The sequence below is a fragment of the Dipodomys merriami genome, unplaced genomic scaffold (assembly GCF_024711535.1).
Source record: "Dipodomys merriami isolate MVZ:Mamm:240054 unplaced genomic scaffold, mDipMer1.0.p SCAF_22, whole genome shotgun sequence".
Taxonomy (NCBI): Eukaryota; Metazoa; Chordata; class Mammalia; order Rodentia; family Heteromyidae; genus Dipodomys; species Dipodomys merriami.
In genome coordinates this window covers 12,472,431-13,049,146 of record NW_027203604.1, presented here as the reverse complement: position 1 = coordinate 13,049,146, position 576,716 = coordinate 12,472,431, and the positions used below count along the sequence as shown (strand labels likewise).

General features: G+C 42.4%; 8 protein-coding genes, 2 non-coding genes and 3 pseudogenes across 14 annotated transcripts; 7 read left to right on the top strand and 6 right to left on the bottom strand.

Annotated features, from left to right (window-relative positions):
* The first annotated feature begins 20,106 nt into the window (after positions 1–20,106).
* On the top strand, positions 20,107–20,213 carry LOC138834959 (U6 spliceosomal RNA). The gene has a single exon (XR_011374309.1). It is a non-coding gene; the product is annotated as a U6 spliceosomal RNA (small nuclear RNA).
* Positions 20,214–112,479: 92,266 nt separating this feature from the next.
* Positions 112,480–125,811, top strand: S1pr3 (sphingosine-1-phosphate receptor 3). Its single transcript, XM_070033351.1, has 2 exons — positions 112,480–112,658; positions 121,934–125,811. The coding sequence occupies exon 2, from the start codon at positions 122,077–122,079 to the stop codon at positions 123,211–123,213; it is 1,137 nt and encodes a 378-aa protein (XP_069889452.1). The 5' UTR covers positions 112,480–112,658; positions 121,934–122,076; the 3' UTR covers positions 123,214–125,811.
* An 8,247-nt stretch (positions 125,812–134,058) lies between these two features.
* Positions 134,059–380,901, bottom strand: Shc3 (SHC adaptor protein 3). 4 transcript variants are annotated; one of them, XM_070033348.1, is made up of 14 exons: positions 297,568–297,763; positions 296,223–296,958; positions 295,165–296,052; positions 229,367–229,437; positions 203,566–203,629; positions 200,258–200,377; positions 195,744–195,797; positions 186,615–186,666; positions 182,413–182,539; positions 171,956–172,106; positions 170,120–170,219; positions 162,910–163,068; positions 159,089–159,384; positions 134,059–135,206 (listed from the first exon to the last, which is right to left on the bottom strand). In XM_070033348.1, exons 3-14 carry the CDS (start codon positions 295,648–295,650, stop codon positions 135,078–135,080), a joined length of 1,809 nt encoding a protein of 602 aa, XP_069889449.1. In that variant the 5' UTR covers positions 295,651–296,052; positions 296,223–296,958; positions 297,568–297,763; the 3' UTR covers positions 134,059–135,077. The 4 variants fall into 4 exon arrangements, with proteins under 4 accessions (XP_069889449.1, XP_069889448.1, XP_069889447.1 ...); XM_070033347.1 differs by lacking the exon at positions 297,568–297,763 and adding an exon at positions 380,751–380,901 and having other exon boundaries at positions 295,165–296,958; XM_070033346.1 differs by having other exon boundaries at positions 295,165–296,958.
* On the top strand, positions 141,298–142,803 carry LOC138834637 (thyroid transcription factor 1-associated protein 26-like; annotated as a pseudogene).
* On the bottom strand, positions 185,780–185,885 carry LOC138834955 (U6 spliceosomal RNA). Its single transcript, XR_011374307.1, has one exon. It is a non-coding gene; the product is annotated as a U6 spliceosomal RNA (small nuclear RNA).
* Positions 239,809–240,052, top strand: LOC138834586 (mitochondrial import inner membrane translocase subunit Tim10 B pseudogene; annotated as a pseudogene).
* On the top strand, positions 380,879–386,015 carry Cks2 (CDC28 protein kinase regulatory subunit 2). Its single transcript, XM_070033350.1, has 3 exons — positions 380,879–381,048; positions 383,494–383,621; positions 385,593–386,015. The coding sequence occupies exons 1-3, from the start codon at positions 380,990–380,992 to the stop codon at positions 385,643–385,645; spliced, it is 240 nt and encodes a 79-aa protein (XP_069889451.1). The 5' UTR covers positions 380,879–380,989; the 3' UTR covers positions 385,646–386,015.
* A 1,443-nt stretch (positions 386,016–387,458) lies between these two features.
* On the top strand, positions 387,459–424,748 carry Secisbp2 (SECIS binding protein 2). 2 transcript variants are annotated; one of them, XM_070033344.1, is made up of 17 exons: positions 387,459–387,568; positions 388,418–388,566; positions 390,623–390,869; positions 391,114–391,249; positions 393,804–394,033; positions 396,823–396,898; positions 398,697–398,899; positions 402,860–402,982; positions 405,266–405,355; positions 407,336–407,468; positions 413,193–413,359; positions 415,815–415,953; positions 418,580–418,742; positions 419,325–419,545; positions 423,301–423,455; positions 423,798–423,987; positions 424,625–424,748. In XM_070033344.1, the coding sequence occupies exons 1-17, from the start codon at positions 387,533–387,535 to the stop codon at positions 424,726–424,728; spliced, it is 2,562 nt and encodes an 853-aa protein (XP_069889445.1). In that variant the 5' UTR covers positions 387,459–387,532; the 3' UTR covers positions 424,729–424,748. The 2 variants fall into 2 exon arrangements, with proteins under 2 accessions (XP_069889445.1, XP_069889446.1); XM_070033345.1 differs by lacking the exon at positions 388,418–388,566 and having other exon boundaries at positions 387,486–387,568.
* A 7,777-nt stretch (positions 424,749–432,525) lies between these two features.
* LOC138834923 (semaphorin-4D-like) lies at positions 432,526–456,552 on the bottom strand. The gene is made up of 14 exons (XM_070033721.1): positions 456,402–456,552; positions 454,820–454,965; positions 450,542–450,604; positions 449,027–449,125; positions 446,534–446,627; positions 445,042–445,155; positions 444,005–444,156; positions 441,140–441,315; positions 440,904–441,057; positions 439,848–440,070; positions 438,872–438,987; positions 433,772–433,947; positions 433,657–433,700; positions 432,526–432,836 (listed from the first exon to the last, which is right to left on the bottom strand). The coding sequence occupies exons 1-14, from the start codon at positions 456,550–456,552 to the stop codon at positions 432,526–432,528; spliced, it is 2,019 nt and encodes a 672-aa protein (XP_069889822.1).
* Positions 456,549–496,807, bottom strand: LOC138834922 (semaphorin-4D-like). The gene is made up of 13 exons (XM_070033720.1): positions 496,657–496,807; positions 494,722–494,867; positions 490,344–490,406; positions 488,556–488,654; positions 485,925–486,018; positions 484,694–484,807; positions 483,690–483,841; positions 480,594–480,769; positions 480,358–480,511; positions 479,270–479,492; positions 478,298–478,413; positions 472,044–472,219; positions 456,549–456,744 (listed from the first exon to the last, which is right to left on the bottom strand). The coding sequence occupies exons 1-13, from the start codon at positions 496,805–496,807 to the stop codon at positions 456,549–456,551; spliced, it is 1,860 nt and encodes a 619-aa protein (XP_069889821.1).
* LOC138834921 (semaphorin-4D-like) lies at positions 496,804–537,095 on the bottom strand. Its single transcript, XM_070033719.1, is given in 18 exon segments — positions 496,804–496,982; positions 498,310–498,456; positions 507,788–507,898; positions 509,253–509,296; positions 509,369–509,541; positions 512,912–513,027; positions 513,902–514,124; positions 515,393–515,454; positions 515,457–515,545; positions 515,629–515,804; positions 518,335–518,525; positions 518,698–518,718; positions 521,132–521,279; positions 523,953–524,051; positions 525,928–525,990; positions 527,741–527,886; positions 529,433–529,549; positions 537,089–537,095. Coding segments are annotated over 18 exon segments (2,112 nt in total).
* Positions 537,096–537,495: 400 nt separating this feature from the next.
* Positions 537,496–542,626, top strand: LOC138834920 (prohibitin 1 pseudogene; annotated as a pseudogene).
* Positions 542,627–554,210: 11,584 nt separating this feature from the next.
* Positions 554,211–565,597, bottom strand: LOC138834919 (semaphorin-4D-like). Its single transcript, XM_070033718.1, is given in 8 exon segments — positions 554,211–554,246; positions 559,254–559,402; positions 560,211–560,301; positions 560,303–560,437; positions 561,428–561,568; positions 561,645–561,818; positions 564,206–564,315; positions 565,582–565,597. Coding segments are annotated over 8 exon segments (852 nt in total).
* Positions 565,598–576,716: the final 11,119 nt, after the last annotated feature.

Below are 576,716 nucleotides of genomic sequence, written 5' to 3'. Positions count from 1 at the left end.
AAGTCGTTATGTTGAAAACGAACTTTACAACTTTGGTAGGGGGGTGGGAGGAGGGGTGGGTGGGGGGATGGATAGGATGGGAAGGGGAACAAAGGAGTTGGCTACAATGCTTGACAAGAAATGTATTCATTATCTTGCCCATGTAATTGTAACCTCTCTGTACAGTATTTTCATAATAATAATAAAAAATAATAATATTAAAAAAAAGAACAAAATGCTTGTTTACTGAATACAGATAGATATAACACAGACCAGATTTTAAATAAAAAGACTGTTCAAATGTCAGGGTATATTTTTATTTTTATATTTTATCTGACTGGTACTGATTACAAACAGCAAAACTGCTATTTTTTAAAATTATTATCTTTAAGTTGTTGTGCAAAGGAGTTGCCATTTAGCAAAACAGTTTGTGAATACAATATATCTTGATTAATGTCACCTTTTTCAGTATTTTCACCCATCCTTCTCCTCACTCTTCTTAATTTTGTAGGATACACATTGGATTCTAGAATGCATTCTCCCCCTCTTCTCCTCATAGTCTACTCTGTTCCCCTTGATCCCACCCCACCCCTTTCTAGTATCTGTTTCTTGGTGTTTTATTTTGCTGAACTTTGACTTTGCCTTTATAAAGAATTATGCTAATTGAGTTCTCCCTTGAATCTACTGTATTTCAGTTAATACTTTTGCATATATTTGCATACTACCCAACTTACTTACTTACAAATTTGTAAAATAAATCCAGCTTCTACTAGACATGCATCCTTTGTTTCTCTGGGCCTGACTTACTTCATTTAATATAATTTTTTCCAGGTCTTTCCATTTCTTTACAAGGTACAATTAATTTGTTGGTTTTTTCTTGGGGGAGGGTGTTTTTTTGTTTTTTTGTTTTTTTGGGTCTGGTCATGGGGCCTGAATTCTGGGCCTGGCCGCTGTCCCTCAGCTCTTCAGCTCAAGGCTAGCGCTCTACCACTTGAGCCACAGCGCCACTTCTGGCTTTTTTCTTTTTGCTTATGTGGTGCTGAGGAATCGAACCCAGGGCCTCAGGCATGCAAGGCAAGTGCTCTACCACTGAGCCACCTTCCCAGCCCTATGGGGGAGGGTGTATGTGTGTTGTCACTGGGGTTTGAACTCAGGGCCTGAACACTGTCCTTCAGCTTTCTTTGCTCAAGGATGGCACTCTATCATTTGAACTATACCTCCATTTCTGTTTTTTTGATGGTTAATTGGAGATAAGAGTCTTGTAGATTTTCCTGCATGGTCTGGTTTTGAACCACAATCCTCAAATATCAGCCTCCTGAGATTACAGGAATGAGACATCAGTGTCTGGCTTATTAATCTTTTTTATATGTTGAATGTCTGGATGAAATGCTTATTGCATAAGAAAGTACACTTTGCTAGTCATCTTTCATATACTAAATCACATGTGTTTAACACTGTACCTATTGCATAATATTTAGATAAAATTTAGACACAGAGTTATACACATTTCTAAATCACACATATACAAGGGTGTTAAATATACTAGAATCACCTAAAATAATAGTTGTATACTTAACCAAAGTTAGAAAGTGGTCATTTAATATAAACAGATGTTCAAATGAACTCTCACTCAGTTGCCTGCATTGCCAAAAGCCTGATAAAACTATCATAAACAGGCAATTCTTTTGATAAAACATAAAATCTTTGTTATTAAATCACTTTTTGCAAATGTTGCTAAGAACAGATTCACATTTTAAAGAGTCTGCTGCTTTAGATATAGAGAATTAGCTTCTATTTTTATATCAGTAATTCAGATAGGCAGAAATCACACAAGTGGGACAGAGATAGGGAACAGCAGAAAAGGAATGCATGAGACAGTTACCCTGTTGGCCTGTGTTTTTGTGGAGGAAAAATACAGCACACAGAGTCTGCAGGACATTATTGCTACTGAAAATCAACAATACTGCCTAATTGTACAAATGAGGGCACATCTGCCAGCGGTCAGCCTCCTCGTTCTTGTGCTTTTAAAAACATTGTTTTGCCAGGTGCCAGTGGCTCCCGCCTGTAATCCTAGCTACTCAAGAGGCTGAGATCTTGAGGATCACTGTTCGAAGCCAGCACGAACAGGAAAGTCTGTAATATTCTTATCTCCAATTAATCACCAGAAAATCAGAAGTGACACTGTGATGCAAAGTGGTAGAGCACCAGCCTTGAGCATAAAAGCTCAGGGACAGGACCCAGACCTGAGTTCAAGCCCCGTGACAGATAGACAGACAATAAATAAATAAATAAACAAATATTTATTTATTTTAGTTATCTTTAAATAGTTGTACAAAGGAGTTGCCATTTAACAAAGCAGTTTATGAATACAATGCATTTGATCAGTGTCACCCCTTTCAACATTCTTACCCTCCCCCACCCCTTCCCTTATGGTTCTTAATTTTGTGGTATATACAATTAATTCTTGATTTCATTCTCCTTCTTTTCTCCTCTTCTCCTGTGCTTTTGCATTATTAGCTGTGTGCTCTTGGTATGCTACCTAGACAATGGAAGGGTTGAATGATAAGCCTGATCTTGTCTGTGGAGCTGAAAGCCTGTGGGATCCAGGACTAACCAGCTGAAGACAACAGAGATTCTGTTAAGAAGGAGGTGGAGAAGGGACACAGTGAGAGAGCCTCAGCTGGAAGAAGGGAGGAGAATCCCCCAACTGCTGTTCTTGTGAGTATACCTCCCTTTCCTGGGTGGGGAGAAAGATACACCCTCTTTGTGCTCTCCCCCTCCCCCGCCGCCCACATCTGCTGTTGTGTGCAGGGCAGTCTGGCCTTATCTGAGGCAGATCTCTTGTGGCACTGGAGTCACAGGGCTTGGCAGAGAGAAGAGGCTAGCTGTGTGATCACAAATGACACAAGAGTTAGGAGCCCCAAACGGGCCACCGGCCCTGAACAATGATTGTTCTGTGTGATGGCTTACTTCCCATCAAAACATTGCTTCACTGGGCGCTTCATTAGGGATTTCTCACATTCTTGTGCTTTTATGTCTACTAAATTAGACTCAGAGAGCAGAAAGATGAACACAAACACCAACTGCTTTGCTGACACAACAGATAACAGTTCAAGTGCTTAAAACTCTAATCAAGGTCTTGGACAGGCTTTTCAACAACAGAAAGATAGTAATTTAGCCATGATTGCCAATTTCAAGTCAATGCTGATGAACAGGAGGTGGTGGAGGACCCTTAGCACACTCTTCTCTATTTACTTTTCTTGCTTCCTTCTTTCCAAATAGGAGACTTGATGCCTGGGATGTTATTTAAACAAAAGAACACACTGAGAGAGGAGAGGTAGTTTATGAGCAAGTGTCCACTGTCCTGTTCTGTTACAATATTTATCTCATTTAAACTCTTTTGCTAAGAGGCTGCTGCTGTTTTTATAACAGGATTTTCCCATTATAACAAGAAGCACTGGGTCTCAAGATCTAAGTCTCAAGAACACACATAATACAGCCAGATGTACTTTTAGGAAGCTCCCGAATGCAGGCAGTATCTGCTAATGACATCAACTGCACCCCATCTCCAGGGAAAAGAGACAGGGGGGTCACTGGTGGGCAGGGGGCTGTGGTAAGGGCTTTCCCTCCAGGGGAAGCATGGTGGCTTTTCTTTAACCCACTGCTCTTCACCCAGTTGGTGAGGGGCTGTTCTGTGGGGTTGAGAGAATGAGCAAACTAGGGCCAGCAGTTCTGGACGGGTAACCTAGAGGGCAGTGTATCAGTCATGGACAGTGATAGTGTAGGGAAGGAGAACACTCACCCAGGTTGGACCTATGTGCAAGGACCAGCCAGGGACTGTGGGAGGAGGGCTGTAGAGTAACAAAGGGCCAGCACCCTTGTATCTGGTGCAAGGTTGTGACTGGCTGGTTTGATAGTACTTCAAGCTCCAGAAGCCATTGGGAAAGATTGGTACTAAGGTTATCTGGCTAAGAGAACTCACCCAAGGGAAGAGAGAGATGAGGGGAATTTGCTCTGAGGCTAGGCTAGTCTCTTCTAACTATGCCAATGTCAAGGTCAAACAAAACAGTAAAACTTAATTTTAAGCCTTACACCACTGATGCCCATAGAAAGAAGGTGCATCAAAGAGTTACTGGTCATAGGGGAACATCCTGGTATTGGAGAAGATGGACGCTTGTGGTTATGTTCCTCAGGTCTGTCTCAGCTGCCATCCAGGGCAAGTACAGACAGGGGCCTTAGGAAGCCCAAGGGTCTCCATGAAGCAATGCACCCTTCTTAGGGAATGGTTTGACTTCATACAAAGGAGATGTCTGTAGAATGCCATGGTTCAGGTGGTCAAAGTGAACACCCATCCAACAGTGTAGAAGGGGGTCATGCCTGTCCTCGAAGACATCTGATCCCTGGTGGCTGAGAGGCAGGGTGCTATGGACCAGTATCTGCATAGGGTCTCCATTCAGATCCAGGAACAGATTCACATGCAATAGCTTAAGTTGCAGCTTTTACTGTTTTTGCACATTATCGTAAAGTCCTCAAGTCAGATGTCTGAGGCAGTAGTGTGGTTCCAGAATGACAGTGGAAAGCCACAAGATGCAGCAGCGCCTCCACAGTACAGTTCTCTAGGGAAGCACAGAGGGCAGAGGGCAAAGGGCAAAGGCTATATGCTGGCAGCCAGCCCCAAAAGCTCTACATACATTGTACTGGCCACACAATGATGCATAACAGCTGCTCTTAGTCTGCGATAAAGGCTGGAAAATGTTAAGTTAGCACATGACCAAACCCTGTGATTGAGGAATGAGGGAGAAGGTGATGTGGAAAACTGCAGCTGGGTTTTTTTTGTCAGGGTGGTTTGAAGCTGCTGGGGATGCTCAGAGAAACAACTAGAACATATTCCCTCCACCAGCCCTGAAGATTGCCAGAGGCCGCAGGAATTGAGGAATGGGAATGGACTTCTATCTCTGATAGAAAAGGAGAAACGATTCTCAGAACTTTGGATGATATCTCCGCATCTTCTACAGTTTTGATTTATCTAATCTTTATTAGCTTCTTATTGATTTATAATCTTTCAGTAGTTGTACAAAAGCATTTCAATTCAACATGTCAGTTTATGAGTACAATGCATCTTGATCAATTCTGTCATTTTTCCACAGTCTGTCCCAACCTGCCCACTCACAAATTATCTGGTTCCATTCTTACATATGTGCATTGAGTAGTATGTTCTGTGATCTTGACAATGACTCAGGATGTGAAGCCAGTGCCTAAAGAATAAATTTTACAAGGAACTTGAGTCAACTGCACATGCATGGATTCCAGAACACCAGGAAACAAATGGCCCTACATGTCACTGGAAAAGGGTGCCTGGAAACGTAGGGAGTGGTTGTTTTCAGCCAGGAGCCATTGCCTCAAGTCTGTAATCCTAACTACACAGGAGGCTGAGATCTGAGGATCAAGGTTCAAATCCAGCCCAGGTAGATAAATCCCAGGGACTCTTTATCTCCAGTTAACTAGCAAAAGACCAGATGTGGAAGCATGACTCATGTGGCAGAACACCAGCCTTGAGTAGAAAAAGCTGAGCAAGAGCAGAGCATTAGGCCCTGAGTTCAAGCCTCAGTACCAGCACAAGACCCACTGTACCAATGAGATGTACAAGACACTATGTTGAAAATGAACTTTACAACTTGGGGGGTGAGGGTAGGGCAGGGAGGAGTTGGGGAGGTTGGGAGGGAAAGGATGTAGGGGAAAAACAAAGGAGGGGATAACAATGCTCAAAAGGAAATGTACACATTACCTTTCTCATGTATCCCCTCTGTACAGTATCTCTACAATAAAAATTATTTTTAAACAAGAGAAGCAAAAAAAAAAATAGAATAGTGGGTTTTATTCCAACATCAAAGCAGGCAATTTGAGATTTATGGTCATATAAGAAAAGAATAACAAGGTGTTGTTCACTTACTATCAGATACCATTAAGCCTTGTCTCACATGGGTACAGCAGGTAAGTTTTCCCTGAGTTTAGTGGATGGGTGCCTTCCTGTGCTCAGAATACTTACATAATGTTGTGTGGCCATTTCTGCTAACCATCAGAGCATAACTGTAATAAACCAGCTGTGTGTTGTTTGTACACTGTTAGGACTCCTCGAGAGTAGGGGGTGAGGAAAAAACAGAATATCTTGGATATATTTTATGAAAATAATTACTTAGGAGAATTCTTGATGCTTTGAATAGAGGAAGGTGTTATTTGGTTAATTTGTCAATTCTTTACCACCCACATTTGGGTGACTGTGTATCCAGGATACTGTTGGCAAGAGTATAGCTTAGGGCTTCATATCTCTGTATGGTGTGTATTAAATCTAATCAAGATGTGTTGCACTTGGGAAAAAAGACTGAGGAACCAAGATCCTCAGAAATCACGCAAGTAAATGATACTAAGAGTGTGACTAGTGATACATCTTTTCACTGCTGTCTTTCTTTTCTTTTTTCTTTTCCTTCGTTCCTTCCTTCGTTCCTTCGTTCCTTCGTTCCTTCGTTCCTTCCTTCCTTCCTTTCCTTCCTTCCTTTCCTTCCTTCCTTCCTTTCTTTCTTTCTTTTCTTTCTTTCTTTCTTTCTTTCTTTCTTTCTTTCTTTCTTTCTTTCTTTCTTTCTTTCTTTCTTTCTTTCTTTCCTTCTTTCCTTCTTTCCTTCTTTCTTTCTTTCTTTCTTTCTTTCTTTCTTTCTTTCTTTCTTTCTTTCTTTCTTTCTTTCTTTCTTTCTTAGCATTGTGGGTTCTGACCTCTAGGCCTGGGCGCTGTCCCTCAGCTCTTCCGCTCAAGGCTAGCATCCTACCACTTGAGCCACAGCACCACTTCTGGCTTTTTTCTGCTTATGTGGTGCTGAGGAGTTGAACCCAGGGCCTCATGTATGTGAAGCAAGCGCTCTACTTCCCAGCCCCACTCCTGAGTCTTTCTTAAGAGACAAAGAAAAAAAAAGGAATACCAACAATTGAAATGAAAATATAAGCCCTGCGATTTAGAGACAACACAAAGAGTTTTACCAAGAATGCTCTGGTAGGCTCCTAGGCTGGAGGAGCCCACTTGAAGAAGCCCTCTAGATCCATCAGGACGTAATGCTGGCTTCGCTATGAGAGTTGGTACAGACACACAGGAGCCAGAGGAGCACAGAGGAAATAAAAATACTGGGAAATCCAGCCACAGCTCACCAAAATATCCCCACATTTCTCTTTTGAAATTCCATCTCAGTTTGTCAATATTTTGATGAAGGTTTCTGTGTTCACAAACCTCCTGCGGTACCAGCGGCTCACTGCCTCTGCTGTGGGGTCTTCACTGACAGTGTAAAGCTCCCTTCCAGGCTGGATGACCAGACTCTCTCAATGGGTGACTCTGGAATCCATGGGCTGTGGATCAAACTTCCAATCAAGTTAATGTGAATGTATAAACTATAAAAACAAACAGAAGACCCTGGTCTGCAGTCATTGTGTGCATGGGTATTTTCTCCCTTCTCTTCTCTTTTTACATTTTGGCATGGCCTCCGCTGGTGTCTTTTGGAAAGGCCAGTGAAGGCCTGCCCTTATCTTTGTTGTTTATTTGGATCCAAGTGACGTCACCTAATATAATTTCAGAACCCTGTGAAAATCTTCAGTAGATAGATGGCATTAGTTCTGAGTCCTAGTGGAAGAGGAAGGACGGCTTCTAGTTTTCTATTTTAAACTGACAGGCACAGCTTCTATCCAATGAGCGTAGGTTTTAAAGGCAAGTGATAGAATCCATGAATCCTGACTGCAGAGCCAACCACCTAGTCACGACAGAGCAATAGAAGAGGCTCTGCCTATGAAGCACTGATTTTCAAAATCAAGAAGGAATTTATAGGAAATTAGCTCAGAGGAGCACAACAGGGCTTTCTGTGGTTTTGAGAGCTGAAAAGTAGCCTGACTGGATAATCAGGGCAAAGGCCCTCTCTTATAAAGAGTTAGGTTTTTTATCCCTCACCATGGCCCTGAGCAGTCCTGTGTCCAGGCCTCTAGACACTAGATCACAATGGCCCTGCACAGTCATGCGTGTGCACCCTGGGCATCATGTCACTGCCCCTGGAAGACTCCCACTAAATAACTGATTGGACCCAAGAAGTGTACCAGGAGTGGGCATCCAATCAGAGGGGCTACCGCCCATGCAGAGTTTGTGTATACTACATGGTGCTTCTGATTGGGTCTGGGCACTGTTCTTGATCTCAGGCTGTCCAGTGATCTTGAGAGTCTCATAGCTTCCCCTAAAGACACACTATTAACCCACACACAACACAACCCAAGTCGTGCCCTTTGTTGGGACCCAAGATAGTTCTGTTTATCTTTTTCTTCAATAAATCCTTACCATTTGTGTCCATGGACTGATTATTTGAGACTGTAAAGACTGTAAAGACACAGTTTTTCAGTACCAGTTTTCCTAATAACTAGAGTTATGTGTCAATGTCAAGGCTACCTTCTGAGAAATGTGTCATTAGACCATTTTTGTCATTGTGTGAACATCATAGAGTATACTCATGCAAATCTAGTTGGTATAGTCGAATCCACACCTAAGCTATATGCTCTGGTCTGCTGTTCCAAAGGTCTTGATGAACAAAACAACTCCAGATTAAATCGCCCACAAGAGAGAATGATGGAATAGAGAGATGCGATGTACACAGGGCATAGAGGGCAGCTGCTGGTGGACTATAGCCTGCTATTTTAAGCAACCTTTCCTTTCATAACTGGAAAGTGTGTACTCTAAAATAAGGATAATACAGTACAGTAGATGTATAGCCCAGGAACACAGTTGTTTATTATCAAGTATTATTTACCATATGCACTTGCATGTGCTTTACTTCTAGATGACTGACAGTGCAGAGGGTTTGGTTATAGCAGTACCAGAAACCACTGCGTATACTGTACTTCAAAGTTAGGGCAGCCATGACTCACTAGCACATAGAAATGTTTCAGCTTCATGATATTTTTATGGATATGTTGTGGCCATAATCTAATAAGCATTGTTGACCAAAATGTCTTAATATGGCAAGTGGCTATATTTAGAAGTGTGTGTGTGTGTGTATGTGTGTGTGTGTGTGTGTGTGTGTGTGTCTGTCTGTCTGTCTGTCTGTCTGTCTGTCTGTTCCTCTCTCTGCCCTGGGGCTTGAACTCAGAGCCCTGGCACTGTCCATGCGTTTTTTTTTTGTTTTTTTTTTTTTGTTTTGTTTTGTTTTGTTTTGTTTTGCTCAAGGCCAGCTCTAAACCATCACCACAGCTCTACTTCCAGGGTTTTTGTTGTTGTTGTTGTTGTTTGTCTTGGTTAATTGGAGACAGATTGAGATAGAAAGCTCACACCCTTTCATACCTGTGCTAGCTTCAAACAGTGACCCTCAGATGTCAATCTCCTGAGGAGTTAGGACTACAGGCATGAGCCATTGGTACCTAGCTAGATTTTTTTTTTTTTTTGCTGGTCCTGCCTGGGGCTTGAACTCAGGGCCTGGGTATTATCCCTGATCTTCAGTGGTCAAGACTAGTCTTTTACCATTTGATCTCCACTTTTGGTTCTTTAGTGGTTAATTAGGGATGAGTCTCACAGCTTTTCCTAGCTGGGCTAACTTTGAATGTGATGCTCAGATCTCAGCCCTTCTGAGTAGCTAGATCTACAGTATGAGCCACTGGCACCCAGCTTTAGAATTGCATTTTTAATTCAATCTCTCTTGACAGGCTGTTTTCATGCTGAGAAGCCTATGGCTTCTAGAGTGAATGAAAAAGTGGCTTAGTAATCCTAGAGTTGGTTAGGATGTTCTTTTCAGCATATTAAAGAAAAGCTGGGATACAGTTCCTCTATTTTGTTGCTTTATTTGTTATCTCTATTTTTCTTCTCTCTCTCTGTAACTCATTGAATGAAGTAGTCCATTGTGACTTCACACTGTTATAGATAAACAAGTAAGAAGAAAGGAAAAACTCTTCCTTAAAATAGATGGCTGACTAATACAAGCAAAAGGAATAATGGAATTAGGAAAATAAGGGTGAAGATTCAAGCAGGAGCCATTTCTAGACACTATGGCTAGTGGGCTGATAAGAAAAAGGTGGTTGTAGTTTCAGAGAATCTTCTAGGCAATCCTAATTAATTGTGCAGAAGGAAATAGTGACTTTGCAGGGGTGAGGCCTGGCAGACTCCAGAAAGATCAAAGTGACCCCCTGTAGCAGTAGAAAGAATGGGTGGTAATGTGTATTGAGTACAGCATGGTTCCCCATTAAGGTCTGTCATGGCCTGGATCTGTCATGCAGAGTCAACTTGCCTAGGGCTCTCTAAAGAGCCATCTAAGAAATGAGAGATTGAGAGAAGGTAAAGAAGCTTCCAGAATGAAGGCAACTCAAAAGTCAGGACAATTACACACAACACATGACCTTGGATAGATTTGTGGACCACAAAGAAATAAATATGGTATAGGAAAGTTGGAAAAATTTGAAGAGTGTCTGTCTGTTGGATATAATATTTCATCAGTGTTGATTTCTCCAGCAGGGGAATTGTATAGTATTTATGTGTCTTTAAGGAAAATACATTGTAAATATAGGGATCTCTACAACTTGTTCACAAATCCATCCCAAAAGACTAGTGATTTATGATTATAGATGGATAGAGAGAAGATATGGTAGAGAGAGTAAAGTAACAATGTAAGTCATTTAGGAAGGATACAAATTTTTCATGCTGTTCTGGTGAATTCTGTATATTTTTCCTTTCAAAATATATCATTAAAAAGAAGGAGGAGAAATTGTGGGATAAATAGTATCTTGATAGTATGAGTTAATGAGTTTTCTACTAGATGTTAGTGAAAATTTTAATTAGCCATTAGCATAATCTGTTCTCTTGGGTTAGTTATAATGGAAATATTCAACAAATGGGAATGAGAGGTATTCAGTTTTAAATTGGGGTCACAATGATAAAGAACTCTATTACAGAAAAACAGTCCCTATTCTCCAAAAGTTTTTCTAGAGAGAGAAAACTGAAGATCCCAATTGCTTCTTTCATTTCTTTAAAATATTTAAAATGAGATTCTTTCACTTTGAAAATCCATACAGAAAATTTCAATTATCAGAGAGAGGCAAAACACAAAGCAAACAATGGTTATTTTTTTTTAATTGTGAAAATACTGTACAGAGGGGTTACAATTACATGAGCAAGGTAATGAGTACATATCTTATCAAGCATTGTGGCCTCCTCCTTTGTTTCCCCTTACCATCAACGCCCTCCTATTCCCCCCTTCCAGGGGAAGGGGGAAATGGGAGGGAGGGGACGTCCCCCTGGGCCCCAGCACCAAAGTTGTAAAGTTCATTTTTGACATAACGTTTTGTACATCTCATTGTTGCAATGGATCCACCTGTATCCCTATTTAAACAATTTGTTTTTTCCCTTCCCTTCCACAAATTATACCAACATCAAATACAGTGAAAACAGGGGTTATACCGTGGGGGAGAGACATACAAAGCAACAAAGAAAGGATCTTATAAATATGTTCGAAAAAAATAGCAAGAAAGAAAAAAACATTTGAGTCCTTATCTTGGGGTTAATTTTGCCTAACATCAACTTATCTGACCATTTCTGCTTGTCTCAGACATATACTAGTTATTGCAAATAAAGGAAACCATGGGACCTATGTTTCTTTGGGCCTGGCTTACTTCACTTAATATAATTTTTTTCAAGTCTTTCCATTTCCTAACAAATGGGGCAATGTCATTCTTTTTGATGGAGGCATAGAATTCCATTGTGTATATATACCACATTTTCTTGATCCATTCATCTACTGAGGGACATCTGGGTTGGTTCCATATCTTAGCTATGGTAAATAATGCTGCAATAAACATAGTTGTGCTGGTATCTTTAGTTTGGTCTTGTTTGTGATCATTTGGGTAAATGCTCAAAAGTGGGATTGCTGGGTCATAGGGGAGCTCTATGTGGAGTCTTTTGAGGAACCTCCATACTGCTTTCCAAAGTGGTTGAACAAGTTTACACTCCCACCAACAATGCAGTAGGGTTCCCTTCTGTCCACATCCCCTCCAACATCTGTTGTTGTTAGAGTTCTTGATTATAGACAATGGCTATTTTTTAAAACACATTTGTTCATGTCCTTCAACTCTTTTTGGAAGCAAGTGTTGTTGTTGTTTTGTTTAAGATAAATCCAATGGTGTTTCATTATACTTTTATTGTCTGGGTCTTTTTTTGGGGGGGGGGGTCCGGTCGTGGGGCCTGAACTCTGGGCCTGGGCGCTGTCCCTCAGCTCTTCAGCTCAAGGCTAGTGCTCTACCACTTGAGCCACAGTGCCACTTCCGGCTTTTTTCTTTTTGCTTATGTGGTGCTGAGGAATCGAACCCAGGGCCTCAGGCATGCAAGGCAAGCCCTCTACCACTGAGCCACCTTCCCAGCCCTATTGTCTGGGTCTTTATCAATGACAATTTCCCAAGTGCTGCTCTGTGGATAGCACAGCAGGAAGCAGAGTCTTGTAACAGATGGAAATGACTGTCATGGAAAACAATCAGTAAAACCATTGTTTGTGACAACTGGAGACATATCACATACCTAAAGGATTATGGCTCAAGTGGTACAGCAACCAACAAACACAAGGCCCTGAGCTCAAACTCTAGTAATGATAAATAAATAAACAAATAAACAAATACACAAACAAATAATGGAACTGGCAACTCAAAGATTTCAAAGATTCAAAGTGTGTATGGCTGCATTCAGAAAGATATTCTAAGACTAAAAGAACTAAGGCACTTATACAGAGAACTGAAAGGCAAATAGGGAAGTCCAGAAAAATAGTCACTGCAGTGTTAGAAAAGCCAGATGTTCCTAAGTCACAAGTAAGAAGAGACAGAATTTGAAAAGAATCTGTCCACAAAAGCCCATAGAAGTTCTCCAATGAATGAAGAGAATCATCATACTGAAGTACATCCTTCCTGGACATCCTTCCCTTGGGAGCCTCAAAGGGTTGAGAAGGGAAATGGGGAAGTGATAGAGAAGACTTGAATTGATATTCAGGGGAACATTCACCTCTCTCTCTCTCTCTCTCTCTCTCTCTCTCTCTCTCTCTCTCTCTCTCTCACACACACACACACACACACACACACACACAATGGGTGCATTACTACAATTCAGACTCAAATGAAGGTCATAGATCAGAAACCTGTTAGATTTGTGATCATGTTCCAGAGATACTATTAACAGAGAAGCTACAATAACAAAAACATTAACTGTTGAGATCCTGAGACTGCATGAGGGTGGAACACTGGCTTTTCCAACATGCCCTCCACCATCTCTCACTCCCTGAGCTAGTTTGCAATGTGACCGACTTACTTCCCATTGAGGGACTGTGTAGAGGTGTTTTTGTTTTCTTTCCTTACTCTGGGCACACTTGTGGCTTTGGAAGAACAGGTTCAGTATGTTGTTTCCATGTTTAACTCACAAAGGGCAATGTGGTTTCCATGGTTAACTCGTGAAGAGCCATGAATCTTCTACCAAGCTGCCATGCTGTGAGGAAGCCCAATACCCTTGGAAAGGACCAGATGGCTCTTGGGTCTGGATGAACTCCCAGCTATAACTAACAGCAACTTACTAGCCCTACAGGTAAGCTCTTTTGGAAGCAAACTCTATATTTCTAGTTGACCTTCTCAAGACTTGACCAAAATGTAGATATGGGCAGTAAAGAAATGATTTGTAAGCTATATGTACCTTTCCAATGTCAGACTCTTCAAGTTGGATTGGTTATGTTATTGACTGCTGGCTCTTGGAATGTGGACAGCCCCTTCCCCTCCAGTTCTGGTTCCTGAAATGCCTCACTCCATGTTTTATATTTATCTTCTGTTCTCTTAGCAAAAGGCAAACCCCCAAGATGGCTGAGACACTCAATGGAAGAAGTTAAGCTCAGAGGGAGCCTCCCAGTAGCTGCTTCTCATCAGGTATGCAATTAGCAAAAAATTAACCTGCTTGATGTCAAGTCATTAAGATTAGGGGCTATACATTGTACTGTGTGTGGCTAATTAGTGTGTTATATACACTGAGCAAGGACTATGGATATAATAAAGAAGAAAGCCCAAATGGTCTGTAAAAATGACAAGATGCCCAGAATGAGGCAAAATTCTAAGCAGATTCTCATCTTCCTTTCCCACCTATCAAACTGGTAACAACTAGCCTACTGCTACTAGAGAAAATTGAAAATTTCTGTCATTGTTGGTAATGACTTAAGAGCCATCTGGTCCTTTCCTGGCTGTTGGGCTTCCTCACAGTGTGTGGAGTTCAGAATCTCAGGTAGAACTCAGAAATCAATCCAACTATTTTAATCAGAGAGATTTCTCGCAGGTAAAGGTATGTTGGTAGAAGTGGAGAGAGGACTGTGTCTCTTAAGAGTGTCCCCAGGACATACAGAGCTCCCATTGAAAAGCTGCCAGCTCAGCCACACCTGGTGGCTCCTGTCTGAGCAATGCTCTAATGGCATGTGAGCTAGAGTGAGTACCTATGATTCCATTGAAGACAAAGCCATAGATATGGGCTGGGGACTTCCAAAACAGTAATGATCTTCAACGGCTTAGGGGAACAACTGGCCACTATGATGCATGGCTTCCCTCACATACATTCTCTGTGACAAGAAATTCACTTCCTGGTAAGCACAGGACAGTATGGGGAAGAGGATGGCTCAGTGTTACTTGGTACAATGAAAAGTTTAGAAACATTAAATTGTTTCAAAGAGGAATAGGAAAACAGTCATGTGCTGCTTAACGATGGGGACATATTCTGAGAAATCTATCATTAAATGATTTAGTCATTATGTGAACATTGTAGATGGTTCTTTCACAAACTAAAAGCTAAGGCATCATGAAGTCATGTCCTACATATATCCACTGCTGACTGAAACAGGACTTTAAATGGTTAATTGAAACAATCATGGCTTATTCAACCAACAGAATTTACAAATAGTTAATATAGATCTATGTGAAGTAGCTACGATCAATAGCAAAAACATAATGGAAGCAAAAGACATATTATAAAGTGATGCAATGAGATGGGCCTATAATCCTAGCTACTCAGGAGACTGAACTCTGATAAGCACCGTTCAAAGCCAGCCTGGGAAGATAAATCTAAGAGACTTTTATCTCCAGTTAACCAGCAAAAAACTGCAAGTGGAGACATGTCTCAAGAGCCAGAGTGCAGGCCTTGAGCAAAAAAGCTATGGGAGAGTATGAGGCACTGAGTTCAAGTCTCAGTACCAGCACAAAAAAAAAACCCAACATAAATAAAGCAATAAATAAAGTGATGCATGAAGCATAATGGCATAATTTTTAAAGAACCGAAAGCAATCATCTTGTCTACTTTAGATATACATGTTATGGCACTGTTCATAATCACAAAAGGACACAATTCACCCCAATAGGTTATGTCTGTAGTGGGAAGGAGGGCAGCAAAGGATGAAGGAATTTAAAGTTTAATCTCTACTATTTTATTTCTTGTTGGGTTTTGTTCCTAGGGTCTGGAGCAAGGAAGACAAAATGTTCCCATGTGTTGAATCTTGGCAGTAGATGTGCAAATGTCTCATGTATCAGTCTCTGTTTTGGGTGTGTTTGACATGTTTCCTAATTAAAAAGAAAATCAGAAAGCATATTGAATAGAATCTCATAAACATCAAACTAAGATTACTTGTGACATATAATTATAATTTTACTTCCATTAGATTTTGCATTTTCCATGTACTCATATGTGACATTTATAATAGATTTATAATTGATGTCAATTTGTAATTGATGTCAATCCCTCCCTGAAAGAACATTGCTGAAAGTGATCATGTTAGCTTTCTTACTAGCTAGGACAAGGGCAATTCTGAGAACCAGTGTCTGGAAACTAAGCTAGTAGAAAGCTAAGGCACTGCATCCAGGAAGCAGGGAAGGAAGATGGATGGACAGAGTTAACCAGAGATTAACAGCCTGTGGAAACGCTAAGGTCAGGGTGAGGCCTCGTTCCCATCACCCCCAGGGTCCATGACAAAGGAAGGGAAGGGAGGTTTGTGACAGAACTCATTCGATATCACTAATCTAAATCCTTGGAAGATACAGGTGGCCTGACAAGCTATGCACAATATTCAAGGATGTGACCCCATAGAACAGGAGGCCATTGGAGGTTGATTTCTTCTATACCTCCTAACTTTGAGAAGGTCTCTCAAAGGCTTATTCATAATCCGTGTAGTAACTCCAGGAAGTAAATTAGTTTCCTGTTTGAAAAGGGGCTAAATGAGTTGAAAGTATAAGCAGTAGGTGATGAATGGACCACCAAGTGGAAATATGGGTGCTTTTCCCTCCAAAGCTAGGCATGCTGGTTGATGCTGAAACTTAGACTTTCCTGCCAGTGCCTATGGAACACTGCCCATGTCCTAGCCCAGGGATTGTGGGATGGAGGAGCTAACCTACATAAGAAACACCTGGGCATTAATCCTTCAGCCAGGCCTACAGGTACTATGTAGCACTCCATGTCTGTGCCAATAAACAGCCTCACAGGTGACTTCCATCTTCCTAGCCAGGAATGTGTTGTATCAGTTACATCTTATTGTCTGGGTTCTGATGTTTTGACACCTGATTTTACAGGCCTTAGAGACATAGCCTCTCTCAGGGCTGTCCAATTCCTGGGGACAGTAAGTAAGCAAGAACACATACTTTTTAAATGAAAATCAACCAATCCAGAACCCATAGTCTCTACCTCCTTATTTGACTGTCACCCCCACCCCCAGTCACTATCCACCTAGTCTTATCATTTTGGCACTAGACACCAGACAACTAGAGAGCCTTGGCAACCAGAGCCAGATGAAGTTAAACTGCTGTTAGCTAGTCCCAAGCATGCATTTTTGTCCTGCCTGCAGAAACTTCCACAGAAACTCAGCCTCTGTTTTCTTCTGCCTTTCTCTATCTTGGTTTTCTCTCTGTAGGTTAAGGCCTGACGGTTTTTAAAATCTATAACAGAAGTATCTTTTTAATGGAAGATCCTCCTGATCTGTCAGCCATAGGAAATCTCAGTTTCTGTTAATAAAATAGATTTAGTTACTTACTTACTTATTTTTACCAGGTCTTGAACTCAGAGCATGAACATTGTCCTTTAGCTTTTTCGATCAAGGCTCATACTTTAACCATTTGAGCCATATCTCCACCCTTGGCTTCTTTTTGGTAGATTAGAAATTAGAGTCTCTTGAACTTTTCTGCCCGGGCTGGCTTTGAACTGGGATCCTCTGATCTCAGCCTCTGAAGTAGCTAATGTGACAGGTTTGAGGCAGGGTAGGTGTGATCACAACTTCACATTTCAGCCATATGTCCCAGGAGCAGCAAATGTTATAAATCTTGCATTTCACAATTTCCACTTCGTTGTTTTAGGCTTCAAATTTCTCAACAGAGCGGGAATGTGTTGTTGTTTTTGTTGTTCTTTCCGGATGTCCACAGCTCAAGAGATAAACATCAGCCGTGGGTTTGGATAAGAAGTTATTTATTATTCTTGGAAAAACAGGGAAAGAGGAGGACATTCTTGCATCCATGTTCCTGCCCTGGAGAGTCATTATGTGAAGTTAGTCTCCTGAGGAGGGTCTTTTGACATGACAGCTTCTCAGATTACTCCATCTTAGACAGACTACTTCAGGAATGGAAGCAAGACAGGCAGCTGTACTGAGATTGGAAACTCATCAGCTTGGAAACTCCAATCTTCAGGGGCACAATGCTCTAGACTGAAAAGGCTCAAAATCACCAGTGACTCAGGTCACAACTCACTTGAGTTGCTCCAGTTTAGAAAGACAAGACTTGCCCGGGTGCTTGTGTCTCTTGCCTGTACATCCTAGCTACTCAGAGGCTATGATTTGAGGATCATAGTTTGAAGCCTGCCTGGGCAGGAAAGTCTATGAGAGTCTTATCTCTAACTAATCACCACAAAGCTAGAAATGGAGGGATGGCCAAGTGGTAGAGCACCAGCCTTTAGTAATAAAACTAAGGGACAGTGCCTAGGCCATAAGTGCAAACCCTAGGACTGGCACAAAATAAACAATCAAATAAATAAGTAAATAAATAAGTAAGACTTAAAAGGATGAAATTAAAATATGAGCCTGCTAGGGTTGTTATCTTCATCAATGTACATCATTGAAGTCAGTAACAGTCATGAACTTGTATGAACTGCCAGGAAGTGAATCCAACTGGAGTTTGCTCTCATCTAGCATTTATTTTTCTTTGTTAGTCAAGCCAGCGCATATTAGCTTTTACTGTCTTGTCTCCAAATGACACCAAAAGTCGATCCCAGCAAAATTCCATAATACTGTAGAGGCGCTGATGACTGAAGAGTCACATCAAAAGGCAATGAATCAAATGAAACTAAATTGCCCTAATTTCTTTATGTGCTTCTGAGCAAAGGATGGAGGGAGGCAGGATGGAATTTGTGAGCTGTTGGAAAATAATCTTGTGTCCTTTTAATTAACTAGAGCATGCTGGTGAAGATACAGACATGAAGTGGGGCTTTTCCATTCCTGGCTTCCCTGGTAGCTATGTTAAGGACGGCCATGAGCCAGTTTTGTGGGGACCGTGCCCCCCAGCCACCCCTACACAAATCCTCTGAAGAAAATTCAAAGGAGGAATGCTGTCCTGTAAGACACAATTGGGAACCATGGTCACGTATCATGGCCCACCCTCTCTAAAAAGGAATCTCCCTTCAGAGGTATCTGGAGGCCACTTGCAAGTTTTCAGGTAACATGTCTGTGCAGACAGGCTGTGAATCCTCTAGCGCATGGCTTCTTTATTTTTAATTAAAATGATTTAAAAATTATCTTTAAATAGTTGCACCAAAGGGTACCAGTTCAACATGGCAATTTATACATACAAGGCATCTTGATCAGGGTCATCCCTTCCATTATCCCCCTTTTCCCCTAATATATCCCCAGTTCTTCTCTCTATTTTAAAAGTTGCCATGTTTTGGCTTGGGCCTTATTCTCTTTCTCTTTCTCTTTCTCTTTCTCTTTCTCTCTCTCTCTCTCTCTCTCTCTCTCTCTCTCTCTCTCTCTCTCTCTCTCTCTCTCTCTCTGTCTCTCTCTCTCTCTCTGTCTGTCTCTCTGTCTCTCTCTGTCTCTCTGTCTCTCTGTCTCTCTCTGTGTGTGCACGCACGTGCATGAGCATCAGTTTTAGGGCTTGAACTCAGGACCTGGATTTGAACCTGAGCTTTTTTGCTCAAAGCTGGCACTCTAGCACTTGAGCCACAGCTCCATTTCTGGGGTTTTGATGGTTAATTGGAGATAAGAGTCTCATGGTCTTTCCTGCCCAAGCTGGATTCAAACTGTGATCCTCGGATTTTAGCTTCCCCAATAGCTAGGATTAGAAGTGTGAAGCATGGCTGCCCAGCTGGTTGCTTGTTCTTAAATGAGTGTGAAATGTCAGTGGAGAACCACTGATTTCTGGATATCTCTCAAAGAAGACAAGCTTTGACCCTGTCTATTGCCTACTCCCACATCTACTGGCCCCCAGGGTTTAATGATCCCCATCCCCACTCCCTGTACCTCTATCAACCCATGCACATCTTTAAAGATTCGGTACGGACATATTCTGTCCTGCAACACATCCTTGATTCTCCAAGGCGGGATCAGGGTCCTCCTCTGTGTTTGTTCCCAAGCAAGACCCTGGAGCTGCAAGTTCAGTTGCTTTTCCTGTGAGCCTGGAAAGGTCAGTGATGCAGATTATCCAGTCACCCCCTGCCCAGTTCTTTGCAGTGAACAAATGTTTGTTAAATGAGTGAATGGAGGAGTGGCAGGGAAAGTATTCCACATTTATCTGGAAGGCTTTCTTGAACACTGTGGAGTGTTTGCTTAGATACCTAAGAATATCTAAACTCGAACTCCTCTTCCAGCTCTTCCAGTAGCTTATGAAAAACATCTCCCATTGGATGCATGTGCGACTTCAAGCTACATCAGCAGGAAAATGCCCTATCACTCACTCAATTGTGCACAATAACTTGACGGCATTTCAGTCTCTGAACTTGGAAGTGGTTTGCTTTGCAGGAAGAGACAATTGATGTGTAACCCTTTCTCCCTAATTCCTTATTCTCCATCATGAACAGGTTTTGTTGTGGTCTACAAGAGAATGAGAGTGCTGGCCTCAGCAGCATCGATATGCAAATTGAAAGGGGACAGAGAAGATTAACATGACCTCTGAGCAAGGAAGACACACAAATTCATGACACATTGCATATTTTTGCAATGGGGAAAATGGGGAACTAGATCCTTATCTTTCACTCTATAATAATATTAACTTGGAGAGGGTTGAAGATTGTAAGGCAAGAAAAGAAACTTTGAAAGAATTGGAAAAACACTAGAATGTACTGACATAAGCAGGATCTTCTTGAATTGAACATTAATAGTAAATAAATAGGCACAACAATTGACATATTAGTGATTAAAAGCTTTTGTACAGCAAAGGAAATAGTCACTAGGTTGAAAAGATAGCCTACAGAATGGGAGATGATCTCTGCAGCTATGCATCTAACAGAGATTGAAAAATTAGAATTTACATAGAACTCCAAAAACAAAGAATCAACAACCCAAAAAAGAAATGGGCAAAAATACTGGACACATCTCAGTAGAAGAAATACAAATGGCCAATAAATATATGTAGAAATGTTCGACCTCCCTGATCATAAAGAACACACTAATCAAATTTACATAGAGATTTTATCTCACTCTAATTTGAATGGCCATCACTATCCACACAAACAACAAATGCTGGCAAGGATGAGGGGGAAAATCCCTCAGGCATGGAAATAAAGATGGAAGTTCCTCAGAAAACAAAAAGTAGAACTACCATATGATCTAGTAATGTATCACTATTGGGCATCTATCTGAAGGAATGTAAATCAAAGTATAATAGAGGTATTTATACTTCTGCTTTCATGGTAGCAATAGTTAGTCAAGCTATGAAAACCACCTAGATTTTACAATTGATGAATGGATCAAGAAAATGTGATTATATATATATATATATATATATATATTCCATTGTATATGGAATATATGGAATATATGGATTATTATACAGCCATAAAGAACAAAGGATGACATTGTCATTTGCAGAATAATGGATGAATCTGGAGACCATCATGTTAGGTGAAGTAAACCAGGCTCAGAAGGACAAAGGACAAATGTTTTCTCTCATATGTGGATGCTAGACCTAAAAGATAGACGTACATAAACAGGAAGTGGAGCTGTGGCTCAAAGTGGTAGAGCACTACCCTTGAGCACAAAAGCTCAGGGACAGCACCCAGTCCCTGAGTTCAAGCCCCACAACTGACAAAACAAAAAACAAAAAAACCACATAAACATATACAAGATCATCTCTCTCTATATATATATGTACATGCGTTATCAATCTGATTAAAATATAGGTTATGCATGCTTGCAATACCATAGTGAAAACCCTTTGAACAATTAGGAAGGTGAAACCTATCCTTTCTGGCCTGTGGATACTACTGGTAGTGAAGAAGGTAAACGGAGAAGACAAACAAGGAAGGATATGGTCAGATTTTTAAAATGTAGATTATGCAAAATGGAACTGAGGCATTCTGGGATTAGAAAAAAAAGTAGAGAGCTTAAAGATGTGAATAAGATCTACTAATGCCCTCTCACGATGCCTGCAGCCATGATTTCAGAGCCAGACTCACTCCTGTGGAGACACGTGTGGTGTCAAGGGACTTGGGCAAAGAGTGGAGGCACTGTTTCCCTTCTCTGGGCCTCAGAGTCCTCTGTTACATGAGCATCTTGAATGCACAGTGAATTTTCAAACCAGGCTTTGAGCAGCAGTAAAATTTGCAATAAGGTACCAGGGCGCAAGGCCAATAGTACAATAGTACGGCCCCACCCCTTCTATGGGAGAGGGCTTTCCTGTTCTTGTGTGGTTGCAGTCTACTTTCTGTTGTCATAACTGAGTCTCACAGACTCATACTTTATAAAGAATCGAGATTTATGTAGTTCAAAGTTTGGGATAAGCAGTTTTGGAAGGCATGAACCATGGGCAGCCTCTGCTAAGGATGTGCTTCCCGCATGAAAACATGGAGGAGGGAATCAGATGGTGAGACCGCGCAAGTGTGCCAGCCCAGGCCTCCTCTGCGTCTTAGAAAGCGACTTACACCCCTGTGGGCTCCCACCAACTTGATCTCACTGAATTCTAATAACACTCCCAAGGTTTCACCACCAAATGCTATTAAAGTATCTGTGGGTTAAGTTGCCAGTGTAAGAACTTTTGAGAGCCAGGGACAGGTGGCTTAGGCTTAGGCCTGTAATCCTAGCTACTCAGGAGGCTGAGGATCACGGTTCAAAGCCAGCCCGGGCAGGAAAGTCCGTGAGACTCTTATGTCCAATAAACCACTAGAAAACGGGAAGTGGTGCTGTGGCTTCAGCAGTAGAGGGCTCGCCTTGAGCTGAAGAGCTCAGGGATAGGGCCCAAGCCCAGAGTTCAAGCCCTACGACAGGCAAAAACAACAAACAAACAAAAAGAAGTTCAGGGACAGTGCCTGGGCCCTGAGTTCAAGCCCCAAGATTGGCACAAAAAATAAAGAACTTTTGGGGAACATGTTTAAATCATAGTACATTAGGTTGACATACTGGGCTTCTCTATAAAATTTCAGTTGAAGAAAATATTCAACTGCATTTTTTTTTTTTTGGTGCCAGTACAAGAGTTTGAACTCAGGACCTATATACTCTTGCTCAACATTTCACTCAAAGCTAGTGCTCTACTGCTTGAGAAATACTTTCACTTCCAGTTTTCTGATTTGTCTGCCTGAGCTGGCTTTGAACCACAATCCTCAGATATCAGATCCCTGAGTAGCTAAGATTACAGGATTACAGATGTGAGCCACAATTGCCCAACTTCAATCACTTTGAGTGTGCGTGTTGGTGGGGGGCAGGATGGGGGAGGAATGGGCTTGAACTTGGGGCCTGGGTACTGTCTTTGAGCTTTTCTGCTCACAGCTAGTGTTCTACAACTGGAGCCACAGCTCTACTTCCAGCTTTTTTGGTAGTTAATTGAAGACAAAAATCTCACTGGGGCGGCTTCAAACTGTGATCCTCAGATCTCAACCTTGGAATAGTAGGATTACAGGTGTAAACTACAGAAGCCTGGCTTCAATTGCTTTTAATACTTGAAAAAAAATTACCAAAATGGGATTATTTCTGAGGCCTTTTGTGTGGTAATATAGAGATAGCCATGAATCCTTGGCTCCAGAATAATCTCCATAAACATACAGAAAAATATGCATAAAACATATATAAACATACAGAAAAACCCATGGATGCACAGGTTGCTAAGGCATATGTATGTGGCAATGGAGACTAGAGTGAACCCATGCAAGCCTGGCTCTGCTCATGGCAGACTGTCTGGAGGGTTGACGTGTTCTTGAATACAGCCAAACTTCACTGCCAACTTTTGCCACACAACATCTACATGTAAGGAGGGCTTCAAATTAGTGTTCTGCTCTAGAGTAAAAGTGAGAGTGGTCTGGTGCTGGGGGCTCACACTAGTAATCCTAGCTACTGAGGAAGCTGAGATCTGAGGATTGTGGTTTGAAGCCAGCCTTGACAGATAAATCCTTAAGATTTTTATCTCCAACGAACCTGCAAAATGCTAGAAGTGTTGCTAAGGCTTAAGTGGCAGAATGCCAACCCTGTGGAGGAAAAAAACAAACAAACTAAGAGCAGCTGAGAAGGTGGCTCAGTGGTAGAGTGCTGGCCTTGCATGCCTGAGGCCCTGGGTTCGATTTCTCAGCACTACATAAGCAGAAAAAGCCAGAAGTGGCGCTGTGGCTCAAGTGGTAGAGCGCTAGCCTTGAGCTGAAGAGCTGAGGGACAGCGCCTAGGCCCAGAGTTCAGGCTCCACAACTGACAAAAATCAAACAAACAAAAAAAGCTAAGAGCTAAAGGAAAGTACCCTATTCCTGAGTTTAAGTCCCAGTATTCACCTCCCTATATGCCACCCCCCCACCTCAAAAGAGAATTTTAGAGACTATTTTTAAATGACTGTATATTTATACCAGATAAATACAGATTTACTCTAGTCTTTATTTCACCCAGCTCTCAATGTGAGGTGTCTAGGGACATGTCATGCTACTTTTTTTTTCTTTTTCTTTTTTGCCAGTCCTGGGGCTTGAAATTAGTGCCTGGGCATTGTCCCTTGAGCTTTTTTACTCAAGGCTAATGTTTTACCACTTGATCCACACAGCTCCTCTTCTGGCTTTCTTGGTGGTTAAGTGGCAATAAGAGTCTGACTTTCCTGCAGGGCTGGCTGTGAACCACAATCCTCAGATCTCAGCCTCCTGAGTAGCTAGGATTACAGGCATGAGCTACCAGCACCCAGCGACATGCCTACTCTTAAGCTGACTGGAAGGGCTTCAAAGAGATGATGGACATGGGGCCTAAACAGGCCCTGCCCCAGTGTCCAGCACCAGCCCTCCTATATGGTCACCTTCTACATGATCTCCTGCAGACACCTCTCTTTGTCATAGTACCTCTTTTTTTGCTCAAGGCTAACTCTCTACCACTTGAGTCAGACCACCACTTCTGGATTTTGGGTGGTTAATTAGGGATCAGAGTTTCACAGACTTTTTTGTCTTGGCTGACTTTGAACCAGGATCCTCAGATCTCAGCCTTCTGAGTAGCTAGGATTATAGGCGTGAGCCACCAGCACCGAGCTTCTTCTGAACACTTGATGGAGGTATTCAAATTTTTCACAAGTTACCAAATCTTAGGACATAGTCCCAGTTTATAATTCCTGTGTCCTTAGTTTACTTGACCCCAAGGTGAGACTTGGACTTCCTCCTTGAGGACCTGTGTGAAAGGGTGGCCAGCCTTCAGGTGAGTTTCTTCTCTGCTGGACTTCTCCCACTCACTACTGAGCCTCACGCTAAAGCTGGAGCAGGGACCATTGTCTACCACTGCAGCTTTCTCGTGTTAGAAGCTGCTATGCAGGACTCCCATACCAAGCCCACATCTATCCAGAGACCACAGCCTCCTGACTTGCAGCAGGAACTAGGGGGTCATTCTGCTTAGCACAGCTCGTCTCTGATTCCCTACCCACTTTCTTGGTCAGCTTCCTGATTCAAGCTCTTTTCTTTTCTTCTCTTCTCTTTTCTTTCTTTCTTTCTTTCTTTCTTTCTTTCTTTCTTTCTTTCTTTCTTTCTTTCTTTCTTTCTCTTTCTTTCTTTCTTTCTTTCTTTCTTTCTTTCTTTCTTTCTTTCTTTCTTTCTTTCTTTCTTCCTTCCTTCCTTCCTTCCTCCTTCCTTCCTTCCTTCCTTCCTTCTTTCTTCCTTCCTTCCTTCCTTCCTTTCTTTCTTTCTTTCTTTCTTTCTTTCTTTCTTTCTTTCTTTCTTTCTTTCTTTCTTTCTTTCTTCCTTTCTTTCTTTCTTCCTTTCTTTCTTTTGTTTGTTCTCTCTTTCTTTCTTCCTGTGCTGGTCCAGCAGCTTAAACTCAGGGCCCAAACACTGTCCTTGACCTTTTATCACTCAAGGTTAGTGCTCTACCACTTGAGTAACAGCTCCATTACCAGTTTTTTGGTGGTTAGTTGGAGATGAGTCTCATGGGCTTTGCTGCTCAAGCTAGCTTCTAACTGTGATCCTCATATTTCAGTATCCTGATTAGCTAGAATTATGAGCATAAGCCACTGGCACCTAGCTATACTACATTTTTTAAAACATGGGTGAACATTTAGATTTTTAAAAAAATATCTCTGCCCTCCAGAGGAGGGTGACTTCAACAACACTAAAACAATTTATTTCTGATAGGTAAATCTTTTTTTTTTAGTATTCCTTACATTCAATCTCTAATATCAGAACATTTCTTCAATATTTAAAAGGATATTTAAAAATAGATTTGATCATAACTTAGAATGTAAAACATAGCAGTATTGGTATTGACTTTACCATTTGCACTAGTTAGCTGTTAGAGGAATTGAACATTGAGATTTAAATGAATAATATAGAACACTTCAGTTAGTTTGAAAAGGGATAGCTGAAGTTTCTCTTTTTATATTACTTATTTTTTATTATTTTTTAAGTAGTTGTACAAAGGGTTTTCAATTCAACATGTCAGTTTGTGAGTACAAGGCCTCTTTATCAATCCTTCATCTCTCCCAACTCTTCAATTTACACATTTTCACATATCTACCTTGGCTACTATGACTGCATTCACCCACCCTTTTTCTCTCCATTCCTCTACCAAGCACCCTTGGTCTCGTCCTGCCCTGTCTCAACAACACATGTTCCAACTTCCTGGTATTCATTTGGTTAAAGTTTAAGTTACTTGTGGCAAAGGATGCATGTTTCTCTTGTATGTGAGAGTTAGATCTAAATTATAACCACATATGTAACATCTACAGGGCCATATGAATATATACACAAATGTATTAACTCCAGTATAGTATTTGCAGAGGAGGATTCCAATGGTATAAAGTCCTTTGAACAACTAGCTTACAGTTTAACAAATGAAAGTTCTCTTAAACTTTGACATACCTTTCAAGCAGCCGGGAAGTCTCAATGTATGCTCCCTGCCCCCTCCTCCCCATAATTTGCTCCCTGGAAATGTGGTTTGAATCTAGAGCAATGAATTCTGCAAACTCACATCTCAGGCTGTCCCTAATAATAGACGGCCTCCCCACCCCCCACGCTGGCAGCAGAGTATAACAGGTTCTGAGAAAGGCTCCGGCGTGATGCAATTTGCCTGTCAGGCCTCAGTCCAAAGCAGCTGCAACTGATTATGGCTTGGTTGTGGGCTGTGTTTTATTTATGACCCATCTACTCCCTCTCGGAATCCATCAGGGCACACTCATGGAAGTAAAATTAGAGGCCCACCAGGGCTTTAGCTTGGGAAATCTACTTTCCTCTCCATCTTCTCAGGACAGTGGTGGCCAAGGAGGCCCACAGAGGGGCCAGGCCGAGGGAGAAGCCCCACTGTGGGTCACCCATCTTCACCCCTTATACTCAGGAGGCTGAGACCTGAGGATAGCAGTTCCAAGCCAGCCCAGGCATGAAAGAAAGACGATGTGACTCTTTTTTTTTTTTTTTAATATTCTTGGCAGTACTTTTATTTCTTTATTTTGTTGGGCATAGGGCTTGATCTCTGGGCCTGGGAGCTGTCCCTGAGCTCTTCAGCTCAAGGTGACCACTTGAGCCACGGCACCATTTCTGTTTTTCTGGTGGCTTATTGGAGATAAGAGTCTCACGGACTTTCCTGCCCTGGCTGGCTTTGAACCATGACCTCTGATCTCAGTTTCCTGAGTAGCTAGGATTACAGGCATGAGGCACAGCATCTGGCATGATGTGACTCTTATCTCCAATTAACCAGCAAAAAGCTGGAAGTAGATCAATGGCTTAAGTGGTAGAGCACCAGCCTTGAGCAAAATAGCTGAGACAGCACTCAGGCCCTGAGTTCAAGGCCCATTACCAGCACACACACACACACACACACACACACACACACACACACACACACACACACACAGTCAATCAATCAATCAATCAATCGATCAATCAATTTGCCCCTATAGCTGCTTACATTTGTGCTTTTTCTTTTAACTGAGGAGAGTCAGCCTCAGCCATCACACCACTGCCTTGGCCCTCTGAGGTCTCTACCAGGGTCTCTACCCACCCCCCCTACTCTCTGCCCCCCCCAACCCAATCTCTCTGGTTGCCTCTTGCATAAACTATCACCTTGGCTTCCCAACATGACATTTCCATAAGATAAAGCTGCATTCTTTAATTCTCTCTGGAGATCCAGATTTATTTTCAAGAGCATTTGGCTCCCAATTAAAACAAAGAGAGTCACTTGGTCAAGAGCTTTATGGAAAAGATATTATCAGTTGGAGTGTTCCTCTCTTCCTCATGGTAACTGAGAACACATTTTCTAATTAGGGGTCCTCTTCAAACATGAGTGGCCCTTGCTCACATTCAAGAAGCATGTGCTGGGTGCTCATTACACATTTAGAGCAGAAAGAGCTGGAAAGCAGGGCAGATTAGGGTAGCAAATCAAAGAAAGGGAGCTGAGAAGTAGAAACCAGAGCATTCAGACCTGAGAAAACCTAAAGAATACTACAGAGATGCTTTTAGGCTTCGTTAGCTGTGTGCTATCTGCTCCAACGCTTGCAAATGTCTCCAAAGGGACACGCGTCACAACTTCAGGAAGCAATGATTTCTCAAACGCAAGCTCTTACAAATGTCAATAAACTCTGCTGTTCTAATAGAACAAGGGAAATGGGAGGTGGATTCTGTAGCCTGCTTTTACCAGCTCAGCCTCTTCTGGGTACCCTAGAGGAAGGGGAATTTCTGATCTGCCTGCTCTAACTCTAGGACAGTCAGGCATTGGAACTCCCAGATGATGTCCCTTAAGGCTTGTACTCATGAAAGAACCTTTGGGCTTCCTTTAGGATAGCTACATGAAATCAAGCATTGGTAGGTCATGTCTGTAATCCTAGCTACTCAGGAGGTCTGAGATCTGAGAATCGAGGTTTGAAGACAGCTTTGGGCAGGAACGTCTATGAGATTCTTATCACCAAGAAACTACAAGAAACCAGACATGGAGGTGTGGCTGAAGAGATAGAATGCCTGCCTTGAGCAAAGCTAAGAAAAAGAAATTCAGGCCCTGAATTCAAGACCCAGTACTAGCACAATTTTTTTAAAAGATAGCTGCACCTAATCTGATGCTATATTTCCCATACCAGTCAACTTGTCATAACTAGAGAAATACAGGAGAAATATAGACAGAGGAATCTCTCTCTCCCTCCTCCCTCCCTCCCTCCCTCCCCACCTCTCTCTTTCAGCCTCCTTCCTCATACCAGTTATTCTGAACATGCCATTCTCAACACAGCAGGAAGAGTAGAGAGAATGAGGTGGGAGCCCAGCTGGTCCCCAAGGTTTGTGTGGGAGTGAGAGTTCCTTGGGCCCTTCCCAGAGACTGACAAAGCACTTGGCCAACCTCCTGTCTGTGCTGGCTTTCCTCCTCTATCTCTTGCCTTTGCTCATTGTGATAGATGGCTGGTCTCCTGGAGAGGTCCCTGGGGTCAGTCTCTGGGTTGGGTTGGGACAGGCATGAAAGTTCATCTCCATAGCCTTGCGGTCTGGAATTTCCCTCTGAGTGGGTCTCTGATTGGGGAACAGTGGTATTGGATAAAGTGATGTAGACAACATTTCTGAACATATGAGAAGGGAGCTGTGGATAGATCCAGATTCAGGACCTTCAAGTCACTGTTCTCCTGGAACTAAGAGGTGGCTATGGTGTAAAATTGAAGGTCTTATTGTAAGATTTGAAAAGCAATGAATGGATTAGATAAACTTTCAATCTTTAGTGTTGTCTTCTAAATCCATGTTGGCTCTGGGGTAAATGTACATGCCCAACCAATTCACTTCAGGAGGCAATTCCACAGGACATCTCCCCTGTGTCAGGCAAACCAAGTGTGTCAAGGATACAAGAGACCCAGTACTCTACATCTGCTGGCAAAATATTCACTTCATTTTTCTTTCCTTTGAAATAAGAATCCTGTTCTTTTCACACTCAAATATTTTCTTTTCTTTTCTTTTCCTTTTTTTGTGCCAGTACTGGAGCTTGAACTCAGGACTTGGGAGCTGTCCCTTAGCTTTTTGCTCAAGGCTGGTGCTCCACCACTTGAGCAACAGCTCTACTTCTGGCTTTTTGCTAGTTAATTGGAGGTACGAGTCTCATTAACTTTCCTGCCTGAGCTGACTTCAAAGAGGGATCCTCAGATCTCAGCCTTCTGTGTTCTGAGACCCTGGCACTCACCCCTCAAAATACTTATATATTTTGGGCTTGGGTACTGTCCTTGGACTCCTTTTGCTCAAGGATAGCACTTTACCACTTGAGCCACAGTACCACTTCCTGCTTTATCTGTGATTAATGGGAGATTAGAGTCTCCTGGACTTGCTGGCCTGGGCTGGCTTTGAACTGCAATCCTCAATTCTCAGCCTCTGGAGTAGCTAGGATGACAAACATGAGCCACCTGTCCCCAGCTCTCAAAGTATTTCTTACAGCAAATATAGATAGTAAAAAGAAAAATATTGAAACCATAATTCCTCATGCCAGAGTAATTACTGTAAATACTTTAGTAAAGACCTCTCAGTATTATCTTGGTTTTATTCATAAATATGTATATGTATTCAGATAGTATACTCTATTAAATTGGAATCACATAGCATCAACACTTGTCAATTCACAAAACTTGACATCTTCAACATCTTCTGTATCATTGATGGCATTCCTAAAGGCTCATCTTTATGACCTTGGGTATAATGTTACTATGGGAGCATCAAAACTTTTTCAATTTCTTGTTTGTAAATTTTTTTGTATTGGAGCTTGAACTCAGTACCTCATACTCTCACTTGACTTTTTCACTCAAGACTGGCATTCTACCACTTGAGCCACACCTCTACTTCTGGCTTTTTCCTAGTTAAGTGGAGAGAAAAATCTCATAAACTTTTCTGCCTGGGCTTATTTCAAACCACAATCCTCCAATCTTAGCCTCTTGATTATCTTATCCTCTAGGATTACAGGCATGAGCTACCCAGATTGTTTGTGAGTTTTAAGTTATTCCTCTCTTATCTCTTCTACTAGTGGCAGATGTTTTCTGAATAACTAAAATACACTATCTTTGCCAGGTTAAAAAGTAAAGTATGATCTCTCATTGTGAAAATTTGTATTTTTGTATGTGAATCATTGCTTTCATATCCTCTGCCCAGTTCCATGAATGTCTGGATATTAGGCTTTTAGATTTATGGTATAAATACTTCCTCATATAGTATAAAAAGAAAATGTTTCCTTTTTTGTCATTTGCCTCTCTAACTTGTTAGGGGTCTTCAATGTCCATACCATTTTGTTCGATATTTAACTTTTTAGTTTCTGTCTCTGAAGTCTGATATAGAGGACCTTTCCTTGATGTTATATATCTGGGCATTAAAAAATCTTTAACTTTTTGAAAGGAATTAAGACTTCCATTCATTTGTCATTTATTTACTTCTAGAGTATAAGTTAGTAGTAGGCCCTAGAAATAGGATGTACAATTGAAACCATTCTTTTCAAATGGTTTGTAAAATTTTTCACTTATTCTTTTGTTAAATAAAAATCTGCAATGCTTCTTTTCTCCTAGATTAAATTCTTATTTATGTTTCAGGAACTGTTCCTGGAATTCATGTTCTGTTTTATTTGTCTGTGTACCAATTCCTGACCTATTATTTATCATGGTTTCAAATGAACATAGTTACCACATAGAGTTTCATTTCTTGTATGCTTAGTGATCCCTTTGTGAAGAAAAAACTCAATAGTTTTCCATAAAACTCTTGCTGTGCTTCCTAGGGAGGGCCACTGGGGACCTCTCAGTTTCAGTTACCCACCAGAATCTGGAAAATTCCAGAACTAAGCAATTTCTATGTTTTAGCTTGTCTACCACTATGAGCAGTATGATGCAATCTTCCAATGTCCCAGTCCATCCTACTAGCAAGGTGAATGATCCCTTTGTTTGGTGGAGATTGGTTTAGAAATGACAAGAATGTAAAATAGGTCCTTTTGGGAGAAAGGATGGAGAGGGTGAAGCAGGGTGAATATGGTCAAAATACTGATGGTATTAGAAGCCTTTGAGAGATGATTAGATTTGGAGAGTGCAGCCCCCTGTGAATAAGATTAGTGCCCTTATAAAAGAGGCTGTGAAGAGCCCCCTCATATGGCCCATCACTGAGGAGCAGGAAACGGCATGGCCTATGAACCGCGAGGAGGACATCCACTAGACAAAAACAAAGATCATACTCCCTAGAAATAGCAGTTGTAGAATTTTAAAACTATAAAATTGTAGCCAAGCACAAATGGCTCACACCTGTAATCCTAGCTACTCAGGAAGCTGAGATCTGGGGATTTAGTTCAAAGCCTGCTAGACAGGAAACTCGTTAGGAATCTTATCTCCAATAAACTACGTAGCAAAAAAAGACTGAAAGTAGAGCTGTAGCTCAAGTGGTAGAGTGTTAGCCTTGAGTGAAAGAAACTCAGGGACAGTGCCCAGGCCCTGAGTTCAAGCCACAGGCCTGGCACAAAAGAAAAGAGTAAGAAATTGAAAGAAGCAACTTAAAAAAAAAATGTTGTTGTTGAGTCCTGTGAATTAATTGAAAATCTTCCAAGCTGGGCACTGATGGCTTAGGCCTATCATCCTTGCTACTACTCAGGAAGCTGAGATGTGAGGATTGCAGTTTGAAGCAATTTGGGCAGGAAAGTCCATGAGACTCTTACCTTCAATTAGGCACCAAAAAATAAAAAAGGTGGAAGTGGAACTGTGGCTCAAGTAGTAGAGAACTAGGCTTGAACAGAAAAAGCTCAGGAAGAGTGCTCAGGCTCTGAGTTCAAGCTCCAGGACCTGCACACACACACAAAAGGTTTTCCAACTGTGTACTGATACCCCTCCATCTGAACTATTCTCTGCTGCAGTCACTTCAAAATAACCTTGTTTCCAGGAGGAAAGAAACAATTCAGTGATAATTATCTTGTGTGGAAAGCAATCTGCCCCTCAAGCAATGCCTTCTTATTTCTTAAAGCAAACAATCTAAAACTCAGGAGACCACTTTGTTCCTATTCTGGCCAGTAATAAAGTGATAACAACTTCACAAGTCCTCCAGACACAAAGGCTGAGTGAAGGGCCAACCAGGCCACACCTATGACTGGAGACAGTTGTAACTGTGCATACCCTTCTCATCTCATGCCCCCAATTCTCCAAGCTCTGTCTCTGAAGACAGCTGAAGATGTACTGAAGTGCTGTCTTCCTACGGCTGCCATGTAATAAATCTCCATTCTCTGTCATTGACCACATCTCTTTATTTGGCAGATGGGTGACAGGACCTAACCTGGGACACCTGGGCATTGGGTCTAGAGTCTAAAAACCTGATTTTATATATATATATATGCACATACATGTGTGTATATATACATGTACATAGGCACATATAAAGGTACATACATGTATGTATATATGTACATATACATATATGCTTGTATATATGTATGTCTATGTGCATGTGCATGTGCAAATATATGTAACTAAAATAATACAAGTATAAAAACAACAGAGTAAAACCACATAGACCAGGCCTTTTCAGATTTGGCCAGTCAGTGGAAGCGGTGAGCTGAAGTCTCGGTCTCCCAACACAGCAGTGAGCTCCAGCCCTGCAGTCCCGAGGACAGATGAAGTCCCATCCCTAGCGAAAGGATGGTACCTGGCAGGACCCTCACCAGTCTCTTGTTCTCTTTCCGTGTTTCTGGTCAGACAAATAGCAAGAACAAAAGTATATGTACAAAAGTACATGCAGTGGGCACTTTAGTTTTTCAGCAAAATATATGTTGGCAAAATGATGATTTAGGAAACACAATCTAAAAGGGAAATGCTTGTTTTTCTCCATCCCATGGCTGCCTGGTGGGTTGTGGGCCAATTGAGAAGACAGAAGCCAGTGAGGGGCCCAGAGCCCATTTGCAACTCCTGTCTTCCCACCTTCCAAAGCATTCAATGTGGAGATGATGAAGGGAAAGTACTGGCATTTGAACTTAGGGCCTGAGTACTATCCCTTAGCTAGTGAGCATCTCTCCAAACTTTCTTCTTCTTCTTCTTCTTCTTCTTCTTCTTCTTCTTCTTCTTCTTCTTCTTCTTCTTCTTCTTCTTCTTCTTCTTCTTCTTCTTCTTCTTCTTCCTCTTCTTCTTCCTCTTCCTCTTCCTCTTCCTCTTCCCCTTCCTCTTTTTCCTCTTCTTCTTCTTTTTCCTCCTCCTCCTCCTCCTCCTTTTCCTCCTCCTCCTCCTCCTCCTCCTCCTCCTCCTCCTCCTCCTCCTCCTCCTCCTCCTCCTCCTCCTCTTCCTCCTCCTCCTCTTCTCCTCCTTATAGCTCTCCTCCTTCTTCAAAGTTACTTGGCTTTTAATAATAAAAATGAGTTGTTATTCAATCTCATGCCCACAAATCAGGTCTGTCCTTAGAATCCAGACCTTGTTTGGATCCAGAAGGGCCCACTAAACACTCATTGATGAAATGAATAAATAGATGCCTCAGTCAGTCAAATCTCCACCAGTGCTTACCATCTACAACACCATTACAAGCATGAAAGAATGGGATCCTCCAGGACATTAGATGAGGGCAGGTCCTGCTGAAGATGGGAGGGAAAGAGGGAATAAAACTCTGGAAGATTTTACTCTGAAGTTCTCACTTAGACAGGAGGCAGAGCTGGATGCCAGCAGAGTTGGAGAGGTCACCAAGTGCACAGCTCAGGTGGCTGAGCACAGGGGCTGGCATGGCTGCTTTGTCAGCGACTGCTTCCTCCTTTGTATACATTGTATCAGCCAGAAACCTGGGGTGACTGTTGAGTGGTAAGGGAAGGGACAGGTAAGATTCAGAAGGGAGGGAGGAAGGAAAAGATGGCAAGCAGTTAATGTTTTTCTTCATTTCCCCCGCCCCCAATTTTCTTGAGTGATTTCAGGATCTGCTTATGATGGTATCATCCTAGAAGAAAATCCATGAGACCAAGTCCTGAAGGGCCAGTGACAGTCGGAACAAACAAGAGACATTGGTATGGACTGGTGGAGTCACCAATCTGTTGTTTTGGTAAAACTCAACAAACCAGATCAGTCTAAGATGTTTATAAAAAACCATCAAATGATGTATTTAAATCCCTGGACAACTCACAACACAGAACAGAACCATTTACTTCTATAACCCTGTCAGATTTTTCTTAAAGTGTTCATCTTGGCCCAGAGTAGCATGTGGCCATCAGCAAATTCAGGATTTGTAAGACCGTTTATTGATCTAGACACTAGGCTACATCTTTGCCAAGATGGTAGAGTGCTGCCTTTGATCTCTGCTGAACTCAGGGATTCCAGAGTCAATTAAGTGCACATCTGAGGCTGACGCTGGCCAAAGTATCAGCCAAAACAGGTATCACTAGTGTCCATTGAAATCCACACCCAAAAAGAAGCCATAGGAAGCTGGGAACTAGTGGCTCACATCTGTAATACTAGCAATTCAGGAGGCTGGGATCTGAGGACTGCAGTTCAAAGCCAGCTCAAGAAGAAAGAAGTGGAGCTGTGGCTCAAGTGGTAGAGCACTAGCCTTGAACAAAAAAGCCAAGTGAAAGCATGAGGGCCTGAGTTCAAGACCCATTACCCACATGTGCATGCATGCGCGCACACACACACACACACACACACACACACACACACACACACACGAGGCCACAGCAGGAGAGACAAACAGGTGTAACTCCCCATCTAAGCTCCTTGGGAGCTGCATGGCCTTCTGTAACTGATGTTATCTCTGCATCTGATGAATTAAGAGAAGCCATTGGTCTTACAAGCCTGGAGCACAGCCAAGCACATGGGTCAATGAATAGCAGATATCATTACTAATTATTCGTCTTTCGCATTGCCTACATATTATATCATGATTCAAAAGAAAAACTTTGCAAGTTCAAGTCCAGGCTAAGGCAGGACACCCTTTACACACTGAGGTTCAGTTGCCTGTGATGGAATTTTAGAACAGCTCCTCTGCAGGACTCAGGGACTGAGTCAGGAACTGAGATAAAATAATGAAGTGAAATTGGGTTTATAGACCCCAGGCCCGAAGTCCAGGAGTCTCCAGTTAAGTCTGGCCACTCACCCCCGTAAGACAAGTAAAGAGATATGGCAAAGGGCAGAGAAAATAGATTTAGTACACGGTAGCCATGGGAAGACAGCATCTCAGTACATCTTCAATCGTCTTCAGGGGTATGGACATTGGCTAAATAGGGGAATTGGGGTGGAAGATGAGAAAGGTATGCACAGTTAAAACAGTCCCGTGTCGTAAGTTTGCAACCTATTAACTCAGTCTTTGCTTTTGAAGGAGTTCTGGAGAAGTTACCGTGTTATTACTGGGACAGAACAGGATCAAGGTGATTAGAATTTTGTTCTGTTTTCTTTAAGATGAAAAGAAGACATTGCTTCTATGAGGGGCAGTTTGCCTTCCACACAAGATGCTTATCACTGCTAGAAACCTGGTGATTGCAAATAGACTGCAGTAAAGAATAGCTCATAAGCCGGGTGCCTGTGGCTCATGCCTGTAATCCTAGCTACTCAGGAGGCTGAGATCTGAGGATTGCGGCTCAAAGCCATCTCAGGCAGGAAAGTCAGTGAGACTCTTATCTCCAGTTAACCACTAGTAAACCAGAAATGGAGTTGTGGCTCAAGTAGTTGAGTGCTTGCCTTGAGCTGAAGAGTGCAGGGACAGTGCCCAGTCCCAGAGTTTAACCCCAAGACCTAAAAAAAAAATAGCTCATAGCAAAAGGCACAGACTCAAAGTTGGGGGACTTTTAGTTAATTTATAGAACCCAGAAAAACCATCTCTTAGGTCACTTCTTACAAGAACACCTATGTTCCATCAGACTATGTGCAGGACCACACATGCCCCACAGAAATGCAACCAGGACTTATCACATTACATTCCTCTCTAATTCATTGATTTTGATGAGAACCTCGATGGCAGGAATGGAGGCAATCTTGCACCCAGTACAAGCTCTTCAAGGTGTCCTTGGAAGATACCTAAGCAGATTTCAGTCCCTACAAGCTTAGATCCTTGGGACAGAGTTCTGCTATGCTCTGTGTGTCACGAATAACCACACTGTATATGCTTGATCAGCCTGGGAAATGGATCAGTGCAAGCCCAAATGGGTCTTGCTCTTGACATCTATAGGTGGCTGATCCAAGAGAGGGACTTCTGCCATCACTAATGGAGGTTACCTGAGACAAGGATCCATGGACACCAGGCTACCTCTATGTCAGGGTCTAGTCCCTTGAAGCAGGGAGTAGAGGAAAGAAAATGGATTCATTCTCTCTGTAGAAAGAAAGACACAGAAACAAGAACAACAAATGCTGGAAATGCATGCTGGAGAGCTCTTGCTCTACCCTCTTTATTTTGGGAGGAACCCATCAGCCGCATTGCTAGCATACACTGTCTTCCTTCTCAACCTCAGGCCCTGAGCAAGCCTCACCTGCACACTGTTCTTTCCAACCTGCTCCCTGCTGCCCCTCCCACCATGGGGGGGAGGTAGGGGGCCTCTGAAGCTTTCTCATGCACATGACTTCTGGGTGCTTCTTTCAAAATGGTGCTGTGGCTACCTGGACTGTGCCTCCTGCAGCTTCTTTCCATGTGGTTGCCTCTGAACTTTCTCCACAGAGACACTGGCAGCTGATTACTGCCTTTATTCTGCCTTTTGTACAACCATTCGGGGTTGTTGAAAGGATCTTGGGTGGGGAAAGTCTGTCTGGCTTCGGCCACATATCCCAATTCTGAGACCTTGGTCATGATCTTCAAGACCTCTATGTTTAGAGGATTTTCTATACTGATCTTCTTATGCTCTCAGTGAGGGTTTTTTAAAATGTCTATTTCACAGATGAGGAAATCAGGATCCAGAGTGTGGTCTGTGGGCTTGTGAGCCTCTGAGCTGCTCCAGTGAAGTTGGGCCCAGATCTCTGTGATTCCAAGCTAGCACCTGTGGACATGTGGATATTTTAGGCCTTGGCTCCTTCTGAATAAAGTGCAACAAGTATCCCTGCCTTGTAGTATTGTTATAGGATCTAGTGAGCCCCAAGCCCTGCCAGATTGTGGGAGTGCCAGTCTTGGGACACACACCCACATGCTCTGCAGTTTCCCTGGGACCTACCACTGGGCCCGATGCAGAAAACAGGTACTAAATAAATGTGGGCTTGAGCAGATCTCACGAGCAAGTCTCAGCTCAGTCCTGGCCAAAGGTTGGCACTCAGTAACTGGTCATAGGACAGGAAATTTACATAAATAGCAGCCATGTTCTTCATCACCTACTCATCCTTATCAGCCCTGCTTTGGTCAGGGGGCCCCAGTGCTCTGCAAAGAATGTGGTCCTCGTTTATGGAGGCTGCAGTTCGTGCAGCCAGCAGATGCCACCGCCCACCCTCAACCTGCAGATTTGCTTTCCACACTTCAGCGACTGTTCCCTGGAAAAAATACTGAACAAAAAAGTCCAGAAATAAGCAATGCATGTTTTCTATAACTTTATCATGATACATTGTTAGAATCCTACTTTATGATCAGTTATTGTCTTTAATCACTTACTCTATTTTTAGTTTTTTATTTCTATGGTCTTCCTTTTTCTTCTTTTTGCATCTTTAAATTGTTATTATTAAGTAGTTGTACAAAAGGGTTACAATTTTGAAAGTTAGGTCATATGCACAATGTTTCTTGGTCAATGTCACCCTTTCTTTGTTCTTTATTTCCCCCCTCCCATCCTACCCTCAAATCACATAGTTCCTTCCTTCCTTCCTTCCTTCCTTCCTTCCTTCCTTCCTTCCTTCCTTCCTTCCTTCACTCCTTCCTTCCTTCCTTCCTTCCTTCCTTCCTTCCTTTCTTCCTTCCTTTCTTTTTTTTTGGTTGGTCATGGGTCTTGAACTCTGGGCCTGGGGACTGTCCCTCAGCTCTTCAGCTCAAGGTGAGCACTCTACCACTTGAGCCACAGTGCCACTTCTGGTTTTCTGAGTGGTTTATTGGAGATAAGAGTCTCACGAACATTCCTGCTTGGCTGGCTTTGAACTGTGATCCTCAGATCTCAGCCTCCGGAGTAGCTAGGATTACAGGCATGAATCACCAGCACTCAGTTCATAGTTCATTTCTTACATGAAAACTTACCATTGGTCTGTAGGTATAGTGAGAAAGATTTAGGGACTATCTACAGTTTCTAAGTATTTCTAGAAGGTCTCAGAACACATGTCTTGTGGATGAAGGAGGGTCACTGAATTTTTTTTCCCTCATTGAGCAGAAGACACAGCAGGAGTTAAATGATAGAATATTTGTTGATAATCCTGATTAAATGTATAGACTTTAGCATTTTTAAGAAATAATACTTCTGGGGTGGTGGGGGGGGAGGTGGGGAGGATTGGGTGGGGGGGGGCAGGGGGAGGATAGGAAAGGATGGGAAGGGGAAACAAAGGAGGAGGCTACAATGCTTAATAAGAAATGTACTCATTATCTTGCCCATGTAATTGTAACTCCTCTGTACAGTATTTTCACAATAAAAAAAAAAAAGAAATAATACTTCTCAGCCGGGTGCTGGTAGCTCCTCCCTGTAATCTTAGCTACTCAGGAGGCTGAGATCTAAGGATGGAAGTCTAAAGTCAGCTTAAATAGGAAAGTCTGTGAGACTCTTATCTGTAATTAAATGCCAAAAAAAGCCAAAAATGGAGCTGTGGCTCAAAGTGGTAGAGTACTAGCCTTGAGCACAAATGCTCAGGGACAGTGGCCAGGCCTTGAATCTAAGCCCCAAGACTGGCACACACACACATATACACACACAGAAAAAGCTGGAAATGGAGCTGTGGCTCAAGGAGTAGAGCTATTTTTTTTTTCCTTGAATGAAAAGCTAAGGGACAATACCCTGGCCCAAAGTTCAAGTCTCAGAACTGGCATGGAAGAAAATCTTCACTGTGATACAAAGAGCTTCTTGTTTGCCAACAAGATTTCCTCACTATGGACATTTGCATCTGCTTCGAAGCCAGAAAATTCACAAGGGCAAATAAGAGGCCAGGGAAATTCCTGGGTACTGAGACCTTTGAATATAAACCCTACTTTTATGTGGAACTGAGTTGCTGCTCAGTCAGTCTCTCGGCCTTGATTCCAGTATGCATTCCACAACCTGCCTATGGCATGGCATTAAGGCTGTACTTTCTCTGCTCATCATCTGCCTACTGCCTCAAGGCACCACAGAAATGAGGCACTGGTAAGCAGCTAAGCTCCCTTTATTCTTATAACAGGGGAGGTTGATCTGCTTTGAAGGAACAAAATATTTAAGCCAAGCAAAAAGTTCGAAGTCAAAAACCAACGCTGAGTGTTGTTGTCATCTCATTCCTAGCCACCCTCTCAAACCTCAGCCTCGGTTCTCATTCCTAACCTCACACTAACACAATGTGACATCTCAGGTCTGGAATTTGGTCTTTCAAAAATTGGTTCTGCTCCAAGTCCTCTGTAGCTCTCCTCACCCCACCCCTCTTCTAAACGGCACACTTCTAAAAGCGTGTATAGTTCTGAGAAAGAGCAAAAGCAAAAGACACAGTGACGAGAGAAGGGGAAAGAGATGGGAGGGAGAGAGAGAAGGGGGAAGGGAAGGAGAAGGGAGGGAGAAGAAAGGGGGAAGGAGAAGAGGAGGGAGAGGAAGAAGGAAAGGGAGAGGGAGAGGGAGAGAAACTCAGGCAGGCATGGACAAACCTGTCTCAGGCAGGAGAGGAGAAAGCCAGAAAGAAAGTTATAACAGAAGTTGGAAACAGATTGATACTGACATATTCAGGGCATTCTTCCTTCCTAATCATTGATCGTAATTCAGAGTTTAATTGGAAAGACTATTGACACTGAGCTCCTTGGAATGGCCATTTGCTAGCTTGGTTCCATCCTGTGGAAGCAGCTCTTGGCTAGGTTGAGATTCTTTACCAAGAAACCATACGCTTCTGGAGGGAGCTGGCCCAACTCTGCAGACCCAGAGGCCTGCACTGGCTGTGGATAATGCTAATCCTCACGGAGCTGCTTCTCCTTGTCCTTACTGAGCCCTAGATGCCAGTACCATCCTTCAGTGGCCAGGTATCACCACACTTCAAGGGCTTCTGAGAGTGCATCCATGAGAAACTCTCTGGGGCTTCTAAAGACAACTGGGCACCAGTGACTCAGGTCTAGAATCTTAGATATTCAGGAGTCTGAGATTGGAGGATCACAGTTCACAGTCAATCTGGGCAGGGAAGTCTGTGAGACTCTTATTTCCAATTAGCCAGCAAAAAACTGGGAGTAGAGATGTGGCTCAAGTGGTAGAGTGGCTAACCTTGAACAAAAGAGCCAAGGGAAGCCATGGTTGTTTCTGTGGTGATGTTTCCATTCTCATCTCTGAGTTTGTTTATTTGGGTGTGTTCTCTTCTTTTCCTGGTAAAATCTGCTAAGGGTCTGTCAATTTTGTTAATTTTTTTGAAGAACCAACTCTTTGTTTTGTTGATTCTATGGTTTTTTTGGGACTCTAATTCATTTAACTCTGATTTAATTTTAATTATTTGTTTCTGTCTACTGGATTGGGGGTTTGGCTTGTTGCTGTTTTACAAGAAGCTTCAGGTGCATCATTAAATTGTTGGTTTGAGAGCTTTCAGATGAGCAGAAAAGCTCAAAAGCTGTGTACATATGACCATATAAGATGATGCTAAGTGAAATGAGCCCCAAGATATGGACCCAAGAGGTCTTTCTTTGTCGTTGTAGTTTTTAATGTTCTATGTGATTCTTTTGTTTCCTTTGTATGTTCTTCCCCCTATGGTATATCCCCTGTTGTCACTGTACTTGATTTTGGTACCCTGTATCTTGTATATACATTTGTCTAATTTTGAGGAGGGGAAGGGTAATAACAAAATGCTGAAACAAGGGCACAAGATGACCCATTGCAACAAGGATACCCACAGGACAGTATATTGAAAAATAACTTTACAATTTGGGGGGTGGGGAGGAGTGAGGGAGGTGGGAGAGAGAAAGGATAGTGGGAGAACAGCAAGGGAGAGGGTAACAATGCTTGCCAAGAAATGTAGTCATTGCCTTACTCATGTAACTGTAACCCCTCTGCACAACATCTTTACAATAGAATAAAAATTTTTAAAAAAGCTAAGGGATACCAGGTATCAGTGGCTCAGGCCTGTAATACTAGCTACGCAGGAGGCTGAGATCTGAGGATCATGGTTCAAGCCAGCCCAGACAGGAAAGTCTGTGAGACTCTTATCTCCAATTAGACACCAGAAAACCAGAAATGGTATTATGCTGAAGTGGTAGAGTGCTCGCCTTGAGCTTAAAAGCTCAGGGACAGCACACAGGTCCAGAGTTCAAGCTCCACGATACACCAAAAAAAAGCTAAGGGACAGTGCCCAGGCCCTGAGTTCAAGCCCCAAGGCTCCCCCCCACACACACATACAAAAGAGGGGCCTTTCAGGAGGGCTACTTCAAAGCTGAAGAGTTCTTGATGTGGTTTTCATTCTTTAACATAGTCAAACATGAATGACATGGATAAATGCAGTTTTCCATGCCATTTATCTGTTGAGGAGGTAGGAGGCTCTAGGACCTCTATGAATGACCAAATCCACAGATGTCCTGATGTAGAATGATGTAGCATTTACGAATAACCTCTGTACATCTGTCGGAGATACTTGAAATCACTTGGGGGGTCACACCTCAGAAATGCAAATGCTATGTCATTTGTTATTTTACTCTGGTGTTCAGGGCATAATGACAAGAAAAAAAGTCTATGCATATTCAGTACAGACTCACAGGTGTAGACTTTTATTTCTTGTCATTATACCATAAACACTAGAGTAAAATAACAAATGACATAGCATTTGCGTTGTCAGTATAGACACAAATTTATTTCTATAGCATTTAAGCATGTGTTTGCGTATATGGAAACTTGAACTCAGAGCTTCTAATTCCCCCAGTCCAACATTTTGTTGGTTAACTGGAGACAGACTTTTCAGCCTGAAGTGGCTTTGAACAATGTTCTTCTATGCCTCAGCTTCCTAAATAGCTAGGATTATAGGCATGAGCACCCAGCTCAGACACAGTGCCTTTAAAAGTGTATTTTTGGTTTATTTGCTCCAAGTTACTTTGACTTGCTTGCCTACATGTAATTATGTCCTATATTAATAATGATAGGGATAATGCTCTACCACTTGAGACATAGCTCCACTTCGCTTTAATTTTTTTCCTATTGTCAAGGTGATGTACAGAGGTGTTTTGGTGACATAAGTAAGGTAATGAGTACATTTCTTGTCAACCTTGTTACCCTTCAGCTGCAGTTTTTAAAGAATATTCTTCATTCATAATTTCTTGAATTTGTGAATGTGGTACCCAAAGGTATTGGGGACTTGGCCATGCATCTTGCTGGTTTTGTTTTATGGATTGTTATGTATGTGGAATGGATCTCAAATCTGTCCTCATATTTGATTATTAACTGTACAATAAACATAGGTTTTGAATTATTTTTGTTGGCTTTCAGCATTGACATACAGATAGGGATGGAGTCAAATTGGACTGTGGGTCAAGTTGAACTATGGTCATCTCCTTCCCCAACCCCTGAACTTTCATTACTCTCTGTTGAGCAAAATACACACCTGCTCCAGTCATGGTGATGGCCCTGTTTATAGTCACCTGATTTCTTACCATATATCTAGTCTCAGGCTATCACAAGCAAGGAGTAGATTTGGAGTATGTGGAAAGATTTCTCCTTTGGGTCCCATTGTCTTCCCTGGGCTGGAGAAACTAGAACTCTGTGTTATGTTGATGAGCCTACATCTTTCTGTATATATGTGAAGCCACCATGACTGGGGTGGGAGGAGTTGTCATGGTAACAGAGAGATGTAGCTCTCTGAGGAGTATCTGCTGAGGTGACCAGTTTCCTTGCAGAATATATTTCATGGACACATTCCCTTTTTCAGGTGAAGAGAGCTTCACTTACAGTAAAAGTGTTAAAAATAATTTCTGCCACTGGCTGATGTGTATTCATGCCCTTTCATTATCTACTGTATATTGATTTGACAAAGTACTTGAAGATGAATGACTCGAAGCAAAGGATTTATTCAACTCACTATGTTTGGTACCCAAATTGTTGGGCAGATCTTATCAGAGAGATCTTTACATGCAGTTTACCTTTCCATTCCACTGGAGGCTCAGCTGACAATTAGGAGAGATCTATTTCAGTCTATGAAGAGTTTTGGTGCAGTCATAGCTTGAGCGCCCTTCTTAGTAATGTTTTTATAAAATTTCTGAAGAAATATTCCTAAATCCACCAAAGATCTGAATGCCTACCTCAGTGTGTGCACACTGCAAAAGAGTCGCTTCAACTCCTTGGCATATCCAAAATGGAAGGAACCTGAACTGAATTTGCATTTCAAGGACTGCGGGGAGAACACCATAGCCAACGCCCATGGGGAGGAACATTCCATTTGCAAAAGGTCCTGGGAAACAGATCGCTGTCTGTTTATTTTCTACAAGCCTCTCAGTGACAGTCTTTGTTTTCTGTAGTCACAGGTTCACACGCGTCACTCAGACAGCTCTTGAGAGGAAAATGGCCATGTGTGGGTTGTTCGAATGCAGTGTTGGACCATGTGAATGAAGACAGAACTCCTTTGCAGAAACAGCAACAAATATGTAGTACTGAGGGCTAGGGGCATGGATCAAGTGGTAGAACCCTTGCTTAGCCATATGAGGCAATACGCTCAAACCCCCAAAAGGAGTTAAATATTTAGTAAGGTGATCTATGCTTTTGGTGGGGTCAACCTTCTTGTGAGACCTTGGCAAATCAACATTTGACCTAAGTCGGTGCACCAGGAGCCCTGTTTGTGACTTCAAGCAGCTCCAGACCCCTCAAGGGGTGACAGCCACTGGAGAGAGTACAGATATCATTTCTAAAGACTCACAAAGACCCATTTAAGCACCTAGGGAGCAGGATCAAGAGGTATCCCACAGTGCTACACTGTCTCCGACTTGGTAGCTTGAATGACATTCTCGAACATCATACGTAATTTATGCAATGACATACAGGCTTCTCAGCCTGCCACTGAACAATCTACCCCTGCACAAGTGAATTTTCTGGGAGGAAATGTCTATATCATTCATTATTAAGAAAGCTTAAGTTTTTAAAGGCATGTCTCAGGGGTCAGGCGTAAAAGCTTTTGGGGGAAGCCCTTATCAGAGTGGCCTGGCTGTCAGGAATCTCAGTCTTAAATGATGTTCTGGATGCTCAGATCTGGTGAATAAGCCATGACCTGCCATGCTCTGCATTTGCAGAACATCTCTGGGTTTTGCTTGGACAGCCCAAAAGATGCTCCTGTAGGAGGAGAGATCCAAGATGGAGGACTAGAGATGGAGTAATACCAGAGCTCTGACTGCTTAATCAGAAATACAAAGCTCTAACCTGGGAATCCAGCTTGAGGAGGCCACGTAGCCAGCACAACACAAGTGTGGGCCACAAAGCTGAGAAGCCCAGCTCACACAGACCATGGGTAATGTTGCTATGGATACTGATGCAGTCCTTATGTACGCAAATGTTAATTTCCTTGCATATACACTGAGGAGATTTCCATCTTTTCTTGCATGTACATGTCTTACTGAACTTATGAAATCATTCTGCTATTGCATTTAAGCATCCTTGCATTATTGGACATTTTCATTCCAATTTGGGCATTGGTTGGACCCGTTCTCATTATTTCTCATCAGAAATGAAAGAGCTGGGTGAACTCATTCAGTAGTGATATTCACTAGACACTGTGTTGGAAATGAACTATACAACTTAATGGAGGAGGAGAGACAGGAGGGGAACAACTGGGAAAAAATGAGAGAGAGTGACACTGTTCAAAAGAAATGTACTCATTACTTGACTTATGCAACTTAACTCCTCTGTACATCACCATTACAATATTTAAAAAAAAAAAAAAGACATGTGAGAGCTAAGCAAGTACCTCTCAAAGATCTACCTCAGCTCTAAAGACTCACGTGACATGAATGAATCATGGTTTTCTAAAGACTGTATTTCAGGAGCTGATGATCTTCCCACACCCTGCTGCTCCTCCCATCACACTCCAGCTAACCTCATTTGTCCCCTCCATCTCCCTGTTACTGAGCAGCACACAGGTAAAATCAGGTCATTACTTCACCTAAAATGACAGTGATGACAGTGGTCAACCAAGAGTAAGATAATATATGTTATTCCCTGTAATTTTTATTCATAGTCTTAAAAAATGGAAGCCGCTCATATCAGTCCCTATCTTATGTTTTACTCATACAATGGAGTACTTCCCAGTAAAAGGAACAAATTACTGATACAGGCAAATGGATAAATCTCAAAAATACTTTGAGGGCCAGGTGCTGGTGGCTCACACTCAGGAGGCAGAGATCTGAGGATTCTAGTTTGAAGCCAGCCAGGGCAGGAAAGTCCATAAGACTCTTGTCTCCAATTGACTACCAGAAAACTGGAAGTGGAGCTGTGGTAGAGTACTAGCCTTGAGCAAAAAGAGCTCAGGGACAGGATCCAGGACCTGAGTTCAAGCCCATGACTGACAAAATAAATACATAAGTCAACAAACAAACAAACAAAAATCAGGAAAAAAAGAGGCCTTCTCCCACTGCCTCCAAGCTCAGCCGAAGGGACAGTGACAAACAAGCCCAAGAGGAGGTCTATAAGGTTGTCAGTGTAAATCAGGCCCAGCAGGAAAGGATGAATCTTCTGACAAGAAAGTATGCACAAAAGGAAAAAGGGGAGCCAAGGACAAGCAGGCTCAGGTGACCAGCCAGGAGACTAAAGAAGATTTGCCTGCAGAAAATGGAGAAAATAAGAATGAGAAGAGCACAGTTTCTAATGAAGCAGAAGAGAAGGAAGCTAAGTCTTACTGTCTCCCATCTTGTACAATCTAGAGGCATATTTTTTTATCAACTATTTTGTAAATGCAAGTTTTTAAAAGTAGCTCCAGAAACATTTTTAACAAGGAGGGAATCCCACCTCATCTCATTTTTTTAAGTGTTCATGTTTTTTGTGGTTGTCGTTTGTTTTGGTTTTAAGATGTGAAATCATTTGCTGGTTGTATATATTTTTTTCTTTTTGGTACAACCAGAAAACAGTGGGCCATTGAATTATGGGACAATTCATCTGTCTTCAGGGCCAGCTTAACATAACGTTCCATATGTGAAGGGTTTGTTTTCTATCCTGCAATACAAAGCATAGTAAATGGCAATTTCGGAGTCACAGTTGTGCATTTCCTGTCTTGAATATTTGAAATTCTAGTCCCGTGTTGTTTTCTGGTAGCACTGTTTTTCTGAAGAAAACCACCCCTTGATCTTTTCTGTCAGAACTGTGTGTGCTCTCTCACACCTCCATTTGTGGTAGTCCAGTTTTCCTAATTCTGTGCTGTGAAGGAAGGAGAGCATGGGTGTGTCATATGCATGCTGTGACATTGTGATACAGTGGAAGTTCAGTAACCAGGGGCCAGGACTTGGAATACCGGTACTTGGTTTCCTCTACGGAAACTCACCTCCAGGTTTGAAGCTGGAATGTCACTGAATTCCTTTGCAAAACAGTTCATAGTTTTCGACTTTTGGTATGTGTGCTAAGAATTGTGAGCAAATTAAAATGCCTTTGTACTGATCCTTGACACAACCGATAACATGCAATCATGAAAACAACAGAAAAAAAAAAAAGAGCCAGGCTGATGCCTGTAGTACTAGTTACTCAAGAGACTGAGATCTGAGAATCATGGTTCAGAGCCGGCCCAGGCAAACAAATCCGAGAGAATTCCAATTAACTAACAAAAAACTGGAAGTAGAGGTATGGCTTAAGTGGTAGAGGGCTAGCTTTGAGTGGAAAAAGCTCAAAAGGAGAATGTCCAGAACCTGAATTAAAGTGCCAGAACTAGGAAAGAAGAGAGAGAGGCAGGAAAAAACAAAGAAAGGAAGAAAGGAGAAGGAAAGAAAGAAAGAAAGAAAGAAAGAAAGAAAGAAAGAAAGAAAGAAAGAAAGAAAGAAAGAAAGAAAGAAAGAAAGAAAATGGAGGGAAAGGAGGAAGGAAGGAAGAAAGAAAGGAAGGAAAGAAGGAAGGAAGGAAGGAAGGAAGGAAGAAAGGAAGGAAGGAAGGAAGGAAGGAAGGAAGGAAAAAAATCAGAACAAGATTTCTTACAGCCTAGCTTGAGTCTGGGAAATGAACTAACAGTAGACAAGAGAAATGGTGTACAAGTACACTACGTGCATAGGACAATCTCAGGAGTGTGGGAGCCAAAGTTGGGGAAACTTAGGAGCTTATAACCCTTCCCTATAGAGAGAGGTGGTTGGTAGAGTGTGAGCATACATTATTTTTATGGGAGATGAGTGGAACCAAAGAACAGTGTAGTGGTCAAGGCAAATTCCCTGCCTTGCCCCCATCCTGTGAAGGGGGTTGGGATTAATTGGCAAAGGGTAAGTGAGGTGGCATAGAAATTTGCTACTAGGAAGAAAGGGAAAGTCACAAGACTGTGACTTGCAGTGCAAACCACTATTTATTTATTTTTTAATGACATTGAGAAGATGCAGGGTGAATCAGGAGGGACGATAATCAGGACAGTCACTGGGAAAGGCCTGGAAGAATTTGGCAGGAAACATCAATGCTACAGTTGCTGGTTGGAGTGGTGATGGATGGGTATATGCACATCTGACATGCTGTTGAATGGCTCACTTATAGAGATAGCACCTGAGGCTCACCAATTGATTATATATATATATGGTCCTGGGGCTGTCCCTAAGCTCTTTATGCTCAAGGTTAGCACTCTACCAACTGAGCCACTTCTTGCTTTTTCTAAGTAGCTTATTGGAGATAAGAGTCTCGTGGATTTTTCTGCCCAGGAAAGCTTTGAATTGTGATTCTCAGACCTCAGCCTCCTGAGTAGCTAGGATTACCGGTGTGAGCAACCGGCTCCTGGCTTATAATATTTTTATCTTACTCTGCTCTGATGTGTATTTTTCCTTTCTTTTGGTTCCTGGAATTGAACCTAAGACCTCACCCATACTAGGCAAATGTGTTACCAATGGGCTTTATCCCCAGTCCTTTCTGTCTTTAATGATATTTTTTTAGTATTTTTCAGCCTTTATTTTACTTTTTATGTTTGTTTGCCAGTCATGGGGCCTGAACTCTGGGCCTGGGCGCTGTCCTTCAGCTCTTCAGCTCAAGGCTAGCACTCTACCATTTGAGCCACAGCGCCACTTCTGGCTTTTTCTGCTTATGTGGTGCTGAGGAACTGAACCCAGGGCCTCATGTACTCAAGACAAGCACTCTACCACTGAGCCACCTTCCCAGCCCTATTTTATAATTTTTTAAGAAATTATCAGTTGTTTTATAAAGGATTTTAAAATCAACATGACAATTTGTGAGAACTGCATCTTGATCAATGTCAGTCCTTCCAGTCTTCTCCCCCCATCTCTCCCAATCCCACCCATCCACCCAGATTACCTGGCTCCATTTCTACATATGTACATTGAATATTAGAAATTCACCCACCCTTCCTCTCTCCATTGTTCTGCCCTCCCTCCTCTTTGTTCTTTCCCAACTTCCCCACAACATATGCTTCAGCTTCCTGGTATGCATTTACTAAAGTATAAGTTGGCTATTCAAAGGAATTACATCATTGCAATCTTGCATGTGAATATCATACTTTAGGCAATATGCTTATTATATGCATATGATCTTGTATATATATATATATATTTGTGTATATTTTATTTTATTGCCCATCATGAGGCTTGAACTCTGGGCCTGGGCGCTGTCCCTCAGCTCTTCACTAGCACTAGGCTAGTGCTCTACCACTTGAGGCACAGTGCCACCTTCCCTGTATATATTTTTATATATGTTTACAATTCAGATCTAACTTCCACATATGAAAGAAAACATGTGCCCTTTATTTTTCTGGTCCTGACTTACTTCACTTATAATTTTTTCAGGTCCGTCTATTTCCCCTTGCAAATGATATATTATTCTTCCTGATGGATGAGTAAAATTCTATTATATATATATGTATATATAACATATGGATAATATTTAAGGATAAAAATGTGATATATCTTATTTAAGATATAATATGTATAATAAATATGTGATATAATATATAATATATCATTTTTTTAATCCACTCATCTGTTGTAGGGCATACTCAGTTCTCTCATTTTACTTTCCAAATGATCTTATTCCTTACTCTTTCTTTTTGATATCTCCCTGACCCTTATTTGAGAAATCTTACAAACAATAATTGCAAGAAGCCACCACAGGTGAGAAAACATTAAAAATAACATAATATATAATAATATATAATTTTTATTTTAAAATTGCAAATGTACAGAAGAGAGAAAGTATACATGGAATCCTACCAAGGTGGAAATGAGAATCTGGGTGCACTACGATTTAAGATAATGAGCAGCTCAGCAAATTCAGTCTGCCTTGTGCATCCTTTATGAACAGGTGGTAGCCAGGTGTTCTCTCTGTGAGGGGCTGAAGACAGTGGTGCAAAAAGAGGTAGTTGCAGGTGAACTTGACATAGGAACCTTCATAAACTAGACAAATCCAGGGAAAGAAGTGATGTGATTTAAAGTTGCATGCAATTCATTGGTGTTTGACAAAAACTCTAATAGAAAATTTTCCTCTTTTTTTTTGGCGGGCATGGGGCCTGAACTCTGGGCCTGGGTGCTGTCCCTCAGCTCTTCAGCTCAAGGCTAGTGCTCTACCACTTGAGCCACAGCACCAGCTTTTACTTTTTGCTTATGTGGGGCTGAGAAATCGAACCCAGGGCCTCATGCATGCAAGGCAAGCACTGTACCACTGAGCCACCTTCCCAGCCCCTTCCTTTGTATTTTGAAATGATGTTAGCCCAAAAGCTCCCTTTCTCATGGCTTAGCTCTTTCCCTAGGCAACACTAGGCCCGTGTAGTAAAGGTAGTAAATTATTTACCACCCCCCTCCCATTCCCAGAGCTCTCCCTTGGGATAGCTATAACCTTATAAGGCAGCAAGATTCCCTAAACCTCATAGGTCATATGGATCACCTGAGAAGGCGATCCTTTGGGGCAGCTATGACCAAATAAGGCAGCAAGATTCCCCAAATCTCAGAGGTCACCTGAAACAATAGCTGGCACTTCTCACTCCTCTCTTGTGAGAAGAGGTCTTGTCCATCCCTTTACCAGCAATAAACCTTTTCTTTGTTCTTTGTACCTGGATGTCTCTGTGGTTTCTGGTAAAGGCTAATTTACTCTAACAAATAATATATGCTCATGGTTCAAAATTTATTTTAAAAAAACATGTAGAGAGTAGCCAATATTATTAAGATGTCAGTTCTTTAATTGATCTATAGAAACAATGCAATCATAATTAATTTAATTTCTAAATTTAAAATTCATACAAAAAAGCTAAGTACTTGTCATAATCAAAACAACTTTTAAAAGTAAGAATGGTGATGGAGCAGTGACCCATGACTGTAATTCCAGCACCTGGGAGGGAGGCTGAGGCAGAAGTTGGTGAGCTGAAGCCAAAAAGGAAAAAATTACCAAACAAAGACACACACAAACAAAATTTAGAGAGCTAGTACTTTGATTTCTAGACTTATAATGAGTCTACAGAAATGAAGACATGACCATATTATAATATATAATACATAACTCTTATATATTATATATTGTATTTTTGTTGATGAAAATATAATTTAAAAAATCAAGAACAGAATGTTCAGGAATAGTTACATTATATGACCAACTAATAATTCATTCAACTTTCAAAGGCAACTTGGTGGAGAAATGGAAACCTTTTCACCAAACTGGATAGCTGTTTTACAAAAATGACTTGAGCATGTTTCTCTACACAGGTTATAGTTATGGGTAGTAGGGACAAATACTCACAACAGAGTAAACACCATTTTGCTTACAGAATTAAACAGGTGAGGACTTTAGTAAGACTCCCTGGGTCATCAAACCAACCCAGAACATTGTATTCTTGACTGGCAATTGCAATTATTATTAGGTTGGCATAATAAAGGAAAAACAGAGACTATTAATTGCAAGATGAGAGAAGAGAAAAAAATATTAGAAAAGATTATTTGAGATATTTCTAAGCACAGAAAAGATACTCTTGGGGCACATCCAGTTAGGAAATTCTGATTCTGGAGGTTGTGCTGATGGAGATGACCATCACATTGAGTTTGGATTATGATTTTCACACATATTGGTGTGACTCCAGCCTTGAAGCTCACTCTTCTGGGACTGGCCTGATGGGGTAACTTTGGTTTAACCTGGAATGCAGCAGGACAATGGAAGACCACCTCACTCTGTATCAGCTGAGATACCCTTCACACAGATATCACCTTCTACTACTGGCTTCTGACAGCCCTGATACTTGCCAAATGTATCAATGTAATTCAAAGAGAAAGTGTCATGACTCACACAGTGCTGAGGAAACTGATCTGCCTGGAAAACACATTTCATGCCCGAGGGTTCTATCTGCCTCTTAGCTTGGCACGGCACAGTGCAGCTTGACTGTCAAAAGCTCCCAACTTTGATGAAAGCTAGTTTAGGAACTCCTCTGCAGTGAGTCTCTGGGCTTTGCCAGAGCTCACAGTGCTGAGTCCAAGGGTATTGCCTTGGCACCCCCGGCATGCAGGATGCTGATTCTAGATGGACCAGATAAGCCCAGAACACATCACCTGATTAAGTCTTCAGTTCCCACAGGAATTTAGCAGCCAATAACTGTGCTACCTCCCTCTAATCTCATGGCCATAGTCTCTGAGGCCACAGTCAGTTTTGTCCCATAAAATAGTCCAGAGGCAGAATGATTCAAAGTTATAAAAACCTGCTTACAGTTACATTTACAATTCTGGCTCTGGCCAGGTTGCTGGTAGCTCATGCCTGTATAATATTAGCTACTCAGGAGGCTGAGATCTGAAGATTACAGTTTGAAGGCAGTCTGGGAGGGAAAAGTCTGTGACTCTGATCTCCAATTAACCAAAAAAAATGCCAGAAGTGGCGGTGTGGCTCAATCAAAAAGTGCCAGTCTTGGGCCAAAAAGCCAAGCAAGAGAGACCCTAAATTCAAGCCCCAGTACAGGAACACACACACACACACACACACACACACACACACACACACACACACACACACACACACACATACACACACACACACATACACACACACACACACACACACACACACACACACACACACACACACACAGAATTAAAAACCTGATTCTGTGTTCTTGGAAAATACTGCAATTATACTGAAGCTCAGTAAAGAAAAGTCTATAATTACAGAATTTGCAGTATGTGGCATCTTAGATCTTGAGGAAAGAGGAAAATAGAACTCCAGGCCTTCTTGATTTCTACACAGGAAGCTACAAATTTGTTTAGAACAAGGAAAACTTTGAGACCCCATGGGAACAAACATAAACTCTATGTCCCATAATTTATTGAAAGCAGGTATTTATTTTCTCTCAAGAAGGCAGAAAGAGAGAAGTCTGGGGAAGAGTCAGTGAAGGAATGAACAGGATTATTTTTATTAGATGAAGTAGACCAATAAGAGATGAATGTCCTCTGATTTTATTAGTGGTAATAATGCTTTGGATTTATAGGGTAGCTTTCTTCTGAAGATCTAAAGGTCTTTTTCATACCTATTATTTTGTTTCTGTTCACTGCAACCTGAAAAACAAGACACTGTTGTGAAATAAACATCAAATACAGAAATCCTGCTAAAGGGAAAGCCCTGAAGGTTCTTTAAGAACAAGGTGCAGCCCTTCCTTCCTACTCACAGCGGGGTGTGTGGGTCTAAGAAGTCCCAAGTCTCAGCTTCAAGGTCCGCATGGATATAGACATCGCTAGCCCAAGTGACTCCAAGGAGGTTCAGAGGGTCCTTTTTATGTTTCTCCTTATAAAAAGGATATACATGGAAAGGAGAGGTAGGAGATCACAGTTTAAGGCAAAAAGTACCAGATCCTACCTACAAAATGACCAAGAACCTATCTAAGAAATTGATAAGCACTGCCAAAAATAACAAAAAAAAAAATTGTCAAGCAGAAACCAGGCATGGTAGAACACACCCGTAATCCTACCTACTTGTAAGGCATAGACAGGATGATTGAGGGTTCCAGACTAGCCTGGGAAAAGTTAGTAAGACCTTGTCTAAAAAACAAACTATAAACAAAAGGAACTGGAGATGTGGTCAAATGGTAGAGAGCTTGACTATCATGCATTAGGCACTGGATTCAATCCACAGTGCTGAAAAGAAAGGAAGGAAGAAAGAAAGAGAGAAAGACAGAGGGAAGGAAGGAAGGAAGGAAGGAAGGAGAAAGAAGGAGAAAGACAGAAAAAAGAAAGAAACAAAGGAAGGAAGGAAGAAAGAAAGAGAGAGAAAGAAAAGAAAGAAAGAAGAAATGAAGGAAGGAGGGAGGGAGGAGAGAGAGATAAAAGAAGAAGGAAAGAGTGAAGGAAAGGAGAGAGAGGGAGGGAGGGAAAGAAAGAAGGAAAGCAAGGAAACAAGAAAGGAAGGAAGGCAGGCAGGCAAGCAAAAAGAATGAAAGTGAGGAAAGAATGAAAGAAGGACAAGAAGGAAGGAAGGCAGAAAGAAAAAGAAATAAAGAAATAGAATGAAAAATAGGGGAAGGAGGGAGAAACAGAACAAGAAAAAGAAAGGAAAGAAGGAAGGAGGGAAAGAAGAAAGGAAACACAAAGTTGTTCCAGTGATTTACCACATGACTGGAAAACCAGTTAAAATAGTATCAATTTTCTAATTTTAGGTCACAACTTGGGGAGGCTATCAGATGCTCAGGTAGTTGAACATTAGCTTCTGGGTGTGTCTGAGGGGGGCATTTCTGGAAGACAACAGCATTTGAAATCATAGTTTGAGTAAAGGCAATCCTTCACCAATGTGGGTGGCCTTGTCCAATCTATTGCGGCCCTAAATAGAACAGAAAGGCAAGAGAAGGGTGAGTACTCTCTCCTCTTATGCTGAGCTGTCCATCTTGTCCTGGCCTTAGACCTCAGAGCTCCTCCACCAGTAGTTTTCAGAGTGAACCATGCCACCACTGGATTTCCTGGCTCCAACTTGCACAGGGGGGATGATGGGACTTCTCAGTCTCCACAATGACATGAGCCAAGTCTCCTGTTAAACACCTTAGCTGTATGTCTTTTACTGTCCTCTTGGTTCTGGTTCTCAGGAGAGCCCCGACTAATATGAAGCAGCTGGGATTAAGCTTGGCTGTATTGACAATCCTATATTCTCCTTCCACCTAGAGAAAAGTTTGTGGACAGGAGAAATAGCTCCCCTTTCTCTTAGTGTCTTCTGGTCTGGTTAGAGGCCAACTCTTTGTCCTTGTAGCTTCATGGCCCACAATGGCAGAAAAGAGGCAGAAGGGACAAAGAGAGTGGGGCAGGGAACATATTCCTGCCTACTCATCTGGAAAAATCCTGATACTACTACAGGAGCATCACACTGACTTGTCCATACATTCCTAGGACGGAAGAGCTGGCCTCAGTGCCCAGCATTCCTGCACATGGAAACATAGGAGGACAGATGTGCAAAGGAGCCAGTGGACTGCCTTGGGTCCTTGGCCAGGTAATGTGTTTCCTCTCTTCACTGCCTAGACCACCAAAGCCTCCCAACATGCATTTCACACTGATCCTACCATTCAACAAACTCCCCTGTAAGGTATCACTCTTCATTCAGAAAATAGGAGATAGAACTTTATCACCCATCAGCAGTGGGCCTTGAAATTCAGCCTCTCAAGTCACAAGACATGAAGGATCCGGGACTGGGAGAGTGGCTCAAATGGTAGAGCACTTGTGTAGCCTGGGATAGGCCTTGAGTTCAAACCTCACTACCACCAAATTAAAAAAGAGAGAGAGATGAAGAATCTTTCCCATTTAATTACGATGTGAAGGAAAGGGAGTCGATCTCATCATTGTGGCTAGAGTTTGGGTCTCACATGTCATTGAAGGCTCCTGTGCTGAAGGCTTGGTCTCGAACTCAGCATTATCAAGAAATAGCAGAAGTTTTACAATGTTTAGTGGAAAAAAGTTATATCATTGGGAACAGGTCTGGGAGGAGATATTGGGAGGTCACTTCTTCTCTCTCTTTGGGCTACCTGAGCATCAACTTGCTACAGCTGTGCTTCTCACCACGGTGTTCTGTCTCACCATAGGAAATGAAACATCTGAAACTAAGCTTAACCAACTTTTTTCTCATTCTCAATATATTATCTCAGGTACTTTGTGACAATAATGGAGAACTAACACAGATGACCTGTAGGAAGAGCAAATAATTAACATCTTGCTTAGACCAGTGGGTTCAGAATAACCCACAACCTGATCTTTAGTTTACATAGAAGCAGTCTTCACTGAAGTATTTTGTTTTCTTTTTGTCAGTCATGGGGCTTGAACTTTGGGCCTGGGCGCTGTCCCTCAGCTCTTCAGCTCAAGGCGAGCACTCTACCACTTGAGCCACAGCATCACTTCTCACTGAAGTATTTTAACCCACAACCTTTTGGAAGAAAAGAGAAAAAATGATCATAATTTTTGAAACTTGGGTCATTTTAGTACCGCAAAACTCCTCCCAGGTACATATGGTGGTGCATAGTGGATCAGTCTCTACTTGGTTTTCAAGTTGGATTCCATCTCAAGGCCATAGAGAGCTGTTTATTTTAAATAAAAAACCCAGAATCAGCAGGAAGTAGCAAGAGAGGAGGTTGCCCCTTTTTGCCTAACAGCAGTTAAGGTTACCTCTTTGGGGGGGCGGGGAGGATGATATGAGTTAGTAGCAATGCAGCTAATTAGGGAATTGTGGCATATAAAACTTACTGATGTCAGGAGAAGCTCGTAAACCCAAATCTGACAACAAAATGGGCGTAAATGGGGAAAAAGGGATGAGACAGTAAATCTTTGGTGTCATAACCTTACAGGAAATAAAGGAGACCCACCAATCAGAAAGAATCTTCAAGGACTCTAATCCTCAGAATTTAACCGAAGGCAAGCTCTGTAATGAGAAAGATGGCCAAGATGGTGGATATGGGCTGAAATGCTGCCTTCCTGCGGCATGTCTATTCCCAAGGCTCTTTCTTTCTCTGTCATGCGTCTCTCCCAACACAATTTTCTTTGTGTTTACTTTAAAAAAAAACCAGAAAAATAAACTAAAACTATGCGACTAATAATACTTCCTGTAGAAAAATTACAAAGGACAAATAAGAAGAACATGATCCTATTTCTATATTAGATTTTCTAGCTGTCACTGATTATAAAGCAAAAATCTGAAGCTAACCGTTGGTGTTCAATTACTTCCGTCAAACAACTGAGGCAGATGCTTGGATATTCAAACTTTTACTCAATGAGTCAATTAAAGTTTCAAATGTTGCTGAGGCTTAGACACAATATTCATGCATTTCCAAGAAGTCAAGTGAAGTGCAATGGGAATCCCTAGGACGCAACAAGTCTTTGCCCATGGATCAGAGGAAAGGAGGCCACGCATAGAAGCCTGTGGCATGTATTCTCTTGCTCTTTCTCTTCTGGATTCCCCTGGAGAGGCTGCCAGGGAAAAACAGTAGCAGAGACAAACTTCAAGCCCAAGCTTGCCTGCCCCAGGCTCAGCCAGTGGACAACAGAGACAGCCAGGCTGCCGCCTCCTCTACTACTCCAGAGCAGCAGATCCAGAGCTACAGAACCGGGGGCTGGGCAGGATGGGTGGGTGGGGGAGCAGTCTTGTGAACACTGAGGTGCAGCGTTGTGTGTAGGCAGCTACAGAGCCAGGCAGGCAGAGACAGGACTTTCATTTTCCAGAGCAGATGAAACTCTGTTTTAGACTCACACCATATAGCAGAAATGACAGTATAGGTTGTTCTGTGTCTACAAAATGATTGTTTACAGGTATAATCATATCTTTATTAAATAGGGCTTAAGCCACGTGCTGGTGGCTCCTGAGTGTCATCCTTGCTACTCAGGAGGCTGAGATCTGAGGATTACTGTTTGAAGGAAGACTGGGCAGACAAACCGGTGAGACTCTTATCTCCAACTAACCACCAAAAAGCCAGAAGTGGGAGCTGCGGCTCAAGTGAGAATGGCAGTCCTGAGCTTTGCTAAGGGACAACACGCAGATCCTGAGTTCAAATCCTAGCCCTGAGCTTTGCTAAGGGACAACACTCAGATCCTGAGTTCAAATCCCAACCCTGGCACAAAAAGAAAAAGAAGTAAATTATGCTCTATGGCAGGAAGAACAGTAGTACAGTTTGCTTTATTAAAACCAGGGGTGTCCACTTTGCTGATGGTTGAATTCTCTTTTAGTTTTTGTGCCAGGACTGGGGCTTGAGCTCAGGGCCATGATGCTGTCTCTTGCTTTCTTGCTCAGGGCTGGTGCTCTACTACTTGAGCACCAGCTTTCTAGCTATTACCTCTACTTCCAACTACTTACTGATTAATTGAAGGTAAGAGTCTCAGGAAGATAAGAGTCTCCTGGACTTTTCTTCCTGGGTTGGCTTTGAGCCATGATCCTCAGATTTCAGCCTCCTGAGTAGTCAGGATTACAGGCATGAGCCACCAGCACCCAACTTGAATTTTCTTTGAACAAAAGTGGAGGGAACCATGTCAATGGTCCCTCAATTCTGAGGAATGTCCCAATTATTGGGAAGAGATTTCAGGATCACTTCAGAGCCATTTAATAAACAGATCTACATATCTGGAGTTTTTAATTTTGTTTGGGTTTCAGAAAGCAATACATTATAAAGATGCCAGTCAACAATTGGTTCTATAATTCTAGGCTTTTATTTTTATTTGTCTTACCAATTTAGAATGAGCTTCTGCTAAGGTTTGAGTATGGTTTCAGGGTGTCTTCTGGAGTTTCCTCTGCTGGTGACTGGGTTCCCAATGGGGCTGTGTTGAGGTAGAGAGACCTTTAAGAGATGAAGCCTTCTGGGTGGTAGTCAGGTCAGATCATGAGGGAGTGCCCTAGGGATGGATTAATGGAGGGTCAACATACATGGTTCCTTAAGCACCTTTCCCTTTCCATTCTTTTGCAATGTTATTATACAGTTGTGGCATGCTTACCAGGATTCCAGAACCATGTTCTTTGGACCCTCTAGTCACCAGAATCGTAAGCCAAATAAAGCTCTTAGCTTATAATGTATCCGGCATCTGCTATTTTGGTACAGTGACACAAAACAAAGATATTCTCTAACAACAGAAAATCACGGTAGATGTAATTTCCTCTTTGAAAATTATGAAAAAAATCTTAATGCTGGCATAATTTATTTTGGATTTGTAATTTGTTCATTTTCCTTTCAAATCTGTCTTGTTCTGTAGAAATGCAGGTGTTTATTTTTTAGCTAAATCAGTCTTGACTGTTGCCAAAACTATTTAAAACCTGAAAAAGAGAGTGTTGATACCTAAGATATTGAATGACTAAAACAAAAGAAAAAAGGTAGTGAGCTGGGAAGTTGGATCAGTGGTAGAATGCTTGCCTCACATGCATGAAGCCCTGGGTTCGATTCCTCAGTACCACATAAGCAGAAAAAGCCAGAAGTGGCACTGTGGCTCAAGTGGTAGAGCGCTAGCCTTGAGCTGAAGAGCTGAGGGACAGTGCCCAGGTCCAGAGTTCAGCCTCCAAGACCAACAACAAAAAAAAGAAAGAAAAAAAAAGGCAGTATCTCTTTAACAACAATTAAGTTCATTTTTTCCCAAGCTCTATTAAATGTCTAAGCAAAGGTTGGGCCTGGGACTCTGCATTCACTCCAGATGATCTACTCATCCTCAGGTCTAGTCACTGAGAGCAGCTAGAGACAGCTTGCAAGAAAAACACATTGTCACTGAAGTGCGTGTGTCGATGAAAGTCTGTCCCCCAAAAGGATTGAAGCTGGGTTTCAAGAAGGTATTCATTTTTCTACATTCATATTCAGATCACTCATACTAGCCCAAAGGTGGAAGCAACCCCAATGTCCCCTCTCAGATGAGTGACAAGTAAAATAGAGTCCCTTTATATAGTAGGTTACTATTCAGTCCTAAAAGAGAATAAAACATTTTACACATACTAGAACATGGGTGAATCTTGAGGACATTTTATAAATTGAAATAAACCAGTCACAAAAAAGATCCTGCATATCTTTACAATATATATATATATATATATATATATATATATATAAATTAATAATAGAATTTCAAAAAAAAAGATCCTGCATGATTCCAATGATATTGTAGAGTATGATATCCTAAGGTATCACTAGGAGGCTAGTTTATAGAGATAGTGAGTGGAGTGGTGGTTACCAAGCGCTGGGTCAAGGAGAAAGGAGAGCTGGTGTTCATAGGGCATTGAATTTCAGTTGTGCAAGATGAAGTTCAGTCAAGATGACTGCACAGGGGCTGGGAAGGTGGCTCAGCAGTAGAGCACTTGCCTTGCGTGCCTGAGGCCCTGGGTTCGATTCCCCAGCACCACATAAGCAAAAAGAAAAAAGCCGGAAGTGGCACTATGGCTCAAGTGGTAGAGCGCTAGCCTTGAGCTGAAGAGCTGATGGACAACGCCCAGGCACAGAGTTCAGGCCCCATGACTGGACCCCCCCCCCAAAAAAAAAAGATGACTGCACAAAAGTATACGTGCACTTGATGCCATTGGATTGTTCGTGTTAAAGTTTGTTAAGAAGATAAATTTAATATTAAAATAGTTTAAAAGACTATAGAAGTTGGGAGCTGGGAAGGTGGCTCAGTGGTAGAGCGCTTGCCTTGCATGCATGAGGCCCTAGGTTTGATTCCTCAGTACCACATAAGCAAAAAGAAAAAAAAATGGAAGTGGCACTGTGGCTCAAGTGGTAGAATGCTAGCCTCGAGCTGAAGAGCTGAGGGACAGCGCCCAGGCCCAGAGTTCAGGCCCCATGACCGGACCCACCCCTCCCCCCCCCAAAAAAAAGACTATAGCAGTTGGCTGTGGATTATACTACTTTAAGACAGCATTTGTTTGAGAGGCAGAGCCCTTGTTCAACAAGGATTCTAGGCTGGCCTGGGGAGGTCTTGCCCAAGACCCTGTCCAGACAATGATAATGATGATGGTGATGATGACAATGATACTATTGGTGATAGTAATGGAGGTGATGATATGACAATGGTGATGATGATGATGACGATGATGATGATGATGATGATGATGATGATGATGATGATGATGATGATGATGATGATGATGACAATGGTGGTGATCACGATGATGATAATGATAATGGTGTTGATGAAGAAAATGATCATGATGGTAATGATGACAATGATGATGTTGGTGACAGTGATGGAGAGGATGATGCTTTGACAATGGTGATCATGGTGTGGATGATGTTGGTGATAACAATGATAAGGTGATGGTAATGATGGTGATAATGAGGATGGTGTTGATGATGAAGAAAATGACCATGGTAATGATGACAATGATGATGTTGGTGATAGTTTTGGAAAAGATGATGATATGATAATGGTGATCATGGTAATGACAATGGTGATGATGGTGATGATGCGGATGGTGGTGGTAGTGTTGATGATGATGATGGTTATAGTGCTGGTGCTGGTAATAACAATGATGGTGACCGTGGTGATGAAGATGATGGTGATGATGATAACAGTGATGACAATAGTGGTAATGATGATGGTGATGGTGATAACAATGATGACAATAATGATGGTGGCAGTGATTTTAATGATGAAGGCATTAATGACACTGATGGTGATGATTATAACAGTGATAGCACTGATGGTGATAATGATGATGTAAGAAGATAAAGGTGATAAGGTTAATGCTTATGATGGTGATGATGGCACCAAATGATTAGATCCATGTGGTGTTACTATCATCATTACGTAGATGAGAATATCACTGTTGAAGGACATCACAGATGGCACTCACAGGTAAGGCTGGTAATTGTCCTAAAAGTGTGTGCCCACACAGCAGGCCACCTCTCTGGAATTCATCTATTCCTTTTTTGGCACTAGCCATTTACACAGTATTTCTATTTCCAAGTCTTGTTTCCTACCCTTTGGCTCCTGTCCAGCCTTGCTGTGCTTGTCCTCATGTTACTGAGAAGCCTGTGTTGTGCTGTCAGCATCACCCTGGGGCCTTGCAACTGGATGTTTCTATTCGTCCATGTCAGAAACTAGGTTGTGGCTCACTCTTTGTTTTCCTATTCTGGGATTTTGGAGCTAACTATGTGTTTCCTGTTTTGTTTCATTTTATTATTTTTCTTCTTTAATTTTTTATTGTTATTATTTAGTAGATTTACAAAAGGATAACAATTCCACAAATCAGATTATGAATACAATGCTTCTCGGTCAATGTTACCTGTTCTTGTTTTTAATCATTGAAGAAATTTTACAGAGTTATGGAGTAGAATGTAATGTTTTGATCACAATGAGTAATTCGCATGGTTAGCATTTCCATCACTTCTAACATTAACCATGTCTGTGTCAGAAACATTCAAAACCCTTTCTTTCGGCTATTTTGAAATATGTAACCAATTATATTTAACTCTAGTCATCTACTGTGGCCTAGAGCACTACGACTCATTTCTACCATCTTGCTGTATTTTGGTACCTGCACACCATCCTTATTCTAGTCTACTCTTTTCCCCAGTCTCAACACGATTCCATCTCTACTTTTATAAGAGCAACTTTTGTGCGTGTATGAGCTGTTGCTGGGGCTTGAACTGGGGGCCTTGCACATTCCATTTTTTTTTTTTTGCCCAAAGCTGGTACTCTACCACTTGAGTCACAGTTCTACTTCTGGTTTTTGCCAGTTAATTGGAGATATGAGTTTTACAGATTTGTCTGCCCAGGCTAGCTTCAAACCAGGATTTTCAGATCTCAACTTTCTGAGTAGCTAGGATTATAGGTGTGAGCCACTGGCACCTAGCTAAACACAACCTTTCTCATATAAAGAAATGAATATGTCAATGAGAAGACTGTGCTACTATATTCATTGACATTGTAAAGATACGTGTGAAATACCCATGTGTCTATCAACAGATGAATGGATAAAGAAAAGGTAGCATATATTCACAGTGACACATATAAACCATAAGAGGTAGACATCTTAACATTTGTGACATTGTGAATGGAATTGGAGGACATTATATGAAGTGAGATGAGCCAGGCACAGAGAGCCAAATACCACATGACCTGTCTTGGGTTCATGTACTGGCTTGTCACGGTGTGGAATGCAGGCTGGGTATTGTTGACTCTTGCTTGGTGGCTCACTATGCCACCAAGGGCTAAGGAAGAGCTGATGACTATGTGGCTGAGAAAACCAGTCTGTGCTAATTAGACTGGAAACAATGTAGTTGTACTAAAGGCCTAGCCAGCATCCAGACCCTAAATTACAAAATTCCAGTCCTCTTCATTCTCTTAAGACTGGCACACAGGCCTAGAGCTCACTACCCATCATTACCATCCACACGACCCCTTCACATTGGCTTCTGTGGCTATGTAACACAGGAAACGATGTCATCGTCGAAAGTCATATGACTTTTGGGGAAAAAAAAATGGCTTCCAGAAAGATCAAGAGTAAATGCACCACACTTTCTCTTGTGTGGACAGTACTCAGTCTTTAATACAGTTGCCTGGACAGGCTACTGGGAGTCTCAGAGACAAGAGTGGATCAGCAATGGTGCTCTGAAAGGGTATATTAACTCAAAGAGTTCCTGAAAACCCTTCAGAGGGAGCCTCCCACACCTTAGAGAGTTCATACAATCCCTTCACAAGGAGTCTCCCAGGAAGACATCCCAGGAAACATGTACAAGGCTGCTGGCAGGACATGGGTCTCCTTTGGGTTGGCACATAAGAGCTAGAAAGGGTAACCTGTAGAGTGCTGAGAGGTAAGGAGTGGCTCCACCAGGCTCTGGGAAGCTGGGCTGCAAAAAGCTAAGCTGCTGTCCCCAGCTGGGAAAGTCAGGCAAGCCCCACAAGCTTTTGTTATGATCTGGCACTGCCTCTTCTGAAACCCATGTTGAAAACTGGTTGCCATGGTGGCAGTGCCAGGACTTTAGGGCTGTAAGAGGAGACTAGGTGATTAAGAGGAATTTGTGGCTTTCTGGTAGGACTGGATTCATTTGTGAGGAACTAGATGAATTACAACATGACATTGCCATAAAGCAAGGCTGCACTTTCTGCTTTGTCTCTTCCACACCCACCCACTGGCCCTTCCAACTTCTACTGTGACATGACAGCACAGTATCTTCGCCAGATGTGACTACTCAATCTCAGACTTCTCAATCTCCAGAACTATGAGTAAGCCAAAATGAGCTTCTGCTGCTGCTGCTGCTGCTTTTTTTTCTTCTTCTTCTTCCAGTTCTGGGGCTTTAACTCTGGACCTGGGCCCTGTCCCTGAGCTCCTTTTGCTCAAGACTAGCACTCTACCACTTGAGCCATACCACCACTTCTGGCTTTTCCTGAGTAGTTTATTAGAGATAAGAGTCTGGCTTCAAATATTGATTCTCAGATCTCAGGCTGCTGAGTAGCTAGGATTACAGGTATGAGCCATTGATTACTTCTTCCTCTTCCTTCTGCTCCTTCTCTTCTTCCTCCTCCTTTTCCTCTTCCTTCTTCTTTCTCCTGATTCTTCCTCTTCTGATTCTTTTGCTTCTCTTCCTCTTCCTCCTTCTCCTCCTCATCTTCCTTCTTCTTCATTGAAAGTACTGGTGCTTGAACTTGTGCCTTACATTCTTGTTTAGCTTTACATTCTTGTTTAGCTTGTTTGCTCAAGGCTGGTGCTTTACCACCTGAGTCAGACCTCCACTTCTGGCCTTTTGCTGGTTAATTGGAGCTAAGAGTCTATTAAGTTTGGCTGCCTGTGTTGACTTGGGACCACAATCATCAGATCTCAGCCTCCTGAGTGACTAGGAGAAGCAAACTCTACAGGCTAGCTGCAGAAATGAACACTTGTACTTGACCAAAAAAAAATCAATTTATTTAAAAAAATAAGTCACCATGACTCAGGATTCTATTATAGCAATCCATCCAGCATTGACCAGATAAAAATACCTGTTCAGGACACCTTCTAGCATGTAGGAGGAGTCAAAAGCCATAGGGTTGCTATTGCTACTTACATTTCTGACAAAACCTTTTTCTGCTCATACATCTTCCTACCACTCAGTCAAATGCCATGCGAGGCCTTACTTCGTTCCTTCCATGCCTAATGGACAGTTTAGAGGGTTTGCTGCAGATTTTTTTTTCCAGTCGTGGGGCCTGAACTCTGGGCCTGAGCACTATCCCTCAGCTCTTCAGCTCAAGGCTAGTGCTCTACCACTTGAGCCACAGCATCACTTCCAGCGTTTTCTGCTTCTGTGGTGCTGAGGAATCGAACCCAGGGCCTCATGTATGCAATGCAAGTACTCTCTACCACTGAGCCACCCAAAATGATTTCAGTTGATAAATGTTCAGATATTAGCACATCTATGAGAGGATATAGACTAAAAGCACAGGCTAGTAAATGGCAGGTAGACTTCAAGTCAGGCACTAGGACCTTGGAACCTCCCAGGAACTGGAATCTACCAGTAGGGTCTGGAGGAAACAATGCCTATCAGACACACCGTTCCCCAAGCCTTCATGTGCACAGTTCCAATTACCTATATCCACACAGTGGGGGGAAACCTACTCTAGCTTTGTTGTTCATTCTAACTTGAAGCCAACTCTTGTCAGCTACAAACATCTTGGTTAGTAAAATTCTTTACATAACCTCAAGTAACCTTTGGCCAAACTCCTTTGGAGCCCTCTTCGTGGCATTTGGTTAGGACAGTTGAGCCACATGATCTGTGGGAAGGACATTACCAGAGCATCTATACAAGAAGCAACTCAGCAATTCTGTGATTTGGGTGTTTCTTTTTTCTTTTTTTCTTTCTTTTCTTTTCTTTTTTCTTTTCCCTCATCCTGGGGTTTGAACTCAGGGCCTGGGTGCTGTCCCTGAGCCTCTTTGTGCTCAAGGCTAGTGATCTACCACTTGAGACACGGCACCATTTCCAGCTTTTTCTGAGTAGTTTATTGGAGATAAGAGTCTCATGGACTTTCCTGACAGGGCTGGCTTTGAATCAAAATCCTCAGATCTCAGCCTCCTGAGTAGCTAGGATTACAGGCGTGAGCCACTGGCACCCAGCTCAATTATTAAATTTTTAACAGATTCACACATCTTCTGGGCTTCTTGCCATCAGTGTCTCAAACCTAACAATCACATTCTTCTGTCAGGAAGTCAAGCCAATGAATTATTCAACCTCTGTGTTAGTCAGCTTTCTACCACTGTAACAAAATACCTGAGAAAACCAAATTTAAAAGCCCAAGGTTTATTTTGGCCCATAGTGTCAGAGAACCAGCTCATGGTGGTCCCTGTTACCTTTGGGCCTGTGGTGGTACAGAGAGACTGTTCATCTCATATATCCAGAAATCAAAGAGTGAGATAGTAAAAGACCAACAGCCCAGTTTTCCCTTCAACACCCACCTCCAATAACCTAACTCCTTCCCTTAAGCTCCACCTCCTAACCATCTCCTAATCATGCCACAGAATGAAAACATGGGCCTTCAAAAGGCATTCAGATCTAAACTATGGCATTCTCACCCCACATCATGGTTTAGGGAAGCCGTGGTCTTCTAGAACCCCAACCTGATTGTCACATATGATTAAAATATGGTTCACAGATGGTCCCCAATTTATAACCAGTTAGCTCACCATATTTTATTTTTAAGATGGTGTCAAAGCAGAAACCAAAGCTCAGATTTTGAATTTTGTTTTCAGAATCTCATTTGACAGGAAGAAGTTCTCAAGATTTGAGGCAGCAGCAGTGGGCCACAGCTCCTGGTGAGCCCCAGGATCCTGAGATGAATCGTCAATACTGGGCTTTGCTGCTGAGTGTCACGTGCTGCCAGCCTTGGGTGTTCAGTGTTCAGTGTATTAATAACTCTTCTGGTTTTGGATAGTTTCAACTTAAGATGGGTTTATCAGCTTATAACCTCAGATGAAGCTGAGGAGCATCTGTATTTCTTCCCATGCTCTCAACCTGGTCTTCTGACAGATCAATTTTCTTGGTCTGAGTCAACTGGACCACAAGGGTGACCACCTGCTGAGCCATGCTCTCCAAGCAGGATATTTTTCCTGGATACCACTAAAGTCAATCTAAGCCTTTCCCCCAGATCTTTTAGCTCTAGGGAGGAAAGATTCCTGCTGCGGACAGTAGAGACATGGCCCAGATCTCTAAAAACAAGACTCACCACGGCATGCCCTCATTACAGAAGGGAGAAGCAGCCTTCTAAGCCCTTAGTTTCCTGTCAAGCAGCCAGCATTCAGTCAAGTGTTTCTAGAAAAACCGTTTTGTATGTGTGTGTTTTTAGCCTACCAAATGCTGACCCAATAGCAAGGTTAAAGCCATAGCATCTGTAGACTTCTAAAATGGAGCATCACCTAAGCTCGTTCTCAGGGGGAAAAAATCATCAAGTGGTCCAGACAATCACAACCTTGGCTCAACTGAGTGAGGTGGTGCATGGATTTATGGATTCTAGGCCAGCCTGGGCTACATAACAAGAATCTGTCTCAAGAAACAACTCTGGTGTCAGGTGTGTCTGACTCAGGTGTGTCTCCTGGAAAGACTGATGTGTGGGGCGTGCTCACTTAGCCCAGGCAGGAGCTGCAGGTGCTGGGTGCGTGATGTCATCGCTGGAGGTGAGAAAGGTCACCGAACGAAAGTTCTCCGTGATCCCTCTGAAACTCACACGCTCATTTCAGGACTTCATAAACATTAAACAAACCACATGAAAACATTCCCAAATTAACTATAGGGAGACTTGGGAGGCAATGGGGGAGGTTTTTATTAGGGTAGATGATGGGAAGACTGTCCAGGACAGCTTTATTAGATATTGAAGTGCTCTGGCCTCTCACTAGGCTCCCTCCCTCCATCAGGAAACAGCTAGACTCCTATCAACCTTCGCCGCCACGTAAGGGTGGAGCATTTGACGTCCATTTTTTTAAACTAGACTACCTTATTTTTGAAGGACTTAAAACAGTGAAAGAGAGAAGTTAATGGAGGAAGAGAGAATGACAAAAAAGAGAAATTGGCTCAAGAAGTTTCTAGCAGATGGACTAGAATGTAGCTCAGAGGTAGAGTGCCTGGCTGGCATGTTTTCTCTCTCTCTCTCTCTCTCTCTCTCTCTCTCTCTCTCTCTCTCTCTCTCTCTCTCTCTCTCTCTCTCCCTCTCTCTCTCTCTCTCTCTCTCTCTCTCTCTCTCACACACACACACACACACACACACACACACACCACATCCCTAGCAGAGAACCAGACTTAAAAATAATTCATTTCAGGGAAAATCATCTTGCTGGATGTTACTGAGGTGAGAGAGGAGATGATGCCAACAGGGAAAGTTTTTGAGATGTCTCCAGGATACGCCCACCCTCCCCAACTCCCCTTCATGCTCTATGTGATTTCCTCCTGTGGCACATGGATAGTACTTCTGACTTGCTTCTGACCTGTGCAACACCGCTAAGTGATGGGCTTTCACTGCTGTGGCCCGGCTACCGTCAGTACATGTAAGGCTTTGTTTGGTTGCATACACAGAGACACTGCTGCTGTTTTTCAAGAAGATTCAATCTGACTTGCCTAAGAATAGGACCCTATGGTGTGGTAACACAGAAGGCCCCTGGAAGCTAAGAGCTTCAATCCCAGCTGCAAGGAAACGCCTTCTCCAATGAGCATGATGGCCTCATTGGTTGAAGCTGCCCAGACTCCTGACTCATGTTTGGGAGATAATAAATGGGTGGTTTGGGAGAAGCAGCTCTATTATATTTCATATACACAGTTCGCCCATTAAATATACATAGCCCAGAGCATTTTATGGTAGACACAGGGTTAGGCAATCAGCAGCACTACCTAACTTTAGAACACTTTCACTCCTCTTTAGAGAACCTCAGCACTCATTAGCTGTCTCCATATTTCCCTTTCACTCCTGCCCAGTCCTACTGAACTAGTTTCTGTCTCTACATCTCTTGTGGATATTTCTGTGAAAATATAGTAACTTGGTTCTTTCACTACATTGTTTCCATGGCTTGCTCATGTGGTAGCATGGATCATTATTCATGTTATCACATGGCTGGATAATAATACAGTGTATAGATAGCTACATCTTATTGACTCATTCAGAAGTTGGTGGACATCTGGGCTGTTTCTATCTTAGGGGGTATTAGAAATCATGCTACTCTGAATATTTATGTGCAAGTTTTTTGTGTATAAATAGAGATTTTGAGGAAGGATGGCCACCTTAACAATATTACTTTTCACAAACCATTATATAAACCATTATTAGAAAGGTGATATACAGAGAGGTTACAGTTATATAAGTCAGGTAAAGAGTACATTTATAAGTCAGGTAAAGAGTACATTTCTTTTTTTTGTTGTTGTTGTTGGTCATGAGGCTTGAACTCTGGGCCTGGGCACTGTTCCTCAGCTCTTCAGCTCAAGGCTAGCGTTCTACCACTTGAGCCACAATGCCACTTCCAAGAGTACATTTGTTTTTGGACAATGTCACCCCTTCCCTTGCTCTCTCCCAGTATTTACACAAATTTCAATTAAATTTATCCCTAAGCTTCCTATTTTAAAAACATGTATGTGTGTATATATACATATGTCTGTATATATATATATATGTATATATATATATATATATATATATATACATATTTATATGCTAGTCCTGGTGCTTGATCTCAGGGCTTGGACACTGTCTCTGAGCTTCTTCTGTTCAAGACTAGCACTCTACCACTTAAGCCTTAGTGTTACTGGCTTTTTTGTTGTTTATTGGAGATAAGACTTTCATGAAGGAGAAGGGCACTGGGGGTGAGGGAAAGTAGAAGAAAAATGAGCAAGGGGTAACAATGTTTGACAAAAAATGTACTCACTACCTTACATATGTAATTGTAAGCCCTCTGTACATTCCCTTGACAATAAAATTAAATTAAACAAAAAAGAGTCTCATAGACTTCCCTGCCTGGGCTAGCTTTGAACCTTCATCTTCAGATTTTGACCTCCTGAGTAGCTAGGATTACAGACATGGACCACAATGCTCAACTAAACATATTTTTATTATCTTTAATTAATTGTTCAATAGGGTTGACATTCAACAAAGCAGTTTATGAATACAAGGCATCTTGTATTATTCTCCCCACATCCCTCCTAACCCTAATAGTCTTATTTTTTCAATACTAATGAAAATCAGAATTTTCTTTTCTTTGATTGCTAGTAAATAGAGTTGTGATTCACTTTTGTTGTTGTTGTTGTTGTTTTGGTCCAGTCGTTGGGCCTGAACTCTGGGCCTGGGTGCTTTCCCTCAGCTCTTCAGCTCAAGGTGAGAGCTCTACCACTTGGGCCACAGCGCCACTTCCGGCTTTTTTTTGTTTGTTTATGTGGTGCTGAGGAATAGAACCCGGGGCCTCAAGCATGCAAGGCAAGCACTCTACCACCGAGCCACCTTCCCAGCCCAGTGATTCACTTTTGTCTATCAAACTTATATTCTGAGACTTTGCTAGACTCATTTATTAGTTCTAATTGTGTATTTTTATGATGATTTCCTTATTCCATGCCATCTCTTAATATATTTTTATCTCTTTGCCAAACTGGATGCCTCTTACTTTCTGTGCCTAATTTCTTGGGCTAGAATTCAAATATAAGCTAACTATAAGTGTTGAGATAAGCCATTCTTGTTTTTCTCCTGATATTCTGGGGAAAACATTCTGTTTCCACTTTTAACTATGATCATGTTAGCTGTGGCTTTTCTAGTATGAAGTTTAGGAACTTCTCTTGTATTTCTTATTGATTGAATGATTTTATCACAAGAGTTTTGGATATTGTCAAATGACTTTCTGCACTTACTAGTATGATCAGTCTAAAACACTTTATTAGTTTATTAATATACTGCATGGTATGAATTGATTGTTAGACGATTAAACCAAACTTGATTTCCTGAGATAAGTCCTATTTGGCTATTGTGCTTATTGTATTAATAATAATAATTGTTATTATAATTGTATTTGAGCCTTTCTGGATTCTTTTTGCTTGTATTTTGAGGATTTCTACAATTATATTCACAGGGGATATTATTCTATGTTTTTTTTCCTGGTATTGATATCAGATTACTGGAGTCAGAGGGAATTTGAAAGGATTCTTTCCCCATTCCTTTTATTTCTTCTTCTATTCCTTAAATGGTAGAGTTCATCAGCTAGGCTATAGAGTATGAGCTTTGCTGTGAGGGATTTTTCAAATATTACTAATTTGATCTCTACTTGTAATTGGTCTACTCAGATACTCCTTTTCCTCTTGAATCAGTTCCAATCATTTGTATCTCTCTAGAAATTTATCCATTTCATGTGAATTAGCTAACTTGCTGGCATATCATTGTTCATAATAGGTCATTAAAATGCTTGCTGTCTCTTGAGGATATAATCTTTTATTCATCTTAATCATTAGTGGCAAAAGTTTCTCAATTTTGTTGTTTTTTTAAAAAATCAGGCTTGGTTTCACTCAATTTTCTAATGTTTTACTTTTCCCCATTTCATTAATTTTTCAACTGTTCTTGGTTTTTAAAGTCATTTCTTGGGCTGGGAAGGTGGCTCAGTGGTAGAGCGCTTGCCTTGCATGCCTGAGGGCCTGGGTTCAATTCCTCAGCACCACATAAGCAAAAAGAAAAAAGCTGGAAGTGGCGCTGTGGCTCAAGTGGTAGGCACTAGCCTTGAGCTGAAGAGCTGAGGGACAGCACCCAGGCCCAGAGTTCAGGCCCCATGACCCGACCCAAAAAATAAAAAATAAAAATAAAGTAATTTCTTTGCTTAATGTTTAGTTTGCTCTTCTTTTGACTATTGTCAAAGTGGAAGGTTAGTGGAGATATCAAATATTTTTAGTGAGAACTAATAAATATAAAATTCCCTCCTTGTCTCCTATGCTTTATTTTTTATCTGGTCTTTATTTTTATTCTTCTCAAAGAATTTTCTGACTTTCGATCACCATATTTAGGAGTATGGTGATTAAGTTCCACATGTATGTACAGTAAAGAGTCAAAATTTCCTTCTGTTAATGATTTTTAATTTACTTAATTGTGTCCCTGAGAGGTGTGATGTTTGTATTTTGTACGTTTTTTAGATTTATTGAAGTCTGTTTTGGGGACTAGCATATGCTACATGTGCTAAGATATATACAATGTGCTGTTGAGGGAACCATTTCATATTTGTCTATTAGGTTTAGTTGTTTTTCACTGCAACTCAAGTCTTCTGCTTTTTTCCCCCATCTTCTGCCTACATATTTTATACATTTTGGAAAGTAAGATATTCTGAGTAGGAAGATGGAAGAGAAAGGAAATATTAAAAAAGAATAATCTAGGGGCAGGGAAGGTGGCTCAGTGGTGGAGTGCTTGCCTTGCATGCTCAAGGCCCTGGGTTCGATTCCTCAGCACCACATAAACAGAAAAAGCCGAAAGTGGGGCTGACGCTCAAGTGGTAGAGTGCTAGCCTTGAGCTGAAGAGCTGAGTGACAGCACCCAGGCCCAGCTTTCCGGCCCCACGACCGACCAAAAAAAAAAAAAAAAAGAATAATCTAGATGGAGTAAATTTTATTAAAGTATACTATATGCATGCATGGAAATTTTACAGTGGAAGCACTTGTACAATTAAATCATATTAATAATTTTTTTCTTGAGGTGAATGTTTATTAAGTCATTGAAGAAATTTTTGTGGGCCAAGTAACATCAAGGGATAGCTGAGTTTTTGTTGAGCTTACTTATGCTCTTCATGACTCATGGATACATATACATTTCACTTCAGAAACCATACATTGTAAAATTATATATTCATGCAAACACAAAATCAGACACAATGTACTAGAATGTTAACACTGGTTAGCCTTGGTGTTCTCCATTCTTGGGACCTTTTCAATTCCTTCTTTGTAGTTTAATGATTTTTTTAAAAAAGTGAACGATAAAAAAATAAAATAAGACTGTCTTTCAAGGACACATTGAAATAGCATATCTTCACTTTCCACCTCCCACTCTTTTTTCAGATGAAATATTATAGGTTTGATTAAAAGTTAACTCTCACCTGGAGTATGCAACAAACTCCACAAAATGTTCAAATTTTTTTACTTTGTAGTTTACAAATGCAAAATAGAAGTCTGCTTAAATTTATATTACACATTTATTAAGGCAAGGAAATATATAGAAAAAACACGTTTGTTCTGTCTAAGGTGTACTTGGGAGGAAACGATTGTACAAATTATTGCACATCTGAAACCACAGTGCACAACAGACTATCTGCATAAAGAAGTAGATTCCTTGTCAAAGTATGCAGCAGTTTGAGAACTTTAGCTTCCTCTTGGACCTTTAGAACCAAGAATCACAAAACACCTCCCACTCTTTCCCAAAGGGTGAACTAGTAAATATTAACCTGCAAATAACTTGAGCTTACTTCAAGCCTCAATTTTATGTCAGCATCAGATAAATTAATACAAGGAAAGCTTATCACAGTAACTGGTTACTTTTTTGTTGTGGCCACTGCAGGTACCATAGTATCAATAACTGGAATTAATAACAATGGAACAAAAGACCCAGAATTAAATTCATGCAGCTATACTCATTGAGATGGTCAGTAGTTAGATGATCATGTGGTTTCTTTTTTTAAAGCAACCTTCTAATGTCTTAAATTTTTTTTATAAAGGTAAAATACAAAGGGGTCACAGTCATATGTCAGGTAATGAGTACATTTCTTTTTGAACAGTGTCACCCCGTCTCTCATTTGCTTCCAGTATTTCCCTCCTGTCATTTCCTCCTCCTAATATTTTTTTTTATTTTTTATTGTGAAAATACTGTACAGAGGGGTTACAATTACATGGGCAAGATAATGAGTACATTTCTTATCAAGCATTGTAGCCTCCTTTGTTTCCCCTTCCCATCCCTTCCCAGCCTCCCCCACTCCCCCACCCAATCCTCCCCCACTCCCCCACCCAATCCTCCCCCCGCCCCCACCAAAATTGTAAAGTTCGTTTTCGACATGACAACTTGTACTTCTCATTGATGCAACGGGTCCACCTATATCCTTATCTAAACGATTGTTTTTCCCCTTCCCCTCCACAAATTATACTGACATCAAATACAGTGAAAGCAGGGGTTATATTGTGGGGGAGTTGAGCATTCAAATCTCCAACTTTTATTATTCAATTATCTATTTCCTTTTAGTTTTTTCCCTAAGTAATTTTGAGCTCTATTATTAGATGAGTCAATGTTTATTAATTATTATCGTATCTTCCTGGTAGGCTAACCCCTTTATTATTATTTAAGGTGCCCTTTTATCCACAATAACATTAAGATCTATTTTTGTGTGTGAAATGAATATAGTCAATTCCATCTCTGCTGTTTGCTGTTTGTTTGTTTGTTGTTGATACTAGGGCTTAAATTCATGGCTTGGTGCTATGCCTTGTCTTTTACTCAAGGCTGATGCTCTTACCACTTGAACCACATTGGTTCCACTTCCAGCTTTTTGGTGGTTAATTGGAGAGTATCGTGGACTTACCTGCCTGGACTGGCTTCAGATTGCAATCCCCAGGTTTCAGCTTCCTTATTAGCAGGATTATAGGCATGAATCACCAGTGTCTGGCTATGGCTGCTGTTTTTAAGGTAATTATTTTCCATTATTTTACTTTCAGCCTATTTGAACTTTTGTAGCTACAGTGTGCTTCTTATAAACAAGCTATAACTTGGCCTTTTTAAGAGAGAAATTTATACAATCTCTGCCTTCGATTGTTTAACTGAAGTTTCACATTTTCTCCCTAAGTGTCTGGCTTTTTCCCCCTCCGTTCTTTCTGTGTGGGCACTTAGTGAATGAATGTTTGATAATAGAACATTTTAATTCCTTACTAATTTCTTACCATTTTCCAAATTGCTTTCTTAATGGTTAATCTAGAGTTTACAATATGCATCTTTAAGGTGTCATAATTACTTCAGAGATTACTTAAACAGTTCTTCAGATTATTATTTAAACTGAATTCTAGTGAGGTTTACATATTTCCAGATCCCTTTTTATGACCTAATGATGTCATATTATATCTAGATATGTAGCAATTGTTGCTACAATTACTTTATATAATTTTGTATCTCATGAAATTTGGACAAAATAAACAGGTTTTTTTTAATGTGTTCAAGCACTTCCTTTTTCCTCGTACTGTCAAATATATTACATTTTATATGTTATAGGTCTAATCAGATAAACCAGTAAGGATGAATGGATGGATGGATAGATAAATGATAAAGAAAGAAATTAGGACAGAAAGGAAGGAAGGAAGGAAGGAAGGAAGGAAGGAAGGAAGGAAGGAAGGAAGGAAGGAAGGAAGGAAGGAAAGAAAGGTCACACAACTACTTGTTATTTGACTGTCCCATTGAATCACTGCACGGAAGTGGTAACAAGGGCGAGACTTGTCTGTTAGGGCCACTATGACTTGGTAAGCATGACCTGGTGAGGTGGGAATGGCTTCTGGTCCTCTGTAATTGGTCCACCCAGGATGGCATTTCCAGCCCACCAGTGAGCCAGGGCAGGGAGTTGCTAGGACCCTTGTACAGTCAGCCTGTCACACTTGGAGTGGAGCTCCACCTTCACCCCTGACAAAGGGCTGGGTTGAAGAAGAAAAGTCTGGTCCCCTCCGTTGGCTAGAGTTATTTCAGTACAGGACTGGGGATGAGAAAAGCTGTTGCCTGCCAATCCCTGAGCCAAACTGTACTCCGTTGACTAGGATTTGTGGGAGAGGGACCCCCTAACTTCTTGACAGCCTAATCCCAGGCTATAGCTCAAATACCACGGATCCACACTGTTCTGACCAAGAATTCGTATATTTTTTCTTAAATGAATGTTTATCCTTGTGCTGTGTGGTCTTAGGACACTTTCCAGAGACTTGGGTTGTTTATTAAAGGAATATCAGCAGTGAAAGTATCATTGTATTGGAGAGGATCTAAGGAGCTCTTCACTCCCTCATTCCACAGATCTCATCCTCATGGCTAAAAAGCTTTTCAGTGTATGTTTATGTGACATGGCAACAGAAAATCAACAGGGTATAATTTGTGTTCTGTTTGCAGTTCATTTGAGAGCTGGGGGAGAGCAAGGGTGTCAGCTATGACTGAGGCAGAGGAGGCTGAGGGTGAGAATCTCTGGAGACTTCTCCCTTTACCTGGCCTGGTGCACAGGAATGCTGGACCCATCCAGCAGCCAGGACCCTTTCTGCTTTTCCCCAGCAGCCAGGAGGCTTGTGGGGAAACCAGCGCCCGATTTCTGGGCCCCCAAAACACCTCAGAGCAACTTATCCTCCATTTGTGATCAAGAAAATTCACAAAAATAAAGTAACAATGTTGTGAAGTGCCTGTAATCCAAGCTACTCAGAAGGATGTAAGGATCCTGGTTTAAAGCCAGCCTGGGAAGACAAATCCGAGATACCCTTATCTGCAATTAACCAGCAAAACACCACCAGTGGTAGTATGGCTTAAATGGCAGAACACCAGATTTGAGTAAAGAAGCCAAGTAAGAGCTCGATGCTCTGAGTTCAAGCTCTGGTCCAGGCACACAAACACAACAAAAGTATTACTGGAGACAAAGCTTGATTAGAGACATTGACTAGCTACAGCTTTAACAGAGACTTAACACATTTAATTAAAAAAATTCTTAGCCAATGACTGTTTTTGTTTATTTTTAAATCATCCTCTTTGTGATTATCAGTAACTTATACTTCAGTGATTAGAGTGATTAGGCCAATAAGGACTTTCTAAAGAAAGGGGCTCTCATTAACAGAAGTGATATTAGGTCCGTCTAGTAATCCAGGTACCAAGAAAAATTCATGCAACCCTATTTTCAGAAACCTCATGCAACAACTGGGCAGTCCAAGAATTGTAACCATCAGCCTGGAAAGACATCTTTAACTGATCCTAGTGTTAGTCTCACCTGCAGGGAAAGAGGTGGGGGGAACAAACAGAACTCCAGCCATAGGCACTGAGGCCACAGGAATTTATGCCATTCTCAAGGACAAGAATGAAACTCGAAGTCAGCACTTACACAGGGCTTCATATTTGGAATCCCTTACAGAAGTACTGACACCCTGGAAGAGTCAGTACACACCGGGAGACTTGGGTAAATGATTAGTTACACACTCATGTGTCCACCCAAAGGAAAACCATGGACAATCATGGTATGTTATGCCATGTTGTAATACCATAAGGGAAAAATATACTGATTGTTCTAACCCACCATGCCATACATTACAATTTGTACTACATAGTGTATCTCTATCTATACACCCTAATTATATGTACATGCATATGTAATATATGTTCCAACTCAGACCATGAACCTAGAATGAGCTTTATACACATTTAGAGATATAGCAGTGTAGGTGGTATAGATAGAGTGCTCTAACTAGACTACTAATAGAGACTACCACTTCCTGACTCTATGCCCTCCTATGCACAATGCTAAGTGTTTTCTGGAAACAGTGATTCCTTTATTCTTTGCCATAACTCTGCCATGAAGACTGAAGAGCCACTTTGGAAATTCCTGTCCATCTGGAACCTGTATATATGACTTTCTTTTCTCCTTTTGTGTGGCTGTAACAGATAACCTGACTCTGAGTACTGTAAAAAGAAAAGAAGATAATTTGGCTGACAATTCTGATGGCCTGAAAATCCAAACAAAGTTCTGGCTTCCTAGCAAAGATCCACTGGCTCTACCACAGCATGGCAGATAAGCAGAAGAGAAATAGTCACAGCAGAAGGGGCTGAGCTCATGTGGCAGCATTACTCTAGAACAACCAGTTGAATGGGAATTAATCCAAACCCACAGACCTGATTTCCTCCTGTGTGACAGCATTAATCCACCAAGAAGATAGCATGTCTATGATCTACTTTTTCCACTAGACACCACCTCTTAAGCTCAAATTCCCACCATTCTGACATTTCCAGATTAGGAACCAAGCTCCCAGAGCATGAACCTTTGAAGGACAAATTGTGACCAGCTGTCAAGAGGTCAATGAATACCATGACGTTGCAAAGGCCTCTGTTCTTAGGTGCAGTGTTTAAAATTAGAACAACATCCCAGCAGTGGGATAAAAAGAAAATAAACAGGCAAAAGAAAGTGTATTATGAAAAGGAAGAGGCTTTTATTAAAGGCAGAAGTACACAGACAGTTGGAAGAAAAAATATGAGGGCCCCAAGTCTTCCTGCCCCAAATCTTTTATCCAGTAACAGGGTGGGGATACAAAGCAGTATGAGTCTGCACTTAATTCTGACTATCAACTTGCATGGATCACACCCCCATGTAGCCCGGCTGTGGGAAGACCCTGTAGAGTGGTGCAAATGTGGTCAGGCGCATGCGTGCTGGGCCACTTTTGGCCTAGGTCTAGAGCCACTTGTTGAGGGTCACCTGGCTGTCACCTGTGACTTAAATGAATGCCATGTAATTAGTCCATTAAAGTCAATGTTAGGCAGATTCTTGGCTCTGAAATGTAGATGCACCCCTGTAGGAGGGAGTTAGTCATAAGCCCAGATGCTTGTTACATTTGTAGTGCCCCAGATAGGGGTCTAGAGGTCGGCTGTCTTCTTCCTTGCTTATGTCCAGCTGTTTTTGCTAACAGAATCACATTTAAACACTGGTGGTGACCTTACTTGGAAATGGGGTTCTTTCTTTTTTCTTTTCTTTTCTTTTCTTTCTTTCTTTCTTTCTTTCTTTCTTTCTTTCTTTCTTTCTTTCTTTCTTTTTCTTTCTTTCTTTTCTCTCTTCTTTCTTTCTCTTTCTCTCTTTATTTTTTCTTTCTTTCTTTCTTTCCTTCTTTCTTTCTTTCTTTGTTTCTTTCTTTCCTTCTGTCTTCTCTCTTCCTTTTTTTTCTTTCTTTTCTGTGTGTGTGTATACATACATGCATGTTGGTACTGGGGTTTGAACTCAGGGCATCGAGCTCTTCCTCAAGACTGGTGCTTTACTATTTGAGCCACACCTTCAGTTCTGACTTTTTACTCATTAATTAGAGATAAGAGTCTCTTGGATTTGTCTACCCAGGCTGGCTGAGAACCTCAGTTCTCAGAACTCAGCTTCCTGAGTAGCTAGGATTATAAGCATGAGCCACCTGCACTGACAGTAAATGAGCTTCTTTAAATGAGGTTCCTTACAAATGCCATCAGCTTAAGATGAAGTCATCATGGAGTAAGGGGTGGGGAGATTTGGATGCAGACACACAAGAGAAGCTGACAGGTAGAAGTGGAAGCTGAGATTATAGCAAGGCTGGCACTACAGCAAGGCATCCCCAAGGCAAGACATGGTTCAAAACAGCGACCAGGACGCAACCTTCCCCAGAGCCTCCAGAGGGAGTGTGGCCTGAAGACACCTTGGTTGGAAGCTCTGACTTCCTAAACTGTGAGGTAACACATCCTGTCCTTTGAAATTACTGGCTTTTGGTCCTATGAGCCACCTAGTTATGGCAGCCCTAGGAAGTGAATACGAGGTATATCTTCATGGAAGGAAACCACCCAAAAGCCAGCAATTCAGAGCTGCAGAAGCAAGGGGGAAAGCCAGTAAGAAGTGTCCTTAGGGAGCCTGGAGTCCAAGTTATACTGCCTCCCAGTTCTTGGCCCATTTCAGAGGAAAAGAAATATAAAAACATTTCAGCATTTATTTTTCATAGTTGGACAACACACTGCTTTAATTTTCTCTGGTATATCTTTTATAGGTTTTTAATGATAAATATTTATAAGCCAAAGTAAAAGACTATTAACAAAGAGCTATGTCTCTAGTTCACATGGGACCATGGTCATGCCAAATGTAACTTCTGATCTCTTCCATCTAGAAGCTGCTTAAGGACACCTAGGATGATGCAGAATCCAGAATCCGGTAGATTTCTCTCACAAGAAAAGTCCTGCATTCAAACCATCAGTGGTTTAATCCCCCAGGACAACTGAATTAGCAGTGGGTAGGATTCCCAGCTGGGGCCATCCTCTTTGATTCTCAGGAACACTTCTTTATTGGAGAGTCTGCCTCATTGCCCACTACCCCATGACCCTGTTACACCCATGTTGTCTGATTCAAGAAAGCAGGAGGCAGGGTACACATAAAGCAGAGTAACAGAACAGGGTGACCACATCTACTCACCAACTCAGCCTCTTACAACTGCCACCCAGATGGTCTGTCTGCTCCTCCTCTTCCTCCTGACTTCTCTGAAATGATCATGGGGTTGGCAGAGAAAGATACGGGCTCTTCTTCTCTAGCCATTGTTTTCCTGAGGTTTTGGGTGTATAAGTTTAGTCACATAGGAAACAAAAGGGTTTTGGGGAAACACCATTTGTAGGAATAAAATATGTATGCAAATTTTAACTATACAGCAATAAAATGGTGATGGAAAGAGGCAGAAGATATAAATATGAATGAGCTGATACCCAGGTGAGTGCAGATATATGTATATTCACAGGTGGGTATACACATGTACATATACAGATGGGTTTTGACTCATAAGCCTTCAACTTTTCAATGATTTGCTAGCAGTATGCACATTAAGTAGAAACTGTACTTCAGATTCTGAATTTTTCCAGGTGCCTGTGGCTCACACCTACAATCCTAGCTACTCAGGAGGCTGAGTTCTGAGGATTGCTGTTCAAAGCCAGCCCAGGCAAGAAAGTCTGTGAGACTCTTATCTCTAGTTAACCACCAGAAAAACCAGGAGTGGTACTGTGGTTCAAAGTGGTAGAACACTAGCCTTGAGCACAAAAGCTCAGGGACAGCGCCCAGGCCCTGAGTCAAGCCCCAGGACCAACCAAAAAAAAAATTCTGAATTTTGATATTCTCCCAGGTTAGGGATATGTGTGACAATCCTCTTTTGCAATGCTGGCAGTGAATTCAGCAAGAACTAGAACAGCAAGCCCTGCTTGAACCGCCAATGTGCTACAGAAATTGGATTGCTGAATTATGATGTTCCAGAAGTTATTGTCTTAAAATTTTAACTTATATTGTTACTTGGTTAGAATATAGCTCTCTCATAAGTTGAAGAACATCTCTATAGTCAGTAGCTCTGTCTATCAAACATGTCTTGAAATGTGAGACCCTAGGAACATCATTTTCCAATGAACAAAAGCATAATACCTGAGAGATGTGGCTGATTCCAAGACATGAACATTTTCAAGCACTAGAAACTAAGAAAATATTCAGAAGAAAGAAAGAAAGGAAGAAAGAAGAAAGAAAGGAAGAAAGAAAGAAAGAAAGAAAGAAAGAAAGAAAGAAAGAAAGAAAGAAAGAAAGAAAGAAGGAAGGAAGGGAAGGAAGAAAAGAGGGAAGGAGGGAAGGAAGGAAGGAAAAAGTTACAAGCTGAAGATATTTTGAAATAGCACAGAAGCCAAACCTTAAAAAAATGCAAAAGCCAGAGTTGGAACAAAGTTGAGCAACAAGATAAATAAGGGGAACATGAGATTATAAGCTGGAAAATGAAATAAATATTCTCAAGTACATACTTATATAAATAAATGACTAAAAAACAAATAAATGAAGAAATAGGACAACTCTGTCTTCCAAAACTCCAAATAATAAAGGAAGAAGGGACTGGAAAATCACCACAAGTGATTTTCACCACAGTGGGGACTACTGCAGGTTAGAGATCTAGCAGTGATGCTGAGTGGGTGGGGTGGAACTTGGAGAAAGCACAGGATATTGGCATAGCCTCAAAGCACTTACTCCAAATGTTTAATAATCCTTGTGATTTTTTTAAACATATGTCTAAAAGTTGTTTGATCCACCTCCAGGAAGTCGATGTCACCTCCCCCCCCCTTGATGAGCACCTCTCATTCCTTCTACTTTCCTTGAACCTGAGATAGACTTGATGGCCACCTTGGAGGTGCCCTGGAGGTACCCCCTCCACCAGGGAAGCCCAGAGCGCCATCCACAGGGATGTCAGCTGGCATTGTGAATGCCAATGGGAGACAGTGAGGCCTCTGTGCCTTGTCCCCAGAATTTATCATATCACCTAGACCCGAACAGACAGATACAGACACTTTTCAAAATACCTGCCTCAATCTCTTCAGAGCCATCACAGCCATGACAATGAGGATAGGCCAGAAACGGACACAGACCTGAAGGGAGTGAGAAATTGTGACAGCACTACGTGGATTACCAGATGAGGCAGAAGGAAGGTCATGGGTGTGAACTGGTAACAGTAATGGACAGACAGTGTGTGGCTTGGTTAGTGGTGTCATATCAATACCATTTTCTTAGTATGAAAAAAAGTAGATGGTTTGAATGGAAGATTTGAACATTAGAGGGAATGAATGAAGATGAGAAATGTTTGTGCTATCTTTAAAACACTACTAAAAATAAAAAATTAGCTGAAATAAAAAGTTAATTTAAAAAAAGATGGTTAAGGGCTGGGAATGTGGCTAAGGGGCAGAGTGCTTACCTTGCATGCATAAAACCCTGGATTCTATCCCTCAGTACCACATACACAGAAGCCAGAAGTGGCACTGTGGCTCAAGTGGTAGAACACTAGCCTTGAACAAAAAGAAGCTCAGGGACAGTTTCTAGGCCCAGAGTTTTCCTAGGCCCAGAGTTCAAGCTCTAGGATGGGGGGGCGGGGGGAAGGTTAAATTCTAAAAGCTGAAAGATGAAAGGATATCCAGGGAATTACATTTTTTTAAAAAGCATGGTAATTTGTATATAGTCCCTAAAATGTTGTTTTTCCTTCCTCAGTCTTGTCTCTTGCTGAGGACATGGACTGAGTATACAAACTCAATTGTACAGTGGGGTCTCTTGGATACCTTTTTCTCTTAAGGTGAAAAGGTCTTAATTCTAACTGGAGAACTGTTTGGAACAGGATATTAGTTAGAGGTAGATTCTTGCAGCAGAGGGTATTTAGCTATGAAGATATTTACTGTTGTGTTGTGTATAATAGGCCCAAAATGTGAATAAACCAACCATTTAAGAATAAAGAATCAGTTAAATAAATTACAGGACATCTGCACAAGAAATACTATGCATGCCTGTATTCCTGATAATCAGGAAGCTGAGATCTGAGTATCGTGGTTCAAAGTTAGCTGGGACAGGAAATTCTGTGAGACTCTTATCTCCAATAAACCACTCAAAAAAGCCAGAAGTTGGCCTGGCGCCAGTGGCTCACGCCTGTAATCCTAGCTACTCAGGAGGCTGAGATCTGAGGAGCACGGTTCAAAGCCAGCCCAGGCAGGAAAATCCTTGAGACTCTTATCTCCAACAAACCACTAGAAAACCAGAAGTGGCACTGTAGCTGAAGTGGCAGAGCACTAGCCTTGAGCTGAAAAGCTGAGAGACAATGTCCAGGCCCAGAGTTCAAGCCCCACAAGTTCAAGCCCCAAAGACAGAAGTGGTGCTAGGCGCAAGTGGTAAAGCACTTGCCTTGAGCAAAAAAAAGCTCAGAGACAGTGCTCAAGCCAGAGTTCAAACCCCAGGTCCAGCCAGAAAAAAAAAGAAAAAAAGAAAAGAAATACTGTGCAATCCTGACACCTGCCACAATCTGTAGTTTCAGATTTGCAAGATGACTTTCAGATGAAGTTCTGGAGTTGGATGGTGGTGATTATGGATCAATAATGCCGATGTGTTTAATGCTATTACGCATACTACTGCATGCTTAGATATGGCTAAAATGATTTGCCACAATGAAAAGAGATGCTCAAGAACACAAAATCAGCTGAAAACCTGTAGCTAACATATTAAAATGTAAAATGCAAGCTGGGTACTCATGACTGTAAACTTAACTACTCAAGAGAGTGAGACTTGAGGATCACAATTTGAAACCAGCTGGGGCAGAAACACCCATGAGATTGTTTATCTCTATTAAACAAAAAGCTGGCTATGTGGCCCAATTGGTAGAGCATCAACCTTAAGCAAAGAAGCCAAACAAGGTCCTGGATACACATACAGAAAAGGAAAACTGATTTACAAATACTTAAATTACACAATTTTATAAATATAAACACATATACGTATACACATGTGCCACAAAGAAAAGTATTTGGAAGAAAAGATGCCAAAGTACCCATAGCTTTGGATAGTCAGAGCAAAAAATGATGACAATTAGTTCCTTTCTGTTCCTCTATTTTTCCAAATCTTCAAGGGACTTAACATTCTTGAACTACAAAGCTTACAGCAAAAATTCTGTCCTGGAGACTGATGTGGAGAGCTCCTGAGTTCTTCCAAGCCTCAGGCTCTAGCATCCTAGAGTGGGAATAGGAGGGGTATGGAGAAGGACCAGAGAAGATATCCACTCTTCCTAACAGCGGTTTTGTGGCATAGCAAAGAGGCTGTGATGGGGCTTGTTCAGTGGTCCCAGTGTTTGTGAAGTTGTGCCTGAGGCCTAGATGGAGAAAAGCATCAGGAACGCCAGGCACACAGAGATTCTACTCTTGCTTAGTAACTTCACCTCCTGTAGCACCTTCAGGAGCCTCCCCATCTCACACTGCTCTTACAAGAGTCTCAGATTGTGCCTTGCTGTGATTTGAATGTGGTCCCCAAAGGTCATGTGTTAGAAACTTAATCCTTAAGTGTGACAGTGTTGAGAAACAGAGTCAGATATGAGGTGAGCCAATCATACCGACTGCAAGATTGGATTGATGTCCTTATTTCAGCACTGAGTTATTTATTATATCAGTAAAAAGAAGATCTATTAGGGATGGGGTAAGCAAAAGTCATAGGGGACAAGAAGAAAGGGCAGGAAGGTAGAATCCTTAAAACATGGTGTATGCACGTGGACAATGTTACAGTGAGCCATATGCCAATGGCTCACACCTGTCATCCCAGCTGCTCAGGAGGCTGAGGTCTGAGGATCACAGTTTGAAGCCAGTGCAGGCAAAAATGTCCATGTGACACTCACCTAATCAATTTGAGAAAAAGAAAAAAAAAATCACAACTCAGGCAGAAAAGTTTATGAGGCTCATATCTCCAATTAACCAAAAAAAAGGCCAAAGTAGAGCTGTGACTCAAGTGATAGAGCACTATCCTTGAGTAAAAAAGTTCAGGGAAAGCACCCAGGTCCTGATTTCAAGGCCCAGGACACACACACACACACACACACACACACACACACACACACACACACACACACACACACACACACACACACACACACACACACACACACACACACACACACACACACACACACCAAAACCCATTAATTTGTACATTGAACATGACTTAATCTTTCTAATAAGAATCATATTAATTGTTTTTAAAAACTAATTTGGCCTCTTCTGGCTCTTACTTGTTTTTTCTCTTCTACCATATGATAATGTAGCAAGAAAACTTTACCAGATATGGGAGTCATGCTTTCGTACTTCCCAGCTTCCAGGACCATGAGCCAAATTAACTTCTGTTCATTATAAATCACCTTGTCTTGAGTATTTTGTGATAACGGGAGAACTTGAACTGGGACACATCTCCTCTGAAGCTCCTCAGCCTCAGAACTTCTGTTTGGAGAAGATGAACATGGGATTTGACCTTCAGTTGTCCTCCACTGCCTTTCTAAAATTGTCTCCTAAACAAGGGTCATTCAGCATGCAAACAAAATCTTGTTGTTATTCCTATTTTGTGATTATTTTAGCATGTACATAATATATGTCAACAGGACAGTCTAGACATCACAGGAATCCAAATAAACAAGTGACAAATGAGCTTGAAATATGTTCCTGACAAAGATCTTGTTTAAAATAGACTGGGAATCCTTGGTCAACTGAAAGAGATGGAAGCGCCTTTCACCTAACAAACATGAGAATCTCTGTCCAGTTTTGGGGGATTCTTTCTATTCTTTAATCCAGTCCATTTATGATGCCATCTGTGTGTTCAGATTTCTCCCAGTAAGGATCACTGGGGCTCTCCTTACTGGACTGCCATTCCCCTCATGCCCTTCCCTCATCTTACTCAGTGAAGTCCATACCGGGTACACAGTGATAGTATGCCAGGAACTTGGCACAGCTACAGATAGTATGTCAAAAGTTGGCACAGAGTATACTATAAGGTAAATTATTGGCCAGGTGTTGGTGGCTCATGTCTAGCTACTCAGTAGGCTGAGATCTGAGGATCACGGTTCAAAAGTCTGTGAAACTCTTATCTTCAACAAACTACTCAGAAAAAGGTTCTGTGGCTCAAGTGTTAGAGTACTAGCTTTAAGCAAAAGAAGCTCAGAGACAGTGCCTAGATCCAGAGTTCAATCCCCAAGACCAGAAAAAAAAAGATGTGATTGAACTATCAAACCAGTTAGACCCCAAGGCTGAATGTAGTCATAAAATTCAATGTATATATGTGAAAATGGAGCCGGATAAGTTGAGGGGATGGACAGGATTGGGAAAGATAGGAGAAAATGATGGAAGGGGTGACACTGAATAAGATGCATTGGGCTTATAAACTGATATGTCAAAATGAACCCTCTTTGTACAACTATCATTTTTAAAAACAGATTCCCATTTGTGTGTGTGTGTGTGTGTGTGTGTGTGTGTGTGTGTGTGTGTGTGTGTGTGTGCCATGCACACAAAAATGTCTTACTTGACTTTTTCTGCTCAAAGCTGTCATTCTACCATTTGAGCCACATCTCAACTTCTGGTCTTTTGCTGCTTAATTGGAGGTATGAATCCCATGGATTTGTCTGCCTGGGCTAGCTTCCAACCATGATCCTCAGATCTTAGCCTCTCAAGTATCTGAGCCATCAGTGTCTGGCTTAGATCCCAATTCTTACTTGGTAGCTATTAAAGTCAAGATGGGAGCATTACTACCCATCAGAACAAGTATGAGATACAGTATGGTATTTATATTTTGTTCAAGTCACTGAGAATAATAAACCAACACATGCTTTTGAATGTGACATGTCTATTTTGTTGCTCAACTGGCATATTTTTGCTCAGAGCTTCTCTATGCCACTTGACTGAGTAACCTCTGCCCACCCAGATCCCATACCACCCCAACATTCATACTTGGGTGGCCATGGGATGCAAGAGACTAATGCTACCCTCCCCATTGTCAGCTCATGTGTTAGTCTGTCTGGGTTCACTTGGCATACTACAGTACTGAGCATTGGAACCAAAATCCATCTTCAGATTGATCCTTCATTTTGATATTTCAATGTTATTTCTGGTACACACACATAAAACTAAAACAAAATTATGCAGATGACAGACTGGAGACACAAATAGAAGCTCATATGACCAAACAAAAACTGCTGATCCACAGTTGTATGTTCCCAAACAAGGAACCTGTGTTTAACCTCTCTGTTGTTTGGTGGAGGATAAAACAGGCAAGAAGGCATAGAACGTTTTGCCCACAGCTGTCTTCAGCAAGACTGTGCTTTCTCAAAGAAAATGATGGGGATAGAAAGCAAGAGGGAGTAAGAGAAACACTAAGAGTCTCAGGGGCACACAGATAGGATAGAGACTTGACAAATGTGATTACAGCAAAATAAAATGTTTCTATACAGCAAAGGACACAGTTATTAAACTAGAAAGGCAGCCAACAATTTGGGAGAAGATCTTTACCCACAATATACTCAACAAAGGCCTAATATACAAAATATAGAAGGAGCTTAAGAAAGTAACTTCTCCCAAAGCTAATAAATGAATCACTCAATGGGTAAGAGAGCTAAGGAGAGACTTCTCAGAGGAAGAGGTAAGAATGGCAAAGAAACACATGAGGGAATGCTCATCATCCCTGGACACAAAGAAAATGCAAATCAAAACAATTCTGAGATTCCAACTCACCCCAGTTAGATCTGCCAACATGGTGAATTTGAACAGATGTTGGCAGGGATGTGGGGAAAAGAACTGCAGACAAAAGCTGTTGCGCTAGTAAGTGCCAAACATTTTCCAGGTACATAGGGCTCACATTGAGATCAGATCTTTATTTGTACATCCTTTACAGGGATGACTCACAGAATTAAAACAGGAGAAGAGAGGGGGAATGCAGTCTAAGAATCCAATGTATCACCTACAAAATTAAGAAGAGTGAGGGGAGGGGTAGGAATGGAGGAGAATGTTGAAAGGGGTGACATTGATCAAGATGCGTTGTATTTATAAATTTCTTTGTTAAAGAGCAACTCCTTTGTACAACTAACAATAATTGTAAAAATCAATTAATTTAAAAACAAAAACAAAAACAATGGATTGCCATGGGGTTCACCACCCAGATAGGGAAGCCGTTGCTCAGACAAATGCCACTTCCCCTACTCTGGCAAATATGGTTGGTGAGTCTTTTTTTCTTTTTTAAGAGATAAATATTTTATTGATCTAATATCATGACTTGCATAGAAAAATTAATACTTGTAGTCTACTTCTTTTTGAGCTTTTCTGTGGGGGCAGAGGAGCAAGACAGGTTTGAACTCAGGGCCTTGGGCTTGATAGGTAGCCACTCTTCTTAGAGCTATGTCTCTAGGCCTTTTAGCTTAATTTTCAGGCCCAGTTCCTTGGGTTCTACCTGGGCTGGCCTCCAATTGTGATCCTCCAACTATGGCCTCCCCCATCATCGGGTTTATAGGTTTGTTTGTAATGTTTTTTTTTTTCCTGACTTTTTCTAAGGCTGGACTTGAACCTCAGTCCTCCTGATTATCTCTCGAGTACTTTAAATACTTTTTTATTCAGTCCTTTGCCCCTCTCTGTAGGGGCTGCAGGTGTTTCTCCCTCTCCCTGGGCAGTATCCTACATTCCACACATTTGTCATGCTGCACTGCAAATGAAATCATCCTATGAGGTTTCTTGTCATCATTTCATGTGTCTTTAAATGCTCCATAAATGGAATCACTCTGTAGACATTCTTCTGTGATTTGCATTTGTCTGGGAGGCTTATCTGCATGCCAGGTAAAGTTAGGTCATTCTGCTTTTAATACTTTCTGAATATATTATCACTTCTTTATCTAATTTCCCAGTGATGGACCTGTGACTTACTGCAAACATTTTGCAACTAAAAGCTGTTGCTGTGAATCCTCTGGGCCAGTCTCCTGATTCATTAAAGACTTTCTCTAGGACACAGACTCTAAAACAGAATCACCAAGTCTCAAAACAAAAATCACCAAGTGAGTACTATAGATTCATGTTGGTTTGCAACAAAAATTCCCTGCATGTGTGCCACAGCTCCCAAGCTAACCAGTGCCTGACTTTCCCATGTGCTCACAGTTGTGGATTTAGAAAATGGCTTCGTACCCATATTCAAGGACTGTTAGGCTTAGAGGTGTGTGTGTGTGTGTGTGTGTGTGTGTGTGTGTGTGTGTGTGTGTGTGTGTGTGTGTGTGCATGTGTGCCAGTACTAGAGCTTGAACTCAAGGCTTGGGTGCTGTCCCTCAGCATTTTTGATTAAGGCTAACACTCTACCTCTTGAGCCACTGCTTTGCTTCTGACTTTTTTGTTAGTTAATTGGAGATAGGAGTCTCATGGACTTCCGCCTGGGCTGGCTTTGAACCTGGGTCTTCAGATCTCAGCCTACTGAATAGCTAGGATTATAGGTGTTAGCCACCGGCACCTAGCTGATAATTATTTTTAATTGTTATTAAAAAGGTGATGTACAGAGGGGTTACATCCTTTTTGGACAATGTCACCTCTTACCTTGTTCTCTAACAGTTTTTCCCTCCCATCCCTGTCCACAAGTAGCATAGTTCATTTCAGCATAGTATCTAATGAGTACCACTACTGCATTTGTTTGCCCATTGTCCCTCCATATCTGTGCCTCCCCTTACCTTCCCAAAGACATATAAAGGAACAAACAGGACAAAAAGAACACAAAACAAAAATAACGATAAAGATAAAAACCTTCTTGCTTGCACTTCCTGGATTTCATTTCAATCAATATTAGTTTTTATATGATCAGAGACACATAGGCATTGCATCCTGATAATTGATTTTATATGTCAGCTTAACTAGACTATGGCTCTCAGATATTTGGTCAGAAGCCTGCTGTGAAGATCAGGTTTTTTTTCACATGTATCTAAATCAGCAGGCTTTTGAATAAAGTACTTTATCCTCTATAATGTGGGTTGACCACATCTAAATCAGTTGAAGATATTATGGAAGAAGACCATTCTCCAGAGATAAAACTTTGAATTCTGACAGCCTTCAGACTCCAGCTTCAGTATCAGCTTTTCAACTCTCCCTTGGGTCTCCAGGCTGGGTGCAGATTTTGAACCTGTCAGACACACAATCACCTGAACAAATTCCTCAATATAACTCTGGCTGATGGACGCATGGCCGATTTCTCTTGGCATCTGAGCAAAGTTTCCTTCAATGGTGTTCAGTAAACACTACAGAGAAGAGGTCCAGCTTGCTATGAGAATATGGTTGTAATCTGACCTTGAGTGAAGACTCAGTAGACCAATCATTGTGGCAGTAAGGTTTGCAACAGAGAGTACATTTATTCATAAAACAACTATACATGCAGATAGGAAACCCAAGTATCAAATCTGTCTATGTGAGGCTAGGCTTTGGAGATAGTTATAGGACAGCAAAGTAGGGAAAGGTGAAAAAATCAGTGACCTGCACATGTCTTCATAATCAGTCTTCGTAATTCTTCATAGGACACATGGCAGAAATGGCAGGATTTGAAGGTGAAGTCTTATCCTCTTATCACTCAAGTGAAGGATCAGCAGCTTTGACAAAAGCATCCTCTAGGTCCTTGAAAAACAACCTGGACAATGGTTATAATTATGACATACATGTCAGAGTGCCATCTACAGCAGAGCTAAGGAACACTAATAATATATTGCTCATACATGCCATTTCCAAAGTTATGATTTTTGTTTCAAAGTCCACTAAGAAGCTGGGCACCTTGGCTCCTGTGTATAATCCTAGCTACTCAGGAGGTTGAGATTTACAGGATCACAATTCAAAGCCAGCCCAGGAATAAAAGTCTAAGAGACTCCATTTCCAAAATAACCAGCAAAAAGCAAGGCTGGAGATGTGACTCAAGTGGTAGAGTGCCAGCTGTGAGTAAGCAAGTTAAGTAAGCTAGAATGTTGAAGCTAGAATGTATCCATTTTGCCCTTCATTTCAAAATGACAACAAGAAGGGGTTATCTTGGTATTGGTAACTGTGGGCTGAACTTTGCTCCAGCTACCTGTATGAGTAGGAAGTTGATCATTCTTGCAAACATTTTCACATATCAGAATCCACTGGAGGACTTTTGAAAAATGCAGATCACTGGGGTCTACCCCCCTAAGTTCTTGATTCAGCAGGCTAGGATGGGATTTGCATTTTTATTGCTTTTTTCAGTGTTGTTATGTTATTATTTTTTTCTTCAGTTATTGTTTTTATTTTATTTTATGTTCTCTTATTTTCTTTTTATCTATTTTGTTGTATTTCTTACCTGCAGTTGTGGGGGGGGGGGAAGGGCTACATTTGAGGCCCACTGTCCTATTAGAAGGGCTTTTAGAAGGAACTGTCACAGGGCTGGAGGACCAGACAGTCACAGGACAGAGAGCTACAAGTACCCACAGCTCCCATGCTCATGAGATCTTTTTTTTCTGCCTCACTTCCGGTGTCCTCAGTACTGCTTCCTGGAGTTGCCCCTCCCCCAGGAACTTCTGCTAAACTGTGTGCTGGCAGCTGCTCTGGGAGGAGCCTGTACTAGGATGAAACCTTTCCAGCCCACAGCCAGGTGAGCTGGTAGGTCTAGGGTTCCATGGCTTGGACGTGTTGTGGGAGAGAATATGGCAAGGACTTCAGACACATGGAAAAGCAGCATGGCTGGGCACCAGTACCTCATGCTTGTAATCCTAGCGACTCAGGAGGCTGAGATCTGAGGATCATGGTTTGAAGACTCTTAGCTCCACCAGAAAACCTCAAGTGGAACTCAAGGTGGTACAGTGCTAGCCTTGAACAAAAAAGCTCAAGGACAGTGCCCAAACCCTAAATTCAAGCACCATGACCAACAAATAGGGGAAAAAGAAGAAGAAAGAAAATAAAAAGAAAGCATAGCATGCTTTGGGAATCTTGTTGTTGTTGTTTTAAGCACAACCAACTTTCAAAATGATTTGGGAATATTGACATTGGGGCTAGATGATTGTTTCTTGGAAGGGCTGTCTTGTGTGAGCAATGTCTTTGTCCTGTCCCTAATAGATGCCAGTACAATTCCCTCTTCTTAGGTGTCACAAATAAAAAATAACTTCAGACATCACCATATATGCCCAGGAAGGCAAAAGCATCACCTCTAGCTGAGATTCTCTGATATGGAGCCTCTGAAGAAGTTTCAGAAGTAGAAGAATGCAATTAGAACTTCTATCTCACACTGTAAAGTTAGCCCCAAATGGATTGAAGACTGTAGAACCATTAGAAGAAAACATAGACTAATGACTTATGTCAAGAAACCAAATATGGGTCTTAACAATGATTTTTTTAGTGTGATCCTCACCACCACCACCACCACCCAAGAAAAAACAACAAGGCTGAAGAAACAGAAATAGACAAATAGGATTGCATCAAATCAAAAGAGCTTCTACATGACAAAGGAAACAACCAACAGAATGAGAGACAATGAGACAAAGACCCACGTAATGGGAGAAAGTATTTGCAAACCATATGTCTGCAAAGGGGTAATATCTAAATATGTAAGAGACTCAAATAACTCAATAGGAGAGAATACAATTTAAAAATAGGCAGTGGACCCGAATATATTTTTCTCAGAAAAGACACAAAAGGCTAACAAGGATATAAAAAAAACAATTCATGAGGGAAATGCAAATCAATACCACAATGAGAAATCACCTCTCATTTCTTAGAATGACTGTTATCAAAAGCACAAAAGTGCTGGTGAGGATGAGAAGGGAAAAGAACCCTTCCACCCTGTTGGTGGGGATGTCACTTGGGACATCCAGTGTGGGCAACATTAGAGTGGGAGTCTGAAAAAAATTAGAACCATCATGTGATTCAGCCACCTCATCACTGAAGCTACAGCCAAAGGAATAAAATCAGCACCTCAGTCATCTTCATATCCATGCGCCTTGAGCATGATTCCCTGCAGGCAAGATACGAGATCCACTAACAACAGATACTTGGCATGCATCGGGAATATGTGGAATGGAATATACTGTTCAGCCTTTAAAAAAATGAAATTCTGATAATAAAAAGTATGAGCTTGAAGACCTGAAATAAGTCATGTGCAGAAGACAAATGATATAGGATCTCACTTCAGTGTAGAATCTGAAAACATTGAACTCACTGAGGGAAAGACAGAGAAGCTCTTATGTAGATAGTGATAGAAAATGACAGGGAAGACAACAGGTGGCCCAGTACAGTGCTTCTTGTTCCCATAGTACTTTGGGTTCCTGATCAAAATGGTGCTTCTTTTTCCCATTATGCCCTAGGTTTCCACTTAGAATCCTAGGTCAATAGTGAGGTAATACCTCATGCACAGTGAGGCATGAGCAGTTAAACTTAATTCTGTACCCATGACCAGTGGCAGAAAAACTGAATGAGGAACAGAAGTAGATGCATGGGCCCTCACTGACCAACTATGTCCCATGGTAGGAGAATTGCAAAAGCATAAAGACCACTTGTCTGGGGGACTCCACTGCACTTCCAGCTCCTTACTCTTTTACAGAAGAGTCTATATTCTACTTTTGCTCTCTATACACTTCTTGCTTTAATTCTCTTCACTACTCCTTTGCTTCTTCATTCTTTATCTGGGAGAGGAACAAATCCATACTCCTACATAGTATCGTAATATCCAAGAGAGGGCTAGGCACCGCTGGCTCACACTTGTAATCCTAGCTACTCAGGAGGATGAGATTTGAGGACTTCAGTTTGGAGCCAGTCAGGGCAGGAAAGTCCATGAGATTCTTATCTCTAATAAAGTGCCAGGGGAAAAAAGCCAAAAGTAAAGTTCTGGCTCAAATGGTAGAGTGCTAGCTTTGAGGATAAAATCTCAGGATCAGTACTCAAGCCCCAGGACTAGAAAAAAAAAGTAGAGAGAGGAGAGAGTAGAATGAAGCTAGCCGGGGGCTAGGGAATAGAATAAATGGGATCTGTGGCTCAGATCCAGTTAGAGGGATGAAATACAACTGAAGATCTACCTTCAGCATGATGAGAGAGAGAGAGAGAGAGAGAGAGAGAGAGAGAGAGAGAGAGAGAGAGAACTGTTTCTGGAGCTTGAACTCGGCATAGGTGCTATCCCTGAGCTTTCTTGTTCAAGGCTAGTCCTGTACCACTTGAGCCACAGCTCTACTCCTAGCTTTTTGGTGGTAAATTGGAGATAAGAGTCTCTTGGACCTTTCAGCCTGGGCTGGCTTTGAACCTTGATCCTCAGGTCTCAGCTTCCAGAGTAGCTAGGATAACAAGCATAAGCCACCAGCACCCAGCTCATGGTGAGTATTTTCATAATGTATGATACACTTGAGAATTGCTAAGATTAGATTATACATGTTCTCCCCACAAAAAAATAATGAGAAGTATATTAGGTAATAGATAATGTTAATTAGCCTTATTTAACCACTTTACAATGTGTACATGTTCCAACACATCAGACTGTCCACAGTAAACATACACAATTTTCATTTGTCTGTTAAACTTTAATAAGCCAGGAGAAGTATTAGCTTTGAAGTTGCTACCCTGAATTTGATGGCCTGCCCGTGGGCTAAGTCACAGCTGGCTGCCACATCATACCAGCCTGCCATCTTTCCCACCCAGGCCTGGAGAGGTAGGCCTGAGCTTCCATCCAGGTACTTGAAATGTGTCTTCCCCACCAGACCCTTGAAATCACTTGGTGTTGAAGTCATTAGTCAAATCTCAGATACAAGTTGGGTCAATCTGAGGAAAGAACTAAAGCAACTGTTGAGGGGAAGAAGGGCAAGCCTCCTGGCAAGGCTGTGACAGTGAGCCAGTGTTTGGCACAATGAAGTGTGACTATAAATATAAGTGGAGTTTCTAAAGCACAAAGGGAGACACTGGCAAGAACTTCTATAAGGAAAGCGTGAGGAATGGTAGCTTCACTGAGCTAGGTCAGCTGGGCAGGTCGGATCAAATTGAACAAAATGCTTTTGCCTTTAGATGAGAGCGGGAATAGTAGGAGAGAAATGCTCAGGACTTCTCAAGAGTATCTCATCATCAGGTGAAGTTCAAGAAGCCCCTATACAAAGTACCCCTGTCCTCACAGCAGCGGACGTCCTATCCGACTCTATGCCTGTTGGTTAACATGCACAAGTTCTTCAAGTGACCGTGTTACTCTTTCTGTTTGAATCTGTCAGATGAATCACCTGGGAGAGCAGACCTTCAGTCTCCCCTGGCCGCTGGTCCCAGCTTCCGATTGGGAGTGTCTTTATATTTTTAGAGGTGAGATGCTTCCTAGGTCATCTGAAATACCAGTCCTTCCTCTCAGTCCTTTCCTATATCTGTACTCTCTGTCTCCGAGCTTGGATCTAAACTGACACTCATTCCTATGTTGAGGGACTTCATTGTTGAGTTTCCCGTCTGGATGAATGCTCTTTTTGCTCTGCCTCCCTCAGAAAGGATTTGGGATGGAATGTTACTCGGAAATTCTTCTAACACAAAATACATCAGTGATTTTTAGAGAGATCGTAGGGGCAAGCCAATAAATCAAGAAAAGAGAACCCCAGAATGAGCAGGTCTACTTATGATCTTGCCTGTCAACCTTTGGCTTAATGACTACTCCAGCTGGGCATCTCAAATGTCCTAGCTTTGAGATCATCCTCAGAAAGGCCATAGGCTTCTAGTAATTCATCCCTTGCCCCCTTCTCCAGCCCACTTAGTCTTTAATTATATTGTCAGAGTACCTAGAAACTTACACACACACACACACACACACACACACACACACACACACACACACACACACACACACACACACACACACACACACACACACACACACGAGCAATCTGGAAGTTTTCCTATGTTCTGAAGTTTAACATTACTATGGTATTGTCCCAGGCAGCAGGCAGACAGAGCTCCGCCCTCCCTGCAGGGATCCAGCTTTCTGTCTGACCCACAGGTCAACTCAGCCTTTCTCCCCCTCCCCTTGCATTCCTGAACATTCTTTGCAGGAAACCCCTCCTGGGAGGGAATGGAACCTAGTCGCCCAATCACTGCAGCCAAGCAGATTCTTTGATCTCAGCTTCTGGCAGCCCATCTGGCTGGGAGAGGAGCAGAGGCTCCATCTTTCAATCCCTCTGCCTGCCTGGTTGGGACTCCGGGCTTCTTGCACCTTGCACTTCTTGGTGTGCTGTCCTCAAATCCACAGAGCAAGGAAAGGCTCTCTCAGATTGTCCCTCCATCCTCATCATTTCTTTGGATCTTGGAGTTTTCTGTCCCCCAGCCCCTTTCCGATGCCTGCCTGCAGTGTCAGCCTCCTTCCTTGTTAAGATGCTGGATTATGCATATCACTTCCTTCCGCATGCATCTCAATCACTATTTGGTCCTCTTGGGCTTTTTCTTAGGCCAAACCCCCTGGAAAGTAAGGATGGTATGACAGCAACTCTGTCAGCTCACCAGCTAGAAGTGGAAGTATAGCTTAAGTCGTACAGTGACACCTTTGAGTGAGAAAGCCAACGGAGAACAGGCATGAGGCTGTGACTTCAAGCCTCAGTACCTGCAAAAACACAAACAGGGGGGCTGGGGGGGGCAAAGCATCTAGTTGCCCAAACTTTGCTTCCTATTTTTTTTAAAGAGCACTGTGACATGCTTTCTCTCTACATGACAGAATGCATGGTAAAAGGGAGGCTGCTGCATAAGACAGGTTCCCACATTAGCCTTAGAAGGATGTAAACCCACTGGGTGTGGATGACGAGTGGACAGGTCCTGCGCAGGAAGTTCAGCACCACATCAGCAGCAGCGTTCACAAGTCCTGCTCATCCACCTCGCAGCATTGGACTCCACATTAAACAAGATGGACATGGGAAAGAAAACACAACCATCTACACTTGAGATGTTCTCCCAACATAATTAACAAAAACTGAGTTAAAACAGTGCCTGGCCACTGTCCCTTAGCTTTTTCACTCAAGACTGGTGCTCTACCACTTGAGCCATACCTCTAATGCCAACTTTTTTGGTGATTAATTGGAAATAAAAGTCTCATTTTCCTCTCAGTGCTGTCTTCAAACTAAAAACCTCAGATCTCAGCCTCCTTGAAGCTAGGAGTGTGGCCAGTACCTGGATAAAAAGTTGTATACTTCATTTTCAACATAGTGCCTAGTGAGTACTACTGCTACATTTGTTTACCCTGTGTCCCTTCATTTCTGTGTCCCCATTTTATCTGCCCAAAGACAGATAAAGGAACAAACAAGACAAAAAGAAAACACATGTGATGATGCATGTATGTATGCATGCAGAATGCTTATGTATGCATGTTTACATATTCATACCTATGCACATATGCGTGCTTATGTATGCATATATGCATGCTATGTGTATGCCTATGCAGGCATACTCATGTGTATGTTCATGTATGTACACATCCTTATGCATTCATGTTTGTGCATACTTGTGTGTGTTTGTGTGTATGTGTATATATGCACACATGCACATATACCAGGACACATATTTGTGCACACACACGATATAAACACACACACTGCACTCTTCTCAGGGTCCCGTTGATTCAGGACCACAAAACTGTGGAACCCGCATTTCTCCCAACTCCAGGTGATGGCTCCTTCTCAAAGCAGCTGTCTGTTTTGTTTTCCCAGCACTGGTTCCAAGTGTAGCTCTCACTCCTGTCTGCTTATACCAAGCAATAAACTGTGACATGCTGTAACTTGGTGAGTGAAAGCCACTTGACATTCGATGAAGCCTGGCATCCTTCCTTTGCGATGTCACTGGCTGCACATGGGGCCAGGGCAGGGTGAGCCCCACCCCTCCCCAGGCCATCCAAGCTGTGGTATGTGTGTGTGTGGGGGGGTGTCCCCAGGTGGTTCCCCAAGGTGCCTAGCAAGGTGTACAGGACTATGAGACCTCAAATAGTCTCCACATCCTGAGTGTTTGCTCATGTAATTTTTAAAAAATAAAACAAAGGTATCTTTCATGTAAATTACTGGAAACATACAACCCTCCCACTCCCTCCTCAAACAGATCAGGAAGTACATCATTTCAGTGCAGGCCTGGAAAGTGAATGACAACTCTGTCTCTGCTCCATCCACAGGGCACCCGAAGGTCTCCCACCTCAGTGGGATGGGCTTCAATGACGCAAAAAAATCTCAGGAGACCTGTTGCTAAAGTACAACAGAGATCCAGACCCTCTTGGTGACACAGCTCAGCCTCTCCGGGAAGGTGTAGGAAAGCACTGGGAATGAAAGAAGAACATTCAAAAGCATTTCTCTCTTGAATGGTCAGGATGGACTATGGAGCAAATCAAATACGTCAGGGAAGACTTCCTGAAGGAACAGATGGCTTGACTGGAAGCAATGATGTAAAGAAGACAGAAAACACTTAAGACGTGGGTGAACAGCATGTGCCATGGCCCTGTGGCAGGAGACAGCATGTGAAGTGTAAGATTTCCAAAGGGGTCACATGAAGATCAATGTCAAGAGAATACAAAGTATGATAGGCAAGAGGCAGGCTAGGGCCATGGTACACAGGGTATATAGGCTGTTAAATGGGGTAGATATTACTTCAGGGGTTGGGCTATCACTGAGGAACATTTTGACAAGACCCTTTCGCTCTAGTCTGAAGCACAATTTGGGAGAAGCTTGGAGGTGTGTGTTTGTCACCATGAGGAAAGTTAAAAATGAGAAGATCCTTGATCCAGCCTTCAGATAGCCATGGTTAACTATGCCTTAGGGAAAACCAGTCTTTTAGAACGCGGAGGACAAAGCATGGTGGAGGGCGGAGTCACCTGAATAGCTGAACAGCATCTGGTAGAGGGCACAACAAAAAGCCCAGGTTATGGAGTCAGCCGCTGGCTAAGCTTGGGAGATCGCTAGAGCGGAGTGATAAATTCAAGCTAAGTGAGAGTGAACTGAGGGGAAAGAGAAGAAAGAGTGGAAGGAAACGATCATTTCCCAAAAAGGAGAGGAAGAGGCAGGAGTGTGGTTGTCACATGAGGGGTTGTGTTGCTGTCATCAGAGTGAAGAGACTTAAGAGTTCCATTGCCAGAGCATGACTGGGGGCCAAGCCAAGGACCCCTGGGCTTGTATAGCAAAGGTACCAACTGTGTTAACCAGCTTTCCATGACTGTAACACAATACCTGGATAATGAACTAGAAGGAGGAAAGGTTTACTTTGGCTCACAGTTTTGGAGGCTGCTGTTTGTCATTGGCTGTGCCCATTGCTTTGGTGCCTATGACCAGGCCATGCATCATGGCAGGGGTACCTCGTAGATCAAAGTTAGTCACCTCAGCCAGGTGCTGGTGACTCAAGCTGGGTGTGGGTGGCTTTCACATGTAACCCTAGCTACACAGGAGGCTGAGATCTGAGGAGTAGAGTTTGAAGCCAGGCAGGGTGGGAAAGTCCATGGGATGCTTACCTCCAATTAACTATGAAAAGAAAAAGCCAGAAGTGAAACTGTGGCTCCAGTAGTAGAGCACTAGTCTTGAAGAAAAAAAAAAAAATGCTCAGGGACTGTGCCAAGCCCTAAGTCCACCAGCTCCTCTCTCTCTGTCTCTCTCTGTCTCTTTTTGTGTCTCTCTGTATCTGTGTCTGTCTGTCTCTGTCTCTCTCTGTCTCTGTCTGTCTGTCTGTCTGTCTGTCTGTTAGGGCCTTTTCCCCAACCAGTGACCTGAAGACTTCCTACTAAGCCCCTTCTCCTAAACATTCCACCAACATTTCCTGACAGCACTGCACTGAGGACCAATCCTGTAGCATGTGCTGTCTACTCCAACTTGTATCTATGCATAGAGAGGCAAAGATGGATGACCTGGCGTTTGACAAAAACTTCAAGCTTAAAAAGTTCAAAGGAAGAAAATGGTAAGGGGCAGGGAAGCTTGAGATAAATAAAACCCCAGGCAAACCATGAACAAGAAAATACCTGCTGTGTACAAAGTTCAATCTGCTGTTTGAAGCCATGCAGGTAGTGGGAATTCTGTCACCTGGAAAGAGAGTTCATTGTACCGGAAGCAATCAGCCTTGCTTCTGAGAGTAAATTGTATTCAATGGAAGGGGAGAATATGACAGGGTTTGAAAAACACACGGTACACACGAGCATTTAGAGATAATAAAGAAGGAGAAAGTGTGTGAGTCGGGGCAGGGAGTGGGGGGAGAACCTTCTCAATATTGTGATTTTAAATTTTAGAGCCCCAGTCAAGATACAGTAAGGACACTTGCACGTCCATAGACTTTCCTGCACTATTCACCACAGCCAAGCTATGGAGACAGCCCAGATGCCCTGCAATGGGCAAATAGATCAATGGAATTTTAATCATCCATCGGGAAGAATGGTATAATGCCATTTTCAGGGAAATAGATGGGCCTGGAAAAATTTTTATGTTAAGCGAAGTAAATCAGGCTCAGAGAGACAAAGGATATATATGGAAGTTAGTTCTAAATTATGTGTATAGGGATATATATATATATACATATATACATATATACATATATACATATATACATATATATATGGTATATGCTGGGAAGAATTCCAGTGGTGTAACTCCTTTGAACAAGAACTAACATAGCTTAACAAAATGAATGTCAGGAAGCTGGGACATGTGTTGTCAGAGGTAGGTGGGGTTATGGAGAGGGGATAGTGGACTAACTTAGAGGGGAAGGGTGGTAGACAGAATACAGCCATAATATTCAATTCACACATGGGAAAAAATGGAACTTGAGGGGATGGGTGGGGTTGGAGAGATGAGGGAGAATGAAGGAAGGGCTGACATTGATGGAGATGTGTTGTACCCACATTGACTGGCAACCCCTTGAATTAATTAATTGAAACAATTTTTAGATGCTCAGCTTGACCAAGAGAAGATGAGTGGGTAAACCTAGGACAAGTGAACCACTTGGGAGCCATGTTGTTATCTGAAAGGCAGAGTCAAAGGCAACATGAGAACAAGTAAGCTCTAAATCCCAGAAGCCCTAGCTCCTTAAAACAGGATGTGGCCATGCAGCCCCCAGCATGTCTCTTCTAGCATAGACAGCCTCCAGCCTTCAGCCCCAGGGCTTCCTTCCAGCTTTCCCACTGACCTCAGGATCCTAGGATTTGCTGGCTCAAGATTTTCATCCTGTGAGCTCTATCCCGAATTTAAGGGAGAAAACGTGCCTCATTGAAACCACGTGACCAGGAACAACATAATTCAAAACCAAGTCTATGGGATTTCTAAACACACTTTTCTGCTACCACGTGTGTCCCACGAGGGAGAGGAACCACATACAAGAGAAAAAGTGTGCCATTTGTCTCTCTGAGCCAGGTTTACTTCACTTAGCATGATTTGTTCTAGATCTACCTATTTCCCTGCAAATGACATAACATTATTCTTTCTATTGGATGAGTAAGATTCCATTGTATATATGTGCCACATTTTCTTGATCCACTCATCCAATGTAGGGCATCTGGGCTGTTTCTATGACTTGTCTGTTTTGTCACTGAAATCTTAAACTTTGAGTTTCTCTCTACTGTCTGGCTTGAGTGCTTTGTTTCTTGTTATAAATTAGATCCAGGTCTTTATTGATTCATTGGTCAAGGAAGATATACTAAGAGCACACTATGATAATTTGTTAAGTGATCTATGTGGAATGACACAACCCTTCCACCACCTTAACTTCTGATAGAATAGCAGAGTAAAAAGGAGAAAAAAAATACAGCATGTGGCCAATAGAGCTTGACTCTTCCCACTCAACCTAGTGTCCTTGAGCTCTATCCAGGCTGACTCATATTCAACATGGATTCTTATTTATTGCTGAGAAAACTCCACAATACACAGGCCTCTGTTGCTTTAATAGTTTACTCAGTGGAAATGCTTTGCTGGTTTCCAGCTTGGGACATTTAGGAGATAAGAGCTGCTCTGATCTGAGTTCTCTAAGCACACTCCATAGATTTCATTGAGATGACTTTATTTTTAAAGGAATACTGGAGTTTGAACTCAGGGCCTGTGTTTACTCAACTTGCTTGTTCAGCTGGTACTCTAATGTTTGAACCATGCCTCCCTCCCATTCTAGCTTTCTGATGGTTAAAGATAAGAATCTCATGGACTTTTCCTGGCTTTGAACTAAGATCCTCTGAATCTCAGCCTCCTGAGCAGCTAGGATTACAAGCGTGAGCCACTGGGGCCTGGCTGATGACTTCTATTTTTATTGCATTGAGATGCACCCTTAGGAGGGCATTTACTAGATTGTTAGGTATTGTAAAGTATAACTTTTCAGAAAACAGCTTATTTTCCAGAACAGTACCAGTCCACATTCCCACTATAGTGATCGGATTTCTTCCTCTCCTCTCCAGCTGCTATTTAAGCAGTACTTTTTGTTTGAGTCTTTCTCATAGATCCATAGTGAAACTTCATTGTGGCTTTACTTGCACAGTCCTCATGGCTCCTCATATCTATTATCCATCCATGTGATCTCTACATCTTCGGCTCATGTTCTATGAATTGCTTGGATTGTTTTTTATAACTGCTGAGTTTTGAGAGTTATTTATATATTCTAGATAAGAGCCCTGTGTCAGACCTGTGGTTTGCAAATATTTTCTTCCAATTTCTAGCTCGTCTATTTTTTTTTCTCTGCAAAGCAAACATTTCCATTTTGACAAGGTCCTGTTTATGGGTAAGTTCTCTTTTATAGACCATGCCCTCTATTATACTGAATTATGCTTCATCAAGCCCTAGGCTCCTGTATTATCTTGTGAACCTTTTCTGTTCTTATACTTTTTACTGAAATCTGATCTTTTGAGTTAGCCTTTGTTTAAGTCTAAGGCTTAGGTCAAGACACTTTGCTTATCCGATTGTTCTGGCAGCTTCTGCTGGTGAGGTGTGCACTGTCTCACTGAAATACTTTTACAATGCCAAACCAGACTGCAAACCAACATTTCTCCTACTGTAGACACAGACATTCCTAACAAAGTATTAGCAAATGGAATCTTTCCAAAAAAACTTCTGTCTCAGTAATTTTTTCCCTGGTTCTACTCATTTCTGCTTTTCCCTTTATTATATCAGCCTCTCTGCTTGCTTTTAGTTTATTTTGTTTTGCATATTCTAGTTTCTTGAAGTGAGCTTCAACTATTGACTTGAGACTTTCCTTGCTTTTACCTAAGCTTAAAAAAATTAATTATAAAGTAAGATTCACTCACTCACGATACCATCTAGGATTTATGTTCAACTTTTCCCTAACGAAAGCATTAAACAGCAGGAACATGTTTAAAGCAGACAGAGCAAGTTTATTTGAAAGCAAAAGGAAAGCAATGAAATAGATTCTCTGTAGAGAGAGGCCTCAGTAATGATGAGTCCAATGGAGTCTTTCAGAGTACAGGGACTCCTTCTATAGCTCCTCTCCTGGACTTTGGGCTGATTGCTTGATAGCTGGAGCAGGTGCCTCCCTGGCTCTTTTCACTGGTTAACTGCAACCCAGGGCATTATGGGAAGAAAACAAGTTTGAGTAGGAGCTCAAGGCACTGTGAGACCATGAAGGATCTGAGCAGGAACCCAGGGCATCATGAGAAGAAGACATGTCATGATGAGCCACATGCTGTCTGCCGCACATATCTCTGCCATAATTTTTTCTTGTAATTTAATTATGTGCATACATATGCATAAATCAAAACTTATGGTGTAGGTATAATCAATGAAATAAAGTACCTAGATAAAATTGAATGCTTCTTTTGAACAATCATATCATAGCATTTGGCTTTATAAATATCAATCATCATTTTCCTGATCTCTTACTGACTTACAGTATGGGAAACTTAGCTAGATGGACATTTACTGGCTAGTAATTGTGCATAGGCTACAGGGTTGGGATATGATCTCTGAGTGTATTAGAGCCTAAGTTTTATATGAAAGAGATCTGCTATGCATTAAAAACATGTCACAACAAAAGCATTGCAAGGCTTTCCATTAGAATCCTGGTTTTGAAAGGATAGGTTATTTAGGATCCAGGGCAGAAAATTGAAACCAGATCATGTCTCTATCCCTCTGTAGTTCCGTCTAGTTTTCTTAACCTTAACATGACCCTAAGGAGAGGATTTAGAGAAAGGATCTGCTTAGAAATTAACGAACAATAAGAAAGTTGTGGGACCCAATCAATAAAGTATCACCTTGCAAAATACTTAATTATAATAGGCTGCCGTATTTTTAAATCCCTATCTACCTAACAGTTCCCTTTTGTTTCCTTCACTACTATGGAAGTAAATACACATAGGCTACAAAAAGCTGTAGTTAAAGGGGCTGATCCACAGGGATTAATCAAGAATGATGTGGAGAAACTTCTGTTCTCCCTGAGGTAGCCCAGCCTAGGTCTGCCATCTTCAGTGGCAGGGGCTCCCAAAAGGGATACTAAGGGTGGAGTAGGGATTCGGAATCTAACTGATGCCATCTTGCCCATGTGGTAGATGATAGGGTATGGGGTTTGACTGGCACCATCTTGTCTTCATGGTGGAGACAGGGAAGTCCCACCTCCCAGGTGATGTGTATGCTCCTCCCTAGAGGCAGGAGTGGGGACCTGGCCAATAGGTTATTGGACCTGCCAGTCTTGGGTTGTGAACTCTCAGGTTCCCTGTGCCTATTTAGGTCTAGACCAGCTCAGATATCATTACACTATGTCTCATGTCTCCATGCTATGCTTCATGTCCTGTGTCCTGCCTACTGCCTCTGGGCTCTTCTCCAGTCACCCTGGCTCTCCATCAGAGTTGATCTGGTTTCGGCACTTTCTTTCCTCTCCTTCTCCCTTGGCTCAGTTTTCTGACAGTATTAAGTATATTCATGGGGCTGCAGGTCTTTTCAACAAGAGTCCACTTGTGATCACTGGCCTTTTAATAAAGACTCCCAATTCAACCGCCCAAAATGTGGCTTCTCCATTTTCTTGCCATATAAAATGGGTTCCATTCAGTCTCACCTAAACCACCCCATGACAATACAGAGCTGATAGAAGTAAAGACAGACAAGATGGAGGAACTTAAATAGGTCCATCTTCCTCATCCTGTCCCTGAACTTCTTCTCTATTTACATATAATCCAAGGTTTGGTCAGCTCTGGAGAAAGAGTCAGGCAGTATTTTCCAGCAATCGCAAAAGCACTCCAAGAGATTAACGAAATCCACCTGGTCAAAGCATCTGAACAGATGCTCAAGTGTGAAATCACAGCTCTGACTTTCACCAGCTGTGCCAGTCTGGGAACATCAGTGAGGAGCACTACTCTTTTCCTCAGCTGAAGAAAGTGGTGGAGCTGGTATGAAGGGAATCTGCAGAAAGGAAAGCGAACCTCCTTAAGTAGCACCTGATCCATCCATGGGAAGCATTGGGCCAACATCTGCTGGTACTTGCTCTTAGGGACTCATCAAATAATTAGTCTTTTCTTCCTGCAACCCACAGCCTTTGATCAAGCGAGGACACTGGCAATTACTATTTATGTTTCTCTCCACCCTTTTCCCAACCCAGCCACCAAGTGAACCATTTGGTCCCCAAGAAAAAGCAGTTTTTCAGAAGTGTTGCCGACAATTGTGCATACCCCAGGGGCACTGGGAAATGCACCAAACCAGTCCAAGCAGATGGGTTCCAACACAATCAGCCACCCCATCCATCCCTCTGTGTACTGGGTAGTAAATGAACATCACTAAGCATTTGTATTAAATCATGCAGCTTACCTTATCTATGAACACTTTGTAAATGGACAGAGCTGAACCAGAAAGCCAGCCCTTGTTACAATTTCCTTGCTGTGGCCTACATACCACACACCACACACACACACACACACACACACACACACACACACACACACACACACAATTTTGAGAGGTAATTGGACCTAAAGCATTCAGTCACCTGAAGATTGATTGTATGGCCTGATTGTGAAATTCAGATGCCAGCTTTACCACAAGCTCTTTTATTCCTCATCCAAAGGGGAATAAATCAACCTGGCCACCACCCAGCCAGTCAAATGTCTTCCAACCTTTGCTTTGCCATGAGCTCGAGTCAGAAAAGGCTCTTACAGGAAACGTACATGCATGTGCAAACGAGCCCCTCTGCCCTGGGTGAGATCTCAGTTCCCCTTTTATCTGATGCTATCACCTCTGAAAACATCTCCATCCTATGTCCTGCCAAGTGTCCAAAGTTGTTACTTATTTTTTTCTAGGTCTTAAAGTGATATTGCAGTTTAACATACTCTGGGCCTACCTGAAGGATGCTTGGTACAATCATTTGGATCACATTTTGCTCCTCTTCTTTTAACGTGGGGTGGTTGCCAGCAGGACAGAGAGGAAACAGGATTTGGGCTGTGTGACAATCACTAGCTCCCCTTTAGGCCGTGTAGGCTTTGAGTTCCCCTTTCGTAGCCTTTTCTCTCCTGTGTAAACCACAATGAAGCTTGTCTGCAGCACCAAAAGGCGGATGGCGCAAGCCAATGCCGTCCCTAACCCATAGCAGATGCACTGTGGGTGTTCCTTCTCTGCCCTCAACAGATCTGGGCCTTTAAGAGCTATTGTTTACTGTGCCTTTGAGATCTTATCCAGCAAGCTATGGCCTGTACCACTATTTTCAAGTGCTTCCCCATTGCCAACAAATACATGGAAAAAATTACCAATGTCATTAGTCATCAGGGAAATGCAAATCAAAATTCATGTGTGTGTGCACACACGCATAAGTGTGGCTTGAACTGTGGCTTGAACTCAAGGCCTGGGTACTGTCTCTTAGCTTTTTTTTTTTCCCCTCAAAGCTTGCACTGTATCCCTTGAGCCACACTTCCACTTCTGGCTTTTTGGTGGTAGTTAATTGGAAATAAGGACGTTCCTGCCTGGGCTTTCTTTGAATAGCAATCTCAGTCTCCTGAATAGTTAGGAGTACAGTGTGAGCCACCAGTGCCTGCCTAGATCATGTTTATCGGCCTCCAATGAAACCCTGTATCTTCTTGGCACTGCCCAACTCCTCTTAACCCATTCCTTTTCCAAACCTCAGCCATGGCTAGTTGTTTTTGTCTCTTCTATCAGCTTTATAAGCATTTCACATATAGCCAGGCTCCACATCAGAGTCTCACATCCACAGATTCGAGCACCTTTAGCTGTTCCCTTGTCATCATTTCCTAAACAACACAGGATTCCAACCATTTACAAAGTATTCGCATTATCTTAGGTATTAATCTAGAGGTGAGTTAAAGGATATGAAAAGTTGTACATAGATTATGTGTAAATACGGTACCTTTTAATCTGGACTCTGTGTGTGTGTGTGTGTGTGTGTGTGTGTGTGTGTGTGTGTGTGTGTGTGTGTTGGTACTGGGATTTACAGTCAGGGCCTGGACACTGTCCCTTAAACATTTTTAGTCAGGGTTGGCACTCTACCATTTGAGCCACACCTCCACTCCTGGTTTTTTGCTGGTTAATTGGAGATAATATCACTGACCTTTCTCCTTGGGCTGGCTTCAAACCAAGATCCTCTGATCTCAGCCTCCTGGGTAGCTAGGATTACAGGCCTGAACCACCAGCACCTGGCTAATCTGCGTATTTTGGTGCCTAGAATCCCAAGGGGGATTCTAGGCCCAATCCTGTGGGCATCAAGAGATGACTGTGTATGATATCATATTCTCTGATTGAACTGCATATGGGTTAACCCAAAGGAAATTATGCCTTACTGATTTCACTTGATAGATTATCTTAGCCATCTTATCCTGTGAGCAAACACAGATGCTCATACAGATGTACTCAGCTCTGGTTAAAGGATGGTTATTGTTTCTCTGGCCTCATGAGCAATTCCATGCCCATGTGTCTTTCTGAATTTTCTCAAGTAACCCACAGGACAAATTCCTACTATCAAATAGCAGATGAAGCTTTGCCCTGTTAAAGCCTGGATGGTAACCCTGGAATCCCCCTACATGTTGGAATCACATCAGAACCCACAAAAGCAGGTACATGATCAGCCCAGGAAAAAACAAAAAGGTGCCAAAGCGTTGCAGATTTAATGTCTCAGTCAGTATTCTCTTGGGCTCAGGCTGGCTGAAGCACAGAGGAGCTACAGGAACTGAAGAGGGAAATAGAAGAGGTGAGGACTGGGGTGAGAGAGATCGGCAAGGACACCCCAATGAGAAAGGGCTGTGTGCCCACTGCCTGCTTGGGACATGGCCTCCTCCTGCTGACTGTGAAAGATGTTTTGGGGAGCAGCAGAACCTGGGACTAACAGGATCTTTCTGATTGGGGTGATTGCTTCCAACCAAATATCCAATTTTCCAGTGCCCACCAGTCACTTCTTTCTCATACTGACTACCCAGACATTGCAAGTTAAAGGAGTCAATGGTTCAAAACTGCTCCCACTACAGACAATGTCCCATACTTCTGCCTCTCAACCACCAATCAAGGGATTTCCAGGAACCCTTTAGGTGTGATAATTTCCCCTAACAATTCATAGAACGCTTTAAAAAGAGATGCACAGGGTAAGGTGTGGTGGAGGGGCGTGAAGCCCTCACAGCCTTGGTCCCTTCACAGGCTGCTCCCAGAAGCACCTAGCTCGGAGACAGCAGTTTCCATAGGCACCACTGAAGACATCATTGGCCTCTGTCACAGCTCTTTTCCAGCCTTTTTCTAAATTTGGGGGTTTGGGACTGAAAGTTCCCCAGTGGTTGCTTTCTAAAACTAATTAGGACCCTCAGCTACCCATCCACTCATCAGCATAAAAAGAGTAAATCCTGAAGATTGAGGAGTATATCCAATGAACACTAAAGGGCAAGTCCTGATTTCTCATTTTATCTCAGGGTACTCCCACATATCCTCCTGAAGAGTCAACCATATTCCCTCCTTCACCAGAACACACACACACACACACACACACACACACACACACACACACACAATCATGTGCAACATATCACACACACTATACACACATCCATATACTACACATATATGCACATATCTCACACACCATGCACACACATATATACATACCATATACACACACTAGTGTGTGAAAATAGGTCTGGCAACTTTTCCTGGTTCTCAAGGGTGATGAAGACTGGGGATAGAGCAGGGGTGGGATGGTGAGGGCTGGTGGTGTAGTCATCGAGCTTTGGTGTCTCTGTCACTGAGTAAATCCTCTGCCTTGAAGGATTCTAGAAGTCAAAGGCTTCTTTTGGATCTAAACAGGACACTAAGTGTCATTCTGCAAGCCCACATCTATGTCAATATTTTGAAGCCAGGTCTCCCATGGTCTGTGTATAATGAGCCAGCAGTGAGGAAGTGGTTTGAGGTTGTTGGTCTAGTTGCAGAGTGACCACAAGTCCCCAGTCCCCAACATTGCCCAGAGCTTCTTTCTACCACAGGGTCTCTATCTGTGAAAAGGTCTGCCCTTGCCCTGAAGGTACTGGGTCAGCAGTCAGGGCTCTGCAGAGAAACTGAATAGGAAACACACACACACACACACACACACACACACACACACACACACACACACACACACACACACACACACACACACACACACACACACACCTTCTATGAGGGATTGGTTCACACCATCATGGAAACTGAGAAGTCCCAAATCTGTAGACCTGATATCCCTGCTCAAGCTGAACCAGGAAGAGTCCTTAGTCTAAAGACAGTCTGCAAATAACATCTTCTCTAACCAGGAGAATATTTAGTCTTTGATCTTCAAAAATGTCTACTCAGGCATTCAACTGATTTGATGAAGCCTACCACACTGGGGATGGCCAGCTGTTTTACTCAATCTGATGACTTAAATGATTAGCTCATCCCCAAATTCACTTTCAGATACATGCAGAATAATGATTGACAAAATATCTGGGTACCCCATCACTCAATCAGGTTGACACATATATCAACCATCATACTTATCAGGTGTCTCCAAGAAAATTAGAAAGCCATTACCCTTTTCCAATTAGTACTGTGTAATTAACCAGTACACTCTTGTGTAAAGGCTTCACACCCATCTACCAGGATGTTTGACTTCCTAATTCCCTTCTCCTTTATAATTAGAATCTGGTATTTGTCTATGAAGTTTCTGTCTTCTTTTTCTTTCTTATATTTAAAAATATATGTTTTCTTTTCTTTTCTTTCTTTCTTTTTTTGGTACTGGGAATAGAACCCAGGACATTGTATTCGCTAGGCAAGCACTTTACCACTGAGCTACATCCCAGTCCTGAAGTTTTTTTCTCTTGAGAACCTTGAGTACTAGGCGTCCACAGAACTCATTATTCATAGAGAAACAACCAGAGAGGTCTGTCTCTAGGGGACTTTGGAGGCACAAAGACCATGGTCCACTGTCAGACTTTTTCAATTTGGCTACTCAGAGCTGTATGCAAGGAAATCTGAGCTGGAGGGACAGCTGGACCAGATGGTAAGTCTTAGCAGAAAAGAAACCTCATTGAAGTAATGTTTCAGGGACACCTTGGTAATAGCACGAATCAAATCCCTGGTCTGTTTTAGGGACACCTACAATTGACAGTTAAGAACCCCATTATTTCTCAGCTACTGGCATCCAGTTTCTGAGATAAGTTGTGAAGGCATTGCTGAGACTCTTAGCTGTCCTGTTATATTAGGGTTAAAGATATTCTCAGGAAATGGAGACAGGGACCAATCAAAACCAACTTCAGAAGCTGGGTGTTGGTGGCTCAAACCTGTAATCTTAGCTACTTAGGAGGTTGAGATGTGAGGATTGCAGTTCAATCAGGGCTCTACCCTGGGCAGGAAAATCCATGAGACTCTTATCCACAATTACCCATCAAAAAGTAGAGCTATGGTTCAAGTTGTAGAGTGCCAGCTTTGAGTGAAAACACAAAGAGACAGTACTCAGGCTCTGAGTTCAAGCCCCAGTACTGGCACATACACACAAAACCTTCAGCTAGTGCCCCAGCACGGACTGTTAAACACTAGGAAGCAGTTGATTAGCAGACTTGTTGTTGAGCCAACTGTGCATCATGGTAGGGTGAGACAGGCTGTGCGGTCAGATTGGCCATGAGATGAATGGCCATAAGAGCATGTTCTCACCTCTCCTTTCCTTGCAGTTGATGAGATAGGGGTCACACAAATAGAGGCCCAGAGGCCTCTGTTTGCAATTTGGCTACTTAGAGCTATGTGCAAAGCACTGAGAAAATTTGGAAGGCCATGCAAATAGGACAAGTGAAAAGACTGGGGAAGTCCCCCCCAGGTCAGGAGACCCATTTTGCCATTAAGTACCTGAGGTAGGCAAGAGCCCTCCCTGTGGCCTCCCCTGGGTAAAACTCATGTCCCTAAGGGCCTGAGTTTCTCACCACAGCCAGAAGTGCTGCTAGCTTTCACTCTACTGCCAACTTTCATAGTCCAGATGCATTCCAAATAAGCACAGGCTGATCCCTGTTGCATGGCAAGCTTGAATGGGGCTTTACTTCTGGAGACAAGGTAAAGCTGACTTGGTCACCAAGAACTCCATATGCTCCAGGGGCCTCCATCCTGCCTGCTCAAGGAATTTTATCTTGCTCTGGACAGCAGGCTTCTGGTTCCTCTATATTTTTTTTTTTTTACATCTTTTCCCTTCCTTTCCCTTTTTCTCCTTTTCCTCCTCCATTTTCCCTCCCTTTTTCTCTCTTGATCTCCATTCTTCCCAAAGCTTCTAGGATTGTTTCTGCTTTGCTTTTCTGACAATTGGATAGTGCTCTCCAGGGGATTCTTGTCTCTATAAAGACTTCCCTGAGCCGGGCACTACTGGCCCATGTCTGTAATCCTAGCTACTCAGGAGGCTGAGAACTGAGGATTACTTGGTTAGCTTTGGTTCAAAGTCAACCCTGGGCAGAAAAGTTCGTGAGACTCTTATCTCCAATAAACTACTCAGAAAAAGCCAGAAGTGGTGCAGTGGCGCAAGTGGTAGAGCCTTGAGCACAAAGAGGCTCAGGGACAGTACCCAGGGCCTGAGTTCAAGCCCCAGGACTGGCTATATATATGCAGAGGAGGCAAAGCCTGGCACACACAGGAGGGGTGGAGGTGGCCTGGTAGAAGTGGAGGTGAATGGGATGAAATCTTCTACACAATTCATAAATTTAAGAGTGGGAACAGCTTCAGGATCGGGGATCCCTGCACAGTGATGGTTGGAGCCGGGAGGAGGAAGCAGGACAGAAGGTGGACAAGGATGGCTAAGAAGGGACAAGGACAAGCAAAAATGCTGACCTAGACGCTCTGTCTGGTGGGAAATGGTCATGTTCAGGGCAGTGATGGCCTCTTGCTCACACTTGGCTTTTTCACTCAAAATGAGTGTTCTAATACTTTAGCCGCAGCTCCACTTTTGGCTTTTGGCTGATTTATTGGAGCTAACAGTCTCACAGACTTTCCTGCCCTGACTGGCTTCAAACGGTGATCCTCAGACCTGAGCCTCCTGAGTAGCTAGTATTATAGTCATGAGCCACCCAGGCCAGGCTAATGATAACTCTATTAACAGTAGTAATAGTAACGGTGGTGATATCAGCATTAATTATAATATTCAGCTCAGACCTTCGTTATCAGCTGGGTAGGCGTCCTCCCAAGCCCGGGGACCGGGTTTGGTTTTGGTATCATCCTGATGTGTCCAGGGTGACTCATAGAGTTCGTCCCTGACATACATCCAGGGGTCGATTCTCGGGGTGTGTGTGTGGTGGGGTACAAGTGGGGTCTGGCGGGGACTGCGGAGTGGGAGTGGGAGGGGCTGGTTCAAGCCTGCGCAGGTGACAGGGGCTGGGCGAGGCCCCGAGGCTGGGCGGGGAGGAGGGCGGACACGGGGCGGGGCGGGCGGACGCGGGGCCCCGCCCCGGCGGGCAGCTGGAAAAAGTTTGCGGCTGGGACTCGCCAGGGCAGAGGCTGAGTCGGCCGCATCCAGGGACGCGCGAACGAGCTGGGGCGAGGCGACAGGACGAACCCCAGAGGGGAGGGGACCCCAGACCCAGAGCGACCTCCTGAACTGAACCAAGAGTGCAATCAGAGCCGTGGAAGCAGCGCCCCGACCCCGCCGCGCGCGCGCGCCAGGATGCTGGCGTCCCAGACACCCTCTCCAGACAGACGTGAGTGGCGGGACGGGTCCTGGCCGGGGGGGTGGGGGTGGGTTATTGGGTGGGTGGGGGGTCCCCGCTTGGGCGCGCTGGGGAGGGGGGCACTACCGGGTCCACTCTGAGGACAAAATTCCCCCCGATTCTGGGCCCGACCGTGACCTGGGCGCACGTGAGCGCAGCGGCCACGGCCACACTGGAGCGCCCCGCATCCGCACCCCCTACCCACATCCCCACCCCTCCGTGTGACCCAGCCACCCCCCCCCCCCCCCCGAGGCAGAGGGCTGTAACTTCCTTGTCAACGACAACTGGAGCTTTTTGAAAAAGACACTTGTATCTGGAAGAACCCGGACAGCGTTAGGTAGCTGATCCATAGAGAGGTCGGGGCGGTCGGTCGTTTTCTTTGGATAGCCTAAAAAGCGAGGCGCCCTCCCTGGGGACTGGAAGAGTGGGACCTTTTTCTCCTGGACAAAGCATTCTTTGAAGTCCCATTAGCTGCCACATTCCAGTTTTCCTAACGTTTCTTCACCAAGACAATTAGAGCTGTCAGGATGGGAGCTGGAAGACCAAGTTCCCACAATATTAATGAGGTTCGCAGAGGAAAACTGGCCTGCCACATTCCTTACTGAGGTAAAGTGTAGGAAGGGGGATCAGGGCTTTTAACTCCACAGTTTCTCAATGCCCTGTCTCTGCCTGTCTCTCTGTCTGGCTTTGGATACTCCCAATGGCATATGTCCTTGTGGCATTTTTATATTTAGATGTAAGAGATGGATTTCTTGCATTGTGTGTGTGTGTGTGTGTGTGTGTGTGTGTGTGTGTGTGTGTGTGTATTTAGATGTAAGAGATGGATTTCTTGCATTGTGTGTGTGTGTGTGTGTGTGTGTGTGTGTGTGTGTGTGTGTGTTGGTACTAGGGCTCTAACTCAGGGCCTGGGCTCTGTCCTTGAGCTTTTGGGCTCAAGACTAATAGCACTTTACTACTTTAAGCTTTTTGGGGGTTCATTGGAGGGAAGAATCTTATGGACTTTCCTGCCTAGGATAGCTTTGAACCGTGATCCTTAGATCTCAGCCTCCTGACTAGCTAGGATTTACAGGCGTGAGCCACCAGTACCCAGCTTATCTTGCAGAACTTTTTAAAGGGAATATACTTTGTTTTGAACATTATAATTAGGAAGGGGTAGTCATTGAACAGAAGTTATTCATCTCTGTTTCGGATCTGAGGCCTCCAGAATTCTATCTCTTTCTAAAAACTGGACATAGCAAATCATGGGTGGTGGTAGATTGTGGCATGTATATAATTTAGCTTTGCCAACTTTTTTTTTCATAGATGAAAATCTTGAAGGTAAGGGTTAAGAAAACTGTATTTCCTGGAAAGCACAGGAAAAGATTGTGCTCTGTAGGCATATGATTGACGATGATTTTCTTGTGATGGTGGTAGTGGTAGTAGTACATTGTGTTTGAGGAGCCATGGGTAGGTCTAGATCTGTATAATTTCTTAATTGAGACAGAGAAATAATAATAGGAATAATAGGAAATAGTAACTGGAAAAATCCTTTTGTGGTCATGGAAGAACCACACATTGGGTTTTTTTTTCAACCACAAACCAGCAGCCATTCCATCGGGCCTAAGTGCCACTGCCATTCCCTGACTCCAGAGATCTAGCCTAAAGACCAGCCTCTCAGACCTTCCTCTTAAGGTACAGAAAGAATGATGCCATAGCCAGTTTTCATCTTGAAAGTGTCGTTTTTCTCTTTATATCTGTACGCTGGAAAAAAAAAAAAAAGGATTCTTCCGATTTTCTACCATATATGGATGGGAGAAATTCTCATTTCCGGTGAAAGAAGCTTTACTTATTGGTCTAATGACCTGATTGCTTACAATTCACAAACTAATTTTCCTCTTTCTAGAAATTATGACACTTGCACGGTATCAGTTCATCTTCCTCACTCCTACGCTTGATTGTATGTACTTTTTGTGACAAAAAAAAAATGGAGCATGTCATCATCTTGAAAAACATATGTTTGCTCCGTGGTAGAGCCCTTTTTCCTTGCCAAAGCCTGAAACCCACTCCTTTGAGCCGTCTATGTGTGTTGGCTGGGACCATAGGGCTATAGATTACCTCGCCTTTCTCTCTTTTCATAAATCCCTTCATAAATCCTTTCTTGATAGATTTTAGATTCCGTTGCTTCTTGTTTTCTGGTCAACTAACTTCTTTCAAGGGAATTTCCATAAGCTTTTGGAGGTAATAATATGATGTGTAAGCTTCCTTTATTAAGACATTTCAATCATTGCTTTTGTTGGCACTATGGGACATAATGCTTTCTCTCCCTTTCCCTTTCTCTTTCCCTCTCCCTTTCCCTTTCTCTTTCCCTCTCCTTTCCCCTTTCCCTTTCTTTCTCCCTGTGCCTTTTCCTCTCCCTTTCTTCATTTTCCTTAGTACTCCTTTTTGAGGGACCGGACAAGGACCAATTCAGTGAGGTTAAACATTCCATGGAGTGCTGCCCCAGTGGGTGACTTTTCCCCGTCCGCAAGCTGTGCAGGTGTCCAGGCACAGTGAGCTTCAGAGAGACCCTCACATGGTTTACCATGCTCTTGGCTTGGACATTTCCACTCCATTTCCTTGGCTCCAGAATTTTTTTTACATATTTCAATAAAGCCCCTGAAACAGCATCCTGACATTTTACTAGTACAGTAGCTAGAAGCAACTGTAATACACACTGCTGAAGCTCTTGAGACCTCTTAAAGGACAAATGGGAAGGTGACAGCCTTATCCAGGGCCGGTCTCTGATGGGATAGTCTAGAACCAGATGGGCATCCAGTCCAGCTAAGCTCTACCAATAGTGACCCATAAGGATATATGTTCCCTAGCAGCCTCATTCCCATGGTACACACCACTGTAGGGACCAGACATGACATGGAGGGACCACAGATGAACATCTTGGACAGAATACTTCTCATTCACCTGTCTTTAGCTCTCTCATGAAACCTATTTTCTCTTCCCCTCTATTTTGTTTTGCGGCAGTCTCTGAAGTAATTTAGTTCATTTCCCTCGGGATAAGCAGAAAAAGAAAGCTTGAATATGATGGAGGAGAGAGCAATGGAGGCAGCTAGAAAAAGACTGTGTCAAAGTCTGTTGCCTTCCATGGATAAGTCTGGAAACCCAAGAGACTGTTAATGGGGAAGAAACTTGGGGCCCTCCATACCGAGGGTTTCCTGAATGATGCCCAGCTCTGTAATGGCATCCTAGCTTTGTTTGCCAAAGACAAGGACCATGTGAAAAGCCACAGGGACGCAGGGAGCCCTCAAGCAGCCAGTTACCTTTACCTGGTTTGTCAGTGGTGATTATTATCCCTCTCCCCTCGGGGGCCCTTCACTGTTAGGCTCAGATCAAGTGTCAAGTGCATGGGCCTGTGTGTGCAAAGGCTGCATTTTGCCAATAGACTATCTCTGGAGGCAGAGTGAGGTCACCCAAGAAACCCAGAGCAGGGGAAAAGACTCATTAGCAAAGGAATTTTTCTGGAGTCTTGAAAGGGCCAGCTCATTATTTCCTAAGTTCTTTTGAAAGAGAGAGGGGGGGGAGGAAGAAAAGAAGGAGAGAAGGAAGGAAGGGAGGAGGGAAGCAGGAAGGAAGGAAGATCTGAGGATCAACAGTTCAAAGGTGCTGGGGCAAGAAGGTGCATGAGACTCATCTCTACTTAATAACCAAGAAGCTGGAAGTAACACTATGGCTCAAGTGGTAAAGCACTGTCCTTGACCAAAAAAGCTAAGGGACAACACCCAGGTCCTGAGTTCAAGTCCCAGTATAATCTCTCTCTCTCTCTCTCTACACACACACACACACACACACACACACACACACACACACACACACACACACACACACGAAGGAAAAATACTTGCTTTCTGAGTTGTGTTTTAATTCGTTTGGAAGGATGAAGGATGATTTCCCAGGGAAGACATGCATCTAAAAAATATATATAGTGTCCCAAATCTTACCAAGGGAAATTTGTGCATTCTTGAGGAGGGAAAAGGGCAGGAGGAGGGGAAAGGGGCTAGACATCGTAGAAATATTTTCTGCCCTCCTCCTTTCCTTCCTTTTATAGTTTGTTTACTTTTCAAAGTGCCCTGTGTGGAGAAAGTGAGTGACCAGTGTGGGGGGCACATCTGGAGTCCATCTGCCCCTCTCCCAGGCTCACCTTCCCCAGGGACGCTCCTTTTGGAGCCGTGGGGGAAGGGAGGCTTCCCTGACATTAACACGCTCTAACTGGGGGTTATCCAGCACAGAATCACCTCCTAGAAGGCATCCTTCTCCTTCTCAGCCAAAAGCTGTTGGTGTTACAATGTCTTGAGGTCGTCTGCATGATTTGAGCTTTATGAGGCCAAGGGAAACACTGAAGTTACAGGGATTCTAAGGGAAGGGAAGCTGAGATGTGGGCAGTGGCTTGGGGAAACACAGAATGACTAGTGATACAGATGTGGAATACTGAAGTCTTTGTCAGAGCTGGGGGTGCACAGTACTAAGGGGTCCGCCCGGGTCCTCAGGGTGATCTCTTGGTGCAGGACTTAGAAGTGAGTGCTGGGTACTAATGAACTTTCAGGCACGGATCTGCTAAGGAATTCCTGTTGGTTAGCACCAGTGGCTTAGCCCTGTAATCCTAGCTATCTCAGGAGGCTGAGATAATGAAGATCATGGTTCAAAGCTAGCCTGGGCAGGAAGCTCCCTGAGACTCTTATCTCCAATTAACCACCCAAAGTTGGAAATGGCTGTGGCTCAAGTGGTAGACTGCTGTCTTTGAGCGTAAAAGCTAAAGGAGAGAGTAGACCCTTGAGATGAAGCCCCAGTACAGGCACAAAAGAAGGAGGAAGCAGAAGAGGAGGAGGAAGCAGAAGAGGAGTAGGAGGAGGAGGAGGAGGAGGAGGAGGAGGAGGAGGAGGAGGAGGAGGAGGAGGAGGAGGAGGAGGAAGAAGAAGAGGAGGAGGAGGATGCTAATGAGAAGAAGTATCTGTATCTCCATGTGGGTTTCCATATTCCCATACCTTCTGGAATATGCCTCAGTGTCATATGCAAATATATATATAACTAGTCTACATATAGCTACAGTTCATGACATTGGACTTTCTTTTTAAATGTTCGTGTGGAAATTAAGCTGCATAAGGCTTACAGTGTCACTGCCACCTCTAGCTTTAGTCCTTTCTGATAAAGCAAAATGCAAGCCTGTCTACTATACCAGTCATGCCCTGTATGCATTCCCCCCCCAACCCCGCCCATGCATACACATCCTGAGTCTCTCCACATACACCTGTTTTTCAGGGTAGCCTAAATGATCACTGGTCAGTAATCTCTAGAAAGCCCAACACCTCTGTGTCATGGTTAAAGCTCACTTTAGACGCTCGTCTGCCACTCAGAAACCAAGGGCGGCTGGTACAAATGTGGGCATGTACTCATCAAGAGAATATCTCAATCAATCTTCACAGCATCACTTAGGTGATGGAAGACATTACCTGTGCCCATGATCTGCAGTGAACAGAAGATGGTATGTGCCCCCACAGGATAGGTGATCCCCTAGCCATGATTCACTTGAGCAAATGTGCCAGACACAGCTGTATCTAGTGGCCCCATTTTCTTCTAAGAACAAGCTAGACTTGCCTTGGGGTGGGGGTGAGACATGCATACTGTTGTCATACTCAGGGTTGGGAGTAATGACCAGGAGAGGTAAGAGGTACCCTGAGGGGTGGGGCCTATCCTCTTCCTGGTCTAAGTGCTGACTTGAAGTTGTTTCTGAGCCGTGGCAGGCTGGTCTCCAAGCATGCAGCATTCTTACAGAGCCTTCCTTCTACCTCATTCCTGCCAGGGTTCACTGGTGCCAGGGGATGAGGCGGAACTTTCTTCCAACAAACTCTCCAGAGAGAACTTTTCTATAACATGCTTTTGACCATGCATAAAGATGTGTAGACATAGCCACAATCGATTGCACCTTTTGATTCCTAGCTCAGCACTTAACTCTCAGCTTTGTAATTATTGATAATCCAGAGGAAAAAAATGTACTTTAGGATTCTGAGGAGAATCAGATATCTCCCAATTGCGAAGGCAGAGAATTATGCTTAGCAAAGAATGTGCTACAAAAGCATGTGCCTTGAATCATAAATATTTAATTAAAGAAATGATGCAAACATTCATGGAGATGTAAAGCATGCTTGTCCTCAGAATTCATAGTCTTGAGTTTCTGGCACGGATTCTATTCTTTTTGTTGTGGTCATTTTTTATTAGTTACTTGTTTGTATTGTTTGCTTGTTTTTCTTCTGTTCTCTTCAGCTCAATGTTTGTTCGTTTTGCTCATACAAAGGCTTCAATTCACAGGCTTGTACTCCCCCTTAGCTTTTTTTCCTCAAGATTACTTTTCTACCACTTGAGCCACAACTGCACTTCTGCCCTTTTGCTGGTTAATTGGAGATAAGATTCTCTCAGATTTGTCTGTTTGGTCTGGCTTCAAACCATGATCCTCAGATCTCAGCCTCCTGAGTTGCTAGGATTACAGGTGTGAGCCACCTGACTTTCTACTCAGCCTTATATTCAGGAGGAAAAGGAAAGATGTCAGCTTGCAGAGCCTGTGCTTATGAACTCTTTGCTCTTTCTCTTGAGCATCTCTTGAGCTGGCCATTTTAAAGAGATTTCCTTCCCTTCTACATCACTTTTGACCCAAATCCTAGGTGTTGCTGACTTTCAAAGTGGGCATGGGATTATCTTGAGGTAATGTGAAGCACAGGAGACAAGCTGACTTAGCACAGGAACATCTTAAATTGTAAACATGGCCCTGTTACCTAAAAGGCTGGGGCCTGTGGGGCTGCTGTTGAAATCCCACTCCAGCTGAGAGACAAGACTTCTGGCATTGGCATTGCAGTTACCTTCTGGACAAGCTTGTCCATCTCTGGGACAGAAGCCCCTGATAGCAGAACAGATAGCCCAAGGATATACTGACGCAAACTTGGGCACAGTGGTAGCATGGATGGCACCATCACAGCCTGGCAGGGAGGGTGCAGGATACAGGATAGTTCCTCTGGCAGTGGTGCAAACCTAGTAGGTCCACTAAGCAGTATGGCACAGCAGGCTCTAGCCCAGCTACGGTGGGGACCGGGTACTTCACCCACATTGTGCCAAGCCTATTCTCTGGGGACAGCCCTTTCCTGCTTTTGTCTCAGTGAGCTCATGAAATGCCCCTACTTTGGGATAGAAATGGAACAGGGAGGGCATGGACACAGTAATTCTGTGGTCAGCCTTCACAGATGAAGACGTAAGTGGACAAGGAACAGAAAGGGACACATGAATTGCTTGACTACCTACGTATTAATATATAAGGTGCTGGGCCTGATAACTCCAACTGCAGCGTGTTAGCAGGAGTATACCTTGACATACTCTAGGCAAAGCATATCACACGTTAATGGCTTTCCAGTCTATGCTCTGAAAACTTCAGCTGCACCCAAGGTTTCTCCCAGTATGCAGCATTCAAGCTGTCCTTGACTTCATTCCTCTGGATCTCACACAGCCTTCGTGGAGGGGCTGGGTAGAAGCAGTTCCTGCCAGTGAACAGACAGCAGCTCAGACAGCTCCCCGGGCCTACAGAACAGTGAATTCTGTCAAGCTCTGGGGAAGAAATCTCTACAAGGAAGCTATGGGTTGCCAGCTACCCTTGGCTCACACCTGTAATCCTAGCCGCTCAGGAGGCTGAGATCTGAGGACCAAAGTTCAAAGCCAGCCCAAACAGGAAAGTTTCCTGAATAGCTATGATTATAGGCATAAACACTGTTACTTGGGCTTCCATTGTATATTTAAATAGTCAAATGGTTTTAATGTAAAGTAAGTGAATCTTGAAAGATATCACATGTTCTCAGTCACATGCGATTAACCTAAAAAGGTGTTTCTGTGAGGATAATGGTCACTAAAAGCTGAGAGTCAGGATAGAAGGAGACTGGGTAATGGGTCCAAGGTACAGATGAATAAGCTTTAGATATACAGTAAGATGGCTTTACTTTACAATACACTATTATTTATTTTATAAAGAGGAACTCAGAACATCTCAACACAAACAAATGATCCATGTTAAGGAGATAGAAATACCAAATGATCCATGTTAAGGAGATAGAAATACCAATCATCTTTATTTGATCAATACACACTGTGTACATACACTGAATTATTCACTCTATCCCATATACATATATATACCTATTAAATGGATGCTAATCCATGGAAAGGAATGTTTGACTTGAGAGCTGGTAGGCAGCACCATTAATATCACAGGAGGACAATTAAGATGACCACTGGGGACAGACTGGATGTATCCAGGGCATGAAGAGAGGGAGAGTGTTCAAATTCAAAACCCACTGGGGGTCGGTGCTTGGCTTTGCGGCCTTTGCTATCTCAGGGCTCCTATGGTGCCGTATTTTCCTGCTCAAATTTGCAAGCCTCTGATTCCATTTTCTTTCTAGTGCAGAGGATTGAACCCAGGGCTTTCAGCATGCTAAGAACACACTGTATCACTGGAGCTACATCAGCCTAGGCCTCTGCATTTTAAATTCTTCCCAGAACTCATGTCATCACTTTTCCTTTCTTTCTTTATCTCAAAAAAGCCAGCTGCTACTGTTTGTGCCCATTTATATTCCTTCCCAGCAGCCACCAGCTCAGCGAAGTGGCTTCAGGGCCTCCATCCCCCAGGCTGCTCTTCCTGTCCTGACTGCATGGTCAGGCCTTAGGGCTCTCTGCCAGGTGGACCAAAGGCCCATCCAGACTTCCAGGGAGGCCGCCCAAGGCAATAATGGGTACTTCCCACGGTGTCACTCCAGCACTCATCAGGGAGGTCTCAGAAGTCCAGTGGGCATCATTTTGGCTCCATCTTGGGTTTTCTTGTTTGTTTTGATTTGTCCTGAGAAAAATTCTGTTTCCCTCTGGGTAACAGGGGATAATGGCTTACCAGCTCCCTTGTGGTAGATGAGGACTAACACACTAGCATTTCCTGGTTAGTGCTTGGAAGTTTCTAAGTGGGAAGCTTTATTTGGGACTGTGCACGTTGGATACATGATTAAATGATTCATACATGGAATTGCTCTGTCCTGAAACTCCAGACCCCTCATCATTTTCCCTGGCCTTTATCACCACTGAGAAGGTTGGCCTGCTTGTTTAAACCCCTCTCTGCAGCCCTGACCCTACCAGCTCTCTGAATGTTTCAGAGTTTGTCACCCAGTTTCTTAAGGTGGGTCACTTCATCCATGGCTCTTGCTCCTTTCATCTTGTTCTAGGAGGCTGTTTTCAACATCCCTGCTGGAGTGTGGCCTGCACACGTTCCTGAAGCCGCACTGCAATCCTGGTGGTCCTCTGAAATGAATGTTCCCTGGGCGCCCTCTTGTGGGTTGTGGAGGTAACCATCTGTCATCGCCAAGCCATGACAACCATGCTTCCGCCACACCCACGGCCCGCCTTGGGAAATGAGACTCTGTTGGCACATTACAACTATGTGGGGAAGCTGGAGGGTAGACTGCGGGACCCCCCTGAAGACAGCACACTCACCACCATACTCTTCTTGGTTGTCTGCAGCTTTATTGTCTTGGAGAATCTGATGGTTTTGATCGCCATCTGGAAAAACAATAAATTTCACAATCGCATGTACTTTTTCATTGGTAACCTGGCTCTCTGTGACCTGCTGGCTGGCATAGCTTACAAGGTCAACATTCTGATGTCGGGCAAGAAGACATTTAGCCTGTCTCTGACGGTCTGGTTCCTCAGAGAGGGCAGTATGTTTGTGGCCCTTGGGGCTTCCACCTGCAGCTTACTGGCCATCGCCATTGAGCGGCATTTAACCATGATCAAGATGCGGCCCTACGATGCCAACAAGAAACACCGAGTCTTCCTCCTGATTGGGATGTGCTGGCTCATTGCCTTCTCCCTGGGTGCCTTGCCAATTCTGGGCTGGAACTGTCTGCAGAACTTTTCTGACTGCTCAACCATCTTGCCCCTCTATTCCAAGAAGTACATCGCCTTCTGTATCAGCATCTTCATAGCCATCCTGGTGACCATCGTCTTCTTGTATGCCCGCATCTATTTCCTGGTCAAGTCTAGCAGCCGCAAGGTGACCAATCACAGCAACTCAGAGCGCTCCATGGCCCTACTGCGAACTGTGGTGATCGTGGTGAGTGTGTTCATCGCCTGCTGGTCCCCCCTCTTCATCCTCTTCCTCATTGATGTGGCGTGCAGGGTAAAGGAGTGCCCCATCCTATTCAAGGATCAGTGGTTCATCATGCTGGCTGTCCTCAACTCTGCCATGAACCCTATCATCTACACATTGGCAAGCAAGGAGATGAGGCGTGCCTTCTTCCGGCTCATCTGCAGCTGCCTGGTCAGGAGCAAGGGGGCCCGGGCCTCGCCCATGCAACCCGCTCTTGACCCAAGCAGAAGCAAATCAAGCACTAGCAACAACAGCAATCATTCACCGAAGATCAAGGAAGAACTACCCCACACAGCCACCTCTTTCTGCATCACTGACAGAAACCAAACACTTCAGAATGGGATCCTCTGCAAATGAGTGTCTCCATGGGACCAGCTGTGCAGCCATGCTCTTATTTATTGCATGTGTCTCTTCCATGTGGGCCCTTAAAAAGCTTGACTTGGGAAAGCTGTTGCCCAAGAGCCTGCCCAGTGTGGAAATCTCCCAAGAAGGGGGCCCCAAGAACTACCAACCCATTTCAATGTAGATGATGTGCCCTGGCTGCTTCAGGCCCCAGAATCTTCCGCATGTACTAAGCTGCTGACACCATCCATTGCCTTCCATGGAGTCCTGGACACCACCTGCTCTTGGTCCCCAGGGAGGGAAGATCATACTGCACAGTGCACAGGGTGTTCATTCCTCTGTAGGCCTCTGGATGATATTCTGATAACTTCACACTACATTTATTATGCATAAAGAATAGGTGCTCATATATTTGTCCATTTTGGTTGCATCTGAGTTGTGTTCCGGGCCTTTGCAGATAGAGCCCACAGAAAGTCTCAGTACTGGACACAGCTATACAAGTGATTCTACAGACATGCTCTGACTGCAGCCCCGGGGTCAAGGACAGGGTGTGATTAGGCGGACACACCACTGCACATCTCCACAGGCTGATATAAAGTCTTGGAATAAGCACGTTTTTAAAGGCACAGAGTCCATAGAAAGGCTTTTCTGAGTCCAGCCCAGATGTATGAGTCTAACCAAACTCAATCTGGATTCCTTCCTTTGTGTATCCCCTGCATGTGATTGTTTTGGGGCTGTCTGCAAAACACAGAAAAGCCAGCCAGGATCTTTCAGGACTCTGGGAGACCACCAAAGAAAAAAGAACTATGAGGGAGGGGAGAGGTAGAGATACCTTCCCTGTTTCATCATTCCAGTCTGCTTACTGTAATGAAGAGCTTCCAAAGGAGAGGTTTACAAGATACCACTATGGTTCTAGATCATGTTTGATTCTGTATCACAAAAGCACAGTCTCCATGCTGTGAGGAGCTTGGCCAAGGAACTGAGGCCATCAGCAGTTTCCCAGCTTTCTACAAAAGCAAGCCTTGACCGTGACTGCCCATAAGAATTGCAGATTGTCAGGAAATGTAACCTGGCCATTTCTGCCTTCTTCCTAGAGCTGACCTGTTGTAAGTCTTACATGATATACTGTAAGTTTATTTTTCAGTTGATCCTGTATTGCTCTGATGACCTTATAAAGAGAAAGCAAAACAACCTCTTGTATGAGCTCCTTGCCCAGCAGTGTGAATGCAATACATGGATGAGAAGTAAACACAAACATAGATCTAGTGCATACTCGCCAACACAGACAAAAACAACCTTCACTAGGATTCTCATTTGGGTGAGCCTCATAGCAAAGCCCCTTGAAGTTTTAGAAACTCTGTGAGAATTTTGTCTTATTAAAAGGATTTAATAAGACAGAACAGTCATGACACATGAATGACTTCTAGAAGAAATTCATGCCTAGATGTTGCCTGATGTAAGTTACTCTTATTTAGGAACTTTCCATTGAGTCTTGACTAACTTCCACGTATTTACCAAAGACTTATATAATTTTTGTTTGTGATGAGAATTTACTAGTCAAGAGATACTCTGGGGGAGTATATTTTGTTGCCTTGTAGCCTGAGAAAAGCCTAGGGCAGTTCTATGGAAGCATTCAGATGAGAAAAAGAAAACGTGAAAAGAAAGCATTCAGAAGTCAAGACACATTTTCCCATGAGAAATGAAATTAGAACTTTATCTGGCATGTTTCTGAGTTGCATTGGAGGCCTTGGATCGCTGTTATTAATATTAATTAGTACCACTTTGCCTATAATCCAGATTTCTCCATATGTACCAATGTCATTCATTAGTCCTTAAGGAGCCACACCCATCATTCTCACCAGGGAGTGCCATGTTTGTGGCATGACATAAGATCCTTGGCAATATCACAAAACTTTCAAGCAATTGAAATTTCAAATACACTAAAATTTTTATTTGCTTATATGATATATGCAAAACCCAATCACATTTGCTACCCATATGCACTTTTCTAACTAGCTAGGCAGTTAAGAGATACTTTAGAAGTTAACCATGCCAAAGCCCTTATCCTGAAGGTTGGAAACGGGAGCTCTTAAATGCCTCAGAAAACCTACACATTAGATCTCATTGCAAGTAGCAATGTTTGTTTTCTAGTATGTGTTTGTTAAATAAAACCAAAAAGTTTTTCTATGAACCCATTCTTAGGAGTCTGTGTATGGTGGCTTGCTTTATGGTTTTCACCAGGATGACCCCTCAAAGTGTATGGTATGGTGGGCTTACTTTTCACCTCTTACCTGTGCTGATTAGCATTTTGGGAATAGACCATATTTAGAAGCCTAAACCAGCATCTACTTTTACCTTTCCCCACTATGGTAGATGGTGGTGTTTTTCTTTCAAATATTTTTATTATCTTTAAGTAGTTGTACAAAGGAGTTGCCATTCACCAGTTTACAAATACAGTGCATCTTGATCAATGTCACACCTTTCTATGTTCTCACCCACCATTCCCAACCCACCCCTTCCCTTACTTACCTTTGTTTTAGGTTATGTATTTAACTTTTTTGCCTTTTAACAAAGCAGTGCATCTTGATCTGTGTCATCACTTCAACATCATCACCCTACTTGGATCCTTATATTTCACAATTCTGTGATATATATATATATATATATATATATATATATATATATATATATATATATATGGGCAGGGAGCACACTTCCCTACTTTATTCTTCTATCTCTCCCCCCTTGGCTCTACCCTACCCAACTGAAAGTACCTATTTCCTAGTACTTATTTTGATGGGCTTTGAAGTAAGTCTTTTTAAAGAGTTACACTATTTGGGCTCTACATCGAGTCTATTATATTTCAGTTAATTTATTTGTGACCCCTTGCTTACAACCCAGTGTGTTTACTTGTAGATTTATAGACATATTCCAGCCACCACAAATGAGGGAAACCATGCAACCTATTTTCTCTGGGACTGCCCCTTTACTTCACTTAATATATTTTTTCCAAGTCTTTTAATTTTCTCATGAATGGTACAATATCATTCTTTCTGAAATCATAAAGAGACAACAATCCAGTTAATAAATGGGCTAATGACTTAAAGAGAGACTTCAGAAGAAATAAAAATGGCCAATTGACAGATGGCTACAAAAGAAATGCAAATCAAAGCAGCACTGAGATTGTATTTCACCAAAATTCTAGATGTGGCCAAAAGGGAACTCTGTTACACTGTTGGTGGGAATGTAAACTTGCTCAGCCACTCTGGAAAGCTGTAGGGAGGTTCCTCAACAGACTGAACATAGAGCTCCCTGTGACATAGCATTCATCCAATAGAGAACAAATAAGGCCACACTAAAGCTGCCAGCACAACCATGTTCATTGAAGCATTATTTACCATAGCCATGATATGGAATCAGTCCAGATGCCCCTCAGTGGATGACTGGATCAAGAAAATGTGGTATTATACACAGTAGTGTTCTATTCACCTATTAGAAAGAATGATATTGCAAATGGTGTTTTAATGGAGCTTTGGTGTATTGAGTACTATTGCTACCAGTTTGGTAGATTCTACTGTTTTTAGGAAGGTAATAATAGACAGTTGTTAGAGCCCTAGGCTCTGATTTCTTTGCTATGGTACATATTAGAGTTGAAATCAGGTCATATCAGCCCACTGTACTGCTTTCTCCTCCTCAAGTGGTGGGTATACATCTTTCTATCCCAGGTCCCTTATAAAAAACAGCTGGTATCTGACATAAATGTTCTGGTGGTGACATTGCAGTTCATGAAGTTCCTCCAGTACCATCAAGCACTGCAACTTTCTAGCTCATCTGCTACCTTTGATCCTGTCCATGGCCAACTAGATGTTTAGTGATCACAAATTTGGCACCAATGCCCTAAGGACATTTCTGCCAAGCTGTCAGTTTTTCTACTTGAAGAATAGCTTGAGAATATAGCTTTTCTAGAGAAAAGTTGCATGCTGCCTTCCTCTTTTTTGTGAGACGTGTGAGATCCATTATCCAAATGACATACTTTTCACAATAATCTTTATTGCCTTCAGACTTGCATCATTAGTCATCAAAACAATTAACTATTAAAAATGATGGTTTCTCTCAACTGTTGAACCATAGTTACTCTAAGTTGGTAAAGGGCCTTTCACAGAAATGGTCACAAGGTGCATTTTATAGACAACATCTAGTTACATTGCCAGTTACATTGCCATCCCATGCTTTTAAGTTGTATGTACAAGTGCAAAACCTCAACACCCAAACTTTTTTAGTATCTAAATCAAATATCCCAAGGGATTGCTAGGTAATCAGAAATACATGTTTCACTATGTGGACAATGAAGGCACATTTTCTGATATAACCAATTAGTATGAGAAATTCAGCATTGCCTAAATTAAATGTGTCAACCTTCCACTCTGAGGCTATGGTGATGACATTTGGAGTTGCTACTTGCCACTTGACACGTGGTGATCCCCAAAGCACAGGGTTATACCTGCTCCACAGTAAACAGCTTGTGAGTGGAACCCATGCCATTCCCAGAAGAAGACTGAATTCTCTAGCAATGAGGGGGACATTGGATCCAACTACCTTCCCCTATGTTGTTGGAAGTCCAAATCATTAGCCAAATAAGTTGGATTTTATCATTTCCCAAAGAACAAAAATTACAAAAACAAAAACCCTGAAGTCAGTTTTATATTTCCCCTCCTCAAAGATGTCCTAGAGTCAATACTATTCCATTCCAAAGTAGGAAAGGGGTGACTTGGCAATATACCCAGACAAATTGTTACAGTAATTCTTAGTTTTACAAAATGTAATTGAAGCCAAACAAAGTTTTCAAATAATAATGATCAATATGTATAATTGGCCATCAATTTTTTTTTAAAAAATCACTAAATACCTTTAGTATTACACAATTTAGTTGATATGAAGTCAAAGTCTCCTCATCCTGGGATTGAAACACGAAATATTTAATTTTGACTACAAAGCAACATTCACATAACTTAATGTCACAACATTCTGGAACAAGTTATATTCAAAAGTGAAATGAACAGAGAACATTTCACTGGGAACTCATACACAATTGTTACAAAAATAAGAACTCCATGTTCAGAGGTGGATTTGACCATTTGTTTCTGTGCTTGATTTCCATGGTGGGTTAAGAACTTTGGCTGTGTTGAACATGTCTACGTGTGTGTCAGTGAGTCCGTAACCTCAAAAACTCACAAGGTCTCCCCACCCACACATCCAGGCATTAATTTTAAACTAGAGTGATTTTAAAAGAGCTCACACAACGGATACTTAAATATGTGATGTTCCATTTCCTGTGGTTTCTCCTTTGTGAATGTTTCTCCCATCCCAAGGGAAGAAGCCTGTGTGCTTGAAGTCTTAGGAAATCACTTATTCAGGGCATCTGAGGCAGCAGGGAGAGGAAAGGAAGGCTAGGAGTTGCCCCTTTCCCTCCAGCATCCTGCTGATCCCAGGCTCTTGCTGTCCTGGCCTACCTAGTCTTGAGTCTCCCACACCCTCTCCTGCCTCTTCTGACCCTGCTTTATGCTGTCTGGTGCCTTATATCAGCTGCTCCAGCTGACGCACAAGCGCAAGACACACAATCATACTCCACCACCCTCAGGTTTTCTACCAGATTATATACTCAAGCAGGTCTTCCTAGGTTTACTTCTCTATCCTAAGAGCCTAGTTCAGAGCTTGCCACAAAAGCATTGATTTATTAATGGCCAGGAATACTGATTAGAATAAGGCATGGGGCTGTGTTGACCCAGGAACCCAGTATGCCACCAAGAACACAGCCTCCTTCATGGTACAAGAAGTTGTGTGCTGCTAGATAAAGGTGTGAAATTTGAGGTGTTTTATTCTTGTTTTCTCCTTTCTCTTCTTTTTTACTTTTGATTTGTGTGTGAATGCTAGTAAATAGCAGTGTCCCTAAAGGTTTTTTTTTTCTGGTTCTCTATCATTTGAGCTACAGCCCCACTTCCAGTCTTTTAATGGTTAATTGGAAACAAAGATCTGCTGGACATTTCTGCTTGAGCTGGCTTCAAACCACAATCCTCAGATCTCAGCTCCTGAGTATCTAGGATTACATGGATTGGCTACCTGTGCCTGGCCATTTTTACTTTTATCCTAGCTCTGTCTTCCTTTCCTTGTCTTCACCTGCTGGCTTCTCTTTCCTCTTGTCCTCTGTTATGGTCCTCTGTGCCTCTCCTTTGTGCCTTGTTCCGGCTCCCTTTGTGTTGGGTCTCACATCCTATAGCATTTAGGCCTCTCATCCCTGTGTCTGTGGATGCCAGGACCTGCCAATCAACTCTCAAGGCTTGTTTGACTTCTAGTTGTCTTTGTTAGTTACAAAACCCTAGGAATCCCAGGGTATATAGAACACAGCCAAGCTGTGTGTGGACATACTCACAGAGGAGATGCATGTCATTTTAATCAATGTGAGTATATATATATATGTGTGTATATACATATGCAATTCACATTCATAAGTCCTGGAATAAGGTTGCAAAATTTTGGCTGCTATAAAATATGCCAGTTTTAAAACTTCATTTGTTGCTTGCAAACTTATAAATATGTATAAACCTTATTATAAATATATCGTGTCTGGCAGATGGCATTTTATCTGCCAGCAACAGTTGCATGGAGTTGGAAGTGCTTATTAATTCATTTTTTATTTTATTTTATTTTATTTTGTGTGTATATTTATGTGTGTTGGTACTGGGGCTTGAACTCAGGCTTGGGCACCATTCCTTAGCTTTTTTTCCTCAAGGCTGGTGCTCTACTGCTTGAGCCATACCTCCACTTCTAGCTTTTTGCTGGCTAATTGGAGATAAGAACCTCTCGAGTTTGCTTGCCCCATCTGGCCTTTTCAGATCTCAGCCTCTTGAGTAGCTAGGATTACAAGCATGAGCCACCAGTAACCAGCTTAATTCTCCATTTTTCTATTCACAGCATGGATCCTGGTATCTATGAAAACTTAATCATAAAAAAGAAGGGTCAGCGCTGAGTAGGAGCCTAGGAAACTAAAACTGTCATCAGTTGATGGTTCTCAAAGTCAAGACTCCTGACTGGTCTCATCTGTATCCCTTCGAAATGTATTTGTGATGCAAATTCTCAGATCCCCTGAGTCAGGACCCCTCCTGACCCAGATCCTCTGAGTCAGGCCCTCAGGAGCAGAGCCCCGTGATTTGCCTGTGACCCTACAAACAGGGTTCTGATGTAGACCTTCCACTCCAAGCCTGCTCATCAGACACCTTGGACACATGCTTATGTCCAAGGACATCCCCTAGGTTGTAAAGAGTGCCTAGGCATGCGCCAACTGGCCAGAAATTGTCCCTGTTCTATACCAAGCTCTGATCTGGGAAGCAAAGCAGGGTTGGGTGAATGCTTGCATGGGAGAAATTGTCCCTGCAAACAACCTTCACCAATAACAAGCTGGATGGACAAAATCTGACCCCCTGAGCTATCTCTGAGGTGTGTTTAAGCCCTGTCTTCTGGGACTTCTTCATGGGTTAAAGCCCCTGTTGGCCACATCATGGAGACTCACTTGAAAGTGTAATGCTTATCAGCTATCTATCTATTGCTGAGATCACCACCCAAACAAACTACATATACTCAAATCCTCCTTGGGGTCAGCTTCTGAAAGACTCCAGCTAAGACAGAGGAAGTAGAAGCCCTGCTTCTTTATTGAGAGGGAGACTACATGTAAAGCTGGAGGATGGAGTGTTCCATACTAAGTTCCACAAAGGAGCTTAGTAAGTGCTACATTGTTTCTTAAAGTCAGCACTGACTGGCGCCATCTCTGAGAGGTCACACAGCTCCAGTTTCCTCCAGCTCACCTAGTAAAGCAACTACCCTGTTGATCTCATGTGAAGCCTGAGCTTTTCAATCTGTTCCAGGCACAGGGGTGTATCTACTTTGTCTTTCTTAGAGAACACATTCAAAGGTTTCAGGAGAGGCAGAGTTATACCAAAAGCTACTGCAAAGATTCATATGGATGCAATGCTGTATTTTTCAGTCTTTCCATAATCCTTCTACTCACTTCCAATCTGGCTACCGCTGTGCACAGGAAGGAGATTACAGATAGCACACATCCTCGGCGAGCTCCCTGTGCAAGGGAGTCCGTGTGTGCTTTTATGAATGAAGGATCTCAGGGAGTCACTGTTCAGGAATGGCATATATTCATCAACCCCTAACACTGTCGTGGTAGGAAGAGTGTGTGTCCTGCCTGCCCAGTGGAGCACACCACAACTTAGAGAAATCCAGCTTGAAGCTGGTTGGAGCTAAGGCTGAACACAGGAGTCCACAGTGGCTGTACTGCCCCACACAGGTCTGTAGTCCAGGCTTCTGCTCAACTTAGCCCAACAGGAAGGGAAGATGACACTGGCACCAAGTGGCAACTGAAGCAGAGGGAAAGGATGTCCACTCTAAAGCCTCACTTAGATAGGGGAGCTGCATGATGTCTGGGGCTACTAGGAGAAAGCTTCACTTCAGGAGCTGGGGCACCTGCAGACCTCAAGGATAAGCACAGAGCCTAGACATGCATGGGCTCTTTAGGGTCTGTTCCTCCCTAGGTCTTGTCTCCATTTATGGCTTATCAGTCTGCCACTGGGACACCTTCAAAGATACCATATGTGGTTTGTATGGGCATTGGTCCATCTGCCTCAACACTGGCAATGGCCTGAATCAGAAATTTGCTCATCAAGACTGAGCAGGTACTTAGTCTTGTAGTTCCTCAAATATTAGAAGTCTCACCTATGGTAGCTTAAACAGAGGGTGGAAAACTGAGTGCTTTGGCCATATCATTTCTCAGATTGCCATGCCACCACCAGGAGACATTGAGGGCCAGTTTGGGTGGTCAAGAATCATAATTGACTGGACCAAGATGAACAACCCCACGGGGTGTCCCAGTCTGTCTCGCCCAGATACAGATGCCATTTAAAACGTGCTAATTTACCCAGAAGAGTAGGGGTGCTGCAGGGCTACTGCTCAAGGACAGAGAGGGAGTGATTTAAAGACTGTGGGACCCTATCTTTGCACTCCCAGAAGAGGGCCAGTGTGGCCTGGGCACATTCCATAGGCCCAGGGTAGCCCTGCCTGGCACGCAGCCACTGGGCCCCGGGAGTCAGAGCCCTTGAATGCATGGCAGAGCATGATTCTGCCTGCGTTTGCTGTCCAATAGCCCTGCCAGACCTGAGCAGAAATGGAGTCTAAGAATCATGGGGGAAAGTGGCCCAGGCTGAGTAGGAAGGAGGCTCTGCTGCAAGCAGATCCTATGCTCCAGGCAGCCCTCAGGGAGGGTTGAGTGAGGCAGGCTGTCTCTGCTGCCAGCTAATCACATGGCCTGGAGCAAGCCTTGGTTTCCCCATGTGTGAGTGAGGCTCCCAGGAACACCCCATCAGGTGGCCCTTGAAGAAAGAGGTGAGATAATTAGCTCACAGGCCCTAACACACTTTACCAACAGAAGGGAGAGGGGTGGGGGGGGGGGAGGGGGAGATGAGAGAACTGTCACCTGCTACTTCTAAAATCTGCTCTGATTAAAAAGAAATGCTAGGGGTTTTTCCCCACTTGGCAGTGGTTCCAACCTTATAATCAGAGATCAAAATTATGTATTTTAAGTTAATATTATAGATAAAAAATTGATCCAGCACTTTAAATTTTCTAAATTATCATGCAAAAATATTATGCATATAGCCTATCACCCTCAAAATCAGCACAACTGCAAAGAAGAGAGCTAATTACTGTGGATTACATATTTTCCATAGGAAAATAAAGTAGAGCAAATTTTAGAGTGCTTACAGGTCTCAACCTCTGCTGGTACCCTTACTACTTTGCTAGTACCCCTAAACTTGCAGCATTTTGGTCTTACACAAGTGAGGAATGAAACAATGTTGGAAAGAGGTAATTTGATACATTCTTAGATCTACATTTACATACAAGCAGGTCAGATGTGTGTGGGCATAGGTGTGGGTGTGCGGGTGTGGTGTGTGTCACCGCTTCCCAGAGATCAGAGTGCTTGGTGATGCTTGGATCTACCCCACAGTTTCCATGGTCGTGAGCAAGAGCCTGAGCTGGTTGCCACTTGCATCCTAACTGAGCCCCTGACTCCAGACAACATCCATGTTCCTGAAAAGCATCACTCAGGAAGCAGCAGGCAGTCTACACCAGTGCCACACTCTTCTGAGTTCCAATCTGCTACAGAACATTTAGGGAGATATACTAAATCCATGGACCCTCAAAGGCCAAAAGCTCTAAAGAAACCTTCATGGACAAAGCCTAGGATTTGCCCCAACTCATCCTGACAAGTTAGCTCCACCTACCCCAAAGCAGAACAGGATAGATACACTTAGTTATTGGAACTTTGCAGAATCACAACCCACCATTATGGTTGTGTCCTTTTAACTCCTTTTAAAAAATCCAATGTATCACTAGCCAACCTTAAGCATGTGCAGAATTTTTTTTTTTTGGTTCAGCTAGCCAAGGGTGTCACATGCGACCACAGCCATGTGAAGAGGTGCCAACCCACAGATCAGTCAGCAATTTCTGTTTCAAAAGCTGTAGTATCTAAGTAACATCTATGGGGGCAATCCCAGTCCAAATATTTTTTAAAGGTCATAACAATTGTCAACTTACAGACATGAGGCCAGCCATCATAGAATGATGACTTTTGACTTGGAAGGTACAATGTCTAGCGTGAGGGCTGTGGGCCATACACCCACCGCTTGGGGTTGACCCGGAAGCTTCTAGAGGCAGCAAGGTGGTTCACCACCCCCAGGGACCTTTCACTGATTCCAGAGGCTCTAGAGCATTGTCCTAAGTACACACAGACCCAAGAATTATGAATGGCCAGTGTGTGTGTGTGTGTGTGTGTGTGTGTGTGTGTGTGTGTGTGTGTGTGTGTTCATGTGTCTGCACTTGTCTTTGCATGGTTCTTTCCCATGCTTTTTCCTCCCTCTATTGACTGCAAGAGTGAGTTGTGGCAATTTAACTGGCAGCTTCTCCAAGCAGCCTGTAAACTAGAAGGGTATCCAGAGCAAGAATCCGTTTCAAGGGTCATCCAGAGATAGTAATTTCATCTATCTGGGTGAGTACAAGGAAGCACTTGTCAATCAAGGTCTTGACTGGTGACCTTTATTTTGTGGCAGATTTAGTTTTAAACAAATCCTCAAGAACCCTAAACACTCCCTGGGTCAAGTGGTGGCAAGTAGCCATGTTCTCGGTGTGACCTAAAGGGCCTTGAGTGCCACCTCCTCCTTACTGATGCTGCAGTGAGTGGTCCTGCTAGGAAACTCCATGCACACGGCGGTGTGCAGGGCTGGGGCACAGACATCGGCACAGCAAGCTGACAGAGGAGGCTTATTCCCCCGCAGCCACCAGCCATCCCAAGCCAGTGTTCACACAATACTTTGCACATAGGATTAGATACCATTTATAGCTTCCTGCTTGCCTTCCTCCTGTGAATTTGTGCTTATTTGGGTAATGCTTCAGGTTAAAACTTCCTAGTAAAACTTCCCAGTGGACTAGATCAGGTGAGTTAAATTTTTGCCTGTGCAACTACGGTGACACTTCTTTTTTTTTTTTTTCTTCATTAAAAACATACACCACAGAACATGAGTCTTACATCTTTCTTAATCTTAAAAAATATAAATATAGAGGGATAATTTGTACAGGATGTATAGATATGTACACTTTTAATATGCATATGAGAAATCTGTTACAAGTTTATGAAGGAAACCTTCCTTTAGGGGATTTTGAAGAAAATGCTGAGACCACAGGCCACTGCCTCAGTTCCCACAGCCCAAGACCAACGGACCCCAGGTCCTCCTGACCTGGCGTTCAGCATTGGGAGAGAGCAGACAGGCTCACTGTTTCCGCTCCACTGGCTGCTGGAGGCAGAGCTCACTCCCAGCAGAGACGATGGGCAGGCTGCTCTCCAGGTGGTGGTGGATGAGGTGGCTGATGCTGTCAAAGACCCTGTCCTTTGTCCGGATCTGTGGAAAAAATAACGGGGAAGTTGAGCTCATCTGTGGGCATAAAGAGAACACAGGTAATGATAGCTAGATAGACAGACAGACAGACAGACAGACAGACAGACAGACAGACAGACAGACAGACAGACAGACAGACAGACAGACAGATAGATAGATAGATAGATAGATAGATAGATAGATAGATAGATAGATAGATAGATAGAATCAGCTGGATTGCCTGAGTTGGTCCAGAAGGGCCAGTGGGGGACAATGTTCCTCGCAGCCCAAGGACTGTCTGTGCCTCAGAGGTGATTTCTGCACAGACTTTACTCACTGACTTTATTTCATTGTGTTTTCATCTGCCCACTTCTCTAAGATGGAAGCATGGAATGCCCCAGTTCCCAGGCCTTAATGGGCCCGGTCTGACTTATTCTTTCCTTTCCTGACCCAACTGGACAAGGAATTAGACATCTCAGCTAGTGAAATATGACAAGTAAAGGAAATAAAATGTATGAGGATTGAGAAGGAGGAAATAAAACTGCCTTCTTCTCAGACTGCAAGATTGTCCATGAAGAAAATCGAATTTAACAACAATGAACTTGAACTAATAAACCAACAGTCATTGTTAAAGCTGCAAGATAATGAGAGAGAGGGTGATGCTGTTCAATGTGCTCATTACCTGACTTATGTAACTGTAACCCCTCTGCGCATCACCTTTACAATAACATTTAAAACAAGAAAGGGATGTTAAAAGATTTAGGGAATGAAAAAAGGTTGCAAGATACACAGTTAATACGCGAAATTCAATCACTTTGCTAAGTACCAGAAATTGGAAATTTACAAACCAGTACCAATAGCATGCTCAAAACCTGAACACTTAGCTATTCAATGAATTACTTAGCTATAAATCTGAAGAAATATGTAAATACCTTGTGAAGAAATCTACAAAAATCTGATGGAAGAAATCAAAGAACCTGATAAAAGGAGAAGGTATTATATGTTCATGGATATAAAGACCCACTATTATCAAGGCACCAATTCTTCCTAAATTCAATGCAATCTCAATCAAAATCTTTGCAAGCATCAGCAAGCTTTTACTTTAGTTTAAAAAGAGAGAAAAAGATCCAAAGTAACCAACATGTTACTGAAAAGAATGAATTTGGAAGCTGATCTCTACTCAATTTTGTGATGTATATTTTGGTATAGGTAGAAGAATAGACAAATCAGTGAACCAGAATAGGGACCCATACAACTATAGTCAACTGAACTTTACTTGGAGCAAAGGAAACAGTGGATAAAAGGTGAGAGTTTTTTGGTATACGTGCTGGTACTGGGGCTTGAACTCAGGGCCTTGCACTCTCCCTTAACTTTTCTGCTTAAGGCTGGTGCTCTACCACTTGAATCACATCGCCATTTCTGGAGTTTTGTTGATTAATTGGAGATAAGAGTCTCATGGATTTGTCTGCCCAGGTGGCTTCAAACTGAGATTCTCAAGTCATAGCCTTCTGAGTAGCTACAGGATTACAGGCATTAACTCAATGCTCAGCTAAGACAGTGTTTTCAATACTGTCTGAAACAATTGGGCATCTACATGAAAAAAAATCAAGAGAGAGAGAGAGAGAGAGAGAGAGATATCTTATATATACTAAATTAACTTATATACTAAATTAACTAAAGATAAGGGGAGGGGTATGGCTCAAATGGTAGAGGGTATGCTTAGCAAGCATGAGGCCTTGAGTTCAAACCCCAGTACTATCAAGACACAAAAATTAACTCAGACTTACAGACTTGTACAGAAAACTATTAAAATCTAAGAAAATAATAGTAAAATAGCTAAACAACCTTGGATTTGGCAATAACCTTTAGGTCAAGTTATTAAAAAGAAAAATCACAGACCAGGGGAGAAAAATCTTCTTTAAAAGTGCATAGGATAGGGCTGGGAAGGTGGCTCAGTGGTAGAGTGCTTGCCTTGCATGCATGAGGACCTGGGTTCAATTCCTCAGCACCACATAAGCAGAAAAAGCCAGAAGTGGTGCTGTGGCTCAAGTGGTAGAGTGCTAGCCTTGAGCTGAAAGCTGAGGAACAGTGCCCAGGCCGAGTTCAGGCCCCATGACCAGAAAAAAAAAAAAGTGCATAGGATAAAGGATTGTTAACAGAAAAATAAAGACATCTTAAAAAGGAAGTAAAAGAAAACAAATAATCCAATTAAAATTGTTTGAAGAACGGAAGAGTCTCTTCATCAAAGAAAATAGTTGGTAAATAAGCATATCAAATGTTTTCTACATTGGACATTATTAAGGGGATGCAGCCTAAGTCAACAGTGAGATATGATTATATCATGCCTATGAGAATAGACGAAACCCAGACCACAGACAACATCAGTACTGGGAAAGCAGTGAAGCAACAGCCACCCGATCACTGCTTGTGGGAATGCAAAATGGAACAGCCACAGATAATTCAGTGGCTTCTTAGAAGTAAACATACTCTTATTATATGGTCCAGTAAACATGCTTCTTGAAATGTACCCAAAGGAGTTGAAAAGTTTATGTCTCTGCAAAAACCTGCACACAGATGTTTATAGCAGATTTATTATTAATTTCCAAAAATTAAAAACAGACAAGATATCCTTATTGGTAAGTATATAAATTGTGGTACGACCATACATTTGGACAACATTTCAGTGCTACAAAGTAAAGAGCCATGAGAAGAGATGGAAAAAATGTAAATGCGTGCTACTAACTGGAAGAAGCCAATCCGAAAAGTTCACATACTGTATGATTCCAATTATGTGCCACTCTGAAATATGAAAAATTATGAAGACAGTAAATAGATCAATGAGTGCCAGGGGTTCCTAGGAAGGGAGGGGAATGAGCAGGCAGGACACACAGGATTTTTAGGGCAATGATACTACTCTGTATTATACTACAAAAGTGGGCACACATTGTTATACATTTGTTCAAACCCACAAAATGTACAGCACCAAGAATGAACCCTATGGTAAACTGTGGGTTTTGAATGACAGTGTTGGTTACAGACAGCTCTGTGTGTCTATGTTGATGGTGGGTCATTAAGGGGAAATGAACCTTTCACGGAACATCTCTGGCCTGTAAAGTCAGTTTTGCTGCAAACCAAAAAACTTCTTTTAAAAAATGAAGTCTATTAAAAATCAAGACTTTGTTTCTCTGAGCTTGGCTTACCTCACTTAACACGATTTGTTCTAGTTCCATACATTACCCTGCAAATGACCTTATTTTATTCTTTCTAATGGCTGTGTAAAATTCCATTGTGTATCACTATACATTTTTTGATCCACTCATCTATTGCAGAAATTAGATCTAAATGCACTTGGATATGATAAACTACAGAATTCTCAAGCCTCTTAGGAGAGAAACACACAAGCTCAATGCCTAAGCATCTCATCACACACACACACACACACACACACACACACACACACACACACACACACACACACACACACATCCCAAGACTAAACTTTGCTACTGCTTGAGAGTTGAATAAGAGATGGTTTTTGTGAGAACAGATGAAAGAAATGAGTAAGATTTAGCAAAGAAGTAAAAGCAAGTTCTCCCTTTATTAACTAAAAAAATGTGTGTGTGTGTGTGTGTGTGTGTGTGTGTGTGTGTGTGTGTGTGCTGGTACTGGTGCTTGAACTCAGACCTGGGCACTGTCCCAGGTTCAACACTAGCTCCCTACCACTTGAGTCCCACCTTTTCTTTTTAGTGATTAATAGGAGTTTCCTATCTGGGCTGGTTTTGAACCTCAGTCCTTAGATATCAGCCTCCTGAGTAGTTAGGATTACAGATGTGTGCCACTGGTGCCCAGCAGAGGGTGGGTTTTGTGAGAAGAATGTACAGGCAGGGGGAGGGGTGGGCCATAAGCCATACTTCCTGGATAGCTACATCTCTGCATCAGCAATGACTGAATCATTTGTGCATACTCACTAAGGGACCCTTACAGGCTGGAGGGAAGCACCGCTCTCGGGGTGGGCTCTGTACGCTTGGTGATCATCAGATAGGTTTGGTGGAGAAAGTCTTAGGGGAAGCCTCTTGCTCTCAGATGGTGCATGTGAGCCTTCCAAAGCATTAGAGTCCAAAGTGTAGAACAATCCAGGGAGCTGCAAGCCTTGTCTGCTCTCATATGGTTACTTTACACCTTCCAGGCCCTTGCAAGATCCACACATAGCTATCCCAGCCATTTTGAATGGTAGTATGCTTTCAGTACTGGGCTTGTAGTTTCCATTTTTTTTTTCAAAATTTGTTATTACAAAAGTGGTATACAGAGGGATTACAGTTACATAAGTCAGGTAATAAGTACATTTCTTTTTGAGCAATGCCACCCCTTCTCTTACGGTTTTTCCTTCCTATCTCCACCGAAAAGTTGTATAGTTTATTTTCAACATAGTGTTCAGTGTGTACCACTGATGCAATTATCCCCTCATTTCTGTGTTCCCCCATACCCTCCTAAAGGCAGGTAAATGAACAAAGTAGCAAAAAGAAAAGAGAACAAAAACAAAAACAAAGAAAAAAATCCTTTTGTTTCCATTTCCTGGCATTCAGTTCAATACATGTTATTTTATATGATCAGAGGTACACAGGCGTTGTGTCTTTGTGTTTCTCCTCTAAGAGTATCCTCCTTTGGTCTCACTGTGTGTGAATGCCTACAGTCCTGTAAAATTTATCATGTCCTGGTATATTGTAGATCTAGTTTCTACATATGAGAGAAAACATGTGCCATTTGTCTCTCTGAGCTTGGTTCACCTTACTTAAGGTGACATAATATTATTCTTTCTAACAGGCGTGTGAAATTCCATTGTGTACAGGTACCACATTTGGTCCACTCATCTATTGTAGGGTATCTGGTCTGTTGCCATAACTTGGTTATTGTGAATAGTGCAGCAAGATCATTCTTACAGTATAGGCGAGGTATACGAACATCACAGGATGTTCAAGTCTTTACCCTAAGATGGTATAATATTTCCATATAATCTGTAGACTTCAACCATTCCTAGATGCCTTACAATACAATATAAATGCTATGGAACTAATTGTTACGGTATATCACTCATAGAGTAATTGCAAGAAAATAGTCCACACATGCTTAGTGAGTTGATCCTGTAGACATGGATCTCATAGAAATAGAGAACTACCTATACTACACCAGTTGTTAGCTGGGCTATCACAGCAATTCCACCTTAAAAGTGATGTCTCAGGAATTCTATAGCTGGGTGAAATAGCAGTCTCTCATCCCAGGAATATAACTCAGGGATTCTACCCATCCCTCAAAGCTCTGCTGTGACCCTGATTCCAGCTGTCAAAGCCCAGGTGATCATGGGAGATGAGTTGTCTCTACCAGGCCTCTAGAGCTCCATTTGAGAAGTCATGGAGAGGACATATAAAGCTTTTATTCTGCTCCTAAAGTGGGAGGCGGGGGCCACCCTACTCACTATCTCCAAAGATGACTGCCCCCATAGCACCTCAGTGACCCCAAGGACAGCACCAAGTCAACTCACAGAGAAGAGGGCCCAGCAAGGACACGGCCTTCCCATAAACTAAACTAATACTTCTCAAAACTCTGCGACTCAGAGCAAAGCTGGGACAATGGGGGAAATTCAGGGGAAACTGAGCAATGAGTTGTCCCTATAGTCCACCTGAGTCTCAAGGGACAGGGTCTAGACTCCTCCACCCCCCACCCCACCCCACGCTCCAATCCCCACAGGGTGGAAATTCTGTTATTCTGTCGCCCCCTTGTGGCCTGGTTGGGGAATCTGAAATTTTCCATCTGGGAGATTCCTTCAACATTATCTAGTGTCTGGAAACAGGGAATAACTCAGTTACTATTTGGAGGCCCAAAATGTTCAACTCAGGAAGAAGATGGGAGGGAACAGTCCCTAGTGTAATCCACTCTGCTTCACAGGCTGTCCAAAGCAACACTGCTGAGATGGTCCTTCCCAATCAAGATCTCGACTAGAGGAAGAAATCACACAGCCTTGCGGAATCAGAGGAGACTGGATAAAGTTGGCAACAGCATGGTCTCTGTATCTCTTGCAGGGTAGAGAGATAGCCAAGCCCAATGTCAATGATAGCAGTCAATGAGTATCCACCAGCCTGAGCAGAAGTTCCAGTTCGCTCTACTGAACAGTGAGCTCTGTTCCAGTCACTTCCCAGCAGGGATGTTCTATGATCTTGCCAGAATTGCGCCCCCAGTGGAGAACCAGGGCCAGAGCCTTAAAACCTCATTACTATTCCAAAATGCCCTAACTGTCCTCCAGGGGTCAGGAAGACTGGAAGAGTTGTAGGGTCACCTAGCTGCAGGCAGGAAGGGGAATGAGCTTGCCCTACCATGTGATCTGGGACATTTGGGGAAAGGGATGCTTGAAAACAACAGCCTTCATACCTGCTGCCCCAGTCCAACTTCTATTACCTGTGGTATGGAACAGTTTTCTGGGCATGTGGTCATTTAAGTATATAAGCCACTCCTGGGATTGCCTTCTTAGGGGAAGGATGGTCCAGGCTTTCTCACTGTGGGTCAGATAAGCTAGAAGCCTCAGACACATCTAGCTCTGATCTGTATGAGGCGATCTGATTGGCCATGGGGAGTGGCCAGCCTGACAAGGCTCCTCCACCTCGTTTCTGGGCTACAATATTTTAAATCATTGAACGTAGACAAGACTTGGGTGCCACTGATGAAAGGAAGTTTCATGAGAAGGAATCAAATTATGAGTATCCATTTTGAACTAATGATACCTGAGAAACAACTTGATACTGATGGGACATCAGAATCATTAGCAAATATTATATTTGCTCTGATTTCCAAGTACATGTTTGAGAGTTATAGCTGTCTCAGTGTTTCTATTCTTGGCTACCACCTCTACAAAATTTGTCTGGATTAAGGGAGAGGTTGATCCTTCCTGTTTATTTCTTTCTTCCTGTGTTAAATCACCTTTCCATCACTATGACAAAACATACCTTCATGTTATGAATGAGTCTGTGAGATAGAAGATATGGTAACCTACCTACTCACAAGCATTTGTAGGGAGCATTTACAATGGATGGGCTTTGGATTTCAGAAAATAAAGGAAGATTCAGCAACATTACAGAGGAAAAGAAGGATCAAATGTCTCCAGAATCTCAATTCACAGATCATTACCCAGATTGTCTGAAATATCTCTATCTAGCTGAAGAAGAAAGGTTAACCTTTCTTCTTGGCTGGCCTTTGTCAAAAAAAAGCAGCTGACCACGCCTTTGCATGAAGAACAGTGTAACCCTGATCAAACTTTGTCTGAAGACTAATGTGGTATGCACTAGCTTCCATCAGGAAAACAAGATAGCAAAACTGTAAATTCCATGACTATTTCAAAGAACAAAGAAAACCTCAAGTCAAAAAGCAAAAGAAGAATATGAACAAATATAAGCTAAGTGTGTTGCTAAGAAACAAGAATTGGAGAGGAGAAAAACAAGAGAGGCCCAAAGATTCTACAAAAAAAGAGGGAGGTGTTCAAAATATTGAGCAAAAAAGACTGAAAAAAGGCTAACTAAACTTTAATTTATAAACGGAGTATCTTCTTTAAGAAATACAAGAAGGACAGTTAAATTAGATGTTTTGTTCTTAAGGGTTATATTGTCTGCTGCCTACTGGGATCTTTTGTACATGGGACAGGGTGCCTCCTAACAATGAGCTAAATTTTCAACATAAACTGGATCGCTAAACTACAAATATTTTTGTTCATGTAAAAGAAAATGTTCTGTATGTGTATTTTTAAAAAGCATAATTTAATCAGCTTATGAAGAAGAAAGGTTTAGTTGGCTCAGTTTTGAAGGCATCAGCCCATAGTGAGTTGGGCCCTTGCTTTGGGGACTATGATAACATATCATGAGGTAGACAAGAGGTAGAAGAAGTTGCTCACCTCACCGTGTCCAGTGCAAGGAAAGGGATGAGCTCCAAGATCCCCTTCAGCCTCAGCCCTCCTCCTCACCCCCCTCCCCCCCCCCACCTCCAATAACCTAACTTCCTCCCACTAGGCCCACTTCCTAAAAGTTCCACCACTTCACACCAGTGCCACAAGATGGAGCCATACTGTTGACACCTGCTTTTAGGGTACATTCTAGATCCAAACTGTAACTTTTCATCTTATCTGCCTTTCAAAACTTAGATAGAAATTCATTTTTAAAATCTGATTAACCCACAAATCTAGATTATCCATTCTCAGGTTTCAGTCAACACAGAAAGCAGTACAGGATCAGAAGTGAGCAAAGGAAAAGTCCACTGCTGGTGAAGTGACAGGTCCTGGGTTCAAAGCCTGCCTCTACTGTGACTGTGCTGTGTGCTGTCTGCATTTCACCTATTCTTTCTGGTCTTCCAAGGATTCTGTTGTATTCAACCACAGTTCTCAACTTGAATGCATCAGAAGCCCCTGGAGGTCTGATAAAGCTTCTACTGCTGACTCTTACTCAACAGATTCCAACTCTGAAGATCTGGGACTCTTGGAAATCTATATTTTTTTTAGCAGGTTCCTGGTGGGGTTGAAGCTGCTGGATGTATACCTCATCCTGAGAACACTGGATTAGAACAGCATTTCAACATTCCATTGGTCACAGGTTGGATTGGTAAGTAGAATTAATAATATCTTTTCAGTTCACTCAGCCCTTGGCATGAGCCAAACAGAACAAAGCAACCATCCTCTGGAGATTCCCCCCAACATTTGTGCACAGCCTGGTGGCTCCATGGCCTTTCTTTCTGAACACATACAGCAGTATCTTTGCCTGAAGCAAATACGTAGGCCCATGTACCTTCTCAAGTGCTGTTTGTCCTGCCCTTGGCCCTGTGCGAAGCAATGTGATGCCAGGAACAAGAAGCAAAGTTTGGTGCTTGCCACATGTAAGCCAGCCCCACTTCACAGGCTCCCTGAGCGTTCTGTGAACTCTCATGTGTCCTATGACACAGGACTATGGTCAGAATTACACAATTACTATACCAGAAGTAGTGAGTGTGGCACAGGGTCCCGAAGAAGTACTCAGGATGTGCCCACGGTTGCTATTTTCTTAGTATCCTGTGAAATTTAACAGCACCATGGAGGCAGATGGCATCCCAGAAAGGTGTTTGTGTGTGTGTGTGTGTGTGTGTGTGTGTGTGTGTGTGTGTGTGTGTGTGTGCCAGCACTGGGACTTGAACTGAGGGCCTTGCATCTTATTTGGCTTTTTCACTCAAGGTTAGGATTTTATCACTTGAGCCAGAGTTCCACTTCTGGGTTTTTTTTCTGATTGGAGAGAAAAGTCTCAAGAATTTTTCTGCTCAGGCTGGATTTGAACTGTGATCTTCATAACTCAGCCTCCTGAGTAGTTAGGATTACAAACACGAACTACTCAGGGCATCTGTCCCCAGAAAGGTTCTATAGAGAAGTGATACCAGCAATGGTGGTGCTGAAGGTAGGGTAGGCGGTCATTGAGTGCCAGGTGGTGGGGAAAAGAGGCAGCTTTCAGGTTATTTCAGGCAGTTTGGTCAATATTTGAAGGAGGGGCATAAAGAAAGGTGGTGGCAGAGGCTCCCAGACCGGCCTGTAGAAAGGGTGGCAGGAGGCGGCTGCACCCGGAAGGCAGGGATTGTGTGCTCTGCTTCCAACCATGTGAGAGCAGTTGGCTTGTAGGCAATTAGAAACACTTCCAAGACTTTTCACTAAAAACAAAAAAAAGTGACCTCAATCAATAATAAGATGATTTCACATTGGAATGGGCCAAGCCGTGGGATGGGATGTGTCCTGATTCAAGCTGGGAAGGGTGTGCACACACAGAGAATGCTGCCCTTTAGTGGTTTTGGCTGGATCTACTGGAAGACCGTACCCACTCAAGGGCCGGTGTGTAACTCTAACCTAGTCCAGGTGGATGTAAACCCAGCCCAGAACTGCCTGGGCCTCCAGTGGGTTTGGAATTGTGACATGGTCCAAAATCTTTGCTAATGTAATGGTGGAGGTACAGGGCTGACACTGCGATGCCAGGAACCATGACTAGAATCCTACTATCCTCTCATTGCCCACTACCCAGTCCCCCCATAAGCCCTTGCCTTTTACCCAAATCTCTGCTCACATGGGGCTCTGAATGGGTTGCTCTTGCCCGACTCTCTTGCTCTCCCTAACCAGCTAAGCCCAGTGAGTAGAGATTCTGGGGCTCCCTTGGGAGCCTGGACCCATTCCTTCCAGGTCTAATTTCCCTTCCTTTCCTAATCTCAAGATACCAAGAAGCCTCCACCATCACCAAGTTTGCCCAAGAGTCAGTAAAATGTTTCTAACAACAGAGAAGGAAAATGAAGGTCAAGAGTTGACCACAGTGGCCACAAAGGAAATGCATATAGGAAATGTCCCCAATCAGGACCCACTCAGAAGAGAGCAAAGTCAGGGCACATTGTCTTCCAGTTCCTGGGTACAAGAAGCATCAGTACATCTTTGACCAGAAAGTTCCCCACCCATTAGTGACTAAGAAAGATTCTGAATTTACCAATATGTTTCTTTTGTTGAATTTTGCTTGATGAAAGCTTCATAGAAAATAATAAGAGAGGAGAGAAGCACTGATATTTTGTATCTGTTTTGGAACGGCAGTGTTTCCCTACCCTACCTTTCTAAACCCAATAAAAGGCGATGGATGAATAAACTTCTAAAACAAAAAAGGGAGACAGAGAGGGTGGAGGGATCTCATCTCTAATTACCCATCAAGAAGCTTAAAATGGAGCATGGCTCAAGTGGTATAGGAACGGCCTTGAGCAAAAATGCCAAGAGAGCACCCAGACCCTGAGTTCAAGCCCTAATGCACATGACCACGCGCGCGCGCACACACACACACACACACACACACACACACACACACACACACACACACACGGAAGGTAGCCAGCTCCACTCCAGTCCAAGCAAAGAGCCTAGTGCCAAATGTAAAGGGAAGGCAACTTCAGAGGAAAGAACTGAAGCAAAAGAAAAGAACAGAATAAAAGCTTCAAAAAATTGCAGTATTCTCGATTGTAAACAGAGACTCATGAAAAAAGAAGAGGGAGGGTATTGGAATAGAATGAGAGAAAAGAGAGAGAAGGTTTCAGCAAATGGTCTGGACTGATGTGGTATGGCATAGAGGAGTTGGAGAAGAAACAAAGTATGACTCCAAAACAGTTACCACTGGATTTGATCTTGAGCAGCTTGTAGCCTTATCTGGAAGGAGTATGAGAATCATTATAGCATACAGGTACTGGGAAACACTCTTGTTCCTGGCACTCTATGTGTGTGGGGACTGCATCATGCACAGACATCCTAGCTTGTGCACTTTTAGAAGGTGTTTAAGCAACACTGAGACCCAGATGGTTAGCAGCATTACAGGGGTTCCTGCTTTGCACTCTCTGTATGGACACAATGACAAAGGGACTTTCTTACTGAATGATGACTAGGATACCCAGAGAGGGGAACGTCTGAATCAGGGATATGGAAAATTCCATGCAAAAAAAAAAGGTCCATATGACCATCTGGGCATAGCTCCAGGATGGGGAAAACTACAGAACAGAAGCCATGGAGTGGAGCCTCTTCAGGAAGCCGTGCATCTTCCCAGGGGCTCAGCATCCCAGGACCAGATAATCAGAGGTTCCAGAGAATAGCACTGGTCTTCAGACAGTTTACAAGCAGTGCCATCAAGTTGTCTTCCCACATAACCTGTCTTCTGGTTGCTAGGGAACAACACAAAGGAAAACAGGAAGCCAAAGCAACACATCCCTGGCAAACTTATCAGCAACTTAGCCAGAGAAACAAAGGCCCATTGGCACCAACGAACACCCTTTGTGCAATTAATACACACTGAAGAAAACAAATGATAGAAATATATGGTGGATTCTGTTGAGGGCTGAGTACCAGTGGAAAGGGGAGGGTGAAGAAGCATGAACATGGTTGAAGTACATGTGAAAATAGAGCAATGAAATGTGCTGAAATTGTTTTTAAAATGGGAGGAAGATGAGGGAAAATAGTAGAGGGTGTGAATTTGGTCACGATATATTGTATACATGTATCCCCTTATGCAATCAATACATGCAAATAATATATGCAAATTAGTATATGCAAATACGTAACCCCCCTTGTGCAATCAATATATGCAAATAAAATGATTTGGAGCTATTAGAATTTATGAGTGACACCCACGGAAAACTGGAAACCCATTCTCTTCCTAATTAAATATTTTAAATTTAGTTTTGTTTCTTTGTCATTTTTCCTTTTTACAATCTTCTTTTCTTTTTCACTTGACTATCCCTATTAATTTAAATATTCACAATGTAAACTTTTTTGTTTGTCAGATTTGGGGTTTGAACTCAGGGCCTGGGTGCTCTCCCTGAGTTTTTTTGCTCAAGGCTAGTGCTCTACTACTTTGAGTCACATCTCTACTTCCTGTTTTCTGGTGGTTGATGGGGAGCATCTCAAATACTTTCCTGCCCAGGCTGGCTTTGAATGGAGATCCTTAGATCTCAGCCTCCTGAATAGACAGGATGATAGGTATGGAGCTGGTAGCCTGGCTCACAATATAAAATTTTATTTTCCTTTTTATCTTGCAAGTTCTTTTATTTCCCTTTATACGTCCCTTACTTACTTCTCCATTGGACCATTTAATATCTCATTTCTTTGACCTCCTTAACCTGATGCTAATTTTTTTATTTGTCTTTGAGATTTTTCCAGAATTTCCAGGTTGGCTTGAGACTTACGGTCTACCTGCTTTATCCTCCCATGAGAGTCTAGGCCATGAGAGTGGGCCAGGGACAGATGTTAGAGCAAGCATAGTAAGAAGAGTCCATGATCCAATGGGAGGAGTGGGAGCCAGCCAAGATGAGGAAAATGCCCATATAGGCAACAGACAGCAGCCACGACAGGAGAAGGCTTACATATGGAGATGGACGTTGGACAAATCAGTGAAGATACCACAGCTAAGGGGAGTCAGATTACTCATTGTTGGAGAAAGGAGTCCTAAATGTAGAAAAGGCAAAAACTATAACAAGTCCTGTGACATTAGACTGGAATCAGAAGATGTGTCCTAGAGTCATGTTTTCCAGTACATATGCATATAGAAATTATATACATTATATAGAGATATTAATGTATGTGTGTGCATGCATGTGGGTGGAGATTTGAGTGTGGTGTGTAGAGAGAATGTATGATTATGTGTGTCTGTGTGAAGATGCATGTGTGTGAAGGTGTGGACATATGCATGCAGGTATGTGTGTGTATAACCTGACTCTCCTTTAAGTGACCTGGGATCAGCAACATCCCTGCTGTAGTTTTCAATGTCTCCCAAAGGCCTATCTGTTAAAAGCTTGGTCCCAGATTGTGATATCACTGGGAGGCGGTGGAATCTTTAGGATGTGAGATAGAGACCAGAAGTCTTCTCATTACTGAGGGCATGCTTTTGGACTGGATACAGGGACTATGATCCTTCTCTCTTCCCCCATCCTATTCCTCCTTCTCTTCCTTCTCCTCTTCTTCCTCCTTCTCCTCTTCCTTCTATTTCTCCTCCTCCTCCTCCTCCCTCTCCTTCTCCTCTTCTTTTCTCTTCCTCCTCCTCCTCTTCGTCTCTCCTCCTCTTCCTTCCTTTTCCTCTTCTTCTACCTCCTCATTTTCTTCCTCTTCCTTCTTCCTCTTTCCTTCTCCTTCTTCTTCTCTCTCTTCTCTCTGTTTTCTGGCTTCTATAAGGTGAGTTATCTCCTCTTTCACACATTCTTGCCATGATATAGTGCCTTACCACAAGCCCAAAGCAACAGGGCCCCACAACTGTGGATGGAAATCTGCTCACACATGACCAAAAGAAATCTTTTCTCTTTCCAAGATGATTATATCAGGAATTTTGACACAGTAGTGGAGATCTGAAATACAACCCCAATAAGCACAGCTTGTGCCGAGATCTTGGTTTCTAAACATCGTTCCCCCCACCAAAGCCCCAGGGTTCTTAGAAGAAATGACTGATTGAAGAATTTGGTGGGAGAGGATGAATCAGCTACTAATTTGTCAGAGAGGAAGAGATGGTTGATAAATGGTTAGTGTATAACAAAAGGACACCAAAGCATTACAATGTAGTAACAGATTAAAGTCCAATAAGTAAAAATGCCAAATTTGAATTCATACTCACAAAAATAAATGACTATCATTGAAATTTTGACTAGGAGCTATAATATTTAGATTGTTTCTATGACTAGGAGCTATAATATTTAGATTGTTTCTAAATACCGCCCACCAAATATGTATTAATTACCAAGGGAAGAGGAATATATCCTTCCCAGTGGGAAGGCCTGGCCATCACCTCCTGCAGGAAGCAATCAAAATGATCCCTGCCAGTCATCTGCAATTTACAGGATGTCATGAAATAGGGATGACATTATTTTTGTGAGACAGCAATAAGAAGTATGGGGTGAAATGTTAGCACTCTGTTACCATAACAAAAATACCTAAGATTAAATAGCTTTAAGGAAAAAAAGGTTTCTTTTGGCTCATGGTTTTAGAGGTTCAGAGGGTTAGTTCTAAGTCATTTGACCCTTTGGGCCTGTAACTGTTCATCATATTATGGCAGAAATTCAAAGAGCCAATAGGACCACCAGTTGGCCTTTGGCAGGTGAAGGACTCATGAGATGCTGCTCCCCACTGATAAGGAAATGAGTAAGAGAGATTCCATGTGTTCAAGGACACAAACGCTGGAAAAGTGAAAAACTTGTGGACAAAGAAATAGCAGAAATGATTAAAACTTTAGTTTTTCTTTGCAACAAAAAGAAACAATACCTTAAACAATTACATCAATGAATAACATTTTAAGCGCATTCCTTTGGGATTGTAGTGCATAGGGATCTTTAAAAGAGAAATTTGAAGGGAATCTGCACGCAACTTTGTCTCTCAAAAAATGGAGATGAGACTGGATGCCAGTGGTTCATGCCTGTAATCCTAATACTCAGCTTGAACAAGAAAGTCCACCAGACTCTCACTACCCATCAGTCTCAAAACTGGAAGTGAATGGATGGACCTAGAGTAAATCACGTCACGTGAGGTAAACCAAGCTCAGAGACACAAATGGCGTATGTTTCCTCTCATATGCCAATGTTAGATATCAAATATACTGGGACGTGATAAAATTATACAGGACTCCAGGTATTCATATACAGTGAGACCAAAGGAGGACACTTTTAGGGGAGGAACACATGCGTCTGATCATATAAAATAATATTTATCAAAATGAACTCCAGGAAATGGAAACAAGAGGTTTTTTTCTTTGTTGCTATTTTTGTTTTGTTTTCTTTTTGTCTTGTTTGTTTGTTTAGCTGTCATGGGAGGGTAAGAGGAGACAGAAATAGTGGTACAAAGGGTGAGCAAATGCAGCGTTGGCACTCTCTAGACTTCTAGAGAGTGGGGAGGGGGATGGGAGAGAGTAAAGAAAGGAGTGACATTGTCCAAAAAGAAATGTACTCTTTATCTGACTTATGTAACTGTAATCCCTCTGTATTTCACTTTTATAATAACAAAAAAAATTTAAGCTGCAAGTGGAGCTGTGGCTCTGTTGTAAGGAAACTCAGTTGTGAGAAACAGAGATGCTCCCACTGATGAGAAGCCAAATTGGGAGTCTTTATTGGAAAGCCAGAGGACTGCTGGCAGACTTTTGTCTCAAAGACCAGTAGCTCTGACTACAGTTAGCACATAGCTTATATAGGCCAAAATCACATAAGGTGTGTGGAATTAAACCTAACAAAAGTGCTATACATAAGCAAAGCAAACCAGATGAGGACGCTTAAACCCAATGGAGGTGTGAAATAAAAGCAAACCATCTAGGGAAATAATCAGGGGAAATCTAGGAGAAGTACAGACCCAGTCTCCTTACTCAGCTCAAGTGGGTAAAGCACCAACCTTGAATGAAAATAAAAAGCTAAGGGATAGCTTCCTGGCCCCGAGTTTCAGGAATTATGGGATTATTAGGATGGAAATAATGCTTTTCTATGAATCCTTTTTTGGGAAGTGGATCTGTGGCTCAATGTGGTAGAGCACTAGCCTTGAGTGGAAAAAGCTCAGGTACAGCACCCAGGGCCCTGAGTTCAAGCCCATGACTCAAAATAATAATAATAATAATAATAATAAATTTTTTCTGTAGTATCTTATTTACATGATTGTGTTGATAGAAACTTGAAAGGTGTGTTGATGAAATAGGCTTGTTGGGAGAATACTGCTCACCCTCCAGTAACATTTAGCTTCCTGTCTTCAGACAGGACCAAGAGGGGACTGGAGATATCACATCCCCAGAAAGGCCTTCGGGATCCAGTGAGCTTTTCTTAGCCCCTCCTCTCCACTGCACCTCTGTGGTGAGAAAGTGAATGTAAAAGATGAATGCCACCTGGGTCTTGAGTCACCAAGGACCAGGTGGATCAAGGAGACTTGACTTGGTGTGTATTGGGGCTGAAGCTCTACTAGGTAAAGCCACTGAGAATTCATGTCTTGTTTGTTCCTGATACAAATGGAATTTGAACATAGTAAGGCATTACTAAGTGGAAGGCTATGGGACCCTTTTAAAGTTAATGTGTACTGATTGTACACATTTATGAGGTATAGTATGATGATTTGAAGCGTGCATACATTGTACAAGCACCGACTGGATTAATTAGCATATCTTTTACCTCATAAATGCACAATTTCTTTGTGATGACAATATTCAGAGTCTTCTAATCTTTGAAAAATATAAAATATTATTGTTAGTTATAACACTTTCGTTTTTTTGTGGTATTGTGTTTGGACTTAGGGCCTCTAATTTGCTCAGCTTGCTTGCTTAACTAATATTGTACCACTTGAGTCATGCCTGCAGCTGAATTTTTGTCAGTTATTTTGGAGACGAAGTTTCACAGACTTTTCTTCTCCAGGCTGGCTTCAAATCATGATCATGCAGATCTCAGCCTCCCGAGTAGCTAGGATTACAGGCATAAGCAACCAGTGCCCAGTCAGGAACTTATTCCTTTTATTTAACTGTAACTTCGTATCTACTGACAAACTCTCCCAATCTCTCTTTTACCAACCCCTCTGGCTTTTGACAATCACGATTTTACTACCTGCTTTTAGGAAATAACTTCTTTTATATCTCATATATGAGTGAGATCGTGCAGAACTCGTTTCTCAATGATTGTCTTATTTCACTTGACATAATGTTCTCCAGTTACAATCATGTGGTTACAAGTGACATGCATTTATCATTTTGGAGGAAATTTATATTCCACATTTCCATTTATCTGTTGAGCCCAGATCTTAGAGAGCACTGTTGTAAACATAAAGTATACAGGTACATGTGACATATTGATTTTATTTTCTTTGGGCAGTGAGATTACTGAATCATGTATAATTTTATTTTTAAGTTTTCAAGGAACCACCACGCTGTTTTCAATAGTAGTTGCGTTAATTTATATTCCTACCAACAGTGTGTCACAGTTTTCTTTCTCTGTATCCTTGCCTGAATTTGTTTTTTTTTTTTTTTTGGTCTTTTTAAAAGCAATAACCATGCTAACTTGGTGAGAGGATATCTTATTATGGTTTGTTTGCATTTCCCTGGCAATTAGTGATACTGAGTATTTTCTTCCACATACATGTTAATTTATTTGGAGATGCTTTATAAAATGTCTTCTTAGAACTTTTGCCTAATTTTTAAAATTGATTTTTTTCCTGTTGAGTTGTTTGAGTTCTTTACATATTCTGGATATTAGTGCTTTATCAGATGAACATTTCACAAACACTTTCTCCCATTCTTAGGCTAGCTCTTCCCTTTGTTGGTTGTGGTATAGAATCATTTAAGTTTGATACAATTCTATTTTCTGTTTTGCTTTTGTTCTCAAAAAATCTTATTCCCCAATCATATTTTAAAAATTCTTCTCAATACAGAAGAAAAATCTAGGAAAATATAGCAGCGTTGGACAATTGCTACTGCTTTGTAATCTAATGAGTAAAATCCCCCGTAGGGGCTGTGAAAAGTGCTGTCACCTAAGACTGCAGTGAATCAGGCTCATGAAGATCCCACTTAACTGTGTGGTGCTGGCTCATCCCAATGAAAACCCAAGTCCCCTCCTTCCTTCCCCCCCTCCACTGAGCTGCTCCTGAAAGGCCAAAGGGATAAATCAATGACTCATTGGTGACTCAGGGGATAATTTCAGACGCACACACAGGCTGACTAAATGATCCAGAAGATGCCAAGAAGGAAAAATAAAGGGGTTCCAGACTGCCTTTCTGAAGCCTCTCCCACAGACCCAATCTACTGGCTCTCTCCAGCTGCTATTTTAGGCTCTGTATTTTGTGCCTGTCACCAAGGAGGCTCAGAAGCTGCCACTGATGGTCTTCTCACTTGGTTTCCAGTGGCCTTGAAGCACAGTGGGAGGGCCCTGAGGCTGGCAGACTCAGGAGTAAATTTAGATGTAGATTTAGTTCTGCGTCCCTCTTTTCTCTGAGTAATCTGTTCTGCCAAATCTCCCCCTTTATACTCACAGACCAGCCAATTACCATGAAAATCAGATGAATAAATATTGAAGAGAATGTGTTCCACATCTATTTTGGTGTCCTCACAGCAAGGAAGCAACTTACATTTTTAATTAAGTTTTTCATTTCCATTTTCTTTTCAGCTAAAGCTATCCTCCACAGGATCAATTAAACTAGATAATCAGATCCAGCTAAAAGACCCCCAAAAGAGCAGTCATTACTAAGTTTGTCATAACAAGGGCTCTCAACCGGGCTGCAAATCTCTCCTCTAATAATGAAATTATATTATAACTAGCACAGCTTTAGGACTGGTTTGTGTGACCACCTAGTTTAACAACATTATCACAACTCTATTACTTCTATTTCTCCACCATTGTGATACTGATTTGTGATTGTGTAGTTAATTCATTGTTAGTGGTTTACATCTCTACTTGTCTTTGGTCTGTAAAGATGAAGTAAACGGAAATGTGATTCATTTTTATTCTATAGCATAATGACATTTAGCTAGATTTTACTACTTTGTGTTTTTAAATACCACACATTTCAACTGAAATATTTCTATTTTCTTAGAATTGCTTGATAAATGTCTTTCCTGTTTTCTTTCATAACTCTTTCCCTCCCTCCCTCCCTCCTTTTCTTTCTTTCTTTCTTTCTTTCTTTCTTTCTTTCTTTCTTTCTTTCTTTCTTTCTTTCTTTCTTTCTTTCTTTCTTTCTTTCTTTCTTTCTTTCTTTCTTTCCTTTTCTATCTTCTTTTTTGTGCCAGTACTGGGGTTTGAACTCAGAGCCTTGCACTCACTCATGCTTGGTTTTTTCATTCAAGGCTGATACTTTACCACATGAGCTACACCTCCACTTCCAATTGGAAGTAAGTGTCCCTTGTAGTTATCTATCCAGGCTAGCTTTGAGTTACAACCTTCAGATCTCAGCCTTCTTACAGTTGAGGACCACTAGTACCTGGCTTCCTATTTTCTTTTAGAGAACCACAACTGAATTGTTGGACCGCCAACGAAAATAGATAGAACTCTGAACTAGTTCTATAGAAAATCTTGCTTGTTATTTTATATCTGCACAATATACCACATGGAGTATGGCTGTATATTAGTAGGATGTGGCTCTTTCCTCAGGTAATCTCATAGGATGCTCAGTTCCTAATTGTAAGAGCCTGACTTGGTCAAGCATTCATCAAGTGCTTATTGCACACCTAGTATGTGCCAAGCACCATGCAGGTACTGGAGGATAGTGCAATAAGTAAGACTGCTACTCATACAGGGATAATAGTCTCGTAGAAAAGGGAGAAGCAAATAATAAGAAAATAAACAAACAAATGATTATTCACAGTAAGTGTGTTAGAGCAAAATTAAGTCAGAATAAAGAAATAGTGAGTATACAAGAGTTTCAATTTAAGGTAACACAGGGAAAGATTTCCTAATAAACCATCTAATCTTAAGTATGCCTTGCTCATATACAAAGGCAAGTATAACTATAGTACCTTGCTACCCCAGCTAGTAAGCACATACAAATAGAAGCAGCAAACACAATTACAACAGATTTTACTTAAGAACAGAGATCAAAACAACCCTTAAAAAGAAAAAAAAGAGTAGGCTGTGCTGAAATAACTCAGTTGGAAGAGCAATTAAAATTGATGAAAAAAGTAGATGTCCAAACTCAATTATTATGCCAAGATAAACAGTGTTACGATAAGATCATCATATCAGAAAAATGTATCTGTGTAATCCTCCATATTGAAGAATTTAAGAAAAATGTCACATTATTATCGCAAAAAATACTGAAGAAATGTGATAAAATTCAATACCAATATATGATAAAAGTAATCTATAGATTCCACTAAGGCAGAGATTTTCTTTTAAACAAGATCAAGATACATACAAGGTGCTGAAGGTGATGTTTGGATTCAGCATGCAGTACTTTTTTTCTTATCTCCCTCCCTCCCCCTGCCCCACTAGTCAAGGGGCTTGAACTCAGGGCCTGGGCACTGTCTCTGAGCCTTTTTTTGCTCAAGGCTAGTGCTCATTAGAGCTTCAGTGCCACTTCCAGCTTTTTCTGAGTAGTTTGGGGAGAGAAGAGTCTCATGGACTTTTCTGCCTGGGCTGGCTTCAAATTGCAATCCTCAGATCTTAGCCTCCTGAGTAGCTAGGATTATGGGCATGAGCCACTGGTGCCTGGCTTCAGTACATATTTTTTTTGAATAGACAGATGAATGAATGAATGAATGAACGTGAACGATTGGAATCATTTAGGCTAAGAAGGACCAAAAGCCTACTGTAAACTCTCTTCCAAAAACACTCCTTTTCACATTGGACCATGAAAGAGCACCCCCTCTGGACAGTGCTCAAAGGCACCCTAAGTGCAGTGGGGCAAGAGCAGGCCTGAAGATGGCCTTGGGAAGCAGAGACACCACACAAAAGCAAGAAGACCAGTGTTCTGGCAAAACTGCTGGAATCACATTTCTGAGCACGAAATACACTACATTCCTCTTTCAAAGCAGTACTTTTGAGAAAAAGTAACTAAACACAAAAAAGGCTTAGAACAAAGGCTAAAACTAGATACTCTAGGAAACCACTGGACAAAGGAAATGAAGAAGTTTGAAATGATATCAAAGAAAAACTGAGTAAGTAGAGATTTATGCTATGTTCATGGATGTGATAAAAGAATGGAAGAGAGAGAGAGAGAGAGAGAGAGAGAGAGAGAGAAAGAAAGAAAGAAAGAAAGAGAGAGAGAGAGAGAGAGAGAAAGAAAGAAAGAAAGAAAGAAAGAAAGAAAGAAAGAAAGAAAGAAAGAAAGAAAGAAAGAAAGAAAGAAAGAAAGAAAGGAAGGAAGGAAGGAAGGAAGGAAGGAAGGAAGGAAGGAGAGAGGGAAGGAAGGAAGGAGAGAGGGAAGGAAGGAAGGAAAAAGAAAAAGAAGAGAGAAAGAACAAAAAGAAGAGAGAAAGAATAAAGAAAGTAAGGTAGAGAGAGGGGAAAAAGGGCTGGGAAGGTGGTTCAGTGGTAGAGCGCTTGCCTTGCATGCATGAGGCCCTGGGTTCGATTCCTCAGCACCACATAAGCAAAAAGAAAAAAGCCGGGAGTAGTACTGTGGCTCAAGTGGTAGAGCGCTAGCCTTTTTTTTTTTTAATTTTTTTAAATTTTATTTTATTTTATTTGATAAGAAAAAGGGTTGGTTTTTTTTTTTGGTTTGGGTTTTTTTAACTGTATTTTTTTTGTCTTTTTTCTTTTTTGGTACTGGGGATCGAACCCAGGACGTTGCACTTGCTAGGCAAGCGCTTTGCCACTGAGCTACATCCCAGCCCAGAGCGCTAGCCTTGAGCTGAAGAGCTGAGGGATAGCACCCAGGCTGAGTTCAGGCCCATAACTGGACCCCCCCCCAAAAAAAAGAGAGAGAGAGGGGGAAAAAAAGGAAGGAAGGAAGGAACAAACAAATGAAGGAAGGAAAAACAAAAGAAAAACACGAGAAGTTAAATTTATTGGGAGTACCTGACAAGTACTTAAGATATATAATTAAAGAATTGAAAAATCAGATCATGAAATATCCCTCTACTCTTTACTCCCATAGATTAGCAAAACTAGGGAAACACTACCAAGGAAAAGCAAGGATTTGGGTCCTCTGACAGTCTACTATGTGCTCCTGAATGGGCTAGATCTTTTTTTTGTAAATGCAAACCCTAGTGAAACTGAATGTATGCCTTTCCTCTGACCAAATCTCCACTACTGCTGACACCTGCCCCAAAGACACACCCCAAGTACAGACAGAAAGATGCAGCAAGGTCTGTGGGAGACTCCCTCAGACTCCCTTCACTAGAGAGCTCATAAATGATAAGTATCAAGTGCATACAATGTGCCTCTGGCACCCCACCCAGGTAAAGAGCCCCTACGCAGAAAGCACAGGGAGGTATCCCCAAAACATTTTATCCTAAGGAAAAAAAAAAGAATAACATGAAAGAGGATTTGTAGAACAACATGATCTTTGCAAATTTCTGAAAGGTACAAACACAGAAACATACATTTTGGGAGTGTGTGTGTGTTCATTGGTGAACTGGAAGAAGTGGTCACATTGATTCCATTCCATCTTTGGGGAAGTGGTTGCCTTGGTGGGGACGGAAGAGGACCTATGCAGAGAGAACTGTTCCCAGAGCACCAAGAGCTGAGGCATGCAGGTACCTTGGTAGGAACCTCTGAATTCTATCAGGTAACTCTGTTATCCCCACTTCCTACACACAAAGTTAAACTGTATTCAAGTCCAACCAAACACCATTATTTAAATAACTACTTATTTTATGTTGTTTTCATTTTATAAGAGGCTTGAAAAAGGAACACTGGAATTTATTTGGTAAGGGTGATTTAATTGTGCTTACTAAATATAGCAATTATTGGGCTAGACAAATATATTTATTAATCAGAAAATGTACAGTGTAGCCAAATGCACAGAATTGTTCAGCGACATTAAATTTCCAACTCAATACCATTTGATTTTAGCTCTCCTAGTTGGAAGAAAAGAGTAATTAGTGTGTGGGGGGGTTGCTTATTACTCATAACATTTTATAGCCCACAAATAAAAATTTCAGAAACTCACCTTTTGGAAATATTTGTGATAAATATTAGAAGCCCCGGAGTCTGTCAAACTTTGTCCACTGTGAATGTATTGTGAAAATGTTCTTTTTATTGCTTTTGCCTTCATAGTTCTAACAGCTTTTTTCTTATTGGTTTTTATTTTCCTGGTTCTCTATAGTCTTCTTTTTTCTTTCACATTTAGGTTTCAGTTTCAACTGAAGGTACTTTAAAATATGATATGAATAGCCAGGCACTGGTGGCTCATGTCTGTAATCCTAGCTAGTCAGGAGGCTGAGATTTGAGGACGACCGTTTGAAGCCCAGCCCAAGCAGGAAAGTCCATGAGACCCTTACCTCCAATTAATCACAGGAAAAGCCAGAAGTGGAAAGGGAGCTCAAGTGGCAGAAAGCTCGTTTTCACTATACAAGCTCAGGGACAGTGCCCAGGTCCTAAGTTCAATCCCCATAACCAAAAAAAAAGATAGAGGTGAGATAAGGACCTAACTTTTTTTTTTTAGATTCCCATGTAGTAAATTGAAATTTCTGTATTTATTTATCTTACAGAACATGAAAGTCAAGGCTTTTAGCCTGGGCCATGATAATCTTCAAAGTTTTATTACTCCCGTGGGGTACTGACCATGGCTATCTGTCCCCAAGCACTGTGCATAAGGCTTGGGTCCTCTGTCCCTAGCAGACTCTTGCAGGTGGGGAAAGCAGTATCGCAGTTATCCCATGAATATCTATTAAGCAGACACAGTTAAAAGTAGAGATGACAATAACAAAAGCACAAACAAGTAGGTATTGGCTCTTTAGAAGGCCCTGCCCCCCCTGCCTTACCGTGCCTTCAGGGTCCACCAGTAGCAGGTGCTTGGCCTGGCCATTGTGCATGCCAGTGAGGACAAAGGAGCCAGGATTCGTAGTGCTCTTCCTGACTAGGAAGTCTCCATCTTTCTCCAGCAGCCCCTCGGCCTCCTTCCTGCTCATCTCTCCCTGGTACCAAGGCTCAGCATCCAACTCCTCCAGCATCTTGGCATCTGGAGCTCTGGGTGAGACAGGGCTGATGCACTCCACAGAGGCTGCCTTGCTCAACACTGGTCCCAGGGACTGGTTCTTGAGAGCATCTTCAAAAGGTTCTGCCAACAACATTTGCCAGCAATGAGTCAATCTCAAGAATGAATGATAAAAATACAGTGTGAAAGCTGAAAATGCAAGCACAACTCCTCAAGAAAGGGGGACTAGAGAAAAAGAACTAGAGTTAATATCACAAGACTCATTCTAACAAGCATTTAAAGCACAGCCCAGATTTTAACATGGCTTTCTCCAGTGAGTCTGGAAAGTCTCTCCAGCTGAGAGTGGTACTTTGTGATGTGGCTTTCAGCACAGTCTTTAAAAAGGTAGAACGACACATTTCAAAAAGCTATAGATAGGGCTGGGAAGGTGGCTCAGTGGTAGAGTGCTTGCCTTGCATGCATGAGGCCTTGGGTTCGAATCCTCAGCACCACATAAAAAGAAAAAGATGGGTGTTGTGGCTCAAGTGGTAAAGTGCTAGCCTTGAGCTGAAGAGCTGAGGGATAGCACCAGGCCCAGAATTCAGGCCCTATGACCAGCAAAAAAACTCAAAAAAGTATAGATATTTCACACCATCTACTTCCCTGGCCCATTTGTCAACCTCCTTAACGAAGTTTTATTCAGATAAAACTTGCCAATAACAAAAGAAAAGAAAAGCCACAGGCTTTGACTTCATGTAAAAAACCTAAGGCCAATCTACCAACAGTTTGTCTCAAAATCTTTGAGTGCCTCTAATGTGACTTTTTCCATCTCTTAACCTCCAAATGTAATTTTTTTCAAAGGGAAAAGCAAGGCTTTATCCCCACTGAAACACACTTTTCACTCTAATAGACCTATGCCTGGCAAGATTGCTGCTCTAACAGCAATAAATACTAGTGGCAAAAGAAGTAGCCAGGCACATCTAATTCGATTTCAATGCTTAATTTTCCAGTATGGTGGTATGGACAAAAGCCTTGAAAAGCCCACTCAGTGACACACAACTGTGAAGTATGACTGGCTGCGCTGGTTATTTAGGAACACATGACATAACCCCTAAAGACAACACCACAGAGCAGGAATGGGTTTCTCCTGGCACAGATACCATTGTTTCTAGGACACAAGTTTGTCCTCTGTAAATACTTGATGGATGCTTTAAAATAAACCCCATTTGGGAAATATTAGTAGAGAATGGAAAGAAGAAGAATGAATACATGAAACCAATTAGATCTATTTGACAACTGTTACATCTTTTACAGATGTTAGATCTTTTACAGAAAGAGAGGTTAAAATTATTGATATATGTGGGCTCTTCTTAACCTTTTCTTTTTATCTGATTACATGGACAGGCTGAAAACGTGTATTGCACGTCACACTGTCAGCAACACCCCATTGTTCTCAAGTTGTTTCTATCAGTATCATCAACAACATTACCATCATCATCACCATCACCATCATCTTCAAAATCAACCAGCACCAGGGTCACCATTACTATCACTACCATCATCACCGCTAGCATCATCATCATCATCCATCACCATCTTGCCACTGCTACTATCATTTAGCTGTATCAATACAAAAGAAACAACAGAGTGCTGGCTTTATTGTCACACCTCTTTGTGGACATCAACTTTGTTCAGCCATTGCTACTTTTTGTTTTTTTGTCTGGTTTTCGGAGAAGGAGTAGAAATTCATTGATGGAAAGAGGATGGCTCTGGTTCTCAATTTTCTCCAACCTCATACACATCTCACGCTCCTCAGCCTTTGAGGTGAGAAGTAAATTGATGAAATTAAACCATAAAAATAGACTGCTTGGAAGTACAACATCGAATACTACAGAAACTGAGACTGGGGCTGGAGAGCAAGGGTTTTACTTTGTAGCTTGAGAAAGTTGCTTCACCATAGTTGGACAGTTTCCACTGTGTGTGTGTGTGTGTGTGTGTGTGTGTGTGTGTGTGTGTGTGTGTGTGTGTGTGTGTGTGTGTGTGTGTGTGTGTGTGTGTGTGTGTGTGTACTGGGGCTTGAAATCAGGGCTTTATGCTCTCACTCAGCTTTTGCATTCATAGCTGGCACTCTACCACTCTAGCCACACCTCCACTTCAGCTCTTGGCTGGTTATTTGGAGTTAAGACTCTCAGGGACTTTCCTGCCAGGGCTGGCTTCAAACTGAAATCCTCAGATCTCAGCTGCCTGAGTAACTAGGATTACAGGTGTGAGCCACTGGCAGCTGGCTTTTTTCATCTGAAGGACTGGACTGAGGGCTCTGTTAGCGATCTTCAAGCACTGAAACTCAAAGAGTTTTTTGGGTTCAGGTGGAAGTCCAGTGTGTTAGGGAAGCCACATGGCTAAGAGAAAGCCCAGTATGGGGTCATGATGCTGTCTGTGCTATGAACACAGGGCCCTGTCATCACCACACACATCACCACAAATGGCAAGAATTGCAGCAGCAAGGCTGCCTTTCATGGGAAGTTACCTAACTTCTAGGATTCTCCACTTCCTCCTACACTATACAATGGTACACTATACACTATACAATCTACCACCTGCAGGGTGGTAGATAAAATGAAATAAAATAGTAAGGGCTCAACACATGTAGAAAATCACTCAACATTATTGGTCTTTTGGGTCTTCTTCAGTCAAGTTCTGGTGGAGTTAAAAACAAGAAAATTTTAACATATAAAACATTTGCACTTGGAAATCTATTTCCAAATTCCTTAACAACAGTTTTCACATTTCGATCTATTCCAATTCAAGAATGACTTAATTTTCCTAATCTACATGACTACGTCCAAGTCAAAAATCTACTTCCCACTATAACACCAAGCATGTTAAGTGCCTGCCACTCTTCTCATTCTGTTCTACTGATTGTCACTCTTGAGTATGTCCTATTGCCTATGGTTACATGTTTACTTATTAGAATAAGGGCCGCCTAGTTTGCTTTTTTTTTTTTTTACATATCTTCAATAAGTAGAAAAGTATTTGATACATAAGTGCTCAGTAAATTTTTGGAAAGGGTAGTGGGAAAGAGAGAGAATCAGAACAAAAAAGAGGAGAAAAGTGAGAGAGAATGTAGGGACACAGAAACAAGAGAGAGAAAGTACATGTGTGAGAGAGATGTATTGTGATTTCTTGATCCTGTCTTGGTCTTGCTTGATAGACCAAGACCTATGTGAATACAGGCCATTTCATCCTTGCATTGTTAGTAAATAATACAATAATTAGCACATCATGGCAAATTAATATTTAAGTGAGTAGATAAATGAATGCATTTATTTGTGTATGTCATTTGTTTCAACACATTAGCAAGTTTTCAAAAGCAATTCCAAAATGCAGGGAAAACTGGTTCTGTCTCTTGACTACAAGAGAGGGTTTGTAATCTCAAAACCTTCAATGAGACCAATTAGAGCCCAGAAAAACACAGTTAAATCATAGGCATTAAGAAAAACCCTGACCTTGCCCATGTAATGGTAACTCCTCTGTACGGTATTTTCACAATAATTTAAAAAAAGAAAGAAAACCCTGCTAGCTGAAATTTCAGTAATTGCACTTTTTAAAAAAGGCATTTTTTTTTTTAATTTCTGAAAAGAATGAAAGGATAGACAAATAGAAACCTACTCATGTCAAAGAGATCCTTCCGTGGGCTGCTTTCCGCACTGCTGGCTGCGGCTGTCAGGGCCTGTGCTGGGATGTGCTGGGTGTTGATGTAGGTGGGTGCTTCTCCCATGGGGGCCATATTGGCTTTCCCTTCTGGCATGCTGTAAATGTCCAAGGACCCTGCAATTAAAACAAGAATTGAGCACTTTTTTTTCTTTGAGAATGGCAAGAGGACTGTAATACCACTTGTGTGTCTGTAACTGGCCTACCCAGCATTCCATGCAGGGGAGCTTGAACCAACCAATAAGAATATGGCTCCTGGATGTGCCCTCTACCTAAGTTGTCTTCTTTTAGTCTTCAATGTTGGGGTCAACACCAGGATGCCTCAGGGAAAATGGCTCAACTCCTCTTTTACAAAATCAAATCAGATCAAATGACTGAGCAGAACCATAGCCTTCGTTTAACGACGCTCAAGTGTCACTGGATGCTTTATGAATTATAAAGTGTCTCCCAATGGACGGAGACGCCTTCACTACAAACAGCCACTGCTGCTGATGTCATGGATCTAAGGAGGTAACTTGGGCTGAGTGTATAATCAAAGAGGCCCCTCCTCTGAGGTAGCAACGCTGTTCCCATGGGATATCCTGGGGGGCAAAACAGGTGCTGAGCTGGGCCTAGAGGTTCAGGCTATTCTGTCACCCAGAGGTGGCTTTAGAGGCACTGATCAAGAGCATTGTCCTGGATTTCTCTTCCAGGTATGTGTCTGTCTTCAATTCACTCGCACAAATGTGTCCGTAAGAATGCCCTGGGTGGTCTCCTTTCTGCATCTGCCCTAGGCTATTAATAGTTTTGGTGTCTTCTTTTTAAGCTTGCATTAGTTATAAAGAGAAGGGTTGTATTTGTTACATTCCTGCACAATTACAATGCATTCTCATCAACCTCATCACCCTATAACCTTCCTTCTCCCTGACCCTCTTCTCTTCTCCCTCTCCCACCAAAATTCATCACATTCACTGTTCTATCTTCTAGTTGCAAATGATCTATTCAACCATATTCAACCTCCTTCATCCTCCTTTTCAGCTCAGCCTCCTCTCACTGATGTCCTCCTCCCACAAAGCTGATTTCTTTTTAAAGTTATGTTTCCATTATATTGAGCTAGTTGTCAAAGAAGTTATCATTCAACAAATCCCTTTAAAAGTACAACGCATCTTACTGTCACCCCTTTCAGTATTCTCTCCCCCTGCGGTCTCCTCCCCTCTGTTCTCTTAGTTTCAAAGGATATGCTTTGAATATTATGAATGCATTCTCCTCCTCCCTTCCTCTCTTCATTTCTCCCCTCCTCTCCCTTTGACCTCCCCCAAATACCTTTCAAGTGCCAATTTCCTGGTTTTCATTTTGTTGGAATGTGAACTAGTTTCTCTAAGGAATTACACATCCATTCTAAGGAATCCCCTCTGCTTGCAAATGGTACTTCAGTCAATTCATTTGTGCACACTTGCATGTAACCCAATATGTGTTTATTTGAATACTTATTTTTTTAAAAAATTATTGTAAAGGTGACATACAGAGGGATTACATAAGTCAGGTAATGAGTATATTTCTTTTTGAACAGTGTTACCTCTTCCCTAATTTTTCCCAGATTTTACACACCCAACCCCCTCCCCAAGTTGTATAGTTCATTTCCAACATAATGCCTAGTGAGTGTCACTGCTGAATTGGTTTACCGTTTGTCCCACCTTTTTTGTGCTTCCCCTTCTACTCTCCAAACCAGATAAACTTATATACAAGACAAAGAGTACAGAAATCAAAAACAGTGACAAAACGGAATACACCAAAGAAAAAAGTAAAAACAAAAACAAAAACGTGCAAGCAGAACAATAAAAAACCTCTTTTTCCATTTCTCAGAGTTCATTTTGATAAGCCTCATTTTGTATGATCATATGCACATAGCTATTGAGCCCTTGTGATCCTCTCCTAAGAATATTCTCCTTTGTTCTCACTGTGTGAATGTTTATAGTGCTGTTAAATTAATCTACTTATTTGTCTTTTACTATCCATTGAGTTTACTTGTAGATTTATAATTATCAATTATAATTATTACAAATGAGGGAAACTATGTAGCAGATGTTTCTTTGTATCTGGCTTACTTCACTTAATGTAACTTTTTCCAAGTCTTTCCATTTTCTTACAAATGGGGCATTGCTATTCTTTCTGATGGAAGCATAAAATTCCATTGTGTATATATACCACAATTTCATGATCCACTGGTTCACTGGGGGACATCTGGGTTGATTCCATATCTTAGCTATGGTAAACAACGCTGCAATGAAAATGGCCATTCTGGTGGCTTTACTGTGGCCTTGTTTGTGGTCATTTGGGTAAATGCCCAGGAGTGGGATTGCTGGGTCATAAGGAAGCTCTATATTTAGTTTTTTGAGGAACCTCTATACTGCTTTCCAGAGTGGTTGAACAAGTTTGCATTCCCACCAACAGTGTAGTAGCGTTCCCTTTGGCCACATCCTACCAGTATCTGTTATTGTTCCTTTTCTTGATATTGGCCATTCTAACTCAGTTGAGGTGAAATCTCAATGTTGTTTTGATTTGCATTGTTCAACTTGTGTCTTCATGTCTCTTCATGTCTATTGGCCATTATTATTTCTTCTTCAGAAAAGTCTCTCCTTAAGTCTTTTACCCACTTATTAATGGGGTCATTGTTTCTTTGAGGATTAGTTTTAGGGGGGTTAATTTTTTGAGCTCTAAGCGTATTTTAAATATGAGGCTCTTCTCTGATGCATAGTTACTAAAGATCTCCCATTCTGTGGGTTTTCTATTTATTTTGCTAGCTATGTCTTTTGCCAGGTAGAAACTCTTCAGTTTCATGCAATCCCATTTATCCAGTCTTTCTTTGATTTGTTGTGATTCTAAATCTTTACTTTGGAAGTTTCAACCTGTGCCAAAGAGCTCTAGTGTTTCCTCTATCCTTTCCTGTAATACTTTCAGGGTTATCTGGTCTTACATTGAAGTCTTTGATCCATTTGGAACTGATTCTGGTGCAGGATATATAAGGATCTACTTATGTTTTCTTCATGTATATAGCCAATCCTTCCAGCACCATTTGTTGAATAGGCTTTCTTCCATCCTGTGTTTTTGGCTCCCTTATCAAATATTAGGTGGCTATAGGTCTGTACTTACACATTTATAAATTAGTTCTAGCTTCCACAGATGAGAGAAAACATGTATCTTTTGTCTCTCTGGGCCTGACTTACTTCACTTACTATATTTTCTTTCAGGTCTATCCATTTCTTTGCAAATGGATGAGTACAATTTCTTTGTGTATATACACCACATTTTCTTGATCCTTTCATCCATGGAGGTGCATGTAGGCTGTTTCTATACCTTGGCTATGGTGAATAGTGCTGCAATGAATATGGTTGTTCAAGTGGCTTTGCTGTTACCTGATTTGTAATCTTTTAGATAAATGTCCCGGAGCAGTATCACTGGATTATAGGGGAAGTTCTATGCTTAGTTGCTTTTTAGGAATTTCCAAACTTCTTTTCAGAGTGGTTGAACAAGTTTATATTTCCACTAACAGTGTACTAGGGTTCCTTCTCCCACATATGCTAGCCAGCACGTTGTTGTTTGTATTCTTAATGATGGCTATTTTAACTGAGGTGAGATGGAATCTCAATGCTGTTTGATTTGCATTTCCTTTATGGCCAAGGAGGTTCAGCATTTCTTCATGTGTCTATTTGCCATTTTTATTCCTGAGAAGTCTTTACTTAGCTCATTTATTAATTGGGTAAGAGAGCCATTGTCTGAAATACAGATGGCAAAGCTCTTCTTCCATTCTGTCCTTTGCCATATAGAAACTTCTTAGTTTGGTGCAATTCAATTCGTCAATTTTTTCTTTGACTTGCTGAATGCCTGGAACTTTATTCAGAAAGTTCCTGCCTGAACCAAGAAGTTCTAATGTTTTTCCTACTCCTTCCTGTAGTAGTTTCATGGTCTCAGGTCTTATATTGAAGACCTGGATCCATTTTGAATTGATGTTAGTACAGGGTGACTGATAGAGACCAAGTTTCAGTTTTCTGCATGTGGCCATCCAGTTTTTCCATGTTTTGGGCTTCCTTATCAAATATTAGATGACTGTGGGTCTGAGCTTCTTCTGTTCCATTGGTCCTTGGGTATGTTTTTGGGTCAGTACCAAGCTGCTCTCATTACTATGGCTCACAGATTCTACTCTTTTCTCACCTCCATCTCCTTTTTAGCCAACAGCTTTTATGTGTTTCTTTATGCTGCTTTCATATACACTTGCACTGTGTTATATAGTCATCCTAGATACTTTATTGATGTCTTGGTACAGATGACAGAGTTAGTTCAATACTTTTTTTTTTCTTTTTGTGGCAGGGTCTTGCTATGTAGCCCCAACAGGCCTGGAACTCAGTAGATAGCACATTTTTGTCTCAAATTTACCTTTCTCTCCTGAATACTGGGATTACCAGTGAGTACCACTGTAAATGGGTGAGAATATGGTATTGTGCTAACAATACTTTACTGGGAAGTCTCACCTCAAAAAACCTAAACCTACTTTTGCTCTTTTCTCTACTGTTTAAGATGCTGCTTCTGGATAACCTATACTTGAGGTTTACACAGTTGTATGTACTGCAAATAAACAGTTTTACAACTATAACCCTAGCTATTCAAGAGGCTGAGAACTGAAGTTCTTAGCTTAAGTCAGCCTAGGTAGACAAATCTGAGACTGTTAATTCCAATTAACCAGCAAAAAGCTGTAAGTGGGGTATTGCTCAAAAAGTAGAGTTTTAGCTTTGAGCAAAAAAGCCAAATGAGAGCACATGAGCGTGAGGCCCCTTGACACAATACACCCCCCAAACAAACAAATAAATATAATTGAAGTTTACAAACTAATTTCAAAAAGGAAAAGGTGAAGAGCTCCATCCTTTTTGTCTGTCTTTCCTAACCTTCCAATTGACCAGGACAGCAGGTGCTGAGTAGGACTGAAGGACACACATCTTGATATTACTCAAGTTTATGTTCATTTAGAAGAATATCTACCAGCAAATTTATAAAGGGCATTCTTAATTGTTCTTCGGAAAAATGTGGTTACTTCTTTTAAAAAAGAGCTTGAAACAGTGCAAGTTATGAGTATTGTGTTCTGGACAGTGAATGTGTATTAAGTTCACTCTACCCTTACTAAGCCTGCTATATTTCCTTGTTCTCTATTAGCTGGGATAATTAGAATACATATGCAAATGTTCTATTCTTAAATAAATGTAAAATATTTTACCATAAAGCAGACAGAAGAAATAATGTCTTCTTTGATCTTATACAGTTATATATGTATATATCTGTGTATGTTATTTCAATACATTTTAAATAGATTATATATACCTGCATATGTTATTTCAATGCATTTTTAATAGATATAAGGCAAAGAAGACCAGTTCATAGTGAAAATATACCTCTAGCAAAATCATAATCATTATTTGCTATTTCAATCACATTTTTGAGGCTGAGTTGTGGCTCTGGTAGCTTCATTCAGGTCATCACATTTTATTGACTAGGTCAGCAGTATGAATCTTCTTTTCATTGGGAAAAGCTAGAAACAGAATTCTTACTTACAGGAAAAAGTGGAACAATTTATTGTCACTTGCTCCCTGGCATGAATGGTTATAATGACAAGATAGGTCTTAACACTGAACTAGTAAGTTCTTGAATTTATATTCATAAGGCAGTGAACATATCCATCTCATCCAGACCCAATGGGCTTTGTCAGAAGACCTATTACAAATGGTGATAATTCCTTTTTTAAATTTTTATTTATTTTTTATTGTGAAAATACTGTACAGAAGGGTTACAATTACATGGGCAAGATAATGAGTACATTTCTTATCAAGCATTGTAGCCTCCTCCTTTGTTTCCCCTTCCCATCCCTTCCCATCCTCCCCCGCCCCCCCACCCAATCCTCCCGCTTCCGCCTCCCCCCACCAAAGTTGTAAAGTTCGTTTTCTATATAACAACTTGTACTTCTCATTGTTGCAATGGGTCCACCTGTATCCTTATTTAAACAACTTGTTTTTCCTCTTCCCCTCCACAAATTATACCAACATCAAATACAGTGAAAGCAGGGGTTATACTGTGGGGGAGGGACATACAAAGCAATAAAGAAATAATCTTATAAATGCGTTAGAAACAATCGCATGAAAGAAAAAAAACAAAAAATGGTGATAATTCTTGAGGAGGTGAAAATTTAAAGGGGTCCCTAAAGGATAGACAGAGTGATGCTTGATAGACAGATAACTGGTAGATAGATTGATGTAAAAAAAATCTAGGTAGGTCAGTAGATATATGATAGATAATAGATGGATAGATGATAGATTTGTAGACAGATGATAAATAAATAGATAATAGTATAGAAGGAATACATACACATGCATATTAGTAACTAGAAAATAGAGACATGAGTAGCTCATAGTTCTTAACTGTATAGATTATCATAGTTATATTGGGGTATATCTACATTAGATATTTACATATATAGAATACTCAGTTATATCTAAATTAGATTTGGTTAATCTAAATTCTTTTTAGGGTGTGATATAATAAGCATGTGTTACTAGATTTGTGAAGACATAGACATATCTTGTAAAAGTACACAGGGCCTGTAAGAGACCTACACTGATGGTGCTCACTGTTCTATTAATCTCAAGTCTGGGCAGGAGTCTGTTTCTCCTGAGGTATGGGGGGGATAAGGAGGAATGTGTCAAGCAAAACAAGACAAGTTGCCACTGGAGCCTGGGGGGCTCACTTTGCTGGGGAACATGCAATTTGAGTAGAAAATCCACTTTTGAGGTGCTTCTTCAGTTCCTAACTGAAACTGGGAAAGGTCTTGTTGGGATATGAGCTCCTCAGCCAGTTCTGGCTAGTGAGTTGTCTGGCCAGAGGAAGTCTTTTGATGGTTATTCTCCAGGAGGTTAAATGCTGGCAGGTCTCAGCTAGACCCAGCACTGCAGGAGCTAATGCAGAATGTGTGCCCATGGACACCCAAAGACAGAATGCTGCCATCTGACTTCTATGGTCTAGTCAGGAATCTGCAGTGCCAATCCCAGAAAATGTTTGCAGGAGCTTTCTCTTCTACGGCACAGGAAATGGACAAATGGCCCACCACCGGGTGTGTGCATCACATGTTACAAGTGCATTGTATGTTTCTTACCTTGCCTCTCACCTTGCCTGATGGGTGTTGGCTGCCAGTCTTCACCAAACGTATCTCCTAAGTGTCTTCCCTGGTAATAAGTTTGCTCTTTTCCTGCAAACTACAGACACATATAGACACTTTGAAAACCATAGGAGAGCAGGTGGGATGTTGGTAGGTTAACTGCCTCCTTGGTTGCAAGTAAGTTTGTATGGAAAGGAGAAGGATGCACCCCCATTGAAATTGTACTTGGATCCTCCTTGTTATCATGACAGCTGAATCTCTCCAAGTGCAATAACATACCGAACTTGTCCATATATAGTCACCAAAAAAGTATTTTAGCCAGTTGCCTGGAGACTCATAGCTGTAATCCTAGCTACTCAGGAGGCTTAGATCTGAAGATCATGGTTCAAAGCCAGCTCAACTGGGAAAGTTATGAGACTATTATTTCCAGTTAATCAAAAAGTTGGAAGTGGAGGTGTGGCTCAAGTGGTAGACTGCTAGCTTTGAGTGAAAAAGCTAAGGGACACACATGCCAAGACTCAGAGTTGAAGCCTCCATACAGGCACACACCAAAAATAAAAGAAAAGAAAAGAAAGAAAGAAAGAAAGAAGAAAAAGAATTTCAATAAAAGGCATCTATCAATTATATACTACTTTCCACCCAGTCCATGCACCTACAGCTGCACTTAAAAAAAGCCACTCAGAATGCAGAAAATTCCTTCTTAGTCTTAGATTCTTGATTTCAATGTTATGCTGTTATTTTTATGGATGGTATTATTGAATGTTTAAAAAATTGCCAGGATTGGAGGTATAGCTAAATGGTAGAGTATATACTTAACATGCATAAGGCTCTAGGTTCAATCAATCCCAACACCACAGAAAAGGCAAAGGAAAAGCATTCTTAAAAAATTGAGGTATAAACTGGGTGCTGGTGGCTCACGCCTATAATCTACTCAGGAGGCTGAGATCTGAGGATTGTGGTTCAAAGCCAGCCCGGGCAGGAAACTCCGTGAGACTCTTATCTCCAATAAAACACCAGAAAACTGGAAGTGGCTCTGTGGCTCAAGTGGTAGAGTGCTGGCCTTGAGCTGAAGAGTTGAGGGACAGTGTCCAGGCCCAGAGTTCAAGCCCCATGACCGACAAAAAAATAAAAATAAAAACAATTGAGGTATAATAATTATAGAAAGTTTTAAGTTAAAGTGAAATTTGGGGATTGAAAGAGAAATGAATAAAATAAAGAAATGCATAAAATTTCTTACAATGGCCTCTATCCACTCTCCTTTTAGATAATGCAAAACACCACAAGTCTCCTAAAACCCTTGAATTAAGTCTTCCACTCATTAAAATCACAGTAAGTCTGGGCATCAATGACTCACGCCTGAAATCCTAGTTACTCAGGGGGCTGAGACGTGAGGACTGTGGTTCAAAGCCAGCCAGGCAGGAAAGTCCTTGAGACTCTTATATCCGATTAACTACCAAAAAGCTGGAAATGGCATTGTGGCTCAAAGTGGTACAGCACTAGGCTTGAGCACAATAACTCAGGGACAGCACCCAGGCCCTGAGTTCAAGCTCCAGGACTGGCACGTAAAAAGAAAACTAAAAAGATCACGGTAGGATGGTACTTGTTCTGGAACGAAGCTGACATTTGTGAGGAATCACATTATTATTCCAAAGCATTTGGCTACTGTGATGTGTTAAGCTTTGATTTTTGATATTTTATGAAACCCAGGGAAAGAAAATTCATGAGCAATTGAATCAAAAACTAAATGGACTATCTGCCTGAAATCAAATGGACAAAAACAAGTGTCAATAAAGTTCATGAGCCTCTATCCTCTGAGAAAAGTGTAAGACTTACCTGGGCTGTGTCAGGAGTCTGGGGTCTGGTTTTCAGTCGAGCATCAAGAAACCCTCCTGGAGGAGGCATCTTGCTGGGAATACTATTGTAGTATGGGTGGTCTGGACCCTCTCCCTCCTCTTCTGTCCATGGCTCATCCAGACTCTGCATCCTGTCAAAAGATTTCCAAAGGCTTTTGCCAAACATGGAGCTTAGAGGCAGAGACAGCAAATCAAGTCAATGCTGGCTATGGTTAGGACATGGTTCGGGTATGAAAACCTGTCACCCCAAGCTTCCAGTGTTGAAACTTTGTTTTCAGAGTGGCCGTGCTGGGAGATAGCGGGAACCTTAAGACGTCTATAGCCAGTTGAGGCCATGAACAGCCTCAGCAAGGATTGTGGGACCCTGGGTTCTCTCTGGCTTCCTGTTTCAAGAGGTGATATTCCCCTCACTCTCACACTCACACACATGCATTTTGTGATACATTCAAGAGGCCCCTGAGCAGAGCTCAGCATATGCCAACACCAGGCCCTTGCACCTCTAAACAGGTGAGCTAAATAGACCTCTTTCTTTTATAGAATTAGCCTGCCTTCAGTATTTTGTAACAGTATCGAAAAGGATAATTTATTGTAAAGTATTGAAAAGATAATTTAGTCACTGTTTCATCAGACATCTATGTCTTAGATATATGTGGAAAAACATATGATTGTTTCAACCCAAGTCTCTGCCTTCTTCAAAGTTCCAATCATTGTCATATTTGAAGCGAGGCTTTTTTAAAAGTAGATTTTAATTGAGAAAGAAATTATTTTTTTGCCCAAAGGAAACTAGATCCTCAATGTGCAAAAGTGCATATTGTACTAAGTCATGAGATTAGTATAAACCAAAATCAACTTAAAAATCAATATTCCCTGAGTGATATCACAGAAAAATATCAGATAAAAACCCCTAAATTTATGTTTATCTGAATTAGGGAAGGGAAGGGGAACAAAAAAAATGGTGAGACAAAGGACAAAAGGGGAACCAGTGCAAAAGTGATACTCACAAGACAATATGTTGGAAATGTTCGGTACAACTTGGTGGGAGGGGGGCTGGAAGGAGGGAAAGTGGGAGAAAAATGATGGAGGGGGTAACAAGTTTGACAAGGAATGTACTTACTATCTTACTTATGTAACTGTCACCCCTGTATACATCACCTTGACAATAAAATTAAAATCTAAATTAAAAAATAAATAAATGTTTTATATGATTAAAAAAAGAATCCCTAAAAACTCTCTATTGAAAGTAGCAATAAGCTGGCCAGAGAAAAGCTTTATCAGGATTTATTTTCTCAGAAATATGGAAATTAGCCAGAAACTTGTGTGTACAGGGTGTTTCTTTGTTTGTTTGTTTTAGACCTTTAAAAACAGTACTAATGTGACTTTTCTTTTTCTTTTTTTCTTCTGCTACAGGGCCTCTCCCTCTTGCTTGGATTTCCCACTTAGCTGGTGCCCTAATACTAGAACCACACTTTCCATCTGTCATTTTGCTGGTTAATTGGAGATGGAGCATTACAAACTTTTCTGTCTAGGATGGATTTGCACTCCCATCCTCTGGATCTCAGTCTCCTCAAAGCTAAGATTACAGGTGTGAGACACCAGCACCCAGCCCATGGTGGCATTTTAAGTTACCTTATTTCCATCTCTGTGGATGATTGTGAAAGTCAGCCACCTTCAGTCACAGTGAAAATCAGCACCCAGGAGACTACCCAAGAAACTCCATCAGCACCCCATTCCCAGAAAGCTGGCATTATTCACCTATCTAATTGATCTCAGAGGACCCAACTCCCAAAGCTGCCCTTTTAAAGTTATTTAACACATAATAATTGTGCATATTTATGGGGTACAGTGTGATAATTATGTGAGTGTACATATAATATATGATGAGGAATCAGACTAATTAGCATTTCTTGCTCCTTAAAACAGTTATCATTTCTTTGTATTTGCCAATGTCACCTTTACTTGACCTGATTCAGAGCTTGCTTGAAGAAGAGGAAAACTCCTCCACAGGGCACGTGTCAAAACAAATGTGGTCTACCGAAATAGTGCCTAAGTTTCAGGTCAAACAATAGATCGAACAAAAGGGTGAAAAGGAAAAGTTGGGAAATACGTTCTCTACTGGGATGCTAAGAACCTTCACATGTTTCTGAGGATCCAAAAGGCCACACAATGCATGGACTATGCTCATGGCCAGGGCAGCGTGCCTGCCCAGGTTGGATGCAGGAATGTCCTAAGTTCTCACCTCTGACTGACCTTGGAGCTCTGCATGGGCTAAAGTGAAGACTCAGGCAATCTTGTTAACTTCCTGGCTGTGTTAGTAAAGTGTCTCCACACACACACACGCATAGGTACACACACACACATACATGTACACATACACACATAGCAGCAAAGACAAGACCTAGCGGTTCCAGACATTTAAGGAAATCTCTCTCCAATCACTGGCAATATAATATAGCTAACCAAGTGACCATCAGTGGACATGTATGACAAAAAAAATTAGAAACTTTACACAATTAGTGCACAAAAGTCACTAAAACACACAACCACAAAAAACAGCAATTGGAAAGAGAATAAATGTGGTTTCTGTTGTGGCCAAGGTTTAAGGCCAGCCTAGGGGAAAAGTTCACAGACCCTATCTTAACTAAGCTCTGTGGTTTGTGCCTTTATTCCAGCTATACAGAAAGCTGAGCTAAGGAGGATCACGGTTCCAGGTCAAGCCAGGCCAGGTTAAAAAAACATTGTGAGAGAAGAGAGAGGGAGCAGAGAGAGTGTTAGAGAGTAATGAGATTGATCGAAATACAGTGTAAACATGTGTGGCGATGTAACAATGAAATCCCCCTCATATAACTAATGAGCACTAATAAAATCTAAATTTGCAATGTGGTATATGTACACAATGGCAATCTGCTCCTCCATCTGAAAGAATGATATTGTACCATAGAAGTGGAAAGACTTGGAAAAAATTATATTAGGCAAAACAAGCCAGACCCAAAGAAACACAAGATGCACAATTTTCCTCATTTGTGGTAACTAGAATGTGCCTATAAATTTATAAGTAAACACACTGAGTGATAAAAGAAAAGAAATACACCAATAAAATTTACAGAACTCTAGACATTCACACAGTGAGATCAAAGGAGGATATTGTTAGAAGAGGATCACAAAGGCTCAATAGCTAAGTGCATATGATCATATAAAATAATATTTATTAAAATGAACTCCAAGAAATGGAAACAGAGTTTTCTTTTTTTGTTGCTGTTTTTGCTTTCTTTACCTTCTATCTTGTTTATAAGCTCATCTGTTTTGAGAGGGTAAGAGGGGCACAGAAAGGGGGGCACCAAGGGTAAACAAATGCAGCAGTGATAATCACTAGACACTATGTCGAGAATGAGTTATACAACTTGTGGGTGCGGACAGGAGGGAAAAACTGGGAGAGAGCCAGGGAAGGATGTGACATGGTTGAAAAAGAAATGTACTTATTACCTGATGTATATGCATTAAAAATCTACTTTTTCTTTTTTTTATTGTGAAAATACTGTACAAAAGGGTTACAATTACATGGGCAAGATAATGAGTACATTTCTTATCAAGCATTGTAGCCTCCTCCTTTGTTTCCCCTTCCCATCCCTTCCCATCCTCCCCCGACCCCTCGACCCAATCCTCCCCCCCCACCAAAGTTGTAAAGTTCATTTTTCCACATAATAACTTGTATATCTCATTGTTGCAATGGATCCACCTGTATCCCTATTTAAACGATTTGTTTTTTCCCTTCCCCTCCACAAATTATACCAACCTCAAATACAGTGAAAGCAGGGGTTATATCATGGGAGGGACATACAAAGCAACAAAGAAATAATCTTATAAAATCTACATTTTCAAGTCCTTAAGTCAAGAGAAAAATCTGGGTGTGATGCTACATGCCTTTTATCCCAGCTATGGTAAGAAGCAAAAATGGGAGGACTACAGTCCAGTCTTGGGGAGAGAAGGAATGAGACCCTATCTCAGAAGCAATTGGAGTAAAGGGGGCTGAAGATATGGCTCAAGTGGGGATATCTGTCTACCAAGCTCAAACCCCTGTACCATGAAAAAGTAAGAGAAACAGCAAACAAATTAGACTTTCACACTCAAAAGATATTAATTAATATCAAAGGAGATAGTCATGGAGTAATAACAGGACAAAATGGCATAAAATGTATAGAAAAAATATCCAAATAGCTGGGTAAAGAGCTGGGAAGGTGGCTTAGTGGTAGAGTTCTTGCCTTGCATGCATGAGGCCCTGGGTTTCATTCCTCAGCACCACATAAGCAGAAAAAGTTGGAAATGGAGCTTTGGCTCAAGTGGTAGAGTGCGAGCCTTGAGCTGAAGTGCTGAGGGACAGAGCACAGGCCCAGAGTTCAGGCCCCAAGACCAACCAAAAAAAGAAAAAAAAAAAAGCTGGGTAATATGTGGCTTATTGTTAATAATTATCAATCCATTAAACACTCCAATTAAAAAAACAGATTAGATTGAGCACTAATGGCTCATACCTAATCTTTACTGCTTAGGAGGCTGAAATCTGAAGATCGAGGTTTGTTGACAGCCTGGGCAAACAAATCCAAAAGATTTTTATCTCCAATTAACCACCAAAAAGCCAGAAGTGGAGCTGTGGCTCAAGTGGCAGAGCACTAGCCTTGAGCAAATAAAGCTAAGGGACAGTGTCCAGTGCCCTTAATTCAAGTCTCATGACCAGAACGCAAAACAAAACAACAACAACAACAAAAACCAAGATATTAACATAATCAAAATATGAGAGACACACCTTAGGAAAAAAACTTAAAGAGATTAACAGACAATTCAACAATAATACTAACAGCTATTGATGTGAAGCTTTCAACAACAGAACAACTGGATAAAAGGTGGGGAAATGGGGACTTGAGCAACATAATATACCAGCCAGACCTAGAAACAGATAGAACACTCTGATCAATAAAAGGGGATGCTTACCATCCAAGAAAAGGCCAAGATCATATGGCTTCTTAGTGTATTCTAACTAATATGTAAAGGAAAATTATCAGATTTTTTTACAAGCTCTTCTAAAAACTAGTAGAGAAGACAATACCTCCAAACCAGCTCTAGGAAGCCAGTAATACTTTGATACAAAAATCAGACCAAATCTCAAAAACTGGCAAACCATGTAGACACAAAGTACAGCATAATCGAGTGAGAAGAAAAGGATTCTAAGTTGTTGCTAATGGGTGTTAATTTCTTTTGGTATTGATGACTGTAATCTTAGGTATGCAGAGACTGAGACCTGGAGAATCATGGTTCAGAGCCAGCCTGGGAAGAAAAGTCCACCAGACTTCATTTTCAGTTAATCAGCAAAATGATGGATGGGAGGTCTGGCTCAAGTAAAAGTGCTAGCTGTAATCAATCCAGCCAAGAAAGTTCCCCAGTCATTGTTCACTGAGGTTTCCTGGATATGACAGTAGACCCCAATATTGTCCCAGTCATTTCTTCCTCACCTAAATCCCATCTCCACCTTAAGGAAAAATGGCAGTGCAGTTTTCTGTTTTAGAAACCATGTGCTAGGAATACTTGCATTTAGGGTTGAAGTTGTTCTCAGTGGATTAGATCCTACCTATTTCCCTTTCTTTCTCCCCAAACCATCAAGGTATTTTATACAGGGCTTTATAACTTAGGTCTACTGCCAGAAAAGCAGAGTGAATTAACTCCCTCTCCAGTTTTTTGTCTAGTTTGTAACAGCATTTACTTGACTTTAATGCAATGTTTCAGGAATACAGAAGATTGTCATAATAAAATTTAAAGACACCTGGATGTCCACCACTGACATTAAAGCCATATTACTTAACATTTTGCTCTGCTCTAGGCTTTCTTTCAAGAAAAAAAGATTTTCGTGGAACAATAAAAAAGGAAGAAAATAAGGAGGGAAAGAAGGGAGGTAGGGAGAGAGGAAAAGAAGTGAGGGAGGAAAGGAGAGAGAGATGGAAGGAAAGATGAAAGACAGGAAGAAAAAGAGGAAAGGAAGGAGGAAGGAAGAATGCAAGGGAAATTTGTCAAATTTCCTTTGGCTGGATAGATATATAGGTGATACAGTCAAATGTGATTGGTAGGCTCTAGAGATGGATCTATAGATGTTCGCTGTAAATTCATTATGTCTACTGGAACATTTTTCATTATAAAGTGTTAAGGGGGAAATACATTTGACAAACACAGTTTAAAGCCAACCATCCTTCTACCTTATTGCCTCCTTGGCTACTCTGAAGGTGATATGTAACATTAATTGATATTTCCATCTTCCCTCTACAATTATATGGAACTGTAAACGATACATAACAACTGTTAGGTGCTTTTCAAGATGTAACTTCTGTAACTTGCTTTTTGCCAGTCTATCAAATTTTTTAGATTTATCCTAGTAATCCATGTAGATAAATGAACTCTTTCAATGGCCATCTCTCCATCACACATAGATGAAGAAGTGTGTTGACTGTCAGACCAGGACCATCTGGATCTTGGTCATGTTCAGTCTCCAACCCTCCTTAGACAGTTTTCCTGAGCTGTCTGTGCTTGCTGAACTGTCCATCAACTGGGACTAGTGAGCCCTTCACAAGTGCCTCCAAAACAATGAGATCAAGGAACTATTCCAGGGGATGAAGCAAAGAAATGGAGTCTCTTTCCAGAAAGAAGCAAAGGAGAAGGGAAATGAAAGAAGCCTTAATGATAGCGGCTTAACACATGCAGTCAGTCGAAAAGTAACAAAAATTAACGCTGTGAAATCACAAATTATTTCTATATTATAACATACATCTTTGTTACTTCATGTCAAAGGACTAGCCTTCCCCAAGACTATTCATAGTATGAATATTAGATTGTTGTTGTTATTGAAGGAGCCATATACTGTAAAATTTGTTTTAAAGGATAAAAAAAATGTTTTTGGAGAAGGGTATAATTCTTGAGACTTCCTGATTTGGTTGCAAATTATGTACATGAAGATACAGTTTTCTTACATGACCTAATTCCAACAAAGCTATGACACTTCCTAGAAACATTTAATTTAAATATTTTCAATGTGAAATGATGTGATCAGTCGTAATATGTTACTTCTATTGGATTGTATGGTTCAGAAATATATTTTAGTAAGGTACACAATAAACATGTTAGACTTAATGTTACTTTTATTGTTTTTAGAATATTAAAGCACTGTTCCCAAAAATGTCTTCTGAGCTCCATATTAGACATTTTGAAAAATATTACAATAAGCTATATAGTGTATATGTGTGTATATACATATTCATCATACATTGCATACATATTATATATAATTTTATACATGCAATGTATTATATAATATGTTATATCAATAATAAACTACTATACTAACTGAATTTCTACAATGCAATGTAAATAAAATCAAAATTTTATAATTATAATTAATAATAAAAGACACATGATATGATAGCATAGAGAATATTTCAATTTAAATTACTATAACATCATCCACTAGTGTATAGCATTTTAGGCTATCCAATATTATCCACATTGCATAGGCTTATACATAGAGATAATTATTTCAGGCAATTCCTACTTGCTAAATTTTGTAGTTGGAGATGAGATTGGTTCAAACTGATGATGGCTGTTCTAGAATAACTTATAAAATGAATTATGCCTGTTACAGATTGAGTCAGAAGTCAGTTTAAGCATTCCAATTTTCAGTCTGTGTTTTGTCATGAGAGTATAAAGCCTCTTCACTGCTAAATTCAGCAACTGCATTTTATTTCCTGTTTAATTCTGGAAACTCAAAATTATATTGGGTTCAGCTTTTATGTAGGTATCAATGTATGTAAAACCTCTGTAATATTTTTCTCTTGTAGAAATATGCTTGCTATATCTAGTACTAAGAAAACTTTCTATTTTCTGATTTCTAACTGAGAAAAGTTTCTCTGAGAATTTTTTTTGCTAGTCCTGGGGCTTGAACTCAGGGCCTGGGCACTGTCCTGAGCTTCTTTTGCTCAAAGATAGCACTCTACCACTTGAGCCACAGTACCACTGCTGGCTTTTTCTGTGTATGTGATATTGAGGAATTGAACCCAGAGCTTCATGCATGCTAGGCAAGCACTCTATCACCAAGCTACATTCCAGCCCCTTCTCTGAGAATTTTAATGATTGCCTTTTTTGTAGTAACCTCAATGACAAGTTGATGTTTAGATGGCAATGGCATACTATCTCTGTGAATCCTAGAGCAAATATCTCAGAATTGTGTAACATACCACGTATCAGATAAGGGGAAGTGCAGCTGGCTGGGCTTAAGAGGGAATCTCCATTTCCTAGCACATTCATAGGAAACAAACTGTTGAGGGAAAACATTCAAGTAGACAATTGGAGTACATTATATGGTAAGCATATCCACATTTTTGTTAAATAACACTTAATGGCTAGTATTCTATTATATAGACTTTCCAATTAGCTATAATTGCATATTTTATTGAAGCTTCTCTTATTACCAATAAAAAGGTTCTGGATGTGTGTGTGTGTGTGTGTGTGTGTGTGTGTGTGTGTGTGTGTGTGTCTCCTATACATATTGATGAGAGGGATTGCTGGGTTAACAAAACAAAAAATTGACACTTCAACTAAAATTTTCAAGCACTCTACCAAAAAGGATAAAAATGATGTTCATTTACTCTAATTTTCAAACTTCAATTGCTAAACTCACTTAACAGCTTCTACATTTATTAAACATTTGTATTTCTTATGTTAGAACTTACTATTATGTCTTTGGTTCATGTTTCTTGAATCTTAAACAGAACTAACTCAAAGAAAACCTCTTCTGTAGTAAAGCTAATAGTTTGTAACATGTGTTATAAATAACTGTGTCTCATTTATATTTTAGTATTCTTTCTAGTCATAAATATGTATATTAAATTCACTAATTAATGCAATCAACTGTTGTTTTATTCTTTACATACTTGTCTCTAAGCAAGAATTGTATTTTAATTATCTCAAAAAAAAGCTTGCTCCAGATTTTGAAGGTGATAGTGTTCACACATTACATAAGTAAATTTCAAATCAAAGACAAAAGAAGAAGTAGCTTCAAGATTATTTTATGGAGTGTCACTTTACCAGTTGGGAGTACAAAGTAAAGCTAAGAGAAATAAAATTTAGGGCTGGGAAGGTGGCTCAGTGGTAGAGTGCTTGCCTTGCATGCATGAGGCCCTGGGTTCGATTCCTCAGTACCACATAAATGGAAAAAGCTGGAAGTGGCGCTGTGGCTCCAGTGGTAGAGTGCTAGCCTTGAGCTGAAGAGCTGAGGGATAGCGCCCAGGCCCAGAGTTCAGGCCCCACAACCCGCAAAAAAAAAAAAAAAAAAAAAAAAAAGAGAAATAAAATTTATTTGCAGAGAACACATCACTATAACAGATTTTCATGAAGTGCTTCATCAAGGATAGAACACAAACAAAATCACAAAAAGAACAACAAAAAACCTATAATACTTTTTATTTTTAATTTAATTTATTAATTGTTTATTAACATATTTTGTGCTAGCTCTGGACATTGAACTCAGAGCTTCACGCTCTCATTTGGCTTTTTTTACTCAAGGCTGGCACTCTACCACTTGAGCCAAGAAACATTTCTAGTTTTTTTTTTATGTTTAATTAGAGATAAGAGTTTCTTGGATTTGTCTAGCCAGACTGGCTTTGAACTTCAGCCTTCTGAGTAGCTAGGATTAAAGGCATGAGACACCAGCACCCAGTAGAGCCAGAAGTGGGTTTTTGGGGTTTTTTTTAGTGTTTTGCTACATAGAATGTTCTTATAAATATGCAAATGCAATGGCAGATTCTGAATATTGTAATAAACTAAGTAGCTCCTAACTGCTGTTGACATTCACTATTCTTTTTCATTAAAACTGCTGTCACCAGGTGTCGTTCCTATTTTACAGTCAAAGCTGCCAAGAGTCAGAGAGTTTAAGGAACTTGCCCAGAGCCACACAGCAGACACAAAAGTCCCAAAGCTGCTCTGTCACAGAGGCCCTGAAACAATGGCACTGGCAGCCATTGGGAGCTTCTTTTGTAACAGGACTTTACCTAAATGTGACAAAGACAATGGCATACCTAGAACTGTGTTGACATAGCCCCAGCAGGTGACATATGGGGGGAAAAATCACATGGCTTCAGAAGGAACAGAATGACCAAAATCGCACAGTGAAGTTGTTTTTCTTCTTTTTTTTCTTGGTAACCTTGACTACCAATACTATAGTTTCAAGAAAATGTCTGAAGGCATCATCCATACTCTGGTCTCCATCTGTCTGTTTGCAGTGCCATAGCCCAGCAACAACCAAGTGTCTGAAGAGCTGGATAGGTCTGCCTGCAGTCTGAGAGATGGTCCTAAAAAGGAAAGATCTCATAGAACCCGGAGAAGCTTTGCAGATGATAGAATTGCTCTACTCACCGGTCCTGGAGAGCCGGAATCTTGGAAGGACACTGCAGGTATTGCTTAAAGCGGAGCTCAAAGGCTTGTCCGATGGAGCCAATGACATCTTGAGCCAGCCCATCACAGCATTCCAGAATATGGCAAGCTGGGAGAGACAGAGACAGATGTGGGAACTGGTAGCCTGTCAATCAAGAGCTCCTTGCAGAAAACGGGGAGAAAGAGGCAGAGGCTTCTTTTTTACTTTGTACATGGGTCTTTCTCCCTGAGGCCCCTCCAGTGATGACGCAAGATAAGCACTTCTTAGAGCTATTGTTGGTGAAAATTATAGGTTCTTGTGTGTGTGTGTGTGTGTGTGTGTGTGTGTGTGTGTGTGTGTGTGTGTGAATCTGTGTCTCAAGTCAGAGAACCAGTGGCTCATGTCTGTAATCCTAGCTGCTCAAGAGGCTGAGATCTAGTCAGGTATGGTGGTTCATGCCTGTAATCCTAGCTACTTAGGAAGCTGAGAGCTGAGGATTGCATAGTCAGACCAGGCAGAAAAGTCCATCAGACTCTTATTTCCAATAACCTACAAAAAAAGGAGGAAGAGGAGGAGGAGGAGGAGGAGGAGGAGGAGGAGGAGGAGGAGGAGGAGGAGGAGGAGGAGGAGGAGGAGGAGGAGGAGGAGGAGGAGGAGGAGGAGGAGGAGGAGGAGGAGGAGGAGGAGGAAAGATTTTTATTTTTTGCTAGTCCTGAGGCTTGAACTCAGGGCTTAGGCACTATCTCTGAGCTTCTTTTGCTCAAGGCTAGCACCTTACCACTTGAACCACAGCATCACTTCTGGTTTTCATGCTTATGTGGTGCTGAGGAATTGAACCCAGGGCCTCATGCATGCAAAGCAAGCACTCTACCACTGAGCTACTTTCCCAGGAGGGAAGAATTTTAAATATTCTTACTGAAGGAAATGGTGAATGATAGAAATGTTAATTATCCTGATTTGATCATTACATATTAGAGAAATTTGTCAAAATACCACAATACACACTGTAAATATATCTGATAGGGGATTAGTAAACAAGCACAGAAGTAGAGTTAGGTAGGAATAAATTCTAGGGTTCTATTGCACAGTAGGGTGACTTTATTATATGTCAACTAAAAATTACATACAATTTTTAAATTATATTGTTTTTGTGCCCATACTAGGGCTTAAACTCAAGGCTGTACCACTTGAGCCTCACCTCCACTGTAGGCTTTTTGTTAGTTAACAGAATTTCCTGCCTGGGCCTCCCCAGTGTGGGCAACAGAGGCATGATAGACAACATCGATGGCTGCAATTTCCTTGTCACTCTTCTCTGCAAAGGCTATGCACCGTCCCACACTGTTGAACCTGAACTGGCTCCAGAAGCAGTGCCAACCAACTCCAGAAGAAAAGACATTGCCTTCCAGAGTACCGCTTGCCCCCATGTTTGGTCTAACGGAGCCCAGAGCTTCCCTTTTGAAAGTTCTGCTGTCCAGATGGATGGAGGGTAGGCCCTTCAGGACTGGGCTCAGTTTCCTGATAGAAGATGCCCTCCCCCCTAAAAAAAAAAAAAAAGGAACTCTCTTGTCCATTGTCCACTATGTGAAAAACAGAGCAAGAAGGGGCCATCGACAAGCCAGGAAGAGCCTTCTCTGGGCCTCAGGTCTGCTTGACCTCGAGGTTCAGTTTCCAGCCTCCAGAGCTGTGAGATATAAGCACCTGCATTTGAATCCCCAGTCCACAGTGCTGTGTTATAGAAAGCAGTCTGAGCTTTGCCAGGCCTGTATGTACAATACTGACTGGGGTACGGTTACACTTGTCTTCCACTACTGCATGCTTAGTGGCCTAATGACAACTATTTTATTATATTTATTATATTTCCTGATGTAAAATGGGTCAGGAATTTAGGCAGGGCTCAGCTCATATGTCTCTGTGGCATCAGTGGGGGGTTGGCCAGTGGTCTTTGGCTGGCACATGGACTGGTTGAATGGGTCCAAGTTGGCTCTACCTCTATACCTAGTAGTTGGCAGAAAAGATCAGTAGGCTACATCCATCAGCAGATCCTTCTCTGCTCCCGAGTCCCAGGCCTACCCTAGATGGCCACTCCCTGAACAGCAGAACTTTCCACTGAATTCTCTTCTCCACTCAAAACTTTATATTATTATTATTATTGTTATTGTTATTATTATTATTATCTTTGAATCATTCAACATGTCAGTTTATGAGTATAGCATCTTAATCAATGTCACCCTTTTCATCATTTTCTCCATGTCTTCCAACTCCAGCCATACTCTCCGTTTTCCTAGTTCTGTTTCCATACATATACCTTAAATATTATGACTGTATTTTTCCACCCTTCTCTTCATTCATCTCATTTATCTCTACGCCCTCCCCTTGACCTTGCCTCCTGCCCTCATACCTCAAGTTCCAGTTTCCTGATGGTCATTTTGTTACACTGTAAGTTAATTGTAATTCTCCCCTGCATATACCAGTAGTTCAAAGCTTTCTAATTGCCCCACCTCTGTTGGGAAGTGACAGTTGCAGAACAGGAAGTTACCATATTAGAACATGCATTATCTCAGCTATAGGAGCTCCCTTTCTGTCCCCCCAACCCAACCCAAATTGTGGCATATGACAATCTTGAGCTTGCCTGGGAAGGGCAAACAGTATGATCTTGTGATCTTCAACCTGAAGCATCACTGAGAGACTTGAGAGACTCCCTCTCACTGCTCCTTAACCCAGGCTCAGCAAAAACCCAGAGGGAAAGCGGTCCTCACATTTACTTAAATAGGAATGCAAACTTTCCAGTCAGGTTGAGGAGAAATCACAATGGTCCACTGGCATATTACCTATCTCTCTTGCTCTGAAACAGTCTCTTAAGAGTCACACTGCACCATGTTGAAGAAAGACTTAAGAATAAAGGAAGGATTTACAGAAGTCTTTCCCCATTGGGAGGTGAGTTCTACATTGCAGGTTAATTGATTGGTCTGTATGAAAATATGTCCCAGATATGAGGGGGTGTGACAAAACAGAATGTAAAGTCTCATAAATTGAAATATTAAAAGAAGGAGAACATATGTGTTGATATAATTTGTGTGTGTGTGTGTGTGTGTGTGTGTGTGTGTGTGTGTGTGTGTGTGTGTGTGCCAGTACTGGGGCCTGAACTCATGGCTTGAGCATTGTCCTTTTTGTACTCGATACTGGTGCTCTACCATTTGAGCCATAGCCCTACTTTTGGCTTTTTGATGGTTAACTAGTGATGAGTCTCACAGATTTTTCTGCCAGATTGGCTTTGAACTGAGATCTTCAAATCTTAGCTTCCAGAGTAGCTAGGACTACAGGCATGAGCCACCAGTGCAAAGCTCCTTTTTTTTTTTTGAAATAACTTAGAAAAATATGGAACACTTCACAAATTGTGTGTCATCCTTGTGCAGGGGCCATGCTAATCTTTTCTGTATTGTTCCACTTTTAGTCTATGTGCTGCTGAAGTGAGCGCTCCTTTTTTTAAATTTTGCAATTCCACTGGGAAGTCAGCAGCCCCTGGGATGGTGGCTGGAAGGAATGGAAGGGTTGGGAACAGAAGGAAGTGATGCATTGAATTGTTATGAATTTTATTGGTGCTTTTCATTAATGAACTTCCATTGTTGAGATAGTATGCCAGGGTAACCCTCCTTAGTCTTAGTCAAACCACCAGCTCTCCTGTTCCTTCCAATGGGCTTTTACAAATGCCCCTCTCCAATCAAACCCTGGAGGCTTAAAGGGGTATCAGGGACAATCTCCCCTGCACTTGGAGGTGGCCTCAGGAGCAGGAGACAGGACAGTAAGCACAAAAGAAGAGCAGAAGCCAGACAGGAGGATAGGCAAGTGTGGAATCTTTCAGATACAATGTCACAGGTACAATATCACAGCACCCATGAAGGCTGCTCTATAAGTCAGATGTAAAACCATAGCCATCTGGATACAGGTGTGTGTGTGTGTGTGTGTGTGTGTGTGTGTGTGTGTGTGTGTGTGTGTGTGTGTGTGTGTGTGTGTATAAATCTGTGTCTCAAATCTAACTGAACCAGGTGATGTGCTGCCCTTGCAAACCTCCATTACCCTTGGTAATATCATGTGAGACAGGCTCATTTGGTGACAGAAGCTGAGATAATGAGGAACACCTGCTACTCAGGGCTAATGAAACCTAGCTGTACTTGAATGAATGATTATGAGGACGAAGTCTGCTTACCTCTGCGATTCACAGGGTCCTTGGCTACATAGGCAACGTAGTCTGTTGTGTCCTGTTAAGAAAAAGATGATAGATGATCACTCATCACACTGAGAGGTAACACCACAGGAATACAGTGTCTATACTACATGCCTATCCATCATACCACTAAAGAATCAGGGCTATGACCAGGCACCAGTGCTCATGCCTGTAATCCTAGCTACTCAGGAGATTGATTTCTGAGGATTATGGTTCAAAGCCAGCACAGGCAAGAAAGTCTGTGAGACTCTTATCTCTAATAAACCAGCAAAAAGCTTGGAGTAGAGCTGCAGCTCAAGTGGTAGAGTCAGCATGCGTGCATGTGCGTGCATGCGTGTGCACTCACAACACACACACACACACATACACACACACAAATCAGCTCAGTGTTAGAGCACTTGCCTACCAGACAAGAGGCCCTGAGTTTGATCCCTAGGCCTACCAAGAAAACAACCAAATGCTGCCTACAAAACAGTCCAACAAAGGCATCTTATGAAAAGGCAAGCAGGTATTACATGGAGATCTTATAATGCAGACTCTGGGGACCCACGGGTCTGAATTTACTTGTGCAGATTCTGTGGCCTCTGCAAAGAGGACAAGGTATCTAGTTTCTCATGGTGGACCTCCTGGGAAGCTCAGTCCTATCACCCAGATCATCTGATTTAACTGGCTTGAATGTGAGACCTGCCTATCAGAAACTTTAAAAAGCTCCCAATTATACTAGCGTAAACCACAGATGAATGGCACTGCTGCCAGCAGTGCCTCTATACAAGGGGCCCTCAAATTTGAGTTACTGTCAGGGTTTCTTGTAGGGCTTCTTAAACAGAGAACTGTACCACGCCTCAGAGTTCCCAATCTGGTGGATCTCTGGCAGAGCTCACAAGCTGGATTTCTGACAAGTCACAACTACCACTGGGGCGGGGACCACAATCAGAGAAAATTCTCTATTCAGGAAGAAAAGCAGAGTGGTTGTGTGAAGATTAGGGTGAAAACACTCCTGTGTGGGTAAAATAGTTCTTCTCACCCAGCACCAGTGGCTCAGGCCTATAATCTTAGCTACTCAGGAGGCTGAGTTCTGAGGATCATGGTTAGAAGCCAGCCTGAGTAGGAAAAGCCAGAAGTGGAGCTGTGGCTCAAGTGGTAGAGCACTGGTCTTGAGAACAGAAGCTCAGGGACAGCATACAGGCCCTGGGTTCAAGCTCCTGGACTATCACACACACACACACACACACACACACACACACACACACACACACACAAGATTCTTATTTTCTTTCTTTTGAAAAAGAAAATATTTTCATCCATTAAGCTGTTTATAATGGTACTATTTCCAACAGCCAAGATAAGGAATCAGCCTAAGTGCCACAGGATAAAAGGATACAGATAATGTGGTCTGTATTCACAACAGAGAATTGTTTAGACATTAAATAAAAAAAAAGAAATCATGTAATTTGTAAGTAAATGGATGAAGCTAGAGATCACTTAAGCCAAATAAGACAAACTTGGAACAATAATATCATGTTATACATCAAACCCCTACAGAAAATGAAAAGGAGATCCACCCATCAGAAAGACTTTCAGTTCTCACTTTTTAATCCAAGGCCAAGCTCTGCAAGGAAGAAAATGGCTGAAGAGGTCAATATGGTAGAGACTCAACTGCTCTCTTCTGCATGGCATATCTAGGTTGCATGCTCTTGTACTCTGTCATATTTCTCTTCTAATAAACTTTTCTTGGAGTCAGACACACTACCATTGCACCACCAGGTCCTTAAACTTTTCTTTTATCTTTAAAAGAAGCCACTTCACATATGTGGAGAGTAAAAAAAATTAAATTAAATTAAAAAAGAATAGAAGGAAGACTCTTAGAGAAAAGGAACTAGGGGAAGAAGGGAGAGGAATAAGAGAAGGTATTTGAACAGAATAGATATAATCTAAGTATATGACATGTAACATGTGAAATCAGAAACATGCATGCATGTTACAATGGAATCTATCATTTTATACAATTAATATATGTTAATATAAAATTTCAAAAACATATTTATAAGCACTGCATAGAGAAGGTTTGTTCTTTCAGGTGGAATATGAATTTCCTCACCTTACTGAAACCAATGCATAGAAGAAAGCAAGATCACAAAGGTATCCAAGGCAGCCCTGTATCTGCTAGTTTCTCAACAAGTAATCAAGGAGCTAATCAGACTCTGAATTCTTGAAAAGAGAGAAAACTACAGCACTAAAATAAAAACCCAACTCTGAGTGTAGCTATTCAAGTCACCCTATTTTTACAGCTAATTTCCAACCCCACTGTTCTGAAGGGCTCCAGGGTAGCTAGATGTCATCAGCACTTGCAGGGGTTTCTGTGGTGACTCCTCTGATGGCACTGTCTAGGAGCAAAGGGTGCAGCTTTTCCTCTCCCAACAACACCCTAGAATATGCTACAAGAACAGGATAAGGAGGAGTGGGTGTAGACTTGTGTGGAGTCCTGGTTGGGTTCTGAGGAGGTAGTGGGTGCTGCCTGGCACTTCTGCCAAGTTTCTGAATCTCACAAGCCCATAGGGAAGGAAATGAGGAGAACTCTGCCAGCAGTTGTGTAGACAAAGACCTACTACCCAGGACCATTTTGTGTGTAATTTCCTCTCCCTGTTCATTGGTAGGGCAGGGAGGAGATGACCAACTGACTTCTATTCATTGCTGTGCAGTGAGGAGCTGAGGGTCTTGAGCTCTTGGTAAAAATACAGAGTGTAGCTCATAGACTTCCATTCTAAATTCATGGATGTAAGAGTTCAAGGGTCCTTGGGGGGTACTTCCAAGAGTATTTAGAGAAATCAAATTTCTCATACTGGAAATTATGAAACTTATGTGTGTTTTCTAACATTTGAAGTGTCATCAAAAATTGTTTCTCAGTTTTGTATTTCCCTCTCCATAAGCTTAACTAACATGACAATCTGGGCACTAATAGCTCATGCCTCCAATCCTAGCTATTCACGAGGCTGAGATTTGAGGATTGTAGTTTTCAAAACTATCCCAGCAAGAAAGTCTGAGATTATTACTTCCAATTAACCAGCAAAAAGCCTGACATAGAGGTGTGGCTCAATTGGTAGAATACCAGACTCGAGCAAAAAAAAAAAAAAGAAGGCCAAGGGATAGTGCCTAGTACTGGCAGGAAAGTGTGTGTGTATGTGAAAGAGACAGACAGAGAGACAGAGAAATAGAGAGGAGGGAAGGAGGGAAAGAAAGAGAGAAAGAAAAGGAGATGGGAGGAAAGAAAAAGAGGAGGAAGGAAGGAAGGAAGGAAGGAAAAACAAGAGAGGGAAGGAAGAAAGAAAGAGAGGGAAGGGATAAATAAAAGGAAGGAAGGAGGAAAAGAAAGAAGTAAGGAAAACAAGAGAGAGGAAGGGAAAAAAGAAAGCAAAAGGAAAGAAGAAAGAGAACAGGAAAGGAAGGAAGGAAGGAAGGGAAATAGAAGGAAGGAAGGAAGGGAAATAGAAGGAAGGAAGGAAATGGAAGGAAGGATGTAAAGACTATAAACTAATGGGAGAACAAACAGGATTATTTAGACAGGATGTGTGTGTCATCAAGCTCTGTGTGCAAATTCAATGCCAAGATCTGCAGTTGGGTTTCGGATATTATGGGTGCTGAGTTTTTAAAGAATTTGAAAGAAAATACTGAGTAGTCTCCTGTGCTCCACTTGACTCAAATTGCCATCACAGTTGTACACAATGAAGCACAACTAAAGTTTTTGCTTTGGGAGGAGGAAGTACTAGAAGAATTAAATCATCCAAATGCCTATGGAAATCGAGATGCTTAACTCAAAAATTCTATACGTAAGTGTATCTATCGTGGGGAGGATAAGGGGGAGCAGAGAGGTGGGAGATAAAGAGTGAACGAATGAAGCAGCGATGCTCATTAGACACTATGTTGAATGTGAATTATACACCTTGTGGGGAAGGGAGGTCAGGAGGAGAAAAACAGGGAGAAAGCAAGGGAAAAGGTGACATTGTTCAAAAAGAAATGTACTCATTACCTGTCTCATGTGTAACTCCTCTGTACATCACCTTTAGATCAATAATAATAATTAAAAAGATTTCCAAAGTGGCGGTGGGGGGGAGGGGACATGGAGATATTCATAGGCCACATTTTAAAAAATTCTGAACCTTGGCAGCCGGTATAGTAACATGTCAAGAGCAGATATTTAGTTTTCAACTTTGTCATCACAGTGAATTAATGTAACTTTGAACGTTATTGGCTTCAGTCAGTCTTTTTATTTAACTTTCAAATTTGATTGGGGTTTAGAGAGTTCTTTAAAAAGTATAACATAAAGAGCCAATGTCTTTTTACATCTTCAGGTAACAAAATTAATTTGAGTCAGCATTTGTATATACAGGGAAATTTTATTTTATTTTTTGTCGGTTGTGGGGCCTGAACTCTGGGCTTGGGTGCTGTCCCTCAGCTTTTCAACTCAAGGCGTGTGCTCTACCGCTTGAGCCACAGCAGCACTTCCGGTTTTCTAGTGGTTTATTGGAGAGAGGAGTCTCATGGACTTTCCTGCCCAGGCTGGTTTAGAACAGTGATCCTCAGATCTCAGCCTCCTGAATAGCTAAGATTACAGGCGTGAGCCACCGGCGCCTGGCTTTTTTATTTTATTTTTTTAATAAAAGGTTTTTGCGCTGGTCTGGGAATCTTTACTCTGGCACGCAGTTAGGGAAAGAAGGGCAGTAATAAGATATGATGTGCATCTCTCAGATGGTCAGTGAGGGCTGTTCCTTTCCTAGGATACTTCTTCTTGTGTTTGTTTATTTTGTTCCACTATCCTGGCTTGAAGTCCATACACTTCATTTGGCTTACTTCTTCAGGGCTGGTACTCCACTACTTGAACCGTGCCTCCAGTCAATCTTTTTGCTGGTTAGATGGATAAGTATTGAAGACTGTTCTGCCCGGGCTGGTTTTGAACTTTGATCCTTTGGATCTCAGCTTCCTGAGTAACTAAGATTACAGGTATGAGCCACTGGTGAGCAGCTGCTGCTATACTTGTGGATATTAGGATTCAATACAATAACCTTGACATTGCCCAGTTACACAGTGAATGCACTAATTGGGGAAATGAGTTAATAATGTTTTATAGCTTGTCTAATTTGATACTTTTATCTGCCATTTTCCTACTGGGTAGACTAAGGGGCAAAGTGATAAGTGGCAGATATTTTAATGGGGCCTTAGGGATTGGGATCTTTGTCAGAAATAAACATACCGAGAATGAAAATAGCCTACAGCAAGAGCCTTAGGTGCCAAGAGAAAGATTTCCCAGGAGAAAGATTTCCCAGGAGAAAGACTTATCTCAGTTCCAGTTTTAGTCCTGGCTTTTGTTTCACCTTTCCTCGTAGTTATGACTCTGTGGAGGGCAAGGTAGACACAGATGGAGAAGTTCCCATTCTCCAAACCTATAAATAAATTTACTTTCCAGATAGTTGGATGGACTTTCATATATAGATATATATGCTTTATGTGGAGATATGTCCTTTTTATCATATGTGTGTACATACGTATATTTCACATATTATACATATATATATATAATTTTTTTCTTGATGTGGACAAATGTTAAGATCCAGACACAGAGTGTTAAGCTAGAACCTAGAATTCTTTCATTAAAATCACCTACGAATTGTTATATGTTAAAATCAGGCTATAGCTTAATCTGTAATGGGTTGCATGCATAATTTCACCTGTATTTGGAATGGATAAAATGGGAAGCAATCCTTTTTTGTATTACTAATCAAAGCACAGGAAGTAGAGGCATGACGAGTGATAGAGAGCCAGCTGAGAATGAAAAAGCCAAGTATATTCCGTGTTGTCACTGTATTTGGTTTGGGTACCCTGGTATTGTATATGTGTTTATTTGAATTTGGGAAGAGAATGGTGAGGCAAAAGACAATGGAGGAACCAATGCAACAGTGACAATATGTTGGAAATGATTTGTACAACTTGGGGAGTGGGGTAGGGGCAAGACAATATGTTGGAAATGATCTGTACAACTTGGGGAGTGGGGTAGGGGGAGGGAAACAAGGAGAAAAATGAGGAAAAGGGTAACAAGTTTGACAAGAAATGTACTTATTAGCTTGCTTATGTAACTGTAACCACTCTGTACATTAGCTTGACAATTTAAAGAAAAAGGAGAAATTGGAAAACCTTATGTCAATGACAAATCTATCAACCACAGTTGAGAGGGAAGGTATAAAGAAGGCACTGTCAAATTATACTGAAGGTTGAAATAACATAACAGGCCTTGAGTTCAACCTCCAGTATGGGCACCAAAAAAAAAAAAAAGGCAAGTTACAGAAAATATAAAATACAAAGCATCACATATTAATGTAAGTGTGTCCCTTAATGTTATTAATCTTTCTTTTCAATTTTCTTTTATTGAAGACACAATAAGGCATTTAAAAATTATAGTCTCGGGCTAGGAAGGTAGCTCAGTGGTAGAGTGCTTGCCTTGCATGCATGAGGCCCTGGGTTCGATTCCCCAGCACCACATAAGCAAAAAGAAAAAAAGCCGGAAGTGGCACTGTGGCTCAAGTGGTAGAGCGCTAGCCTTGAGCTGAAGAGCTGAGGGACAGCGCCCAGGCCCAGAGTTCAGGCCCCACGGCCGGACGCAAAAAAAAAATTATAGTCTCATTTGCATCTTTATAAATAAAACAAATCTAACATGAGCCAATACATTTGGCTTCCTGTGAATTAGATACTTGTGTCTATCTTCATAATATGATTAAAAACTAAAGTGTAAAAAGATTTCCTGAAAGGAGCTGTTGATCCAGATGAACATGATATCTGCTTTTATCTTCTCATACTGGTCTCCCTTCTACATTTAAGAAGCTATGGTTCTATCCCCAGCACCAGGAAGAGAAGGAGAGAAGGAGGACAGACTATGCTTCCAGACAGACTATGGGTTAGCAATCAGTCAGAATGCCTGGAGGAGACATGTGGGGGAAGGTCTGGGTGTATGTGGTGGGGAGAGGGACAGTAAAGGTAAAAACTAGGCACACATGTACATGCGGGTGTTATCTAAAGAACTGCTCTACGGGTAGACACTGTGGACAATTCCGCTTTCTGAATAGGCATCTCACTCAAAATCTCCTGTTAGGATGACACGTAAGAACTCAGAAGGATAAGAAAGAAAAGAAAGGCTCAGCCAAGGAAAAGAAAAATGATAGAAATCTGTTATGGGAGGAAGCTTTTGAAAAACACTACCATCAAGTGTGGTAAAGGGCTCAAGCCACAGGAGCTCTGGGGTAAGACTGCTGAACTGTGCCCTGGTCATCCTCAGACTACTAGGTGATGATTTGAGAGCAAAGAGCCAAATGCAGGGGTGGGCAGATCCTTTCCTCTGCCCAGTATCTGTGGCTCAAGGTCCGAGGTGGGGTTGCTGAAAGGCAGGGGGCCCTGCCCTCACCCAGCCAGCATGCAGCCCCATCCCTCACTGCAGTCATGTTGCCTCCCCGGCTCTGTTCTTGGCCAAGGATTTCCCATTGCTGATATCTACCACCTGGTCCTTTAGGAAAAGGAAGGCTCTGGAATCTGCGGTTGAAATGGTTCTTCATTTACTTCCTACGTGTCAACAGCCAGTCTTTGACAGCAGGGTACCAGGGTCAAAGGAATCCAGGAGAAGAGGTAAGAAGGTCATGGTGAAAATAGAAATCAACAGGGTCCCTGACCTTAAAGAGAGGATGAATATGCCAACCCCTTGGGGTATCTTGGATGGTTACACTTTTGAGTAACAGTGCCTACTGAAACTTTAGTATAATAACAACCCATAACCCACTATTATTTTTATTATATAAAGGCTATTTAACACCAAAAAAAACTAACAAAAATATGGGGAACATTATTTTCAATTGAGTAAAAGCATCTCACAAAAAATGAAACCTCATCTTATCATCCTAAAAAATATCACTGAACTAGTGAAAGCTTTACCCAGACTGGTGAAAACTAATATAACAATGTACCAGGGGAGAAGAATCCTTTCTCCTATCCACTGCTGAGAAGGGTGGGACCTGTTTCCTCCCCTCTTCTCTCTGCCTTTCCTTCCTACGATGGTGTGAAGGGCTGAGCATCAACAGATTAGTGGGTAGTGAGCATCGGAGTTTGGCCCTATCTGGGGCTGGGGAGAGGAGAAGGAGGAGGAAGATGAAAAGGAGGGGAAAGCTGAGGAGAGGGAGGAGGAAAAGAAGGAGAAAGAGAAGAAGGGGGAGGGAGAGAGGAAGAGGGGCACTATAAATGGTAGCTTCTCAGGAGGCTGAGGCTTGATCTAAGGATCAAGATTGGAAACTAGCTATGAATAGGAAAGTCTCTGATACTCCAATTAAGCACACACACACACACACACACACACACACACACACACACACACACACACACACATTCGCTGGAAGTGAGCTGTGGCTCAAGTGACAGAGTGCCAGACTTGAGAACAAAAGCTAAGGGATAGCACCCAAGCTCTGAGTTCAAGTACCAGTACAAGCACCAGAAATAAATGTAGGGTAAATATAGAGTGTATATGTGAGAAGACTCAGATAGTTGAAAACTGGGACCTATTTGTCACCTCCTAAGAAGGAAAATGCTTCCAGAGTTTCTGAATCTTTTGTCAGTGAAATGAAAACTAATTGTAAGTACTCGTCATGGACTACCCTCTCCTCAAACAACGCAGTCAAAAAGAGCTTCTGATAGCAAGGCACTGGTGGCTCATGCCTGTGACCCTAGCTATTCAGAAGCCTGAGATCTGAGGATGCCTGTTCAGAACAGAAAAAAATCCATGAGACCCTTATCTCCAATTAACCAGCAAAATGTCCCAAGTAGAAACATAGTTCAAGTGGCAAAACATCAACCTTGAGCAAAAAAACTTAGGGACCATACCCAGGACCTGAGTTCAAGCACTAGTACTGGCACAAAACAAGAAAAAAAGGGGGGGGGAGGAAGGTCACAGCTTCTGAAACCAAGAAGGGGAAATAGTTGGATTCACTTTTTTATGTCTTATGGACTTATGGGGCACGCTGTGGATACAAGAATCCCTTCTCAGAAATTTGTAACAAGAGCAAGAGAAACAAATCAGAGCATACTTACCGGATCTCCTCCTGAGGCGAAGGAAATGGACTGCATGTGATGGTTAGCTATGATCTGCCAAGCCCAAACAAAAAGAGACAGGATGTTATTACCCTTCCCAAGTCTTGCAAAACCAAGTACTTGTTGGCAGGCTATATAAATTGACAAGCTTTCTTGAAAACTGGCACCTGCACAAAAGCAAAGACTACAAATAGATCCCCTGTTGTAAACATACCCAGTCTGAGTCCCATTGCTATCTAGTTGGTTGGCTAGCCAATCAGGAGCTGGGAATTCCTCTACAGATGAGGAGTTTGAAGCTATAGACCAAGTAGCTTGCTCAAAGTAAAAAGATGAGCGACACCAAACACTGGTGGCTCATATCTATAATCCTAGCTACCCAGGAGGCTGAGCTCTAAAGATTGTGATTCAAAGCCAGTTGGGGCAGAAAAGTCCATGAGACTTTTATCTCCAATAAACCACCAGAAAGCCATAAATGGAACTGTGGTTCCAAATGGTAAGTGGTTCAAATGGTAAAGTGTTAACCTTGAGCAAAAAACCTTGAGCCACACAAGCTCTGAGCTCAAGCCTAAGTCTCCAACCCAAGGTCAGAGTTTTAACAAGTGTGTTAAGAAGTGCCCCTCACACACTCAAACAGTGCAACTTCCTAGTTCCAGAAGTATACCAGGGCTTCTGTTATAGACCCCATAGCTAGGAAGGAAATGTGCTCTCATCTCTCTCTTTATTTGTAGCATGTTTCTTTAAATCAGAAAGTCAGCAGCCAAGATCCAAAGTGTGTGTTCCTAAAGCACGTGTAAAATTTGTCAACTTTAAAACCAGGGAAGACATTCCAAGTTAATTTTAAAATGGGAAATTCCCATTTGCTCTGTGAACTGTCGCCTAAATGAAACTCAGCAGACACTGAGTAAATTAGAAGCTGCCCTAAATCTCGAAAGCTGTCTAAATCTTCCGCACTATTTTTATCTTGATAAAGACAATGGATTGACATTGAATTTCGAGGGGTGGAAGATCTCGCTTCCATCCCAATGCAACCAGGTTTATTTCTGGGCAGCATGCTCAAGCTCTCGCCCTTCAGCAGACAGTTGGGATTTACAAAGCTCATTTATTATCTTAATATGAGTTATAATAATATCCTGGAGATTTTTTTTAAAAGCTCCTGTGCAGCTGCATGTAGAACACAACCAAACTACATCATAATTTTTTTTTTCCATTTTGAGGTGCTGAACATTGAACCTAGGCCTTCAGGCATTGCTGAGCACACACTGAGAAGATTTGCTTGTTAGGTTCTTTTTTGAAGCATTACTGGAAATTGAACTTTACTAGGTAGGTGTTCTACCACTTGAGCCATGATTCCAGTCTCTTTTTACATTGCTGATTTTCAAGGAAAAGTCTCACTCTGATGATCTGACTTGCACTGTGAACCTCTTACTTGTGCGTCCTGGTGGTAGGGATGACAGCCACATACCATCATACCTAGCCATTGGTTGAGATGGAGTCCAGTAAACATTTTTTGTGCCCGGGCTATCTTTGAATCATAATACTCTGATCTCTGCTTCCCAAGATATTTTTAAATGCCTAACTTGTTAAATGGCATTTGTAAAACTTCAGGACCTAGAAAAACTTGAACATATTCATGAATATAAAACAGTGTGACTGGCAGGGTAGCTTGTGTCCAAGCCCCAATTCACTTGAACTAATAATAGTTGCTTGCCCTAGAATCTACCGCTTGCCAGTGATAGACAGCTCTTGAAAGAACAAGGAGAACCAGCCATCCCCAAACAAGGAAAATCTAGGACTTCTGACATTTTTAATTTTTGCACCATTAATCTTTGTGTATATAAGATTTTTGCTTATTTAACTCATGCTTTTAACCAAAAGAAATTCAAAGAAAAAGAAATTCAAACTGAAGCTGAGAAATGAAGCTACAAGTTCTGACTTTGTGGAAAAAATGAAAGTCAACATCAGGTCAACACAAAACAGTTTTTCCGTGCCTGTATCTATCCTCTTCTAGTAACAGAAACTGAAAAGAAAGTGAGAAAATTAGAGCCAATCAACTTTCCTGTATTGGCATGTGCTTCTACTTTGGTTTTATTTAGTATGGCCTTGTTTGTGGTCATTTGGGTAAAGGCCCAGTAGTGGGATTGCTAGGACATAGGGAAGTTCTATGTGTAGTGTAGTCTTTTGAGGAACCTCCATACTGCTTTCCAGAGTTGCTAAACAAGTTTACACTCCCACCAACGGTGTAATAATGTTTCCTTTTGGCCACATCCCCTCCAGCATCTATTATATGATTTCTTCATTATAGCCATTCTAACTGGGGTGAGGTAGAATCCCAATGTTGTTTTGATTTGCATTTCTTTTATGGCCAGAGATAGTGAGCATTTCTTCCTGTGTCTATTGGCCATTCTTATTTCCTCTTCAGAAAAGTCTCTAAGTCATTAGTATTTATTTATTTATTTATTTATTTATTTATTTATTTATTTATTTATTTATTTATTTATTTATTTTATGTGCCAGGCCCGGGGCATGAACAATGCCTAGGTCTTGTCCCTGAGCTTTCTTGTTTAATGCTAGTGCTGTATGACTTGAGTCATACCTCTGCTCCCAGATTTTTTTGGCAGTTAACTGGAGAAAAGAGTCTCATGGGCCAGGCGCCAGTGGCTCACACCTCTAATCCTAGCTACTCAGGGGGCTGAGATCTGAGGATCATGGTTCAAAGCCAGCCGGGCAGGAAACTCCATGAAACTCTTATTTCCAATAAACCATCAGAAAACCGGAAGTGGTGCTGTAGCTCAAGTGGGGACAGCGCCCAGGCTCAGAGTTCAAGCCCTACAACCTCAAAAAAAAAAAAAAAAGGAGTCTCATGGACTTTCCTTCCTGGGCTGACTTCGAACATTGATCCTCAGATTTCACCTCTTGAGTGGCTAGGAATATAGGTGTGATCCACCAGCACTCAGCTCAGAGTTTTATCTTAACTCTACTATTTGGAATTTGTAGTGAGTTCTGTCTGCTTTCTCTGGACAGAGAAGAGGTGTGTCTCACCAGGTGAGTTCCCATTTACTATAATGGGGACCTAAAGTGAACAAAGGAAGAACCAGAGCCAAGAGCTTTGTCTTTACCCAACCTGCTAGAGAATGCATCCTTTTATACTGGCATTTTCTGAGTTCCCTGGGGCTCAGCACTAATGGAGTAGGGCCACCCATCCTAGCACCAGCCAAACTATCCCTTTTTTACAGAAGTAAGGAATGAAGAAGGGGCCATTCAGAGATAAGGCCCCATCTAGTAGAGGGTTACAGCTTGCAGGCTCCAAAAAAAACAAATGATCTACTAGCCATATAGGATATGAGTGCAAATATGAGTGCCTGAAAGGGCCAGTCTCCACCAACAGCATGAGCTCCACTGGAGACAGTTCAAAGAAAGGCTGACCCTGACCAACATGCTTTACATGAAAATTAATCCTAAAGAATGGATTTCCTGGGGTGGGGGTTGTCTCTGGAGGACAAAAGAATAGAGAAGAGGTATTTAGTTATGTTCAAAGAAGACCAGAATGCTGATTCTCATGTCTACACCTAGATTTACTGCTATATCTTGGGTGGGAAGAATAGGGTCAATAGAGCTGGAGATGCATCCCACTTACCTGGGACTATGTACTCAATAAACAGAAATACCTATAAAGGTGACGATGTCATCCCTGGCAAGACAGTAAGAATCAGAATTGTGTCGCACACACAATGTGTAACTCACACTGCTAACATTGGGTCTGGTCAGAGCAGGGGATGATATTCACATGCTACAAACTATACAAGCATCTTTGCTTCCTTCTTCTCATTGGACCTTCAGAAATGAAGGTAGCCAGGCAGCCACTCATATACCCATTTTTTTCCCCACTTAAGAAACTAATGCTAAATAGAGAAACCTAGAAGACAGATGTTGTGCCTGGTACAACCATCCCAAATGGAATTAACAAATTAATTAAGTCTGTCTATACTGCTTTGTTCAGCTCTGAAGTTGCCCACCCTGATTATTCTCCAGACACATCACATCTCACCAATCCTGCAACACTCTGAACTGGACCATGCTCCAAAATATAAAACCACTAAGAAAGAAAAACAACTTCCAATTAAATCATGGCCTGCTCTCTGCTTCAGAGGTGATAAAATTAAAATGTGGTCTATAAAAACAATAAAAAAGGAATTATAAAAGGGCAAAGACAATAAACAGACGAGTTTGCACACACATCACTTTTGTTGCTCTACTGTAAGTAAACCAACAACTTCATGCATCACACACACACACACACACACACACACACACACACACACACACATTAGAATATAATGAAAGGGAGCAAGCTCATGGATCATTCCATTGATGACTCTTCACAGTGGCCAAAGTCTACAGATGAGTCAACATATGACATGAGCATAGTGCCCATGGACTCAGGAAGCTACAAGTAGGAAGTCCATGAACTCCCATCTTTAGGGCTCCACCAGGCTGGAAACCCTGAGCAACCACACCTGTTTGGAGTCAGGTGTCCTCAGGTTCAGGCTGGCGGTAGAGATGGTCAGGGAGATGCTCATTCCTGCAAACTGGAGATTGCTCTTTCCCAGGATGCTGGATAGCATTTTGCTTGGAGGCTGTGAAATCAAAGAATGTTTCATTATTTCAACTTTTTATTTATAGAAATAGTGTTCTCAGACTCAAAGGGTGGAGGCACAGATGTCAGCACACCCCCAAACCTTCACTGATTGCTCCTAATCCTTTAGGTACAGGAGGACAAGAAAAAAAAATGGATGGAATGGAAGGGTGGGAGTCAGTGCTAATATGCGCAATCCACAATATGCCATATGTAAGTTCTCCAAGACCCAGTGTGCAAATGCTGAGATGAGGGCCCTTCTGGACAGTCAGAGGTATCAATCTTCCTGGCTGCCTCTTGCCACATACTTGTGTCTCATGGGGTCCCTATGGGGCCTGGAAAAATAGCAGGGAGTTCACAAACACACAGCATTGCTTATTTTGATACCTGGTTTCAGCACACCAAGAATCAAACTATCTCTCAGAACAGACATGAGACTAATGAGCAATCACAGAGGGTAACCAGGATGCTCATCACTGAAGGGAAGAGTCTAAACATCTTTCTGGTCAAAGCTTATCTAGATGGCCCATTGGCCAGGAGCCAACACAGGATGGAGAGACAGAGGCTGGCCATAAGTGTGTCTCCTCTGCCCCTTCAGAAAAGTCTCTGTGCAGAAATGCAAGGACTTTAGTTTCCAGCTAAGCACTTCCTTCCTCCCTGGAGTCCCTGGACAAGCTTTGAAGCACTCATCTCTCTGGCCTTTGGGATCAACTCATTCTTTTCATTTAGATTACAATAACCTCTCTAAGTATGCTAATTAATTTCTAACCAGGCATGCACTTTTTTAATCTCCTGGGAGAAAAAATAAAGTAACTAATGCTAAGGCTTTCTAAAGTGGAGTTGAGGGATCATAAGCAATGCACTCCAACTGCTGAAGGGCAGACCAAAGGATAAACCCCTTAAGTCAGTATTCACTGGCCTTCTGTAGCTCCCAGGTGGGTGTACCCTAATCCACAAACCAATCAGAATGGGTTTTGCTGTTTAGAGTTTCTGCACAGCCAATTAAAATGCCTCTAAAAAGAACTTTTTATGAAATAACCTCTATTAAAAAAAATCTCTCCTGGGCTTATATATATACTATTCAAGCCTGCCCTGATTCCATGGATTCAAAACACGGCTCTTTGCTTCACAGAGAAATCAGATAAATGTTGTTTCTTTTGGTCTCTGTGGCAATCCTTTCTTTAAAAAAAAAGAGTCAACATTCTTGAAAGAACTCTTTAAAAATAGAGATGCCCTTCCACTGCTCTTCTCCCCTGTGAGATTTGGGTCAAGTGCATCTAAGATAAAATCTGGCAATGATCATGAGCTCCACTTCTACCTACCAAGAGCCATAAGCATACCCCAAGGCTTGTCAGTACCACCTGGTTCTGAGAAATGAGATCACCTAGCCCTGTTTTGAGATTTTTTCCTAGTTCCTGTTTTCAGGATTCCAGAGCTTTGTCCCTAGGATCCCCAGAGGATTCGACAAAACCTAAACTAGCATACCTGAGCTGTCAAAGTTCTCTGCTAGAAACCCAGGTAACCCATGGCTATATGGATTCCCCACCACCCAGCTCCAATAGCAGACGAATAGGGCTAGGAATAGCAGGGAATTGTTTTCCAAAATCAGTTGGAATCAAATGCACAGTCTCAGGGGCAGATTCAGGGTCTTTAAGATACTCTTACACATAATTCTTTCTAGGCAGAGAAAAGTCACAATCATAAGTACAGTGATTTATTTACTGCACGTGTCACTAAAAAAAGGTTTTGAGTGTGTGTTTTCTCTTAATTCAAATATTTTGTTTTCTTCTACTCCAATTTTTTATTCAAGATAGGGTTGAACTAGTCCCTGGAGCAGGTGGATTGGGCTTGACCTCAGCTCCACCTCCTACCTCTGTGCCTCAGTTTTTATCATCTGTAAGTGGGATTTCCACTGAATTTGCATAGTTTCAGTTAATGAGATCCCATTAGACCTTTTAGGAATTGCATGGGCTGCTTCTTAATAATTTTATTAAAATGACCGATGTAAATTCACAACGAAATATATCACAGTTTTTTAAAGTCTCGTAGGAGAGGAACAGAATGGCACAAGGCCTATGTGCCTCTGAACATACAAAATAATATTTATCAAAATGATAAATGGGAACAAGGACATGGGAACAAGCTTTTCTTTGTTGTTTCTTTTTGTTCTGTTTGCTCATTTATATGTCTTTGAGAGTGAAAGGGGAGGCACAGTGGAAGAACAAAGGGCGAAAAAGTGCAGCAATGGTTCTCACCGGACACTATGTTGAAAATTAACTCTATAATTTGTGGGTGGGAGACAGGCAGGAAACTGGGGGAGAGCAAGAGAGGTGGTGACATTGTCCAAAAAGAAATGTACCCTTTACCTGCCTTATGTAAGTCCTCTGTACATTACCTTTATAATAACATTTTTAAGTTAAAAAAAAAAAAAGACAAGCTGGGTACTGGTGGCTCATGCCTGTAATCCTAACTACTCAGGAGGCCAAGATCTAAGGATCAAAGTTTGAATCCATGAAACTCTTATTTCCAATCAACCAGCAAAAAAGAAGTGGAGGTGTGGCTTAAATGATAGTGTGACAGTGATTATTGAAATAGCCAAATGAGTGCAATATTGGTGTGCACACACACACACAGACAATACTGGACAGATAAATGGTTTTGCTTTAAAAACCCACCAATGCTTTTCACATCTGTTGTACCTGTACAGTGGAAATTCTGTATAATGATGTGTTACTGTGGGTCCCAAACCTACTGTTTCTAGGAATGTCATGCTGAAGTCAACCCCACAAAAGTATTGACACCACAGAAATTGGCAAGTGTTAAATCCTCATCCCCAAGAGCTGGTGGTAAAATGCTACCAACACACCACTGGACTACCTTCCACAAGGAGCTGCTATGATTAAGTAAATTCATGTATATTAAATCCTCAAAGGAACATCTAGCCAAGTATTTGCTATTGTCATTATCTTCAGGATTAAACCACAATGAATGATCATAGTGTCCACTGTTGGTCAGCAATGACAGTTCTCTGGCCTCAACCACAGGGAATCAAGAGCAATGTTAGCTTTCTTTGATTTTACAAATGACAAGAGGCAGGGCATGGGAAGAGGACAGTAGATCTTTTTGTAAATGAAGATGCCAAGCAATGAGACATTGTCACAGAGACACACATGATGTTAAAGGCAGTACCTTCCTTTTCTTGAGTGCTCCTTTGGCACCAGGCACTGCTTCGCAGACACGGCTGATGGCTTCCCTTAGGAAGAAGGGAGACAGAGTCATTTATCACATGCCAATTGGGACTATGAAACCCAGAGACTCCACTTGAACATCCAGGAAAACAACTGCTTGCAATTTAGTCTTTAATGCACAGACTAATGCTAGTTGACTTCCAACTCTGATGCTCTGTATCTCAGGAGCTTCTAAGTCCATGGGCTTTATGATTATCCTATCAGCAAGCTGTTTTGTCAACTTTTCAGTCAGGGTCAGATGCCTTGCCTTGAAAACACACCAAATTACAAATACAGACCATCCCCAACTGAAGATAGGTCAGTTTATCATGGTGTGAAAACAAATCCCTTTCAATAGAAGCTATAACTCAGATTTTGAAGTCTAATCTAATTTTTCACAGTTCAGGATTGTTATTTTAGTGTATTTTTATTACCATGCAATAACAAGATAAACTGATATATGCATAGAACTTACCCTGATAACCCTCCCTTTCTACTCCTACTTGCAGCCTCTAATAACCTCTGTTCTATATTCAGGTCAACTGCTTTGAGCTTCCACAAATGAACAAGAACCTGTGGCATTTGGCTGAGTCTTGCTTATTTCTCTTAATATGATGGTCTCCAGTTCTATCAACAGGATCATCTCTCAGATGCTGGGCAAAGGCAGTACCCACAGTTTCCCATAAGCCACAAAATGGCAAAAGGAAAGAATGGCCCTCAGCAGCATGCTATGCTGTGAAGGTTGCATGTTTTGGGGTTAGGTATAGCCAGTGCATTTTTGCTAACAGGAGTGGCTATAAAAAGGTTTGGGAGGGGGGCTGGGAAGGTGGCTCAGTGGTAGAGTGCTTGCCTTGCATGCATAAGGCCCTAGGTTCGATTCCTCAGCACCACATAAGCAGAAAAAGCTGGCACTGTGGCTCAGGTGATAGAGCGCTAGCCTTGAGCTGAAGAGCTGAGGGACAGTGCCCAGATCCAGAGTTCAGGCCCTATGACCGATTAAAAAAAAAGATTTAGAGGGGGAAAAAAATCTCTTTAAAATACAAATGAGCCACAAGATTCTGTGTGGGGCTGGGTCTAAAACAGCATTAGACGAACAGCTCCATCATCCAGGATCTACAAGTGTCCTCAGTGTTGAGGGTCATTGGTAGGGGACCAGTGGGTCAGGGGACTCACACACAGCTCTGACCACAGGCAGACAGGAGGCTGGGAAGGGTGAAGAGTCAGGGAAAGAAGAAGGCTGTACAGGTGACAGAGACTAGAGTGACCAAAAATAGGACACGTGAAAGCTACCCCAGCTCAATGTTGTGACAAGCTAGGTAAGAGCTGATAGTGAGATGGGCTGAAAGCTCATCAGAATCAGGAGACCAGAAAAGATCTCTAGGAGAACGCAACTCCAATGTAAAGAAGGAAAATACAGCATAAGAACAGGAGGGGATTTGTTAGGAAATAGAAAGACTTGGAAAAAATCCTATTAAGTGTAGTAAGCCAGACTTAAACAAACATAGGTCCTATGGTTTCCCGTATCTGCAATAACTAGTATATGTCTAGGACAAGCAGAAGAGGTCAAAAGCTATGTATATATGACCATATAACCTGATGCTAAGCAAAAATGAACTCCAAGATAGGAAAACAAAAGGTTTTATCTTTGTTCCTGTTCTTTTTAATGCACTTATCGTGTACTATGTTTTTTTCCTGTTTCTTTGTATGTTCTTCCCCCATGGTACAACCCCTGTTGTCACTGTATTTGATTCCAACGTCCTGCATCTCGTATATACATTTTTCTAATTTGGGGAGGGGAAGAGAAATAACAAAATGCTGAAATAAGGATACAAGATGACCCATTGTAACGAGATATATAAGACAATATGTTGAAAACGAACTTTACAACTTTGCGGGGGGGGGGGGGGGAAGGGGAAGGAGGAGTTATGGAGGTGGGGAGGAAAGGGATGGTAGTGGAAAATAAAGGAGGGTGTAACAATGCTCTACAGAAAATGGACTCATTACCTTGTTCATGTAATTGTAATCCCTCTGTACAGTATCTTTACATTAAAAAATATTTAAAAAAAGAACGTAGGGGGAAACAAGGATATAGAGAAAGGCAGAATGGAAAAGATCATAGATCCTCAGAGACATTACACCAACTTTCCACACTAAAGGTATCTTGCAATTAATTTCTACCATCTAGGTAAAAAAATTTCATGGTCACAATGCAGTGCTTGTAGGAGAGATGTGTCCTTAGGCAACAGACCGTTGAGATGAGCGTCATGTCTGTATTCAATTCATTGTAGAGAGTGAGGAGGGGAATAAATTTCTGAAAGGTCAAATGTGAGAAAATTTGTTATATATGAATCAACAGGACTTGGAAAGAATGAACTGTAAAGCAAAAGTTTTGGTGTTTATGCTTGCTCTTACTTATTTTATAATAATAGTCTAACTAGCCAGGAACTGGTGACTCACACCTATAATCCCAGCTTCTCCAGAGGCTGAGATCTGAGGATTGTGATTTAAAGCCAGCCCAGGCAGGAAAGCCCCTGAGACTCTTTAATTAACCACAAAAAGTTTAAAGTGGAACTTTGGCTTAAGTGGTAGAGCACCAGCCTTGAACACAAAAGCTAAGGGACAGCAACCGGGCCCTAAGTTAGTCTAACTGTGGCTCTATCAGAATGACCAATGTGTGTGTGTGTGTGTGTGTGTGTGTGTGTGTGTGTGTGTGTGTGTGTGTGTGTGTGTGTACACCAATCCTGGGGCTTGAACTCAGGGCTTAGGCACTGTCCATGAATTTCTTTGGTAGGCTACCACTCTACCACAGCTCCCCTTCTGGATTTTTTTCTCTTCTTTTGTTAGTTAATTAGAGATAAGAGCCTCTTAGGGCTGGGAAGGTGGCTCAGTGCTTGCCTTGCATGCATGAGGCCCTAGGTTCGATTCCTCAACACCACATAAATAGAAAAGGCCAGAAGTGGAGCTGTGGCTCAAGTGGTAGAGCGCTAACCTTGAGCTTAAGAGCTCAGAGACAGTGCCCAGGCCCAGAGTTCAAGCCCCACAACCAACCAAAAAAAAGAAAAGAAAAGAAACCTCTTGAACTTTGCTGCCTACACTGGCTTCAAACTGTGGGCCTAAGATCTCAGCTCCTGAGTAACCAAGATTATAGGCATGACCCATTGGTGTTCTGGTTTTATCCAAGTTTTGAAAGCAGCTTAGAGAACCCTGCTTAAGTAATATAGTAAACTCAGCACAGCAACTAAGTCTGATGGTCCAGCCAGCTACAAAGAAAAAATGCCATAGATGGAGTATCTCCTTTCAATTCATTCTTTAGATTCCCAGTTATCACCAGATTCTTTTCCTATCCACCAACATGGACTGAAAAAAAAGGAGAGCAATAGTTTTTCAAAAAGACCCACACTGCCAAAGGGCTCACCTAGTGAGATCCAGGGAAGTTCTACAGTTGGCCTCTGACCCCACGTACTGCTTCTGGGGAGGGGAGAAGGAAGACAACAGGGGCATTTGGAAGAATGTACCCAGCACTGCTATAATGGGCAACTCTGTCCAGCAAGCCTCCACAAAAGGCATAATAGTCTCAAGGCACATCCAGACAGTTAATCTTTGTCCTTAAAATTGGTAAATGAAAGAAGTTCCAGAAATTTTTCAAAGCTCAAACATGCAAGAAAAGTCCTAAGGATCCCCTGCGATAGCCTTTAGAATCTCCAGAGGTTTTTCAAATCAAGCTGTGTTTCATAAATGCCTTCATAAATGGCACAGATTTGTGCCTAATGGCTCACATGACAATACACGTGCACAAGTCCTCATTTCAACCCAGCCGTTGGTGTCTATTTCTGTTTGAAATAGAAATGGCACAACTATTAAAAATCAGGCAATATTTAGATGCCTGAAATTAGTTACTTTAACTCCAAAGCCTAATTTTATATGTAACTATTCTCAATTTCCTTCCTTGCTGTTTAAGCTGAGTACATTCTAGCCATCAGTACTGTTACAATTTGTTCATTTGGCAATAATTATTTAGCTTTGTGTAATTCCATTTAATCCCTGTTTGAATCCCAGGAACCAATTTTGCCCTGTTTGTAATCATAGAGATTGTTTCCTATATTTTGCTCTGTACAGACCCCAGTTCAGCACACCAAAAATCTTTACCTCAGAGCTCCACTAATATGAAAACAGAACATTTGGTAACTTCCCCGTTCATCTGAAAATAGCCACAGCCAGTCCTGCCACAAGTGCTGATCTGAGCCTCATGATCATACCATCTTCCAATTTAGGCAAAAATACACATCACTGAAGCCAGCACCTTCATAGCTAACAGCTTATTCTCTGGGATGGACAATCTTGCGTGGCATGTCGATCTTTCTGCTCTTTCTGCTCTTTCCTGGCTGCTTGTTCTGTCTCCTAAAACATACATACACAGACTTTTATAGAGTGAAGCAATAGAAGCTAGAACAGAGGAACAGTGATTTCTTGGTTTATAGTCTGGCAGAAGGAGAGCAACACACAAACAAAAATATTTAACAGCAAGGTGAGATCAAGTGCACACAGTGCACACACACACACACACACACACAGCAGTGGCCTATGTGGTACATGGAATAACCACATCTATAGAGAGTTACCCAAGTATTGTTGAGTGGGTGGATAATCATCCAGGAAAAAAACTAAGTTGAGCTCCCATCTCAGGTCTTCGTGTGTGTATGGGGTGGGGGTGGGGGGTCCGGTTGTGGGGCCTGAACTCTGGGCCTGGGCACTGTCCCTCAGCTCTTCAGCTCAAGGCTAGTGCTCTACCACTTGAGCCACAGTGCCACTTCCGGATTTTTTCTTTTATTGCTTATGTGGTGCTGAGGAATTGAACCCAGGGCCTCATGCATGCAAGGCAAGCGCTCTACCACTGAGCCACCTTACCAGCCCTCATCTCAGGTCTTAACTGCAAATCAACTCTAAGTGGGTTACAAATTGAATTCATGTATGATGAAATCATACTAGTACTTAAAAAAAAAACTGGGAAATTGTTATTGTTAATTACCTCTGATTTGAAGGATGAGACAAAACCCATAAACCATAAAAGAAAATACTGAACAACCAACAGCATAATAATCAAAATTTAAACACAATATATGCAGAAGCTAGTTCTAAACTCTACCATGTCATAATAAATTAAAGCCTAAAAATGAAGTCAAGATAAAAATGGGCATTAAATGTACAAACCTATAGAGGTAATACCCTTGGGACCAACCAGACTGCTGGGAGCAAGGAGAGAAATGCCAGGCCCCACAGCAGCCCACAAGTGAGATGGCACCCGTCTGAGATTCTCCTGGGCGGTTCCAGGTTCATTGACCTCCACGGTGGGGAATGCAAAGATGTCCTGTTCTGCTTCTGGGCCAGTCTCGGTGCTATCTGAAGAACCAGTCCCTGAAGGTTGTGGGTGGAGAGGTCACGACCTCCACAGGGGAGGCAAAGGTGGTTGGTGTCGACCACGGTAAAGAGGGGACAGGAGCCCAGACCTTCAGCCTCCTCCCGGGCTACCCTCCTCAGCAGTTCCTGCTGACTTATTTTGGGGTGCCTTTCTAATCTGAGATTCATTGGTGACCTCTGACCAGTGAGGCATCACACAGTGAAACCAAAGGAGGAACACAAAGGCACAATGGCTACATAAATTTGATCTTGTAAAATAATATTTATCGAAATGAACTCCAGGACATGGAAACAAGAGGGTTTCTTTTGGTTGCTGTTTTTCTTTTCTTTTTGTCTTGTGTGTTCATTTACCTGTCTTGGGAGGGTAAGGGGGAGGGCATAGAAATGGAGGGACAAAGGGTTAACAAATGCAACAGTGGTCTCATTAGATACTATGTTGTATATGGGGATAGGAGGAGAAAACTAGGACAGAGTAAGGGAAGGGATGTCCATAAAGAAATGTACTCATTACCTGACTTATGTATCTGTAACCCCTCTATATATCACCTTTATAATAACAATAAAAAATAAACATTTTAAAGAGTTAAACACAAGAAAAATATAACATATTTATTGTACATATATGAAAATGGAAGCAGGTAACTTGAGAGACTGGGCGGGATTAGGAGAGATGAGAGAAAATGATAGAAAGGATGACATTGATCCAAATGTATTATACTCAAACTTACACGTTCAATTGAAGCCCCTTTGTACAACTACTTAAAGAGAGTTAAAAAAACAAACTTAAAAAAAGAAAACATGGCAACATTTCATAGCCAAAGGGACAATCATGTAAATATATGTCAATATGGGAAATATCAAAAGTAAGTAGAAAACTTAGCAAAAGTAGGGACAAAGAGCTCTCGGGAAAGAAAATACAAGTGGCTCTTGAAAATGTGAAAAAATTCTCAACTGCACATGGTCCAGAGTTACATTTGATAGTACTTTGTATAGGACTAGGTTCTTCCATATTAGTGAACATAGGGACAATTCGGTCACATCCCTGACAAAATGGAAGATTCACAAAGCCTTAAGTTAGAACAGTGCTCACTCTGGATACACTCAAGGACAAGCCATGTGACTCTCTTCCACAACTATTGACTGCAGTGATGCTTCTAACAGGCCCGCAGAAAATAATCAATGACTTGTCAGAAGCCAGTTTACTCTGGACCACCACCAGCATGGCTGTAGCCAGATCACTGGGAAATATGTTTTTCACAATACTCCCACCACCCTCTCCAGTGGGGTGCCTGCTCCCACAAGCTGCTTCTGCAAAACCTCTAGCACCCTCCACATTACCAAATGTGTGGGCAATCTCTGTCCTCAGCTGATCTGTGCTTCCGCCCCAGAGCTTATTCTTTTGTTTGTTTGTTTTTTGTATCAGCACTGGGGCTTGAATCCAGGGCCTGGGCTGTCCTTTAGATTTTTGCTCTAGTGACTGTTAGGAGACAAAGAAGTGTGGGTGACTATGGAGGGGTGGCATGGTGGCTGAGGGTGACTTTCCTCAGAAAGAAAAAAGCAGAAGTATAAGCAACAATAAGGGCTAAGTTTGAGTGTGTGTGTGTGTGTGTGTGTGTGTGTGCTGGTACTGAGGCTTGAACTCAGAGTCTGGACACTTTCCCTTACCTTTTCTCCTAAAGGCTGATATTTTACAATTTAAGCCATAGCTCTACTTTTGGCTTTTTGCTGGTTAATTGGAGAAGAGAGTTTCACCGACTTTCCTGTGTAAGCTGGTTTCAAACTACAATTCACAGATCTCAGCTTCCTGAGTAGCTAGGATTACAGACATGAGCCACCAATATCCAGCAGGAAGGCAGAATTGAGATTTGCTTTCCCATCTCCCCATGGAGCTATCTCATAAATCAACTTGTCCTCTTTTTTGTTCTTTCTTACAGTCATGGGGATTAAGCTCATGGCCCTGTACATGCTAGGCAAGTGTTCTAACACTGAATTACACACCTAACCCATCTCCTTCTCTTCTGCAAAACTCATCATTTTAGTAATCTTCTGTATACCAAACAAAATAGGTCTGCTGCAGTAGCACATGCTCAGTTCTTTTATGTGAAACTGATTATTCTGGTCCATGGGGCTTAATGGCTGCTGACACCTCATAAATTCCCCAGCTCCTTATCAGCTGCCAAGTTTATCAGTATCTTCTAGTCCTCCAATAGAAGCAGTAGATCACTGCCAGGCTTAGAATCAAGGATCCATGGATCCATTCGGCTTTACAATGGAAAATACTTGAGAAAGAAGAATTGATATAAATGTGCTTGGTCACGAATGTCATGGTTGCCATGAGTAAAATACAACCTTAAGGAGAACAGGAAGCAGATGTCACCTTAATGAAGTTTGCCGTGCTCAATGTGATCCAATTCCCAACTATTACAGCTATGAATAGAAGTCACTATAGCTATGAAGGTGTCTGAACAGAGGGAAATGGAAACATGAAGACCTAGGGCTGAGGCTCAAAGAGGCCAGCACAGGAAGATGTGTGAGGAGATCAACAGTAGGTAACCTGGTGCAGCTATGCTACTATGGAGGTGTTGGCCAACTGCTTGATAAGCAGAGGGTATTAGGAGGAACTCACCTGCGGAGTGGGTAGCCATCACTGTTTCCAGCCCATTGTGAACCAAATTGTAGAGTAGGGAAGTATGTGACTGGATAGCATGTAGAGTTTGTGTATGAAGATGGGAGTAGGAATAATGAGAGGAAAGGTGAGCTGGAGAGGCTCAGAGCCAGAAAGGGGTTCTGAGGGACCAGCTGAGGAGTGTGGGCCCAGTGTGATATGATGTGGTGCATAGGAAGCCTAAAGTTCAAAGGAGTGTAGGTGGAAGGAAGAACTGAGGGAGCCAGGAATCTCAGTGCTGCTTTCTGGAGAAGACGCTGTCCAAGGTGCTGATGGCATTGTGCTGCACTCCGGGCTGGTCTCTTATCAGAGAATAAAACTCCCTTGGAAAGAGAGAGCAAGAGCAAGAGCAAGAAGAGAGAACAAAGAAGGGAGAAAGGAAGAAGGAAGAAGGAAAGGGATAGAGCTGGTGTTTTTTACTTATATGAGCACCAAGCCTACTATGAGGGTCCAACCTTTGATTTTACCTAAACCTAACTATCTCTTAGAAGATGAACACTCAAATACCACCAAATTTAATGTATAAAATTTGGAGAAACACAAACATTCAATCTATAACAAGGACCAAATATACCTTCCCAACACTTAGATCTGAGCTCATGACTATGTACTTGTGTCCTCCTTGGCTTTCCACTGAACGTGGGCAAGAACACATGTCTCTGAACATGGTATGTGGGGGTCCTTCACAAGTCAGTTCTGTTCATTGCTCTTTTATTATTCAAATCTCCCAGGTCTCTGTTTCCACCTCAATCTTTTCATGCCTTCCAACCTGGGCACTCAGTCTTCTTATTTTATGGCAGGAGAAACCTTACTTTCTCCCGAAAAAGGAGCCCCTGCTCCTAAACCCAAAACCAGCAGCCCAGAAGGGCAGTTTGAGTTGAGAGAACATATGCAAGAGACTTCTTAAGGAAATAGTCCTCGGAGAAACTGCTAAGAGTGAGGACCAGGAAGGGAAAGAATTCAGGCAAAGGTGGATTGCAGGTTACGAGATGCTTTCATTTTCAAAGGAGTAATAAGTTCACAGAGGAAAATGAGCTACCTTGGCACTCACTAACATTTCCTCATTCTTGGATATCTCACGTTGGTACTAGGATTTTGAAAACTTGCATATTGTAAATGTGGGTTGTAATTCACATTAAGCTAACATGTTTGAAAATAAATAAATAAATCTTTGTGTTGCACAAGTTCGAACCATGAACCCTTGACTAGACAACTAGTTTCTGTCTTCTGGGTTGTTTTCCTTCTAAAATGGCATCTAAGCCATTTAGCAGGTTTCCATTAGCCAGGCCAGTTAGGCCAGACAGCTCCCACTGCCCTGGAATCTCTAAGGCACTGAGAAATTGCAATGTCCTCACAAAGCCTTTCTCCACAGGATATGGCAGGTGCAGGGCCATGAGTCTCAGAGATTGCTAAAATAGGTCAGACAGGAGGATTTCAAATGCAGCTCTGATGAGCTGATCCAAGCCACACAGACATGATGTCAGGGGTTTAATGGGTTTGTTTTGTTTTGTTTTGTTTTGTGTGCCGATCCTAGGGCTTGAGCACAGGGCCCCGGCTCTGTCCTTTAGCTCTAATGCTCAAGTCTAGCACTGCACCACTTGAGCCACAGCTTTACTTCCAACTCTTTGCTGGTTAATTAGAGATAAGAGTCTCATGGACTTTCCTGCTTAGTCTGGCTTCGAACCATGATCCTCAGATCTCAGCCTCCTGCGTAGCTAGGTTTACAGGCATGAGCCGCCAGTGCCCAGCTCTCATCCAGTTCTGTTTAACTCAGCTCCACATGGGGCTTTCTCATGGGTACCAACCTTCACACAGCAGTGCTGAACTGTCCCCAAAGATACATGCCAATGTTTCAAAAATAAAGGACACTTAGCCGGGTGCCAGTGGCTCACGCCTGTAACCCTCGCTACTCAGGAGGCTGAGATCCGAGGATTGCTGTTCAAAGCCAGGAAAAGTCTGTGAGACCCTTATCTCTAATTTACCACCAGAAAACCAGAGGTAGCGCTGTGGCTCAAGTGGTACAGCACTCACCTTGAGCCGAAGACCTGAAGGATAACACCCAGGCCCAGAGTTCAAGCCCCACAATGGACAAAAATTAATTAATTAATTAATTTAAAAGAAAAAAGAACTGAGGATTTCCCACAAGGCCTGAGTGTGCTTCACCATCCCCTGGTAAGAAGCAGAGTCAGGAGCATCCTCAGTAAAGACCCCTGGGGTCCCTGAACCACATTCCCAGTCTTGAAGCAAGGGGCTTCTGCCTCATTACCTAGACCTCAGCCCATACAAGGGATAGCAAGAAATCCTACCTAAGAGGATAAAATGGCACCATCTACAAATATCTTCAACTTCTAAACATTAATATTGCACTAGTCAACTATGAATGTTATCATCAATATCCAAATAAAAGCTGTTTTTGCACATCCTCCTTCAGAACTGAGAAAGTGAGGGGATGGAAAGTTGGGGGAGAGAAAGAATACTGATATTTCATACAGACCATACCTTCTGATTCATTCCAGACATGGTCTCAAGAAACACATGGACTCTAGCATGCGCGCATGTGTGTGCGTGCATGTGTGTGTGTGTGTGTGTGTGTGTGTGTGTGTGTGTGTGTGTGTGTGTATGCTTGGAGAGAGAGGGAGAAAGAGAAGAAGAGGAAGAGGAGGAAGAAGAAAATGAGGGAAGAAGAAAAGAGGAAGGGAGGGGAAAAGAGGGGATGGGGGAAGGGGAAGAGGGGAAAGAGGGGAAGGGAGGAAATCTAGTAGTTAATTCTGGCCCCCAGCACTAATATATCCACAAAAAGACCATATGTTGATCCATTCAAGACATTATGGTCTCAAGAAAAATGATCTCTAAAAAAGTTCTAGGAAACAAGTACATCATTTGTAATCAGAAGCTACTGAAAGTTAATATTTTGGGACTTTATTCACAGTTATTACTACTACTACTACTATTATTATTATTATTATTATTATTATTATTATTATTATGTGCCAAAGACAATGCTGAAAGAGAGGTTCTGGGTTCCTACATCCTATAGCTGCACTTTCAGTGGCCCACTTGGCTCACCTCCTGAATAGATAGGATTATAGGAAGCTACTCAGGAGACCGAGATTTAAGGAGATTTAACGAGACTGGGCTGGCTGTTCTAGAAACTATAATGGAGCTTTATCCAATGTGGCCCCAAGTGAGCACTACACTTTGTTGACTGCCTATCAATTGTAAAAGGCTAGGAAACTGATTTCTACTCATAACATCTGAACAGATCAGAAGGAATGGCAATGGCAATGTATATACAAAACCTAAGACTGAATTCATACAGGAAGGTGATTACTTTGTATTACATTGAAGAAGAAAACAAAGAGCTGGGTACTGGTAGCTTACACCTGTAATCCTAGCCACTCAAGAGGCTGAAATCTGAGGACCACAGTTTGAAGCCAGCATGAACAGGAAAGTCCATAGACTTATTTCCAATTAACCACTACAGAAGCTGGAAATGGAACTATGGCTCAAGTGGTAGAATATTAGCCTTGAGCAAAAGAGTACAGGGTCAGTGCTCAGGCCCTCAGTTCAAACCCCAGGATTGGGACCAAACAAGAAAAGAAGGAAGGAAGGAAGGAAGGAAGGAAGGAAGGAAGGAAGGAAGGAAGGAAGGAAGGAAGGAAGGAAGGAAGAAAGGAAGGAAGGAAGGAAGGAAGGGAAGGAAGGAAAGAAGGGAGAGAGAGAAAGAGAAAGAAAAGAGGAAGGAAGAAAGAACAAACACAAGGTATAAGATTTTGTAAGAAATATGATTGCAAATTTATGGAAAATTCCACCTCCACTTTCACATAGCTATGCTTTCTAAAATTTTTTCTATTGAATATGTATGTGCTTCTTTAAAAATATTTTTATTGCTATTATAAAGGTGATGTACAGAGAGGTTACAGTTACATAAGTCAGGTAAAGAATACATTTCTTTTTGGACAATGTTACCCCTTCCTTTATTTTCTACCAGTTTTTCCCTCCTGTCCCTACCCACAAGTTGTATAGTTAATTTTCAACCTAGCATCTAGCCAGTACCATTGCTACATTTGTTAACCCTTGACCCTTCATTTCTATGCCCCCTGTATGTGTTTCTTTTACATGAAATAAGATTTATTTTTTAAATGGGGAGGTTAGTGTACATTAGTGCTTTTTTTTTTTTTGGTTGGTTGTAGGGCTTGGACTCTAATCCTGGGTGCTGTCCCTGAGCTCTTCAGCTCAAGACTAGCACTCTACCATTTGAGCCACAGCACCACTTCTAGCTTTTTTTTCTGTGTATATGGTACTGAGGAATAGAACCCGGGGCTTCATGCATGCTAGGCATGTACTCTACCACTAGGCTACATTCCCAGCACTGCACCAGTGTTTTCCATCCCCAGGAGGACCTTGGCAAAGTCTGGGGGCAATTTTGGTTGTCACAATGTTAGGTGGCATGCTCCTGGCATCGAGTGCCTGTATGTTTGGAATCAGCTGACCATCCCCAAATGCACAGAGAAGCTGGCCCCTAGGCCCACCATGGCCAGGCTGAAGCCTCAGAGGCAGGCCTGTTGCTCCGCCCCACAAGGGCCCTACCTACAGTCCTTGGATACCAGGAACACCAGGCTATAGGCTGTGTGATCCAAGGCCCCTTCCTTATTACCTAGGCATCTCACAGATCCTTGGAAGGGGAAAGGATTAAGAAAGAATGTAGGTGGGATGAGCCTTTGGGAATGCCCAAGGCTGGACACCAATGTAGACTTCTTGTCCTATGGGAGGCCAGGACATGGCTTTGATAGCTGCTCTGGGGTTATGTGCAGACAGGCATCCAGATGAGGCAATTTCTACAGGACTCTGGTCTTGAGGCACTGTAGAACATTTTAATGAGGCAGAAGAAAACAAGATAAGGGATGATGAAAGCATCCTAAATGTTCCACGGAGATGGTCTGATGTTAAAAGGAATGCACAGCATCCCAGGCTCATTTCTACAGTGGATGCTTCTTAAAGCAGGTGCTCAAGCCCCTGGGACAGTTATGTCAGAAGCTGCACCAGAGGAGGCTCCACAGCATGAGGCCACCAGCCAGCTCTGGGCACCACACGCAGTGTGCAGACATGAGGCCCATGCACTATCTCAGTAGTGGAACACTTACTCAGCTGTGCAAGGCCCCGGGTGGAGGGGGGTAGGAGGGGGTGTGATGAGTGTACAGAGAAGCAGACAGATAATAGATGATAATAAGGTAGAAAGACAGATAACAGATAAGATTTAATTTTTTAAAAAAAGACTACAAGCCATAAAGGGGGCAGACTCATGCTCATCCAACAATATGTACTTCTTTTAGTTAATATCTTAAGTAGTAAGGTGCATTAGCTAAATGATAAGAAATTTCTGATTGGTTAATTGAGTTTACTTTTACTTCAAAAGAAGTGATGAGCTCCTCACCTTTAAGTTATCCAACAAGTCTCCAATGTAGTAGTTGTAGTCAAAAGTAGTCAATGGAAACTGGATAAAATATACCAAACCATTGGGCCAAACAAAGGAAGCCATGTGTTCTAAACTAAGTAACTGTAGCACATGGAGATGTACTGGGTTTCATTAAAGGTCCCATGGACAGAAAGGAGGAAATAATGACTTAATAACTTTGTTTTCTTTCCAAGTAGTCTCCTCACTGGTGCTCCTAGCAATGTGTTTTCTCTGCTGCCTCACTTTGTTATTTCTCTGGACTTCTAAAAAACATAAGATTTCATCAATTGTTAGCTGAGCACCTACTAGGCACTGATTGATGTGCTTCTCATAGGGTTTTCCAGGGAACCTCAAAAGGAAACTCAAACCTCACATTGACAAAGTCATTGGGCTTGATCCAATTTCATTTAGATGCTTTAGACTTAGTTCTTCCTCAGTAAAAAAAAAAAAAAATATCCAAAGAGATTAATGAGAAAATTGTTATGACTCTAAGGAAGAAGAGAGAAATTCAACCCATGGGATGAATTCTATCAAAAATGCTCATGGTTGAATTCTGTCTACCTAGAAAAAAATTATACCATCTTAACTAAATGATCCAAGTAGATATCACTAATATCAGGTCAAGATGGCACCATGGACCAACTCAGATGGTGCTTTGAGATGGACACAAGTTTGGTTGGGGGTGTAGTTTAGTTCTACATCTACCTGGTACACACAAGGCCTTGGGTTCCATCCCAAGCATCAACCCCCCCCACCCCCCCCCCCACACACACCCAAGCAAAAAGTCAGTCACTCCTGGCTCGCATCTGTGATCCTAGCAACTCAGGAGGCTGAAATCCAGAGGATGATGGTTTGAAGCTATCCCAGGTTGAAAAGTTTGCAAGATTCCATCTCCAAAACCAGCAGCAAAAAGGAGGAATAGAGGTATAGCTCAGATGGTAGAGAACAAGCCATGCTTGCATACTGAGTGAGCAAGCTGAACAAGCAAGAGGCCTCCAGTTCAAAACCTCCCAGCACTGGCAAAATAATAACAACAATAGCAGCAGCAGCTATTGCAATAACTGATGGCATTTGGATAACTATGGTCTAAATATGTAAGAAAATATTATTAGTGTCAGGAAGCACACAGACAGGTAATATTATGCTTTAGCATGATCACAACTTATTCTCAAATGGTTCAAAAATTTTAGAGATTTTAGGCAGTTTATTTTAACATGTAGGATTCCTTTGTCCTATTTGGGTATCTTTTCTACTAGTTTGAAGTCATAAAAGTTCATAAGTGCAAAAATACAAATAAAAATTTAACAATAAATTAGAAAATAAAACTTTGTAAAATGCACAGGGAAAAATTTAAAAAGCCATATTTAATCAAATCAGAAAGGCAAGCGATTGCAGTATGGATCATATTTTATATTCTGTAACTAATGAAAAACAATGGAGACAATATCTTCTCATCACTTAGAATGTTTCTTTATACTTTAGAGAACTCTTCTGGATTTACTGATGCCTAGATTTTTGTTACACGTCACTTCTGCATACTTAAAAACAAATAGGGTTACAATATATTTTTTCAAATTTGCTGAGTGAACACTTCTCAATCACTTGGAGATTCACAATTGTTAATATTTTTGCTATTTTATGTAGTATCACTCTTAGTTTTTTCTGTCTGGTTTTTGTTTTTATTTGTTTAATCGTGTCAATACTAGAGCCTGAACTCAGGGCCTCCCTCATATGCTCAGCTTTTCTATCAAGGCTAGTGCTCTACCACCTGAGCTCTACTTCCAGCTTTTGATGGTCAATTGGAGATAAGAGTCACACAGACTTTCCTAAACTGGCTTGCTTCAACTCTCGAGCCTCGGATGAACCATGGGTGCCTCCATCTTCAAACAATCAGGAGTGTATGTGAGGGCTGGGGAATGGAGCTCAGTGGTAGAGTACTTTCCTGGTATTTGCAAAGGCCTTGCATTGGATCCCCTGCTCTATAAAGAAAAAAAGAATGTAGGTGAAACAGCAACTTTTCAAAAGAATGTTCTGTGAGTGTTTTCAGCATTTTCTTCCAAACCGCTGAAGCTATCTATGTCTCTCCTTTGGTGAGCTATTTTTCAAATCAAATACCCATTCTAAAAGTTGGTTTCTTTCATCATCATCATCATCATCATCATCATCATCATCATCATCATCATCATCATCATCATCATCATCATCGCCAGCATGGGGTTTGAACTCAGCCTCAAGCTTGTTCGCTTTGTTTGGTCAGCTTGCTAGAATTATTGGTGTGACCCACCAGTACCCAGCTTGTCTCTTTTTTAAAAAAAATTGTAATTCAAGATTTCATGCTATATTCTTGGCACAAGTCTTTGATCATATGTAAGTTTTAAAAATATTTTGCCTAATCCATGGTTTTTTTCTTTTGTTTAACTATATATCAAGGAGGAAAGTTCTAGTTTTGATCAAGGCAACTTGTCACTTATTTTACTTTTGTGATTGGGATTTTAATTGTCCTTTATAGTGTATTGGTGTTTACCTAGTTCTAGGTCACAAAAACATTCTCTCACATTTTATTGCAGAGGTCAAGAAATTTCAGTATTTGCCTTTAGGTTTATTATTCAGTTGAAACTTCTTGTATATGATCTGAGGTACAAATGGAAGTTTTTTGTTTTTGTTTTTGTTATTCTTGGGGTTTGCATATATACCACGGTCCCAGCAGCAGTTGCTAAAGACTGTCATGTCCCAATAAGTTATCTTGGTAGGTGGTCAAAAAAGAATGGACTGCCCTCTGCAGGAGTGCTTTTGATCCGTTCATCTGTATGTCTGTCCTGCTGGCTTTATCCTGCATTGGTTACTATAACTACAATGTGAGTTCTCTCTCTAATGCTTTGCAGAATTATTTTGTTTATTCTAGGTCCTTTATTTTTATATGACCATTGTGAATTTCTATGGAACTCTCATTACAACTTGGATTGGAAATGGGCTAATCTGGAAAGATCCGAAATTGTAACAATGCCAAATCATCCGGGTAGTTCAGGATTTTTCTATTTATTTATGCTATCTCAATAAAGTTTACCAATACCAGAGCTAGAAATTTATATGTATTTTGTTAGATGTTTTTGCATATGTGTGCCAGTAATGGGGCTTTAGCTTGGAGCCAGGAAACTCTCTCCTAGCTTTTTTGAAACAAGGCTGGTGCTCTACCATTTGAATCCTCACTTTCAGTCTTTTTGGTGGTTGATTGAAGAAAAGGGTCTCATGGACTCTTCCTGCCTAGGATGGCTTCTAACCACAATCCTCAGATCTCAGCCTCCTGAATAGCTAGGACCTATAGGTGTGAGCCACCAGCATGCAGTCACATTTTCTTAAATTTAACTTGAACTGTTTTATGTTTCTCATGCAATTGTATGGTCTCTGATAAATTTCATTTACATTTACATTTCATAGACATTTATTTAATGAGCTTGTACTTTGTAGTGCTGCTGAACTCACGGCTAATTCTAGTAACTTCTATGCAGCTCAACAGTGATCTTCTATGTGGATGATCACATCATCGGTAAGCAAAGGGAGCTTTATTTCTTCTTGTCCAACTTTGTATGGCCTATGTTTTTTTCTTGCTTTACTGCATGGACTAGGTTCTCTAGTTCAATGTTAGTAGGAGTGGTAAAAATAGACATCTATACCTTACTCCAAATCTTCAGAGGGAAAATATTGTTTGAACCGTTATGCTGTTGACTGTAGGTTTTAATGGCTACTCTGTTATTAGACTAAAGTTTTGTTCTCTTCTTAGTATTTTGACAGTTTTTAATCAAGAATGTCTGCTGAGTACTGGTACTAGGGCTTGAACTCAGGGCCTGGGAACTGAACTTACTTTTTTGTTCAAGGTTGGTACTCTACCATTTGAACCTCAGCTCCACTTCAGTCTTTTTGTTGGTTAGAGATAAGAGCCTCACAGCCTTTCCTGCTTGAGCTGGCTTCAGGCTATCTCAGACTCCTGAGTAGATAGGATTATAGGCACGGGCCATTAGCTTGTCTATTGAGTTTTGTCAGACTTTTCTGCATTTCTGGGGTTTTCCATACAAGTTTTGGTCTTCAATCTTCAGATACAAAAATTTACATTAATGGAATTTTTATAACACTGAACTAACTTAACAACCTTTGGGAAACACATCCAGACTGTGATGTATTTTAAACATCTGATGTACAGATGGAACCAATTTGTAAAACCTTCTCTGGGTATTTTCTCTAACTTTTTTCTAAGTCCAGTGTCATTGAGTTCCACAGCTCTTGAAGTGGTCTAAAGGATGACAGAGCTTGAGGAGGGAAGACACAGTTAACAATGATTCTGACTCAAGAAATGATTCAGTATATTTGGATTCTGAATTTAAAGAAGCTCTCAGAACACCTTTTTTTTTTATATAATGGTTATATTTTTCTTCTTAACAGATGTCCAAGTGCTATAATGACATAAATTCATGTCATTATAATAATCCAAAATAGTTTTTTCAATACACAAAAATTGATTCCAAGTGCTATAAAAAAAAGTTTCGTGTCAGCTTTTAATAGGCACTGTTCTTTTTTTAGTGGTTATAAAATAATGAAGTGTTTTACAGTAGATGGTATTTTAGGATAGATGACAAATGGTCTGTGTCTTTTAATGTCCAATTCAATGAGCAAGGAGGTAAAATTCTCCAGGTAGTCTGAATTCAGACTACATGTTCTTGTAGCTTGGAGAAAAAGAAGTAACTATGTCTATGGCTGAAAATTTAGGCTTGAGGATGTGGACCAAGAACCATGAAAACATACAAGGAAACATAAGACAGAGGTATGAGTACTATGTTTGGAAGGAAATTCTGGATAGATCAAGCAAGAACTTGTGTGTGTGTGTGTGTGTGTGTGTGTGTGTGTGTGTGTGTGTGTGTGTGTGTGTGTGTGTGTGTGTGTGTGTGTGTGTGTGTGCTTGAATACTCAAGGACTTTGTGGGGGGAGGGGAGGACTTGAATTCAGGGACTAGGCATTGTCCTTTAGCTTTTTTGCTAGTCTGGATCTCTTACTATTTGAGCTACAGCTCTCCTTCTGGCTTTTGGGTGGTTAATTAGAGATAAGAGTCTCATGGATTTTCCTACTTGGGCTGGCTTCAAACCAAGATCCGCAGATCTCAATCTCTTAAATAGCTAGGATTATAGATGTGAACCACTGGTGCCTGGCAGGCAAGAGGAGACAAAGTGACACCTAGGTTTTGAGTCTATGAATGTACGTAGATGCGATTACAGTTAAGATCTCAGAGGAGAGGTGAGTTGAACTCAATATGGAGCTGGAGATGAGACAGGAGTAAATAAACAGAACAGGTGCAGGACTGAGGAATTAACAGGTAACTGGTCCCAGGAAACATATGTCCTGAAGGCACTGGTATAAACAGGCCCAGGCTTGAAGAAATTCACACTGGGGGCACAGATCAGTAACTCATCACCTGGAAGTGCTTTTTTTTTAAAAAACAATGAGATTACTAATGTAGAGAAGGTAGAATTAAAATTCAACTGCTGATCTTAGCCCTCATCTGTTAGGCTTTTCATGTGCTAGACAAGAAGTTAAATGTTCAATTTTAGATATCAATACGTTCTCAACCCTCGGAAGAAGTACCATTATGATTTGTATTGTATAGACGGAAACCGCCATGTAAGGAACTTATGTCATGTGCACAAAGTCATCCAGCTGGAAAGCTACACAGCCCAGACCAAACTGAAGATAATCTGGCTCCAAACTGTCTCTGATAAGAGCAAAGGGATCCTTCTGCAATGATATTTTGGGACTACGTGAGCTCAGAGACAGAAAAGGAGCAGTCAGAGAGGTACATTGTGACACAAATGTGCTTCTGGCATGAGGATTATAAATACGCATCATGCCAGATGGTCTCTACAGAGAGTATGGGAATGCATGCCACAACTCGCTGTATGGATTCTATTTAAACCATTCCCAGCCACCAAGACATCTATGTTCTCCATTTTTAAAATTTCTGGATGAATGGGATCGGTTAAAGAAAAATAAATAAATGGATTTATTTGCAAAGTTGTGGTATCATAAAAGGTAGTTGCACATGGTTCCACAGTTAAAAAGAGAATTTTAGAACAATGGTCCTCAAAGTGGGGTACGAGGACAGTATCAGCATTCCCAGTAAATTTCTCAGAAATCAAATTCCCATGCTCTACCTCAGACCTTCTAAATAAAAAAGTAAGGGTGGGAGACTCGGCAATTCCTATTGAAACAAGTTGAAATACTCAGTTGATTGTGATGGCTACAATTTTGAGAACCACTTCTCTAAAAAGTAAAATGGTACATGTATAAACATTCAGTGTTTGGGGACCAGCCCCAGAGATCCTATAGAGCACAGACCATCACTGTGGTATTAGCAGGTTTCAGGGTTCTTTAAATAAAATGCACTCCAGACTTTTCTTCTGGTGCTGCGTGGCAGAGAAAAAATGGACATTCTTTGCTCCTTGTTGTCATCTATACAGATGATTGTGTGTTTATTTTCCTTTTCCCCATGATTGAAGGCAAGCTCTTGTACTTCATTTTCAAGGTATAAACAGTGACTACACAGTGTCTAAACAGAGTCTAAACACTGCCACAGCCGTGTTCCATAAGTATTTGTTGAATGAATGAATGCTGTGCTCTGTGCAGTGCCTGAGACACCAGTGGTGATTTCATACTTGCCCATCTCTCTCCCGTCACTCTTTGTCACTAGCACCAAGAGTGTCACAGAAAGACATATTCAATAATATTTGTGATGGCGAAAATGAATGTCCATCCCCAGATGTTTTCAATAACTTCAGCTACCTGTAATCAAACTCATCTTTCATCCAATTAGGATAGAAAGGTCCTGGATTAATCGGGTTGATATGAATAAGTAATAATTTCATTAATTAGTATTTGATAGTATCAAATGTAGACATCTATAAAGAGACAAGCAAACCAAAGTTTATGATCATGAGCCTATCTGCTTTGTTGAGCACCTATGATGTGCCAGGTAGAGCTCCAGCCCTTGACAGGTCTTAGTTCTAAATTTCTCAATAGCATAGAAGTTACATCGCTGTTCTCTGGACAGGGATCCACCATATAGGAATGGATCACGTTGGTGAAGCACTTGGATTTCTATGGGTTAGATCTGAGATGGTACCCTGAATCCATTACCTCCTCCATCAGATAAGGAAGCTGAAGAGCCCATGTTGCTAGGCTTTCCTCAGAGAAGGAAGAAGCTTATTCTCCAGACACCGGACCCAGACAGTGGGCAGAAGGGTCTCCACCGAAAAAACTCAATTCAAAGTCCCAGACGTGGGAAGCAAAGACCTGGTGCTTCATGTTTTCAGCCAGTGCTGTCCTCTGGCAGCCCTGGCCATTGTGAGAAATCTGGACAGTCCCTTCAATAAGGCCCTACTCCTTCAAGTCCCTGCTGGCCACCATCCTCTGGTGGTGGCTTCTCTTGCTTTCTCAGTCAGCTCAGGGTAGCACTGAACTGCCAGAATTGTTCTTCACCATTGAGAGGAGGCAATCAGTAGGAAGATGCCCCAGCTTCTAGTCTCTTACTCATTCCTTCAGAGGGCCCCCAGGATTGAGCCCACAGGGGATCCTGCTCAAAGGCTGGGGTGACTGTTCTTCTTTCCTGCTTTGTGTGTCCTTCTCACTGTGGCTCTCTAGATAACCTCCCTCACAACCTCTTCCCATCTCCTCTCAGACTACTGGAGGAAGAAAGGGAGAGATGCAGATTAAGTCCCATGTACCTACACGTCTGACTAAGGAAATGCCTTCTGGATTCCTAGCCGCTGCCCACAGCTGGACATATGTTTCTATAGTGATATCTTGCTTATCCTCACAAATAGAAATAAATCTAGAGCTGGGCAGTGATGAGTCACATAAGCAATCTTAGATACTCCGAAGCTTAGAGTTGAGGATTGTGGTTCAAAGCCAGCCAGGAAGAAAAGTCTGAGATTTTTCTTCTCTCCATTTAACCATCAAAAAGCTGGTTCAAGTGGTAGAGAGCTACCTTGAGAAAAAAAAAAAGCTTAGAAACAGCATCCAGGCCCTGAGTTCAAGTTTCAGTACTAGCGTACAAAAAATTATATGTACTATGTGGAAATTGAACTGTGTGCAACTTGTGGACAAGAATAAGAAGGAAAAGTGGGGGAAAGTGAAGAAAGAGGTGACATTGTCCAAAAAGAAATGTACTCATTACCCAACTTATGAAACACTAACCCCTGTGTACAATATCTTAATAATAACAATAAAATTATATTAAAATTGCACTTGGGGTAAATATAAATAAAACTACTAACACTCCTCAGTACAGCTGAAGGACTGAACACATAGAATAGAGTGTCCCTGGGCAGGACAGAGCCCATGATCTTTTGCCCCAGGGCTTTCCTTATTTCCTAATATCAGTGAGGTTCAGGTTGATTTTCCATGGGTTCAGACTGGCCCTGTGGGACTTTGAAGAGTAAATCCAACCCCCCTTCCCCCCAAAATGGATTTTCCAGGCGGTGGTAGCTTACGCCTGTAATTCTAGCTACTCAAATGAGTGAGATTTGAGGATCACAGTTCAAAGCCAGCCCAGGCAGGAAAGTCTGTGGGAATCTTATTTCCAATCAACCACCAAAATACTGAAAGTGGTGCTGTGGTTCAAATGGTAGAGCACTAGCCTTGAGGAGAAGAGCTCAGGGACAGCACCCAGGCCCAGAGTTCAAGCCCCACGACTGACAAAAAAAAAGAAAAGAAAAGAACTATTAGGGCCCTGTGAGACTACAGAAGACTTTCTAGAAGTGGTCTGCTCACATTCCAGATATCCTGTGCCTGACAGGAAAGCCCAGTCCATTGTCTCTGTTTTATGCCCCCTTGGGAGAGAATTTTTAAACTTAGATACTCCCTCCTCTGAGAAATTTTCAGAGATTCACCCTGGCCCATAAGGACCTTCTTCCAGGTTTCCAAAATACTTTTCTCATGGCTGCCATGATGGTATGCTCTATTGCCTTTCTGCTATGAGCCCTGTTCCTGGTTTCCTAGATACCTATGTCAGGTATCCCTGTGCTTGGCATAATCTTACATGTAAATACCTATGAAGAAGGCATGAGACTACAAAAGTTCTCTAGCAGAGGTTAAGATTGGAGTAAGAACGTAGAAGTGAGTATGATTCCAAAGCCAGATGCATGTACAGTGATTTAAAAAACTTTATTTTTCCCCCAGATGCTAGGGCTTGAACTCAGGGCCTGGGCACTGTCCCTGAGCCTCTTTGTGTGCAAGGCTAGCACTCTACCACTTGAGCCACAGCTCCACTTCTGGATTTTTCTGAGTAGTTTATTGGAGATGTCTCACAGACTTTCCTGCCTGGACTGGCTTCAAACCACCATCATCAGATCGCAGCCTCTGAGTAGCTAGGATTACAGCTGTAAGCCACTACCACCAGGCTCTTACAAGTGAATTTTTTCCCCATAAGAAGACAAATCTGTGAAAATACAATGGCTCCCTAGCCTCCATGCCTTACTGCTTTGAACAGCTATAAGAAGCTTGGGCTCAGAAGCTAGGAGCTGGGTGGCTCACAATTGTCATCCTAGTTACTCAGGAGACTAAGATCTGAGGATCATGGTTCAAAGCCAGCCTAGTTAGGAAATGCTGTGACACTCTTATTTCCAATTAACAATCAAAAAAAGCAAAGCTTGGGCTCAAAGTATCTTGCAAATGAGCATATTCAAACTGAGCCCTTAAAGCTCAAACCCAAAGCCAGCCATTTTGAGCTACCCAAATGCATGAAGGCAAAGAGATGCAATTCACACTGGTGCTCTCCTTCCTCAAAGAAGCTATAAAAATCAATCCCTTCCCTTTCCTGACATATCTATGTCAGGAAATCCACGTGAGAGCTGTTTATTTTGTAGTATGACATCTGGAATTACATAGGCAACTGCTCTACTTGTAAAGATCAGATCTACAGGTAAGATTCCTTTTCAGATCTAAGGAAGGCTGTGAGCAAAAGCCAGCTTTGTTTTCTATAGCATGGGCCAGGTTACTCTTGTAACTGCAGAGGACTTCCTTTAGAGGCTAATTTGTCAAAATGTTTTCTTTGAATGTTCTGGAATAATTAACTACACTAAGAAATATTCCACACAGTAAAGATGAACCAAGAGACAAAAAGTATCATGAAGACAAGCAAACATACCTTCCAAATGTCTACTGAAAATTCAGGCATTAGTGGCTGGAACCTGTCATCTTAGCTGAAATCTAAGGATTGTGCTTCAAAGCCAGCCTAAGCAGGAAAGTCCATGAGATTCTTATTTCTAATGACCAGAAAACCAGACATGGAGGTGTGGCTCAAATGGTAGAATTCCAGTCTTGAGTGAACAAGCAAAGGGACAGCATCTAAGCCTTGAGTTCAAGCTCTAGTAACAGCCTATGCATGCAGATGTGTGGACATGTGTGCACGAGTGAGCACATGTGTGTGCACACATGTATGCGCGCACGTGCACACACACACATACACACACAGAGAGAGTCTAATGAAACCCAAGGCAATTCTGGTGTCATTTGAATTCAAAACCAAGTTTTCTAAGTCTGTGAGGCATACTCCACGTGCCCGATCATATACTGCTTCACTTTCTCACAAATCTAATGAAATGATGCTGGACTGAGACATCCAACATCCAAATCCACCAATGTCTGTCTCACCTGTTTTCTTCTACAATGTTATTATTGCTTTTGTCCAGCTAAGTTATAGTTCAGAGATCTCCAAGAAAGGAATACAAGAGTTATTCACTTGTTCGCCTCTTTCCCACCCACCACTACATGATAAAAACAACACTTAGTCTATGTCCCTTAAGTGCACCTCAGTCCTTTGCATGTGGATCTTTCTCCTCAACACTGGGAAGCTGAGCTTAGCAGACAGCACAGCTTGCCTGAGAGGACACAGGTGCATAGCTAGCAGCAGAGACCAATAACTATATCAGATTTTAAGTGACATGAAATCACCACAGAAGTTCTGGGATATGCAAAGGAATTCAGTTAAAATCGACTAAAACACTACCACATAGGAGAATATGATTAATGCATGCATTGCACACACATCCATGTACACATGAAGCATTGGCCACTTCATTGCACCCATGTGCCCTATTCACAAGTACCATGAATAAATGCTTAACCAAAGAAACATTCCAGCTTTGCTTCTCATTGCTCTCATTTCAAAAGACCATTCTTTTGCCATTGAAAGTTTCACAAACCATTTTCTACAACTTTGAGGAGATGGACTTCTTACAAGTGTAGACCAATAGTGTTAGAATGTTCTTAACCACATGTCATGAATTGCTTTTTGAAAAGAGAAAAATCAACTCTTAACCATGACCTTCTCCAGTGAGGAGAAAAGAGGTATTATTATGGTACTTAGCACATTGCTTAGAAGATAATTACAACATATAATTACTTTCTGGGAAATTGCTCTACCACTGAGCTACATCCTGAGCCCAATAATTGCTTTCTAACTCAAAGATATGCAATACAGTGATTTGAATAAGGTGTACATGAGGCATTTTCTGACCAAAGCAGACGAAACTTCTTGGCCACAGAAAAACATCTATTTCACAGATTCTGTCCTCATTCTCTAGAAAGTGATAGAAACTGGTATCTTTTTTCTAATTGCCTGAACTTTACTAGTCTATGAATAAACTCTACTACAAACAATGCTTATATGCTGACCTTTGAGAAGTTTACAATCCAGTTATTACTGAAGAGTATGTATAAACTGTTCAAAATCATTAACAAATAATTGGCATGTTTTCCTAAATTATCTACTTCAATGAATATTTCCACTTTCAACTGTACGCAGTTCATTCTTGAGGCTTACCATTGAGAATTCTCTCGACATCTTGAGATTCCTTTTTAAGAAGAACACGGTGCAGTACATTTTAGAATGTCAATCTCATATTAGAGTTCCCTATGTAAACAACGGACATAAACATTGAGGTTGTTCCATACTTCTATGAGTTAATTAAACAAATTACAGTGGAAGGGTTGTTTCCTACGTGGCGATCTTGTCATGTTCACAAAGGTGAACTAGATGTCATGTATCACAAAGATGAACTAGCACACGAACCTGTTAAGACACTGCAAGTCCTGACTCACCACCAGTCTCAATTGCTAGATTGAAAAACTCTGAGATCGTTCTTTTCTGAGGCAAAATCATAGAAGTCCATTTTTATGAAGGCTTACCTGGTAATTTGTGTTCTTGTACTGAAGTCAAGAGACCTCATTGAGCGCAGAACTTCAATGCACCCCAAGTACTGCAAGGGGAAGAAATGAAAATCATGAACCCAGGGAACTGAAATGAGAAAAACATTCTTAATTACAAGGGCATTTTTGGAAGCAATGGACTCTTTTCTTTTCTTTTCTTTTCTTTTTGGCCAGGGCTAGGGCTTGAAATTAGGGCCTGGGTGCTGTCTCATAGCTTTTTTTTCTCAAGCCTGGTGCTGTACAACTTGAGCCACACTTCAACCTCCAGCTTTTTAGTGATTAATTGGAGATAAGAGTCTCACAGACTTTCCTACTAAGGCTGGCTTTGAACCAAGATGCCCAGACCTCAGTCTCCTAAATACTGGGAATACAAGTATGATCTACTAGCACCCAGCTTAATGTACATTTCTTTCTTTTTTATTTATTTTTGTGCTGATCCTGGGGCTTAAACTCAGGGCCTAGCACTGTCCCTGAGCATTCTTAATTTAATTTATTTTTGCCAGCCCTGGGGCTTGAACTCAGGGCTTCAGCACTGTCCTTAAGCTTCTTTTGTTAAAGGCTAGCACTCTACTACTTGAACCACAGTGCCACTTCCAGCTCTTTCTGTTTATTTGGTACTTAGGAATCAAACCCAAGGCTTCATGGATTCTAGTCAAGCACTCTTCTACTAAGCCACATTCCCAGCCCTCCCTGAGCATTTTCTTGTTGTTGTTCTGGTTTGTTTGTTTGTTTTTGTTTTGTTTTTGCTCAAAGCTACCACTTGCTCTACCACTTAAGCCATACCTCTACTTCCAGCTCTTTGTTGGTAAGTTGGAGAGTAGAGTCACAGGGACTTCCCTGCCTCAGTTGGCTTTGAATTGGGATCCTTAGATCTCAACATTCTGAGTAGCTAAGATTATAGGCATGAGCCACCCAGATTTGCTTAACGTGCATTTCTTAAATCAAATTTTAAGTCTAAGTTCCATGGTAAGGTTTGTTCATATCTATAAGAGAATATTTAGAGTTCTTAAATTGTCACTACATTTGTTTTTTTTTTTTTTTGAAACAAGGTATCACTATATAGCTTCAGGCTCACCTTAAATTCATAGTCTTTCTTGCCTTAGCCGCCCAAGTGTTGGGATTACAATCATGTGCTAACACACATGGTTTCGCTTGAATTTTCTAAAGCCTACTAGTATTTTACTTTGATGAACACTTTATTGAGGAGCAACTTATACATCACAAATAACAGAAATTGTAAATGTTTAACCAAATGCTATTTCAACACATTTAACATAAAATTACCACCCAGATCTCAACATCATAATTTTAGTTCATGTCTCTTCTAAAGATGTATAAAGAAGGCCCAAGACCAGTGGCTTACACCTGTAGTCCTAACTACTCAGGAGGCTGAGGTCTAAGGATTTTGGTTTGAGGCCAACCGGGACAAGAAAGTCCTTGAATCTTATCTCTAGTTAACCATCAAAAAACTGGAGGTGGGGCTGTGGTTCAAATGATAGAGTGCTAGCCATAAGCAAAAGAGCTCAGGGACAGCACCCAGGCCCTGAATTCAAGTCCCAGGACTGGTACTGAAAAAGAAATTTAAAAGCAGAATGAAAATACAGAATGACTCATGCTTTCTTTAATATTAAACTTTACTATCTAACAAATACATTGTGAAACTATGAAAAATCTACTTTAGCTTACCAGAAAGCCTTCTTATACATTATTTGCCATATATTTTCTGAAGTTCAAATTTATACATCTCAATGTATAGCTAAATTCATACATGAAAAACATAAAGCTATGTGCACATAACTAAGTTATGATGAAGAACTAAATACAACATTTACTATCTTAGTTTTTGAGAGTTTAAAGATACAGATGTTTGACACAAATGCCTAGATTTAACAAACAAACCTCTTGGTGTGGGACAGAAAAGACTGCATTTGAATTATTCATAAGACCTAAATGTGAGCCTGGCCTTGTCATCTCGTTATGTAACTTTAAGGAACATTTGGCATCCTTGAGTGGCTCTACAGCCATGCCTGGGGCTCTTCCTCCCCATTAATATTCCAGCTATTTTATTATCTCTATCACCAACCCAGTCATGTGGAAGCCACCGAGATTTTTTTTTGGGGGGGGGGGTCCAGTCGTGGGGCCTGAACTCTGGGCCTGGGCACTGTCCCTCAGCTCTTCAGTTCAAGGCTAGCGCTCTACCACTTGAGCCACAGCGCCACTTCTGGCTTTTTTCTTATGTGGTGCTGAGAATCAAACCCAGGGCCTCATGCATGCAAGGCAAGTGTTCTACCACTGAGCCACCTTCCCAGCCCCGCCACCGAGATTTATGAGGGAGACTACCATAACACAGAAATCGTGTGACTATGACAACTGACACCATTGCTGTTTTTATGAAATAACAGGACCAGTGTCCCAGAGGTATGCGACAATCATCACTATCAAGCCACAGGGTTATATGCAAATACCCTCTTTGCAGAGGTATGTCAACTTCATGGCCAATGTCACAGTTACATGAATGTCACAGCCCACCACAAAGTTGTGTGAATGCCAGGCACACTGATATCCTGAGTCTGGAAATATGACCAGCAGATACATCAAATGACCCACACTGAAGAAAACCACAAGAAATAATATGGTGGAGTTATATGGTCACCACCACCACCATTGTGTAAATATCATGACAATGTAATTCGTTACATGGAAATGATAAACACCAGTGTAGAATTATATCGTTACCATCACCACTGTTGCACAGTTGTAAAATACTTTCCTCACCATGGCTATGTATTTCCATGAAAAAGGCAACCCAAATCCCAAATTAATATAAATAGCACATCTACCATTACCATGTTATACGAAAACCATGACCCATATCACAGAGTTATATGAACATCCTCCCACACCACGGATGCATCGTTATGTGAATTCCATGACCAAAAGTTTAAGAATGATAAGAGCATAACTGTTATAACATTGCAGAATTATGTGAATACAGTTCCCACCACTGTTTCAGAGTTTTGTGACTGCCCAACAATTTATACCTTCTGAACTGTTTATGAAAACCCTAGTTACCAGTGAAGGTTTTAAGACAACTACCACCTGTATTATGAAGTTGTGTGGAGCTCACCAATCCATGATGGGGTCATGTGATAACCTTTGTCTCCCAGATCCAGCCATCACATTTAGGAGTAAGGTGATTAAATATGATGGCCACACCCAACTTTGAAGTTCCAAGATCACTATATACAATATCATTACAGTCACCTAACTATATCTACAGATACCATCATAGAGCTGTTTGAATAGCATATCTACTGTGGCATAAGAGAGTATAAATCCCATACAATTATTCAAATCCTACCCCCAGCAACACTGAAACATATGTTAGTATCATAACCAGAAACATGGCATTATTAAAATATTGCTACCACTCCTGTTCAGAGCTTTGAAAAATACCACAATGACCAAGGTAGCTGAGTAATGGAAATGTTCTGACTAATGGCACAGTTCACCGCAGCTGCTACTACCTTGCAATGATATATCACTGCTAATGCCACTATTGTCACAGAGTCACAAAAATGTCATGGCCAAGGTAGAGAGTCCCATGAATAAGACCATCACCACCATCACAAGATGACTAGCACCACAAATGCTCCACAATTACACCAATACATTAAAAACATAGCAGAGTGATAGGCACACCATGATGAATTTCACAGAATATCTGAGTTCACCTCCACCAATGTTTTGCGTCATGGGAATTCATGTAGCTATTTAAGTGTCACCTCTGTCACTCTCATGGTACTTGGTCAGTGCCATGGAGAATTCAGTTCTTGGAAGAGTTATAGTCATGTACCCATAGTTACAGAGTTATCATATACCACCAACACTGTCTCAGAGATACATGCATGAATAAGGTCACTAAGTAATGTAAGTACCACTAATAGTGATACAGTGATGTGTGTGAACAGCACTAAGAGTGTCATTGATTTACGTAAACATTGTAGGCTAAAAGAACATCAGCACCATCAAGAGTAACGATGTGGCAGATATGCTCAAAGCCGCAAAGTTATGTGAACACTACCACAAATGCCACAGAAACATGTAGAGCCCACAATGTCACTGGGATGAGAGTTCACAATCAATGTCACTGACACCAGCAAATCACCATTAGAGTCAAATGAACACCACCAACCACAGTGTAGCAAAGTCGCACATATCCATAGCTACAGAAATCCATGAAATTCACCACCGCAGTGGAAAATTGCATAATCATCATGTCACCATATCATGTAGTGACTGACACCACAGTGTTACACAGCGACATCTGGACCACACAAATGTGACAGAAGATGACAATGGTCATGGGGTTCAGTGAACACTGCCATCACCCACCTTGTAGAACAAGGCTGGAGAATATCCAGCCCTCGGGCTATATGAGGCCCCAAATCATTTGGTCTAACCCTGCAAAGGAAATCACAGGCAGGACTCAAAATTCAATTAATCTAGGTGTTATTTTGCTCATAGCAAATGTTAATGTAAAATCTGAGGGACAAGCAAGGTACATCCATTATTGGATAGACAGGACATATACAGCAATGTATTCTTCTCATTGGCTGCCTGGGGCCATCTAACAATATTGCAATGACTCAGAGGGCAGTGTACATATTGTGAAAGTGTTAACACACTGGCAAAATTCCAGTGGTCCACTGATGAGAGGAGATGTGATAGATGATTCCTCATGAATGCTGATGATTGACAACAGTGTCATAGACTTCTCTGTAGTCACAGATGATAGCTCCATCCAACCTTTATGCACATGTCCATCATCAACAATCTTCATAAAAGAGTCATATATATATATACTTATTAGCTTACTCTTAAACCTTACTCTGTAATCCTTTTGTTCATCACTTTTACAATAAATAAATAAAATTTTTAAATTTAATTTTTTTTAAAAAGAGAGTTAGTGAAGGTTAGGGAAAACACGGTACACAGAAAAGACCTCAAAAGTTGATGATAAAAACATTGGATGTGCTCCAAATCCAAGATGCAGGGTTAGAACAGCAATCCAAGCAAAATAATCACATCCCTGGTAAAATTCATACCAGACTGTTATTGAAATTAAAGTGGCATAACATCCTACAAATCACATCTAGGAAGAAAAGCTGAAGCCATGTGCTGGTGGCTCACACTTGTAATCCTTGCTACTCAGGAGCCTTGAGATCTGAGAATCAAGTTTCAAAGTCAGCCTATGAAGAAAAATCAGACTTTTATCTCCAGTTAACCAGAAAAAAAAGCTGGTGTGGTTCACCCGGTAGAGTAACAATCATGAGTGGGAAATCTCATGGGAGAGTAAGGCCAGTGTTCAAACCTCAGTAACAGTGTGCGTGTGCATGCACACACACACACACACACAACACACACAACACACACACACAACACACACACAGAAAAGTTGATGCAGAGTATAGACAAGAAAAATGGAGTAAAGATTCTGTTTTTGTTGTTAAAAAGGCAAACTGTAGCTAGGCAGCAGTGACTCACGCCTGTAATCCTAGCTACTCAGGAACTGAGATCTGAGCCTAGGCAGGAAAGTCCCTGAGACACTTAATCTCCAATTAATCACCAGAAAACCAGAAGTGGCGCGATGGCTCAACATAATAGAGCGCTAGCCTTGAGTTCCAGAGCTCAGGGACAGCACCCAGGCCTTGAGTTCAAGCCCCACAACCGATCAAAACAATCGACAAACGGTTCCTACTTCACAGTGATGCATTAGCAATCATGAATAAAAAAGATAATCTCAAATCATTACCGCTCAAATGATACTACACTCAATGAATGGGGAGAAGAAATGCATCTGGATAAAAATCAATGATTTACGGCAAAGTTTAGAACCAAAAGCGCTTTCACTAGGCCGCAGTATGACAGACACAATGTTATTCAGATAAAGGTATTGGAAGCAAGCTAATCACAGGAAGCTGGGCCTTATGCTGAGTGAGAGTTTGTGAAAGAGTACATGAGGGGTGCTATGGAGTTGTTAGCACCAATGTAAAACTGTCTCGGAGTGTTAGTTTGCCTTGGAGAACAGTCTCAGATTGAATTACTGACTTAGCACAAGATATTGAGAAAATGTTTTAGGATTCTGCAGAAGATTTCCAACTTTTTCTCTGGCTTGAGATGAGTCAATAGACATAACAAATATTTCTCAACTGACTGTTCTTGTTCCTTGGATCACTGCAGATGTGGCCACATGAGATGAATTGCTGTCACTGAAAGCCATGCATGGCACTACAAGAGACAAAGCCTTATTTTATCAATGAAAATAATGTGGGTTAACCTTTGAAAACTTACATGGCCTTAGTATAGATGGAGCTTCCACCATGACTGGGAAGCACAAAGGGTTACTGCATTTGTCAAGAAAGAACTGAATCATACCCTTGCATCACACACCAAGAAAGTCTCTGTGGCTCAACCATGTGATGTCAACAGCAATGTCATGCACACCTTTTGTCAAAAGCAAAACTGCCACCTTAAGGAATTACTGAAAAATCTTGACTCTGAGGATTATGATCTTATCACTATGAAGTGCAGTGGCTGAGTTATGAGAACGTGTTCATGAGGTTTTATGAACTGTAGGATGAAGTCAAGCAGTCAAGGAAATAAAGGAAACCTGTCAGGGAACACAATAATAGCAAGTGGCTATGTGGCTTAACATTCATGGTGGACATTACCAAGTTTCTCTCAATACTGAATGTCAAACTTCAATCCCCTGATTAACTTCTCAGCTCTCTGCTATCAATCTGAAGCTATGCTACTTGAATAACACCAGTATGTTTTCCCACCTTAGAAGGACACAAGCCTCCAACAAGATTTGAATATTTTGGTGAGTGTGAGAAACTAACTAAAGTATATAATGAAAGATTCAAGGACATGAAAAGCAAATGAATGGAATCGAATATCTTTGTTACACCACTCCATGTGGAACAAGCTGATGGGCCTGATCACCTACCATATGAAACCATTCATCTGCAAAGTGATGAGGAACTGAAAGCTAGGTCCCCACTAGGTCCCACTGCTTAGTTCTATGACTATTACCTATGCAGCAATGCATTTCTCACTTTGAGGAGATGTGTATTGAAATATGCATCTGTGTTCACGCCAACTTGCTGCTATGAGCAGTCTGTTCAAAACATCATTACAAAGAATCAACCATCCTCATACTGACTAATACAAACCCGAAAAAGCAGTTGCAAGTAGAAACATCAACTTTCCAAATACCAGCTAACATCACATGCCTCATCAAAGAGAAACAAGGTCCAGCTATCACATTAGGGGGAGGTGATTAAATGTATAACCAGAAATAGCAGAATAATCTTAAAGTTTATAATTCTGTATAGCCCTGGGAAAAATGTTATACATATTCAAATGGCCCATGACAAATAAAAGCTTCCCCATTGCTACTGTAGAATCATGGGATCACAGACATCACCACCATCACAGTGTGCATGGATACAACAGCCAGCAGAGATATGAACGCCACCACCTTAACGTGATAGAATGCCTTGAAAAGTATCATTAAGTTATTTGTACACTCCTACCCCCACAGCAACACTGTGAACTCCTTCACCAATGTCACAGAGTACCTGTTTTGTTGTGGTGGGGTGTAGGGTAGACAGGGAAGTGTTTCTTGTTTTTCTTTTTTTGAGATAGGGTCTTACCAGATTAGCCTTGAGCTCACAATCCTTCTGCGTCCATCTCCCAAGTGCTGGTATCACAAGTATGTACCACCAAACCCAGCTATCACAGAACTGATGTAAATGCTGTCAACACTATCAGCTATGCAGCCACCACAAACACCAGGACAGAGTTCTGTTTGTACTAGACCCATCCACACGATATTATGCGAACGCCACAATCACACCATTGTATGTACCTCTGACATAGTGATGTTATTTATGTAAGTAACCACCTCAATATTATCTGAATTCCACAGCCATTATTACAGAGTTGTGCCACCACCATGACAGATTTATGTGAATTCCACCCACCAGCTAGCTGGTTTAGTCCATTTTATATTGCTTTATCAAAATAACCAAGACTGGGTTAATTTTTAAGTAGTACAAAGGGGGTTCAATTCACACCGACTATGTTTTTAAAGAAAAGTCTAAGCCAGGGTGCTGCTGGCTCATGCCTATAATCTAAGAGGCTGAGGTCTGAGGACCACAGTTCAAAACCACACCAGGCAGGAAAGTCTTATCTCCAATTAACCAACAAAAAAAATCCAGGAGTGGAGCTGTAGCTCAAGTGGTAGAGCGTCAAACTTGAGTGAATACGCTAAGGGACAGCTCCTAGGTTCTGAGTTCAAGTCCCATTACTAACATGGAAGAGACAGAAACAGACACAAGTTGGAAGAGAGAGAGAGAAAGAGAGAGACAGAGACAGTCAGAGAGAGGGAGAGAGAGAGGGAAAGAGAGAGAGAGAGATCTAACAGACTTCATACCATAATCTAACAGACTAGTTCACATTATTTTAGGCTGAAACTATAAGACCAAGTGACCCAATCCATTCAGCTTCTGGTGAGGCCCCTTGGCTGGGTCAACATATAGGAGATGGCATCCCTTTGGGAACCATGAGGGAGAGATTGGGAAGTGAGACAGGAAACTAGAGATGGTGGAGCAGTCAGTTTTGTTCTTTTGTAGCAACCGTTTTGCAAAAGATGGTCAGCCTTAATGTCCTATGACCTCTTCACACAGAACCCCATCTCTGAAAGGTCCTACTACCTGCTACATGGGGATCAATCACTGTATGAACCTTAGGAGACACAGTCAAACCACATTGAAACAGTAACACCAATGCATATATATGATTACAACATGAAATGTAGTGGGGCTGAGGGAATAAAGCTGACATTTCAGAGTGATGTGCATATGGCTGCGATCAACATCATACTTTCTGGAGATTTTTTTTCCTGCTCTTGTGTCATGGGTTAAAATCAAATCAGGTATTCTAGATTCATATGACCTCCACCATGTGCACTGTAATGTTATGTGGTCACCACCTCTATAGTCACAGAATTATGTAAATAGCAACAACCCTAGCCCAGTCACATTAGGTATATACCAGGTCTAACTTATCAGAGTTACACTATTACCATCAGTATCACATTTCCAGAGGGCATGAATAGCACCACCAACATCAAAGCAGTCCACTGCTCACACAAGAAAATAAAAATTTACTATTTCCCTAAACAATAAAATGTACTATTTTTATATCTTTTCTTTCTTTTTTTTTTTTTCTGGTCATGGGACCTGAACTCAGGGCCTGGGCACTGTCCCTCAGCTCTTCAGCTCAAGGCTAGCACTCTACCACTTGAGCCATAGCGCCACTTCCAGCTTTTTCTGCTTATGTGGTGCTGAGGAATGGAACCCAGGGCCTCATGTGTGCAAGGCAAGCGCTCTACCACTGAGCTACTTTCCCAGCCCCACTATTTTATTTCTTAATGGGCACATAAAAACATAAAAGTTGCACATGCCAATGCAAAATCATACAACATTCGAATGTATCATACATTGTAGTGTTTAACCAGATTAAACATATCTATGGCCGCAAACATTTATCAATGCTATAGTAAAAACTTTCAAAATACATTCCTCTGCCTCAGTGTTACCTAGTTACAATAGCACAACAAAACTTGCTTTCATCTAACAGTAATTTAGTTCCCACTGATCTGGTTTTTTTTTTTTTTTTGTTTAATATTACAAGGCTGAGTGTAAGTGGCCCATGCTTGCAATCCTAACTACTCAAGAGGCTGAGATCTAAGGATCATGGTTCCCGAAGTTAGTCTAAGCAGAAAAGTCTATGAGACTCTTATCTCCAAGTAATCAGGTAGGGAAAAAAAAAGCTGGAAGTGGAGGTATGGCTCAAGGGGTCAAACAACTAAGCCTTGAGGGAAAAAGCCAAATGAGAGTACAAAGCTCTGATTTCAAACCCCAATACTGGCTAAAAAAATAAAATAAAATAAAAAAGCATTACATTACACAAGCAAGGGGAGGAAAAAGGCACATTAGTTACAGGAAAATAAAACTTAAGTGTAACATTAAAGTTTGCTGTGATTTGTGCATCATTGTATGTAGCCACATGCCTGATAGCAACAATGCAAAGGAGACAAGATTTCGTTTAGCCCATTGGTTCTGAAGGTTCAGTCCTGCTCATTTCATGGTGGACAGGAAGCAGCGTAAGGAGGGATTAGGATCATAGGCCCTTCCAAGGCGTGTCCCCCAATGACCTTCCTCCCCAAGTAGCACCCACCAGCTAGAGGCCAAGGCCCCAACACAGAATCCTGCGGAGGACGATTCACATTCAAACCTTTACGCATGCCAGATACAGGAGGGCAAATACAGGAGGGCGTCCTTGGCTAGATGGAGCGGCAGCAACAGCCACTGAGAAACGCCTGAGACTTCCTGTTGGTCTGCCATCGGATGGCCGGGCTGCAGCCCTGTGTGCCTAGCTCAGGAGGCCTGTCTGCACAGCCGTGCCAGGAAGCTGATCCATGCCAACCACTGCCTCATGGCCGCTGCCATGCAGCTTACCCCATCGCAGGCTGCCGCGGCTGCGCCAAGCATTACCAAAGAACAGCCCAGTGTCTCACCATCAGGCAGCTAAAGTCCTCCAGTCTCGTGGGGGAAGGTGGAAGATGGACCCTCCAATTGAAGGGCACAATCAATGGGCCTTGGGCTTGGTTGAAGTTTGTACAGAGAGATTGAGGCCGTTAACCTGAAAGCCGAGCACTGCTGCTCTTTTCCCTAGAGCCCATTAAACCTGCGTTGACACCCTTTTGTTTTCATTCTAAGAGTGGAACCTTTGGATACTTTATTGCTGCCCTCGTCTGTTCTGTCATTCAGCACTTATCTACCCCGACAGAAGTTCCTGTTCAGATGACAGACTGCCCATGACTCTGTCTGACTTAAATGTCAAAATATGCATTGCTTCCTAACTATTTTTTTCCCTAGACTGTTTTATAAGAAATAATTATACTGGATCTGGGGGAGGAACCCCACAGGGCTTTCAGACATCACTTTTAGGAAGTCATGGACCATAGAGATGAAACTTGTAAAATTTCAAGAGTGTTCAATCATTTCAACCATTTCTCCAGACTGTACTATCTTGGCATTTCTTATCTTTATGGAATTAGCAGTAAAATAATTAAATGAAAAAAAGAAAAAGAAAAAAATCTGAAGATTGAGGTAGGAATCTTATTTCCACCCAAACTAGCATTCAAGTGGGAGGAAAAAGCAGGATTTGGAGAGTTAACCACCCACAGACACTCTCTGAAAGAAATAACCCAGAAACATCCTGAATACAACAAAGAGGAGGATGTGGGCTACAAAAATGATGAGAAAAAAATCAACAAGACTTACAGGTACATTGTATGCCTGGATAGTTATTCATAGCTTTAAATATGTGTTTCTAACCATGGTGAAGAACTGAAATCTCAGGAGATGTCAGCATGGGTAGAAAGAAAGTGTACAAAGGATCACTGTGCCTTATGGAGATAAGTCTAGATCTGACTAGTTATAGGATGTGTGTGTGTGTGTGTGTGTGTGAGAGAGAGAGAGAGAGAGAGAGAGAGAGAGAGAGAGAGAGAGAGAGAGAGAGAGAGAGAGAGAGAATTATCAACTATAAAAATAAAGACAGGATGATTAATTCCAAACTATGAACATAGCAACATGGAAGAAACAAAATTAGCCTCATCAGTAAAAATAAAGAATGAAAATAGAAAATGTACAAATGAAAGGCAAAGGAAATATAAAGGTAAGTAATAGATTCAAACTCAGTAATCACAATAATTATGAATGGATCAGTCCTGCTAGATAAAGGCCAAAGTCTTTTACACCAATTAAAAAGATATGTTTTCAGTGTACTATGTCATGCTTATTATCCTAGCTACTCAGAAAGCTGAGATCTAAGGATCACAGTTCAAAGCCAGCTCAGGCAGGAAAGTCTATGTGACTCTGATCCCCAGTTAACCACTGGCTTTTTAGATGGAAGTAGAGCTGTGGCTCATGTGTTATAGCACTAGCCTTGAGCACAAAAAAATTCAGGGACTATGCCTGAGCCCTCAGCTCAAGCCCTAGTACTGGCACAAAATAAATGAATGAATCATTAGCAAATAAATAAAAGGTATATGTGTTAAATAAAGTGACAAAGTGTTAACAAGATAAAATATATTTTGTATCAAGAAAATGCTACCAAAAGAAAACAAGAATATACTGAGGAAAATATGTCATTGCCAATATCTATAAATAAGTAAATTTAAAAGCTGGGTACCAGTTGTTCACACCCGTAATCCTAATTATTCAGGAGGCTGAGACTGGAAGATCACAGTTTAAAGCCAGCACATGCAGAAAACCACTTGAGACTCTTATCTCCAATTAACTGTCAGATTGAAGATATGGCTTAAGTTGTGGAGTCCCAGCTCTACAAGTAAGACAAGTAAGAGCATGAGGCCTTGAGTTCAAGATCTAGTATTGGCACAAAATAAGCAAATAAATGAATATGTAGAAAATAAGAGATAATAGATAGATTCAATGATAAACTAATTAAATATGTAAGATAAATTTTAAGAAAATCTTAAGCAAAGATGACTAAAAGAAAACCTGCTGTATAGCCCATTTTATATTTCTAAAACATTACCTGTTACTAGATAATACATAAATGACAAGATGTTGGGGGTGTTGTTGTTGTTGTTGTTTTCTTTTTCCCACAATTCTATTGGTTAGAGGAACCGACCTCACCAGGTTTGAGTTCAAGGTCTTTGATCCATTTGGAGTTGATTCTGGTGCAGGGTGATATATAAGGATTTAGCTTTAGTTTTCTACATGTAGTTAACCAATTTTGCCAGCACCATTTACTGAAGAGGCTGTCTTTCTTCCATTCTATTGTTTTAGCTCCCTTATCGAAGATTAGATGGCTATAGGTCTGTAGGTTCATTTCTGGGTTTTCAATTCTATTCCATTGGTCCTAAAGACCTTGAACTCAAAGCAGACACTCTGAAAACATTACAGGATGGAATAGGAGAAACCCTAGGTCTCCTTGGCTCAGGCCGAAATTTTCTGAATAGAGACCCGGAAACACAACAAATCAAAGAAAGGTTGGACAAATGGGATTGCATAAGGTTGCAGAGCTTCTGCAGGGCAAATGACATAGCTAGCAAGATCAATAGAAAGCCCACCGATTGGGAGAAGATCTTTACTAGCCATACAACGGACAAGGGTCTCATATCTAAAATATACTTGGAACTCAAAAAATTAAACCGCCCAACAACAAATCCTCAAAGAAACAACTGCCCAATAAATAAATGGGCGAAAGACTTAAAGAGAAGCTTCTCTGAAGAAGAAAGAAGGATGGCCAATAGACACATGAAGAAATGTTCAACATCCCTAGCCATAAAAGAAATGCAAATCAAAACAACATTGAGATATCACCTCACTCCAGTTAGAACAGCAAAAATCAAGACCTCTAACAACAACAGATGCTGGAGGGGATGTGGACAGAAAGGAACCTTACTTCATTGTTGGTGGGAATGTAAACTTGTTCAACCACTTTGGAAAGCAGTATGGAGGTTCCTCAAAAGACTTCACATAGAACTCCCCTATGACCCAGCAATCCCACTTTTGGGCATTTACCCTAATGGTTACAATAAAGACCACACTAAAGCTACCAGCACAACTATGTTTATTGCAGCATTATTTACCATAGCTAAGATATGGAACCAACCCAGATGCCCATCAGTAGACGAATGGATCAAGAAAATGTGGTATATATACACAATGGAATTCTATGCCTCCATCAGAAAGAATGACATTTCCCCATTTGTTAGGAAATGGAAAGGCTTGGAAAAAATTATATTAAATGAAGTAAGCCAGGCCCAAAGAAGCATAGGTCCCATGGTTTCCCTTATTTGCAATATCTAGTATAGGTATGAGTCAAGCGGAAAAGGTCAGATAATGTGATGTTAGGAAAACGAACCCTTAAATATGTATTTTAATGTTTTTGTTTCTTTCATGCATGTGTTTCTAACGCATTTATAAGATTATTTCTTTGTTGCTTTGTATGTCCCTCCCCCACAGTGTAACCCCCGCTTTCACTATATTTGATGTCAGTATAACATGTGGAGGAGATGGGGACAAACAAGTAGTTTAAGGATTCAGGTGGACCTGTTGCAACAATGAGAAGTACAAAATGTCATGTCAAAACCGGCTTTACAATGTCGGTGTGGGGGGGGGAGGGGGGTATGATTGTGTGGGGGGGAGGGGGGAGGCTGGGAAGGGAGGTGAAGGGTAAACAAAGGAGGAGGCTGCAATGCTTGGTAAGAAATGCATGCATTATCCTGCCCATGTAATTGTAACCCCTCTGTACAGTATGTTCTCAAATAAAATAAAATAAAATATTAAAAAAAAAAAAGACCTCACCAGGGTCACAGCCTGGGAGAGAGCAGGAAGGGAGAGCAGCTGTATTCAGAAAGGGATAAGCCATAGGTAGCCCTTGCTTTTTAACAGCTCACTCTTTTACTTATTGATTTTTTTATTGTTAATGTAGAGTTGATATACAGAGGGTTTACAGTTACATGAGTCAGGTAATAAGTAATGAGTACAATCCTTTTTAAACCATGTCTCCCCTTCCATCACTCTCTCCCAGTCTTTCCTTCCTGTCCCCACCCACAAGATACCCAGTTCATTTTCCACATAGTGTCTAGTGAGTATCATTGTTGTATTTACTCATCCTTGTTTCACCTTTTATATGCCCTCCCTGACTTTCCCAATACAAACAAACTAACAAACAAGACAAAAGGAAAAGAGAACAAAAACAGCAACAATGGCACTTTAAAAATGGCTCTTGTTTTCTTTTCCTGGAGCTCATCTCATAGAATATTATTTTATATGATCATATGCACAGAGCTATTGAGGCTTTGTCTACCACTCCTATGCATAGCCTCCTTTAGCCTCTGTATGTTAATGTCTAGGGTCCAACAGCTCACTCTTAAGAACTAAACTGTTCTACAAGATTAGCACTGATCCATATTGAGTTGGTGTACCAATGATTTAATTCCTCTCACTAGGACTTACTTCTAAAGATCCCACTACCTCAGCAGTCGTACCTGGCATGAAATTTCCAGCACAACTGTTTGAGAAGAATACTCAAACCCTATCCAAACTGTAGCATCTGCATACATACGAGAAAATACACCAGGATCTCATATAAACACATGCCAATTCCTCATCTCCCAAATTAATACTACACTTTTACTTTGATGACAATTAAAGTCCCCATGAGACTTCTTCCCTGGAGCTAATAAGTTAATAAAAGAAGATCCTTAAAAGCACAAACTTTAAAATGAAAAGGAATGGATAAAAATTTGTTTGATAGTAACCTGGGAATCATCATATCATATAAGAAATTAGAATAAGGTTCCAAAGAATAGCACACATTAGCAGAATTACTGAAGAAAAGATGAGCTGGAAAATAAATGTGATGATGTGATTAGGAATCCATTAGAAAAAGAGCATCTAGAGACAGCTCAGCACAAGGCTATATGTATGGTGCTGTAAGGATTGGGCTTTCTACCCAATAGTTTAGGAATTGTGCTTACTTTTCAACATGCCTACCATACACAAGAGAATTAAAGCCCAAAGGGGTTAAGAAAACACAATTTTGAGATCATTACAATACTGTTATAAATAATATTTGTATTACAAGACCCAAAACTCAAAGTCCATAAATGAACTCATGAAAATCACTAACTTCTGTAGAAAAAACACACATATATATACATGTATATGTGTGTGTGTGTGTGTATTATCCTGAAAAGTCAAGCAAAAGTCAAGTAAAAGACTGAGAAAGTACAATATAATTGATAATCAAAATTAATATCTAGGGTACTCAAATAATTTTTGAGTCATTATGTTAATCCAACAACTCAGTATGAAAACATTAGTCAAAGAGTATAAATAGAGCTGGGTGCCAGTGGCTCATACCTGTAATCCTAGCTATTAAGAAGGCTAAGAGCTGAGGATTATTAGTCATAGCCAGCTTGGGCAAGAAAGTCCATGAGACTCTTTGTTGTTGTTGTTGGTCCTGGGGCTTCAACTTGGTGCCTAGGTGCTATTCCTCTGAGCTTTTGTTCACTCAAAGCTAGTGCTGTACCATTTTGAGTCCCAGTGCCACTTCTGGTTTTCTGGTGGTTTAACTGGAGATTAGAGTCTCAGGGGCAGGAAGCCTGGGCTGACTTTGAACTGTGATCATCAGATCTCAGCTTCTTGAGAATTACAGACACAAGCCACCAGCACCCAACCTTGAGACTCTTATCTCCAATTAGCAAGCAATAAGGCTGGAAGTGGAGCTGTGACTCAAGTGGGAAAATGCTAGCCCCAAGCAAAAAACTCATCAGAGTACATCCAGGCCCTGAATTTAAGCCCCAGGACCAGTGCATATTCACAGAGAGAGAGAAAGAGAAAGGGGGGGAGGGAGAGAGAGAGACTATAAATAGAAAATTCACAGAAGAATAAAGGCAATATGCTAAAATAGATCTGTGATCAGAGCAATTAGCACTGAAAGAGATGCAATTTTTATTTACATATTCTCTTCCATGTTTTATTAGCTTTAATTGTACAAAGAAGTTTCCATTCAACATGTCAGTATAAAAGTTCAATGCATCTTGGTTAATGCTACCTTTTTCCAATCCAGCAAAATTGCTAAATTTGATGAGAAAAAGGGGAATGGCAGGGCCCTAGTGGCTCATGCCTGTAAGCCTGGCTACTAAGGAAGTGGAGCTCCAAGGATCACCATTCAAAGCCAGCTCAGACAGACAAATCTGAGAGACTCTTGTCTCCAATTAACCAGACAAAAGCAAGAAGTGGAGCTGTGGTTTCAGGAGTAGAATATCAGCCTTGAGCAAAAAGTACAAACACAAGCAAAAAAGAAAATATAAGCAAAAGAGCTTAAATTCAAGACTCAGTACCAGCAGAAAGAAAAATGGAAGGAAGGAAGGAAAGAAGGGAGGGAGAGTTGGGAGGTAGGGAAGGAAAGAAGAAAGGAAGGAAGGAAGGAAGGAAGGAAGGAAGGAAGGAAGGAAGGAAGGAAGGAAGGAAGGAAGGGAGGGAGGGAGGGAGGGAGGAAGGGAGAGAGGGAGGGAGGAAAGACAGAAAGACAGACAGAAAGACAGACAGAAAGACAGAAAGAAAGAAAGAAAGAAAGAAAGAAAGAAAGACAGAAAGAAAGAAAGAAAGAAAGAAAGAAAGAAAGAAAGAAAGAAAGAAAGGGAGGGAGGGAGGAAGGGAGGGAGGGAGGAAGGGAGGGAGGAAGGGAGGGAGGGAGGGAGGGAGGGAGGAAAGGAAGAAAGAAAGAAAAGAAAGAAAGAAAGAAAGGAAAGAAAGGGAGGGAGGGAGGGAGGAAGGAAGGAAGAAAGGCCATGTAGCATATTCCTGGAGAAAATGTAATTTAATGAAAAGCTTTTTGAAAGATAATTTGGAAAAGATGGACTTGCCCTTTGATCTATGAATTTCATGTGTAGAATTGTATGCCTGTGTAAGCACATGAAATGTGTGTGCAAAGATATTCCATAATACTCTATAGAGTAAGTAAGATTAGCCTAACAGGGTTCACCCAAATTATGAACTCAAAGTAGTCAGTTTTTAAGTGATATGTGCTTAGGGTTTCCAAGAAACATCATCAAACTGTCCTTATCCTATTGATCAAAGTGACTCACAGGGTCAGCCAAGACTCCAGATGAAGGGCCACTCAAGAGTATAACCATGAAAAATCTAGTCAACTAGGTGAGGGGGGGGTCACTGGGGACATGAAGAGAAACAGAGGAAAAGAAATTGAAGCAAGTTTTATCTGCCAGGACAGGAGATGAAGTCGAGAATAAGTAAGAATAGGAGAAAAGTCTATTTATTTGTATAGGATTTTGTTTAACCACTCTGTAACAAGAACCTGTTCACTTATTCTTGGTACAATTCCAAAGTGAGAAAAAATGAACAATAGTTTCCAAGAGAAAGACTATGCTTCATAAAATTGGATCTTTATAGTATGATCAAAGATGGTCAAAATATGACCAACCGATATTTGATAATTTACAAAGGATCTGGACATCCTTCCTCAATGAAGGGTTATCTTATTTTGATGATGCCACAGAGAAGTGGGGTGAAGGTAGGGAGGATATCCAGCCTCTTCCTCAGACAAGACCCCAATAGATGAGTCCACTAAGTGGTCACAGTGAATCTCAGTCCCTGAGTTCTGTTCTGCAGGTTCAAAGACTGGAGAGGGGCAACTGAGCAATTCCAACCAGAGAAAGGCAAATAGGAAGGTCATGGTTCAACCCAGCCTTGGTATAAATGTAACCTCATATTTGAAAAACAACTACAGTGAAAAGAACATGGGTGTGGTTTACATGGAAGAGGACTATATCCAAAATAACCAGCAAAAACCTGGGCTGGAGGAATGGCTCAAGTTGTAGGGCACCAACCAAGAAAGCAAATCAAATACATGAGAAGTCTGAGTTCTAATCCCAGTACTGCAAAACTTTAGCCAAAACAAAAGAAAGATAGTGCCTCTACATTAAAAAAGAAACCTATAAAATACTAAATAAAGAAAGTGAAGAAGCATTGCAAGATGGAAAGGCCTCCCATGCTCATTGATGAGCAGAGCTAATATTGCAAAAATGATTTTATGACTAAAAGTAAGCAACAGAGTCAATGCAATGTTTGGTATTGTCACAAAAACAAATGAGTAAACCAATGTAAGAGAATAACCCAGTCACCAGTCACCAGTGGCTTCCTTCTTAGTCCTAGCTACTCAAAAGGCTGAGATCTAAGGATCATGGTTCAAAGCCAGCCTGAGTAGGGAAGTCAATGAGATCCTTACCCCACCAAAAGCCAGAAGAAGAGCTGTGGTTCAAGTGGTAGAGTGATAATCTTGAGCAAAAAAGCTCAGGAACAGCACTTAGGCCCTGATTCAAGCCCCAATATTGTCACACACACACACACACACACACACACACACACACACACACACACACACAAAGGGAGGCAGGCAGGCAGGAAGGAAGGAAGGCAGGAAGGCAGGAAGGCAGGAAGGCAGAAAGGAACTCAGAAATATGCTAATATAGTTTTATAGCCATTTAATTCTTAACCAGAGTAAAAGTGTCTTAAATAAATGAGGCAACTGGATATCTAACTGTAGAAGACTAAACTAGGGGTAAAAAAATCAACTCAAAGTAGATCCAGGGAATTAATGTAAGTTCTGAAACTTTCAAACTTTTATCGGAAAACATAGGAGAAATGCTATACCATACAAGTAAAGGCAACAACTCTGAATAGAATCTAGTAACTGAGGAAATAAGAGCAAGAGTTGACAGATGGGACTGAATCAAATTGAAAAGCTTCTGCACATCAAACAAAACAATTACCAGAGTGGAGAGACAGCCTAAGGAATGAGAGCAAGATCTTTGCCAGCTATTCATTGGATAAAATATTAATACCCAAAATATTTTAAAGAACTCAAAATGAAAAATAAACACCAAAAAAAACCCCAAACAATCCAATCAATAAAAAAGGTAAATGAACTGAACAGATAGTTCTTTAAAGAAGAAAAACAATCAGCCAATGAATAACATGAAAAATGTCCAACATCCTTGGCCGTTCAGAAAATGCAAATCAAAACACTATTGGCATTCCCTATCACCCCAGTTAGAGTGGCTACCATTAAGAAAATAAACAGCAACTAATATTATCCAAGATGCTAGCAAGTAAACAGAGCCCTTATATACAACTGATGGACATATAAATTAGTGTAGCCACTGTAGAAATGAATATGGAGATTCCAAACTATACTAAAATAAAACTATCATATGATCTAGCTATATCATTCTTGAGCATATAAACAAATGAATCCGATATTTGTGCTACTATTGTTTATTATGGCACTATCAACAATGGCTAACCTATGGAATTAGCTCAGGTGCCCATCAAAAGATGAATGGGTGAAGAAATTACAGTATATATACATAATAGAGTATTACTCAACTATTAAAATGAATGAAACAATGTCCATTTTCCTACCACCATTTGTTGAATATGAATGGAACTGGATTATCATATTAAGTGAAATGAGCCAGATTCATAAAGACTAATATCATATTTTCTTTGATAGGTAGAATCTAAGTCTAAAAGCAAATGAAAATAGAGGAAAGGGGACCATGGTGGGACAAGACCTAGTGGGAGAGAGGGGGAAGACAAGAGAGTGGTGGGGTAATTGTGATTACAGTACATTGTACACACATATGAAAATGTACTAGTGAAACCCGTTATTCTGTAAAAGTTTTAAGAAGACTTTAAAACCTTTAAGTAGTCATAAAATTATTGTTAGATGCTGGAAGGGATGTGGCCAAAAGGGAATGCTACCATACTGTTGGTGGGAGTATGAACTTGTTCAACCACTCTGAAAAACAGTAGGGAGTTCTCAAAAGACTAAACATAGAGCTCCCCCTATGACCCAGCAATCCCACTTCTGGGCATTTACCCAAATGACCACAAACAAACTAAGGCTGCACAACTATGTTTACTGCAGTATTATTTACCATAGCTAAGATATGGAACCAACCCAAATGCCCTTAGTAAATGAATGGATCCAGAAAATGTGAAATACAAACACACACACACACACACACACACACACACACACACACACACACACACACATGTAGAAACATACATACACAATGGAATTCTATGTTTCCATCAGAAAAAATGACACCATCCCATTTGTAAGGAAATGAAAAGACATGGAAAAAATCATATTAAGGGCTGGGAATGTGACTTAGTAGTAGAGTGCTTGCCTAGCATGCATGAAGCCCTGGGTTTGATTCTTCAGTACCACATAGACAAAAAAAAAAAAAAAAAAAAAAAAAAAGCCAAAAGTGACACTGTGGCTCAACTGGTAGAGTGCTAACCTTGAGCAAAAGCAGCTCAGGGACAGTGCCCAGGCCCTGAATTCAAGCAAAAAAAAAAAAAAATCATAGTAAGTGAAGTAAGCCAGACCCAAAGAAACATAGATTCCATGTTTTCCCTCATTTGTAATAATTATGTATATGTCTAGGATAATCCTAGCAGAATAGCTCAATTACTATGTACATGTCACCATATAAGTTGATGCTAAGGGAAATTAACTCCAAGACATGAAAACACGAGGTTTTTCTTTGTTGTTGTTCTTTTTAATGTATTTTCTTTTGTATTTTTTTCTCTTTTTCCTATGGTTTATCCCCTGTTGTCACTGCATTTGATTTTGGCACCCTGGGTATTGTATATACGTTTATCTGAGTTAGGGAAGGGAAGGGGACAAAGGGGGAACCAATGCAACAGTGATACTCATAAGACCGTATGTTGGAAATGTTCTCTACAACGTGGGAGTGAGGTTGGGGGTAGGGAAAGTTGCAGAAAAATGAGGGAGGGGGTAACAAATTCTACAAGAAATGTACTCATTACCTATGTATGTAACTGTAACCCCTCTGTACATCACTTTGACAATAAATTTTTTTAAAAATTATAGCAGTTAAAACTTATCCCCTCAATTAATAGAATTCACACCTTTAAGGAGGCTCTAGTAGAGAGAAGTCTAAACAGCCTCATCCTGCCTTTCTTTTTCTAATTAAAAAATATTTTAATTTTTTAAATATATTTAGTTGTCTTGCCCTCTAAAGACTTCAAATTTACCAGAAGTGGATACAAAAGCTATTATGTAGAACAGCAAAGAAAACATTCCAAGACAGGACTGATAAGAAATTGTAAATAAATAAATGAATGAAAATCAAAGACAGGAGCCATGCCCCACCCCACTTCTCAGCCATAAGTATGACACCAACCAGCAGTATCAGCCAGACCTTGGGAACTTCTTAGAAATGCAAACCCCAAGCTACTTGCAATCGCTACAGAGGATTTTAAATTCCACCCTACGAGGGATATTTGTCTGTGTACAAGCCAATCTCATTTTCTGAGCCATTCGATAAATACTATGTTCAGGTTATAGGGGTTCAGATCTAGGCTCCTCTATCAAGTAGATTCAACCATAGTTTTTAGGGTGAATGTGTTTGTGAGTAAATTAATTCTCCCTGAATTTTAGTTTCCTTAAGTGAGAACAAAGATGAAAATAACTACTGCCTAGATTTGTTGTGGGTATCTCATAGAGCTCCATGGGCCACTTTATGGCCTGAGATGCCATGAATATTAATTATTAATAAGTGAAACTCAAGGTAACCTTTCTTCCTTCCTTCCTTCCTTCCTTCCTTCCTTCCTTCCTTCCTTCCTTTCTTTCTTTCTTTCTTTCTTTCTTTCTTTCTTTCTTTCTTTCTTTCTTTCTTTCTTTCTTTCTTTCTTTCCTTCTTTCTTTTTGTGTTGGGACTAGAGCAGGAATTCAGGGACTGGGCACTGTTCCTTAGCTTCTTCATTTCACTTTCTACCATTTGAACTACAGCTTTGCTTCTAGTTTTTTGGTGGTTAATTGAAGATAAAAGTCACACAGACTTTTCTGCCCCACTTGATTTCAAACCACAATCCTCAGATCTCAGCTTCTTGAGTAGCTAGGATTACAGATGTGAGCTGCCAGCACCCAGCTAATATTATGGTTTTTGATTCCTTTTGTTTCTTACATTGAGTCCTGGGCATGTAGCTCCCATTCTGGGTATTTTTAAAAATTCCTACATTTATTAGCAGTCTTCCAACAAGGAAAACCCAAGGCCCTGTTGGATTCACAGCTGAATTCTAAAAGAGTTTTTAAAGTTGAACTAATACCAATATGCCTCAAGCTTTTCCGTGAAACAGAAACAGAAGGATCAATTCCAAACTCATTCTATGAAGCCAACATCACATTCATCCCAAAATTAGGTAAGGATCTAATTTAAAAAAGAGAACTATAGACTAATCTCTCTAATGAGCACAGCCAGAAGATCTTCAACAAAATACTAGCCAACAGAACCCAGCAACTAATAAAAAATATTATTCATTACGATCAGGTAGGTTTCATCCAAGAGATACAAGGCTGGCTTAACAAATGTAAGTAAAGCAATAAATATAATGCATCACATTAACAGAGCCAAAGACAAGAACCACACGAGCATCTCAATAGATACAGAAAAAGCCTTCACCAAAATCCAATATCCATTCACATTAACAAGCTCTGGAGAAGCTAAGAATAAAAAGAACATACCCAAAGTAATAAAGGCTATATATGACAAACAGCCAACATCATACTGAACAGTGGAAAACTGAAACCATTTCCTCTAAAATCAGGAATAAAGCAAGAATGTCCACTCTCTCCACTCCTCTTCAATACAGTTCTGGAATTCCTAGCCAGAGCAACAAGGTAAGGAAAAAAAAAAAACCATAAAAAGGACTCAGATAGGGAAAGAAGAAGTCAAACTCTCCCTATTTGCAGATGACATGATTTTATATCTAAAGAACCCAAAAGACACCACCTCCAAGCTCCTAATGCTGATCAATAACTTTGGTAAAATAGCAGGATACAAAACCCACAATAATCAGTAACCTTTCTTTAAAGCAGCAATGAACAAGCAGAGAGGGAAATCGGAAGAGAATTCTTATTTGCAATAGTCTCAAAACAAACAAATAAATAAAACATCCATGAATAAACTTAACCAAGGGAGCAAAAAAATCTTTATAACAAAAACTATAAAAATGTTAGCATCTCTATGAGGAAATTATTTATTTTTTGTTGTTGATCATGGGGCCTGAACTCTGGGCCTGGGCACTGTCCTTGTCCCTCAGCTCTTTAGCTCAAGGTTAGCACTCTACCACTTGAACCACAGCGCCACTTGTGGCTTTTTCTGCTTATAGTGGTGCTAAGGAATCGAACCCAGGGCTTCATGCATGCATGGCAAGCATTCTACTACTGAGCCTGAAAATATTTTTTTAACTATAAAAATTTTAAGAAAGAAGTCAAAGATGACATCAGGAAATGGAAAGACCTTCCATGTTCATGGATAGGTAAAATTAATATTGTAAAAATGGCCATACTGCCAAAAATGATATACAAATTTAATGCAATTCCCACCAAAATCCCAATGAACTTATTCATTGACATAGAAAAAACAATCAAAAACTATATATGGAATAACAAAAGACCTAGAACAGCCAGAGAAATGCTAGGCAAAAAATTATATGGGTGGTATCACAATCCTAGACTTCAAGCTCTACCACAGTTATAATAGCAAAAACAGCTTGGTATTGGCACACATACAGACATAACCCAAAGTTCAATGAAATCGATTAGAAGAGCCAGAAATAAAACCATGTACTTACATTTATCTGATTTGATAAGGAAGCCGAGATACACAGTGGGAAAAAAAAAAAAAAAAGATCGCTTCTTCAACTATTGGTGTTGAGAAAACTGGGCATCCATATGCAGAAAACTAAAAGTGGATCCCAATTTGTCACCATGCACTAATATCTCAAAGTAGATAAAAGACGATAACATCAGACCTGAAACTCTGAAATGACTTCAGGAGAGTAGGAGAAACACTAGAACTCATAGGCATATGCAGAAACTTCTAGAAAAGAGTCCCAGAGGCACAACAGCTAGGACAGAGATTTAACAAATGGGATTACATCAGGATAAAAAAATTTCTGTACCACAAAGGACATAGTTACTAACCTAGAAAGACAGCCAACAGACTGAGAAATTTCTACCAGTAATATATCCAACAAAGACCTGATATTTAAAATATACAAGTTGCTCAACAAAGTAACCCCTCCCAAAGCTAATAAACCAATCACTAAATGGGCAAAGGAGTTAAGGAAAGACTTCTCAGAAGAGGTAAGAATCACAAAGAAACACATGAGGAAATGCTTCTAATCCCTGGCCATAAAGGAAATGCAAATCAAAACATCTCTGAGATTCCATCTCACTCCCATTACACCGGCCAGCATTGTGATTTTGAGCAACAACAAATATTGGAAGGGATGTGGAGAAAAAGGAACTCTATTGCACTGTTTGTGGGAATGTAAACTAGTGTAACCACTCTAGACAGCATCTGGAGGTTCCTCAAAAAACTAAACATAGATCTTCCTTATGACGCAGCCTTACCACTCCTGGGCATCTAGCCAAAACATCATAAGCCAGGATACCAAAAGGTCACTTGCAAAATCCATGATCATTGCTGCACTATTAACAATAGCCAAGCTATGGGAACAGCCCAGATGCCCTACAGTAGACAAATGGATCAAAACAATATGGCACCAATACACAATGGAATTTTACAAAGCCACTAGAAAAAATAATATTATGTCATTTACCTCATTAAGTGAGGTAAGCCATGCTTAGAGAAACACATGGCTCATGTTTTCTCTCATATATAGAAGCTAGATCTAAAATGCCCTGGATTCTAGACACTCACATAGTGAGACCAAAGGAGTATACCCTTAGGGGGTATACAAAGGCAAGCCCATGTGCCTCTAATCATATAAAATAATATTTATTGAAATGAACTCCAGGAAATGGAAACAAGAAGTGTTCTTTTTTCCTTTGTTGTTTCTGCTTTATTTTCTTTCTGTCTTGTTTGTTCATTTATCTGAGGGCAGGGGAGACAGAAATGGAGGGACAAAGGGTGAACAACTGCAGCAGTGGTACTCACCAGACACTATGTTGAAAATGAACTATACAACTTGTGAGAGGGAACAGGAGGGTAAAACTGGGAAAGAGTGAGGGAAGGGGTGACATTGTCCAAAAAGAAATGTACTCATTACCTGGCTTATGTAACCGTAACCCTCTGTATATCACCTTTATAATAACAATTTTAAAAAATAAAATAAATTCCTACATTTTAGGAAATAGAGCCCAATGGCGGACTCTGTAAAAAACTCAGATTCATGATATTAAAGAAATCACTCTAATCAAGTTTCTGAAAGTTTTCATTGGGAAGTGGATGGAATACAGAGAAATAATACTGTTATTAAAAATAATAACTCAAGGGCACAGAATCAAATTGGCTTTCTGAATGAGAACCATTAAAAGCAAAACATGTAGGGGTGGAGAACGTCACGGATAGAATAAACGAAGCTAGCTGCTAAAGAATTTAAAGAAATAATGGGAGTGTGTAGGCAAGAAATGAGAGCCTTAAAAAAAAAAAAGCTGCAATTTATAAAGACCCTAAAAGAAAACTCAATTCACCAGGAACAAGAAGAAATAAATGAGAAATCTTGCTCCTTCCACACAGAAGAAAAGAATGATAACAGCCAATAGCTGGAGACAAAAGCCATTGTTTTATTAAAGAGTCTGGATAAGGACTTTTCTATGCAATATGGGTCTGAGCAGGCAGCAAATGCAAGGAGAGGGCAGGAAGCCAAAAACGAGCTGGGAAAGATGAGTCACAGCTTGTATCACTGTCTGCAGACTCTGAGAGCCCCTGAGATGCTGTCTCAAGAGGTCTATGGAGGCCTAGGAGACACGGGCCAGCAGTGGCCATGAGTGGCCACTGGCAGACATATCAGCCCTTTCACCCAGGAGTCTCAGAGGGTACAAGGGGTTGAGGGACACATTATTTGACCCTAAATTGCAGAAGTGCCTGTGGGACCTGGGAAGCTAGGGACAGGAAGCAGGGTCTAAAAACAACAGAAAATTTTAACATCACAGAAGAGTTGGAAGATCAGAGGTGGCTTTGATTGTCCAGAAACTGACACTTGGGACTTGTTCGAGTCTGTTGCTGGGAACAATCAGGGACCCAAAGCACAGAGCTATCTGCAGGGTTAGTGTATCAATATGCTTTCCAAATTGCAACCCAGGACTCAGATCATAACTATGTTCCTCACTCTGCACAGAGAAGAAGGGACCACTGTTCCTTTATCCCCCTGGGATATGTCCAGACTCCATCCACATCCTGTAGCGTCATTGCGGCTGTATCAGTCCATCTTTCAAAGTGATAATGAAATGTCAAGATAAACTCACTTTATTTTAAACAGATAGGGTCAAGTGCAGGTGTCTCATGCCTGTGATCCTAGTTCCTCATAAGGCTGAGATCTGAGGAACGGAGTTTGAAGCCAGCCCAAGGAAGCAAAGTTTGTAAGACTCTTATCTCCAGTTAAGTGCACTCTCTCTCTCTCTCTCTCTCTCTCTCTCTCTCTCTCTCTCTCTCTCTCTCTCTCTCTCTCTCTCTCTCTCTCTCTCTCACTCACACACACACACACACACACACACACACACACACACACAGCTGGAAGTGAAGCTGTGGTTTAAGTGGTATGCAAGCCTTGAACAAAAAAGGCTCGGGACAGTGTCCTGAGTTCAAGCCACAGGAACAGCACACACACAAAAAAACAAATGAATGGGGAAGGGGAGTGGCAAGAATTTTTAGTTCACTATTTCAGAGACTCAAACAGCATGACCCAGATTCTGATGAGAGCTTTCCCTTGGCTATGCCTTCTCATGGCAGATAACAATAGCTGGGGCATTTGTGGGAAGAAAAGATCTCAAAACAGGAAGATAGAGAGAGAGAGAGAGAGAGAGAGAGAGAGAGAGAGAGAGAGAGAGAGAGAGAGAGAGAGACTATGGTCCCATAATCCCTTCTAAGGACATAATCCTAATTGATCTAATGTACCCCCCTTTTGGTCCTACCTCTCAACTCCTAATACCACCTCACTGAAGACCAGGCTCCAAACATTGAACTTTTGGAGGCACACAAATCACATCTAAACTTTGGCACAGTCTCTGAAGTGCCAGTGTGGTCTCTTCAATTTTAGTATTTGACCGATAACTCTAGAATTTGATCTTCAAGACCATAACCGTGAATTTTTATGATGAGGGAAGAGATCTATAAAGAATCTGATTTTTTAATTTTAAAAAAAAAGAGAATCTGGTTTATTGCTGAGTACTGGTAGCTCATGTCTATAATCCTAACTGCTCAGGAGGCTGAGATCTGAGGATCATGGTCCAAAGCTAGTCCAAAGCTGGGCAGGAAAGTCTGTGAGACTTGCATCTCCAATTAACCAACAGAAAGCTGGAAGTGGTGCTGTGGCTCTAAGTGGTTAGCCTTGAGCAAAAGAGCTCAGGGACAGCATTCCATTCTGAGTTCAAGCATTACAACCAACAACAACAACAAAAAGAATCTGATGGATCAGGAGGCTGAGATAGTTCAAAGCTAGCCCAGGAAGGAAAGTCTGTGAGGCTGTTATCTGCAATTAACCACTAAAAAAGTGAAAGTGGAGCCATGGTTGAGTAGTAGAGCCTTAGCCTTGAACAAAAATGCTGAGGAACAGTACCCAGGTCCTGAGTTCAACCCCAGTACCAGCACACACAAAAATCTGATTTAAACAAAGATAAAATACATCTGAAATTCCATTAACTTCAAAAATGGTAGGGTAAGTCACACATTAAAAAAGAGAGAGAGAGAGATGTGTCTGTGTGTATACACAGAACAAAGATCTCTGCAGGCACCCAATTAGAAACTTCATTGACCACTGCGGAAGGCTCTAATGGATGGTCTTTCATTCTGTGTTTTATGCTGGTATTCTTTTACTATAGAATGAAGCCAGATACTATTATATAGTTATGAACACTTCCATCTCTAAGGAAGAATAAAAGAAGCTGATGCTTAGTGCAGCAGTTCCCAAACTTGAGCATGCATCAGGATCCCCTAGAGGGCTTGTGACATACAATCTACCAGTTTCCACCCTAGACCTTTTATCTCAGTAGGTCTTTGGGCGATGCTAGTGCTAATGATCAGGTGAAAGGCCACACCTTGAGAACACGTGCCTGTGAGAGGCAGATTTCTGAACTAGGACATGTTAGGACTTCAATCCAGACCACTTCAATCGCAATCTTACTAACTAGACATCAACTATCTACTGACCATAGGTATCTTGATGTGGTAGGATCATGGAGATTTGTTTGGTTTTGTTTGAGCATTAATATATATATATATATATATATATATATATATATATATATATATTCTGATATATTTATAAACAAAGACATACCAATATATTTGATTAAGTTATTGTATAATGAATATAAAGTATATGTAAATATAAATGTATTTATAAATATAAATATATCTAAATATAAAACTAATTCATCTCAAAAATCCTAAAATGATGTTTTCTGGGTTTGTAAAGCTGATCAGTATTTTTTGCTTTGGTAAGTTTTTTCTACTACAAGCACTGAGTCTCCTGCCTAGATGGTGACTTCTGGCACAGATGGAAGGGGGTTTCTCTCTACAGGCCCCAGGGAGGACCTCCCACTCTCCCCACACAGGTCTGTCAGGATGAGGTCTTTCTGCAGCATCGGGTATTATTCCAAAATACAATAGACTAAATGAACCTAAGGAAATACATGTGTGCTATGATTAATAAACTTTTTCTACTTAAAAAACAAAATGCATGTTGAATCCCATTGGAAATCTGCATGTACGTAGTAGACAAACACACCTTCCCTTCCATTCAAATCCCTAGTAGTACAGAAGAGGTAGAAAGAACCAATGGATCCCCAACTATAGAGGAAAACAGAAGAGGCATGTCAGTGCACCAGCTGCATTAAGACATCTCTGAAAGACAGAAAGCCAATCAGAACAGGACTGGAAAAGGAAGTCCCAAACACTGCATGCAGCTATAGACTAATACAGAAACCCAGAGAGTGCCAAGACCCAAAGTGGTAGTTGGTAAAAGAATGCCTTTGGCTGAAGCTTCATCTGGTTGCTGAATGAGTCATCAACAAGGTGAGTGTCATTACAATGACCTACAATTATCAAGGCCATCCCTAAAAGTGGTACATCATTTACAACACATACTGTTACTACATATGCAGCATGGAAAAAAAGACATGAACCATGCAGATGTCCTAAGCAGTACGAATGGACAATGAGAGGTAAAATAAAATGTAATAGGCATGGAAGATAGATCCAGCTATTCCCACATCCATCAGTTTTGAGGTATAGAAATAAGAATAAAAAGGAGAGGGCTTTTAATGTGGCTTAGTGGTAGAATGCTTGTCTAGCATGCATGAAGCCCTGGGATTGATTCCTCAGTATCATATAAAGAGACAAAAAAAAAGCCAGAAGTGGCACCATGGCTCAAGTGGTAGAGTGCGAGCCTTAGTCTTGAGCAAAAGAAACTCAGGAACTGTGCCCAGGCCCTGAGTTCAAGCTCCAGGACTGGAGTGGTGGGGGTGGCAGGGAGGAAGAGTGATCAATTAAACTCTTCCAGAAATATAAACCCAAGTCCTTATTTGAAAGGTTGCACCAAATACTAAGCAAAATTAGTAAATGATCCAAACATCTTCCATTTTTGGCATAATGTCAAAACAACAATGATAAAAAGAAAATTTTTAAAAGGCTTGGGGGTGAGGGTGTTTAAACAGTCACCTAATGAAAGAATAAGGCACAAGCATGTGAGTCCACTTAATGCCACTGAACTATACACACAGAAATCGTTTAAATGATGACTTTTATGTTATGTAGTATTTTCTCACACTTTAAAACATGAATTCATTTTTTAAAGTAAAATGAGCAGTGACTTCTCATCAACAAATTTAAGGAATAAAGAAATTGAACAATATCTTTCAAATTCTAAGGAAAAGAATTTTTGAACCTAGGCTTCAGCATCTGTAACTATGCTGTAAGGGTAAGGGGAAAGTAGTCAAAATTGAAACGTATGCATAAATTCAGAAAGTTTACCACCCAGAAATGTTCTCAGAAAGACTTATTGAGGCTATACTCAAGCAAGAATTGAGATCTATATTCAGAGACGGACAGGAAGAAGGGGGGGGGCGAAGAAAACCAAAGGAAAAACAGAACGGGGGGAAATGATGCTGCACATGGTAGCACACACCTGTAATCCCTCTCAGCATTCTTGAAGGCGAGGCAGGATTGGAAATCAAAGATCAGCCTGGGCTATGCAGTGAGACCCTGTCTCAGAAATAAGTGAATAATTAAATGGTATACAAGAAGAGTCTCATGGGTTTTTATCTCTGTCATTGCTAAAGAAGGCCTATATTAGCCAGCTTTCCATTGCTATAACAAATATCTGAAATTACTTAGAAAGAAAAAAGATTTACTTTGGATCAGTTTTTGAGGTTCTCAGCCAGAATCAGTTGGTCCCATTGCTTTTGGACCAGTGGTGAGACAGCACATCAAGATGGGAGGGGGGTAGTATGGTAAAACGTCATAGTGGAGACACAAAAAAGCTTGGGTCCCACAGTCTCCTTTAAGGGCACACCAGTATAACTTCCCACTAGGTCCCATCTCAAGAGGTCCATCGTCTTCAACAATACCAAACTGAAGATCAAACCTCTGACGCGCGGGCCTTTAGAGATAGTCCAGATCCAAAGCACAGCTGGGGTCTTTAAGCACTCACCATTCATTCAGTAATGGTTGACTTATCCCCACTCTGGGCCAAACACTATCTTGACACTGGGCAGAAAGCAGCAAACAAGATGAGTGAGGTCCTTTGCTCACTGAGGATTCGTTCTGGTGAGGAAAGTAGGTCACAAATACGAATACATCATCAGTCTAGACTTCACCCATCTTCTGCTCTTCTTTGTGCCAACGACCTGCCCAGATTCCTGCCAAACCAAATGAGTCATCTCTCCTGTCCCTTCACGCATCCAGTTTCTGCATATGTGATTCTCCCTTCCTGGAACCCTCTTTTCGCTTATCCATTTCTCAGATCACTTCCTGTCATATCTAATGATCCACCTAGAATGTCACATTGCCAGTGAAGCCCTCCTCACCCCTCGAGTACCAACTTCCTTATCCCACAAGAAAACCGTATTCCATTAGCATCAACCTCTCTGCCTGCTTGGATGACACCTCTTCCCTTGTTTTAACTATGCCATAAGGCTTGGCATGGACATGGAAGAACTACATGCTGCTATCAGAGCTCAGAATAGAAAAAACTTAAACCACTAAGGTCTTTTGTTACTGCTATCTTCTTCTCTGCAACACCCTGACACTCCAGCTTGCCTCCAGAATGCTGGGTGGGCCAGAGCCTGCACTACCCCCCACCCCCGGCAAGGCCAGACTACAGGTCTCATTTACACTTGGACACTGAATGTATGGGCTCTGTCTCTATTCCTCTGGGCATTCCTAAGACTTCACATGGAATGAATACAAAATATATGTTGAATATATACACCAGGGGCTAATGAAGTTATAGATGCCTTTGTAGACTCCTCCCCCAGCCATGAGACCTAGATGCCTTACAGCACCTCATTTCAAAATGCAGGAATCTTACAAATCATGATTTCTTTCATTAACTTTTTCTTTCATTTATTAGGCCTCTAGGATACTTTAGAATGTCTGATGGACATTCTCCACATTGAAGTTTCCCTAAATTAATTATAATAGCAAGCTATATGTACAAATGTCTGAGTTAATTACCTAATTTCTAGAAGTATACATTAACTGAAATGTCCACTCTTAACCTGAATGGATAGCTGAATGGACATCTATTAGAAAATTCTATGTGCTGAATGATCAGAGAGAAAATGAAGCAACAGCCACTGACGTCAGATCTCATTCTTTCTGTCTTCTGTTCATTTTGAAGTGTGAGACTTTCCATGAAAAGCATATGTCACTTCCCCTGAGCTGGCAAATGTCAAAGCCCCAGAAAACTTGCATACATTTTTGTATCCTGCATTACAAGTCAAGAGTGAACTTTGAAGTTACCCACGCCTGGATTAAGGATTCACTTGATGGATAACTGCTGTGTGAACTTTAGCAAACCACTTGACCTTGTTGAGTTTCTGTTTCCTCCTCTGTCAAAAAGAACAGTGAGAATTACACAAGAAGATGCCAGCTTACACTGAGCAAGATCAAATCATCTTACACATACTGCATCCTGGACACTGTTGATCTGTTTGTAATGTACTGCTGGGAAATTTCCAATTTGCTTTTTAAGATAAGATCTAAATATTTGTGTCGACCTCAAATTCACATATTTAAATCCAATGCCAACGGAAGCAAAAGGTGAGGTGATTTTTGAAAGTGATTTAGCTATGATCATACAGCTCTAATGAATGAGATTAGTGCTCATGATTTAAAAAATAACAGTTCCTGCAAGCCAGACAGAGTGGCATATCCTTGTAATCCCAACTCTCAGGAGGCCAAGACATGAAGATCAAGAGTTCAAAGCCAATCTAGAGCATACACTTAACTCCATGCCAGCCTAGACAATGGGGAGAAGACTCTGTCTCAAAAATAAAAAATGAAAAAAGCAGAGGGAGGAGGAAGGATGATAAAAAGGGAGGAGAAAACAAAGGAGAGGGTAACAATGCTTGACAAGAAATGTACTCATTTCTTACTCATGTAACTGTAACCCCTCTATACAGCATCTTTAAAATAAATTTAAAAAAGAAAGCTAGGGAGAGAAAGGAAAGAGTGAGAAAGAAAGAAAAGAAAAGAAAGAAGGAAGTAAAGAAGGAGGGAGAAAGAAAGAAAGAAAGAAAGAAAGAAAGAAAGAAAGAAAGAAAGAAAGAAAGAAAGAAAGAAAGAAAGAAAGAAAGAATAATACAAAATAACAACAAAATTAAAAGCCCAACAAGCCCCTATGCTCCTTCTACCATGCTAAAGGTGGAGTTGGGAAAAACACGGGAGAACAATGGAAGGGGTGATTGATAAAGATGCATTGTACTCCTAAATTAATATTTTGAATTGAGCTCTTCCTGTACAACTACTAAAAGATATTTTTAAACTGTTTTTAAAAAGAGAAGGAACCATCTATGAAGAATGAACCACCAAGCCGGGCGCCAGTGGCTCACTCCTGTGAACTTAGCTACTAAGGAGAATGAGATCTGAGAATTGCGGTTCAAGGCCAGCCTGGGCAGGAAAGTCCCTGAGCCTCTTATCTCCAATTAACCAACAGAAAACCAGAAGTGGTGCTGTGGCTCAAATGGTAGAGCACTTGCCTTGAGCTGAAGAGCTGAGGGACAACATCCAGGCCCAGAGTTCAAGCCCCACAACCAGGAGGGAAAGAAAAAAAGAACGAATCACCACTAGATATTGAATCTTCTGATGTCTTGATTCTAAACTTCCCAACTTCCAGAACTGTGAGCAATAAATGCCTATTATATACGTTTTCACATCTCAGATATTTTGTTACAGCAGCCCAAATGGGCTGACACTCTTCAAAATCTTGTACCAATTTGCAAAATCTATGTGAGTGTCCCTTTCCTTTCCATTGCCAACTCCATGGATGTATTATGGATGGTTTATTTTTATTTTGTTATTTATATGAAGAACACATTTTTACAACATACATTATTGCTTTGGAAGTGATACTTAATACAAATCTTAATCAGGAGCCACTCACCTAACTTAAGGAAATATGAAGTGTTGTTAACCAAGTCCAGGGGCTCATGCCTGTAATTCTAGCTACTCGGGAGGTTGAAATCTGAGCATCACAGTTTAAAGCCACATTGGGCTGGAAAATCTCATCTCCAATTAAGCACCAACTAGCTGGAAGTAGAGCTCTGCCTCTAGTGGTAGAGAGATAGCTTTGGGTACAAAAACTTGGGAACAGTGCCCAGGCCCTGAGTTTAAGCCCCAGGATTAGCAGGATAAAGAAAGAAAAAAAAAGTGTGAGTAAAGAATGCATGGGCCTTCCTACCCTATTTCCTACAGGAAAGGTCAGGTCCCCATCTTTCTGCTGATTCATTTATTTATCAAGAGCTTTTTTTTTTTTTAAAGCATGTTACAGTTTGAATGTGGCCTCTACATAGTTGAAAACAATGAATCCAAAGGTTGAAAGGTTGATGGTATTGGAGGTGGAGGCTTTTAGGAGCTGATATTACAGCTTTATATAATCATGAGGGTAGAATCCCCCCAATGGCTTTAGGGGCGTGTATGTGTGTGTGTGTGTGTGCGCGCGCGCATGTCTATCTAAGCCTTGTCCCTGAGCTCTTTTTGCTCAAGACTAGCACTATCATTTTCATTTGTACCACAGCTCTACTTCCAGTATTTTGGGTGGTTCATTAAATTTCTTCTCTTTCTAAATAACCCCATATCAGGTTTTTTGTTGAAACCACACAAAATAAGGCAAGGTACAATTCACTAAATGTAAATTTTCACACTTTTAAAGTGTACAATTTAGTCATTTTTAACATGTTCACAATGCTGAACTACTACCAATGTTTAATTCCACAACTTCTCCATCAACCCCCAAAAGAAACTCCCAGAGACATTATTAGCAGTTACTTTCTATCATTACCCGATCCCAGCTCACTGCTCCTTCCCCCACCAGATCAGTGCTCTAATTTCTGTCTCTTAAGATTTGCAACTGCCTATCCAGTATCAACGGAATCCTATAATAAGTGCACTTCTGTGATTGGCTCTATTCATTTAGTATGTTTCAAGGTTGACTAGCATTATAGTGTGTATCAGAACTGCATTTCTTTTTATGGCTGAATGTAATTCCGTCCTGTAAACAGTCAAGTTCTGCCTGTTACTTAGCAGTGAATAAACATTTACATTGTCCCTGATTTTTGGTTCTTGTAAATTAAGCTGCTTTGATCATTTGAGTACATATTTGCATGCAGACATATACTTTTTTTTTTTGGGGGGGGGGGGTCCGGTCATGGGGCCTGAACTCTGGGCCTGGGCACTGTCCCTCAGCTCTTCAGCTCAAGGCTAGCACTCTACCACTTGAGCCACAGCGCCACTTCCGGCTTTTTTCTTTTTTGCTTATGTGGTGCTGAGGAATCAAACCCAGGGCCTCATGCATGCAAGGCAAGCGCTCTACCACTGAGCCACCTTCCCAGCCTGACATATACTTTTTAATAGCATTTTTTATTGTGATTAAGTGGTTACATAAATTTCACAAATTTCACAGTATTGTGGGATAGTGATACTTAGTTAAAGTCACAAACACATCCAACCTTTATGGGGCAAATTGTCTTGATCATGGTCTATAAGTTTATGAGTTCTTTGACCTTTGACAATACAGTTATTTCTTCTACATCGGGCGCCATGTACATTTCTTTCCTTTTGCTTAGTGTCAGCTGTTCCCTCTATCCCGCTCATTCCCTCCCTCCCATCGCTGCCATTCAGTTGCTTAGTTTGTTTTGATCAGTGACCAGTGCAGTTGATGGGTCCTGCTGTTGTATGTTTTCCCCCGTTTCCCTCTGTCTCTGTGTGTAGATATATACTTTTTTTTTTTTTTTTTTTGTCATGGAGCTTGAACTCTGGGCTTGGGCACTGTCCTTGTGCTCTTCAGCTCAAGGTGAGCGCTCTACCGCTTGAGCCACAGCACCACTTCCAGTTTTCTAGCGATTTATTGGAGATAAGAGTCTCACAAACTTTCCTGCCCAGGCTGGCTTTGAACCGCGATCCTCAGATCTCAGCCTCCTGAGTAGCTAGGATTACAGGCGTGAGCCACCGGCGCCAGGCTTAGATATATACTTTTAACTAGGGTAAACAACTAAAAGTAGAATTTCTGGTCCTATGATAACTTGGAGTTTAACATCTAGAAGCTGTTTTCCATAATGGCTGCACAACTTATATGTGTGGCGATGTATGAAGGTTCTAGACCTTCCTTCTAGACCTTACCAACACTTGTCACTGTCTATCTTTTAGGTTAATGCTACCATAGAGGGTATAAAGCATTATTTTTTATGGCTTTGATTAGAATATCCCTAATTACTAAAGATGATGAGTATCTTTTCATGTAATTATTAGCCATCTGTGTATCATTTGGAAGAAATATATTTTCAAATCCCTTGTCCTTTATTTTTTATGTGCCAATACTGTGGCTTGAACGTAGGGTTTGATAGCAGTACCTGAGCTTTTTTGCTCAAGGCTAGCACTCTACCACTTGAGCCACAACTCCATTTCTTATCTCTAATTGGAGATAAGAGTCTCATAGACTTTCCTACCTGGGTTGGTCTCAAACTACAATCATCAGATCTCTGCTTCATGTGTAGCTAGAATTATAGGTATGAGATGTTGGCTTCCAGCTTCTTTTCCATTTTGGTTTTTTGTTTGTTTGTTTTGGCATTCTGGGGCTTGAACTTGGGGCTTGGGTGCTGTCCCTAAGCCTCTTTATGCTCAAGATTAGCACTCTACCCCTTGAGCCACAGTGCCACTTCCAGCTTTTTCTGAGTCGTTTATTGGAGATAAGAGTCTCACAGACTGCCTGGGCTAGTTTCAACTATGAACCTCAGATCTCAGCCTCCTGAGTAGCTAGGATTGCAGGTGTGAGCCACCAGCACCCAGCTCAACTCAATCTTTTTCCATTTTTTAATCAGTTATTTTTCTGTTTATTGTTTGTCTGTTTGTTTGTTTTTTTGTCGGTCGTGGGGCTTGAACTCTGGGCCTGGGCGCTGTCCCTCAGCTCTTCAGCTCAAGGCGAGCGCTCTACCACTTGAGCTACAGCGCCACTTCCGGTTTTCTGGTGGTTTATTGGAGATAGGAGTCTCACAGTCTCTCCTGCCCGGGCTGGCTTTGAACCGCGATCCTCAGATCTCAGCCTCCTGAGTAGCTAGGATTACAGGCGTGAGCCACCAGCGCCCAGCTTCTGTTTATTGTTAAGAGTTCTTTATATATACTACATCCTAGCCTCTTCTATGATATATGATTCATACATGTTTTCTTTTTCGTTTTTCTTTTTTGGTCGGTCGTGGGACTTGAACTCTGGGCTTGGGCACTGTCCCTCAGGTCTTCAGCTCAAGGCCAGAGCCATAGCACCACTTCTGTTTTTCTGGTGATTTATTGGAGATGAGTGTCACAACCTCAAATACAGTGAGAGAAGGGATTATATCGTGGGGGAGGGACATACAAAGCAACAAAGAAATCATCTTATAAATATGTTAGAAACAATCGCATGAAAGAAAAAACATTACTTATCTTGGGGTTCATTTCACCTAACATCAACTTATCTGACCCTTTCTGCTTGTCTCAGACACATACTAGTTATTGCAAATAATGTTGGTATAATTTGTGGAGGGGAAGGGCAAAAACAAATCGTTTAAACAGGGATATGGGTGAACCCATTGCAATAATGAGATGTACAAGACGTTATGTCAAAAAACGATCTTTACAACTTTGGTGGGGGGAGAGGGAGATAGGAAGGGATGGGAAGGGGAAACAAAGGACGAGGCAACAATGCTTGATAAGAAATGTATACTCATTATCTTGCCCATGTAACTATAACCCCTCTGTACGGTATTTTCACAATAAAGTGTCACAGCCTTTCTTGCCCAGGCTGGCTTTGAACTGCAATCCTCAGATCTCAGCCTCCTGAGTAGCTAGGATTACAGGCGTAAGCTTTGTACATGTTCTCCTTCATTCTGTATCTTTCCATTTTCTTGATAATGTTATTTGAAACAAAGTTTTAAACTTTATTCATTTTTCTTTTCAAGTTCCCCACACATAGCCAGCCTTAGAGATGGAGCCTCACACATGCTAGGCAAGTGCTGTACCACTAAGCTAAATTTCCTAGGGCCTACTTTTTAACTTTAATGAAATAATATTTCTCTAAAGAGTATTGTTTGTGCTTTAATGTTGTATCTAGAAAAACTATTCCTTAATTCAAGGTCAAAGAGATTTATCCTTCTAAGTTCTTCTTAAGTTTCATGGGTTTTATTACCTTGCATTTTGACCTTGGACACATTTTGACTTAATTTTTACATATGATGTAGGGAAAATGTTCAACTTCACACTTTCCTGTGAATACTGAAATGTCTGTTTCCATCTGTTGAAAAGACAACTCCTCATTTAATGGTCTTGACATCCAAGTCAAAAACCCCTTGACCATTATTAATATATGTTTTTATTTGTGGAGCTCAGTTCTACTCTATTGATCTAGATGTCTACCCTTATACCAGTATTATATTTTGTTGAAATCAAGAAGTTGATTTATATTTTTTACACTTCTTTGTCAAGCCTGTTGTGACAAATGAATTACAGAAGAATAAAATGGGCTGAAATGGGAGACGGTTTCAAAGGGAGGGAGGAGGGTGAATGGAGAGAATGACTATGGTGGAAGTACTTTATATTCATGTTCGAAAGTGGAAGAATAAAACCACTTGAAGTTGTTTAAGAAGGTAGAAGAGTGATGAGAGGATGAGGTTGATGGGTTTTACCCTATGCATGTACAGAAATGTCACAACACAATTCCTCTTTGTATAGGGCTGGGATGTAGCTCAGTGGCAAAGCACTTGCCTAGCAAGTGTAACATCCTAGGTTCAATCCCCAGTACCAAAAAAAGAAAAGACAAAAAAAATACAGTTAAAAAAAAAAAAAAAACAACCTGTAATCCTAGCTACTAAGGAGGCTGAGATCTGAGGATTGCAGTTCAAAGCCAGCCAGCCCAGACAGGAAAGTCTATGACTCTTATCTCCAAAAAAACCACTCCCAAAACCAAAAGTGGCACTGTGGCTCTAGTGGTAGAGCGCTAGCCTTGAGCTGAATAGCTGAAGAGCACCCAGGCACAGATTCAAGACCCAAGACTGATAAAAAAAAAATACAGGGACTGGGAATGTGGCTCAGTGGTAGAGTGCCTGTCTAGCTTGCATAAAGCCTGGGTTCCATTCCACAGTACCACATACACAGAAAGAGGCAGAAGTGGTGCTGTGGCTCAAGTGGTAGAGTGCTAGCCTCAAGCAAAGAAGGAGCTCAGGGACAGTGCCCAGGCCTGAGTTCAAGCCCTAGAACCGGGAAAGAAAGAAAAGAACAAAGGAAGAAAGGAAGAAAAAAGGAAGGGAGGGAGGGAAGGAGAGAAAGAGAGAAAGAAAGAAAAAAGAAAGAGTACATTTCTTTTTTTTATTTTTCCAGGTCCGGTTGTGGGGCTTGAACTCTGGGCCTGGGCGCTGTCCCTCAGCTCTTCACCTCAAGGCTAGCGCTCTACCACTTGAGCCACAGCGCCACTTCCAGCTTTTTTCTTTTTGCTTATGTGGTGCTGAGGAATCGAACCCAGGGCCTCAGGCATGCAAGCGCTCTACCACTGAGCTACCTTCCCAGCCCCAAGAGTACATTTCTTATCGAGCATTGTTACCCCTTCCTTTGTTTTTCCCTACCATCCCTTCCCTCCCCTCTGTACAGTACCTTTACAATAAAAAATTTTTTTAAAAGAAAGAGAGAAAAAAGAAATACAAGCAAAAAATTTCCCCATGTATAACTATGTATGCTAACAAAAATATTAAGATGATTATGTTGACTACTGGAGACATTTCTAAATTTTAAAACTATTTAATTACTTGAATTTCTATTTTATTAGTTTGTTTGATTACTTGATCAGTTTCTGACTTCTTCACCAGGATGTAATCTACACAGGGAAGAGATCATTCCTGTTGTTAATCCAATAGTACTTCCAATCACTAAGTGATGCCTGGCATCAATGTAATTTTCTGTATAAATTAATGACTGACACACTAATTGATTTTTATGGTGTTAAATATTGAAAACAGACTAATTATTTAAAATTTTAAAGGTTTAAGTAGCTACAATAATTTTATAGAACACTTTTTTGCTTTTCAGTACAATTATTATTATATAATCTATAAATAATAATAACTAACATATTAGATTAATAATAAATATTATTATTACACTTGTTACACTGCTCTACTGATGATGATGAGTTTATTTAATATGTTAAATAGAAGCATTCTGTTATAACTTATATTTGCTTATTCATTTAAAATAACTAAAGAAAATTTACAGTCATCACGTTTACAAAAATGTAGTAAGATGGATATGTTTGCATATCCTAATCTCCTAATTTCCTGGCCATGTCTGTGATAACAGTTACTTCAAACATTAAGAACAATAAGAAACTAATAACTATAACTGACAATAAAACAGGACAATGAGAACATAAGTTTTTAAATTTTTAAAGTAGCTGTTCAAAGGGGTTTCAGTTCCACGATTCAGAATAGAATATTGTTTAGTCAGTTAAAACTATATCATCCAATATTTAATGATTGGCAAATTATTGAGGCTGACCTCAATGCTGCATAAATAAAAATAAGGGTTGAAAAAAGTCATGGAAATTTTAATAGATGTCACCATGGTTGTAGTTATAGATGGCTTTTAATTTCCTCATTAGGCTTTTATCCATTTTCTACTTTTCTGTACTTAGCATAATTTATTTGTATAGAAGAAAATAAAAGATTATTAAAATTATTAAGGTTATGAACAGGCCTGTGGATTTGTAGTAGTTTGGTGATTCTCTCTGTTGGTGAAGCCAACTCTTAGTGACTCAGGTAACAGCCATTTTTATCAGTGGAGGTGGCTACATGTCATAAATTGCTAAGAAGGGGCTGGGAAAGTGGCTCAGTGGTAGAGTGCTTGCCTCTCATGCATGAGGCCCTGGGTTCAATTCCTCAGCACTACAGAAACAGAAAAAGCCAGAAGTGGCGCTGTGGTTCAAGTGGTAGAACACTTGCCTTGAGCTGAGGAGTTCAGGGACAGCACCCAGGTCCAGAGTTCAAGCCCCATGACCGACAAGAAATAGAATTGAAAAAGCCTCAGGTTTACCCACCACAGCTCAGAACCTCACTTCTGCCATAATAGTATGCTTATAGATCCTCTATGAGGTGATCAGGACTCTGCATTTCTTTCCCCTTTCACAGATTCTTCTTCTTTTTACTCCACTAAATCTCCCTTACAGAGTTGGAGGTATGGTTCAGTTGGTAGAGCATTAGCCAACGAGCAAAGTTGTGTCAGGTACTTAGTTCAAGTTCCAGTCTCAGACCAAAAAAAAAGGAACTTATTATAGCTACTACATAGTCATATTATATCTCATTTAATTATTATGTATCTGTGAGGAATATTGTAAGATTAGCAGTCCCCCTTAACATATAAGTCAAATGAATTGTCCAGGGTCGTCTAGCTAAACATTGGCACAGTCAAGATTCGGCCTCAGGTCTAAGTAGTGACAAAATAAGTTCTTTCCCTCAAAATCAGCAATTCTCTGTGTTGTTTCTTGATGCTTAAGGTGTCTTAATCTTCATAGAGTTCTTTATGATGAAAACCATTTTCATAACATTAGTAACCTTTTTCAAAATCAACAGTGCTAAGACTTCTGGAATCTAAATCAAAATGGTGGCAACTAAGTATACTATTAAATAGATTTGTAGGACAAACCCTGTTTTATTTTAGAATGTCTTAATAAAGCAGGAAAAATATTAACTTCATTAACTCTGAACTCTTGAGCACATGACCATTAAATACTTTGTGCAATAAAATGATAAGTATGCAAAATAAGAAATAAAAATAAATGAAGGTTAAAATTTTGAGATTTAGCAGGGTGCTGGAGGCTCATGCCTGCAATCCTAGCTACTCAAGAGGCTGACAGCTGAAGATCATAGTTCGAAGCCAGTCTGGACAGACAAATTCCAGAGACTTTTATCTCCAATTAACCAGCAAAAAGCTGGACTTGAAGATGTGGCTCACGTGGTAAAGCATCAGCCAAGAGTGAAAAAGCTAAGTAATAATGCAAGGCCCTGAATTCAAGCCCCTATTCCAGAAAAAAAAAAAAAGTTGTGCTGTAAAATAACTCCATCGTAAGTGTCCTTCCTAAGTTTTATCTCTGACTTGGGGAATCATCAGATGCCATAGGTTGTACCTTGTTTATCCAAATTTGGAAAGTTGCCCTTTGTCTGCCCAAAGGTGGCCAGTTGGTGTGGTCATTTGTCAGTGCTATAGTCCATTCTATTCATTAAGGATTAAATGAAGCCAACTTAAAACTAAAAACAAAAACAAAAACAAATCTGCTCTCCAACATGTAGGCTTGACTAACCCTTTAGAACTGTGAAAGCTGGGCTGGGAAGGTGGCTCAGTGGTAGAGCGCTTGCCTTGCATGCATGAGGCCCTGGGTTCAATTCCTCAGCACCACATAAGAAAAAACAAAAAAGCCGGAAATGGCACTGTGGCTCAAGTGGTAGAGCGCTAGCCTTGAGCTGAAGAGCTGAGGAACAGCGCCCAGGCCCAGAGTTCAGGCCCCACGACTGGACTCCCCCCCAGAAAAAGAACTGTGAAAGCTAGTTGTGGGCTGAATGTCTCAGTTGGGCCCTCCATGGATTTTTCTAAATATCTGTAGCCAAACCTCAGTGTGTCGCCGATACTACCCTGGCTGCCTGTGTTCAACCACTGCCACATTCCAACCTACAGAGCAGATCCCATCATCTGAAATAGTTATTGAAAATAATCTGGGAAGTGGCACTGTGGTTCAAGTGGTAGAGCACTCACTTTGAGCTCAAGAGCTGAGGGACAGCGCCCAGGCCCAGAGTTCAAGTCCCATGACCGAAAAAAAAAAGACAAAAGTGAAAATAATCTGACTTGATTTAGTTGTGCTAACGTTGAGGTTGTTTTGAATTTTAATACACATCTCAGATGAGGAAAACTTCAGTTTTTATCAGCATACTTGTCTAACCTTTTTTTAGAGTAAATATATGGATTAAAATCTATTCTATATATGGTTCAATGAAATAATTTATAAATATAAAAGCACGTTTCTTTTGGATATCCTATGGTCCATGTAAATAGTCAGCAGTCAGTCCTCTGCAGGAAGCACTCTCTAAGCTATTTGAACAGAATTTCATTAGCTCTACCACTTGAGCCACTTCTTTATTTTAACAGAATTTTGTATCCCCAGTCATATCTTTATATCTTAATACAAGTTCTTCTCTGTAATAACCTTCAATTGATATAAACTTTAATAGCAACAGGATGTGCAGTACTTACCAGTATCAAGTTGACCAATATTGTTGGGAAAATTTTGTTTAAAAAGATTATCACCCTGAGTTCGGCATAGGTGGCTCATGCCTGCAACCCTGCTTCCCAGAAGGCTGAGATCCGAGGACCATGGTTGGGAATGTCTATGAGATTCTTATCTTCAATTAACCACCAAAAAGCAAAATATGGTGCTGTGGCTCAAGTAGTAGAGTACCAGCCTTAAGTACAAACACAAGGGGACAGCACCCAGGGCCTCCAGCCCCTTAGCAGCACTAAAGCCCCAGCACTGGCACCAAAAGGAAAAAAAAAAAGACTATAATTAATCAATGGCAGCCAAATAGAACTTTCTTTTTCTTTTTCTTTTTTTCTTCTTTTTTATGTCCATTATGGGGCTTGAACTTGGGGCATAGGCACGTGTTTCTGAGCTCTTTTGCTCAAGGCTAGTGCTCTACCACTTTGAGCCACAGCTCCATTTTCAGTGTTTGGGTGGCTAATTGGAGCTAAGAGTTTCATGGGGACTCTGCTGCCCAGATTTGGTTTCAAACAGTGATCCTCAGACCTCGGCCTCCTGAGTAGCCACTGGAACCCATCTAGTCAGAAAATTATAGAAACCATAAAAGAACCTTCTGAAATATGAGGGCAGGAATATGCTTTAGGCCCTCATTTCTAGTGTATATACATACCACCTAATGTTGTATGGTTAATGTTGCATGGTCTACTGTGTACGCTGTAACTCGACAAAACCAAAATTTTAAGTGCTATTTCTTTCATTCCTTTCGTGTGTGTATCTGTGCCAGTACTGCGGCTTGAACCCTAGGCCTCAGCACTCTCCCTTAGCTTTTTCTGCTGTATTACTTGAGCTACACCTCCAGTTCCAGCCTTTTGGGTTCATTGGAGATTAGATTCCCATGGGCTTTCCTGCCTAGACTGGATTTTAACTATGATCCTCAGATCTCAAGTCTCCTGAGTCGATAGGATTAGAGATGTGAGTCACCAGCCCTTGGCCTAAGTGTCATTTTAAGAGACCCCTTGAAGTTGTACAAAACCTTGGAGAATGTAAAGAAAACCAGTAAAAATTATTGATAAGCAACCACTCAGAATAGCTCGACATCATGACAAATATTGTCTGGAGCCCCCTTCATCAACAGTGGCCACTGGCTAGCTCTTCACCAACATCTTCAACTTCAGTGCCAACATGGGAAGCTGTAGCCTCACACTCATCACTCACCCCAGCCACAGTTCCTAGGTCTGGTCTGCTCCACACTATAATGTCCTTTGCTCTCCATGACAGGCTCAACCTGATAGTGCTGTAGGCTCATAACTCATTTTAGAAACTATGAAAATAGGCCCCAAAGGGCATTCACCACTTGCCTCATTCATTCCATTGCATCTCCTGTTCACTTCGTGGTGTTAGTACCAGCACATTGTGCATCCCAAACTTCACATAAATTAGGAAGCTGAGGTGACACATAGTTGGAGTCACAATCTTGTGACATTACGATACTCTCTCTGGAATAAGGCGAACACATGAATAATCAACCTCTTTGACTAAAAGCAGAGGCTGGCCTGACTCATGGTGCTATGAAGAAGTAAGCTCTGCACTAAATAACGGGACTCAGAATGGCTCAGAGAGCTAACACTCAGGTGTCTTTGCCACCTGCCAGCCACTCTGCCAAATTGATGATAGTCTTCATTCCTTTCAGTCTTCCCGAGGGCCGTGTAAGGCACCGCCACTGACACGAGACTCAGGTGCACCTCTGAATAACAAGCATCAACCGAGGAAGTGGGAGGTGAAAGTGGAGCAAAGTTGTCCACGTCTTCCAAAAACCCCAGTCCCTGAGGGGAGGCTTACCTCCTTCCGGGGTAGAATGTGTTTCAAAGTGCAGAAGCAGACACGCAGGTGTTAAAGGGAGAAGCGGGGAGCTGGAAGGACACTCTTGCAGGAATAAAAGGCTAGGGATAAAAACAGAAACCAATCGACTGACTCACTTTCTTTACTTCCTTTGTCAGGCATTTTTCAACTCCAAACAGTGAATTCAGAGAAGAAACTATCCATTTGGCTACATCCTAATCCTGTATCTACGTTTCCTCAAATGCTGTATAAGGGTTCGTTAAAAAAAAAAACAAAAACCGGAAGGCTTTGTGAGCACTAGTTGATGGTGTGTACCATCCGTTTCATGATGACAAGGGAGCTGAGTCACAGAAAGGAAGTATGACTGGGAATCAGTTAAAAGTAAAACCACTGTGCTGGATTCCATCTATAAAATCACAGTAATACTATAGAGCACATCTGCTGCTCAAAGTCAAAGAACAAGAATGAAGCAATATTCCAAAAATACATATTGGTACCAAGGGAAAGCTACATGTGGTAGCCAATGCACGAGGGAAACAAAGTGTTAGTTTTGTCCTAGTACCACTCCATTTACCATTCTACTCCCCATTCTGATGCTAGTCTGCCTGCTTGTCTTAGAAAATCCTTTCTCTCTCGTCTTAAGCACTGCTTTTTCTTTTGCCTGTACCCACCAAAAAAGAAATGATTGGCCAAAATAGTCGCAGTATGGCCTCTCGATGCATCTGAGACTGAGGTGACAACCTCTCTATCTTCCCTGTGGACTCACTCAGCCTTGGAGCTTCATCCCAGTACCAATATCCATGTCATTGTATGGGACTGTCTCTAAAACCTGACTTTGTTGTGCCCTAAGACAATACTGATCTTTTAGCCCAATGTCTTCTTTCCCCTGTTCTTAGGAGGCAACCATTCATCAAGGATCTGGATGAGATGGTGGGAAACAGGGCCAGCTGATTCTGAAAACTGGGCCAGGGTGCTGGTGTCTCAGCACCCCCATTCTAGTCCACTGAGCCCCAATTCATGGTTTAAAATTCAACATTACTGAATGTGTGTTGTCCTGATCTCATGGGTCTACTTTAGGCTTACACGAATACTTGCTGCCACCAGCTAATAGGCTGGACTTACCTGGGATGCTTCTGACCTCAACAGAGTCATCCTGAATAGTCATGCTACAGAAGAGACACTAGCTGCTCTCTGCCTCAGTTTAGCCCCTGAACCCCATCTGGTTGCTAAATTATCTGCTTTCCCTCTACCACATTACCTTCCACACACATTTCCCTTACAAGATATTCATTCCTAGATTGGGTAGCTCACTCCATCTGCCAAAATTATTTTTTATTGAGCTGGGTTCTTGTTTGGTTTTGGTTTGTTTTTATTTTGTTTTGGTGCCTAAACTGGGGCTTGAACTCAGAGAGTCATGTACTCTCTTGGTTTTTTGTTTTTTGTTTTTTGTTTTTACTCAAGGCTGGCACTTTGCCATGAAAAGGTTTTTACTTGTTAATTGGAGATGAGTCTTACGAGCTTTTTCCTGGGCTAGATTCGAGCTGTGATTCTCAGATCTCGGCCTCATTAGTAGCTAGGAAAACAGGCATGCTCAGCATGCTAGCACCCAGCTTTGCATTGAGCTTTTCAATTCTGTCTTTTCTCATGGAACTGATTCTTATTCTCATCAAAGGTCTTTATACAGTTTTCTCCAGCCTAAAGCCCAGGAAACCTTCTCCATGATGACAATATGCATGTTTTTCTGAGGCCTCCTGGTATTTATACTCTTAGGACTTCACCTCCTCCACTGAAAAGCATGACCCAGGATAACCAATAGAATATCACAGAGTGACACATGCAACTCCAGCGCAAGGTCATAAAAGGAATTACTGCATTGATCACCATCATACCACAGGGACACTCACTCAAGGAGCTCTGTGGAGAGGCCCACCTAGGAAAGCAAGTGAGATCTGCTGCCCAGTTCAGTAGCACTAGCAGCCCAACGGGCATCATTCTGAAGTGGACCCTCCAGCCTCAAGCCAGGCTTCAAATACAGCTGACCTTTAATGACTTCATGAGCTACCCAGACAGGAATTAAGCCGTTCCATAATTCCTGATCAATATTACAGTAGCTTACATCTACTAAATGCCAATTTGTTATACAGCAACAAACATCTGAGTAATATGTTTCACTATCTCCATGCTCTACGTAGAGAAGTGTATGCACTTACACTTTCTAAATTAAACTTTGAAGTCTTAGATAATGGTAGATTCACAAGAAGTTGGGAAAAAATACAGAAAGAGTCCTTACACCTGGTTTCACCCAAGTGGTAACATTGTTCAAAATAACATTTTATCACCAGATTACTGATATTGACACAGTTATAATACATACAATTCCTTTACCACAAAGATCATTCATAGTGTCCTTTTTTCATTCATAGTGTATGTCCCGGGGCTTGAACTTGGGAGCTATCCTTTAGCTTTTTTGCTCAACGTTGGCATTCTACCACTTGAACCACAGCTCCACTTCTGGCTTTTAGGTGGAGATAAGAGGCTCATAGAGTCTGGCTGGCTTCAAATTGCAATTCCCAGATCTAATCCGCCTGAGTAGCTAGGATCACAGGTGTGAGCCTATAATTTGGCACCTGGCCATTGTCCTTTTATAGTCATGTCCACCATGCCGCTTTCCCACATTCCATGTCCCACCCTACATCTCTTTTCTGTTACTAAAATTACATTTTCCAAAAAGTTAAATACATGGAGTAATGCAGGATCTAAACTTTTAGCATTAGCTGTTTTTTGTTCAGTATAATTCCATGGAGAGTCCTTTCCGATGTCCTGTGTATCAATAGCTCATTTCTTTTTATTGCTGAGTAATATCCGGTTATGTGGATGTACCAACAGTGCATTTAAATATCCACTAGTTCACTGAAGGACATCTGAATTCTGATCAGCTCGCAGCTATTGTGAACAGAGCTACTAAGCACATCCATGTACAGGTTTTTGTTTTGTTGGTACTGGAGAGGGACTTAAACTCAGGGCCTGAGCTCTGTCCCTGAGTGTTTTTACTCAAGAATGGTACTCTTCCACTTGAGCCACAGCTCCATTTTCAGCTTTTTTGTGCTTCATTGAAGATAAGCATTTCACAGACTTTCCTGCCTGGGCTGTCCTCAAATGATGATCCTTGGATCTTAGCCTCCTGAGTAGCTAAGATTACAGAAGTAAGCCACCAGCACCTAGCCTATTCATAAGTTTTGGTCGGAGCATAAAGTGTTATTTGGCAAAGCTAAATGTTTAAGATTAAATTACTGGCTTATAATGTAACCGCATTTTTAATTTTATAAAATGTATTTACTTGTGGGTGGGGATGGGAGAGGAAAACTGGGAGGGAGCAAAGGAAGGGGTGACGTTGTCCAAAAAGAAATGTACTCATTATCTGACTTATGTAAATGTAACCCCTCTGTACATCATCTTTATATAACAATAAAAATAAAAACTTTTAAAACAATGAAAAATAGAAAGTATTTGTAGCTGGGTGATGATTTTGAGATCCTAATTCCTAGAACTTATAAATGTACATTTAAATGGCCAAAGGAACATGTAAGGACCTTGCAACTGAAAGATTGTTCTGAAATATGGGTTGGAGCCTAAATGTAATTCCTCCTTATGGGGAAGCAGAAGAAATATTGCCCACAAATTTTGTTGTTGTTGTTGAATAAAGTCAATGTGCTGGATGCAGGTAGCTCATGCCTATAATCCTTGCTACTCAGGAGGTTGAGATCTAAGAATCATGGTTCGAAGCTAGACTGGGCAGGAAAGTCTGTGACACTCTTATCTCCAATAAACTACTCAGAAAAAGCCGGAAGTGGCACTGTGGTGCAAGTGGTAGGGCGCTAGACTTGAGCAAAAAAAAGGCTCAAGGACAGTGCCCTGAGTTAAGCCCCAGGACTGACAAAAAAAAAAAAGTGACCATGAAGCACAAGTTGCAGTAATGTGAATATTTGCAGCCTCAAAATTGGAAAAAAAAATGTGATACCCATTCTCCTCTGGAGCCTCCAGGAGAAACCAGCCCTGCTGGCCTCTTGATTTTAGCCCTGAAAAATTAATTTCAGACATCTCTGCTCTAGAACTGTAAGATGATACATTTGTATTGATCTAAGATGAATGTGGTAAATTAAATCAACAATAAGAAACTTAACATGCTGCCTACTATTTTATTCTAAGGTGTCATTGAGCCCAGAGTGTCTCCAAGGTGGCTGTATCATTTTATAAGCTCACCAATCATGCATGATTTACTTCCTCCATGGTCTAATGAGAATTTACTTTTTTTTTTATTTTAACCTTTGTGATAGGCATGGAATGATACCTCCCTGTTGTGTTGATTTTAATTCCCTCATGGCTAATGATGTTAACATATTTTCATGAGTTTATTTGCCCTTTGGTGAAATTTCTTACATGTCTTTGTTCATTTCCTAATTGGATTTTTGCAGTTTTATTATGGTTTTATTATTTATTGCTTATTGTTTGTCTGTTCTTTCACAGTTTAATATTGTTTAGTATGGCTTTTATAGCTGATTTTTTTGTTTCTATGGACTCTCTATACTAGTGCCCTGTTGGATATGTGATTTGCAAAATATTTTCTTTCATTTTTTTTATAGCATGTCTTGTCATCCATGTAACAGATTCTTTTCAGAACATAGGTAGGTAGGTAGATGGATAGGTAGGTAGGTAGGTAGGTAGATAGGTAGGTAGGATAGATAGATAGATAGATAGATAGATAGATAGATAGATAGATAGATAGATAGATAGATAGATAGATAGATAGATAGATAGATAGATAGATAGATAGATAGATAGATGGATGGATGAGAACCAATTCATCAATTTTTATTTTTATGAATTTTAATATTAAGTGAAAGAATCCTTTCTCTGAATCCAAGGATTTTTCTCTTTTGTTTCTTTCTAGTTATATAACTTACATTTTACCTTTAAGTCTGTGATTCATTTTGAGTTAACTTTTATATCTAGTTTAGGTCAAGATTTATATTTTTGTCTCTGGGTGACCAGTTGAAGCTACTATCCTCCCTCAAATTGCTTTTGTACTTGTCAAAAATTATCTAGCTATGAGAACGTGTATTGTGGGGGAAGGGAAGGTCAGGCAAAGCAGGTACAGACAAATGGAGAAAAGAAGGGTGGCTGAATTTAGCCATAATAGTCAATGTACATTTGTGAAAATGGAACCAGGTAACTTGAGGAGTTGAATGGAGCTAAGATAGATGAGGGAGAATGATGCAATGGGTGACACTGATCAGGTGCATTGTCCTCACAAGCAGAATTGAAACCCCTTTGAGCAACTACTTAAGATATGTTTCTAATCAGCTAGCTATATATGCCTGAGTCGCTCTTAGGTTTCTTTAATATAGTTTCCTTTTTTTTCCTTTTGTCCCTTGGTATTCTTGTCTGGTTTTGTCATATGCCTCTTCTCTGCCCCATACCCCACCTTTGGCAGTACTACTGTTTGAACTCAAGGCCTCATGCTTGTTTGGTAGGCAAATGCTCTACCACTTGAATCACAACTCCAGCCCTTCTTATCTAGTTTTTGTATCAAGGTAATAATGATTTCATAAAATTAACACACAAATTATTGGTTGGAAAAAGCTCTGTCTTTCTGTCTCTCTCTCTCTGTCTCTCTCTGTGTCCCTCTCTGTCTCTCTCCCTCTCTCTCTGGCTCTCTCTGTCTCTATCTCTGGCTCTCTTTCTCTGTCTCTCTCTCTGTCTCTCTGTTTCTTTGTCTGTCTCTCTGTCTCTGTCTCTGTCTCTGTCTCTCTCTCTCAACTGACTGCTCTGAAACTCATTATCTCATTTCTCTTGCCTCTACCTCCTGAGTACTGGGTTAATGAAAGTGTGCTACCATACCTGGCAACTTTTCTCTCTTCTGATAAAATCATCTAAGACTATTGGTTTCTCTCTTGGGCCTTTTTTAGCTGTGTCCCACTTTTTTGAAAAATTGTGGCTGGTTTTGTTTGTCATTTCTCTTTATTTATAGACATGTTTAATTCTTAAGTGTTGGGAGATTGTTGTGTTGTCTTCCTATTATTGATTTCTGGTTTAATTCTTTTTTTATTTGGTGCCAGTATTGGAACTTGATCTCAGGGCCTTTGGCTCTTGCTCAATTTGTTCTTGACTGGAATTCTACGTGAACCATGTCACCTAGTCATGGTTGTGCTGATTTATAGGGCATAGATCCTTAAGACTTTTCTGCTTAAAGTGGTTTCAAACCATAACCCTCCAGATCTCAGCCTCCTGAGTTGCTAGAATTATAGGCATGAGCCACCAGCACTGAGCTTCTATTGCCTTTTCTTGAAAAGAGGGTGGCAGTATGTTTGATAAAGACAAACTTATCTCTCATTATACCATTTGGTATAATGGACCAAAGGCTAGAATTACTTTTCTGACAGATAGAACAAAGCTGTAAAAAAATAGAATATGTGTGTATCTCTAGATAGATAGATAGATAGATAGATAGATAGATAGATAGATAGATAGATAGATAGATAGATAGATAGATAGATATAGATAGATAGATAGAGATACAGCTATATTTATTTATTTATTTATTTATTTATATCTCAACAACAATCCTGGTCAAAACTGTAATCCCACCATATCTCTTACTATTTGCAAATTTTCAGTCCTGAATGCAGAGAACTAAGAATCCCAGGTAGGCTGGAATCAGTCCTGTTGATGGAAGGAGAGATGTTTAGCTTGAGAAGAGAAGGCTGAGGGAAAGCATACCCTTAGCCTCCTTGAGGTTTGCCATGTGGTGAGGAAGGATTCAGTTCTACAAATGTCAACCTGATGGAGGGAGGTCATGGAGTGCAGGGTACAATGGCCAGCAGTGCACTGGCCATTCCACTAGGTAAGGATCTCTCAGCTACTGAAGGAATGCAAGCAAAGCCAGGCTTACTTCCAAAGGATTCTAACCCTGGTTGGGTACATTCCCAATCGAAGAGGCTACAGCCCATGTTTGGAGTAAAAGAACAACTGATAGCTCTCATGGGATTTCTCTGACTATAGCCAGTCTGCAGAAGAAAGTCTTCACCATGCCCTGGGCAAACACCACCTACCAATTTCTTTCTTCCCTTGCCTGGAACACCATCTTCTCCCCCTCCCCCGATGGGGCAGTCTTTCAGGACCCAGAATAAACCCTCCTGGAAAAATTTTGTTGAGAATTCCAGTCTACCACTGATCTCTTATCTCTTAAGTAGCACCTTTTGGAACACGGATTCTTTCCCCCCTCCCCTTGTTAAAATGGAGCTGCTTTTCCTGCTCAATTGGATCACAAGTTCAACAAAATGGTGAGACAAAGGACAAAGAGTAAACCAATGCAACAGTGATACTCACAAGACAATACGTTGGAAATGAACTTTACAATGAGAAGGGCATTGGAGGGAGGGAAATGGGGAGAAAAACAAGGGAGGGGTAACAATGTTTGGTAAGAAATGTACTCACTACCTTACGTGTGTAACTGTGACCCCTCTGTACATCACCTTGACAATAAAATTAAAATTATTTTTAAAAAGCTCCTTAAAAAAATCACCCACACACCTTTTCCATTACATTCCATAACTAAGACACAGCAAGGTACATAATGAAGCTCCCAAAACATACTTTCTTTTTTTCTTAATTGTAAAGGTGATGTACAGAGGGGTTATAGTTACATAAGTCAGGTAATGAGTACATTTCTTTTTGAACAGTGTCACTTCTTCCCTTGTTTTTGCCTAGTTTTTCCTCCTGACTCCCCCCATAAGTTGTATTTTCACCATAGTGTCTAGTGAGTATCACTGCTGCATTTGGTCACCTTTGACATCACCTTTATAGTAACAATTTAGAATATCTGTTAAAGATGAGGGAGAGCACCTGGTGCTGGTGGCTCATGCCTGTAATCCTAGCTACTCAGGAGGCTGAGATCTGAGGATCATGGTTTGAAGCCAGCCCTGACAGAAAAGCCCCTGTGAGACGTTTTTTTGGGGGGACGAGTCTGGTCGTGGGCCTGAACTCTGGGCCTGGGCACTGTCCCTCAGCTCTTCACGTCAAGGATAGCACTCTACCACTTGAGCCACAGTGCCACTTCCGGCTTTTTTCTTTTTTGCTTATGTGGTGCTGAGGAATCGAACCCAGGGCCTCATATATGCAAGGCAAGTGCTCTACCACTGAGCCACTTTCCCAGCCCCCTGTGAGACTCATATCTCCAACTAATCACTCCAAAACTGGAAGTGGAGCTGTGGCTCAAAGTGGTAGAGCACTACCTTGAGTAAAAAGAGCTCAGGGACAGTACCCAGGCACTGGATTCAAATCTCATAACCAGAAAAAAAAAAAAAAAAAGATGGTGGAGAATGATGGAAGAAGTGACATGACAAAGAGGCAGTATGCTTTAATAAACTGATTGATTGAATGGAAGCCCCTTTCAACAACTCCTTAACAATAATTTAATTGATAAAATACTTGTTTAGCTACTCATTTCCTCTTTACTTTTCATAAATCTGTGTGCTTCAACAAAAGGTAAGTGTACCCACAAACATTAGGAGTTTGGTTTTCCATTTGGAAATAACCTGGCTCTGCAGAACTTTTACTTACTGAAACCCTCCTGCAGTTAATTTTAAAGAGGAAGGATAGAGAGATAGTAGAAGTTCTTCCTCAGCACAAAGCAGACCTTGATAAGGTTAAGACACCTGAGGTGCTTCATGCAGAGGTTAATAAGATGCCACTAGAAAAAAATCTATGTGACTCTAAGGTCACTGGACAGTCTGTGGGACATATCATTCCCCAGAACCAGTCAGAGACTCCAAGCAGCCTGCACAAATTCTGCAGGTGTTCTTCAGCCATTCTGACCAGGTGCCCTTCCTGGCCCATACCTCAGTAAAAAAAAAAAAAAAAAGCAGAGCTGAAGATACAGCTCAAGTGGTTGAACACCAGCTAACCTCAAGGCCCTGAGTTCAAACTCCAGTACCAGCAAAGAAAAGAAAGAAGGAGATGGAGAAAGAGGAGGAGGAGGAAGAGGGGGAAGAGGAAGAGGAAGAAGAGAAGGAGAAAGAGGAAGAGGAGGAGGACGACAAGGGTGAGAGAAGAGAAGAGAGGAGAGGAGAAGGGAGGAGAGGAGAAGAGAGGAGAGGAGAAGAGAGGAGAGGAGGAGGAGGAGCAGGAGCACGAGGAGGAGGAGGAGGAGGAAGAGGAGGAGAAGGAACATCCAGGTATCAGTGGCTGAAGCCTGTAATCATAGCTATTCAGGAGTCTGAAGTCTTAGGATCATAGTTCAAAACCAGCCAGTCAGCCCACTGTGCACAGCAAGTCTTCCAGGGGCAATGGGCTATAATGCAACTCCCAGGAGCCAGCATGCTCCACTGCTCAAGGACATGGTGATGTGATGTCTAGAAACCTGCATATGAAACTGCTCAAGACCATGGTAAGGATGCAGAACCTCTACAGGAGGGGGCCTTTGCTTGGATTGGCTAGCCAGGCTCTCTTCTGCTCTGACTGGGAGTATTGGGAGAAGGGGACACAAGAAAAGAGTCAAGGTTTCCTAAACTCAATAGAGGCAAAGCTGAAAGTGTTTAGATTTGTAATAAGGAATTTGGATTGAATTTTGTAAGCAAAGGAAAAAAATAGAGCTTTTATTTTAATTAGGAGGTGACAGATGAATTTTAGAAAGATAAATGATTCAGTACATTGGCAGAAAAAATATATTTATCTTAACTAAATGTGAAGAGGGAGCACTAGATAACATTCAAGAACCATTCCAGATATATATATATATATGTACATACATATGTATGTATATATACGTATGTATATATGTATATATACATGTATGTATAATATCAAATGACTTCCTTTATGGTAAAATACAGATGGAGTTACTTTGTAGTCAAGAGCAAAAAAATAACCTTGGCTGGGTCTTGTGGCACATGTCTGTAATCTTACTACAAGGTAAATTAGGCCAAAGGATGGAAGATTTGAGGCCAACCTGGTCCACATAGAAAATTGCCCTGGGCTACAGGACAGGTCTTTATATTTAAAAAAAGAGAGAGAAAGAAAGAGAGAGAGAGAGAGAGAGAGAGAGAGAGAGAGAGAGAGAGAGAGAGAGAGAGAGAAAGAAAGAAAGAAAGAAAGAAAGAAAGAAAGAAAGAAAGAAAGAAAGAAAGAAAAGACAGTAAAGAGAAAAACAAAAATAAAAATGCCAACAAAACAAAACAGAAAAGCAACATTCACCAATATACTCAACCATTGTAAACACCAATGGCCCACATCTATAACCTTAACTACTCAGGAAGCTGAGATCCAAAGGATTGCGATTCAAAGCCACATAGGCAGAAAAGTCCTTGAGATTCCATCTCAAGAAAGAAAAAAAAAAAAAACAGCAAAAAATAGGACTGGAGTCATGGCTCAACTACTACAGCACAAGGTGAGCTCAAAGCTCCAAGTTCAAACTTGAGTGCCTTTAAAACAATCTGTTTTTAAATGATCATGATTATTGTTCTCAAAGCCCTATTCGAGGCAGTAAGAAATATCAAAACTTATTGCATAGATAGGTAAAAAATATTCACCAAATTGGAGAGATGAATCTAGAAAAATATCTGCTTTATTATTGTAAGAAATTATATACTTGCTACAAGTCTAATTGGAGAACTGTTGGAATAAAGTGTAGTCCAAATATAATTTGATTACATGTATATCAAAAAGATTCCCAATATATGGGTATTAATACTGAAAATTCTCCATAGTAAACAAAAAGAGAATTCACAGAACAAAATATATGGAGAATGTTTAGGTTAAAATGGAAGAAGAGCCAGGCACTGGTGGCTCATGCCTGTAATCCTAGCTACTCAGGAGGCTGAGATCTGAAGATCATGGTTCAAAGCCAGCCCAGGTAGGAAAATCTATGAGACTCTTATCTCCAATAAACTACTCAGAAAACCAGAAGTGGCACTATGGCTCAAGTGGTAGAGTGCTAGCCTTGAGCTGAAGAGCTCAGAAACAGTGTTGAGGCCCAGAGTTCAAGCCCCATGACTGACAAAAAAAAGGAAGAAGACAAAAGCAAAGGAAAAAAGCAGGGGAAAGGTGTTTGTATGTGTATGCATGTATTTATGTGCACACATGCACATACAGTGAAGCAGGGACATTAGAAAGTATAAAGGCAAAAAATATATGCTTCAGACTTTGAGAGGAATAAAATTAGAAGTAATTGGGAGGGTAATGAGTGAAGCTCACTTTTCATTCCATAGAATGGAGCATTTCATGGAGATACCAGAAGTTTTCTTCTAATAAGAAGTACTTCTAGATGGGTGCTGGTGACTCATATCTGTAATTCTAGCTACTCAGGAAGCAGAGATCTGAAGATCATGGTTCAAAACCTGCCTTGGCAGGAAAGTCCATGAAACTCTTATCTCCAATAAACTACCAAAAAAAATCCAGAAATAAAGTTGTGGCTCAAATGGTAAAGTGATAGCTTTGAGCACAAAAGCTTAAGGACAGTGTCCAGGCCCTGAGTTGAAGCCCCAGGACAAACAGGGGGAAAAAACACACTCCAATGAACTGAAGAACTGATTAGTAAATTGATGGAGGAATAGTGATTAAACAGATAGATAGAGAGTGGAGGACTGGTCAAAAACAATCCAGAGCTGGGCGCTGGTGACTCACTCTGGAGTCACCAGCTACTCTGGTGTAGCTACTCTGGAGGCTGAGATCTGAGGATCTGAGGTCTGAGATCTGAGGATCACAGTTCAAAGCCAGCCTGGGTAGGAAAGTTCATGAGGCTCTTATCTCCAATTAACCACCAGAAAACTGGAAGTGGTGCTGTGGCTCAAAGTGGTACAGAGCTAGTTTTGAGTGAAAAATCTCAGGGACAGCACCCAGGACCTGAGTTCAAGGCCTATGACCAACAAAAACAACAACAAAAAAAGGAAATGTAATCATTCCTAATTTATGTAACTGTAACCCCTCTGTATATCATCTTTATAATAACAATAAAAACTTTTTTGGGGGGGGAGGGTCTGGTCGTGGGGCCTGAACTCTGGGCCTGGGCACTGTCCCTCAGCTCTTCAGCTCAGGGCTAGCGCTCTACCACTTGAGCCACAGCGCCACTTCTGGCTTTTTTCTTTTTTGCTTATGTGGTGCTGAGGAATTGAACCCAGGGCCTCATGCATGCAAGGCAAGCGCTCTACCACGGAGCCACCTTCCCAGCCCCAATAAAAACTTTTTTAAAAATTTAAAAAGGAAATTATTTTCAGGCATAAAGGGAAGGTAGGAAGAAAGGCTGCTTAGGGTAGAGAAGACCTAAGGAGGATGTCAATACAATTACATAGTAAGAAAAATAAAGGTAATTAATACTTAACCCTTAGTACTTCCCGATTATTGTACCACACTGTACATTGAGAGGTTGAATCTATGATATCTATGTGATATATGCAACTCTGAAAACCACCACTGTATACCTCCTCCTATATCCTTACATGGAAGAGTTATCCCTGGCAAACACTGAAAATTATACTACATTATCCAGATAGCAGATGCTAACCTATGCCACCATACCCCTATCCTGGGATCCTGCCCAAGACAGTAAACAGAGGAAGCAGGGGGGTGAGAGTGGAGACAGTGAAAGATTGGGTGTCCGTGGTTCACAAGGGGACATCACATTTCTACAGGATAGCCATCATTTTCAGAGTATTTTCTTCTCCCACCTCAGGTAATAAGTCATTCTGCAAACAAGGTTCTTATCTATTACAGGAGTTGTGACTTCCAGTGAAAAAAGTCACAGCTCAGTTATTTAGATAGTACAGCCACCACTTCTTCATAAATAGCAGTTCTTTACAAAGTAGTTTCTACATCCCAGAGGATAGCAATTCAGAACTCTTAGCCCTAGGAAGGAGTAGGTAGGCAGAATGTGCCAGAAGCTGCCAAGCTTCCATGGGTCTTACCAATCTGGACAGCCAGAGGACAGATAAAAATGTCTTAGAGTCAAGGGGGAGGAGGAGCTTAGGACCAAAGGACTCTAGGGCCAAAAAGCACCAATGTCCCTTGCCCACCTGTCAATCAACCTTCCATGAATAGCTGTACTTCCTGAAAGAACCTCACCCCTGGCTAGTCCCACTTTCTGGGAGGACTTATTTATTACAGTCTCTTTAGCTTAGCAAAACCAAACAGGAATATGGAGAAATATGAAGATACAAGAAGGACACAGCACTAGTGACTCAGCCCTGTAATCCTAGCTACTCAGGGGGCTGAGATCTGAGGGTCACAGGTCAAAGACAGCCTGGGAAGGAAAATCCATGAGACTTATCTCCAATAAACTACCAAAAAGAAACCCAGAAGTAGAGTTGTGGCTCAAGTGGAAGATCACTAGCCTTGAGCAAAAGAAGCTCAGGGATAGTGCTCAGGCCCTGAGTGTGAGACCCAGGACAAGCACACACACACACACACACACACACACACACACACACACACACACACACACACACACACACACACACACAATTCACAAGAGCAAATCTTAAATTGAGAAAAAATTGTACATTATTACTGTTAGGCTTAATTACAAATCAGGAGTAAAATACTGTTTCCAGCTTTGTGATCAGATACTATGACACAAACATGCATTATCTCCTGGGTGTCTGTGGAGAAGCTGTCTCTTAACACCCACGATGATGACACGTGCTGCTGCTGCACTTGCTTCCCCTCAGCTGGTGACACTAGACGAACACTTGGGTCACCAGGTAAAAGTGGCAATTTGAGCCTTACATTCTGTGTAGCCAATATACTCTGAGAATCTTCTAAGATAGTCATCTTACAGAACGGAAAGGCTTATTTGGGCTCACTGTTCAGAGACTTTAATCCATGGTTGCACGGCCCCACCAACCATAGGGCTGAGGTGAAGTAGCACATCATGAAGCCACTATGTGTCAGAGCAAAGCAGTTTGCCTCATGGCAGCCCTTAAGTAGAGAGGTGGGAGGGGCAGGATACCAATGCTCCCTTCAAAGACACGTCCCCAATGGCTGAACTTCCTCCTATTATAGTCTAATAGTATCTCTGCCTTTGGTGGATATTCTAGACTCAAACCATGTTACTTCACAGGCTGAGTTACTAGTTTACCTCGTATACCCATCTTCTCCTTCTGTGCTTATCCACTGTAAACCCTAAACAAGGTTCTAAACATTTCTCTAATTGATTTCCATAGAAACTATAACAAAATCTGAGACTCTTCCAGTTGACTTTATGTTGTCATCTCTCATTCCACATCCCCATAAAATCAGAGTAGGAATCCTCCCCCCACACATGCTTCATAGCACAGTGGGGTGGGGTTGAGGCATTTTAAGTAAAACTTCAAAAGTTTATGTATAGGGATGCTGGAAAGGTGGCTCAGTGGTAGAGTGCTTGCCTTGCATGCATGAGGCCCTGGGTTCCATTCCTCAGCACCGCATAAGCAGAAAAAGCCAGAAGTGGCTCTGTGGCTCAAGTGGTAGAACGCTAGCCTTGAGCTAAAGAGCTGAGGGACAGTGCCCAGGCCCTGGGTTCAGGCCCATGACCAACAACAACAAAAAAAGCTTATGCATAAACTTGCAATGTATGTGTTTGTTTGAGTGGACCAAGAAAAACTTGAATATTTGGTTAAGCATTGCTCTGGGTGTGTCTGTGAGGGTGAAGCTGGTTAAGATGAATATTTGAATCCATAGGCTGAGTAAACACATGGTTCTTCCCAATGCAGGTGGGCCTTGCCCAATTAATTAAAGTCCTGACTAAAACAGAAAGTTTCATTATCCCCCAAATAAGAGGGAATTCCTCATGTCAGACTGCCTTGTGGGGGGATATGAAGTTTTAGACTCAAACTGATACACCTGTACCAATTGCATTAGACGTGGAGAAGAAATCACCTCATTCACAATGCAGCACTTGTACCACAGCAAAGCTCTCGAGCCATAGAGATCAACCCTACCACAACTGTGCCTCCATCACCTCATTCCTCCCTCAGTGAGGATGGCAAGATCCAGAGATGTAGGCTGATGGCTCAAGGGCATAGTGAGCAAGAACCTGGTGCCTTGCCTCTCAACAGGCCAGGACTAGGCCTTGGTGCACCATCACCCAAGCAGGAGCCAAAGCCACAGATCAGCACACCCTCATAGGAGCCTGTGGCTGGACAGGCAGTCTAACAGATTTCCATGTTCCACCCTGGACTTTATTTAAAGGGTATTCTGCAGTCCTCAAAAATATGACAACTAATCAAAGGCAAAACTTGGTGGGAAGGCAGAAGTACAGAAGTCTTTTCTTTTTAGGATCAAAGTTTTATTAGTAGCTGATCTTTCAGAATGATTTTGTTTTTAAACGTGAATAGAAATAGATGAGCTCACTGGGTATTTTTAGCAATATGGCATTTTTCTATTTTCTAATGATAAAGAAAATAGCTCCCACCAAAAGACATCACAAATTGTCTATTGTCAGTTGTTGAGTGTGTGTGTGCATGAGTATGTAATGTGTGTAGTAGGGTGGGCTGGGGGAATGTGTACATCTATGATGTGTGTGGTGCATGTATGTATATATATATACATACACACACATACACACACATGTGGAGTGTGCTTTTAACACTTCCCTGCTGTATCATGCAGTTCAAAGTTGAACCTCATCAGTACAGGACTCTTTAAAACCTAGCCTTGCCTGGTACCAGTGGCTCATGCCTGTAGTCCTAGCTACTCAGAAGACTGAGATCTGGGTTTGAAGACAGCCCAGGCAGCAAAGTCTGTCTTACTGCCAATTAACCACCAAAATGCCAAAAGTGGAGCTGAGGCTCAACTGGTAGAGTGCCAGCCCAAGAACCAGCACTAAAATCAAAAACAAAAACAAAGAAAAACCCTAAACACCTCCTCCTCCCTCTGTAGACATGTCTGACTTTTTCCTTCTTCACATTTCCTTGAATATTGCCTTTGAAGCTGCTAAGCCACAATAGCAGCTCTAGGTGATCAGTGTTCCAAACAACCTTGACTTTAAGGCAATAGAATTTCAAAGTGGGCAATGCCATCACTGACAGCCATTTGTATTTTGGTTACCCTGTTAAGCTCAAATATAAACTGAGTTTTAAAAAGAAGTTGAACAAAAATATTCATTGTTCTTTGATGTTGGATTTCTTTTTCTTTCCTGTCTATCCAAAGCATATTTTCTTGTCTTTCTATGTTACCACAAGTTTGTTTGGTTTTTAAGTGTCTGGAATATTTAGTGAGGCCTGGATGATGTGAGGATAGACCTCGGGACTCCCTGGGTGCATATTCTGCTGCATTTGACAGAAAGATGGAGGGTTGCAGGAAGGACAAATTAAACTTGCTTTGAGCTGAGCACCTGTGGCTCACGCCTGTAATCCTAGCTACTCAGGAGTCTGAGATATGAGGATTGGGGTTCAAAATCAGCATGGGCAGGAATGTCTCTGAGTCTCTTATCTCCAATGAGCCAACAGAAAACCAGAGGTGGTGCTGTGGCTCAAAATGGTAGACCACTAGCCTTGAGCAAAAGAGCTCAGAGACAGCACCTAGGGCCCTAGTACAAGCCCATGACCAATAAAAATAAAATAAGTAAATAATAAACTTGCTTTGAGCTTTGAATTCTAGTGTTGCTCAGAAACATTTTCCATTCTTCATTAATTAATACCATAAGCTGCTGCTAACATGATTTTCTGCTTCCTAGATGACCAATACTCTTCCCCCTTCAAACACATACACACATTTCAGTATTCATTCTCCAGTGAGTAGATGAAATTTAAAGATGTATGGATCATCATTCTTGTGTGCAATGCCCTAATATTACTTGTGATTCATCGGCATTTCTATAAGAGGAAAAACTTTCATATGATTGTTCTGTATACAAATTTTCAAGGAAGCTGGAAAACATCTAGGGCCTTTTTCAATTTAGAAAAAAAAAAAGAGTACAACTACTATAAGAGGCAACTTAAAAGATGCTGGGTCTGTGAGTTAACTAAGAGCTGGATACTCCGTCCCCACTCCCACTTTACATCAGTATCCATTGATTTGAGCCATTTTCTCCTGCAGTCACTTCACAATCACCTTGGGCTCTGGGAAAGACTGGATTTACCACCAATAAGTATCTTGTAGAAAAAGACAAACTGTCCTTCAGTTAGGCAATGCCTTCTTATCATCTTGTGGCAAAAGGTGAAACTGGCCTAAAAAGAACAGCTAAGATCTCAGGAATCCACCAGCCATGCAACTTGTTCCTGTTCCCTTCCAGTGGTGAAGCGGTAATGTCTTTAGAACCCCATCTGAGCAATATTGAAACAATAGACTATCAGGTCACCTGACACCACCTCTGCCCACCTCTGAACATGCCTGTGATTTGGGATTATTTTAACTATGCATACCTTTTCATCTCCTATCCTCAATTTTCCCTATAACTAAGACAAATGTCTGGACCACTGAAGACAGCTGAAAGATACATTGAAGTGCTGTCTTTCCATGGCTGCCATGTAATCAATCTCCTTTATCTAACTGTCTTTCACTATGTGGTAAACAGGGGCCAGATAAAGAGACATGGCCCTAGAGGAATGGCTCAAGTGGTAGAGCACCTGCCTATCAAACACAAGGCCTAGAGTTCAAACCCCAGGACCACCAAAAAGAAAAATACATCAAAGAGAATAGTAAGTCTTTTCACAAACTCTAAGCCTTCAGATTTTATAATTGATATTCAGTCATATGATTACTCATGTCTATCTACCAAAAGTAAGGATTGTTAGTATTATGCTCACCTTTGGTACTCAGCTCCACCCAGACCTGAGCCCCTCCCATCCCTGGAGTTCCCTCCACACGGTTGGCCCCTCCCTCTCTCCTTCCAGACCCACCTGAGCTCCCATCTACCTCACTTCCGACCTTCAGACCCTCCTGCTATCTGGATGGTGAAGGGTGCCATGTGCTCCCTCTTGGGGAAAATATGGCTCCTCCAATAAACCTTGTAATAACCTTTCTCCTGTGCCTGCCTACCTCTGCGTGGTCCCCTGGGATGGATGTGTTGGATCCTTCAAGGATACCAAATGAATTACTCAAAAATCAGTAAATAACACCAAATTAAGTTTTATGCCAGTTTCATGACTTTAAAATAAGTTTGTGGTTTTAAACAATATGGTAGGAGTTTGCATGTGCACCAACAGAGGGCCATGTGATCATTTGAATCAAAGGTGCACACAAGAAATGAAATTATCCTTCAGTGTCTTATTTCCTTTCTGCGTGATTGCAAACTTCTCCAGGAAAGCAGAGACCACGGCTGAGTTTATGTTCACATGATACTGAGGGGGTGAATCAACCACAGTATAGAAGACTCATCATGCCCTCTGGCCCCCTGGGTCATTGAGATCCCAGAATATATATGAACTCCAAGCACATCCAGTCTGACATGAATCTTGGAATAACAACTGTTGGTGCTAGGCTAATTCACAAAACCAGACAGAATAGACACTAAATCAGACAGAATAGACTTAGTATGTTTGTCATTGTTTTGCCACATCTGATCTTTAGAACTAGATGCCTGTCTTCATTTTAAAGCAAAACCAAAGCTCTGAGAACTGTCTCTCAATTTGAAAGCTACCCTCTATGATCTACATGACATATATAAGTAACTTACAGCTTTGCCAAGATCTATTTGTCTATTGCAAATGTAGGCTTTTTTTGTTGGGGGGGGGGGGAATAGCAATTGTAATACTACAACTCTGGAAGTAATTAATATACTCTATTAATAGTTAACCTCAAAGTTGTCAGGGCTTTTTGTTTTGATTTTGTTTTAGCTCCTTGATAAATAATTTAAATAAGCAATACAAGAAGAATATTCATTTTTCTTTATGGTAAACTGAACTAAATGTGCATATCTTATGCTGATCCCTTTTGACAAAATACAATGATCCATATTCAGAAGCTGAGGAAGCAGGTCAAATTAGAATGCAGACTCAAGAGGGGGTGAGGCTCTATTTTTAACACCAGTGGTCACATTGTTTAGAGGTGCTTCTTCGGCAGTTAAAGATAACCCACAAAGAAATGTTACTTTGGTAATTTGATTCCAAAATTCCCAAGATACTACATTTTCCCTGAAGATGCATTCTGCTGAATTTTTGAATTGGCTCTGCAGCTCTTATTTACAGATATAGTAGAGGTTTCTCAATGAAATTAATGCATGTGGAGTAGAGTTTGTGGCTCATATCTTTTCAATAAAAGAATCATGTCCTGAGTAAAATAAAGCCATCTAGATTGTTCCCTGCTTTGCCTGGAAGTGTGTCCAGTTGTAAGGTTGTGTCTGGCTACCGAAAGCATAGGCAAAAGGAAATAAGAGCTTGGCAGATTAACTGAACTGTGGTCAGTATTTGCCCCTTAACTATCATGGTATGATTGAATAAGGGAGACATTCTCCTAAGCACATTATGATTTTCTAATTCTTTACACGGCAAGTAAAACTTTTTTGTACCCTGTGGCTCCCTGGCCCAAGCTAAGGCCCCTTGGCGCCTATTTAAATGGAAGCCTACAGTTACTGGAAAAAATAGTCCCGAATTTTCTTCTCTCTGCTGTAAACCAAAACCATGCCTTAAGGAATGAAAGACAACATATCAAAGATAACTTTTCTGGACCAGAAAGTACAATCTGTCTGCTTGGAAGCAAGACAGATTTGGTGTTGCCCTGCCAAGGGCTGTGGTAGAAAGAACCTGTCCACCCTACCACCAGGGAAGGCGCAGCAGGCACCGCCACTCTGCGCTTCTGTCCTGGCGGAGGGGACTGCCCACAGCTTCACAAGTGTGTTTCATAAACATCAACTAGGCCAGACCTTGGGATAGGCACCCAGGGATAGGCACCTACAGGTAGAAGAGGCACTGGTTCTGATGAAGCCAGGTGGAAAAGCATGCCAAAAGGGTGGATCCCAGGTGAAAGCAGGTCCAGTGAAGCCACTTTCCCTGTCCCCCCACCCCTCCACCATGGATTCTAGAAAAGCACATTTCTAGTTGATCTGATTGCTAAGGAGTGCACCTCTCCGGTGACTTCTGAGGCAGGGAGTGTTCCCCACACCCTGGGGCTTCAGGAAAGGGGTCGGTCCCCAGAGAGTCCCCCATCCCACCCCCCACCCCCCAGGATCCTCTCTGCCAAGTCGGCCCGCCCGCCTCCACCCCCTCCCTCCCTCCCTGTACCCACCTTGACGACATAGGTGACTCCGGGCCCCAGCACCTGGTCGCTGGAGTGTGGCACCCCCCGAGGGGGCCTGGGCAGTGGCTCGTCGCCCGGCCGGCCCTTCCTGCCGGTGCTCATGCTGACAGCCGGGGCGCGGGAGGCCGGGGGCGCGCTGCTGTCCCGGGCGGCCAGGCTGGGCGCGCTGCAGCTCCCCGAGAGCCGCGCTCCCGCCCGCTCCCGGCCGGCCGACGACAGGCCGCGGAGGCCCGAGCTGGAGAGTTTCAGGTGGGACACCTTGTGAAGCAGGTGGCCCAGGCTGCCGGGCCCATCGTCGGACGCCTTTCGCAGCCCCTCGCCGGACACCAGGTAGGGGGTCGCCGCCCGGGTGGTGCGCTCGGCGGAGACCTTGCTGCCACGGCCACCACCGCTTACCGACAAGCTGTGGAGAAGGTCATCGACCGATGTCACCGAGTCATTCCTGAAGCGGTTGTACTTGGTGCGTGGAAGCATGCCCCTCTATGGGCTCGCCGCATCCGCCCCGGCGCTGCTGCTGCTGCTGCTGCCGCCGGCCCCGGCGCGGGCTGCCGCGCATAGCAGATGAGCCTCGGTTCCCCCCCCCCCTCCCCTCCCTCCACGGGACAAGGAGCAGGGAGGTCCTAGGACAGTCTTCCAGAGGAGGGGAGGGGGGGAGCGCAGGAGTGAAGAGGACCGAGCCCTCCAACCATCAAAAGCCAGCAGAGCCACAGCCGCGCAGCCCCCGCCCGGGAGACCGCCGCTCGGGGTTGGATGTGTGGTTTGCCAAAGTCATAGTTGCCTCGGATGGAGAGCGCCCAGCTCTCACGGAAAATGCATGACTCACTGTGAGAGGAGACCCTTCTCAACAAAGGCTCGGTGAGCACTGCGTATCACTTCCTGTATCAAGAAAGAGGAGGAAAAAAGAGGGGGGGGGGAGAAAGAAATCTGACATCCACTCGTTGACAGCAACTGGAACCAATCGCTTCTCAAATGCCTTTTTCCCCCCCTACCTTCCCAGATATTTTCTTTCCAACCTTTTTTTTTTCACCCCCCCATCTCTCCCCTACCCTCGATCCAGTATCTGTGCCAAAGGGTAAATCCAGTTCCTTCCAATGATCAGATGAACTTTTTGCAAACCAATTATTCCGTGGTAGGGTTGTTGTTGTTTTTTTTTTTTTTTCTTTTCTGTTCTCTCTTCAGCTCATCTGTGTGAGCCCTAAAGCCGACAGGGAAGCATTAAAATGTGACGAAGCCTTTTTCCCCCCACTTCTGAAGAAGAAGTCTTCAGTGGATCCTGATGAATTCTTATTCGGAAAGCAGCAAGATTTTAAAATAAAAACTGAAAAAAAAGCAAAAGACAAAAGAAGGAGAGGATATAGTCACCCCTACTTGAACATAAAATACCAGTTTGATATTGGTAGGTTCAGGGCTTTTCTTTTCCATCTTAGATCAACAGAGCAGCCATGACGAATGTCTTTGTGGCAATGCAGCTCTTCCGGAAAAACATTTTTTAAAAAACTAAAAAATAAATCTGCGTATGAACTTCTGCACAGTGCATCTGTCACAGGGTCTTTCCTGCTGGAATACAGTGGTCTTTCTCAGCCAGGGTTAAGTTAAAAATACATTTCCAAAAAGGAAAAGTGCTTCTTTGATAGGTGGCAACAGGCTCCAGAAATCCATTCCAAAGAAGAGGCAGCTTTTCAAGCTTCTTTCCAACAGAATGTGTTTAAGCTCTGGGAAAAAATGACTAAGAAATGCGACCAATACATTTCAGTGTTTCTTCCGTCACTGCTGTTCAGAGCCCTGCAGTCAAGAAGAAGAAAATGCAACCACTCAATAAGAGGACGTCAAATCTACGGGGGGGGGGGGGGGGGGGAGTGGAGGGAGAGAGATGCTTTGGGTTCTTTTGTTTTGTTTTGTTCTGTTTTCCAGGAGTCAGGCTCAGGCCTTGCAGTGACATGCATGTGCAGGCCTTCTTCCTCCCAGTTAGAACAAGGCTTTGGCAGCCCCTAGAAGGTCTGCTCCCAGACTCTTGAGACCCACTTAGCCCTTCCTCCATGATGTCTGCCAGTCAGCCTTACACAATTAATAACCTGCCACACAGTGAGTGACACACGAGCTGTCAAAGTGTCCCAGTAATTCCCTCTGCAAACAAATGAATTCACCTCCAGCACACAATCATCAGGTCACCCCGAGTCTCCTCACATCCAGAACTGAACATGGGTGACACATGAGATCGAGCTTGGTGGAATGGGGGTTTCATGAGTGCCACTCATGAGGGGCACCCAAGCGAAGCCAGCTCCCAGGAGACAGGAGTGCAAAGAAGCCCCGCCATCCCCCACCCAGGAAACACATCCCCAAGGCCTCTCCTCTAGTGCTGCAGCCCTAGCCAAACAGCCACCCAACACTCACTTTTTTTTCCTTCCCCTCGCTTGCATAGCAACCACAAATGCACACCCCACAGGCAATTTTGATGGTTATCAGAATGCCCCTCAAATCTGAAGCCAAACAGCCCCGTCATTCTCAAACCGTGCTCTTCATTAGAAGCAGACAAAAACTGTAAAAAAAAAAAAAAATGTGAATGAAATGCTGTTTGTGTGAATGAAAGGGCTAGCGAGCCAGCGTTTCTGTGAATGAAGCCCGGCCTTGCAGCCGCTGCCAGGCAATCCCTCTGGGCTCCAGCGGCCTTAGCCAATGAGCAGCCGCGCCGATGACTCATTCAACAAAGGCTCGCTCAATAGTGGAAGATTCCATTTCAATCAAGGGCGGGATCTTTTATCCAACTGCAGTGTGGGAAGAAAAAAAAAAAAAAGAGGGAAAAAAATCCACCCAGCTTCATCACAAAGATGCTGGGGGCGGGGGGGGGGGGGGGAGCAGGAGAGGGCAGCTGTTATGGATAGAGATAGAGAAGAAAGAGAGAGACAGAGAGACAGACACAGAGAGACAGACACAGAGACAGAGAGAGAAAGTAGATTTAAAAGGAAATTCAAGAAGATCGGGTCATGTCTGAAAGTGAACAGGACCAGCCTCTTGGAGGTGAGCAGCGGGGCCCCAAACTTTCATTCACCCTTTCATCGACATCAAGCATCAAGGCGCATCATGAATGTGCCATTCGGTTCAGCTTTTATTATGAATGTACACTGAATGTGCATTCAAAGCCTAAGCTCCTGGCCCTTGATTTTCCTTTTATAAAGGAATAGAGAACACCTCTGTGGCTATCTTCAAGGAGGAAAATTCCAAAGCTAACAGAGTTAACCCTTTAGCCCACAGCAGACTTTGAGTTCTTTTACCTTATTGAGTTTTTTTTTGAGTTCTTTTATTTTTCTGAATGGAGGGAAAGGAGTGCTTTAAAAATGTGAATAACTGTACAAAATTTATTACATATGAAAAGATATATACCCAAAGACTATGATTAATATTCCAAGAGCATAATAGTGCAGTAAAACTACATGTATCTGTAGGACAGCATGAACATTTTGAAACATAGGAGAAAAGCAGAAAAGCCTAACAGTGTCTCAGCAGAGAATAGAGCTGCCAAGTCTCTCATTCACAAGATAGATCTTTATTCTCTCTGGGGAGTTGTGCAGGGTTATTTTAGGCCCTATTCCCCAAAGCCTAAGTCTCTGGTTTATCAACTGGAAACACCTAGAAATGGATGAGAGGAAAGATTACTATGTTAGGTAACGGTAAATTTAGACGAAATTTTCATAGAGTGTGTGATGGTCTGTACATAGACTGTCCTCTCTTAAAACTGTTGCAATCTAGGGGCTGGGAAGGTGGCTCAGTGGTAGAGCACTTGCCTTGCATGCTCAAGGCCCTGGGTTCGATTCCTCAGCACCACGTAAGCAAAAAGAAAAAGCCAGAAGTGGCGCTGTGGCTCAAGTGGTAGAGCGCTAGCCTTGAGCTGAAGAGCTGAGGGACAGCGCCCAGGCCCAGAGTTCAGGCCCCACGACCGGACCCAAAAAAAAAAAAAAAAAAAACTGTTGCAATCTAATCCTGATGAGGTATTATTTAGAGAGTAGCTACTTAATCTGACCATGGATGTTGAATGATCTGATTGAATCTCAGTGGCTTTATAAGAAGAAGGGGACCAGACGGGACACACACACACACACACACACACACACACACACACACACACACTCTTACTGAGCTACATTGGGACTTTGCCAATAGGAGACATCACCAGATGCAGCCCCATGAACCTTGGACCAGAACCATGAGCCATAATAACTCTTCTGGTCATGAGATTGTGTTCTTAGTAATACAAAACAGACTAAAAGGATCTAACAACATTTTTTTTTTTTTGGGTCCGGTCGTGGGGCCTAAACTCTGGGCCTGGGTTCTGTCCCTCAGCTCTTCAGCTCAAGGCTAGCGCTCTACCACTTGAGCCTCAGTGCCACTTCCGGCTTTTTTTTCTTTTTGCTTATGTGGTGCTGAGGAATCGAACCCAGGGCCTCATGCATGCAAGGCAAGCGCTCTACCACTGAGCCACCTTCCTAGCCCCCTAACAACATTTTTTTTAAGTATTCTGACTCTGAACCCCTGTGAAGGAGCTAACAGAGAGGTCTCCTTATCCCTAAGACCCTAAGAGATAAGCAGGGGGCCAGGAAACCTAAGGGCTAAAAAGATGTTTAGATATTGATAAAATCGTATCCTGGATTTCTTGTGTTAACAGAAAGACTTGTGACACACAAAAGGGTGTAACTGAACCTGAACCCTATAGAAAATGATAGCCCTAGTCTGACCATCCAAAGCTAAGAAATCCTCCAGTTTATATGTGGAAAGTGTCAATAATATAGTATTCAGTCTCAAGCAGTTAACAGCACATAACCTAATTTTCCAGGAATGATAACCTATGTCTACAAGCTTGAGATCTATGGGGGGCATTCAGGGCAGTTCTTAAGCCTTCCCAAATTCCCGTCTAGATAATGCATTTTGGCTTTGTTTTGCATCAAAACCTACTCCCGGTTGTATCTCCTTCATGTCTCTTCTTGAATTCTTTCTCAAACAAGACCAAGAATTTTTCACACCCTAGACCTAGTCAACAGAATCTAATAACAACAACATCCAGCATCAGTTTCTGAAAAGAGTGCAGAACAATGCCCACATTTCTTCCCTGTATGATCAGGCTGAGGGGTGGAAGCATCCTATCCATCAGAGTGTGCTGAGCAGGCAGGTGAGAGGGAAGGGTGGATATTTTAATTTTATTTATTTTATTTTTATTTTTATTTTTGTCAGTCATGGGGCTTGAACTCTGGGCTTGGGCACTATCCCTGCGCTCTTCAGCTCAAGGCTAGAGCTCTACCACTTGAGCCACAGGGCCACTTCTGTTTCTTTTTTTCTAGTGGTTCATTGGAGATAAGAGTCTCACGGACTTTTCTGCCGGGGCTGGCTTTGAACCGTGATCCTCAGATCTCAGCCTCCTGAGTAGCTAGGATTACAGGCGTGAGCCACTGGTGCCTGGCTGGTGGATTTTTTTTTTTTCACATAGACGTGTCCTGTGCTGATGACAGACTGGTTGAAACCTGAAAATGCTAAATTTGCCAGATGGCAGATGAGAAAAAAAAAAGTCAAGATGCCAGGTATGGTGGTTTATGCCTATCCCCATGCTCAGGAAGCAGAGGCAAAGAGGATCTTAATTGAATCCCAGCCTAAACTACAGAGTGAGGACTCTCCCCAGCTCCCCCAGCCCAGCCCCAACCAAATAATTCAATATAATTCAAATAATGTCAGAGGCAAGCTGTTTGCCAGTGGCTCATAACTGCAATCCCAGCTGTTCAGGAGAATGAGATCTGAGAATTGTGGTTTGAAGTCAACACAGGCAGGAAAGTCCATGAGACTTTTATCTCCAATTAACCACCAAAAAGCCTGAAGTGGAGCTGTGGCTCAAGTGGTAGAGTGCTATCCTTGAGCACAAAAGCTCAGGGTAGCACTCAGACTCTGAGTTCAAACCCTAGAACAACTAAAAAAAAAACGTCAGATTTTACAGAATAAATATGGAAACCCAGTTTAGTAAATTGCATGGAAGAATGAGTATGAAGAGATAGTGGTGGTTAGCAGTCATGACCCATCATAACTTGATGGATAAGTAATTCCAGCAAATGCCATAGCAGCAAAGCATAGCAGGTATACATGAAGAGTTTATATTCCATTTTGCACAAAAGAAAACATTGTGCCAAGACCACACTGAGTTAGGAACAAAAAGGATAATTTGCTCTAAAAAGGTAGATTAGTTGGGATCTAAATCCCTGGGACAACCTCTTGGATTAGCAGGCTGGAACTAGATGCAAAAGACATATTATTTTATTTTATTTTATTTTTATTTATTTATTTTTTTTTTGGTCATGGGACTTGAACTCTGGGCCTGGGCGCTGTCCCTCAGCTCTTCAGCTCAAGGGGAGTGCTCTACCACTTGAGCTACAGCGCCACTTCCGGTTTTCTGGTGGTTTATTGGAGATAGGAGTCTCACGGTCTCTCCTGCCCGGGCTGGCTTTGAACCACGATCCTCAGATCTCAGCCTCCTGAGTAGCTAGGATTACAGGCGTGAGCCACCAGCGCCCGGCAAGACATATTATTTTAAAACATCTTCAAAGCCATGTTTATGACCATGCCTCACTCCAATTTAAGGAGGCTGTATAAAGTGGCTATTGAGACCTCTCAATAGGTGATGGTGCACATCACTGCAGATCTTAGCAAAGAGAATGATAGCAACTGAAAGAGAGACAAAAAGTGAGTGAAAAATAACTAGTATTTATCTGGGACAGCAGTAAAGGTCAAAAGCTATGTACATGTGACCAGATTAGATGATGTTAAGCGAAATGAACCCCAACGTAGGGACACAAGTGGGTTTTTTTTCTTTCTTGCTATTGTTTCTAACATATCTATAATGTACCATGTGATTTTTTGTTGCTTTGTATGTTCCTCCCCTATTTTCACTGTATTTGATGTTGGTCTAATTTGGGGAGGGGAAGAGAAAAAACAAAATGCTTAAATAGGGATACAGGTTGACCCATTATAACAATGAGATGTAAAAGACACTATGTTGAAAAACGAACTACAATTTAGGCTGGGGAGGGTACAGGGTTGGGGGGGGGGGATAGTTGTGGAGGTGGGAGGGAAGGGATGGTAGGGGAAAAACAAAGGAGAAGGCAACAATGCTTGATAGGAAATGTAGTCATTACATTGCTCATGTAACTGTAACCCCTCTGTACAGTAGTTTGACAATAAAAAAAAACTTATTTTAAAGAAGCAAAAAAAAAAAGTGAGTGAAAAGACCATATTTTACAAGAGAAGGAATGAAATGGAAGGTAAGATAGCATACCATACGTGCACATTCAGCAGAGCACACAGAAGATGACAGAAGAGCTAGAATCTGTTTAGACTACGAGAGCAAAATAGAGGAGAGATATTAACAAACAGGAAAGAGAGATAGTGCAGAATGTAAGTTTTGTGTTCAAAGTGTAGCATCTCGCCCTTAGGTAGGAAGAAGAAATTGAAAGATCCTTGAAGGCCCAGGTAAGAAATGAGTCCCCTCCTGTATATCTCATAGAGACAGGCTCAAGTCACCTGAAAGGACAGTTGATAGACAAAGAATTCATAAGATATGAAAGCCATTTATGGCTTTAGGGCTGAAAGAACGGAAAGAAACTGAGTCACTCTTGAACCAGTAGAATTTCAGAAAAGAAGCTGTCAAAATGAGTTGTAGTTTAGAGAACTAATCACTGGCAGAAAAGAGACAGCAGGAAAAAAAAAAATCCAGCCCTCTCTTTTCCCACTCTCTGATTACCTGTCAGTGCTTCCCATTGACCAAACCCATAAGAAGCTAGAAGTCATTCGGGTACTGGATCAAGCTGAGGCACAGAGCTGGCTGTGAAGAGCAGAGCCTACATCATGAGTAGACACACTGGCAGAGAAATTTGTCTGTGGCCATGTTAGGAACTCAAAAGACATTATGATTATGTCCGTTGGGACCTACCAAGAACATCACAAGCCAAGATATTATAAAGACATTTGCACATCCATTTGTATATTGCTGCACTATTCACAATATCCAGGGTATGGAAACAGTGCAAATGCCCTACACTAGGTGAGTGGATTCCAAAAAATGTGTCATTTGGAAGTGGTGCTGTGGCTCAAGTGGTAGAGCTCTAGCCTTGAGCTGAAGTGCTGAGGGACAGCGCCTATGCGCAGAGTTCAAGCCCCATGACCAACAAAAAAAAATTAATAAAAAAATGTGTTATCTATATACAATGGCTGGTGATATGTCATGGAGTAGAGACATTGTCATTCTTCCCCTATTATTGGGCTCTTTGGGTATTTCTAATATGTCAATGCCAACCCAAAACACAGTATTACATATAGCTCCTGCTTTGTAGCCACTGAATTATTTCTCAGTATACTCAATCACAAAGGGAAAAAGTCTGTCATTCTTGATTATTGTTGTCTTAATCAGTTTTCCATTACCATTAAAAAAAATAACTGAGATATCCAGGTGTAGTGGTACAAAACTGTATTCCCAGCACTTAGAAGGCAGAGGCAGGAGTGAAGTCCAAGTCAGCCTAGACCTTACTCCTGAAATGAGATGGGACCTTACCTCAAAAACAAAATACAGGGGGTGGGGGGTGGAGGTGGGGGGAGTGGGTGGGAGATGGGAAGGGATGGGAAGTGAAACAAAGGAGGAGGCAACAATGCTTGATAAGAAATGTACTCATTACCTTGCCCATGTAATTGTAACCCCTTTGTATGGTATTTTCACAATTAAAACCCACCTTAGTAACTAAATTATCAAGAGAAAAATGATTACTCAGGCTAAATAATTTGTATGTTCCAATTCAACCGGTAGTTTATATACTAATAAGTATATTATATAAGTATATATATACTATAAATATTCATGCCTATATTAATACAATATTCAAGGTGTATTCATTCTTCCATAATTTCTCTTCTGTATGGATTTGTTATGATTGATCTATAATTATATATAATAATTCATATCTCAAACTTATTTAGTCATAGTAGTTATATATTATATTTCTCTTCATGTGGGCATTATTTGTGCCAAATTATAAAAACTAATAACCTAAGTAACCTATATTTGTATATATAAATCACATTTTCTTTTTATTTCATATATATTTCTTTCTTTCCCTTTATTTTTCATATATTATTCTTTCATGTATGTTTTAGGATTGATACATACTTATGGATACTAATATATGCATGAAACCTACTAGTATAATATCTATCTTTCATATCTTTCATATGGATACATGTTATGATCATATATGCCTTGTAGTACATATAATATTTATATGCCTCTTATTTATATATTCCTACTTCCACATAGAGGTTTTATGTATTACAATTCATTCATAATTATGTATTAGTGCATGTATAACACCTCTGTTGGTATGCTATGTACATGTAATGCATATTATCCCTTTCATATGAAGAGTCAGTAACAGCTGCCCCATAGCATCAGACAGTAAACAGCTGACTGCCCAGCGGCCTTTCTAACCTTAAGAATGACAACCTTTTGTATAGTTTTTTTTTTTTTTGGTCTGGCGTGGGGCTTGAATTCTGGGCCTGAGTACTGTCCCTGCACTCTTCAGTTCAAGGCTAGTGTGCTACAAGAATGACAACCTTTTATGTTCCTATGGCAAGCAACCAGCCATAGTTTTCCAACCTGAGAGAGTTTTTGAGTCTCCAGGAGGCTTGTCACACACTGACCACTGTCCCACACAGTTTGATTCCTTTGATTCCCATTTAAGCAAGGCTGCTGCTGCAATCTCACACTGGAAACTCAGTGCATGGAAACATTCAAGTGCAGAGTAAAACACCCTGTGTACCTTCTGACCAGATCTGGAGGCTGCAAGATGATCAAGCTCTGGGAGGCTGGCAAGAGGAAACCCTTGCATACCTTCAGAAGCAGTGTTTTCCTGGAGCACAGAAAAGCCCTGTGACATAGCACTGTAACACAGATCCTAGCTGCATCTCCCCTTCACAACCACCAGAAAAGCATCCTAATCCAGGAAACTAGGACTCTAACCCCCCCCCAAAATCCCGCAAATAATAAAATATGTCTTAAAAATATGTAACAGCATGTAACTGTAACCCCACTGGATATCACCTTTATGATAACAATAAAAATTTTTTAAAAGACATGTACCAGGTCCCTTTTTTGTCAGTAGTGAGGCTTGAACTCAGGGCCTGACCACTGTACCTGAGCTCTTCTTCTTAAGCACTCTACTACTTTGAGCCACAATGCCACTTCTGGTGTTCTGGTGGTTAATTGGTGATTAGAGTCTCACAGACTTTTCTGCCTGGGCTAGCAATATCGTTGAAATGGCCATACTGCCAAAAATGGTATACAAATTCAATGCAATCTCTATCAAAATCCCAATGACATTCTTTACCATGATAGAGAAAACAATCTAAAAATTCATATGCAACAACAAAAGACCTAGAATAGTTAAAGCAATTCTAGGCAAAAAAAAAAAAAGCAGTGTGGGTGTTATCATAATACCAGACTTCAAACTCTACTACAGAGTCATAATAACAAAAACAGCTTAGTATTGGCACAGAAATAGACCTGAAGATCAATGGAATAGATTAGAAGTCCCAGAAATAAAACCATACACTTCATGTTATCTGATATTTGATAAGGGAGACAAAGATATACAGTGGAAAAAATTAGCCTCTTCAATAATTGGTGTTGGAAAAATTGGGCATCCATATGCAGAAAACTAAAAGTGGATCCCTTCTTGTCACTATGCACTAATATTAATTCAAAGTAGATTAAAGATGTCAACATTAGACCTGAAACTTTGAAACTACTGCAAGAGAGAGTAAGAGAAACATTAGAACTTATGGTAGAGGTAGGAACTTCTTGAGTCACAGGAACACAACAGATAGGAGAGAGACTTGACAAATAAGACTACATCAAAATAAAAGATTTCTTCAAGCCAGATGCCAGTGGCTCAAGATTGTAATCCTAGATACTCAGGAGGCTGCGATCTGAGGATTGTGGTTCGAAGCCAGCTTGGGTGGAAACTCCATGAGACTCCTATCTACAATTAACCATCAGAAAATCAGAAGTGGTGCTGTGGCTCGATTTGTAGAGCACTTGTCTTGAGCTGAAGAGTTGAGGGACAGCATTCAGGCCCACGGCTCAAACCTCCCCCCACTCCCACAACTAAGGACATAGTTAGTAAATTAGAATAACAGCCAACAAAGATCTTTACCAGCAATATATCAGACAAAGGCCAATATCCCTAATAAACCAATCACTAAATGGGCAAGGAAGCTAAGGAGAACTTCTCAGAAGAAGAGCTAAGAATGACAAGAAACACATGAGGAAATACTCATCATCCCTGGCCATAAAGGAAATGCAAATCAAAACAGCTCTGAGAAACCATCTCACCACAGTAACATTGGCCAACATTGTGAATTCAAACAAGAAATGTTGGCAGGCATGTGAGGGAAAAGGGGACCCTACTGCACTGTTGGTGGGAATGTAAACTAGTACAACCACTCTGGACAGCAGTCTAGAGATTCCTTTAAAAACTAAACATTAGCCGGGCGCCGGTGGCTCACGCCTGTAATCCTAGCTACTCAGGAGGCTGAGATCTGAGGATCGAGGTTCAAAGCCAGCCCCGGCAGGAAAGTCCATGAGACTCTTATCTCCAATAAACTACTAGAAAACCGGAAGTGGTGCTGTGGCTTTCAGGGGCTGTGAAGGTGGCTCAGTGTTAGAGCACTAGCCTTGAGCTGAAGAGCACAGGGACAATGCCCAAGCCCAGAGTTCAAGCCCTACAACGGACCAAAAATAAAAAAATCAAAACAAAAAATCAAAAAACTAAATATTGACTTTCCCTACAACTCATTTATATCACTCCTGGGCATCGACCCTGAATGTCATGAGCCAAGATATGACAAAGACACCTGAACATCCATATTCATTGTCTCACTATTCACAATAGCCAAGATATGGAAATACCACAGCTGGCCCACAACTGAGTGGATCCAAAAAATGTAGTACTTATACACATTGGAATTTTACACTGCCATTAGAAAGAATAAAACAATGTGATTTGCAAGGAAATGGATGGAACTAGAACAAATCAAGTTAAGTGAGATAATCCAAGCTTAGAGAGACAAACAGTGCATGTTCTCTCTGATATGTGGAAATTAGATGTAAAATACACTGGAATATGACAAATTATACAGGATTCTGTATACATACATACATGTACACACTCACATACACACACACAGTGAGACAAAAAGAGGATACTGTTAGGATAGAAACACAAAGGCATTATGCCTATATGCCTCTTAGTATTTATATAAAATAATATACATACTAAAACAAACTCCAAGATATGGGAAAAGACTTATTTTTAATTTTGAGTTTTTGATGATTCTGTCTCTTTACCATATGTATTGCATATTCATGTATATATCTTTGGTAAGGGGAGGAGGGTCCAGAATTCGAGGCAGAAAGGGTGAAAAAGTACAGCAATGGAGCTCACTGGACATTAATGAAAGTGAGCTATACAACTTGTGGGAGACAGTGCGGAAACAGAAGACACTATACTAAAGGAAATATACTCATTACCTGACTCGTGTAATTGTAATCCTTCTGTACATCACCTCTATAATAAAGTAAATTAATTTTTTAAAAAAGAGAATATCCTCAAAGAGCCAGCGCCAGTGGCTCCCACCTATAATTCTATTTTTTTTTTTTTTTTTGGGTCCGGTTGTGGGGCCTGAACTCTGGGCCTGGGCGCTGTCCCTCAGCTCTTCAGCTCAAGGCTAGCGCTCTACCACTTGAGCCACAGCACCACTTCCGGCTTTTTTTCTTTTTGTTTATATGGTGCTGAGGAATCGAACCCAAGGCCTCAGGCTTGCAAGGCAAGCGCTCTACCACTGAGCCACCTTCCCAGCCCTCCCACCTGTAATTCTAGCACCTCAAGAGGCTGAGGTCTGAGAATAACAGTGTAAAGCCAGCCCAGGCAAGAAAGTCCATGAGACTTTTATCTCTAATTAACTAGCAAAAAGCTGGAAGTAGAGTTGTATCAGATCTGTGTCTCAAGTGGTAGATCAGTAGCCTTGAGCACAAAAGCTCAAGAACATCATGTAGGCCCTAAATTCAAGCCCACGAAGGGGCACAAGGAAAAAATTATATATATAATATATATTATATATATACACACACACCCATATATATATACACACACCCATATATATATACACACACCCATATATATATATATATATATGTATATATATATACATATACACCCATATATATACATATGTGTATATATATATATATATATATATATATATATATATATATATATATTCTTAGAAAGAATCCCAATTTGACCTCTCAAAGTGTGGTTTCTGTTTCTCTGGAAGAAGTTCACATATAACAATGGAGAGGGCCAGGCGCCTGTGGCTCACGCCTATAATCCTAGATATTCAGGAGGCTGAGATCTGAAGGTCACAGGTTCAAAGCCAGCCCAGGCAGGAAAGTCTCTGAGACTCTTATCTCCAATTAACCACTAGAAAATCAGAAGTGGTGCTGTGGCTCTTGAGCTGAAGAGCTCAGAGACAGCACCCAAGCCCAGATTTCAAGCCCCAGGACCAACAACAACAACAACAACAACAAATGGAAAGGGAGGAAGGAGGGAAACAAATAGATGTTAGGAGAATAAAAAGTCTATTAATTTGACAAAGAGTGGATTACAAAGTTGACAAATCCCAGAAAACAAAGCAAAAATGTAGAGTAATGGGAAATAGAACAGGTACTCAAATCACAGGGGAGTTGCAGAAGAAAAAAAAAAAAAAGAAATGTGAGTCAGAGGCTCTCACGTGTAATCCTAGCTACTCAAGAAGCTGAGATCTATAAGGTTGAGGTTTGAAGCTACTCTGAGTAGAAAACTTTGAAAGACTTCCTTCTCCAGTTAACCAGCAAAAACCCATGCTGGAGGTATGGCTCAGATGGTGGAACACTAGCCTTGAGCAAGCAAGTCAAGAGAGCCCTGAGTTCAGACTTCAATAAGGCCATATAAAATAAAAGGAAAGAAGGGTAGGAAATAATCCATGTATAAGCACATCCGGACTGGAGGGGTTTAATAGGGACCACACATTGATGGAAAAGCACTAAACTGGAGTGTGTGTGTGTGTGTGTGTGTGTGTGTGTGTGTGTGTGTGTGTATGTGTGTGTGTGTGTGTGTGTGTGTGTGTGAATGGTATAGCACTTGTCTAACATCCACAGATTTGCTCCACTAAAGGGAGCAAAGATAGGAAGGGGAATGAAAAGGCCCTTGAGGGCCTGTGGACACATGCAGAAAAATCATTCTGTGCAGGAAAATATTGGAGGTAAGGACTCTTGAAAGGGAGAAGTAGCTCAGATTAAGAAGCAGAAATCAGAGACTGAGAATGTGGCTTAATGGTAGAGTGCTTGCCTAGCATGCATGAAGCCCTGGGTTCGATTCCTCAGTACCACATAAACAGAAAAAAATGCTGGAAGTGGCACTGTGGTTCAAGTAGTAAAGCACTATCCTTGAGTACAGAGGGGCTCAGGGGCAGAGCCCAGGCCCTGAGTAAGCCCCAGTACTGGCAAAAAAAAGAGGAATCAGAAAGGCTGAAGACTACAAGCTTCCTTCAACTGTTTCCAATTTTTGATCCCCAAATTAAGTCCTTTTTTATCTCTAGGAATTGTGGAACCAAATGGCAAATGCCAATTAAGCAGAGAAGGAAACTTGGCCAAGAATAGAAAAAAGAGATAAAAATTCCAAAATCAACTTCTTAGCTTGTAGGAGTGGGGAAGTTGTAAAAGAAATGAAAAGAGGAGACAGGCTAATAAAGGGAAGGAATATTCATGTCTTCTGTGAGAATGGGCAGGGCAATTCAAACACCTCTTTTCACTCCTTTTATGGTTCTTTCCAGTCATCACTATGGTAATTGTCAGCTGTCATGGGGGGGGGGATCATTAAGCATGTAAATGGTATTATAATGAAGTTGGCAGTTGTCTGCTGGTTACTGTTACAGCCTTCTTAGATCCAATCAGTTTCCACTAGCCCACCTGAAGAGGAACTTCAGTCCCACAGACATCCTGTCCTCAAAGATTAGGGTAGGGTAGAAATTTAGCAGGTCACCCAGTACAAGATTCGGTCAAAGGAACTGTTTATAGATTCATTTGTATAAAACCACTTACAAAAAAAATTTGTTTTTCCTTGACAGCTCTATATCTGGTGGTCCTACCAGTAGGAGCTGACTGCAAATGTATTTACAGAGATCTAAGTGAATCATGCTGTTGGATAAAATTTCTTATGACTGTTAGCATGGTGAGACCCCACCCAGAGCAACTGATACCGCTTGCTCTGGACCATGCCCATGGACAGTGTTCAAGGCCCTCCATCCTCAGTGCAAGGAAGTTATCAGTCATTCCATTTGTTTGGGTGGGAATGCAAAACTGTGTAGTCAGTAGGGCACCAGTGGCTCATGCCAGTTATCCTAGTTACTCAGGAGGCTGAGATCTGAGGACCACAGTTCAAATCCAGACCAGGCAGGAAAGGAAAGTCTGTGGAAAACTGGAAGTGATGCTGTGGCCCAAGTGGTAGAGCACTTGCCTTGAGCTGAAGAGCTGAGGAACAGTGCCCAGGCCCAGAGTTCCAACCCCATGACAAAAGAACAAAAACAAAAACAAAAACAACTGTGTAGTCACATTGCAATACAGTCTAAAGCTACTAAAGCAGATAAATATTGGGCTAGGAATGTAGCTCAGTGATTGAACACTTGCCTGGCATGTGCAAAGCCCTGGTTTTGGTTACCAGCAAGAAATAAACAAAGGTACTTACTCACCCTTATTCCATTTTGGGGAATCTGCCCACAATAAATGAAAAAAAGTACCTACAAAAGCCCTGTGCCTAAATATCTAGAGTATCATTATTCACAGCAGCCCTAAAATTAGAAACCACCCAAATGTCCATCCACCTACTGATGAATGAAATACTGCTTAACAGTAAGAGGTGATACACTACTGGTGCATGCTATCCCCTCAAAACAAAAATTATACTGAGATAAAGAAAGGCAGACATAACATCCCATCAGATTTTTTAAAAAATCATCTATGGAAAATACCCACATGAGACCAGGTAGGGGTGGTCTAAAAATGGACACAAAGGAAGTTTATAGGGTAGGGGATATGTCACCAGAGATGAGAAAGGGACAATGACAAACCCTGATAAAAGCAAAGAGGGATCCTCAAGTCAGCTCCCAATATTCTCTCTATCTAACACCTCCAACTCCACAACACAAAGCATCTGAAGGGGTTTTACAAAACAGGAAAGTTGCAAGGTGGACTGCAAATTAAGATTTATTTAGCAAGTCAATCATGAAAAAATAGGGATGAATAGAAAGAGAAAGAAGGGCTGGGAAGGTGGCTCAGTGGTAGAGCACTTGCCTTGCATGCATGAGGCCCTGGGTTCAATTCCTCAGCACCACATAAGCAAAAAGAAAAAAAGCCAGAAGTGGTGCTGTGGCTTAAGTGGTAGAGTGCTAACCTTGAGCTGAAGAGCTGAGGGACAGCGCCCAGGCCCAGAGTTCAGGCCCCACGACCAGACCCAAAAAACAACAACAACAACAAAACAAAAGCAAAAAAAGAAAGAAAGAAGAGCTGGGTGCTGGTTGCTCATGCCTGTAATCCTAGCTACTCAGGAGGCTGAGATATGAGGATCACAGTTTGAATCCAGCCCAGGAAGGAAAGTCTGTGAAACTCATCTCCAAAACTGGAAGTGGTGCTGTGGCTCAAAGTGGTAAAGCTAGACTAGCCTTGAGAAAAAGAGCTCAGGGAAGCCGGGCGCTGGTGGCTCACGCCTGTAATCCTAGCTACTCAGGAGGCTGAGATCTGAGGATCGCGGTTCAAAGCCAGCCCGGGCAGGAGAGACCGTGAGACTCCTATCTCCAATAAACCACCAGAAAACCGGAAGTGGCGCTGTAGCTCAAGTGGTAGAGCGCTCGCCTTGAGCTGAAGAGCTGAGGGACAGCGCCCAGGCCCAGAGTTCAAGCCCATTACCGACAAAAAAAAAAAAAAAAGAGCTCAGGGACAGTGCCCAGGCCCCAAGTTCAAGCTAAACGAAAGAAAGAAAGAAAGAAAGAAAGAAAGGAAGGAAGGAAGGAAGGAAGGAAGGGGAAAGAAGAGCAATTCCAGTCTGATGCAGGAAGTGGGAGCTGAGAGGTTCAAATGGCTGGCCTTGCTCCATGCCAGTGGCTCACTCCTTTAATCTTAGCTATTCAGCAGATTGAGAGTAGAGGATTGTAGTTCAAAGCCAGCCTAAGCAGAAAAGTCCCTGTGAGACTCATCTCCAATAAACTACTCAGAAAAGCCAAAAGCAGTACTGTGGCTCAAGTGGTAGAGCACTAGCCTTAACACAAAGAGGCTTAGGGACATCACCCAGGCCCTGAGTTCATGCCCACAACTGGCCAAAAATAAAAAATAAAAAATAAATTCCGTCTTTGTCCTGGGTATATGTATACCTCCTAGACTTCAAGTTGGAGAGGTTTAAACTTTTCCTGGATAATGAATCAAATTGCCTGGCAACCTTTAATCATGTTTGCAGATTAGAGTGGCTTTAACTAACTGTGGAGACAATGGGTATAACTTTTCCAGGCATTAATTTCTGGCCAGATAATTGCCTTCTGCTATGAGACTAAATTTTTCATCTCAAGTGCAGGTGTGTTCATTCAATTTCTTCCTGCTCTAGTGATTTTCTTCTTTAGCTCCTGATTTTGTCTTAGTTCCTAACTTTTTTTTTTTTTTGCTTTATTTTGTTTTGTCGGTCATGGGGTTTGAACTCTGGGCATGGGACCTGTCCCTCAGCTCTTCAGCTCAAGGCCAGTGCTCTAACACTTGAGCCACGGTGCCACTTCTGGTTTTCTAGTAGTTTACTGGAGAAAAGAGTCTCACAGACTTTCCCACCCGGGTTGGCTTTGAACAGTGATCCTCAGATCTCAGGCCCCTGAGTAGCTAGGACTACAGGTGTGAGCCACAGGTGCCCGGTGCCCTAACTATAGCTTTTTAACATACATTTTGATTTTTTTTTCTGCTTATGTGGTGCTATGGAATTAAACCTAGGGCCTCATGCATGCAAAGCAAGCAGTCTACCACTGAGCCACCTTCCCAGCCCCATACATTTTGATTTTTTTTAATGACTTTTATGCCCTACTGTAGTGTATCCTATTCAGGAATATTTCAGAAATGGTCTACAGCCCTATAAACTTTCCAAAAGTTACTGGATTGTACTCTAATGTAAATCATACTTAGCAAAAATATCCATTTTTAAGAAAAAGTAGTTGGAGGGCTGGGAAGATGGCTCAGTGGTAGAGCACTTGCCTTGCATGCATGAGGCCCTGGGTTCGATTCCTCAGCCCCACATAAGCAAAAAGAAAAAAGCCAGAAGTGGCGCTGTGGCTCAAGTGGTAGAGCACTAGCCTTGAGCTGAAGAGCTGAGGGACAGCACCCAGGCCCAGAGTTCAGGCCCCACAACCGGCCCCCCCAAAAAAAAGAAAGAAAAGAAAAAGTAGTTGGAGAGTCAGAGGCATGGCTTAAGTAACAGGTCCGAAGCCCTGAGTTCAAATCCCAGTCTTTCAAAAAAATAAAAAGAAAAAAGGATGGAAAGAAAAGGAGTGAGGGAAATAAAGAAGGAAGGAAAGGAGGGAGAAAGTACTTAGAAATCATATTTTGGAGGAAGCAATACTGGGTTTTGAACTCAGGACTCACCCTTGCTAGGCAAACCCTCTAATCACTTTAGTCCTGCCCTTAACCCTTTCTATTTCATTTTTCAGCCAGGGTCTCTAATTTTTCTCTAAAGTTGGCCTTAGACTCTGTTATCTTCCTACCTCTGCTTCCCACAATTGTGATTATGGGTATGAGATAATGTCCAGGGTTGGGAATGTGGCTTAGTGGTAGAGTGCTTGCCTAGAGCTCATGAAGCCCCAGGTTCCATTCTTCAGAACCACATAAACAGAAAAGGCCAGAAGTGGTGCTGTGGCTCAAGTGATAGAGGGCTAGCCTTGAGCAAAAGGAGCTCAGGGTCAGTGCCCAGGCCCTGAGTTCAAGCCCCAGGACTGGTTAAAAAAAAAAAAAAAAAAAAGATCATGTCCACTTGTTCTTTGAAACAGAGTCTTGTTTTGCCTGGGATGTCTTTGAGCCAAAATCCTCTGATCTCAGATCTCAGGCAGCAGAAATTCTACTTTTAATAAGTAAGGCATCACTCTGTATAAAACCATTTGTATTCTGATGCTCCCTATGCTATTATAGGGTAATCCTTGAAACCATTCTGTACTGTTCTGCACCTTGGTAACAACACAGCTGTTTGGGGTAGGGGAGAGTAACATGAGGAGGAAGATACTTAACAAAGTACAGGATTTGTATTTTAGCAAATGACAGATAATTGTCCGTTTTCAGACTGAGATGTATTATACTTTGAGGTATGTGGAGCATATGTGAAAGAGTTATGCTCATGTCATTAAATTCAGTAGTAAGAGATCACTTTACTAAGATATGTCTCCATCTTTAAATCAAGACTGGGTTTATTGATTCTCACCTGGAAAAAAAAAGTTAGATTAAGGAGTTAGGGAGGATCTAGGGTGAGTATGGTTTTCCTTAACATCACTTGAGCTCTCCTTTCCAAGCACATAGGGAACCAGAGGAACAACTGATAGCAATCCTTAAGACTATGTATAATAATATATGAATGATATATAATAATGTATAATGCAACAATAATCTGCCCTATCCTCAGTGGATAATGTATAATAATCTGTAACACTATACATGAGCATTTCCCTACAAGGAGCCTACAGGTAGTCATTTAATAATATTTAGTTGTGATTACAGGTTAGTCTTGCCCTGCATTTCCATCTTTGAGTCGATACTTGCTGTATGACCAGAACTCAGGAGGAAACAGCCAATACTTAATATACTCAGCATTCATACCACCTATAATAATGTTATTGACTGATAGAGGCAGAGAATGTATAAGTCTACATCACTGATTTGGCATTGTCAGGACACTTGGTATTTAAAAAAAAAAAAAAAGATCACAACATCTCCTTTATTTCCCTTTCCCTAGTCTCAACTCTCAGGGATTCTTCAGACAGAGCACCCTCTATCAGGGTGGGGATGGGGGTGTGTGGGCGTACTGTGCCCACAGTCATCCTACACTGGAGGAAGAATGCTAACAATGCTCATTCATCCATACAAGGAAGTGACAGATGAATCACTAATGTTCATGTGAATCATGTCAAGCTCAATGGGATGGGACTGCACCATCCTCCAAGGCTTTGTCTTGTAAGTATCTCTTTATAAAATTTTGTTCAGCATGTGACCCATGCTCATTCACCTCCCAGAAAAAAAAAAAACCAGCCTAGTAAGAAGAATATGTGGAACAAGTAAGGATACTATGCTATGATATGAGAAAGACAAAGCTTGTGGGTCACTTAAATGGACACTCAAATTTCAGATCCATAAAGAAGAAAGTTAAACTTCCACAAACATTCAGCCCATCCTTTCATTCTCCATCTGTATTTTCTCACATTAAGTAAAGTCATGGCGCTTCATCTCCGAATTCTCACACTTACTGATCTTGTAAGCATATATCCTAACACTTTTCTTTTCTTTCTTTCCTTTTTTTTTTTTTTTTTTGCCAATCCTGGGGCTTGAACTCAGGGCCTGGGCACTGTCCCTAAGTTTCTTTTTGCTTAAGGGTAGTGCTCTACCACTTGAGCAATAACGCCACTTCCAGCTTTTTCTGTTTATGTGGTATTGAGGAATTGAACGTAGGGTTTCATTCATGCTAGGCAAGCACTCTGCCAGTAAGCCACATTCCCAGTTTCCCTAACATCTTTCTTATTCTAAGAAAACTATTTTTGTAACTATTTTTTGTAACTATGTTTTGGGGGAAATAAATCTATAACCAAAATTTAACATTTCAATAAGGTATGCATGCAGACAACCACAAGAATTGTTTCAACATGCATTTAAAAATATCATTTATATCTCAAAATTATAGTAATAATAATACTTATCTGGATAGTTTGTGTGTGTGTGTGTGTGTGTGTGTGTGTGTGTGTGTGTGTGTGTGTGTGTGTGTGTGCCAATCTTGGGCCTTGAACTCAGAACCTGGGCACTGTCTCTGAACTTTTTTTTTTTTAACCAGTTCTGGGGCTTGAACTCAGGGTCTGGGCTCTGTCCCTGAGCCTCTCAGTGCTCAAGGCTAGAGCTCTACTGCTTGAGCCACAGTTCCACTTTTGGCTTTTTGGTAATTAATCAGAGATAAGAATCTCACAAACTTTTCTTCTTAGGCTGGCTTCAAGCCATGATCCTCAGATCTCAGCCTTCTGAATAGCTAGGAATATATGTGTGAGCCAAGGGCACCTGGCTCTAAATCTGCATATTTTATGAATTAACAAATAAGCATTTGTATTAGCATATGATATCAATACTTATATGTGTGTGCATACACACATGCTGGTACTCTGGCCTTATGCTCTCACTTGGCTTTTCTGCTCAAGGCTGGGAACTCTCTTGTTGAATGTAGACCTCTCCTTCTGAAGATAAAGTCTCATGGAGTTCATTTTGCCTAACATTGCAAATAAGGGAAACCATGGGACCTATGTTTCTTTGGGCCTGGCTTACTTCACTTAATATAATTTTTTCCAAGTCTTTCCATTTCCTAACAAATGGGGCAATGTCATTCTTTCTCATGAAGGCATAGAATTCCATTGTATGTATAAACCACATTTTCTTGATCCATTCGTCTACTGAGGGGCATCTGGGTTGATTCCATATCTTAGCTATGGTAAATAATGCTGCAATAAACATAGTTGTGCTGGTAGCTTTAGTGTGGTCTTGTTTGTGATCATTCGGGTAAATGCCCAAAAGTGGGATTGCTGGATCATAGGGGAGCTCTATGTGGAGTCTTTTGAAGAACCTCCAAACTGTTTTCCAAAGTGGTTGAACAAGTTTACATTCCCACCAACAATGCAGTAGGGTTCCCCTGCAGCATCTGTTATTAGAGTTCTTGATTATAGCTAATCTAACTGGGGTGAGGTGGTATCTCAGTGTTGTTTTAATTAGGACACAAGTGGTTTTTTTCTTGCTTGCTATTGTTTCTAACATATTTATAAGGTGATTTTTTTTGTTGCTTTGTATGTCCCTCTCCCACAGTATAACCCCCTGTTTTCACTGTATTTGATGTTGGTAATTTGGAGAGAGGAAGGGAAAAAACAAATTGTTTAAATAGGGATACAGGTGGACCCATTGCAACAATGAGATGTATAAGACCCTATGTCGAAAAATGAACTTTACAATTTAGGCTGGGAGCAGGGGCGGGGGCGGGGGTGTAGTTGTGGAGATGATAGGGGATGATAGGGGAAAAACAAAGGAAGAGGCAAAATGCTTGGTAAGAAATGTACTCATTATCTTGCTCATGTAATTGTAACCCCTCTATACGGTATTTTCACAATAAGAAAACTTATTTTTTAAGAAAAAGTCTCATGGACTTTCCTGCCTGGGCTGGCATGAGACTCTGATCCTTTAAACAGTTGAGAGCCACTGGTGCTTGGAAGTTTTTTGTTTTGTTTTGTTTTGTTTTTTGTCTGTCATGGGGCTTGAACTCTGGGCCTGGGCACTGTCCCTGAGCATTTCAACTCAAGGCGAGTGCTCTACCACTTGACCCACAGTGCCACTTCTGGTTTTCCAGTGGTTAATTGGAGATAAGAGTCTCACAGACTTTCCTGCCGGGGCTGGCTTTAAACTGCAATCCTCAGATCTCAGCCTCCTGAGTAGTTAGGATCACAGGCGTGAGCCAACAGTACCTTGCTTGACAGTGATTTTGTTAATGTTGAAAATTGTATGTCAATAGAATTGATTGTTCTTGTAATTTATAATTTTTACCCCATACCTTTAAAAACATTCTTCTATCCAAATACATTCTGTCCAAAAGAGACTTAGATCTAAGGATATGCATATCTAAAAGGGAAAAAAAATATTGCATCCAAATATCAAGCAAAGAAAACAGATGTGGTCATGGTAAAGCAGACAAAGTAAGCCTTAAGTCAAAAATAGATTACAAGAAACAAAGAAACACAGAATGAAAAAAGAGACAATTAACCAGAAAGATACAGTAATTATACACATAAATGCACCAAGCATCAGGCCTCCTAAATAAGTAGAACAAATATTGACCAAATTGAGGGAGAAATAGAGAGTCTTTAGTACCTCACTTTCAATAATGGATAGAACCAGAGTGAAAATCAAAAAGGAAAAGGAATTGAAAAACACATAGACTAACTATACCTAGTAGACAAATACAGAACAAAATGGGAAAATACAAATTTTTCCCAATCATACATACAACAGTCTCCAGAAGAGACAATGTTTAGGACCACAAAATGAGTCCTAGTAAATTTTCAGAAGATTGAAGTGATTTACAGTATCTTTTTTCAATTATAATGAAATGAAACTAGAAATACGCTGCAGAAGGAACACTGGTTGAGTGCCAGCCTTGAGCAAAAAAAAAAAAAAAAAAAAGGCTAAGGGACAGTGTGTCCAGGCCATGAGTTCAAGCTCCAGCACATACACTCAGACACACACATACAAGAAATACAATATACCAAATGAGTGCTTAGGTCTTACATGCTTATTTCTACATGAATTCTAAGGCTGAGCATTGGTTCATTTACTTCAGTTATGTTGATTCCTTCCAATGTTTCTTGAGGACTACTAACATGTTTACCTCAACTGCTGGTAGATTTTGGCTACCACAATCACCAAGAGTTTACTTGCAGCCATGGGAGATGGAAAAGGAATGGCTGGATCTATTGTGAGGCTCTTGGGGTGGACTTTCTGCATTGAGTTCCTGTCTGTCACTGGGCTTGAAGACTATGGTGAGTCTGTTGCTAGGAAACAGCCTACTGAGTGGAGGCAGAGAGAGTCATTGTACAGAGTCCTGTGAGCTGGGGATGGCTGTAAATCCTGTGACCAGCAGGGTCTCTGCCAAGACAGTGTATGAGGTGAATGACCAGCTGCTGAGATCACTGCAGCTGTGCTGCGTGGATGAAATAAGGCTTTGCTACATGTTTATCAGGGAAAACATTGATGTCCCCCCACTATGGAAAATTCCGTGTTTCCTCTTCTAGGGGCTTTGAAAGTCATTCTCAGTCCTTCCTCTGCCACTTTGGAAGAACACTGGGGTAATTAATTATTGCATTTGCACTAATCTGATCTGATTATTTGGATTCCTAATGACAGCCTATATACCTATATACCTATATACCTGCCTAGTATAAATTTTGTCTCAGGTATTTTCTCTAACTCTCCAGAGAGGACTGTATTTCATTGTCAGAATTTTATAGGAACCTGGTGGGTGTGTTAGGACCTCCAAGAGTGTGGCTTCTGAACACAGTAGCATGAATCTGGAGAGATAGCTGAAGTCTTTACTACACTTCAGTGGAGTCCACATCTCTTCTCAACTTCCTAATAACCCACAGAACAAGTCTATGGAATTAGTTGAGGGATATTGGAAGTGTGTGTGGCGGGGGGGGGAGTCCTAAGGCTTGAACCTGGGACTTGAGCACTGTCCCTCAGCTTTTTTGCTCAAGTCTAGAGCTCTACCATGTGAGTGGTAGGGCTACCATGGTAGTTAATTAGACATAAGAGTCTTATGGACTTTCTGCCTAGGCTGGCTGCAAACCATGATCCTTGGATTTCAGCCTCCTTTATAACTAGGATTAGAGGTGTGAGCCACCTGTGCCTTGCTTGGATTATGCATTTTATCCTTGGTAAACTACTAATATCTAGATATTTTCTTATACACATGAAAGCACATTTATGTCACAATGACAACAAAATGTAACACCCAACTAGTTAGATTCTTTTGCTAGTCTTGACTTTGAGTCTTTTTATTATTATTATTTTCTACTATAAAAAGTTTTCAAGGGCTGGGAAGATGGCTCAGTGGTAGAGTGCTTGCCTTGCCTGCATGAGGCCCAGGGTTCCATTCCTCAGCACCACATAAGCAGAAAAAGCCAGAAGTGGCACTATGGCTCAAGTGGTAGAGCACTGGCCTTGAACTGAAGAGTTGAGGGACAGCGCCCAGGCCCAGAGTTCAAGCACCATGACCGACCAAAAAAAAAAGTTTTCAAGCCAGTTACCAGTGGCTCATACATAAACTCCTAACCCTCTCAAGAGGCTGAGATTTGAGATTTAAAAAGAAAATCCTCAATAACTTGTGATAACCAAACTACCCTGGTTTGGATATAGTTTGTCTCCTTAAGGCTCATGATACTGATGTAATGATATTGGGATATGGTGGTACCTTTAAGAAATGGGACCTAGTAGGGAGATTATTAGGTCATATGGAACACAGCCCTTGGAAGATATCAATGCCCATCTTGGAAATGTGTTAGGTCTTACAGAATTGGACTGGTTATCACAAAAGTGGATCTTAATAAAGCGAGATCAGCTTTCTCAGCTCACTCTCTTGTTTCTTCTCTGTGTGACTTTCCCTCTCTGCACACATGGCTTCCCATTACATGAAGTCATCTGCCCTTTGCAAAGCAGCCAAAGGCTCTCACAGAGACCATGGAGATGGAGCTGATCAATCATGGATTTTCATGCTCCTACACTGTGAACTAAATATTCTTTTTGTCTTTCTTTACAAAGCACCTAGGCTCAGGTATGATGTTATGGCTGTAGGAAATAAATTAACACATAGTACATATGCAAATTTCTCCAGTTAGCTCAAAGGTATTCTTCAAAACTTTCTCATTTTTCCATCTTCATAAAGAATGAGACATCAGAATTGGATGTTAAGAATGAGTGCAATTCTTTGGTTCCAATTAAATTAGTACCATAACTGCAACTAGAGTCATTGTTTTCCAAGGGGTTGTTGGAATTTTTCATTTTTAATGATAGTTTTTAAATAAAAATTGTAAGTTATGTTGTTTATGGTGCATGATATTTTGATACAGGCAAAACTGAACTATAGTTAAGCTAATTAATATATCTATCACCTCATACAATCACCTTTTGTGTTCATGAGTTGTGAGAACTTAGTATTTAATCTTAGAAAATTCCAAGTATATAATATAATTAACTACAGTCAGTGTGAAGTACATTAGATCTCTGGATGAGGACGTGGGCAGATGTGAGATGCAGCAGAATTGACCAGCAAACTGCAACCAAAGCTTATTACTTCTAAGCTGTATATTGTATTGTGATTGTAACTTAAAAAGAGCAAAGGATTCTAGTATAGTGGGGTTAGCAGGAACAGGTGATGGATGGGGACAATGAGGAGATATTGTCACAGAGCACAAAGTAATAGTTCTATAGGATGAACACATCTAGAGTAGTACCAGATACACACAAGGCAGTTGTTCTCCTACACCTGGAATATCTATCACAATTTAGGGCCCTCTAGGAGTGAAAGGCAGGGCAAGCAAAGTTACTAGAAGCATAATTAACATAATTGATTGAAGTCTTCAAGAACAAATTACTGCTTGAATAAATAAGGCCTCACAGCTCCCTGGTCCTTTCTTCTACATGAGAGCAGTGAGAAGATGCCACCTAGGAACAAGAAAGTGAGCTCTTGCCACATTCCAGGTCTGCCAGCACCAGGACTTTGATCTCTCAGAATTCTGGAGGCTGGAAGTCCATTTCTGTTGTGTATAAACCACCCAAATTATGATGCTTTTCTATGGCAATACAAACTAAGATACCCTTCTCTTCTGTTCCCTCCACCCCAAATTATTCTATAAAACCCTAAACTCATCTGTGAACTCCTTCTCTCAGGCACAGCAATTGAAGTAGACTTTTTATATCCACCTGTCTATGGTTTCCTATTGGGGAAAAACTGGACTTGCCCAGATTGCAGAATTCAGTGCTGTGCTTTGATGCTAGATGCATTTTCCCCATAGTGTCACTCAACTTCCCCTAATAGTGTTCTATCTTTTAACAAGTCTCAAATTTCTTTTTTTTTTTTTTTTTTTGTCGGTCGTGGGGCTTGAACTCTGGGCCTGGGCGCTGTCCCTCAGCTCTTCAGCTCAAGGCAAGCACTCTACCACTTGAGCTATAGCGCCACTTCCGGTTTTCTGGTGATTTATTGGAGATAGGAGTCTCACGGTCTTTCCTGCTCGGGCTGGCTTTGAACCGTGATCCTCAGATCTCAGCCTCCTGAGTAGCTAGGATTACAGGCGTGAGCCACCAGCGCCCGGCCAAGTCTCAAATTTCCATTTGATTGTGTACAATGAAGCACATTTATTTATTACCTTGTATTGGGAGCACCAATTATTTTTCATGTGGGTGTGTGTTAGTCCTGAGGCTTGAACTCAGTACCTGGACACTGTCTCTAAGCTTTTTTGCTCAAGGTCAGTACACTACCACTTGAGCCACACCTCTTCTTTCAGAGTTTTAGTGGTTATTTGGAAATAATAATTTTATAATCCTGCCTAGGCTGGCTTTGAACCATGATCCTCAGATCTCAGCATCTGAGGAGCTAGGATTTCAGGAGTGAGCCATTGGCGTTTAGTGAGCACCAATTACTTTTGGGTAGACAGATTTTCATAAAATTAGAGAGGTAAGTACTTAAAAAATCGTACAGTGATTTAAACCACTGACCATCACAATTGACAGTCTGGGGCTTGAACTCAGAAACTTGTGCCTCTTGCTTGGCTTTTTCACTCAAGGCTGGCACTCTACCACTTGAGCTACACTTCCACTTCCCATTTTACTGACTCATTGGAGTGAAGAGTCTCAGATTTTTCTGCCCAGACTGGCTTTGAACCCAGATCTTCAAATTTTAACCTCCTGATTATCTAGAGTTACTGGCACCCAGCCTAGAACTTTAAGTTTTTGTTATTGCAATGTTCTTTCCTCTATTGAAGAAGGTCATTCTTTTTATTTTACTTGCTTATTATCTTTAAGTAGTGATACAAAGGAGTTTCAATTGAACATATTAGTTTATGAGTACAATATAATGCATCTTTTTAAATTTTTTATTTCATTGTAAAGATGCTATACAGAGGGTGACAATTACATGAGTAAGGCAATGAGTACATTTCTTGTCAAACTTTTTTTTTTTTTTTTTGTCGATCACGGGGCTTGAACTCTGGGCTCAGGTGCTGTCCTTGTGCTCTTCAGCTCAAGGTGAGCGCTCTACCACTTGAGCCACAGCGCCACTTCCTTGTCGAACATTCTTTTTTTTTTTTTCTTTTTGGTCCAGTCGTGGGGCCTGAACTCTGGGCCTGGGCGCTGTCCCTCAGCTCTTCAGTTCAAGGCTAGTGCTCTACCACTTGAGCCACAGTGCCACTTCTGGCTTTTTTCTTTTTGCTTATGTGGTGCTGAGGAATCAAACCCAGGGCCTCAGGCATGCAAGGCAAGAGCTCTACCACTGAGCCACCTTCCCAGCCCTTGTGGAACATTCTTATCCCCTCCTTTGTTCTTCTCCTACTATCCCTTCCCTCTCCCATCTCCCCAACTCCTCCTCTCCCTAGAAGTTGTAAAGTTCGTTTCCAACATAGTGTCTTATGAGTATCATTGTTACAATGGGTCATCCTGTGTCCTTGTTTCAGTGTTTTGTTATTCCCCCTCCCTTCCCCAAATTAGATAAATGTAAGTATAATGCATCTTGATCAATGTTACCCTCTTCACAATTTTTCCCATCTATCCCAACCCTACAAACCCCTTCTATATTCCTAGTTCCATTTTACATATATACACTCTTCATCTCTGTATTCATTTACTCTTCCCCTTGGTCTCACCCCACATTCATACTCTAGGTTCCAGCTTTCTAGTATTCATTTTGTTAAATTGTCAGTTGTTTAAAGGAGTTACCCCATTTGGAATCCTTTCTTGCATATACCATATGTTGGCTAATGTTTGTGTGTATTTACATAAGACTCTAAACAACTTTTACAAAGGAATCTTACATAACAAATTATATTTCTTAACAAGGAAAGTACTGGATAATTGCACCTTTACAATTGAGAAATTCAGTAGGTCCATCTTTAAATAAAGGAAGAAAGAAACCTTACTAACATTGGATTAAACAGATATGAAGGCAGAGCCCTTTTTTGTTATTGTTGTTGTTTTTATTTTTTTTGTCCATTACTGGAGTTTAAACTCAAGACCATGTGCCCACTCAGCTTGATTGTTCAGCTGGTGCTCTACCAGTTGAGCCACACCTCTAGCTTGACTTTCTGCTAGTTATTTTAGAGATGGAGTCTCATGGGCTTTCTCTGTCCTGGCTGGCTTTGAACCTCAGCCCTCCAGATCTTAGCCTTAAGAAAGGTCTGAGTTTGGGCTGGGAAGGTGGCTCAGTGGTTGAGTGCTTGCCTTGCATGCATGAGGCCCTGGGCTCCATTCCTCAGCATTACATAAGCAGAAAAAGCTGGAAGTGGTGCTGTGGTGCATGTGGTAGAGCACTAGCCTTGAGCTGAAGAGCTGAGGGACAGCGCCCACAACAGACACAAAAAAAAAAAAAAAAGAAAAGAAAAAAAGGTCTTAGTTTTCTTAACACACGACATGGCATGTGTTTTATTTTTTATTTTTTGGCAGCAATAGAGTTTGAACTCAGGGCTTTACATTTTCTAGGCAACCACTCTGCCACCGAGCTGCCTTGCTTTGTGTGTGTTCTCAAATGCTCCAAAAATATGCTCAGTTAAACAGCTGCAAGTCTGGGTGAGGGATACATTTGCCTATTTTACTATCTTCCAGTTTTTTTTTAACATTTGAAATGTTGAGCAAGACTTAGGTAGGAAGTTGGTGGAACATGGAGCAAGAAGACTGAGCCCAGCCTCTGAAGGAGAGGGATAGCCTCACAGGCAACTCCCAAAGCCAATGCTCAAGATAACTCTGACTTGAAGAATGTTCCTGGACTTGAAGCTGGCCCTTGGCCCGTGGGCCAGGAGTTCCATGTGCTGATGACATGCAATGCGATCTCTCTCACGCATCCATTCACCAGACCCTCATCAGCAGGGGACAGATCCTAGGGTCTCATTTTGCTTCTAGTCCAAGCTGTCCGGTGCATACTCCATCCTATTTCATAATGCTGTTGCTATGAATTGAATCTTAAATATCTTCCAAAGGCCCATGAGCTAAAAGTTTGGCCTCTAGCTTGGTAATTCAGACAGGAAACACTTTAAAGAGGTGGAGCTTTGAGAAAGATCCTTGGGTCATGGCAGGAGGGTTGGGGGAGGTGTCTAAGGAGATAGTGGAAACCAAGTGTCTTCCTTTTCCTCTTTCTTTTCTTTTGTGAAGTAAGCAGCCAAGTGCTGCCATGACATAGGTCCAAAACAAGGAACAACCAATCATGGGCTAGAATCCCTGAAATTGTGAGCCAAGATAACCCTTTTTAAGTTCATTTTCTCAGATATTTTGTCATTGTGTCAGAAGGCTGACTAATATGCCAGTACTGTGACTAGATGGCTCATCATACTTCTAGTAGTTGCCCTTAACAAAGAGTTATACAGACCCATAGCTCCACCTGGGGTGTTTTCAGCCACCCTCCTTTCCTTCTTCCCTCCTCAACATACAAATATCCCTGTGATTCAGACTCGACATTTGCTTCATAGACTTAGCCTTGAATCTTTTTTTTAATTTTTTTTTTTTGGTCAGTTGTGGGGCCAAACTCTGAGGCTGGGCACTGTCCCTCAGCGTTTCAGCTCAAGGCTAGCACTCTACTACTTGAGCCACAGAGCCACTTCCAGCTTTTTCTGCTTATGTGGTGCTGAGGAATGGAACCCAAGGCCTCATGCATGCAAGGCAAGCACTCTACCACTGAGCCACCTTCTCAGCCCCTTAGCCTTGAATCTTAAGACCCTTGTTGGGCTTGACCTTGATATCATCATCACAGACACATTCTTTCTACCCTATGCCTGCCCCCTGACTGTTCTCTGTGAAACCCCTCCATAGGCTCCCTTTACACCCCAGTGGACCACAGATATTCTTATTTATGTAAGACTTCCTATGTGGGACTTCACACCCATAACCTAGTGACTGACCTACATTAAAGCAAAGAAATCAGAACTCTACCCAGGTAATTCAGAAACAGAATAAAGAGAACTGGTGTGAAATCCCCTGGGCCAGTCCATTCCCATTCTGTAGGAAACAACATGGCTGTCTTAAGTGACAAAAGTACACATTCTGTCCATCTATTGATAGACACTTGGGTTTTTTTCTAGCTTCTGGAAACTGGAAATTGTGAACATGAGGGACTCCCTGCTTTCAATTATTTTGGAGTGCATACTAAAAAGTAGAATGCTAGATAAGGCAATAATTCTATCTTTAATTTTTGGAGAAACTGCCATATCTTTCATGCAGCTGCACCATTTTATATTTTCACCCAAAAGGGTTCCAATATCTTTTTTTTGGAGGGGGTGGTCTGGTCGTGGAGCTTGAACTCTGTGCCTGGGCGCTGTCCCTCAGCTCTTCAGCTCAAGGCTAGCACTCTATCACTTGAGCCACAGCACCACTTCCGTCTTTTTTCTTTTTGCTTATGTGGTGCTATAGAAATCAAACCCAGGGTCTCATGCATGCAAGGCAAGCGCTCTACCACTGAGCCACTTTCCCAGCCCAAGAGTTCCAATTTCTTGACATCCTGTCAGCACTTATTATTTTCTAAGGCATTATTTTTACAGTAGCCATTCTAATGGGTGCAATGTGGTATCTCATTGTAAGTCTGATTCGCAGATCCCTAATGGTAGATAGTGTTGAAAATCTTTTCATGTACCTTGCCACGCCGACCCCAGTAGAGTCTGCTTAGCATGGGAAACCATCTATCAGACCATGATAGGGGCTTCGAGACCTATCTCTGAGTTTTGGGACTTCACCGAAGTCTACCTCAGAGAATGGGGCTTTACAGAAACCTATCTCCAAGTTTTGGGACTTCACCGAAGTCTACCTCGGAGAATAGGGCTTCTAAGAGGCCTACTCCTGGGAAAAGACTGGAAAAACCCCTGGGAAAAGATGTGTTTCTGCCTATCTTTTCCTCATAAGAGTGCCTATTAATCTTTTACTGCTTCTACTGCTCTTTGTACTTACTCATTGTCAACGTTCCCTTATTCAAAGCTCTTTCTTAAGAGTGTTGACGACTCCAATATCTGATGAGTGTCTTAAAAATATGACTAACTCACCAGAGTTAAGTGCTACCCTGAAACCCCTCTTATGGAGGCTAGTAGACAAGTTATAAGTAAATATAAAAGTATTGGGGGTTTCACAAAGTCACTCCAGCAGAAGGAATTGTAAGAAATTTACAAAAAGTTGTAGGTGCGGCTAGAACAGAAAGAATGTATGGCAATTGCTGAGATAACTACTTAGGAGAAAGAACTTCCTCATTTACTAAGAGACTTGCTAAATCTAAGTCTCCGTGGTGCTTACTATTAAAGAAGGAACAGGAAAGATCTTAATGGGACAGTTAAGGCCTCTATAGAATAAAGTAGTGGTTAATTGGTGACAATCATCGAAACCAATTGTATTTCTTAAAAATAGAGGTAAAGCCAGAAACAAGTGCCTATCAGGCGACCAGCTGGTGACCGCCCAAGAATGAAGCCCTGCAGCAAGATTATGTAACCTTTTGCCCTTTCTTATGGAGACTTTTTGCTATAAAAGTTTGTTATCCTCTGCATTAAATCGCACTCAGCACTCAGCACTCAGCAATGTGTGTGAGTTGTCTGTTTGCTATCTCCCCGTCCTATTCCAGGTTCCTCCCCTAGGTATCCTCCTTCGTCCCAACAGAACCCGGTCCGCGGCAGTACCTCTTGGCCTTTTGCATCTTTGGAGATATGTTTGTTAAAATTCCTTGACCAGTTTTACATCAAGTTGTTTGTCAGTTATAGGAATTTTCTTATATAATACAGATATCAGTGCCTTATCAGATCTACCATTTGCAAATATTTTCTCTTTATATGGGCTATCCTTTTACTATGTTGATTGTGTAGATGTTGTCTACTTTACCTTTGTTTCCTTTATTGCTTGTATGTTTTAATTTTACATCTTGGAAAAGATTAATATAGTTTTCCTATTTCTTTTGTTTGAAGAATTTTGTGTCTTGTATTTAGGTCTTTGCTCCATTTGGAGTTCATTTTTATATATGGTGTATATTCATTTGTTTTGTATTACTATAACAAGATACCTGGGTAACTTTTTTTTTAATTGGTCATGAGGCTTGAACTCTGGATCTGGGCACTGTCCCTAACTTATTCAGTTCAAGGCTAGTGCTCTACCACTTGAGCCACAGTACCAATGAAAGACCCCCTCCCTAACCAACCAGGCCCTGAGCCTCCTTTTTTTAGGGGAACAGAGTTTTGTATCTAACCACGCTATTTCTGGCTTCTGTAACATGCTTTGCTAAGAAAATTATATTACCCCCATATTCCCCCTTTTGATAACTAACCTCACCAGTTAATCAATAAGCCCACACCCTACTAACTAACCCCACCCCGCAGTCAGCCCCCTGGTGTGAGCGAACGATTAGGCGTCGACTCGGACAAAGGTCACTTCCTCATACCAAGGGCCGGAGACACACAACTCGGCACGTACACCGAGGGACCCCCTTGAACAGTGATTGGCCAAAACACATGATTTGTTTTAAAAGGATTGGCTGCCTGCGTGCAGACCAGGTTGTAATACTTTAAATTTACTGGCTGAAAAAGCGCGGGCACTCCTGTAACGGACAGAGGGGTCCCATAAAAGGACCATCCCCGGGACTGCTCGGGGTTCCCAGCCACTGACCCGAACCTTGCGGATCTCGAGGTCACGTGCACCTGGGAACCTGGGCATGCCCAAATAAAACCCTCTTGCCTTTTGCATCTGGTGTCGTCTGTCTGGTGCTTGGGGCAGGGAGGTCCTGATATGGGGGACACCCGAAGTCGGGGGTCTTTCACCACTTCCGGTTATCCGGTGGTTTGTTGGAGATAAGAGTCTCACAGACTTTCCTGCCCAGGCTGGCTTTGAACCAGGATCCTTGGATCTCAGCCTTCTTAGTAGCTAGGATTATAGGTGTGAACCACTGGGTAACTATTTTTTAAGAGACTTAACAGCTGGAGACTGTAGCTCAGTGGCTACTTGTTAATAAACTAGATTTTAAAAAAAGAAAAAGAGGAAGTGGTATTGTAGCTCAAGTGGTAGAGTGCTAGCCTTGAGCTGAAGAGCTGAGGGACAGTGCTCAGGCCCAGAGTTCAAGCACTCATGACTGACAAAAAAAAAGAAAAAAAAAAGAAAAAAGAAAAAGAAAAAAAGAGAAAGAAAGAAAAGATTTATTTTGACTCAGTTAAGTCACAGGTAGAGGAGCTACATTTGGTGATGATATTATGAGCAGAGTCCTGAAGGTGGCATGGGGCATGGTATGGTGAGAGGTAGGGAATATGGGTATTTAAAAAATGACTTGCTGGGGCTGGGAAGGTGGCTCAGTGGTAGAGCGTTTGCCTTGCATGCATGAGGCCCTGGGTTCCATTCCTCAGCACCACATAAACAGAAAAAGCTGGAAGTAGCACTGTGGCTCAAGTGATAGAGAGCTAGCATTGAGCTAAAGAGCTGAGGGACAGCGCCCAGACCCAGAGTTCAAGCCCTACAATGGACAAAAAAAAAAAAAAAATGACTTGTATCCAACCCACTCTCAGGGTGATTTATCAACTAGTTTATTCGCATTCCATTAAGCATATAAGGAATCCACTTAGATGGGCAGACCTCTAAATCACCTCTTAAATGGCTAGCCGGGTGTTGTATTAAATTTCGACATGAGTTTCAGAGGACACAAGCCATGTCCCAAACATAGTCATTATCTCTACCTTTAAACATGAACGGATAAGTGCAGATTTCTGCTCTTGCTTCAAAAACATCAGGGCAAAGGAAAGTAATTTTACTTTTTTTTAAATTTTCTTCCAGTTCTGGGGCTTGAATTCAGGGACTAGGCACTGTCTTTGAGCTTTTTTTGCTGAAGGCTAACACTCTGCCACTTGAGCTGAGCTCCATTTTCAGCTTCCAGCAGAGGACATTCCAAGTTGCCCCCATTAGCTCTCTCATGAGTGTATGCCTGCATGGATAGGTGTTCCACACACCCAAGGAAGACTTAATGTTTCCAGAAATTCACTCCTCTGAACTCAATGTCAATTTACATATAATGAGATCAAGGTCTTGGACAACAGAAACTCAAAATTTATTAATTTGATTGGGCAAAATGAGGACTATATGAGCTATTATATCAGAAAGAAGCACAGTCCTAGTGGGTGGGGGTATGAATGATGTTTCTTACAGCAAAGCCTGGGAACATGTGCTTCCCAGTGGATGTACTACTGGCCAGATACTGACCTTGGGCCTGTTTATTTCTCAATGTACTGACCATTCATCTCTAGAATTATATTCCTTCTTGTTCTGAACGTTCCTTCACTGCTGGTCATGGAGATAAGGAGAGGAATGTGGTGACCTTTGCTGGAACTATAAAGACATTCTGAGTTCTTTCACCTGATGGAGTTGGGGAGACAAGACAGGAGAGCAAGAAAGGAAACAATAAAAAATCTACAAACTTATTTTAACTTTTTTTTTTTTTTTTTACAATCCTGGGGCTTGAACTCAGGGCCTGGGCACTGTCCCTGTGCTTTTGGGCTCAAGGCTAGTGCTCCACCACCTGAGCTCCACTTTAGATCTAAAATACAGATAGGCATGATAACATATACATGGCTCAATGCGTTTACACATAACAAACTGACTAAAGGAGAGGAATCCAAAGGCCTAACTCCTTTAGTGGTTAATTGGTTAATTAGAGATAAGTGTCTCATAGACTCTCTTGTCAGGGCTGGCTTTGAATTGTGATCCTAAGATCTCAGCCTTCTGAGTAGGCAAGGATTACAGGCGTGAGCCACTAGTGCCTGGCTTAACTTCTGATTAATTGTTTTTATTAAGTAATTGTTCAAAGAAGGTACAATTCTGTAAATCAGGTTATAAGTACAATGGTTCTTAGACAATTACCCCTTCCCTCACTCTCCTTGATTTTCAAACCTCCTATCCCTACCCACAAGTTACATATTCATTTTTTTATCAGACACACTTTTTATTAAAACACAAGTATTGTATTAATACACATACAACCAGTCTAGATAGAGGCTGAAGTTGTAACTCACGTAGTAGAGCACTTGCCTAGCATGCAGAAGGCCCTGGGTTCAATCCCTGTACTGAGAGAGAGAGACCAGAGAGAGAGCAGCTAGTTGAAAATATACCAGAATTATACAGTAATTAAAAGGATTATAGAAAATATTTTTTCTTTGTGCTTTTCGGTTTTCTAATTCAGCTATGTTTACCTCTATCCACATGTGACATAGGTCAAGAAAAACATTAATCTATTGACTACAGTAACTACATTTTCTCATCTTTCATCTCTTCATTCCTATATCTCCCTCCCCCCACCCCCCAAAAAACATGTTTCTATTTCCTAGTATTTGTTTTGATAAGCAGTACTTTAGTTGTTCAGGAGTCAGGCCTTGAATTCGTCTCCTAAGTATCCACTCCTTTACTCAATTCATTTATGTGTAAATGCATTGAGCCCTCTATTATGTTGTGCTTATCTGTATTTTAGATCTAGCTTCCACATATGAGAGATAACATGTGCTGTTTGTCTCTCTAAGCCTGGCTTATTTCACTTAACATGATTTGTTCCAGATCCATCCTTTTCACTGTAAATGACATAATATTATTCTTTCTAATGGATGAGTAAAATTCCATTGTGCATATGTACCACATTTTCTTTGATCCCCTCATCAGTGGTAGGGCATCTGGGAAAGTTTTTTTAAACTGGTTTTTAAAAACTTATATAACCGGGGCTGGGAAGGTGGCTCAGTGGTAGAGCGCTTGCCTTGCATGCTCGAGGTCCTGGGTTCGATTCCTCAGCACCACATAAGCAAAAAGAAAAAAGCCGGAAGTGGTGCTGTGGCTCAAGTGGTAGAGCGCTAGCCTTGAGCTGAAGAGCTGAGGGACAGCGCCCAGGCCCAGAGTTCAGGCCCCACGACCGGACCCAAAAAAAAAAAACAAAAAAAAAAAAACAAAAAAAAACAAAAAAAAACTTATATAACCAAAAATATTCTAGTTATTGAGTAAAAACTACAGTTGTGAACACATTTAGTTGTTTGTAGATGTCTGTTCATATATAATAGAAAGAAGAGACACACATAGGGGAAGCAATCAAACACTGGTTTTAAGCTTCCCTGAGATCTCCAAGTGGAGGTGCCAACAGACTAATGGATGAAAGACTGGTGTTCTCTGAACAAGGATGTTATTTTAAAACCTTACAAAAGTAAAACACCAAAAGAAAGGACTTTAAGGAGTGATCCCTGAATCTTAATGGTAGTTTTCTGTCAGACTTCAGATTTCTTGGAAATCCTCAGATTTTTTTTCCTTTACAAAATTCTGAAAATTCTACCAGGAAGACATCCATAATTTTCACTGGTATAAAAGGCTACTTTTAAAATAACCATCAAAGAACTAAGGGTGTGGGTCAAGTGGTAGTACATCAGCCTTGAGTGAAAAAAAAAAAAAAAAAAAAGCACAAGGTCATGAGTTTAAGCCCCAGTTCCAACACACACACACACACACACACACACACACACACACACACACACACACAACAATAAACAAATAAATAAATATATAATATGTGTAACAATCACGTTTTTACTCTAAAGAATTAGAGAACTAGACACTGATGGCTTATACCTATAATCCTAGCTATTCAGGAGGCAATGAATTTAGGATCATGGTTCAAAGGGAGCTCAGGCAGGTGAGTTCATAAGATTCTTATCTTCAATTAATCACTAAAAAGCTGGAAGTGGAGCTGTGGCTCAAGCAGTAATACACCAGTCTTGAGTGAAAAAAACAGGGACATCATCCAGGCTGGTGTGCACACACACACACACACACACACACACACACACACACACACAGAACAAAATTAGGAACAATTCATTAAACACCATTTTGTTACTCCCTTAGTTCTGATTCAGACAATTCCCTGATGTTTTCTAAACAAAAGATTTCACAACAGCCCAACCTTTCCTCAATTACTTGGCATTTAGCAGTTGCTAAGCAGATAGACATGCTAGGACAAACTCAATTAACCAAAAATGAGTGATACTTTATTATACACAGTATTTAAACCAATGTACAAAATTCCATCAAAATAGTATTGCCACCAGGACATGATAAATTATACAGGACTCTAGACATAAAAATCACCCATCCCAGAAGACCACCTGAACACAGTCATGTACAGCAAAAGGAGTTTATTGTCAGCAGGGGCTGACAAGGCCACCTCCCTCATAGGAAAGGGAGAAATGGTGCTGTCCTGAGTTTAAGGAGGGTTTTATAACCTAGAAGAGGTAAGGGCCAGAATTCTTGCAGGATGTGCAAGCAGAGAATTTCATTATGGTGGGCTAAGACTTATGGCAGCTGCCCAAAAAGTAGATAAGGGGGCCTGCTGTTATCATTTATGGCTGTGACTGACCAAATGGAATGCAACTCCAAGGTGAGAGGGAGGGAGCGGGTTATTCAGCTGCTTTCTCCAAAAGGGCCCCTTGTCAGCCAACTTGGGGAAAGGAGCATGTCAGGCTAACAAATTATTCACACACAATTAGACCAAAGGAGGATATTCTTAGAAGAAGAACACAAAGGTGCAATGCCTATGTGCCTTTGATCATATAAATATCTATCAAAATTAACTCCAGGAAATGGAAACACGATTTTTTTCTTTAAAAAATAATGTACACCACCTTTTTTCATGTCTGGATCAGCATTTAAATACATATGATTCCCTGTAACCCCAAAAGGAAATAATTGACCTCCAAGTGCTTCCAAATATGCTTTCCCAAAAAATAAATTCTATAATTTAGAACTATTTTAAATCTAAGCCAATGATTTATACTCTTTGACTATAAGACTATTAAAGACTTGTTTTGGAGAGAAAGAGAGAAGAGAGAGAAAAAAATTCTTAAACACACTAAAAAAGACGACAGTAATTATTTCAATGAGAAATTCCTTCAAACTCCTGCCTGCTCTTGCTTCCTTCCTCTCAATGAGTCACCATACATTTCCATGGCAACTCTGTTGCTAAGGGGGGAATCCTGTAAGTAGTACATCATCCTGTTATCTGTAGCCTGGAGATGGTATTAGCCTGAGATGCTGGGTTGGATAGCATATTTAGATTCAATTTAGGGTTATTCTCTTCCATCACTTACAATGAATTTATCAGAAACTGCTAAGAAGTTGGTCCTAGGAGGAGATAATGGGGAAATGAACCTTCTCTAGTTATCCTCTGAGCTTTTATGCCCTTGCAATTGCATCAATCTTCCTTTCAAGACATCTCATCATCCACACTGCAGTCATATGACAAATCAATAATAACAATTACAAGCCTTACTAAAATGCCACATGAGACTGGTTTTGTTGAACATTTATAAATGGCAAGTATACACCAAACATAAGTTGTCAGAAGTAAACAGCATTTTGAATCATTAATCTGAAATATTTTAAAATAGTAAATGTTTAGAAAGCCCCAAATGAAGCAAATCAAAATATTTTTAAAGTCTCCCTTTCAATGTCTCTAAAAACCATATTTTGGCAAGCAGATTGTAACATTTCATCAGAAATCCTGATTAGAATCCAGAGTGTTCCACCAAGCCAACTCTCATTGACTCTTATTTGCTGGGGACATATTTTGTTATTGATAATTCCTGAAAATGACCCATTGCCTGATTCCAGTTTCCTCAGCTTCTGATAGTCCAATGTAGTTTTCTTTGACAAGAAAGAGGAAGCCAGGCACTGGTAGCTCACATTTGTAATCCTAGCTACTCAGAAGGCTAAGATCTGAGTATCTCTATTCAAAGCCAGCCCAGGTAGACAAATTTCCAATTAACCAGCAAAAAGATGGAAGTGGAACTGTGGCTCAAGTGGTACAATGCCAATCTTGAGTGAAAAAAAGGGACAGTGCCCAAGTCCTTGAGTTCAAGACTTAGTAGCACTGCAGGTGCAGGTGCACACGTGCATGTGGGCACAGAGAGAGAGAGAGAGAGAGAGAGAGAGAGAGAGAGAGAGAGAGAGAGAGAGAGATGGGGGGAGGCAGGAAGGCAGGCAGGCAAGCAGGCGAGATAGATAGGAGGGAGCGAGGCCTTATGCAGGACTCCACCATCACAATCCAAATAGGGAGACTAGCTAACTTAGTTGATAGCTAATTGGTCCTGATTGCCTTGGACCCCCTTTGCCCTGGAACACTATGTTGAACCTGCTTCCAGGCCTCCAGACCTTCCCTTAAAGACAGGAGAGATTGCCACCAGACCATAATATTCTATGCCTAGGCTCATCTCCACCAGAGAATCCATTTCATGTCTACCAGGTGCAAATTGAAGCCAAGTGGGGTAACTAGCAGAAGAGGCAGCCACAACTTTGGGGCAAGCCTGGGCCACTCAGAGCACAACAGGGCCAGGTATAGATGCGTATTTCCTTTGGCCTAGAATGAATGGCAGCTTCTGAAGAAGCTGCCCTCTCACCACCTTCACTGCTCCTTGGGGACCTTTGTCCACACATCCAATAGGACCCTGGAAAGTCCAGAGAAGAGCAGACAGCTAACTTGGCCAGGATATTTGTCCTTTGGGGGGACACCATCTCTGTGCTTACAACTCCCCAATCAAGGGGCCTCCTGATTCCCCTGGAAGCTCTTTTGATTTTTCATGGCAAATGAATCTGCACCTGGTAGCAATGATCATTTTATCCTGGGGCCTGACCTTGCTTCACAGATAAGTCTTAGCTAGTTTTGCACACTCATTGTTCAGTAACACTTGGAAACAGCATCTCCAGATGAAGTTGAAGTTAAGATCCAGTCAGTGACAAAGCAACAAGGCAGGCAAAAGCAAAAACCATTTGTGGAGTGGTTTCCATTCTTCCCATTTGTAAGAGGAAAGTATTCTTGGTGTGTTCTTATGGGAAGCCTGGTACACACGCACACACACACACACACACACACACACACACACACACACACATACACACACACACACACACCACCCCAGGTGGCACAAAGCAAAGCTACCCTACATTGTACCCCCTGCATCTGGCATTCTGTGCCCAGTCATTTCAGCCACTAAGTAACTGCATGAGGCCCAGTGTGCTCAGGCCCATCACAGCTGAAATGACAGTTGTCAACTGTGTGAGGACAGTTGGCAATTCTCTGGACAAAGGTTCAGAGGGCCACATGCCAATGGTTCATGCCTGTGGTCCTATCGAGTAAGGAAGTTGTGACCTTCGGATGGAGGTTCAAAGCCAGTCCAGCAGACAAATCTGAGCTTTCCAACTAATTAGCAAAAATCTGGAAGTGGAAGTGTGGCTCAAATGGTAGAGAGCCAGCCTTGAATGAAAAAGCTAAGAGCACAAAGCCCTGAATTTAAGTCCCAGTAGCAGCATACACACACACACACACACACACACACACACACACACACACACACACACACACACACACACACACCATAAACTACACACATATACACCACATTCAAACACATCATATCTGCCTCCCAAGTCAGATAATATTGTGAGGTTATGTGCACAGCTGTCACAAACTGGGGAAGGAAAGGAGAAGGCTGTTGTCAGAGAAGCTAGGCAATTATTTACTCAGGGAACTCTGGATTTTGATTTGCATCATGCCTACAGTCACAGAGACGTGACCCTCCATCCAGTCTCCATGGGGCTTCCCTGCCCATTCTCAACACTTCTCATTAAAGTCTGCTTACATCAGTTTTGGGGAGGCCCATGGAGGACTCTTTCTTGCTCACTTACAAGATCTCTTTCCTTCCATCAATGCAGAGAAGTCCCTTTTGGTGTATACTGTCAGGTAGAAATTGGCCCGGAACTCCTCACAGGTATAAGTCTAACTTAGAAAAGTTACAGAAATCTGACTTTCAGCACATGATCTGTTGCCATATAAATCAAAACCTGCAAATAATAAAGAAAAATGTTCAAAAATAAAGCAAGTGGGGGACATTGTGCATGCATTGTTATCTCCTTTCCTTCCTCTGATTTTTAATCTATGTTAGAATGACATGAAGTACCAGCTTCCAGAGCCCAGGCATGTATCCCACTGAGAGGGCTTCCTGGACAAGCCAAGCTTACATCAACCAGAACCTCTTGACTATGTAGAGCCTGGGGAAACCTCTGCAGGCCATTTAAACAAACCGACTCTTGTCTAAAAGTTATTTTGCCTGGAAAGAAGCCCGACTTAGTGGGTCATGTATTACTAAAATCATTAAACCTGGCTTTAAAAATATCAGTGACATTCCTATTAAAATCCCAATGACACAGTCCAAAAACAGTCCAAAGACCAGTGAAATAAAATAGAAGATCCAGAAATAAAACTATACGCCTACAGTCAGCTGATATTTGACAAAGGAGCCAAAGACATACAGTGGAAGAAGCACAGCCTCTTCAACTACTAGTGCTGGGAAAACTGAGTGGCCACATGCAGAAAACTAAAAGTGGACCCCAGCCTGTCACCATGCACTAATATCAACTCAAAATGGATTAAAGACCTTAACATCAAACCTGAATCTCTGAAACTACTGCAGGACAGAGTAGGAGAGACACTTGAACTTATAGGCACAGGCAGGAACTTCCTGAACAGAGTTCCAAGGTCACAACAAATTGGAGAGAGACTTGACAAATGGGACTACCTTAAAATAAAAGGTTTCTACACAGCTAAAGACATAGTAACCAAGCTAGAAAGACAACCAACTAACTGGGGGAAAATATTTACCAGCAATATATCAGACAAGGGGTTAATATCCAGTGTATACAGGGAACTCAAGAAACTAATCCCTCCCAAACCCTACAAATCAATTACTAAATGGGCAAGGGAACTAAAGAGAGACTGCTCAGAAGAGATAAAAATGGCAAAGACACACCTGAGGAAAGGTTCACCATCCCTGGTTGTAAAGGAAATGCAAATAAAGACAATCCTGAGATAGTACCTTACCCCACTAAGAATGGCCCACATCCTAAAGTCAGCCAACGACAAATGCTGGAGGGGATGCAGAGAAAGAAGAAGCCTATTACACTGCTGGTGGGAATGTACACTAATACAACCACTTTGGAAAGCAGCCTTGGAGGGTCCTCAGAAAGCTAAATAATGACCTCCCCTATGACCCAGCCATACCACTCCTAGGCATCTATCCTGAACAACAGGAACCAGGATACAAGGACACATGCACCTCCATGTTTATTGCAGCACTGTTCACAATAAATAGCCAGGATATGGAAACAACCCAAATGCTCCACCACAGATGAATGGATCCAAAAATTGTGGTATCTATACACAATGGAATATTATGCAGCCATTAGAAAGGACAAAATAATGGCATTTGCAGGGAAATGGATGAAACTAGAAGAAATCATGTTGAGTGAAGTAAGCCAAGAGCAAAGAGACAAACAGCACATAGTGTCCCCGATAAGTGGATGTTAAATCCAAAACGAAAGGTGATAAGACAAAGTTAACAAGACATGAGAAAGGAAGGACCTCTACTCATCTGGTCAAATCACTCCTAAATAACCCCATGCTGCTGATCACACATATGGTATATATGTGCACACGGGAGGGAAACTAGTAAGAGGACACAGAGCTAGAGGGAATTAGGAAAAAACATATAACAGTGGGACCCATCAGCTGCACTGGATGTTGATCAAAATAAACCAAGCAACTCAGTGGCAGTGATGGGAGGGAGGGAACAAGTGGGAAAGAGGGAACAGGTGACTCTATGCAAAAGGAAAGGAATGTACATATCACCCAATGTGGAAGAAATAACTGTATTGTCAAAGCTCATAGAACTCATAAACTTTATAGACCACGATAGACAATTTGCCCCATGAAAGTTAGAATGTGTTTGTAAATTTAACTAAGCACCATTATCCCTCAATACTGTAAAATTTGTGAAAATACATAATCAATTAATCACAATAAAGAATTTGCAAAACAAATGTCAATGACACACTTGCTTTCAGAGAAGATTACAATCCTACATCTCTTTTTTTTTTTTTTTGGTCCAGTCATGGGGCTTGAACTCTGGGCCTGGGCGCTGTCCCTCAACTCTTCAGCTCAAGGCTAGCACTCTACCACTTGAGCCACAGCACCACTTCCGGCTTTTTTCTTTTTGCTTATGTGGTGCTGAGGAATTGAACCCAGAGCCTCAGGCATGCAAGGCAAGCGCTCTACCACTGAGCCACCTTCCCAGCCTCTACATCTCTACTCTTAAACACATCCCTAAGTCCATACCATCCAACCATACTTCCCAGTCATACTTCCCATGGGTAGCTAGGGTCCCCACACAATAATAAAGTTCCCCCTCTCTCACTTTTCTGGCCAGAGAGAGACAGAGACAGAGACAGAGATAGAGACAGAGACAGAGACAGAGAGATCACTTAATAGAGACCTAGTGGTGACCCAAGCAAGGATCTTGGTCGTTGATCACTTAGTCAATGGTCACTTTGATTAGCTGATCTGTACCCAGAGGCAGCTGCAAAGATCCAGTAAGTGGCCCATGTCAACATCTAAGGCACAGTTACTGATATAGTCCATCTGGGCAGAAATTAATAATAACTTCTGAGGATGTACACATGTCTTTCCTTTCATGTGTAAAATTATTTTCTTTGGTGCCAGTTCTGGGGCTTGAACTCAGGGCTGAGTGTTATCCCTGAGCTTTTATGTTCAAGGCTAGTGTTCTACCATTTGAGCCCCAGCTCTACTTCTGGTTTTTCTGTGTGTGTGAGAGTAGCTTATTGGAGATAAGAGTCTCACAGACATTTTTCCCTGAGCTGGATTCAAACCGTGATCCTCTGATCTCAGACTCCTGAGTAGCCAGATCATAGACATGAGCTACTAGTGCCCAGTTTACCAAATGATTTTAAGAGCCTTATGTGGTCTAAGGGTCAACTGTTTCTGCCCCTGTGAGGAATTGCTTCCTAGGGATAATTCTTACGGTAGTTGAACTGGAATTGGAGGAGAAAGATATAGAACTAACTTTGACATCTTATCAATAGAAACCATCTTGAAATGAATCCTGAACTTAATATAAAATGTAAAATTATAAAATGTCTAAGCAAAAGGAGAAAATTTGTAGGACTCAAAGAAGGCAAAGAGTTCTTGGATTTGATAAACAGAATCTGCGAAAGGAAAAAAATCAATAAATTACAACTCATTAAAGTTTAAAGTTTTACCTTATGAAAGGTTTTGTTAATAGGATGTAAACACAAGTTACAACTGGAAGAGAGTAGGTGTTTACAAATCACATGTCTGGCAAAAGATTTGTATTCTTTTTTTTTTTTTTTGGGTCCGGTCATGGGGCCTGAACTCTGGGCCTGGGCGCTGTCCCTCAGCTCTTCAGCTCAAGGCTAGCACTCTACCACTTGAGCCACAGCGCCACTTCCGGCTTTTTTCTTTTTGCTTATGTGGTGCTGAGGAATCGAACCCAAGGCCTCTGGCATGCAAGGCAAGTGCTCTACCACTGAGCCACCTTCCCAGCCCCAAGATTTGTATTCTTAAAACATATAAAGCTCTCTCAAAAGTCAACATTACAAAAAACAAATAATCTATGATAACATGACACAAATGAGTCAAACATGTCACTGAAGAAAATAGACAAGTGACTAGCACATGGAAAGATGTTCAATGTCATTAGGAAAAGGCAAACAAAAACCACAAGAACTATCAACTAACATGTTTTACTGGCTTAAGTGAAAACAATAATAATACCAAATGCTGGTGAAACTGCTGAGAAACTAAGGTGTTTAAACATGACTGAAAGGCTGGGCATGGGTGGCTTACATCTATAACCCTACCTACTCAGGAGGCTGAGATCTGAGGACCATGGTTCGAAGCCAGCTCCAGCATTAAGATCTGTGAGACTCTTACCTACAATAAATAATTTAAAAAACCAGAAGTGGATAAGTGGCTCAAGTGGTAGAGCACTAGCCTTGAGCAAAAGAAGCTCAGGGACTCAGGGACAACACACAGGCCCTGAGTTGAAGCTCAAGGACCAAAACAAGTAAAAAAAAGATTGATGGGACTGTCTGACCAGGCTGGTTTCAAACCTGAGATCCTTAAACCTCAACCTCCTTAGTAACTGGGGTTACAGGCATGAACCACCAGCACACAGTAATAGCAAGTAAATTTTTAAAGAGATAGCAAAAGACTAAGGGCTTGATTCAAGACCCTTAGACTTGCTTACCTAGCAAGTTGAAGCCTCAAGTTCAATCCTTGGCACTGCCAAAATAAATAAATACATACAAACATACATACATATATACACATATGTATATGCATATGTATACATACAGAAAAGCAAAATAAAAGAATACTGTTATAGGCAGCGGTAGTACTTGTTGGATATATCTTATAAACACATTCAACACACATAGTTTTGAAGCGTCTCCAATATACAGAACACAAAAGAATAGGCAGCACTTACCATAATTTTCTAAAAGTACCATAAATGAAACACAAACCAACCCAAGAAAAGCAATGACTATAGATTTTTAAAACTCTCAATTACTTCCTAATGAATATATATATATATTTTTAAATCTGTATTAATACTTTGCTCTGTTATTAATGGTGACCTGATCCTCCATTCAAAAAAAGTTATCTATGTAGACATGGGAGGTGTTGCAGAGCTGCTAGGCTAAGGCTAATACTAGAAAACTAGAGTCAGCTAACTTGAGGTAGGGGTTAATACTGGAGTTTGAATTCAGGGCATTATACTTGCTGGACAAGTAGGGTCTCCATTTTTGCCTGCCTGGCTTGCTTTTTCCTGCCATACCTCAGCTATGAGAAAAAGGAGTCTCAAACTTGAACATCCATCTATCCTATTTCTACTTCCAATAGATAGCTTAGATTTATAGATGGGAACCCCCTGGTCAGAATCAACTAATTGAGACTTTTAAAGACTTTAGCATTCAAATTCAATTATTTAATAATATGCTTAGATATATTAAAATATTTTATCCAAATTTAGGAAATGATCTACTATCTTATTTGTGGTGGGGTTTTTTTGTTTGTTTTGTGTTAGTGCCAGTCCTAGGGCTTCAGCTTAGGACCTCAGTTTTTTCAACCCATGCCTGGAGCTTTTTGCTGATTAACTGGGGATAAAAGTCTCATGGATTCATCTTCCTCAGGCTGGCTTTGAACAATGATTCTCACATCCAGCCTCCTAATTGAAAGATCTTTGTAAGATGACAGATATTTTAATCCTCTCACTAAAAAAAAAAAATTTACAAAAATTTCCATTCAGGGCTGGAAAGGTGGCTCAGTGGTAGAGCGCTTGCCTCGCATGCATGAGACTCTGGGTTCGATTCCTCAGTACCACATAATAAACTGGAAGTGGGCTGGGAAGGTGGCTTAGTGGTAGAACGCTTACCTTGCATGCCTGAGGCCCTGGGTTCCATTCCTCAGCACCACATAAGCAGAAAAAAAGCTGGAAGTGGCACTCTGGCTCAAGTGGTAGAGCACTAGCCTTGGGCTGAAGAGATGAGTGACAGTGCCTAGGCCCAGAGTTCAGGCCCCACTACTCACAAAAAGAATTTTCATTCAATAGATTTTGTAAGTACAGTTTAAACCTAACATTTGAATAGAATATGTGGCCAATAGTCTACTTTCATAGGTTAAATTTATGTAGATCATACTTTTAATTTACCCAAACAACAAACGTCAGGAATAATTTTTTTTGGGGGGGAGGGGGTCTGGTTGTGGGGCCTGAACTCTGGGCCTGGGCGCTGTCCCTCAGCTCTTCAGCTCAAAGCTAGCGCTCTACCACTTGAGCCACAGCGCCACTTCCGGCTTTTTTTCTCTTTGCTTATGTGGTGCTGGGGAATTGAACCCAAGGCCTCTGGCATGCAAGGCAAAGGCTCTACCACTGAGCTACCTTCCCAGCCAAAAAAGCAAACTTTTTTTGAAATTACAAATATTCAAAAAGTTATTTGTAGCCCTACATTCTAATGTTTCATTACCTATGACATTCTCAAAATAAATCATTGCTGAATGTAGTTTTACTAGCTGACTCATTTAAAACGCAAAGAAACTTAGAATAAAAAATAATTAAATTACTCATAAGAAATGTGTATTGTTCTGCTTATAGCAGCATTATATGTTACATTTAAATGTACATGGACATTTTAGTAAAAGGCAGCATTTCTTAAGATTCCATTTCTCTGTGCATGCTAGCACCCAGCACCGCCTGGCAGCCAAGGAAGGTAGCATTTCCGTGGAAAGATTTGCCTGCTTTACCCATTCATTATTCCACTGTTGTCTTCTGATATGTCATCAGGTACCCAAAACAGACTAGGAATTGTTTCCAAGTTCTTCACCATAGGAGGAGTACTTTCATTTTCATATCAGACATGCTCCACAGCGTCTGAAAGACTCCCTTTGGTTTCTAGTCTCTGTCATTTAATGGTGCACGTGTGTTACCCCAGGGGTGGATCAACTTGGACTGCAGTAGAAATGGTGCCCGACCTACGTGGGGCTCCTCTGCCGAGTCGTGACTGCTTCTCCCCATGACATCCTCCAGAGGGGGGCAGGAGGAGGTTGGAGGCAGGGGGAGGCTGGACATCACACACGTGGCTGGCATCGCAGGGGCTGGGTGAGTGAGTGAGTGTGTGCCTGTGTGTGGGGAGGGGGTGGGGAAGGAGCCTGGGGAGAAAAGGCCTAGGGAAAAGGAGCCTGAGAGAAGAGGTGGTGCATTTCAAACCCCAGCCCCAAAGCCCAGAGTGCTTCCTTTTGCCTAAGACCCCTAGAGCCCCAAGAAATGCTCCAAACAGGGACCAAACATCAAAGAACCCACACAAGGCATGAATCAAACTCTTTAAAAAGCATTACTATTATTATTTTGTGTGTGTGTGTGTGGAGCTGAGGACCAAATTCAGAGCCTTCTACTTGCCAGCCAAGTACTCTTCCACTCAGCTAAATCCCCAAACCTCCTCCTTTAAAAAAAAAAAAAAAAAAAAAAAAAAAAAACAGATGAAAGAGGGGTAGGGGTGATACTGGAAAGAGAATCCACAGATGATTTTCTACAAGCACTTGTACACAGGTCATTCCCCAGTGTTCCCCAGAGGAAATGGCCCCATAATCCACTTCCTGCCCCCTTTTAGCAGCTTTCCAACATACTTTGTTTTCCTTTAATTTTGACCTTACAGAATCTGCAAATATAAAGTGGAGTCCCCCTCCCCCCCCACCAATCACAGTAGACTTGATATCCAGAGGTCACTGTTGGTGCTCACCTGGTAAAGCAGTGGTCAATGGACACTGGGTGGGAAGGAAGAGGCCCTCAATAGGTGAAGTTTATGGGATGGCCATCATAGTTGGTATCCTTCTGGATTTCCCACAAGAGGAGAGATTAATAATGCAAACTCCGTCACTAAACTTTTCCTTCCACAGAAACACAGGTTTGCATGCTCACTTGTCTGTGACATTTGAAACTTCCAATGTTGTCATAGGAAACGCCTCTAGAACCACAAATCCCATCAATTTTAAACACCTTAAGTACCTGCTATATAAACACTAAGTGCTTGAGAAAATAGCAATGCATAGCAATGCTGCATCAAAGTTAAATAGGCGGATACAGAGAAGAAGCATTTGTAGTTGGGTGCCAGTGGCTCATGACTGTAATCCTAGCTACTCAGGAGGATAAGAGCTGAGGAGAGTGGTTCTAAGCCAGCCTAATCAGGAAATGTCTGTGAGACACATATCTCCAAGTAACCAGAAAAGCCAGAAGTGGAGCTGTGGTTCAAGTGGTACATTGCTAGACTTGAGCAAAAAAAGCTCAAGAACACTATGTAGGCCCTGAGTTCAAGCCCCAGAGAAGCAAACAAACAAAAACAAAAACATTTTTTGACGTTGGGATTTTAGAAACCCCAAACATAGAAAGTAGTGGCTGTAGGGGTGAGGAAGAAACCAGAGAGAATGAGTACACCATCTTACAAAAGAGTTCTTTCCCTCCTAGGAGTTTCCTTAAATCTCTGACCCCACTGGCTCCTTTCTCAGCATTTTTACTTTAATGCTCTGGACAGAATTTGGCTTGCTCCTAAGGAAGAATGGTAGTGCATGCTTGTAACATCAGCTACTCCAGAGGTGGAGGCAGGAGGACAGAGAGTTGTTCAAGGTGGGAAGAGTACTTGCTAGCAAGCATGAAGCCATGGGGTTCAATCCCCAGTGTGGTTTAAAAAGAGGGGGAGAATGGTGTGCTCTGGCTTGGCTGTGGTTTGTTTCTCAAATCTTCGTGTTGGAAGCTGGTACTCAATTGTAGGCATGTTGACAGCTGGTGGTACCTTTAAGAGGCAGGTGCTAGGATGAGGTAATTAGGTTATAGGCTCCTTCTCCTGAATGGATGGGTGATGTTTTGTGAGGGTGGTCAGGTCTGATAGGGATGTATTTGTTCCTGCCAGGACACTGCTGTAAAAAGCAGGAGCCTAACCTGCTGCTCAGCCTCTTGCTTCCTTGTTTGCACACATGCCCTTTCTGCACACCAGCAGTTTCCTTTCTGCTTCTCTTCCACCTTATGACACCGCTGGGGGGGGTAGGGGGGGCGGGGGTTCCTCATTAGGACACTGGCACACTGTGAGCTAAATAAGCTTCTCTATAAAGTATTAATTTAAGGTATTTGGTTATAAAATCAAAGGGTCTCATTCAAATGGTCTTAAAACAAGAAGCCCAACACTGAATTATATTTCTTGAAGTTTAGTCTTGGGTGGGATGGCTTATCAGCTCTAGATCCTGTTCCTTGTTCTGAGCTCTTGGAACAGCCAATCCCCACTCTCCCACCTCCATTATCCTCAACTTGAGCTTCTCCACTTAGGATCTAAGCTATCGCTTGCATTGGATCAAGTGTTTGACTCCAGGGCGCCAAGGAAGATATCATTTTCCCTTACTTACTCTCCACATCTTCCTCTCCTGCTTCTGCTGTTAATTGCGTGTTCTTTCCCTGAGGACATTTTCTCCAGGATCGCTTCAGTGACCCACCCAACTGTTCCCACACTCTATCCAACTCCTGAATATAATAAGAAATATCCACCTCATATCTCATATAAGAAGATCTTGATGTGACCAGCAGCAGCCACATGTTACAGCTGGAGTGAAGTAGATGGGGAATATGACTGGACTCTGTCCGATATTCCTGGGGGTGGGTTGGGAATCTGTCTGCAGCTCGTCTTCTGGAAATAATCTAGGGTATTAGTAAGAATTTTGGAAGGAACATTGTGATTAAAACTTTAGATCAGAAATCCTTTAATTTCGGGCTGAGAATGTAGCTTAGTGGTAGAGTGTGTTCCTAGCATGCATAAGGCCTGGGTTCGATTCTTTGGTACCACATAAAAAGAAAAATACAGAAATCCTTGAATCTAAAAATGACCTAATAGTACAAACAGAAAAGGTCAAAAACTACGTACATATGACCATATAAGATGATGCTAAGTGAAATGAACCCCAAGATTGTGACACTAGTGGTTTTATCTTTGCCACTGTTGTTTTTAATGTATTTATAATGTACTAAGTGATGTTTTTTGTTTCTTTTGTATGTTTTACCCCATGGTATAACCCCTGTTTTCACTGTATTTAATTCTGGTGCCCTGCATCTTGTATATACATTTTTCTAATTTGGGGAGGGGAAGGGAAATAACAAAATGCTGAAATAAGGATACAGGTTGACCCATTGTAACAATGAAATGTACAAGACACTATGTTGAAAACTAACTTTACAACTTGGGGGCGGGGAGGAGTTGGGGTAGTAGGGAAGGAAGGGAAAAACAAAGGAGGGGGTAACAATGCTCTATAGCAAATGTACTGATTACCTTACTAATGTAACTGTAACCCCTCTGTACAGTATCTTTACAATAAAAACTATATACAAAAAAAAAGAAAGAATCTAGGGTAGTGAAAGTATACATGGATATGATGGCATGTAAGTGGCAAGAGACTTTTCATAAAATAAATAGATTCTGGATATTCAATGCATAAAAATGCATTTATAGAAATAGTTCTCTAGAGATAACTGAATCACAAGAATGACATAGTATTAAATTTTTATATTATGGAGAAAAGTAGCCTAAAAATTAGGAACAAAATTCTTGGTATGTTTTAATAGCATAAGTCTCTGCTGTATTAGGCAGGAAATTTTATCTCTAATGAGAGTTTCTAGAAGTTGGGCTCTGGGGGCTCACAACTATAATCTGAATTGCTCAGCAGACTGAAATCTGAAGACCTTTATACCAAGCCAGTCCAGGCAGAAAAGACCCTAAGACTCTTAACTACAGATACTCAGCCAAAACCTGGAAGTAGACTTGTGGCTCAAGTGGTAGAGTGCCAGCTTTGGGCTGAAAAAGCTAAGGGACAGTGCCTAGGCCTTGAGTTCAAAGCCCAGTACCACAAAATAATGATGATAAAGTCTCTGGTAGTTGACCTGGAAATCTCCAGAAACATTCTGCAGCAACTGCAGGCTATAAAATGTTGGCTATACACTACTCCTAATATTTCCAAGGGCATCTGATCAGACTTTTTTAATTTTTGAAAATAGTTATTATAATGGTGATATACAGAGGTGTTACAGTTTCATAAGTTAAGCAATGAGTACATTTCTTTTTGGACAGTATCACTCCTTCCTTGGTGCTCTTCCAGTTTTTCTTTTTTTAATTTTAATTTTTATTGTGAAAATACTGTACAGAGGGGTTACAATTACATGGGCAAGATAATGAGTACATTTCTTACCAAGCATTGTAGCCTCCTCCTTAGTTTCCCCTTCCCATCTTTCCCCCCCAATCTTCCTCCCCCCATCACCAGAGTTGTAAAGTTAATTTTCGACATAACAACTTGTACATCTCATTGTTGCAATGGATCCACCTGTATCCCTATTTAAACAATTTATTTCTTCCCTTCCCCTCCACAAATTATACCAACCTCAAATACAGTGAAAGCAGGGGTTATACCATGGGGGAGGGACATACAAAGCAATAAAGAAATAATCTTATAAATGTGTTAGAAACAATCACCTGAAAGAAAAAAAAATTTGAATACATATCTTAGGTTTCATTTCCCTAACATCAACTTATCAGACCATTTCTACTTGTCTCAGACATATACTAGTTATTGCAAATAAGGGAAACCATGGGACCTAAGTTTCTTTGGGCCTGGCCTTCTTCACTTAATATAATTTTTTCCAAGTCTTTCCATTTCCTAACAAATGGGGCAATGTCATTCTTTCTGATGGAGGCATAGAATTCCATTGTGTATATATACTACATTTTCTTGATCCATTCATCTACTGAGGGGCATCTGGGTTGGTTCCATATCTTAGCTATGGTAAATAAGGCTGCAATAAACATAGTCATGCTGGTGTGACCTTGTTTATGATCATTTGGGTCAATGCCCAGAAGTGGGATTGCTGGGTCATAGGGGAGCTCTATGTGGAGTCTTTTGAGGAACCCCCATACTGCTTTCGAAAGTGGTTGAACAAGTTTACACTCCCACCAACAATGCAGTAAGGTTCCCTTCTGGCCACATCCCCTCCAGCATCTGTGGTTATTAGAGTTCTTGATTTTAGCCATTCTAACTGTAGTGAGATGGTATCTCAATGTTGTTTTGATTTGCATTTCTTTTATGGCTAGGGAGGTTGAGCATTTCTTCACGTGTCTATTGGTCATCCTTCTTTCCTCTTCAGAGAAGTTTCTCTTTAAGTCTTTAGCCCACTTATTTATTGGGAAGTTGTTTCTTTGAGGATTTGTTGTTGGGGGATTTAATTTTTTGAGTTCCAAGTATATTTTAGATATGAGACCCTTGTCCGTTGTATGGCTAGTGAAGATCTTCTCCCAATCCGTGGGCTTTCTATCGATCTTAATAGCTATGTCCTTTGCCATGCAGAAGCTCTGCAATTTCATGCAATCCCATTTGTCCAACCTTTCTTTGATTTGTTGTGTTTCTGGGTCTCTATTAAGAAAATTTTGGCCTGAGCCAAGGAGACCTAGAGTTTCTCCTGTTCCATCCTGTAATGTTTTCAGAGTGTCTGCTTTGACTCTGAGGTCTTTTATCCATTTGGAGTTGATTCTGTGCAGGGTGATATATAAGGATCTAACTTTAGTTTTCTACAAGTAGTTAACCAATTTTGCCAGCACCATTTACTAAAGAGGCTGTCTTTCTTCCATTCTATTTTTTTGTAGCTCCCTTATCGAAGATTAGATGGGTATAGGTTTGTAGGATCATTTCTGGGTTTTCAATTCTATTCCATTGGTCCTGAGGTCTGTTCTTGTGCCAGTACCAAGCTGTTTTGATTACTATGGGTTTGTAGTAGAGTTTGAAATTTGGTATTGATATTCCTCCAGCACTGTTCTTTCTGTTGAGGATTGTTTTAGCTATTCGGGGTCTTTTATTATTCCATTTGAATTTTTGGATTGCCTCTTCTATTTCCTTGAAGAATAAGAATGGAATATTGACAAGTATCACATTGAATTTGTAGATAGCCTTGGGAAGTATTGCCATTTTCACGATGTTGATCTTTCCAATCCAGGAGCATGGGAGTTTTTGCCACTTTCTAAGTTCTGTTTTGATTTCCTTTTTCAAGTTTTTAAAGTTTTCATCATAGAGGTCCTTTACTTCTTTGGTTAAGTTAATTCCTAGGTATTTTATTTTTTGTGAGGCTATTACGAATGGAGTCGCTTTCCTAATTTCAGCCACACTTTTCTCATTGTTGGCATACAGAAAAGCCATTGATTTTTGAGGGTTAATTTTATACCCTGCTACTTTGCCAAAGTTTTGAATCAGCTTGAGTAATTTGGGAGTGGAGTCTGTGGGATTCTTTAAATACAAGATCATGTCATCTGCAAAGAGGGAGAGTTGTACTTCTTCTTTCCCTATTTGGATCCATTTTATGTTTGTATCTTGACTTATTGCTGTAGGTAGGCATTCTAATATTAGATTGAAGAGCAGTGGAGAGCGTGGACATCCTTGTCTCCTTCCTGAGTTTAGAGGAGATGGCTTTAGTTTTTCACCATTAAGTACAATGCTGGCTGTAGGTTTGTCATATACAGCCTTTATTGTATTGAGGAATGTTCCATGGATTCCTAATTTTTCCAGAACCTTCATCATAAAGGGGTGTTGGATCTTGTCAAATGCTTTTTCTACATCTATTGAAATAACCATGTGGTTCTTATCCTTGCTCCAGTTGATGTGATGAATTATATTAATTGATTTGTGTATATTGAATCAGCTTTGCATCCCTGAAATGAATCCTGTTTGATCGTGGAGTATGATTTTTTGGATGAATTGTTGAAGTCGATTGGCCAAAATTTTGTTGAGAAGTTTTGCATCAATATTCATCAAAGAAATAGGTCTCTTTCTTTGATGAGTCCCTGCCTGGTTTTGGGATGAGGGTTATGATGGCTTCATAGAATGAGTTTGGTAGTGAACTTTCTCTTTCAATTTTATTGAAGAGTTGGAGGAGTATTGGTGTGAGCTCTGCTTTGAATGCCTTGTAGAATTCCGCTGTAAAACCATCTGGTCCTGGTCTTCCAGTTTTTCCTTTTCATTCCAGCCCACAAGTTGTATAGTTCATTTTCAACGGTATACAATGAGTACCACTGTGGCACTTGTTCACCCTTTGTTCCTCTATCTCTGTGCCTTCCCTAAACTCCCAAAGACATAAATGAACATACAGAACAAAAAAGAAAGACAGAAGAAGAAAAAAGCTCTTGTTTTCACTTCCTGGAGTTCCTTCTGATAAATATTTTCTATGATCAGATGCACCTAGTGCCTAGGGCTTTTAGGAGTCTATGGAGTCCTTGCAGGGGTGGTTTTTATAGTATGGGGCTCCTCCCCAGGGCTTTGCTAGGATTGCCCGATGGCTCATGCATGCAAAATGGCTGAGCTGGTGCCCAGAGCCTTGTGAGAAGCATTTGAGCAGAACTCAAAACATTTATGGAGAGGAGCAATTGAGCAGGACCCTGAGGCCTGAAGACTCCAGACTTCCAGTTTGAGCTTGTCACTGTGAGTGAATCTTGTTACTTTCTTATCAGGCTTTCCTTTCACTTTCAAATAAACTCACTGTGTTTACCTTTAACACTTGCCAGACTTTTAATCCGTTTTGGGTTTTTTTGTTTTTTTTTTTTACAAAGCAAGCACTCTACCACTTGAGCCACAGTACCACTTCCAGTTTTCTGGTGGTTAATTGGAGAAAGAATTAAAAGAATATGAAAGAATTTAGGGGCTGGGAAGGTGGCTCGGTGGTAGAGTGCTTGCCTTTCATGTATGAGGCCCTGGGTTTGATTCCTCAGCACTACATAAGCAGAAAAAGCTGGGAGTGGCACTGTGGCTCAAGTGGTAGAGTGCTAGCCTTGAGCTGAAGAGCTAAGGGACAACATTCAGGCCCAGAGTTCAGACCCCATGACCAACCAAAAAAGAAATTAAAAAAATATAAAAATTAAAAGAGCATAAAATTAAAAGAATATAAACAATTCAGCCAGTGCCAATGGCTCATACCTGTAATACTAGGTTCTCCAGAGGATTTCAGTTGAAAGCCCGCGCAGGCAGGAAAGTCCATGAGACTCTTATCTCCAATTAACCAGTTAAAAGGCCAGGAGTTGCACTGTGGCTCAAGTAGTAGAGCACCATTCTTGAGCCAATTAAGCTAAAGGGCAGTGCCCAGGCCCTGAGTTTAAGCTCCAGTACTGGCACAAAAAATACCCAAACAATAAACATTAAATCCTTTCCATAGATAGAGCTATAGTTTCATTGTTCTGTCTACTTAAGAGAAAAGATAAACTTGGCAAGGGAACTTCATGTTGAAAGGTATAAAATAGTCACAAAATAACTACCAGGAGGAAGAAACATACTCATTATTTTACTGATGTAATTATAACCCCTCTGTACAGCATCTTTACAAGAAAATAAAACTTAAAAAATAAATAACTACTAGGAGAAAAAATCATTCCCATAGACTTAAGATATCGGTTGGTAGCTTTTAACATAAGGGATTTGGACTTCTGTCATTTTCTACTGTTTTGGCTCACTGCTAATGCTTAATTCACACACACACACACACACACACACACACACACACACACACACACATCACTCATAGAACCACATAATACACCAAGCTGTGCTACTGCATAGTAGCTGAAGAAAGTAATATATCATGAGAGCATGAACTTGAAGATTTAAATACAAAAATAGTCCTACCACCTACGCCCCTCCCCCAGCAAAAATGGATGGCTAATGGTCTCACAGAGGAGCCCAGAGACAGCAGGACAACTTTGCTCTCCTGCCCCAAGAGTTAGAGGTGTGAAATCTTATGAGAAGGCTACCAGGCCCACAATCACTGTGGTGTTGATGGTGCTCCCCAAAGCTCATGTTTCGGACTTTTCATTTTTAATGCAATAACTTGAGAGACAGGACCAAGAAAGAGGTGATTCGGTCAAGAAAGCTTTGCTCTCCTGAGTTGACTGATATTTTTGTGGCCTTTATTACCCATGGTCTTTGAGAGAACCTGGATACTACAACACCTCCATCCTAATATACCCTAAGCCCTCTCTCAAAATATAGTTCAAGCCTCTTTCTAGGTGCTGCCTACAGAGGTGGCGATCATCTCCACGTTGGCATTATAGCTACTCTGACCCCTTATGGAGGCTAAGATGATTAGAAAGAGGACAAAGATCTTCTAGTATTTCTTAGACCAGTATGTTAAAATTAATCATACTAAAGCCATAATCCTAACTATACAAGAGGCTGAGATCTGAGGATCACTGTTTGAAGCCAGCCAAAGCAGAAAAGTCCAAGAGACGCATCTCCAATTAACCGGCAAAAAGCCAGAAGAAGTGTAGTTCAAGTGGATAGAGGACTAGCCTTGAAAGCAAAAGCTAAAGGTCAGTGTCCAGGCCTTGAGTTCAAGCCCCAGTATCAGCATACACAAAAAAATGATCACAATCAGGCTGGGAAGGTGGCTCAGTGGTAGAGTGCTTGCCTTTCATGCATGAGGCTCTGGGTTCGATTCTTCAGCACCACATAAGCAGAAAAAGCCAAAGTGGCACTGTGGCTCAACTGGTAGAGCACTAGCCTTGAGCTGAAGAGCTGAGGGACAGTGCCCAGGCCCAGAGTTCAGGCCCCAATGACCAACCCCCCCACCCCCCACCCCCACAAAAATCATAATGAATGGAAACCCAAGGGTATTGATAGCAAGATGTAGAAAAATTCAAGAAGCATTTTTTCCATGGCTAGCACTGGTTCTGGAAAACAAAACAAACAACAACAACAACAACAAAAAAAAACACAAGAAAGCAGAGCACTTGCTACCCAGTAGCTTCCACAAGTTCCTTGACCACAAGGTCAAGAATTTGGATAGACTCCTGATGTGCAATGACAATTGAGATCATTCATGTTTCCTCCAAGAACTGCAGCAAAGCCATCCTGTAAGGAGCAGCCCAGCTGACCATCTGGGTCACCCATCCCAATGCCAAGTTATGCAGCTAACAGCAAATAGATGGCTCACGTGTACCCTTAACTGTGCTTAAATAAAACCACAAAACCTTCAAGAAAAAGAATATGGCTCAAAATATATCAAGTCATTTCACTGTGATGCAGCCACAAAAACCCAATTTGCTTGGAGAGATTCCATAAGAAAAAAAGAAAATCATGCTTTACTTTTCACTTTTTGTGCCTAGCTACCTCACTTTTAAATGTTGCTTTGGATTTTCCTCATTTGGAATCTACTTCACACCATTCATTCTATTTGAGTACATTCCTTATTCTTCTCCTAGATTAGACCTATTCTAAATTTGCTTCCTGTTTTCATAATAAAGGAAGGATAAATGGTGTCTGCAAAACAATAACATTTCTAATCAAAGTCTAAATGCCATAATAGGCTTAATCAGCAAAAATATTTTCATTCAGAGTTAAAGTCATTCCTGAAATACCTTGGTGATAAGGCCCTGGTGATTCACATCTACAATCCTAGCTCAATCCTAGCTACTTAAGAGACAGAGATCTGAAGACTCAGGTTCAAATCCTACCTAGCAAGAAAGTCTGTGTGTGTGTGTGTGTGTGTGTGTGTGTGTTGGAACTGAGGCTTGAATTCAGGGCCTCTTGCTCTTGCTTACCATTTTCTACTTTAACTGTTGAGCCACACCTCTACTTCTGGCTTTTGGCTCACTGACTGGAGATAAGAGTTTCTGGGATTCGTCTCCCTGGACTGGCTTTGAACTTCAGTCCTCAGAACAGCTTCCTAAGGAACTGGGACTATAAGCATGAGTTACTGGCACCAGCTATTCCGAAGGTTTTTGAATAAGAAGCTATATCGTGAATGTGTATTGTTTAGACAAGAGAGGGAACATGATGCCTCATATAAGGAAATGTCCAGATCTGTGGGTTCATGATTTCCTAGGCCAGGTCCCAAACCTAGAAATGGGAGAGGTCATGTGGCATGGAGAATTTGCAGGTGAGTGGATCAAGGGAGACTCTCAAAGAGTCAGGAATGTGCCTGATTATCAGACAAGATAAACCATCTAAACATAGTTGTGCTGGTAGCTTTAGTGTGGTCTTGTTTGTAAACATTTGGGTAAATGCCCAAAAGTGGGATTGCTGGGTCATAGGGGAGCTCTATGTGGAGTCTTTTGAGGAACCCCCATACTGCTTTCCAAAGTGGTTGAACAAGTTTACACTCCCACCAACAATGCAGTAGGGTTCCCTTCTGTCCACATCCCTTCCAGCATCTGTTGTTAGAGTTCTTGATTTTAGCCATTCTAACTGGAGTGAGGTGGTTTCTCAATGTTGTTTTTATTTGCATTTCTTTTATGGCTAGGGAGGTTGAGCATTTCTTCATGTGTCTATTGGCCATTCTTCTTTCCTCTTCAGAGAAGTTTCTCTTTAAGTCTTTAGCCCACTTATTTATTGGGCAGTTGTTTCTTTGACACGACTATGTTTATTGCAGCATTATTTACTATAGCTAAGATATGAAACCAACCCAGATGCCTGCCCCTCAGTAGATGAATGGATCAAGAAAATGTGGTATATATACACAATGGAATTCTATGCCTCCATCAGAAAGAATGACATTGCCCCATTTGTTAGGAAATGGAAAGACTTGGAAAAATTATATTAAGTGAAGTAAGCCAGGCCCAAAGAAACATAGGTCCCATGGTTTCCCTTATTTGCAATAACTAGTATATGTCTGAGTCAAGCAGAAAAGGTCAGATAAGGTGATGTTAGGGAAATGAACCCTTAGATATATATTCAAATGTTTTTTTTTCTTTCATCCGATTGTTTCTAACACATTTATAAGATTATTTCTTTGTTGCTTTGTATGTCCCTCCCCCATGGTATAACCCCTGCTTTCACTGTATTTGATGTCGGTATAATTTGTGGAGGGGAAGGGGAAAAACAAATCGTTTAAATAGAAGGGTGGGAGGGGGAAGCATGGGGAGGATTGGGGGGGTGGGGGTGGGGAGGATGGGAAGGGATGAGAAGGGGAAACTAAGGAGGAGGCTACAATGCTTGATAAGAAATGTACTCATTATCTTGCTTATGTAATTGTACAGTATTTTCACAATAAAAAAAATATTTTTTAAAGATAAACCATCTAAACTGGAGTGTACCTGAAGTCACTTTTGTCCTCACTGGTTTCTAATCCAAATCACAGGAACTCAACTGTCTTGCTAATGCCCAGATCTACATTTGTTAGCAAGTCTTCAGAAACAGTACTCTGTGCTCGCCTCTTTCGTCTGCCTCTTTAGTGCTTTATGCACCAAAGGGCCCATTCTCTATACCAAAACAGAATTTTTGTACAACACAAGACACCTGAATTTCACCATTTAACACAATTGTGATATTCACTGTATTCTTTTTTTTTTTTTTTTTTTTTTTTGGGTCCGGTTGTGGGGCCTGAACTCTGGGCCTGGGCGCTGTCCCTCAGCTCTTGAGCTCAAGGCTAGCGCTCTACCACTTGAGCCACGGCGCCACTTCCGGCTTTTTGCTTATGTGGTGCTGAGGAATCGAACCCAGGGCCTCATGCACACAAGGCAAGCACTCTACCACTGGGCCACCTTCCCAGCCCCCTCTTTTTTTTTTTTTTTGTCGGTCGTGGGGCTTGAACTCTGGGCCTGGGCGCTGTCCCTCAGCTCTTCAGCTCAAGGCGAGAGCTCTACCACTTGAGCTACAGCGCCACTTCCGGTTTTCTGGTGGTTTATTGGAGATAGGAGTCTCAAGGTCTCTCCTGCCCGGGCTGGCTTTGAACCGCGATCCTCAGATCTCAGCCTCCTGAGTAGCTAGGATTACAGGCGTGAGCCACCAGCGCCCGGCTATTCACTGTATTCTTCTGAGAAAACTTGTCAGGTATTTCAGTTGGAGTTAGGCTCCTCTGGCAATAGTAGACAAATTTCAGATAAATCAGCTCCCCCATCTCACATAAAAACTAAGCCTAGATGCTTGAGCCACACCCTTATCCAAGACACAATGGAAAGAATGAATACCGAGGATAGCCAAGTATACACATTTCCAGAGCTTAAAGAAAACTCCAAGAAGGTGAAATATCCTAGCCTGCATGAGGACTTAAGTCACATGGTCACATGCAGCTGCAAGAAGGACTGGAAATCAGATCTTATTCAAGCAGCCCTGGGGTTTGAACTCAAGGCCTCCTGCTGGCTAAGCTGGGAGTCTAAGGCTGAACCATGCATCCAGCCCTAATAGCTATACACCCAGCCAAAATGAAAGAGAATTGATTTTGAGTGGTAACAAACCATGGACATTGAATCTCACTTTATAGATTCTGAACGTTTAAAATAGTCTCCAAAGATAATGTTAAATCACCAGAATTTAAATTGTTATCTCCATTGATCCATTTCAAGATCTCCAAAATTTTTCAATAGTTTGTAATCATCTGCAGTGAAATCTAAATAAGTTTCTGCATTTCATCTCCTATCTATCCAACATTCTCTAAGTTTAAAAATATTACTGACTAAAATAAAACGTATCGTAAACTAAACTCCAGTACTCAAATTTGCTAATTTTTATAAGATATATGTACCAATTAGGGATGTTTAACACAATAATTAATATACCACCATATTGTTGGCAGTCATTCATTATAGTTCTAAATGATAGGATATTTTGAAATGTGTTTATTTTAGCTTTAATTCTGCTCCAACTCCTATACCAGTGAGACAGTTTCCTCTCAGTAGCTCCATCTGCTAATTGAAATTTTGTTTTAAGAAACCATGGTAACACATGTTTTGCCATAACACAAAGTGGAGGAATTAATTCCAAGTTCTTTGGGCAAAAATCAAGCCTTCTGCAAAACACAAAGGCAATAAAAGAGGTATTTTGTAAGAAAATCATACAAACATTTTGTGATTGATAGATTACTACCAAACACAACCAACACATAAATGCACATTTTAAACCTTCAGTAAAGTGAGTTAGTTTATTACACTCTTCAATGTGAGATATAATTAGCCTCAGACTCTGAAAAAGGTTCTTTATTTAATGCTACTGTCCCTGTCAAAGCTACTTGCATTTTCTCCTCTTTCCCATCCCTTCTGGATGGTGGATGTCTTATGCTCAATTGTACTTGCTGTTTTGTTGTGTTGTTATGTGTGTTGAAGCGTGTGTGCACATTTTTATTCACAGAAATGCTTGTGTGGGTTTCCCCTCTGGTTTTTAGTTTGGCCACCATGTTCATACTACCTATGTATTGCAGAGAATCTTCCTTCCCCATTCTAATGATCCATTATTCCCAAGACCAATACACTGATTGGGCCAGGCACTGGTGACTCACACCTGTAATTCTATCTACTTAGGAGGCTAAGATCCGAGGATCCCAATTGAAAAACCCAGGCAGAAAAGTTCATCAGACTCTTTACTTAGCCATCAAAAAGCCAGATATGGAGCCGGGCAAGGCTCATGTCTGTGATCCTAGCTATTCAGTGGCGCTGTGGCTCAAGTGGTAGAGTGCTCATCTTGAGCTGAAGGGCTGAGGGACAGATCCCAGGCCCAGAGTTCAAGCCCCATGACTGACAAAACAAAAACAAAAAAGCCATATGTGGGGTGGTGGCTCAAGTGGGTAGAATGGCAGACTTGAGTAAAACAAAACAAAACAAAACCCACAAAACTATGGGACAATAGGATAGTGCTGAGGCCCTGAATTCAAGCCTCAGTACTTGCCCCCACCCCCACCCCCACCCCTGGAAAACAAAAAGCAAAACAACAACAATAACAAAAAAAACCAAGACTGTCTCAAGTCTTCACCACATCCTTGCACCATTAGCAGTGTTGTGTGTTCCTTTCTCAGCCTGCATGACAAATCTTCAGGGACATATCTCCACAATGGGTCTCAGAGATAAAAATACCTGCATCCTTCATTTCAGTGTATTAATTGAATAAGATTCCGTTCCCAGCAGGAAGTGGATGTCTTTCCCTAGGATAATTGGAAAGGGTTAAATAAAGACATCATAAACAAATATGACTTGGGACATGGAAGACCATTACAGTATCCTGGAGATGCTACAGTATGCCTGTAGTGATCTTGAGCCCCCATTCAAAGGAAAAGGTCTTTTAGAGAGAAGACAATTCTGGTAACAACAGTGGCCACCAGCAGAGGGAGGGACTTGTACACTTTCCTTGAATATTATAGCTTTCTGTATATTTACTATCAGTAAGTTTTATACTTTCATATATTGTGTTACTAAGTAGAATCCTTTTATTTCAACTTGAAATAACCCCTTTAGCATTTCTTACTAGGCAAGTCTAGTGATGATAAACTCTGTCAGATAGCAGTCTGGGAAAGTCTTTATTGCTTCTTTATTTCTGAAAGAACATTTTTAGGTATAGTATTCTTGGTTAGCAGGGTTTATGTTGTTTGCTTAGCACTTTGAATATTTTACCACTCTCCTCTCTTGCAAGATTTCTGCTGAGAATCTGCTGATGAATTGCCTTGTGTGTGACTAATTTGAGCTTTGTGAACCTAGGCACTTAGATCTGAACTTCAAGATTCATATTACTATGCAGATTCTTGACTTCTTGAGCTATACCTCTAGCCTTTTTTTGCTCTTTTTTTGACTAGGCCTCATTTTTTTTTGTTATTGTTCATATAGCCTGGACTGTGATCCTACTATTTCTGCTTCCCATAGGCTTCCTGTGGTAGTTGAGATGACTGGAATGAGCCACCAGGTCCAGCTTTTTCTTTTGAGATAGGATCTCAATTAACTATTTTGCTTGGGCTGGCTTCAAATTTCCATCTTCTCAATTTCCACCTCCCAAGTAATTTGGGTAGCAGATGTGAGCTATCACATCAAATTCAGCCATTATTTTCTCTTCTTTTTCTTTTTTGTCAGATGTGGGGGGCCTTGAACTCTGTGCCTGGGCGCCGTCCCTCAGCTCTTTAGCTCAAGGCTAGCGCACTACCACTTGAGCCACAGTACCACTTCCAGCTTTTTCTGTGGTACTGAGTAATCGAACCCAGAGCCTCATGCATGCGAGGCAAGCACTCTACCACTGAGCCACCTTCCCAGCCCCCAGCCATTATTTTCTTAAACAAGGTTTTTTTTCTGCCTTCTCTTTTTTCCTTGTAGAGGTCCCATAATACATATGCTGGTTCAAGTGCTAATGCCTCATGAATCCTATAGATTCTCTTCACTCTTTTTCATTATATTTCTTTTCTTTTTTTCCCTTTTTGACTGAATAATTTCCGGTGGCCTTTCTTCAACTTCACAGATGCATTCTTTTGCTTGATCAAGTTAGTTATCAAAGCTCCCTGTCACCTTTTTTTTTTCTTTTTGTAGGTCATGGGGCTTGAACTCTGGGCCTGAGCACTGTCCCTTGGCTCTTCAGCTCAAGGCAAGCGCTCTACCACTTGAGTCAAAGTGCCACTTCCAGTTTTCTAGTGGTTTATTGGAGATAAGAGTCTCACGGACTTTCCTGCCTGGGCTGGCTTTGAACTGTGATCCTCAGATCTCAGCCTCCTGAGTAGCTAGGATTACAGGCATGAGCTACCAGCATCCAGCTTCCCTTTGACTTTTTAAAATTTCACTTACTGTTTCTTCCGTTCTAAATTTATTTTTGAAGATTTCTAGCTCTCCATTGAACTTTACTTTTTTTTTTTTTTTGTCTGTCATGGGGCTTGAACTCTGGGCCTGGGCGCTGTCTTTCAGCTCTTCAACTCAAGGCTAGCACTCTACCACTTGAGTCACAGTGCCACTTCTGGTTTTTCTGAGTGGTTTATTGGAGATAGGGTCTCATGGACTTTTCTGCCCAGGCTGGCTTTGAATCGAGATCCTCAGATCTCAGACTCCTGAGTAGCTAGGATTATAGGCGTGAGCCACCAGAGCCCAGCTGAACTTTATTCTTATTCAACTATTGGGTTCATTGTGCTCTTTTTGTCCATATAGTTCACTAAGCTTCTTTTAAAAGATTTATTTTAAATTTTTTTTTTTTTGGGGGGGGGGTCCGGTCGTGGGGCCTGAACTCTGGGCCTGGGCGCTGTCCCTCAGCTCTTCAGCTCAAGGCTAGCGCTCTACCACTTGAGCCACAGCGCCACCTCAGGCTTTTTTCTTTTTGCTTATATGGTGCTGAGGAATCGAACCCAGGGCTTCATGCATGCAAGGCAAGCGTTCTACCACTGAGCCACCTTCCCAGACCCTTGAATTATTTTTTGAGGAACTACAAAGATCTCCTTTTCTTGGGAAACAATTGTGTCTCTGGTGATATAATGTCTCCTGGATTTTTTTTGTGTTTGTTGGAAGTCTTGGATTGCTATCTTCATGTTTGAAGAGGCAGGCATCTACTCTGTTCTTAACTGCCTGGCATGGGAAAGAAAGACCTTTACTGCTTCTCACAAAGCCAGCCCAAGAACTGAGAACCTCCTGTTTTCCCTAGGGCAGTGGCCTGAAGTGTTCAAGGATACATGTCTTCTCCCAATCCTGCATATAGAGTCAAGCTGTAGGTGTGAAGACCATGTGCAAGAACATGCAGACAATCTATAGAGGTATACTGGGAGCACCAGCTGTTGGGTGGAGGTGCAGAATTCTGAGGGCACCTATGGGCTATGGTGGGGTGATGAATTCTACAAGACTTGTGAGTTTCTTAATAGTTTGTAAGGTGCTCAGTTGCTATGGGCCACTATATCTGTTCCTAGCTAAATCCAGATCATTTCTTTATGCCAATCTCTCAGTGACTGGGGTAGGATAAGGAAGGATTGGCTCTCTTGGGCAACACGCCACATAGTTGAGGAAACCAGGTACTTGTTATACTCTCACTTCCCCCATGGGAGAATCACTGGCCGAAGGAGGCTTTGGTCACTGATTTTTGCTAATTGGGGGTAGGTTGATACCAGTAAAGTTTACCTATTCAATGTGTTGTTAGATTTTTTTTTTCTCTAATGGGATTTTGGGGCCTCCTACTACAGTTCTCATGTCTGTGGGTGGTTGCCAAATTAGTGTGTTTGTGGGAAGTTGAGGGCTAAAGTCTCTTATTCTGCCAAGTGCCAACATCATGTCTCAGTGCAGATTTTGTGTTAGTGGCCCAATTAACAGCTAACCAACAAAACTTTGAGGAATCAGGAGGTATTAATTTAATCAGCCACAAACCAACTTAATTAATTAGTATGGTAAAAGAATGAAGTTTACTAGAAATTATAAGTGTACATGATTCAATGTTTGTAGAAGTATTTGTTCCTAAGAAAATATAATTTCCTACAACATAGGATTAAAGAATGATATTTTATTTTTCTACTTTTCCACCACTTGTTATTACTTATGATATTTGATAGTTTATGTTAATGAAATAGAATATAAAGTATTTGCTACTATAAAAAATAGTAATAAAAACAAGATAACACTTTTTCCAACTATCTGCACTTAATCACGATTCTGCGACATGGTTTTCTTCTGCCACTCCCAGCATTTGACAACTAGTGATAATGTTGTAGTTGACCCATGCAAATCTGCTTTATCAGTTGTTTGGAAGCTTAGTGAACTATATGGACAAAAAGAGCACAATGAACCCAATAGTTGAATAAGAATAAAGTTCTTGTGAGCCGATTGCTAAATAGGTGGTAGCTTGGAATCTGATAGGGAGTACTGGCACCAAAGAAATGACCAAATGTTACTTGGGCTTCTGCTGTCCTTTCAGAGCTGGTTCTTAAGCATTTTCTTACTGCCTACAGTAAAAGTGGAAGGAAGAGAGAGGAGAATGGGGAGAGGGAGAAATCTTAAAGCTGCTGCTTAAAACATTAGGAGCAGTAAGTCCTCTTGTGGCTGTTATCAGAATTGCAGAAGATGGGAAAATCAAGATTTATACCAAACATGTTTTATATAAGGCTTTAGAATGGTGGTACAGCTGTTGTAGTTCAACATCATATACTTCTGTTCAGATTTTCCTTAATACATCTAAGGAAATTAACGTCGAACTCAAAAGCAGTAGATAAGATGCATTGTATTCATAAACTGCTTTGTTGAATGGCAGATCCTTTGTGCAAGTACTTACAGATATTTTTTCAGATAATTTTTTAAAGCATTAAGTATCTTTTTTTTTTCTTTTTTGCCAGATCTGGGGCTTGAACTCAGGGCCTGGACACTGTCCCTGAACTTCTTTTGCTCAAGGCTAGCACTCTACCAATTGAGTCACAGTACCACTTCTGGCCTTTTCTGTTTATATGTTACTGAGGAACAGAACCCAGGGCTTCATGCATGCTAAGCAATCACTCTACCACCAAGCCACATTTCCAGCCCTAAATAGCTTTGTTAGTATAATTTTCTTTTATTTGAATAGCAAATGTAGTAATAGTTATCTTTTTTTTTTTTTTTTTTGTCAGTAATGGGGCTTGAACTCTGGACGTTGGCTCTGTCCTTGAGCTCTTCAGCTTAAGGCAAGCACTCTACCACTTGAGCCATAGCTCCACTTCCAGTTTTCTAGTAGCTAATTGGAGATAAGAGTCTCACGGACTTTCCTTGCCCAGGCTGGCTTTGAACTGTGATCCTCAGATCTCAGCCTCCTGAGTAGCTAGAATTACAGGCGTGAGCTACTATGAAAGGATCCTTCAAGTCCATCCCAGGGGACCACCCGGAGGCAAGCAGGCACACGAAAAAGATTATTATAAAGTTTATTAGAGGGGCCATATTTCCCTGAAGAGGGAGTACATGGCATCGGTCCCTATTCAGGTAGCAGGAAGGGTCTGGGGGCAGGAAGTGAGGTAGCAGGTGGGTCTGGGCAGTATGGGTAGAGCTGAGGACCAAAAGTGTGCATAATGCTAACAATGCTATTTATTTAAGGCCATAGCTTTGTGGGCTGCTGCTGGCATGTGACAGGAAAGGTGATGTGTCCTGAAGTTGTTTGTGTCCCTTAGCTGTGCAATCAAACCAGAAAAGGAGTGCATATCAGGCCTGCATCCTGCTTAACACTATAATGGTTTCCTGTTGTATCTCAAATAAAATCTAAACCCCTCATGAATTCCTCAGGGTCCTGGCAACCTAGTTCCTGAAAGATCTCTTCTGACCCTGGCTGTTCTTTTTTAGGAGTCAGTTACAAGGCCACTTGCAGTAATACCTTTTCTGTGCACTTACTCTAAGCCAACACCTACCTGACTGTTCACTAATTACACCACCAAGCATGCTTTTCTTCAGACTACTATCTTTATTGAAGTCATTGTTTTCTTGTTCATGTGTTTGTCACCTGACTTGTCCAGAGAATAGAAACTGGAAGTCCACACTGACAAGACTCTTTTCTGTCTCACTCATAGTGTTTACCACAAAAGCTCCTGGTGTAAATCACTGGAAAGTCTACACATGTCTAGAGGCAAAATAATTAGAAACCAAGTATCTATCTTACTCCTACTCTAGCTCTCATCTGTGTGTATTGTGTCTAGCTTGCCCACACTTCCAGTATGGCATTTTTACTATTAATTGTAGGTGGATTCTTGAAGTATTGTCTTCCCAGACTGGCTTCAAACTACAACCCTCTAGGTCTCAGCCCCTGAGTAGCTAAGATTACAGATATGATCTACTGGCACATGGTCCAAGTATGTTTTTGTTTCTGGTATCTAGAGGCAAAGTGAGGAAGATTGTGTACAATTTAAATAAATATATTGATATTATAAAGGTGATGTACAGGGGGGTTAAAGCTAGGTAAGTCAGGTAAAGAGTACATTTCTTTTTGGACAATGTCACCCCTTCCCTTGTTCTCTCCCAAATGTTCCCACCCATAAGTTGTATAGTTTATTTTCAACATAGTATCTAGTGAATGTGTCTGCTGTATTTGTTCATCCTTTGTCCTTCCAGTGCTTTGCATCCCCTTTTGAAGTAGCAGAACAGGTCTGGCTGCTGCCATCTTGGCCACATACTCGATGGTAGGGTCTGCCATCTTGTCTTCATGGTGGGAGAAGGTAGAGCCCCCACCTTCCAGGTGATAGGTGTGTCTGAATCCCTAGAGGCAGGGGTGGGTACTTGCCTGATAGGTTACTGAACCTGTCAGTCCAGTGCTTGGGATTGGGAGCTTCCTTTAATCCTGCCCTCCGCCTGACCCTATTTAGGGCCAGACCAGTGCAGGAGCCATTATGACCCACGTGCCACAAGTCTCTGAATTCATGACCTGTTTCCTCTTCTGGCTCCTCTCCAGTCAACATGGTGTCCCAATTCAGCTCTCCATTGCAGATGAATTGGTTTGTTGGTATTGTTTTTGTTCTTTTTTTTTTTTATTGTAAAGATACTATACAGAGGGTTACAGTTACATGAGTGAGGTAATGAGTACACTTCCTCTTTGTTTTTGTTCTTTCTTTCCTCTCTAGCCTGTTTCTTTTGTTAAAAGTATTTGCTGGCTGCTGGTCTTTGAGACAGAAATCCACCATGCAGTCACTGGCCTTTTAATAAAGACTTCAAGATTCAGTCTTTAATAAAGACTCCAAGATTCAGCTTCTCCTATTTGCTCACCTTACAACATTTTATGTATGATAATTTAAAGCTATAGTGTCTGCCCACAGAGTGGATAACAGTAATGCCATTTTCAGGAAAGTAAATGGAACTGGAGGTCATAAGCAAGATAAGACAGATTTAGACAAGCAGGGGCTGGAAATTTTAGTGGTAGAGTGTTTGCCTAGCCTGTGTGAAGCCCTGAATTGGATTACTCTCTACCACATAAATAGAAAATGCTGGAAGTGAGGCTGTGGCTCAAGTGGTAGAGCACTAGCCTTGAGCACAGAAAGGCCCAGGGACAGAGCCCAGGCCTGAGTTCAAGCCCCAGGAGCAGCAAAAAAAAAAAGAAAAAAGAGAGAGAAACAAACATCATATGTTTTCTCTCATGCACAGTGGCTCTGGGGTCTAAACCCAAGACTTTGCATTCCCTGGACAAATGCTCTACTACTTGAGCTATGTATCTAGCCTCTCTTTCAATAACTTAAGATACCATAAACCATAATGAGATGATTATTAAAGATCATTAGCAGAATTTGTGTGTGTGTGTGTGTGTGTGTGTGCGCGCGTGCGCGCGCGCTGATCCCAGGGCTTGAACACTGAGCCTCTCACTATCCCTGAGCTATTTTTTGCTCAAAGCTAACTCTACCACTTGAGCCACAGCTTTACTTTTGGTTTTTTGTTTGTTTGGTTGGTTGGTTCCAGTCATGGGGCCTGAACTCTGGCCTGGGCGCTGTCCCTCAGCTCTTCAGCTCAAGGCTAGCATTCTACCACTTGAGCCACAGCGCCACTTCCGGCTTTTTTCTTTTTGCTTATGTGGTGCTGAGGAATCGAACCCAGAGCCTCATGCATGCAAGGCAAGTGCTCTACCACTGACCACCTTCCCAGCCCTACTTTTGGTTTTTGAATGGTTAATTGGAGATAAGAATCTCTTGGGAACTTTTCTGCCCTGGGCTGCCTTTGAACTGCAGTAATCAGATTTTGGTTTTCTGAGTAGCTAGAAATAGAGGTGTGAGCCACCAGTGCCTGGAATATTTTTCTTTTTTTATCACTCGTGGGGCCTGAACCCTGGGCCCGAGCGCTGTTCCTCAGCTCTTCAGCTCAAGGCTAGCACTTTACCACTTGTGCCACAGTACCACTTCCTGTTTTCTGAGTGGTTTATTGGAGATAAGGATCTCACTGGCTTTCCTGCTGGGTCTGGCTTTGAACCTCGATGCTCAGATCTCAGCCTCCTGAGTAGCTAGGATTACAGCACCAGCCCCCAGCTCTGGAATCTATTATTTACTTAGGATTATTAACAGAAAATGTTTCAGAGAGAATAAGAAACAATTTGATCAAATAAATGAGAACTTCACATAATCATACCTCCAATTTGTAGGAAAAAAATTCAAACTTCTAGATTATGGGGACAATTGTTTGGATTATTTGTATAGGGAATTACATTTTTCGTAATTTCAGTTCCTAGAATAGTGTTATTTTGGCCTGTGTAAATTATCTTCTAGGTTCTCCCTGTTCCACTAATGCCTTAGTCCTCCTTCATTCTTCCCAGTAGTTACCTAGTTTCACATAGATAACTGGTGATGTTATTTTGAAGTTTTTGGACACTTCATAGACCTGGATGACATTTCCACAATACCAACCTCTTCTCTTGTGCTCTATATTGTTCATGGGCGGAAGCACCTTGTAATAGTATTAAATACAGGCTTGCTGTTTTTAGGAGTTGTTTGCCAGATTCCAAGCTTCCAAGTCCTAAAATCGTAGGTTGTCCCTTAAGTGATAGAATTCTATTACATGCTAATGAGTTTACTGGTGGCTGCTACTTAGTCTCTAGGCAGCTTTTGGTAAGGGGGAGAGAGGTCATTGGAAAGGCCTAGTCCTGCTTAGTCCCTACTGGGACTGCCTAGTCCCCAGCCTCTGGGGAGGAGAAAGAGGCTGAAGGTTAAATTGATTGACAGTGGCCACTGTTTACTTTCTGAGCCTCCATATATCAACCATTCCCACAGGACAGGCATTAGTTTCAAGAGAGCAGAATATGTGGAAGTTGTGGGGAGTAGTACACATACATGTACATGCTGCTTTTTCCTTACTTTTGTACATCCCACTTTGTGTGATCAACTGATCAAAGTTTCCCTGATTTCTAGGAACAGTTGGGGCAGATTAGCCTAACCCTATCTCTAGATACATAGGATCAGAATAGAATTGAGTAAGAGTAATTAGCAAAAAACCTTGCTAGTATCTGCTTCTGCAGATTTACTTGCTGCTAGTAAGGAGAAATAACACATTTTCTAAGGTCCCTGGAATCTTACCTTGGCTGGATGGTGACATGGTTGTAATAGAAAGGAGATCAGTCAAGGCATTATTGGCCGATAAGAACTTGCAAATGGCAGGAGAAGCCAATGCACCAAACCCTATCCAACAATGCATTGGAAGGGGGAGGAGGCTACAAAAAAAAGTAAAAAGAAGAAAAGAATGAGAAATAAAAGGATGAGGAACACTAAGTGTTTGATGTCCTAACCTTACAGAAGCCAAAAGGAAACCCACCAATAGAAAGCCATCCAGGGCTGGAAAGGTGGCTCAGTGGTAGAGTGCTTAGCATACATGAGGGCCTGGTTCAATTCCTCAGCACCACACAAGCAGAAAAAGCCAAAAGTGGCGCTGTGGCTCAAATGGTAGAGTGCTAGCCTTGAGCTGAAGAGCTGAGGGACAGCGTCCAGGCCCAGAGTTCAGGCCCCACAACCGGACCCCCCCCCCCAAAAAAAAAAGACACCTAATTTGACCTCTCTTCCTAATTTGACCTGGCTTTCCTGTTTCTTCATTCTAGGATACCTTACAACAATGGCATTTTTGACTAATAGATATTGGCTCCATCTATTCCCTGTATTGCCATATTTCTCTACTCGTATGCCTTTTTCTGAATTGGGGTCATCGAATGTTATTTCTTTTGGTGCCAAGTCTTAGATCCAACATGGCTGATTCTGACTCAGATTTCTTGTCATCTGAAAAACTGGTATTTGACCCCAATTAGGCATTTTAGGGATAGAAAGGCAACTGGGTCCATGGTTTATATGGCAGGAAACAAAGGTCAATAAATCACCTTTCTTGTTCCTGCCTCAGGTGGCAGGTTTCAAGTCCCAGGACCTGTTCTGAGGCCAGATACAAAAGCAGAAGGCAGGTCTGGGACAGTGGCTTAAGGGTAGAGTGCTTGCCTTGCATGCATGAGGCCCTGGGTTCGGTTCCTCAGCATCACATAAATAGAAAAAGCCAGAAGTGGTGCTATGGTTCAAGTGGTAGAGCACTAGCCTTGAGCTGAAGAACTCAGGGACAGAGCCCAGCCCAGAGTGGAAAAAAAAAAAAAGCAGAAGGCAGGAAGTAGTGCTGTGGCTCAAGTGGTACAATGCTAGCCTTGAGCAAAATGAGCTTAGGGACAGCACCCAGGCCCAGAGTTCAAGCCTCAGGACTGGCAAAAACAAAAGAAAAGAAAACAAACAAGCAAACAAAAAACCTGGGAATGAAAGCAGAAGGCAAAGTCTCCCACTTTCACCAAGGATGGAAGGGGCCTGACCAGTCGGAAACTTACATCCAAGCTTGACAATGAGTGACTACTGCTTAACAAATCAAGCCAAAGATACATCCTTCAAGAGGGAGGGGACTAAGGACCAACTATCTAGCACAAACAAAGAAGCCTTGGACTTTCACTCTTGGGGTGATGTTAAGGTCTCCTCCCCACTCAGAGTCTGCTAATTCTCCTTACTTAATTTCATGGCTCTTTCGCCTCCATATAGTTACTCTGTTTATCTTAAACATTTTCCTTTTTTTTGGTGATTTTTAAAAATAAAATTACTTTTTTTTCTTTCATGAAATTGTTTCTAACACATTTATAAGGTTATTTCTTTGTTGCTTTGCATGTTCCTTCCCCATGCTATAACCCCTACTTTCACTGTATTTGATTATTGGTATAATTTGTGGAGGGGAAGGGAAAAAAACAAATCATTTAAATAGAGAAAATACAAGTGGACCCATTGCAACTACGAGATGTGCAAGTCGTTATGTTGAAAACGAACTTTACAACTTTGGTGGTAGGAGGAGGAGGATGGGAGGGTGGGAGAAGCATGGAAAGGGATGGGAAGGGGAAACAAAGGAAGAGGCTACAATGCTTGATAAGAAATGTACTCATTATCTTGCCCTTGTAATTGTAACCCCTCTGAACAGTATTTTCACAATAAAAAAATAAAATTATTGTTATTTTAAAGATGATGTACAGAGGATTACAGATACATGAGTCAGGTAATGAGTACATTTCCTTTCCAACAGTGTCTTCCATTCCCTTACTTTCCCAGTCCCTCCCTTCTATCTCCACCCATGAGCTATATAGTTCACTTTCATCAGTGTCCAGTGTGTACTACTGCTGCACTTTTTCACCCTTTTTCCCTCAAGTTCTGTGTCCTCCCCACACCCTCCTGGAGATATACTTGCGAATATACCATACATATAGACAATCATCAAAAAAAATATTTTAAAGGGCAGCAAAAAGGACCCAAACTTCAGCAAGTCTATTTCTACAAGAGGCAAGGATGGCAAGAGCCATCCTCCCCATTGCTATCTGGGTAAAGGACATGCCAGTTTGCTCCGCCCTGTAAGCACTTTTCTACCTGTCTCCCAGTCTCCTTCCTGAGGAAGGAACGAGGTTGTTGGTACTAACAGGAAATGACAGCACTATGAGTCATACTTCATATATGTTCTAGTACAGTAGCACAAGTACCTGATCCTGAGATCAAAGTTGGACATCCTGGGAAAAAGAGGTCAGAAGCTATGCTATGGTCAATACAGGAAAACTTGGACCCCTCTAGAGGCTGGTCCCACATGGCAGCTATATGACTAGAATCTCTTGGGAAGCACAATGGACTATATAGAAGAAAACTTGTGTAGGTTGGGCCAGGCAGCATTAGGTAAACCCATGAATGTTTGATTGTCATGATGGTTTAGATGGCTAGAGTCCAGGGTAGGTAACATCCTTCAGGCCCTAGGAGAGGTGGTAGTTACAGATGAGACATCTTACTATCATCAGACCTCTTCATATCTTGGAGGAAGTGTGGACAAAAAAAACAAAACACCTCCTTATTTTACAGATGGGTCACATACCCTAGACAATGTACATGGAGTATACATTGGAGCCATTTCAACCAAATATCGCTTTAAACGAAAAAGACTAGCCAAGAGCTACAGGCTCATGCCTGTAATCCTAGCTACTCAGGAGACAGAGCTGAGGATTGCAGTTCAAAGCCAGTCCAGACAAGAATGTCTGTAAAGATAGCTCCAAATGGGCTGGGAAGTTGGCTCAGTGGTAGAGCATTTGCCTTGCATGCCTGAGGCCCTGGGTTCGATTCCTCAGCACCACATAAGCAAAAAGAAAAAAGCCGGAAGTGGCGCTGTGGCTCAAGTGGTAGGGCACTAGCCTTGAGCTGAAGAGCTGAGGGACAGTGCTCAGGCCCAGAGTTCAGGCCTCACAACTGGACAAAAAAAAAAAAAAAAAAAAAAAAAAAAAGATAGCTCCAATTAACCACCAAAACAAAACAAAACAAAACAAAACAGAAGTGGAGTTGTGGTTCAAAGTGGTAAGCACTAACTTGAGCAAAAGAGCTGAGGGACAGTGTTCAAGCCTCATGACTGCCCTCCCCCCCAAAAAAACCCTCAAAAAACCTTTTCTTTTATTTTGTCAGTTGTGGATTTGAACTCTGGACCTGGGCACTGTCCCTGAGCTTTTCAGCTCAAGGATAACACTGTACCACTTCAGAGCCATTTCTGGCTTTTGCTGTTTCTGTGGTGCCCAGGAATCAAACCCAGGACGTCATGCATGTGAAGCAAGCACTCTACCACTGAGCCACCTTCCCAGCCCCAAAAAACTTCTTTTAAAAGATAGGGATACAGTTAGAGTACTCTCGGGGTGGAAAGAAAAGACCACCAGAGGGGAGTATTACCTATATAGTCAGAGGTCCCAAATGTACCAGCCTTGTCTTTGGGGCTCCCTTTATAGCCTGAGGCCTAACCCCAAGCATTCTTCCTTTCCCCAGTTGGAGGATCAAGCTGGATGAGGACAGGACTCCCATCTGTGTGTACCATCCATTCTCCTTACAAGATTTTAACAGACTAAGACCCAGCTAGGGAGTTCAAAAATCAATTTAGTATACCAATGTGAAATCAAGAGCTCTGTAAAAGTTGTTTCTAAAGCTCTTGGTAACCTGCATTTGTTTAAAAGTAGAGATTCTTGTTGACATGCTAAATGATACCCAGCTCTTTTCTGGTCCACTGAGACACAGAAGATGGTTCCTTGATCTTTGTCCTCTAGCACAGGACAAGTGGTTTCTCCTATGCAACTTAATAGGACTAGCTTGTAGTTCAGTAGTCAAAGGTGGTTCATAAACATGGAAAGAGTTCTCTAGAAACTGATTAAGACAAAAAAAAAAAAAAAGCCAGTTCGTACTCTCTTTTTTTTTTTTTTTTTTGGGGGGGGGTCCGTTAGTGGGGCCTGAACTCTGGGCCTGGGCGCTGTCCCTCAGCTCTTCAGCTCAAGGCTAGCGCTTGAGCCACAGCGTCACTTCCGGCTTTTTTTCTTTTTGCTTATGTGGTGCTAAGGAATTGAACCCAGGGCCTCAGGCATGCAAGGCAAGCGCTCTACCACTGAGCCACCTTCCCAGCCCCGTACTCTCTTTTCTTAGAAATTCAACTCCTAGTTTTATTACTGTCTGGACAGCTATTGCTATTCCATTGCTTTGCCCTGAGGAAGGAGACTCCATCTTTGTGCTGGTGATTAAAATCTAGGTAAACCTCTTACTTTGTTCTTCAAATAGCTAATTCTCCTAGTTTTTGGAAAGCACCTTGATATCATCCTGAGTGTCGAAACAAAATATGAAATTTCCAGTATGTTGTGTTTGCTCAATGCTTATATATTGCATCTAGGAGTCCTTGGAAATACTTGTGGTCTTGGACTGGCTGAAAAAGAGGGTGCTGCCACTACGACAAATATACCGTGCTTTTCCCAGAGGCCATCTTTGTTATGATGATGCTAAGCCAGCAGGCATGAAGTCTAGGCTATCTTGTTAGCTCCTCCATGTGGAAAAAAGACAAGAAGTGCTGCTTTCATCAGTGGCTCCAGTCATGTCTTTCGCATTTTCATTAGGTCCAGGGAGGATGGCGGAGTGACAAGATGGCAATCAACCTATGATTAGAAGGGCTGTGAGAGTACAACAGGCTTGGAGAGGGGGTAATTTTGAGAGAGGAGGGGAAAACGAAGAGGGTAAATATATATGCAGGCATAAAGTGATAATGAGAGCCAATGACAAGATTCACACAATCATCCCAATAGATGCAAAAACACCAACAAAATCCAACATCGATTTATGATCAAAGCTCTGGAGAAGCTAGGAATAGAAGGAATAGACCTCAACATAAAATAGGCTATACATGACAAATCCATAGCCAACATCATACTAATGTAGTGAAAAACTAAAATCATTTCCTCTAAAATCAAGAACAAGGAGAAGAGACCTTTTTCCACTCCTTTTCAATGTAATACTGGAATTCTTAGCCAGAGCAATAAGCAAGAGAAGGACGCAAAAAGGACTTCAAAATAGCCTGGCACTGGTGGCTCATGCCTACAATCCTAGCTACTCAGGAGGCTGAGATCTAGGGATCCCTGTTCAAAGCTAGCCCAGAAAGTATGAGACTCTTATCTGCAATTAACCAGTAAAAAACTGGAAGTGGAGCTGTGGCTCCAATGGTAGAATGCCAGCCTTGAGCACAAAAGTTGCAAGGGACAGTGGCTACACCCTGAGTTCAAGCCCCAGGACAAGTGTGCACACACACACACGCAAAGAGACTTAAATAGGGAAAGAAGAAGCCAAATTGTATCTATTTGCATATGACATGATCCTATACCTAAAAGACCCTGGAGACTCCACCTCCAAGCTTCTAGAGCTGATCAATAACTTTGGCAAAGTAGGAGGATACAAAATTAACCTACAAAACCCAATAGCTTTCCTTTCCTTTTTTTTTTCTTTCCAGTCCTGGGGCTTGAGCACTGACCCTGAGCTTCTTTTGCTCAAGGCTAGTACTTCACCTCTTGAGCCACAGTGCCACATCTGGCTTTTTCTGTTTATGTGGTACTGAGGGATCAAACTCAGGGCTTCATGCATGCTAAGCAAGCACTCTACCTCTACGCCATATTCCCAGCCCAATCAGTAGCTTTTCTATGTACCAATAGTATGCAGAACAAAGAGAGAAATCAGGAAACAATTCAATTTACAATATCCTAAAATAAAGTATTTAGAAATAAACCTAACTGAGGAAGAACCTCTACATTGAAACCTAGAAAAATCTGAAGAAATTGAAGAAGACATCAGCAAATATAAATACTTCCCATGTTCATGGATAGGTAGAATTAATCAATCTACAAACTCAATGCAATACACATGAAAATCCCAATATCATTCTTCACTAATAGAAAAAAGAATCCAAAATTTCCTATGGAACCACAAAAGACCCTTAATACCTAAAGCAAGTTTAGGCAAAAAAAAGTAATGCTAGAGGTATCACAATTCCAGACCTCAGTAAAAAATTTACTACAAGAACTATACTAACAAAAACAACTTGGAGACCAGGCCTATTTTTTATTTTATTTTATTTTTTATTTATTTATTTTTATTTTATTTTATTTTTTATTTTTATTTCTGGGAGACCCAGAAATAAACACATACTTACAGTCATCTGATATATAACAAAGGCTCTAAAAATAAATGTTGGAAAAAGCCTCAATAATTGATGCTGGGGAAGTGGCGCTGTGGCTCAAGTGGTAGAGTGCTCACCTTGAGATGAAGTGCCGAGGGATAGCGCCCAGGCCCAGAGTTCAAGCCCCACGACCGACAAAAAAAAAAAAGAAAGAAAGAAAGAATTGATGCTGGGAAAACTGGATATCCCTATGTAGAAGATTATAAGTGGATCCCTTCTGTCACCTTGCACCAATTATCAACTCAAAATAGATCAAAGACCTCAAAGTCAGACCTGAAACTTTGAAACTTACTTTGGAACTACTACAAGATGGAGGAGAAATAATAATTACATTGGCATAAGCAGGAACTTTCTGAAGAGAGGCACAGTAAATACACTTGACAAATGGGATTACATCAAACTCAGAAGTCAATGTACATTAGGTAAAACTGAACTAATTAACTTGAAGTTAGGGACAGGAGGGAGAAATGGGGGAAAAATGAAGGGAGGAATGACACTGACCAAGAAGCACTGTTCTTATAACCTAATTTGTTTTAATTAATTTACTTTGTTATTACAGAGGTGATATAAAGAGGGATTACAATTACATGTGTCAGGTAATAAGTACATTTTGTACAGTGTCTTCTGTTCACTATTTCCCCATCCCTCCCGTCTCCACCCAGGAGTTGTACAGTTCACTTTCATCTTTCCAGCGAGTTCCACTGCTGTACTTTTTCGCCCTTTTTCCCCTCAAGTTCTGTTTCTTCTCTCCAACCATCCAACCTGACTTAACTGTATAACCCCTTTGTACAATTACTTAAAAAAATATCAAAAAAAGAAACAAACCTGTTAAACGTGGGAGAGTGACAGACTGGATTAGTTTCCTCAAGGTATGTGTATACACACACATGGAAATGTCACAATGAACCCTCCTCCTTTCACAACTAATGTATGCTTATTTAAAAAAAATTGGGCCGGGTGCTGGTGGCTCACGCCTGTAATTCTAGCTTATTAAGGAAGCTGAGATCTGAAGATCACAGTTCAAAGCTAGCCCAGACAAGAAAGTCCATGAGACTCTTATTGCCAATAAACCACTAGAAAACCAGAAGTGGCGCTGTGGCTCAAGTTGTACAGCACTAGCCTTGAGCTGAAGAGCTGAGGGACAGTGCTAGGCCCAGAGTTCAAGCCCTATGACTGACCAAAAAAAAAAAAAAAAAAAAAGAATGCTTAGTATTCAGAAATTTTATCTTGGGGGCTGAGGTTATAGCTCAAGTGATAGAACACTTGCTTAGGCCTTGAGTTTGATCCTCAGCTCTGCAAGGAAACTAAAAATAAAATAAATTATATTGTTTTGATTAAAAATTTTAGTCAATGTTTCACAGATGAACTTTTTATTCACTCGGCCCACTATAGATGCTTGATGTGGAGGCTCACAAACCACAAGGGAAAAATGTTGATGCAAATTTTAAAGTGCATTCTAGATAGCTAGCATTATTATTTGGGTAAGCAGAATCAATGTTATCCTCAAGTGTAAGGCTCTCCCACAAGACAGTAGCAGCCAACCAAGACTACTTTTGCCATTGTCCACTAAACTTTTAATGTCATTAATTGTCACTGTCATTAGTGCTCTGCTGATAGCAAAGTTCCAGATGAATGATGAAGAATTGTAATTCTTTTTTTTTTTTTTTTTGATCCAGTCGTGGGGCCTGAACTCTGGGCCTGGGTGCTGTCCCTCAGTTCTTCAGCTCAAGGCTAGTGCTCTACCACTTGAGCCATAGCGCCACTTCCGGCTTTTTTCTTTTTGCTTATGTGGTGCTGAGGAATCGAACCCAGGGCCTCTGGCATGCAAGGCAAGCGCTCTACCACTGAGCCACCTTCCCAGCCCAAGAATTGTAATTCTTGGGCATGCTCTACTCTTAGCTTAGAAAGGACCAGTATTCTTTCATTAGGTAAATACCAATCCAAACCTAAACTTCCTGTGAGAGCCATTATAAAAATAAAGTAGCAGAGAGGCTGGGGATGTTGCTCAGTAGTATGAGGCACTGAGTTAAATCTCTAGCACTGTGCTGGGTGCTGGAGGCTGTAATCTGGGCTAGTCAGGAGGCTAAGATCTGAGGATAATGGTTCAAATCCAGCCCCAGCAGGAAAGCCCTTGAGACTCTTATCTCCAATAAACCACTCAGAAAACCGGAAGTGGAGCCATGGATCAAGTGGTAGAGCGCTAGCCTTGAGCTGAAGAGCTGAGGGACAGCACTCAGGCCCAGTTCAAGCCCCACAATTGAAAAAAAAACAAACAAAACTCTAGCACTGCAACAACAACAGTGACAACAACAACAAAAACACAAAGCTGAGAAATCTAATTCCTGTTCATTGCTGAATTTTTTTGCCAGTCTTGGGCTTGAACTCAGGCCCGGCACTGTCCCTGAGCTTCTTTTGCTCAAGGCTAGCACTCTACCTCTTGAGTCACAGCATCACTTCCAGCTTTTTCTGTTTATGTGATACTGAGGAATGGAACCCAGGGCTTCATGCATGCTAGGCAAGCACTCTATTACTAAGCCATGTTCCCAGTGAAATTTTTGTCAGTCCTTTTAGTCAATCTTGCCATCATACTGGAAACTTTCAGTATGACTTTATTAGAGCACGAGCCTAGCACCATGGAAGCCCTGGCTCAATCACTTGAGTGTACTTCCAGCTCTGCGTTTTGCTGGTTATTTTGAAGATGGAGTTTAGCAAACTTTTCTGCCCAGGCTGGCCTCAAAGCTAGTATTTCATCAGATATTAGCCTCCTGAATAGCTAGGATTATAGGCATGATCTCATGTTTTGTTGTTGTTGTTGTTTTTGCTTTTTGATCAGTTGTGGAGCCTGAACTCTGAGCCTGGGAGCTGTCCCTGAGCTCTTCAGTTCAAAGTGAGTGCTCTACCACTTGATCCATGGCACCACTTCTGGTTTTCTGGTGGTTAATTGGAGATAAAAGTCTCATGGACTTTCCAACCTGGGCTGGCTTTGAACTGTGATCCTCAGATCTCAGCTTCCTGAGTAGCTAGGATTATAGGCATGAGCCACCAGCACCCAACATGATCTCATGTTTTGACATGCCTTCAACTTCATAACTTCCTTACAGTTTCTTCCTGTCCATCCTCCACATTTCTCTTAGTTACCCTTATCATATTCGATATTACATGGCTCACATTAATCAGTGAACAAGCTTCTTGGAAAGTGGGGTGCCAGTGGCTCATGCCTGTAATCCCAGCTACTCAAAAGGCTGAGATCTGAGGATCGTGGTTCAAAGCCAGCCTGGGCAGGAATGTCCATGAGACTCTTATCTCCAATAAACCACTAGAAAAAAAACAAAACCGAAGTGGCGCTGTGGCTCAAGCAATAGAGCGCTTGCCTTGAGCTGAGGAGCTGAGGGATAGAGCCTAAGCCCAGAGTTCAAGCCCCATGACCTACAAAAAAAAAAAAAAGAAAGGAGCCCAAGAAACCTTTCTCAGGTTGGCTCAATCCATTGTCTTAGTTTCTTATTACTGTTTTAACATACTACAAATTCAGGGACTTAAAATACAATGTACTACCTTATAGTTCCTTAAGTCAGAATTCCTATTTCAGGACTTAGGTTAAAATCATAGTTGGTAGCAATGCTGAGTTCCTTCTAGAAAACAGGGAAGAATCTGTTCTTGTTTTCCAATTTCCAGTCAGCTGCACACCCTTCGTGTCACATAACTGAACTTTGTCTCCCTCCTATAATCACCTTTCTGATAACACTGGGTCACCTTAATGGAACATGGGGGCAACTATCTGCCTCATCTGTTCTTCAGATTCACTTCCCACTACTTTCCTCCTCAAATTCTCTACGTTCTAAGCTATAATCCTTCACTATTCTCTGGGTATAGTATGTTTTCCTACATCTTTATAAATGCTAACTTCTCTATTGGAAAGGTGTTTCCCCTCTTCTGGTTTTCTACCTATATAATTCCATAAGATAGTATAGATGACTGGTTATGAGGCCTATCTCTGAGCTGAGGATATAGATGTGATTGAGCACTTTACCTACCACATAAGTGGAAGGCCAGGCCTAAAACTGAAGTCAGATTGTTCAAGATGAAATATGAGTCTACTACTTAATAGCTTCATGGATTATTCTTTTACTTAGGTCTTAAGTACCAGGCTATAAGAAATACATGGGATGGAAAAACAAATTACACCATGAGAAAGATCTCAAATCTAGACACGAATGTCTGACAGGCATAATGCAGGTTCAAAAAAAAGTATATGTGAGGTAATCAGGAAAAATTTGAAGCTAAGGAACTCTAAGCATAATGACTGGTGGTTGAATATCTTTTAAAGTTGGACATAATAATACCTATTACTGGGGTTACAGGTGTGCAAGAGAATTGTGAATTTAAGGCCAGCAAGATGTTCTGTAACAAAAGAGAAAGATGACCCATGATTAGCGAAATTAGTTGAAGCTCAGTCATTGGTACATGGGAGTTGATTACACTAGTTTGATTTTTCCACAATCTCTTTAAAAATATATACATTAAGAAACTTCTTTCCCAGGTTCTGTGAAATAATTTATCTCCCTTAAGAGTTTACATCTTTACCATTATAGTACATAAGACTTAGGACATGCTCATCATATACAAGGGACTTTTCAAGTGCTAAGCACCAAACAGTAAACAAATGCACTAATTGGTTACATGGAAGGTATATTATAATGCAAGGACAAACAATACATAAGGCAACAAGCAATTACAAAGTATAATAAACAGTGGGCAGGAAACCCATAGTATTCTATCAATAGAGAAACCTGAGGAAATCAAGGTACCTAACTGCAGAGAGGGTGACTAAGAAAGACCTTTTACAAAGAGGCATTCTCAGACTAACATCTGAGGTATGCTATGTCTTATGGAGAGAATTTACACACAATTTATAGGTTAAAAACCTTAATCCCAGCTTCCATCCCAAGTGACAGTGACTTAGGAAGTAACGTGCCATTAGTATAGCATAGCACCACCAATAAATCCTAAATTTTGTAAGCTGTCAGGAGATCTCATCATCCCCATACTGGGGCTTGAACTCAGAGCCATGATGCTCTTTCTTTTTTTGTTTTGTTTTGTTTTGTTGGTCCGGTCGTGGGGCCTGAACTCTGGGCCTGGGCACTGTCCCTCAGCAATTCAGCTCAAGGCTAGTGCTCTACCACTTGAGCCACAGCGCCACTTCCAGCTTTTTTCTTTTTGCTTATGTGGTGCGGAGGAATCGAACCCAGGGCCTCATGCATGCAAGGCAAGCACTCTACCACTGAGCCACCTTCCCAGCCCCATGATGCTCTTTCTTAAGTGTTTCAACTCAAGATTTGTGCTCTACCACATAAGCCACCTTTACAGTTTCAGCTTTTTGGTGATTAACTGGAGAATCAGGATCCTCAGATCTCAGCCTCTGGAGTAGTTCAGATTACACACCAGTACTGGTGGCTTGTAATCATGTTAGAAGACACAGAAATGGGCTGTGTGAAGCCTCAAAAAGGATAGTCTAAGAATTGTGTTAGCACCTGACCTTCCTTCTGCCAGCAGAAAAGGGGATTTGTTCCTAACACCCACGCTATCTATGGCAGTTCTCCACAGAAGCCCCATGGTACAACAGGGTGGGAGGGACACAGTGTGGGTTCAAATCATTGTGCAACGTGCAGAACAATTTTATTTCCTATAAAACTAAGCAAATATCAACATGTTGTAAATCACTTCTAATTATGTGATGTAAAAGTAACTATCTTCACATCTTGGTTTATATTCCTCCAGTAACTTATTTTACAAACACATAAATGCCTTTTTTTTGGTGCTGGTCTTGGGTCTTGAACTCAGAGGCCTGGGTACTATCCCTGAGCTTTTTCTGTTCAAGACTCTACCCCTTGAGCCACAGCTCCACTTCCAGCTGTTTGCTGGTTAACTGGAGATGTCTCCCCAAGTGTAGATAAAACTTTCCTGCCCAGGCTGGCTTTGAACTGCAATCCCCAGATCTCAGCCTCTTAAGTAGCTATGATTAAGGAAGTGTATTTCCGTGCTGGGCCTGGGACTCCAGGCCAGTGCTCTACCTCCAGCATTTTGGTTGTTATTTGGAGATAAAAGTGCACTTCCTCTGTGCACTTCTAAAGTTGGGAGTCAATATTCAGAAGCCAGGGGAATTTCAAAATCACTCTCAGCCCCATTAAGGCAGCTGCAAGCGTTGTTACTTTGGGGGTGCGGAAGCCCCCCGCCCCCACGAGAGCTTCCCCTTGGGATGGACAACTGGGGTAAGTCTACAGAGACCGTCCCGCCCCGGCGCTTCCAAAAGCTTCCAGAAGCTTCCAGAAGCTTCCAACGAGGAGAACTGTTCCCTCCAGAGGGTGTGCTGAAGACCTGGCAGGTAGGTGCTCCCCTCCCCCCACTGCCCCCTCCCCCTCCCCCCACAGCCCCCTCCCCTCCCCCCACTGCCCCCTCCCCCTCCCCCCACTGTCCCCTTCCCCCGCCTCCTCACACCAACCACTTTTCGGCTAGTCTTTTCACGCTAGTCTGACGGACGCGGCGCCACCCGGCCTCACCCACCCAGTCTGCCCCAAATTCCCCGCGCCCGCTCCCCATCCCGCCCCTGCCAAGCCCCGCGAGGAGATGAGAGAGCTCGAGAACGGTCCCTCCCACCTCCCATCCCCCGGCACACGAGCCCGGAGGCCTTTAACGTCCGGGTTCCGCCCTTCCAGGACTACGCTCCCGTCCGTCAAAGCCCTTCTCCCGCCCCCCGAAGCCTCCCTAACGGTCTACTTCTTCCCTCGGGCAACCCCCAACAGACCTCTGGTTGGTTAAGCCGCGGAAGGACGGCAACGATTGGCCGGTCACTGGGTTGGCTCGTGGGGAAGGTGATTGGTCCATGGTACTATCCAATTGGAGGTGGGCTGTCGGATTCAAATTTGGAGCGTTGGGCCTACAGTCGTTAGTCGAGTCTTTGCTCCTGCCGAGAGCGGACCTGCGCCCGAGCCGTTCCCGGTTTCTCTACGCAAACTTCGTCTTTCGCCTCTGCGCGCCGGAAGGATGGCCCACAAGCAGATCTACTACTCGGATAAGTACTTCGACGAGCACTACGAGTACCGGTGAGCAGTCTTGGCGGCCCGTCCCCTGCTCTCCGGGCGGCGACGTGGGGCCGCGGCCGCGGGTGGTGGGCGGCTCGGCCGTGCGGGGAGTGAAGGGGCCGCGCGGGTTTCCGGCCGGGGGGCCCTGGGCGGCGCCGCGCCCGCGGGGCTGGGGCAGGGGCTGGGGCTGGGGCTGGGGCAGGGGCCGGGCCTGGGGCAGGGGCTGGGGCTGGGGCTGGGGCTGGGGCAGGGGCCGGGCCTGGGGCAGGGGCCGGGCCCGCCCCGTACGCGGCGCCCGGCCCTCCGGGGGCGCGGCGCGGCGGAGCCGAACCCGGGCCGGACCGGGAATCGCCGCCGCGAACGTGGCGGCTCTCACCGCCCAGCGGCGCACGCCGCCCCGGACCGAACCGAAGGCTTGGCGTGGACGCTGGGCTCCTGTGCTTAGTTAGTTGTGGCACTTTGGGGACGGTGAACGCTGGCGTGGCTGCGCCAGGGAGGAGGGGCCGTGCGGGAACACGAGCCGAGCGGCGTCCGGGAGGGAAAAGGGGAGGCTTCCGCCCGCTCAGCCCGGCCGGATGTGGTGCGCAGCCCCAACTCGGGGACCAAAGCAGGCTCCGCCAACCCTTGGGCCTCCGGCCTCTGTAACCACCGCGTTGCCTTCTGGGCAAGTACGCCACCCTTGGCCCAGTGGTGACCTTGCTTTGCTGCCCCCATTAGTTTAGATTTCCTTTTTTTTTTTTTTTTGGTCCTGTTGTGGGGCCTGAACTCTGGGCCTGAGCACTGTCCCTCAGCTCTTCAGCTCAAGGCTAGCGCTCCACCACTTGAGCCACAGCGCCACTTGCGGTTTTTTCTTTTTGCTTATGTGGTGCTGAGGAATCGAACCCAGGGCCTCAGGCATGCAAGGCAAGCGCTCTACCACTGAGCCACCTTCCCAGCCCTAGTTTAGATTTCCAAGAATGGTGTTGGAGAAGTTAGGATGTTTAGATTGAGTGACCTCCCCCTCCACCCCCCCACCCCTTCCTTGCCCCAAACTATGGAGGAAAGTGGCTTTCTTTTGGCCAGTGTTATGAATTTGTACTAACTTGTAAGCCTTTATACTTATAGGTAGAAAAACCTAGTTTCTAAATCACCTTAACCAGGAGCCCAGCCGGTCAGTATCCAGTGGTAGGCAACGTTGTAAATAGCACTACCTTTCTAAAACTTGGCAGACTAGCATAAGGGTGCTGGTACTGGGGCTCGAACTCAGGGCCAGAAAGTTCCCCGTAGCTTTTGTGCTCAAGGCCAGCGTTCTGGGACGACCATAGATTTACTTGTAGCTCTTTTGGTGGTTAGAGATAACCAGTCTGGATAAAAGTCTCAAGTATGTTCCTGCCTCAGCTATCTTCAGACTGCTGTCCTCAGTTCTCAGCCTCCTGAGGTAGCTAGTTTTACAAGCATGAGCCATCAACGCCCAGCTGTTTACGTTTCTTTTAAAACATAGTATTAATGTTTATACTAAGATAGTTAATAAGCCTTGTCAGCAGTACTCTTATTTTCAGATTTAATATAGTCAAAAACCTCTGGATAGTCACTAAATCGGAAATTACTAAGATGTTGTGTGTGCTAAAGTACATAAGAAACTCTTGGTGTATCTGAAATTATTCTAATTTTCAAGTGCTTCACCACTGGAATGCTTCCCCAGTCCTTTATCCACTAAATTGCCCAGAATAGCCTCAAAACTTTGTCCTGTCCAGTCTTCCCAGTAGCTGAGATTATAGGCATTTGACAACATGCTGACTATGAGCTAGGCTGAATACACCAAGCCATTTACTACCTTTAAGAATAAATGGAATATGTATTTTCTGTGGTATATTGTCCTGTAAATTTCAAAGGTTAGTATTAATGAACAACCTATACTTTCCATTTTGTGTTTGTAAAATTAATTTCCTAGTCTTATGCTTAATTTCCATAAGAGAGTAATACATTGGCATGATTGTGTTTGAAAATTGTCCATGAAGTATTAGTATCCCCACATGAAATTGACTAAAATTTTTTCCTATTATAATCAAATCCTGATAGATCATGTTTACTGGTTTATACAAATGATACACATGATGTAACTTTTTGTATGTGTCTTATTTAATTTAGGGCCTGGGGCTTGCTTACGCATACTTCCTGGTCTTTATTTTTACATTGATCATTTTAGAGAGAGTCCCATCTCCTACCTGTCCTATTTTTACACATCCTGTGGTAGCTGGAATGATGGGCATACACCACCATAGCTCCATTGAGAGGCTCTTACTTGGCTAGGGAAGACAGGTGTGTACCACTGTGCTGTGGTGTTCAGCTCTTGAGAAGTTCTTCCCCATAGGCCAAGCTGGCCTTTAAGCCATGATCCTCCTGGTCTTTACCTTTCCAAGTGCCACTGATGCAAATAATATAACTGTAAGAAAGATATAGCACTAATTCTTGGCTATCTGTTACTAGGCATGTCATGTTACCCAGAGAACTTTCTAAACAAGTACCCAAAACTCATCTGATGTCTGAAGAGGAGTGGAGGAGACTTGGTGTCCAACAGAGTCTTGGCTGGGTTCATTACATGATCCATGAGCCAGGTAAGTTCTGCTTTAAAAATTGTTAATTGAATTTTAGTGGTCAGGTTTTTTGGTTTTTTTGGGGGGGGTCTGGTCGTTGGGCCTGAACTCTGGTCCTGGGCGCTGTTCCTCAGCTCTTAAGCTCAAAGCTAGCGCTCTACCACTTGAGCCACAGCGCTACTTCCGGCTTTTTTCATTTTGCTTATGTGGTGCTGAGGAATAGAACCCAGGGCCTCAGGCATGCAAGGCAAGCGCTCTACCATTGAGCCATCTTCCCAGCCCAGGTTTTTTTTTTTTTTTCTTAGCAATATAATGATGTGGTAATTTTGATAAATTTTATTTTTTTCAAATGATAATTCTTTAACTTATTGCTGGTAAATTCTGTACTAAAAGGCCATTGGGATGAATTTTGCTTTCATTTTGCCTGTAAGTATAACTTAGTTCAACAAATGAATCATTACTGCTCCAAACCCTTAATTTGTCTTCTTTTAGCTCTCATACAGACTTATCTACCATGATAAGATTAAGGGAAATACCGTAGTATATGAATTCATACCTATTTGTTTATTTATTTTTGGGTCCGATCATGGGGCCTGAACTCTGGGCCTGGGCCTAGGCGCTGTCCCTCAGCTCTTCAGCTCAAGGCTAGTGCTCTACAACTTGAGCCACAGCACCACTTCTGGCTTTTTTCTTTTTGCTTATGTGGTGCTGAGGAATCGATCCCAGGGCCTCATGCATGCAAGGCAAGTGCTCTACCGCTGAGCCACCTTCCCTGCCTCCCTATTTTATTTACATCCCTCTGCCTTATGTTATTCTATGGTAATAACCAACAGTTTTCCAGACACTGAATAAAAACAGACTAAAACTTTGCAGAGTTAAATTTTACTTTAATCTGGGATTAATCAGTAAGTGTAACTTTTTTTTTTTTTTTTGGCCAGTCATGGGGCCTGAACTCTGGGTTGGGCGCTGTCCCTCAGCTCTTCAGGGCCACTTCCGGCTTTTTCTGTTTATGTGGTGCTGAGGAATCGAACCCAGGGCCTCATGCTTGCAAGGCATGCACTCTACCGCTGAGCTACGTTCCCAGCCCCTAAGTGTAACTTTTTTGAGCAACATTCAAAGACCTGTGGACTCCAAATTAGATAGGATAGCCATCTTTTGTTTAAGTAAAATAACATCATCATGATGAGGGCACATATTTGAGTTTCCGGGGACTTTCTCCTGATACACATAAGCAACTGAGGAATGGGGAACTCCATAGATTTCCTGGGTCAAGCCTCATTTACTGAAACAGGATCTATGGAGGATCTGTGTTTTGTTGGTGGTTGTGGGGCTTGAACTCTGGGCCTGGGTGCTGTCCCTCAGCTCTTCAGCTCAAGTCTAGTGAGTGCTCTACCACTTGAGCCACAGCACCACTTCTGGTTTTCTGGGTGGTTTATTGGAAATGAGTCTTGTGGACTTCGCTGCCTGGGCTGGCTTTGAGCCAATCCTCAGATCTTAGCCTCCTGAGTAGTTAGGATTATAGGCGTGATCTACTGGCTCCAGGCCCGTTTCTTTTTTAAAGAACAATTTCCCTAGATAGCCCTCAATTTCCCTCAAAACCAAATCTTTCTGGTATATCCTCCCAAGTGCTAGAATTACAGGTGTGTCACTAGGCCTGATTTCTTTCTTGGTAATTGACATGCACTAGTTGTGGAATCCACACTAATCCCCATGTAGTTTATACTTCTCTGCTTTGCACTATGAAGATTGTAAAGTTAAAAACATTCCCAAGATTGTTCACTTTCTCCACAACATATGTATAACAAAAATACCAGGAATATGCCCATAGTTTGTAATTCTTTGTTTTGTCTTAGAAGTAAAATTCATCTTCAGTACTTCAGCTAGTTAATAGTTAAACTAATAATTTTCATCCAGTTGAATGCTTTGAATTTTGATGCATAAATGAAATTTAGCTATTTTCAATCATATTAAACAAACATTTTCTTTCCACAGAACCCCATATTCTTCTCTTTAGACGACCTCTTCCAAAAGAGCAACAAAAATGAAGTCTATCTGGGATCATCAGTTAAACCTTGTTCAAATGTATATGTGTATATAAGGGTAGTATTCAGTGAATACTTGAAAAAAATGTACAATTCATCAATACCTGTGCCATGAGCTGTATTCTTCACAGCAACAGAGCTCAGTTAAATGCAACTGCAAGTAGGTTATTGTAAGGTGTTTAAAATTTCTTCTAGTTGTTTTTTTCTCTTAATATAAGTGCTTGTTTGACTTTACGTGTTATTTTTGTTAAATAAAGTTTGTATGTTGCATTTACCACTGTTATGAGGTATATTTTCTTACAGTTAATTGTTGGCTGTTAATTTTCAATTTTGTAATTTAGCCTTGAGAAAATAAACTTATTTTTGAAAGAAATGATAAGTGTGTTTAAAATAGTTGGTATGTTGAGGTTACCCTTTAATTCACTTACAAGCAAATGTAAGCGCCATAGATACATTTCAGCTAGAGCCAATGTAGATTTTAGGGCTATACTGTTAAAATTCCCACATAACCCTATAATCTTCAAGTGGCTAGAAATGCCTAACTTAATAGTATTTGTGTTAACTTCCACTTATCTACAAAACTGGAAGTGCCGATGTGCCTTAAGTGGTAGATCACTAGCCTTGAGCTGAAGAGCTGAGGGACAGCGCCCAGGCAGAGTTCAAGCCCCACAACCAACAAAAAATGTTCCAGTAGAAGAGAAAAGAATGCTATTATGGGAAAAGTTTTCAGCTGTCCATTTTGAGTTCCTGTCTGAATGTGCAGCTGAGTTTCATAGTAATAATAAACCACTTGTCATAAACCTGAGCAAGGAATTGGAGCTGCCTGAATTTTTTCATTTAAATGATCTAGTTTTCAAGTCTTACTCAAGGGAAAGCAACATCTCAACCCCTGCATTGTTACTGTAAGCACTCTTTATTATTTCTTTGCTTGTCTTGAGGTGTGAGCCACTAGTGTCTCTGCAGCAAGCCTATTTTGTTCTTCACCTGCATAACTTAAAATTTTGGCCTCCGTTTTTTTTTTTTTTTGAAATTCACTCTGGATTTCTCAGCCTCCCACCTTCCAACTCTCATTACTTAAATCTAAATTTGTTTTCATTTGGAAAAGCAGTACTTATTATCTGCCCTAGTATTTTTACTTTCAACACCTTGACAGCAATTCTGAAGTTTGTTTTTGTGTGGCAAATTTGTGGAAGCTTAAGATGCCCATAGATTAGGCAGCCCTAGATTTGTGTGTGTGCCTGTACTGGGGCTTGAACTTTGGGCCTGAATTGTCCCTGAGGTTTTCCAGCCCAAGAATAGTCCTCCACCATGAGCCACAGCTCCACTTTGAGCTTTTTGGTGGTTCATAGTTTGAATTTGGCATGGATGCTGTCCCTGAGCCTTTTCAGCTCAAGGTCAGTGCTCTACCACTTGAGACAGCTCCCCATCAGGCTTAAGTCTCAGTGACTCCTGCCCCCTGCCCAGGTTGGCTTCAAATCTTGAGCAGTTAGGATTACAGGTGTGCCCCGCTGGCTGGGAGGTGTAGAACCATGGAGATGCAGTCTAAAGATGGGGGAGGTCATCTCACTACCTGTCTGCTTACAAAAAGAAAAGGATTCTTCTCTAAATAACAGCCTTACAAGGCCCCGGAGTCTGTAATTGCCCTGGCAACCCCCTTTGGAAGAGCCGGGCAGGGATCTCATTCTGCCGCGGCCCTCCCTCCAGCGCTGGGGTTCTCACCATGTGTCGGCGTCGGCCTCGGGCCCTTACGCACTTCCGTGAGGAAGTGGGAAATGCAAGTCGCGTCGCAGTGACGCACTTCCGGGCGCCCCTTCGGAAGGCGGAAACACCGAGTTGTGGGTCAGGGCCGCCGCTGGTTTCCCCGGCTCAGGCTCGGAGGAGCCGGCCGCCATGGCGTCGGAGGGGCCGCGGGAGACCGAAGGCGAGGTAAGGGCCGCTGGGACTGTTCGGTCCGTGTGCCGAGCTCTCGGAGGCCTCAGCCCGTGGACGTGCCTCGGCCCGGGGTCTGAGGCCGCGGCCGGGCTGGCAGCCCGAACCTGCTCGGAGCTGGGGTCCGGCGCGGACCCCGCCCGCGGCGCGGACTCTTCCCGGAGCTCTGCTGAGGACCCGGCAGTCGCGACCGGCCACTTGCTAGCTCCGAAGAGTTAACTCTCTTAAGCCGGGTCTCGGCTTTCTCACCTCTTGTGTGGACCGCTAGATGGAGTCCTGGCAGTCACGTGAATTAGTTTTAGACTGAAAACCGTGGTTCTAAAACTCTGAAAAGCTACCCGTTTCAGAACAAGTCACCCAAACGTCCAAGGGCTCGTGGCGGTGGGATAATTTATCTAGCAGAGATTTCGTGGCATTTTTACATGGAAGGGACGTGGTCTTTTTCCATGTTATTTTTGAAAGTTGTGAGTTAAATAGCCCCCGCTGAGTGTATATAACGACGTAGGTCTTCGGTTCCCACTTAGGTCTAATGAAAGCTAATCGATAAATGTGTGTTTCCCACAGAAACGTCAGCTGTAGTCCTTATGTAATAATATAGATTACTTCTGTTTGACTTAGTTGTTCTTAACATTCAAAAGTTCTTTTCGCTTTCAGTTTAAAAAGACTGCTTTTTCTACTGAGGTGTTGGGAGAGAAATTGTGAAATTGTTAAACAACAAAATCACAGTTTCACTTTATAGAAGTCTTTAAATAGCACTGGAGCTGTTTGAATGGAGCCCCTCTTAGTTTTTTAAAATTGTTTCTCTCAGTGTATGTAGCCCAATCCCCCCGCTTTTTTCCCCCTCAGGACAGCGTCAAGCTATCAGCAGATGTGAAACCATTTGTCCCCAAATTTGCTGGGCTCACTGCGGCATGGTCAGAGTCCTCAGAAGCTTGTGTCTTCCCTAGCTGCGCAGCCACGTACTACCCATTTGTGCAGGAACCACCTGTCACTGAGTATGTATTTTTCTAAATGCCTTGCCTTATGTTAGAGACTCAGTTGGCTTATTTTCTTGAATTTAATGATGATTAACCAAAGCTACCGTATTAAAAATTCTGTAGATAGGAAATGCTGTCCAGCTGAAAAGCGTCTTAAACCAGTAGCACAGCTTATCTGTACTTGATGTTGAAAAGTGGAGCTCTTCCTATCATTTCCCTTAATGTGTTACTTTAGGCCAAGATAAATGGAGACTGCATTGCTTCCCAAGAGATAGAATTAGCATTTAGGGTTTTTTTTGGCTTAAGTTTAGTATCCTCCAAAACTACTACTTCTGTTGGCAAGAGTTTGTTTTTTTTTCCTTCAAGCATCTTGCAATATTCTGTGGTAATTTCAAAAAAAGAGCAACTGATGAATATGTTACAACTAATTAGAAGAATTAGCACATGGCGTATCATAGATGGAAAACTGTAAGCAGTTACAGCTGAAACTTTGATTTGCTGGGTAGGAAGTAGGGAAATATTTGGTGAACTAGCATATGGGCTAGATAGATCGGAAATCTACGCAATACAGCTGAAAACTTTAGGTTTACTAGGTAGGAAGTAGGAAACATGGTGGTCTTTTAAAATGGTATTTATGATAATGACTGTGTTCTGGTTCAATTTTTAGGGAAGAGTAGATTAAATGTTTGGATAGATTCCAGTAGGAACCTATCTGTTAGGATAGGTTAGGAGTAACACAAGGGCAGGTGTTGTTTAGGACAGAAAAAAGTCATTGAAGGAGGTTTTGTGTGGGTCTTAAGAATGTTGCATTATTAGAATTAGTTGCCTAGAAGCAAAAGATCTGAAAAGATATGTTTGTCATAAAATATTATATAATCACACAGATATGTCATGCTTAAGCTTGGAGTATACCAGTGTGTCTTAGTATAGCTCTGGAAGTTCACAGGAATATGTACCTTGCTTATTTGTGAGGATGAGGAGGCTGTGATTTGTATTTTAACTATATTTAACCACTTAGCATTTTGTCATTGTGTCAGCTTTCATTGGAAAATAGCTGAAACCTACAGTCTTCAACCATTTGTTCAACATTTTGGTTTAGTCTACCAGCTTGAAGAAATTGAGACAATAGAATAGTATTGAAAGATGGTGCCCCAGAACTGCAAAGACAAAGGGTGAACAAATCCAGCAGTGGTATTCACTAGATACTAAGTTGAAAATGAACTATACAACTTGTGAGTGGGGACAGGAAGGGAAAACTGGGAGAGAATAAGGGAAGAGGTGACATTGTTCAAAAAGAAATGTGTTCTTTTCCTGACTTACGTAACTGTAACCCTTCTATACATCACCTTTATAATAACAATTAAACTTAAAAAAATAGGCTCTTTACCTGACACATAATTGTAACCCTCCATACATCACCTTTATAACAATTTAAAAAATAGTAACTAAATAAATAAAGGATGGTGCCCTTGTTGTCTGTGGGAGTATTATTGCTGGTCTCCATGCCATGGAATGTTCCCTTTTTACTTTAGCCCTCACTAAGAACTGTAGAATGTTGTGTTGAACTTGGAACAGAGAAAGGCTGGAGAAAAATGGCAATAGGAGCCTGGCTTTCTTGGAGAGAGGCTGTGCAAGCTCTTGTTCAGCTCTCCGGCAAAGGGAATGATGATGGTCTTTGATCATTTTGTCCAGAGTTACAGAGAGAAGCATACTCAAGTACTAGACACCAGATGGATGTTAAATTCTGCTGGGCATTTTCTGGTTTGTTGACATTGCTTATAGACTGTGGCTTATTAATTTTAAAAGAGAAACTAGGTGAGCATCTTTCTTGGCAAAGAGAAAGTGGTATCATTTTGCCTTAATTTTTTTTTATCTTTTAAGTACAAAGAGGTTTTGATTCAGCATGTCAGTTTATGAGTACATTTATCTTGAACATTTTGCTTTTTTAATGAGGATTTTTTCAATATTTGAATGATCTAGCTAATAATCTTATATGATAAGACTTTAAATACTATAAAAATTAAGTTTGTTGGTTTGTGTCATAAAATCTGCAACTAAAATTTATACCTTTTAGACAGAAAATGTATACTGAAGATTTGGCCTTTGGAACTTCAACATTTCCACCCCAGTATTTATCTTCTGAGCTAACTCTCCATCCATATGCCTATTCTCCTTACACCCTTGAGCCTGCACAGAATGTTTGCGCAGTGCCTGCCTCCCGTTATGATTACAATCGACCTAATTGTTACCGAGGTTTTCAGTCAGAGAAGCCCAGAAATGAGCACATGTGCTCTCTCCCACAGGAAACAAAAGTGTTTAAGGTGAGGAAATGCTGTGGTTTTACTGTCTCATTGATTTTGTACTTTTAATATTTAAAATATAAAGAGTTGAAGTTTTTGCATTTTTAAGCATTGTTTATCTTTTTGTGATATATAAACATTTGAAAAAATGGTTTAGCCTGTCTTCTTAAATAATTTGTGATGAACAGTTACTAATTTGTGGTTTTTAATGTTTTTTTTTAAATTGTGGTATTTTTCTTACTTCATGTTGTTTTTTCTCCTGCAGAAAAAATCCTATGATGAGAGAAAAACATATGATGAGCAAAAGTTTAACAATAAAAGGACTGACAGTGTATCATCTGAGTTAAAGTCAACTAAAGGTTCACATCTGTCCATTCATGCTGAAAATAGTTTGAAATCAGGTAAAAATAAGCCTAATAGTATAACATCAACTGTCTGATCTATCCTAGAAACAGGTTTCTGTCAATTTGTTCATCATGACTGCTCTAAGAAATGAGACCTAGAGCCCAGCATAACCAAAGACATTAGACTTCCTCTGAGACTGTGGAAACCTTTAATCTCAGGCAGGGGATTACATTGTGTGTGCTGCATTGTGGCCTTAGGTCCTTTATATATGAAGAACTTGTCTGAAATCATAGCAAGGAAGTGATACCTGCAAGCTTCAAACCATAGACTAAGAACAGATCATAGCTATATTCTTTGTACTATATTTCACTGTGTTTATTCATAAGGATCTTATCTGTTTTTTTTGTGGAAAACTTTTAGTAGGTAAGAATGTTTGTGCCGAAAATCCCATCCTAAGTAATGCCAATAAGTCACCATTTCTCTTTTGCCATAAGTTATGTCTACTCTGGACTTGCAAAATTATGTTCCAGTCTAGTTGAAAGTGATTTTACATGATGTCATTTTTTTTGTTGTGTTTTAGTTTTTTGAGTCTCACTATGTAGTTCCAGCTAGCCTCCAACTCATGATCTTTGTCTCAGCTTCCTGAGTGCTGGGATTACAGGTGTATGCTATCTTGCCTGGCAAAAGCTATTTCTTTTTCTTTTTTATTTTAAATTCTGCCGAGGCCTAAGCCCAGAATCTTTTGTTTGTTTGTTTTTTTGGTCGGACATGGGGCTTGAACTCTGGGCTTGGGCGCTGTCCCTGTGCTCTTCAGCTCAAGGCGAGCGCTCTACCGCTTGAGCCACAGCGCCACTTCCGGTTTTCTAGTGATTTATTGGAGATAAGAGTCTCATGGACTTTCCTGCCCGGGCTGGCTTTGAACCTCAGTCCTCAGATCTCAGCCTCCTGAGTAGGATTACAGGCATGAGCCACCGGCACCCAGCTTAAACCCAGAATCTTGAGCCTGCTAGGCAAACAACTTTACAACTGGGCTGTATCCCTGGCGACATTTTTTTTTTTTGTCTGTGTATTTACAAGTTCAGTTTGATAACTTTCATTATCTATGTAACTTACTAATTTATATTAGTGAGTTAGAACTCAGACTAACTGGCACATAGAAAGTGGAAAGGAAAATTTAATTAGTACCACAGTAACGGTGACCTCCCACTCCCATGAGAAGGCACAGCCCACCTCATCTATTGCTTTGTGTTTAGGAAGGAAAGCAGGGAGGTTCTGGGCTTGTACCAGGCACTAAGCTAAAGGTGCTATCTCTTAGCTTTTTCTTTTTCTTTTTTTTTTTTTGGGTCCGGTCGTGAGGCCTGTACTCTGGGCCTGGGCGCTGTCCCTCAGCTCTTCAGCTCAAGGCTAGCGCTCTCCCACTTGAGCCACAGCGCCACTTCCGGCTTTTTTCTTTTTGCTTATGTGGTGCTGAGGAATCGAACCCAGGGCCTCTGGCATGCAAGGCAAGCGCTCTACCACTGAGCCACCTTCCCAGCCTCTCTTAGCTTTTTCAACCAAGGCTAGTGCTGTAACATTTAAGCTATCGGTCCACCTCTGGCTCTTTGCTGATTAATTGGAAATGAGTCTCCTGGATTTTTCTGCTCAGGCTAGCTTTGAACCACGCACGGTCCTTAGCTCTCAGCCTGCTGAGTAGCTAGGAATATAGGTGTGAGCCAGTGGTGCCAATTTATCTCTCTCATTTCAGGAGAAAAGATGGGAAAGAAGCTGTATTATGTCACCTTCATCCAGTTTGTGTCAACATACTGAAAGTAGATTGTAACTTACCAGGATATTTGTTAGAATTGTATGGATTGAAATTTTTTTTTTTCAAAGTGGTTACTTGACATAAGCACTGCCATTTCAAAGTAGCAACCAACTTGGAAGAACCATTTGAGTTAAACCATATTCTGTTATAAGAATTGTTTTTCTGGGCACTGGAGGTGTAGCTCAAGTGTAGAGCTCCAGCTGATTAACATTTTTCTGGCAATCTGGCCAGGTGTCCTGATTTTGGTAAATTGCTTGATAAACTTTTAACTCCTTTCAAGGTAGCCAATCACTTAAGGTTGTATACCTACATACATTAAAACCTGTGCCAACTCAGCCCACTTGCCTAGTTGGCTTCCTGTCAGTAGTAATGAATGCCCTTCTGCAGATGTAATCTTAAACTTTGTTTTGCTGACTTCCTTTCAAGTTGATGTTCTCATTTGTATAGGATACCCACCCCAATATCCCAAGACATTTCCAACAAAATTTCTAAATTTATAAAATTGTAAGATATATATTATGAATATAATATTCAGCTGTATAATTGTATGTGGCAACTATTTTATCAGTTTTAGACTTACTTTTAATATTTGCAGTCTATATTTTGGGTTTTCTGCATGGTGCTTCTGGTCGTTTGTGCTCTATACTATTAAGAAGAAGGTTAACAACATCAGCAGCAGTCAGATCTTTTGATAACAGCCTGATCTATCAAATAACATGGACTTTGTACTCTGAAATTTAAGCTGAAGTACTGGGCATCAAGCTAGATCTTGATTTTTACCTTTATTTTCCATTCTGTCATTATAGATGGTTATCATAAACGAACAGACAGGAAATCCAGAATGAATGCAAAAAATACTTCTACCTCCAAACCGGAGTTTGAATTTAGCAGACTGGATTTTCCTGAATTGCAGGGTCCTGAGAACAACAGTGTGTCAGAGATACAAAAGCAAACCAGGTGGGGACCTCTCCGCTCTGCCACAACTGACATTTCCCATGTAGGAGAAGTACGAAAACCAGATGCAGCAGTATCAGAGGTAATTGAAGGGGGTCTGTCTGCCCTCCCCTTCACACCCCACAAGTACATAGCCTTTTGTTTGTATCACTTCAAACAGAGCATCTTAAATTCTGCTGTGGGCTTGAAGTCCATTTTGCTTGGAGGAGGTGTTAAGGAGAAGCCTTTTCTAATGTACTTAGCTGACCTTCACTGTTCATGAGGTTAGAACATCCAGTGCAACTGCACTGTGTCTAGTGTGCTCCTTTTTATTTGGTGGCTCAAAATTATAGTGCTGCAGAAAGAGAAGATTCTTTCAGTCTGGGTTCTTTGACAGTCTGTTTTAAACATGGTATTTCCAGCATTATATTCTGACAGTATTTTTTCTGATACAGAGGAAAAGACTTGAAGAAATATTTAAAACTGCATGATGGAACTTCTGAGTTGTTCTCAACTTTTTAATTATATCTCTATTTATTTACTTATTTATTTTTTGTACTAGTCCTGGGGCTTGAACTCAGGGTCTGGGTGCTATTCCTGAGCTTATTTTTTTTTCTACCACTTGAGACATAGCTTGCTCCACTTTTTTTTTTTTTTTTTTTTTGTGGGGGTGGGAGGGTAGTTTATTGGAGGTAAGTCTTGGACTTTCCTGCCCTGGCTGACTTTGAACCATTATCCTCAGATTTTGGCCTCTTGAGTAGCTAGAATTAAAGGTGTGAGCCACAGCACCTGACAAAGTATATCTTTGTCTTTTAATAACACAGCAGATTAAGTAAAAGTTACCCTAATTGGTGCTTTCATTTTGCTGAGGGTTGAATGAAAATTGCAGTCTACCATAGATTGTAGCTGCTTCCTGCCCTGTGCTAGGATGTTCAGTGGCTGAATGGACTTTATGTGAGCACCACACAGAAGAGTGCAGAGTGCTGGGCCAGCTGCTTCAATGGGCACTCATGGGAAAGCAGAAGCATGACTGACTTGCTGTGTCAAAGTCACCTATTAAATAGGAATGTTGCTGGGTGCCAGTGGCTCACATCTGTAATCCTAGCTACTCAGGAGGCTGACATCTGAGGATCACAGTTCAAAACCAGCCTGGGCAGGAAAGTCTGTGAGACTCATCTCCAATAAACCACCAGAAAACTGGAAGTGGTGCTGTGGCTCAAGCGGTAGAGCACTGGTCTTGAGCTGAAGAGCATAGGGACAGCACCCAAGCCCAGAGTTCAAGCCCCATGACTGACAAATAAATAAATAGGAATGTTGTGGACTTTGTTCATCTTTTTTATGGAAAATGAGTTACTTGTGATTTGCCTCCCTATCTGGAATTATGTATAAGAAAATATAGTTGCTTGAAGTTGGCTTTCTATTATTTCTTTTTTGTTTTTTGTTTTTGTTGAGTGCTGAGGAATGAACCCAGTTTTCCACTTGATAGGCAAGTGTTTTACTGTTTGAGCTATGCCTCCAGCTGAAATTGTTTTTCAAAAGTTGCACATTAGCCTTTCAGATGTTGGACAAGTGTGAGCATGGTGGCACATGCCTGTAATCCTAGCACTTGGGAGAATGAGACAGGAAGATTAAAAATTGAAGGCCAGCCTAGGCTACATAATGAGACCTTGTTTCAAGAAGTAAAACAACAACAACAACCTACATAAGTATGTAGAAACAATCTACATTTATTTATTTATTTATTTTTTTGTGTTTTGTATTTTTTAATAAAGTTTGTAATCCAATGGACACACAAACAATCTACATTTATATCATTGGCAACGAAAAAGGATATTATTATTATTACTATTATTTTTTGTCCGTTGTGGGACTTGAACTCTGGGCCTGGATGCTGTCTCTGAGCTCTTCAGCTCAAGGCGAGAACTCTACCACTTGAGCCACAGAGCCACTTCTGGCTTTCAGGAGATAAGAGTCTCATGGACTTGACTTTCCTGTCTGAGCTGGCTTTGAACAGGGATCCTCAAATCACAGCTTCCTGAATATCTAGGATTACAGGTGTGAGCCACCAGCTCCTGGCTAGTAAAAGGATATTATCTAAGTTGTATATACTGAGTGAGATTTGATGGAAAGGAGTAATGTAGCTTTCCATATTATGTACTTTTGTATTTATAATTTCTATTTACCATGTTTTCAGATTTTAAGAAAAGCAAGGGCAACTGTATAGCTCTCTTCCCACCCTAGACCCTACCCAGTGTCCCATGATGTTAGTTGTTACAATTGATGAACCTTCATGGACTTGTCATTATCATCTATTGGTCATAATTTAGGGTCCACTGTTGGTGGTATACATTTTGTGGATTTAGACAAGTGTACAGTGATATGTATCATCATTCTACTATCCTATAGAAGTCATATCACTGCCCTGAACATCCATGTAGCTTCCCCAGTGCTTTCAGTGACCAATTTTGTGGGGGTTTTTTCTTCACAGTTTTGCCTTTTCTAGAATGTTGGAGTCATTTAATATAGGGTCCTTTCTGACTGGCTTCTGAATTCTCTTAGGAATATTCATTTAACACAATCCATATGTTTTCAAGGCTTGTTAGCTCACTTGTAAGAAATTGCCAGCTGTCTGTCAGAGTGCCTGTACCATTTTGCATTCTCATCTGCAGTGCCCCTCCTCTTTTCCATTGTCCAGTGATGTCAGTGTTCATCTGTATTTTGGCCATTCTAAGATTTGTAGTGGTACTTCATGATTGTTGTAATTTGCATTTCCCTAATAACATTTTATTTTTGTCTGAGACTGGGATGCGAACTCTTCCTCTGATGCTGTTATTCATTAGCTGTTGCACTATCACCCGAACCACACCTCCAACCCTTACTTTTTTTTTTAAGGGTGAAGTAGTGGTGAAAAACAATCCAGATAAACCTGTAACTGCTGCTGCTACGAATTCCCCTTCATGCGCAGGAGGTAAGAGTGCCACAAAAATATTTTTAAAAAATGAGTCAATATAGTCTCAGAGCTCATTTTTAACTCTAGTGTAATTAAATAATTTTTGTTTGAAAGCCTTCTTTAAGGTAGCTAATTAATTGTGGGCAAACTGTCACTGTTAGTTTAGAAAATTGAATGAGATCCCAGACTCATGCACAAAAAGAATAAAGTAAGAGATCAGAATTCTAAATGAAGGGTAAGTCCATAAGTGAGAATTTTATGAATTCAGAAATGGCTACTGCAGTATTATCTATTTTCAGAAGTTGGTCTTAGTACCTCCTCAGGCCTTTAAACAAAATTATTCAGTACTCACATGATAATATGTGCATTACATTTGAATATAACCTGTCTTTGTGAAAAATAATGCTTTTCTAAGATTTAAAAACTAGTGAGAGCAGTCTTTATTGCTTTTTTTTCTTTTGTCAGTTGTTGGGCTTGAACTTGGTGCCTGAGTGCTGTCCCTGAGCTTTTCCCTCAAGGCTAGTGTTCTACCACTTTAAGCCACAGTTCTACTTCCATTTTTCTGGTGGTTAATCGGGGATGAGTCTCATGGACTTTCCTGCTGGGGCTGGCTTGAAACTGTGATCCTCATATCTCAGCTTCCTGAGTAGCTAGGATTACAGGCATGAGCCACCAGTGCCTAGTTCTTTGCAGCATTTTAACTTGCAACCTTGCAGATCTGCTTTGGTATTTTGTTACTGTACTGTCATGAACATCAGGTAGTCTTCGGAAAAACATGGTACAAAGGAGTGAGAAATTCATCAGGAAAGTAAGGCAGCAAACACTGTCAGAGAATCCTGGCCAAGAAGTATTATATTCAGGAAGAATTCACTCGATTTTACTTTGAATTTTTTTTTTTTTGCCAGTCCTGGGGCTTGACCTCAGGGCCTGGACACTATCCCTGAGCATCTTTTGCTCAAGGATAGTACTCTATGTCTTGAGCCACAGCTCCACTTCTGGCTTTTTCTGTTTATGTGGTACTGAGGAATCAAACCCAGCCAGGGCTTTATGTATGATAGACAAGCACTAAGCCACATTCCCAGCCTACTTTTGAAAATTTTATTTTGAAATTTTGTCCTAGCAGAAAATTCAACTTTATTCCTTGGTGTGTGTTTTCTTTGGTGTTTTCAGTTTGGTATATAATGTACTTCAGTGTAGCTCTTCACTCCCATCAAAGCTTTGATGACTTGTAGCTCTATAATGGGAGTGCCACAGGCTGCTGACAGGTGTTCATCTGCCCATGTCCTGATAGATGTCCTTTTGTTTTGTCTATATATAGAGTTTCATGGGCACCTAAGGAGTAGTGTTGCTGTACTTATACCTGTGTTCTAAAAGAAATAAATTACCAGTTATTGTGGTAGCTGAAGTCTAGTGATCTTTGACTTCTGATGTTAAAGGTACACGTCAAGGTTAGTAGGGACAAAATTTGATCTTTAGCTTTTTAATTCCGTGTGTTTACCATGTGGACGTTACTGTGGATTGTTGTTCTTTAACTAAAATTATTGTTTGTCTGCCAACATGCATACCCTCTCTCCCAAGTTACAAAGCCAGTTTCTAAGAAAATTAACCATACAAGTTAAGGGGGAAAGAAATTCAGCATGCATGCTCCCAGAAAAAAGAGTTTAGTGAAGTCTGTAGTTTCCTAGGGGATATTTTGCAAATAGTCCAATTTTAGTTATGCTCTGAGCCATTTCCTTATGTAATGCATGTTAGAGTAATTAGAAAATTTCTATTTTACTGTTAAGATTGTTCAACAATTTTGGTTATCATTGAGCAGAGTTATCTTGGACACCAATGGGTTACATTGTTCGGCAGACACTATCTTCAGAGCCATCATCAGCTCCTAAAAATGCTGCTTCCATGATGAACCTGAAGACAGTTGCTTCATCAACAGATCCTAAAAATGTTAGTATGACATCTGAAGTTTTATCTTCAGATCCTTCCTACAACAAAGAGAAACATAATCATCCTGCTAAAAAGGTATGCATTACTAGAGATAGAAAGTAAGGTGGTAGGTGCAGGAGCTGGGGGAGAAAAATGCTAATGCATGTTTTATGGGGACAGAGTTCAACTGTCCAAGACAAAGAAAAACTCTAGAGGTGGAGAGTAGCAATGGCTGCACATGTATTCCTTGCTTCTGAACTAACATGGCAACATGGTAGATTTTATGTTAGGTTTACTGTACCACAGTAAACAAACAAGAAAAAAAAACACCTTTTTATTTTATTATGTTGACCTTCTGCAGTCTCTCCTCTGTCTGAATCCTAACTTGGATGGTACTTCATTCTATTCGGTACTGTCTAGTTTGTACTTCGCACCTTAAAAAGAAAGCATAGGGTCTTTAAGTCACCATTACAAGAGATAGTTTTTGTATGAGTGATAATGTACATTTAGACTTAAAAAGGGTCCATAAACTATTTTTGAATTTTTTTGGGTTGTGCTGTGAATCAAGCCCAAGTTCTTATATGTGCTAGATAAGCAATGTACCCCTCTGCCCGCCCCCTCCCCCCAGCTCTAGACCGCTTTAAGGAAGAAATGATGGCAGAAAATTATGCTCTAGTGTGTAAAAAAATTGCTGCATCTTTTGTCCCAGTCTCTTGTCATTGAATTTGAATGATTATCCCAGTACAGAGTTCAGCAAAATAATTGACTTCCATATTTTATGATCACCTGGCATATGGTATTGATTTTTAATTAATTGCAGTTCATTTACCTGTTAAGGGGTAGCATACTGGGGTAGATTAACATATATTACATATATTAATATATATTATAAGATATGTAATATGTATTATATCTTATTTTGTGCTGATACTGGGGCTTGAACTCAGGAACTAGGCATGATTCCTTAGCTTTTTCACCCAAGGCGGGTACTCTACCACTTGAGCCATAGTTCCAGTTCCAAATTTTGTTTTGTTAATCAGAGATAAGATTCTTACGGACTTTCTTCCCGAGTTTGCTTCAAGCCATGAACCTCAGGTCACAACCTCCTGATTAGGATTACAGGTGTGAGCTACTGGTGCCTGGAACATTTAAGTAGTTTTAGAAGGTATTTTATCAATCTCTGAATCTATTTTAAGAGCCTTTGTTGATTTATTTCTTTGTTTGCTTTTTAAAATTTTTTCCCCCTGTTGTAGGGCTTGAACTCAATGCCTGGGTGCTGTCCCTGTGCCTCTTTGTGCTCAAGATGAGCGTTCTACCTCTTGACCACAGCACCACTTCCAGTTTTTGACTAGTTAATTGGAGATAAGAGTCTCACAGGGGTTTTTCTGCCTGGGCTGGCTTTGAACTGCGATCCTCAGATCTCAGCCTAGGATTAACAGGCGTGAGCCAAATGGTGCCCAACTGGTTTTTTAAACTTCTAATTTTTAATTTTTTTGAATTTTAAATTTCATTTTATTATTATTTTTTTATGAAGCTGGAGATTGAATCTAGGGTCTCACCTACCTAGGCAAGTACTCTAACACAGAGCTACACTCTCAGTCCCAGTCTAGATATTCTTGAATTTCATGTTAGGTGGATGCATTAGATTGAAATATGGTATATCTTTAGTGTAGTATGTGCAATCCATTTGAGCATGGAAATGCTTTTTGGTATCCATTGGTATGGTAGCCATAGGTATGTGTTTGATTCTGTAATCCAGGGAAAGTACAGCAAAGTAAGATGTGTTTGTTCACACTACTCTGTGTTGAGAACTCTGCATCAGTGACTGAGTACAGGCAGTAACAAAAGCCCTCTGCCTAGTTCTTTAGTTGAGACTTCCCAGTTGTTGTCCAATTTCCTAATACCTATAGAATTAACAGGCTTTGCTCTACTTCTTAGAATCTTTAAAAGAAATTTTATAGGTGTAAGGAAAGTGTTTTAGGAAAATTCTAAAATAAGAATATGAAGATCTCTCATAATCCAGATGTTTTTATATACAATTGGAATAAAACTATAATGGCTTATTCTTTTATTTTTTAAAATTTTTTATTTTTTGGGGTCTGGTTGTGGGGCCTGAACTCAGCCTGGGCGCTGTCCCTCAGCTCTTCAGCTCAAAGCTAGCGCTCTATCACTTGAGCCACAGCACCACTTCTGGCTTTTTTCTTTTTGCTTATATAGTGCTGAGGAATCGAACCCAGGGCCTCATGCATGCAAGGCAAGCACTCTACCACTGAGCCACCTTCTCAGCCCCTGGCTTATTCTTTTAAAACTCTACTGTTAAACTTTTTTGCATAAATGATAAATAACACTATAAGGATTTATTGTTTTACTTTGGTGCTGGGACTTGAACCCAGATCCCCAGCCTCCCAGATCTCCCTTTGCCTCTTGATTGCTAACCCTCAGGAAAGCCTGCATTAGCAGTTTACTATACATCTATATGTTCTTCGTCACACTTATGAAAATACAACAGATTGATAGGACAGGGAGTTCTGTTTTGCTTTTCTAAATTTCTTTATGTTTTTACCTATCTCCCTCTAGCTTTTTATTGTTTTCTCCTGTAGACCAGAGATGGAACCTGTGGCTTTTAGTATGCTAGGCTGTGCTCTACAGCCATGTTTTTGTAATTTTTTCTTTTTCTTTTCATTCTTTCTTCCTTTTTTTTTTTTTTTTTGGTGCTTGTACTGGGGGTTGAACTAAGGGCCTAAGTGCTGTCCCTGAGCTGTTTTGCTCAAGGCTAGTGCACTACCGCTTGAGCCACAGTTCCACTACTAGCTTTTTGGTAGTTAATTGGAAATAAGATTCTCATGGGCTTCCTCTTGCAGGCTGGCTTCAATTTGTGATCCTTATGTCTCAGCCTCCTAAGTAGCTAGGAATATAGATGAAATCCACGGATACTCGGCTAATTTTCCAGTTCTGGGACTTGAACTCAGGGCCTGGGCACTGTCCCTGAGCTGCTTTTGCTCAAGGCTAGCACTCTACCACTTGAGCCACAGCGCCAGTCTGGCTTTATCTGTTTTTGTAGTACTGAGAAATCAAACCCAGGGCTTCACACATGCTACACAAACACTGTAGCACTAAGCCACATTCCCAGCCCCAAAATTTCTAATTCTTTAAAACAAAATATGATCACTCTATAGACATCCTTAACATTTATCTTTTCTTTTAAGAAAAGACAGATTTTCACTTAAGAAACTGGATTAGCTCTTCTAGGTCATGGAGAAAACTCATTCTTTTTATACCTACTGAACCTGGGGGGAATTTATACCCCCCTTTCTGGGTGAGGAAAAGAAGACTCAAACTTAACAAGGCCTAGCCCTTTTAGATCAAGATCCTAATGTAATAGAGAAAAACTTAACAGATGCACAGATTTAGAATAGTTCAAGAGTGGTGAGTGCTCTTAAGAAAAAACCAGGCAAGCTCAGAGGGAGAGGCCCACAGAGAGGGAGGAGCTTGCTGGAAATGAGGTGACTTGGCACAGTGAGGGAGCAGATTTAGCCCAGTGTGGGTGTTAGCTGCAAAGGCCCTGAGGACACAACACATCTGCCCTTACTGAGGAAAGGCTTGATTTGAAGGGCCGAAGGGAGTGGCAAGTTCAGTTTAATTGGGGACTAGACTTGAGTCTGATCAGATGCTTTAGGGTGATTCTGTTCATAGACAGATCAGGGGTACCTTCTTGATGTACTGACAGTAGTGGTATGATGTGTGAGAGAACAGAGGTTGGTACTACTGATTGTTGCCTGATTATTTCAAGGTGAAAGCTTAGACATATCCAGCCACCAGATTTCAGAAGGAATTGAGCAATCCATGTGGTAGTACCAGATGTTTTTCTTTTCAGAATTGTTCTACTGTGTGAACAGTAGCTTTTCAGAAGTAGGGGAAGAGAAGCCTTATTTTGACTACGGTTGCCATGGGACTGATAATCTTAATTTTAGCACCTACAATTGGTATCTAAAACATAATAGTGAAGATCCTATTGAGTGCTCCAAAATCTCACTAATTTTGCTTTTATTTTTCTAGTCTAAAGCATCACAAGGTGATGACCTTGAAAAGAAAGAAGCTTCCAGAAAGAATAAGAAAAAGAAAGAAAAGCCTAAATCAAACTATGAAATCTTGACAGTTCAAGAGCCACCAAGGATTGAAGTACATTTGTATTTATATTACTCATTTTGTGTTAAATGTGGACACATGAATGCATACTGGTTTCCTAAACGTTTAACATTTTCTTCAATAATCCTCTTCTAATACTAAAGAAAATAGTAACTTACTGTCTTCACCTTTTGACTTCCCAGATGTCTTATGGCAGACACTTAGTAAACATTTGAATGAATGATTGGTAGACAAAACTGCTTGTATTGAATTTAATAGCTGTTGTTGCTTGTTACTCATATTTCTCCTTAGTTTTCTCCTCTGCTTTAGGATACTCTCTTTTGCAGTATTATCCTGTTCTAGCCAGATTATCTTGTTGTAAAATGCTTCACTATATATAGAGAGACTTAGAATGTTATAAATCTGTTATGGACTCCAGTTTGGAGAATTTCATGAACTTCCTCCAAAAGTACTCTTTGTTTTCTAGGATATCTAGTAATGATGCATTTTGTAAATCAGCCAAAGTCCGACTACGTTTCTCACAGGTCTTGTTGTATTTTTCATGCTGCCTTGCCTGAGGCAGGTTCCTGGATGCTTCTGTAGCACTTCATAGAAGTGCTGCCCAGGTGTGCATCCTAGGATCAAACCCAGGATGTTCCCACAAACTTGGAAGAATGTTTCTAAAAGCTCTTGCAGGGTATCTATTTGATATTAGTGGTTAGGGTTGATGAGTAATTCATGTTTCTGCCTCTATTTCATATATAACTTTCCCTAAGGTATCTGTCTGATAGGATGACAAAATCTTGACAAAAAGACCTCTAGGTTATTTTTTAAGTGTTTTTGTTTTTCTGGTACTGAGGTTTAAGCTTGGTATCTCTCATTCTCTCTTGACTTTTTATTCTCATGGCTTGGTAACACCAGAGTCATACCTCCTGTTCAGCATTTTTGCAGGCTAAAGATAAGAGTCTCAGACTTTTCAGCCTGGGCCAGCTTTGAACCACAACTTCAGAGTGTGAGCCATCAGTACTCAGAAATTTCTAAGTGATTTTAACATTCTTTTAACCAGGCGTATTGTTAGCCTGTCCAGTATAAATTGTAGAATACTTAGGCCTACTGAAACTAGATTTGATTTTGTGTGTGTGTGTGTGTGTGTGTGTGTGTGTGTGTGTGTGTGTGTGTGTGTGTGTGTGTGTGTGTGTGTGTGTGTGTGTGTGTGTGTGTGTGTGTGTGTGTGTGTGTGTGTGTGTGTGTGTTTGCTTGCGTGTTTGCGTGTGCGTGTGTGCATGTGTGCACATGCATCAGGGCTTGCGCACTGTGCCTGAGCTTCTGTTACTCAAGGCTAGTGCTCTACCAGTTCAGCCACAACTCCACTTCTGGCTTTGTTGTTGTTGTTGTTTATTTTAATGAAGTTAAGAGTCTTAAAGACTTTTCCTTCTTGGGCTGGCTGATTTTGACTGTGATACTCAGATCTCAGCCTCCTGAATAGCAGGATTATAGACATGAGCCATTGCTGCCTGGCTGATACTTTTTTTTTTTAGCTCAAGGCCTGATATTTCCTATTTTTTTGTTTGTTTGTTTGTTTGTTTTTTGGTCGGTTGTGGGGCCTGAACTCTGGGCCTGGGTACCGTCCCTGAGCTCTTCAGCTCAAGGCTAGCACTTTATCACCACAGCACCACTTCTGGCCTTTTCTGCTTATGTGGTGCTGAGGAATCGAACTCAGGGCCTCATGCATGCAAGGCAAGCACTCTACCCCTGAGCTACCTTCCCAGCCCTGTTTTTTTGTTTTGTTTTGTTTTTTTGGTCATGGGGCTTGACCTGTGGGCCTAGGTGCTGTCCCTCAGCTCTTCAGCTCAAGGTTAGTGCTTTGCCACTTGAGCTACAGTGCCACTTCCAGTTTTCTTGTGGTTTATTGGAGGTAAGAGTCTTACAGACTTTCCAGCCTAGGCAGGAACTGGGATCCTCAGATCTCAGCTTCCTGAATAGCTAGGATTACAGATGTGAGCCACTGTGCCTCCCCCCCCCCCCCCCCCAAGACCTGGTATTTTCTGTACAGGCACTCTGTCAATTGAGGCACGCCCCAGTCTTTAAAAACATTGCCTTTGAAGTTCAAGATCAGTTCTGTAGGCTCTTTTGGGTAAACCATGATCCTTTGCTACTCTACCTTTTATTGGACAAGATTTAAAGCAGAAGCTCTAATGGTAGTATTTTGGGCATGTTTTATGTCAACTTTAAATTTCTGTGGATCATAGTAAAGAAAATTATAAGCTAGGGAAATTGCACTTAATGTATTTGCATTCTCTGAATGAATAAAGAACTAAAAATGTGTGGTTTGCTTAGGATGCTGAAGAATTTCCCAACCTGGCAGTTGCATCTGAAAGAAGAGACAAAGTAGAGACATTGAAATTTCAGTCTAAACAGCAGCCACAGGTAATTGTTAGATTTTTATCACTAAATTCTTAATAAAACCTACTTTTCAATTATTTGTTTACTGTGACACAGTTGGTTTTGTCTTGATCTCTGCCTTCCCTTGAGAATTGCTTCCTGAGTTGAGTCAGAAAGGAGGGGGAGTCCCTCCCCCACGGTATAACCCCTGCTTTCATTGTATTTGATGTTGGTATAATTTTTGGAGGGGAAGGGCAAAAACAAACCATTTAAATAGGGATACAGGTAGACCCATTGTGACAATGAGATGTACAAGTTGTTATGTTGAAAAACAAACTTTGGCTGGGTGGGGTGGAGAGGAGGAGAGGAGGAGATGGGAAGGTATGGGAAGGGGACACAAAGGAGGAGGAAACAATGCTTGATAAGAAATGTACTCATCACCTTGCCCATGTAATTGTAACCCCTCTGTACGGTATTTTCACAATAAAAAAATTAAAAAAAAAAGGAGGGGGAAAAGTTGACTGTTCAGGAAAGGGAAGAATTTATTGTCAAGGCCAGTAGTATGTTACATAAGAAAAATAAGAGGCAAAAAAAAATCTCAAGCATCAATACAAAAGCCAAAGAGGAAGTGATTCTTCTTGATCCCATAGATTCAGGTTGGAGTTGTGGTTCATAATTCCGATGGGGAACTTGCGTACTTTGGGCTATTCTTTTGTTGCTGTTTTTTGTCAGTTGTAGGGCTTGAACTTTGGGCCTGAGCACTGTCCCTCAGCTCTTCAGCTCAAGCTAGTGTTCTACCACTTGAGCCACAGTGCCACTTCCTGTTTTCTGAGTGGTTTATTGGAGATAAGAGTCTCACAGATTTTCCTGCTTGGGCTGGCTTTGAACCATGATCCTCAGATCTCAGTCTCCTGAGTAGCTAGGATTATAGGTATGAGCCACTGGTGCCCAGATATAATTATGGGTTACCCTTTAATATATATATATATATATATATATATATATATATATATATATATTATTTTTTTTTTTTTTTTTTTTGGTCAGTCATGGAGCTTGAACTCTGGGCCTGGGCAGTATTCCTGAGCTCTTCAGGGTGAGTGCTGTAACACTTGAGTCACTTCCATTTGGGCCATTCTTTAGAAAGTTCTTTGTTGTTTTGTTTTGTTTTGTTTTTTGTGCCCAGGTGACAGGAAAAGAATGGGTGGCAGGAGAGTGGGTATGAGAGTAGGGGCACTGAATGCCTTAGAACCAGTAATTGTGCTTTTTTGGTATAGCTTTACGCATTCTCAAAACTCAAATCACAACTCTTAACATTTACTTATAAAAGTAAGAGAGGCCTATATGTAGTATTCATCTGCTAAGTGTGTGATTTGGGTATACATAGACTTTTGTTTATATCCAAAGTTTTCATTACAGTTTATTGGCTCATTTAGGCAGTTGGAGAGAGAATGATGCAAGTGAGGCAGCAATTCTAGTCAAGTCACCTGACAAACTTTTATTTGCCTTAGTGTCTTGTCTGCCAATAACTCACTAGAGAAGTAGAAAGATATGTAGATGACTTTATATAAACCTAGTGCTCTGAATGAGGAGGTTCAGAACCAACCACAGTAGTATTGTCTGACACTATGAGATTGTTCTGACTTTACTTAAGTTGATTTAAAAAAATTTTTAACTCTTGGGCTGGGAAGGTGGCTCAGTGGTAGAGTGCTTGCCTTGCATGCATGAGGCCCTGGGTTCGATTCCTCAGCACCACATAAGCAAAAAGAAAAAAAGCCGGAAGTGGCACTGTGGCTCAAGTGGTAGAGTGGTAGTCTTGAGCTGAAGAGCTGAGGGACAGCGTCCAGGCCCAGAGTTCAGGCCCCACAACCGGATCTCCCCCCCCCCCAAAAAAAATTTTTTTTTTAACTCTTGTAGTCTCTTACATATGTTCATTTTAGCTTTATATGCAGTTTTTGTAAAATGAAAATCTCATTTTGTAAAACATAGTATTACAAGTAAACCTGTGGTTTTTGAACTTTCTAGAATAATTTTAAAAACAGTGGAAAGAAGAGCCAGATTCCAGTGCAGTTGGATTTAGGGGGCATGTTGGCAGCACTGGAAAAGAAGCAGCATGCCCAGAATGCCAAGCAGTCCTCCAGACCAGTTGTGTTCTCAGGTAGGTATATTCTCATTTTGACCAGGGCTCAAAACTTTTTTCAGAGGTTTCATTTTGTAAATACTGTCTTTTTTTTTTTTTTTTAATTATTTTATTGTAAAGATGCTGTTATACAGAGGGGTTACAGTTACATGAGTAAGGTAATGAGTACATTTCTTGTCGAACATTGTTAGACCCTCCTTTGTTTTTCTCCTACTAAATATTGTCTCTTACAGTGAAAAGTTATTTATCATTGCAACAAGGTAATGAGTACATTTCTTGTCGAACATTGTTAGACCCTCCTTTGTTTTTCTCCTACTAAATATTGTCTCTTACAGTGAAAAGTTATTTATCATTGCAACAAGTGTAGTATTGGAATAAACATAGACATGGGCTAATGGAGTAGAATTGAGAGTATACAAATAAACCCGAATATACCAGCCAGTTGCTTCAGTTATTTATTTATTTATTTATTTATTTATTTATTTTTCTGTGCTGGTACAGGGCTTGAACTCAGAATGTGGACTTCCTAGGCTTTTTTGCAAAGTTAGGGTTCTATATCACTTGAGCCACACCTCCACTTTTTTGGTGGCTAATTGGAGATAAAAGTCATGTGGACTTTATTGCCCAGAATAGCTTCATACTGTATTCCTCAGATCTCTGTCTTCTGAAAAGCTAGGATTGTAGGTGTGAGCCACTGGCTCCTGGTAACTGGTTGAATTTTGGCAAGAATGTTGGGTCCATTAAAATAAACAATAGTGGCTCTTCAGAAAGAACTGGACAAATGGATTTTCTAGGCGCTAAATAGTAAAGTTAGACCCTATACCTCATACTGAAATGAAACCAAAATGGTTAAAAACTAAAACCTTCAAATGTTTAGGAGTAATACATTATTCAGATATATACCTAAAATTAGCATAAAAGACAGTCTTAATTAAAATAGCAAAAATGGATTTGAAGCCTGGAACCAGTGGCTCATGCCTGTAATCCTAATTACTCAGGAGGCTGAGATCTGAGGATTGTGGTTCAAAGCCAGGCTGGGCAGGAAAGTTCATGAGACTCTTATCTCCAGTAAACCACCAGAAAACCAGAAGTGGTGCTGTGGCTCAAGTGGTGGAGTGCTTATCTTGAGCTGAAGCTGAAGAGCTGAGGGACAGTTCTCAGGCCCCACAACCGACAAAAAAAAAAAAAAAAAAAGTATTTGAAAATCAGCTCTTCATAAAAGACATAAGTGACTAGCGCTCATAATTCCAGCATTCAGAAGGTGGAGGCAGGAACATTGCAAGTTCCTAGACAGCTTTGGCTACACAGTGAGATCTTGTCTCAAAAAAACAGATTGATATGATGATATACATCTGTAATCCCAGACAAGCAGAAGGCAGGAGGTAGGAGATGATGGTTGGGGTCAGCCTGGATAAAGATAATGCAAGACTGTTTTTGGAAAACAAACTAAAAGCAAAAGGAGTAGGGTTGAGGCTCAAATGATAAGAGCATTTGCCTAGCAAGCAGGAGGCCTTGAGTTCAGTTCCTAGTGCTGCATATAAAAAACACCTCCCCCCCCAAAAAAAAAAACCCTTACCAATGAACACATGGAAATAGTCAACATTATCAGTGATCAAGGAAATGCCTATCAAAACTACATAAAGCACCATTTTGTTAGTATTAACTATTTTCCGCTTTTTATTATGAAAAATTGTAAGTAGAAGGAATATTATGAACTCTTCAGTCAGTACCATCAGCCAACAACATTGACCATGTTGCCAGTCTTATATCATCTGAAATCCTTCATTTTCTTAAGGATTTTAGAGCAACTTGTAGTTATCATTTTACCTATAAATACCTCAATATGTGTCTCCTACATTAATTTAAAAAAAAACAAAACTAAACCCTGTTGTCATCCCCTCTGATAATTCAGGTACAATCTATTCAAATATTCCCAAACTTTAAAGATTCTGAAAAATGTTTCAAGTATGTTTTAAAGCTTCCTTGATTACCTCATGAATTTGGGCAGTATTCATAGTAAGATTCAGTTTCATACATCATATGTCTGATTAATTCTTACATTGAAGCTTAATAGGCAATCTTCCCTAGAAATAACCTCTAAGTTTGATAAAAAGCCTAGAGTTACACCATTTTGTATCAGTGTTTACAGAGCAATCCAGAGGCTTTACTAAGTGCTGATACTCTTACCTATGAGCAAAAGCAGCTTTTCTTCAGTAGCTAGCTTTGGAATTCCCTCATGTATTATAGCAGAAATGGCCTTAACTTTGAGAACTCTCAGAGCAGGTGTTTTGAGTAGCCTCTGTAGCGCTCAGTAAAGTCTGGAGAGTGTTCTTCCAAACACAGATATTACAGCAAGTTTCCTGGGGAACCTGTAGGAAACTTGCATGATATTGGTGGTGTACCACAGAGTCTTTGTTGTTGAGTAATTGAAAGTTGAAGAGGGGTTGCCACACCAGTGCCAACAGCCCTCTTACTGGAAGTGTTAAATCATGAGGAGCAGAAGATAGAGGAAGAGCCATTGATAACCAAGGTTATCTCTGAAGCTTAGAGCCTAAGTATGCCTAGGAATAGAAAGCAGAGCTAGAGCCAAGGTTGGTTTTATACTTTTCTGTGCTGTTTTACATTGTGTCTATTTCTGCTTGTCCTGCTTTCTTTTGTTCCTGTGCATTGACATTGCACACCATTGGGAACAACGCTTCTCAAGCAGCACAGTAGGTCATTTCCTAGGGCCCAGGTCTGGAGTAGAACATGGAGATGCCATGGAGCCCAGTGTCTGTGAGGCAGTCAAACCTGTTTCAGTTGCATCTGATGCCTGTTACTGCAGGTGTAAAATATTGACCAAGATGAAGTATTAAAAAAACAAGGAAAGGAGTAGGTCTTCTCTAAAGGTGATCCTTTTAGGCTCAAGTTGGACATGTCACAATCTGAAATAATTAGCAGAATGGGAGCCCTTGTTCACAATTGGTTTTTAGATAGTTTAAAAGAATCAGTTGCAGCTAGGATTTTGACAGCATTGAGATGGTATTTTGGCTAGAGATGCCAAGTGTGCCCACATCCTGACTGCATACTGCCTTCCCTTTAGGACTCCCCTGAAAACATCCTTCACTAGGAAAAGTTAAAATTAGAAAAACTTAATTCAGGTGTGTGTGGTGTGTGTGTGTATGTGTGTGTGTGTGTGTGTGTGTGTGTGTGTGTAAAAATGTAATTCAGAGTGTGTGTGTGTGTGTAGAAAAATGTAATTCAGAGTGTGTGTGTGTGTGTGTATCCTGAAGTTTGAACTTAGGGCTTTGGTGTTGTCCCTGAGCTTTTGTGCCCAAGGCTAGTGCTCTGTCACTTGAGCCACAACTCCACATCTGGCCTTCTTGGTGGTTAATTTGCGATAAGAGTCTCACGGACTTTCCTGTTGGGGATGGCTTTTAACTGAGATCCTCGAATCTCAGCCTCCTGAATAGCTGGAATTATAGGTGTGAGCTTCTGACGCTAGGCTGGAATTCAGGTTCTTGGTTATTGTTAACTGACTTAGTTCCATGCATCCCTGGGCAAAACTAGCTAGACGATAACTCTGGGGCCTTCTAGGAGTTTCTACCTGCTCCCAGCTCAAGTCCAGTTTTCCAGCTGGTTCGTAAGTTAATGAGAGGAGAGATGTACTTACCTTAGCATAAGGAAAAATAACAACAGCTACCTACCAGTCTTTAGCTCTGAGATGTTTTGTTTTTGAATCTAGTCTGGGAATCTCCCTTTTGAGAGGAGTATTTTGTTTTTTAATATTTAATATGTGTTGATGTTATTTTCCCATCTGCTATTAAGGAATTTTTTTAATTTCATTTATTTTTCCTCCCATTGTCTTTTATAATGAGTGTCTTTAGAGTGCTATTTTTGGTCAGTCATGGGGCCTGAGCTCTGGGCCTGGGCACTGTTCCTGAGCTCTTCAGCTGAAAGTAAGTGCTCTACCACTTGAGCCACAGTGCCACTTCTGGCTATTTCTGCTTAAGTGGTGCTGAGGAATCAAAACCAGGGCCTCATGGACTCAAGGCATAGAGTGTTGTTTTTTTTAAACTTCAGTTTTAAAAATTATTTTCTAAATGGTTACTCTACTGCTTATAATCTAGTTTTTTACAGTGTGTCCAGGTGTGACCTATTATCCTACCTGGGGTGGATTGTGGGTTTTGTTACTAGAGATTAAAGTGCAATATATTGGGAGACAATGCAGTAGCCAGACTACGTAATTTGGGTCACAAATACAGGCACATGTATTAGATAGGACAAAGATGACTTTATGCAAGCTGAACTATACTTGGCCTACCAAAGAGGCAGGCTATTCCTGGTACCACAGTCCCAGTGGGAAGTTATACATCCAACTTGAATGGAATGATTAGGCTCTTGTGCTGCTCTAAGTCTTTCTTGATTTTGCTAGAGGCTGATAGGATTGCTTTGGGCAGTTGTAACTACCTTTGTAACTACTTTGAGGAAGAGATCAGCCTCACTGCTGTGGGAGCAAAGATTCCAGAGTCCACTGTGGCTGCTCTGCCCAGAACTGCCTGGCAGTAGGGAATAGGAGCTGCAGAGCTGAGAATCCAGGTGAAGGTTTTGCCCATATGAAGGGCTGATCTTGATGGTGGCATTGGGTACGAGGTGAATAAGCAGATGTAAGCAGGGCTGTTGTACTTATGTGTGTGTTTTAAACACTGGAATGAGACTCTGTAGATGTAAGCAGCTGTGCTTAGCTTAGGTGAGAAGCAGTCTCAAATGCAGGTAGAATTGTCTTGGACAGCTGTGTAAGTGAATGCTTTGTCCTGAAGTAGGGGGATTGCATAAATGAGATTGAAGAGGCAGATCTGAGAGACAAAGCATGTATTATAAGACTCCATATTGTGTTATTAAAAGAGGGTGACTAAAATATATTGGAAACAGATAGATGGTTGTTGAAATATGATGAAGGGTGCATGGGGATTTGTGGTGTAGCATTCCCTTTGGCATCTGCTTGGAAATTTTCTTAATTGAAAAGCAGAGAACAGGATGTGCTTCTGTCATTTTAGCACTTGGAAGATAGATAGGAGAATCACTAGTTTGAGGCTAGGTTTGGGCTACATAGGGAGACCTTTTCTCAAAAAAACAAAAATGGAAGTTTTGGAAAAGACAGAATTTTTTTCCTCTATATAGTTACTAAGATGAGAAGTAGGGTGTTCAGGAGAGTTAGTGTTGAGTCAGGTGGAGAGATTGATTACACCATGCTGCCTATGGTGAGATTGGGAAACAAGCTTATATCCAGAAAACTGAAGAGAATCAAATAGAAATATTACTGGAGTTGAATAAGGGCCTTGTAAGATAGCTTGATAGAAGGCGCATGTGTGGAAAGCAATACCAGTTTCTGCAAAGGCAGTGCTAGTTCACTGTGTGGTGGGCAGGGCTGATTTCCCACAGCAGTGGTCCCTGGTCAAAACATGAGATCCATACATTATTAGACTTATTGGGAGTCAGCAGATTTGATTATATGGGTAAAGTTTACATCTTTCTGAAGTAATTGATAGATTTGAGATCTCATCCAAAAGGTAATAAATTTCATTTGGAATCATTGCCAGTGAGAAGAATGTGTGACAGATTGCTTGGCAGAGATAAGAAAAGTTGTGGGGTCTGGCTGGGGAGGCATGGGAGACTCCGTCAAATATCCTGGACAGACAGTATGGAGAGCTGGTCAGGACCATTGGAAAGTGACCATGTGACATATGTCCCACCATGCTACAGTTGGAGCTGTGCCAGTCCTTTCCAAAGGAGCTACCTCGGGGGAGAGAAACCACCGCTTCAATCAGGTGAAGACTCCGCACAACCCTCTAGATTCTAGTGCCCCCTTGATGAAGAAGGGGAAGCAGAGGGAGGTCCCCAAGGCCAAGAAGCCCACCTCACTGAAGAAGGTATGTGGAGTGTTTCCATGGAAGCAAGGCGCTGGCAAATGAGTACAATGTCACATATCCATACTGACTTCTGCTTCTTGCATCTTTAGTTTTTAGGTTATTATTATGTGGTGGCCAATGCTTGTAATACCAGCACTCAAGAAGGAGAGGCAGTAGGATCATAAATTTGAGGTTAGCCTAAGATATATAGTGAGACCTGCCTCAAAAACAAGCAGCTGGATTCCATGGCTTGTGTTCTGTAATCGAGCTACTAGGGAGGCACACACCAAGACGATTGTAGTGAGTCCTACCTGGGAAAAAAGGTCTAAAGACTCCATTTCAACCAATAGCTTGATGCTGTGTTATACATCTCTCATCTCATTTCATCTGTGGTGGGAAGTAAAAAATAGGAGGTATTATGGTCTATACATTATTGAGGCTGGCCAGGGCAGAAATATGACCGTATCTCAAAAATATCCAGAGTAAAAAGTGGCTAGAGGTGTGGTTCAACAATAAGAGTATGTGCCCAGCAAGAGTGAAGCACTTAGTTCAAGACCCAGTACCATCCAACAAGCAGCCAAAGCTTATGTTACTTGTACATGTTGCATAACATTGTGTTTTGTGTTTCTTTAGCATATTGCCATAGCTGTTTACTTGTTACTTGTGTTTTTACTTAGTGTGTTACTTGTTTACTAATGTTATTTGGTACTGTTTAACAAAACTGGTACTGTCTATTTACATCCTATGTCTGAGATGTTTGACCACTGAGTGTGGATCATACTTTGTTTCTAATTTCTATCAAAATTTTATGTTGAAAAAAATGTGTATTTTTTATCAGCAAACATTAATTGTATAAGAGGAGTTTCATTGTGACATTTCTATATATGTATGCAGGGTATCCTAATCAAAGTCACCCCTTCCATTCTCCCTTATCCCCCCACCCTGTTCTTAAAATGATTTTAAAGGTCCCGTTCTATTTTCATATGAGGCAATGAAGTTCTCCATATTCATATAATATTCAGGGCCTGGACACTTTCCCTAACCCTAACATTCTACCACTTGAGCTGCAGCACCATACCTGGCTTTTGAGTGTTTAATTGGAGATAAGAGTCTCACAGGGACCTTTCTGCACAAGCTGGCTGTTTTAAAAAAAATTCTTTTTTTTGCCTCTGGTCATGGGGCCTGAACTCTGGGCTTGGGCGCTGTCCCTCAGCTTTTCAGCTCAAGGCTAGTGCTCTACCACTTGAGCCACAGCGCCACTTCTGGCTTTTTTCTTTTTTTTTTTTTTCAAACCCAGGGCCTCATGTATGCAAGGCAAGTGCTCTACCACTGAGCCACCGTCCCAGCCCCCATTGCCTACTCTTGAAGATGGCCATGACCCTCATTTTCTCAGCCATGATGTGATGCATTGTATGAAGTAGGGCGCCATCACTTCAGGTGGAAAAACAAAATTTTTTTTGTGTGTTGGTCCTAGGGCTTGAACTTAGGTACTAGGTGCTGTCTCTGAGCTTTTTCACTCAGGTCTAGTACTCTATTGCTTGAACCACAGCTCTACTTCTGGCTTTTTAAAATTATTATAAAGGTGATGTACAGCTGGGTGCTAATGGCTCACACCTGTAATCCTAGCTACTCAGGACGCTGAGATCTGAGGATTATGGTTCGAAGCCAGCCCGGGCAGAAAAATTTCTGAGACTTTTCTGGAAGTGGAGCTGTGGCTCAAGTGATAGAGCTCTAGTCTTGAACAAAAGAAACTCAGGGATAGTACCAAGCCCTGATTGATTGCAAGCCCCAAGACGAGCAAAAAGTAAACAAATACAAGTGATATACAGAGGGTTTACAGTTCCATGTCAATCTAACTAAGAGTATATTCAATATCATTCCTTCATTTCTGGCTTTTATGGTATTTAATTGGAAGTAAGAATCTCATAGACTTTCCTGTTCACGCTGGTTTTGAAGTATGATTCTCAGATCTCAGCCTTCTGAGTAGCTAGGATTATAGGTGTGAGCTATTAGTGCCAGGCTCTTTTCCTTTTTTTTTTTTTTTTTTTGTAACTTTAGAATAGCACAAACAAAACCAGAAAGGGGGAAGGAAGTTACTTAACACATTCTACTTTTGGTCACCAAGCTGTTCATTCATTGTTGACTATTAACTACTTGTGTGCTAACCTCTAATTTGGTTAGTCACACACTTTTGTGGTATATATGCTTCATGATTATTGAGGTGCTCATGCTTGAGTAACTGTTGAATCCTAGAGTTGGTTTAAGTCAGGTTCTCATGTGCTGGCTTTGCATTCCCAAGATCACCATGGTGCTCTCAACATTGGGTATGGGGATTAGATCAGTCACTGGAGAGTGGGGAGCATGGCCGCACTACAGATGCACAACCAGTGAGCAGTACTTGGGAAATTTATTTTGCAGGAGAATTTGTATTGTACATTATTTGGGTATGTAAGTTGTTTGGTTAATTATTTTAAAGATTATTTTGAAAGAACGACAAGAGAGAAAACAGCAGCGACTCCAAGAAAATGCTGGGAGCCCAGCTATGGCCAATGATGATGCCCAAGATTCAGAGAATGGTGCAGATGATCGGGCCCCTGACCTGGCAGAGTCCACAGGTACCAGTTTCTTTGTATTTATGCTGGAAAGACTTCCAGGTGGGAGTAGCAGTGAGAAAATGGACTGTGTCCAGGAGCTGTGCTAGATTCTGCCAGCTCCTTTTGTCTTTATGATAGAATGCAGGTTAATGCTGCATGTTGGATATAGAAGTTCTCACACTCCAGCTTTACAGGGAATGAAGTCCTTTTGATGGAGTAGAGCATCCTAGGCCTTTGATTCTGGGGTTTCTGGGAGACAGAGGAGATACTTGTGAACTGTGTGCCATTGGGATTCTTCTAATTTGAAGTGGCCTTGAGAGTGACCCCATCTCACCATCTGTAGTGCTATGTACCAACAAGAGTACAACACATACAGGTGTGTGTGTAGTAAATTTATTTCTGAGTTGTCTGTTCAGGTAAGTGTAGAGAGCATGAAGGTTACCACTTGAGGGCTTTTCACAAAGCGTGAACATAGCACCTGGATGAGGAAAGCAGAGTAGAACCCAGGGAAGACTGCCTTAATGTGGCACCAACACTGGAAATTTGAATGGGTGCCACTTAGTCTCTGGTTCTTTTCTCTCAGTGCTTTTGATGGCACCCAGATACAGTTCATTATTTTCTTCCTTCATCTAGATGTTATATTTACCTGGATAATGTGCCCAGTATGGATAGACACTGAGGCAATTTAGTCCTAGACTCTGAGTAAGGTTGCTCTGGACAGTGCTGAGAATGTGGCTTAGACAGCATTGAGTAGTCGCTTCTGTGGGCATCTCTTGACGTGGGTTTGCTCTAGGGGCTCTAACATACAGACCTGTGGTATAATGCCGGTTATACCCTTGGGTGGATGAGACTTGTGCACACTCCCATCCTCGCCAGTTTTTGATGGCGACATGTTATTGAACTATACCCACATGTTAAACAGACTTCTACTAAGGCACTGGTAGGTTTCTTTTTCCTTTTTCTTTTTCTTTTTTTTGTCGGTCGTGGGGCTTGAACTCTGGGCCTGGGCGCTGTCCCTCAGCTCTTCAGCTCAAGGTGAGCGCTCTACCACTTGAGCTACAGCGCCACTTCCGGTTTTCTGGTGGTTTATTGGAGATAGGAGTCTCACGGTCTTTTCTGCCCGGGCTGGCTTTGAACCGCGATTCTCAGATCTCAGCCTCCTGAGTAGCTAGGATTACAGGCGTGAGCCACCAGCGCCCGGCTCTTTTTCTTTTTTTTTAAATGCCAATACTAGGGTGTGAACTCTAGGCCTGGGTGCTTTCCCTTAACTTTTTCATTCATGGCTAGCACTCTACTATTTGAGCCCTAGTTCCATTTCTAGCATTTTGCTTGTTAATTAGAGATAAGACTCTCAAGGACTTTCCTGTCTGGGTTTGCTTTAAACCCTTATCCTCAGGTCTCAGCCTTCTGAATAGCTAGGATTACAGGTGGGAGCTACTGGTGTCCAACTTCACCAGTGTTTCTTTATTGTGTTTTTTTCTATGGTGCTTGGGATCAAGCCCAGAGCAGATATGCACACGCTAAGCTATACCATTGAACTCAGGGCCTGGGTGCTGTCCTTGAAGCTTCTGTGGCTCAAGGCTAATGTTCTACCACTTGAGCCACAGCACTACTTATGGCCTTTTCTGTAGTGCATTGGAGGTAAGAGATCTCAGCCTTCCAAGTAGCTAGGATTATATGTGTGAGCCACTAGAGCCCAGCTTAGGATTTTTTTTTTTTTTTTGTCAGTCATGGAGCTTGAACTCAGAACTCAGGGCCTGGGTGCTGTTCCTGAGCAGCTAGCACTCTACCACTTTGAACCCAGCTCCACTTTCAGTTTTCTGGTGGTTAGTTGAAGATTACAGTCTCATAGACTTTCCTGCTTGGGCTGGCTTTGAACTGTGATCCTCAGATCTCAGCCTCCTGAGTAGCTAAGATTACAGGTGTGAACCTCCCATGCCCAGCAAGAATTCCATTTTTTTTGTGTGCTGGTGCTGAGGAGTGTTGTGCCTGAACTTTTTTGCTCAAGGTTAGTGATCTTCTACTTGAACCAGACCTCCACTTGTGGCTTTTTGGTAGTTAGTTGGAGATTAGAGTCTCAGTGACTTTTCTGCTGGGGCTGGCTTCATATCACAGTCCTCAGCTCTCAGCCTCCTGAATAGTGAGGATTACAGGTGTGGACCTCTGGTGCTCAGCTATTTAGGAACTCTTTAATACGGAATGATTTAAAACATTTAAGCAACTGAACTATAACCAAGATATTTAAAACTTCCTGATACTTAGATATTTCAGATCAGATTCCAAAGTTGAAAGTTACATTGGGCTACTGAACTGCATGCTTAAAAATGGTAAAATAGTAACATTTCTGTATATTTTACTATAGTGAAAATGAAAAGTAGACTTGGGGAGGGAGGTTGGTGCATCCAGGAAGACCAGAAAATTGTCTTGACTGTCTAAATGAGCTTTTTCCTTTCGTCCTGAGTCTGTGAGCTGTTCACTGTCTGTGAGCTGCCCTGCGGTATTGTCAGGAGTTGGTGGATGTATGCAGATGGTAGTTGAGTTGGTAAACCTATGCCATGGAGTTGCCTGCACTGCAAGCCCCTCTATGTGCACAGGGACCTGCAGAGGTTCTACAGTGGTTTGCTTTTTTTTTTCTTTTCTTTTGAAGATCCTGTGGTGACAGAAGAAGAATCGGTCTCCTCTTCTCCTGTGGCTGAGGGCAAGTCAGAAGAGCCATCATTTGACACAGAGCTCCAGCGGGACACAGTGGCCTGCCAGCCCATCTGTGATTCCAGCACCCTCCCCAAGATCCACAGCCGGAGATTTCGGGAGTGAGTGGGCACCTATTGGGGGTGGGGATTGGGGTTAGGTTTGGCCTGTTTCCTCCCATACTTACAATGTACAGGACCATAAATCCATGTAGTTCGGCCACATCACGCTTTACTCTTCCCTAATCAATTAATTGTGAGTAGCTATTTCTGCAGGTGTTGGGGGTGGCCTAGTCTTTGGGTCCATCTATACTGCAATTTCTTTCTGGTATCAATGGAAATGGTGCCTTTAGTCCGTGTTTGAGTTGAGGCTTGGCTAATGTAGTAATGATGACTTTTGGGTCTTCTTCCATGTTCCAGTTTCTCTCTAGTTATTGAAGGCTTGTTCTTCCTGCTGTTTCTCAGGTTGGGGAGACACAGGAGAGTGTAAGCCATGAGGGTAGGCATAGTTGGCGGTTGAAGGTGGTAAGGAGATGAATACATACTCTTCACCTTTCTTAGATCCCCAGGAATGCATGGTTCTGGGGAGTGTTAGTGTCAGAATCCATGGCTTCCTGTCTGATGCTGTGTCTCATCCCCCTGGGGTTGGGCAATTTTTAGAGCTGCAGCCAGTGGCCAAGATCTGTTATCTGATATTCCTTCCAGTTACTGCAGCCAGATGCTCAGTAAAGAAGTAGATGCTTGTGTCACAGACCTACTCAAGGAACTTGTCCGTTTCCAAGATCGTATGTACCAGAAGGATCCAGTCAAGGCCAAGACCAAGCGCCGGCTTGTACTGGGGTTGAGGGAAGTTCTTAAACACCTAAAGCTCAGGAAACTGAAATGCATCATAATTTCTCCCAACTGTGAGAAGATACAGTCAAAAGGTAAGAGCAGTAAGGCCATGGGCCCCTGACTGTGGGAGGCTAATAACCCCACACCTGGCCAGTGGTCTGGGCCACACTCCTGCAAGCACTGGCAGCTTATTTTCATTTTGTTCTTTGACTGTCTCCCAGTTGCATTGCCAGAGAGCACTTCATAGGCAGGCAGATGTTGCCTCCATATAAGTTTCCAGCAGCTCACATAGGTCTCCCTCTGGCAGCAGGGAAGGATGCCCAAGCTGCTGCTCTGGCACTATGGAGAGTAGCTGGAGACCTTATTATTTTCTCTTCCTGGTAACTGGGTAGTGAACTCAGCACGGGAGCTTTTAGGCAAGTTCTGTACCACTTGAGCCACATACCCAATCCCTGTAAACATTTGCCAGTTGGACATGATAACCAGTGACTTACAATTATTTTAAAGGTGAAAATTGATGTCATGGCCTTGAACTATGTTATCATGGTAGTAGTATAAGTAGTATCTTACCACCAAATTTAAACTTTAACTTGGAAATTGTTTATGTGGGTGGAGTATTAGGCCTGCTTTACCTGAGCTCAGTTGTAGGATCTTAGCCAGTCAGCCTCCGAGTAAGCATGCTTTGTTTCTTTACAGATAACATTGGCTTGGGGTGGGTATTGTTTGAACAATACAGTCTGGGCTCTGCGGGCTTGTTGGAACTTCAGAACCACCATAGGCTCAGTGATGCCATGCTCCGCTTGGCATGCAGTTCTGTTCTTGGCCATGATTCATTGAGGTGGAAGGCTGCAGAACAGTGGCAGCATGGAAACAGGCTAATGGGTAGAGGCCAAGAAGACCAGGCACAGGCTTCCAAGTCTTCTAGTGGAGTGACACATGGAACAGTGATGCCATATAAAATGCTGTCTGGCAGGGAAGCTCAGGGGGACACAATGCCTAGTCATGAAAGTACAGTTTGCTGGCACATTGCAAAGTCCCTAGTACTGAAGGGGTACAGGTGGTGAGCATCACCCACACTGTGCAGACAGTGAAGGCACAGGGATCCAGACTTACTAGTTAGGTTACAGCCAAGAGGACCATCAAGCTTTCCTGTAAGCCAACCAAGTTCATAAGACTCCAGCCAGCACCAGCCTGGCAGGCAGGCCTTGTGAAGATGCAGGTAGGTCACACACATGACCTTTGTGACTATGGGGTACCTCCATAGACACTGGGCATTGAGAGACATGTCTCTGATGTTAATTATTTCCAAAGAACCCACTCAGTGCCTGGTCCTCTTTCTCCAGCCTGTCCAGGACTGGTACGTTTCTTCCAAGTCCATAACTGAAATTCACCATTCATATATTTCAGGGAGATCTGGGGCCAAGTGGGTAAAATTAAGTGCTTTGGCACCTCAAAGTTAATCCCTAGAGGAATGAGATTGAATTTCCTGGTTTCATAGGGTGACAACAGGCTGTGCCTTTGAGAAGTCCCTTTAGATGGACAGTTTGTAATTAGGTGCCAGATTATATTTCTTGAGTTACAAAAAATGTAGCAAACATCTGTTGTTTTGTAGAGTTGTTACGCATCTTGTAGGGTCAGTACCTGGCATGAAAGTGCAGCTATGGCTCTAGAGTGTATGTCCCACCTCCTTCAGAGGCTGCTGCAGTGCCTCTCCTGGTGTGGGCGTGGCTTCCCCTTCCCTACCCCACACCTTCTTTTTTAAAATTATTAGTAATTTACTGTATTAATATAGAGGTGATGTACATACCACCCTCTTTGGTACTTGTTAGCACTTTTCTATGGTCAGTATCTTCTCTCTTTTTTTTTTTTTTTTGGGTCCTGTCATGGGGCCTGAACTCTGGGCCTGGGTGCTATCCCTCAGCTCTTCAGCTCAAGGCTAGCGCTCTACCACCTGAGCCACAACGCCACTTCCAGTTTTTTTCTTTTTGCTTATGTAGTACTAAGGAATCGAACCCAGGGCCTCAGGCATGCAAGGCAAGCACTCTACCACTGAGCCACCTTCCCAGCCCCAGTATCTTCTCTCTCAAGAACTTCAGATTTTCTGTGAACTGTTAGTTCCATGTTCTTAGTTGATCTTTTTATGTATAGTGAGTAAACCAGTGAGTGAAGAGTTGTAAATATTTTTCTGGTTTGTTATTTACTGTTTCTTAAATTCTCATTTTCTTTTTTTGCCCTGTCTATCAATATTATTTTATATTTTGGCTGTGAGGCTGAGATACAGCCTCACTGTATCTTATTGCCTGGAGCTCAAAATCCTCTTGGCTGTGCCTCCCAGCTGCTGGGATTATAGATGTTTGCCACCATACCTGGCTGTTTATTTACCTTTTTAGGGGGGAGTCCAATTTCATTATTATAAACCTGATGTACGGAGGTATTACATAAGTCAGATTACATAAGAGTAGATTTCTTTTGGACAATGTCACCCTTTCCCTCATTCTCTCCTAGTTTTTCCCTCCTATCCCCACCCATAAGTTGTATAGTTAATTTTCAACAATACCCAGTGAATACCACTGCTGCAATTGTTCACCCATTGTCCCTCCATCTATGTGCCTCCCCTAAGACTCCCCAAAAATGAACAAACAGAACAAAAGAAAGAAAACAAAAGCAAGCAGAAGAAAGAAAACAAAAATAGCAAAAAAGATAAAAACGTACCTCTTGTTTTTATTTACTGTAATTCATTGTTTATTTACTCTTTGCATATTAGTTTTACTTCATTTCTCAACCTTCCCATGCCAGGGTTATTAAGACTTTTTTTTAACTGCTATTTTTTTCCTCTCTGGTTCTTTCCTGTCCCTATGTTTCAGTAGAGTATATTTCAGTCTTACCCAAAGTATGACTCTAAATGGATCTTCCTAGTGTCTCCCAACATCAAAAATTGCTTTTCCTCTTTCAGTTTTCATATACTGAGGTAATTTCTGGCTCTTGTTAATCCCCATCTCTCTTCTTAAATTTCTGTGGCTTAGAAGATAGTCTGTAACCTGACAGTGTTAGTCTATCAGGTGTTCTCATACTTTGTCCCTATTTAATTTCTCAAATCATGTTTGTAGGAAGTCAGTACTTTCAGGTTTAAGGATAATATAGAGATGATCATCCTATTCAAGAGTACAGATGCCTTTGTGTTTAGATACTGTCAGTTTAGTTGGCATATTTAAGGTCTGTATGTCTCTCATGTTTCTTGACTAGTGTATTCCTGCCTATTGCAGTCTTACTTCCTTTGTGAATGGAGTAATTTCTCAGATAGCACATTGTAACTTGCTGTTGGAGAATAGAGAAACGTGCCCACAGCCTTCCTTCATTTACTTCTGTGTTGTGAGCGCTCCTTGGTGCTCCCATTGGCTTTCCACCTCTCCTTTTTCACCCTGGCCTTGGCTGGTATGTCAGTTGAAAGTGGGCCCAAGCATTAGAGGCAGTGAGCCAATGGGAGCATGACCTCTGGGCCACCAGATGAGTGGTTCCACATAGGGTGAGAACCTTGATAGCTCAACCTCTGTTTCCCATCTGCCTATTTAAGGATTTAAGATAGATTAGAGTTACTGCATGTGAGACAATAGACCAATGTCCTGATGTGAAATAAATGTTCATTGATGTTAACTGATGAATGTTTCCATTAGCATAATGTCAGCAGTATATTATCTTTCTTGGAGAACTGTTTCTTTCATGAGGCTGTGACTTGCTTTCTCTCAATGACATTTGTCAGGGCCACTGACTGGGGGAGGGAGAGAGGTGCCTTGCTCACTGTGGAATCAGTATCAGTGCTTTGTGTGATATGTCCTTGTGCTCTGAGCAGGTGGGCTGGATGACACCCTTCACACCATTATCGATTATGCCTGTGAGCAGAACATCCCCTTTGTGTTCGCTCTCAACCGCAAGGCTCTAGGGCGGAGTCTGAACAAAGCAGTTCCTGTCAGTGTTGTGGGGATCTTCAGCTACGATGGAGCCCAGGTGAGTCATTGGTCACTGTCCATGGGAAGAAGGTTGGAGATAACCTGTGTGTGCACCTACTGACAGCACAGAACCTCATGTTGACACTGATAATCAGCTATCATTGAAACAACTTTCTCAAGAAACTTTCCCTGTTACTTACCAGACTCCTAGACTCCCTGGGCAACAGAGAAGTGCCTCAGGCAGGCCTGAGAAGTCAGCCTAGCCCATGGTTTTCTCTGTGCAGCCTACCATGCACACACAAAGCTCCTGCCACCAGCATTGCCCCTGCTTCACCTTGGAGGGTGGTGGTACTGCCTGCAGTCAGCAGATGTCACCTTTGTGCTTTCACTTGTGCTCAAGGACCAGTTTCACAAGATGGTTGAGCTGACGATGGCAGCCCGGCAGGCATACAAGACCATGCTGGAGAACATGCGGCAGGAGCTGGCCGGACAACCTGGGCCTCCGCCTGCAGCTAGCCTGCCCACAGAGAGTCCTGGTTGTGCTGCTGTAGATAGTCATCTGGCTCCCAATGGACAGGAACCACACTACCGTGAGTACTCATGAGTGTCTGCTTTAATGTCCTCTAAGTTATCTATCATTTTTAAATTAGTCTTCTCAGAAGGGTAGTTTGGCACTGATGCTGCCAGACCAGTTGTACGAGGGGTTGGTAGATTCCTCCCAATACAGAGTCTATTAGAGCCCCCAAGGTCAAGGCATGACTGGATGCAAGAGGGTCTGCTATCTAGGCTGGAACAGCTGTAGTGGGGTCCATTGGCCTGAGCCATTGCCTGTGAAGTGTTAATCATCACACTGTAGGAGTTAGAAGGGTTTGTCAGTGACTCTCTCAGACACACATTAAGCCAGTTGTCACCCGAACAGAGATGGCTTAATGGCAGTTGTATCTCAGATCCACTTGGGAGGCTAACTCAGGCCAAGTGATGTTTCTCAAGGCCATTGTTTACCAAGGTATTTTTTTGGGGGGGAGTGAGGGATGGCATTATGGAAGGGGGCAGCAGTGAGTTTGATGCTACTCATTAAGGTATGATCCAGCTTAGCAGATGAGGAAGAGTAAATAGAGCCTGCTGGGGACTGAGCTATTGGTAGCACCTGTAACTCATTGCAGGTTTCTGATGGACTTGTGTGACTTGTCAGTATCTGCTTATCACTTGAGCTATTTCTTGTTTTAGTTGAAATCTGGAGGAAACATCTGGAAGCATACAGTCAGTGTGCCCTGGAGCTAGAAGAATCGCTGGAGACTTCAACCTCTCACTTGATGAACTTGAATTTATAAGAGGAGAGTTCTTTCCTGTGTGTGTATGTGTGTGTGTATTTTGGGCAAAGAGGGTGGAGACTTGGAAAAGACTTTGGGCTTTACCTTCTCAGATCTTCGGTGGCCTAATGTCTTACGAGTTGGAAGTTACTTGGCCTGAGAAGGCACAGGAAGCAATGATTGTAGGGCTCTCAAAGCCACAAATCTCATCAAACCAATACTTAGATACACTGGTAGAAAGCTTTCCCAAGAGTGGTTATTCAACTTGGGCCTTTAAAGCATAATGTGGATCAGGAAAATACAGTCCTGGGCTACCAAGGAAACCTCTCCATTGCAGCAAAGCTGAGCCAAACAAGGGAGTATGCAGGAAGCCGGAGTGTGTACCTGTCTCTTGTCCCCTGTCCTCCTCCTCCTGGAGACACTGGTGTCTAAGCAAATGGACAGCAACGGAAAGGGCCTTTTCTTTAGAGCTCTGCAACTTAATGACATGTTAGAATGAACCTCAGAAGGAAAACAGGTTTGTAACCTGTGACTCTGACATGAATTACTACTTTTAGTCTTTATTTTCCAAAAAAGTGATGTGTATTGAGGTTTCTATATTTGTTTGATAATTTACAAATCTTCTTTAAATGAACATATTCTAAATGTGGTTGCTGTCTTAGAGGCCAGGAGGACAGAGCATTCCTATTTTTTCCCTGCCAGTAAGAGGGCTTATTTATTTTGAATAAAGAGTGATTATTTAATTTTCTTTTAGATCTTAGGCATATCAGTGGTCTGATCCCGATTAGTCCCTTTGGAATGCTAGCCTTTGAACCCACAGGGCTAAGTAAGGGCAGTTGCTGTGCTGGTCTCCAGACCTGCAAGTATTAACTGCCAAAACTCAGTTCCAACCTGCACTTGTATTCTTTTTTGGCTTTGAAGATTCTGTTAATTGAATTCTGTCATGCCCAGCCTTGTCTCTCTGAGAAGTAAGTGGCCTGTGATGAGTGTTAACACAGAGAATGAGGTAGCAATGGCCTGTTTGGGGCAGACTTATGGCCATGGCAGAGCTGGGGTCCGAAGCGCTGCCCACTGTGCCATCTGGAGCTGGTGGTGGCCAGGGTGGCCCACTGTTGAAAACTTTTGAGGTGCTTTCATATGGGAAATGGATGTGGCTGGCTAGATCTGTGGGACGGAGAAGGGGTCTTTCTTCTGTCCTACACAATAAGCTGTGGCAGTAGGTGGCAAGTTGATTGTATTAAGTTTGAAAATAGATTACTTAAGAATAAAAGCCAGAAAATCAATGAGTAGGAAAAAAAAAATCTAAATGGCCTGTCACCTTCACTCACATTCACCAGCTAGAAGTTTTTAAATTGGTAAGTCAACAGTTTTAAAAATCTCTACCTTAGATGAAGGCTACCTGCTTAGAGGTACTCCTGGAGGACTCTAGGTCTGTGGAGTTGTTTTTCTTATCTAGACTCATGTTTTAAACAGAGTACTTGTGAGTGGTTTTAGGGCTTCTGACTCATCTTCCGGAGAGTTCTTTCTCATTTGAACTCCCCAGGTTCTTGTCTGTGGGGTCCTTAGTGTCATCACTTTAGTGGCTGTAGGTGCCATCCAGCTGGCACCAGGGGGCACACATCACCAGTGCTACAAGTACAGGCACTGAATTCAACAAACACAACTCTGGCTTCAACAGTACAAGGAAACACAGATTGTCCTCATAACCACATTTCCCTCACAGAACACTTCATCCTAACTAACCTGAAGCATAAAATTGTTTTCTTGAGCCATGAGCATACATGCTCTGACTAAATCCAGACTGCACTGAGGAAAGGAGCCCAAAGCAGTTAATTCAACAATTTGTTGTATCTGGAACTACACTGTAAATGTGGATCACAGTGAAAGTTGACAAAAATTTTACAGTTCACATTAGATTAACATGCCATGGCCAGATGGGTTAACAGGTGGCCAGGCACTATCTGGTCCTCTTGGCTCTCTGTGGGGAAGGTGACCTGGCAACCTAGAACTCAGGCAGAGAATGATCATTCATGCTGGATCCAGAAATTGACTGGCTGGGACATGTATGCTGATATTACAACAGGCAGTTTGCAGACTCATCCTGCCCCAGAAAATAGGGACGTGGAGTAGGCTGTAGTTACATAACTACATGCAACTTCTCCCTGCATCACACATAGAGGGTGGCTTTGTTCATAACAGAGGTTTTGGTTTAATGCTAACTGAAAACTTCCTCACAGTCAAGAACAGATTGAGATTAAAGACCAGGCAGCTCTAGAGCCAAACCTTCCAAAGTTCACACACAGTGATGGTCTTCAGTAAAGAGGAGAAAACTCATCATTCGGATCTTGTCAGAAAAATTTAATATGCACCAGGAGATTTGCATAATTGAGCTGTTTGGCTTTTCCACTTGTAGTGCCTGGTGCCTTGTTGCAAAATTGGAGCACATGGTACTTTTGCAAATACCACTTGGTACAGCCCCCCACCCATTGCCTGCCTCCCCCCACCTCATCCTCACTCAAGGTATAAGGCAAATAGCTTCACCTGGAGTCTTTTTCCTGGCCCAGAATTGGCAGCTAGGCTGAAATGGCTAGCACTTGAGGTCGACAGAGCAGTGGGCTGGACTTGCCTCTGTGAAATCATGTGGGGAGTTAGCACCATCAGCTCTGCTTTCTGTCCTGAGGGAGGAACAAATGTGTGGATGTAAAATGAAGTCTTAGAATTAGATAGGGGTGGCTGCCTGGGGCTGAAGAGCCTTCACTCTGCTGTTCTCACAGGACACTTGCTTTGGTTTGCAGCCTCCTAAACACCTGGTCACTTCTCCCAGACAGACCCTTCTGTCCTGCATTAGCACCTACATTTCAAAGGGGCCTGGTTACACTTCCAGGTTCCAGTGGGGTTCAGTGCATCTACTGCCCAGCGTTTTGGAGGGGCCGGTTAGGGCAAGCAGGTTTGCTGCAGTGGATGTGAGTACTTCCTGAAGAGTGGGTGACTGGCCGGCAGTCAGGGTCAGCTGTAGCTCTGTGTGGGAGCTGTCTTCTGGTTACCTAAGTGTCCTTGCTGCCACTGACATTTTTCTAAAAGAAGTAAAGTGGTTGAATTCCTGGCAAACACAAGGCTTCCTGCTTGGCCCAGTTTCTCCTGTAAACACAACCTGGTATCTGGTATAAGGTCCCCTTGGAGGTCTAAGGATGAAAGCACTCAGGGTGGGATTGTCTTCCAGGCTTTTATTTCCTCATCTTTAAGCACATTGACAGCAGCATCCATCTTCACAGACAAGGAAATGGTACAGTAAAGCTGCAATGGCTTCACATTACCCTGCTGTCTCTTTTGTGGCCCTGAGAGGCACTGGCAGAGACAGCATTGCCTTCACTACTCAGGTGACCTTTCCCAATTTTCAGGTACCCCCTAGTCACTCCAGTGGCGGCCTGGAGGCCCAAGCAGCCAGGGCACTTCACGGGTGTGCAGATGCCTGATGCTCTAGGAGTCTGCAAAAATTTTTTTCTGCCATGTGCATTAAGGGACAGGGGGCCTTTTTTTTCTTTTGAGAATTTAAAAGGTTATAAAGGTGATGTACAGAGGTGTTATAGTTACAGACTCTGGTAATGAGTACATTTCTTATTGTACAATGTCACCTTTTTTCTCACTCCTAGTTTTTCCTACTTGTCTCCACCCACAAGTTCATTTTCAGCGTAGTGTCTAGTGTGTATCACTACTGCATTTGTTCACCCTTTGTCCCTCTTATTTCTGTGCCCACACAGGGGACCTTTTTATGTAAAGAGGAAATTTCTCAAGTACTACATTTAGTTAGTTCAATGGAGAAAATCTAAGATGGAAAAGTTTAAGAGGTAATAAGAAAAAGGCAGAATGGTAGAAGAGCAGCCCAAGCAGCTTCCTTTCTGGAATGAACTCCAGAAAGAGAACAAGAGTGAAATGGAGAGTCATGAGCATACTCCAGAGGGGCTCCTACATTGAATGGGCCTGGCCAGGACATGGAAAGTGCGTTCTGCTGTAAGATCTCAGTACTCAAGAATACAGAAGCCAAGTACTGGTGGCTCACATGTAATCCTAGCTCTTCAGGAGGCTGATACCTGGGGCAAGCAAGTCCATGAGATCTAGGCTGCCAGCAAAAAGCTGGAAATGGAGGTATAGTTCATGTGGTGCTTAGCAGGGAGGAGGGGAGTGAAGAAAGGGGTAGCACTCAGGGCCCTGAGTTCTAAGCCCTAGTAATCAGAACATTTCTTATTGTACAATGTTACCTCTTTTCTGATGATCATAGGAACTCAGAGAAAATGCCACAAGCAAAGACAAGGTAATGACCCTTACATGCTACAGGGAGGTTATTCCCAGTCCAGTTTTCATACCCTGCCAAACTCAAAGGACATGGTTCTCAATACCTTTGTGCCCTTTCAGAGGTGTGTAAGAAGGCACACCCCACAAAACAGCAAATCAAAAAGCACACTTGGGAAAAGAGGCGCTTCAATAGATAAACCTACCTCCAGTCTCGAAGTCAAAGGTAAGCTAGGGAGGCCATGACATGCTGTGTCTACAGTGATAGTGATTGGACAGCTGCAGAACTGCAGTTACCGATTGAACAACTGGCTTTGAGTTCCTGAGAAGCAAGCAACTGTAAATGAACAGTGAGAGACCACATGAAGCTTAGTGCGGGTGAGGTGATGTGTGTAGAGTATGTGGTGAGCACACTGTGTGTGTGGCAAGAGCAGTGTGCATGTTTTGGTGTGATGTGTTTCCAGGGTATGGCAAGTACAATACATTGGTTTATGAGGTGATCTGTGCAGTGAGTGGTCTGTCAGGCATGTGGTGTGGTATACATGGTATAATGTGTTTGCTTTGATGTGTGTGCCATGTAGTTTGGTATATGTGATGTCTGTGGTGAATTGTGTGGTATTTGGTGTTTATAACATGGTGAAACAATGCACATGATCATACTTAAGTGACAGGACATAGCAAGCAGTTGCAGACCTAGGGCAGTGATGTAGTGCCATTGTGTAGTAGCTGGGAAGTAGCAGGAAGGTTTGTGGACTGAAGGCTGTTTTAAGAAACACAAATTTATCTGGTAGGTAGTGGGACAGACTTGTATTCTGCTTATCCACTGTCTGTGCTCATCTACGTGTATTTTTTATAACCTCATAACATAAATGGCGTTATGGATTGTATAATGGCCCTTGGCAGGAAAAAATAAGCTCTCCTCTTGTGACAGGCTGATGCCCTTTGCCAGAGCAAGGCAGGCACCGGAGGCAGAGGAGTACTGCGTGCTTTCTTTGTGCCTGGCTATGCCCAACTTCCTAGCCCCAAGCTTAGACCACGAGGTCAGAGGCCATAGCCTTGTTCTTTCAGCTGCCATGCTAGGGCAAATCTACAGTCCCAGAAAGCTACCTGCCCTGGGTACCCTCTGTCGTCACGACCGTTTATACCGTACTCTGTCGTACTCTCCTGCAGTCGCCTCAACAGCATGGGGCATTGCCCTCCAGGTGGACATACTCCAGCCCCTATAGGGAAAGCCTTTCCTGGACTACTGAGTGCAGGGAGATGTGCAGATCCCGCATGGGAGCAGGATCATCTCAACCAGCGTCCAGTCAGCCCTTCCTGGAGGTGAGGGGAATCCCAAGATAAGATTATATCAGAGCCATGAGAACCAGGAAACAGAAAAGTTCATGTACGGATGTGTGTCTGCTGGTCTTGGGGCTTCAACTCGGGGCCTGGATAATGTACCTGAGCTGCTTTTGCTCAGGGCTAGTGTTCTACCACTTGAGCCACACACTACTTCCAGCTGTTTGGGTAGTTTATGGAAGAGTCACAGACTTTCCTGCCCAGGTTGGCTTTGAACAATGATCTTCAGATCTAACCTTTCTGAGTAGCTAGGATTACAGGTGTGAGCCATAGGGCCCAGCCTGTGTCTCTCAAAATCTTCATGGCCTAAGAGTGACTCAGCTGTGCTGATAATCAGACAGCCCCTGGTTACTTAGAGAAAATTATCACAAAAATGGCTGCTTTTAGCCAATCAGCCCAGGTCAAGACTCCACAATCCCTGGACTTGGGGCAACCCATGCTGGGGAAGGAAAAAGATTAGGAAAGGTGCCCAGGGCCACCATACCAGGGACATCATACAGGTAACTAATGGTCTATCCAAGTCAATGTGCCTTTTCATTTATTCAGGTCCTTTCCCGATGTATAGGATTCAAAGTAGAAAAAAAAAGCAAGTCTAACAAAACAGATGTTTCCAACAAAATAACCACAACATGTTGAACATGAGGCTGTGATACAGACACACAAGCCCAGCTTTTTACACTTAGCCATGGAATAAAATCTACTTTTAACTTGTGTTACAGACTGAGTGCATGAAAACCATACTATCCAATTACATCTTTAGTGAAAGTCACAGAAGTCATTTGTTGTTGGTGGTGTTTGTGTCAGTCATGGGGCGGGCTTGAACTCTGGGCCTGAGTGCTGTCACTCAGCTCTTCAGCTCAAAGCTAGCACTCTACCACTCGAGCCAAGCACCACTTCCAGTTTTCTGGGAGTTAACTGGAGATGAGTCTCATGGGGACTTTCCTGCCTAGGCTGGCTTTGAACCACAATCCTCAGATCTCAGCCTCCTGAGTAGCTACAATTACAGGCATGAACCACCAGCGGGGCTACAGAAGTCATTTGGGATGGTAGCCTTGAGTATCAGGATGCTGTGGTCATGTCTGTAGCCAGTGGTCCCATCCACATAGGCCTGTTTTTGTGGGTGGACAGTTCTAAGGCCAAGGGGAATCCTGCTGGCAGTGTGAGGGGGAGGACACAGAGATAGATATACAGACAAAAGTTTGCAAAAGTTCCCTCTATCTGGACTGGAGGTTCTGAGAAGCAGCCAAGACCAAATCTCCTGGGAGGATTGAACCACCTTCCCTCATTCAAAACCTGCCTGCTGGATGCAGGACAGTTGTCAAGAGACATAGGACATGGATATAGGACAGTAATCTTTAAGAGAGCCACAGAAGCAAGGAAGCAAAAGTAGAAAATAAAAACTGTCTGGAACTTGCTTAGAACATACGGTAAGGTTCAGTGCACAATGATGAGACTGGGCTACTGAGTAGGTTTAACACAAAACTCGCTCCACAGATCCAGGAACCTCAATTCACACTTGGCATCCAATAGCTTTTCTCTGGTGGAGAGCTCACTGGACCTCTATGAGTCTGGTCAGTCAGTGGAGGCATTGCTGGTGATGGTGTCCAGGGCTGGCTCTGACTGCTCTCCATTCTGCTGGGAGAAGCTCATGAACTTCACAACTCTCATTTATACTGTGCTCTAGGCCAGAAAAATTCAACTGGGCTCCTTCCTGAGTAGCAGGGCTAAGCAGAATTTGAAGCACTGTCTGAGCAAGTAGCCTTTGTAGCAAACAGGCCAAGAGGAAGAAAATGAAGATGAAGGAGATCATAGGGAACCAGTGGTCACTTGAGTTGAGATACACTGTCATCTGAGTAGGCATACTGTGTTGTTGACAATCTTTCAAAGGTGTGTGTGTGTGGGGGGTGCTGAATGGCTAATTTATTTTTGTTGGTCATGAGTCTTGAACTCTGGGCCTGGTTGCTGTCTCAACTCTTAAGCTCAAGGCTATTATTGCTCTACCACTTGAGCCACAGCACCACTTCCGGTTTTTCTGGTAGTTTATTGGAGATAAGAGTTTCAGGGCTTTTTTCCTGCCCGGACTGGCATTGAACCCTGATCCTCAGCTCTCAGCCTCCTGAGTCACTAGTGAATGGCTAATATTGAGGAAAAGACATCTAGGTGGATGTCACTGATGCTTTGTGGATTATTCTATATTTTGTAGCAGTAAGGGTTTGGGTCATGCTTCACTTCCAGTAAATAGCTCTTCAGCATGCGGGAGACTGTAGTGTTGCCAATCTTCTCCACTGACAGGCAGCTGTACACTCCATTGTCTCTCTCAGTCAGGTTGAAGATGATCAGGTTTTTCCTTTTCTCAAAAACATACTTGGGTCTCTTAGGGTTCATTGTCTCATTGTAGAACTTCCACAGTATTTGGGCCATGTTGGACTTTGCATCACATGTTAAGTATGCTGTACAATGCTGTTTGTAAGTATTCTTCTGATAATTTTCTATAATTTCAGCTAGAACATAATGTGCACAGCATCAACAATAGGGATATTAGCTACTTTCAAAAATAGAATAATGCCCACAGATCACACAGAAATATTCAAGATGGAACTTCAAGAGCACTAAGACAAAGACAAACCTGACCAAAAAGTAAGATGAGACCCAGCCAGCAACCCTTAGGGACAAGGACACCAGAGGACTCTGAGCAGCAGAGATCTCATCTCCACTCTGTGTCCCAGGAGAAAGCTCATCAGGTCAGGGAGGCCAAGCTCTACCAGCTGTGCATCTGGTGGCCCAGAAAAGGCTTATATTGCATGCCAGTCTTCCCCCTTCTTTTCCATTTCTCCTCACCAGAAGACAGCTGTCTGGTCAGAAAGGGGAGGAAGGCTGGGACAGAGAATCCTGGCCTCATTCAATCCCTGCCTCTGGTTACCAGTAGGCTGCCAAGGGTAGGTGAAAAATTAGGGACTGTGGATCTCTTGTCTGAGGTGCTTGGGACCAGATGTGTCTTGGATTTCAAATCTGTTCAGATTTTGAAGTATTTGTGTATGTCTCATTAGGTGATCAGAAATCATTTATGTTTCAAGTGGATCTAATGTACATAAGCCTAGAGGTAAATGCATACAATATTTTAAATAATTTTGACCATAAAATCTATATTTGCAATATAGGATTTGGTCCTTTGGCATTCAAAATGATACAGACTCAATATGTGACTTGACACAACTTTTGCTCAAGCAGGGGAAAATGCACACACACCTCAGAGAAAAATACCATGAAGTGGTTGATTGGCCTAACTGTTCCTGAGGGGATGGAATAACAGGGAGAACTCACGTGGGCATGAGGACACATCACCACTCATGTCCTGAATGCAAGTCCTGCAAGAGAAAGGACACCCATCACTTCCTGCTCACTCACAGCGCTGCTCGCCAACAGTACCAGTGCATACCTCCTGGTGCAGTTCAGAGCCTCAGAGAGAGCCACACAGGCATGCTCAGAGGGGCTCCAGGCACAGTAGGGGTCCCGCGCCAGCACACATTCCCCACAGCTGCTGTGCTTCCTACAGAAGGCCAGAGGGACCTGGACCACTCCTGAGTTGGAGCTGGCATAGACAAACTTGCTGTTCTGTGTGTTCTGAGGGGTTTCAAGATTCTCCAGCAGCTGTGGGAACATGGTAAGAATGACCTTGAGCTGCATGAAGGGAGAAAGGCCTCTCTAAATCAAAACCATCCAGTTAGAATACAGAGGGCTAAGACCACTGTCCATTACAGCTTGTGTGAAAGTCAAGGCAGTGTGTTGAGTTCAAGAGGACAAGGCTAACTGGGCCTTTGCCAGTCCCATTTCTTTGCACCTGTTTCAAGAGCAGGCTGTTCAGTCCCAAAGACATCTAAGTGCCCTTGCTTGTGGAGGGGATTCCTTTTTGGACCACCCAGGATGTCCTCCCAGTCTCCCTGCAGGTGAGACATCACCACAGCCAGAGTCCAAACAGCACAGTCTCTAAGCAGGTGCATCCTGGCACAAATGACAGAATGCACCAACACAATTCCCAAGACAGGGCACTGTATCACTGAAGCCTGGAATCCAGCACCAGGTGTGAAGACACTATTAAGCACTTGCAAAGAATGAGCAGAAGGTTGGTAATCCAAGCCAATGGGAAACAGCACCTGTGGCTTTCCACTCATCTGTCTCTATGAGGAGGAAATCAGCTGCCATGCTCCTGTGTGGAACTACTCAGAGCCAAGCACTTCTTAGACTTCCAACTTCTGGGACTGTGGCTTGGTATGACAGCAACTCCAAGTCAAGCCCAGCTGCTGTCCTGGTGGCAGCACAGTGTCCATAGGCTATCAGGACTCTTGGTTATATCTAAGAAACCATCTCTTGGTCTGGGAATTCTGTTTCACATTAGAAACCTAGAAACCCTCTAACTAAGATCAGAGATTCCTAAGGGTATGCACTAGTTTTAGTCAGATGAAACACATCTTCACCTTCAGAGGCTACATTCAACATGGATCTAGCACCTGGTTGTGACTCACAGTCCTTGTTGCAATCCAAGTCTCACAGGCTAGAAGTTTCTAAACACCTAGTGCTATAGATCCACTTGAGCAAGTCCAGATGCACAAGGGAAAAAGGATCTGCTCTTCCAAGGATGAAAACTGCTTGGAAGCAAGCAGCAGATGAGGCCTGGGCCAGCTTCAACCTTGGCAAGTGTAGTGTGGTCATGTGCTCATCAGAGAAGAGGACTTTCAAATGACCTCCAGATTAGTCTGGAGAATTACTGGACTGAAATCTGAAGTACTCAAGGGAGGATACTGAGCTGGATCCTGCTGGAATGCCCAAAGCAGTGTGGACAATGCTGTAGAACACAAGTGGTGGCCTTAGGCAGGTTGAAGGGTACTCCTGCCTGATCTAATAGTCCAGTGAGAGGCAGATGGTTGGCTATGGGGAGGGAGAGTTCATCTCACTGCCCTTCCACTCTATAGTATGCTCTGTCCTGTTCTCAGTAATGCCAGAGAGGTCCTAGCAAGGCATCAGCTCCAGGAAGACGGCACTCAGAAGGACCAGTGTGAATGTCCACCCCTGCCTCATGCTGTTCTGGCACATGTAGAAACCTGAGATTTCTACCACAGAGAAATTGCTCTGGGCCAGAGAACTTGCCTGTCCCACAAAGTAGCAGGATATTAACCCACAAAAATCAATAGCCTTTCTGTATGACAAAAATGTGTAAGAGGGAAATCTGGAAAAGAACTCCATTTGCAATAGCCTCCCCATACAAAAATACCTGGGGATAAATCTAACTAAAGATGCACAAAGTTTTTACAGCAAACACTATAAAAATTTGAAGAAAGAAATCAAAGGTGACATCAAGAAACAGAAAGAACTTCCATGTTTGTGGATAGGAAGAAATAATGTGAAAATGGCCAAACTGCTAAAAATGATAAATTGAACACAATCCCCAGTAAAATCCTGATGACATTCTTTACCAAGACAAAGAAGACAGTAAAAACATTCGTATTGAACAACAAAAGACCTTGAATAGACAAAACAGTTCTAGGCAAAAAAGCAGTATGAGTGGTCTCACAATCCCAGACCTCACGCTCTACTTCAGAGTTTTAATAACGAAAACCGCAGCTGGATGCCAGTGACTCACACCTGTAATCGTAGCTACTCAGGAGGCTGAGATCTGAGGATGGCAGAACAAAGAAAACCAGAAGTGGCAATGTGGCTCAAGTGGTAGAGCACTAGCCTTGAGCTGAAGAGCTGAGGGACAGCACTCAGGCCCAGAGTTCAAGCCCTATGACTGACAAAAAAGCAAGCCAAAAACAGCATGGTATTGAAACTCAAAGGTGAATGGATTAGAAGACCCAGAAATATACAGTTACCTGATATTTTATAAGGGAGCCAAATATATACAGTGAAAAAAAGATAGTCTCATCTCTTCAATAATTGGTGTTGGAAAAAGTGGATATCCATATGCAGACAACTAAAAGTGGATCCCTTTTGTCACTATGCACCAATATCAACTCAAAGTGGATCAAAGAGCTCAATATCAGACCTGAAACTTTGAAATTACTGCAGGAGAGTAGGAAAACCACTAAAACTCAGAGGTACATGTAGAAACTTTAAAAAACAGTTCTGGGGGCACAGCAGAAAGGTGAGAGAGTTGGTAAGTGGTACTATATCAACTTAAAAAGTTTCTTCATATGTAAGGTCATAGTTATTAAACTACATCAGACAATGACCTAATATCGAACATATACAAGGAGCTCATGAAACTAACACCTTCTAAAGCTAATGAATCAGACACCAAATGGGCAAAGAAGTACAGAATTCTCAGAAGAATGGCAAAGAAACATGAGGAAATGCTCATTATCCCTGGCCATTAAGGAAATGCAAATCCAAACACCTATGAGATACCATCTCACACCAGTTAGAATGGCCAACATTGTGAATTTGAACAACAAAAGTTGGCAAGGATGTGGGGGAAAAGGAACTCTATGGCACTGTTGGTGGGAATGTAAACTAATACAACCACTCTGGACAACAGTCTGGAGGTTCCTCAAAAAAGTAAACATAGATCTTGCCTATGACTCAGCCATACCACTCCTGAGCATCTACTCAGAATATGACAAGCCAGGATACCATAAAGATACTTGCACATCCATGTTCATTGCCACACTATTTACAATAGCCAAGATATGTATTAAAACAGCTCAGATGCCCTACAATAGATTGATGGATCCAAAAACTGTGGTACCTATACACAATGGAATTTTACACAGCCATGATAGAGAATGAAACAATGTCATCTGCAGGGACATGGATGGACCTAGAACAAAGCAGGTTAAGTGAAGTAATCCAAGCTCAGAAAGACAAATGGCACGTGTTTTCTCTCATATGCAGAAGTTATATATAAAATACACTGGGATATGACTGTAGACTCAGTGAGACCAAACGAGGATGTTCTTAGGGGAGAAACCTAAAGGTGCAATCCCTATATGCCCCCCCTTCTCTCTCTCTATACACACACAAACTCCATATATGGAAACAAAATTTATTTTGTTGTTACATTTTCTTCTTTTTCTGTATGGTTTATTCATATGTCTATCTTTGAGGGGGTCACATAACTTAAGGGAAAAATGGTGAAAAAGTACAGCAGTGCAGCAGTGGTGCTCAGAGGACACTGTGGAAAGTAAACTATACAATTGCTGGTGAAGACAAGAGGGAGGGACAGAGTTCGAGTGAAGGGGTGACAACTATATGAAAGGAAATGTACTCATTTCCTGACTTATGTAACTGTAATTCTTCTGTCTGTCATATTATATTAATAATATATTAAACAAAAAGAACTTGCGTCCCAGAGACAGGATTCGAAATAAGGTATATTCAAAAGCCATATTGCAAGAGCGAGCACTGAACATAAGAAACATGGTCCACATTATAAGTACGACCAAGCTCAGTATGGAACTTCCACCTGATGCTCTTAGGAAACACCAACCAGCAGAGGGAAGGATCTTGATCTAATAGGCATGTGACAGGCAGGGCCTCTGACCCATCCCCTCTCCTGGTGAGACAGGTGACAGCATAGCTCACAGGTTCTTCCTGGATTCTGAACTTCCCAAGACTCCTTTGACAACAACTCAGTGAGGAGGTTCTTTACCCATATGGTACAGTGTAGGACAGAGGGACAGAGAACGTACTTGGCCTGGCCAGGATCACACAACACACACATAGTAATCAGAATCTGGACTCATGTACATTCTTCTTAATACTCCACACAAGCTGTGACACTGAGTGGCACCACTTCCCACAGTATGTGACATGTGACTAGATGTCAGACTATAGCAAGTGGACCAAACCTAGCCATCCCTGCAGGCTAGCAGATTCTATACAGCCTTTCAGCTAAATGATTATACCTATACACACATACATATATGTATATTTATGTAAAAATGATTTCTGCGCTAGCAAAGTTTAGGGCATGCTAAGCTTGGTGGTTACAGTCAAGCTTGAACCTTTATGAATTGTCTATGGTTAACTGGACCTATAAGCATGGCTGAGTACCTGGGCATAAGCATATAGCATCCAAACCTATAGAACACATTGAAGGACCAGGCCAAGAAATCCTCACGACCTCAGGTTGGAGAGCAAGTGCAGTGCTGAGATAGCAAGCTGTAGAGTACAGGGAACAAACATTTTTTTCTCGCAAGGTTCTATCCTGAAAAGTCTCTGCACAACCTGACATGTCACCAACACAGTCTCCAATCTCACAGATGAAGGCACAGCAATGTATTTTCATGAGGATTGAATATGTGGCATCTACCATGTATACTAATGACTCATTGAAGTTTCATCTCCTCAGCTCTGAGTGTGTACTTGCCAACCTTGAAATCCCACATCCCTTGAGGGGCTTTGTGTGCATGTCTAAGGCCAGCTCATCTGGACTAGACAGACCAGGGCAGCCAAGCTCAGGAAGGCCCAGCTAACGTGACAGAATCTCAGAGCCACCCAGCAGGGCAGCCCTCCAGCCCTGCTGCCCGGACAACTTTACCTTCTTTGAGGACAGCAAGAGGTTTTGGACTGGCTCAGAGTTCCTGAAAAGCTGTGTCTCCTCAATGATGTGCATGCCCTTCTCCAGTTGGACAGCTTTGTGCAGGGTGCCCCGTGCTGCAAGGTCAAATCCACAGGTCACTAAGAAAGCCCCAGAAGGACACACCAAATACACCGGTATCAGAGCAAATACTCCTTCTACACTCTCGCATCCCTCACTCACTGAGATGCTGAGACTAAGAGGACAATGTTGCATTAGGAATGAAGAAGAAAGCCTTTGGCAAAGAAACCATTGCACATTCGGGTGACAAGCTACTCTGATTTTCTTATGAAGTAGAAGTCCTATCCCATGGTTGATCCTCCCAACCTTCCATCAACAGAGTCTGCACTGAGAGAGTGGATGGCAGATTTCATGTGAGTTGGATCTTGGGATCCACTGGCTCTTCAGGGACTCAACTACACAGAGACCTCAAGAGGGTGAGAAAGCAGAGCAGAAGGAAGGTGGACATTTCCAGTGATGGGCTTGGTATCCTGCCAGCTGCTGTGACTGCCAGCCACTGCTTCCATCCCACAAAACCGATCCTGAGGGGAGGTGTGCCCCCCTACAGCTCAGGACCCATCTCAGCTTGACTTCTCCCAAGTTGTGGGGACAAAGCCTCCCAAAAGCACTTAGGAAATGCCAGGCTGATCAGTGTTTACAACTACCACTGGTACAGGCATGACCCCTGTTGTTGAACAACAGGACTTCTTTGCAACAGCCCAACCCTGCTTCTTTGTAAGCATCCCAGGCACTGATGATCTCCTGCATCTGGAAGGCCAGTGGGGGTAATATCTCAGAAATCCTTTCCCACTACCACAAACCCCCTGAGTCACCTCAAGGCAGATGCTTTGTGATCTAAGTAGGGAATTTTAAGGAACCTCCCAGACCTCTTACTCAAGGACATGTGCCCTGTGACTGTGAAGCCCTCAGAACACACCTGTGCCAATAAACATGACATCATAGAAGTTCTTGTCCAGGGCCCGGGTCCTGTCCACCACGATCTGGGTGTAGTTCACACCTTTTGTTACTAATATGGGTCTGTTGCCTATTGGAGTTACTGACTCTTCTATCAAAGGGTGGTCTCTGACGAACAGCAGTGTGTTGTCTGGTAAATCCAAAGAGCTGTTGTAGTTGGCTGCCCGTGTCTCACTGTTGATGCACTATGAGGACAACATTTTTTTCCAGTTAATGTGCCGGACCAAGCTCAAAGTCAGCAATCAGGTCAAGTGCAGCATTGCAGAACCTACACTGAATGTCTCCACAGGGTGATAGGAAGACAAAGCCTCTCCATTGTAGTCAGAGGAAACAGTGTTACACTATTAAAGCATGATCACAAGACATAACTATTTTTTACCTCAAAACAGGGGAGGAATTATGTATCAATGAAAACTATTAAAGCTTTCAAATGGAAAAAACTTATATGATGGAAACATACCAACTATGCATTGCTGAAAAACAGGTTCTAAATAACATAAAATATGAAAGTCAAGAAGGATTTTTGGTACCAGATTCATCATATGCAAATGCCAAAATTCATGAGCACAAAATAGTGTATTTCACTCTACCCAGGAGGAATGATGGTTGTATGAAGTCCAGGCTCAGGTGTAGAGAAACTTCAAGGACCAGTCCAGCCCAAAGAACCACCCAAATGGTAGCCAAATTGTGCAGATCTTTGTAGGAAACTGAACATGAATGAGTCCCAACTGTACTATGCAATTATGTATCATGGTAAATTCAAGACACAGCATGTCAGTACCACAGCTGATTAATAACAGTATGGTGAAAACCATTACACAGCACATAGAAAAGAGAAGAGCTAGGCTCAGTGTTTGTGACCTCAGACCCACAGAACATCCCACCTTGTACAGAGAGGAGAGTATAATCAGTTGAACCCCTTGCAGTGAAGCTCTGGCACCTGTATCAAATTTCAGCCACTGAGCCTTGAACTTTGAACCAGAAGAGCATGCCTCCCTGCAGCCTCTGTCCCACTCACCATTCCAGGCCGAGGTGTGGGCACCTCACCATGGTAAATAACCCACTTGGGGTAGGAATCCACACAGAATTTCTGCAGGTACTTCCCATGAGAGAACACTGCTTCCACCGTGGACAGTGCATAGGTGCAGACTGCAGACAGACCCACATTGTTCCTGTGGAGCGAGCACAGGCCAGTTCAGTGCCTGCAGAGCAGCAGGCTAGAGGGAAGCACTCCTTCCCACAGAGGGCACTTACAGTTGGGGCGTAAAGAGTGCATAGATAACAGGTTCCTTGGATCTTGGGTGGCGCAGTACAAAGGCATCTTTCAAAATGTTGAAGATCAGGCCTAGGTCTGGCTGGGAGCAGAGTAGCTTGGCCTTCAGGAACGATGTCCACTTATTCTGCAAGATTTTCTGGCCACCCTGGTCATCCTAAAACCCAAGAGACAGGATATTACAGGGGAATCTAGGAGACCCCACAAACAGTCCAGGTGACAGATACAGTGCCCACCTGTCTTCTCAGGGGGCTCAAATCTCACTTCGTGCAGTACAAAGAAAAAGCAACCCCCCCAAAATCCCGTCTCTGAAGACTCATTTCATGACAACCATGTTTACAGTTCTTTAGTGCATTCTTGAGTTCTGGCTCTGAAACGGCAGGGTCTTTTGTGAAATGACAATAAAGTTGAAAGTGAAAATGTGAAAATGTCAAGCAAAGTACAAGGGCCACACAGCGTTAGGCAATCTCCAATACTGAACTCCATCTTGGGTGAATATATCTATGCCTCTATTTCCATTCTACCTGCTGAATTATGGCTAAAGGGCTTTGGAACTACTAGGTTCTTTCTTGAACACTGTTTAATGTGCTGATCAGTGAGAGACAACTGTGAAGTTTATACGACTTGTGACTTGCAGAGAACACAGATGACCCCCTATCACATTCATCATTTTTTTTGTACCATGTCTAGGTTTTCTATTTAATGTTTTCTTGATATTATAAAGGTGATGTATAAAGGGGTTATAGTTATATAAGTCAGGTAAATTGAACATTTCTTTTTGGACCATGCCAGTTTCAGTTTCTGTGTTCAGTCTTTTTACTACACGAATTTTATTAGACTATACCATTATCATTGTTCTAGGCATCATTCGTTTTTATTGCTAATCTTTATTGTGCCTAATTTACATGTTAAAGTTTCTCAAATATATGTTTAGGAAAGAAAGCATATATTGGTTTTGGTAGCACATGTGTTTTTAGGAACCCACTAGGGATCTAGGAACAAACAATCTATTCATTAGTAGGGACACACTGACCTGAACCTGCGAAGTGTGCATACAGAAGAATGGGACATGGAAAAGCTTATTTTACTTTATTTTTTGCCAGTCCTGGGTTTTGAACTCAAGGCCTGGGCACTGTCCCTGAGCTGCTTTTGCCAAGGCTAGTGCTACACCATTTGAGCCACAGAACCACTTCTGGCTGTTTTTGTGTATGTGGTGCTGAGGAATCGAATCCAGGGCTTCATACCTGTGAGGCAAGCACTCTACCACTGAGCCACCTTCCCAGCCTGCTACTTTTATTTTAGCCATAATGATTTTATATCTCTATTTGAAATCCTAGGACAAGTGATGAATTTCCTAAGAGAATTTCATTCTCTTTCTGATGATTAGCAGGGGAATGTTCCAGCAGCTCTGTGGCCATTTGTCTCATGGGCTTTCAAGTCCTGAGGGGCAGTGCAAGGGTCTGTGCTCACAGGGTGGCAGGGTCTGGGGCTCGTGCTCATACTGGCCTCAGTCTATCATTGGAGGTACGTTCAGGACAAGAAATGGACTCTTAGAGGACAACAGATCCACCTCCGAACAGACCTGTTGAGACCAGAGGCTTATGTTTGGGTTAGGGTGAGAGGAGGCAGGATCCTGCTCGTGGATTTTCCTGCAACATCCTGTAAAGGTTTGGGCCAAGGTGGGTTTGGCTCCTGTGCTCTGACAGCCACAAGCTGTAGGGGCGGAGGAGAATGAGAGCTCTTGGCCTCTCCTGCCAGTGCTGTTCTTAGGCCCTTTGCATACCTGTGGGGAGTTCTGGCCTTCCTGTGCCCACCCACCACACACAGCACATCAACTTTATTATACTATATGGCCCCACTGCTTTATCATTAGTTAATACCACTAATATCATTCTATGACTAATTTATACATGACTCTTGCCACAGGCACACATATGGGATAAAAATGCATTAATGAAGTAAAAGAATACATTAATAGTATCGACCTGACCTCAGTCCTGCAGGATGAGGAATGAGGTACTAACAGTGAGTGACACTTGGGGAACTGAGTCAGTAAGCTGTGGGTAGAGGTCTTGGCAGCTGCTAAGGTGTAAGCCAGACAAGTCAAGTATGTACCACAACTACATCCTGCCCTGCATACTATGCTGCTAAGGAAGAGGTATCCAGAGTACCCGGTCTGTGCCATGTTGGCATGAGATCCTTCCTTCTGTGGTAAAATGATCCACGGTGACTGCCACATCAAAGGGCCATGTGGCATTTGAGCTTCTAAAGGCGCTCATGGGGGGGACAAGATCCGGTGACTAACTTTAGTGATTGTGTTTTCCCTGGGTTCCAATGCTCTATCTGAGACCTGTTCGTCTACTTGCCCCAAATGTCAGTCTAGCCACTAACTAAACCCAAGGCAATTCTCTGTGCTACCTAAGCACCTGCATGTAATAGCATCCTCAACTCTGCCCCTCCACACACTGTAGGCTTTGAGACAGACAGACATTTTACTGCAGATTTCACTTTTTACACTTAAGGTATGAATTCACCCTCATGTGACTGAGAGCTTCAAACAATGAGATTCAAAATCTCACAGAATCTGGTGAGTACACTCAGCAAAACTGACTTCTCCTAACTGGGGAGGTCTGAGGACAATGCCGAGAACCACAGCTGCTCAGCTGCATGATGAGTGAGAATGGCACTTTAGTGCCCACAGACACCAGCGGAGCTCCCAAGAACAGAGGCCTGTCAGAAGAGGCTGCTGTGGCAGGTAGGGATAGGGTGGCAGGAAAAGGTGCATTTCCAGGCCTGCTCCCACTCCCATAGGCTGGAAAAGCCAAGGCTAGCAGGGTAGCACTCACCACGCACACTCTTGCAATGCGGGGGACCTGTAAGTTGTGAAGGAAGTCATACTCCACAGACACTTCAGTGAAGAAGAAGTACACCTTGTCACCATCATCCTTGTTGTCGAAAGGGCTATTTCTTATCACATCAGCATGGACAAAGTTAGGCTCTGTAGAGAGATGACACAAGATTGACCCTGCACATGGAGTTTTGTGTTCCTGCCTGCTCCCCATGGTGTCACAGGCAGTCACTGCAGTTTTGGGACCTGAGGGACTCCCTGCAAGGACTTCTGGTATGTGTGTGTCACAGTGCAAGGAGACTTCAGGGTTGGGACTGATGATATGCTTAGCTTGACCAAACCTGTCTCATTCTCCTCCGCCTCACAGAATTGGTCCTGGCTTTGGCCTTGCAGAACAGTTCTCCCAAGCTCCACCCCGCAAGCTTTCTGGAGCCTTTCAGCTGGCAGACAGACCATCTTCTGATTTAAACAAGTGACTTGATCCAATTAGCCCCAGCCACATATGCATATGCTCGGCCGGCCCACTCCAATGAGTAGGTGGCTGTCCCTGCATATAGCCATCAGGACCTGTCCAGAGATCAAGAGGCTTCAAAAAGCTCTGGGTCCCACTTGCCAGCATCCCCAAGAAAAGCCCAGCTAAAAGTTTCCTGCTATCCACCCAAAATTTCAGATATCATGAGGTGTTGGATGCAGGTGACGAGGCACCCTGACACTACCTAACTGCTGCATCTTTCATGTCATGCCCCAATGATACCACATCCCAAAGGGATGTTAGTTCTCTACTTCCAATTTCAGTATCACTTTATGAAAGTCTCTGAGGTCCATTCTCAGGGCAGGAGATACAATCAGCTTTCAGTGTTACCTTAGCAGAAAGCAAACCAAAAGTAATGCCCTCGATTCAAATGGGGGCCCAAGCAGTTCTTGTGGCTCCACTGGATTGAAGCTAGTGAGAATTCAGGACGCTCACTGCACAGACACAGCCAGAAGGGAAGTATAATAGTGTGTTCTCTTCAGATTATAGACTTTATATCTTACCATGTAGCCATGGGATGTCAGACTCTGTTTGCAGATGACTATAGAAATAGTTTCTGGAGATTATGAACTCGCTTCCCAAAAAATTGTATGTTGTCCCAGCGTAAAGCTCTCCATCTGCACAGGCCCAGGAACAGGGAGAACAGAGGAATAGGATATCAGATGAGCCCTTTGCTCTGGCACTGAGAATGAAGTGTGTGTGTGTGTGTGTGTGTTTTCTGGTATTGGGTCTTGAACTAGGATCTGTGCCCTTTCACTTAGCTTTTTGGCACTCTCCACCTTTAGCCACAGTTCCCCTTTCAGCTTCCTGTGGTTTGTTAGAGATAAGAGTCTCATGGACTTTCTTATTTAGGCTGGCTTTGAACTGGCTTTGATTCTTAGAGCTCAGCCACCCTAGTAGCTATCATTACCCTCATGATCCACAGTACTCGGCTGAGATCAATTTTTTTGTAACCATATTAGGCCTCATATAGAAGAGATAAGATTTCCCTATACATTTCTAGACTTCCAGGATGCCATGTCCACTTTGTGCATTGATTACTTTTCTTTTACAAGGGACAATCTCAGGTGCCACACTGAACTGCATTTTTTGAGTCAAAGAGTAGTAATGGAACCAAATGAGAACTTCCTACAGCCTGTAAAATGATAGTGACACAGATACTCCTCCATTCACCATGTATTTTACCCTCATAAAACCACACTTAAGGGCCAGGCACTGATGGCTCACGCCTGTAATCCTAGCTACCCAGGAGGCTGAGATCTGAGGATCATGGTTCAAAGCCAGCCCAGGCAGGAAAGTCCGTGAGACTTATCTCCAATAAGCTACTAACCAGAAATGGTGCTATGGCTCAAGTGGTAGAGCACTTGCCTTGAGCTGAAGAGCACAGGGACAGTTCCCAAGTCCCATGACAGACCAAAAAATAAAAAAAGCACTTTCTTTTTAACGCAAACTGTTGACCTCACCTGCTATCAATGTGCTTAGAAACATTAGCGTGCAGGAAGGCAGAATCACCTCACCCAAAGCTTCTTTTGTTATACTCATATGTGATGTACTATACACTGCACTGAAGGTAAAGACTGAATGGGTACTATGTGTAACACATCATCACAGAGTGGAAAAAATGTAAATGGAATCACTGGAATCTGGAACTAGCAGGGGATAGCCATAAGACCATTAGCTGAAGAGTTGTGAGACTATCACAAAACATGGGCTCTGTGTCTCAACTCTCTCTCAAAAGGAATATCTGAACACTGTGTACCAATGATGAATATGCTATAATGCTGGTTGCTTGTTATTCCATTCAATGATGAAATTCAAAACTCTTCTGTGCTAAGAGGGGTCCTGTGAAAAGGAACATACTTCTTCTGTGAGGGCAAGTGATGTTAGGGCAATTCCAGGAAAGAGAGATTAATGAAAGGAAGTGATCAGTTCTGAGTAGGAACAGAATACTTGGATATAAAAAGGGGCTGAAGGAACCAGATCAGCAGAACTCACCTACCATGGTAGATGTATAAGTGTGTGTAGGGTCAAAGGGACATTTTCCTCTGCCATCTTTCTTTATCCACAAAAAGTCAAAGTCTGTTAAGTTCTACATTAAATAAAGAAAAAAAGGCATCATAAGACATCTGCTTTTTCCATGATAACAGTGTGTCTGTGTATAATTCAGATTTACAAATTCCTTGTTCTGGAAATTCCAATGGAGTTGAGAAAATGGGTGCTGGACCATATGAGCCCTGCCCTTGGAGACATGCTGTATGCCACCCAGCTCAGTCTCCACACCAGCACCTCAGGCCTTGGCTGAGCTATGCAGGATCTCAAACCTCAGTCTCCTCATCTGAGAAGCTGGTGGCTCTAGGGTTGTTAGAAAGGCCAGTAAGAACCAAATACAGGCCATGTTCAGCAAGTGACCATAGGATGCAGTATTTTACTATAATAACACACAGAGAATCACAGTAATCAGCTAACAGACTTTTCTTTGGTTAAATAAAACAAAAATAAAAAGAATAGGAATTCTTGCAACTTTGATAACATGCCAAATGGACCTATGGTCTCAACAACTCAAATAATTCCAAGCTATATTGAAAGAAAGGAGAGGCTAGGACTTCAACCATAGAATAATTTCTTTCCCTGACAGCAAAATCCCAACTGTGGAGTAATTTCTCTACCTGACAGGAAACCCCAACCTGAATAAGGAATAAAGTAGGCAGAGCCAACTACAAAAGCAGTTGGAAATTTATCAAACATGGAAAAGCAAAAACAAAGGAAATTACAGGTGAAACTCGGGGAAACACCCCAGAAATGGCATACAAGGATTTCTCTTTCTTGAAAATTACTCGATCAGTAAAATGTTTCTAGAAAACTGTCCTCTCTCTCTCTCTCTCTCTCTCTCTCTCTCTCTCTCTCTCTCTCTCTCTCTCTCTCTCTCTCTCTCTCTCTCTCGCTCGCTCTTAAGCAAAAAGAAGTATCTGTCTTTATATCTCAGAAACGCCTTCTTCAGTACACATCAACTTTCAGTTCCAGCAGCAGAGGGCACCAAGGGCCATATAGTACTACTCAGTGAATCTTATTGCAAGCACCAGGTTTCCTAAGAGAATTTCTTTATTTTCTCATGGGAAACAGGGTCTCGCTATGTAGCCCAGGTTGGCTCTGAACTTGATTCTTTTGCCCCCAACTCTGGACTATTAGGACTACAAGCTTGGGCCATCACAATTAGCCATTCTAATTAACCATTAAAACTTATCAAGGAGTCCATACTTCATTGTGTCACTTCTCTTACTCAAGGTTAGACTGGAGTTTGCTTTTCTTTTTTGTTTTCTGTGCTGGAGATCAAACCCAGTGTCTCTTATATGTTAGCCAAGTGATCTCTCTCAGATCCAAAGCTGGGATGCTGTTTTAAATTCAATCAATTGAAACAGTGACACACAAAGCTATGTTCCAATAACTTTCTCCCTAGCCAGCTTCACATCCCATGGGTTCAGTTACCTACAACCAACCAAGAGGTCTGAGTAGTAAGGTGACCTTCTGCAATCCAGCTATGCTTACACAGGACGTAAATCTGCATGCCCCTGCTGTGTGTGCTATCTGCTCATTAGCCATCTTACTCATTAGGTACTCAGTGGAGGGTTTGGTACTACCTGAAGCTCAGCTAAGGTATGGGGGGACACTGCAGAAACTTATTAAATCCAGGGATGGTCACTAGAAAATATGTTTCATTTCCAACTCTACCATGCATCTATATACAAAGAAATGCTCCTTCGCTTTCTGCAGGTGGTCACTGTCAAGTAACCTATCTGGTAATCTGAATAAAAAATCTTTTCTAAAAGGCTTACACACCACGATCTGAGTTTCACCCTCTCTAGATTTTATGGTGAAGAAGGCTCCTCCACAGCAGCACACAGCAGTAGGATAGGATTCCAGTTGGAGCAGTCCAGATGTAACTCAGGAAAGGACAGGAGGTGCCCATGCTCCTCAGGTCACTTACAACGGGTGGTGCTAGGAGGGTCATGCAGTGTGGTCAGTGTCCCACCAACAGCTGACAATGAATGGTGACATCTTGAGACTCAGCAATGCGCTGATCAAGCACACATACCACCCAAGCCCTGGACCTTCATCCTGTGATCCTGAGCCAACCACAGCCAGAACATGAAGATCCCAGCATTAGAGGGCAGCTGTCAGCAGTATACTTCCTAGAATATCTCTTCACCAGTGCCAAGGATCACTGGGCCCTGAGCCCTGCCTTGAACCATATCCTATGTGAGGAACACCAAAGTTCAGATTAGCCATGTAGGCTGCATGCTCATTCTACAGCCTGGGGAGGCTTTCTGGAGAGGCTTCCAGTTGTCTCAGCCCTCACACTGTGGACCTGAGACAATCCTAGTAATCTTGAGGTAGACTTTGCTTTATGTCTTCCCAGCTGGTCATCCTGCTTTAACCACTGCTTGGGCTGCTGTGAGCAGGAATGACCATGGAGTAAGTCTGTGTACTCACCAGGAACTGACACAGGGGCTTAAATGCATTTGTCCCACACACGTAAAGGAAGGTTGACGTAAACTGATGAAGCACCCGAACATAGTTGAGGCATTCTGTCTGTAGGGAGAGAAACACCATCAACAGGCAGCCACTGAAGTGCTCTCCACATCCACATACGAAATCTGTCCTGTGCTGCCCTGCCTTTCCTTCTGACTTCACATGATAGCCAGCAAGTTCCCATAGCATAGTTTTGTCTTTTTATCTTTGTCATGATCAGAAGCTTTTCAGGTGCCAGGCTAATTTCACTTCAGTCCCTAACTGATACTTGGCAAACACCTAGAGACCAAACAAAGAAACCAGTTTTACTGTTGACCCCAAATTGTATTAAGGATAACTGTAGAAAGAAATTTATTTTTCTCTCATAAACACACAAACCATTTCTTTAGTTGGCAGAGTTCCCAAAGCATATGCTGCACAGCAGCCCTCTGCCTCCCATGTGGTACTGTTCTCTGTAGGCACACACTCAAACAGGAAATAACTTTTCTTCCAGTTCTAGTCTCACCTGAAGGGGAAGCTGGGCACTGAGGGGTGTCACCAACTGTCATCGAGCAATAAGGCCCTAGCAGGAAACTAAGGCCCCACAGAAGGACCAGTATGTTATTTTAGGGTGGACAGTACTTGGGTTGTATGTGCTACAGTCAGAATTTATCTAAATCTTTGAAGATTTTTGTCTGTGAGTGTTTTGAAACTGGTGGGGTGTTGCTCACAATCACCCAAGGGGCAGGGAGGGGCTCCAGACCACTTTCTGTCTCTGAGCAGGGAAGGCAGAGCCAGTGGCCTGTTCCCTCTGTTTTAAAGATCCTGTGTGATTCCAAAAGTGCCTGCTGTCCTGTTGCTTTCTCAGGGAACACTGTATTTAGAGAGAACTGCTTTAGGAAAAGTGGTTAACACATTCCTAAATATGTTTAGAAAAAAAATGTGTGTTTTAAAAAAATATTTCATTTTCAGCTAAGCAACAACAGTTGCACTTTGCTATAATTCAGCTGTTATGAGCAATGATCATCAATGACTGAGCTCCAAAATTGGAAACCTAGGCAGCTGCAAGTACCAAGCAGGGACAGGTTGGTGGAGTACATGGAGAAGGTGACCCAGTATTCCTAAGGAAAGGGACAAACCAGCACTATCTGAATGTCACCATGCCGAGAGCCCTGCAGTATACAGGGAGCACACTGAACACTAAACAGCTTTTCTACAGTTAAAAATCCAAGGAGTTTAAAGAAATCCAATTCATGATGTAGAAAACATTTTTTGAATGCATCCTGTGTCTGGCACCTATTGTGAATGGGTCTCCACTAGACAGGAGCAGAAGGAATTAAGTTTCCCAGGCTCTGTGATGACCTCACAGAGCCCAACAGCAGCATATAATCCCACACCACACCACACCACACTTAATTGTATGCAGAAGATGCAGAACTGGTGAGATTAGACAACTAAGGAATACATGTGGTGTCTGTAATTGACAAAAGCACTTACCTCTTTTGATCTGCCTTTTTCTATGCAGTCTGCTTTTGTCTCATCTGAGGCCTTCCAGTGTACCTATTAGGGAGGGATGAATGAAAGCTAAACTGTGGGTTAAAAGTGCACAGCTTAAAAGCATGTAGAGTTCAGAGGCCAGATGCTTCTGAAATGAGGTAAAACCCCAGATTTGGGAGGATGGCTGGGGAGCCATTTGGAGCCTTCCTAAATATTCTGATTATCTCCTTGATAGAAACTATTGGACTATAGAAGGCTCTCACAACCGTCTGGTTCACTATGAAAGAATGCAGAAACTAACGTATTCGAAGTGTGGAAAATTATCTTGTAAAAAACAAAATACTAGTGGCTCACTTCTGAAATCCTAGTTACTCAGGAGGCTAAGATCAAAGGATCGTGGTTCAAAGCCAGCCTAGACAGAAAGTCCCTGAGACACTTATCTCTAATTAGCCAACAGAAAACTGGAAGTGGTACTGTGGCTCAAAGTGGTAGAGCAATAGCCTTGAGTAAAAGAACACCCAGGCCCTGAGTTCAGGCCCCACAAAAAACTGAAAAACAACAAAAAAAGATACCCCCCCCAACACACATACTAACATTTGAAATTCACCCAGTAGCCCATCCATAGATGAATAAAGAAAACATGGTGTATCTACACAATAGAGTAAGAAAAGAGAGAGAATGGAATTCTGTTATTTGCAACAAAATGGATAGAAACAAGGGAAGGGACACCATGGTAAATTAAATAAGGCACATAGACACAGACAGGATCTACTGCGTCCTGTTCTCTTTCATGTGTGGAAGTGAAAAACAGCCCCGATTCCTGGAGGGTAGAAAGTGTGACTGGTTGGAAATGCCTGGATCTGAGCAGTGCATATTTATGTATGTGTGGAATGTTCACTTGGACGAGTAACACATGCTAAGGAAAGAGTGACTTTGAAGTCTAGTTGCAAAACAAGAAGGAGAAGGAGGAGAAAAAGGAAAAGGAGGAGGAGAAGGAAGAGGAGGAGACAAAGAGCTAAAGGCACCTCTTTCAGGGGTGGCAGAATTAGGGTTCCTTACAGGTGTGTGGGCAGGGGCTGATGGTGAAAGCATTAGGAGTACTGTCAGCTCAGCACCTTCCTTAGGAGGATTCAGGTTGCTGGGTCTCCTGAATGGAATTGGTATAGGGTTAGTGTAAGGCTCAGCAAAAGGAGACTGCCACATGGTTTAGGCAAAAAAGAGTTTATTGAGGGGCGGGGAGGGCATACTGTGCAAGCATGCAGGAAGGGAAAGGGGAGGAAGGGAGAGGGGAAAAGGGAAAAAGGGGCAAGGCTGCAAGGGGGCAAGAGGCGGGACTAATGATGAAGACTGACTATATATGAAGAGGGCAGGGAGATGTGGCTGCAGGAAGGGTGGGAAGGTGTGGCCACAGCGATGACCCTACCACTGCCCTCAGGCGCGCCATTACCTGGGCTGTGGTAGGTGCTGGATGGGGACTTCTAGGGAAAGGGCCACAGGGGTAATGGAGGGAGAATAAGGGAAGGAGCTGTTTTGTTTTGTTTTTTCCTGGGCAGACCTAAGAGGAGCTTCTGGGGTGGAGCCTGCTCTCCAAAGCTACCACAGGGCTGAAAGCTGCACAGGACAGATGGTGAATCGCAAGGCCCTAGACCCATGCCTTACTTTCCCAAAATAACCAACACCTCTTCCTGGGTGAGGGATGGAAACTGATGAAAGATAATAAGAGGAATTATTCAAGACTCCAAGGCTTGCACAGATGAGGGGCTCAGCAGTTAGAAAGCACACAGACCTTCTTGGAAGAGGGGAGCCCAGGTGAGAGGTCTTTCTGAACTAATGCAGTGTGTTCTCCTAGGAGCAGACAGCCACACAGGTGGCAACACTGCATTGGACATCTAATTGGGACACACAAATGGCTGAACAAGATCCCACTTGCCTGCAAATTTCCCTCAGAAGGTAAAAGGCAGCTGAGTTTTCTCATCTACCTGAACCCTTAAGGATGGAGGCATAAATGGTAACTGGTACTGAACCATATTCCCAGGCTTTTCACTAAGAAAGTCTACCAGGCAGAACCCTGGGCTGAGGACCAGGAGAACATAGCTCAGAGTCACACAGAGGAAGGGCTGAATGTGAGATGGGCCTGCAGCACCATTCTGTTTGGTGACTTCTGAGGTAAATACTATTTGCACTGGATAAGGCTCTGAAAGTCACTGATGTGTCAAACATAAATTAGGAATCAAGCAGATGCTGGGGATGAAGATAGAGCAGAGCTGTAGAGATGGGGACAGGATGCTCACCAGCAGCTTGGGACAGCCTGGCTCAGAGAGTAAGGCAACAACCCCAGGATACCTGGTGGCAGGGGCCTGGTCAAAGCCTGCCACCATATCCCAGCCTGCCACTGGGCATCAAATAAGGTCCTGGAGTTGGGGCATAGCTCAGTGGTGGGCATTTGCTCAGCTTGCATAAGGTCCATTACAAAGGGGAACAAAATAGGGCTAATCTGCAAGGGCTGGGAGCAAAGGAAATGTATTAAAAAAATCAAACCATTTAGTAGGGCACTGGTGTGGCTCACTCTGTAATCCTAGGTACTAAAGGGGCTGAGATTTGAAGAACATGGTTCAAAGTTAGCCTGGGCATGAAAGTTTGTGAGATTCTATCTTTACTACACTAATAAAGGGAAAAAAAGAAAAACCAGAAGCAGTGCTATGGCTTCAGTGGTAGAGTGCTGTCCTTGAGCACAAAATGCTCAGAATAGTGCCTAGGCCCTGAGTTCAAGCCCCAGGATCTCTCTGTCTCTGTCTCTGTCTCAGTCTCTGTTTCTCTGTTTCTCTGTTTCTCTGTTTCTCTGTTTCTCTGTCTCCTCTCTCTCTCTCTCTCTCTCTCTCTCTCTCTCTCTCTCTCTCTCTCTCTCTCTCTCTCTCTCTCTCTCACACACACACACACACCAGATCATTGAAAACTCACTCTTGAAAACTCACTCTTGCCCTCTGCGTAGAAGTCATAAACCCCTTGTTCTGAAAACTGGCATGCAAAGGCAAGCCTCCAGCATCTGTCCCCACTTTCCCCATGCACTGGAACTCAGGGACTAAACTGCTGGTAGAAGCACTCTGCTTATTACAGGACTTGTGGCTGCCAATTAAAGAGAGAAGGCAGAAGTGAAAAAAATATACTTGTGATTTTGGTGAAAAGCACATTTTGGCCTTGTTGCTGTGGACGAGGAGGGGGCAGTCTGTGTATATGGGAGGCCTGGCTCTCTAGACTCCCTGTTCCCAGCAAGCACTGGTCTCACCCAGGTCAGCCCCAGAGCCAAATGCGAGAAGACAAGAGGTCCACATCAGACATTATTAGGATACAAGGAGAGATGTCAAGGTTAAGACACAGCAAAGTGCAGAATGGCTTTCTCAGAAAGGAAACTGAGTTCAGTATAAGAAACAGCTCAACTAGAACGAATAGCTGCAGTCAGCCTAGGGGGCTTCGTGGGGACAAGTTGATTTCACGTGGATTCAAACTAAATCATAAAACAAACAAAAGCCAAGAGATTTTCTTCTTTTTTTTTGCTGTTTTTTTCTTTTCTTTTTGTTATGTTTGTTCATTTATATAACTTTGAGAGTATAACAAGAGGCACAGAAATGGAGGGATAAAGGTCAGCAAATGCAGCAATGAATGGTACTCTCTGGACACTATGTAGAAATTGAACTATACAACCTGTGGGTGGGGATTGGAGGGGAAAACTTGGGGGAGAGTCCAAAAAGAAATATATTCTTTACCTGCCTATGAAATTGTAACCCCTCTGTACATCATCTTTATAATAACAGTTAAAAACTTTAAAGAAAACCCAAAAGAAAGGTATTTGTGATCAATTTGAACACCATTTGATTACTAGTTGATGACATGAACTTTTTGGATCCACCCCACCTCCTCCCCCTTATTTGGACAGCCAAGAATCCTCCCCCTAAGGACTGCACAGATGAAGGTGAGCCATGGATTTTTCCCTTAAGGACAACAGACAGAGGGAAGGTGCAAAGTAAAATCAAGGCCTGGCCTATGGACCTATAGGAGTGTAGTGGTAATCACATGTTTTGGCCATGGGCATGGTAGAAACTTATTCAAAATGAAAAATTCAAAGGAAAAGGTGAAAAGAAATGGGCCCTCGGCAGGCTGTCTGTGGATATCCAGAGATGGACTACATAATGAGAAGGTACAATGTGGGCTATGAGACCAAGAGAGCTCGCATACTCTAGCATGGCTGCACCCCACCCAAAGTATAGTATGCCCATCACCTACCTCCAGCTGCTTCTGGGAGATGTTGAGTGCATTCAGTGCAAAGATGGCCTCCTGGGCGCCCACATACAATATGTCCTGGTACTTGTTCAGCAGCAGCTCTGAGTAGTTGGATATGCCTGGCTTATGAAACTGCATCAGTTCTACTTCTGAGGGAGAAAGGGGAACTAGCAGAGTCAGGGAAGGAGAGACAGACCCAAGATGGCATTTTTAATCTTGGACAGATCTTGAGTACTGCATATGCTGTTGGCTGAGGGCTGGGGACACAGCCTTGAAAAGCAGGGCTGCAATATTCACATGTGCATGAGTGGCTATCACTTACCCAGGTGACTCAAGGCTGTGCATCTGGCTACCCTCTCATCTCTGTCAAATTCTAAAACCACTATTATGAGATCTCCCAGGAGATCTCAGGCCATACATCTTCACCTGCCCACCTACCTCACTGATGTGTCTCAATCATTCACTGATTGGTATGCAAAGAACAAAACAATTTAGAATTTAAAGAAGTGTTGAGACAGTTGCCACTCTCATGTGAATGCCAAGTTTCATGCTTGTGATATGAAATGATCGTTGGTGTTTCACTCTGGCTTCAAGGATGAGAATCCTGTGCCTCTAGCTCCCAAGAGAAAAGATTAGAGATGTGGGCACCATGCCTAAATAAGCATTAAATTTTTTAAAAAGTTGTTTCATCTTTTAGCAGCCCAGGCATCAGTTTGAGAAATTTTGTTGGCTTTTTTGATGTGTCCTTTTGTTTGAAAAACCAGGAGTTTAAGAAGCGTCTCAAGCTCTTTATGACATGTTATTTCTCATAGTTTTCTCTGTCTGCAAGGCCACTTATAACCTGTGTCATATGCATCCAAGAAGCTTGACTCTGAATACCTGTTTTACAATGCTGGGATTAATTTGAACAAAGTGGTCTCTTTTTGACCCAGTCATCTGTTTTAAAATTGTTTTCATTAAGCAACGGACCCCTAAAATTTCCAATACTTGATATTTGTGCTGTACAAAACCACACAAATTGGGAAGGTCTAGGTAAGAAGACTTGTTGCTCTAATTTTATATATAGTGAAGAAAGAGGTCCACACAGAGCACAGAGCACACGTTTTGGCTCTGAAGATATCAGCCTGGAAACAGAAGCAGTCCCATGCTGAGCACCTAGTACTTATATTCTCCATCCCTTCAACCAGAATCCTAGATCCTAAGACACAGGTTCTGGGGGAGGAGATAATCACAGCTGAGACGAGAGAGCAGCAAATACATGTCACAGACACAAGGCCTGATGCTCAGCTAAGGAGCTCTCACTCCAGTCTTCACCAGTGCGCAGGGCAGGAGCTTGACCCAGGAAGGACCCGAGTCTCACAGAGTCCAAGAAAGAAGGTTCCTTCAGGGATCCCTTAGTCAGGGCCTTGAGCAAGCCTTGAGGAATATTGCCACTTACCAAAGCATCTCTCTGCTCAGCAGCACGGGTTCTCTGCTTACACAAAATGAGTGGGTCAAGAGCTGGGTGGGGAGCCATTCATGCCAGTGTCCCCTTATGTCCTGTCCCCTCCCTGTGCCACTAAACCCACACAGCACCAGCTCTCACCTCCAAGCTCCCAGGTCATCCGGGGTATGGATACAAATGCCACCACCGTCCCAAATTCCACCATTAATGCCAGAAGCAGCCCTCTGATGGGGCCACACATTCTTTTGGGGTAGAGGTTCACATGTGGTGTGTCTTCAGCAGGCAGGCTCATGGGAGGAGGAGGAGGAGGAGGAAGCTGCAGGAGTTGTGCAAGTGCAGATGATACACACAGCGTTCGTGCTCAGAGCTGGCAGGCAGTAGGCTCTCCAAGAACCAGATATCCCTGGCCAGGTAAGAAGTGGCCACTCCCTCCTCCTGGGCTTTGAAGACCCCTGTTGCTTCCTTGTGGCCTGCAGAAGAAACACTGGAAGAGGGAAAGGCAAAATCAAGTGTCAGGATGTTAGGGCACACACTGCTCTGGCTTCTCAGCATCCCCTCTCTTCTCTGCCACCTCTCTTGCCACGGTCCATCTTCTGAGCCATACAAATTGCCAGATGGGACAAATGAACAAAGACAGAGGACAATGCCAGAGTCACAGGACTCAGGACTCATTCCCACTTCCACCTGGCCAGCTAACACTGCAGGTCATTGCAGGTCAAGACTCAGAGACAGGCCTGATGCAGGCTGTGGAGGCACTGCTTAGATAGAAGTCACCAGGCAAGGATCTTCTTCTTTCCTACAGGGGGCAGCATGTGGCTGGTAACCAAACACAGAGAAGGCCTAGAGGCTGTGTGTTGCTCACAGAGCTCTAAGCTTCCCACTTCCTGTAATGCCAATCCATGTGGAACTGGCAAGAGAGACCAGAGAAACACAGACCTGAAGTACACACATGCACCTGGACAGATTACAGCAATGTACACAAACACGTGTAACAGGTATGAATGTTATGTACATACCTAAACATTTACACTGTGTGAGAAACAGACCACGCTAGGTGACACTTACAGATCTTCAGCCTCACCAAGAAACGGTGGCGCTCAGCTCTCATGAACCAAAATCAAACAGCACCAGGGCCACATTACAAGTCTAAATTACAAGTCTAAATCTCCTGAAATACAGTATTAATGTGGGAATGCTCTGGATACCCTCCAACTTGCCAACACTAAGACCCAATAATCCCAGCCATACAGGGCCCCATGGCAAGGCATCAAAAGTGACAAGGAACATGGATAGTGGGCTGTCTCCACCAAAGCCACAGTGTCCACCAGCCTGTGGACCACTGGGGAAGATGTGTCACACACTAGAAACAAGCCACCATGGTTCCAACAGTGGTCTAGAACTTCACCACTGCTGAGGCCTTCTGTAAGCCCTGCAAGGACTTCAGGCCTCTGTGGCACATCCCAGGCACATGGAACTGCATGTGGAGCAGACCACTAACCCTCATGGGGGCTCCAGCCACTGGGACTGCTGGAACCTCTGCTCTCCTGCTTGTGCTCTGAGCTAATGCCTCCTGCTTAGCCAGGGGCCCCAACCATTTCCTCCAAGGATACCCACCTGTACCACCTGGTGTGGTGACCTATGTTCTGTGGGGCTCCTGGTCTCTTTCACATGTCTCTTTTACATGGCGTGGATAGGCCTATTTCACCAGGGTGCCAAACCTTCCTCTTGTGTGCCACCCCTACTCCAGCCCACCTGTGCAGGGATGAGGATGCTTCTGCAGCCCTCCTCCCTCTCCCCCATGGTTGTGGCACAGGAAATGCTACTTTTAATGAAGTGAGAGTACCTTTACCAGTTCCTTGGGAATACAAGGCAAGATTCCAAAATCGGGCCAGCTTGACCAGGGGTCATAACCACGACCCAGTGGGAAGCGGCCTGAGCCAAAAGGAGGCTCTGTGTCATAGTCACCTCCGCAGATGTGCACACTTGAGAGGAGCCAGCTGCTCCAGCACATGCTCTATGCAGGCCTAGGCTTGCCTCCCTCCTGGCTAACCAAGATGCCAGTTCCCTCTGACTGTTGACTGTCAGCTCAATTCACCCATTTTCTGCACATACTCTATGTGTGTCACTTTGACCAGTTTATCAGAATTTCCCTCCAGAGCTCCTGGGAACCACACCCTGATCATCCCAACATGGTTCATTATCTTGAGACTCTGCTCTTTACTTATTTTGAGTCAGGGTCTCTCTATGTTGCCCAGTCTGGTTCCAATTCCTGGGCCCACATGATCTTCCTTTAGGCTTTCTTACTAGCTGGGATGACAGGTATGTGCAATGATGTATACCTCCCCTACTTCTTAACCACTTTCAAACCAAAGCCACATTTATCCTATTCATCGCTTACTGCATGGTCACTGTATGGAAATGGATCAGTATCCCCTGAATCCTGAATATATGGAGTCAACTGCCATCTAGCTGTGATGGGAGAAAGCAATGGTGGGGCTTGGAATGTCTCTTTCCAAAGCCAGGAGTGCCAGGTTTCCCTTTGCTCCTGTGATAATTTCTTTTCTTTTCTTTTTTTAAGCACATATTTTTATTTGATAGTATAGAGGTGATGGATAAAGGGGTTACAGTTACATAAATCAGGTAATAGGCACATTTCTTTTTTTTGGGGGGGGGTCCAGTTGTGGGGCCTGAACTCTGGGCCTGGGCACTATCCCTCAGCTCTTCAGCTCAAGGCTAGCGCTCTACCGCTTGAGCCACAGCGCCACTTCCGGCTTTTTCCTTTTTGCTTATGTGGTGCTAAGGAATCTAACCCAGGGCCTCATGCATGCAAGGCAAGTGCTCTACCACTGAGCCACCTTCCCAGCTCCCACATTTCTTTTTGGACAATGTCACCTCTTTGCGTGCTGTCTCCCAGTTTTACCCTCTCTTCCACACCCACAAGTTTATAGTTCATTTTCAATATGGTGTCTAATGAGTACCACTGCTGCATTTTCCCCCTATTGTCCCTCCATTTCTGTGCCTCTTTACCCTTCCAAAAACAAATAACCATGACAAAAAGAAAAGAAAAAAATGAGGAAAAATTCTCTTATTTCCTTTTCCTGGAGTTCATTTCGATAAATATTGTTTTATATGATCATAGGCACATAGGCATTTCACCAGTATGCTCTTCCCCTAAGAGAATCCTCCTTTCATCTCACTATGTGTGAATGCCAAGCATCTCGTATAATTCATCATGCCTGTGTACTTTAGATCTAGGTCATGCACCTGTCTGATAACATCTGGGTAAACTTTGCCATGTTTATAGTCAGAATTCCCATCAGTTCCTAGTTTCCATATAGTAAAATGAACAAGCCTAAACTTGATTCCACGCTGGTGACCTGTAATCCTGTAAATTATAACCAGTTCACTAACCAAACCATGATACACACTGCAGTTCACAGCCCTTACTTTCTTTTTGACTTCAGCATAGGGAGTCAGGAGAGGGAGAGGATAAACTCAGATGATAAAGTTACAACCCAGAGGAACACTTGAGTCTGCCCCCCCCACGCATGATCTTGTACATGCTGCCAGGCAGTGAGTAGCGCAATCTAGTAATCAGCTCCCTCATACACAATCTGGTGACCCCAAGGCAGGAGAAAGCCCAAAGAGTGAGTTCTGCTCACCTCCTTGCAGAAAGAGAAACACCGAACAACCCCCTCCTCCAGTCCCAGAGACCCCTCTGCATGCTGCAAAAAATGAAATGAAACAAAACAAAAAAACGGTCCCACCCTCATCTCACTGCACTGATAACCAGAGTCTCCAGTTTGTGGAAGTCCAGATCTTCCAGCGATGGTACCTGGCCTGGAACTCTGTTGCTGAATTCCCAGACTCTCTGTCTGAATGCCTGTAGACTAGCAGCCCAGGACAAGCACTGATCCACCAGAGGGCCGGCAATGGATGGCCAGTGGACAAGTCTTCTCTTTTTCTGAGCTACCTGCTTCAGAATGTGAGTCACAAGGGGAGGGGTGAGCTGGTGAGTCACTGTTCTTGAACACCAATGCAGGCTGTGCAGTCATCTTTCTGTCCCTAAGGCTCTCACAGGCTCTAAGACCATTGGTCTATCTCCATCTGGGCAGGAGGGAAATGGACTTACTGACAGGAGTAGAACAGGAATGACAACAGGACAAAGCCTCCCTCAAAACCATGAGAATCTATTCTACTGCAAAAACTCAGAGATTTTAGAAGATCACACTAAAGATCAGCTCTGCTTTCTTTACAGGTGGCCAATTGGCCCCACTGCCTCAGAGAAATTTCTGAATGAACTCAGAAAACTTTTGTGAGGTCAAGACCACTCTGAACAGACAATAGTCACATGACCTACTGAAGAGAAGCCACCTTATAGAGTACTGGATCAAAGTGTGGGGTCCCAAAATATGCTCAAGGCTAGTACTCTACCACTTCGAGTCACAACTCCACTTCTGGTTTTTAGGTAGTTATTTGGAGAAAAGAGTTTGAAGGCTTTTCTTGCTTGGTCTGGCATCAAACTGCAATCCTCAGCTCTTAGCCTTCTGAGTCAGCACTGGACTTATCTGTTGACTAGATTATCTAACCTCTCTAAGAAAGAACACTTAAGAAAATTAATTCTCGTAGGGAGGTACTGTGCTCACAGCTCTAATTCCAGCTAGTTAGGAGACAGTGCTCTGGAGGATTATGGTTGGAGGCCAAGCTGGACAACATGTTGGGGAGACTTAATCCTCACAAATAGCATTCCAGCTATTCAGGAAGCATCAATATGAGGGCTATGGTCCAGGTTGGTCTGGGCAAAAATATGAGATTCTGAAAAATAACTAGCATAAACAGCTTGGAAATGGCTCAAGTAGAAAAGTGCCAACCCTCCTGTTTTAATGGATATTAAAATATAAATCCTTTCTAGGCACCTATGACAGAATACAAGCTAATATTTTTTTTGGTAAAAGTCTTCTATTAAGAGACAGGAAGCTAGGCACTACTGGCTCACAACTGTAATCCTGCTACTCAGGAGATTGAGATGTAAGACTCTTAGTTCCAAGCCAGCCCTGGTAAATGAACTCAAAATACGTCTTTCCAGTTAACCACCAAAAATCCAGAAGTAGAGTGGTGGTTCTAGTGGCAGTGTGTCTTCTGGTAACTCCCAACCATTACACCATGGTTCTGAGTGGCCAAGATGGGTGCTGTTTACTATGGTAAATTATGGAGTTATATCTGAGCTATCTTAAACACAGGAACTATAGGTAAGAGTTAGGGTTTCAAAAAATGCTTCTCATTTTTCTGTTTCTACCTATTCATGGAGAGTTTGCAGCTTTTAATATCACAGGAGAATGTAGAGGCAGATAACTGTTCTGTCTCTCCCTGTTCTTGTAATTTAACATTTAGAAGGAGGTGGTTGTGGGGAGCCAAATGCTTTCTCTCTTTCCGTTTCTCTTCTCTCTCTCTTTTATTTTTAAAAATGTACGTCTAGGTTTTGATTTCTGAGTCTTGGCCAAAGAGTGGCTCTATAACCCGGAGTTTTCTTGAGCTTCTCCGGCAGGCTAGTGATGTGCATGGATCCCTTAAGGAATTTGGGAGCCAAGATCTGAGAGAAAGAGGCTGAATGAAAGCTATTGATGCCTTGCTAGTCCACCATATTAAGGACCTTGCAGTCCATGGAGAGGGCCAACTGCCAGAAACCCTCATCTACTGGCCCTTCGGAGTCAACAACCAGGATCACAGCCCTTTATCCTGTGTAGCCTGCCTGAAGCCGCTGCCATCAAGTAGTGTGGCAGAGTCTATCGGGACTCATACATCCCAAGCAAGAGAAGGGGATTTGGTGTTGTAAGACAATGCGATTTAACAGCCATGGGAAAAATGAGATCGCTCTTCCTGGGGAGGAAATTAAAGCTCCTTCCTCTTCAAAACAACAACAAACTTGTTCCTGGTAAAAATAATTCTTACCATAGAAATGACAAGCTTTCACTCTATCTAAAGTGTATTGTTCCTTTCCTAGTCATCTTTCCTACTACTTTTACTATGGTTTGTATTTTGCCTTAATTCTTCTCTCCTAGGACTCAAGGACTGAAGTAACACCCATCAGAGTGACCACAATGAGAAACCTGGACAATCTACAGTCTTTGAACACTTGTGGTAGAATGCAAATGGGCCATTGTCATGGAACTGAGTAGAGGCCCTAGAAACTAAGCATTGTGGGCACAGGCAAGTTCTTCCTAGGAGTGCACACAGAGCTGTGGAAGCAGGACTCAGAGAAGCACGCATGCCATGTACACAGCAGCAGTAGGCACGCAAGCCAAAGAGTGGATCCCTGTCTCAGTGGCCTGGTCACAAGCTGCCTGGAAGGGACCATACAGCTCTCAGATACTATAACATCACAGCACAGACAGTATAGGAGCCTTGTTGGGAGAGAGGTCTGCAACAGCCAGAGGGCTGCTATGACTACTGCCCAGCCAGTGGTCACTTGCACTGTCATTGCAGCTACCACTGCGATGCTCTTGCCTTCTGATTCCAGGGAGCAAAGTCAGGAGAGGACCACAGACTGTCAGTACTTGCAGGGCACTTGCATGTAGCTGTGCACAAGCTTATGTCATTGGGATTGCTGTTCTGCCTGCACAGTACAGGGCAGACAACACCCCCAGGACTGAAGCCAGAGGACTGTGCAGTCCAGACTCAATGAGGCAAGACAAAGCACAAACAAGCGGTAGCGGGTCTCCACGAGTGTCAGCCCCTTTGAGGATGGTGGTTCTAGAAGCTCTCCATGTGGGGCTCCATACAACTGGGACCACATGAGGCAGAGCTCCACGGTGTCCCTCAGTGTGCTTGTGCTCAGGATGCTCGTGGTGTGATAGTGGGCTTGAGAGTCTCTACAAGTACATGCAAGGGTCCCCATACAACCCAAGCCAGGCGCAGATGGCCTCCCTGAAGAATACATGGGCAGACAGAGCACAAAGGAGCACCTAGAGCAATGGGACTGCATACAGCAACAGGACCCCACACGTGACAGTATCTCCATGTGTTTAAGCTTCAGGACCAGCCAGCCTTCAGCCCAGGCGGCTACCTGCAGCCTCCTGACTCCAGCAATTCCCACCCCAGCAAGTGTGTGCAAAGCAAGTGGAAGGAGAGAAGTCAGGGTCCTGGTCAAGCTAGGTTGCAGACACCTCTAAAAGGGAGGATATTATAGAAGGGAACTACTGGCCTCCTAAATTACTTTTTCCCTGAGGATACACCAGCCATTAATTATAGGGAACTTTTACAGAGGGAGGCAAACATGAATGTCTACGTGTGTCTTCACATGTGTGGCTGCTGTCATAAAGCACAGGGTGATTAGCACATGGAGAGGCCTGGGGCAGCAGCTACCCAGGAGACTGACCAGTGGCCCTGAGTCAGGGATAGGTGGCTCAATATGGTGATCATTGGGGCTGGAGGCAGACAGAATCTCAGAACAGCCATGGCACTATATGTATATGATTGGGTCAGCATGTGAGATGTTTTTCTTTTTTTCAACTACATGGCAACAACAATACTCCCAGGGAATTGTGCTTTTCATAGTCTTATTTTATTATCTTCATAGTCTCATTTTTATTATAAAGGTGTTGCACAGAGAGTTTACTATTTTGTAAGTCAAGTAATGAGTACACTTTTTTTGGGGGGGGTCTGGTCGTGGGGCCTGAACTCCGGGCCTGGGTGCTGTCCCTCAGCTCTTCAGCTCAAGGCTAGTGCTCTACCACTTGAGCCACAGCACCACTTCCAGCTTCTTTTTTCTTTTTGCTTATGTGGTGCTGAGGAATCGAACCCAGGGCATCATGCATGCAAGGCAAGCACTCTACCACTGAGCCACCTTCCCAGCCCCACGAGTACACTTCTTTTTGGGCAATGTCACCCCTTCATTTGCTTTCTCCTAGTTTCCCCCCTCCCTGCCCACAAGTCATACAGTTCGTTTTCTACCTAGTGTCTACTGAGTACCATGCCTGCATTTGTTAATCTTTTCTCCCTCCATTTCTGCACCCTTCTTGCTCCTAAGAAGACAGAAAAACCCAAACAAAACAACAAAAAGCAAAAAACAAACAACACAACCATGTGCCATATTTGTTCTTACATTAACCCCCTTCTTGAGTCCAGATGGTGATCCTACCTGGCGGTGCTGGCCCCCTTCATGCCCTTTTAAACCCTGACCCTATCACCCCTCCCTTGGCACATCCTCCTGTTCTTAACTCCTACTCAGACTTTGTTGGCCACAGAACACTGACCTCCTCAGCTGCCCTACCTCTCCCCAAATGATGCCTGCAGTACACACAGTGCCACACAGAGAACACGTGGCCCTTAGCAGTGGCAGCCTGCAGGAACGCTTGTGACAGACACTACAGGTGACTCTTACCCATCTGTGGTCTGAATGTGGCTGGTATACAACGTGCTTTGCACTAGATTCTACAGCTCAGTAATGGTGTCCTTGACTTCATCTCTAAGTGAATGCAAAGCTCCTTTGGAACCAGGACGAGATTTTAGGAAGCAGCATTGGTTGACTAAACAAATGCACATGGATCCAAGCTGTGGAAGTCAGGCTTTGGTTGAGGGCTTAATCGTTAATCGGAGGGCTAAATCCTACAACTTGACAATGTGTCTCTTGAAGGCCAAGGAAGGAGAAGGAGCTTGTTTCAACTCCTCCAGGCTGTCTGCACTCTTTGGCACATGATCCTTTCCTCCATCTTCACAGCAAAGGTAGAATCTGAATATGCCATGCCACGAAGGCTGCTTTGGCAAGAAGACTACAGAGAACTGAAGGCAAGGGAGAGAAAGCTGAGGCTGGATGCTCTACACTCTCTCCTTTCTGTCCAAAAGCAAGGTATAATTTCCCTTTTATAAAAGCAATAGGTAACAGTTAGACATGAGCTCTGAGATTTGTAAAAAGAACCTAAAATACATAATCCTTTGTTCGGTGCCTACGTGCTGAATGACCCTTTCTTTTTCCTCTTTAGCTCCATCTCCATCTCTTATCCACACACACATTCTCTCTGCCTGCTGATTTGCTTGTCTTCTTGCTGACATGCTTCAAGCCATATTTCCAAGGTCAATTTTCCTCTGGAGTATTAGTCATCTCATGTCCTTCATGTAGTTCTAATGAAAAGTAGGTCCTGGTTTTATCAGGTGAGAGAGGGCTACTCTGACCAGAGATGCCTTTGTTCATTACAATGTCATTATTTTATCTATGGGTTTTTAAATTTTCTTCCCTGGGGGTTTTCTTAGCAGGTCATGGGTAATCACATGTGCAGAGTGATTCCTGAAACATGTCATAATTCTTTTCTTTCCCTATACTGCCTGCTCCTGTATAAGAACTTGACACTCCAAGCCCCTAAACTTGCCAGATGCCTGGGTGGACATAATGCCTGGGTGGAGGTAATGATTGTTGTTGATTTCTGAGGCAAGCTACTTTCATCATGGAAACAACCTTTTTGTATAAGCTTTCTATTTTTTTTTTTATTAGGGAGGGAGCATCCTGGAGCTTGAACTCAGGGCTTGAGTGCTTGCTGTCTCTGAGCTTTTTTTTTGCTCAAAGCTAATGATCTACCACTTGAGATACAGCTCCACGTCTACCATTTCCCAGAGTTTATTGGAGACAAGTGTCTCAGGGACTTTCCTGCCTGGTCTGGCTTTGAAAATGTGATCCTCAGCTTTCAGCCTCTTGAGTAGCAAGGATTACGGGCATGAGCCACTGGTGCTTCCAAGTTTTCTATTCTCAATAAACCTTGCTATCAATCTCATGTTTTGAAACTGAAGTGGAATATCTTGCAGGAAACAATCCACAGTGCCGTGTTGATCTTCTGAAACAAATGTGGCATCAGCTGTCCTAGTTCCATACAAGAAAACTAGAGATTGCTGCAACATGGGCCTGTGAACAAACAACACTTACCCACCATGTTTCCTAGTCCCCCTCACAAAATTTACCACCCTCTTCCTTGTCATTCATCTGCAATTTTCACCCTCTCTGTTTTTTTAAGTTTCCAGAATGGTTTTTTTTTTTTTATTAAAGTTCCATGCTGTATTATAAACATACAGGTGATGAGAAAACTTAACTAGAAACATGCACTTATCTGGCATTCTCTAAAATACCATTATACAAGTTTTCATTGACTTAAAAAATACCCACTAAAACAATCACATTCACCCTTCCTTAAAGTGGTATGCCAGCCTCATTCTAACTGCTTCTTTGGATTTTCACTGCTTTTCTCTGTAGCACCAATAAGTGCAGGTTATTAAAATCTGCCTACCTTAACTCTTGTTAATCTGTATTTTGTTAGTTTGACAATGCCCACAATGACCTAAGAAGCTAGAAAGAAAGTTTCCTCCTTGCTCCAGTCGTAATGCAGCACCTGCTTCCTTCTCCATGCAGGTCTCCGGTAGGGCACCCTTTGTAATAGCACTTAGGGCTCCCCTGGGCTATCTAGAGTCATCTTCCCATTCCAATCACATTTGGAAAAGCCCACCCTTTAACCCTGTAACCTAGGCTCCCTCCAGTTCTCACCTTCTCTCTGGCCTACAGAGCCATTCCTTATCTTTCTGGGTTGTTTCTGCCCAGCCTCCACCACCATGTGTCTATCCCCAGGCCAGCGTACCCCTCAATTTTCTAGCTTTCACAAACTTGGGTCATCAAAACTGGATGGTCAGTGTGTACTTCCATTTATAGACCCCAGCTGTGTGAAGTCACCCCAGCTGTGTGTTGCTGACTACCAGCCAGCTGCCATTCCTATGACTTAGGGGCAGCAAGTTCCAAAGCTTCCATCACACTGCAACCACACAGCCTGTAGCATGTATTCTGGGCAAGCCTCTGCCAGCCCACACAGAAGTATTTTGCAGGAAGACACAAAAAGAGAAGGAAGTAGAATGGCTATAATCAAGAACTCTAATAACAACAGATGCTGGAGGGGTTGTGGACAGAAGGGAACCTTACTGCATTGTTGGTGGGAGTGAAAACTTGTTCAACCACTTTGGAAAGCAGTATGGAGGTTCCTCAAAAGACTCCACAGAGAGCTCCCCTCTGACCCAGCAATCCCACTTTTGGGCATTTATCCAAATGTCCACAAACAAGACCACACTAAAGCTACCAGTACAACTATGTTTATTGCAGCATTATTTACCATAGCTAAGATATGGAACCAACCCAGATGCCCCTCAGTAGATGAATAGATCAAGAAACTGTGGTATATATACATAATGGAATTCTATGCCTCCATCAGAAAGAATGACATTGCCTCATTTGTTAGGAAATGGAAAGACTTGGAAAAAATTATATTAAGTGAAGTAAGCCAGGCCCAAAGAAACATAGGTCCCATAGTTTCCCTCATTTGTAATAACTAGTATATGTCTGAGTCAAGCAGAAAAGGTCAGATAAGTTGATGTTAGGGAAATGAACCCTAAGATATGTATTCAAATGTTTTTTTCTTTCATGCGATTGTTTCTAACACATTTATAAGATTGTTTCTTTGTTGCTTTGTATGTCCCTCCCCCACAGTATAAGCCCTGCTTTCACTGTATTTGATGTTAGTATAATTTGTGAAGGGGAAGGGAAAAAACAAATCGTTTAAATAGGGATACTGGTAGATCCATTGCAACAATGAGATGTACAAGTCGTTATGTTGGAAACGAACTTTACAACTTTGATGGGGGGAAAGGGGGGGAGGAGGATTGGGGAGGGCGGGAGGGGGATGGGAAGGGATGGGAAGGGGAAACAAAGGATGAGGCTATAATGCTTGATAAGAAATATACTCATTATCTTGCCCATGTAATTGTAACCCCTCTGTACAGTATTTTCACAATAAAAAAAGAAAAATCTACAAAAAAAAGAGAGAGAGAAGGAAGTGTCACTTGGTCTGGACTGCAAGCAGCTGTCACTGCAACTCACAGCCCACCATGGATCAGTGTCTCTAACTCACATTTCCCTCTATAATGCATTTCTAAACCCTTATGCAAAAGTCTACATTCTTTCATTGCTTACAAAATCACACTCTTTTGAAAGGTCAAATATCAAATATTTTAAAAGTAAGAAAATTAAAATTAACCTTGCCAGATGAATTACTCAACAAAGGTCACCCTTTCTTCCACTGGAAAGAAGTTACAATATATGAGAGTCAACTTCCCAAATATACATTTATCACATCTCATATGCAGAGAGGGAAAATATCCATAGGTCAGGATGCATGTCACAAAATGTGAGAGGCACAGGAGGTTTTAGTAATATAGTCCCAAAAAACAGGTGGGAAAGGGTAAAAATTTACTTCAATTGGCCCAGCCACATGCAATACCCAGCCCCAGCAGATCACATGCAGCCACATTTTGCAATGCGAAGCACTTCAAGGCACATCCTGTTATGTCCTACCATGTCCTGAGATACTGTGAACCCGAAGCAACTTCATGCCCTGCCCCACCACGTTAGGTAGCATCATGCTTACTTCCTCCCTTCTAGCCTGGCTCCATCCCTATTCTGGAGAGGGAGAAATGGAGAAGGAAATGAGCAGGAATATGAGGAAAGGATGTCCAGGGCTACCAAGCCAGGGCCATTATATGGGTAAGAAGTCAATATGACTTCAAATTTATTCAGATCCATCCCAAATGGGTAGGATTCAAAATAGAGACACAGAAAGCAACTCTAACCAAACAGATGTTTCCATCAAAACGACCAATTCCCAACATATTGAAGATGATGATGTCACACAGACATAGAAACATACTTTATTAGTCTTTGTCATAGAATCAAAAGTCTCCTCATAATGGGTATTTACAGATTGGGAAGGGAGAAAGTAAGATGAGTATGAAAATCATACCACCCAATTACATCTTTAGTGACAGTCACAGAAGTCATTTGGAATGGTAGCTTTGAGTACCAGGATGCTGTGGTTATGCCTATAGCCAGTGGCACCATCCACACAGGTCTACTTTTGTGGGTGGGCAGTTCTAAGGCCAAGGGGAAATCCATTGGCAGTGATTGTGAGAGGGAGGACATAGAGACAGCTATACCGACAAAAGTTGCAAAAGTTCCCTCCATCTGGACCAGAGATTCTGAGAAGCAGCCAAGGCCGTATCACCTGGGAGGCATCCAACCACCTTCCCTCATTCAAAACCTGCCTACTGGATACAGGACAATTGTCAAGAGACATAGGACAGTCATTGTCAAGAGAGCCACAGAGGGAAGAAAACAAAAGTAGAGAACTGTCAGAATCAGAAAATCTGTCTGGAACATGCTTAGAAAGGACAAAGGGCAAAGTTTGCTGTACAATGATGAGACTGGGCTACTGAGTAGGTTTAACACAAACCTCGCTCCACAGACCCCAAGACATGGTGAGAACACAGGACTAGCCTTCAATCCCGCCTGGCATCTAAGTAGGTGAACCTCAATTCACACTTGGCATCCAATAGCTTTTCTCTGGTGGAGAGCTCACTGGACCTCTATGAGTCTGGTCAGTCAGTGGAGGCATTGCTGGTGATGGTGTCCAGGGCTGGCTCTGACTGCTCTCCATTCTGCTGGGAGAAGCTCATGAACTTCACAACTCTCATTTATACTGTGCTCTAGGCCAGAAAAATTCAACTGGGCTCCTTCCTGAGTAGCAGGGCTAAGCAGAATTTGAAGCACCATCTGAGCAAGTAGCCTTTATAGCAAACGTAGGCCAAGAGGAAGAGGATGAAGATGAAGGAGATCATAGGGAGCCAGTGGTCACTTGAGTTGAGAAACTCTGTCATCTCTGAGTAGGGCATACTGTGTTGTTGACAATCTTTCATTCAAAGAATGCAGTGCGTAAGGCTTGGGAAGTGAGATGACAGCTCTGATGACAGTGGTCTGAATAGCTAGCACTGAGGAAAAGACATTCATGTGAATGACACTTTGTGTTATTCACCTATATGTTCCCTTCCTAGTGGTCCGGGTCCGGGTCATGCTTCACTTCCAGTATATAGCTCTTCAGCACATGAGAGACTGTAGTGTTGCCAATCCTCTCCACCGATAGGCAGCTGTACACCCCGCTGTCTGTCTCAGAAAGGTTAAAGATGATCAAGTTTTTCTTACTTGCAAAACTGTATTTAGATCTTACGATTTTCAACATATTATTTTGGAACTTCCATACCACGTTGGCCATGTTGGACTTCTGGGGGCATTTGAGGTATGCTATACAAAATTTAGTGTGAACAATCTTCTGGTATATATATATTCCTAGAACATAAAATAGTATGTACAGGTGTGACAACTCTATTGTTGAAAGGGTACTCACCTACTTCCAAAGATAAGATAATATCACAGATCACACAGAAGTGTTACCCATTGAGAAGATGGAACTTCAGGAGCACTGAGACAAAGACATACCTGACCAAAAAGTAAGATGAGACCCAGCCAGCAACCCTTAGGGACAAGGAAACCAGAGCAGCAGAGATCTCATCTCCTACTCTGTGTCCCAGGAGAAAGCTCATCAGGTCAGGGAGGCCAAGCTCTACCCAGCTGTGCATCTGGAGGCCCAGAAAAGGCTTTCATTGCATGTCAGTATTCCCCTTCTTTTCCATCTCTCCTCACCAGAAGATCACTATCTGGTCAGAAATGGGAAGAAGAATGGGACAGAGAATCCTGACCTCATTCAATCTCTGCCTCTGGTTACCAGTAGGCTGCCAAGGGTAGGTGGAAAAATTATGGACTATAGATCTCTTGTCTGAGGTGCTGGGTCCAGATGTATCTTGGATTTTAAATCTGTTCAGATTTTGGAATATTCTTATATGTCTCATTAGGTGATCAGAAATCATTTATGTTTCAAGTGGATCCAATATAAGCCTAGAAGTAAACGTACACAATATTTTAAATAATTTTGTCCATGAAATCTATTTTGCAATATGGGATTTGGCCCTTGTGTTATCACACTAGCATTCAAAATGTTTCAGATTGAGAGTGCGAGGGAAATGATAGCATTGTCCAGAAAAGAAATGTGCTTTTACCTGACTTACATAACTGTAAGCCCTCAGTACATTACCTTTATAATAACACTGAAAATTAAAAAAAATGTTTCAGATTTGTAAACTTTGAATTAGGCTTGTTCTATCTGAACTCAAGTGCTCCCAATTGTTGGTCACAGGGCCTGAACTCTGGGCCTGGGCACTGTCCCTCAGCTCTTTAGCTCAAGGCTAGTGCTTTACTCCTTGAGCCACAGCGCCACTTCCGGCTTTTTTTCTACTTATGTGGTACTGAAGAATCAAACCCAGGGCCTCATGCATGCAAGGCAAGCACTCTACCAGTGAGCCACCTTCCCAGTCCCCATTCCCATTCGTAATAGGTCTTGGTTTTGTTTCTTGAACTCCAGATAATCAGAACTGAAAAGATACTTGCAGACAAGGAGTTCTTTACAAATAGATAAGGATAAGAGTATGTGACTCGACACATAACTTTTGCTCAAGCAAGGGAAAAAGCATGCGTGCGAGTGCGCACACACACACACACACACACACACACACACACACACACACACACACACACACACACACACACACACACACACACACACACACACACACACACACACACACACACACACACACACACACACACACACACACACACACACACACACCTTCAGAGAAAAATACCATGAAGTGGTTGATTGGCCTAACTGTTCCTGAGGGGATGGAATAACAGGGAGAACTCACGTGGGCATGAAGACACATCACCACTCATGTCCTGAATGCAAGTCCTGCAAGAGAAAGGACACCCATCACTTCTGCTCACTCACAGCGGTGCTCGCCCACAGTACCAGTGCATACCTCCTGGTGCAGTTCAGAGCCTCAGAGAAAGCCACACAGGCAGCCTTAGAGGGGCTCCAGATGCAGTAGGGGTCCCGCGCCAGCACACACTCCTCACAGCTGCTGTGCTTCCTACAGATGGCCAGAGGCACCTGGACCACTCCTGAGTTGGAGCTGGCATAGACAAACTTGCTGCCCTATATGTGGGAAGCAGAGATATAGCAGGATTAACCTGGATCCTAGTGAGGCAAGGGTTCTGAGATTCTCCAGCAGCTGTGGGAACATGGTAAGAGTGACCTTGAGTGCTGCATGAAGGAGAAAGGCTTCTCTAAATCAGATCCATCCAGTTAGCAAGAATACAGAGAGCCAAGACCACAGTCCATTACAGCTTATGTGAAAGTCAAGGCAGTGTGTTGAGTTCAAAATGACAAGTCTAACTGGGCCTTTGGCTTGAACGCCCCCTCTGCCAGTCCCATTTCCTTGTTCCTTTTTCTCTTTCAGGAGCAGGCTGTTCAATCTCCATTTAACTGCGTGTGGAGGGGATTTTCTTGCAGAGCTCTCAGGTTATGCTCTTAGTCTCCCTGCAGGTGAGACACTGCTACAGCCAGAGACCAAACAGCACAGTCTCTAAGGCAGCACATTCTGGCACACATAACAGAATTCACCAACAAAGACAGGCATTGTATCACTGAAGCCTGAGTCCAGCATCCATGTGTGGAGACACTATTAGCACTTGCAAAGAATGAACAGAAGGTTGGTAATCCAAATCAATGGGGAATAACACCAGTGGCTTTCCACTCATCTGTTTCTGTGAGGAGGAAATCAGCTGCCATGCTCCTGTGTGGACCTACTCAGAATCAAGCACTTCTCAGATTCTTCCAACTTCTGGGACTGTGACTTGGTATGTCACCCACTCCAAGTCAAGTCTAGCCATTGTCACGGTGCCAGCACAGTACCCATACATAGGCTATCAAGACTGTTGGCTATATCAGGACTGTTGGTCTGGGAATTCTGTTTCACATTAGTAACCTAGAAAACCCCTGACTAAGAAAGATCAGAGATTCCTAAGGGTATACACTAGTTGGTATTTTAGTCAAATGAAACACATCTTCACTTTCAGAAGAGACATTCTACATTGATCCAGCATCTGGTTTGAACTCTTAGTCCTTGTTACAGATCTAGGTCTCACAGGCTAGAAGTTTCTAAACACCAGGTGCTATAGATCTACCTGAGCAAGTCCAGATGCACAAGGGAAAAAGGCTTTGGTCTTCAGAGGAAAGGAAAAGAGGATGACTTCCTTCAGATTAGTCTGGAGAATTACATGACTGAAGTATGAAATACCCTAGGGAGGAAACTGAGCTGGATCCTGCTGAGATATCTGAGGCAGTATGGACAGTCCTGAAGAGTAGAAGTGGTGTCCCTGGGTAGGTGGAAGGGTTGCTACACCCGACCTCCTAGTCCAGAGAGAGGCAGATGGTTGGCCGTGGCGGGTGTTCAGGTTGTGTGGAAGAAGCCCACATTCCAGTGGCCTTCTACCTGCCAGGTCCCACTCATTCCTGCTTCTCCCTGATGGGGCTTGGCTGCAGCTCCAATGAAACCACATTCTGGCCATTTAGCTGTACCTCACTGTCTAATGGGAAAGTACGGAAGGAAGAGAAGAACAACATCCCACAGGTCAGTGGGCAGCACTTGCCTTCACGGTAGGCACTCTGCTGCATGTTCACATTAGAAGGAAAAATGTGCCTCTAGTATCAGCAGATTTTGGTTTTACAAACATAGCTCACCCTATACCAAATCTATGGATGCCCAGTGGTATGTGGAATCAGCATAGCATTTGTGTACAATCTACTTATACCCCCCCATCTTTAGATGATTTGTAATAGTCAATGCAGTGTACACGCTTCATAAATAGCTGTTACCCTGTGCTGTACAGGAAATGATGATACGGCCACATGTTCAGTACAGACTCAATTTTTTGAATGTTTTCTAACTAATGTAGGCTAAGTCAATTACAAATGTGGAAACTAGAGTTACAGGGCCACTGAATGCAGAGGGATAGCTATGCTTAACAATAGCAAAATCTATCCTGTTAAAGCAATGATTGTGGGTTAAACATACCTGCTCACAGTCTTTGACATGCCTTTCTTGTGAGGTAGGGCCTTACCTTTCCTACATCCCTGATGTGGGCTGGAAATGCTGGTGCACAAGGAAGGAAAAGGACTTATGGAGACTTGGACAGAGCCTACTGCTGATGGCATCAGCTGGAGGGATGTTCCCACCACACTGAAACTATATATCCTCTTCCCACTGTGTTTTCCCAAGCCCATGTTCACACGACAGTCAGAGAAAAGGCCAGACATGCCACAACTCGCTTGGCTAGGTCTCAGAAGGCATACAAGTTGGTGTGATGCCCTAATACATTGTGGGCTCTTGGAGCAGATAACACTGTTTGGAGCACTAAGGGGCTGGGCCCAGGGTCTAGGAGATGATACTGCCTGTGTAACATGTTGTGTGAGGTGAGGCTCTTTGGAGGCATGTGAAACCTGCCTGCTATCATCATCACTATTCTGCAAACCCAAATCATTTCAAAACACAATTTTAAAAAGTCAAAGGGCTGAGCATCAATGTCTCAGCTCTAATCCTACCTACTTAAGAAGCTGAGATGGAAAGATCATAGTTCTAGCCAGCTCAGGCAGAAAAGTCAAAGAATTCCATCTTTAAAACAAGCAGCAAAAAATCAAAATGAATATATGGCTCAAATGATAGAGGATCAGCCCTAGAAGCACAAAAACAAACACACAAAACAACAGAGATTACAACACATGCTATACCATGGGTAAACCCCACAGACTGAGGTAAAAAGAACAAAAACAGCCACAGAAAGACAGAGGCTGCATGGTTCTCCTTATTTGAATAGTCAAATTCACAGAGACAAAGGGCAGATTTAAAGAGAGAACATGAAGTGTAAGGAGCATGAGAATAGGATGGGAAGAAAGTCCCAGTTCAGGAAGATGAGAAGCTGTGGAGATGGAAGGTGGTAATGGCTTCACAGCAAAGACTATGCAAAATGATGGTAAATGCCAATTCATGTTTAAATTTTTTCTACCACTCAGGATATAACACAAGTTCTTACACATGGCAGGTAAGCACTCCATCACTTAACCACATGTCAGCCTCTAATGTATATTTGCTACAATAAAAAAATAGTCCTGTAGAGTTTTGGTGGCTCAGGCTTGTAATCATAGCTACTTAGGAGACTGGTTTGAAGCCATCCCTTTCAGGAAAGTCCATGAGACTCTTATCTCCAATATACTGCTAAAAAATAAAATAAATAAAAGTTAGAAGTGGAGCTGGAGCGATGGCTCAAGTGGTAGAGCACTAATCTTGAGCAAAAAGTCTCAGGGATAAGACCTAGGCCCAGAGTTGAAGTTGAGACCAGCCCCCAACGTCATCAGAGGAGACAGGTCTGTGAAGAGAGCTCATTTCCCTCCTTCCTTGGTGGTGGGACAAACAGCTGTTGTGCTGCTGACCCCTTGTCTGCTACCAGGCTCTGTAGTGTCTGGTTCTTCATCTACAGACAGGTTGATGATTGTCAGTAGAGGAAGGACCCCATCTAGCTGGGTGGAACAGAGCTGAGCAGGATTTTTATTGCAGATTGGCCCCTCTCTGCAGCTATGGCAACGTAGCCAGGCATGCTAAACCCATCAACCTATAGATACCAAGAAGGTATAGGATTGCATAGCAAGCGTGGCCTTCTTACCTGGTCTGGACAACTAAGCTATATTCCCTTGTAGCGGAGGCTCATATGGGGGTAGCCAAAGCAGTAAACAAGCAGAACCTATACCCTTCAGCTCCTCTTTTTGGGTGTAAAGTTACCTGTCACCAGCATCACCAGTATAGCCATATGGCTGACTTCTGGCTGATGGCAGGTATACACAGCATTGAACTGTGAGACTGGCTTCTGCATTCATGAGCCCTAGAAGCTCCTCCTGTTGGGGTTCCTAAGAAAAACTGTGGAAAAGAGCATCCTTTTCAATGGAGGTCTGTGCTGGGATCCCCAGCTTCTCTCTGAAAAACACTGCACAATGAAGTCTCCTACGTGCTTGCCCCAGTCTGGCTGAAGCAAATGGTTGGTCTGACAGCTCAAGAGGTTTCTGGAAACTGGCTTGGACTGGCCATACAGTCCCCCTGCAAGTCGCTGCCCTTTTGGTTCAAGACAAAATGGCAAACTAACATGGAAACTCAGTATCTAGGGGTTAGGGGTTCACAGATTCACCGAGGGGATTTAATTTCTTCTCCCTTTTAGAACCAGCAAGTCAATGCATTCTATATTCACTGAAATGTGAGTCTGAAAATCAGCCAGTTTCCTCATACTCTGTGGATGCAGATAGAGTAGACGTGGGACCCTAGAGGGATGGCTGGAAACATGCAGGTAATGAAAGGTAGGTTCTGTTCTACATAGGTAGATGAGGTCTCTCTCACAGGGGCCATGTAGGAAGAGGTCCAGGAAAGGCTCTAGGAAGGCAGCACGCATAAGGACCACACGGTGTGAATGTCCATCTCTACCCCATGCTGGTACATGTAGAAACCTGAAATTCTCAGTCACAGAGAAATACACACTGGACCAAAGAACTTGCAGTCCTAGAGACAGGATTTGAAATAAGGTACACTCAGAAGCCACATGGGCAGAGCCAGCACCAAACATAATAACAAGCGCAGTCCATATTATAAACTCAGGTCAGTATGGGGCTTCCACCTGATGCCCTTAGGAGACACCAACCAGCAGAGGGAAGTATCTTGGGCTAATAGGCACATGGCAGGCAGGGCCTCTGACCCATCCCCTCTCCTGGTGAGACAGGTGACAGCATAGCTCACAGGTTCTTCCTGGATTCTGAACTTCCCAAGACTCCTGTAATCTGCTGTTACTCCTGTAACAACTCAGTGAGGAAGTTCTTTACACACAGGGTAGAGTGTGGGACAGAGGGACAGAGCATACAGTTAGCCTGCCTAGGATCACATGGTCACACACAGCAATCAGAATCTGGACTCAAGATTTTTTGTTGTTGTTGTTGGTCATGGGGCTGGAACTCAGCTTGGATGCTGTCCCTGAGCACATTTTCTCAAGGCTAGCACTCTACCATTTTGAGCCACAGCTCCACTTCAGGTTTTGGCGGGTTACTTGGAAGGACTTTCCTGTCCAGACTGGCTTCAAATGGTGATCTTCAGATCTCAGCCTCCTGACTAGCTAGGATTACAGGCATGAGCCCCCAGCACCTGGCTTGGACTCACTTTTGCATTCGTCTCATAGTCCATAGAAGATGTCAAACCGAGTGGCACCACTTCCCACAGCCAAAGGGACATGGTAGGCTATAGCAAATAGGCCAAACCCAGGCATTCCTGCATGCCAGATGTTTATAAACAGCCTTCAATATATAAAACACACGCACACACACAAACATACACACGTTTACACACGTAAAAACAATTTATGAGCAATGAAAAGTTTAGGACAGGGTTGGGAAGGTGGCTCAATGGCCTTGCATGAATGAGGCCCTGGGTCTGATTCCTCAGCATCACATAAGCAGAAAAAGCCAGAAGTGGCACTGTGGCTCAAGTGGTAGAGTGTTACACTTAAGCTGAAGAGCTGGGGTATAGCACCCAGGCCTTGATTTCAGGCCCATGACCGACCAAAAAAATGTTTAGGACATGCTAAACTTGGTATCCAGAGTCAGGCTTGCTATGATATGACTTGTCTATAGCTAAATGGACCTATAAGCATAGCTGAGCACCTGAGCCCAAGCCAACAGCCTCTAAATCTCCAGAACACATTAATGGACCAGGAGAAGAAATCCTCACGACGTCAGGTTGGAGAGGAAGTGCAGTGTTGAGATAGCAAGCTGTAGAGAACAGGGAACAACCATTTTTTCTCACAAGGTCCTTTCCTGAAAAGTCTCTGCACAACCTGACATGTCACCAACACAGTCTCCAATCTCACAGATGAAGGCACAGCAATGTATTTTCATGAGGATTGAATACGTGGCATCTACCATGTATACTAATGACTCATTGAAGTTCTATCTCCTCAGCTCTGAGTGTGTACTTGCCAACCTTGAAATCCCACATCCCTTGAGGGGCTTTGTGTGCATGTCTAAGGCCAGCTCATCTGGACTAGACAGACCAGGGCAGCCAAGCTCAGGAAGGCACAGCTAATGTGACAGAATCTCAGAGCCACCCAGCAGGGCAGCCCTCCAGCCCTGCTGCCCGGACAACTTTACCTTCTTTGAGGACAGCAAGAGGTTTTGGACTGGCTCAGAGTTCCTGAAAAGCTGTGTCTCCTCAATGATGTGCATGCCCTTCTCCAGTTGGACAGCTTTGTGCAGGGTGCCCCGTGCTGCAAGGTCAAATCCACAGGTCACTAAGAAAGCCCCAGAAGGACACACCAAATACACCGGTATCAGAGCAAATACTCCTTCTACACTCTCGCATCCCTCACTCACTGAGATGCTGAGACTAAGAGGACAATGTTGCATTAGGAATGAAGAAGAAAGCCTTTGGCAAAGAAACCATTGCACATTCGGGTGACAAGCTACTCTGATTTTCTTATGAAGTAGAAGTCCTATCCCATGGTTGATCCTCCCAACCTTCATCAACAGAGTCTGCACTGAGAGAGTGGATGGCAGATTTCATGTGAGTTGGATCTTGGGATCCACTGGCTCTTCAGGGACTCAACTACACAGAGACCTCAAGAGGGTGAGAAAGCAGAGCAGAAGGAAGGTGGACATTTCCAGTGATGGGCTTGGTATCCTGCCAGCTGCTGTGACTGCCAGCCACTGCTTCCATCCCACAAAACCGATCCTGAGGGGAGGTGTGCCCCCCCACAGCTCAGGACCCATCTCAGCTTGGCTCCTCCCAAGTTGTGGGGACAAAGCCTCCCAAAAGCACTTAGGAAATGCCAGGCTGATCAGTGTTTACAACTACCACTGGTACAGGCATGACCTCTGTTGTCGAACAGGACTTCTTTGCAACAGCCCAACCCTGCTTCTTTGTAAGCATCCCAGGCACTGATGATCTCCTGCATCTGGAAGGCCAGCTGGGGTAATATCTCAGAAATCTTTTCCCACTACCACAAACCCCTTGAGTCACCTCAAGGCAGATGCTTTGTGATCTAAGTAGGGAATTTTAAGGAACCTCCCAGACCTCTTACTCAAGGACATGTGCACTGTGACTGTGAAGCCCTCAGAACACACCTGTGCCGATAAACATGACATCATAGAAGTTCTCATCCAGGGCCCGGGTCCTGTCCACCACGATCTGGGTGTAGTTCACACCTTTTGTTACTAATATGGGTCTGTTGCCTATTGGAGTTACTGACTCTTCTATCAAAGGGTGGTCTCTGACGAACAGCAGTATGTTGTCTGGTAAATCCAAAGAGCTGTTGTAGTTGGCTGCCCGTGTCTCACTGTTGATGCACTATGAGGACAACATTTTTTCCAGTTAATGTGCCGGACCAAGTTCAAAGTCAGCAATCAGGTCAAGTGCAGCTTTGCAGAACCTACACTGAATGTCTCCACAGGGTGATAGCAAGACAAAGCCTCTCCATTGTAGTCAGAGGAAACAGTGTTACACTGTTAAAGCATGATCACAAGACATAACTATTTTTTACCTCAAAACAGGGGAGGAATTATGTATCAATGAAAACTATGAAAGTTTTCAAATGGAAAACACTTATATGATGGAAACATACCAACTATGCATTGCTGACAAACCGGTTCTAAATAACATAAAATATGAAAGTCAAGAAGGATTTTTGGTACCAGATTCATCATATGCAAATGCCAAAATTCATGAGCACAAGATAGTATATTTCACTCTACCCAGGAGGAATGATGGTTGTATGAAGTCCAGGCTTAGGTCTAGAGGAACTACAAGGACCACTCCAGCCCAAAGAACCACACAATCACTACATATTGACTACATATGTAATAGTGAATTGGTAGCCAAATTGTGCAGATCTCTGTAGGAAACTGAAAATGAACAAGTCCCAACTGTACCATGCAATTATGTATTATGGTAAATTCAAAAAACAGCATGTCAGTACCACAGCTGATTAATAACAGTATGGTGAAAACCATTACACAGCACATAGAAAAGAAAAGAGCTAGGCTCAGTGTTTGTGACCTCGGGCCCACAGAACATCTCACCTTGTACAGAGAGGAGAGTATAATCAGTTGAACCCCTTGCAGTGAAGCTCTGGCACCTGTATCAAATTTCAGCCACTGAGCCTTGAATTTTGAACCAGAAGAGCATACCTCCCTGCAGCCTCTGTCCCACTCACCATTCCAGGCCGAGGTGTGGGCACTTTACCATGGTAAATAACCCACTTGGGATAGGAATCCACACGGGATTTCTGCAGGTACTTCCCATGAGAGAACACTGCTTCCACCGTGGACAGTGCATAGGTGCAGACTGCAGACAGACCCACATTGTTCCTGTGGAGCGAGCACAGGCCAGTTCAGTGCCTGCAGAGCAGCAGGCTAGAGGGAAGCACTCCTTCCCACAGAGGGCACTTACAGTTGGGGCGTAAAGAGTGCATAGATAACAGGTTCCTTGGATCTTGGGTGGCGCAGTACAAAGGCATCTTTCAAAATGTTGAAGATCAGGCCTAGGTCTGGCTGGGAGCAGAGTAGCTTGGCCTTCAGGAACGATGTCCACTTATTCTGCAAGATTTTCTGGCCACCCTGGTCATCCTAAAACCCAAGAGACGGGATATTACAGGGGAATCTAGGAGACCCCACAAACAGTCCAGGTGACAGATACAGTGCCCACCTGTCTTCTCAGGTGGCTCAAATCTCACTTTGTGCAGTACAAAGAAAAAGCAACCCCCCCAAAATCCCGTCTCTGAAGAATCATTTCATGACAACCATGTTTACAGTTCTTTAGTGCATTCTTGAGTTCTGGCTCTGAAACGGCAGGGTCTTTTGTGAAATGACAATAAAGTTGAAAGTGAAAATGTGAAAATGTCAAGCAAAGTACAAGGGCCACACAGCGTTAGGCAATCTCCAATACTGAACTCCATCTTAGGTGAATATATCTATGCCTCTATTTCCATTCTACCTGCTGAATTATGGCTAAAGGGCTTTGGAACTACTAGGTTCTTTCTTGAACACTGTTTAATGTGCTGATCAGTGAGAGACAACTGTGAAGTTTATACGACTTGTGACTTGCAGAGAACACAGATGACGTCCTACCATATTCAAAATTTTCTTCCCAGGTCCAGGTTTTCTATTTAATGTTTTCTTGATATTATAAAGGTGATGTATAAAGGGGTTATAGTTATATAAGTCAGGTAAATTGAACATTTCTTTTTGGACCATGCCAGTTTCAGTTTCTGTGTTCAGTCTTTTTACTACACGAATTTTATTAGACTATGCCATTATCATTGTTCTAGCCATCATTCGTTTTTATTGCTAATCTTTATTGTGCCTAATTTACATGTTAAAGTTTCTCAAATATATGTTTAGGAAAGAAGGTATATATGGGTTTTGGTAGCACATGTGTTTTTAGGAACCCACTAGGGATCTAGGAACAAACAGCCTATTCATTAGTAGGGACACACTGAACTGAACCTGCGAAGTGTGCATACAGAAGAACGGGACATGGAAAAGCTTATTTTACTTTATTTTTTGCCAGTCCTGGGTTTTGAACTCAAGGCCTGGGCACTGTCCCTGAGCTGCTTTTGCCAAGGCTAGTGCTACACCATTTGAGCCACAGAACCATTTCTGGCTGTTTTTGTGTATGTGGTACTGAGGAATCGAATCCAGGGCTTCATGCCTGTGAGGCAAGCACTCTACCACTGAGCCACCTTCCCAGCCTGCTACTTTTATTTTAGCCATAATGATTTTATATTTCTATTTGAAATCCTAGGACAAGTGATGAATTTCCTAAGAGAATTTCATTCTCTTTCTGATGATTAGCAGGGGAATGTTCCAGCAGCTCTGTGGCCATTTGTCTCATGGGCTTTCAAGTCCTGAGGGGCAGTGCAAGGGTCTGTGCTCACAGGGTGGCAGGGTCTGGGGCTCGTGCTCAGACTGGCCTCAGTCTATCAGTGGAGGTAAGTTCAGGACAAGAAATGGACTTTTATGGGCTGGGAAGGTGGCTCAGTGGTAGAGCACTTGCCTTGCATGCCTGAGGCCCTGGGTTCGATTCCTCAGCACCATATATGCAAAAAGAAAAAAGCCGGAAGTGGTGCTGTGGCTCAAGTGGTAGAGCGCTAGCCTTGGGCTGTAGAGCTGAGGGACAGCGCCAGGCCCAGAGTTCAGGCCCCATGACCGGACCTCCCCACCTCCTTCCCCCAAAAAAGAAATGGACTTTTAGCTCCCAACAGACCTGTGGAGACCAGAGGCTTATGTTTGGGTTAGGGTTAGAGGAGACAGGCCACAACATATACTGAGGATCCTGCTCGTGGATTTTCCTGCAACATCCTGTAAAGGTTTGGGCCAAGGTGGGTTTGGCTCCTGTGTTCTGACAGCCACAAGCTGTAGGGGAGGAGGAGAATGAGAGCTCTTGGCCTCTCCTGCCAGTGCTGTTCTTAGGCCCTTTGCATACCTGTGGGGAGTTCTGGCCTTCCTGTGCCCACCCACCACACACAGCACATCAACTTTATTATACTATATGGCCCCACTGCTCTATCATTAGTTAATACCGCTAATATCATTCTATGACTAATTTATACATGACTCTTGCCACAGGCACATATATGGGATAAAAATGCATTAATGAAGTAAAAGAATACATTAATAGTATCGACCTGACCTCAGTCCTGCAGGATGAGGAATGAGGTACTAACAGTGAGTGACACTTGGGGAACTGAGTCAGTAAGCTGTGGGTAGAGGTCTTGGCAGCTGCTAAGGTGTAAGCCAGACAAGTCAAGTATGTACCACAGCTACATCCTGCCCTGCATACTATGCTGCTAAGGAAGAGGTATCCAGAGTACCCGGTCTGTGCCATGTTGGCATGAGATCCTTCCTTCTGTGGTAAAATGATCCACGGTGACTGCCACATCAAAGGGCCATGTGGCATTTGAGCTTCTAAAGGCGCTCATGGGGGGACAAGATCCGGTGACTAACTTTAGTGATTGTGTTTTCCCTGGGTTCCAATGCTCTATCTGAGACCTGTTCGTCTACTTGCCCCAAATGTCAGTCTAGCCACTAACTAAACCCAAGGCAATTCTCTGTGCTACCTAAGCACCTGCATGTAATAGCATCCTCAACTCTGCCCCTCCACACACTGTAGGCTTTGAGACAGACAGACATTTTACTGCAGATTTCACTTTTTACACTTAAGGTATGAATTCACCCTCATGTGACTGAGAGCTTCAAACAATGAGATTCAAAATCTCACAGAATCTGGTGAGTACACTCAGCAAAACTGACTTCTCCTAACTGGGGAGGTCTGAGGACAATGCCGAGAACCACAGCTGCGCAGCTGCATGATGAGTGAGAATGGCACTTTAGTGCCCACAGACACCAGCGGAGCTCCCAAGAACAGAGGCCTGTCAGAAGAGGCTGCTGTGGCAGGTAGGGATAGGGTGGCAGGAAAAGGTGCATTTCCAGGCCTGCTCCCACTCCCATAGGCTGGAAAAGCCAAGGCTAGCAGGGTAGCACTCACCATGCACACTCTTGCAATGCGGGGAATCTTTAACTGGAAAAAAAAGTCATACTCCACAGACACTTCATTGAAGAAAAAGTAGACTTTGTTCTCATCACCCTTGTAACCAGAGGGAGTTTTTCTTATCACATCAGCATGGACAAAGTTAGGCTCTGTAGAGAGATGACACAAGATTGACCCTGCACATGGAGTTTTGTGTTCCTGCCTGCTCCCCATGGTGTCACAGGCAGTCACTGCAGTTTTGGGACCTGAGGGACTCCCTGCAAGGACTTCTGGAATGTGTGTGTGTCACACTGCAAAGAGACTTCAGGGCTGGGACTGATGATAGTGCTTAGCTTGACCAAACCTGTCTCATTCTCCTCAGCCTCACAGAATTGGCCCTGGCTTTGGCCTTGCAGAACAGTTCTCCCAAGCTCCACCCACAAGCTTTCTGGAGCCTTTCAGCTGGCAGACAAACCATCTTCTGATTTAAACAAGTGACTTGATCCAATTAGCCCCAGCCACATATGCATATGCTCGGCTGGCCTACTCCAGTGAGTAGGTGGCTGCCCCTGCATATAGCCATCAGGACCTGTCCAGAGATCAAGAGGCTTCAAAAAGCTCTGGGTCCCACTTGCCAGCATACCCAGCTAAAAGTTTCCTGCTATCCACCCAAAATTTTAGACATTATGAGGTGTTGGATGCAGGTGACTAGGCACCCTGACACTACCTAACTAGGCCCTGGAAGATGGCACAAAGGCTGCATCTTTCATGTCATGCCCAAATGATACTACATCCCATCTGAGGTCCACTCTCAAGGCAGGATATACAAGCAGCTTTCAAACAGTGTTGTATTAGCAGAAAGCACACCAAAAGTCATAGCCTTGGATTATGATGGGAGCCCTAGCTCTTCCTGAGTTCCTCTCCAGTGAGATTAATGGGAGCTCAGGAATCTTACAGCACAAGAACAGCCAGAGGGAAGTATAATAGTGCGCACTCTTCAGATTATAGACCTTGTGTCTTACCATGTAGCCATGGGATGTCAGACTCTGTCCGCAGATGACTGGAGAAATAGGTTCGCGAGATGATGAACTCACTTCCCAAAAAATTATATGTTGTCCCGGCATAAAGCTCTCCATCTGCATAGACCCAGAAACATGGCGAATGGAGGAATAGCATATCAGTTGAATCCACTGCCATTGCACTAAGAACAATTTTTTTCTCCATTACTGGGTCTTAAATTCAGGGTCTGAATACTTTCACTTGTCTGTTTTTTTGCTCAAAATGGCACTTTACCATTTGAGGCACAGCCCCATTTCTAGCTTTTGGTGGTTTACTGGAGATAGAAGTCCCATGGACTTTCCTGCACAGGCTGGCTTTGAACTGTGATTCTCAGATCTCAGCTTCTTGAGTAGCTAGGATTACAGGTGTGAGCCACAAACAGATGGCTGAGGACAATTTATAACTGAATTAAGCCTTCATACGGAAGAGATGAGATTTCTTTAACTTCCCGTATACATCCACTGTGTACATTGATGTCTTTCCCTTGACAGGTGTTACACTGAGCTGAAGTTTTTGAGTTAAAGAATAGTAATGGAACCCAAATGAAAATTTCCCACAGCCAGTAAAATGACAGCAGCATAGTTGGTCCTCCATTTCCCATGGGTTTTACCCTAATAAAGCCACAATTGAAAACACTGTAAGCCAAAATGTACTTAAGGCACCTCCTTTTTGATACAAACACAGCTGACCTCACCTGCAGTAAATGTGCTCAGAACATGCTCATCTTCAGGAAGGCAGAATACCCACATGTGATTCACTATCCACTGCACTGAATGTGAAGACTGAATGGAGTGGAAATCTTCATTGAGTGGAAAAACCACAAATGGAGCCACTAGTATTTGGGGACTGTTACAGTAGTAGATAGTCATGAGAGTTGAGGAACATTTGCTGAAGAATTATGAGACTATCATAAAGCATATGCCTCTGTGGCTCCCTTCCCTCCCAAAAGGAATATCTGAACGCTGTATACCAATGATGGATGTAAAGCAGTATGCTAAAATGTTGGGCTAGTTATCCCTTGAATGGTGAATTCAAACCTCTTCAGTGCTAAGAAGAGGTCTGTGTAAAGGTACATATATCTTCTGCAAGGGCAAGTGATGTTAACCCAATTCCAGGAAAGACAAAGGAAGGAAAGCAGAGGCCAGTAGGAAGCCACAAACTTCGGGCATGAGAAACCTGAGTAAAAGAACTTACCAACCATGACAGATGTATATGTGTGTGAAGGGTTAAAGGGACACTTTCCTCTGCCATCTTGCTCTGACCACAGAAATTTAAAGGATTTTTTGTTCTAAAATTAAATTATGAGAAGAGGAATTGTTAAGACATCTGATCTTCCATTATAACAATGTGTCTTTACACCATTTAATTGGACAGATTCCTTGTTCTGGGAAGACCAATGGAGTTGAGAAAATGGGTGCTGGACCACATGAGCCCTGCCCTTGGAGACATGCTGTATGCCACCAGGCTCAGTCTCCACTCCAGCGCCTTGGTTGAGCTATGCAGTATCTCAAACCTCAGTCTCTTCATCTGGAAAATGGAGATAGAGAAGCTGGTTGCTGTAGGGTTGTTAGAAAGGCCAATAAGAGCCAAATACAGGCCATGTTCAGCAAGTGACCAAATAGAATGCAGTATTTTACTGTAATAACACAGAGAGAACCAAATTATCCAAGAATCAGGTAACTGACTATTTTTTGTTAGAAATGAAAACAAAAATAAGAAGCAAAATCCCTGCAACCTTCATGACTTATGCCAAATGGACCTATGGTCTCAAAACTCTAAGAAATTCCAAGCTGCACTGAAAGAAAGGAGAGGCCAGGACTTCAACCATGGAATAATTTCTTTCCCTGACAGCAAAATCCCAGCTGTGGAGTAATTTCTTTACTTGACAGTAAACCCCAACCTGAATAAGAAATAATGTGGGGGCTCGGAAGGTGGCTCAGTGGTAGAGCGCTTGCCTTGCATGCATGAGGCCCTGGGTTTGATTCCCCAGCACCACATAAACAAAAAGAAAAAAGCCAGAAGTGGCACTGTGGTTCAAGTAGTAGAGCACTAGCCTTGAGCTGAAGAGCTGAGGGACAGCGCCCAGGCCCAGAATTCAGGCCCCACGACCAGACCGCCCCCCCCCCCCCAACAAGAAAAAGAAGAAATGTGGGTAGAACCAACTGCAGAAGCAATTGGAAACTTATCAAATACAGAAAAGCAAAATCAAATGTAATGACAGATGAAATGCAGAGAAATGCCCCCAAATGGCAGATGAGGTATATTCTTCCCTGAACAAAATACTTCTAGAAAACATCTTTTATTTTTAAAGTTTTAAACCTAAACAAAAACAAGTGTCTATCTTTTAGGACTGAGGTCTTTAATCTCAGAAACATCTTCACTTCTTATCAATGTTCATTACCAGCATCAAAGGGCACCAATTACCATGTAATCTTCCTGCAAGGACTATTTCCTAAGTGAATTTTTTTCTCATGGAAGTCAGTGTCTCACTATGAGCTCTGAACTCCTGGTCCTCTTATCTTAGTTGCTGGACTGCTAAGAGTATGAGCATGTGTCACAACACTTTAGCCATTAAATTCACCATTAGGACCGCTAGTGAGGTTATACTTTATCATGTAATTTCTCTCACACAAGGTGGGATTTTTTTCAGTGCTGGAAATCAAACTCAGGGTTTCTTGCATATTAGGCTAGTGTTCTACAATTCTTTAATCCAATTAATTAAAAAAGCTGTATATTGCAGCAGTTTCCTCCCTAGCCAGCTTCACATCCCATGGGTTCAGTTACCTACAACAAACCAAGTGGTCTGAGTAGTAAGATGACCTTCTACAATCCAACTATGCCTGCACAGGATGTAAATCTGTGTGTCCATGCTATATATGCCATCTGCTCATTAGTCACTGAGAAGCCATCTTGCTCATTAGATACTCAGTGGAGGGTTTGGTACTACCTGAAGCTCCTGACATCTATCCCCATCAGCTAAGCAGGGCAAGGGGGGAGGGGTGACCCTGCAGAAACTTATTAAATCCAGGGATGGTCACTAGAAAATATGTTTCATTTCCAACTCTACCATGCATCTATATACAAAGAAATGCTCCTTCGCTTTCTGCAGGTGGTCACTGTCAAGTAACCTATCTGGTAATCTGAATAAAAAATCTTTTCTAAAAGGCTTACACACCACGATCTGAGTTTCACCCTCTCTAGATTTTATGGTGAAGAAGGCTCCTCCACAGCAGCACACAGCAGTAGGATAGGATTCCAGTTGGAGCAGTCCAGATGTAACTCAGGAAAGGACAGGAGGTGCCCATGCTCCTCAGGTCACTTACAACGGGTGGTGCTAGGAGGGTCATGCAGTGTGGTCAGTGTCCCACCAACAGCTGACAATGAATGGTGACATCTTGAGACTCAGCAATGCGCTGATCAAGCACACATACCACCCAAGCCCTGGACCTTCATCCTGTGATCCTGAGCCAACCACAGCCAGAACATGAAGATCCCAGCATTAGAGGGCAGCTGTCAGCAGTATACTTCCTAGAATATCTCTTCACCAGTGCCAAGGATCACTGGGCCCTGAGCCCTGCCTTGAACCATATCCTATGTGAGGAACACCAAAGTTCAGATTAGCCATGTAGGCTGCATGGTCATTCTACAGCCTGGGGAGGCTTTCTGGAGAGGCTTCCAGTTGTCTCGGCCTTCACACTGTGGACCTGAGACAATCCTAGTGATATTTGTGATAGAGTTCACTTTATGTGTACTGACTCTATTTTAGCCACTGCCCAGGCTGCTATGAGCAAGACTGACCATGAAGTGAGTGGTCTGTGTACTCACCACATAGTCACATGTGGGCTTGAATGCATTGGTCCCACACACATACAGGGTATCATATGTTAAGTGCTGCAACACTCGAACATAGTTGAAGCATTCTGTCTGTGGGGTGAGAAACACCATCAACAGGCAGCCACTGAAGTACTCTCCATGTCCACATATGAAATCTATCCTGTGCTGCCCTGCCTTTCCTTCTGACTTCACATGATAGCCAGCAGTTCGCACAGTAAAGGGCCATTCTGCAAACATCTAAATCTTAAGCTGAGCTTGGATACTTTATCTTTGCCACCTTTACAAGCTTTTCAAGTGCTAGGCCAATTTCACTTCAGTCCCTAATTGATACTTGGCAAACACCTAGAGACCAAACAAAGAAACCAGTTTTACTATTGACCCCAAATTGTATTAAGGATAACTGTAGAAATAAATTTATTTTTCTCTCATAAACACACAAACCATTTCTTCAGTTGGCAGAGTTCCCAAAGCATATGCTGCACAGCAGCCCTCTGCCTCCCATGTGATACTGCTCTCTGTAGGCACACACTCAGACAGGAAATAACTTTTCTTCCAGTTCTAGTCTCACCTGAAGGGGAAGCTGGGCACTGAGGGGTGTCACCAACTGTCATCCAGCAATAAGGCCCTAGCAGGAAACTAAGGCCCCACAGAAGGACCAGTATGTTATTTTAGGGTGGACAGTACTTGGGTTATATGTGCTACAGTCAGAATTTATCTAAATCTTTGAAGATTTTTGTCTGTGAGTGTTTTGAAACTGGTGGGGTGTTGCTCACAATCACCCAAAGGGTAGGGAGGGGCTCCAGACCACCCTCTGTCTCTGAGCAGGGAAGGCAGAGCCAGTGGCCTGTTCCCTCTGCTTTAAAGATCCTACGTGGGAGCTGGGAAGGTGGCTCAGTGGTAGAGCGCTTGCCTTGCATGCATGAGGCCCTGAGTTCGATTCCCCAGCACCACATAAGTAAAAAGAAAAAAAGCCGGAAGTGGCACTGTGGCTCAAGAGGTAGAGTGCTAGCCTTCAGCTGAAGACCTGAGGGACAGCGCCTAGGCCCAGAGTTCAGGCCCCACGACCAGACCCCAAAAAATAAAAGAAAATAAAGATCCTATGTGATTCCAAAAGTGCCTGCTGTCCTCTTGCTTTCTCAGGGAATACTACATTTAGAGACAATTGCTTTAGGAAAAGTGGTTAACACATTCCTAAATATGTTTAGAAAAAATGTGTTTTTTAAAATATTTCATTTTCAGCTAATCAACGACAGTTGGACTTTGCTATAATTCAGCTGTTATGAGCAATGATCAACAATGACTGAGTTCTAAAAGTATGAAACCTAGACATCTGCCAGTCCCAGGCAGAGAGAGGTTGGTGGAGTAGATGGAGAGGGTGACCCAGTGTTCCTAAGGAAAGGGAAAACCAGTACTCTCTGCGTGTCACTATGCTGAGAGTCCCAAGGGATGGAGCTTCCACTCACATCCAGACTTCAGGAAGTACCCTGAATAAACATTACTGCAAATATAAGTATGCATCAGAAATGATTTTCTATAGTAAAAATCTAAGGAATTTGAAGAAATCCAATTCATGTCATAGAAAACATTTCTTGAGTGCCTCCTGTATCTGGTACCTACTGTGATCGGGCTCATCCCCAGTCAGGAGCAGAAGGATTGAGCTTCTCCAGGCTCTGTGATGACCCAACATAGCCCATCAGGACCATTTGATTGCACACCAGGCCCAGCTGCATGTAGAGGATGCCAAATGCATGAGATCAGACAATTGACAAAAGTACTTACCTCTTTTGATCTCCCTTTTGCTATGCAGTCTGCTTTTGTCTCATCTGAAACCATCCAGTGTAGCTGTTTTGGAGATATGAATTAAAGATAAAATGGGAAAAATGCACAGCTTAAAAGCACATGGGAAATGGAGGAATGAGAGGGAAAGAAGGAACAGCTTACACTAAGCAAAAGGAAAGAAATGTAAATATCACCTGATGTGGAAGAAATATTGAAATAAGCTCATAGAAGTCATAAACTTTATAGACCATCATAATGACAATTTGCCTTGTAAAGGTTAAAATTGTTTGTGACTTTAACTAAGTATCACTATTCCACAATACTGTGAAATATGTGAAATTTATATAATCACTTAATATCAATTACAAAAAGGAGGAAAGGAAAGTGAGAGAAGGGGTGGGTTAGGAGTGATGGCGACAACATTATCAGTCACTTTGTATGCATCTACTGTTTTGTAAAATGGAAACTTCCTTGTACAACCACTTAAAAGATAATAAAAAATTTTTAAAAAGCACATGGGAGAGTTCAGAGGCCAAATGTTTCTGAAATGAGTTAAAACTTTGGGACGATGGCTGGGGAGCAAAGTGGGGCTTCCTAAGTACCCATTGATTATCATCCTGATAAAAACTAGTGGGGTTTAGAAGACTCTCACAACCCTCTGGTTCACTATGAAAGAACAGCAGGAACTAAAACATTCAAAGTGGGAAAAATTACTTTTGTAAAAAACAAAACACTAAGATTGGGAATTTACCCAGTAACCCATCCATAGATGAATAAAGAAAATATAATATATCTACACAATGGAGTATTATTCATCCATTAAGTGAATGGAATTCCTTTGGATATGTTGAGTTCAGTAAATGTGTTATGACAATTTACTTTAAAAAAAGAGAGAATGGAATTCTGTTATTTGCATCAAGATGGATGGAAACAGGGGAGGGGACATCATGGTAAATTAAATAAGCCAGACCGACATAGACAGGATCCAGTGCTTCCTGTTCTCTTTCATGTGTGGAAGCTAAAAACAATCAGCTTGGATTATTAGAGGACAGAAAGAGTGTGTATTAGGTAGAAATGCCTGGATTTGAGCAGTTCATATTTATTCATTTATGTTAACATGCACAAGTAACACATTAAGGAAACAGTGACTTTGAAAAGAAGAGGAAGAGGGAGAGGAAGAGGAAGAAAAGGAGGAGGAGGAGGAGGAGGAAGAGGATGTGGTATATATACACAATGGAATTCTATGCCTCCATCAGAAAGAATGACATTGCCCCATTTGTTAGGAAATGGAAAGACTTGGAAAAAATATTAAGTGAAGCAAGCCAGGACCAAAGAAAGAAACATAGGTTCCATGGTTTCCCTTATTTGCAATAACTAGTGTATGTCTGAGACAAGCAGAAATGGTCAGATAAGTTGATGTTAGGCGAAATGAACCCCAAGATAAGGACTAAAATGGTTTTTCTTTCTTGCTATTGTTTCTACATATTTATAAGATGATTTCTTTGTTGCTTTGCATGTCCATCCCCCACAGTATAACCCCTGTTTTCACTGTATTTGATGTTGGTATAATTTGGGGAGGGCAAGGGAAAAAACAAATTGTTTAAATAGGGATACGGGTGGACCCATTGCAACAATAAGATGTACAAGACATTATGTAGAAAAACGAACTTTGGCGGGGAGGGGGGTCGGGGGAGTAGGGGAGGGACTAGGGCAGTGGGGGGAGTATGGGAAGGGATGGGAAGGGGAAACAAAGGAGGAGGCAACAATGCTTGATAAGAAATTTACTCATTACCTTGCTCATGTAATTGTAATCCCTCTGTATGGTATTTTCACAATGAAAATACTTATTAATAAAAAAATCTTAAATAAAGAAAGCAAGAATGAAAGAAGGAAGGAGAAGAAAGAAGGATGAAGAAGCAAGGAATCTGGAAGCTACCTCTTTCAGCAGTGGCAGAATTAGGGTTCTGTACAGTTTTGTGGGCAAGAGGTGACAGTGAGAATATTAGGAGTACTATCAGCTAAGCACTATTCTAGGGGAAAATTCAGGTTGCTGGGTCTCCTGAAGAGAATAGGTATGGGGCTAGGGGATTCTGGTGTGGGTCCTATTCTCCAAAGCTACCACAGGGCTGTAAGCTGCACAGGACAAATGGTGAATTGCAAGGCCCTAGACTCATGCCTTACTTTCCCAAAATAACCAACACCCCTTCCTGGGTGAGGGATGGAAACTGATGAAAGATAATAAGAGGAATGATTCAAGACTCCAAGGCTTGCACAGGTGTGGGGCTCAGCAGTTAGAAAGCACACAGACCTTCTTGGAAGAGGGGAGCCCAGGTGAGAGGTCTTTCTGAACTAATGCAGTGTATTCTCCTAGGAGCAGACAACCACACAGCATGGCAACACGGCACTGGACATCTAACTGGGACACACAAATGGCTGAACAAGATCCCACTTGCCTGCAAATTTCCCTCAGAAGGTAAAAGGCAGCTGAGTTTTCTCATCTACCTGAACCCTTAAGGATGGAGGCATAAATGGTAACTGGTACTGAACCATATTCCCAGGCTTTTCTCTAAGAAAGTCTACCAGGCAGAACCCTGGGCTGAGGACCAGGAGAATATAGCTCAGAGTCACACAGAGGAAGGGCTGAATGTGAGATGGGCCTGCAGCACTGTTCTGTTTGGTGACTTCTGAGGTAAATACTATTTGCACCGGATAAGGCTCTGAAAGTCACTGATGTGTCAAACATAAATTAGGAATCAAGCAGATGCTGGGGATGAAGATAGAGCAGCGCTGTAGAGATGGGGACAGCAGATGCTCACCAGCAGCTTGGAACAGCCTGGGTCAGAGAGTAAGTAAACAACCCCAGGATACCTGATGGCAGGGGCCTGGCCAAAGCCTGCCACCATATCCCAGCCTGCCACTGGGCATCAAATAAGGTCCTGGAGTTGGGGCATAGCTCAGTGGTGGGCATTTGCTCAGCTTGCATGAGGTCCATTTCCATGACCAAAACTACAAAGGGGAACAAAATAGGGCTAATCCGCATGGGGTAGAAGCAAACTAAATATACTTGAAAATCAAGCCACCAAAATCTCTTTTGCCATCTGAGTAGAAGTAAGTCATAAACCCCTGTTCTGAGAACTGGTAACAAAAGACAAGCCTCTAGCATCTGTCCCCACTTTCCCAATGTGCTAGAGCTCAAGAATCAAACAGCTTGCGGCAACACTTTGCTTTATATAGGACTTGTGGCTGCCAACTGCAAAGGGAAGGCCGAAGTGAAAAAAATGCACTTATGACTTTGGTGAAAAGCACAATTTGGTTTTAATGCTATGTGTACATGGGGGGGTGCAGGGGGAGTCCTGGCTCTCCAGGCCCCAGCTTCCAGAAAACACTGGTCCCAGGCCAGCCCCAGCGCCGGATATGGGAAGACAAGAGGCCCACATTAGACACTATTTAGGATACAAGGAGTGTTGTCAAGGTCAAGACATAACACAGAGTGCAGACGGATTTCTTAGGAAGGAAACTGAGGCTGGTCCAAGCAATAGCTCAAATGGACAGAATGACCTGCTGTACTCACACTGGGGATTACCCAAGGACAAGATGATTTCATGTACAGTCAAACTAAATCTTGGAATGATCAAAAGCGTTTGTCAATTGAGTGCCATTTGATGGCATGGATTTTTTTTTATCCTTCATTCTTTTTTTTTGTTGGCTGTGGGGCCTGGGCTCTGTCCCTCAGCTCTTCAGCTCAAGGCTAGCGCTCTACCACTGGAGCCACAGCACCACTTCGGCTTTTTCTGCTTATGTGGTGCTGAGGAATTGAACCCAGACATTATGAATATAAGGCAAGCACTCTACCACTGAGCCACCTTCCTAGCTCCCATTCTTTTTAAAAATTTTTTTTTATTGTAAAGGTACTGTACAAAAGGGTTACAGTCACATGAGTAAGGTAATGAGTATATTTCCTATCGAGCATTTTTACCCCCTCCTTTGTTTTTTTTCCTACCACCCTGATCCTTCATTATTTTCCTTTTCTTTTTTGCTTATTTGGACAAAAGAGAATCTTCTCCATAAAAACTTCACAGATAAAAGTGGGACGAGGATTTTTCTTTGAGCCCACAGGGAAGGTGCCAGGTAAGATCAAAGCCTGGCCTATGGAAATATAGGAGTGTGGTGCTAGTGTAATCACAGTTTTTGGTGATGGGCATGGTATAAATTTATCCAAAATGAAAAGCTCAAAGGAAAAGATGAAATAAATGGTCCCTCAGCATATCCTGAGAAGAGATACATGAAGGCAAGGCATGATGTAGGTTATGAGAGAAAGAGAAGATGCACGTTCCAGGAAGCATGTAGCCACCCAAAATGCAGTGTGCCAATCACCCACCTCCTGCTTCTTCTGAGAGATGTTGAGCATGTTCAGTGCAAAGATGGCCTCCCGGGCACCGACATAGAGCATATCCTTGTACTCATTCAGCAGCAACTCTGAGTAGTTGAAGATGCCTGGCTCATGAAACTGCACCAGATCTACCTCTGAGGGAAAAAGGGGACCCACCAGAGACAAAGAAAAGAAGACAGACCCAAGATGTCATTTTTAATTATGGCTGCTGGCTAAGGACTGGAGACAAAGACTTTCAAGCTGCACAGGAAGAGCAGGAGCCTTGTAAGGAAGAGCTACAATGTTCAACAAACATGTACAGCAAGCACTTCTCAGCTAGATTCTTTTTTGCAACCCAAGGATGTGCATCTTCCTACCCTTCTTGTCTCTCTTGAGTTCCAAGATCCCTATTCAGTGTTGTGCTGGGAGATCCCAGGCCAGACATATTCACCTGCCCACATACCTCATCTATGTGTCTCAGTCATCCACTGATTAGATATTTTTTTTGGCTTATGTGGAGCTGAGGAATCGAACCCAGGGCCTTATGAATGCGAGGCAAGCACTCTACCACTGAGCCAACCTCCCAGCCCCCACTGATTAGATTTTTAAAGAATATAACCACTTAGATTTTTAAAAAGTATTGTTGAGGCAGTCTCAAACAAGTGCCAAGCTTCATGCTTGTGACATGAACTGACTGCTGGTGTCTCACTCTGGCTACCAGTTGTTATTATTCTGCTTCTACCTCCCAAGAGAAAAAATTACAGATGTTTGCCACTGTGCCTTACTAAGTATTATTTTTTATGTGTGTATATGACAATCCTGGGGCTTGAACTCAGGGCCTGCCACTAGTGTGAGCTTTTGAGCTCAAAGCTAGCATACCACTACTCAAGCCACAGCTCCACTTCTGGATTTTTAGTAGTTAATTGGAGATGAGTCTTGTGGACTTTCCTGCCCAGGCTAATTTTGAATGATGATCCTCAGATGTCAGCTTCACAAATAGTTAAGATTACAGGCATGAGCCACCAGTGTCCTGCTAAGCATTATTTGCTTAAACTGTCTCATTTTTCAGAAGACTAGGCATCAATCAGAGAGTTTTTAAGTTGAGTTTATGGACAAGAGTCCACTTGATCCAGTAATCCGGAGATCAAGAAGTGTCTCAAGCATAAACTTTCACTTCTATTTGTAATGACACTTTTTACCTCTGTCACACCTATTTGGAAAGCCTGACCTTGAATATCTGTTTTCTGCCACTGTGACTAATTTGAACAGAGCTGATGCCTTGCTATACAGTGCAATCATTTATTGTGTAATTATTATCATTAAGCTACTATCCTTTGAGAACATGAATACTACTTGAAATCCCTTGGTATTTGTCATAGGAAGATAAAGGTCTGAAGACCTGCTGCTCTAATGTTTTAGAGCAGAAGGAGACACACACAGAGCACAAGTTTTGGTTCTGTATATGTCAGCATGGAAATGGAAGCATGAACATGGTACAGTCCCATGCTCAGCACCTAGTACTTGTGCTCTCCATCGCCTGACGCAGAGTCCCAGGTCCCAAGACACAGGTTCTGGGGGAGGAGATAATCCCAGCTGAGACCAGAGAACAGCAAATACATGTCAGAGACACAAGGCCTGACGCTCAGCTAAGGAGCTCTCACTCCAGTCTTCACCAGTGTGCAGGGCAGGAACTTGACCCAGAAAGGACCTGAGTCTCACAGAGTCCAAGAAAGAAGGTTCCTTCAGGGATCCCTTAGTCAGGCCCTTGAGCAAGCCTTGAGGAATATTGCCACTTACCAAAGCATCTCTCTGCTCAGCAGCACGGGTTCTCTGCTTACACAAAATGAGTGGGTCAAGAGCTGGGTGGGGAGCCATTCATGCCAGTGTCCCCTTATGTCCTGTCCCCTCCCTGTGCCACTAAACCCACACAGCACCAGCTCTCACCTCCAAGCTCCCAGGTCATCCGGGGTATGGATACAAATGCCACCACCGTCCCAAATTTCACCATTAATGCCAGAAGCAGCCCTCTGATGGGGCCACACATTCTTTTGGGGTAGAGGTTCACATGTGGTGTGTCTTCAGCAGGCAGGCTCATGGGAGGAGGAGGAGGAGGAAGCTGCAGGAGTTGTGCAAGTGCAGATGATACACACAGCGTTCGTGCTCAGAGCTGGCAGGCAGTAGGCTCTCCAAGAACCAGATATCCCTGGCCAGGTAAGAAGTGGCCACTCCCTCCTCCTGGGCTTTGAAGACCCCTGTTGCTTCCTTGTGGCCTGCAGAAGAAACACTGGAAGAGGGAAAGGCAAAATCAAGTGTCAGGATGTTAGGGCACACACTGCTCTGGCTTCTCAGCGTCCCCTCTCTTCTCTGCCACCTCTCTTGCCACGGTCCATCTTCTGAGCCATACAAATTGCCAGATGGGACAAATGAACAAAGACAGAGGACAATGCCAGAGTCACAGGACTCAGGACTCATTCCCACTTCCACCTGGCCAGCTAACACTGCAGGTCATTGCAGGTCAGACTCAGAGACAGGCCTGATGCAGGCTGTGGAGGCACTGCTTAGATAGAAGTCACCAGGCAAGGATCTTCTTCTTTCCTACAGGGGGCAGCATGTGGCTGGTAACCAAACACAGAGAAGGCCTAGAGGCTGTGTGTTGCTCACAGAGCTCTAAGCTTCCCACTTCCTGTAATGCCAATCCATGTGGAACTGGCAAGAGAGACCAGAGAAACACAGACCTGAAGTACACACATGCACCTGGACAGATTACAGCTATGTACACAAACACGTGTAACACGTATGAATGTTATGTACATACCTAAACATTTACACTGTGTGAGAAACAGACCACGCTAGGTGACACTTGCAGATCTTCAGCCTCACCAAGAAACGGTGGCGCTCAGCTCTCATGGACCAAAATCAAACAGCACCAGGGCCACATTACAAGTCTAAATCTGGCCTGTTTAGAGGAACCATGGCAGCTGGGAAAAGGGTGCATCGTCTGACCTGCACACCCATCTCACGGGTTAATCTGCTCACCCAGGAGCTACCACAGGCTATCCCATCTTTATCTCATGTGAGGATAAGCATGCTCAAGTCAGGAACACTCCTAATCCTTGTTTCCTCCCTGACCCGGAGGTCGTTTTTCTCACTTTTCAGGTTTTGTCCTAATCTCCCAGTCTTTATAGCCAGAAAGTAGTCCAGGTTAGACTCAGACTGCCAAGCTCTCCCAATAATATAGCCCAGATACCTCATATCAAGGGATAATGCCAACCTGACTGGATATACAGCAGGAAGTCAAGAACTAAGGTAAGAAAGAGAGGGATAGCTTTTTAATCTCTGGGGTCAGCATGGCCCTTGACTCTACTTGGCCAGACGACAAATCTATGCACCAGGTAAGATCCCATTCCTCTGTCACTGCAAGGGATTGAGAAACATGAGGTCCTGGGGTGCAGCCACATAATTCTCCTGACCCCAAGGGCCTTTCCTCCAATCCCAAGCCTCCACACTGCTGAATGAAGAGTAGGTGGCCAGAAGAGTGTACTCTTCTTTGTTTCACAGAATATCCACTGAGGTGCTGCCTAAGACACATACACACACCCACACCCACCACCACCACACCCACCACCACCACCACCACCACCACCACCACCACCACACCCACCACCACCACCACCACCACCACCACCACCACCACCACCACCACCACCAGATCACCATGCAGCATGGGCATGGCTGTGAAAGAAACTATGGGGGAAAAGGCAGGAAGCTTTCTGGGACCAGTCCCACATGACTTTATTGTACCACCTCCAAAGGCAAAGCTAAGATTGCTGATTATAAAATAAATTCCTAATAGCCTCTTCCCTTCATGGTCACTCTGTCTCCAGGGAGAAGCAGACATGTGCATCCCAGCCTGAGATATGAGGATAGTCAGCCTGAGAGGCTGAGGGTATGTGGTACTACCTCTAACCCTTTGCTAATCTCCGGAAACACAGTAATGATGTGGGAATGCTCCGGATACCCTCCAGCTTGCAAACACTAAGACCCAATAATCCCAGCCATACAGGGCCCCATGGCAAGGCATCAAAAGTGGCAAGGAACATGGACAGTGGGTTGTCTCCACCAAAGCCACAGTGTCCACCAGCCTGTGGACCGCTGGGGAAGATGTGTCACACACTAGAAACAAGCCACCATGGTTCCAACAGTGAACTTCATCACCGCTGAGACCTTCTTAGGCCTGCAAGGACTTCAGGCCTCTGTGGCACATCCCAGGCACATGGAACTGCATGTGGAGCAGACCACTAACCCTCATGGGGGCTCCAGCCACTGGGACTGCTGGAACCTCTGCTCTCCTGCTTGTGCTCTGAGCTAATGCCTCCTGCTTAGCCAGGGGCCCCAACCATTTCCTCCAAGGATACCCACCTGTACCACCTGGTGTGGTGACCTATGTTCTGTGGGGCTCCTGGTCTCTTTCACATGTCTCTTTTACATGGCGTGGATAGGCCTATTTCACCAGGGTGCCAAACCTTCCTCTTGTGTGCCACCCCTACTCCAGCCCACCTGTGCAGGGATGAGGATGCTTCTGCAGCCCTCCTCCCTCTCCCCCATGGTTGTGGCACAGGAAATGCTACTTTTAATGAAGTGAGAGTACCTTTACCAGTTCCTTGGGAATACAAGGCAAGATTCCAAAATCGGGCCAGCTTGACCAGGGGTCATAACCACGACCCAGTGGGAAGGGGCCTGAGCCAAAAGGAGGCTCTGTGTCATAGTCACCTCCGCAGATGTGCACACTTGAGAGGAGCCAGCTGCTCCAGCACATGCTCTATGCAGGCCTAGGCTTGCCTCCCTCCTGGCTAACCAAGATGCCAGTTCCCTCTGACTGTTGACTGTCAGCTCAATTCACCCATTTTCTGCACATACTCTATGTGTGTCACTTTGACCAGTTTATCAGAATTTCCCTCCAGAGCTCCTGGGAACCACACCCTGATCATCCCAACATGGTTCATTATCTTGAGACTCTGCTCTTTACTTATTTTGAGTCAGGGTCTCTCTATGTTGCCCAGTCTGGTTCCAATTCCTGGGCCCACATGATCTTCCTTTAGGCTTTCTTACTAGCTGGGATGACAGGCATGTGCAATGACTTCTTAACCACTTTCAAACCAAAGCAATGTTTATCCAATTAATAGCTCACTGCGTAGTCACTGTATAGAATCGGATCAGTATCACCAGAACACTGAAAATAAAGTGTCAACTGCCATCTACCTACCTGTGATGGGAGAAAGCAATTGTCGGGCAACATCTGGCTTAGAATGTCTAAGCTTTTCCAAAGCCAGGAGCACCCGGTTTCCCTTTGCTCCTCTGCTAATGTCTGTGTAAACTTTGCCATGGTGATAGTTAGAATTTCCATCAGTTTCTAGTTTCCAAATAGTAAAACAACCTTCATAGCCTATGATGCCAAGCCTACCCTGAATTCCAGGCTGGTGAACTGTAATCCTATGAGTAATCTCATGATTACTAAGTAATCCTATGTATCCTATGTAATCCTATAAGCTCACTAAACCAAGCATGCTACCCATTTTCTGGACAGTTCAAAGACTTTTCTTTCTTCTTGATGTCAGTATAGGAAGTCAGGTGAGACAGGGGATAAACTCAAAAGATAAAGTTACAACCCGGAGGGACACTTGAGTCTGCCCACCCCGTGCTGCTGAACATGGTGCCAGAAAATGATTGGCACAATCTAGTAATCAGCTCCCTCATTCACAAACTGGTGACTCCAAGGCAGAAGAAAGCCCATAGACTGAGTTCTACTCACCTCCTTGCAGAAATAGAACCACAGAACAAGATCCCTCCCTGAGTCTCAGAGACTCCTCTGTATGCTGCAAAAGTAAAAGGCCCCACTTTACCTCACTGCATTGATAACCCGAGGCTCCAGTTTGTGGAAGCCCAGATCTTCCAGTGATGGTACCTGGAATGAAACTCTGTGGCTGAATTCACAGACTCTGTGTGTGAATGCCTGTAGACTAGCAGCCCAGGACTAGCATCTGCCAGAGGGCCGGCAATGGATGGCCAGTTGATGAAGTTTCTCTTTTTCTGAGCTACCTGTTTCAGAATGTTAGTCACAAGGGGAGTAGCGAGCTAGTGAGTCACTGTCCTTGAATACTAATGTACAGTGTATAGTTATCTTTCCGTTCCTGAGGTTCTTACAGGCTTTAAGACCATTGGTATATCTCCTTCTGGGCAGGAGGGAAGTGGACTTACTGAAGGGAGCAGAAAAGGAATGATATGTTGGCAAGGCAGAACTGTCACCTCCAATCAAACCATGTAAAAGTGATATAGACAGGTTGCAGTTACATAAGTCAAATAGTGAGTGCATTTCTTTTTCTTCCCTCATTTTCTGCCTTTCTTTATATACACACACTAAGCAGATAGTTAAGCACCTCCCTAAAGCTCTGCCCTCTTCATCCCACTGGTCACAAATAGGCTTTCAGGACCTGGTCTTGAACTCCAGAAGCACTAGACCCATGGGAAGTGATGGAATGGAAATTGAGAATGACATAATTCTCTTGCTGTAGGACTCCCATATTTGGGTGACTGGGCCTGGAGTGTCTTGTTCTAGAGCAAGCATGTGGTCCAGAAGTCCAGAGGCACCAGCCCTGCTGAGGGAGGTTACTCCTTCTAGGACTTGTCCATACTTTTCAGCCTCATGTCATTGCCCCTGGAGTACATCCAAGAGCACCCCAGCCAGCACAGAATGCTAGCTCTTTCTCAAGGATGGCTATACACCAGTCAGCCCTGGGGGTCCCTGGATCCCTTCTCCCTCCCCTCCACCCCCACCCGTAAGGGGCTGCCTTATCCCTCAAGGACCCTGAACACTCTCTGCTGAGATAGCACTAACTTCCTGCCCTCTCAGGCTGGGAAGAAGAGTAACGTGGGCCACCAAAGACATCCACACCAGTATCAGTGAAGGGAGCAGATGGTACACATCTATTAGGTATGTAAACTTCTTACAAGGTCCCTTCAAGCATCTCTAGGAGCCAGCATCACCCCTATTTTGAAGATAAGAAAATCAAGGCATGGCATCTTCTAAATGTCCATTAGTATTAAGCAGTGGGCAGGTCACTGTGACTTATCTGCATCTTACCCAGGGCTTACCCTCAACACTACTGTAGGCCTAGGAATCAGACATTCCCAGGCCTACAACAGAGACAGGTCTAGATAAGCAAATCAACTCAACTCTAAAACACATCTGGGCTGGAAGAGGCTCCTTTGAGTCATCAAAAAATGCAAGCTTGCTTCATGTTAAGAATCATGAAATACTATAAAGAGCAAATTTCTGGCCTTGGTATAGCCATGGTGGCACAGGCATTGCCAGCTGGGGAATATGGACTCAGGAAGTCTGGGGAGCAAGCTTTTCCAACTCCATACCCTTTCAAGAGTCTACCCTGGGAGCTGGGAATGTGGCTTAGTGGTAGAGTGCTTGCCTAGCATGCGTCAAGTCCTGGGTTCAATTCCTCAGTACCACATAAATAGAAGAAGCTGGAAGTGGTGCTGTGGCTCAAGTGGTAGAGCACTAGTCTCAGAGACAGAGTCTACACCCTGAGTTCATGCCCTAGGACCAGCAAGAAAAAGCAAAACAAAAACAAAAAAAAAGAATGTACTCTGATCTTTTTACCATTTTTTTTTTGCTTGATTTAGAAAAAGCAGCTGGAAAAAAGTAACCCCAAGTACCTGAGATGACAGTGAGACACTAAGAACAATGTGATAGTATGTTTCTTCTTGTATCAACCTGTTTGTGTAAAAACTCAGATCTGAAAACTGTAATGAAAACTAGCCATAAATCCTACTCAAGTTCCCAAAGTAGTTGTTTTGCCCTGACTTCATGAGAACAGGCCAGTGGGAGGAATGACAAAATACCAAGAGATTGCCAGTGTCAGAGGTTCTAGAAACTTTTAAGCCACACAGAGGGAGACTGGTTATTCAGAGGGCACAAAATATACATCATAAAATGTAAGGACCTGAGAAAGTTATTACTAATATGATCCCAATAAGCATGATAGAAATGTGAAGTATGCACTCTGGGTTGCTCTACATGCCAGGCCCTGCTTTTTCCTACTCAGCCATGTCAGCAACCTCTGCCCCACCTGCCTCACACAGCTGCACTAGGATCAGTAGACCCCACACCACCCAGGAGGGCTAGAGGGACCCCAGTCCTCAGTTGCATATCATTTAGTGTGATTCTTGCCTTGGGGATGAACAATGCCTGGCGTCCACGGCAAATAGTCCACCTTTTCCCATGCAGAAGAGAGACTCAAAGAATGTTATGGCTCACCAGAATGTGTGGAAACTGGACTCTTCTGCAGTGCTCTGCCTGGCTTAGGTCTATCTCTGGTCGGAGCTTTAGGATGGATGATCCTTAATTGTGAAATTAATATGGAGAAGCTATTATGTCTTTTCTCTGTCTTTTGTTCTCTCTCTTCTGCCATTTGTAAGAAAATCCAGCTTTCAAAGTTCTTATTTCACCCAAGTCTACTTAAAATATTATAGGGGTTTAGACCTTAACACTTAGGCTCCCACTACCGAAAAATAAAGAAGTTGTTTTAAACTTGAGGTGTAAAAACAAGCAAATTGATGTGACTAATTGTGAGCTTGTAAAAAGGGTCATAGCTACTTAGACAAGTAATCTCGATCTTTTTAATTCTGTCAGATGTGTAATTTGAATGCAACTCTTTTATAGTATGACTCTCTTAACAAATATGTTTTTGTTAATGTGTTTGTATAGAGAAATAGTTTTAAGATTGCTTTTCTTCTGTGTCTACTAAAATATAAAGCCCTTCCAGGCACCTGTAACAGAACACAAATATTTTTGGCAAAAGTCTTCTATTAAGAGAACTGGACCATGATTCACACCTATGATATCTTATTACTCAGGAGGCTGAGAGTTGAGAATCTCAGTTCTAAGCCTACTCTTTCAAACAAATCCAAGAGACTCTTATCTTCAATAAAGCAATAAAAAGCTGGTAGTGGGAACTGTTGCTAAAATGACAGGATGTCTTTTAAAAACTTCCAACCATTAGACCATGGCTCTGAGTGGCCAGGATGGATATTGTTTCCTATTCTAAAATACGGAGATATACCTAGCTACCTGAAACAGGGACAATACAGTGGGTTTTAGGGCTTTCTTTTTCTCAATACACTTCTCATTTTCTACTTCTATCTATTCATGGAGAGTTTGCAGCTTTTTTATTATTTCAAAGGACAGGGCAGAGACAATTAACCCTTCTATCTCTCCCTACTCTTGCAAGTCAACATCTAGCACAAGGAGGCTGAAGAAAGGCAAATGTGTTCTCTCTCGCTTTCTCTCTGTTTACTTCTAGTTCTTATTTTTGAGTCTGAGCTTGATAGTGGCTATGTAAATGGGTGTCTTCTTGTGCTTCCCTGGTGTGACATATATGGACCAATCCATCAAGGGACTTGGGAGCCAAGATCTGAGGGAATGAGGCTGAGTGATAGGTTTGATAATAGTTTAGCCTTGGTAGGCTATCACATTAAGAACCTTAAAGTCCAGTGGAGAGGGCAGGCTGCAAGGAGCCCTTGCCTACCAGCTCTCCTCATGTACTAGTTAGGACCACAGCCTGTGTAGTCTGCCTAAGGCTGCTGCTATCAAGTAGTGTGGCAGTCTATGGGGACTTAGATCCTGATCAAGAGAAGGAGATTTAGTGTTGTATGAGAATAAGACTTAATAGCCATGGAAAAGTGAGATGGATGTCACATAGAAGCTTTAGTTAAAAAAATAGAAACAACTTCCTCCTACCCATTGGTAGGTAGCAGTTAGCCACGAGCCATGTAGAAATGCAGATGAAATTAAAAATGGAGGGTGAGATTACAAGGTGTCAAGGAGAAAACATGGCAACTGAACTTACACACTAAAGATGACTGGCCTATCTGGCCCCATAAGGTCTTGGACTATCACATGGTGGGTTTTTTGTAGTAGCTTATCAATGTAAGACTTAATGACAGGCTCCTAGCCTAAAGTAGGCCAAGGAATACTTTCTGAAATAATCGATTTTAACTTTCCTACCCAGGCCAATAAACCATGCCCTTGAGGTCAAATGTAATTCAGCAAGGTTTCCCCTATAGCCACCAACTATAGGGAACTGCTACAGAGCCTTGAAGGAGGCAAACATGAATGTCTACGTGTGTTTTCACATGTGGCTGTTGTCATAAAGCATAGGGTGATTAGCACATGGACAGCCCTTGGGCAGTAGCTATACAGGAGTCTGACCAGTGGCCCTGGGTCAGGGAGAGGTGTCCCGATATGGTGATCATTGGGAATGGAGGCAGACAGAGTCTCAGAACAGCCATGGCAATTTGTGTATGTGATTGGGTCAGCATGTGAGGGGTTTTCTTCAACTAGACAGCAATAACAGTATCTCAGGCAACTATGTTCTTCATAATTGTTCTTACATTAATCTTCTTCTTCCTGTATTCATAGTCTGATCCTACCTGGTGATGCTGGTCTCATTCATGCCCTTTAATGCACTGTTCATATCACTCCTTCCCCAGCACATCCTCTGTCCTTAACTCCTAACCCATACTTTGCTGTCCACAAGACACCAACCTCCTCACCTGCCATACCACTGTACCTATGATGCCTGTACCACACACAGTGCTACACAGAGAACACCTTGGCCCTTAGCAGTGGCAGCCTGCAGGAAAGCTTGTGCCAAACATTCCAAGTGACTCTTACACAGACTGTGGTCTGAATGTAACTGGTACATAATATATTTTGCACTCCATTTTACAGCTGGGCAATAGTGACCTTGACTTTATCTCTAAGTGAATGCAAAGCTCCTTTGGAACCAAGACCAGATTTTAAGAATGCACTATGGATCTCAGTTGTGGAAGTCAGACTTTGGTTGAGGGCTTTCTAAGTTGTAGGGCTTGACAGTGTGCCTCCTGAAGGCCAAGGAAGAATACTTTCTTTGCCTTTTCACCTTTGCCAGACTGCCTGCATTCTTTAGCATCTGATACTTCCCAGCAGAGGCTGCACTCTGAATGTGCTATTCTACGAAGGCCCCTAAATGTCAATAGAAGCCTGGGCCAAGGTGGATTTAATGGTTGTTGTTGATCTCTAGCCCTGAGACAACCCAATTCTACTTCAGAAAGTTCCTTTCTGTACAAGCTTTGTATTCTTAATAAATGTTGTTACCACTCTATTACGTTTAAATCTGAATTGGAATCTCTCATAGGAAATAAGAATCCATGTGGCTGTGTTGATCTTCTGGAAACAAATATACCATCAGCTGTCCTAGTCCCATACTAGGACAACCAGAGATTGCTGCAACACGGGTCTGTGAACAAACAACACGTATCCACCATGCTTCCCATCTCCTCACAAAATTTAGCACCCTCTTCTTTGCCATTTCTCTGCCATTTTTCACCCTTCCTTAAAGTGGTATGTCAGCCTCCTTCTAACTGCTTCTTTGGATTTTCACTGCTTTTCTTTGTAGTACCAATAAGTGCAGATATTAAAATCTGCCTGCCTTAATCCTTGTAAATCTGTGTTTTGTTGATTTAATTGACAATGCCTACAATCACCTAAGAGGCTAGAAAGAAAGTTTCCTCCTTGCTCCAGTCGTAATGCAGCACCTGCTTCCTTCTCCATGCAGGTCTCCGGTAGGGCACCCTTTGTAATAGCACTTAGGGCTCCCCTGGGCTATCTAGAGTCATCTTCCCATTCCAATCACATTTGGAAAAGCCCACCCTTTAACCCTGTAACCTAGGCTCCCTCCAGTTCTCACCTTCTCTCTGGCCTACAGAGCCATTCCTTATCTTTCTGGGTTGTTTCTGCCCAGCCTCCACCACCATGTGTCTATCCCCAGGCCAGCGTACCCCTCAATTTTCTAGCTTTCACGAACTTGGGTCATCAAAACTGGATGGCCAGTGTGTACCTCCATTTATAGACCCCAGCTGTGTGAAGTCACCCCAGCTGTGTGTTGCTGACTACCAGCCAGATGCCATTCCTATGACTTAGGGGCAGCAAGTTCCAAAGCTTCCATAATACTGCAACCACACAGTCTGTAGCATGTATTCTGGGCAAGCCTCTGCCAGCCCACACAGAAGTATTTTGCAGGAAGATACAAAAAGAGAAGGAAGTGTCACTTGGTCTGGACTGCTTGGGCCACAACCAGCTGTCATTGCAACACACAGCCCACCATGGATCAGTGTCTCCAAGTCACAACATTTCCCTCTATACTGCATTTCTAAACCCTCTTCATATGCAAAAGTCTACATTCTTTCATTGCATACAAAATTACACTCCTATTTTAAAGGCCAGATATCACAATAAAAGTTAAAATTAAAAAATTAATTTAAATAAAACTTACATTAAAAATTTTAAATGAAATAAAAATTAAAATAAAAATTAACCTTGGTGGAAGAAGTTATTCAAGAACTGTAACTTTCTCCTCCATTAGATAATTGTTACATCAACATCAGCTACCAAAATGTAAAACATCTGTCATTCAAACAGTTTCTTCTTTGTACCTTCAGAACAAAGAAGACAATATATAATATAGAAGGATATACCATAAGCCATCTGAAGCCATCAAATAAAAAGCAGCAAAAGGAGTCAGTTTAAGTGTTCACTCTAACACATCACTCCACTGGCCTTGTTTGCCTTTTTTTTTTTTTCTGGGTCCGGTCGTGGGGCCTGAACTCTGGGCCTGGGTGCTGTCCTTCAGCTCTTCAGCTCAAGGCTAGCGCTCTACCACTTGAGCCACAGCGCCACTTCCGGCTTTTTTCTTTTTGCTTATGTGGTGCTGAGGAATTGAACCCAGGGCCTCAGGCATGCAAGGCAAGCACTCTACCACTGAGCTACCTTCCCAGCCCCTGCCTTTGTTTTTTAAACAGGCTCATATGTGACCTTTATTGGAAATATGCATAAATTAAATCTGTACTGATAACAAGCCACTTAGAACAATTGTCTTGAACATACATAAGGAATGAGGACAGTTTGAAGATAACCAAGTTTTTGTTGTCCACAGAATGTACTTATGCTTCTTGGTCTTCAACACACGATTCTGGAACTTCCACACCACCTGGGCCAGGTGGGACTTTAAGGAACATTTGAGTTCTACCATCTCACCACGCTTGAGAATATGCTGCTGGAGGCTTACTTTACTTTTATCTGGAACATCAAGATAAATGTGCACTGCATAGACAATTCTGTTCATATACCTAACTGCTTTCAAAAATAGGTTAATACCTCACACGACACAATAGCCTCAATAATTGAATACAATTAATCTTCAGGACAACTGAGAAGATAAAGACATGCACAAACAAATAAAAGCAGCCCCTGAGGACAAGGAAAAAGGACAGTCTGAATAGCAAAAATCCCCCTCATCACTGCACATCCCAGGAGAACATACATCAGGCTTGGGGAGGCCAGGCACTGGCCAGCTCTATGTCTAACAGTGGGACCCTGAGTCAAAAGTCAAGTGCTCTCCTAGCAACTTCAGGGAATCTTGCAGTCAATACCCTTCTCTTCTTTTCATAACCTGAAGACTACTGTCTGCAGAGAGGAGACGAGGGCTGGTGCTGAGACATCCTGGCCTGATTGCACCCTGCCTCTGGTCACAACACATTCCCAGTGATCAGTCACAGGGAATGGGATCCTGCAAAGAGGTACACACTAATGGAAATAACTATGACATACATGCCTCTTGTAAAGGTATTGGTATCAGAAAACTTTTTGATTTCTCATCTGTTCAGATATTTACAGATGTATAATGAGATAATATTTTGTCTAACTATAGAGTCTAACTATAGACTCCATTTATGTTTCAAGTATATCTTATACAGAGAGCTTGAGTAAACTTATACCTTCTTAAACATAATTTTGTGCGTGAAACACAGTTTTAGAATGTGGAACTTTTCACTCACACTGGCATGTTTCTGATTTGTGGATTTTGGATCAGAGCTGCTCAACACATACCCAATGGCTGCTTCTTTCCCATTCTTTTTTTTTTTGTCAGTCGTGGGGCTTGAACTCTGGGCCTGAGCGCTGTCCCTCAGCTCTTCAGCTCAAAGCGAGCGCTCTACCACTTGAGCTACCGCACCACTTCCAGTTTTCTGGTGGTTTATTGGAGATAGGAGTCTCACGGTCTCTCCTGCCCCGGCTGGCTTTGAACCGTGATCCTCAGATCTCAGCCTCCTGAGTAGCTAGGATTACAGGCGTGAGCCACCAGCGCCCGGCTTGTTCTTTCCCATTCTTAACAGGTCGTAGTTTAAATGAGCTCCAGCTAAGCAAAACAGAAAAGAGTACTTTCCAGTGTACCCACATACCCTACATAGGTTCAAACATTCTTTTTGTAATCAAGGGAACAAAGGTCACTCACTGGTGTAGGACATGACATAAGACCTTTGTTCAGAGTGGATAAAGAAAAACAAGATAAGCAAACACCACAGACCCAAAGCACTGTAAAATGGTAGAGAGGCCTGGCTATTGTCGCAGTGGTATTTCAATGAGGAGCACTCACCTAGGCATAAAGACACATTACTGCTCATATCCTGAATCCAAGCCCTGCAAGACAAAGGACACTCACAAGTCACTGTACATTCATTGAAGAGTTTGCCCATGGTAACTGGCTAGTACCTGCTGCAGTCCTGGGCCTCATGAAGAGCCACACAAGTAGCTGAAAATGGGCTCCAGGCACGGTAGGGGTCCCGCGCCAGCACGCAGTCCTCACAGCTGCTGTGCTTCCTGCAGAAGGCCAGGGGGACCTGGACCACTCCTGAGTGGGAGCCGGCGTAGATAAACTTGCTGTCCTGTGTGTAGGAAGCAGAGACAGAACAGACATAAGGTGGATCTCCAAGCCCCTCCAGACGTTATGGGAACAACTATGGAGTGTCTTCAAGTGCTGCAAACTCTTCTGACATTGTGCACACTAGCTTTGGTCTGTCACTAGCTTCAGGGCCACTCCAGCAGCCCACTGGATACCAGAAGAATTTCCAGATACCGATGATCAGGAGTGTTGATTGTATCTAATGAACTCAGCAGAAGAAGAGCACAAATGTGGTAGCACACATCACATCTTCTCTTTCCTTGGCCTGAAAAATCTTGTTTCCAATTAACAACCTAGAACACCTATTCTAGGATCAGATTCCTAAATGTCCACACAAGTCAGTATTTTAAAGTCAGATGACACACAACTTTTATTCGCCATTAGAGGGTACATTCAGCATCAGTTCAACATCTGGCTGGAGCTCATGAACCTCTCTTGAACTCAAGTCTCACAGGCTGCAGGCTTCCAAAAACCCAGGGCCACATATTTGCCTGAGTAAGCACAGATACACAAGGGAAAGCAACTCCTCTCCCAAGATGAAAACTGTGATAACAACAAACAGAAGACAGGACTTGAACTAGTCTCAGTTACCTCTTTATAACAGACCTGGGCAGTTTTGACACCAAACCCTTCCAGATCAACCTGGTGTATTCACCTTATTGTGGACATGTATAAACATTTCCTAGGAGTAGACAGAATGGATCTTGCTGGAGACACCTATGAGTTGGCATGGACAACTCCTACAGAGACTGGTGGCACTGGGCAGTCTTGGGGTGCTCAGCCTCATCTATTTACCCAGTGAGAGTGAATGGGTACAAGTAGAAGATAGGGGTTAGCTGTGGATAGGTCCATCAGGATAGGGGTGGTAACAAGGCTTCACATAGTATACCACAAAGGTAGTGTACAGAACAATCTTCCAGGCCCCAGGTCTGCACCCCAAATCCTAAGGTGTTTTCTCATAGGCTTGGTTGGAGCTCAAATGCAACCACTTTTTGACAATGAGCCATATCCTACAGGGTCAATGGGTAAACGTGGAAGTGAGAGCTGTCCCAAGGACAGCGAGCATTACCTGCTGCAGGACATGCCCCTATGCGAGGCCATGCTATCATCACCCCATCCTGAAAATCCAAAATCATAAAGTCATTTCAAAATCAAGTATGTATACGTGTATGTATGTATGCATTAATTAGTGCTGGGGCCTGAGCACTGTCCCTGAGCTTTTTTGTTCAAGGGTAATGCTCTACCACTTGCGTCACAGCTTTACTTCCAGCTTTATGATGCTTAATTGGAGATGAGAATCAGACAAGATATTCCTGCCCCTACTTGGGACTAGCTTTAAACTGTGATTCTCAGATCTCAGCCTCCTGAGTAGCTAGGATTATAGGCGTGAGCCACTGGAAAGAAAAGGCCAGGCCTAGTGTGTCACACCTGCTATTTAGGATGCATAGTTTGGGAAGATCATCTTCCAAAATCAGTTCAAGTGAGATCGCATCTCAATAAACAAACTGGAAGTGGGGTGACATCCCAGTTATGCAGGAACCATAAATAAGGAGAACGAAGTCCAGGCTGGCCCTGGCAAACATGCAATACTATATATAAAAAAAGGGCTTTGAGGGAATGGCTCCCATCTGCCTGGTAAGTACAAGGTGTAAGTTCAAACCACAACACTGTCAAATAGGCAAAAAAGAGAATAATCTAGTGAGCAGCAGTGTACAGCCTTAATGAGGGGCATAGAGGGGTAGCCATCTCCTATCTAGAAGCCAGGATAGAGAGGACAAGGGGAGGGATGGCAAAGACCGGCTAATACAGCCATGCTGCAAGTTTCTGGATTCTTTCAGCCCCTTTAGCATCTTAAGACCAGAGTGCAAACTAGCACAGATACCCAGTATCAAAAGACTCATAGATCACTTAAGATTTCCTTTTCTTTCCCTTTCAGAACTGCTGAGCAAATGGACTCCACAATGTCTGACAGGGGAGGAAGATGAGGAACTGGGGACTAAAAACCAGTTACAGGCTCTTGTGCTTTGTGGATGGGGAGGGAACAAGACCCTGAAGGGATATTTATAAACATATACCTGTCAACAGGTCAGCTCTGCTCCACTAAGGTGAATGGGGGCTGAAAGGGACTCATCTGTGGGCTATTTACAGAGTGGCTTGGGCAAGCATCAGCTCCAGAAATTCAGCCCTCTGCAGGGCCAGCGTGAATGTTTACCACCCCCAACAGGTTGCTCTGGCACACTGCAGTCAAACCTGAGATTCTCAGGCATAGAGAGAGGTACATTAGCCAGAGACTGGTTCTCTTAGATCCAGGTCTTGACAATGAGGTAGGTATACATGAGAAAGGCCACGTGGCAAGGTCAGCAATGGACACTACAAATGTGATCTAACTTATAACTGTGACCTAAGGCAGAAGACCACAATATGGGTCCTGTGCATAAGACCTTCAGGGACCCTGGTGAAGAGAATAATGAGAAGGAGTATCCTGGGCTGAGTGGTACATGGCAGAGTATTCCCTCTGGCATCTCAGTAGGTTCAGATGCCATTCTCCACAGAATTTCCATGGATCCTGTACTGCACAAGACTCATGTAACAGTCGCAGTCACCAAGTGAAGATGTGCTTTTAAACTCATTGTATGATGAGGAAACTGAGACAAAGAGCAGATAGCTGGCTACCCAGGGTTACACCGCCACATATAGCAGTCAGAATCTGCCTGCACTGTGTTCCTCATTTCTCCATCTCGGATGTAAAATGGAGTAGTACCAATTCCCATGGCCACATAGACATGTGACAAGGGATGGCATGCTACAGCCAGAGGCCAAGTCCAGAAGTCTGATTCAACCTTCTAGTAAACTGTTTTACATCTTCTGAGGTTGAAAAGAGAGGAATTTGATAACCTATGAAAAGCTTAGGACATGCTAAGCTTGGTGTTCAGAGGCAGGTTTACTCTTACACATCTCATCCACAACCAACTGGGACTAGTGAACAGAACTGAGCACCTGCACTGGAGTTCTCAGCCTCCAAGTCTCCAAATCCTAGGCCATTGGCAGTAAACATCTGTTACCTCAAGGAGCTGTAGAATGACCTATTATTTCTCTTCTGTACTCCTTCATTGATAAGGACGTACATGACATCTCACCAACACAGTCTGCAATTGCACAGGTTCAGGGCACAAGAGGCTATATTCATGGGACAGAGCCTGTCTCCATAATGCTAGAATGGCTTTGTGTGCATGTCCCAAGGCTGCCTCACATGAGCTAGGCAGCCCAGGTTGGCCAGTCTAACATCACAGTGTTGCAAAGCCACCTTGCCAGGCAGCCCCACCCCTCCAGCCATGCTGACTGAGCCACTTTACCTTCATTGAAGACAATAGCAGTGTTTGGACTGGTTCAGAGTTCTGGAAAAGCCGTATCTCCTCAATGATGTGCACGCCATTTTTAAGTGTGACAGCTTTGTGCAGGGTTCCCTGGTCTGCAAAGTCAAATCCACATGTGAGTGAGACAGCCCAAGAGGGATACACCAAAGACACCAATTTCAGTAGCAAACACTCCCCCCTTTTCTATTCTCAAGTCATTTTCTCAATGAAATGCATACACTAAGAGGAAAAAGTTGTATTAGGACTGAAAAGAAAGCCCTTGGCAAAATAAAGCATTGAAATTCGAGTTGCAGGTTTTATTCTGATTTTCTTATAAAGAATGAGAATCTGGACCCATGATTGATTCTCAACAACCTTCATTAACAAAGTTGATACTGAAACAGTTGAAGGTAGATTCCATGTGAGGTGGTTTCTGGGTACCAATAGTTCTCCAGGGACTCAGCCAAACTGAGGTCCCAAGCAGACCCTTACATGGCACAAAAGTCAGCTGGAATATTCCAAGGGTGAAAACAGTGGCTTGCCAGCTACTGTAGCTGCAGGCCATTTTCCTAATTCCAGAAATACTCATTCCAGAATGTACAGATGAGGGGAGGTATGTCTCCCACAGGTCAGGACAAATCTGTCCCTGGCTGTTTCCACGGGACAGGGACAAAGACTCCACCAGCCCAGAGGAATGCCAGGGTGATTGGTGCTTATAACTGCTGCTGCCTTGGATATTATCTGGGTCCAGTGACAACAGGCATTTCTTTGCAGCAGCTCAGCACAGACACAGACTAGGACCTGCAAGTTTAACAAGCACTCCAACTGTCTGAGGGTCACAGAGACCTGGTGTAGTAATGTCTCAGAAATCCGTTTACACTCTCACAAACTGCTTGGGTAACCTCAGGGAAGATGCTTTGTGATCTACTTACAAAGGATATTAAGTGAAGAACACAGAGACAGTGTGACTATCAAATCCTCAGAACCTACCTGTGCTGACAAACATTACATCATAGACTTTCCAGTCCAGAGCCTGGATCCTGTCCACCACAATCTGGGTATATTTTACATCTTTTTTGACTAACTTGGGCCTGTTGCCTATTGGAGTTACTGAGTCGTCTATCAAAGGGTGGTCTCTGATGAAATTGAGTGTTTTGTCTGGTAAATCCAAAGAGCTGGTGTAGTTGGCTGTGTGTGCCTTGCCGTTGATGCACTGTTGAGGGCAAAATTTTTCCTGGTTAATGTGCCTGACCATCACTGACAAGCACAGCATCAGGAATTATGTAAGGTACAGCACTGGGGACACACACTGAATGCCTCCAAAGAAGGGTGACTGTGGAAACCTGAAGTAGTCTTTCTGCAATCATCAGAGGACAGTTCTACAGCATATCTACAAGATACAATTATGTTTTGAGATTAACCTGGGCCTGCCCATAATCAAGACAGAAATTATTTATCAATGAAAAACTATCAGGCTTTTGAAACTGAAAACACATTTGATAGATTTCCCACTTGGCAAGAAGCAAACTACGTACTGGGTTGAAAAACAGCCCAATTCTAAACAGCATAAAAGATGAAAGTAGAAAATGAGTTTTTGATATCAGCTTCCTGGTATATGTAAACCAGAATTCATTAGCACAAGAAAGCATGTTTTAGGTGGAACCAGTATACACAGAAGGGCTGGTGATGGAGTCAGGGCCAGACACCTAGAGAGAACTGGTCCTGGGAATTGTCACATGGACCAGGTCAGGGCCCCTTTGAAAGACAAACACCATGTGGGTAACAATAATTGGATACCTAAGACAGTCTAGATGTTTTTTCTTTTTTACCTAAAATTTACTATTTTTAGTTGGAAAAGTTGTGGCTCCTTTTGAGTAGTGGTCAGGATAGTACATGACAATGTAGAAGTTTCTGTGGAGAAATAGTGTGTTTTTCTTTTTCTTTTTTCTTTTTTTTTTTTTTTTTTGTCGGTCATGGGGCTTGAACTCCGGGCCTGGGCGCTGTCCCTCAGCTCTTCAGCTCAAGGCGAGTGCTCTACCACTTAAGCTACAGCGCCACTTCCGGTTTTCTGGTGGTTTATTGGAGATAGGAGTCTCACGGTCTCTCCTACCCGGGCTGGCTTTGAACCGCGATCCTCAGATCTCAGCCTCCTGAGTAGCTAGGATTACAGGCGTGAGCCACCAGCGCCCGGCAATAGTGTGTTTTTCTATGGGAGTTAATCCTTAATTATATTATGCAACATTAATTTCACAAGTAGTGTGTCGTTAGCATATTCTATTTGGACAGACTCAGTGCAGAATGAACAGGAGAAGGGCCAGCTGCATGTTTCAGCCTTCAGGCCAGGTGGACATTTCTTGTGTAGATAGAAACCCTGTGGCCAGGCACCACCCCTACAGAGAACACTATGTCAAGTTTCACCCTCTGAGCCTAGAAACTTGAATGAGAAGCATGGCCCTCTCCAGAAGGCCCCATGCCTCTCACCATTCCTGGCCCTGGAGTAGGCACAGGGCCATTGTAGCTCATCCAGTTGGTATGGGATTTCATTTGATGCTCTGCATGTACTTCCCATGTGTGAAGACTGCCTCTACCATGGACAGTGTGTAGGCGCAGACGGCAGACAGCTCCGTGTTGTCCCTGAAAAGGGCAGGCCACAATGAGTACCCACAGAGCAGCAGGCCATGAAAAGGGCATATACCCCACCCACCAAGGGCACTTACAGCTTCAAAGTAAAGAGTCCATAAAATATAGGCTCTTTAAGGCCTGGGGTCTGTAGCACAAAGACATCTTGCAATATGTTGAAGATGTAGTACACGTCTGTCCAGTAGCAAATAAGCTTGGCTTTCAGGAAGGAGGTCCACTTATTTTTCAAGATCCTCAGGCCACCCTTGTCCCCCTGAAACCTCAGAGACAAGACATGTCAGGGAGCCAATATGACTCCACAAGTAGTGGTGTGCAAGCAGGGTGCAGTGCCCACCCACTCTTGCCAGTGCCAGGCGAGGCCTACTAGACAATCTCTCTGAGTGAAAGGAAAGTAGTTACTTCTATGATGGCTCTGATCAGACTCTGGATCAAAGTTAAGCAAAACACGTAACTCTGATGTTATCCCTTAGAACTTATTGATGACAACCACATCCACTGTGCACCACTAAGCATTAGCATTAGTTTTGATCTGGACTGGCCCTTGGCCACTAGGCAAAAGCCTGGTAAGAAGTAGGTGGCCTCCTGCCCTGAAGACTATGAAATCTGTGGATGACCTTCTTTGAGAGATCCAAGCTTATACTTCCATTGCACTTGCTGACTTATGGTGAAAGTGTTTTCACCTACTAGCTTGTCCCATGATACCACTAGTTGATGACTAAGAGACAACTTGAACTCACATGAATTTATGTTCCAGAGAGAATGTATTGATCTCTCTTGTTCATGGTTACTTTCCTGTGGCTGTGATCAGTCACAGTCTATTACTATTTGTTTTTACCTTTTGGAGTAAGAAACCACATTCACATGAATCTTATTACAATATATTTTCATCATTGTTCTTTTTACCATTAGTTATTATTTCTGACATCTTGTGATGTCTAATTTATATATTAAACTTTACCATAGGTATGTATGTATAGAAAAAGCAGCATATATAGGGTCAGTACTGTCTGTGGTTTCAGGAATTTTCTGAGGGTGTTAGAATGAACATCCCATGGGCCAGGGGCATCACTGAACCAAAAGTAGGAAATAGACATGCAGTATGAGATAGAAGATCCTTGTTATCCAGGCACCAATGGCTTCCTACTGTAATCCTATCTACTCAAAAGGCTGAGACCTCAGGATGTTGGTTTGAACCCAGCCCAGGCCAGACAGTCTATGAGACGCTTATCTTCAACTAACTACCAAAAATCTGGAAGTGGAGCTATGGCTCAAATGGTAGAGTCTTGAGCATAGTAGCCTTGAGCACAAAAAACTCAGGGACTGTACCCAGGCCCTGTGTTCAAGCCTTGAGACTGGCACAGAAGAAAAGGACCTTGTATATTTTGTACACAATGAAAAACTCACCCTATTCTATCACTGTTGTGTGATCACAGGAGGACAAATGATTTTTATGAGGCTTTTATTGTCTTTCTGCTGTTTTGCAAAGTAAATTTCCATTATGTCTGTGGTCATTTGTCTCCTGCTCCTCAGGTCCTGTGGAGCAGTGGAAGGGTCTGTGTGCACAGGGTGGCAGGGACTGAGGGTGTACTCAAGTTGGCCTCAGTCCAGTAGTGAGAACAAGTTCAGGATAAGGACTCTGAGGGGACAGCAGAAGTCATCTTACACTTGCAGAGCCCATGAGATTAATTTTGGTGGGGAGGAAAAAGTAGAGGCAGTTTACAATAGATCCTGAGGGATCTTGTTCAAGGATGCTTTTTTTTTTTTTTTTTTTTTAATTTTTTTTTTTTTTTTTATTTTTTTGGTCGGTCGTGAGGCTTGAACTCTGGGCCTGAGCGCTGTCCCTCAGCTCTTCAGCTCAAGGCGAGCGCTCTACCACTTGAGCTACAGCGCCACTTCCGGTTTTCTGGTGGTTTATTGGAGATAGGAGTCTCACGGTCTCTCCTGCCCGGGCTGGCTTTGAACCGCGATCCTCAGATCTCAGCCTCCTGAGTAGCTAGGATTACAGGCGTGAGCCACCAGCGCCCGGCTTCAAGGATGCTTTTGAAACCACTTATTCTAGGATGAGATCAGGGTCACGAAGTAGTGTGGCTTCTATGTCCTGCCATCTGAAGGTAGGCTGGAGAGTAGGAGCACCAGGTTCCTCTGGCCAGTGCTGCTGTTAAGAGTACTTCATACCTACAGAGAGTCCTGGCCATTTACCATCCAATCACCATATACCAGCCTGGCCTGGACGCTCATGGTACTCAGCTCTGTAGGATGAAGAGTAAGGCAGACATGGGTGGGATCCTGTTGTTATATTGCCTAAAAGTGCCAGCCATTCACTTTGAGTTTTCATGACTTAAGTTATATGCCAAGCACTTCCTTTTAAAATAATTATCTGCACCCTTCCCTATCCCTACAAACTCCCCACATCTTCAAGCTTTGCGTGTAAGAAATACTTTAATGTAGTTCTTGCTCCTCAACTCGGGCATTGGTTTACAGTTCACTAGTAGTTAGCTAAGAGCTCTGAACAGTAGTATTCCATTTGTCACTTTGTCACTTTTGTCCATTTGTCACTTTTGCTTTGGAAGTCTGAGAACCACAAGCTGATTGGTTGCATGCTGGGTGCCAATGCCCTCTTAGCCCTCATGGACACCAGTAGAGTGTCTGAAAACAGAAGCCTAGTACATGCCAGGACCCTTAACAATGACATTTGTGGCAAGAAGGTAGGGTCACAAGGAAATGTGCATTTCCAGGTCTGCTCCTAGGGAGCAGAAGCTAAGTGTGGGCAGGGTAGTGCTCACCTTGCACACTCTTGCGACGCGGGGTATCTTTAACTTGGAAATAAACTCATATTCCATAGATACTTCTGTGAAGAAGAAGCAGACCTTGTCATCTTCACCCTCAGGACTGTCTTGGGTTTTTCTGAACACATCAGCATAGACAAAGCTAGGCTCTGCAGAGAGACAACACAGGATTATCTCTGCACACAGAGCTGTGTTACTATCTGCTCCTAATGATGTCATGGTCAATCAGTGGTGTAGTTTTGGGATCTGGGCCATCTCTGTAAGCACATCTGGAGAGAGAGAGAGAGAGAGAGAGAGAGAGAGAGAGAGAGAGAGAGAGAGAGAGAGAGAGAGAGAGAGAGAGAGTGTGTGTGTGTGTGCGCGAGTGCGCGCACACGCGCGCTATTTGGTAAACAAACTCGTGTTGAGTCAGGACAGTGCTATGCCATCTCTCTTCAGACTCAGATACCACCCTTTGGTGCTCCTGCAGCAAGCATATCTCCCCAAGACAAGCCCAAAAGCCGAGTGTAGTCTTTCACTTGCCAAAAAGACCAGCTCTTGACTTAAAGAAGTGACAAAATTAATTAACTCTACCCACCACAAGCAGATACACTAAGACTGAGACCCTCGGCTAACCCACTCTGACAGAAAGCTGGCTATCTCTACATATCAGGCCATAAATCTGCCAATAGACCAAGAGGTTTCAAAGATGCCCAGGGTCCTGCTTGCCAGAACATTGAAGAAAAGCCTAGCCAATACCCTCCTTCCACTGGTACTTCAAAGTCAGTCAACAGCCTGGGATTATCTGGAGGCAGTAAGGTATCCTGCACCCACCTGCGCAGGCCCTGGGGGTTTGGCACAGAGGCTGCACCTTTAATGTCATGCTAAAATGATACCACATCTCGATGGGACAAATGTTCTCCATTTCCCATCAGAGTGTCAATTTTACAAAAGTATTCCCAATCCATTCTCAGAGTGGGAGACAAAAGCAGTCTAGAAATGGTGCTTTTTTAGTAGAGAGCAAACTAAACAGGAACCGGTTCCTTGGACTCTGGCAGTAACCATGGCCAGTTCTACTGTCCCCATTGTCCAGGGGCAGATGACAGTTCAGAACTATCTTGGTTTGGGATGCTTAGAGGAAGTGATCTGTGCTCATCCAAAATGATTCTTTTTAACCAAATTAAGTCTTTATGTAGGGGAGAAAAGATAGTTGCCCTACTTCTGGAATGCTACTTCTTCCTCCATATGTGTCTTTTCTTTGGAATTATTGTAGATGATTTGCATTTTATGAGATAAAAGGCATTAATAATGCAAGCAAGAACTCCCAATCTGGTAAAATGACAGTGAACATAATTTATCATGGGCTGTATTCTCATAAAACCATCCTAAGTTGAAAACACTGTAAGTTGAAACAATTTAATGCACCTTCTACTCAATGTAGACAACATAGCTCATCTCAACTGCTATAAACATGTTCAACATACTTACAGCATCCTGCATGAAAGCACGATTGTCTCATATCAAGTCTCTATTAGCTGATGAATATCTGTTGTAATTCAGTGAACACTGAACTAAGGTGAAGACTGGATGGGTGTATGGGTACACCTTCAAAATTTTATATAGTTGATATAACTAAGGATGGGTTGGGCACAGAAGTAACTATCCATTAGGGTCAAAACTCATGCTGAAGATTTCTGACACCATTATTGGTAGGACATAGATTTGTGGTAAAATTTTTTTCACAAACAGAAACATCTGAATGCTGTGTACTAATAACGGATATAAAGTACTATGATACTATAGTGGCAGTTGGTCTTTTTAAGGGATGAATTTAAAACTCTTCCTAAGAATTCTGTGCCCAGAGACATATTCTTTCTGTAAGGGCAGGTGATGTTACAACAAAGCTAGAGAATGACCACAAACAAGGCAATAATAAAGCTACCAGCACAACTATGTTCATTGCAGTATTATTTACCAAAGCTAAGATATGGAACTAACCCAGATGCCCTTCAGTAGAATGGATCAAGAAAATGTGATACACACACACACACACACACACACACACACACACACACACACACACACACACACACACACACACACACACACACACACACACAAAATGGAATTCTATGCTTCCATCAGAAAGAATGGCATCATCCTATTTGTAAAGAAATGCAAAGACTTGAAAAAATCATATTAAGTAAGCCAAACCCAAAGAAACATAGGCTCCATGGTTCCCTCATTTGTAATAATTAGTATATTTCTATGATAGTCCTAGAAAAGGATCACAACAGCTCAATAATTATGTACATATGACCATATAAAATGATGCTAAGCGAAATGAACTCCCAAATATGGAAACAAGAGGTTTTTCTTTGCTGTTATTGTTTTAAATGTACTATGTGAAGTTATTTTTTTTCTTGTGTTTTTTCTTTTTTTTCTCTATGATCTATCTTTTGATGTCACTGTATTTGATTTTGGTACTCTGTGTATTGTTTATAAATTTATCTGAATTAGGGAAGGGAAGAGGAACAATAAAATGGTGACACAAAGTACAAAGGGCAAACCAATGCAATAGTGATATTCATAAGACAACATGTTGAAAATGAACTTTACAACTTGGTGGAGGGAACTGGGGGAAGGGAAAGTGGGAGAAAAATGAAGAGGGTAACAATATTTGACAAGGAACGTACTCACTACCTTATGTAAGTAAGTATAACCCCTCTGTGCATCACCTTGACAATAAAATTAAATTTTAAAAAAGAAAATAGTACTACAGAAAGAAATGGTTCTGAGTGTCCTGTACAGGGACACAACAGTTGATAATAACCTCTGAGGTCAAGAGAGCCTCAATGGCAGGACTCACCAACCATGACAGATGTGTAGCTGTGTTCAGGATCAAAGGGACACCTTCCTCTGCCATTTTCATTTTTGCCTTGAAACTTAAAGGATGTTAAGTTCTACAATGGAATAAAGAGAAAAGGCCTTATAAAGTATCTGACTTATTGTGATAATATGCCTTTTTGACATTTTACAGTTCTTTAATGTTTTAAGACCAGCAGGCTTGAGCATAGGGGTGCTGATCTTGGGGAAATGCTGCATATTACACAGCTCAATTTGTATACACAGCTATGCATGATCTCAGAGACTCAGACTTCTCATCTGGAAAATGGGGACAGATGCGGGTGGCTCTTGGGCTGTTAGGAGGCCAGAGAGAATCAAATATAAGAAATGTTCATCAGGTGATGACAGCCATGTATAAAATAAACACAAAGAGGGCCATAGTATTCAAAGAACAGGCAGCACTAAATACAAAAGCAGGATCCCTTCCTCCCTCTATCCAATGAGGCATATGTCAAGTAGATCCATGGACTCAAAACCCAAAGCAAATTCAAGCTCCACTAAAAGAAAGTACAAACTGGGACTTCAATCTTGTGATAATCTCGCTATCTGACAGGAAACCCAAAGCTATGTAAGGAATAAAGTAGACAAATCCAAGTACAGAAATAATCAGAAAACTCTCATGTAAATGAAATGACAATAATAAACTGGGTATTATGTCTACAAATGATGAACGAGGTATATTCTTCCTTGAAAATGCTTTAACAAATGTTTCCAGTAAACTTCTTTTTGTTATTCTTGCACATAGAAAAGAAGTATTTGTTTTCAAGGAATAAAAGTCTTTATATCCTACAACTTTAGAAGCTAGCATCAGAGTATGTATACACAGCCAAGTAGACTTACACTATGGATCTCACTATAAGCACCAGGTTTCCTATGTGAATTTCTTTTTTGATTTTTGTTGTTTGAGACAGGATCTCTCTACATAGCCCATGCTGACTGATCTAGAACTCATGATCCTCCAGTTTCCTGAATGCTGTCCCATTTTCCTAAATGCTACGATTATAGGCACTGACCACAACATCTAGCCATGAAACTCCAAGCCTAGCTACCTCAGTGAATTTGTAATGAGTCCATATTTTATCATGATTTATCTTTCTTTCTTTTTCGTTTTCTCTTGAAGGTCTTGAACTCAGGGCCTGGGCCCTGTCCCTAAACTCTTTTGCTCAAGGTTAGCACTCTACTACTTTAAGCCATAGCTCTACTTTCAATTCTGGTGATTAGAGGTGAGAGTCTCACAGATTTTCCTGCCTAGGATGGCTTTGAACTACGATCCTCATAGCTCAGCCTTCTGAGTAGCTAAAATCACAAGGCATGAGCCACCAGTGCCTGGCTTACCATGTCATGGCTTTGACCTAGGATTGGGCTGATTTTTTGTTTCTTTGTTTTGCAGTGCTACAGATGAAACTCAGAGTCTCTTGCATAATAGGCAAGTGCTATACCACTGAGCTACAATTCAGGATATGTTTATAAAACTCCAATTAATAGCAAACGAGCTTTTCATGTAGTCCCCCAACCATGGTTTCAGTCACTTGCAGCTAAATGAAGAAGGTTCTGAGTAGTATGATGATCTCCTATCATCCTGCTCTGCTCTGTATAGAACATAAATAAACCCTTTGTTCTTTATACCTATGCTATATGATCTAGCTACTTAGCCCTCTTGGTCATCTGTGTAGGGTTTGGTAGTCTCTGAGGTTTCAAGCATCCACCAGGGGCCCTGGAACTATCCCTAGCACATTAGGAAATATTATATAACATGTTTCATATTTGCCAAGTACTTATTCAATCCAAGGTTGCTTACTAGAAAATGTGTTTCATTTCCAGTCCTCACATGCCCCTCCTACTTTTGTTGGTGATTATTATCAAATTGCTCCTGTGATTACGTTAATAAAAAGTATCTGTCCTGGGGGGAAGAGTAACTGGGGGTGGGGGGAGGGAGATGGGAAGGGATGGTAAGGGGAAACAAGGGAGGAGCCAACAATGATTGATAAGAAATGTACTCATTACCTTGCTCATGTAATTGTAACCCCTCTGTACGGTATTTCCACAATAAAATAAAAAACAAGGATCTGTCCTGAAAGAATTAGAGGCAACAGTCTAAATAACCTTTCCACTCCATCTAATGGTTAGTAAGAAGAAGGCCTCTCCTTACCTTAACAGAACAGTTGGTACCAGATGCCACAGCAATCAAGGATATGACTCTTGGAAGGATGGAATGTACCTTACTTTTCCCTATTGTTCAGGTGTGTGAACTTAGGAGAGCCACTCAAATGGGCAAGGTCAGACAATGAATGGTAACATCCTAAGACCTGTCAATGCACTGACCAAGCAAACATACTACCCAGAGCAGACCACACCACAGCCAGATCACACAGGTCACACCACAAAAGATATAGCATACTTCTTAGAATGTCCCTCAACTGGTGCAAGGATCCTGGTATCCTGAGCCCTGCTTCAAGCCATCCCCTTTGCCAGGACACCAAAGCTCAAAGGGGTCATATGGTTCTGAGTCCTGCCTCAAGACACATTCTATGCCAGAGACATCTAAGCCACATCTTATGCCAGGCTTTCCACTTACAAGCTACCCCAGCCCTCACATGGACAATCTGAGAAAAGCCTAGTGGTTTTTGTGGTGTGGTTTATTTTACGTCTTCATAGGCCTCTACTCTCTTTTAGCCACTGTGCAGGCTGCCGTGAGAAAGACTGATAATGGAGAGAGTTTGTGGACTTACCAGGTGGTCACAGATGGGTTTGAATGCATTGGTGCCACACACGTAGAGAGAGCCGGCACTGAGGGGCTGCAGCACCCGGATGTAGTTAAGGCATTCTGTCTGTGAAGAAACACCAGCAACAGCTAGCTATTGATGCACCTTCTATGTCCACATTGTGAAGTTCCACTGTGCCACTTCACCCCACCTCCTGACCTCTTCACACAGTAGAACAGTGTCTAATATCCCAGCCAAGCCTATGTATACCTAAATCTTAGGTATACACACAATTTTATCTTTGCGATGTCCACAAGTTTTTCAAATAAAAGGAACATAATTTCAGTCTGCTCACTAAGTATTATGTGGTGAAAACTTGGCTTAAACAGCAACAGCTTAACCCCAACCTGCACTGGAAATACAATATTCTCATAAATAGAGATCATTCCTTTTGTTGCCAAATCAACATACACTGCACAGAAAGTGCTTCTGCCTTCCAGAGGACACCATAGTTCACTCCTCACAAACAGAACCACAAAGAGTATTTTGTTTCTACTGGGCTGGGTCCCAGCTAAAGAAATAAGCTAAGCTGGGCGCTGGTGGCTCACGCCTGTAATCCTAGCTACTCAGGAGGCTGAGATCTGAGGATCGCGGTTCAAAGCCAGCCCGGGCAAGAGAGACCCTGAGACTCCTATCTCCAATAAACCACCAGAAAACCGGAAGTGGCGCTGTAGCTCAAGTGGTAGAGCGCTCGCCTTGAGCTGAAGAGCTGAGGGACAGCGCCCAGGCCCAGAGTTCAAGCCCCACGACCGACAAAAAAAAAAAAAAAAAAAAAAAAAAAAAAAAGAAATAAGCTAAATGTGAAGAGGTATCATAGTGGTATATCATAAAGGCCCCAGCAGAAAAATGAAGGTATGATTCAGGAACCCATTCACTATTTGAGAGTAAACAGTATTTGAAACATATTGTTGAAATAAGAAATTATCTCAAACCAGGAGAGTTTATGTTGACTGTCACCCTTTTGTACCATTCTATTTTTATGTATGTACTTTGACAGGGGCAGTACTGGGGCTTGAATTCAGGGCTTCATGTTCTTGCTTAGCTTTGTTTTCTTTCCTCCAGACTGTACTCTACCATTTAAGCCATACTTCCACTTCAAACTTTTGATTGGTTAGCTAGTGGTAAGAGTCTTTCAAGTCTTTTGGGCTGGCTTCAGACCCAAATCCTTAGGTCTCAGTTTACTGAGCAGTGAATGTACAGACGTGAGCCACCAGCACTTGGCCTCCCTCCACTCTTGAGGAACCTGGAATGTGTATTTCTTTCATTAGAGTGCCTCTTGTCCTTTCATTTCCTCAGGAACACTGGGTTAAGAGTCAATGCTTTGGTAAAAACACATCACTATCCTGAAAAAGTTCAGAAAAAAAATTTGGAAAGAGGTATAAAAAATATTTGTTTTGTGATTAGCTAACAACTGCTGAAATGAGCTGTGCCTCAGCCTGTGGGACACTGTGGGGGTGGGAGGTGGGGAGGTGGGTAATGACGCAGTGCTTCAATGAATAGTAGTGCTCCTGAGGGAAGGAACACTATCCTAGTGGTCCATGAGTGTTACCATGCTGAAGAGCCTAGGGGCTCCTTCCCAGCATTCCCGTATCCTTCCTTGTAAGGCCCAGGCTTCAGGCTACAGGGAGCACCAGGCATCCTAAATTTTATACTATATACCAACAGATATCAGAAATCATTGCTTTTTTCCAGTCAAATCCCAGGAATTATGATAAATCCAGTTCATATTGGACTACATTCCTTGAGTGTCCCTTGTGTACCTGCTGTAAGAGTGCCCATCCCCATCATCGGAAAAAGGAATGAGCTCCTTGAGACTCTGCGATAATCTAAAAAATGTATGGAGACAACTCAACCCTGTATCATGTCTAGCCACATTTAGCATTGGTGAGATTAGACAACTAAGGAACACTTGTGGGGTTTTGTAACTGACAAAAGTACTTACGTCTTTTGACTTTCCCTTTTCTACACATTTTGCTTTTGTCTCTTCTGACACTGTCCAATATACCTGTGAGGGAGGAACAAATGAGAGATTAAAAAGCTTAGTTCCAACATAGATTTCTGGTGCCTTTGTCAAATAGTAGATGGCTCAAAGCCATTCTTAGAACCACTATTTCTGCGTCTCTTAATGTGTTCCATTGGTCTTTAGGCCTATTTTTGTGACATTTTCAAGCTATTTTTATAACTATTATTCTGTGGTAAAGTCAGAAATCTGGAGTACCTCCAGCACTGCTTTTTTGCACAGTATTGCTGTTGTGATTTGGGGTCTTTTGTGGTTCCATATGGATTTTTTGGATTGTTTCTTCTATCTCAGTGAAGAATAATATTTGAATTTTGATGGGTATTGCATTGAGTTTGTAAACTGCCTTTGTCAGTATGGCCACAGGAATATGGAAGCTCTTTCTACTTCTTCATGTCTTTAATTTCTTTCTTCAAGGTTTTAGTTTTCATTGTAGAGGTCCTTTACAGGTTTTAGTTTTCATTGTAGAGGTCCTTTACTTCCTGAGTTAGGCTTATTCCTAGGCAATTTTATTTTCTGAGGCTACTGCAAACAGAATTGTTTTTCTAATGTCCCACTCTATCTCCTCATTGTTAGTATATAGAAAGCTGGGGGCTTTTGTGGGTTGTATTTTACTACTTTGTCAAAGTTATAGGAGCTGGCATCATGGTGCAAGTCAACAACCAGACATAGAAGGACAAGTACAGCATATTCTCTGTCATGAGCAATAACTAAAATCAATTAACCTGGAAATACAGTCATGATTACTGGAAAGTAGAGTGAGTGTGGTAGAAACACCTAGACTTGATCAATGTACACTTTATAGGTGTAAGGAATGTTAATGCTTACTAGTAAGTGTTGATTGAAAGGACCCTTCTGGCCAACTCCATCAAAGGATGATATAATTACAATTTCTGACATTTCTGTCATTAGCAGCTGGTACAGTTTTTTTTTTTTTTTTGGTCGGTCATGGGCCTTGAACTCTGGGCCTGAGCGCTGTCCCTCAGCTCTTCAGCTCAAGGCGAGCGCTCAACCACTTGAGCTACAGCGCCACTTCCGGTTTTCTGGTGGTTTATTGGAGATAAGAGTCTCACGGTCTCTCCTGCCCGGGCTGGCTTTGAACCGCGATCCTCAGATCTCAGCCTCCTGAGTAGCTAGGATTACAGGCGTGAGCCACCAGCGCCCAGCTGGTACAGTTTTAATTGCACTGTCAGCTCAGTGCCATTCTTAAAGTATCCTAGATGTAGCATCAGGAGCATCAGGGGCCCACTCTCCAAAGCCACTAAAGGACAGAAAGCAGTACAGGGCAAAAGGTACTACAGCTCAGTGGTAAGCACTTGCCCAGCATGCTGGTGCTGGTGATTCACTCCTAGCTAATCAGGAGGCTGAGATCTAAGGAGCAAAGTTCAAGGGTAGCAAAATCCACGAGACTCTTACCTCTAACTAACCAACAAAAAGCCAGAAGTAGAGTTATAGTTTAAATGCCAGTTTTAAACAAAAAAAGCCATGGAACAGTACCCAGGCTCTGAGTTGAAATCACAATACCAGCACTTACACACACACACATGCACGTGTGCATATACGCGCACATGCATGTGTATAAACACACACACACTTGGCTTAAGGGGCTCTGTGAGTTTCCTGTGAACACCCAAAGATGATATTGCATAAAGACAGGGAAGGAAGGGGTTTCTTGAGAAAGAGGCTTCATACTGTAGCAGGGCTGTACAGCTCCTGGGGAAGAGGGCTAATGGCCTACCTCATGCTTTTTCTTAGAGATGTTCAGTGCATTCACTGAGAAGATGGCCTCCCGGGTACCAACATACAGCATATTCTGGTCCTCACTTAGCAACAGGACTGAGTATTTATAGATGCCTGGTTCATGAAACCTCTCAAGATCTACCTCTGTAGGAGGTAAAGGGAAATGTTACAGGCAGGAAGGGAAGGCAGAACCACAAAGTCACTTTCAAGCCTGGACAGATCCTGAGCACCTCACTTGACTAGAGTGAGTATGAAATACAGGTTGTATAGGGTGGGGACACAGGAGACCTCAAGAACAGTCCTGCATTGCAGCTGCCAAATGTGAGCGAGCAGTTGTCTCTTAGCCAGGCTCTGCAGTCTCTGTGTGTGAGATCCAAGGCTGTATAACTTACCACCCTTCTTGTCAAGCTCTCGATGCAGTAATTTCCAAGTAGTAGTTTCCAGGCCAGACATTTTTATTTACCTGTCTATCTCATCTATGTGTCTTAGTTATCCAGATATTAGGTCTAGAAAGAACAAAATCATTTATGGTATTTTTTGTATTTGTGAGACATACTTAATTCTCACACAAGTGCCAAGTTTCATAGCTCTGATGCAAAGTAGCTGCTTACAATTTTCTTACCTCTACCTTCCAATAGCTAAATTTAAAGTGTGTGTCACCATGCCCAGCTGAACTATTTTTGAAAGTTATTTCATCTTTCCTACTGCCTGTCATCAATCTTGGCTCCCATATATTTATAACCAAGTGTCTCTTTGGTTGAAAAATTATGAGTCCAGGAAGTGTCTTGAGCTCTTTACTGTATGTTACTTCTTACACATATTGTTCCCTCTGTCTGAAATGCCACTTATGATCAGTGTCACACTGGAAGCCTAACCCCAAATGTCTGTTCTCCAAAGCTGAGACTTACTTGTTCAGAGCTATAGCTCAATCAATTGTTCTATATTTAATTTGTTAATTTAATTGTTAATTAATTTAATTAAATATAATTTAATTATATTTAATTTAATTGTTAAGAGCATGAATAGCATTTCACTGAAATCCCAACATTGCTCAGAGTGCCCAGCAGCACACTGAAGATGCCCAGTGACCTATGCAAATGCAAAACAACAACAAAAAGAAAAAACCAGGGACTAAATCTCACTACCCTAATGTACCAGTGTAAGAGGTACACATAACATAAAGATTCTGGCCCTAAGGGACATAATGTCCTGGGACTCTTTGGGCCCATCCTAAAATTAGCCCCTTGCTCAGCACTTAGCATACTTTTTCTATCTCCTAAGCCAGAGACCCCAGGGCCAAAACACAGATACCAGGAGGGAAAATAGCCACAGGTGAGACTATCAAGCTAAAAACATGCGTAACTGTCACAAACTAAGTTTACTGCCTGTATGAAGTAAGCATCTTTATTGGGCAGTGCCTCAGCCATTATGGATGACTAAGTCTGAAGTTTCCCTTCAGGGATTCCCAATTCAGAAACCAAATCAGGGGCCTCAGCAAGTCTTACAGACTATTTCCAGTCACCAAAGCATCTCTATGAACAGCTGCATGGACTAGCTGATCACAAAAACTGCAAGTAGAGAGAAACTGGCAGATCAAATGCTTGGTGTCCATCCATCTACCCAATGTCCTGATATATTCTGCACCTCCCAAACCTAATGCCACCAGCATTTGCACAGTCACGGTTCTCACCTCCATGCTCCCAGGAAATTTGTGGTTTGGGTGCAAATGCCACAACCTTCCAATACACCACTATTAGGGCTGTGAGCAGCCCCGCAATGGGGCTGCGCATCTTCAACTGTGATGGGCCTTCAGCATGGCAGAGACATGGACAGTAGGAAGCTATGTGAGGAGGCGTGTCAGCAGCAATGCTGCTCAGAGCCACAGGGCTGGCATGTCTGTTTGGAGCTGACAAGCAACAAGGTCCCCAAGCACTCACACCTACTTGCTAGCCAGGTGAGAAGCCACTCTCAGTTCTTGGCCATCCAAAGCCAGTTATGATTCTGTATGGCTTGTAGAAGAAAGGAAGGAAAAAGGAAAAGCGAGCTGATGCATCAGACATAAGGCAACATACCACTCCAGTTTCTTAATATCCCCTAAGCTCTCCTCTGCCATCTCTAATGCCATCTAATGAGAAGGAGAGAATGTTGGAGAGAGGCTCATGGGACAGCTTCACATAGACAGAGGACATTCTCAGAGCCCCAAGACTTACTTAACATTTTCCCACAATCCAGTCAACCAACACAGGTCAAATTTATGGAGTGCCCTGACACAGTCTGTAGGCAAGGTAAATGGGAGTGTCCCACTGCTGTCCACCTTCCTCTTCGCAGGGCTTTTACATGTGGCTGAAGGATACAGAAAACTGGGCTTGGCTTCTTAGTTCCTATAATGCCAACTGAAGGAAACAATAAAGATGAGAGTGCTACAGATCTGACATACATGTACTCATGAACACTGGTCCACATCTGTACAAATGCAAACACAGCTGCTGCACCAAAAAAATGGTTGATGTGAACACATGAACATTCGCACACATGCAAGTTCAAGCTATGAAGGAATGTGACTTCTTGTGGCGCTATGGCTGCCCCAAGTGGCACCTATAAATCTTCGGACTTACCCTGGAAAGTGATACTCAACTGTGATTTGCTGAATGCTAAACAGTATAAGTGCCATTACAAGAGTAGATCTGTGGAGCCAGGAAGGAGGTACACCAGGCCTGACACCGCAGGAAGAAGAGCTCTGTTCCATCTGAGAGCACTTTCAACAAGCATAGCATAGTACACAGCCACACCATCTGCCACTTCACAGAGGAGAGATGGCCACAAGGTGGCAGCAGTGACCTGACGTGGATTTGACATCAGCTCAGATCCATTTTCCTGGGACCTCCTCTTCCCTTCGCTGCTTCCCGTGCTAGCTGGACTACTGTGTGCTTCTCCACCCTGTCCACAGGCAACAATAGGCTGTCATGTCTCTATCTTGATGCAATTTTAGTAAAAGTGCTGAAGTCCTTAGTATCCTGAATACCTGGTTCCTTCATAGACTAGAATGTCCTAGGCCAGGGGCCAGCCAATCTTTTCTATGAAGGGTCAGATGATCATAATTCTCATCTTTCTGGCTATTTCATCCTCCAAGCTACTATAGCCAGAAAGTGGTCACATATTACATGTGGCTTGGCTATGATCAATGATTATTCACAGTAGCAGAGGTCAGCCTAAACCCAGTCAGTCAAATGATCTGGACACCCAGTACCAAGGGGATTCTAACCCTGATACTAGATGTGTAGGAAACAAAGGACTGAGATGGGAGCAGGAAGGAGAGGCATCTGTGCCCATAGATCCTGGGTTCTAATGTGTGAGCTCACAAATATAACCACAAGTTGGGACCTTGTTCTTCTGCCATGGAAAGAGAATGTGGCATGGGGGATTCTGGTGTGTAGTTTCAGAATTCTTTTGAACCCAGTAGCCATTTCCTCTAAGACCAGATCCACAATGTTGACAAAAAGGCTGATGGGCAGGATAGTGGCAGTGTTTTCATGATATACACTGGGCATTGGCCTTTGTCATCCATCTAGCATACAGCCCTGCTCGCAAGGTGCTAAGTGCCTGCTTGAGGCAGCAGAGAGAAAACCATGTGGGAGGGGGTGGGAGGATCTCAAACAGCCAATCCCTCATGGGGCCAACATGACACCATCTAGCAGCAGATCCGGATGGCATTTGTGAAACAATATTCCAATGCAACCTCTTCCCTCTAGGAATAGCCAGACACAGGTAGGGGATGAGAGGAGGAAAACACACATACTCTGCTAGTATGAGCTATCCTCAGAGCTACCCAGACTACAGGTACATGTGTGGATATCACTTTTAACTCTTTCCAGCTCTGCTATAATACAGCAGTGTCAGAATGTTCCCTAAACTCTCAGGCTTGCAAACCATAACCCTAAGACCTAGCCAGACATGGGCCCTAAGGCAAAGGTATCCTAAGCGAACAAGAAACAAGAAGAATAGCACTGCCCCAACCAGAGCCACTAGCACAAGACATGCCACACATTAAGAATGAGCCACCACATAGGCAGAAACTTTTTTTTTTGGTCCGGTTGTGGGGCCTGAACTCTGGGCCTGAGCACTGTCCCTCAGCTCTTCAGCTCAAGGCTAGATGCAGAAACTTTTTGAAAGGAGTTCCAGGGGCACAGCAGATAGGAGAGAGACTTGACAAATGGGACTATATCAAAATAAAATGTTCTGTACAGCAATGACATAGTTACTAAACTAAAAAGCTAATGAACTGGGAGAGATCTTTACCAGCAATACGACTGACAAAGGCCCAATATCCAAAATATATAAGGCGCTCAAGAAATTAACCCCTTCTAAAGCTAATCAACTAATCATTAAATGAGCAAAGAAGCTAAGGAGAGACTCCTCAGAAAAAGAGGTAAGAATGGCAACACAAAACAAAAAGTATATGAGCAATCACTCGCCATAAAGGAAATGCAAATCAAAATAACCCTGAGATTCCATCTCACCCCAGTTAGACTGGCCAACATTGCAAATTTGAACAATAACAAATACTGGTGAGGATGTGGTAAAAAAGGAACCCTATTGTACTGTTGGTGGAAATGTAAACTAGTACAACCACTCTGGACAGTGAACTGGAGGCTCTTCCCTATGACCTAGCCATACCACTTCTGGGTATCTACACAGAACATCACAAGCCAGGACACTGTAAAGATACTTGCACATCCATGCTCATTACTGTACTATTCACAATAGCCAAGGTATGGAAACAGCACAGATGCCCAAAAATAGATGAGTGGATCCAAAAAATATGGTATCTATGTACAATGGAATTATACACAACCATTGGAAAGAACAACATTTGCAGGGAAATGGATGGACCTAGAACAAATCATGTTAAGTGAGGTAAGCTAAGCTCAGAGAGATCAATGGCACATGTTTTTTTCCAATATGCAGAAACTATATCTAAAATATACCAGGACATGATAAATTATACAGGATCCTAGGCATTTACACACAGAGAGAACAAAAGAGAATACTCTTTGGGGAGAAACAAAGGCACAATGCCTCTGTACCTCTGACCATATAAAATAATATTGATCAAAGTGAATTCTAGGAAATGGAAAAAAGCGGTTTTTTCTCTTTTTGTCTTAATTTGTTTTTTCATCTTTGGGGGGGGGGTAAGGTTGTTACAGCAATGGAAGGATAAAGGGTAAACAAATGAAGCAGTGGTACTCAACAGACACTTTGGTAAAATGAATTATATAACTTGTGGGTGGGATGGGAGGGAAAAACAGGGAGAGAATGAAGGGGTGATATTGTTCAAAAGAAATGTACTCATTATATATGTAACAATACTCAATTCATATGAAATGGTAGCCCCTCTGTAAATCACCTTTATAACAGCAATTAAAAAAGTAAAATTCATCCTGTGCTAAATTCCATTTGGGACTAACAACAACAAGAAGAAAAGAATGAGTCACCAGGACAGATAGGAAGAGGGTAAACTTAGAAAGTAAAGTGAAGGGATGCGACATATGACTCCGTTCCATTACTAGTGAGCACAAGGTCACTGTAGTGAATGGCCAGCACTACCAAGGCATTATAAACAGGCAATAAGACAACCTCCTTCTGAGCTAAGATGGGAAGGAGCAATGCTGAGGCCACCCTGGTCCTAGAAAGTCTAATCCTTTCTGAAGCTGGAAGTAGGGTTCTCTCTTCTCCTTAGGCAGTTTCTAGGCAACATTTTCCAGGCTTACATCCAGATTTACCATCAGTCTAGTTTCTAAATAGGCAAATGATCCTCTAGGAAAATGTTGCAAATCCAAACCTCAATATGAGGCTGGTACACTGTAATTGGTGAGTTAGAACCAGTCCATTAACTCAATCATGATACCTGCTCTTCCCTGAAGAACACAGAGGTGATCTATCTTTTCGACTTCCACACATGGAATAGAGAAAGAACAAACTGAGATAACAAGATCACAATCTGGAGGGATGCTCAAGTCTGTCTTAGTGCCCTGCTACAGATTCTGTAAGAAGGTGTGTGGGAAAAAGAATGGGATCCAGGCAGATATCTCTATCACAGATACACATGTGAAGTTGAGGCTGCAAAAAGAGGCCCAATAAGTAAACTCTGCTGACTTTCTTAAAGAAACAGAGCCAGGAAGCAAATAGCCACTGCTATAAAACCTCAATTCCAGGGACACAACCCATTGGAAAGCCTCCGCGTGCATCTCACTATACCACTAACCAGAACCTACCTGTCCTGAAAACCCCGATTCTTTGGCGATGGTACCTGGCCTGGAACTCTGTAGTCTGCTTGCTCACAGTAACCAGTATCCCTTAAGCAGGCTCCTCCTTTTCTAAGTTTTGCATCACCTTCCAGATGATTCAAAATGTGTGATCATGGAAAAATGAACTGATAAGTCAATCATGGGACACCAACACACTCATCTTTCAGTTCCTACCTTTCCTTCAGGACCATCTGGCTATTACTCTATCTTCTTTAAGGCATGCAGGACATGAACTCATTTCTAGGGCAAGGTAAGAATGACCTATAAATAAAGAAGTCTCCTTAAGTCAAGTTGAGGAAATCAAAGCCTTGGAACTCATGAATATTTAATCTACTGAAAAATTCAGAGATTCTGCAACGTTCTTATACCATAATCAGCTAGGCTTCACCTGTGACTGAGCAGATGGCCCTACTGACTCAACTCTGCCTCAGGACAACAGCTTGGCCCTCAATGAGCTCAGTACCCTCTCATGAAGCTCAGGTTACCCTGCATGTTGTGGCCATTTATCCTGTTGAAACAACTTCAAATGGTGCCAGACCAGAGAGCTGGGGATCCAAATAGTTTCTTGAGCAAAAGCTGAAGGCCAGGTACCACAGGTGTGTCCCACCATGAAATGACCCTTTAATATATGAATATGTTTAAAGGATGTAGAAGTCCACACACTGCACTCACTAAATATGCTCTTGTGTGTCTTATTCTCAAGACTATGCATGAGAGTGAAACATGATTTTCTCTACCTAAGGAGTAACTCCAACTGACTGCAGGTAGCATTCAAGCCTCTTGCCTCCAAGGCCTGTGCCCAAACACAGATGCCTGCTTGAACTGGTAAGAAAGATCGGGCATACAGCTCAATACATCAGTGATGGATCATGGTGATAGAAGCACACAGAAGTCACTTCTCAGAACCTCCTGTTAGTACCAAACTGAGGCTAACATGAGCTGGCAAGACTCTGTTAGGAGCATAAGTTGCCACGAGAAATGGTACAACACAAATAGCACTCATGAGGTGCTCCTGCTGCTTCAATGCCACCTCTTCTTATGCTGTTTTGGGTTACACCTGGGCTGGTGTGTTCTGACAGCTGCACAGTTTCTTGACCATCACGTGGTCACAAGTACAGGAAGGTACTTGGCAATATTAGATCTCTGGTATCCTGGGTCCCATATTCAGTGCCATGGCACCCAAAACAGTCTCTTTAGAGGACACTTGAGCCTAAAGAATATGGTCTAGGCTTGTAAGACCTGTTAGAATCTTGTAGCAAAGTAAATTTCATTTCCTTCCCCCAGAACTGAGTGACAACTCCATCCAAGTCACTAATCAAAGTGCTAGCTAACCATGAAAGATGAAGGCCCACTGCTATGAGCCAGGTGAGGTTCTTCGTACTACATAAGTATTTACTCACTGGTTCCCCAGAATTACCATGAAGATGGCCTCTTTAGTCTCAGATAGGTGGCAAAGTGTCACAAAGAATAGGTCACCTCCCATCACTTCACCACCGCACATGTGGCCACCCCGTCCACAACTACAATAACAGCACCTTCCTTTTCATGGGGCTCATAGGGGCGCAGATAGCTTGCCTTCCTCCAGATGCCTTTCCACATGAAATGTCACTAGAAAGCACAAAAAATCCCACAGAGACAGAGCTGGCTTATACATCCATAAACCCTTATTTGTAGATTCAACCAACTATAGGTGGAAAACATTGGGAAAAAGTCTGGATCTATAATGAATATGAACAGATTTTTTGGTTGTTATTCCCTATACAATGTAGTATAACAACCTACCAGGATAGCATCTACATCATATTGTCACAGGTCATCTATAGATGACTTAAATATGGGAGGATAAGTCAAACACAGTACCATTCTCTCTATAAGGCACATGAGAAGCTGTGGAATTTGGATCTGTGGGAGTTCTGAAACAAATCTGCAGATACCAAGGAACAACTTAGTAAAAGGCAAAGGATTAATATGATCTGAAGAGAAACCACTGTTTTAACCAGAATGACCCCATCCTTATTTCTGCCTGCTCAATAGTCAGTGAAGTGCCTCCCTCAGACTTTCTTTGTCCTCCTGGGTAAACTTTCAGGGCCTGAAGTCCAGAAGCATTAGCCCTGTGTGGAGGGCTGAAGAGGTGATAGGTGTAAAGTCTCTCAGTGTGGGACCTTTCCACAATGGTCATTGATGTTGACACAGCACCTATAAAAGCATCCCCAGTCAATAAAGAATCCTAGCTCTTCCTCAGATGACCACCAACCAAGCAGCCCCAGGTTACACTGGCTCCTTGCATCCTTCAGCTACTTCTCAGAATCTCGATAACACTAACTTCCTGCCACAGCAAAAAGCCTCCTCAGTAAGGAAGAAGAGTAATCTAGAAAATCAGTGACAAGGATATCCACATAACCCTTGGAGAGGGAGAAGTCTTTTTCACATGTATCAGCTATGATTAACTCCTCACAAGGAACCTTCTAGCAACTCTAGAAGCCAGCATCACCCCTATTTTGCATGTAGGAAAATTAAGGTATTAAGAGCTTGCAGAAACCAACTTGTGTTAAGCAGTAGGCAGGCCATCATCCTAACACCTGCTTTGATCCATGGATTGTTCCCACTACCATTGCAGGCTTGGGAAGAAGAGGTTTCCCGATCTACATTAGAGACAGACTCAGGTCAATCAACCCTTCAATATATCTGGGCTGAAAGAGGCTTCCTTCAAATACACTTTATCAAAATTGCAAGCTTGCTTCATGCGAGGGCTTGAGTCCCTTTATGGAGAGCAGCTTCCCGGGCCAAGGCAGGGCAATGGAAGCATAGGCATCACCTAGCTGGGGGATGTGAACCCACCATGGGGAGACAGGTGGCCTTCAATTACCTGGGAAGTCCAAGGAGCCAGCTTTTCCAAATCACTGCCTGCTGCTCATTATGCCCTTCGAGTCCACACTGACCCTTGCTAGTTGTGTCTTCCTTCCTTACCTCCGTCCGTCCCTCCCCTCCTTCTTTTGCAAGCTTTTAAGAAGTGGTGAAAACCAGGCAGGAGTGGCTCCTACCTGTCATCTTCGCTAGTCAGGAGGCTGAGAGCTGGGGACTGAGGTTTAAAGCCACTCAGGGCAGAACAGTCCCTGGGACTCTTATCTCCAACTAACCAGCCAAGCGCGGGAGGTGGAGCTGTGGCTCCAGGGGTAGAGTGCTAGCCTCGAGCGAACACCCCACGGGGATAGCACCGGGTCCTGAATTCAAGCCCCAGGACCAGCACACCCGCGCTCAGGTCAAGGTCCCCGATGGCTGCTGTGCCTGGCCTCGGTTAAGGACAGGCTGACGGGAGGCGTGTCAAAACACAGGGGGAAAGGTCGTGACGGAAGGTTCTAGAAACCCTTTCAACGTAAGCCAGGGAAACTGTGGCTAGGTCAGGACACACCGGCGGTTTCAGGAATCGGGTCTCAACACACTGGCGAGAATGGGTGAAAACTTACTTCAGTGGGCCCAGCTGCCAGGCCAACACCGGCTCCCGCGGGTCCCGCGTCGCCACGTTTGCAAGTACGTGGCGTGCCAAGCCATGCTGCTAGGTCTCGCGATGCTACTCAAGCCAAGTCACGTCCTGCCAGGTCTCGCGATGTCTTGCGCCTCAAGTTAGGCCCCGCCCTGCTCCATCACTTTATACCATGGGAGGTTCATTCCCTCCCCCCCCACTTCCTCTTAGGTTCCGCCCCCCACAGTGTCTCTGGCAAATCAGGGGACACCTCCCCCCCACTTCCTCTTAGGTTCCGCCCCCCACAGTGCCTCTGGCAAATCAGGGGACACCTCCCCCCCACACACACACACTTCCTCTTAGGTTCCGCCCCCCACAGTGCCTCTGGCAAATCAGGGGACACCTCCCCCCCACACTTCCTCTTAGGTTCCGCCCCCCACAGTGCCTCTGGCAAATTAGGGGACACGGGCATCCCTGTCACCTCCTGCAGCCCACACGCCCCTGTGCGGAGCATCATGAGCCCTGCTCACTCACCCAGGGGCATGGCAGACACCCCAGTCTTTAATGGGAGAAAGTTAATTTCCTGTGGCTGATGTCCCCTCCCCCGACCCAAGGGGATGACTGATGCTCCGCCCCCCCCTCCCCCCCCCCCCCGGGGGTGACTGCTGCCTGGCATCCAGGGCAAATAGGTCACAGCTTTCCAGGCAGAGGAGAAACGTAGGAAAACTCTAGGCCCACCCGAGAGGGCAGAAACTGGCTTCAGCTGCAGGGGAGTCTGATGGGCTCGGCCTGGTTTACTTGGATATAAACAGTTCCAGGAGAATGGGAGGAAAGCCACTAACTGTGGAGTTGTAGGATCGCTTTTTACTATTGTCCTTAGTCCTCAGTATGCTACTCCTCCCCGTTTCTCTCTTGTTGGTCGCGCCCCCAGATTTCTCACAGGGAAGGGGAAATGGCCTTGAATCCCCTGTCGGGTGGTCCCGCTTTGCTAGAGGCATGGGCTTCCTGCTTCCGTGGACATACCAGGATCTGCATGCTAAGCCCCAGTGTGTGAGCTTGGGTTCCCCTCCAAGGTTCATCCCTTTGGTTTGTGCAGCACACCTGAGCTGCTATCTCTGACAAGTTGTGCTTAAGTTGCACCTGGAACAGTCATAGACCATAGTACCTGAGTATTGGCTTCACCCCCAAGGCCACCATGGTTTTTGTCTATAAGGCAGTGTTAGAGTTTCAAGTGCTAGACTATAATATGAAAAATGTCTACCATGGAACAGCTAGCATCTTCTATTAAGCCTTTAAATAGACCATATAACCCTTCTAAGAGCAGACATTTAAAAACTAACTCTAACTCTCAAGTCAAGGCTCGGTGGCTCAAGGCTGTGATTCCAGCTGCTTGGCTGGAGAGACTGAGAGGTTTATAGTTAGATTCTAAGTCATTTATTATATTTGGGAATCCCTATCTCAACACATAAAGTGAGCCCACTGGTGAATGCCTGTCATCCTAGATACAAAGGGAAGCATAAGTAGAAAGTACATGGTTCAGCAAATACCAGGGACCCTATCTGAAAAATAACTTAAGTTGGAAGTATGTGGCTCAAATGGTAAAGTGCCTGCCTAGCAAGCATAAGGCCCTGAGTCCAAACCCTAGTACTACAAAATAAACTCCCACACAGTCATCTTGCTCTTTCTACAGTGACTTTTTTCCTTTCAAAGAAACTGATGAAAGACAGGAAGAGATTGTCCTCAAGGTGTAAGAAAATCCAGTCCATGCACATCCCAGTGGTTCTGTCCTCACACTGACTCTTGCTTCCTGTCCCGAGGGGCAGTACCTTACCACAGACTCAGCTCACCCAACTTTGAGTCATGCAGAGAAAACTACTGTGGAGCCATGCTTACCAACATCTTTGAAAGAAGTTCTAAGGGAAAAAGACCCCCATAGAGTGGATGGAGCAGTTGGGGTTTTAGAGTTGCATCTGTGGGCAGTGAAGAAGTCAGCATCTCCAGCCATCCTGGGGAGCTCACTACCTCTTCAACTGTGACTCATTGCTCCTGGCTGCCCTGACACCTATGCTCACTTGGTGATCACTTTATTGATTTAACTCTAAATTATTCAGTAACTGATATGAGCCAGTCTTTGTTGTCCTAGTTTTGAAAGTATATCAAAAAATATTTCCAGCTGGTGCAGGGCCTTTTGTTTATAGAGTCAACTACTCTGGAGATTGAGGCAGGAAATTGCTTGAGTCTAGGAGTTGTAGGCCAGTTTTGGTAACTGTGTCTTTGGTATGTGTCTTATCAGGAAATGAAGCCATCTCTAATCATAACTGTAGTTCTCATCTAGATTATGCAGATTTTTGTTTTTTATTGTAAAAAATAGTATACAGAGAGGTTATAGTTATGAGTAAGGTAATGAGTATATTTCCTATTGAGCATTGTTACTTCTTCCTTTGTTTTTCCCCTACCATCCTTTCCCAAGACCTCTCTAAGTCCCCCCTTCCCTCCCAAGTTGTAAAGTTGTAAAGTTCATTTTCAACATAGTGCCTTGTACATGACATTGTTAAAATAGGTCAACCTGTATCCTTGTTTTAGCATTTTGTTATTTCCCTTCCCTTCCCCAAAATAGGAAAATGTATATACAAGATGCAGGGCACCAATGTCAAATACAGTGAAAACAGGGGTTATACCGTGGGGGAAGAACATACAAGAGAAACAAAAAAAATCACATTTTAGATATGTTCAAAACAATAGCAAGCAAGAAAAAACAAGTTGTGTCCCTATCTTGAGGTTCATTTCACTTAATACCATCTTATATGGTCATATGTACATAGCTTTTGACCTTTTCTGATTATGCAGATGAAGTAGAGAGGCATTAGAGTTCAGAAAAGAAAAGGGAACAGTGAGAGCTGTCACAATAGCTAGGTACTAGGGCTTCTGAGAAAGGGCCCAAAACTCCTGCCATACCCTGGTTTATCCTGACTCTGACTTGTGCCAGGCTCTGGTGGACTAGTGGGATAACTTCAGAGGGCCCATACTTAGGACACATTGGTGTAGTCTTAAAGACACAGAAACTCAGGTCCAAACTCCTCACATAGGAACAACAGCTTTTTATCTTGGCAAAAATAGTGTGACCATGTCCACAGCTGAAGTGCTGAGGCCAATGGCAGGTGCTAGGAGAGACAGCAGCTGAATAATAGGTGGCTTCTCTGGTGGGTTATAGATAAATGTAACCCCTGAAGAGGATGCAGGAAACAAGATCTGAGGACAAGGTTAACTTATAGATGGGATAAAAGTTTGGGATAGCCCATCTGCCACAGTAAATACTAAATGAGGAAGGCTGCCAGTGGCCATCTCCCATCCTTCCAATGCCAGTATGATGGCCAGTATGATGGCCCTTTGGTGTTGTTTGAACAGAATGTTTAATAGCCATGTAAAATGGAGGCAGATATCACATTGAAGTTTTAGTTAGAAGATAGAAACAGACTACACACACTAGGGGATTCATGTGAAATTCAGAGTGTGAATGGGTCCAGTGGAAGAAACAGGCTGTCGATGGGTTGAAGTCCATTGTCAAATTTGGCTTGGTCTTTTTTTTTATTGTGAAAATACTGTACAGAGGGGTTACCATTACATGGGCAAGATAATGAGTACATTTCTTATCAAGCATTGTAGCCTCCTCCTTTGTTTCCCCTTCCCATCCCTTCCCATCCCCCCCCCTCCACCCAATCCTCCCAATCCTCCCTGCTCTCCCCCCCCCCCCCCGCACCAAAGTTGTAAAGTTCATTTTTGACATAACTACTTGTACATCTCATTGTTGCAATGGGTCACCTGTATCCCTGTATCCCTATTTAAACGATTTGTTTTTCCCCTTCTCCTCCACAAATTATACCGACATTAAATATAGTGAAAGCAGGGGTTATACTGTGGGGAAGGGACATACAAAGCAACAAAGAAATAATCTTATAAATGTGTTAGAAACAATCTCAAGAAAGAAAAAAACATTTGAATACATATCTTAGGGTTCATTTCCCAAACATCACCTTATCTGACCTTTTCTGCTTTACTCAGACATATACTAGTTATTGCAAATAAGGGAAACCATGGGATCTATGTTTCTTTGGGCCTGGCTTACTTCACTTAATATATTTTTTTCCAAGTCTTTCCATTTCCTAACAAATGGGCAATGCCATTCTTTCTGATGGAGGCATAGAATTCATATACCACATTTTCTTGATACATTCATCTACTGAGGGGCATCTGGGTTGGTTCCATCTCTTAGCTATGATAAATAAGGCTGCAATAAACATAGTTGTGCTGGTAGCTTTAGTGTGGTCTTGTTTGTGAACATTTGGGTAAATGCCCAAAAGTGGGATTGCTGGGTCATAGGGGAGCTCTATGTGGAGTCTTTTGAGGAACCTCCATACTACTTTCCAAAGTGGTTGAACAAGTTTACACTCCCACTAACAATGCAGTAAGGTTCCCTTTTGTCCACATCCTGGCTTGTTCTTTAGCATCACAGAGAGACATGATGAACTCTGCCTCATATAATGTGAATGCTGGGCATAGAGTTTAGGACATTGTGGTAGGGGAAGGAGTTCACTTTCTCATCCATTGGGTACAGATACTACCATTGACTGCCATTCTGGGCCATCTAATGGGCCAGTCGTTACTGGTAGCAAAGATGTATAGAATGTCAACATCACACTGTGCATTCTCTTCTGGTCTGTTGTGAACTGGCTTCCTCACATCTACAGTAGCTGTGAAAGAAGTACAATGAGTGTGTGCTGCTGTCCTTCACCAGGGAGATCCTCAAGTCTGTGGTAGCTCACTTTGTTGCTAGAGAACCTATCACCCAGAGAGCACAGTTCTCCAGGTAGGTAAGCGATGACCTTTGGGATCATCCAGGATGACCCGTCCCTGACTCATCTGACTTTGGGAAGGAGTTTACAGAAGCAGTAGAAAACAAACAGGTGGCCCAGCAGGAAGCAGAGAGGGCTGAACCACAGAAGAAGGTACCTATCATCTCTGACAAGGGTGAGTCCAAGATAGCTGAGCTGACTCCCAACTTCCTGCAGGTGGTGGCCTAATAGAGATGCAGAGGCTGGAAGTCATAGAGGACATCACATAGCAGCACTTGAACTCTCAGAACATTATCCACCTTGTGGCAGGGCAGTCTGTGCTCCACTAGCTGCCCCAGTGAGGCATGCTTTGCCTATACCAAGCCAACTAGGCAATATCCCTTAAGATTCTGAACAGCACCTCAGAAATCACTAGGAAATTTCATGATGGGCTTAAAGAAAAGTAAATAAAATAAAAGTAAGTCACTTCTGAGCGCTCTCTCTCTCTCTCTCTCTCTCTCTCTCTCTCTCTCTCTCTCTCTCTCTCTCTCTCTCTGTCTCTCTCTCTCTCTCTCTCTCTCAAGATAGATACAACTATTTCCACCTTCAGTGTGGCTACACCCCAAACTCTGGACCACAAGTATGGTCTGGGGGTTAGATCAGCTGCCTCTTTTGGATACTGCTGGTGGTGATGAGAATGGGCACCACAGTGTGAATTTTGTGGAAGCCACAGAGACTAAAGAAGTTACTTTGGGCCCTGGTGAGTCCTTCTCAGGCATGTACACAGAGATGAGGGGGAAGGAATCAAGGACATACACATGCCCTGTGCACAGAAGCATGCAGTACAGGCCGAAGAACAGTTCTCTGTCTTAGGATACTGGTCACAACTCACATTTACACCAGCTTCCTGAGGTCCTGAAGCCCAAAAGGGACCTCACAGCTAAGAAACACTGCAATTACCTTAGCACAGATGGGACAGTGGGCTTGTTAGGGAGAGGGGCCCCCAACAGTCAGAGAGTTACTTTGACTACTGTTATAGTGGTCACTTACACGATCAACATAACCTTTTCTCTGTGCTCTTGCTTTGTTTTCTGGGGATCAAGTAAATGACAGGACAGCAAGCTGGTCAGACAGAACAGACCTTGGCACTGTCAGAGAGAGCCCTCTTTACATACCCCCGCATGGGGCCATGCATCTTGGATCATCCTGGATCACCTCAGACAGAAGCCAGAGTGCCACAGGGTCCAGATCCAATGTGGAGAGGACATACCTCCTCTCTACCATACCTCCTCTCTACCATACCCCAGCTGTTACATGGCCCCAGGGGATCAACTTCTAGTGGAAGCTTTCCATATGGGTGCCAGTGCAACAAGCTTGCTCCATACCATACAAGGCAGAGCTCCACCATACACCTCAGTTTGAATGCACATGGTATAATGGTGTGTTGGAGAGTCCTTACAAACACATAAGGGGTCACCACATAACTTGAGGTGGGTTCAGACTGCCTTCCTGAAGGTTATACAGGTAGACAGAGCACAATAGGAGTAACCTTGAGATGGGACTTCAAGCAGCAGTATGTCTGCAGTCTGACATTGTCTCTGCTTGCTTGTACTCCGTTCCCATTGACTTCCCCATTTGGCAGGCCCAGTGCCTGTGACTGTTTTTCTAACTTTGGAAAAACAGATGACATTACTCAGTGCATGCCTCAAACAGGTCCTAGGGACAGAGTCTTAGTACACAGCTGGATCTTCCTCAGGTTTAACTTTACTCTGGAATGTTGATCATCACTATGTATCCTGTATCTGCTTTCTAACTGCTTTGTTCTTTTTTTTTTTTTTGTCGGTTGTGGGGCTTGAACTCTGGCCCTGGGCACTGTCCCTCAGCTCTTCAGCTCAAGGCTAGCACTCTACCACTTGAGCCACAGTGCCACTTCTGGCTTTTTCTGTTCATGTGGTGCTGAGGAATTGAACCCAGGGCCTCATGCATGCAAGGCAAGCGCTCTACAACTGAGCCACCTTCCCAGCCCTGCTTTGTTCTTTTGAGACAGGGAATCAGCATGTTGCCATGCTAGTCCTGATCTCCTGTATTTAAGCAAACCGCCTTCCTTAGCTTCTAGAATAGGGATGATAGGTGGGTACCATTGTGCAGAGCTTCTGACCTGGCACTGACCTGGCCCCTCCCAAGGATGTTCCCTCACAGGCTAGATTCCTGCTATGTTCCCATCTTACCTCTCCCTGTTGTGCTTCTAAGAAATACTCCCATCTTTAACTCCATTGGCAAGCAGGGACCTGAGCCCTCCTAAAGTACCATGTCTGCAGGTAGTCTACACAATGCCACAGGGAGTCCACTAGGGACCGGGGATGAAGGCAGCATGCAGGCGCACTCATGCCAAGTCCTCAAGGTGATTCATATACACGCTAGAGTTTGACTGTCTCTGGCGCCAGTGACTCTTTGCACCAGATTTTATACCTTGATGCTCACCAATTGTATCCTAGACTTTGTCTCTCTAAAGGGGCCCAGATGCCCCTTTGGATTCAAGAGCAGGACTTAGGAAACAGAATTGCTTTCCTAATAAATTCAGTGGCCTCAGCTACCACTATAAAATGATTTATCTCACCGTTGTGGAGATCAGACCTTGGCAAAGGGCTACCTGAAACCCAGTATACATCTTTGTGCCTCCTGGGAGTCAGGAGAGAAGAATTCCTTCATTTTCCTGTTCTACTTCTCCAAGCTGCATGTATTTCTTGGCCCTTGGCCCTGTCCTCCATCTTCACAGCTACAGAATTGGACCTGAGTACACTATACCTTGATGGTTGCCTTGACATAAGGATTATTGGGAACTAAAGTCAAGTGAAAGTCAGCAGATAAAGAACCTTCTGCCTTCCTCCTTTTTGCCTAAAAGCAAAACATAAGTTTTCTTTATGAAAGTTATAGGTAACACATAGACATGAACCACAGGAATCTGCAAATGGAACCTAAAATACAAAAATCTTTTGTACAGAGTGTTTGTGCTGACAGCATAAATTTGCTGCTAGCCTACATGCTGAAAGCTATATAGTTATGCATAGGGCAGAGGCTTGATGAGGACTGATAAGAAAGGCCTAGTGCTGCCAGATCTTCCTCAAGATTAACTTTGCCTTGGGATGTTGGTCATCATTGTGTAACTCGCATCTGGCTCTTGGGAATTACAGTTTTTGCCTGAATCAGGTAAATGTGGGCTTTTCTGAATAGAGATACTTTCTGCCTGTTACCATGTCATTATAATCTCATTCTATTTTTAACTTTCTCCCAGGTTGTTTTAGGTGGTCATGGATAATCACATATGCAGAGTGATTACTGAGACATGTTATAAGTCTTTCCAATTTTCATATCAATTATTCCCAAAAGGCTGCTCTGTGGAGGGACTTGACACCCAAAGCTACTAAATTTCAATGAAAGCTAGAGTGAATGAAATAGTCATTCTCAGACTCTTTCAGAAGCAATCCACTTTCACCTATGAAAGCATATTTTTATTCCATATTTTATTCTCTCTCTCTTGCTCTCTTTGTTGTGCTCACTTTCATTCATTCTCTCTTATTTCTCCTTTCCTTCCTCCTTCCATCATCTTTCTTTCTTTCTTTCTTTCTTTCTTTCTTTCTTTCTTTCTTTCTCTCTATTTCTCTCTCTCTATCCCTCTTTCTTTCCATTCTCCTTCCTTCCCTCCTTCCCTTCCCTTTACATTTCTTTTTGAATTTTTTTTTCTGGTACTAGAGTTTGAGTTCAGGGTCTTGTGCTTGTTCAACTATCTTGTTCATAGTTGTTACTCTACCACTTGAGCCACACCTTCAGCCTAGATCTTTGCATGGAGATGGAGATGGAATTGCATGGACTTTTCTTCCTGGGCTAGCTTCAAACTGTGATTCTTTGTGTTTTTAGCCTCTATACACAGGCATGGGTCACCATCAGTTGGCCTGCTTACTATTCTCAATGACTTGGCTATTACTCCCAATATGCTTCATGTCCTGCCAAAAATCTCCTACAGAAAATAATAATCAAGGTTGCTGTGCTGATCATTTAGAAAAAAAGCATACATCATTTTTCCTATTCCTATATCAGGATGACTGGAGATGGCTCCTTCATGAATTTGTGCAAAACTACCCTCATCCATCATATTTCCTAGTCACTTCACACACTTTACCATCAGCCTTATGCTTGTCTAGAACTTCTCTACAATTTATCACCCTTTGTTAAAGTAGTAAGTCAGCTTGACTCTAACTTTAGTTTCTCTGGATTTCCCCTACTTTTCTGTGAATCACCAACACATGCAAATATTAGAATCTGCCTGCCTTCTTCTGTTAATCTGTCTTTTGTTAGTTTTCTTGACAGTGCCCACAAGCAGGACCTTAGAGGGTAAAAGAAAAGTGCCCCTTCTCTGCTCCAGCAGCAGGATAGCATCTCCTCACTGCCATTCACCTTTCTTTCATAAAGACCCTTGTAATTATACTTACTGCCCCCTTAGGCTATCCAGGACAAATTTCCCATCTCAAGGACTTGAACTTAAACACATCTAAAAAGCCATTCACAGGCTTCAGGGCATAAAGACCCTAATCAGTCTCCTATAGAAATCTAAAACAGTGCTGCTGTGAATATTGTAATCCTAAGTCTCTGATGCCTACTTAGGGAGGGTGACAGAGAGTAGCCTGGCTGACATCACACCAGTGACAGAGTGAGGGTCTTATCTGCAGGGCAGTCAGCTGTCAGTCACCAATTGGACCATTGCAGAATTGCAGTTATAGATTGAACAGCTGGTTTTGAATTCCTGAGAGCTAAGAACCATGCAAACATAAGTAAGCACAGCAAGAGACCACATGGGAAATAGAGTAAGTAAGGAACTCCTACTGGGCTCAGGGTCTACCTGTCTTAATAACAAACCTGAGTTCCCATGTGGAAAGGTGAGAGACTTGGCTGCTATTACCTGAAGGTAACAGCCAGTCAGTGTGTATGCCCATGAGTAATGTGTGATGTGCATGTACATCAAGGACTGTGCAAATATGCAAATGTGTGCATCCTTATGTCTACTACATATGTGCTTGGCATGTGTATAGGCCTGCATGCCAGTGTCTTGTGTAAGCATAGGATGCTGGTATGCATACGTGGTATATGCAAGCATGTGATATATGCATGTATGTTAGTATATACAGATATGCATGGTATATACAGGGATGTATGTGATGTACATGCAGGTATGTGTGTGGTGTTTATGTTGGCATTCATGTTTGGTGTGGACAGGTATGTATGTATGTGCTATATGTACAACTATGCATGTTTGTGGTATTTGTAAGCATATATATCATAGACACAAAGTAAAGGTGTGTGACATGTGTAGATATGTGTCAGACATGTCTGATGTGTATGGGTGGGCTGTACATGTGTGTATGTGCTATGCTACTTACACGTGTATGTATGTGTAGTTTCTTGCAGGCATGCTTGGTGTGTGCACACATGCATGTGTATTGCATGTATGCAAGTATGCATATGTGTAATGTGTGTCTGGGTATGTATTACGTACTGGAGGAGCCAAAGAAAACAAATGCTCGTGTTTCTCAGTGGAAAGTCAATCTCAAACCTGAAGTGCCACATGCAAATATGCTTTTAGAGTTTTCACTCTCCTCCTAAATGAGATACACTTTTCATGTCTCATCATGGTTAACCACACTTTGGTTATGTTCTGGCTGAGAAGAGGACAGAGCAATAGCATATGGTAATTTCCTGAATGGTATAATATAACCCAAAGTATGAGTGTGAATGTGCACACATGTATCAGGTATAATGTATCAGGCATAATGTATGCTAGTGTGTGTAGTATATATACAAGTTTTGTGTGTGACATGTGTAGGCTTGTGTGTGGTCCAGCCAGCTGAGCCCATCAGGTAGACCAGAGGCCTACATGGACATGCACATCTCTAGGATATGCCCATTCTTTTTCCAGGTGATATGGATGTCCCTAGGACACATAGACTTCATTTGAGCCCTGATACCCTCTTAGAACTCACAAGAATTTCCTGGGGGATGAGTTCCTCCAGGTTGTATCAAAAAGGACTTAGAGCAACCTTTATTCTAGTCTCTGGGTCTTGCCTTGAGGTGTTTTCTCTTTCCCAATAGAAAAGGGCTTGGTTGCTTGGGGACTATACTACCCTGCGGAGATTTCCTGCCCTTTAACCTGATTCCTTATTCCAAGCATACTATCCATGCACCACATATCTCACTGTATCCATTTGTTTCTTTCTATTCAAAAGTGTCTTGAATTCTACCACAGGTTATTCCACCTATCTACAAGGGTATATGAATGTGTACTTATATACATCTGTATGCCTACATCTCTCTATGCATGTACATGTCCGTGAGCTGGGGATTATAGATATTTTTTTCCTCAATGTCCAAAGAGTCTGTCTCTAGGACCACTTCTCATATCAAAATCCACACACGTCCAAGTTTTTTGACATAAAACGATATAGTATTTCTCTATAATTTACACATACATACCATGTGTACTTTAAATCATCGATTTTATTACTTAGAAAACCTAATACACTGCTAACGCTTTGTAAATAGCTGTTATACTGCATTGGTTAGGGACAATGATAAGAAAAAAGTCTGGGCACATACAGTTCAGTACAAGTATTTTTTCTGTGTGTGTGTGTGTGTGTGTGTGTGTGTGTGTGTGTGTGTGTGTGTGTGTGTGTGTGTGTGTGTAAGTTTCTTATCTATAGTTGACTGAACCCATAAGTGCAAAACTTGAAATATTGGAGATAGACAAATGTCCTCTTCCTGCCATAACTATGTAGCCTATTCTGAGAGCTTTCAAAACACACTATCTGAATAACTGCATCTCACTTGTACTTTACTCCATGCTAATATCTCTTAGCAATTCCTGTACACATGTATTGGAACATTTTCTTCCAGGTAGACCCACTCCAAACCATGTTATAGATGGCCTTCTCCTTACCTCTCCTGGTGACTCTCATGGGAACATACAGGCCTTGAGTGGGAGCATGGATGGGCTGGGTCATCTGGCTTCTGGGCAGCCCACTTCCTGGATATGTGAGAGGATCCTATGATAAGGATCACTACAACCATGGCTGCCATGAAGCTGCCAGGCTGAAAATTCCATGTATGGTCCCTCCAGGTTCATCCTGACAAAACCAGCCACCTTTCTCTCTGCAAGGCCTTGGTTCTTCCCCAGCAGACCTTTGAAGGCAGCTTCAAACAAACAAAGGAACAAAAAAAGAAAAATCCCAAATGGGACTAAAAATTAATGGGAAGAATAATGGTCACCTGAGGGCAGAATGGAGGACAGGGGCTGAGGTCTCCTGTCTATTCAATCCAAATCAAAGGCCAGGAGAGGGCTGGCCTTCCAGGCTCAAATCCAACCAACACTCTGTGATTCTAGATGTAGCTACACTTCTACGCCCTGAGATCTGGTAGGTCTGGCACGAGGGGGCATACTTATAGAGACAGGAGTTCAGAGAAGCACTTCTCCATCCTCTCCCGGGACCTCCAGCAGTGCTGATGTGAGCAGGGCTGGTGAGGGTAGGGAAGACCACAGCACCTAAGGCCCCAGTCTCAGGCAGAGGACTATGGTTTTCCTTTCCTCCTCCCTCCCACCCTGACCATGGCTTCCTCAAATTTTTTTTTCACATACATTTCCTTCCTGATTGGCTCACAGCCTTTTCATCACCTTTGTAATGAAATCTCTGCATCAGATCCCCCTGTGTTAAAGACCTGAATTTGTTTCTGTGGATATGACAATGAAGTCTGACTTCCCCCAAGGGACCATCTTTCATTCTTTTCCCAAGCCTTGGGCTTGGGCAAACAATTTTCAGCTAACAGGGACCACATACCTGAAAACCTCTGATCTGACACTACGATGGCTCTTGACAGAAGGAGTTCTGGATGGTTCTTTGACATACCGTATGGACTCAGCACCAAGAAGAACATTTTCCACATTGAAAAGGATCCTGATGTATATATGTATGCAGTACAATGAAGCCTGTATGTATGTATGTATGTATGATGTGTGTGTATGTATGTAATGAATGAACCAACATAGCTGAAGTAAAAAAAAAAAAAAGAAAAGGATCCTGAGTATTTGTGGAGACCTTTCCTGCACTCAGAATACAGGCCCCATGGAGACATGGAGGTTTCCATTCTGCTACCCTAGATAAAATACTTGAATTAAGAGCAAATATAGGGGAACAGGTACAAGCCTGGTCTATACACTGATCTGAGCTAGGACCACTGGAGATGGTGAAAACACCTACAATCCCATCCACCTGAGAGACTGAGGCAGGAGAACTGCTTAAGCAGGAAGTGTTTTCTAATTCAAATACCATAAAACAAGTCACTAATACAACTTACCTTCAGGAAGTCCTTGGGTTATTTTAACGTTTTTCCAAATACCAATCTATCAAGCTTTAATTTGTTGGAGAAATCGGAGCAACTCTGTACACCACAAGTTGGAAAACTGCTTTCGTGGGACACATGGCCCAACGTGGGTTTTGCAAATACCTGCCACTTACTAAATACCACAAATGGCTACTTTTACAGCAGGATGGCTGAACTAAGAAGCTGAGACAGTCTTTTGTATGCTGTCCACTTACAGTTTATGGAATGAATCACTGTGAAAGCATGGGATGATAGGACCTCAGGGGCACAGTCAATATAGCAGTAAGTGGCGAATGAAATGGACGTGGAGACTCCTATTCACACGTGCCTCTGGGAGGAGATAGTGACCGGCAGGACATGTTTTGACTTACTTGTTGCATGGCAGAAGAAATAGAAGGTCACTAGCACCTGCACCTATAGTGCCTGGTCACTCAGGAGGGACAGCAGCATGGTGATCTGTGTGCTGCTGTCAGGCTCTAAGCACAGGCTAGCCAGGACCCCAGAGAGAGGAGGATGAGTCTGGGTTCAGATAGGACAAGTAGGAAGAGCAAGGAGGAGCAGCCTGAGGCTATAAGAGGACAGGAATGAAAGGGCACTGAAGAAGTAGTTAGGAATATATTCCAAGTTAAGGTAGGAGAAAGGGGGCAAGAAACAGACGGATGAGGAAAGGAAATGCCAAGGCCACCAAACCAGGGCCATCAACAGGTTACTAAGTAGTGGTGTGCCCAAATCAGCAATAATGCCTCTTGCTTATTCAGATACTTTTTAAATTTATACAAGTCAAAGTTAAAAAAATAGGCCAGGTACCAGTAGCTCCCATCTGTAATCCAATCTACTCAGGAGGCTAGGATCTGAGGATCACAGTTTGAAGCCAGCCCAGGCAGGAAAATCCTTGAGACTCATCATCACCAGTTCACTTCAACTATCCACCAAAGAGCCAGAAGTGAAGATGTGACTCAAGTGCTAGAGTGTTAGCCTTGAGCAAGAGAAGCTAAAGACACCACTCAGGCCTTGAGTACAAGGCCCAGGACCAACACACATACACACACACACACACACACACACACACACACACACACACACACACACACACACACACGAGAGAGAGAGAGAGAGAGAGAGAGAGAGAGAGAGAGAGAGAGAGAGAGAGAGATTAAATCATATCTACAGATGATGAGGCTGTCACACAGAGACATGAGTTTATTGCTTTTTGCCACAGAATAAAATTCTCAGCAGAATGGGTGTTTATAGACTGAGGAGGTAGAGTATGAGTGTGAAAATCATAGTGCCCATTTACATTTTTTTTTGGCCAGTCATGGGGCCTGAACTCTGGGCCTGCACAATCCCTCAGCTCTTCAGCTCAAGGCTAGCGCTCTACCACTTGAACCACAGTGCCACTTCCGGCTTTTTCTGCTTATGTGGTGTTGAGGCATTGAACCCAGGGCCTCATGCATGCAAGGCAAGCGCTCTACCACTGAGCCACCTTCCCATCCCCCTCCCCATTTACATTTTTAAAAATAGTGTACCTGTCATCTGGAATTATGAATTTGTATATCTGGATGCCTTGATACTGCTCATGGGTGGAGGCCCTGTCCACCACTATCCATCCTCTTTCTGTAGGACAGCTCTGTGACCCTCAAGGTGAAGCCCACTGCCAGTGAGTTGACATGGAAACCACAGAGACAGATGTTCCTACAACAAAGTTGTTTCTTAATGGCTGCCTCCATTTGGACAGGAGGTTCTGAGTCATGGCTGTCATGGCTGAGGGATTGTAAAAAATTCCTACATCTTTTGGAAAGACTTGGAAAAAATTATATTAAGTGAAGTAAACCAGGCCCAAAGAAACATAGGTCCCATGGTTTCCCTTATTTGCAATAACTAGTACATGTCTGGGACAAATAGAAAAGGTCAAAATCTATGTACATATGACCAGATAAGATGAAGTTAAGCGAATGAACCCCAAGATAGGGAAACAAGTGGTTTTTTCTTTCTTGCTACTGTTTCTAACACATTTATATGGTACCATGTGATTTTTTTGTTGTTTTGTATGTCCCTCCCCCACAGTATAACCCCTGTTTTCACTGTATTTGATGTCTGTCTAATTTGGGGAGGAGAGGGGAAAAAACAAAATGTTTAAATAGGGATACAGGTTGACCCATTGTAACAATGAGATGTACAAGACACTATGTTGAAAAATGAACTTTACAATTTAGGCGGGGCGGGAGGGAAGTGTAGTTGAGGAGGTGGGAGGGAAGGGATGGTAAGGGAAAAACAAAGGAGGAGGCAACAGTGCTTGATAAGAAATGTACTCATTACCTTGCTCATGTAACTGTAACCCCTCTGTACAGTATTTTCACAATAAAAACTTACTAAAAATTTTCCTCCATTTCTATCACCCTTGAGCTAGCCATGGGGATGGCTTTTCCTACTCAGAACCTGTTTTGTGGTTATGGGACAGTAATCTTTGGTTTGGCATGAATGAAAGAAGGAAGGGAGACAGGAAGGAAAAAAGAAAGAAAAACAGGAGGAAAGGAAGGAAGAAAAAAGAAAAAATAAAGAAATAATGAAAGAAAGAACTGTAAAAATGATGCTTCAACTTAAGAGAAAAAAGGTAAAGACTTAGTAAGATTTGCTTTACTATTATGAGAATGGGTTACTGAGGGGTAAACACAAAACTCTCCAAGCACAGACTGCAAGACACAGCCAGGCCTTCATATCACCAATCACATCCAAGTCTGAAGAGGCTTGATTCTGACATAAAGCTTGTATATCCTTATGGGTCCTGCCTTACTGAAGATGGTGTCCTGCTGTCTCACAGCTGGGTCCTAAGCCTGGATTCACTGTTCTTCATTTTTCAGGGAAAAGTTCCTAAGCTCCATTCATGTCTCCTTTTTGCTCTGCTCTAAGTCAGAAAAATCTGACTTGGACTTCTTTTTGAGCAGTGGGGCTGAGCAGAATTTCAAAGACTGTCTGGATACTGTCTTGTAACATTTGTTGGCCAAGAGGCAGAGGATGAGGATCCAAAAAAAAAAAAAGGAGAGAAAGAGGAAGAGAGACATGGGACAGGAAGATGTCACTGGACTTGAAAAACATTGTATTCTCTGACTGGAGCTGGACCTTATTGATCAGTTTTTGGAGTTAGGAAACCGAGTCCTGAGTGTTAGGAAAGATCAAGCAGACAAAAGGAGAGAAAGAAGCAGAGATCTTAGCAGACCAGAACAGGCTTTAATCATGGCTTCAGAGGGACTCTATGTAATACCACGCAGGGTCAGGGAAACAAAGAGTGGGAAGTGTGTGTGTGTGTGGGGGGGGGCTTTAGGTTTTTATACATTCTAGGGTGAGACTCTTCTTTGGAATTGCTTTGGTCTGTCCTGTTGGGGATTTATTGTCTGAACTGTCCTGTTTAGGATTTATGGTGCAAACTGTCCCATTTGCAGTTTTATGGTTGGGCTATTCCTGCACTTTCAAATAAGGGGTGAAGTTTTCCTGAGAACCAAGAGGGGCCCCCAAGGGAACTTATTGGTGGGCCACAGGAGCAACGTGGAGTTATGAGAATAAGACAGAGTCTCACCATTTGGTAGTCTCATCATTTGTTCACAGGTCATGCTGGTGGGTACAATCTCAGGAAGTGAGGTGATGGCCTTATACAGCTAGGATCAAGAGCTATGATCCTAGTGTTTATGTTTCTGATTCTGACTCTTTAAGCGTTATCCTACTATCTTCTATCTATGGCCCAGCAAGGTAGAAGCTGTAGGACCATCTTCACCTTCTGGATCTGAGCACCTGAACAACTGTCTTGCTGGCTCTCTGAAAGGACAGGCTATAATAATACACCCTGCTGTCTTTCCTTGACTTGAAGGAAACCAGATTTTTCTTGTTCACAAGAATGTGCTTATACACCTTAATAGTTACCACACGATTCTGAAACTTCCATATCACATGGGCCATGTGGGAATTCAGGGAGCATTTGAGAAATGCTGTGCCACCACTATTGAAAGAGTGTGGATGTAAATTTACTTCCCTCTCATCTAGAACATCAAGGCATGTGATGTCATCAACTCTGTTTACCTGTTCAACGACTTTTAAAACAGATGCTATATGAGTCCCACCTACTGGGGAAAGATAGAACTTCAGGACAACCAAGATAAAGATATATTGAAAGACCCCAGACTCACTGGGATGCTTTCTTCAACGGGAGGGCACCCCAAGAACCAAGACTCCAAACCAGCAGATGCAATAAGCAAGAGGAGTTTATTAGGCATTTGCACAAATGGGCTCCCTGTCCAAGGCAGACTGGAAGACCCGAGCAGCGGTTACAGGCACTTTTAAAGACAAAAACCACAGGATTAGCATAAGACCCCAGGCTCCCCAGGATTGGCTCAGCTCTGTACGGGAAGTTTTGTAACACTTGTTGAAAACGAGTTGGTTCCCTAAGGGGGGAGGCTTCTCTGGAGGGGAGTCCACATAGTTACAGGCTTCCTAGTTTGCTGGGCTCGCCAGATGGTCTTTATTTTGAGCTCCTTGCTGAGAGTTTCTAAACAGGAATTTAGAAGAACATACTCTTTTGTTCTTTATCTATGTTTGCAGACCTTGTCCCTGGGCCTGCATCTGGACTTTGTAACTTTTTACTTATTTCTGGGAGGGGAAGGGTCAGTGTTAGCGTAAGCAGGTTTACAGAAGCAGAATTAGCAGTTAGCATATTGTAAAATAGACATAGCCCCAATTTTAATCTTTCAATGTGTGATCATAACACAAGCAGTTGGCTAGCAGCAGTCGGGTTAGCAAGAACAAGAAAACCAGAAGGCTCTAAGCAGCAGAAATCATACTTTTTACCCAACATCCCTTGAGAAAACCTCTTGAGTCCTGCTAGGATAAACCTTGGTCAACTGTGCATCTGGTAGCTATATCCTAAGCCCCATGCTAAGTATCTGTTAGCAGTTGCCACGAGGCTTGCAAACACTAACAGTATTACATTTATTTTCTTTCCCCTTTTCATAAATTTATTGTAAAAATGATATAGAGAGTGGTTACAGTTACATAATTAAGGTGATGAGTACATTTCTTTTTGAATAGTTACCCCCTCCCTCATTTTCTTCCACTTCCTCCCTCTTCCCCAATTTGTAAAGCTCATTTCCAACACAGTATCCAGTGAATATCACTGTTTACCCTTTGTCCCACCATTTCTGTTACTCCTCTTCCCTTCCTCAAATCAGATAAACTTATATGCAAGACAAAGGGTACAGAAATTTTAAGAAGTGGCAACATGGAATAACTCAAAAGAGAAAAAAATAACTGCCAAGAGTACATTTTAAAGAACCTTCTTTTTTCCATTTCTTGGAGTTCATATGCACATAGCTATTGAGCAGTTGTGATCCTCTGCTAAGAATATCCTAGACATATTTTAATTATTATGAATAAGGGAAACCATGTGGCTTGTGTTTCTTTGGGTCTGGCTTACTTCACTTAATATGGTATTTCCCCCAAGTTTTTCCATTCCTTACAAATGGGGCAATGTTATTCTTTCTGATGGAAGCATAGAATTCATGTGTGTGTGTGTGTGTGTGTGTGTGTGTGTGTGTGTGTGTGTGTGTGTGTGTGTGTGTGTGTATCACATTTTCTTGACCCATTCATCTACTGAGGGGCATCTGGGTTGATTCTGTATTTTGTCTATGGTAAATGATGCTGCAATGAACATGGTTGTGCTGGTACCTTTAGTGTGGTCTTGTTTGTGGTCATTTGGGTAAATGCCCAGGAGTGGGATTGCTGAGTCATAAGGATCTTTGTGTTTAATTTTTTGAGGAACCTCCATACCACTTTTCTACTTCAAATAACCTGAAGACTTCTGTCTATTCAGAGATGGGTGGAGGGCTGAGGCTGGGGCATTCTGGCCTGAATCCAAACCTGCTTATCTTGGTCAGAGCACCTTATCCTCTGGCCAGCCACAGACAATGAGACCCTAGGGAGATGTGGACATTATCAGAACTAATTATGATGAGATGTATGCCTCATGTAGATGTTTGGGACCAGAAGTGGGTGTATTTTATGTTTGTTCAGATTTTGGAATATTTGCATATGTGTAATAAGATACATCTTGGAGAGAGACAGTCATCTAAACATGGAATGAAATAATGTTTTAAATTCATCTTGTACAACAACCTGAAGGTAAATTTGTGGTGTGAAATTGTCCATTGCGGTGTCAATTGGAACTAAAATGTTTCAGATGAAGATTTTAGATTAGAGCTGCTCAGCTTGTACTCAGGGACTCCTTTCTTCTCATTAAAAATTATTTTATTGTAAAGATGCTGTACAGAGGGATTACAGTTACATGAGTAACTGTTGAGCATTGTTACCTCCTCCTTTGTTTTTCTCCTAATCCTTTCCCTCCCCCACTTCCCTCACTCCCCACCCCCTAAAGTTGTAAATATACTGTCTTGTGGGAATCATTATTACAATGGGTCATCCTGTGTCCTTGTTTCAGCGTTTTGTTATTCCCCTTCTCAAATTAGGCAAATGTATATACAAGATGTAGGGTACCAAAATTAAGTACAGTGACAATAGGGGTTATACCATAGGGAGAAGAACATACAAAGGAAACAAAAAAATTTCATAGTACATTGAAACAACAACAATGTCTACTGAGATTCAGCCACTCTATTGGTTCTGAACCATTACAGTGTCTTTCCTAGAAGTACAAGAGTTTTCTGACCAGGAATGGCTAACGTAGCTATAGTGTACATCTTTGGCCCACTGATGCTTGAGACAAGAGGTCAGAACAGCACACACAGATGCCAAGAATCTGGAGATTCACAGTTCGCCTAGGAGATTTCATTTCTTTTCCCTTTCAGAACTAGTAAACAACTGACTTTGTAGTGACTGAGAAAGGATGGGCAGAGAAATAGGAGTCCTCATGTTTTCTGGGCACTGGGGTTAGCAGGACTTGGATGGATATTTGTAAACATGAGCCTTCTGTGACATAAGCTTTGTTTCCTTGGGTTAATGCGCATTCCTGCCATAGTCTGCTCTGGCATGTTGAGGAAAACCTGAGATTCTCAACCACATAGAAAGGCATATCAACCCAAAGAGTTCATACTCCCAGAGCCAAAATTTGCAAGGGAGGTTATATTCAGAGACACTGCTTAGCCGAAGCAAGACTGGACACAAGAATGGTCCATGTCACATAAGTGGCCCAGTTCAGCAAGCCTTATCTTGGAGCTTAAACAAAAGACCCTTGGGAAATCTCAAGGAGAGGGGATCATCTTGGGCTGATAAACACTATGGCGGTGCCCTTACCCTGTGCAGTCTCTTGGTGGCCCAGCCCACAGATTTTCAGTGAATGCAGTGCTTCAACAGATCTGTGTAACCCTCCCAGCAACTCAGATTGCTTTTATCCCCACTGTGCATTGAGGAAACTGAAGCTCAGAGCACATAGCTAGCCAACCTGGAGAGGGCTATACATGGCAGTCAGGATCCATACCTGCCTGTGCTCTGCCCCTTACTGCTCCAGCCTAGCTATAAAATGGAGCAGTAAGACTTGTCCCAGCCATGTGGATACATGATAGGAGACGGAAGCTATAGCAAATGGCCTATGGCTAGCACCTTAGCAACCCTATCACTAAGCTATTTTTATTCATTCCCCTAGGTAAAAGATTTTTTACTGTGTGTGTGTGCACATGTGTGTGTGTGTGTGTGTGTGTGTGTGTGTGTGTGTGTGTGTGTGTGGCATTCTTGGGGCTTGAATTCAGGGCCTAGATGCTGTTCTTGAGTTTTCTTGCTCAAGGCTAGCTCTCTACTACTTGAGCCACAAAATACCACATCTGTGGGGTTTTTTTTTTTGGCAATAAACTGGAGATAAGAGTCTTATGGACTTTCCTGCCTGGGCTGGCTTTGAACTTCAATCCTCAGATCTCAGCCTCCTGAGTAACAAGGGTTACAGATGTGAGCCAGTGATACTTGAAAGGTTTTGAAGTTAAAAAAGAATAATATTTTGTGAGCTATGACAATGTTATGCTTGGTGTTCGTTGATAGGCTCACTTGTCTATGTCCCTACTGCTAATGGAGCTAGAAGGCCAAGGTGAGTGCCTCTATTGATTCTTCTAACCTCCAAACCTCCAAAATCCACTGTCAGGAAATCCATTGACAGGAAACAACTGCAGCCTCGATTTGAGAAGGAAGTACAGTGCTGACATAGGAGAAAACTATAGACTGATCTTCATTTCTCTTATCAACTAGTACATCGATGAGCTTCTGAAAGGCATGACATTCCACCTACATACTATGCAGTCTCACAGATTTAGAGTAAGGACTCAGTGAGGAACTGACTCCCCATTTCTGTCAGCCTCTTTTCCAAATGCCAGATCCCACTTTTCTAGGGAGGTTTTATGTGCTAGTCCAAAGTCTAGCTCCCACAGGCCAAGAAGATCAGGGCAGCCAACCCAGGCTGACTAGTCTAACATCACAGATATGAACATTTACCAAGGAAGATGGCCATCTTACAACCAGGCCAATCCTGTTGCCTAGGCCCTTTGCCTTCTTCGAAGGCAACAGCAGAGTTTGGACTGGCTCAGAGTTCTGGAAAAGCTGGATGTCTTCAATCATGTACACATCATTCTCACAGCTCACAGCTTTGTGCAAGATGCCCTTGTCTGCAAGATCAAAACTACAGGTCAGAGAGGGAGCTCAGAGGACACACCAAGAACACGGATCTCAGAAGCCAAACTCTCCCTTCTGCAGTCTCAAGTCAGTCACTCAACAAGGATGCTGAGCTTAAGAGGATAATGTTGCCTTAGGAATGAAAAAGAAAGCTCTTGGCAAATAACCCATTAGGAATTCCAGTTAACTTGTCATTTCAATTTTCTTATGAACCATGTCACATAGTTGATCCTCACACCATTCATCAACAGTGTCAATCCTGAGACAGCGGAAGGTAGATGGTAAGTGATGTGGTCTCTGGACTCCACTGGCTTCCATGAAAATTCCTCTTCACAGGGGCCTCAGGCAGGCGAGAGCAGGACACACAACTAGAATGCTTCAAGGAGGAGCTATGTATTCTATCAGTTGCCAGGGGTGTAGTCTGCCACATTTATTCAGAAACACTGGTTCTAGAACAGACTGATGAGGGAGGCCTGACAAAAGGGCTTTAGGAAATGCAAGCCTGATAGATGCACACACTCAGTGCTGGCATGGATATCACTCCTCCTTCCAAGGCAAAAGGGATTTCTTTACATCCGCTCAGCACATACTGGCCAGGAATTACATGTGCTACAAGGTCCTCCCACCACCTGTTGGTCACACAGACTTGGAATTCCAAGTGTGGAATGCCCCAAAATCTGCTCATCCTGTCACAAACCAAAAGATTTACAACAAGAGAGAAGCCCAGTCTGCCTACAAAGGATTTAAGGTGACCTTCCCTTTTCTCATCGAGGAACTGTGACTGAAGACCTCAGCACCTACCAGTGCTGGTAAACATGACGGCATAGAATTTCTCATCCAGAGCTTGGGTCCTGTCTACCACAATCTGGGTGTATCTTATGTCTTTTTTTTTTGATGAAATGGGGTTTGTTGTTTATTGGAGTCACTGCATCATCCACTAAAGAGTGGTCTCTGATGAACTTCAGTGTACTGTCTGGTAAATCCAAAGAGCTAGTGTACTTGGTTGCATGTACCTCACTGTTGATGCACTATGAAAGAAGAATGACCTGTTAATGTGCTAGCCAATCTCTGACCAAGCACAGCACTTAGAGTGATGTCAGGTGCAGCACTGAATGTCTACAAAACAGAGTGACGATAGAAACCTGAGATTTCCTCTCCATAATAGTGAGAACATAGTTTTAGAGGACATCTACAAGATAAAATTGTGTTTTTGAGACCTCATAAGAAAAGGAATGATTTCTCTACCAAACTTAAAAAACATTATAACATAATAACTATCTCATGAAACAAAACGCATGTCAGGTATTGCTGGAAAAACCAGACAATTCTAAGTAGCATAAAAGATAATAGCAAGAAGGATGTTTTGTTTTCTTTGGCTCATTTCCTGATGTGTAGACACTCAAACTCATGAACACAAGAGGGCACACTTTACTGAATGTAATTCACACCAAACAAAAGAGGACAATGTCAGTACAAGACACCTAGAGAGAGAGAGCTGGTCCTGGCAAAAGCTGTGAGGTCACCAGGTGAGGGATGATCCAAGAACTACTCAAACACCTATTTACCACTTGGAATAAAATAAGCAAGCAGTCAGATAGATCTGTAATTTTTTATTCCTTTTACCTGACATTGACTATATTTAATGGGGCTGGGGAACCTATAATGGTTTTTGACTAGTGGACAGGATAACTCATAACAGTACAAAAGCCTTTGCAGAGAAACTGTGTTTCTTGACAGACACTTGAAATGAAGTAGTCCTACTACATAGTGTTAATTTTACAATAGAGTGCAACACTCCTCATTTAACTAGAGTGTGGTGAGACATGTTACACAACATACAAAAGAGAAAAGAAAAGGACCAAGCTGGGCTCATCAGCCCTCAGGCCCAGCCAACAGTCAGCTTTTGGCAGAGAGAGGTTTACATGCAGGTGATCCACTTACAGTTACTTCTGTGTTTATTTTCTCCCTATGGTCTGGACACTTGAAGAGCCTTCCCACGAAGACCTCACCCTGCTCACCGCTCCTGGCCATGGTGTGGGCACTGGGCCATTGTAGGGCACCCACTTGATATCGGGCTCCATGTACTTCCCTTGGGAGAAGACTGCCTCTTCTGTGGACAGTGTGTAGGCATATTCATCTGACAGCTGCACTAGTTCCAACTTGTCCCTGCAAAGGAGAGGTCATGTTGAGGTCAGTGAAAGGGCCCTACACTCCATGTGCTGAGGGCACTTATACCTGCAGGGTGAAGAGGGCATAGAATATTGGTTCCTTGAGGTCTGGAGCCTGCAGCACGAAGACATCTTGCACCATGTTGAAGACCAGGCCTATGTCAGATGGGGAGCAGATGAGCTTGGCCTTCAGGAAGGAGGTCCACCTATTTTTCAACATTCTTAAGCCACCGTGATCCTCCTGTATCCCCAGAAAGAGGACATGGCAGAGGAAATGATAGTCCTGTGGCATGTGGTTTATTGCCAGCTCTTTCCAGACAAGCTCTGCTGAGGAAAAGCAAACTAACTACTTCGATGCTGGTTTGGATCAGAATTTCTGCATCAAAACAAAACTAAAGACAAAAACCGTCTTCCTGAAAACTTGATGAAATGGAACCATTTCCCATTTCCACATTCCCACTGCCCTTAGCATGTTGCTGAGTTCTAGCTCTGACCAGGTTGACCTATGGCTCCTGTGAATATCACAACTGTGATATGTCTGCTATGTCTGCAGTTAGGCCAATGTCAGGCAGTGGAGGTCAGCATCTACTACTGCAATCTGTTTGCATGAATATATGGATGTTTATCTTTGAGATCTCATATCTTTTCTTCCATTCTACCTGCTACATTGTGGCCAAAGTGTTTTGGACCTTCTAGGTTCTTCCTGAGCACTGTTTGGTGAACTGATGACTGAAGGACAACTGTGAAATGCATGTGATGTGTGTTCTGCAGAGAATACAGTTGAATCCTCCTTATCTACATTTTTATCTTCTCTTGAAATTATGTTTACTGGAAGTTTTCCATAGTTTCACTCCTTTTAAAGGGAAACCACAGGGCTGGGAAGGTGGCTCAGTGGTAGAGTGCTTTGCCTTGCACGCATGAGGCCCTGGGTTCGATTCCTCAGCACCACATAAGCAGAAAAGGCCAGAAGTGGCACTGTGGCTCAAGTGGTAGAGTGCTAGCCTGGAGCTGAAGAGCTGAGGGGCAGTGCCCAGGCCCAGAGCTCAAGCCCCATGACTGGCAATAAATAAATAAATAAATAAATAAAGGGAAACCACATTTGCATAAATTTTGTTATAGTCTATTATTATCACGGTTCTATTTACCATTAGCTATTATTATCGTTCACTTATTTACTGTGACAATTTTATACATTAAACTTTATCATAGGTATATGTGTATAAGAAAAACAGCGTATATAGATTTGGTACTGTCTGTGGTCTCAGGTATCCACTAGAAGATAACTGAAAGCTAGGAAATGGATATGAAGGAGAATATGAGATGGAAGAGTGTTGTTTATTTTGGGCACAACAGTTTCATATCTGTATTGTGAAATCACAGAAGGACAAATGAGTCTTGTAAGAGGACCTCATTTTCATCTAGCAGAGTGAAATTTCTATAGCATGTCTGCGGTCAGTTGTCTGCTGGGCTTTCAGGTCCTGAGAAGCAGTGGAAGGTCTGTGTGCACAGGGTGGGAGGCACTGGGAGCTACGCTTAGGCTGACCTCAGCCCAGCAGAAAGGACAAGTGCAGGGCAAGAAAAATACTTAGAGGGATACAGAACCCATCTCAGACTTGCAGATCCCAACATTTTGCATTTGGATTGGGGTAGGCAGAGACAGACTACGAAGTGTGCTACTGGATTTTCTTGCAACCCACTCTTCCTAGGGCCCATCAAGGTCAATGTCAAGGCAGGGCTGGTTCCCTTCTTCTAACAGCCACAGATCTGCATGAGGGGAGCACAATAAGAATACAGATATTGTCTGGCTGGCCTTGACTGAAGTTCCTCATGTACATACAGGAAGCTCTGGCCATCCATCACCCTGAATACCTTGCCATGTACCATCCTGGCTGGGACACTGAGGGTATTTAGCTCTGTGAGAAGAGGAGTGAGCAGCCATAGGTAGGGGACAGCCAGAAGACTGAATTATTGAATCCCAGTTGGTATGGTGCTAGGTAGACACATTGGTATGTATAGTGTCTGTTTTCTGCAATGTTCGTTGGACCTTTAAGGGAGAGGCATCTAAAGTGCCAATTTTGTGTAATGCACACATGGAATCTTTGCTTCTGTGATGAAAGTGACCCATGATGATCACCACATCAAAGGGCTATGAGTAAAACTGGGCATCTTTGGCTTCCATTGGGGGTGAAAAATATGACACTGACTACTGCTGATGTGTATTCTGTTGATCCTTCAAGATTGATGCTGACACACTTTTCAGTGCAATTATTACTACTTAATCTTCAGTTGTTAGTTCATGGTTTACTCTGGGACTGATAAAGAACTCCATACAGTAGGATTGCAATTTGCATAGAATATGGTGAAAACACAAAATAAAACTCCACTTCTACAGCTTGGGGGAAGTGTGAGAACAATGTTGGAAACTACAAACTAATTAGTTGAGTGCTGCCTGCCAACATCATTTTAGTCCTCATAAACACTACTAGAATTTTCAAGAACAGAACTCTGGCACCTGCCAGGCCCCTCAATAATGGATGTTGAGGAAGGAAAGGTTGTTTGTCAGGGAAAGACGAATGTCCAGACCTGCTTTCATGGGCAAATATCCAAGGTGGACAGGGCAGTGCTCACCTTGCACACTCTTGCAACATGGGGAATCTTTAACTTGTAAACAAACTCATATTCCACAGACACTTCTGTGAAGAAGAAGTAGACCTTGTCATCCTTGCCCTTGGGACTGTCTGGGGCTTTTTGGATCACATCAACAAAGACGAAGTCCCTGTACTGACAGCTGTATCACTGCCTGCTCCCCAGGCTCTCCCAGTCAGTCAGTGCAGCCTTAGGGGCTGGAAGCTTTTCTGTACAGGCATTTGGAATGTTTCTGTCACATAACACAGAAACTTTAGGGTCTGGAATGACAACAGTGCTAAGCCTGGCCATGTCTGTCTCGCCCTCCTCAGCCGCAGAGAGGTGGACCCTTGCAGGACAGTCTCCCAGGATTACTCCAAAAGCCCACTGTAGCATCTCCACTGTCAGACAGACCACACACTGCTTTAAATATGTGATGTAAATCACAGCTGCCAGAAATAGGTATTCCACTTTGAGACAAGCTGATTGTCCCTATTTATCAGGATATTCCTAGATCAATAGTTTTCGGAGAATCCCATGGCCCTACTGACTACCCTCAAGGAGTATCCAGTCTCTTTAGTCCAAAGACAATACCAGAGGATATGAGAAGACAGAGTCCCACACTAGACACCAAGCACACAAAAAACAGTATCAAGGCAGGACATGACACAAAATACAGAACAGCTTTCTCAGAAAGGAATCTGGGGATGGCCCAAGAAAAAATCAAAAAGGAGTCTCATGAAAAACTGCATAGAGCTGGGCACTGGTGGCTCATGACTCTAATCCTAGGTACTCAGAAGGCTGAGATCTGAGAGTCACAGTTCAAAGCCAGACCAAGAAAATAAGTCTATAAGACTCTTATCTCCAATGGACTACTCAGAAAAAGCTGGAAGTGGCACTGTGGCTCAAGTGGTAGAGTGCTAGCCTTGTACACCTACTGCTCTTCAGCCTTACCACAGAAAAGGCTCTGATTACCCAGTACTACCACAGTACTGGCACTGCATTTCAAGAATAGACCTGTGTGGTTTAGTGGAACTCTGAAAAGCTGGGGCTAGATGGGAGGATTGGGGGTAGGGGTGATAGTTCTGACCACATCTCTCATGTCCGCACCAAGAAGATGTTGTCCTTTTTCTATCCTGATGCAATCATAATGATAAAAGCCTTGAAGTCAGAAATTCCCTCAATCTCTGTTTCCTCCTAGAAAAGTAATATCCTAGGCCAGAGGCCAGCCAATCTTTTCTACAAAGGGCCAGATAATTATTAGTTTTACCTTCCTACTTCTGTTCTAAATTCCCGGTTACTAGAGCCAGAAGGTGGCTATAGACAACATATGGCCCGGATTTGGCCTTTCCAGAACCTCACAATGACATATCCCATACCAGCATAAGGGGCCATGCCAATCCTGATACCAGACAAGTAGGAAGCCAAGGACTGAGGCTGGAGACAGAAAGAGAGAGAGACAGAGAGACAGAGACAGAGACTGAGAGACAGAGAGAAACAGAGAGAGAGACAGAGAGACAGAGACAGAGAGGAGACAGAGACAGACAGAGAGAGGAACAGAGACAGACAGAGAGAGGGACAGAGAGAGAGAAGGACAGAAAGAGAGAAAGAGAGAGACACAGAGAGAGATAGAGAGACAGAGACAGAGACAGAGAGACAGAGACAGAGAGAGAAACACAGAGACAGACACAGAGAGACAGAGAGACAGAGACAGACAGAGTGCTGGATGAATTCACAAATGTGTCTACCATTTGGGACTCTGTTCTTCTGTCATGTTAAGAGCATGAGGCAGTGGGGGTTCTGGGATGCAGCTATAGGATGCTCTTAAACCTCGCAGCCCCTCCTTCCAATATCAAGCTTTATTCTACTGACCAGAGAGCTGGTAGGCAAACCAGTGGCACTATTCTTACATGAGTGTGGTCCTTAGCCACACAGCCAGCACATAGCATGATAGAGGAAGGGAGGATGCTGTTTGCTGTGGGCCTAAGTTGCCACTATCCAGCAGCAGAGATAAGCCCTCCTTTATCCCAGTGCCAAGGCTTGAGTGCAGGGCCTGTTACCCTTCACCCATGCTCTCAGCTCTGTTTTTGCTGGTTAATTGGACATGGAATCTGATGGACTTTATTCCCTCAGACTGGCATCTAACAATTCCCTTCAGATTTCAGTCTCATAAGTAGTTAGGATTATAGGCTTGAACTCATGGTGCAGGTTTAGGGGGTCATTTGTGAAATGATGTGCTACTGAAGCCTCTGACCACCATAAATAGCACAGCTGAGGGGAGAAGCAGGGAGGGGGATGAGACACACATGCCAGCCCACGTCCAGACGGCAGGTACAGGTGCCTGTGTGGGTGTTGCCTCTAATCTGTTCCAAATCTGCTGCAATATAATAATAATAATAACCACAGAATGACCCTAAGATCCAGCCTGCAAGTTCTGAATCCTAGTAACATCAGCCAGCCATTGCCCCTAAAGGAGACATGGTACAAAGAGAAGCGCACTGCCCCCACCAGAGCCGCCAGCGTCCAGCTGGGAACCAATAATAAGCCATGCCATGTTTTACAAACGAGCTACCAGATTCTGTTAGAACAGGGTAATGTCACAATTGGAGTGAAGGGAAGAGTAGTGACTGCACTGTAAACAGATTGCTTGAACTTGCACAGTACTTTGTAAAGTCCAACATGGAAAAGTCTCTGGGACTGTGGAAGGGGAGCCTGCAAGGCTAGCAGGGCTCTACTCTCTAGCCAGCTGCAGCCTGTGTCCTTCCCTAATAGGTCCTAAACCAGCATATCCTGACCACATACTTTCCTACTTACTCTCTACAGTCCACATTTTTTTTGTCTGAGACTCAAACTTCATATTTGATGTGTTTGCTCATTGGCAGGCACCCTACCACCTGAGCCATACCTCTATCCCCTCTATAGTTCATTTTTAACAGTAGTATGGGTTTACAGATCCCTCAATCCCCTCTTTCCAGTGGCTATAGGAGGATCACAGGAAACACACTTCTGGGATTTGACAGCCCAGATTTACTCCAAATCCCAATAAAGTAGGCCATGTGTTCTCAGCACCAGGTGGATACATAGGTGTGGTGGAGTAAGGCAAGCGGCCCTGGGATCAGAAGCATTTTGGCTCCAAGCTTGGCTTCTGCACACTGGACGTTCTTGGGGGAATTTATTGTTCCTTTTGTGCTTTTCTATCCTTGTTCAGAAAGTGGGCAAACCAGCCGGGCGCCAGTGACTCACACCTGTAATCCTAGCTACTCAGGAGGCTGAGATCTGTGGAGCACGGTTCAAAGACAGCTCGGGCAGGAAAGTCCGTGAGACTCTTATCTCCAATAAAACCACTAGAAAACCAGAAGTGGTGCTCAAGCGGTAGAGTGCTCTCCTTGAGCTGAAGAGCACAGGGAAAGCACCCATGCTCAGAGTTCAAGCCCCACGACTGACAAAAGAAAGAAAGAAAGAAAGAAAGAAAGAAAGAAAGAAAGAAAGAAAGAAAGAAAGAAAGAAAGAAAGAAAGAAGGAAGGAAGGAAGGAAGGAAGGAAAGAAAGAAAGAAAGAAAGAAAGAAAGAAAGAAAGAAAGAAAGAAAGAAAGAAAGAAAGAAAGGAAGGAAGGAAGAAAGAAAGAAAGGAAGAAAGAAAGAAAGGAAGAAAGAAAGGAAGGAAGAAAGGAAGGAAGGAAGGAAGGAAATGGGCAAACCAATGGGACCTGCTTCACTAGGCTGTCATGAGGATCTCAAATTAACTTATGTGAGCTTATAGCATACCTGGCACCTAAGGAGACATTAACAAGTTAGCTATCAGCTAACTATGAGTAACTGAGTCTCACCACCTAAGCCATGTAGTGACACCTGTGTTCAGGACTTCCCAGCTAGGGAAGCTATGTATGTAAAGAGTGTCCCTGAGGGAAAACATGGAGCCTATGTTTCTTTGGGTCTGGCTTACTTCACTTTATATGTTTCTTTCCTCAAGTCTTTCCATTTCCTTATGAATGGGGCAATGTTTCCCTCATTTGTAATAATTAATATATACCTAGGATAGTTCTAATAGAGGATCACAGTAGCCCAATAACTATGTACATATGACCATATAAAATGATTAGAATCAGAATAAACTCCATCATATGGAAACAAGAAGTTTTGTAGTTGCTGTTGTTCCTTCCTTCCTTCCTTCCTTCTTTGTGTACTGTTTGCAATTATTGCTTTTGTCTTTTGGTTTTTCTCCTGTAGTTTATTCCCTGTGGTCACTGTTTCTGATTTCAGTACCCGTTGTCTTGTATATAAGTTTATCTGATTTGGGGAAGAGAAGGGGAACCACAGAAACGGTGGGACAAAGGGTGAACCAAAGCAACAGCAATATTCACTAGACACTATGTTGGAAATAAACTTCACAACTTAGGGGAGTGGAGAGGCGGGGAGGGGGAAGGAAAGTGGGAGTACACAAGGGAGGGGGAAATACTGTTTGAAAAGAAATGTACTCATTACCTTACTTATGTTACTGGAAGCCGTCTTTACATCACCTTTACAATAAAATAAAAATTAAAAAATCTAGTGTCCCAGAGCAGAGTTTTTCTTGGGTACCATCTGATCTTAGAACTCCAGCACATGCCCAGTGGAGATCAGCACATTAGAACACATTAGGATGAGGCTTTCCACCAACAGGTAGGCTTCAAAGTGCAAGAGGTCAGTGTTTCCATGTCTGGGGTGGTAGCAATGCCTGAGAAAGGTGACCTCTAGTCCTTCATCTCTCCACCAGGCACCCCAAACGAGCAAGATGCTCCAGGAAAAGGCTTCCGATAGGAAATTCCTGAGGATGACTGGAAGCTCATCAGTGTGGGACAGTGTACATTATACAAATATCCTGACTCACCAGGGCTTACTTCCCAATGGTGGGAAAGAAATAAGCACGAGGCAGGAGCCATATCTAGAATCTGGATCTTTCCCCAGGCTGGTAACATATGGAGTGATCCTCCCTTGAGACCCTTGAAGGTAGCAGAGAGATGCAGGTCCCAGTCAGCCCATCCATCACGAGGGAAAGCTGTGGACACGCTACAGTGAGCTGTGTTACAAAACTTGAATGTTCTATAGGTTAATAATATTAATGAATTTTCAACTTAGAGTTTTATTTATACATACACAGTTCTACCATAAGCCCAGGAGTATCTGTACGTTTATCACATACATGTAACTTCATGTGTATATAAACTGTGGCACAACCATGGTATAGCATACAATGGAACCATTGTACACATAAAGCAGTCAGGCATAGTGGGGCGCCCCTGTAATGTCAACTATTAGGGAGACAGAGACAAGAGAATCATCAGTTTGAATACAGATGAGTCAAAATTAGCAGTGAGATGCTATTTCAAACAAAAGTGCTCTGTTTTTCTCAAGAGGTAGTTTTTCTAGCACATGTAAAACCCTGGATTAGGTCTCTGATCCTGCTTCAGAGCCAGAGGGAAGAGGAAGAGAGATGAGGAGAGGGGGGAAGGGAAGGAGAGAGGGAGGGAGGGAGGATGGAAGGAAGCAAGCAAGGAAGGAATAAAAGAACAAAACTTGCATTGATATGGATGAGTGCCAAGGTTCTATTGCTCTATTGCTCTATTAGGAAAATGCATTCCTAATTAGTAATTTCCTGGAAATACACAGCAAAATTACAAAGTCACACCAGCTTAACCATGGGTGATAAACAAGACCCAGTGTGAAGGTTGCCTGAGCCAAGTTAAGACTCTTCCTGGGAATACAGTCGCTAGGTCCCAGCCATGTTTATGAGAAGAGCCCCCTGCTTCTGGAAGGCTGAGTTCCACCTCATTCCTGGCAGGAGAAGGAACGCTAATTGGTGGGGGTGCCAGGTGCCTTCTTCCTGCTGAAGACCATAGAGGTCTGAACATGCTATATGTGTGTCACCTCAACCAATTCACTGGCACCTATCAGTCTGCAGAACCTCCAGGAACTACACCTTGGGCCTTGGTATCAAGTAAGCAGCTTGAACATGGACCCTTATTCAAAACTCTGCTTATGTTGGTGGCCAGGCTGTCCTCAAGCTCCTAGCCTTAGGAGAACCTTCAGCCTCAGCCTACTGAGAAGCCAGGGCTTCTCAGAAGTCTGCTATGGAGCATACATCTGCCACTTCTTCACATTCAAAACAAAAATGACCCATATCCCATTAGTAGCAACACCAGGGAACTAAACAACAAATAAGTGGACAATCGTACACCTGCCTGGGACTGGAGTGAGCAATTCTGGGGCTACATCTCTCCCTGGAAGTCCTGAGCCTTTTCCAGCTGAGAGCACCAGGGTTCTCTTTACTCCTGAGGCAGTTTCTCTGTAACTGTTGCCAGGTTCACAGCTATATTTCTCACCCATTTCTAGTTTCCAAATACTTAAATGACCCTCTAAGCAAATTGGGGCAAACTCAATATTGAATTCAGGGCTGGTGAACTGTAACCCAGTGAACTGTAACCAGTTATCATTTAATCATTTCCGATCCTCTGACTTTTCTTCTTGACTTTCACATAGGAAGTCATGAGATGCAGAGGACATGTTAAGAGAAAAGGTCACAACTTGAAGGAGTACTAGAATCTGCCTGACACCATACTGCTACAGATGTTGGGGAAAGGTAGGTGGAAGAGGAGGCTTGAATCTAGCAGAAAGCTTTATGAACATGTGTGAACCAAGGACTCGGCTCTGTTGACCTCTCTATAGGAAACAGATCTGTGGACAAATTTCCCAGGGCTGTAATTACAGGAATCCTAATTCCACATTTAGTAAACAGGAATGACCCCACCTTGTCTCTCTGCTCCACTAGAGCCTACCTGTGCTGGCAGCTCAGAAACCTCAGTGATGTCCACTATCAACAGTGTTATTCCAACAAGTCAGAAATCCCATAGTGAATGAAGCTCCTCCTTTACATCACCTTCCAGTGGATTTGTAATTTGTGAGCATGAGAACAAGCAGGTTGTGAGTCGCAGTCCCTAGACACCAATGCACAGTCATCTTTTAGGGCCTACATCACTCAGGGCCATTTGAAGTGATAAGGAAGAAGTATCTCTCCACACCAAGTCAAGGTAATCAAGTTTTGGAATTCACCAGCTTCCAATCCACTGAAAAACCCAAAGAAATTCTAGAACATTCTTATACCAAGATCAGATAAGCTTCACCTAGAGGTAGATAGAGCCCTGTTGCTTCCTCCCTGCCTCAGGGATATTACCTTATCACTGAATGAGCTCAGTCCCTAATAATGTCACTATGCAGATATTCTGCTGTTGAAAAGCTACCTCAAAAGAAGCCAGAGCAGAGAGTAGGCACCTAAAGAGGGCCCTGAAGAAACCTGAGGCCCGGCCCCACAGGTAGTTCTCATCATGTTAGGACTCTGCAGGACACATGTGTTTAAAGAATGTATAAATACACACATAGTGTTGACTAATCTGTCCTGGCTGTGGGTCTATTCAACCTGGAGAGAGCATGCTGTCTTTTGCATATAAAACAGACCCATTGGACTGCAGATGGCACTCACTCGGATCCAATGCATTTTTGGACCTGTGACTAGCCACCTACACCTGTTCAGCTTTATGAAGTGGCACCAGATCCCATGGGCTGGATATGTCTATCTGTAGAAAGACCAATTGCATAGAAAATGCTATGTCTGGGGCTGGGAAGGTGACTCAGTGGTAGAGTGCTTGCTTTGCATGCATGAGGCCTTTGGTTTGATTCCTCAGCACCACGTAAGCAGAAAAAGCCAGAAGTGGAGCTGAGGCTCAAGTGGTAGAGCACTAGTCTACAGCTGAAGAGCTGAGGGACAGCGCCCAGACTCAGCGTTCAGGCCCCACAACTGACAAAAAAAAAAAAAAAAAGAAAATGCTATGTCTGTGCTAAACCTGTACATATTTTTCCTTATCATTGTTCCCTATACAATATAGCATTAAAAACTATTCATAGCTTTTACATTGTCTTGGCTATCATAAGCCATCTAGTGATGATTTAAAGTATGGGAAGATATGTGCGAACATAGTGCTATTTTCTATAAGGCACATGAACATCCATGGATTTCAGATCTGTGGATGTCTGGAACCAATCTGTTGATACAAAGGAGAACTGTGCATAGTAAAGGGGAGCACTCCCATTTGTCATGTATACATATACATGTCTATATATACGTATACATATATGTCATATATAGGTCATACACACACACACACACACACACACACACACACACACACACACACACACACAGCCAGAGTAGTTCTTTCTCATGCTCTGCTCTCTGTACCTCTGGTCACTACAAACTCTCAGGGTCTGGCCAAGGAGTCCATAATCACTAGCCCTGCTAAGCAAAGGACTCTGCCACACCTTGCAGCCTTTAGCACATCCAAAAGCATCCCCAGCAAGCACAGGATCCTAGCTCTTCCTCACAGAAGGCCCTGCCCCCTGCCAGTCATGCTTATCACTCAGCTAGCTTGCAGACTTTCTCTGTTGAGGAAGCACCAGAGTTCTATTACAAGAGCCTTCTCAGGCCCCAAAGACTAGTTCAGGTCACCAGTAATAGGGACTTCCACAGCAACAACAGCAGTGGAACATCTAGTACCCACTGCACATGCATCAGATATGTTAACTTCTTACAAGGACTCCTCTAGCAACTCTAGGAGCCAGCTCACTTCACCTTTCAAGGTAAAAGAAAGTGTGGAAACATGCCTGTTGATGTTAAGCTGTGAAGCAATGGGAAAGACATTTTGTGGCCATCTTCATCGGATCCAGGGCTTGCCTCTATCATTACTGCAGGCATGGGTATCAGATACCCCCTCCCCGCTTCCCCCTCCTACAACAGAGACAGGCTTATGTGAAGCAGCACAATTGTTAGACATGTATGGGCAGTAAGAGGCTCCTTCAAATCCAACTCATCAACATGGCAAGTTTGCTTCATATTAGGAATCCAGAGAATTTTAGAAAGAGTAGAATCCCAGGGTAAGGGGGGTGTGCAATATGGCACAGGCATAGGCTGGCTAGGGAAAATGGACCCATCACAGGAAGATGGACTTCACGTACCCTGGACTGCTTGAGAAGCAAGCTTTTCTAAATAGTGTCCACTATTGCTTATGTCCTTGAGGAGTCCGCACTGACATTTACTTCTTCAAAAATGTTTTTTTTGCTAGTTTGTGAAAAACCAGGAGGAAGCAATCAATGCTCTCTTGTTGTTCTCTGCAACCTGGAACAGTTCCATGGGATACCAGAGCCAAAGCCATGACAACAGACACAGAGAGAGTAGCACAAGCAGGGACCAGGATACTCAAGGCGCCCACCACACGAGTCCCAAGTTCCCATGAGCAAGCTTATTTATTCAGTTCAGTACAGGAAAGATTACTATAAATCAAAACAGACTATACATGCAGAAACAAAGTTTTAACATATTTTGCTTTTACAGTCATTGATATGAAACAGAGTCTGTACCTAGTAATAATTGACTCCCTTATTGTCAGAGGGCAGAGAGAAATGGCAAATACTTTGGGAATCTGTAACTATAACTCAGATGTTTATCTTACTTCCTTTGTCGCAACCTTCATAGGGTTCAGGTCTCAGCTTTTGGAGCCCCCGTGAAGTGGTATTCCAATTTCTTAACCCTTTTTTGATTCCTACTTTGCTTCAGAGTTCTCTACATTTCCCCTTTTTTCTTATCTATTTCAGATAGCATGATTTTCTCTTCTCTTGGAGCTAATATGCGCTGAATGCTAGAGAGCAAACACTGGAAGAGACAAGGGGCCAACAGGATAATCCCTAAAATTGCAGTCGCCGGACCCAAGAAAGGCCATAGCCAATTCAGCCATCTTGGGAACTCCAACTTGAAACCCATCTTCATCTTGCTCAGTTCCTTTTTGATCTGTTCTAACTGATTATTAATTTGTTCAGAATTGTCAGTTATATTAAAACAACATAATCCTTCAAACTGTTCACATCCCATGTGATTTTTTAACAGCAAATAATCTATAGCTGCTCGATTTTGTAAAATCCCTGTTCGTAACTCCTTCATTTCCTGGTTTATTTCTTCCAAAACTGTAGCTGTAACATTCGTTACTTTGTTGAAGAGACAAGCTAGCTGACTAAGTTCTTTTTGAATACCTACCACCATCCCAGGGACAGGTAGAATAAAGGCTGAAGCCACAGCTACGGCAGTAGCGTCCATTAGTACAAGGTGGTCATCACAATTTTGGGGAAGATCACGTCTCATCCTTCCCTTGTGCTCAGAAGTCAAATTACTAAGCAACAGAGGCACCATCCTTCCAATGTAACAGAGTCCTGAATAATTTTTCTTTAAAGCACGATATGCTTTCTTCCCACAAAAGAAGGACCAGCCAATACTAAGTCTTTTTCCTTTAGACAAAGTATAATTTGCTACAGAGGAACAGTTACTAAGATCGTCTGTACAATTGAAGCATAAACATTCATGTTGGACTATAAATTCAAGGTTCATAGTTAATTCATTTTCTAAGATTTCTTCTTCTTGGTAATTAATTTCATCATGCGTTACATTCTTATACCCTTGACTACTAACAGAAAATCCTACCAAATTTTGTGACAGAATATTGTGTACAGAGTTACCTTCCTTTACACAAAAGGAGGTTTTATTCATGGTATTGACAGCCAAGTGAAGCCATATGTTTGGGGTACTGGAAAGTTCAGATTCAGGGAGCAAATACACAGTGACATTTTTTCCTGTGAGAACATGGTCTTGTGGGTATCCTTTCTGTATTTTGGAACAAGTATATGTTCCTTCATCTGCCGGGAAGGCCATATGTTTGACTATACCATAATGGGTATTTTCTCTCTTAGATTGGTCAGATATGTTTTTCCAGGGCCCCCCAACGTATCCCTGACTAAATATTTTAACTCCATTTTTGTACCAACGAACAGGTCCTATTTCTGAATTATCACATATCACAGTACAATTTAAGTACAATGGTCTTCCCAGCATAGGAACCCCCCAAGTGTAGGCCTGCACTGTACATGAGGCACTAGTAGTATGAATAAGTGCCATCATCATTACAAACAAAGACATTGCATTCATTTCACGCTTATTGTCTTTCAAACATCTGTCAGCTTCTTGGAAAAGTTTCTTCATCTGTCTCCAAGTGGGGATTGTCACTGTTCTGTTCTGTTCTGTTCGTGCTGTTCTTCCAGTACCTTTAGTAACTCTTATCCTTTTTAAGGATTCCTCCAGAGGCTCCTTGAAGTCAAAAGATCTCTTCATTTCTGGGTTTTTGTTTCCAGGCTGGCAGCTAAACATCTGTAGATCCTGTAGAGACACAAGTATAACCATACCCTCATACTTTGACAGTTCTGGATTTTCAGTTATCATCCCTTTACCATATAGGTTGACATGAAGATTGTAATTTTTTCCTGATCCTTCCAATGTGCAGAAATATTGGACAGAAAAGTCAAATTTTCAAAATGAAGGGCATATACTGCCATTGATATCTGTTATTTGGGGGTCCAGTGACCTATAGCTATTTCCCCTTTTTGCTTATTTAATTGAGACTTGAGTGTTTCACAATGACTCATTCTTGAGGATTATATGAGGTTTTTGTGCCATTTATTCAGGAAAATTTGTAACTTAGTGCTAGTAGGCAGGAACATTGTCCGTTTTAATAGTAGCTAGAATGCCCAGAGCAGAAAAGCAGGAAAGAAGATGAGTATTACATGATTGGCAGTTTCTCCTGATAAAGGTACAGCCCAAATAAAGCCAGAGAAGGTATCAGTAATAACATGCATAAAGTTTAATTGGCTGAAGGATGGAAAATGAGTAATGTTCATCAAATATCACTGGGATTTAAATCTGTAGTGTTGGTTCCAGAAGAGAATGAAGGTTAGATGATTCGAGCATAAGTGGGGCAGGCTGCAATAATAGATTGAGCCCGAGTGTGACACGCCAACTGAAATTTTGTCTGTAAAGCATGGGCATTGGCATGTGTTAAATTATGTCAGTTTGGAGCTTGAATGATTAAAGGAGAAATTAGGTGATCAACAAAATCATTGCCCTGGGACAAAGGGCCTGGGCTGTAATATGAGTTACAAGGAAGGGGGAGGTACTTTTTTGAACTTCCTTTTGTAGTTCAGGAAAGAGAGAATCAATGGGATTTTTCTTTAAGGACAGTGTTATAGTCTCTATTACAGGTAGAGATATGGCAATATATGAGATTAAGAGAAGCAGGCTTATCATTGAGCAGTTGGATGATCTTGAGCAGATAATCTGCTAAAGACTGACAGACTGACAAAGGGGACTTACTTATTTTTATTGTGGGGCCAGAATAAGTGGCTTTCCCCTTTTTGCTTCCATCAGTAAAGATGTGCTTTTAAAATAGGATAGTTTTTAAACAAATTTTTGGCAAAATTCATTTTGCATTTTTTAGAAATGAAAAGACCTTACCTTTTGGATAGTGACTCCCCAGGTATCCCAGATAATTGAAAAGAGCTATTTGCCATGATAGATTTTTTTTAAGTGACTGTTTTTAATCTCTTTCTATGA

Excerpts from the sequence above, each read along its gene's own strand:
- S1pr3 (XM_070033351.1), top strand. The coding sequence starts at position 122,077 with ATGACAACCATGCTTCCGCCACACCCACGGCCCGCCTTGGGAAATGAG.
- Shc3 (XM_070033347.1), bottom strand. The coding sequence starts at position 295,650 with ATGCTTCCACGCACCAAGTACAACCGCTTCAGGAATGACTCGGTGACA. Across the intron at positions 195,798-200,257 it reads GGACACCTGACTCCAAACAG|ATCATAGCTAACCATCACAT; the intron begins GTGTGGTTGCTC and ends TGGGCTTGGCAG. Across the intron at positions 186,667-195,743 it reads TCGCCTCAGGAGGAGATCCG|GACACAACAGACTACGTTGC; the intron begins GTAAGTATGCTC and ends TTTTCTTAACAG.
- Secisbp2 (XM_070033344.1), top strand. The coding sequence starts at position 387,533 with ATGGCGTCGGAGGGGCCGCGGGAGACCGAAGGCGAG. Across the intron at positions 390,870-391,113 it reads AGGAAACAAAAGTGTTTAAG|AAAAAATCCTATGATGAGAG; the intron begins GTGAGGAAATGC and ends TTTCTCCTGCAG. Across the intron at positions 413,360-415,814 it reads AGCCCACCTCACTGAAGAAG|ATTATTTTGAAAGAACGACA; the intron begins GTATGTGGAGTG and ends ATTATTTTAAAG.
- LOC138834922 (XM_070033720.1), bottom strand. The coding sequence starts at position 496,807 with ATGAGCCTGCCTGCTGAAGACACACCACATGTGAACCTCTACCCCAAA. Across the intron at positions 483,842-484,693 it reads TGACATCCCATGGCTACATG|AGCCTAACTTTGTCCATGCT; the intron begins GTAAGACACAAG and ends ATCTCTCTACAG. Across the intron at positions 480,512-480,593 it reads GCACTCTTTACGCCCCAACT|GAACAATGTGGGTCTGTCTG; the intron begins GTAAGTGCCCTC and ends CTCGCTCCACAG.
- Cks2 (XM_070033350.1), top strand. The coding sequence starts at position 380,990 with ATGGCCCACAAGCAGATCTACTACTCGGATAAGTACTTCGACGAGCAC. Across the intron at positions 381,049-383,493 it reads GACGAGCACTACGAGTACCG|GCATGTCATGTTACCCAGAG; the intron begins GTGAGCAGTCTT and ends ATCTGTTACTAG. Across the intron at positions 383,622-385,592 it reads TTACATGATCCATGAGCCAG|AACCCCATATTCTTCTCTTT; the intron begins GTAAGTTCTGCT and ends TTCTTTCCACAG.
- LOC138834923 (XM_070033721.1), bottom strand. The coding sequence starts at position 456,552 with ATGAGCCTGCCTGCTGAAGACACACCACATGTGAACCTCTACCCCAAA. Across the intron at positions 454,966-456,401 it reads GATGACCTGGGAGCTTGGAG|AAGTAGAACTGATGCAGTTT; the intron begins GTGAGAGCTGGT and ends TTTCTCCCTCAG. Across the intron at positions 441,058-441,139 it reads GCACTCTTTACGCCCCAACT|GAACAATGTGGGTCTGTCTG; the intron begins GTAAGTGCCCTC and ends CTCGCTCCACAG.